The 576716-nt window shown below is 38.9% G+C and overlaps 13 protein-coding genes across 23 annotated transcripts; 6 read left to right on the top strand and 7 right to left on the bottom strand.

Moving 5' to 3' along the window:
- The first annotated feature begins 5474 nt into the window (after window positions 1–5474).
- On the top strand, window positions 5475–33800 carry NMT2 (N-myristoyltransferase 2). The gene is made up of 12 exons (XM_084283263.1): window positions 5475–5589; window positions 13467–13602; window positions 18610–18754; window positions 21248–21366; window positions 21473–21564; window positions 21671–21787; window positions 22502–22672; window positions 24586–24694; window positions 28258–28428; window positions 29392–29559; window positions 31969–32106; window positions 32381–33800. The coding sequence occupies exons 1-12, from the start codon at window positions 5480–5482 to the stop codon at window positions 32399–32401; spliced, it is 1497 nt and encodes a 498-aa protein (XP_084139389.1). The 5' UTR covers window positions 5475–5479; the 3' UTR covers window positions 32402–33800.
- A 2923-nt stretch (window positions 33801–36723) lies between these two features.
- RPP38 (ribonuclease P/MRP subunit p38) lies at window positions 36724–39365 on the bottom strand. Of its 4 annotated transcripts, none has more exons than XM_084282975.1 (3): window positions 39310–39362; window positions 39059–39138; window positions 36724–37673 (listed from the first exon to the last, which is right to left on the bottom strand). In XM_084282975.1, exon 3 carries the CDS (start codon window positions 37640–37642, stop codon window positions 36797–36799), a length of 846 nt encoding a protein of 281 aa, XP_084139101.1. In that variant the 5' UTR covers window positions 37643–37673; window positions 39059–39138; window positions 39310–39362; the 3' UTR covers window positions 36724–36796. The 4 variants fall into 4 exon arrangements, with proteins under 4 accessions (XP_084139101.1, XP_084139103.1, XP_084139102.1 ...); XM_084282977.1 differs by having other exon boundaries at window positions 36724–37510; window positions 37589–37673; window positions 39059–39339; XM_084282976.1 differs by lacking the exon at window positions 39059–39138 and having other exon boundaries at window positions 39310–39365.
- Window positions 39366–40648: 1283 nt separating this feature from the next.
- On the top strand, window positions 40649–50152 carry ACBD7 (acyl-CoA binding domain containing 7; the record flags this gene model as incomplete). Its single annotated transcript, XM_084283042.1, has 4 exons — window positions 40649–40660; window positions 49701–49818; window positions 49929–49991; window positions 50079–50152. 4 exons carry the CDS (start codon window positions 40649–40651, stop codon window positions 50150–50152), a joined length of 267 nt encoding a protein of 88 aa, XP_084139168.1.
- Window positions 50153–50719: 567 nt separating this feature from the next.
- OLAH (oleoyl-ACP hydrolase) lies at window positions 50720–56063 on the bottom strand (the record flags this gene model as incomplete). The annotated part of the gene is made up of 6 exons (XM_084283043.1): window positions 50720–50853; window positions 51092–51174; window positions 51829–51998; window positions 52941–53040; window positions 53648–53786; window positions 56021–56063. The coding sequence occupies 6 exons, from the start codon at window positions 56061–56063 to the stop codon at window positions 50720–50722; spliced, it is 669 nt and encodes a 222-aa protein (XP_084139169.1).
- A 12026-nt stretch (window positions 56064–68089) lies between these two features.
- CROT (carnitine O-octanoyltransferase) lies at window positions 68090–88094 on the top strand. Of its 2 annotated transcripts, none has more exons than XM_084281852.1 (17): window positions 68090–68231; window positions 68454–68577; window positions 73572–73696; window positions 74572–74753; window positions 74935–75059; window positions 77675–77783; window positions 79512–79605; window positions 79706–79831; window positions 80224–80325; window positions 80972–81055; window positions 81192–81299; window positions 81555–81685; window positions 83075–83198; window positions 85036–85114; window positions 85691–85784; window positions 85974–86093; window positions 87163–88094. In XM_084281852.1, the coding sequence occupies exons 2-17, from the start codon at window positions 68463–68465 to the stop codon at window positions 87281–87283; spliced, it is 1839 nt and encodes a 612-aa protein (XP_084137978.1). In that variant the 5' UTR covers window positions 68090–68231; window positions 68454–68462; the 3' UTR covers window positions 87284–88094. The 2 variants fall into 2 exon arrangements, with proteins under 2 accessions (XP_084137978.1, XP_084137979.1); XM_084281853.1 differs by having other exon boundaries at window positions 68132–68231; window positions 68423–68577.
- A 1794-nt stretch (window positions 88095–89888) lies between these two features.
- On the bottom strand, window positions 89889–131975 carry LOC311206493 (ATP-dependent translocase ABCB1-like; the record flags this gene model as incomplete). Its single annotated transcript, XM_084281848.1, has 27 exons — window positions 89889–90095; window positions 90782–90928; window positions 92347–92553; window positions 93608–93805; window positions 94969–95125; window positions 96277–96417; window positions 97387–97487; window positions 100503–100706; window positions 101455–101538; window positions 104977–105054; window positions 106821–106925; window positions 108860–109006; window positions 110026–110190; window positions 111245–111406; window positions 114321–114491; window positions 114782–114985; window positions 115172–115297; window positions 117851–117961; window positions 119305–119418; window positions 121050–121221; window positions 123131–123255; window positions 124156–124327; window positions 124641–124832; window positions 126992–127085; window positions 128240–128387; window positions 130450–130504; window positions 131884–131975. The coding sequence occupies 27 exons, from the start codon at window positions 131973–131975 to the stop codon at window positions 89889–89891; spliced, it is 3879 nt and encodes a 1292-aa protein (XP_084137974.1).
- Window positions 131976–142500: 10525 nt separating this feature from the next.
- Window positions 142501–191168, bottom strand: LOC311207158 (ATP-dependent translocase ABCB1-like). 5 transcript variants are annotated; one of them, XM_084283064.1, is made up of 32 exons: window positions 191037–191168; window positions 182694–182830; window positions 178684–178754; window positions 178296–178328; window positions 177852–177973; window positions 177032–177086; window positions 175595–175733; window positions 174238–174301; window positions 171182–171373; window positions 170305–170476; window positions 169211–169335; window positions 168165–168336; window positions 166155–166268; window positions 164699–164809; window positions 162418–162543; window positions 162028–162231; window positions 161586–161756; window positions 160943–161104; window positions 159325–159358; window positions 159176–159258; window positions 158225–158371; window positions 157780–157884; window positions 156508–156585; window positions 155570–155653; window positions 154391–154594; window positions 150793–150893; window positions 148884–149024; window positions 148165–148321; window positions 147502–147699; window positions 146009–146215; window positions 144330–144476; window positions 142501–143534 (listed from the first exon to the last, which is right to left on the bottom strand). In XM_084283064.1, the coding sequence occupies exons 5-32, from the start codon at window positions 177947–177949 to the stop codon at window positions 143328–143330; spliced, it is 3798 nt and encodes a 1265-aa protein (XP_084139190.1). In that variant the 5' UTR covers window positions 177950–177973; window positions 178296–178328; window positions 178684–178754; window positions 182694–182830; window positions 191037–191168; the 3' UTR covers window positions 142501–143327. The 5 variants fall into 5 exon arrangements, with proteins under 5 accessions (XP_084139190.1, XP_084139187.1, XP_084139188.1 ...); XM_084283061.1 differs by having other exon boundaries at window positions 159176–159358; XM_084283062.1 differs by lacking the exon at window positions 178296–178328 and having other exon boundaries at window positions 159176–159358.
- Window positions 191169–202257: 11089 nt separating this feature from the next.
- RUNDC3B (RUN domain containing 3B) lies at window positions 202258–250749 on the top strand (the record flags this gene model as incomplete). Of its 3 annotated transcripts, none has more annotated exons than XM_084281440.1 (11): window positions 202258–202361; window positions 207756–207871; window positions 216265–216398; window positions 219438–219523; window positions 223241–223330; window positions 226516–226596; window positions 227838–228006; window positions 232923–233080; window positions 248609–248755; window positions 249123–249238; window positions 250604–250749. In XM_084281440.1, 11 exons carry the CDS (start codon window positions 202258–202260, stop codon window positions 250747–250749), a joined length of 1347 nt encoding a protein of 448 aa, XP_084137566.1. The 3 variants fall into 3 exon arrangements, with proteins under 3 accessions (XP_084137566.1, XP_084137567.1, XP_084137568.1); XM_084281441.1 differs by having other exon boundaries at window positions 249129–249238; XM_084281442.1 differs by lacking the exon at window positions 248609–248755.
- Window positions 250750–254547: 3798 nt separating this feature from the next.
- On the bottom strand, window positions 254548–270213 carry SLC25A40 (solute carrier family 25 member 40; the record flags this gene model as incomplete). The annotated part of the gene is made up of 11 exons (XM_084283044.1): window positions 254548–254663; window positions 255312–255386; window positions 257677–257758; window positions 258069–258178; window positions 261555–261728; window positions 262653–262777; window positions 263992–264059; window positions 266138–266244; window positions 267136–267195; window positions 268741–268859; window positions 270107–270213. The coding sequence occupies 11 exons, from the start codon at window positions 270211–270213 to the stop codon at window positions 254548–254550; spliced, it is 1143 nt and encodes a 380-aa protein (XP_084139170.1).
- On the top strand, window positions 270142–287259 carry DBF4 (DBF4-CDC7 kinase regulatory subunit). The gene is made up of 12 exons (XM_084281429.1): window positions 270142–270313; window positions 272647–272825; window positions 277051–277245; window positions 278284–278334; window positions 278896–278965; window positions 279113–279189; window positions 280615–280645; window positions 280944–280986; window positions 282579–282710; window positions 283348–283462; window positions 284565–284689; window positions 286131–287259. The coding sequence occupies exons 1-12, from the start codon at window positions 270280–270282 to the stop codon at window positions 287194–287196; spliced, it is 2118 nt and encodes a 705-aa protein (XP_084137555.1). The 5' UTR covers window positions 270142–270279; the 3' UTR covers window positions 287197–287259.
- Window positions 287260–294723: 7464 nt separating this feature from the next.
- ADAM22 (ADAM metallopeptidase domain 22) lies at window positions 294724–429038 on the top strand (the record flags this gene model as incomplete). Its single annotated transcript, XM_084306638.1, has 33 exons — window positions 294724–294781; window positions 294878–295035; window positions 313677–313753; window positions 357885–357951; window positions 371865–371947; window positions 375473–375536; window positions 376066–376135; window positions 380812–380882; window positions 382496–382570; window positions 383540–383611; window positions 384618–384784; window positions 386787–386871; window positions 387333–387423; window positions 389584–389635; window positions 391533–391632; window positions 395089–395160; window positions 395660–395752; window positions 397857–397937; window positions 398225–398275; window positions 398547–398610; window positions 400266–400371; window positions 401469–401585; window positions 402286–402454; window positions 403856–403964; window positions 405001–405091; window positions 406322–406339; window positions 409180–409374; window positions 412268–412368; window positions 412926–412992; window positions 416194–416304; window positions 418457–418543; window positions 427401–427524; window positions 429018–429038. 33 exons carry the CDS (start codon window positions 294724–294726, stop codon window positions 429036–429038), a joined length of 2967 nt encoding a protein of 988 aa, XP_084162764.1.
- Window positions 429039–437956: 8918 nt separating this feature from the next.
- On the bottom strand, window positions 437957–445635 carry SRI (sorcin). The gene is made up of 8 exons (XM_084282314.1): window positions 445563–445635; window positions 444951–445034; window positions 441783–441852; window positions 441054–441097; window positions 439922–440069; window positions 439656–439769; window positions 438957–439015; window positions 437957–438299 (listed from the first exon to the last, which is right to left on the bottom strand). Exons 1-8 carry the CDS (start codon window positions 445611–445613, stop codon window positions 438273–438275), a joined length of 597 nt encoding a protein of 198 aa, XP_084138440.1. The 5' UTR covers window positions 445614–445635; the 3' UTR covers window positions 437957–438272.
- Window positions 445636–472286: 26651 nt separating this feature from the next.
- STEAP4 (STEAP4 metalloreductase) lies at window positions 472287–477176 on the bottom strand (the record flags this gene model as incomplete). Its single annotated transcript, XM_084281380.1, has 4 exons — window positions 472287–472556; window positions 473574–473738; window positions 474353–474880; window positions 476721–477176. The coding sequence occupies 4 exons, from the start codon at window positions 477174–477176 to the stop codon at window positions 472287–472289; spliced, it is 1419 nt and encodes a 472-aa protein (XP_084137506.1).
- Between the last annotated feature and the right edge of the window lie 99540 nt (window positions 477177–576716).

The raw sequence follows: 576716 nt of genomic DNA on the forward strand, positions 1-576716 counted from the left end.
TGGGGTAGACTGGAAAGCCCCTGACCTGGGGTAGGACACATTTGCTTCATCCCAAATTTCTTCTGGAGCAGCCACAGGACACAGACTGAAAAAATGTCTCTTGTGTCTCATACACAAGATATGAGGATGGTGATAAAAATGTAAATGTTGTATATTGCTAGGTCAGTGGCCATCAGTAGTCACAGATGATGAGCAACGCATTGTCCATGAGATATTCTGATCTGGTTTGTAGCCACATGATGCTGCTACCGATTTGTTAATAAAGTAACTGAGTAGCAGCTTTTGTAAGACCTACCATTTTTGAACTGTACAGCTGTGGTAAACTGGGGGGGGCATTGGTCTGAATCAGTGAGCCTTCTCTCTCTGCAGGGAGGCAGTGAGATAGGTTTAGCCAATGCCTTTCAGGGGAAATTCTCCCTCCTAGGTCTTGACTGGTCCTTCAGCTAACTCTTGTTGCCCAGCAAATGTCGTCAGATGCTGCTGCTGCTATTACTTCCAGGGTTTTGCCTATTCCAGCTACAAATTTTCTCCAGAATAAGTTTCTATATGCTGTATCCTACATTTCTCAAATGCATCTGAAGTCTCTCTTAAGGTTAGATATGTTTCCACATGGTGCCACTCAGCTTTGCTCTAACAGAGCATGGGTGAGCCGCTTCACTACCAAGCTGATGAATTAAAATAATTGGGAAATAAAATACCCAAATGTAACCTTGAATATATTCCTGATACCAAAATACTGTTCCTGACAACACTGAGGTGTATCTTGCCTCAAGCTGTGTTGAGATTCAACACATCTCATCTGCCACTTCTGGATAAAACTGTGCATCTAGTTTGGGATGCTGCTTGGAACAATAACCCCTCTTTCATGTTTTTGGCTGTAGCTTGGTGAAACTCCTGAATGTGAGTTTCCAGTGTCATACCTACAATAAAACCATCTAGTGCTTGCTTTAAAACATATATATTGAGGACAGAGGCAATTTTCCTTTCCATAGACATTAGCGACACCAATTCTAAGATGCTACCTATAGTTTTGGTTTTCATATTCTAACAGCATATTGGGAAAAAGAAAAAGAAAAAGAAAAAGAAAAAGAAAAAGAAAAAGAAAAAGAAAAAGAAAAAGAAAAAGAAAAAGAAAAAGAAAAAGAAAAGAAAAAGAAAAAGAAAAAGAAAAAGAAAAAGAAAAAGAAAAAGAAAAAGAAAAGAAAAAGAAAAAGAAAAAGAAAAAGAAAAAGAAAAAAAAAAGAAAAAAAAAAAAGAATTAGAGCAGATGTCAAAATCTGCACATCTAGACAGTCTCACTTGATGGTTGATCCAAGGGGCAAGATCTGATGAAGCCCTGTATAGTTGTGGGAGTTAAGGCCTCCCAATCCTCAGTATTTCAATATGTATGGGCAAATTTAGATGTCTCCTCACTTGGTAGCCTAGGGTGCCCTTGAACTCATGTCAGCCACTGAAATGCCCAAAGTCTTTGGGTGTTTGAAAGGCCTGATTTTGAGTCCTGGATTTTGTTGTGGGGATCAGCTAGGTAACAGTTAAGCATTGCAAAACCGAAGTCCATTTGTGGAGCTGAGCCTATCTTCATGCTTTTGCAAACTGGCTCAAAGCCTCTCAGAGCTGTAGGCAAAGATTAATTTTGTACCTGAGACAAGCTCATGACTGCCTCCGTTCTGGAAAGCAGAGGAAGGAGACAGAAGCTGGAAAGACAGCAAGGATGGGGAAAGCTCCAAAAAAAAATGGGATTTGTGGTTGTGTAGGGGGTCCCCTAAATACTGGTCTGTCACGTGGTGGGAGCAGCCAAAGAGCTCCATGGGAGGAGCCATGTCTGTAGTGTTTTATCGACCTTTCTCTCCCCCTTTCTTCCAATTTGTTGCCATAAGCAACTGGATATTTTGGCTATATCTAGAGGCAAAGCCAGACTCACTACTGAAGCTCTAAGGAGACCTATGAAAATAACCAACCAACTAATGAATAATTCATCAAATGCTGGAGTTATTTTAAATGATTTCATGATAAGCTCTTTAGTATGAGGTGAAGTGCATCTCCTGATTAGGATGTCTATTTTCCTTTGTTACTCACTTTTTGCTTTTGTGTAAAATGCCTGTGTTTCTTGGGCATTTTTTTTTTTTATATACTTTCACGTAATAGAAGGATTTTACCTCCCCGGTACAATCTCTTATCAATAAAAAAGAATAAGTTCACATCCTAACACACAGAGTCTCTGTACCAGGTAAGTTTAAAATGAAACAGTCCTGATAACCTCTGGTGGTCTGCTTCACATGGTGCAAGCGTAGGGGATATACCCACATCACACGAGTTCGGCAGTTTGGGGAGCTCCCAGACATACCACCTGTGACAACAGTGCTCTTGCAAGTGCAGTTGCCCACAGACAGCCTGTTCGGACACACCAGGTGCCCCCCATGCTGCTTACTGCTGGTAAGGCTGCAAAAATGGTGTCCCGGGCTGCAGTAGGCACGGTGTCACCAGCAGGTTGAGGAAAGTGATTATTCCACTCTCCTCAGCGCTGATGAGGCTGCACCTGGAGTGGTGGGTCCAGTCCTGAGCTGCCCAGTACAAGAGAGTGCAAGACATACTGTAGACAGTCCAGTGAAGGCCCACGAAGATGATGAAGGGACTCAAGCATCTCTCTTATGAGCAACTGCGGAGGAGTGTCTGAGGTCTACAGAGTGAATTTAAGCACTCCGGGAGTCCGTCTGGTAACTTCAGAAACATGAAACTAGATCAGAAGTCCTCAGGGCAGGACAGATGCATACCACTCACTTCTGGACAACTTCTCTAAGTTCTCTAAGCAAAAGCCATGTATTCGTGAAACCTAAAAGACAATTCCTAAAAAAACTAAAGTGACAAAGTGTTGTCATTTTGGCCTTGTAATAGTCAAATCTGGAGAATATCCTCAGCTGTGCCTCTCAGGAGATAAGCTGTAATATCCCTAAGGACATTCTTCACAGATGCTATAAAGTCTAGAATAGCACAGCTCTGCAACTATGCTCCTCCTGATCCCCTTCCTGATCCCCTTCTAATGGGTGACAGCAAGTGAGAGCAGCAGAGAGATTCATGTTACCTCTTTTATCTGCATACTGCCAAGAGTCAGAATCCAGGCTTCCCAAGTGTCTCCAATAGCCTCCTACATTTTTTTCCTTTAACTACCGGGCCTCCCATACTCCATCCTTCTCAATGAACTGAGGAAAATTGTGGTAAAGAACAGAATATGTTAAAACCGCAGTTTCTCCAGCACAGTGATTCACTATCGCTGGTTAGTCATTGACATACTGTTCTTCACTTTCTCCTACACATTATTAGGAGGGGAAAAATCATTAGTAATCACTGGGTTAAATCCTCTCCATGCTACGGGGCAGCTGTTCACCGCAATTGGGTTTTGTTATAGAAAAATATTTGGAATTGTGCTTCTGAGATTTCCTTTCCCTGCTATACAGTACAACTGGCTGAAATAAAAGGTTTACTTCTAAAGGTCATTTCAAACTGTGGTAGACAGATTTCCTCTCTTAACTACGGTGCTGGCTTGACTCTGAGATATCATACTTTGCCAAGTGCACTTACAGACTCCGTCAGATTTGCAGTAGTTGAGGGAAGGCCACCTACGTATAATTTTTTTCTCTCTAACTTTGCTCATGTGGAAGATCACCATCACCTTACTGATTTAACCACATTCAGGAACTACTGCTGTTTTTAAGATACACGTGCTACGTCACGTTATTTTATTTGGGATTTGCTGGCTGAATATTTTCTAGCCTTATTGATTTAGTACCCTTGAATTTTTCAGTCGCTGCAGCTAGTATTTCAATACCATCAAGATAGAAAGTGCCTGTCAGGTGATGGAAGTCTAACATAGATTGCAGTCACTGGTGATTTGAATGTGGTAATGAGACGTCTGAATTTAGCGTGATAGATCACACATCTGCTGCGGAATTACCCATTCAGAATCGTCGCTCCCTCTGTCCTTGCACAACAAAGCAAAAGGAACACCCATAAGTCCACCTGTTGTTGGGAACAAATACTCAGTGATTATCTGATAGCACCGAGGCAGCACTTTCTCTGCAACTGACACGGGTATGACCCGGGTAAGAACATGGGAAGTTAGGAGGCACCTTTATCGATCGAGTACAGCTGACAGAATGACCCAGGCCTTTGATTTCGTTTACCATTACATGATCTGCTTTTGGCTCTGAGAATTTTAGGTGGTTGAATTACAAGTTCCTGTGGCAACTTGCATGTTGTGAAGGACCAAGTGCAGCAGGACAGAGAGGCCCAGAAATGGTGCTCGATATGCCCAGATTCAGAGATTGACTGAGAAGGCGCAGCTGCCCGGACATCTAGCTGTCTGCTAGTCCAGTGAGATCTTTTATTTAACATGTCATCTCCAATGTCTGATAGAGCACAACATTGCACCATCTTAAATTGAAATGGCAAAAAAATGAAGTAGTATCTTCTTCACATTAAATGACTTTCAAGAGGGTGGCAGAGATAAGGAGAAATTACAACTGGTCCATATTATTCTTAGGTTTTAATGTACTCTTTGGCAGACTGCCAAACCAAGCACTCAGAAATGCTGAACTTCATCCAGAATTCTTGATCCAACCCTATAAATCACGAGAGTTCAAATAATTAATGTGAGATCCTATTTATTTGTTTTCCTGCTTTCAAGTTGTTCAGATTCCAACTGCAATTTTCCTAGCATGGAGTCTGTAGAAGAGAAGAGCCTTGGAAAATCGCTTAAGAAACGTGACTTTTGCAAATAGACACCCAGGACTGGGACCAGCCTCCCGTGCCTGTGACAAACTGACACTGCTCCGTGATAAAATCATCACCGTTTTGGCCTCTGCAGCTTCTGCTGTGAAGCTATTCCCAGAACCTTGCTGTTCGAGGCGTGAAACCTCTTAATATCCAGCCTGAACGACTCGTGCTGGGTTTACGCCAGTGCGTTCCCCTGCCAGCGCTGTCCTTGACCGTCAGCAGCGACAAGATCGCAGGCTGGATGGGCTTCAGAAAAACACCAAGTGCTGCAAGAGACGGTGGCAACAGCTGCGGGGGGGGAGGGGGGGGGGCAAGCCACGCTGGTGCCTACCAGCAGTAAAACATTAGTTGGAAATTAGGAGAAATTTCTCCTCAGAAAGAGCAGTCAGGCGTTGGGACGGGTTGCCCAGAGAGGTGGTGGTTCCTAACCCTGGGGGTGTCCGGGGAGAGGTTGGACGTGGTGCTTAGGGACGTGGTGGTAGGGTGGATGGTTCACCAGAAGATCTTGTAGCTCTTTCCAAGCTTAACGATTCAAGGGCTGTAAGAAGCGGGGTGTTGGCAGCAGACACCCCCCTGCCCCTGAGGCCTGCCGGCTGCCTCCAGCCCGGGGAGGACGGCAGCTAGGGGGAGCTCGGCCGGGCCGCCGCCGCCGTGCGCCCCGGTTCCTTTCACAGGCTCCCCGCCTCCTCCCCTCCCTCCTTCCCCCGTGATGGCGGAGGACAGCGAGTCTGCGGCCAGCCAGCAGAGCCTGGAGCTGGATGACCAGGACACCTGCGGCATAGACGGCGACAATGAGGAGGAGGCCGAGCACGCCAAGGGGTAGGGGCGCGCCGGGGGCCGGCCGGGCTCCGCTCGCCCCGACCAGGGCTGCGCGGCGGCGGCCACGGGGGCTGCCTCCCTCCCTCCTCCTTCCCTTCTTCCCTCCCTCCCGGCTGTTGTTTACGGCGATTTCCCAGGATTTCGGGGCTGTGCTTTGGGGTCTGGGGGTTTTTAGGAGGCACCCCCGGCTCGGCCGAGGAGCCCCAGGGCGAAACGTGCGCTGCAGCCCCGCGTCTGCCCCGGCCCGGGGCCCTGCCGGGCACCCCGACACGGTGCCTGCGGGTGGGTGGGTGGACGGACAGACGGATGGACGGACGGATGGATGGATGGGTGGATGGACACCCCTCAGCTCCCCATTGTCCCAATCTCCCCGTCTCTGGGCCTGTGCCCGCTGCCCGGGGAGCGGGGGCAGCTCCCGGCCGGGAGGCGCCGTGTGGAGCCTCGCTGCCGTGTATCCGGCACTGCTGCAGCGTGGGGCTGTGGGGAAGGAAACGCGGATTAAAAATACGGTTTCGTTTCAGTGCGCCTTCCCCCCGCTTTTTTGAGGATTAAAAAACACGGTGGTGAAGGAAGCGCTTTGTTGTCTCAGCTAGGAGTGGCTGGAGTAACCCGAAATAGGTTAATTCACACGCCGCTACGCAGATACCTTCCTCATGAATTTCTGATTCATTTGGGTGAGAGCGTTTCTGTAGGTGATTGATGTTTGGAGATGTAAGCTGTTTGTCGTCTCCTGCCCCTAGGATTTGCTTGGCAGCAAGCAGCACTGCATCTCAAATGTGGCAGGAAAATCCCAGAGACTTGGGGGACTGACTTCAGTAAAAGGCAGGAAAAGGAAAACTTCCGTGCCCGCCACTCTGTTGGCACGTTCACGGCACACACGTGAAGATATTTGTCAAAAATAATTGCACTAATAGCATCCTTGAATATTAAAATGGTGCAAAATAGCATTTAATTGTCGTGGTGCTTTTGTTGTATTTGTTTGCACGAATGTGCTACAGTCGATGATTCCCAAATACATAAAAGTAGCACCACTGAGAGCAGGGGATGATTATTCATCACTCTTCGCAGACGAAGACGTGCCAGGCCAGACTGTTAGCTGGGTAATGGCTGTCTAGGATTCATTCCTATTTCATTCCTACTGCAGTTTCTTCTTCTGTCAGCTCTGGTGACCGAGCTGTAGTTGCCCTGTGCAGCGCAGCCCGTCTGTGGCCCTGTGCTCTGGACACCGGGTGCAGGAGCAGCGCCCAGGCAGCGGCCGTGGAACAAAGAATTGAGCTCCTGCGTGCTCTCGGGCTGCTGCTGCGCTCCGGCTGGGGTCTCGCTGAGCTTTGTGGGACACCTGGAGCTGCAGACTGTACACTGCTCTCTGCAAAGCTTGTTTTTATTAAAAGTGCCAAATGTGTTTTAATGAGTATTTCAAAGAAGCTGCTTTATTCTTCTTTGAATTAGGAACGGAATGCTTCAAGTAATACGAAATTTCATGATGTTAGTGGCAGACTATTGCAGTAAAGAAAAGCCTCTAAGCATTAGTGTCAGTTTTCTGCAATGCTTTTGATGCATGAAGTCTAATATTGACATCTGAATTACTGTATTTTGTGTTCTTGTAGTCTGTGAGAATCTTGTTTGCTGTTGGTCTGCAATTAGTCTGCAGGCTGAAGTATTCAAACAAATTCCATCAAAGGGAAAGACAAGTCTTAACGCTACAGCAAACACGCTATCTTAAGTCCTACTTTCAATCAGGGGAAACTAACCCGTAGTAATAGGAGCCTGTATGAGTACCCTTTTTCTCCCTGTTGTAGTATCTTCATTTTGGAGGTGGCTTTAAAGTTTCCTTTGAGTTTTTAGATTAGGTTTTATACACTTAAGCAATTTAAAAGCAGTCTTACGACTTAAAACTGTGACTGTGCCAACTGGCTTGCTAAATTCTGAATGGTCTCCATTCATGCCGATCAATATTTAATCTTGTGCTATCTTTACCTGTAGTTTTTTATAAGGAGGTAGAGTATGTGTTGCGTGACGGTCTGTAACAGGATTGCTTTGTCAATGAAGTTACTTCCAAACTGTTTCTTAATGTGTCCTTCTAATACTGAACACAGTAAATATGGTAAGTGTGTGTATATATATATATATATATATATATATATATATATATATATATAAAAATGTAAGACGTTTTTGTTTTGGTGCTTGAGCACTGATTGTCTGCAGCAGCAAATACCAGCTTATAACTCTCGACTGTGCAAATGTCTTTGTCCTCTGTTTCTGGTCCTGTTTTTTAGATGCAGGATTATGTATGTTGTGTGACTCATATTGCTGTTCTCCTGTTCTGTCTGCAGTTTGCTCCTGCCTGATGCATTATGCTGTACTTGTTCTGTTTCATAATAAAGTGTTTACAAAATAGCTTAGTTAGTGTGTATATAGAAGAATACATACTTAGTGCACCTGAACCTACCCTGCTGAGCCTGGTTTTGTAAGGCTTTTCCATTCATTCTAAGTAGCTCCTTCTGCTCTATGGCAGAAAGGCTTTGGGCAGAGAATATTTCGTAAGCAGATGAGGAAAAAGTGTGACCTTTAAACAATTCTTCCCCCTGCCCCCAATGATTTACTTTGAATGTGGTAGTAGCATACTCAATTGCAACTTTCCAAACAGCACTACGTGTGTATATATATATATATACACACGTATATATATATACACGTAATATATATATATATATATATATATATATATATATATATATGGCTAATATATTTTTAAGGTACTGGAGGCAGTGCTTCAGTTTTAACATGCTAGATTGAAATCTTGGAGTGCAGCCTTACAAACTTGAAGGAGGAGGCAGGGGAAACACGCAAAGCTTTGGGGAATATCTGCTGGGCTTGCTTATAAGGCACCGCTACTAGATTTTCATGCTGAAGAAGCTTGTGCTTCCAAGTATTGAAATAAACGCGAAGGAAGTTTTAGTTCAGAAGGGCTGTTAGTAATGCTAGTTTTAACAGTGGAATTTGAAGGACATATAATAAGCTTTTGGGGTCGGGACCTTCTTATTCTTTCGAAATGCTGGTGACCTGTTACAGGGGTGGGAAAGCCCTTTGCATCTAAGCCTCCATTTTCCGTATGAACCAAGGACAGCCCTAGTATAAATAATACCATGTTGAAATCTGTTGGAGTCTTGCCCACATACATTAGATCTGCTTTTTATGATCAAAAAGATCTATATAGCACCTTCAGAAATGTAGTTTTGCAACCTCACTTACTCATAGAGAGACAAAATATACTGTGAAGGAGAGAGAAACCCTAACCATGCAGTCCTATGCCTTTGCAGCTTTAAAATAAACATCAGAAATACGTGTTGGGTTTTAAATTTGAGAAATTGCTAACTTAAAATTGACACTCCGTGTAATTTAAAACAGATGTTGACGTTGCAAAAAAGCTGTGTCTGCTAAAGCAGGATTTGCTGTCCAAAAAGATAATTAAAATAACACTGAAAGATCTGCAGGGGGAAGGATGGCCCCAGATCAGGAAGGAGGGAGCTGAGGCAGTGTGGCCACCTGGGCAACGTACCTCTGAGGCTCCCCCAATTCCTCCATCTCAGCTCTCCGTACTTCTGTTCAGGGCTCCACACAGGTTGTGTCTTGGCCTGTGCACGCTCCTCAAATGCAGTAGTATCCCCAATTTTCAGTTAAAAAAAAAAAAAAAAAAGGCGCATATTGGGAGAGGCAAAAGTCTTTTTTCACATTTATGCAAAACACCAGATGTGTGTACATAAGTGGAAAGGTATGTGGGTGGGATCACGGGCTTATATTTGTGACTTGCAGACAAGATCATCAAAATGTGGGCCTGAGTAGCTTGCTGAAAGATGTACCCACGGCCTGTTTCTGTGGCGGGGTTAAACCTTTTAATCTTTTTGGGACAGAGGGAGGTCTCCTGACTCTTCTCCTGCTTCAGCTGCAGATCGATTTTCACGTTACTTCCATGCGGGCCTCGCTGCTTTCTTATTCATCAGAATGACAAAATCGTCATCGTGGATGTGGTTAAAAATACCTAAGTCTGTGTCCGTACTTAGGTACGCCTCAGTGTGTGGGCTCGGCCTCCTGTCAGTAAAACGCTCCTGGTACGAGCGCGGCTCTGCTGGGCTGGCAGATCTCCCCCGGGCCTACAGCCGAGCGTTTCTCTCAGTATAACCAGCTGTGGGCTGCGTGGCAGGCCGGGCTGGGGCAGGCGTGTTCATCTGTATGAAAATGTGTGTTTCCAGGCCTGGCTGCATGAGATAGCATCATGGGGAGCTGCGTGTCCCCTTCCTCCTTCCCCCGCGGGGTGCCCCTTGTCCCTGCACCGCTTCGGTGGTGGCGGGCTGGTTAAAAACACGATTTCATGCTTGAAGGTCAGCTTTCGTCAAGCTGCGAAAGTAATCTTTTCTAGCCTCTAATGTATTTTGTGTCAGATAGGTGTATATGAACTGACAAGGAGAACTCAGATCTTAGTCAGCACGCAAGAATGTTTAATTAAAAAGAAAAGCTTTAATAGGAGTCTCTGCTACTAATCTTGTTACCTTTGCATCTCCTTTGTGCCATCATGCCCGGCACAATTACTAAATATTGAGCAACAAACTTCCTCCCTTCCCAGCCATGCTCCCGGTTTTTAAACCTTTCGGTTCTTTTCAAGGCAGAGCGTGAGACGGAGCAAAACTACTGAGAACTTTCATTTTTGCTTTTGCCCTAAATCGCTTGGTGTCTCTGGTTGTAACTCGTGTTGGACAAGCCTGTTTGCTCAGTCGGAGTTTCTGCGCTGCCAGATCTCAGCTGCAGGCATGCCCAAAGAGCTGAAGGACGAATGGATCTCCCTTTAAGTTCTCTTTTTACTTTCTGTGGACTATAACAGCAATAAAGGACTGACATGAGCAGCAGACTGCCTATGAATTATTGCTCTGAACAGTCCCTGGGTACCCTGTCAGACAGAAGATATAGGTGTTTATTTCGTAAGAGGCGGTGTAGAAGCTCTAACACTGAAGGTCGTAAGCCGAGGTCTGGGGTTTGGGAAGGTACCATGTGAAAAAATGGTCGGGGAAAGACAAGGGGGAGGTTATTCGAGCAAGTTTCAAACACACTTTGCTAATTTGCTTTTATTTATTTCACAGCTGGAGTCTTAAAATAAAATTAAAAAATAAATAAATACGTGTTTACTGTCCCCAACTTCAAACAGATTTAGAAACATGAGCAGTAAATAGCATTCATCTTTTATAACCATTTAGCCCTATCTTCTCTCAGCTAAAAAAATGTGCAATTCTATATGAAAATGGCCTTGAGCTGGTCAAAGAACAAACTAAGATGATCCTGGTAAAAGTACAGTTTAACTGGGGATAACATTAGTTCTGCTTAGCAAAGCTGCTTTTTCTCCATAGCTGCCAAATTTTGTATTTTTTTTTTTTTAGTACAGTCACTTGTTATTTCACCAAACTAAACAAGCCATTGACCGCCAGGTAATCCCAGAGAGCAGAATTCCCCTGTCAGTGTGAGCAGGGCCGGCTCCTGCTGAGAGAGGAGTGAGGAGCAGCGTTTGCAGCAGCTCGGCCCTGAGTCCGATGCGGATCCATTCCCCGGGGAACACCCAGCTGGTGGCTTCACCTCTGCAGTGCACAGTGCTAGAGGGAAAGGCGAAAGTTTATGGACAGATCAAGAAAACTAAGTGGTATCCCAGTAAATGAATCTTAGCAAAGGCAAAATCACTTTCTCCAGTATTTTTGTTTCAGTTTTGCCAGAGGTGAAGAAGTCCTGGAAAAGTTAGGTTTTGTGCAATTACTTTATATATATATATATATATATATATATATATATATATATATATATATAAAATACATATATTATATATATATAATATATATGATATATATATTTTTTATTATTATTTTTACGGTCTCATATTTATAACCTCTTGTCAGACATCTGGGTCTGTTCTTTGTCTAGATTCTGTGCAAGTGTCAGCTTGGTATACGGGCCTTCAAATAGATTTAGATTAGATTATTTTAAACTGAGACTTTAGAAACTGTTAATGGAGTCATCTCTGTGATTTGCCATCGTACAACAGGCAGCTTTCTGCCTGCCTCATTTAGACAACTCAACCTTTTGTTTCTGCAGTGTAAATACTCCAAATTTTCTTTTCTCCCCTGTGTGAGCATTTGGTCTACTACCACACTGTTGTCTTTTGAGTAACTCCTTGGTTCTGATCCCAGAAGGTCCCAAATTTATAACTCTTACCTCTCTGGGAGCGTGACTTAACCTGGTGTGTCACCTTCTTGTCAGGGTTGATCTTTCTTAGAGAACAGTAATGATGCCACAAAATGAGTCTTCGTTTAGTTAAATGTTTTATTAATTGCAGGCTTTTGGTTTCCAGGTTGGAAATTTGGTTATTTTCTTACTGACTGGCGCTGACTAGGTATAGATGCTAAGACACGGGGCGCTGTACTCTTGAAAGTGAGTGTGTCCTGGCTAAAAAAAACACGGCCCTTGCAAGCGTGTCGATCTTAGTAACTTTGCTAAATTATTGTTTCTTTTGATTTCTTCTGATTTGCCAGTGCCATTTCAAAATTAAAATAAGCAATGCTTTGTTTCTTTGATTTTTATTTTATTTTATTTTTTCCACTGTAGAAATGTCCAGGCCCCCAAGCCCTAACATCTGCCCTGAGCTCGGTGCTGTGTGCACGGTGGCTGGGCGCTAAGCCTCTCGCGGAGGGCTCGGTGTTAACTGAGTCATTCCCTCCGTGTTTGCCTTCCGTCTGAGAGCTGCCAACACCTCCCACACTTTGCAAACTCTAATCTAATCTTGATTCCATATCTTGATTATTTGCTAAATTAGAATCTTTTAAAGAAAAAAAGGGGGTTGCTTATCAATAGCCCAGATATGGCAGAACCTACAAGTGCAGTGTACGCTTGGTTTGGTTTGTTGTTTTTTTTTTCTTTGAGGTTGACACCATTGTACTGATCATTTTAAAGTACAAATGTTTGGATCACTTTGTGGTGTTTCTTCCAGAGATTTCACAGAGGACTTTAATCACTACTTAAATTAGAAATAAAATTCCCTGAAAGCAGAACGAGAAGAATCCAATCAAAACTGGATTCAGATGTCCCTGATGGTTGAACATCAAGGAGAATAAATATCAGGCTGTTAATAGTTACTGAATTCCTGAGGAAGTTGCTTCCCTTGGTTCCTGCACTTCCTTGAGTTTACCTTCAAGCTCAGCTGAATTTGCATTTCTAAATCCCTTCTGTCTGGGAAATCGCACCCCACCTCGGAGCAGACTGCGTGGGGAATGGGGTGGCCAGTGTTTATGGTCACAGAGACATGGAGTTTTTACCTGTCCCTACACTGTGGAACTTAAGCAAGCGATCACTTTTGGAAGTGTAAGGGAATTCTTACTCTGCTGTATACAACACCACAATGCACCTTTCTTGATTGAAGTCCTTGGCCCCATTTTCTGTGCAAAATGGTTCTTGCTAAGTACAACACCTCATTAGGCTGATGAACCTCCTGCCTTATATATGGGAATGGCCATTTCTTGTTCGAGCTGAGTAATAACATCAAGGAGAGCGTTGGCTATTAGAGTATATCACAATTTCATGCCACTGTGTCAAAATGCCTGGTTGTGCAGGGCTCTGACTGTAAAACAACTTAGAAGACACTTGCAGGAAGCATTTTGTCAGTGCGCTCTCAGTTCCTCCCCTCCTACACTCCCCTTCTTCCTTTGCCCTGCCTTTTCTTCAGCTTCAAACTGCTGTTAGATTTTTTCACATAACACTGCTGGTTTTTCCATATTTAGTCTTTATGAATTTTAAGCTTGGTGGTATTGATTTTTCTCACTGCACATTCTCTGAATTTCTGGCAGAAGTCCTGGAGGGGATTTGGGAGCGAAGAAGAAGAAAAAGAAACAGAAGAGAAAAAAGGAGAAACCAAATTCTGGAGGCACCAAATCAGATTCTGCATCTGACTCCCAGGAGATTAAAATTCAACAGCCTTCGAAAGTGAGAGCCTTGTTCTGTTTCAGTTTGTGCCTGCTTTTCGTTTTGATTTTAATTTGTGTGTTGTTTTTTTTTTTTTATAAAAAAGAGTGGGAAGTGCTACCTTAACACGTGTCTGAATTAGGCAACTCTGTCCTGAATAGAGGCAGAAGCAAGGTGTAAGTCCTGGTGTTGGCCAACTGTATGAAGTTAGCTGGAGAGTCCTTGTAACCACAGCATTCTGTAACAGCAGTCCGAATTCAGGCTTTGTAGAAGAGAGCCTTAATCTGCAGTGGTAATGCTTTTAAGTACAGTTTGTGTTTGACGAATCGCCTTTAGTTTAGCCACCACCTAGCATGGCTTAGTGCAGTTTCACTTGTACAGCATAATGCTATTTCGTGGCAAGATTCAGCAGGAGGAGGGAAGGGCAAGTAAGGGCAGCTGTATATTCTACACACACACACACACGTCTTTACACAAAATGCAGCAATATTTATCGTGGAGATACAGGCTGAAGAATCTTTTTGCCATCTGAAATGTCTCTGCTGTAAGTAAGAATGCAAATTGTGTAAGGGGATGTGCAACCTTTGTGGGCTTTGCATGCTTTTGACTACCAGGTTCTAACTAAACGGTGAGTAATATGCCCCGATGGCTTTTTTAACACACAGCTTTCATCTCCAGAGAAATCTGAGCCTGAGAACAGAGGCTTATAACATGGTGATAGGAAAGTTCATGGACCACTGAGCATGTCAAAGTAGTTATGTTGCGTCATCAGATTAATGTGGAGAAAGTTATGCTGTTGTACCAGTAGTGCTGTTAATCCTGCAGGGTTTGTCAAGTATATTGGTGTTACCAACTGATTTTCAGGATGCAGTTGTGTTCTGTTTTGTCAACGTACTGATAGGTTTTGTGTTCTCCTTCTGGATCTTCTCTGTGTCACACCAAGTACTTTGAATGGGCACGCTTGCCCCAGGGGACATTTTGAAATAGGTGGAGATCTCACACGCTTTCTGCTCTCACTATGCATTTTGACATTGTTTTTCTATAAAGTACACAGCATGAATTGCTAATGCAAGATTATTTGCAAGCAACAGCCAAGTAATATCACACTCTTTTATAGATGAAGTGAGGTCAGTTTTAATATTAACATACAGTACATTTTTTGCAGTATCTTGGGAGTTCCTTGATTTCCTGCTGACCAAATCTGTTGTTACCTCTAACTGCGTTAAAAGGAAGCTACTTCACGTTTTAGATTTCATGTGCAAGACTTTAGTTATCAGCACCTTGCAGTCTTGAACACCACTTCTCTGCTGCAGTTTGCAAGTGTGGAAATTTATCCTTGTTCTAAGTTGCATACTTAACAGTGGTGCACTGAGTGAGTATTTTAGTAGCACAAGAAGTTTAGCCAGTTTGTTAGCAATGTTAGTTTTCTCTTTTGCAGGCATACAAGGGATGCTTTTATTTAAGTCGTTCTCTCAGGCTGCAGGCAACTCAACTGTGTCCTTACACGGCTTCTTCTTTTCTGTAGCTGCAAATACACCAGCACTTACTTGTTTCCCCCTTTGTTCAGTGTTCCAGGTGTACCCACTGATTAGTAGCCAAGTTTCTCTGTCTTGGACAACTTTTCTGTTTTAGGTTTTTGTAGACGGCTGATCTGCATTGGTGTGTAGAAGTGTATTTATTTTCTGCACTACTCTAGTGATACTTAGACTTTTATTCCTTGTACTATGTGAAGTGTGGGGAAAAAACATTTAGCATTTGCTTGCTGTTGGTTGAAAGGGAGGGTTGCAAAATATTTCAGAGGGAAGTGACGTTGTACGCTTTGTCTCAAGGAGAATATATACAGGATCACTCAGTGGGGCTTCTGAACTCACTGAAAAGGATTTTGAGGTGAGCTGAGTTTGTAAACTGGTGTCCCAGTCAGCAGATGAGAAAAACAGAACAGTGAGTCTCCTTTTCTTCTCCCTCTCTCATTTGTGATACTGGACTTTTTTACACTGGCATGAGTGTAACTACGGCAATAAATGCTTGTTAGCATTGTGTGCTTCAGGTGACCTGTAGGACTCTTCACCGCCCATCTCAAAAGACCTTTTGAGCTCTCCCCTTGTTACAAGCCTCAGGGACGTAGCTTTCCCACATTGGCACAAATAAACTTGCCAGATCTCTGATGCTATGAGTGATATAGTCATAAAATAACTTTGCTTGGAAGGGACCTCAGGAGTTCTGTAGACCAGCCTCCTGCTTAGATTAGATCTAATTAGATCAGGTTGCTCAGGACTAGATGGGTTTCCTAGGTCTCCAAGGCTGGACACTCCACAACCTCTGTGGGCCAGCTATTCCAGTGTTTGATCGCTGTGGTTAAAATAATAAATCCTTACATCTAAATGGAACTTTCTCTTTTTCAACTTGTGTCCATCATTTCTTGTTCTATGATTATGTGAGAGCAGGCTGTTGGCTCATGTTCAGTTCTGCCCACCAGGGCCAAGTTCTCTTCAGCAAGGCTGTGTCCTGGCAAGTCAGCGCTGCCCTCTGCCATTGCACGGCCTTTTTACGCTCCAGATGCAGTAATTTGCATTTGATTGTAAACTTCCTGAAGTTCCTCCCTTCAGCCCATTGAGGTTGCTTGGAATGCCAGCTCTGGAGGCCAGCACATCAACCGTTCTTCCCAACTAGGTATCATCCATGAGCTTGGAGAGAAAGCACTCTGTACATATCATAAACAGGACTGACCCTTGAGTTCTCAAAGTTTTCTTAAAGTTGAGTGTGATATTTCTCTTTTTCCAGTCATAGGAAACATCCACCACTTGCTTTAACCTTTCAAGCTTGATAGAGAGTGGCCTGGCAGTAACATCAGCTGGCTCACTCAGCACCCTCAAATGCATCCTGCCTATTCTTAATGGCTTGTGCACGTGTGTTTTGCTGAGTGGTCCCGAACTCTCCCTACTGCTGTGGGTAACGGGAGCCTCAAAGGCTCTGCCACAAGGCAAGCCTCAGCCCTGTGGCTTACAGGGGCTTCTTGTGCTGCATGCATTTGTTCCCTTTACACTGGAATAAACAAAATCGTGCTTCTTTTTCATTCATGTTGAAGTTCATGTAGGTATTACTTGCTTTCCACTGAAAGAGACCAGAAGGGTTTCCTTTCGGCTTCTCAAGAAACTTCTCTTTAAAAAAAAAAACAAACAAAAAAACACTCTGTGCTAAGATCCAAGTTGCAGTGATACAGGTTACTTTTCTCAGGAAGCTGAGGAAAGGGGATTTCTGTAGATGTCCCTAACCATGTCATGTTCAGTACCAAAACATGAACTTTTACTTTACATATGCAAGTAAGATCCTTTTAGAACTTAATATCTTTTTAGATCTTCTGTTTTCTTCTTAATGTAGAAAAAATACTAGACTTCAAAAAAAATCCCAAACACAAAAGAATTTGTAGTATGTCAAGAAAAATAAATCTTGCTGCCTTACTGTTAAGAGTTCAGAATTTATCTAGCAGCATTAGAAGTGTTTGTATCAGGCCAGTGGGTAACAGGCAAATTGATTTTTAGTTGAGAAAAGTATTCAATGTCACTATAACTTGGATTTTAGCATAGAGTGTGTGTTTTCTTTATGCTGCAATAGGACTGATCTAGTTTGTTGAACTACTTGAAAGCGTGTAAATATGTTAGTTCACAACTACTCACTGACGGATGGTTAAAGCACACTCATGTCAAGTTCAGCCATACTTAAGTCAGTGAAAGAAATTGCATTATGTTTAGAAGAGTACAAGTAGTTATTAAAATTAGAAAATGATGGCCTGCTTGAGCTACAGGCAGGGAGTCACTCCGTCTGTGACCGAGGGCACTGAAGGCAGCTGCCCATCCAAATGAAGCTTTAATGTCATTATTACATGCAGTTTATGGTGGATTTTCAACGCACAAATCCTAGATAGAAAGCGAAATACTGAAGCAGTGATCCGTTGATACTCAGCAAGAAAAATAAACAAAAAATCTGGCTTGAAATCTCTGTCCAGAAATACTTAACATTTTCCAATCCATTTGAGACTATTCCATCAAATATATTTATTGCACTGCAAAGTCTGGGAAAGCCTGAGCATAAGCATGCTGTTAGTATGCCTCAGAACAGGACTTAGCACCTGGGAGATGATTTTTAAATGAGTGACAGGGAAGGATGAAGGGAGTGAGAGAGAAATAACCCTTACATTTAGAAGTCTATTACCATGATTCCTCTGCAATTTCATATGCAGGTGAAATTCTCATTCCAGTTGTACTGAGTGAGAATGTTCGAAAGTGAGGATTAAGGAGCTTAGTTCAGAAACGTTTAGCCTGAGGTTTTATGCTTTTCAGATAACTTCTCCAGAAAGATTATTCTACCTTTAAATAGAAGGTTGGTTTATTTTAAGTCTGCTTCCATAAGCCAAAGTCTTTCGCTGTGAGTGTTGGCGTGGTTGGTGTTAATGGGAAGATGGCTAATTCTTATATATCGTACAATACAGTGTGCTACCCAGGATAAAATTTGGGAGTTTATAGAAGGTATATGCTATATAACTAGGGTTAAAAAGTGGATATTTGCAGCAACATCATAACCAAAATACTGAGCCGTACTGAATTTCAGTAATGTTTTATAGTGTATGTATAAAGGACAACTTCAAATATCTGTGTAGTATTTTAAGATTGTCAGATACCTAAGATGATCTATTTTATGCTGTTTATTCTATTTTACCATTGGGAGGGGAATATAAAAAGCGTTTTGTTATTATACTGCTGCCCTGCCTTAATGCTGCAGTATTTGTATTATAAACACCAAAGTTTGATGGTTAAATGCAAATACCACTGAAAGCTACTAAGGATTTTGTGAAGCTGCCTGTCTGTTTCCCACCTATCCTTCTGTCCTGCCACTGAAGATTATACTGAAGCTAACTGTGATGAGAAGAGTATGTGAAAGAATACGTAAGAATTAACTAAATGAACACATTTGTACAGCTTGTTCAAAATAAACATATCCAATAAGCTTCCTCTTCTGTTTGTCTCTGCGCAGAATCCAGCCATTCCAATGCAGAAACTTCAAGACATCCAGAGAGCGATGGAGCTGCTCTCTGCATGCCAAGGTCCAGCAAAGAACATTGATGAGGCTACCAAACGTAAATACCAGTTTTGGGATACGCAACCTGTACCTAAACTTAGTAAGTTGAACGGGGCCTGGGCATGTGATCCTACTGATCACTAACAGAACCTGTACGAGTTGTGTGGCACCTTCTCTAAAATGGGTATTAAGTTGAACTGCATGCAGTAGAGTTCCTTAATTTTTTGTGTTGTTTATGTGGGATTCCTGATTTCTCTAGGAAAGTGCTTGCCCCTAAAGAAATATGCAACATAGCACAGTGTTAATGAATCTTACTCTGATGTTCTCTATTAAAATGGGAAATGCTGTTGCAGTAGCATTCCTTTTTATATTTTAGGTCTGAACTCTCAAACAACAGAACATGGAAGTCTTTTCCATTTCAGGGAAGATAAAAAACAAAAACCAAAAACAAACAAACCACAGTCAAGTGGTGATGGGAGTAAACTTTGATAATTCTCTGATATTTTTTTTCTATAGACAGATTTGTTGTCACACAGATGGTGACTCTCCTGATGCAGGTTACAGTTTTCCTGCAGCTTTAAGTGGATAATGACACCTCTCTCATGCACGTACACTTCTACTGCTCTTTGTTCACTTGTTTCTTCCACAATGTACACTACAGTACCTTGAAGGCATACGTTCTACATCCCTTCTTTGTTCTTGGTGCCAAGTGAGGAGGTGATGTGACCTCCCCTTGCCTTCAGGTTTGGAAAAATTTTGTCAGATTACTTCTTCTGTACTGATCCGATCCCCTGTTTACACACAGCGGGTAAATCTTAGTCTGTACTGGAGAAGACAGCAGTTGACTCTCTTGTTTCTTCCAATTTTCTGCACCACCTTCTTCCTTCTTCACTATCTTTAAGTTAAGTTGTTCTAGCTCTGCAGTGCCCAACCCCCTGAGTTTGGGGACCCACAAATAAAACAGTCTCAGCACAAAAGCTGTCAGCCACAGAACAGCTGTCTGTTCTGTTCTGAAGGTTTGTCTCCATGACATTGGAGACTGGTGGAGAATAAGCAAAAATAAGGTAAAGTATAAAGCACAGGAGCACGCTGCTCTCTATTTCACAGGCAGCAGTTCAAATTAATCCATTTCTGTAGCTTAATCCACAGTGATCATATTTCCCCTGACTTCCTTGCACGGAGAAGTCCAGAGCAGCATCTCTGCTGCAGTGCTTTCCACTGGATTGAACTGACCTGCCCCGGTTCTTCTCTAGACAAACATCTAATCAAACTAATGATAGTAATTGTGACAGTAGACTTGCCTTGGTATACATGTAAGAGCCTAGCCTAATAAAGTTGATGAATAAATCAAGAAATATTCCTACCATAACTAAGTTTTTTTCAGAGCCAGTTCAAGTGTGTGCACAGCGTTTCCAGGGCTTCAGTTCAGGGTGGTCATTATATCCTGAAGCAGCTCTCTAGAGATGAGTCTGTCCCTTGCCAGCCTAAAAGGATCAAGAGATTGGCTCTAAAAATGGTTGGTTAGGGCTCCTCAGTAGAAATACACTTTGCTGAAGTTGGCTGTCAGAGGTTCTGTTCAGCGATCTTTCTGAATCACTTCTTGATTTTTGTTGTTGAATCTTTCTTATTTTTATTTTTTTTAGCTTTATCTGCTGAATGAGCGTAATGAGAAGTCGTCACTATTTGACATGCTGGATATGTTCAGGTGGAAAAAAATCTGTTGATTCAGGAAGTAGCCGTAGGGATCTTTGCATTCAGAATCGCTCTGCCTTACAGTTAAGGTTGCTAGCAATAGATCCTTTGGTATATAATATTAGGTCAAGTCTGCCATGTAGTGGCAGCAGCGTTTAGGTGGTTGATACTTCCAGAGTTTGTGTACTGATGGCCTTCCAAACTGGACAGCGGGCCATAACTGTTTGTCAGGACTGGGCATCACCTGGGAGAAGTACGTGCTGTGTTTGGCAGGTGCTGCTCCAAAGAAGAGGAACAGTTTCTGTTCCCAGCTAGTTGTTATATACTGAATCACTAGAGCTGTAAATTAAGGGAAGGGGAGAAAGCAGATTTTCATGTACAATTTCAGGAATAAATTTAATATTTCTCCAGCATCTCTTAAAAGCCCTGCCTTTGCTGTGTTTCTGCTGTGTACTGCTGAGCTCGGGTCTATTCAAGTCAGCTGAAAACAGGATCCAAGCCATAGTTTGTTGGCTGTCAGTACAACACATTTCTCCTGATAAGACCTGGGATTTCATAGCTGGTTAAGTGCTGTGCATGTGCTGATAAATTGGTGCCTTGTGTTATGAAATACTGGCCATCAGTTGAGGTAGAGTGGTTCAGTGCTTGGCTATAGGTATTCTGATGAAGTAGTAGTTAGTCTGAATGCAATCTGTAAGAACTGAGCAGTAGCGTAAGCTAATAATATGATTTTTTAAGCATTTCTAAAAGCCTCATGTTCCTGTCACGTAATTCTGAGAAAAAATATGGTGCGAGTTAAATGCAGTTTTTGAGAACTAATTGGGAAGCTAGCAGTGTAACTGGTTTTTGTTTCTTTCTTTGTTTCTTTTTCTCCCCTCTTGCTTTCTTCCTTCCTGAAAAGACGAAGTTATAACTTCACATGGTGCAATTGAACCAGATAAGGACAATGTCCGTCTAGAGCCATATTCTTTGCCACAGGGTTTTATGTGGGACACGTTGGATCTTAGCAATGCCGAAGTTGTAAGTAACACAGTTTTATATGTACCTTAAAGTCACTGAAGTATATTCTCACTGGTGTGTGTGGATAGATCTTTGATTTTTTTTTTCTTCCTACGTGTGTTTTCAGCTAAAGGAATTATACACACTGTTAAATGAGAATTACGTAGAAGATGATGATAATATGTTTAGGTTTGATTATTCACCTGAATTTCTTCTGTGGTGAGTAGAAAGTTCCACATTCTGTTCTGGCTGGAGTGCAAAGAAGATTGTTTTTATTACATCTTCTTAGGCAGTAATTTGTAATTATTTCTGTCATCAATTCTAGGGCACTACGTCCTCCGGGCTGGTTACCCCAATGGCACTGTGGTGTTAGAGTGTCTTCAAACAAAAAACTGGTAGGATTCATAAGTGCCATCCCTGCAAATATTCGTATTTATGACAGGTAAAATGCACCATTACTTTTTTATTTGTAAAAGAGTAACACCGTGAAACAAAGCTTAAAATGGCATCCATTGCCGTGGAGAACTTGTAGAGAGAAAGAGGCTCAGTGACCGTAGAGAGAAAGAAAAATCCTTTGCATATAGCAGAGATTTTTAAATGGGGTTGTGGGGTCTTTTTTTGGTTTGTTTGCTTGTTTTCAAAAAGTTTGTAGCATCCTTACAGTGAAAACCAGTAATAAATATTTAAGGAATTTTCTTACTGGTGGATGATACAGATGAATTGTCTGTGCCATTTTATTTATTTAAAGGGTACCTAGTCAGATGACCTTCCTTGGCCAGATAGTCATATGCTGACAATCATGAAGTATTATGATACCACTTAGCATGTTCTTGGATGTCTTTCAGGATCTTAAAGTTGGTAATGGGTTAAGTCTTGATAAAGCTCTGAAAGTGGAGTATCACGAACACCTTAGATGCTGCTTGTGTATTGTACAGTTTGCCACCAATGTCACGCTATCATAGATTAGTATTAGCTGCAGATGTAGTTTGTCACAGGCTGATATATTTTTACCTCAGATCCTTCTGTTACAACATGGAAATCTTAAAGTATGCATTTAAAAATATGCAATATGCAGGGGCAGTTGTTTGTTACTGTTTTTTTTTGTTTGTTTTGTTTTGTTTTGTTTTGTTTTTTCACTACTTAATCTCTTTTTTAGTGTGAAGAAAATGGTAGAAATCAATTTTCTGTGTGTCCATAAGAAACTGAGATCTAAACGGGTAGCACCTGTACTGATTCGGGAAATAACCAGAAGAGTAAACCTGGAAGGAATTTTTCAGGCTGTTTACACTGCTGGAGTGGTACTCCCCAAACCTGTGGCTACTTGCAGGTAACCTAGGTGATGTTCATAATAATACTGGTTCCTGTAGCAGTCATTTTAATGAGCATTTGGTGTAATTGGCTGTTGTGGTTTCACACCAGTTGGTGGCTCAGCTCCGCTATGCTACCCTCTTGTCCCCCCTCCTCAAAAGGACAGGGGGAGAAAATATGATTTAAAAAGCTTGTGGGTTGAGATAAGGACAGGGAGATCACTCGCCAATTATTGTTGTGGGCAAAAGACTCAGTACAAGGGAGATTAATGTAATTTATTGCCTACTGATAGCAGACTAGAACAGTGAGAACTAAAAGCAAACTAAAAACACCTTTTCCTCCACCCACCCTCTTCTCTCCACGGGCTGCAGCTCCGGCCCGGGGCCTGCTCCTGCGGGGGCTCTCCATGGGCCGCAGCCTCCTCCAGGCCACATCCACCTGCTCCACCAGGGGCTCCTCCACGGGCTGCAGCGTGGAGATCTGCTCCATGTGGGACCCATGGGCTGCAGGGGGACAGCCTGCAGCCCCAGGGGCCTCTCCACAGGCCGCAGGGGAACTGCTGCTGCGTGCCTGCAGCACCTCCTGCCCTCCTGCTGCACTCACCTTGGGGACTGTAGGGCTGGTTCTCACTCCTCACTCTCCCAGCTGCTGTTGCACAGCAGTTTTTTTTCCCTTTCTTAAATCTACTCTCACAGAGGTACAACCAACATTGCTCACTGGCTCAGCTTTAGCCAGTGGCAGGTCCCTTTTGGAGCTCTGGCTCTTACCTAGCACGTGGCAGCTTCTGGGCTCCTCTCATAAAGGCCACCACTGCAGCTCCTCAGCACCAAAACCTTGCCACATAAACCACTTACAAGAGCATAACATTAAAAGAAATCGAATGCTGTGGAGTTGAATCTAACCTAAAAGCCCAAGTGCATATGAGGTTTTCTTGGCTTCTATTTTTTCCCTCAGTGCCTTGGATAAAACATCTTAGGCTAAAATCTAATTTCGGGTTTGTTTATTGTACCTCAAATAGATTAATAGATACCTCTGTTGACCTTCTGGTGGAAGCTGTGCTAGCAATGGCAGCATTGTATACCTGTGTTTTTCAAGTGGCCTGCTTCCCAGCTGGGACACTTCCTTGTTGACCTGGTTGCTTGCCAAAGATGGCAGAGGGTTTCTGGGAATTGTATGATTTTCTTTTTTGAAGTGCTTTCATCTTTCCTGAAGAAAGGAGGACTTGATCGGCATGTGATAAAGATGGGAAAACTATCATGTGGAAAACGTTGTATGTAACAAACTATAAGTTCATTTGCTTGGAGTGGATTTTATTTGTGCAGGGAGAAGTTCAGTTTCAACAGTATCCTTCTGAAAACAGAGTGCTCATTTATGAGCCTTTTGATTTGAAATCATTTATGAGCCTTTTGATTTGAAATTGTGTTTGTATGTAGCGACACCAAAGATCCTACAACTTTCTGTAGGTAAAGGCAGATAAAAAGCCATGCTGTGCTAGAGTAACCAGGGATGTGCTGTTGCACAATGATCTCCTAGAAGAGGCCCTTCAACAAACTGCTTAGAGACACGAGCAGAGAGGGACCTGTCTGTTAAGAAAATAAATTTTGTGATGTAAGTATGGTGAGATTGTCAGGACTGTGGCAGGTACTGAAATGTTTCACCCTGTTCTTACTTGTTCCATAATTTGCTTGGATCCAAAATACAGTGACTGTAGGCTTGTTTAGAAGCTATTGCTTACATGTAGCTTTCCCCTTTTTAGTTTGTTTTGGTTTTGGTGGGGTTTGTTTTTTTATTTGCTCAAGCCTCTTACAGACATTGGTACAGGCTTGCTAGGAAACAAATCTGGAGAGGAGGAGCAGTGCAAGAAATTAAAGAAATGGATACAAGTAAATCTGTATTTAAAACACTACCTAATCTCATGAATTTTATTTCCAGGTATTGGCATCGATCACTGAACCCCAGAAAATTGGTGGAGGTGAAATTTTCACATTTGAGTAGAAACATGACTCTACAAAGAACAATGAAGCTCTACAGGCTTCCTGATGTAAGCAGTATGTCTTCTAGAGAATCCCCACAGTTATTGTGAGGCTCGAAATAACCTTCCATCTGTTTCTGACAGCGCAGGCTTTGGTGTGGAAAGGCTTGCAGTGCATGCAGGGCATAGGAAAATACAGTCTTTTTCACCAACCAGAAATAAGGGCCACACTAGACAGAAGAGACTATTGCTGGAAGCGTAGGTTTGTGTGTAGAGAAAATATAAATGGCTCAAAAGCCTTTAGAGAAGTAAATAAATTCAGAAACCTTGACTTCATTAATGTGTGAGATCAAGATTATTCTAGGTTTGATTAATCTGACAGAAAATTACTGGAGTAGAAAATTAACAGCTCATGGCTTAAAATTCTTGGAGAAGTCTGTTCAAAAGTTGATTGAGTACAGTGGAATTGGTTGATTTTTTTGTTTGTTTGTTTTTCTTCAAGCTTTTTCTTGTATGTCAGAGAACATTGTTCTTCTGCAATGAGTAGGCTCAGCAAAAGCTGCCTCAGAATGTTGTGTACTGTTATTTGCATGGCCTGGCCAAAAAAAACGTTCTGGCATCGCAAGGTTAGTTAAAAATATTTTCCCATATTTGCAGCTAATAGCAAGGCTGGCAAAAAGCCTTAGGATGCATTTCCTTGACAGGGCAAGTCACTGTAAGTAGTCTGAGATGCACTATCAAAAAATCTCATTGCTGTAACAGGCTATGGAAGGCAGTCTAAGCTATATGTTTGAAAGCAATTTCTTTGCTTGCAAAAGCTACCTTTCTCTTTGGAGGGATGGCAGGCAGTCCTTTGGACCAGTGCCAGATCAGTAAACCTTTTTATGTAAGCAAACCTTCCCTTTGGGATAAAAAAAAATACATTTTTTAAAATAATACACTTTGTAATGATTTATCTGACTTTGGGGAATTATTTCTGTTGGTTATACTTAACAACAGCGCCTGCAACATCACGTTACCGGCACATCTGAGTAACACGATAAGCACTCCTCAGTGTAAAGCCCCTGCCATGCCTTCATCTCAACTTCTGCTGCCAGTGAGACTTGTTTCCTGTGCTGCCTGCATGCTCCCTGTGTCTGCACTTACTGCTTCTCCCTTGTGTGCAAGGCAGCAGTTTTCAGAGCTTAAGCGTTAATAACCAAATTAATTAGGTTTTAATCTTGGAGAACTAAATATAGGTTTCATCAAATCTGAAGACATTTTAAGAAGTCCAGTGGACAACTTCAAATATAGGCTTCACTGGCAAGTCCAGTACTATTTCTCGTGGAAACAATGCAGGACAAGAATAGTTGAAAGAATAGGATAAGGATCTTACGTACGGAACAAAAAAATGTAACTACAGGGAGTCATTAGAAACCAGAGCAGCTGTACCTTGATCATCTCCCTTTAGTGTAGAACCCCAATTGCAAAATAGAAACAAATTACGGAAATCTAAGAATGCACCATCTTACTCAGAAAATACAGCATTTACAGAGATGTGCAAATAGAAAATAGATGCTCCATTGTGCATTTACTTTTAGATGGGCCTTGGGAGATTCTCCATGGAAAATAAAGATATAATCTTTTTGTTAATATCTTCTGTTTAGTTTTTGTGCTGTAAATTTTTCGAATTTATTTTTCTGTGGAAAGGTTTGAGTGCTTTTGTGAATATCTATCCTCAGTCTGAGGCTGTTATCAGTTACGTTAGACAAACTGGTTCGTTCAGGCCAAACTGTCCTAAAACAAAAGCTTTTTGAGTTCTTTACCACCAACTTAATGTCCCTCAGCACCAAACACTGTTTCTGGCATTCTGACCTCTTTTCTTAGAGTCCTTGGAATATCATTGCCACTGGGAGCTCATCTCCCTTTAAGAGGAATTAATCAATCCTAATCATGCAAACAGTATGAACTGAATAGGTTTTCAGAAATGATAAAGGAAAGGCAGTAATTATGTTAGTAAGATATCACCCTCACTGAAGGCAGTGTTTGTGTATGTATCTATAGATAAATTAGTTTTAAAAAAAATGTTGGGAGGGTTTAAGTGTTTAATCTCTTGAGCAGTGAGGGGGTATAAAATTTGGATGGGTTTAGAATGAGGGCAGGAACATGGATGGTGTCTTTGTATGGCTTTTCTTGACTGAGCTCCAGAGCTAGGACACTCGTGGGTACGTGCCCTGTGCAGCTTGGTGTGTGGAGTGGAGAAACAAAATTTAGCCCAGTTCTGTGCACTCTTCTTCCCTTCTGGAACTAGAAATAATCATTTAGGTGTGGCCATTCTGAGTGTTGTGGGGGAATAAAGATGTTCCAGCCCAGCTGCTTTTCCTCCCTTCGTGCTCCTCTATATAGCTTTAGAAGAGAGGGGAAGGTTCAAAGGGAACAAATCAATGTTTCATATTGCCATTCCTAGGGAGGTTATGAACAAAATACAGCATAGGAAGAGCCATGCAGACAAATCAAGTGAATACCCTTAAGGATTCAGGGCATTTAAAATACTAGAAGATGTGCTGTTGTAGAGACAAACCATAGGCTGTGCAGGAAAGGAGGAAGATTAGACCCAGCACATGGAGGTGGCAAAATGTGCCTTGATTTTTCATCTGGCTGCTGAATTCCAGAGTGTGTGAATAAAGACCTCCTCCAGAATAACTCCCTGGGAGCAAGGAATAATCAGTTACACTAATTTCAGGCTTCCAGTAATCAAGCCACTACCTGGCTGCTCTTGCAATTGACTTTGCTGTGATTAATGTGGTACATGCCCAAGTATGTGGCTCAGATGAAGCAGGATAAATGAGCTCTGAAAGAGAATGAGCATTCTCTCCCTCCAAGGAAATAAAAATTGGGGAGAAAATTTTAGCCACCTCTGTTTAAACCTTTACTTCATAGGATTGGAAAGCTTTTTTTTTTTCCCCCTCTTCTGATGTTTACAGTCAAGAGAAGTGCAGTATTTGCTGAAATATAGTACCTTTTTTAACTTCAGAAAGCTTGAAGTTACGAGGAGCTTTCTTGTTAACATAACAGCAGTTGAGCCTGTACAGAAACGTGAGTTGGCAGAAGTGAGTTTACAAGCACTAAAAATAGGTGGAGTTTTGTGTTAAAAGTTTTCTAATTAAACATTATCAGTTGACTTTGGTTTATAGCTTGACTAATTTTTGTAAACGTGAATTAGAAGTGTTCTTGTCTTCAGCTTAGCTTCTGACATGGAAGTTGCTTTATGTTTTGTTTCTGTATCTGGGCTCTAGGTAGCTTAGAAGAAGATAAGAAATAAAGACTGACCTGAAAAAAAAAAAAGGAATACAAAATGTATGAAGTCTAGGCTGTTGGCAGTAGCATCTCCTTCTCTGGAGAAATGAAGTTGTTTCAATAATGGAACATAAAGATTGAAGTGCCCCAGACTGTCTCAATAATTAGAAGAGGGGGAATTCTGATTGAAAGCAGTTTTGTAAAATAGTGTAATGAATTAGGTGGCTGGGGTAAAGTAGGCTAATAATAAATGCATTATAGCAAGTGGAATGACTCTGCAACCTATTTCCAGCCCTTGCTGTGTGTGCAATTTTCCTTTCAACATCTTAACGTTTATTTTTCTTTGTTACAATAAGGCTACAAAGACTTCAGGTTTGAGACCAATGGAACAAAAAGATACTAAAGCAGTACAAGAATTAATCAACACTTACTTGAAGCAGTTTAATCTTGCTCCTGTGATGGATGAGGAAGAGGTGGCCCACTGGTTCCTGCCTCGGGATCATATTATTGACACTTTTGTAGTAGAGGTAAAGCACTCTCTAACTACCTCGGGAATGTAAACACGAATGCCATTTGTAAAAGTTCACATCAGCATCAAGTTTATGAAGTACAGACAGAATGAAAAACATGCTGTAGTTGGGATTTGCTGTCACAATTCCAAATTTGTTCTTTGTATTGCATTCTCGTAGTGAGGAAGTGCTTGTTTGGATGTGACAAAAGAGCAGCTCTCTTATAACGGGATATTTTATAGAAGAATTTTCAAATCTCAAAACATCACTGTCTTATAAGGTTCTTTGCTGTAATATTTCCATGTTTTAAAAACAATATTCCCACACCATGCCCCCTGCTCCCCTTTGCTTCTCTGGAGATGTGACATGGTAGTAAGTAATGGTCTTCAAATCTGCTTTTTTTTTTAAAAAAAAAAAAAAAATAAAAAATTACGACTGATGAAAGGATTTGGTTTGAATTCAGTATAATTCCCTAAGCTGACGGATAGGTTTCTGCAGTATTCTTTAAAACCATTTTTTAGGGGCACCTGCTAATTTGTGGGAATTGTGTGGATTTTGTTGTGTTTTTTTTTGTTTTTTTTTTCTCTTATAGTCTGATTCAGTAAAATATTTTTCCTACTTACTCTGCAGTGAATCTAATGTTCAATGGACTCTTCCATAGTCTAACTTAATTTAATGCCTCTCTTCCTTCCCACCTTCCCTTTCTTTTCCCCAGCTGGAAAAAGAAAGTTGGGGTTGGTTTTTGTCTTCTGTGAATTCAAGCCCAGAAACCTACGGAAGAGTCTACAAGCAGCAGAATTGGCCTGAGGGATGGGACAGTTTCTTCAGTTTCTTCAATTCTTAGCCAGCATTACCTCTTATTCTGTAATAGATATGGCGTGCAAAGCTGTGCTGCATTTATTACTTACTTTCTCTAGAACCTCTGTGGTAGCCTAACCAATAACTGAGTGGTTATTTATTAATTGACTTTTTCTTTTGTAGGGCTCAAATGGTATTTTAACAGACTTCCTGAGTTTCTACACGTTACCTTCAACAGTGATGCACCATCCTGTTCATAAAAGCCTGAAAGCTGCCTATTCCTTTTACAATATTCATACAGAGACCCCCCTCTTGGACTTAATGAATGATGCACTCATAATAGCTAAGTTGGTAAGTATTTTCTTCTTCTACTTCTAAGAATGCTTTCATGAAAGAAGTAATGGCAAGGTAAGAACTGACAGTAATTTGTACATTCCATTGCGTTCTGTTTTGTTTTACTGTCTACAGCAGTGTATTTGATGAGACATCAATACAATATATATTGAAATATAAGATGCTGCATTTGGTTTTCCTCTTTACTTTGAGCGATGTTAGTGAATGACAAGTGCATGAAGATGAAAACATTTGTAATAGCTTGAACTGTTCAAATATCCAACAGCACACTGGCAACCTTATTCACTCAGTATCAAAAGAATGGAAAGTATCACTAAAATATTTTTCCTTTGAGTTAATAAGTTCTCTTAAAAATATTAAATAAACTGTCTTGTTACTAACTGCTGCCTGTAAAGTTACATAGACAACATCACGTTTTAATTTTTAAGCACTGCTTTGTGTGTGGAATAACACTGAGACATGATTTAGTTAAATGGAAGGGAAGAGACTGTAAGAGTCCTTGCATAGGAATTATAAGGGTTTAGTGCTGAATGACTAAAAGCTAACGCTCAGCCCTTAATCATCAGGCTTTCATGGGGGTGTGGTACAACACCGTGGCAATATATTCTGTGGTGGAGAGCTGTGCAGGTGTTGCACATCCCAGCACTTCCTCCCTGTCCCACAGGAGAGGGGTGAGCAAGATGCTGGGTGGGTGTTAGGCTTTTGGCTGGGCTTAACCTACCACAAACCATTCTACACTTACATCCAAAGAATGTATTTGGAGGATAGAAATCCAACTCGGTAAATTGTTTCCAAGTTGCATGTCAGTTGAATGTTGAAGTTTTACTTTCTTATTACAGTATATAAAACTAGCTTAGAACCAAGTCTGGTAAAATCTTAGTAATTACTGGGCAAAATGCCTGACCTCCTAAGTGAAATCCCAAATTTGGAGCTATGCATTTACGTTCCATGTGTACTGCATGGGGAGAGTGGTATGATGATCCCCTCCAAACCCCATTTTGTGGTCCAAGCTGACACTGTTTCAAGGTGTAGGACAGTTCGCCGTGGGAGTGCTCTTCTGGCCTGGCAGAGGGGTGCAGCAAGTACCTTTGAACAGCAACTTCTTACACCTCCCAGAAAAGAGTAACCTGAGCCTAACGTGTTGATGTTTAGATAGCAAGTTAAAGCTACGTCAGGGAAATTTAACATTTATTTGAATTTTCAGTGCTTAATTGCAAAGCTTCATCAGTGTGTCTGTACATACAGTGTAGCCATGTTCTCCTGAGCTGAGATTACTGCTACTGTCAATGGCTAATTTGGACTATTAAAAAATTTGCTTCTTTAGATGCCAACTGTCAGATCCTTGCCACCTTGTCTTGTTTCTGCACGTTTTTCACAGCACATTTAACTTAGCGTAGCTTCATCTGTGCACAGAATGATCTTTGTGTAAGGAACCTTACTAAATTCACTGTTTATGCTTTGTGACTTTTTCTTTTAAATAATCCTAAACTGATGAAAACTCCCTTTTTGTAACACGGGGTGCTTATTGAAAAAAAAAAAAAGCGTAATTTTTATACTGAGCAAAGAATGGTCTCGTGCTTAAGTAACTAAGCATTACTGTTTTGTAACTCTGTTATTTTTATGTTAGAATATAGAAAGTCCTCCTGGTGCTCTGCTTTCATGCTGCTAAGACTCCAAGTTCCTAGGTCAGCCTGCCTTGCAGTTAATTGCAAGTAAATGGACTCTTTTATCCAGCCTCCAGGCAAATTCAGCTGTTCATACATGATGCTTGTCACTGTGATGGCTTAACTGGCCTTATTTTTAAGTTGCTTATGAAGAGTTCAGAGTGGGTTGGGATTCAATGTGTTTGTGTTGCAGCACAGTACGCTGTGCTACAGCTAAATCAGCAACGCCGCTGCATGCAGAGAGCAAATTGGCTCATTCAGAGTAGTGAATTTGGGAGGTAGAGCAAGAGAAGTTGGCAGAGAGTGCATGAATAAGGGAGGGAGTGTGACGTGTCAGATTTGATTTCTAAAGGAAATACCACTTCAGAAAAGGATTAAGGTACAAAAATGTTTATCAATAACAAGTACAAATGACTGAAAGCCAGCATAAGCTGTACTTACACAGCCTCATCTGGAGTAGGCCATGTGTGTCAAAGCCCTGTATGTCACAGGGTGTAAAAAATGCATGTCCAGAAAGATAAAACAAAGGGGAGTGTTTGAGGGACTCTTCAGATCTTTTACCTTGGGATACTTTCTTTGTATGTATATCTAATTAAATGGAAAGATTTATTCCCGTATATTTTTTCTTTTCCACTTAATTAGATTAGTCCCTTGGATATCGTTATGCCTCTGTGGAAAGTATTATTTGTGTATCATTTGAAACTTCATAAGTAAAATTTTAAAAATGTTTTGCTATTGCCAGAAAGGATTTGATGTGTTCAATGCACTAGACTTAATGGAAAACAAAACATTCCTGGAAAAACTCAAGTTTGGGATTGGAGATGGAAATTTGCAGTATTATTTGTACAACTGGAGGTGTCCTGGCATGGAATCTGAAAAGGTAAGGGACTCTTAAAAAAAGTTTCTGAACTGTGTTAGGTATAATAATGCTTTCATCTATCCTGGCCAAAATGGGAGGAGTTTAAATTTTTTTCTTTATTTTATTTTTTAATAAAAATTTTTAAAAAACTAAAAAAAAAAAAATCTTCTTTTATTTTTTTTTAAGAAAAAAAATAAAGAAAAGATCCGTGATTCAGGTGCAGAAAACCAGAAAATAATGTTTAGATTTATTGCTGTACTTGAACTAAAAAACTGCATTTTTCTTCTTCCTTTAGGTTGGTCTTGTATTACAATGAGGACACGTGTTTCTAGAACTCTGAGGTCGTCATTTGCGTTAATTTGATCTCCATAGCTCTTGGAATGATACTGTTCAAGAGGAGTAAAAGCACAACGTCAGTGATACTGAATAGTCCATTAAACCTGAGCAATGAAGAAATCCACATGTGACCAAATTTATGCATTTTCAGATAAATCAGAAGGTCCTTGAAACTCTTTTTATTGTCCATGAAAAGAATAAAAGCACATTCATTTAAGTTTCAAAGCTTAGCTTGCACCTTGATGAGAAGAAGGTATTTTTTTTCCACTCTGTAGAAAAGACTGTTTTGTACAAACTGAACTTCAGTGGTGGATTAGGGTACAAAAATATTTGCTATTATGTGGATGAACTGCTGCATTTCTATTTATTAAGTGGTGGTGTATGTTTGTCAGTGTAACAGAATGAAGGATACAAACTTGAGTATCTTTGCTATATTTACTTCACGTGGATATCATCATTTGGGGAAAAATCATGAAGTTATGATGCGTTTGTAGCTCTATGAAAGTCCTGGATGTTTTTTGTAACTGGAGCAGTATGACAATGTACTGGTTTAACTAGTGCATTTGTTTCTCCATAAGCAACGCTGCCAAATCAATAAAAATACAGATTTGTACTTTGATCTTCAATAGATCAGTGGATTGATTTAACAGTATCGCACTGTTCAGTGCAGGTGTTACCTATGTTGCCGGAATGTTAATACATTACTGTACTTGATTTACAGTTGTGGCACAAAACCTTAGTTTTTCCTCAGTAGAGTACCATCAGCCTGTGTGTAAAACTAAGAATTTTAGTAGTGCTATCAGGATATTTATAGTTTGAATGTTTTCGATGCTTCTGCAAAATTGCACATATTCCTTTGTCTACTTTGATTTCCTATGAAGTCTGTAATTCTAATGAAAAAGTATCTTGTGTAAATACGTATTCATAAATTGTTCCTGGTAGTGTTTTTATCCTGACTTTGGAACAAGAACTTTTGCTGTGTATGTGGCTGGTAGGTGGAAGAGAAATGCTCTACCCTCAGTCCTTGGAAGCCTGTGCGCTGCGCTTCCTGAAATGTAAGAGGGCTGGTCGTTGTTGTTGGGCAAGCTGTTTTAATTCCCTCCCGAATGCTCGGCAACCAGAATGGCTTCTGAAGCACTTTATATGCGTTCCAGCGTAGCGCCGTAGTTAGGTATGATAGCAGATCTTTCACTTGGCGGGTGCTGCAGTAACGTGAGCGCCGCCAGCAGCTGCAGCAAGAAGCTGTCCTAGCTGAAAGTGCCAAATCGTGGTAGTGAAGCCTCTGTGCTGTAAGCATCTTTTGAATGTGACTTGAATATCTCATGAAATGCAAATGTCTAAGCTTTCCTTTTAAACATGCCTGTACCTAAAAACATCAATTTAGATGGAGATGAATTTGTCTGTTCTTCGTAACTGCTAGCCCTGCCCACCTCCTCGTAGCACTGGGGGTTTTCTTTCTCCCCCTTCTTTTCCTGTGTGTCAATTGTTTGTGGTTTGGTTTCTTGTTGAACAGTGAGAGGATTCTGCCCTAGAGACAGCGATAAATAGCTTGGCTTATTGCATTATAGCTCTGTGCTTAAAGCATCCGCCTTCCTTTCCACAAAGGAGGGGACTGAAGATGTTTGTCTGCCCTCCAGGCATGCTAGGGGCCTGGGGAAAACAAGGGCTTTAAAGGGGATCTTCCAGGCAGTCTGTGCAGATGGAGCTGTGAGGCTTGAGCAGAACCAAGTGCCTGAAAACACAACCGACGGGATAGATACCTGAGGCAGCAACAGGGATTTAATCCCAGCTCCATCCAAGACTTGACCTCTCACCTCCCGGAAGGCGGGACGCGGCCCTGCCTGACAGGAATTCACCTGGGAGCACGCTGAGGCACGGAGGAGGCTGACACCAGGCCTTGGTGCTCGCTGCCTCCTCGCTCCCGAGGGCAGAGCCTCGGCAATCCTCACCCAGCCGCTAGTGCTGGGGGCGACTGCGTGGCTCTGCCCCGGGGCTGAGGGACGTGGTGCCCGGCAGCGGTCACAGCACAGCTCCCCCTGCTCTGGCCTTGGGTGCTAGGGGAATGACGGGCTCGTTTGCTCTGCCTTCCCTCAAAAATACAAGCGGAAGAAATGCTCGACAGTGGTTTTTTCTTTTCTCTTTTCCAAAATCAAAAGCGGTTAGGCCACGGTGGGACCAAATGCACATGGGCAGAAGGCAGAACTGAGTTTTCTTGTTGCCCATATCTTAGGGTGAGTGCACGTGAAGCAAGGAGTGTGGCCATTCTTCACTTGGGCCATATTCTGGGGAAAAAAACAATGAGTTTGAGGCGTGCAAATTTGTCTTTTTCTGACTAGCTAGATGTTAACTACAGGAAGGGGACAGAGTTGTGCTCCTGTTGAAGTGTTGCAGTGCTGTAGCTGACTAAAAAGTTACAGGGCCAGAGAGGATGAGGGATGAGGGCACATCTGAACCTAAGCTGGAGCAGCTCCTGGGCAGTCCTGTGCACAGAACTGCTACCTAGTGGCTGTTTAATCCAAAACAGTCTCTTCTGTCCCCGATAAGTGCTTCAGCCTTTTGGCTGAACCTGCTCTTTTAACTCGAGTGCTTTGTGAGCCTTGGAGGTTTCCCACCTCCAAGTAACTGCCTGACCGCGTGGGTGCAGGCTGGAAGTTGTGGCCGCCCGCCCTCGCTTCCTGAGCAGGGCCTTAACTAAAGGGCACTGGCGTGGGTGCTGCTGTCAGCAGCTCTGACACAGGCTCTTGGGCTGTTTCACATGTTGAACCTGCACGTGCGGTAGGTTTTGAACAGCTACCAGGTAAGACCCTTCAAAAACTAATAGCTGGTTTCAAAATTGGCAAATCTGAAGGCATTTTGAAGGCTCACTCTACCACCTTTCCCACTACTCTTTTCAAACATCCTGTGTAATTTCTTTTCTTTGGTAACTTTGCAGAGGGGACACAAATCCCTTGGGAGAGCTACAGAGCTGGGCAGGCAGCAAGGTGCTTGAAAAGATGACTGCTGTGCTTTGTTCTTTACCAAAGCTAATCCTCGTGCTCTTCTTAAAGACTAAGAGCTAAATGTTACAACTAGCTAGCATGGGAATTAATTACACTAGGTTCTAGCATGCCTTCAAAATTGTATGCATCTAAAAAGCCAAAGCAGATGACCTCTGTGAAGGACTATGAAGCAAGGCAAAATAAAATCACCTCTTTCCTTGCCGCCCTCAGCGAGGGAGGGCAAATTTCTGGCATTGAATGCCTTTGTTTTGTTTAAACTTCAGGGAGCATGACAACTACAGAATCATGGCTACTGCCTCCCTTCATAGTCAGTATCGTGAGCTTAAGACACTTCTATCTAAATCCAAACTCCAGATGAGCTAGCTGATAGCACTGGGAGGCTAGACTTGCAAAGCTCTGAAAACCGCAACACATAAAACCCATCTTTGCGAAACAAGATGAAACAATTAAGCTATTTTGCTCTTTTACAATACCATAGAATTCACTTTTGCTTATAACATAGAGTGCCAAATAAACTCCTGCGCTGTCGATTTTGATTGCAGTTTGAATTGCAGTACTAGTTCCTTTCCTTCCTACAAAACAGCTGTCTCATTAGGAGACTGTTCATAGACCTCAGCAAAAGGAAACTCCAAACCTTTTAGTCTTGTGTAGCAACTACAGCTGTCATCTGCTACTTTACATACAACAGGCCATGGCTGAATTTCCTGGGGAATAACTTTAGACTCCATTTAGAAACTGAGTTTAGTTTACATTTTCTCACAGGATATGTGTGTTAATAGTTTACATACAGAAGTGTGTTGTTGTTTTTTTTTCCAAATGCAGTAGTAATTTTGTTCTGTTCTATGTATGAAAATAACCTTTTTCCTTCAGCATATTGACCACCAGGTAGAGCTGGAACCCAAGCCTGCATACATGCTTGACCAAACCAAGATTCTTGTTCAGCAGAGGAAAGGATGAAAGTTCAAAAGGGAAGTCTGCCTGTGCTGTTACAGCTCTTTACTTGAAACAAGCATCGAACCAGCTTTAAGAGTTATACTGGCATGGACCTTTGTTTAAATAAACTTTCAATTTTGGTATCAATTTTTTTTGAGTAATTACACTTAATTTGAATCAGTTTTATCTGAGGCATGTTCATCTGTACAAAAATACAAAGCTTGCTTAATGCTTTACATTAATTCCAAAGCTGTGCTTATTACTCCAGGATATTCATTACCAATTTAACTTTGTGATCTCCAACTGCAAATTAAATATTTATCCCCAGACAGACTCATAAGTTTGAACAATATTCTTTATTAAAGCGGAGAGAACCTCGGGTGAATGCAACACAGATGAGTTTGTCGAATCACTTTAATTGGGAAGAACCGAACTGAAGTCATTCATGCTGAAAAGGTTTTTTTCTTTTTGCGAGGTGGTTTCTTGATCTTATTTGGATTTGGAACAACTTTCTTGATTTTCAAAGGCTGTAAAATCACATCCGAAAGATCGCGCTGATTGCTTTCTGTACGCTTCCGCTTCTGGCTTGTGTGCTCATCCTCCACTGTCTCCTCAAGCTGCTCAGGTTCATGAATTTCTGAAGAATCTGCATTTGCCGCGGATCCTTCAGCTCTATAGTGAAACCATGGCACTTCCAAAGCTGGTATCTTTGGAATTATTGCTTCTATTACATCAGTAAATTTATCAGACTGCCTTTTAAAGCCCAGTGCTAAAACGGATGTTAAGCCAAGAAGTGGTGCTATCGTTTCACTGAGTCGGGGAACCTGGCCTGCTGGGGTGTCTCGACTTGCGCTCAGCTGGATAAGGTGCGATGTGATCATGGCAGGCTTTGCAGATTTGCATACCAGCAGAAGAAGCAGCTCATTTTTTTCCAATCCTTTTGTAACTTCATTAACTCCAATCGCAAGTTGTCTTCTGATACTTATGTCAGTCCATCCTGGTGCTTGTTGATTGCCTTCTGTTTCCTCTGCTGTAGGGAGCTCATTGTTGCTAGCATCACACTTTCTTTCCATCTGTTTTTTTGTACTGGAACGCTTTTTCTTCCTTGGAGCCTCTACCTTTTTAAGTCCAATTTGTTTAATGCTTTCTTCTAAAGTCTGTAATATAAAATGCATGTTATCTCCATCTATGGTTTTCCACTGAATATCAAAGGGGTTATCTAGACAAATTTTTACAGTGGTTTTCTTTGCTTTACGAAGTGATGCCGTCCCTTGCTGAATTACAGACATCCTGGGGTTCTTTTGTATTTTGCCACCCTAGCTGTGAAGGGAAGAAAAAGGTAAACAGTGTTTAAATATCGTGCTGTTTGCTGGGGACTTCATTACCAGAGCCTTCTCTTGGGAATGCAGAAGAGAAATATCACATCTCAAAATGGTACTTCCAACTGGCACCTTCTTCACACTAGCTCAGTGCTAATCCTTAACAAATCTTCCACAAGGCACAGGTAGCACCTTTTTTTCTCTCTTTTTTTTTGTTTTAAAGAGCAGGCTCTAGAGCAAGGCAACACCAGTGACAAGAAACCCTTCTGAAGCTGAACCTGAATGAAAGCAGCTAGCTGTTCTGCAGATTAAGAACAGAAGTTGAAGGATCACTTCTCACCGTTGCACAGCTGCATTTTAGAGCTATTATGACGTGAAAAAAAGCTGCAAAATCACGACATGAAACAAGCTCCACATTCTTGAATTAATTTAACATTTCATAAACTTTAATTTGCCTTTTCATTCTTTAATCTTACACCTGCATACCTGCATTTGGATCATACCTGCAATCATACCTGCATTTAGTAGGTATGATAAAAGGCTGCAGAGTGTTAATTATGCTTTTGATGAAGGGAGGCTAACCTCTGCAGGCCTCCAGGAAGTTCAAAAGGGCTCTTTCACTTTTATGTCACCTAGACCACGTCTTTTTGTGAAAAATCAAACTGGTGCAAAGAATGGATAGTTGTTCTCGCTCTGATCTACCTAGTTGAGATCATGAGTGAAGACATGACAGCGGGTCTGCCTGCAGGCCCTGTTCACTCCTTAAGTCCCCAAACTCACGCTTGGGTTATTATGCCATCCTCTTGCCAAGCTACGAGGCCTTTATAGTTATACAGCCCAGCTTACACAGGAGGAGCAACTCAGGAGAAACAAAACACGACTGTGTCCTTAGGTATCCTCCTTACCCCAGCAGCAATGTGTGGTGTGAGTGCCGACCTTGAGGTATTTCCAAAATGCCATCTTGTCACTCACATCAATTCTCTATGTACTGGTAATAAGCTAAAACAAATAAAGGATCTTACACGTTTTGTAGCTGTGGCAGAGAGAAGAGGAAACTCTTATCATAGTAAAGTAAAAAGTAAAATAAAAATCGGTATTTTTGCTTTTAAAGCCTTTCAGTGATGACCAATGGCCTACAGGGGGGTATCAAGTAAAGGCAGTATGGGAAGGAAAAAACATGGCAGATTTCACAGCCGAAAGACTGCCTTTTTCTGCTGCAAAACTGCATTTTTCCTTTCAAAATGGACGCTACCGAGGACAAGGAGCGCGCAGGGACGGGAATTAAAGCGCCAAGAGGGAACCCAGCGCCCTCCACGCGGTGCCAGCCTCGGGGCCCCTCGCTTCCTGCAGGGGGGGCCGGGCAAAGCGGGGCCTTCCTCCACCTACCTCCGGCCGAAAAAAAAAAAACACCCCACGTCTCCACACCGCCGCTCCGCGATCGCTCAGCGACAGCCTTCCTCCAGCTCCTGCGGTGACGAGAAAAGCAGGGGAGCAAACGCCGCTCGCTGCGCCAGCAACGCGAGGCGGCCGAGAGCGGGGCCGCCCTCCCCGCAGCCTTGGGGCCGTGCCCGAGCCCCGCAGCCCCAAAACCCCGTCTCGGTCCCAGTCCTGGTCCCGGTCCCGGTTCCAGCCCGCACCTTCCGGCCCCACACGGCCCCAGCACGGCAGCAGCCTCCCGCCCGGCTCGTCCCGCCCCGGGGTGGGCGGTGGGGCCGGCAGCGAGAGGCGGCGCCACGGGGCGGTGGCGCAGTGCTGCCCTCAGCGGGCTCCGTGGGGTTTGGGGCCGGTGTTTGGGGTGGTAGTGCTGCTGCTTGAACGTGTTTTGCACGGTGTTTTTATCGGGTAGCGATAGACGGGCTCTGTCGTGTGCGAGCTGATGAAATCGTGGCGAATTAGTGAGGATTTCGTGGTGGCTTCACCGCAGCTCTCACTGCTAGTGCATGAAGCATCGCGTGCACGCACCATGTTCTAACGCTGCTGAGGAGATGAGGCGTAAGGACAAAGCTGAAGGCTCCCCGCAGTGCCATGAACCATTAACGGGTGTCCCAGAAGCTCCTTCTGTCCCCATGTGTCCCAGCACACCGCTCCCCTCGCTAAATGGCAGCCTCTGTGCCTCGCCGTGGTGGAGGACGGAGGCCAGGGACTTGTTTTCCCTTGTGTTTTTATCTCCTCTTACTGAGATTTAATACTTTTGTTTTCTCTGCAAGCCTCGGTTTAATTTAATCCAGGCTTGATTTGAGAGGAAACACCCCTTTTACGTGAGTTTACGGAAGCTGGTGGATTAAAGAAGCTGAAGTGTATGGTATTGTGATTAAAGCCATGCCCGAGGAATGATGAGTACAAAGGTACAGAGGGATGAACATAAAGAATTAGTGAATTGATGTAATAGGTAAGTGGGGCTAGATTTTTTCCTTTACTAGGTACAACTGGAGGTTAGTTAATTTAATGTTTGTTGTTCCTTCTGTATTTAGCAGAACAAAGAAAACCAAGTTTCTGTGGGATGCGGCCCCACTGTGGTGGGCACCAGGTCCCCACAGGGCCGGTCACCAGGTCGGGCTGCGGAGGAGAGGATGCTAACAGTGATGGTGCTGGTGCGATTCAGATCAGGCTCGCATTCATTCACCCCGAGGAAATCCCTTTTTCAAACAAGTGCCTTGGAAACCCTGCTGCAGCTCTGCTCTTGGGCTGGCGGCCCGACCCTCCGGGGTACAGATGCGAGCTCAGCCTTCCCAAGGAGACGAGCATGGGCACCCTCGTGGGCTCAGCACGCAGCAAATCGAGCCAATATCCCTTCACCAGCCCTGATGGCAGGCCAGCTCTCCCAGCACGGCCCCCAGATGAGGCCACTCGGTGCCCAGCCCCATCACGTGCGGCCCCTGCCGCCCCGCAGGGCGCTTCGGCAGAGCTGGGAGGCAGAAGCTCCGCGTCCCCGCAGGAGAAGGAGCGAGGCTGGTCCCTGGGCATCCCCACAGCACCATGACTCTCCAGGTAAGCAATTCTGCATCCCGGCCAGACAGAAGAGGAGCAAGAGGGATGCACCGTCCGTCCGTGCAATGCCTTGTCAGAGACAGACGTGTTTCTTCACCGTAAGGATTGCTGCTGCAAAATCAAGGTTACCTTGCAGCACGTAAGCCTCTGACGGTTAAACAGTGCATTGCTTTTTGCAAGTGGAGGTTGAGACACAGGCAGCTGATTTTGAACTGTTCCTGGCTCGTGTAATTTTGCGGAGGTAGGAGACACAAATGCTCTTAGTGTGTGTGAATTGTTTTCTTTGTGTGCACATCTGACTTTGCTGGGACTGGCTTGTGCACTGAGAGGTAGGTATGTTATTTAATTTTTAGGTGCTAGCTACTTACTTACTCAGAGCTATAGAAGAAAAAGGGAAACTTCTAACACTGAATCAGTGGTTTGTGTGCGTTTGGGAAACATGAATAACATTTAAGAGAGCACGCATTTTTTTCAGGTGTGTACGTCTTTGGAGTGGTACATTTTGAGATGCATTTTGGTAGGAAAGCTTCTTCCTTCTGCTTTCACTCTGACTGCATTTAAATTGTTCCCGAGGAAATTATTTTAATTGCTGGCTTTTATCATTGTACTAAAGCATGAATACTTTCCTTGTCTTGCCCATGCGCTGATGGATTAGGCTGTAATTTCTTATTAGGCTTTCTGTTATCCCTTTCACTTTAAGATTTGCAAGCCCTTTTCATCCTGCTCTCCTTATAATGTCCATCTCAGCTTGGTTTGTGTGTGTGTGCGTGGCAAAGAGTGAGCAACACAACGCTCTGACCTAGATGCAGGGAGTGTATTGTCAGTAGCTCAGCAATTTTCTCCTGAGCTGCAGTTATGTGGAATGGCACAGAGGTTTCATTGTGTTGCTTTACAGCTAAGAAGTAGAATCCTGCTTAAATGGCTAAGAGCTGCCAAATCCCAAACATAACGCCACCTTTGTGTAGTGATCATTGAAATTGTAGTTTATTTTCTTCTGCCTTGAATTCACTCTATGAAATAAATATATTTAAAGAGATCTCTAAGTTTTGCAATCTGCTAAAATATTCTGCTGAAAATAAATTAATTTTTTTCTTTGCACAAAGGAAGTCTGTGATAGTAGTCAGATAAGTCATGCATTTAGCTTTAATGCATGTGTGTATGTTTATGTCTGCATATATATATAAGTATATACAGACTTCTGCTTTTAATTTGAGGAATTAAAGGGGAATTTTATCATTGTACAATTAAAGGAAATTACAGGCTCTTCCTAAGTATGTTGTATAAGCAAGCAAATCCTAAGCAAAATCTGTGAGTCTGTGCACAATGATTGGATTGAGGGAGATGAAGAAAAAAACATTAAAGTTTCATTTCTGTGCATTTCTTGCTGCTTAAGGTATGCATTTGCATATTTTTGAAACAGTAGCTTGTGATATTTCATATAGATCCAGTTAGAATAAAAGTATATAAAGGTAAGCTTATTAACTTTATTATTTTTTTCAGTTATCTTTTGTCTGTACGAGTCTAGTGTGCTTCTAGTTCATTCTTGTGAAGTTTAGATCAGAAAATGATTAAAGGCATTTGGAAGGTTTCCACTGATGTGCGTAGTCCTTATCTCTGTCCTGACAAGGACTCGTGCACAGCAGTGCTGACAATATGAAGATGCAGATGAAACTTATTTCATCTTCAATTAATTATGGCAGCTCAGTTGTGTTTTAATATTGATACCACTTCTTCATCTCAGTGCTAAGAGAGTGTGAATGCTGCTTTTGTTTGTACGTGTGTGGATAATATGAGGAGATGGCTGTGATGGTGTGAGAGTCACTGATACGTGTAGTAAAGTACATCACATCTAGTGGTGTTGGGATGAAGAATGAAACACTTGTTTTAGTACAGAATGGAACAGAATAGTTCAGCTAGAAGAGACTACAAAGAACATTGAGTCCAACTGCCCGACCACTTCAGGGTGAAAAGTCAAAGTGTATTTGTGAGGGCATTGTCCAAATGTCTCTTGACTGCTGACAGGCACAGGGCATCAACCACTTCGCTAGGAAGCCTCTTCCAGTGTTCGACCACCCTCATGGTGAAGGAATTTTTCCTTTTATCTAGTCTGAGCCTCCCCTGGCACTGCTTTGTGCCATTCCCTCGTGTTTAATAAACTTTTATCTAGAAAAGCAATCTTAAAGGTGGTGGGCCATCAAATATGTTTTCCTAAGGAAACGTAGGTCCCTTTTATCCATACTGACAGTGTGAGGGAAATGCTTTGTTCCTGGGCATGTCAGAGGTGCACAGTTCCAGTCTCTTCCTTAGTTCAGTGACACATAGGTTTCAGTAATGATTTTGTTTTCCCTTGCTGAGCCCATCTCCATAATACATGCCTATTGAAAGTGTTTCTGTCAGTCATATGCAGACGCGTGTTTGTCCACTGTTAGACTGCAGACCCATTTTTCTTTGGTGAAAAATTAAGAACGGGCTTAACATCAGACCTTGCTGAGGCACTTCTGGTGGCAGTAGGAAATCCCAGTGCAGTGACACTACAAAAGGAGAACAAGAAGAAAAGTATTGCAAAAGAAGAAAAATAAAGTTTGCAAGAAGAAAGTGTTAATACTACAAATACTAGGAATTCCTCATAGGGAGATCTTTATTATATTGCTTACAAAAGGCACATGTGAATTATGGACTATGATTAACAACTAAAGCAATGTTCCCTTCTTTTCTTTTATGACCAAAGATCAGTTTCTTTTGATCCTCTAGGGTAAGCAAATGTTTGAATGATGTATGACTCAGAATGGTTTTGTTTGCACTGAAGCTGGAAACTATCAAAGCTGTCATTTCTGGAGAAAGAATTGATTTCTCTAATGAAATTTGAGAGTAGTATCTTCTTGTTGTATGGATTTTTCTTCCATGGCATCAAGAACAAGTAGATGTAGAAGATAAGAGAATTTTCCTGTTGACCTAACGACTTATCCGAGGGCAAGTACCACTGCAGCTGGTGCTGTAGGCTTTCTCAAGTGCAATGAAATTCCAATGTCAAAGTCAATGTCATGAAAAATGTTCATTCTTATTCAATTACATTCATAAAACGTTTTACATTTAACAATTTCCTTTTAATGTCAGCAATCTAAAGGAGTTTTAGAAGAACAGAAATTAACTTGCACTTTGTGTCAACTACTAACACTGTTTCTCATGACCTATATATTGAGATATTTCACCACCATGAAGACAGCAAAACCATCCGTTCGTTCATGAATGTACATATCTGAAGTTCTTCCTGATAAGGACTGAATCCACATCCATATGAATGCCACTGTTGCCAATTTAAAACACTAAGCCAAACTGAAATTATTTTGTTTAGCTAAATATTTGTTGTTCACACCTGCCAGAAGGTAACAACTCTTGCTCCATTGCAAAATAAGCAATAGCTTATTACTTTAAGGCAATTTCAAAATGTTGTCTGGCAGTGAGGAGACAGTTTCAAACTATGGACTGCCACCATATACAGGTTAGAAGAAAACTCTCAGTGTTAATACATTTATTAAAAGGTTACTACATACTGTGAAGGCGTAGGGCTTCCTGCATGCTCTTGTATACCTCTTAACCCTCATACAATCCCAAGATGTGTTTGCTATAAAGTGTCCTCTCCTCCTAAGTTTCTTTCCTGTGGTTGGGATCTCTCCCATTAATCAATAAAAGATGATCAGGGAAAGAATAGAATAAATCCTTAGTTTTAGTTAGTTGGTAACAACTAGATGCTTTAATGATGCTTGACGTGCTGTTGGGGAAATGTTTTCCTTATTATTCTGTATAAATCATTACATTGCTACTTTTAAACAGGACCCTCCATAGACTCGCCAAGATGTGCTTGCTTATACCAGGTAGCCTAGTTGTAAGGTGCCACCAATGGGATTTCTACTTCGTCAGGCTTCAAAGGGGAATGGTCATTAAAGTATCAATCAAGCCCCAGAGCCCTAGTCAAGAGTTTCAAGAGTTTCTACAGACAAATCTGTGTGTGTACAAATGGAGCTTCTTTTGTGTCTTGAGTAGTTTCTCCCACATGCAGCTGCTGTCATCTGCCTGTACTCACCTTTTTGCCTTGTTCTGTAGCTGTTGTTATGACATCTGGGAGTCCCAATACAACTGGAACTGAGATAATTGTTACTGTCCTTGATCGACGAGAATCAAGGGTCCTTGCTGCCATATGGTGGTCAGGATGACGCTGTCATCTGCTTCTCTGCCACAGGAGAGAGACGATGTAAAGATCAAATGAGTGTAGATGCAGTTAAATGCTGTTGAAGCAAATAATGAAAAGCAAACTACCCTTCTGGGGTCCAGCCACCTTTTAGCCATTGCATTCTGACTCATTGTAGAAACCTATAAAGCACCAGGCCTGATGGTGTTTCCTACTGGATTCTTGCATTTGCCTCGCTGATTTTGAGCAGATTTTCTTTGCCTTTTCACTTTCTTCCTAAACTGACAAGTTGTAGAAAAGTTGTTCTTCACTGGACCTTGTTGCGTGCAGTCATTCAAATGAGGAAACAACCTGTGGAAGCTTTGGCTTTGTGAGTTTAGTCCATTAGTCCAACTTAATGGATGGAACTCAATGTTCTTACATTAAAGGACGTGTAAGAACAATTTATCTTCCCATCTGTTCTTAGGGAATTGATCACTGGAGCAATATTTCACACAGAATCACAGAATTTCTAGGTTGGAAGAGACCTCAAGATCATCGAGTCCAACCTCTGACCTAACGCTAACAGTCCCCACTAAACCATATCCCTAAGCTCTACATCTAAACGTCTTTTGAAGACTTCCAGGGATGGTGACTCCACCACTTCCCTGGGCAGCCTGTTCCAGTGTCTAACAACCCTTTCGGTAAAGAAGTTCTTCCTAACATCTAACCTAAAACTCCCCTGGCGAAGGGGAGTTTTCCTTTGACAAGGAAGTCAACGTTACCACTTCTGAGAGTGAGCTTGCAAAACTCTGTTCCCAGCTATTACTTATTTCTAATGGCAAGCAAGTTGTTGGCTTTTTTTTGTTTTGTTTTGTTTTGTTTTTCATACAGATACAGAATCGTTTATGTTGGAAAAGACCTCTAAGATTAAAATGTTCCAACCATTAACCTAGCACTGCCAAGTCTACCTCTGAAACGTGTCCCCAAGCACCACGTTGCATACCATTTTGAATACCTCCAGGGACTGTGACTCACGTACTTCCCTGGGCAGCCTGGTGATCACTAGTGACCAGCCTCCAACTGGATTTCACTCCATTCACTACAGTTTTTTGGGCCCGGCCACCCAGCCAGATTTTCACCCAGCGAAGTGTAGGCCCATCCAAACCATGAGCAATCAGTCTCTCCAGAAGAATGCTGTGGGAAACTGTGTCAAAAGCCTCTCTGAAGTCAAGGAAGACAACATTCACAGTCTTTCCCTCATCCACTGTGTGGGCCACCTTGTCGTAGAAGGAGATCAGATTTGTCAAGCAGAGTGTGGCTTTTGTGAACCCGTGCTGTCTGGGACTGATCACCGGGTTATCCTGTAGGTGCTACGTGATGGCACTCAATCTGCTTCATGAGCTTCCCCTGCACCAAGGTCAGACTGACAGGCCTGTAGTTCCCTGGTTCCACCTTCCAGCCCTTCTTGTAGGTGGGTGTCATGTTTGCTAGCCACCAGTTGACTGGGACCTCCCTGATAGCCAGGACTGCTGATAAATGATGGAAAGTGGCTAGCATCTCACTTCCACCAGCTCCTTCATTACCCTTGGTTGGATCCTATCTGGCTTTATAGATTTGTGTACCTCTAAGTGGTGTAGCAAGTCACTAATCATTTCCTCTTGGTTTATGAGGGCTTCATTCTGCTCCCCATCCCTATCTACCAGCTCAGGGCAGGGTATCCAGAGAGAGCTAGTCTTGCTACTAAAGACTGAGGCAAGGAAGGCATTAAGTACCTCAGCCTGTTCTTCATCTCTTGTCACTGTGCTTACCCCCACATTCAATAAAGAATGGAGATTCTCCTTAGTCCTCCTTTTCTTGTTTATATATTTCATACAGTTCACAGATTGTTCAAGACAGTCTTGTTCTAAGTACCACATAGATAATCTCTCATCTCTAATCTGCCCAGAAGCAATATAAGTTCTGTTCTTAAAAATGGCGACACAGCCCCCGGTGGTGACGCTATAGTCACTAGCTGGGTAGGTGGGGAAAAAGCAGCTCTGTTCTAACAGAGGATTGCCTTCCAGATATAACAAACCTCCTTTGCCAAGGAATTCTTGCTTTTCTTTTAAATTTAAGACCTTGACTCGCTAAGAACTCTCTCTATGCCAAAGGAAGGAAGAAAACACATTGGCGAACTGTAGATGTAAGCAGGCCTCAAGATCTAAATTCACAGAGTGTTGTTCTTAAAAGACTTCTGCTTTCTCCTTGTTGATTTCAAATAGCAATTGATAGTTTTACAAAAATTAGAAATTTCTCCAAATGTTGTGGCCGGGAACGTTACCCACTAGACAAACTGAATTTCCATAATAACAATAATGATAGGATAGTGGCCAGGTGTCTGTGTAAGATCACTGTGATCAGTGCCCCCAGCTACCTGTTCTTAACCTCTTTCACCTGCTGCTGGTGCCTTAAAGCAGCCAGCCACCAGCTGATGTGCCATTAAATCAATGAATGTATAGTTTGTGACTCCATGAAGGGGCCTTTCTTTGAGGAAATATGCTTGAGCATCAGTCAGTAATTAAATTCTTTTCTTTCTTTAGTTATTTTAAAACAGAAATGCCCGTCTTGTGCTTTCACTCTGTTAAAATAAAGAATGCTATAATGAGCGCAGGTCTTGCTTATTTTATTTCCTTCACCTGCTCCACCCAGCACAGTCATTTGCCAAGCAGAACAGCATCAATTAAGACAAATACAGGGTAGGTTTTCTTACTTAGAACAAAACCAAAAAACCCTCTCCTCTAACTAGAGGAAAAAATAAGTAGCCTAAAGGAGCATGGTACAGTCAGCTGAGATACCACCAGGGTCTTGGGTATTTAAACAAAACTTCAGAATCACCTTGAAACAATTGTTGGATACAGAGCTGATTTTTTACACATACTGTAGGCTGCTTTTAAATATAAATGTAATAGTATATTCTGAGTGATATACCGTGCTTCTGCAAAGGCACATCCAACTCAGAAGATACAATAGTTACTGAAAGCAGCATATAGCATCTTTTTTACACCATAGTACATGTGACAGTACTATGTAGGAGTTTACTGCACTATAGCAGTGGCAGTAAACTGGCAGTTCAGTAGTTGCTGTGCAAAAATCTTGCTATCTGACATATCCTGGGCATGAAACAGACTACAAACTCTATGCTAAAGTCTAATTTGAGACTTAGGTTATAGACAGAATAGCAGCTATAGCCTTGGGTTAATGTGAGTGTGAGACACAAGAAGACAAAAGGGGTATTTCAGCCTTAAATTTATGCTTCACTTGGTGTTCTACAGTGTTTGAGAGCTGGGTGTGGAAGGCAGTCCTGGCAGTAGCACTGCTTCAGTCTCCATGAGGTATGGGTGCGCTGACAGCACTTTCATCAGAGAGGTGGAAATGAAAGAGGAAGTGTGCAGTACCTCTCAGAGGTACTGGCTCCACAGGGGAGCTCCTTCATTAGAGCCAACACAATGCCATGAGGCCAAAAGGATTTGGAGATCACTGCTGTGCTGTAAAGTTCAGTGACTGTTTTCATGCTCCCACCACGAATGCGACGGACATACACACAGCTTTCATTGCACACATTACTTACATGAATGTATCTGTGTGGTGGTTTTACTCGGGTGGGCAGCCAAGCTCCACCACAACTGCTCTCTTACTCCCCCTCCTCAAAGGGAAAGAGGGGGAAAATATGATGAAAAGGGCTCAGGGGTTGAGATAAGGACAAGGAGAGCGCTCAACAGTTATCGTGGCAGGCAAAACAGACTCAGAGTAGGGAGATCAGAGAAATTTATTGCCTATTACTAACAAGTTAGAGCAGTGAGAAACTAAAAACACAAACTAAAACACCTTACCCTCCCATTCACCCTCTTCTACCTCCTTCCCCCCAGCAGCGCAGGGGAATGGGAAACTGGGGCTGCGGTCAGTCCCTGGCGCTTCATCTCTGCTGCTCCTTCACGGTCACTCTCTGCACCTGCTCCGCAGGGGGGTTCCAGTTCCCTCAGCCGCTCCTCACAGGCCTTGTGCTCCAGGCCCTTCACCAGCTTTGCAGCCCTTCTCTGGACACGCTCCAGGCCCTCGATGTCCTTGTCTTCTTGTAGCAAAGGGCCCAAAGCTGAATGCAGCACTTGAGGTGTGGCCTCACCACAACAGAGTACAGAGGGACAATCACCTCCCTGGTCCTGCTGACTGCACTATTCCTGGTACAAGCCAGGGTGTTGTTGGCCTTCTTCGCCACCTGGGCACACTGCTGGCTCATGTCCAGGCGAGCATCAGCCAGCACCCCCAGATCCTTTTCCTCTGCACAGCTTTCCAGACACTCTCCCCAAGCCTGTAGCACTGCATGGGATTGTTGTGGCCAAAGTGCAGGACCCGGCACTGAGCCATGTTGAACCTCATCCCCTTGGCCTCCACCCATCCAGTCCAGGTCTCTCTGCAGGGCCTTCCTGCCCTCCGGCAGATCAACACTTCCCCCCAGCTTGGTGTTTGCAAACATACTGAGGGAAGGCACCCCTGCAGCCCTCCACTACTAAAACCTTGCCATGTAAACCCACTACAATCTGTGACCGTTCTGACACTAGACAGTCTGTAATGGTTCCAAGTGGTTAGATAGAAAACTGTTGGAAAAAAGAGGTTTACTCATTTTAGCTATGCTGATCCTATTAAATAAGTAGGCCAAGTTCACCTTCTAATATTTTACAGCTTTATTAAACTTCTTTTGTGGAGAAAATACATAGACTTACTACTAAAACTATGTGAGTAATAGAGCCTATCTATTGAACTATCGTGCACGTTAAAATTAATGTTTCAAGCACACCTCTTGAGAGGCAAACTAACACTTTCTTTTTCTTGCATCAGGCTGACTTTGATGAGGCTGCAGAAGAAGTAAAAAAATTAAAAACAAGACCAACAGATGAAGAACTGAAGGAACTGTATGGATTCTACAAACAGGCTACAGTTGGAGATATTAATATTGGTATTCCTGTTACTATATATAACAGCAAATTTACACCCATACCTTGCAATCAAGCAAATGTTATATAAACCTGCATGATAATCAATAAAGGTATGCATTTATTTTGGCAGAGTGCCCAGGAATGCTAGATTTGAAAGGCAAAGCCAAATGGGAGGCATGGAACCTGAAAAAAGGTGTTAAAGCAATTAAATTTACCACACGTAATCACTTAAATAGAACTGCAAATACAAGCCAATAATTACTCCTACTTTCCTTTGCAGGTATATCAAAGGAGGATGCCATGAATGCTTATATTTCTAAAGCAAAAGCAATGGTAGAAAAATATGGGATTTAGAATACTCAGAGTAATTCCCACTACTAACTCACTCTTCAGTAGCTAATGAACTAACTCTGCTGAGAAGAATAACTGTAGTAGTCTGACAGTAAAATCTTTTAAGTGTGAACCATTGCACGGTAAAGGGTGTTTACACATATACTGTATTTTTGGACTACATCTTATTCTAAATAAATTTGAACCTATTAAATAGATATTTCTTTAAGAATTGTGGATTTTTGTGAATGTTAAATTACATTTAGCATTTTTACAGAAGCATACAGAGAAGCTCTAAAAGTAAAACAACAGCTGTCTTTTTTAGCAAATGATGTTATTGAATACAGTGAAGGGTTTGTGCATGTGTGAGATGAAAAGAAGGAAAAGATGAAAAGTTTTTACTTTTAAGACATGAAGATAATGTTTATTTTTGTAACAGAACAACTTCTTTTAAATGATTACAATAAAAATGTTCTGGAGGAACAGTTACTTTTAGGCATAACTGAATGCAATTTAACAGAAAGAATGACTTAATTATTAAGTTCTGTGGAATGATCTTACACCTTCTATTATTAAAATGGAGGGAAATACTCATATGTCAGAATTTTCTATACATTTAGCTATGTATTTTATCAAGAAAGTTTCATTAGAAGGCTCCAGTAGATAAAAGTGATTTCCAGGAAGACTGTGAATGGAAGTATCTCCACTGGTTACTGCAAGCCAGGCTGAAAAAGATTTAAAATATAAAAGAAATGTAAACTATTGTGGTCATTTTACATAAGTATTTCAAATTTATTATTTAATTATTTTAAATCACATATCAACTGTTTTTCTCTGCATTTCTGTATATTTCTGTTTCATTTAAGAAGGTGGTAAAAGATTCAGAAGAACTCCATTCATTTAATGATTTGTTATATCAGGAAAATGCCTAAGTATAAGAGGAAAGCCATTTAAGTAAAGTACCTTCTGAACCATGTTCATTTTCATCAGACCCATTAAAGCAGGTAACATCACAAGACAAGTATTTCTTTCTTATATCACGCCAACTGTGAACAAAAAAATGTTATACAATTTTCCATAGGATACCTATGTTTGGGTTTTGCCTCCACATATAAAAAAGCTTTTTCTTTCTACTCAAAAACACAACAGAAAATTTATAACATAACAGACATATTATAGGTTAAATTGTACAGAACGTCAGGAAAAGGACTTTCTGTATCTGTAAGAGTCTTAGCTCCTTACCTTACTGCACTTATGTCTCAAGTTTTAAAGAAAATATGACCTAGCAGTTAGGAAAAAAAAAAAGTAATTCAACCTGCATTAAAAATTCTCACTGATAATAAACAATTATGTTGTCTGCTTATATCCAAGTTCTGATGTTTCAGACCCTTAGCAATGTCAGGTTGCAAGGGCCAAAATGGGTCCTTCTCTTTGCCAGGATGAGAAACCTTAGCCACTCAGCTACATAAGCTGTTGTATAAGATCCACTGGAGACAGAAGTGGTATAAACACTAAAATATAAATAGAAAAACACATAAAGGAGGAAACTATGTTTACTGTTTATTTATTTATTTATTTAATATAACTAATCTAATTCAAAATCTAGAACAAATTTCAGAGACAGAAAAAAGAAAACCTGAAGTGACCAGACATAAGTAAAGCTTTAAAATATAAATGTAATTCAAAATTATAAAACTTACGGATATGTGTGAAGAACTTTCTGATCTTCTTTTAAAATACGTAACAAATGTTTGGTGATTTGTTCATTTTGCAGAAACTCAGGAGGAGTTCCTCCTAACGTGTCTAAATATTCAAGCATGCAACTATCTTCTAGTTCATGGAATTTGGTCAACAGAAAAAAATATTCACTCTGTCAGACAAAACAGATTGGGTGACATATAAAATATACACCATATTAAATAATACTGAATAATACACCCTAACATACACCACATTAAATGGTATTTTCACTCATAATTGCTTTAGTAAAAAAAGTATGAAGATTCTCTATTGCCAATACACAATGGCTGATTAGCTTAACATTTGCAGGTATAGGGTAGGGTTAGTAGACTGGTTTTTAACTGATTATAACTGAGACAAACACTATGTTTTGAGACTTCCAGACACATAACATTTAATGTGTTTTTGTCCAAAGTTTGAATCTCACTATTGAAAGAAAATTAATAAAACATATAATAGAAAGAAAAACCTTGCAGTAGAGACAATGCCAACTAATGTAGGACTGGAGAGACCCACAGATTAGGGAAATTTTCAGGAATCATAATGTCTTCCATGAAGTACTAGCTCAATGAACAACATTGGTAAGAAACACCATGAACAGAAGAATGGAAAGAGCAAATGATGACTGAGGACAAGAGGGCTAGGAAAAAGCCAGCTCATTTGTTTTACTGAGAAAGACTAACAGAATCACCAGAAACTCAGAAGCAGAGGGAACTGAGAACAGATTACAAAGGCAACAGAGAATGAGGAGGGAAAGAAATACCTGGTCAAATGTACCGAGGGCTGGTGCAGGAGATTTATAAAATGCTAGACTAAGACAGTTGTTTCATATGTTACAGAGCAGGAAGTGTCACTTTATGTTTTGTTTTCATTGCTTTTTTAAGCCAAAGACCAGAGTAAATAATAGCATTCAGAAAAAATAGCATTAGCTCAAGGAGACTATTCTTCCTAGGCTAAGGATAGCCACAGTAAATACTCTGCAATGTGAAATTCACAAGTGTTTTACTCATGCCATCTAATACACTGTTTTTTGTTTTGTTTTGTTGTTGTTGTTAATGAATTTATAACTTACATGTAGGCCATATGCCCCTGAGAAAAACAGATGGACCGGCTCTAGTCCATACTCCTCTTTCAAGTGTACTGCAACTGCATAACTAACATAAGATCCAAAACTGCAGCAAAAAGAGAAGTTAAAACAACATAATAAAAATTAAGTAAAAACTGGAAAGCGTGAATATAATTTGAATTTTAGTGCTAACTGGCTACCTTGAGCATTTATTGAAACTGTAACTCTAGTGGATTTTATGGTTCTATATAAATGACATATAGTGATTTAGCTAACTCACACAAAGTACCTTCCAACACAGACTAATTTTACAAATGAGACCTTTTTTGCCCCCATTTGTTCTAGTAGTTTCCTGAATCCCAGCAAGGACAGTTATTTTGAATACTTGGGACTAAGTGATCTTCAAAATCTACGCATTTGTTCACCCTATATGCTCACTTTAGAGTAAGCACTGACACAAATATTACCAATAAACAATTATAATTTATCAGTGTAAAAATAAATCACAGCACTGCCATTTTTAGAAGACATTGTGTCCGAAGTAATCAAAATATAAATAACCAGAGTCTTTGAGATTAGCAGCATGGTTTAGCATGGCTTGACAAAAGACCTTTGCAGAAGTGTATCTGCCTAGGGTTTTTGCAAACAAAGACAAGTCACTATCTACTCCTACAGTTCCTTCACCAGGGTATCTAAAACGTATACATCTTTACCTGTGACCAAAAAATGCAAATGGTTTTTCTTGCAGATCTTTTAACAAAGTACTTGTAATTTCATTAACTACTTCTGCCATGTCTTCTGGAAAAGGCTCCTTATCACGACATTCTCTTCCAGCAAGCCTTATAACAGACACTACAGAAGAGATGGAGGAAGGGAGGGAAAAGAATTACAGTCATTTCAAGAAAAAACAGTAACATCATTTTTACTAAATTTTCTAATCTATTCTGCAGAGTACACAGATTATTTAAATTAATCCTTTTTGTAGTTGATACAGTGTATTTGCTATTGCTACTGCTATATTTTAATCCTGTGATTAAAGACAGATCAGGTTTCCTTCCTTAACTGACAAGTGTTGCCTCTCCCACTGATCAAATTTATAAATGCCTTAAGTCAGAAATCCACTTAAAATGATAACAAGGTCATGATCTCAGCTGAGGTTTTGAAACAATTTTATTGCTGTAGGCATTAATAAAAATAACGATTTCAATAAAATCAACTCTGAGGGTTGTGTAAAAAATATCATTTTAAGGGCAACATTAGAATGTTAACAAACTGTATTAGGATCATACAGTTCCCATTTTCCTCTTTGAAGGCTCTTCAGTGCTGCACACAGTAAAATGCAGAATTGTATAAACTGATGGGATTTAATAGCTATACAAAAGGGCATATCTTATCTTTTTACACCCCTTTCAAAATTAGGAGTTTTTCCTCTCAGAGTTTAGAGAAAATAAGTAACCAATAGATCAGTAAAAATGGTGATTTTCTGAAATTTCCTTGACATTGAACACACTGCCAAACTAGCACGGACATAACAGGTGAAACGTATTTTACAAGAGACAGAATAAGCCACCACATAATACCACAGACAGTAGTACAAAAATGTTCATGTCTTTTTTACTTTATTTCAGCACAATTAAAGCATCTGAAGGAGTGTGCTGCTCCCTGACTTTATTCCTCTGGCTCTGCAGTCATTCCTAGGCTATCTTCTTAGTAACGTTGTTAGAAGTATTTCTATCCACACAAAAATGCTTGATAAACTGAATTTCATTCTGTGCAGCCTCTCAACATTAAAAAACAATTCTTATGACTTCACTGTTCTTATATAAGGATATAAGGCACTGCTGATGTGTCTGGAATATGCAGTAGCATATTTTTACTGCATTGCCCTTTCTTGAATCAAACCAGCAGTTTCCAAGGCAGACAAGCATACTATAGTCCTGTGAAATTTATCTCTGAGGATGTCGCTTTTTAACTTAATTAAATATAATTTGATCCAAAGTGGTACAGAAGCTTAGTACACCTAGCATCCCAATGGAAATGTGGAATCCTAGTAGAGTTCCTTTCTGAATATAATATCCACTGGAGAAAGACTGCACAGCTGTCAAGAGCATTATATTCTGCAACTGTGCATTTCAGAGACCCCAGCTTTCTTAAAGTCTTTAACTACACAAATGACCAACCTTCAATTGTGCTGCTGAAGAGTTCGCACCATCGATCAAAGAAAGAACAGTTACCTCCAGACCAGGGAAAGCAAAACAGCCTATAGAGAGCATTTGGCCTTTTGTGTGGACGGGAGATCAACTTATCCATTCCTAGGAGAAAAACAAACAAACAAAACAACAACAACAACAACAACAAACAAAACAAGAAAACATCATATTACTCTAGAACAAGACTCTTCAGGTACAGGGAAATTAAAATGAATGAAGTAAGATTTAAAACGATGGGCTAATATTTTCTGTCATTAGAACTGCTTGTGCTATGGCAATAGACAGACAGTTATGAGATAATCTTCATGCAACTGTGGAAACCAGGTTCTGCTTTTATAAATGGTGATGGAATAGTATTGGGCAACATCTTTTGCAATATTTTCTTCTATTTGAGTCACTGACGACAAAGAACAAGCAGCAAAAGATATCAATCTGGGTTTTCAAGGTGACCCTTTAAAAACACGGGCTTTAAGAGCATACCCAAACAGAAGAGGTAGAAAACATAAAGACCACCTGGTTCGGTATTCTATCTCCAACAGCAGTAAAAATGGATGTCCAGGGAACAGCTGGATGCAGTTTCTTCATATATGGGAAACATCTATGAATTTCTCTTCCATGCATTTATCCACTCTCCCCTTAGGTGTGGTTAACATCCACAACATCCTCTTGCAATGATCTACTACTACCCTCTGCATGCATAAGGAGCTACTTTTCTGTATTGAACAGGACTCCTACAACTGAGTTTGATGCCCTCAGAGTAGTAAAGAAAGTGAATGGTGCATCTCTCAGCATTTGCTTCTAAGTATATTTGAGATCTTCTGTCATGTTCCAGTTCTTTTGTCAGTTATTTTTCTTGAATGAAAAGGCCTGGTTTACTTGGGTTTTCTTCGTATGGCAGTGCTTCCATACTCATGACCATGATCCTTACCCTTCTCTGGCGTCTGATTTTGTTGTATCCTTTTTGAGATGGTGTAGGTACCAGAACCACGTTCAGTTTTATCACAGCAGCTTTAGTGCTTTTGTTTCCTGACAGACAGAAGTGACAGCTGAAGCAAGGCTTATAACTACTTCTCCCTTCATACTGAGAAGAAAAATAGCATCAAATATGCCAACTGCATTGTTATTAGCACCAGACACTGTCTTCACTATTAGAAAAGGGATTCTCAACCTTTCCTTTCCTTTCCTTTCCTTTCCTTTCCTTTCCTTTCCTTTCCTTTCCTTTCCTTTCCTTTCCTTTCCTTTCCTTTCCTTTCCTTTCCTTTCCTTTCCTTTCCTTTCCTTTCCTTTCCTTTCCTTTCCTTTCCTTTCCTTTCCTTTCCTTTCCTTTCCTTTCCTTTCCTTTCCTTTCCTTTCCTCTTCTTCATTGCTGATTAGATTTGCTGACATGAGCACTCAGGTGACAACCTACTACTTACCATGTACCAGGCTGTGTTCTGTCAAAAAACCACCATGAACAACACAAAAACCTAGTAAAAGTAAATTACTTGGAAGCAATAGAGAAACAGAATAATAAAAAAACCCTGCAACCATTAAAATAAAATCACGTGTTCCTGTGAAAAAGACTGGAGAACTAGTATTTACTGGATAAAAATAAGCAGAGAAAATAACAAAATACATTTCCAAGATGCTGAAAATCCTTGCAGGTATTATTTCTCCCTGTGAACATAGTTCAGTATATGCAAGGGCAGATTATTCATAAATACACCTACATATCTACATGCAGCCCTTTCTACCTGCACATAAAGTGTGAGAAATGCAACTGGATCAGAATAGGTAGCAATTCATACCCATCTTAATGCAACCAACAGAGAAGAAAATCTACTGTGATGTTGCTGTGGCTGAAGTTTTCTTAAATTTCAGGTGTGTTTAAACTGGGAAGTGTGTCAGCATCTGTTAAGAATCACATCAAAGGAACTGCAAGAAAAGCAAGATGAACAAACTTGGAGCAAAAGTCAATAGGCAAAAGCCTGTGAGCTTTGAAATTAGTGAGGGATGGTGGAACCAGCACTGCGGAAGCTGTAATTCCTTGGGTAGGTTCATTTAGTGTCAGGACCATTACTCCCAGTTACACAGTCACTTTTTCCACAAAAAAGACACACACTCAAACATTTTGGAAACTTTTTAACTTGATGGAAAATTAAGAAAAATCTCAAACTGATTCTAAAGATGACACAAAAATTTCAGGCATGAGAAAGAAGCACATTTTGTCAAAGTCCTTAAGCTATTTAAAGATATATCGCCAGTCACTGAGAGCCTTTCACACTTGCCACTCATGCAGATTTTATCACCATCCAGCTTACTTTAGATGCAAAATACCTGAATAATTATGAAGGACACAAGTGCCAGGAAACGACAGCCTAAGGGTTGATCCACTCGTCAGTGCTGCGTAACAAGAAGCAAGACCCAGAACTGTTACGTCTTAGCAGATACAGGGCAAAGCCCGTCTTGCAAGTGAGGAAGGGATATGCACCCGGGTGGCACAGGTGCTTGCTTTAAGTATTTTTTCAGGTTTAAGGGGAGGAGTCTAGGTACCAGAAAAAAGGCAGGGACTGAAATACACGAGTACCCAAAGGAGACTGGAGCACCACGTGTTAGGTGTGACGTAAAGCAATTGCAGAAGGGTGCTCCGCGTCAACCCCAGTGCTGTAAGCAGCACATGTCAGCATGCCAGTGACAGCACAGAAGCTGGAGCAGTTTTAAGAGCGGAGGCCCAAAGCCTAACTGAAGAAAAAGCCTTTATAAAGGAAAGAAGAAAACCCAGCCATTTAGAAGAACCCTGTTCGGAATAACAGCACTCACACCACTGCTGGACAGTTTTGTAGGGGGCTGAAAATGTAAATGTAGAAGACCAGTGCCTGATTTCAATAAAGCACTGCATTTGTTCAATAGGCCAGTTACAATTTCTGCAGTCTTGAAAGAAGTGGCACATGAACAACACATCGTGGTCACCATGTGATGACTTCGTATTGTCTAGTACATTGTGCTGCTGGGGATCAGATGCTATCAGCAACCTAAAAAACCCCACAAACAACTGCATTTGTAGTACTAGCGATGTATGTAATGGTACATATGTACCAGTATGTACTGGTTGTTTTTGCTTGCCTTCTAAATTTCTTTTCTTGGTACCAAAGAATTAGTTTGTTGTTGTTGTTGTTGTTGTTTTTCAAATGAAAATTAATGTTTTTACAAATTAAGCAGTTTCAAGAGATGTCAGTCACAACCAGAATTATTTTTCCCATTTCCAGGGATGAAGATAAAAGAGGGCTTTACAGAACAAAATTTGCCAACTCAGTACCAGTCCAGAAGTTCCTTCTCCTTAAGGATTTCTTAGCTGCTGCTTTATGGCAATTTTCAGTCTCTTTGGACCACAGTAGTAAAACAAGTGGACCTAATAGTAACTCAGGAAGATTATAGGTGGGTAAAGCACTTACAAGATGACCATTAAGTGTGACTCTACCAGAAATGGCAATGCTAGCAAGAGTAATTTTTTATGCAGTAGTTATAACTCTGGAAACCAATCAATGTAATCTGTGTCTAAGAATAAGAACACTGCTGGGGCAGTTGCAATTCACTAATAGTAATTTAATGTGACCCATTTTGAAAAGTAAAGTGAACACATACAGGTCTCTGAAGAAACAAAGAAGCATTGTTTCTCAGTTGAAGAACTGTCATGTATGTTGCTTATTAAATGCTGGTTATTAATATTGCCCAATGTGAAATACATTGTATAACATACACTGTGAACTATTTCATTTGCTTTCTCAACTGTCAACCATCATTTGCCAATTATTATTTTTTTAATATATAATTTATTACTTTAACAAATCTTTACTGTTTTTAGCACCTTTACTGCAACTATACATCACTTCCTTGTCACTCTGTTTCAAAGGATAAACTTAAATATTTCTCTTTTAAAAGTATACCTGGAGAGACGTGCAGTTAAGCAGTTCTCATTCTAGCTGAAGGAAAGCCATAGGAAGCCTCCTCTCCAGGAGTCTTGAGACAGACTTTTATTTTTTAATGAAATAAAAAGTATCATGCACCTCAACTTGTTTTTACTCTTAAGAATGGCCTCTGAGAATTATATAGAATAAAATATGAGTCTTGTGGATGAAATGTGGAGTGAAAAGTAAAATTTGCAGAATGGAAGACTTTAGAGATGCATTGGTAGGATCTCCTGGGGAGACTGGGACAGATGAATGCCGCCAGAGTACTAAATACTCTCACTCGAACTTCTGCTTATACCACCGGATCAGGTGCAAGACATAGCTAGTAGAGAGCTTATGAGAGAGAACATATTATTTTCTACAAATGCACAAGAAAATGACAATGGGGGAATAGAGAACTTCCAAGCCTAAAGTTGAAGTTTACAGCAGCAGCAGCAGCAGGAGATTGCATGAGAAAGACAATCAACTGCCACGAATCCAGCAACTCCTAAAAGCATTGAAGACAATATTTTAGGATGGACAGAAAGTAACTGAAGCAGAAGAAACCTATAAACAACTATGCCAGGCATCTGCTGAGCTCTGAGGGAGTTCAAATGGACCCTGAACAACTGAGGGCAATTAAAGAAATGTCAAGGCCTAAGTGAATGAACTAAGTGATTGACAGAGATAACTGAAGTGTGAAAAGGGCAGACCTGATCTGAATACATAAAAAAGTAAGGCATTAGGCTAATGTACAGTAAACATATAAAGCAACTAAAGTTACAGGGAGAGGCTTGCAACAGATGCCCAGGAGTAGTACCATACAAAGTCTCTGCTAAGATACCCCTTCCAGACATAAAAAGCTGAGCTCTTATAGAAAATGAAGAGACTGAACAACCCAGAAGGTAGCAATTCCACCAGTGCATGGAGTAAATACGCAATCTCATCACAAATCGTTAGGAAATGTCACGGGGAGACCGTTCTGGCCAAACGAAATAGTGAAGAGATTGGGATTTAGTTCACCAAAAAAAAAAAGGATTAAATTGATTTATAATAGTTTGTATTTATCACAGCCTAAGGACAGACATGCAGCATGTGGTTTATCAAGGAAAAATGACAGATGAAAAACTGATATCCCATGATAATTTGTTGATGGGGGAGAAAAGATACATAATTAGCAATATCTATAATCGGGACAACAAATATGCGTTTGGCAAGGAAAGCACCAACCAGGACTGGATGCCAACTACCAAATGAATGCAAAACCAGGACAAAAGCAAGTCCTTGCATAGACAGAAGTAAAACAAACCAAATGTATTTGAAGACCACACAGGATGACAGGAAGAGCCATAACATTAGTGCAGCCTCAATTCACCCTGAACCTTTTGCTTCAGTAGTTCAGCAACTCTGGCACAACAAATAAAGTGGAAGTACAGCAATTTCAATGGGAATTGGAAGCAGAAGTATGACGTGGAAGAAGAAAGTTAAAATAATAACAATAACAATAACAATAACAATAATAATAATAATAATAATAATAATAAAAATCTGTGTGCGTGACTTGAATACTAGCTGTAATGACTTAAGAAAATGAATTCTCTCCTAATGTCAGCATATAGTGCATGAACAACCACACAACAAATAAAAAATAAATATTGACTGGGCAGCATAGCAATTGCCACCTGCAGCTGGCTGCCAGTAGAGTTAACTAAGCACACCTTTCTTGGTTGCTGGGCTAAGCTCAGTTAGATAGTGACAGCTTACAAGTATCTCATCTTCCTTCCTTCAGGCACTGCTGTTGCACTATGCACCCACAAGTAGGATCACAGAATCACAGAATCACAGAATTTCTAGGTTGGAAGAGACCTCAAGATCATCGAGTCCAACCTCTGACCTAACGCTAACAGTCCTCCACTGAACCATTTCCCTAAGCTCTACATCTAAACGTCTTTTAAAGACTTCCAGGGATGGTGACTCCACCACTTCCCTGGGCAGCCTGTTCCAGTGTCTAACAACCCTTTCAGTAAAGAAGTTCTTCCTAAGATCCAACCTAAAACACCCCTGACGCAACTTAAGCCCATTCCCCCTCATCCTGTCACCAGGCACGTGGGAGAATAGACCAACCCCCACCTCGCTACAGCCTCCTTTAAGGTATCTGTAAAGAGTGATAAGGTCACCCCTGAGCCTCCTTTTCTCCAGGCTGAACAAGCCCAGCTCCCTCAGCCGCTTCTCGTAGGACTTGTTCTCCAGGCCCCTCACCAGCTTCGTCGCCCTTCTCTGGATCCACTCAAGCACCGCAATGTCCTTCTTGTAGCGAGGGGCCCAAAACTGAACACAGTACTCGAGGTGCGGCCTCACCAGAGCCGAGTACAGGGGGACGATCACCTCCCTGGCCCTGCTGGTCACACTGTTTCTTATGCAAGCCAGGATGCTGTTAGTCTTCTTGGCCACCTGAGCACACTGCTGGCTCATATTCAGTCGACTAATGGATGCATGAGAGCAAATATGCTGAGGGGCTTCCAATAAGAACGTTGGATATTTTTTGATACCTTTCTCTTTGTAAAAGTGCTGTTCATTCATTCAGGTGTTACCTTTATCACCAGCTGCTGGTAGTTGTTAGTGCTCCATAGCACCACCTACAGCTTTCCCAGCATCACAAGTAGGCCTCATCATCCCACTTAATTTCCAACTCTGATATCCCTAGATCAACCGTATGGGACAAAAGGATAATTTGGTTAAAAAAAATATTTACCCAAACATTTACCCAAAAGAACAGCTCATGCTGTAGGCATGAATTCACAGATGGATAGATGTGACAAGAAGGCCATAAAGCAGACTGTGACCCCTCACGTCATCTTTGGCCTATATTTTATATTTTCCAGGGAAGATGGATAGACACCCCCTTCTTAAAAAGGCAAGAATTCAGGGATTGTAAAGTTCACTGATGTCCATGAATTGCTCATACAGACTCCTCCCTGCTCATGCATGTACCAAAGCAGGCCTCAAACTGTGACCAGCTCAACTCATTGACACAAGCAGAAATACGCTAATAAGGTATGGAAACAAAGACGAGATTCCTGTCAAAAAGTCAGTAATGGGGCGAGATTTATCAGAGACAGGATTAACTACAGTTTGATGACAACACTATTATAACACTATTCTAAATGGAAATTGCCTTTGCTTCAAAGTTCTTATTTATTAAAACATTTTACATCTCTGTATGAATGAAGGCAAAGGAGTCTGTATTTCCTCCTTCTGTAGAGCTGGGACTCAGCTACAACTTTGTTTTGGTGAACAGCAGATAATCTACAGAAAAAAAACAACTGGAGTGGGTACCAAGGCCTGGCACACAGGCCAGAGGGACCTCCAGCTGCCTATCACCATAGTTAGGATGCTTATGAAGTAGTAAAGCAGGTCCTGCTGCAACAGTGGCCACAAGTCAAGTCTAACTGATGCAAAACCTGTAGGATAAGCAAGGATAAGGAACAGTGGAACTGAGGTTTAGGGAGTAACCTAGGGAAAAGACAGGTTTTCCCTCAGTTTTATTTGCTCCTGGTAACAATGACAGAGGTAATCCTGCCCTTCACAGCTTCCCAGAGCATAGTTGTCTACCCTGATCTTTCTGTCAACACTAACAACCACATAGCCTAGTAGTAAGAGCAGTTCATCAGGCTGAAAACTAACACTTGCCTTGCAGTTTAGTTTTCAGCTAAATTAGTCAGCTGATTCCACACAGTTTCACCATTGTCCTGTTGATACAAGGAAAGGGACAAGGATTTGTGACATTTTTTGCAAGCTTTGTTCCATTTAAACCAGCTGGAAAGATGCATGCTGTGAGTACATATACAATCCCAAAGTTTGGATATAAAAGATACGTATGTGCTAACCTAATGGAGCAATTTGCCCTTAAGTATTATTTAACAACTCCTACTTAACCAGAACAAAACAAAACAAAACAAAACAAACAAAACAATAACAATGAAAGTGCAGAGTCTGTCTTACAGGTCTGCAAGACACCTTCAGCTGATTTCACTGTAATTCAGAAAAAAGTAAAAATGACACATGTAAGAACTATTGCATGAGCAGGTGATCTCCCTGTGCAAACATTCAGCTGAAACTGAATTTAAGTGAAATCTAGGCATGTCTGCTTAGGGAATTGTCTTTTTTGCAAGGTAGGAATTCTATAAAAAAAATAATGGGTTAGTTCTAAATTGTCTTTATCTTTCACCCAGATCTTTTACCTAAGATCTAATTTCGACTCTATTACACTGAAGATAGATAAGGATACATAAGAATTCCTCTGCATAATCAAGATTTTCCTGGATTGTAAAGTTTCATGAAACAAACAAACAAACAAACAAACTTTTATTAGCTATAAATTTTAAGTTAGCTACATGATATGATCAATTAATGGTAGACAAAATCTTCTTGAGAGCATTTACAGTCAAAAGAATAATTCTTTGTTATCTATTGTCAAAGAAATTGCTCAATGGGAGAAAAAAACATCTGCATTTTGTTTTAAGAAAATATTCCCTGGGGGAATGTATATTCTTTTACTCTCTTTACATTTAGAATATACTGAAAATAAAATTCAATAAAAAATATCAATAGTTGTATAAAAGACTTAAAGGGCAGTCTGATAAATCAAAGAATAATTTAGGTTGAAAGAGACCTCTAAAGTCCAAACTCCCAGACAAAAGAGGGCCATCTTTGAAGTCTGATTTAACTTTAAAGTTAGGTCAGGTTGCTCGGGCCATGTCTAGTTGACTTCTGGATATCTCTAAGTCTTCACAACCTCCCTGGGTAACCTTGTTCCAGTGTTTCATGCTCACAGTGAAGATACTTCTTTCCCTCTAATCCCCTGCTGCAGCTCATGTCTTCTGTTTGTCCTTTTGCAGAGTACACCCAAGTAGAGCCTGCCTCTGCCCTCTTCATACCTTTCCATTAGGTAGGTGAAGGTATTAATTAAATCTTCATTTAGCTCTCTTCTCCTAAGACAAAACCAGCTCTCTAAGCCTCTGCTTGCACATCGTCCATTGTACATCCTACACATTCTAGCCACAATCTTGGGGACCCCAGTCAGACTCTTCCTGGTATGACAATATCCTTCTTGTATGGGGGAGTCTAAAATGGACACCGATACGGTCTTGCAGTATACTAAAGACACTTTACATTACTTTTTAACCACACTTTTGAGACATAGGCTTTCAGGGCATTATGAGATTTTACATTTGCTTTACTTGTTGTTATGGCCTCACCTTGTGACAGGTGGACAAATGCAAACTGCCCTGGAATACACACGCAATAACAAAACATGTGCATTGACCAAATACTAGGACAAACATAGAAACAGATCCAACAACCCCACCCTGTGGAGAACATAAAGCCCTTAGTAGAGAAGCACTGAGTGACTGAGTGCTTGCAGCACAGGGCTGTTCTGATATTTCCCAAATGAAAATATTTTTATGGGACTCAGTCTATGAAATGAGTACTCATGAACTGCAGGAGCATGGAACACATCTGTTCGGTAGTCCAGCAGCACAGAGGCTTCTCAGGTATCTAGGTATTGTAAAACTTAGACACTAGGCACATCTTATACATGCATCCATGGTTTAACTGGTTGCCTGCAGATTCTGGAAGTCAGGCAAAAAGAGATCCCACACCCAAGTGGTCTGTCTATTCATTGAATTTAGATTTAATGTAGTCTATTCAGCAGCCCATTGATAAGAATAAAATTGGACTATGGTGCCTGTGAGTCAAATGATCCACCTAGCTGACAGGTACAGAATCCACTATCAAAGCCACTGGACTGCTTACAGCCAGGCAAGCATCTGAGACACCTGGCTGGGAACATGATGGCCCTAACAAGTCAAGGCATCAGCATGAAATCTGCAAATCCATAGTAAATGAGCAGGCGGGCTGTAGGACAGTAGGCAAAGTAGGCAATGTGGTTCTCTACTGACCTCATCTTCACAACAGAAATGTAGCTTGTGCAGCTTTGATACCAGCATGCTTTGATATCCTAAATACTGTCATCCAGTTAATTTCTTATTTCTGCAGCTGTATCACCACCTTACACATTACTACATCACATGCATGCTTGTGCACATTCAATCACATCTTTAATAAAAGTAAAAAATATGTATTTTCCAGAGTACTTCAGCTTTTTAGAAAAAAATAATAATTAAAAAAGATGTCCAACTAGAGAGAAAGCACATCTGTAACAGGCGTAGTGATATCCATTACAGCATTTGTAGGACTGTGGACTAATATCCATTTAATTTTTCCTTTTCAGGTAAAATCAATGGTGTGATCTTGCAATTAGGGGGTAGAAAAATGAATAAACCATGAGACAAAATTCTGTAGGAAACCACTTCTCAGTATCTCCTGCGCTCAGGAAACTGCTGATCTTTCTTCTTGAAAAATTAAGACTATGGTAATCTTTCATTAAATCTAGACACTATGAACTAATGGAGAAAACTGTGCAGTATACTCAAATTTTTTGCTACATTGGTCTTATTTTTCCCAGCAAATTATCACTCTGAGCTACACTTTTAGCAGATTATATTACAAACAGAAGGTTAACGTAGTTGTTATCATCCAAAGGCAGATGACAAAAAATACATATATGCCTCTGTTCTCCAGAAAGCTATCTACCCATCCCTTTACTAAGACTTGAAAAAATGTAGGAATGTAGAAATTTTCTTGTGGAAGACTTGCACCCATGTGCGTGCTTCAAAGATGAACACACAAAAAGGGGTAATACAACCTTCCCTACATTTCCAGCTGTCAGTTCTGATATGGCACAGCTGCATAACCTTTGTTCAAATTTTTGAGGAAATTGTTAACTTGAGAGAGAGAGGTGAGGAATTCCACAGAGTAGAACCATGACATACATGAAAGGTGAAATTGTAGAAAAAGGCAAGGCTGCTAAGATGGGACAGGCAGTGGCTCAAGGATTCAAAAGGAAAGACATTAAGACAGAAGGACAAAATCTACATTGAAAGAAAGGAAGTGGAAGATTGCAACAGCAAGCACTTGTCACAAGGGGCAATAAAAGCTGACTCTTCCATCTGACTTACAAAGACACTACAGATGACTTTCTGGGGATGTTTAGCGTACCAACGCTACTTTAGTAGGTCATTAATCTTAGCTATTTTTGTGTGTGTTAAACAACAAGTAGATGCTTTACAGGTAACTGCACAAAGCAAAAGGTGATCGAATGAAGTAACTCAGGGGAGGGATGGCGAGACTGGCAACGTGGAAGCCACTCTGGCAGCAATGCCATATAGCAACAGGGAAGTGACCAGAAAGTGCCACTGCTGTAACTGGAAGTATGATGCATAGAAGCAAAGAAGTCAAGGAACAAAGGTCTGTTCAGATAAGCAGTGAGTGAAAACATACAGCACTGCTGAAATTTCTCTGTGTGGCAGGTTTTTAAATTGATGCTAAGGCCATGGGAAAAAAAAAAAAAAAAAAAAGCAAAGAAGATGTGGTCCCCATTATGTCATTTTCTGTCCTTAATCTTCTAGCTCTAGAAATGTAGAGATTTAGACAATAATCCTTCTTTTGAGCAACAACAGAAGAGCAGGATTAACCAGCAATTCAGCAGATGAACAATTTATTTTCCCTACTTTGCTTTCACAGCATCAATGCTAGATGTGTTCCTATGTAAGTACAATATTGAAGAACAATGCAAAAAAAAAAAATCTTCCTGCTTCCACCTTTACAGTCTAAATAGGGCATTAGCATGCCTTGGTGTTAAAACATGTGGATCGAAAACTTTTGGGTAGGTCCAAATTCACGTAATGTCATAGTTAAAATCCCATTTCTAAAACTAAAGACTTCAGGGTGGTATTGCAAAAGTTTGCCATTTGTGATTCTGTTTATGAAACAGTGGTCTTCTTCAATTCACAATTACTAAAGCGCCAGTGGGAAGAATGATAAGAGATGGTATTGTTACCAAGGACTGCAAAAATCATTCGTAGTGTTTTCTGCCTTTGTTATGCTTGTACAACACTAGATTTATAGCTGTGAACTGAAACCTGAATTAAACCTGAAGTCTACTTAAAAATAACTATTGCACACTACAAATCCCTTGTTAAACATTGTTTGTTTATTTATTTTACAATCAGATTATACCTCCCACCTCTTGCACAACGCAGACAGCCTGACACGCACCACCCTCTCCTGCCCGTGACGGCTAAGTCACGTCCGACAGCTTTTTATCCCTGGCTGAAAGGTCGTCCTTGAGGTCTGAGGGTTTTGGAAGCTCTTCTGAGCAACCAGGCCCACCAAAGGACAGGGGGAGAGGAGGATGTCTGTGGGTTGAGCCATAGCTCCCGGCTGCACACCTCCAGGTGCGGGTGGTGCGCGTGGGGGTGGCAACAACCCTTCCAGCGTGCCAGGAGCCTCTGAATGCAGAAACCTGGTTAACTGTGGCAAGTTGGACAGGGTAGGCCGTGTGTCGCTTGCCCAGCACCCGTGTGGCCAAGCACTCGCTCCAGAAGCAAGGACTGCTCCAAACCCCACTCTCACCCTTGCGTTCACCTCCACTCCCTCGGTGGGGCCGCTCCCCTACCTGAGCTACCCCACATGCCTCCCAGCCACACGCCCTGCTAACAGCCTGCAGGCAACCCCATGGCCCTGCTACACCCTGTGTTGCACAAAACACCCGTGTCTGCTCCCCAGCAAAAACCCCAAAGCAAAGGGCTCGCGGGGGGGGGGGGCTCCAGCTGGGAAAGGCCCCTCAGCGGGTGCCCTGAGGCACGCAGACAAGGCACCCGGACCCCCCCCCAGCCCAGCAGCAGCACTTTCCCCCTTTGTCCTTTAACTCCAGCCCTTCTGCAGGCCCCCAGCCCTCCACCTCCCTCCCTTCTTCCTTCCCTTCTTCCTTCCCTTCTTCCTTCCCTTCCCTTCCCTTCCCTTCCCTTCCCTTCCCTTCCCTTCCCTTCCCTTCCCTTCCCTTCCCTTCTCCCTCCCCTCCGCCTCCGCCCCGACCTCGCCGGCCGCCCCGTCCCGTCCCGCCCCGTCCCGCCCCGCTCCGCCTCCCGGGCCCGCTGGGAAGTGGGGCAAAGGTAAGGCTGCCTGAGCGCTGAGTCGGCGACAGGGACGGCGACAGGGACAGCGACAGGGACAGGGACAGGGACGTGCGGGGCGAGGTGAGCGCTGCCCAGCCCGGCTGGCAGCCGGGGGGGGGCCGCCGGTGGCAGCGAGCCCGGCCGGGCACGGCCTGGTGTGGGGAGGTTAACCCAAAAACCCTCCTCTCTGTCGTCCTGCTGCCGTGATGCCTCCCTGCAGGAGGGATTTGGGGAGAGGGAGCGGGGTAGGGAAATAAATCCTCTGCCTTCAGCTTCACCGAGAGCCCTGGCGTTGTGCTGCAGGCCTGCGACATGGAGAAGCAAGTGCAGGAGTCGGCCGAGGAGCGGACATTTCAGTACCAGAGCTCGCTGCCCCCGCTGCCGCTGCCTCCGCTGGACGAGTCTTTGAGCAAATACCTCGAGTCAGGTAAGGGCTGGCACTAATTTAACAGCAGCGCTAAATTAGCACAAAAGCTCTTCCTTTCAGTTTCAGAACAGGAAGCTAAGTGCCCAGAGCAAGCTGAGTAAAGCTCAGTGCCTTACACCGCTTGTCTTTTCTGAGCATGAAAGGAAATCAGATATATGGGAAGGCTGATTTCTTAGGTTTGTTTTTCCCCCCCGGAGGGCTTTCTTTCTTCTTTTTATTTTATCTTTTTTAGCTGTATCAGTTGGCCTAATAAAAGGCATTCCTCGCTCTGAAAGTGTCTTTTGCATAATGACTCCTTTGCTTGTCCACGACTGTGTTTACCCAGGACCTTTGTGAAAAAAAGTGATTTCGAACTTCTTTTACTTTTTTTTTTCGTCTTTTCTCGTTAACATTATTAATTATACAGCAGTAGGAGAAGCCAGAGGTAGGCATTTTTTGGTAGTTTACCTTGGGGAGGTTTCTTCCTTGAAACGTGAGCCGTCTAAAGACAATCTTTTAAGGGAAGTTTTGAAAACAAAAGTGCAAATGTGCCTAGCTCTGTGTAGGGCTAGGCTAAAGGACCCTAAGCAGGGCTGTCTGGTGAGCTCTTTGTTATCATACCAGACTTTGATACATCAGGGAGGACAAAGATACATTACCCAGTATCTTGAGGTTTCTTTCCTGTGCTTCTTTAACCCGTTTCAGAGCTCGGAGACATTGAGCTTTTCTCTCGAATGTCTGCTTTGTGTCTTACCGTCCTCCTACCTGTAATACAGGAATGGCAACAGAATAAAACCCGAAGTTCTGTCCTTAGCAGAAATATGTTACGTTGTGATTTCCCTTTCCCAAAAGACAAATCCTGAAATTCACCGAGTTCCCTTTCACACTGTGTGTATTGGAAATGGTCCCATGTCACGTTGCAATAGTGATAAGTTTTCTTTGTTGTTTGTCATGTCATCACTATTTGATGGAGGATGTTGAAATGGTGGTTTTGGAGCAGGGAGGGGAAGGAAGTGTTTTCAGAGGGGTGCACATGTGTCTCAACGAAATTCTTTTACTTTATTGTAATGCACAGAATCACAGAATATCCCGAGTTGGAAGGGCCCCATAAGGATCATTGAGTCCAACTCTTGGGTCCCCAAAGGGCCACTGAAAAATCAGACCATATATCTGAGAGTGTTGTCCAAAGGACAGCGGGGCTAAACTTCTTGAAATCCAGCAGGCTTAGTGCCATGACCACTGCCCTGGGGAGCCTGTCCCAGTACCTGACCACCCTCTCAGTGAAAAACCTTTTCCTAATATCTAGCCTGACCCTCCCCTGTCTTAGCTCCATGCATGTTGCTCCATGTGGATTAACTTAATTTGTGCTGTAATAGTAGTGAGCATGCAGTAACAGAATTGCCCTTCAGAGCTTAGTTTTGTAAGTCCAGCTGGCTTTCTAAGTTAATAAATAACTCTCTCCTGGAGTGATGATACATGACAGTGAACTCTTCCTTTTCTGCTTCTGATCTGTGTTTTCATAAACAGCATGAAAAAAAAAAATCCAGCTGAGGAGAGATGTGATAACCAGAAGTTATTTCCTACTTGCTGTTCCTTGTACATAAGCCATTCCATAATTTTGGTTGTTGTTGATCTTTAGTCCAGTATTTGCAGAGTCTGCAGTGCACAGTTCTAGGCAGTAGCTGGGATGAATCTCGTTGCTTAAACTTTTCGTTTGTTGAGACTGCGAAGGTGAGTGAAGGAGGGGAAGTGCTTCTGAAGTAGGATTTGGAACCTCCAAATGACCCTTTACAGGTGCTCTGAACCATTCTTTGGAAACTCTTGTCCTCTGTTGCTTGCAGGAGGACCCCAAGTGCTTACCATGAGTCAGGGTGCCTGCTGGTAAGGCACACTTGTCTGTTTAAAGCCAGTCAACTGGAAAAGCTGGACAGTGTAGATCTCAGGTGGCTTATTTAGGGCTTTACACTAGCTGCCTCTGCTTTGGATTCAGAATGACTAAGTTTGTTTTGAAGGTAAGACTTGAGCAGAGAAGTTGGGTAACCACTTTATTTACCCTTTCAGCTCACCCCAAGCTTTGGTTTGACTTGAGAGTATGAAAACCCAAAGGTATGGCTTTCTGGTGAAGTTCCTTAACTATGCAACTGAAGCTGGCATTCATGAGATGCTTCTTGCTCATGGACAGAGGTGATCTAGGCAGAAACGAGGACAAGGTGTATGGGTCTTGGGAAAGTGACAAGACAGATATTTCACTGAAGCCTATTGAGAAAGGAACTGAGGTGTACTTCCTTCTAGTGCTGTTTCTACATCTGATCAAGTTCTTTTTAAATAGGAAGAGGCCATGTAGTCATAGAATCATACAGATCGGGAGGGTTAACCTAGACCGTGTCCCTGCTGAGAGGTGGTCCAGTTGCAGCAGGTTGGTCAGGCCTTGCTGAGCTGTGTTTTGAGTACCTGCAGGGCTGGAGATTCCCCAGCTTCTCTGGGTAATCTGTGCTGGTGTTTGATCGCCCTCACAAATAAAGGAGAGGGAGGAGGAACAATTTAAAAAAATAAAAATAAAAATAACCCCACTGTCAATTGCAACAACAACAAAAAAACCCTCATGTTTTTCTTGTCAGAAATTACCTGTATTGCAGCGTGATTCCAGTTCTCTCTTTTCCTATTCCTGTGCATCTGTGAGGAGCTGTGCTTCAACTTTGCTACACATTTCCATTCAGTTATTACAGAATATACCAAGACCTTCCTTTTGTATTCTCTTCTTAAACTGAAAAAAAAAATCAATTTTCAGCCTCTTCTCATTGTCATGTCCTCCAGCCCCCTAGCCATCTTGGTCACCCCTCAAATAGCACCTTGTTTTCTGTTAGCTTTCCATGTTTATCCAGAGAAATGTGAAAAACACTGGCTTGTATTATAATACTCTTGTGGAGTAGTGCAAGGAGCCCAGGATGTATCTGAAAATGGATCTTAGGTTTTCTCCTTTAGATAGGTAATGCAAAATACTGGAATTTCTTTCGTTATTAGGATAAAAATGAAATTATTTTGAAAAGGAGCGAGGAACACCTAGCCTCGGTGGAAGAGGGTTAGCAGAGGGAACACGTAAAGAAACTGGATGTGAATAACTCCGAGGGACTTGATGAGGTGCCCGTGAGTGTGAGGGAGTTGGCCTTTGTCTCTGAGAGGCCATGTCTGATAACCTTTGAAGGATCTTTGTGACTGGAGGGTGTTCCCAAGGACTGGAAATAAGCAAGCACTACCATTGTCTCTGAGAAGGAGGGTCTGGGGGACTGCAGACCCCTCCACCCTCACCTCAGTCCCTGGGAAGGTGGTGGAGCAAACAATCCTGGCAACCATTCCCAATCATTCGAAGGACAGGGAGGTGACTGGGAGTAGCCAGCATGGATTTATGAAGGGGAGAAATCAGGCTTGGCCAACCTGATACCCTTTTACGATGAGGAGACTTGTGCAATTTGGCACGCTGCTTGTATGTAGGAGTCTTGTACACAGCGTGCCTAGTACAAGTAGCTACGGCTGCTGAAGCCTAAGGCTGCAGGCTGTTGAACTTCTACCCAGTTTCAGGGAAGGAAGGCCACGGAGCTGGCTCAAACTGCAAGATAAAGACTACACTGACAGCCTCTGCGCCCACTGGCAGCTTCTAGATGCGAAGATGGGAGAAAGCAGCTCACCTAGATGTGACAGAAGGAACCCATCCAAAGCAGACCGACCTCCTGCCCTAATGTTACTGTTGGTCTGGGCTGCCAGGTGACGGGTTGGGAATGTGGAGTGTAAGGGCGTAAGTGCCTAGGGGTCCCCTTTGTTCGGGGTCCCTCCTCAGAAACACCCTGTATAGGTATTGGACTAGATGTTCTCCCAAGGTCCTTTCCAGCTTCAGCTCCACAGTTCTGCGGAGAAGAAAAAAGTGGTTGAAGGCAAGCAGTTGTAATTCCAGCAAGACGTAGTTGTGAGGAAGTACGATTTTAATTCCATGAGGGTAGACAAGTATTTGGGGCCGTTGTTTCTCCCTGAAGCTAGATTAGAGATGATACAGATACTTCTTTAATTTTTAGTAATTGTGTATCCTTCCTCATTTCTTAACATTTTTAAGTAGGTCACAGGGTTAGCAGTAGCAAGACAGACAAGAAAATATCTGACCCTGTCCAGCAACCTCAAATACGAGTCAGACTTCATTGTGTCAGCCTTGAATGAGCAGACCCCCCACCCAGTTCTTTTTGCCAGTGACTTGCCAGTCTAAGTGTAAAGATAACAGAAAAATCCATTGTACACAGCATTAGTATAAACAAATAATGAGATATACCCCTATACAAACCCACGTCAGCAGTGAGTATGGCAGCTAATAACCATAAATGACACGGTGAAAAGGTTTGAAGGAGGCTTTTTGATGAAAATAATGAGTTCTGCAAATGTTTACGGAGAACTTTGGACTGTGTGGTGTGTGATCCGAGAAAAATCCAGAAGTATTTTAAAATATAAAAATTGGACAGTGTTAACTGACATCAGTAGGGAGAACGTAGGGACAGTTGAGATTTGATGAATACAGGGCTTATAAGCCATGGACGGGCATGAAAATAACGGCAAGTATCTTAGAGTTGGTGCAGTAAGGTGACAGGTATGTGTGGCTCAATGTATTAAGTTACAAAGTTCCTATAAACTTAGTTATTCGTTGAGTTCTCTGGCAGCTGATGGAGACGCGGGGCTCCATGGTATTTCCAGTTACAGTTTAAAATAGATTGGATTAATTTACCTGTTACATATTTCAGGCTTTCAGCAATTGTTGAAATCTGACATTGTATTTGTTTAAAAGTATGTACTTATGTCTTTATTAGAACACACTGATTTAATTACAGCTTTTAAAAGGTGTTTTTCCCTGAAAATATATATCTATTTTTTTTTTTTTTTAATAACTTTGGGGTACTTTCATCCACTCCCTTGTGGACACTTTTATCTTGGAATAAATCTCAGCGCACAGTTGTCTTTAAAAACATTTCCTTTTTTTACAGTGAAGCCATTTCTAAATGAAGAAGAATATCAAAGAACCGAGGATATAGTGAAAAAGTTTGAAAATGGGATTGGCAAAGAGTTGCATCAGAAATTAGTGGAAAGAGCTAAAACAAGAAGGAATTGGGTATGTATTTAGATATGTAAGAAATCATAATTCAACTTATTCCTCTGTTGTGTGTGCATGTTACTGCTGCTGCTTTGCTAGGAGAGAAGATATCAGCACCTCTCCAGAGAGCGAGTGATAAGCTGGTTGCTCAGCATATGGTTTTGAGAGGCACTTAGCTGTGTTTTTTTTTGTTGTTTTTTTTTTTTTCTTCTTAGTGTCTGCCACTTGACCTATGGATATGAGCACACTTGCTTGTATACGTGTGATTTTTTTCAGTTGGGCAGCTAAGAGAGTTCCCGAACTAATATACGAAGTTACCAGCTTTTGAATGCTGTCTTTCTGTCAGTCTCTTCTTCTGTTACCTGCTTTACCCTGCCATGGAGGGGAGGGAGGTGACTTAGAGTTTGGTCCCTCTCTTTCTTGAAGAGGAAGGGATTCAGTGGGGGCCATTCATGAGAACTTTGTAAGTCTTAACGTGACACGTGCCAGAGTGGGGATTTTCAGGTGATAGAAAACTGCGTTGTGAACTGTCCATGGCAGATCCTCACTCACACAAATCCTCTTTCCTTCCCTTCTTCATGGTGTAATGGCTGATACAGCAGCCACAGCTGGCATGTGCAAGAGTTTAAGATGGTGAATATCAGGGAAGAACTTTTCATAGTTCTACGTAATTTTACAGTTTAATAGCCTGAGAAGAGCTATAAGAGAAGAGCTAGATGTAGCATTACCCTCAACAATTAGCTTTTGAACCACTCTCCTGCCTTCTGTTATACAGGAACTACTATTCAAAATACTGAAAAACAAAACGAACAAAACCCATGCGGATCAGGCAGTGATTATTAGAGAACTAATGTCTGAAAGTTATTCTGATGCTGAACATTTTTCATTTTCAGCTGGAGGACTGGTGGCTGAATGTGGCTTATCTTGATCTTCGCATAGCAACGCAAATCCATTGCAATATGGGAGGCCCTGCTCCCTTTATTGAACACTTCTGGCCATCCAAAGAAGGCACTCAGATAGAGAGAGCGTGCATCAATACATGGCACACCCTGAAATTCTGGGAGCTGTTACGAGAGTAAGACAATATTTAGAATCAATTATGTCTTCTTACTGATCTATGCGTACTTTAGTAGAGAAAATATGTTTATGTTCATTGGCACAAAGTCTGTGCAGTAGAAGATGGGCTTGTCTTACCTTGACTTACTTCCATAATTATCACCTCTCATGCTTAATTTTGGTATATTTGTTTATTGCAGAGAGAAGGTGCCTATAGAGAGATCTAGGGATGATGTTCTGGATATGAACCAATTTCGAATGCTCTTCAACACTTGCAAGGTTCCTGGAATTACCAGAGACTCAGTCTGCAACTATTTTAAGACTGGTAAACAAATACGGATTGTGGGTTAATACAAGCAAATGTTTTTGTGTTGGAGGCTAGTGGAGCAGTCATTTTAACCATCAATTACTTGCTTCTTCAAAAACTAAATCAGATACTGGGTGTTGAGTGCTTACATAAAGAAGCAAATAAGAAATCCAATCTACTAATGACTTTTTTGGTACGATGTTTAGTCCTTCCTGAATAAGGTTAAAAGAAGGCTCTGCTACAAATTGTATGTTACCAGCCTGATGCCTCTAAGAATTTTAGTGCTAGCATTAAGAATTTAAAAAGACAAATTCCATACGTTATAAATGTGGGTGTATTACATGTATTATTTGGACAGAATTGCAGCATTGCTTGTAAATGTGTCTTTTTCTCCTGAATGCTTTTCTGGAGTGTGCTCCTGTACATTCTGTTGGGATAATTCTTACATATTTTATGTCACTGCTGCCTCCTGGCTTAGTCAACTTCTTTTATTTTCAGTCTTGAAAATACTCTGTAGAGATTCTTGAAGCCATTCTCTTAAGTTCCTAACAGCTTTCTGGAGTGCTTGGTCAAGAGCTGAAGTAAACGTGTAATGTTTATATGTCCTCATCTAATGTATATTGTGGTGTTAGCAGCCAGCTAACTGAAAACGTAACACCCGTTTCCCACACACACATTTGGATGCCTCTGGAGGTGTTCAGGAGCGTTGCTCTAGTTAATAGTGTGAGATGTGAATTCCTGAAAGACTCAAGAGTTCAAGAGGAAAGATGTATAGCCTTGCCCCACAGAAATTATATAAGGAAATCTCCATGCCATAGAAGGTGAAGAGAAAAACACAAAGCTGAAGGTGCATTTCATGAGGGTTATCTTAGGGTTGCAATTGAAGAATCAATTTAAATACCAAGTCCAAATGGTGGAAATTCAGTGGTATGATCACACTTAATAAACAAAGCTGTGATCTTGTGGATACGCAAGTCATCCACATCCCTTTTTTACCTGAAAATGTTGTAAGATCTTTAAATAATCTTGCTTATGTTATTTTTAATGTCATACACGACATGTGAAATCCATTTCCATGTAGGCTGTCTGTCTCCAGGTGAAACACTTAGTTCAATTAGTTGTGTGTGTGATTCATGGAATATGAATAACTCTAGGGAAGGATTTGGATCATCCAGATATGCAGGTATATAAGACAGAAGGAATCCCTATCTGGAGAGGGATCTGTTTTTCTCCTTTGGCTACAGAGGGGACTGACATAGTCTAAACACTTGTGGTAAGATTCAGATTGCAGAGTAGGACACCTAAAATTTGACAGGTAATGTCAGCTTGGAGTCAAAGACCAGACTAAGATGAAGCCAAAAGACCTTGATCAGTGGAGCCTGGAGAGCTGTTTGGTTCAGCCTGCAGCAGACACCTTACTGAGAACAGATGAAGAGCTCACTAGATTTCAGTAAGTATTGAGTAGATCTCCCCCAGCTGCAATCGGAGATCAGACACAGAATTGTAGGTATCTTAACTTCCAAACTTAATTCTGCCTCTTGCTTTTGACAGCTAAGTTTAGGAGCATGCTCCATAAAATGCCCTAATTTGTTGTCATCCCTTCTTCTTTTGGTTATGTTCGATCTTAATTTCATAATCTGTGAGAATGTGGTTTGCATGAAATCATAAATTCCACATCCTTGATCAGATATGTATTGAATTGCATTAACTAATTTAGAAAGTAGAGCCATAAGGATAGCTGCATAACAATCTAATTGTTAAGATAAAGGCTGTTGTGGGCTTGTGTTGAGTTAAATAGTTGTGGATAAAGAGGCATACATTTCTTTGTCCTTGGGCAGAGTTTTGTACTATGAGAGCTGTAGCACAGTGGCTCAGTTTCAAAAAAATGTAGCCATGTTTCCTGGGATTTATCATCTGGTTTTATCACAAACTTTTCCAACTTTTTTTTAGTATTAATGCCAGGTAGACGGATAAGATACGACAGTGCTGTGCAAATGTACTTGAGCTAGTGTGGGCCAGTACCACCTGTTTTTCCGTCTAGTGTCCAAATTTGTGTGTTGGTGCCATTTTTACAGATTTGCATGTGCTGACCAGGTCTAACTCACTTCCGTGCGCATCTCTGTTCTTGAGATGTGTATCTGAAACTTGTCAAATAAACACCCTGAGAAGTGAGGGACTCAGTTCATTTCCAAATCAAATGGAAAGTGTCTTAGCAACTTGCTTACTGCATTCTGTTTCCTGCCCCTCCTCTTTGCACCCCCCACCTTTTTTTTAAACAAAACAAATGTCAGTAATTACTCTTGTTCTGGCAGAGGGTGTTCCTGCCTACAGGGTACACAAATAAATGACGTTTACTGCTAAGTAATGACAGTGACTTGAAGTCATTAATAATGGTGTAGGTATACAAGTTATGTACTTGTACAGATTTTCTCTGAGGCCTCTTAAAACTTCAACACTGCAGTTGGTCTTGGAAATTTATTCTTTTTAATGTGTTCCCCTTTTTAACTGTATGAAGTCTGCCTCATTTTGAAGAAAAATGGGGCTGTAGGACTTGCTGAATAGTTTTCCTTTATCTGTCACTGACTTTATCCCTGGTGCTGGATTTTCACATTTTGTGCTTTGCTTTGTTTCAGCGACTGAAGGTGAATGCCCGTCCCACTTAATGGTCCAGTGTCGAGGCCGAGTGTTTACATTTGATGCCATACATGAAGGAAATATGCTGACTCCTCCAGAGATTTCCAGGTTTTCATGCTACCTTGTTTCAAATGAGCTGCCTTATTTGAGCTGTATACCAAAGATAGTTCTTTTTCTGTCCTTCTCACTCCAACAAGCTAGGGGTGAGAGAGACTACAACTTTTCCTGCAGCTGTGAACATTCAGATTCTGGTGATTAGTAGATGGCATCTTCTTACCATGAGTCATAATCTTGGTCTTTTGTAGTACACCCTTCAACATCATGCAAAAGGGCTGAATGAAGGTGTTTCAGTAGGAAACGCCATGTATGTGTCACGTTTTTTGATGTGGAATTATCAGGACTAAGTAACATCATTCCTTTCAGGATCAATTTGCACTGATAATTATCCTAGTGCTACCTCAACATTATCAAGGTTAAAGCACCGCTATCCTTTTGATAACATTTCAAACCTAATCCATCTGTGGTTAATTTTGAAAAGAGTAGAGGGGCTGGAATTCCCGCTGGTGAGTGCAGCAGTCAAAAATCCTGGTATATGTTGATTTTCTGCTAGTTACAGTGCAGTGCAGCAGCATTTCATTTACATTTCTTGTCTTTGTGCAAGACCAGGGATAGCTGACCACGTTTGTGGTTCTTTTCATACTCCTGAACTGCTGCAAAGGAACAGAGAGAAATAATTTGGTTCTTTAAATAGTAAATTTCATTGTTTCAAGCTTTTCTATGCTGCATCTCCTCTCTCCCAGTAGCATGCAGAAGTGACAGCTTTTCAAACTGACAGTAGTTCCGTCCACAAGCTTTTCTGCTCTCTCAGCTCTAACGTCACATACAGAGGTAGTTTCAGCATAAGTCCATTCTGATCAATTTTGGATCTATATGCATCTACTTGCTAGAGAGGGATTGTACATTTCATCGAGGTCTTCTCCAACTGAAGTGATTCTATGATCTAGGAAGAATTTATGGCATTTGTGCATATGCTGGTTATAGAGCACAGCAGAAGGCTTTAAAAAAAAATAATTTGCCAATTAAAATTGGCAAAAGATGGGTAACCCATTTCCTTAGGCAAGGCAAAAAATAGAGAATCTCACAAATCACTTTTTTTTTTTAAAGTTTGGTACTTTAGGATTCAACATCTGTATTTCTGACTTACGTAGTTGTACAAGTTAGATCAAGCAAGCAACAAAGAAGTGAACAACTAGAATAGGGACAAAAACCCTAAAGCTTTTTGTTGGCAAAGTAGATCTCTGTTAATAGCTCTTCAAAGGGGCAGTGCAAGGAACCAATAGGAAGAAGTATTCTTGTGTAGCTGAGTCTCTCCATTTAGGATGCACTGCAGTTACTGTTCTGTAAATTTCAGTTTTTGTCTTGAGTGGAAGTTTTTCCATTGTGTCTCATTAGCTGCTATAAAAGGTGCAGAGCTGCAGTATTGCTGACTTGCTGCTCAGGAAAGTTTGATCTTCCCTGTTGAAGACTTAAATCCAGTTTTAAATTGATTTAAGTGCATGATTAGCACTTTAGGGTCATGGTAGTTTATATGTAAGCCTGTACTGTGCTGACAACTGCAATTGGTGTTGTCCATTAGTGACTGAAAACAAAGATTTTCAGCTGCCCTTCAAACAAATCAGCTCCTTCAGACTCTTCTTAAAATTCATATTAGCTTGTGAATGTGGAACAAAAGTTACACCTTGACAGAAAAAAAGAGAAGAGAGAGATAAAAAGGATGCTTTTCATACATCTTTGTATGTTCCTTGTTAACTTTAGTTTTTTGAAATCTTCTTATAGGCAACTTACATATATCCAGAAAAGATGCCATAGTGAACCAGCTGGACCAGGAGTGGCAGCCTTGACAAGCAATGAAAGGACAAAATGGGCAGAGGTTGGAATGTTTCGACAGTTTTTTCCTCATTAAAAAAAAAACAAATGTGACCACTGGAAATACTTCATTTCACTTAGCTCTGCCATTTCCTGCTTTCTAGATACGTGAATATTTAATTGGTCTTGATCCAAAGAACCTAGCTCATCTTGAAAAGATTCAGAAAAGTGTGTTCACCATCTGCCTGGATGATTCTAGTCCCCATGCAACTCCTGAGAACTACACTGAGGTAGCTAAAGATTTTTGGTAGTTCTTATCTGCTCTTATTTGTATAATTTTTTTCTGCATATGTGCGTGTTCTTTCTGTGGTAAAGTAGCACCTTGCTTCTTCATAACTGAGAGAACGAAGCAGATCAATGTGCAGATAATGTTTCTTGTTGATCCACAGGAATGATTAAATAGTTTGAATTGTTAGGACACTGTAAGTGAGAATAGAGGAAATAGACCTTTGTAGTCGTTTTGCTCTCCATGCTTCAGGGTCCTTAGAAACATAGTCATCAACTTGTTACCACTTTTAATTGTTTCATCTTTAGTTTGATGAAAACAGTTTGTTTCGGCTGACAGAGACTGGCAGCGTACTTCGTATTTCTGAAAACCCACAGTGTATAATTTTTGCTTTAGGTTACGAGGCTGGGAGTAGCAGGTGATCCAACTGTGCGCTGGGGAGATAAATCCTACAATTGCATTTTCTTTTCCAATGGAACCAGCAGTGCATTCTGTGATGTAAGTTGAAAAGAAAAATTCCCCTTATAAACCTTTCAAGTATTCACTTAGTAAATTTTCCCTTTTGGAATTTTAAATGTTTAACATGTTCCTTTTTAGTTTAGCATGTTCCTTTTTTGTTTAGCCTGGTTTTCCAGGCAGCTTGTCTGGCAAGTTTCCAAAAGCAGTCTGCTTTTACAGTGTTACGCTGCTTTTACATGTTACACCATACCTGATTTAAGAATATGAGCTCTGAAATCCTAATCTTATTTCTGTCTTTAACACTCCCTCATTAGTTTCAGAAGTAAATTGCATGAGAAGGCTGAAAATGAATTCTTTATGTTGAACAAGTGTGTTCGTAAACTCAGATTGTTTTAATTCTTAAATGACAGTTCTTAAGTGGCCAGAAAGGTCTACAACCTGCCTGCAGTCTGCTTCTCTCCCGCTGTGCTATGCTGTGCCTATCTAGATGCAGAGCAATCAAAACAGCAGGTGGACTTACGTTAGTTCTATAAGCATTGCAGAAGAACTAGAAAAACAAGCTAAACCCTCTGTTGTAAAGTTGTTAGTCTGTGGGGAAAGTAAGTGGGGTAGGGGAAAAAAAACAACAATTTGATCCTCTTGCAGTCATGCAAGTAATGCAATATCTTGTCCTGTATGATTCCAGCATTCTCCTTTTGATGCCATGGCTTTAATTACCATGTTAGTGTATACCGATCGCAAGATTATTGAGAATGAGGGAAAATGGAAGGTATGTATACTTTAATCTTTCAAATGTATTAGTTAGTGTCAATTTTTTTTTTAACGTGTAACATTTTCTGTTTTCTCTCTCTCTCTTTTCTCTCTTTTTTTTTTTTTTTTTTTTTTTTCTGTCTGCCTTCTCCCAGGGATCAGATAAAGTGAGGGATCTTCCTTGGCCAGAGGAACTTGTATTCACAGTGGACCAAAAGGTTATTAATGAAATTGGACGTACTAAAGAAATATATTACGAAAAGGTGAAATTTCTTTCTGCTTCTCCTAATTGTCATTGATTTTTTTCATTGTGTTTGTGTGGTTTTAGCTGTTCTTTGTGCCAGAGAACAGGGGTAAATGTGTAATGAATTGATGAATCAGGGGGTTTAAAACCATGGTTAAATTTGTACCACGTTTGTTTTGTGTTGAATATGTTTCATTTGAAGTGGACCAAGTTGTAATATTTGAAATGACTTGACATTTTTTTTTTTTTTTTTTTTCCTCCTGTGGATCAACAGGTATCTCAACTGGAGATAGTGAGTTATGTCTTCACATCCTTTGGCAAAGCATTGATTAGGAAGAAGAAACTTCATCCTGATACGTTTGTGCAGCTTGCCCTTCAGCTGGCTTATTACAAATGTCACGGACGGTAAGAAAAGCTCATTACCCAGATTATGAATGAAAAACAGAGCATTGAATAAAGGTGTGGATCTGGAGGTGTAATGCAGTGGCCTTGCAGTGCCCATGTATAACTTGCTATAGGGATAAAAGAATGAAGAAGCAAGGTTTTGCTTTGTTTTGTTTGCTTTGAAGATCAAATAAGGCCTTGTTTTGCACCACTGAAATTCAAGGGGCTTCTGCTCTTAGCTTTGGAAGAATTGTCTTGTTCCCCCCACAGGGATCGTGTGCATACATATTATGGAACGGAGGGCAGACAAAAGTCCATGAAAACATGAGTTTGGACTATACAAAGTAAATAACAGGGCAAATTTGAAACTTGCAGTGGGTCAGGATTCCTTAATGCCAAACAGTTGCTCAGATGGAGAAGAAATTTTTATCTGTAGCAGCTTGACAGCCATCAGTAAAATCGGTAGCCTTCCAAACCTGTAAAAGGACTCTCAAAGTTCAGTGTCTGTTTCCTTCAGCACTGTTAGATGTGGAAGTTTGGGTGGTAGTAATAGAGACACGGACCCTCCAGAAGCTTGGCTCAGCAGTTTTGTGCATGTCATTTTGTTTTGGATTCTTGGTAAAAGACACCATTCTTCCTGGTACTGGTGATCCCAAATTTCTCTTTGCTAGCTAGCCATGATTATGGCTTGGATGAATCATTACTGACCCAGCAAGTATTGCTTGCTTCAGAAAAAAAGAGGGTTTCATCATGCGACTATGATGTTTAGTCACTGGAGGTGCTTGTCCTATCAGACAGGCTAGATCTTGGTTTGCTAAACACTGGAATAAATTGTCTGACTAAAATAGCTTGTTGAGTCTGTTTTAAACACACTATTATGTTGCATTTCAATTGTATAAATGGTAGACTATGGTAGAGCTGGGGAAACTCCAGAGAAAAGCTAGATGAGTGTCAGTATGCAAGAGATAAGGATTTGAGCCTTGTCCTTATAAACATTGAGCGTTGGAAAACGCTGCGTATGTCAGGTGTCTCTAAATTTTTGAGCTTTTGTGTGGTGTTAGATGGTTTCTTTGATGGAAATATATAGTGAAACTGAACACTGCATAAATTCAGCTTTGTTAAACTAGTACAGTACATCTTTAATCAGCAGAAAATAGCCATGACAACCCAGCCTTTCAAGAAGTGATTACAGCATTGGCTCTTTTTCAGTCGTCTGTCTCGTAACAGCTTGCAGAGCTCCTTTGTGGCTCCTTCTCAGATACACATGCACACACACGCAAATTAGGGGCTTGCTGATGGCTGTAACTGGGCTGGATATGTAGGATACTTCGCAGAATGTTTTTTTTTTTCTTGGAGAGAGCACAGTTTCATTAAGCTGATGAGATATTCTTCCCTCATTTTTCTTCTCAGCCCGGGCTGCTGTTATGAGACTGCAATGACCAGGCGCTTCTATCACGGCCGCACAGAGACCATGAGACCGTGCACTGTGGAAGCAGTGGAGTGGTGCAAATCCATGCTGGATCCTTCTGCCAGTGTAAATACAGAAATCCTACTTTTAATCATAATGCATTTAGAAGGCGTGTCATTTGAACTACTTAAAATTCACTTTCCTACTGTCTCATTAATGGGAGTTGGCTTCTTTCCAGTAAGACAAATTGCAAGTGTTGGGTTGCTTGAGGTCTTGCTGCAGTTGCTGTGACTGAGGTGAGCCGTCATGCGTGGGTTTGGTTTGATTTTTTTTCTATTTTTTTTTCGTTTTTTTTTTTTTCTATTTACACTTGGTTTTCAAGTCTGTCTTGAGTTACATTCACACTGATTTTCATGCCTGAGAAGGTAACTGGCTCAGAACCGATGTGTTCTGCCATGGAGTGGTTCTGTTGTTTTAATTTTAAAGTGAAAGAGGGAAATGTTAATCTAATCATTGAGTCCAAGAGTGAGGTTGAAATCTGCTTGTGTCCTAGTGGCAACAGGGATGTATTCCAGAGTTTGCCTCTGAATAGCTTAGCCGGTGACCTTTCCTTTTCCCAGCAACTGCCCTTTAGTGCATGGCTGGCGAGGGATTTCATGCCTTTCTTGCCAAGTGAAAGCTGTACAAAAGCTCCTTCTGTTGTCCTCACTGCACATTGCTCAGCCTGAGAAATGAAGGAAGGAGAAGATTTGGAACACAGGGCTACACATCTCTAAGGAAGTTCAGGGGTTATATATTGTTAATGGCTCTGAGAAACACACAGGAGTATAGCTGCCAGGAAGTATGTGTGATGGATGATTAGTCCTGGAGAGTGGATTTTCCTGGTCTTCGCTATCTTCTTGTGGCATATGCTGCAGCTTTAAAACTTAGCTTTTGTGCTGTTATTTACATCTGCTTTCCTATTGCAAGTATGGGCTCCTGTTACTTCCCTGCTATTCAGTTAGCTTCTAACCAAGTATCAGGCGTTTATGGATAATACACAGAGAGGTTTGTTACTTCCAGCACTAACAGTAGCCTTCTCCTCTTTCTTTTTGTCATCATCTCCAAATGTCTTCCTAGTGCTGTTTTTTTATGATAATCTCTTAGGGGGCTTTAACAGCATTTAACCTGCTCAATGGCATTGAAATAAACATGCTTAGAAGGCTACTCTTAAGGTACTTGAAAATACCCGAAGTTGGGCACTTTGGAAGAAAATCCATTTGAGTTACATTTTCTTCTTCCCCTTGTGAGCTTAGCAGCTTGGGTTTTATCCAAATAGAGTGGCTACTGGCAGTGGGTCACATTCCGTGCTGCAGCCTCTCATGTACTGAGTACAAAGATAGAAGGTGCTCCTTGAGTAGTTAAAGAGCTAGCAGGACCTAAGTACAAGCCAGGATGTGTGTGTTTTAATCAGAGTAAAGAGGCAAGATGCACTTTTTTTTTTTTTTCTGCTTTCACAGTTTTTTTTTCTTTTTTTCTTTTTTCTTGTCTTGGAAAATGATGCTCATATAAATGCAGCCAAACCTGCTAAAAGCTCGTTCGCTTTCTAAGTAAGTGGTAGAAGATTTTTGGTTTTGATTGCTCTAGTTGACAGTGGCTACTTTGCATTCTTTCAGCTTGTTTGGAAAAGAGCATGAGGCTTAGCATGTTAGTCAGTGCAAAAGTGACCTGGATAACAGAACACAGATACAGGGAACAAATGAGCAAGTTCTCATGAAAAAGGAATTTGGATTTGGGAGAAAGAGTTTGAGAAGTTTAAGAATATGGGTGAGTCACAAGGTTCTAACGTACCTTTCAATTCCTACATTTTCTTCTATCTAAAATTGCTAGAAGTTGTGAAAGGGAAAAACTTGCTGATCAGTGCTTTGTAATGTGTTACTTGTGTATGTTGTTTTTTTAACCTGTTTCCCCTTACTTTAAACAGAGTTACGAACGCCTACAGCTGATGCATGCAGCGTTTGCAAAGCACAATAAGCTGAGGAAAGAATGTGAGAATGGAAGAGGTACTCTTGGATCCAAAGTTATTTCTTTCCTTGTGGGTGGAAAGGGAACATTTCTGTGTGCTAATGTATCTTCTGTCTTCTTGTTCTCAATAAAACTCCCCCTCAACATTTTATATGTAAGTAATTTTGGGAAGAGGAACTAAAACCAACTCCTTGTACCCTTCCTTGCACCCTAAAGACTTGTCCACTTTAAATGTCAATTAATTTTTTCTGCCAGTGGGCCAATTTCAGTGTATCGAACTCTTCTTCCTTGCTGAAACAGACGTTTTCTTGGGTTTTGTTTTCTGCAGGGTACGTGCTGGGTTTGTATTACTTAGCTTATTTGCATTTGCGTTCAGTGTTGTGAGCTGGAGGTGTTGAAGGCCTCTTCCCAAATATCATTACCAAAATATACCCAAGCATTACCAAATATTTGGGAAGCAGTTTTGTGTGCCACAGTTTGAATTTTTTATTTTTATTTTTTGCTAGACTGCATCAATTTTTGTCCCTTGGCTGCTATTTGAGCTTCAGCTATCCAGAAAAGAAAAAGCAGGGAAGGCTGCTGTTAATGATGCAGTTTGTGCGTTTCTTTGACAGGATTTGACCGTCATCTCCTGGGTCTCCTGCTCATAGCCCAGGAGCAAGGGCTCCCAGTGCCAGAGCTTTATGTGGATCCTGCCTTCACAGCCAGGTAACCAGGGGCTTGTCCTGCGGGGAAGTGGTAACAAAGTCCCTTGGGAACTGAAGACAGAGGTTGTTACATTGACCTCAGGCCTGATGATTTTCTCAACTCTAGGACAAAATAACTTTTTTTTTTTTTGTTAAATTGACTTTGAAATTAACTTTAAAAATGCTGTTTTTGTTTTGTGGTGTTTTACAGTGGAGGAGGTGGGAATTTCATTCTTTCAACTAGCCTGACTGGCTACACCAGATTCAGTGGATGTGCGCTCCCTATGGTAGACCATGGCTATGGCTTTTTCTATGCAATCCGAGATGACCGGTGAGGATGTCATTTCAATTTGGGCCTTCATTCTTTCTCTGTATCACAAAAGGAAAGATAGCTAACAAGTAGAGGAAGGGAAGGAAGGAGAAGAGGAAACATGGTTGAACATGTCAGAAAAGGTTGAAGTGAGGTAAAGAAGAATAGAGGCATTAACGTTCTGGGAAAGCATGTGTGGGAGGAAGGACAGATGGTGGAGGTGACACGAGCACCGAGATGCTGACACTGAGCAGAAAGGAAAGAGTTGGGAAGGTGAAAGGGGGAACAACAGAAGTTAACCTTTAAAATAAGATTTAAAATAAGCTTTCTCCTTAGAGATCATTAAATGTAACACATGCAAAGGTGTTTTTAAAAAGTAGTTATTGACTGACAGACCAGATGGAGCACAGCTGAACACACTGTCCATCATTTTTTGACAGTGATGCACACACCTCTTGATTCAACAAAGAAGAAGCTAAAGTATTTGGCTTCACTTCTCATAAAATGGTAGAATTTGGAAAGATCTAGCTTCAGCTCCTTAGTCTTAAGGACAAAAATTACCCCTTGTTCACCAAATCAAATAAATTACTTTGATTATAGTGTGCTGAGATAACCTGCTATTTTGTGATTCAGGTGTAGTTTGATGACTAGTTTCTAATGCTAAATAAAGACTTCACTGTAGATTGGATTCAGTTTAAGAATACAAAACAATTATACTTTCCCCTGTAGCTCTGTTAACATAAATAGATAAAGATTAGTTAAATAGACAAAAAGTACTTTACAATTCACAGAAACTAGTTTATTCCTTCTCTGGGTTTTCAAACGTAGGCAGAAAAGTTATGTCAGAGTGTATGTAGAAATGGGTATTTAAATCAGAATACCTAGTTTCAAGATCTGTAAACATTGTCACTTTTACTGAAGGCTATGGGGGTTTGAATCCTTAAATTTTCTGTATGTTGAGATGGTGTGTTTATTTGCTAATTTTTGCTTCAGAGCTTGTGGATAATTTGATTTTTGAGGCCAATTCATATGACTTATTTTAGACCATGATAATTAAGAGTGATAACTTCATTGTTTTCTATATTGCCAGGATTGTCGTTAACTGTTCTTCCTGGAAATCATGCCCAGAGACCAACGCAGAAGTGCTGTGCAGAACTGTATTCCAGTGTTTTCAGGACATACTGCAGTTAACAATCACAACTCAGTTATAAGGTTGATAATGATATGAAAGAGTTGGCAGGTTATATGCAGAACTTGTAAATGAAACACTACTCAAGAGAACTGTTGTATTCAAGCTAAGACTTGTAATGATCTGTGTGAAATCTACCTGTGTTCATGAGATTTACTGTGGTACCAGTACCCATTTAAAAGTAATGTAGCCATTTGCAACAGCAATGCAAGTAGTAGTACTTGATCCGTGTCAAACTATGCAATATTAAAATATGCCTCAACAATGCAAACGTACTTGGGAGACATGGTGTTGGAAATGGAGAATTTATGGGAGATTTGTATTTATGATCTTAGTAGTAACACATAGAATACTTTGTAGTCTAATGATACTGTTTATGCCCGTGGAGCACTTACCTGTGTACTTCAGAGTAACCACACTCTCCTCTTTAGTGACCGTGCTGCCTATTCATAGTGGTTTATGAAATAGAAGAGCTGCCTTCATCAGGCTGTACTGTTTTGTAAGGTATCTTTCACTTTTACTACCTGGATTAGATCAAATAAAGGTTGTATTCGTGTATGGGGATGTTCATGCTTCATTTATAATATAAGAGCACTGCAATATGAAGTATTTTGAAAAAGCCTTCAAGAAAGTAGTATATTAATTCCAAATTTCTCAGAGTTTACGTCTTCTAGTGAGCTGTGAATTTCTCTGCTGCTTTATACTAGTAATACCCAGTAACAGTAAGCACTGAATGCAGTTTGATGAGACTCTCAGGATTTTAAGACTTTTGATTCCTGTCTTTGAGCAGCTTTGTATTTTCCTCTCTTTAAATAAAATTCTTCCAAAAATCATTTTTTTTTTAATTGATTTATTTTTAAGTTGATACTTGATCGGTGTTGACTTTGTGAAAAAGATGATCTTTGGGGAACAGATGCTGAACGTGAAATTGAGGTTCTAAAGTACCTGCTGTTTGCTCTCTTCTCCAGTTTTTGGAGTTTTGGGAGAGATCAAAGATAAGTTGTTTTACTGCAATAACTAATCCTCAGCTAGTACTGAAACAGTCCCCTTGCCCTCTAGGAACTCTGTAGCATATTTTTTTTTCCACAGTAGCAAGAACAGTCTCCATTTTTATTTGTTTGTTGTAAGGAGTAAAGCATCGTGATTTGAAGATTTCCCTACTAAGTTTATGCTCTGTGCTTTAGTCCTACCTGGTCCCTGAAGTGTTTATAAACAAGTGTTTAAGCACTTGTTTATTTGTTTGTTTTTTCAAGTATGCGTTGATTTGGGAAAACATATCAATGGGGAAGGAGCACAGTGGAGTAGGGACCCTAAGTTCAGCTCAAGCTGGTTAAGCTGTGCAGTCTCGCTGTCATTGACCAGGCACTGTTCAAAGCAGGAGCCTGCAGAAAGTGCCTGCACCCATTACTACACTGGTGAGCTGGGAACAGGAGCCAAGTTCCAGCACTGATGGGTCAGAGTCAGCTGCCAGTCTCAACAGGCTTCCTTTTTCCACTGCTGTGGTTTGTATGTGCGTTTGTTCAGAAACAATCATACCTGGTACAGCACTTTGGGACACATCTCTGTTAAGGAATACATTGCTACCTTAGGCCTGTGAGTGCCAACATGGTTTTTGCATGATGAAGAGCTATTCTTTTTAGTCTCCTTTTCTGAAAAGTTTTTGGTCACCTGTTGTCATATATCTCACTGCCATAGTTGTCACTTGCTTGAGGTTTAGAAAGAATGCAATGTTAGAATATGTAGTTGCAACGACCCTGTAAAGACAGCACCTGAAATCTGAACAGAATCATTTTCTCATCCATTTTTCACTAACACATATTTAAAAGCCTCCTGCCACTGGGCCAGACGCTGCGCTTTTCCCTCCCCACAAAAACAATGCCCAGTTCAGTGCTCCTACCCTGAAAACTGAAGGATTTGAACCTCTTCTCACAGGTAACTAGTGATAAGACTAGAGGGAATGGCTTCAAGTTGTGCCAGGGGAGGGTCAGGTGGGAAATGAGGAGACATTTCTGCTCAGAAAGAGCCGTCAGGCACTGGGACGGGTTGCCCAGGGAGGTGGTGGAGTCACCGTCCCTGGGGGTGTTCAAGAAGAGGTTGGACGTGGTGCTTGGGGACATGGTTTAGTGGGTGATAGCGGTGGTAGGGGATGGTTGGGCTAGATGATCTAGGTGGTCTTTTCCAACCTTAATGATTCTGTGATTCTAGGTCAGCAGACTGATTTCTATGATTCTATGAAACCCTCTCCCTGCTTTTGTACACGCTTCCATTCACTGCATGCCCCCCAGCTCTGCACAGAGCTGGGTGCTGCAGCGGTGCTCCTCTCTGCGCCCTGAGACAGAATCTGCACCCTGAGGCCTTTGCTGTGCAGTTTGGGAAGGCAGTCGGGCTTTTTCGTAATGGCCACATAGTTTTAAATTTGAGTAGCTATAAATTTTTGTGCTGGTGGCAGAATATTCAAAGAGCATTAGGTTCTTAAATAACGGAGGTACATTTGTTTTAATAGTTGTGGGATTTAAGGAAGCTATTTACAGAATTTTACCAAAACCAGAAGTACTGAAGTACCCGTAAAAGGCTCAAAGTATTGAACCAGCCATACAGCTACACTCAGCAAGAGCTGCTGCCCTTTATCATACAACACATGGCCTACTTTGAACGTTGACCAGAGAATAGTAGGTGCCTTTTTCAGCCAGGAGCTGCTGATGAGTCCCTTGCTCTACGACCTTGCCGTTCTGGATCACGGTAATCTTGTCAGCATTCTGGATGGTGGACAGGCGGTGAGCTATCACGATGCAGGTGCGACCTTCCCTGGCTTTATCCAGCGCTTCCTGGACAATCTGCACAATGAACAAGCAAACGCAAGACAGTATACCAAAGGCTGGGACAACTTCTGAGCTTCCAAATTTGAAACTACCCTGCAATTAAAAGCTTATACCTGTTGACTGTTCAGTCCCACTGTTTGTACATGTAGGGTGGGGGGCAGGACACAGACCGTATATTTTTATATTAGAAACTTAAATATTTTTGCTGGAGGTTGATAATACACATTAGAAGTGACCTTTAGAAGTGACATGTTTTCAGGTTTCTTTTCAGTTTTTCCCTGCAACCTGCCTTGTATCATAGTTCCATGCTTATGTTCTTTGTGCAATTGGTCTGTGCTTGAAATGCAGCTGATATCCTGCTAAAAGCTGCAAGTGGAAAGGCAGGGCAGGCTGTGCGGGGGGAGCTTCTGCTGCCCTGCCCTGAGGCCCCCTATTACTTGTAATCCTGGAAGTCCTCCAACTGCAGGGCCACAGCCTCTGCGTCACTTCCCAAAGGAGGCTCGTTACAGCCAGCCAAAAAGCCTCTGTAACTCCATAAGGAACATTTTGGCTTCTTATGAAAATAAAGAAGAAATGCAAATACTTATTTTCATAAAAACCTTCTATTTCCCATTTGGGGTTTTAATGTGTGGGTGAAGACATCCCAGTCAATGCACGACCAGCCATTGCAATCCCAGTTCCCATTTGCAAAGCCAAGGTACCTTTTCGCTTTCTGTATCCAGAGCAGAGGTAGCCTCATCTAGCAGCAGGATTTGGGGCTGCCGTACAAGAGCTCGGGCAATAGCAATGCGTTGCTTCTGACCACCGAAGAGCTGGGTTCCTTTGTCTCCCACACGTGTGCTGTATTTCTACATACGGAAAAGCAGTGTAAGCGTAAACCTAGATTTGGATCAGGATCTGTGAAGCGTGACATTTCAGCTGCATTTCCACCTAGGTATGATTCTGGGGCAGCACAACTGACTCACAAGTGATTTTCCAAGTGGGTGAGGACCCTCCAGAGAATCACAGAATGGTTGAGGTTGGAAGGGACCTCTGGAGATCACCTGGTCCAACCCTGCTAAGGGCATGATCCCCTAGAGCACAATGCCCAGGGCTGCCTGCAGTAGCTGAGCTGAGAAGCACATTTCCCAGTGTATTTAGCTGCAGAGCAAACCCAGTGATGCTGAGCAGTGTCATTTGGTTTTGGGTGAGGGACTGCAGTGCAGAGAAGGAGAATGGCAGGCATGGGGTGAGACAGCAAGGCTGTGACATTGCAAACCCAACAGCCTAAGCTCAGCACCCAACAGCCTGGGCAGTCAGCTCCTCTTTCTGTTCTCCATAAGAAAGAAATAGCCTGAGAGACACTGTCAGTGATAACCAAATCCAAGTTCTAAGTTTTCAAGGAACTAATTTGAACTAGTCAAATTCAAAATCCCACCTGCCTCACACCCTTAAAACTAACACAAATTTACTCAAGAAATTTGATTCCAACTCTGCATTCCCCTGTTGGACTTCTTGACTGCCTACTATATAAGCAAATATACATCTTGTGTCTGAGAGATAAAATTTTGCATGAAAAACTCACTTACCTCCTAAGTCTGTGGAAGTATATTATCTCAGAAATATTAGTCTTGGCCTGTGTTTTTGACAAAAGTAAGCTGACAAACTGGTGTTAGCTTGAGCTGATCTATTCAAAGAGCAGCTAAGGAGCTCCTTTGCCTAACAGTAGGTACAAATAGGGGAGGCAAGAGAAGAAAGCAGTAACAAGGTTGTGTCTTTCTGACTGTTTCTGCAAACCAGCTGCATGTGTGACTTCATACACCTGGCAAACGAGGTGACTGTTGAAAAAAGGGGGGCAGGAACAGAGCTCTGTGGCCTGCCTTAGTGTTTTCCTGTTGCTTTCACTTAAATCCAGGAAAGCACCCATCCTCCTTTGAGTACTTTTTGCATGTGTTTTTCTCCCGAACTACTTGCTTCGGTACCAGTACCAACTAGGTTATTATTTTAACAGAGACTACTCCCAAAGAGATGAAGACTCCTCTTTCCCTTTCAGGCATTAGTGGCACTAGAACTGAGTAAATGCCTTAAACCACTGGCACTGCCTAGTTCTCCATCTGTTCCTCAGGTCTTCTAAGGATAAAAATATTAATAATAATTTGAATGTCAAATTCAGTAAGTCAGGGAAAAACTAAATACTTTACCATGCATTTCCTTAGAAAAACATGAATAAGGCACTGTTAATTTTTTTTTCCTCTCAGTTGAAAGTTGGAAATGAAGGCCTAATTACCTTTGGTAGTGATTCAATGAAAGAATGAATATTGGCTTCTTTTGCTGCTCTAACAATTTCCTCTTGTGGCACCTCCCGGCTGTTATCTCCATATGCGATGTTTTCAGCAATAGTGCAGTCAAACAGGATTGGCTCTTGGGAGACGATGCTGATCTGAGCTCTCAGCCACTGGATATTTAGTGTCTTTGCATTTTGGCCATCCAGGAGCTAAAATGTCAGAAATAAGATCAAGTACCATGATTGCAATAATATACGTACATACATATATATTATCTAGCAACATTAAAGCCTTTAGCTGTCAGGGCAGTGAGGACATTTCATGCCCTGCCTGTTAGTTTATGCATTTACAGGTGGCAGCAGAGATGAGCAGATAAGTGTTAAACCTATTTACAGGTGCAATCAATAAAATATCATCTGAAATCTTTATAAACCTAGAAAAACTCCAGGTGTGAAACCATTTTATTGCACCCTACTTGTTTATCACCCTAAATAGAATAGCTGATACAGCTCACTCTAAGGCTGGGAGTGAAGGGATGGGTGGGACAGATAAACGAATGACCCAATGTGAGTTTTCGAGATGGTTTCATGAACCTTGAAAGCAAACTGCCAGTAGCAGATTGAACTGCATTTTACCAGCAGCGCTACTTCCAGGGTAGCTCCAGCTATCAAGAGGTTTGCTACATGTATGCATTTCTACTCTGATCTTCAGTGAATAGCCCTAGCTTTCCTCATGTCCTCTGTGCAGAGAGGCTTTGGGATGAACTTTCATTAGTATGAAAGTCGTAAGCAACGACGTGCTTTACACTCTACTGTGTTTCACAGTACAGAGTGTAAATCTTTAGATTTAAAAGTTCCAAATCTTGTTGATAGCATTGATACATCACAGAAGTGAACAGAAATGAGGTGAGAGAGCCTGCTTATGCACTTTACACATATAATAGGCACGAACCCTTAAAAATGTGCATTTGTAACCGCTGGACTTTGTTCTAATAACTTGAAACAGCATGGGAAATTTAGGAATTCTAATTTCCTTCTACGTTCACCATGGTTGCATAGACAATATTGAAAACCTGTGTGTTTCTGCCTTTAATTAAAAAAAAATCAAAAGTCACATTAAGAACACTGGCAAAAGGGAGTAGTTATACTAGCAAATACTTAGTGAGCTCATTTAGAAGAAAAAGTCTCAAATAAAATATATCAGTAAAATTCATTATGCATGTATCATGGAAATGCATCTTACACTTTTATATGGAACACTTACCATTTCTCCACTGAGTGGACCATAAAATCTCTCAAGCAGCTGAACAACAGTGCTCTTACCACAACCACTGCTACCAACAAGAGCCAGAGTTTGTCCTTTTTCTACTTCAATGTTTAAGCCTTGGAGCACTTTGACCTCCGGTCGGGCTGGGTAGTTAAATGCCACATCTTTGAATGTTATGTTTCCACCAAATATTTTCTGGTTGAAATGGTAGAATTAGATCAAATTGTTAGGATAATGTAACAGATCATAAAAGACTAAGAAAAAGACTAAGTAAAAGAGAACAGTTCCAATGGAACAAACTTCTTTTTTTCATGGTAATTACTAGACAGTGAGACACTATTGTGAAAACACAAATTTCCTCCTGAATATTCTATGCTGCAAGCAGATTCCAATTAAAATTCTATTCCATAAACACAAATTCTGACAGCTTCTCTTACACAATCTGTTAAACAAGATTACATTTTCAAAAGCGGCAATAACTCTAGGTGACTAACTTCTATCTGCTTTGTAAGGACCTCATTCACATTCTTTTTATATTCTTTCCGTTTTTTTTTTGTTTTCATCTTTAAAAATACTGAAAATTATCTATTATTTTTGATCTGCACACAGAATCAATCCTTCCACTTAAAGTTTTTTTCTAACTAATTTACTATAAAATGAATATTTGTAATATGGACATAACCTACACAAGAAGAAATACAGTTTTTATGTATGAGTATATATAAAATGAAAATACAGACAGATGTAATTGACCAATCAATACTGCAGCTCAAATTTATGATATTTATTAAGGCTACATAGCTAGATATTTTTTATACATATACATATGTAAGCATATATATATATGTATATACATAACTTCGTGTTTATATATATATGCATGATAGCTGTTTGGAACTTTCTGTCCTCTTTGTTATATGAAAGGCCAGACACCCCCATTACCCCCATATGTTCATATACATTGTTGGTTACCAAAGTATGTGACAATCTATTATGGAAAACTTGCAAATAAGTTAGGCCTCAAAAAATTCTGGTTAAATTTTAGAGACCTAGTTAAATCTTCAAGATCCATTCTCAGGTAGCTTCACACAGGAAAGGCTTGAAAACCCGTCTCTGTTGCATTAATCCAATTTTCACTGGGTCTTGTTTCACCCAGTGGCAGGTGAGGCTGAGAGGATGGCAGAAGACATAGCAAAACTTAAATACCAATTTAGTTGGATGAGTCAGATGTGAATGGGCTCAGACTGTAGCATCTCAGTAGCTATGATATGAGTGAGTGAAAAAAAAAAAAAGAAAACACAGGCTTGAAATAAATTAGTGGTGCATGATATACTGTGGGTGACACTGTGGTTACTTACAGGCTTCTCCCCTTCCTCACTGTAACTGTCTATGGAGGGTACTCTTTCAAACAGCATAAACAAGTAAGCAGCTGACATCTTGGCTTTGGCATAGTTTGGAGTCAAAGAAGTGCTTTGTCCCAATGCCATTGCACCAAATACAATAGCTGAAAAAACTCTAGAAAAATAAAAAGGAGAAAACTATGTTGATACTGATATAGCACAGACACAGAAAGCTTGTATGGCCAGAGGAGGGGCTTCAGATAAATAACTACTCATTAAAAAAGTTGAGGGAGGGTAAAAACTGTCTACTGAAAACTCTGTGACATTTTTCCCTCACTGAGAAAATCCTTTTTTTTTTTTTTTTTTTTTTCTTTTCTATTTTTTTTTTCTTTTCTGAGGTCTATGGAGAAATTTGTCATTCAATATTTTCTTCAAGGGTCACAATCAAAACCTTGAGTTCAGGAGCAAATGGAAGGTAAGAAAGAGGGAGCAAAGGATGCAAGCATGAAATTTAGGGTAAGAGAAGTGTAATACAAGAGCAGGTACACAACGAGGCATTCACATGAGTGCATAGGGAAAGGGAAGCTAATGCTAGTACTTCAGAAAGTGTTGGTGTAATCAGCATAACATGAAGGTTTAGCTTCAGCTGTAATTTTTGCCAGGTAAGAATGTGGTAATTGCTAAACCAAAGCATGGGAGGTGACTATTGACAAATATGGACAGGGATTTCAGCTGCAGGGAGTCAAGCAGAAGACTTGGTTAGATGCTGGAGATAAGGAGGGAGCAAAAGGAAGGCTGGAAAAGTGCCAGTTGATAGGAACAATAACATCAATTCACTGTTAACACTTGAAGGAGCTTTTCCAGCTCTACCTGGGCATTTACCAGAATGGGTGGTTGCTGATCTTTCTCCTGCTCTCTACCTTTCTTGCCCCAGGGCTCATAATTTCCTCACTTCCATTTCACTCGTTACTTGCTCCGTTTACCTTCTAATCTTGTCTACCTACACCCCCTACAGCTAAGCCATGTGATTCTGCTGTGAAAGAAACCTTATTGGTCATGAAAACAAGGGACAGTTTTGCTTTGCCTAACTTCATTTTGCTTTCTTTTTACCCTGATTGCAAGAAAAATCGTATGTAGGTAGCTAAATGTAGTCTGAAATTATCACATTTTGGATTTGTAGCAACATGAGGAAGGAGGGGTAGCATAAGAATGAAGTACTTGGTTGTTTTCTTCAGTTCTATATGCGATGATTTCAAGATACCTATAGCAAAATCAAATGCATTTTTCCATATGGAACCTAAAAGAAACTAAAGAGGATATACTTACAAAAGCACATCTTTAAACAGCATATGTCCATTTTTTACTAGATATGCAGCAAACCTAAAACATGCAGCGTAAATAAAGTACATAATAGCTTGTGAAAACGCAAAAGTAAATCCAAAGATATGTGCCTTCTTTACAGAGTTTCTGTAACAGAAAAAATATTATCACAATCTTATTGTACATGCAGTTGTAACCAAGAATGTAACTATCCAATAGTAAAAGTATCCTATAAGTCAGAGGAATCCTCAAGTCTCTTTACTAGTTTATAGTAAAATAATCTCCAGCTCTTTGTAAGATCCTAACCCAAAACACTATAATTCCTGTATGCTTCAGTTTTCTGTCTGTCTGCAAAAACTCATGTAAGAATATTGGGACAGAAGATGAAATTACTCTAAATGTTTTGAGCACGTATAATTTGTATTGTTTTCAATTCACGCATTCATTAAAATTATTTTAAAAATTATAATTCAGGTGCAATTTAAAGATTCACCTAAATAACAAACGAGGAAAATCACCAAGAACTTCAGAATTTCTACAGAGCAGAAACTACTTCAATAGAACAAATCTTTGTGTTTTACCATTCATTGAACCAAACCAAATCTTTAAATCAGTCATTACATTCATGAGGTTTCACTTGATCTGCAATGGTATTTTGATAAAATAACAGTGAACAGAGAGATAAACTGTTGTGCGGGTTCCCTCTTCCATTCGGGTTCCCTCCTTGGGAAAATCCCACTGATTTGAACAGGAATCTTACTTAAACATAAGGACAAACCCTGACTTTTGGTTTGTTAAAAAAATATAGATGTATTTCCTCAGAAGGAAGGCCTCATGTTTATAAGAATTAATAAAGACTTCCATCTCAAGAATTAGAGCAGCTAATAGTGATAGTATTGAAAGAAAGTAGGCTTTGAAAGAAATTATCATTTAATCAAAGACCATTAGCTTGAAGAGAAAGATAATTTGTATTTTCTATGTTAAAACTGAGCTTGGAATTAAAGATTTTACAATGTACTGAAAGAAGATAAATTGTTTTTCAGTTGATTGGTGTTAATTTTTTTAAAAGGTACATTTTAATAACCTCTTTTTAAAAAGCATTTTTTTTTTTTTTACCTGTATGGCACTTGCAAATTTTGCACATACATAAACTCAAATTTTCTTTCCTGAGTCAAAGCAACAACAGTGCGAATGTTTTCTATGGCTTCAGAAGCAATCTGTATTGGAGAATACATGTTCATTGGCAGAAAAACAAGATTACATGGAAATTTTTAAACATAATCTGATAAACAGAACTGGGAATGGCTGCAATAGAAGTGACAGAATATGTCTACAATACTGTTGAAAGTGTGGTTGCAACATATGTAGATACACTGCTGTTAAATATAATCCAATTACCATGGATTATAACAGTAAAGTTGAGTCAGTGTACTTTTTAGCACAGTCCAGCAACATTTTTTTTTTTTTTTTTTTTTTTTCCAGTGAGCTTGTTCAACCTGTAACAAGGATGATGCTGCCATGCAGCTATCATTGCTGTTGGTGCCCAGTCAGGCCAAACTGAACAAGCCTGCCTCACCTGAAAATGTATTTGGGGCTGCAGCCTGAACATATCACCACCTTTTCAAAAGCAGCTAATTTGGGGCTCACCCTGGAAGGAATAATCTTTCCCAGGGTTCATTCTCTGCATATGTTTGAGTACCAGATGACTTTCAAAACTCCTAAAGGAGAAAATCAAAACTACTGCATGTTCATAAAAATGTAGAAAGATTTTTTTTTTCTGGTCCATATGGCAGCTTAGCATCTAATTCTTATTTATTTTATATCTTTGAAAATCTTTCCATTTTGCCACGGTAAAAAAAAAAAAAAAAAAAAAAAAAGTGGGTAGAAGTTTTCCAAAGTGATTAATGATGCTGGGTACCCAATCTTGACTGAAAACTAGAGGAAGGATAGGTCTTGATTTTCTTAATGTTCCCCTAGTATTAAGGGGATTCACTTGTAGACAATTACTATCATCAGAATTTTCTCATACCAGCAATTGATTTAGGCTTGGTCAACAATCCAGAAAATCAAAACTCAGAAGATAAAGCATCTTGGAAAGAGGCTTTATAAAGTACATTCATAGAGCACTATACTTATTACAGTTCATGATTTAGTTCTGATGTACTGATTTCACAGGGCACAAAAAAACAAACCAAACCAAAAACCAAAGAAACAAACGTAAAACAAAAACCATTCTTCCTCTCTAGAAGTTTATCAAGGACCTGGAACTTCAGCTCATTTTTTGTTATGTATTATCACCAGTGTAAGATTTGTACACTGTCAAACCCAATTGCCTTTACAGAATAACTTTCAATAATATCTGGCCACTCCAAGCTGTGTGCTCTTGGTTTGTATAAAGGGAGCTAACTGGCTCCATTATATGTGGACAAATAACTCTGCTGCTGCTGAGGAAGGAAGAAATGAATATTGTTTCTGTACTATCTACCAATAAGAGTAGTTTATTTCTATCTCTCATCTGGAGGTGGCATTTCCTCATTGGCTCTTTGCCAGGAAGAGACCCTTGTCTAAAGAGCAACGTAGATTTTTAACCTAAAGCTAAAATAGATGCCTGGGACCTGTTTTCCTTCATGTTGATATATTGAGAGTGAAATATTTTGCTGAATTGCTATGGAAATAAATATGTTTTATTTTTTTTCCAGAAACTGTAGAGCTGGAAAATAAAAAAATATTTAAACTAACATGGTCTGCCAAAACCAGATTTTCAGGTCATCACATAACAATCATCTAACTCTTCTTACAAATAATCTCCAAAGCAGTTGACATGAAATAATGATAAGCAGCTGAAATCAATTTGACTATGAGATAACTTTAAAATATTACAGTGCGTAAGAATGTGTAATGTTACTTGTTTGGCAGAACTTTATTCGTAATCAGTGACACCATTTTGAATTTCTTCTTGATTATCCTATCGCATAAAGAAGACTTTTTTTTTCCAGTGCATATATAGGGATATGGTTTAGTGGGGAGTGTTAGTGTTAGGTCAGAGGTTGGACTCGATGATCTTGAGGTCTCTTCCAACCTAGAAATTCTGTGATTCTGTGATTCTTTTAAAAATAAACCTCTTTTAGCTTCTTATTTTAAAGTGTAGCAGAATACCTCCAAGCTTGTGAATCATCAGCCTTTACTGTAAAGGTAAATACTAGCTTGGAAGCAAACATGGCTTTCTATCTTCAACTCAGGAAGAAAAAGGAAAAGCAGTTCTTTACACGAGAGCTAAACTGCAACTTAATCATAATTATGCACTTAGCAGACCGTTCCTTCTACATCATTACTTCTACATAATAATAATAATAAGTGATTAGACAATCTGTAAGTCAGAAACACAAGTTAAGTTACATGAGTGATTGAAATAATTAAATTACATGGAAATACCTAACACATCTACATGTAACTAGTAACTGTCTCCCTTACAAAGACTAACCCCATCTTTTCTTTATGTCTGTATAATAATAATAGTTTTATAGATAGGTAAAATGAAATTTTGCTCAGCCAATTTAAATATGCTTTAAGGCTGAGAAGGTTTATTGTTTTCTCAATAGAACCCATATTGAACTTGCTTTTCTTCAAAGCAAAAAACATATGGTGCTGGATTGTTTCTTTATTTCTTTAACAGCTCACAGGGGTTTCCAAGTTTTACTTTCAGCTCCTGCATTACCCTGTCTTCCATGTTCCCACTTGCCGTATACTGTAATTTGTAGTACAAGTTCAACTGGAATACATATTTATATGCCCTCGAAATCAATATTCTTTTTAAAGAAATTTTCAGAAAAAAAATATTTTGATTACAATCAAAATATAAAATAATTACCAGCCTGCTTTTTAGCTGTGCGTGTAATTACATTGTGAACTAGAGAAAAGTTAGGAAACTGGAACATACGGCTAACTGATGCTGAAAATTGCTATTGACGTTCTATATCTCTTTTCAGATCATAAAATGATTGCACTGGATTCAAAGGAGTATTGTGAAACACCTCATTTATTAAATTCAGGTTGCATTTAACATTAAACTCACTTTTTCAGTTTTCAGCTTCATATTTTCTGTATCAACTTTTCATCAGAATAACAACGCAGACTGAGTTTGAGGAGTATATTCTTGACCCAACACCAATATCCCTATTAAGCAGCACTGTGTAGTACAACATAAAAATAGTTTAAAATGCCATTGAACTCACCTTTCCTGCAGCTTCCAGTTCCTTTTTATCCTTTTTTGCATGTCCAGTAAGCATCTTCATTTGAACCATTCCTGTTACAGCAATAACTGGCACAATGGCTAATAGCAGAAGAGTCAACTGCCAGCCATAGGTCAACGACAAAATGATCCCAGTTCCAAGATTCACTACATTTTGAGCAATTAATGCCAGTCTGGAACCTGTAGCCTGGAAAAGAATGAAACCATTGTAATACATGGATTTATTTGAAAACTAGGGAAAATATTTGTCACATAGATATTTATGATTTATTCACCACCTGAATATATATTATATATTATATAATATTTAGACCACTTGGTCTAAATATTCTGCAAAATGGAATCTTATCTCTTGAAAAACTGCTCAACTCTCCAGATCATTCCCACAAGCCTTTTGTATCTACCCTACTCTATCTCCTTGCTTTCAGGTTTTGCTCCAGAAAAAAACAATGATATTTCATAAGCCTCTTATATAAATATATATACACACATGTAGAACTATGACCATATTTTATCTTTTTTAACTCTAAACATATGAACAAACACAATGATGCAATGAGAACAACCTTCATTTTGAGGCATGTTCCTATGCATTTCGTTGAGCATTTATCATAAAAACACAATGCTGTCTAGACATCTAAGAAGGCTGAATAAATGACTTTAAATAAATGGATGCCTTGGATGGCTCTTTTATACTGGTGATACCAGGACTGAGCAGTAATGTGAACTAAAGCTTTACTACATGACTATACTTCAAACGTATATATATATTTTCTACTATTATGATAATTTTTGTGTGATGCCAAACACACAAAAACACTTTAAAATAAATAACAGTTCCACATGACTGTGTGCAGGATTTCTATCTACTAAATACTGTCTGTAACTGACTCCATATTAATCAGCCATGAAAAATGCCAGTGCATATTACTTACTTCTTTCACTTGTGAGGCATCATTAGCAAGTCTTGTAAGTAATTCTCCAGTGCTATTTTTAGGTTCATCAAACCAGCTGATCTCCTGCAATATGAAATACACTTATTATGATCTTAAAAACTTAACTCACCTCATTAGGCTACTTAAGAGAATTTAATCACTTTGGATTATGACTAGGTGACACATGATAGGATGTTCTAGCTCTTTAGGTGTAACCATAAATAAATTAGACCTATAGGTTCTGTAAGGTCATGGGATCACAAAACTCAAAGCTAGCCTCTACTAATAATCTGTATATGCTGTTTGCTATAACATAAACATCACCACATTGTTTCATATTAAACACAGTTTACAAGATATCTTTGCTTGTGAGTTCAACATATTTTTGATGATTGGATGTTCACTAAACAGCAATATGAAGGAATGTGCCATTTTGAGAACAGTTACTTGGATGTGTAACAGACATCTGTGAAGACTACTGATTAAAAATATAATTTCTCCTGTTAGGTAAAAATACATCTAAATTCTCTGTCAGTTATGAGCACTGTGAAATCTGTAAATCTGCTATGAATTGTTTTGAATGCCTGAGTACTGCTGGAAAATCCCGGTGGTGTCTGAAAAGACTTACATAAAATGATATGTGGTACTGGGAGATCTAGACTATCCCAAGACTCTCCCTAATGTGGAAGAAACTATTTTCAGGGAAAAAATCTTGTCAGTCATACACTTTTGTATCTTAATAGCAATCAAGATTAATTGGTCAGAGGGATCAGTGACTCTAAAGCACTTGAAAACTAAAATTTCTTACTTGAACACAAAGCATTTATCTTATTTAAATACAGAAAGCAAATATAAAATATTCACTCTAACATTCTTCTAGATTTGCCAAACATCAAACTCCAAAATCATTATAATGAAATGTCAGTATTTGTATTACATTATATGTACATGATTCTTAGCAACTGTAGGGTGTTTTTGTGCACCAACTGTTCATAAAGTTACTGTAAGAGCTTTCATATTTCCTGCAAGTAGTGTTTAAATGCATAACCATTAGGCATTAACAAACATGCTATATTTTTATTTCCTGGGATTTTTTTTTATTTTTTTTTTTTTGTGGCAGAAGTATTATCTTTAAGCATGGTAAAGTAAACATTGTTCTTAAATACAGTAAGAAAAAAAAAGATGTAAAATAAATAGTTTCAATCTGGCTGTAGGCTCACATAGGCAGATGGTTGCATGTGCCACATGTATCGGTGCTAATAGATAAAATCCTCCCAGGTCCCACTGCTCTACTGCCTGATATTTGAAAATTATGCCAGGTAGATGCTATTTTCACACCAGAGTGAGGACAATAAACATAATAAGATTACTTGATTCCTCATCATGAAAACCTCTCTGTTCCTATTCAGACCCTTCCTCCTGGGATCTGTTCAGATTCAGCATGGTCTTACAGACTGCACTTTCTATTGGGCTAGTAAAAAAAAAAAAAAAAAATCTCCTGAGGCTTAATTTCCAATGACATATCTCACTCTTTGGAGGTGGCCTATTATCCCTTCCTGTATAAATGGGAAAGTAGGGGCATCTGATTTCACCCCCAGTGAAAAGTGCTAATGAATGCTGTTGCTGCTGAGGTTGGCTCCAGGAACTTCTCAAGGAGGTAATGACTTTCTGTGGAGACCAGGAAAGACCTCACTCAGCTGAACAGGCTGAAGAAGCAGTGGGATTGCATGTTTGGAAATATCTTTGATCCCAGACTTGCAGATGTAGCAGACTAGCATGGCTGGGATATGCTGCTTTCTGTAGTAAGTGAAAGGCAAAGGAGTAATATGCCTAGGCTCATATTGTTCTGCTTTCTACTACATCAGGGATCACATGCCCACCTACAGCTGGGAGTAAAACATAATAGAAATCCATGGAAGGCTTAAATTTATACTGTGGATTGATAATATCAATCCACAAAAAAGTATCATATCAAAAAAGTACCAACATTTCCTTAAAATACTTGGTGAATTTATCAAGATTACTCAGGACATAAAGCAACTGGTTAAGCATAGCAGTGACAGCAAAAGAGGGGTAAATATACCTGAGTTAATTCTGGATGCGCTGACCTGCAACCTGGCAGTGATGGAGTTTCTGTTTGTACATTAAAGGCACTACAGAAGACTACGTTCACTAGGCAGCTTGCCACTGCACTAGATCAAGGAAGCAGCTCATGCCAACCATGGAAAGCTGGTGATGAGGCTGGTTATGTACACAGCTAGGGTCCTTGTGTATCGGACTCGCATGGCAAGGTTTTGGGAGTGAGGGGGCTTCTGTGAGAAGAGCCCAGAAGCTGTCCCAAGTTAGAAAACAGCCAGATCTCCAAAAGGGACCTGCTGCTGTCCAAAACTGAGCTGGTAAAAACTGAGTTGGTTGTGCCTCTGGGAAAATAGGTTTAAGAAAGGGGAAAAACAACAAGAACAATAAAACTGCTGCACAACAGCAGCTGGGAGAGTGAGAAGTGAGAAGCAGCCCTGCAGCCCCCAAGGTCAGTGCAGCAGGAGGGCAGGAGGTGCTCCAGGAACGCAGCACAAGTTTCCCTGCGGCCTGTGGACAGGCCCCTGGGGGTGCAGGCCGTCCCCCTGCAGCCCATGGGTCCCACATGGAGCAGATCTCCATGCTGCAGCCCGTGGAGGAGCCCCTGGTGGAGCAGGTGGATGTGGCCTGGAGGAGGCTGTGGCCCATGGAGAGCCCCCACAGGAGCAGACCCCGGGCTGGAGCTGCAGCCCGTGGAGAGCAGCCCACGCAGGAGCAGGGGGTGTGGGGGGAGCTGCCGCCCATGGGGGACCCGTGCTGGAGCAGTTTGCTCCCGGGGATGGACCCCATGGTACGGAGCCATGTGGGAGCAGTTCTTGAAGAGCTGCTGCCTGTGGGCAGCCCCCTCAAGATCAGTTTGGGAAGGGTGATTTCAGGCTGTTTATTTTAAAGGGTTTAATTCTGCTGCTGAATGTACTTTCAGTGGTACAAAGTCCTGTTTTTACCCTAGACTACTACCATGCCCATTTTTGGTTCTGTGACTGCTGGGTAGGATAAGCCACCAATTTAGTGAGTGCAGCTAGTCAGATATCCAGGTGTTATTGCCTTCACTAGTAATTGTTTGCAGATTCTAGCTTGCAGCATATCTGAAGGCAGATCTGAGTTTCTGATTTGACCTCTTAGAGTACAGCCTACTTTCTCTGCGCCTCAGCACAAAGTTGTTTTTATTATCCTAAATACGCTAAATAAACACTACCATCACCTTTAAGCTTTCTTAGCCTAGTTTTAAGATGGCCTTTATTAGTTACATCAATTAAAAGGTTTTAAAATATCTACTTGGATCTGTTATAAAGATTTAATCCAGCCAGTTTCTGAACTGAGTTAAAGAAATCATTGCGAGATCTTTACGGATAGAATCATAGCATGACTGCTTAAATAAACATTTATGGCATGTAAACAAACAAGCATTTCTAAAGCTTTAGAAAGCTAAATATAGAACAGTTATACCTGTCTCAGAATTGCTCTAAATGTCATGGATCGGAGCCTCATTGTAAGGATTTCTCCAGCTTTGCCAAATGTGAAATCCTGTGTGAGAGGGAAAAAAACCAAACAAACATATTTTTTATGACTAATTACAGTTTTTGTCTTTATAAGATAATAAGTGACTATCTGCATGTAATATTGAAAAGAATATCACTAAATAAAAAATACACTAGCAACAAGTGAGCTACAATTTTAAAATCAAAATATTTTAAAGCTAGCTTTGGAACCTATAGTGGTAGAGGTAGAGCACAGAAAGCAGCATTGTAGTGTCCTTTTTTTTTTTTTTTTTTTTTTTTTTTTAAGAAACAACTATGTATCACATAGTAGTCTTCAAGCCCCACCAAACAATGATTTAATTGCAGGAACTTTTTACCACACCTGTTCTCAAACTGGAGCTGTCCACTTTACAGTAAACAGGCTCAGCAGTATAACCAGTAAGACCCTACACTTGTTTTAGGTACTGCACAGACACCAGGGATTTCCCTCTTGGAGTCACAAAGCTGTAGTTCTACTGGTTATTTTCTGTGGGAGGTCTCTGAAGCTGTAGATACTCACTGACATTGGCACACAACTCGGTGTGCACAGAGCTGTGCTGGTGAATCTGCCACTCCTAGGCCAGGGCCATGCAGGATCAGACCACACAGGAATGAGACACGGGACACAGGCAGACACATTTTAGTGCGTTAGTATCCAGAACAGCTACGCCGCCAACGTTTTGTTTTTTTCAGGGTATCATAAAGGTGGCAATTATGAGTTTGATTTTGCCTGAATGGAGGGCAAGTGCTACTGTGTCAAGGGCATCAGGACAGAAGGTGGAAGGATGGTGTTCAGACTTGTGCAGGTTATTAGACAAGAACAGCCCAAGCAGCTGAGCAACAACTAAAGGGATTTGTGCATGTAAATGAGATGTTCTTCAATTCACATAAAAAATGACCTGAACATGGCAGTTTCCCCACAGTATATGCAATTCCAGGCATTGGCAAACACCCATACCCATGAGAACAATTACATGTAAATGTAAATTTAGAAACTGTTTCAGAAAATGTAGTCAAAAGTAGTTGATCCTGTACCAATTGTAGAATCATAGAATAGCCCGAGTTAGAAGGGACCGAAGTAATCGAGTCCAACTCCTGGCACCACACAGGTCTACCCAAAATTCTGGACCATGTGACTAATTGCACAGTCCAAATGCTTCTTAAATTCTGACAGACTTGGTGCAGTGACTAATAGATGGGTGCACCACCAATAGATGGGTACACTTCTAAAGAGGCAATTTGAATTATTATTTAACTTTCTTGGTATAAAGATGTGAGTACTCTTAAGTTAAGCATATGATGTGGTCTTTCCCAGATACTTTTGGTATGTTTTCTCAGCAATCCAAGGTGTTGAGTGCAGTTCTTGCAGGTGAGGTTGTTTCAGTTCAACCAGCTCAGATACTGACAGACCTGTTGCATGGAGCACAGAGCAGGTGCTGAGGCAACCATTTGCTCAAGACAGAAGTGTTGCCCAAAGCCTGATCTGGGTCTGTGCTGTTGAAGTTACTATCTGTACTGTCAGTACTGTCTATACTACAGAGGCTGTGATACAGGGTAGGCCTTCAAGCCAAACTTTCCTTTGCTGTGGAGATGGGGATCAGCCTACACTACAGAACACATTTGAAACCTCTTACAACATTTTGAACACATCTGGTAGTGAAAGTTCATCCTCATTTTTCTCATGTACTGTTTGGCACTAAGGCACTGAGAGTTTGACACAGTTGAGATATATTGTATCAAATACCATGAACAATTATGGTAACAAAAACTTACCTGTAGAAAAAACGTGACAAAAGAAATTAGTCCAAAACCTAAAAAGAGTAGTGCATACATGCCATTTGTCTCCCTGATAGCAGCCTTTCCTTTTTCTACAAACATCTATGAAAGAAAATTTTGAAAATTAATTTTATTTACTGAAGTTCTGGTTCAATAATTTCCCCTGTTATCTTGTTTTATGCAGTATGTGTGTGTAAAGGGAAAAGAAGTCAATTTCTTGATGAACTAAGTTTTTTTTTTTCTTTGAAGATTATAGATCTGAAGTGATTTTCCATGTTCTTGCAATTGAAAGCTAAATTTTTATTTTGCTATGATAAAATAGTAACATATGTCAGTGAACAAACCAACATCAGTCAATTATTATTGGAATTTACAGTTACAGAAGGCTGAAGCCCATCTTAAAATTTTAAAAGACCATTTCTGTAGTCACTGGCTGAAGGTTACTGCATGTTAACAACTAGTTAGTGAGACAGAAATATGGAAGTTATTCTTAATGATGTATTACCAAATCAATAATTTTTTAGGCTAAGACTCACAGATAAACATTTCTATTGTTTGTTTTATGTATTTTAACAACAACAACAAAAAAATAGGAGTACATTATTCATTGTATGGAGACCTTGCTCAGTTAGGGAAATAGTTTTAATCTGAAGCTTGTATACTCTTATTTACCTCAACAGTGAGTAAATTAATATTAAAGGTGCAGTATGCTGAAGCAATCCTTATACCTTTATATATGATAATACATAGTTCATGGAGAAAGGGGCTCGTAGAGTTCTGGTTTCACCAGGTTTGCAGAGCAATAAAGATAATTCTCCCAAGTCTGGATAAAACATATTTGTTTTATAAAGAAGTCTGAGGTCTCCAACATTTCTAAGTCCTTTAAATAGCCTCAAAAAAAAAAAAAAAAAAAAAATCTATACGTCTTTGAGGATTTTGTACAGTGTTTGCTGTTGTATAGCATTTGTATATTTTGGATGTTGAGTAACTGTCATTATGGTTTATTTATGAGTTTGTTATCTATTGTTTGCTCAGAATGACACTAGTTTATCATGTTTTTATACCTTGGTCCATAGCAAAAAAAAAAATAATCTACAATTCAATTACTTAGATTTTCTGATCATGATTTGTTATACATACTATCATGCATGTAAATATTTTTAAAAGCTTTAAGAATGAATTAATGTTTTGGAAAGAAAGGACCTTAATTCTATTTTTCCTCTCTATATACATGTATATCTTCTGCAATTTGTTGTGTCCATTAGTGACAATTACTGAAAGACCACAACTGCACAGAATGCTCCCCTTCCCTCAGGGCTGTTTCCTGCTACTACTTGCATTAAAAACCAAAGCATAACACCAGCATAATACCCTTTTCCCAAACAGTTCTTTGGAATGTAACGCCTCACAAACAAGTACAAAAAAAAATTAAGATAGGCCATTTCAGTATCTTTGTGTAATATAGTGCAGCTAAAACAGTTCCAACAGAAAATGTTTAAAATTCCTACCAGTGCAAGTGCCTTGTGCTTGACAACGTAACTTTATTTTTTAACAGCATAAATTTAAGCTTACAGAAAGTCTCTCTGTAATGAAAAGTCTACCTTACATCCGTTTCATCTTGTTGCTTTTGCATTGCTTTGTCACACTGTACCTTCTCAAATGTTATGGTGAGCACAGCACAAAGATCACCTTCCATGGCTACACTGCTCATGTGAATGGGGTCAATTATAGTGCCTTCTTAAAAGGGGATAAGGATAAAGCAATTTCAGAGACGTCACAGGGGAACCTCTCCTCACTTCATCATTGGCAAGCTGATCAGCTCAAAAACAGAGATGTGAAATTTGCATAGCTGTTTTGTGAGACTTAGAGCAGAAATTCAGCAAGGACTTTCACCCATTTCTTACCTTTGCAGGGCAAATAAATAAAAATGTAGCATTTCACGGGTTCATCATAAAACAATTCAGCATTTATAAAAGCCATAAACAGTGACAAGAGATAGAGCATACAAGCAAGGTTATTAATTGTTTTATACTTACCCCTATAACATCTGCAATTATGACTGAAAATACGGGTTGTAAGGCCCCATTGATAATTGCGCATAGAGTTCCAACAACAAAGTAAGGCCATTCAGTTTTATTCAATGCCATAATTTTAAAAAATGGCACTGGAGGTATGTTTTTATCCTAAAATAAAAGGATTCCATCAGGATAAATATAATACATTAATGGAGGAAAATGAAGGACAGGTATAATCTTTGTAATCTGTTCCCTATCCCATATTCTGTGTTGGGAAACCTCAAACTATCTGATCTTTAAAAAACATATTAATTAACTGCAGAAATTCTTATTGTTACTCAGTACCCAATATTAATCATAAAAAAGAAGGAAAAAAAAATCAATGAATGCTGTATAAGCTCTCTCACTTCTTCCAACAATTTGAGCCTTTCCCAGGAAGGATTAGTCACAAATTCTGCTTACCCTTTGTGAGACTATGCAGAAAAAGAAATTGGGAATTTAGACCACTTTTTCCATTTGATGGTATTAAATGTTTGTGAGTGAATTTCTCCTTACTCATCATTAAACATGATGTCTTTCATTTTTAGTTCATTAGCCAAATTGATAACTCTCAATTTTTGGTAACTTATTTGCTAATACAGACACATTTTAGGCAACCCATATCAAGATACTTAGACAAAAATGATAATTATTCTCTATTTGGGATGTTGTTACAGTTTTATGACTAATTACCTCTTTCTGGTTTTGTTACATTATTAAATGAATTAACTTGCCACATAGGCTGTTCCCATACTCAAGAAATCTTGTTTCATTATATTACTCAGTTAAACTATTTTGAGTACCACAACAAAATTCATTTTGGTTTCAAGGGAAAAGAATTTTCCATAGAATCCTTTTTCACACAAAATCACAGAATCACAGAATTTCTAGGTTGGAAGAGACCTCAAGATCATCGAGTCCAACCTCTGACCTAACACTAACAGTCCCCACTAAACCATATCCCTAAGCTCTACATCTAAACGTCTTTTTTTTGTGTTATTTTGTCATTTTACGAGTCTTTAACCAGACATGTAGGCTCTCTTCATACATTACGATAAAAAGTTACTCCCTGTTTAGTGGAATCAGGTTCCTTTCTTGTCCCATTAGTTATGGAAAACACATGCAAATAAGAATACAGAGAGACTCACAAGCTGAACAGCTTTTACATCAAGTTCATCATTCTGTATTCTGAACCTTATGCTTTTCCGAGTGGACTGTCTTTTCTGTCCAGTCAGTACTGATCCATTCAGTGTCTTTTCTGAGACACTGGGTACATTACCTTCTTCCTGTAACTGATCTTCAGTTCCTGCTGTCTGAAATGAAACACAGCATGAGACTAAAAATCATTTTTGGCCACATTAATGATGAACAGTTCTAAATAAAAACAACAATTTCTTGTAAGTAAATGGAATATTGAAAAGAACTGAGTAATTAAAAAAAGCCACAAGCAAGTACTGAAGTTTCATTAATACTTCTCTATACTCAGTGAAAAAAAAAAAAAAAAAAAGAACATTAACACGTGAAAGGAGAAAAATTTTAGCCATAGAGATTTTTTTGCATTTGTTGTCATGTTAAACTGTTCTGACAACATATAGGAGAGTTACATTAGGCATAACTGAAAAAAAAACACACATGTGGAAAAGCCTTTTTAAAATATAAAAATATGAAAAAGCAGAAGAAAGATTGAGAGATAATGAAAATATCCAAGGTAGACCCTATCTGTATAACACAACTTCAGGAGCCTGAGTCACTAAGATGCTAGTGATTTGGAAAAGTACTTGTGTAAGAGTTTGCATTTTCACAATAAGGGTGGCGAGGCACTGGAGCAGGTGGCTTGGGGTGGGTGTGGAGTTTCCATCCTTGGAGGTATTCCAGACCCAAAGAAAATGGCCCTGACAACTTGCTTAGACTTCAGAGCCCTCCCTACATTTAGAGGGAGTTGGACTAGATGAACCACCAATGTCCCTTAACCTGAATTATTTTATAATTCTCTGATTTGGAAAATGAATCTGAGAATTTATCAGACCCAGAAGCGCATTTTTACCACGATCTTCATTTTCACCTTCTCACATACTTTATTTTCAATGTCACACTTGAAAGAGAAAGAGATTTTGGTCATAATTCCTGTAATTCACAGGTTTGAATTAAAATCATACGTTTCACTTTTGCTTCTTTTTCCTGTTTTGAAGTTTAATACTCTTCAGAGAATAGTGTTTTTTGTTTTGTTTTGTTTTGTTTTGTTTTCTTCTCTAGACTTACTCCACTGAGAAAACACCGCAAAGCTTTTGGGAACAATTCAATCCAGCTAAGTCAATAGCACATAGTATGATGCAAGCTGTGAAACAAAAATAATAATGAAAAACCTACCTGCATATTAACAAGTTTGTAGTAAACTCCCTTCTGTTCCATTAATTCATCATGTGTCCCTTGTTCTGTGATGACACCATTTTCAAAAGCAGCTATAAGATCTGCATTTCGAACTGTTGACAAACGGTGAGCAATCACAAGTATAGTGCGTCCTTTCCTGATCTGCAGAAAGCATAATGGTGGCTTCACATTAGCATTATCAGGTACATTTAGTATTTCCCATCTTCATACTAGGGTTCAAGAAAATATTTTAACTGAAAAAAAAATTGCCATGGAAATGGCATTGAAGTAAAGATCAGAATTTTCAATTGAGAAATGCTGAATTTCAGCATACTTTTCAGTTCCTCTGAGATAAACTAAAGCAAAAATGTAATTTCAGTGAAATACTGGAAACCATATTTTATTTGAGAATATAAATTAAAGTACTCTGGCTTTGCATGTCAGACTGTCCATTTATAAACATAAATATATGAACTTTCTAAACTGCCCACTCAATATGCTTTCAGGTTACATATCCAGCTTTTACTAAAAAAAGACTACCATTAAGCATGTCAGTGACAATTCTGTTTCAGAGCATTTCACAAGTATTAAAAAATTATCACTTACACAGCAATTTTGCTTGCTCTAACTTACTTGTTTGACTAAATTGAAAATATTTCTCTAAAATTGTACTTAAGAATATGATTTCTTCTATTGCCATGTCATTTTTATACCTTTTGAACTACTCACTAATAGTAAAATAAATCCCACAGGTATCCAATTTGACATGACAAAGATGTTTTTCCGAGCACATTTTAACACTGTGCTGTGGGATAAATTGGTATTAATAGCTAATAACCCAACAAGTGAATCCAAGCTTTATATTATTTAGTTTAAAAATTATCTGCTATGATAGTGTTTTAAAACTGTTTTACAATTAAGAAATAAAGGTGAAAACTGTTGTGTGTGGAGTATTCTTGAAAGCACTTCCAACTAAATCTGACATCTTAATATTGCTACGAGACCTGGAAGTTACATCCATTTAAACTATCCTATAAGAAATGGTACACATTTTCTTGGTAGTCCGAAAGCTTCATTATTTCTGCGATTATGTTTAATGGTTAAAAACACATCAACATGTGGAATAAAAGCAAGCTAATAGCCTTAATCAAAAAAAGGAGAATCCTCCACCCACAGAACAGTAAACAGATTCAGCACAGGCTTAGTGAAGCCTGTAGGGAACAGCAGTCTACTCTAGATCTGATGTAAGCCTTCTGTAGTGGTATGTGCCCAGCACAGAGAGAGAAAAAGAACACAGAAGGAAGACAAATGAATACTGGGCACACAACAGCTTAGCTTTGTCTTGCTTAACATCAGCAATCTCAGAGCTAGTCTAGTCTGAGCAAGTCTTTCTGTTATGCTCTGCCAGACACATCAACAGGGAGTTTCATCTCATCATATGACATTTTAAAGATAGGTTGAAGAGGTTGGAGGCTAAGTAACTTGTTTAAACTAGCTGTATAAGTTTTATATTGCAGCAGTCGTCTTGATCGGCTGTTCTCTGCCCTCCTGTCTCTGGGATTCACTTTATAGGCCATGGGCTGGCAAAAAGTCCCTGAGCACTTGTGGTGGTTTTACCCAGCTGGGCAGCCAAGCTCCACAACTGCTTTCTCACTCCCCTCCTCAAAAGAATAGCGGGGAAGAAGAAAGTATGCTGGACAGTAAAGAACTGCTCACAGGTTGAGGTAAGGATAATTTAATTAAAGGGAAATGGAAGAGGGGAAAATAAAAAATAAAGATCAAAAAATAAAAGCATGCAAAGACCACATGAAAACACAGAGAGAAGGAAAAAATGTTCACTTCTTCCCATCAACTAGCGATGTTCAGCCACATGCTGGGAAGCAAGCCCTCAATATGCATAGTGGTTGTCTGGAAGGACAGACGTCTTCATAATGAGAGCGCCCCCTCTCCTTCCCCTTTCCCACCTTTTACTGCTGAGTGTGACACCATATGATATGGGATATCCATTTGGTTGGTGCCTAGCTGCCCTGCTGATGTTCCCTCCCCACTTCTTGCCCACGCCCAGACTGCTGGCTTTTGGAGAAGGGTTGGAGGGAGTCTTGGTGCAGTGCCAGTGCAGTAGACACAACACTGGTGTGATACCACTGCTGTTCTAGTAACAAGTGCAGAGCACTTGTATGGGCCACTACAGAGAAAGATAACTCCAGCCCAGGCAGACCCTGTACAGCACGCCAGGTATCATTATTTCACAGAGCATAGTGAATTACCAGAAATGAGGATAAGCGGACAGAGAGCCTAACTCACTGAAACTGGTGTTAAGTGTCCAAGCAAAAATTAACAGACTAAAATAAGTCTGCAGATGAGAATGTGGATTCTGTTGTCTGACTCTCCCAGACACAGCCCTGCACAGTGGGTAAAGAGCATATGGAGATAAAATGCTTTCTGAAGATCTTGTCCATGGATAAATTGTGATCCATGCTGAAAATGTTTATGCAATGATGGTAATTTGTCTTTACACAGAGGATGGTAAGCTTAGATGCATAATGAGAAAAAGAAACAGAGGAATAAAAAAAAAGCAAAACCAAAAACATTGTGGTTGATTCAGCCTGAGGAATAGGTGGAACTATTTTGTAAACAGCTCACACAGTTGCTTAGAGCAGACAACAAGAAATACAGGGTTGGCTATTTTAAATTTATTATTTTATTTTTTTTTTCATTTCTCTAGGTATTATAGAAGCCAGGTCTAGACAGCAGCCAACACATAGAAGCCTCTCATGAAGATACAGTCAAGCTGGTTTTGAATTACTTTGCTAGATATAACAACATAGCCCATTCCTGCTCAGGAATATTCTGCTTAGTCTGCACTGAGCTCTTTACTGCTCCAAAGACTAAAGCTTGTTTGGGAAAGCCTGCTGCAGTGCAGTCCTACCCATTATGTCACTAACTCCCTGGGCAATTATAAACCACTTCCCAGTCTTTGAATGAGCATAAATTATTTGCAAATTCAGGCAATTACCTTACACTTTTTAGGAGTCTCTATTTCTTGCAGCTCTTTAAACAAACGAGCAGTACTGACCTTGGCAAGTGCTGCCTGCACAACTGATTCACTCTCAGTATCCAAAGCTGACGTTGCCTCATCAAGCAGAAGAATTTTAGGATTGCGAACCAGAGCTCGGGCAATTGCTATTCTTTGCTTCTGGCCTCCGCTCAGCTGTGCCCCTCTTTCTCCAACCATGGTTTCAAACTTCTACAAGACAACCACACACAGTTGAACAACAGTCAGTGGCATGGTCCTTTCACCATGCAATGTAGGCAATGTAGGCAAAAGGCAATGTAAAGAAAGGGCACATCTCCCTTAGTAGCCCCTGTATGTCAAAACTAACATTCTTCTCAAAAGTTATGAGGAAGCTCTGCATAGCTCTGCATATTCACAGCTCTGGGAACAGCTTCCTCAGCTAAGGAGAATCCCTCCTAAGGAACTCTTTGGTGTGAGTAGGTTGAAGGGAAATTATTTCAGCAGGACAGCAGCTTGCTTACCTTGGGTAGCTTCATGATGAAATCATAAGCGTTAGCTTCCTTGGTAGCTTTCTCAATTTCTTCCATGGTGACATCCTCTCGGCCATAGCGAATATTTTCTGCAATGGTAGTAGCAAAGAGCACAGGCTCCTGATTCACCACACCAATAATCTCCCGCAGATATCTTACATTCAAGGTCTTAATATCCTGCCCATCAATGGTAATCTAAAGGAAGGAAGCAGACATGACCCATTTACTAAGCGTTCTGGTCAAGGACTCTCTCTCCCCAGGCTGGCACATGGCTTTTGATGGGAGACTTGACCATGTAATTTGATCAAGGGCAACAAGACCAGAAGCTGACTTTGAACAACTGTGACACACAGAGCAGTCATCTGGCTTGAGGTGTCTTACCGTGCCTTCTTTGGGATCATAAAATCCCTGGATGAGCTGAACAGTTGTACTTTTCCTACAGCCACTGCCACCAACCAGGGCTACTGTCTGGCCACAGTTGACCTTGAGATTCAAGCCTTTCAGTATCTGTGTGCATAAGAAAGTTTGACCAAAGCATAGCAGCATGTAAAAATGTCAGCATAAATTTGCAGAAACTCTAAAGACTACAGTAAAATATCCTTCATGTTTACAGAATAGCCTGGTACATTCCTCTATTTGGCAGTTTAAGTCAGGTTTTATTGCACTGATACATCAATATATTTGTTATATCTTTGTGTATGTAGTAGTACCCCTATTTATCAAGTCGTTACCCTTCCTAGAACATTTATCATAAAAGCTAGTAGAGGAATTACAATATAGGGCACTTGGGTGAACCCAGGGTTATTATTTTGTTTTCCTGTCAGTTTTTGTATCTGCCATGAAATTTCTGTATTATAACTCATTTCAAGTAAAAAAAAATAAAATAAAAAAATGCTCTACCTACATACATGAAAGATCAGCACATTGATGATATAGTTAGGTATTACCCCAATATATATCGTTACTATGGGTATGGCCAAACACTGTAATTATAATTTAAGAATGCTGTAATTCTTTCTTATTTTGGCACGACATTGATGTTCTATTAGTGCCAGCAATGCTGATAAAACCCTTATATGTCTGCAGTCATAACGTTTGCTGCACAGGGGTGATTTTTCAGTTTTGAATACATTCACATGGTGTTTAAAATAATAGCAGCTCCCACCAACAGAATTCTTAACTTTTCTATTATCAAGAGATTGGAACTAGTATTGAAAAGTTAAATAATTTTGTAAAATATCTCTGAAGTAGGTAATGCCATAGGGTTAAAATATTGATTATCAGAAATTCTGGGAAATTTTCTAAGAGACCGCTAGGTAAGAAAGGGGGAAAACTGCATTTGAAGTTGTGGAAGGAGTGGCTTGTAGTTTGTGGAGTTTCACTGTACTGTGAAGAGATTGTTCTTTCTGCTCCTCTCTTCAAAATGCAGCATTTCACACCAATTGCAAAAGTGATGGTCTGCTTTTCATGCAGATGTACTCACTCAGAGAGGTGGCAAAAGCACCAACAATCACTGAAGCTATAGAGGGAAAGAAAAGTTCTTTCCCTCTTACATTGCTGTTGGCCTATGGTAGCTTTTCTTTGTAGCTTTCTGTAGAAGTTCAAGAGTCAGAGAGACATCTATAAACCCCTTTGTAATGGGGAACTTCTGTCTTGGATATTTCTTTTTCAGTTACCAATGAAAAAGAACTCATAGTTTTGTATTCACATATTTGCATAGCACTTCATATTATTTCACGCAGAAGTAATCCAGTAGGAAGCTCTCAGGAGGGAGTTCTTAATTTAAAAGAAGAGGGAGAGTTGAAATTTTATTAATTTTGAGCTAAAATGTATCTGTGACAACAAGAAGTCTGGCAATGTCATTGCACACAAAGATTTGCTCAGTGTCTTGGGCAAGTTTTGAAGCCTCTTTTGGTGAACGGTTTCTGCAGCTATCTACTGGGATAAATTCTTACCCATTGATATCACACACATCTGCACAAGTTTAGGAATGCACAGTGAGGTCTGTTAGGCACTACACTCTTAGACCCTACTATAGTCAGTAGGCTGTATGCAACAGTGTTTTCACTAATGCAATATGTTTCCTTGCATCTTCTGGTTTGTTCATCATTCTCATTCTCCTTTGTTGTGCAATGTCCTTCACCCTTCATCCCCATGATTAAAGATCTAAAAAGGTGACCTCTGTAATAGAGGAAGAAGTAAAAAACCCAGCCCTTCTCTAATACTAGATTACTATTCTCATGGAATTCTGTATCAAAATGTTTGTCTTCACTGTCTTTGTATTGATTCTAATGGCAACTAATATAAGTACCAAATTATTTCAATTATCTCTTCAGTAACTTGCAAGTTGCAATATTTTTTGTTTCTTTCAAAGCTGCCTAAGGAAGCCCTATTCTTCTCTGTCTTCACAGTCTACCTGAACAAGATGGGAACAAATCCCTTTTTAGAGATCAGTGAAAATAGACTTCCTTCACACTGGAATAGAGACTTATTTTCCAAGACATTCTTAATAAATGTATTTTCAGAAATTGTTCAGACCTCTTCTATCCCCAGATAATTGCATCAAGACATACCTTAGTGAAAGCTCTCAAACAAAACTCTCTGGTGGGGCAGTTTTTGCATTGTAAATGCAAGAAAATAAGTGTTAGATCTGCTGCCAATTTTTCAGATAAATACTTCTAACTGACTTACAGTGTGAACAATCTGGAAGATCAGTATACCATTATTACATTTTTACTGCATTAAACTAAGCATTCGTATGATGAATGTTTTTCATTGTATTTATGAATTATATTTATTATTATAGTTTCGAATTATTAGGGCATCCAAGCTTTAGTGCAAGTTTCATATAGCCATACTTTATTTATTTATAAAACAAACAAACAAGAAAAGGTGCTCTTAATTAAGTTAACTACACTGCTCTGGCTAAAACAGATACTGGTTCTAGATAAGAATTTTCATTATTTCTAGGAGTCTTATTTTCTTTATTATAACAACTGGTTTTCCCTGAGACAATCAGGTTATCGTAAGTGGAATCTGAATCGCGTCCATGTGTAATACCTGAATATCTGGCCTAGCAGGATAATTGAAGTAAACATTTTTGAATTCCAAAGTCCCTTTAACATGGTCCAGTTTATAGCCAGCATTGGATGAACTGTCAGTTTGAGGTTCCTGTGCGGAATAACAGGGCAAGAAAAGGGAAAACAACAAAAACATTGTTTAGATTTCTAATGACATTTTAGCATGATACAGGGCTGTGAAATCTTTGATGTCAATGTTACCATACAACAAGGCATACATAGCAAGCCTCATTACAACGCAGCAGAGCAAAAATAACTACTTAACAAATGCAAGAAGCTGCCAGTGCAGGTCTTTGGCAAATCTGTCTGCTCTACTCTGTGCACATGTGGCCTCACCTTGAGTACTGCATGCAGTTGGGCACTACAATATACGGAGGACATAAAACTATTAAAGTGTCCAAAGGAGGGCTATAAAGATGGTGAAGGGTTTGGAGGGGAAGACATATGAGGAGCAGCTGAAGTCTCTTGGTTTGTTTAGCTCAGAGAAGAGGGGACTGAGAGGAGGCCTCATGGTGGCCTGCAGCTCCCTCAGGAGGGGAGCAGAGGGGCAGGCGCTGAGCTCTGCTCTCTGGGGACAGCGACAGGACCCAAGGGAACAGCATGGAGCTGGGACAGGGGAGGGTCAGGCTGGGGTTAGGAAAAGGTTCTACACCCAGAGGGTGGTCAGGCACTGGGATGGGATCCCCAGGGCAGTGGTCACAGCACCAAGCCTGCCAGAGTTCAAGAAGCATTTGGACAACACTCTCAGATACATGGTTTGGTTTCTGTGTGGCCCTGTGTGGAGTCAGGAGTTGGACTTGATGATCCTTGTGGGACCCTTCCAACTCAGGATATTCTGTGATTCTAGGAGATAGTAGCTGTAGCAGTATTAAAATGGATAGGGAACTAGGTTTTTGTGCATTTAATTTTATTGCAGCACAGAACAGTTCAGAATCAGGCGTATGTCTGCACTAATATGCAAAGGCATAGATGCAATTTATATTGACAACAGAGGACTAATTTTAAAATAGCATTGCTGTCACTATGATACTCTAACATCAAAATGAGTGTAGCCCCTTGCAGCCACTGAAGTCTGTAACAGACATCTGGTAACTAACTCTTACAGTTCAAATTAATCCTTTTCAGTCAGGGTGCCCTTGTCATTGTTATCTCAGTTAGTTACTTGAGTTAGCATGGATATAATTTATTTTTCTTCTTTAACTTGGTTTTCTGAACTACCAGGTTAAAAAAATAACAGGCAGAAATTTACATCTTGGACATTTAAAAGTTCACATCACAGTATTTAGATGCTTGTCCTGCATCTAAGACTGTTATGTAGAATTTTTAGATGTTAAGATATTGCATCCACAATTGTTTGGGATTGATAATTTTGTATTCAGAAAAGAAGTCATATGTTCAATATTTTCAAATGACAGCCATGGCAAAGATACTCACATTGTCTATAATACTGAAGATTGCATAGGCAGCTCCTCTTGCATTAGCAAATGCCTCCATGCTTGGTGCACTAGATCCAACCCCAAAAGCTCCAAGTAATATAGAAAAAAAGATCTAACAACAAAACAAAACATACAAAAACAAACAAACAAACAAACAAAAAACACATAATACACAGATGGAATTCTTTTAGATAGCTTCATTTATCTGAGAATATTTGCTATCCTTCCTTCAAGTAGATTCATGCAATATGAAGAAGTCTAAAATCAAAACTGCAATTAAAAAGTGGTAATCATTTAAACAAAACGTAAACATTTATAGGAAAAAAAGAATTTTCAAGATCACTCTAAAATTTTCCTGTTTCACAACTGGCCCATAAAGAGACTGAGTTTCTTCTATTGTCACTCTCAGGAAGAACCCCAGCCATCAGAAACTCTTTAGTTTCTGATGGCTGGGGTTCTTCCTGAGAGTGACAATAAGATGTTTCCGATTCCACCCGAGGAAAAACTGGCCAACAATTACTTCTATGGTTAAACACATACACACAAAATCTTTCTACCTTCATATGACATAAAAACATGGGTAATCTAACCCAAAAGTTAAAGACATAGTATTCCACTCCAATGTACTACCAGCAAGAATAGAAACAAAGATCTGAGGAAACTGGAGATTTCTTCATGTGAAACTAAAATTGTTTGCCACATCAAAAGCAGACTCTAATTTTTCAGCCTTGGGCTTGACATTTTGTTTCTCTGAACACATACTTATTGTTTCTCTGAACACATGCAACTGTACCACTCATTTCAGATGTTGGGAATAAATGTCCATTTGCATTTTATCTTAATCAGATCTAAGTATTAAGCAAACCTTGCATTACAGTGGGAGTTGTTAGTGACCCAGAGGAAGTGACAGTGAGCATGGATTTCTGCAAGGACCAGCAACAACCCTTTTTCTTCAGTCAGGTACTGCTTACATTAAAGCAAAGCTCTTTTCCAACTGTTTTCTGCAGGGTATTGGTAGTACAAACTCACCTGCCTGACTTTGCCCTGAGGTGGGCAAAACGAATTTACACACTTGGTCACAAGTGAAAACAATTAAATGAGCTGCTCCTCTTAGGTTTAAGCACATGGCACCTGACTGTAGTGGAGTGGATGGCTTCAAGAGATGCTGACATAGCAGAGATATAAACTTGTTAGCAGGAAGGTGGTGACTGGGATTACAACTTCCAACCACATTATCATATTCCGAGGTTTCCAACATAAGGTCCACCTTGACACCAGTGAAGATAATGACTTCAGGTCAGCCAGCTGGGACCAAGACAGCATTTAATTTGTTATAAAACAAATTGTACCTGAAGCCTGGTCTATGTCTCCTGATTGGAACCTCCTGGCATAGACTCTGGATCCTAGAAATCAAACCTCAATCCCCTAGCAAAGACTCAGTGGGACTGAATACAAAAATAACAACTTCTAATTATTATTGATCCAAGCTAGCTTTTAACAAGGGACTTTCATGTGAGTGGTATTTATGTTGCTACCCAATTTACAGAAATAATCCATGATATTCAAAGCTATATATATATATATATATATATGTATATTTAATTTTATTTTGTTAACAGAGCTGAGAAAGTGAAAAATGCAGTTTGGAAACTAACTTCAACCTGACTCAAAATTTAAATAAGATTACACAGAATCAGCTCAATGCTCTTCATAAACCTTGTTCAGCTACTGGTGAATACTTACGGTAAAGACATTTCCGATTGTATAGTCATCAGAGAGTATTAAAGTGGTTCCATACCAGAAAGCCAATGCATATGATGCATATATCAGAAAGAAAGCAACGCCTATGGAAATATTGGCTGAAATAACTTTTTTGATACCGATGCGTTTGGCTTCTTCTAAATCTTTTTGGTATCTAAAAGAAAAGGCACAAAAAACAGACCATATAGGAAATTACTCTTCTTTATTTTTCTATGTATATTCATAAATTCTTCAAAGTAAATGTCCAAGTTATGCAAAATATTTTAGTAATCAAATCCTAAGAAAGACCTTGCTGTGAGTAGAGGAAAATGTATTGACTGTCCTTCATGTTGTGACAGATTGAGTTGATCTGCTCAGCCTGGACCATGTCCTAGATGACTGTAAAATGCTGTGGCAAAATGCTAAGCATCTGTAAACCTGTGATTTCTGGAATATTCCAAAGGCCAGCAAGTATTTCCGATATTACAAGGAATATTGTTGCATAAGTGTTGCAGTAAAGAAAGGAGAACTATATCTTACAGAATTAGATACATGATGTTGGGGATAAAGGTAAGAGAAGCAAATGAACTGCACTTTCATTAAATAAATGACAACAAATTTAAAGAATGGAGATGATCAGTGAAATGGAAAACCTATATTGTATAGGAAAATCAAAATAACTTTAATGGCCTAGCAAAATGACACCTGAGAGAGTTCATGATTTATTTCTATTATTAATACAGGAGAGTTAACCCATGGGAAGGAGCAACTAAAGCAAAAGTGCAGTGCTAGTACAGGAACAAACTAATAGATAGGAATTATGTGTACACTTTGATGGAAAGGGATGTTCAACCTTCAAACAGTCAGGTAGTAGAATAGCTTCTCTGCCTGCTGCAACAGAGTTAAGAAGACTGCTTGGTTTTAAAATGGATCTTTTATGCTTATTAGCAGGGGGAAGAGATGATACATCTGTTTACTACAGTAGTAGGCCCTGGTCTCTGTAACTTAGAAGGTCTTATTTCTGGAAAGACATACATCACATTTGGTGCACCTCAATGTTGTAGGTGTCTGCCAAATGCTACAGTTACTAGAAATGAGCTTTTTTTAAACCATTGGTATGTTATGTATAAGATTTCCAGAACATGGAAAGGTCTACCCTTCTCTCTCTCTAAAAGTTGTAGAAGCACTATGAGATGACAGAGCGTCATCAATTTGTTATTTTTTTCTGATTCTCTTTATTCCTTTCTTGTTGATTTCTTGTTTCTTTTAGCAGCCACTAGCCCAGGATGAGATGGGCTTAGGAGATGCAGAATCTCAAGTACAAGATGAGTGAGTGTGATAGAATTAATTTCCAATTTATAAAGATCTTTTTCACTGTCGTAGGGTAGAATATTTTGCATTCATTAAGCATGTCACCATTATAATCTCCAGTCTACTGTTACACTGATGGAAAAAAAATGTGATATATATATCAGGATGCATAGCAGAAAAGTGTCTGACAAAGTGTTTTAAGGATGAGCAGGAAAAACAGTTGATGAGAGCTACAAGGGTGATAAACAGCACTGGGTAACCAAAGAAAGATGCTGCAGTGAACTGGGAAGCAAGGCATAGATGCCCAAAGAGCTTCCTTTAGCTGCCTGACTGTGAAACAGTGGTGGCTGGAACATAAAGGAGAAGCAAGGGATGGTGTGTTTTCTTTGAATGATACAAACGTTACTGAACTTTGAATCTGAAAACTCCTGCCAGCTTTTGTGGTCATGATGATTAACTTTAGATAAAAGATCAAAAAGATGGCAAGAATGATGTTCTGTGGTCCAATATAAATAAATACATAACCTTTGTGTTATACTTGTCTTTTCTTGTCACATGCCTGATTTTTTTTGCTTTCAATTTTTACTAGGTGTATGAAGCCTGAAATACGACATACACAGAGATGCATGCACTCTCTTCCCAAAAAGTATCTGATGATGCTTTATGAAACTAATGCAAAATGAAAAAATAAAATTCAGCAGCAAAGACAAAAAATAAAAATCTCTTCAGTCACTATTATAAAAACAGCCAACAAATGGAAAATTTTTTCTCACCTTTCAGTTTCTTTCCTCTGTCCTCCAAATGCTACCACAGTTTGAATTGCTGCCAGAACTTCCTCTGCAACAGCTCCTGCTTTTGCATATGCAGTCAGTTCTTTGTTAGTGAATGCAGAAATTGTCTGTGTGGAAGAAAAATCATTTAACTTTCCTGTTCAAACAAAAACAGAACCAGCACAATCACTGTACTGATTTATTTGAATACCTTTTTTTTTTTTTTTTTTTTTTAAACTGAATTTCCTATCTACTTTTTATATTTTGAAAGACTTATAGAAGATTGCACATTTTAAATAGAGTTGTGATTTTCATCTTAAGTCTAAGAGCAAGGCTGCCCAGTGTCACTGTAATTCAATAGCCAGGTGTTACTTAACACCCTAATAACTCTTTCAAGGTAAACAAAGGCAATTACAGTTCTATAGATGAAGTCTATTTCTCTCTCAGAATGGTCTGAGTTTACATCTCACGTGCTTTCAGTTGTTGTAAGTTGAGCAAGTGGCAAAGAGATCTGGAGCAGAGGTCATGGTCTGCTGGCTGCCTGACAATGTCTGCTCATGCCCATATTCTAACCCCAGAGGCAATGACCTCCTCACCTTGGGGTCAGAGCCTATGGACAGCCGTTACCCCAGGAAATCTGACTACTGCAGGCTCATTCCAGAACGTACCTGAGATGACCTCAGCTGTGCAATCTTACCTCATTTGTGTATTTATTGATCTTTACTGACAGTACTTGGATATTTTGGTGAAGTAGTCATGAAGACCAAGTGAAGAAGGCAAAGGTACTGCTTATTTACCCTTTCATATGAGGGCATACTTAAACAAAGTTTACAGTAGTATAGCAGTACCCATGGAGGAAGCAATGTACTTTTTCAACTACACCAGTGCCATGAGACACAACTTTCTGCATGTAGGCAAGGTCAAAGTTCACTAAGACCCAGAATACATTTTTTAAGTCTTCAAATACCAAGTGGAGTTATGGAAATTATAGCCTACCAGTTTATTGAAAATTCACACTTTTTGCCTACCTTTGCCCAGATAGCTGAAGAGAAGCCCAGAACTGGACTGAATGCCAAGATCACAAGTGTTAATTTCCAGCCTTTTGTAAAACCAACTATAAATCCAGTGAAAAATGTAGCCACTGACTGAAAGAACATCCCTATTTTTTCCCCTATTCCTTCATTAATCTTGGAGATGTCACTGGAAAAAAACAAATGATATCCAAACGAGTAAGAAAGCATGGAAACCACAGCCATGAATTCTTTAGATACACCCACTTCGTCAGTATTTCTTTATGTTTCTAACACCTGAAGTTTAACATAGCTTCAAGTTTGCAGCCACGGAGCACTTGGGGCAGTATTCTCCAACATCTCTGTTTCTCAGGATCCATATAAATGACTGTATAGCTTATAGAGGAGTTTAATGAGGTGAAATATCATTCTTTTGATGGAAGTATTACAACTGATTTGTGATAGAACAAATAGTTAGCAACTAAATGTTATTTAATACTTACTCTACAATTCTAGAGTTCAATTCGCCCACATCATTTACATCAAACCATCCAATCTCCTGTCTCATTACAGCATGAAAAAATTCGTGTCTGATTCTTTTTATTTGCCTGCCAGCAGCTAGTGTCCAGAATGAAACTTGAATGTAGGCAGCAAAAAGAACACAAGCTCCTATTCCAGAATAATAATACGCATATCTGAAAGGAAACAAAAAGGAGATTTACAGCTGAGTTATACTGCAAACAGGACTCAGAATCACACAGAATCACAGAATTGTCTAGGTTAGAAGAGACCTCAAGACCATCGTGTCCAACCTCTGACCTAACACTAACAAGTCCTTCACTAAACCATATCGCTAAGTTCAACATCTAAATGTCTTTTAAAGACCTCCAGGGATGGTGACTCCACCACTTCCCTGGGCAGCCCATTCCAATGCCTAACAACCCTCTTGGTAAAGTTCTTCTTAATATCCAACCTAAAACACTCCTGGTGCAACTTTAGCCCATTCCCCCTTGTCCTGTCACCAGGCACATGGGAGAACAGACCAACCCCCACCTCACTACAGCCTCCTTTAATGTACTTCTAGAGGGCGAGTACGCCAGTCCAAGCCACGACTCCTAGAGATAGCTTATAATTCAGTTCCTTATATGAGCATTCAAAAGAACACAGAAGGCTCTTACAACTACCTGCTATTTCTCTTATGTTTAATGAATATTTTAAAAGTTATTTCAGAGTCAAATGTCAGGTTTTATATACTACTTATCTATTATACCACTTTCAAAAATTAACACAAAGATTTTAATTTAAAAATTAATGGCTCAAAGTCCACAAAAACAAAGATAATAAAAACAGGCTTAGAATGACATATTTACTCTTAAAAACACTTCCCACAATGAATGAAAATTAACAGTGGGATTTTAAAGATGCTTAAGCAATGTAAAAACAAAAGTTACTGTTGGGGATATCCACTTTCATTTAATTAAGTCAGGATTTGACTTCATTACTGAATTTTAATCGTTTGTATGCTATTATCATTTAATTGCTTTGTTTAATCTTATTTGAGAAATTTTAGCTTGATTTTAAAATGTGTGTGCATTTCTAAGGAAAAATAATGAAATTAACATCTAGATACCATTTATGTAATCAAAACTAAATAAGGCTCCACATGTACAAAAAAAAAAAAAGAAAAAAGAAAAAGAAGAATAAAATAAAGAGGAAAGCTATCCTATGTACTTTGTTACAAATGATTGCCAAAGATGTTTTATTTGTGATTGCAATTAAAATATTATCATATTTAAACCAAAAAATATTAGTAATAAATTAATAAAATAAATAAATTAGTAATAAAGAGCTTAATGAGTGCTGAATGTTCTTAATCATTGCCAGCATAATAAAAGAAGCTACAAAAAACAGCAAAACTGGGAGGAAGAAAACAGGTTCTGACATTTGTTTGAATGCGTAATTTATGACAACACACAAGAGATTTTAATTCTGGTCCAGAATCCCTATGAACTGTGGTTATTTCACAATATCATTGGTAAAAATTAAACAGAAAATAAAAATACATTACATTGTGAATTACTTGCTTAATGGTAATTGTTGAGAAAGTTATGTCTTAGATTTTGCCAGATTTTTTGCATAACAAATATGGCCATATTTATGTTTAGATTCCAGTACATCAACAATTCCTAATTCTTATCCCGCATAGTGGGGTTCTTGTTTGTGCAACAAGAGTAGAATTTACTGTCTGTGATTACATACTGCCTTCAAGGAGCAGGCCGTCACAGCTTATTTTTCAAAACAAACACCCTTCCTTGAGGTTGAACAAAAAGATAAGATTTATTTTCCCCCTTTGGAAAGAGACATGACTAAAGAGGACCTGGGGTTTTTTAAAAAAATTAGAAAAACGAAGCAGAAGGAAAACCCAAAAAGGGAAAAGAATTAAGAAAGAAGAGGTAGGGCATAAGGGCAGAGAGAGAAGGTAATGACCACAACCCCCCCAGCTGTAAGCCTGGAAATTGCACAGAGAATGATACAATGAGGTCCTACAGCCCCTACTTGCAAATCATTGGTGCTTGACACCTTAGAAGACTGTGAAAAACACCATTGGACTAACACGAAACAGCTTGTCAATAAGTTTACTCAGACCACCTGTTGCATCTCAATCCTTATTTGAATTCTATCCAATAAAAAAACGTTAAAAATACGTGAGCAAAGTACTTGACCTAATTTATATGTTTGTGTTATGAGCTCTGAAAATTTATTGGGCATTATATAAAAAGTGTTTCTTTTATCAAGTTCAAGTTTGTTGTCTTTTATCTGATAGCCGCAAAGTGAATGAAAACTTTACTATTACCTGGTCAATTCTTCCTCCAACTCTCCAAGCAGAGTATAAGAAAAAAAATCTGTAGAAAAATTCACTGACGTATGGTTTAAAAAAGAAAAAAATTCTGCAGAAAAAAAAAAAAAGAGAAAAGCATATTACTTATTTTTATTAAAAAACATGATAATAAATTCTTTCCATAAAATCTTATCATCACCATGCTGAATGAAGATTAAGAGCTGTCAGCTACCTAGCACCTGACTATGTTTACAGAAGCTTAAGATATTCAGCACATTACAAAGTATTTTCTGAAGCCAGAAGTGAAAATTCTCCCTCTAACATTAGAAACAGAGAATAAATAAATAAATAAATAAAATAAAACAACTTCCCCCCCTCAAAAACAAACAAACAAACAAACAAACAAACACCAAAACCCTAGCAAAATTCAGCTACTGTACAGTAGCCTAAATTCCACATTGGAACTACAGTATTTTCTCTTGAATGTGTACTGATTTTAAGAATACTTATATAAATATTACACTGGATCCATAAAGCTCACCTTCTTAATAGTGCTCTGAAGTATTTTACAAATGTAGGTTCATAAATAACTAATGTTCAGAAAAATAACGAATATGGAATAAGGTATTTCCAATTGTCTAGGGTAAGGTTTTTTGTTTTTTTTTTTTTTTTTTTCCTTTCAATTAATTCTTGTTGCCAGAGGTTAAAGATGTAATTAACTTGTATAGGGGATTGTCTACATGTGAAGCTAATCAGGACACGCAGTTCTGCAACATGCATTTGGCACTTCAATCTCAGAACAAATGTCAGAATAAATTTGGTAACAAGGCCTTTATTTACATATTTTAGCTTACATATTTCTTCAAGAACTGCTTCTGATTTCAAAGCATAGCATTACACATTTTCTGCCTTCTCTTTTTCTTTAGTCTTTCATCCATTTATTCAGTTCCTCAACTCCAACTGTAATACTTCAAAGTCTTTCCTTTAAAACTGATACAGCAGTTAATTAGCAGACTGTGTGGAACAGCCCAGAAAACTGGTCGGAGAAAATGTGGTACTGGTCAAAATTACAGCCCTGTTGATTCTCACAGTAGGAAGTGATCCAGTGATGCATCTGACCCACAGGGTACAGGCAAACGTCTTTCCTGGGAACCCTCAACAGCCTGAGGTGAGCTGCTAGTCTGTCCTTTCTTTTTCCCAAATATACCTCACTTATTGTTGTATAAAAGCCATCTTTCACCAACACCAGCTAGGAGTATTTACCTGGATAAGTCATGTTTTCTGAAGTAATAAAACTATCTGTCATGTCACCAAAGACGATCATCATAATGGGGAGTCCTGCTCCATGGAGTATTGCCATGGTAGTACCCAGCACCATGAGGAATTTGTCCCGCCAGTCAGAGTATCGAAACTGAAAGTGGAAAAAGAACTGTGCTATAAACTTCTCTAATTACAGCAAATGCATGAGAGTGACAACATAGTGTTAACAATGCAGTTAAGAAGCTGTAGTAATATAGCACCTTGTTCCTGTCCCCATACTCCAAATGAGAAAGAAGAGAAAGAGAAAAATATGCAAAAATGTCTTGTTGCATATTTATGAATCCTCAGGTAAAACTGCAACTGCGTAGAAGAGAGAATGTGTTCAGCATCTTACAGCTCTTAAGTGGAACCCATGCCAGTATGCCCGGTCTGGAGTACTACTGGGAGATGCTTGCTTGTGGTGTGTCTGGCCTTGCTGCCAGAAAATAGGCAAGAGTGCTCTGACCAGGCAGCAGATGTGATTCCCAGTGGTACCCAACCCAAGAAGAAGAAAAGGATCAAATCTTTTTTCTCCCTCAACCTGTAGTGATGGTCTGAAAAGATATGGCTGTGAAATAATCCCTTAATTTAAGCAGTACTCTTTGGTGTATAGGCAAGGTCCACAAGGTGCACCTTTGGCTGGGTGCTCCTTGAAGGAGGTTTTTACTGCAGTGGTTGACTGAATGGAGTTGCTGTAGTCCTTCAGGTGAGACAGAGCGGATTAGTGCTTCTCTGAGGAGATGCAGGAGTTACCAGTGTGTTTTGTTTTTCTCTTATGCATTTTTACCAATAGTTTCCTTAGGTTTTCAGAGAATATGGGAAAAGGTGGCATCCCTGCTGAATGCAGAGAGTGTGGTGCTCATTGTCATCACTCTTGCATCGTACAAATGTAGTTTTCTCTTGCTTTCTCTGTGGACAGAAGTGTTGCTGTGGACAGAAGTCCAGCTTTAAATGCTGGAATTATCCTTCAGGAAGTCGTTTTCCACAGGCTTTTGAGGGACTTGGGAAATCATTCTACTTACAAAAGAAAAATTTCTTCCCTAAATCTACCTCAGATTCTGCTAGATGCAAATTTCACTTAATACTGAATAAATCCTAAATCTACTAATAGGTAAGCTAACAATGAAATTGAGTTAGCCTGTTAAATCTTATTACCGTTATCAGTGAGAGTGAAGTACTGCAGGTGTTGCCCTGTCACTTCCTTTCAAACAGCTTGTGCATTTTCATTTGAAATTTTCAAGAGGGCAGGTAATAATTATCTAAGGAAAGCTGTAATAATAGAAATTCTTATGGTATGTAATGAAAACTTTTTAAAATGATTGTGGTCAAGCTGAGAACCTGATTGGAACAGGTGCCTAGGGAGGCTGTGGAATTGCATCTGCTGGAGATTTTCCAAACTTGCCTGGACAAGGCCTTGATCAACCTGTTCTTTGATGTTAAGACTGTCTTGGAGAATGACATTGGGCCAGATGACTTCCTGAGGTCCTTTCAAGATGGAATTTGCCTATGATTGTTCTAACTATATAAAATGCAAATACACTGTGGCCTGCATATAAAAGAAGATATTACAGAAATTAAAACTGTATGCTTCTGAATCACCCGTTTAAAAATGAATGCAATTGTATCATAAAATCTGCTGTTGCTTGCTGGATATAAATGTAGATTTGGGGGGGTGGAATGGCTGAGAAAAGACTTGTTAGTAGTTAGGATAATACTGATAAGTTAGAATCAACTGCAAGAAGAATGACTTGAACATAGAAGCTAAGATTTCCTTGTTTCTGAAGATTCCTTTAAAAAAGTATTCCATTAAACAACTATGCCAGTTTATTACAGAAATTTTGGAGATATTTTTTCTGGCATGTGCACTCTTATGCTAGGAGCTTTCCTTTTTTTTTTTCTCTGTCTCCAGCTCATCACATTTCATGTTACAGCCCCTCCCCATTTGTCTACAAATACTGCTGTGTCAGCACCTGTTGGATGTAGGTGTAATAGTAAAAATTTTCAGCATTGAGAGGATTTAAGCCAGCTTACTCCGTCTCCTGTGTATGCTTTTTCTTCAAGATGTATGCTGTTTAGTTTAGCGCTGCAACATGAGCAGAAACACGCACACAAAAATAACAAATTTTAAACATTATGGTAGACTGGGATAAGTAAACATACAACATGGAACTTACCACTGTTAATGGACTGACCATATTCAGTTTCTCAGGTTTCTTCTTGTCCTCACTGCTAAAAAAATCATGATTGTATTTTAAGTAGGAAGAGCAATTAAAACATCAAAGTAAGCCTCATGAATGCTACTACAACCATTGTTTCTTAATTGTGTTCAGAAGTATGGAGAGAGGTAGAGGAATGTAAAGAACTTTCAATGTTCTCTCAGTACTTTTCTCTGAACGCTATCAAAAACACTTTTAAAAAGACTTCAGATTTGGTATTATACTAATATAATGCTATATAGTATAGTATACTATACTATACAGTGTCTATTGATGAACTTGATGATGAGCTTTAAAATGTCTTTGGCCTAGAAACCATCAAAAAGGAAGCATGAGAATGCTCTTATCTAAATAAACTGAGTTTTGCCCACCAACATCCTGTGTTCTCCAAATAAAACTTAGCTCATACAGCTTATTTTAAGGTTGTAGATAAAATCTCAAACCCTTTCCCCTGTTTTGCAATGGGGATTTTCCTGACTCTACAAAGTTCAATGTCAGATCAAATACTAGGTTATCTTCTGCTATCATTGGTGCAAGTTATTTTAAAGGATATGAAGCACTGTGACAGTCAACTGTTTTATAAACTCTTAACAATCCTAATTGGGATGAGTCACTCTTTCCAGTTCTACCACACTCACAAGTCTTTTTTTGGTGGCTGGAAGTCCCATGCAAAGCATCCTAAACCTTCCCCTACAAGGTACATGGGAATTAAGTGTCTTTTACTATATAACATGGGAAACAGTAAATTACTATGCAGGTCTTTAAATCATGGAATCTATTTTCCACCATGACCCATAACTTTTTTGAAATGAATGCATGGGATAGAGGGGAGAGCATGCAGGACATCTGACTCAATTTGGACCCAGATTCTAGTAAAAAGTTACACTAATTTCAGAGAGCTTGGAGAAGCATGCAACTGAACTGTCCTTTAATTACATTAACTTCAGTTCTATTCTTATTTTGGCTCAGCCTTTCAATGAAACAGAATAGATACTGCTGCCACTATTTATTTATTTATTTTTGGCAATAGAAGCAGGCAAATTTTCAATAATCTCAATTGAAAATCTTAATCATAACATCAATGGAGAAGCAAAGCTTTCTACTCCTCAAACAGACTTCACATGACCTCATGGATTCAGCTGGATTTACCTGTTAATAATTTATCTATTCTTAGACATGGTTAAATTTCTTTATCTACATTTAGATATAGATACTGATGTATTTTTACGTCTATGTTTATCTACATTCTCTAAAAAGAACTATGGATATCAAAGACTTTTCCAAAGAAGGAAAATTGTGGTCATGCTTGTGTTCTTCATCAATAAAATTTAAGCCTATGCATGTAGAGGTAAAACATTGGTAGAATATTTTGAAAACAACTGCTATACTTACCATTTACCTTCAGATCCATAATCCTGATATGATACAGCAATATTATCATCCCTTCTGTTTATGTAAGGCTTTGTTTCATCTTTAGAACCCATTTTAAATCTGTATAAGAAACAAAGCATCTCAGGAAAAAACTGTCAGTAATACTTATTTGGGAGAATGTAAAGCAAACAAACTAAAAGCCTACATCCTAATGTGCTGTTTGAAACTAGCCTGTCTTCAGATTTTAGGCAGGACCCCAGTGATGTCCTCTGCATAACCCTTGGGAGTATATCATTTCAAAGTTTCTGCAGTTTTCCATAATACAAAATAAACAGTAAAATGCATTTTAAAGTAGAATGAAATGTCACTGGAATTTTTTTGCTCATTTTAAAAATATTCACTATTGGACATTGATAATCTGTCTCAGACAAAATAAATGCACTGACTTACCAGGAGAGCAGATCTTAATCTGTTTGCACCTGTTCTGGAAGGTTATTCAGCAGAAAGTAGGACTATTTTGATTAGGACTGTGCACTGAGGTTGGACTTTGCTCATTCCATGTTAAACTGTAGTGAGGAAAAGCTTTCCATAACTGGTGCATGCCAGCCTTTTGCAGCACCCTTGGAGTCTGCAAGGGAATAGGTGCACACCTGGCTCCAGAAATAGGGTGCTCAACAATGAATGACTTTGAAAAGCCTGTTGTATCATTGTCACTCCCGAAAGCATCTCAGGAAGTCTTCTCTGAAATCCTTCAAAGATGTCTCTATGTTAATGTGTTAATCATTTCTTCTAAGGTGTCCAAGTAATCAGGCTGACTGTGGAGAAGCACATTTCCTGGAGCAATCTGGGCATCAAGTTGGGCACCAAATCCTACCTTACACACTTTGAGAGGAGGTGCTTTTGGTATTACTGTTCAGCCTTCTGTGATAAAACTGAATGAGACTCTGAGGATACCAGTTATATCTTGCTATCCTGAGCCAAGAAGATGGAATTTGCAGAAAATCATATGCTTTCCTTAATGAAAAATGCTCATATGACTCTTTAGTCCTACTCTTATAACAGGCAGTAGATAATGCACAAAAGTTTTATAATATGATATCAACTAGGTTATATTTTATCTCTCCATTTCGCTCACCTCAAAGTTTTATGGAAGATCATTTTCATATCCAGAAAATCGGTGTTGTCTTCTGAAAGTTTGATAGTAGTCATTGAGAAGGGATAGAAGAGCTTAAATGGCCGCCTCGGTCATAGCGACCATGAAGTGGTTGAGTTCAAAATTTACGGTGACAGAAGGAAAAGTGCCACCAAAACCTCATCCCTAGATATGGGGAAAGCGGACTTCAGGCTGCTCAGGGAACTAGTCAGCAAGGTCCCCTGGGAAACTGCTCTTGAAGGCCTCGATGTCCACCAGTGCTGGTCATTCTTTAAGCGATGCCTCCTAGAAGCACAAGATCAGGCAATTCCTAAATATCGCAAGTCAGGCAGGCGGGGCGGGAGGCTGGCGTTGCTGACCAGGAACATTCTAATGGAGATTAGGCGGAAACAGAGAGTGTTTCGCTACTGGAAGGAGGGCCAGGTGTCATGGAAAGAATACAGGGATGCTGTTCGTGTTTGTAGGGAGAAAGTTCGTGTGGCCAAAGCACACCTAGAGTTGAAGCTGGCTGTGTCTGTGAGAGAAAATAAAAAGGGTTTTTTTAGATATGTGAATGGAAAAAGGAGAACTAAAGAATACATAGGGCCGCTCCTTGATAGGGAAGGTCTCCTCACAGACAATGACATAGGCAAAGCAGAGATGCTTAACGCCTTCTTTGCCTCTGTCTTCAATGCCAATGATGGGCTTCGGGACCCAGGGTGCCCTGAGCTGGAGGACCGGGATGGTGGGGATGACAAACTCCCAACCGACCCTGAACGTGTGCGGGATTTGCTACTCCACCTGGATCCCTACAAGTCCATGGGTCCGGATGGGATTCATCCCCAGTGCTGAAAGAGCTGGCAGACGTCATCGCGGAACCTCTCTCAATTATTTTTCCACGATCCTGGGAATTTGGAGAGGTCCCAGTAGACTGGAAGCTGGCAAATGTTGTGCCGATTTTCAAGAAGGGTCAGAAAGAAGACCCTAGCAATTACAGGCCTGTCAGTCTCACGTCAGTGCCTGGTAAAATCATGGAAAAGATGGTTCTTGAACTTATTGAGGCGCACCTGGGGGACAAAGCAGTCATTGGTCCCAGCCAGCATGGGTTTGTGAAGGGTAGGTCCTGCCTAACTAACCTGATTTCCTTTTATGATAAGATCACCCGTATGGTGGACCAAGGAAAACCAGCTGATGTGATTTTTTTGGACTTCAGCAAGGCTTTTGACACGGTTTCCCACAGGATCCTACTGGACAAAATGTCCACCATACAGCTAAATAAAAACATCATACGATGGGTGAGCAATTGGCTAATGGGCAGGGCCCAAAGGGTTATGGTAAATGGGGCTGCGTCAGGCTGGCGGGTGGTCACCAGTGGGGTCCCTCAAGGCTCCATTTTAGGGCTGGTACTTTTCAATATTTTTATAAACGATCTGGATGTAGGAATAGAAGGTATTTTGAGCAAGTTTGCTGATGACACCAAACTTGGAGGAGTTGTGGACTTGAATGAGGGTGGAAAGGCCTTGCAGAGGGATCTGGATAGGTTGGAGAGCTGGGCGATCACCAACCGCATGAAGTTCAATAAGAGCAAGTGCCGGGTCCTGCACCTGGGACGGGGAAACCCTGGCTGCACGTACAGACTGGGCGATGAGACGCTGGAGAGCAGCCTAGAAGAGAGGGATCTGGGGGTCGTGGTAGACAGCAAGTTGAATATGAGCCAGCAGTGTGCCCTGGCAGCCAGGAGGGCCAACTGTGTCCTGGGGTGCATCAAGCACGGCATCGCTAGTAGGTCAAGGGAGGTGATTGTCCCGCTCTACTCTGCGCTGGTGCGGCCTCACCTCGAGTACTGTGTGCAGTTCTGGGCACCACAGTATAAAAAGGACATGAAACTGTTGGAAAGTGTCCAGAGGAGGGCTACGAAGATGGTGAAAGGCCTGGAGGGGAAGACGTACGAAGAACGACTGAGGTCACTGGGCCTGTTCAGCCTGGAGAAGAGGAGGCTGAGGGGAGACCTCATCACAGTCTACAACTTCCTCATAAGGGGGTGTCGAGAGGCAAGAGACCTTTTCTCCATTAACACCAGTGACAGGACCCGCGGGAACGGGGTTAAGCTGAGGCAGGGGAAATTTAGGCTTGATGTCAGGAGGGGGTTCTTCACAGAGAGGGTGGTTGCACACTGGAACAGGCTCCCCAGGGAAGTGGTCACTGCACCGAGCCTGTCTGAATTATTTAAGAAGAGATTGGACTGTGCACTTAGTCACATGGTCTGAACTTTTGGGTAGACCTGTGCGGTGTCAAGAGTTGGACTTGATGATCCTTAAGGGTCCCTTCCAACTCAGGATATTCTATGATTCTATGATTCTATGAAAATATCACTCCATCCTGCCTGCGTTGCTTCTTCTTTCTTAACTATGTTTTCCTAGAGGTACCACCAGTGTGGCTGAGGGACTCAGCTGTGTCCTTCATGGGGCAGCCCTGGCCTCTTCTCACAGAAGCTACCTCCACTATGAGAACCTTGCCTTGCAAACCCAATACATGGTGGCTACCCATTACTGTAGCTGTTAATTACCTTGTATTGCTTTTATTTCTGTTGTGGGGCAGGGTTAACATCCACAGTATTACTGTCTATGCAGGTATTGCCAATGGGGTGTACCCCATTACATTCAGGGGAAGGAAATGGTCCCATAGCTATGTGTGATCCCTAGTGCAGAAGCCCAGTGTTTGTATGGCATGTTGTACATGTGCATCGCATAGCCTGAGGCACTTGTACTGCTTGAGGGCTGGGTGGGTGAGTTCATGAAACTGCTACAAAAAAGATTGCTCTTACAGCTCACACTCAGCCTGGTGATGCCCTGGTGATGCCTGGTTGCTCCACAACGCTGAGCCCAATGCTGTAATTCTACCAGAAGCATCGTGTGCTCTCTGACACACGCTGTACAGGTGTGTGGAGACACACCTCAGCAGCTTGCTTACCTGGGTTGAAATGACGTGCATGTGGGGATTGCCAAGGCAGCTGTGGAGGTAGCAGCTGAAAGGAACATCTATCTCTTCATGTGCTGTTGCAGGTACCTTCTGCAATATCTGGGGGCAAGACTTTGGAGCAGTTTTGGAAGGCTTGTGCTTCTTTCTAGGTTCTCCAAGGCAGGACCCAATGATAAGAAACCTGCTGGGGAAATGGTGCAGTACTTCACAAAAAGGTCATTGAAGTCTTTGTAGTAGCATACAGCTGCTGCCTCTCCCTCCAAGTGCCATTGCTATCCCTGGTCTCCAAGGACACCCTCCTCAGTTTCTTAATTTTTTTCATGACATTGCTCATTAGTGATCTGATAGAAGCAGCATGTGTGCAACGTCAAGATGCAGACAGTGATTTATCCATCCGCTTGAGAAACTCATGGTCCTTTCATGGTGCCAATTCACTAGGAATATGATTTCCAAATGGTTCTGGGCTGCTTCTCTCTAAACTTCTAGAGAAATGGAAGGGGAACTGTCAACATGGTGGAAGTAGGGACATGAAGCAGAAAAAAATTGGAAAAAACCCATCAAATAATAAATAAATAATAATAATAATAAGCAGCCAATGGGTGGAGAAAAGGCAACACAAGATGGGCAGCTAAATAAATAGAAGAAAACCTCTCCGTTCCTGTAATACTCAGAAATATTTTTAATATATGGGAAGACTTTTCTGTAACCTTCTTCCTTATTTTAGCATATTTTATAACAAATGAGATTGAATTAGAAAGAATTAAATGAAAGGTCTTCACCTCTAATAGTAGTTCAGATAGATAAACATTATCTACCATCGATTATCTTCAGTAGGACTGCATACGAGTTAAATGTCTACTGCCTTAGTTTAACACTGCCCTAGGTCTTAAGAACACTGACCTTAGTAGATGTGATAGTAATGATGCTAGGACTATAAATTGATACTATTCCTTTGGGCAGAATAGAGAGCAGGAATTCTAGACAATAAGCAAAAGCTCATAAAAATATTGTTCTTTGGGTTCAATACTAATGGTATTTAGTTGAACAAAACATTTGTGAAGAAGGAAAGAAAAAGACAATCTAAAAGAAAATGCAATTTAGCTTAGCTATTGTCTGAGCAAATGAGGCCATCATGTGGCAAATTAAAGATATGGCTACAGAGAGAAAAATTGATTAATAGTTTTGGTAATAATCAATAAAATTTACACCTTGCATTATGAACTCAAAGGAAGCTGGTGTGAAAGTTCAAACACAGAAAGTCCTCCTATCTTTCCTTTTTCTCATGAGGAATTCGATCTTCTAGAAATTCTTTATAAATTAAAGATTCTTAGATAGAAAGCACATGCATTTTTTCTAACAACTTAAATCTCATAGATAAGAATGGAAGAATGAGAGTTAGAAGATATAATCATACCTTCAAGGGAAAAAATTAAAATGTTTTCAAATCACAACCAAGTGAGCAACTAAGTTCCTAATGATTTATCAAGATCATGAGGAAACTGCAGAAAATGAAATTATAAACATCTGCAAAACTAGATTATTGTATGCTTTATTGAATCTACCTTTAACAAGATAAACCTTGAAATATTAGCATCCTGAACTACCAGATCAAATATACATGAAGAGTTGTTTCTGATGTGGCAGTTATGTTAGTAACTTTCATCTGTAATTATTCTTCTATTACATTGAAGAATAGACACACACATAGAGATAAATTATCTGTGGAGCTACCCAACAGAAATTCCGGGTTTAGTTTGTGGTTGGAGAAACATGCTGTAGTTCCATAATGCATTCTTTTATCAGGCCCTTTGTAAGTGTGCATAAATTTTGTTTTTTTTTTTTTTTTTTTTTTTTGGACAACAGGAAAATGATGTATTATTACATGTTGTGCATCACTATGAAGTACAGTATGTCAAGGAATGATGTAAAAATTTGTACAAGCACATTGGTTAATCCAAAACAAAAGCTTTAAAAGATGTGATATATGTACAAGAAAAGGTCAGAAAAAAATCATATTGGAGAAAGGCAAGAGTGCCTAGAAAGAAAAAAGCACAATATTGCTGTTGACCGAACTAGCCTCTCAGAGTCCTAGCAGAAAATAGACAGTAGGTAAAACTGACCACTTAATTAATAACACCTATCCTTAGCTTAATCCTTTCTCAGTTCTGCCTTGATATTATATATTTATGTATATATATTGCTATAAACAAAGCTGACCTTATTAAGGACATCTGAAGAGTAGGAGGGACCTAGGATTAGACAGATCTAATGTCAGACAGATCTCCATTCTCTTTCCGTCAACATTGCTTTATTTTAACATTTTATATATTCTGAATTTATTTTTTTTTCTTAGACTACACATTAATCTTGTTATTCTCTTACCCTGTTTTCACAAGTGATTTATTTAAGAACCAAATCAGAGTCACATGGAAGGAAAACTTTCCTCTTGAATGATGCAAGAATGATATTAGAACAAATGTTTGATGTATTAAAAACATATTTAACATATTTTTCTCCTTTACTAACCAAATGAATGATGATATAATTTCTACCCATAAACATTTAAAGTAAATCTATGAAAATGCAGATTGTAAGCACATTATATATGGTCTTTAATTTTAAGTTACCAAAAAACATCAATGACTTCAAAAACTTGGGGATTTTAAAAGAGCCCCATTCAATTTCTAGTATTTCTGTAAAAAAAATGACTGTCTTTGGGGAATACAAAGATGGAGTCAGGGTTTACAGATCTACTTTTATGAAGCATAATGTACTGCAGAATCTAAGAAGCCTATTTTAATACAGCAGTCATTCAAGATGTGACTCATTTTCTCTAAACTATGGCAGTGTAATTATGATAATGTCCTTTTATGTGAAGAGAAGCGGATTTGTTGATCTGGCCTGCTAGTGATAGCAGCCCTAGAATGGGATGAACTGTGCCCTGGGCTACATTGACCAGACCTTTGTTAAACATGCAGAAAGGTGGCTTGCTTAGAGAAATTAGCTTAGGCATGAATGTTCACTTTTAGTTGGATGCAGTTCCGTCTTACTCCTCTACAGCAAAAGTATTACAGTACTGACCTCCTTAGTGAATGGAGTACAGCTAACAACTAGAATGAAACATACATCAGAATAAGCATTCAAGATAAAAGGAAATGTAGTCACTTTATGACAGCAGAGATTTCTAAAGATAGTTGTCCTTGTCTGTTCTGCTCTTTTCCTTCCTGTTCTCTACTTTTGATATCTACAGGAATCAATATCTACATGGAATTCACAGCAAATTGCTTGAAGTGATTGCTTGTCCTGATTCTCACTTTCTGCTTTCAGTTTGCTATATTAGAATAAGTAGAATAAAAGATACCATCCTGTCTTAGAAATACAGAATGAATGCATGACTAAACTGAATAGTTCTGGACCCTTTATCTGGAAGAAAGACTGGGTACTTGCCAATAGCAGTTATTTAGACTGTATATAGGTACATTTCTAATGTGGGTTTTTCTGCCCAAGAGTTGCTAGTCAGAGCATTTTTACCTTCCCCTCCTGAAAGTAGTTTTCTTCTTTCCTTTCAGTGATGAAGTCTGTGAAGTAGGTTGGATTTTGAGGGAAGGGAATCAGAGGATGAGTTATAAATATACATATAGACAATACATCTTGAGGAACAGATTAGCTGTATGTCTATTTGTAATGAGTGATTACAAGGAAAACTCACTAAAAATATTTCAAGATCTTTGGTGTTTTGCAGATATAAATGCTATCAGAAAGGTTGTTCTCATAGACAAGTATAGCAGCAAAAAATAGACAACCAGGCTCAAGGAATTTGCTCATAACAACGGAGAATTTTTTCCATTAAAGCCGGATTGCCTGGGAGTCAGCATCAGGATGGAACATTATTGAACATCCCATTGATGTGGAATAGTTAGGGAAGAACTCTGAGGAAATGTCTGTGGTGGTTATGCCCTGTTACACAGCTGAACTCCACCACAACCATACTCTCACTCTTCCTCCTCAAAAGGAAAATATGATGGAAAAGGCTCAAAGGTTGAGATAAGGACAGGGAGATCACTCAACAATTATAAGCATAGGCAAAACAAACTTGGCATAAGGAGATTAATGTAATGTACTGCCTATTGCTAACAGACTAGAGCAGTTAGAACTAAAGACAAACTAAAAACACCTTCTTTCCCCTCCCTCCTCACCCCGAGCAGCGTAAGGGGAATGGTGCAGTCAGTCCCTGATGCTTTGTCTCCACCGCTCCTTCATGGTCACTCTCTGCCCCTGCTGCACGTGGGGTCCCTCCCATGGATGCTGTCCTTCCTGAACTGATTTTGCAGGGGCTGCCCACAGGCAGCAGCTCTTCAAGAACTGCTCCCACATGGCTCCGTACCACAGGGTCCATCCCCCAGGAGCAAACTGCTCCAGCACGGGTCCCCCATGGGTGGCAGCTCCCCCCCATACCTCCGGTTCCTGTGTAGGCTGCTCTCCATGGGCTGCAACTCCTGCCCGGGGCCTGCTCCTGCGGGGGCTCTCCATGGGCCGCAGCCTCCTCCAGGCCACATCCACCTGCTCCACCACTGGGGGACTGCAGCATGGAGATCTGCTCCATGTGGGACCCATGGGCTGCAGGGGGACAGCCTGTTCCACCAGGGGCCTCTCCACAGGCCTCAGAGGAACTTGTACTGCATGCCTGGAGCACCTCCTGTCCTCCTTCTGCACTGGCCTTGGTGTCCTCAGGGCTGTTTCTCATTCCTTGGTGTCCCAGCTGCTGTTGCACAGCATTTATTTTATTTTATTTTATTTTATTTTTTTTTCCCCTTTCTTAAATCTACTCTCACAGAGGTGCAACCAGCATCACTCACCGGCTCAACTCTGGTGAGTGCCAGGTCCCTTTTGGAGCTGGCTGAAACTGGCATGGGGCAGCTTCTGGATTCTTCTCACAGAAGCCACCCCTCCAACCCCCTTGCTACCCAAACCTGAATATGTAATCACAATACCAATGTCTGATGATGAGCCCTGTGGAGATCCAGAACTGCGTTACCATCTTTGTCGGAAGCCAAGATGGAACATGGTCTATGGCATTGGTGAGCATACTCCTTCAGAATTTTACAAGGTGAGGAAGAACCTTGGAGCACATTTATGCTCTTTCTCTATATCAGAAATGATAGAAGGGTTTAGTAGCAAGGTATTTATTGCATGAAGTACAGCCAATTGCCCTTGTAGGGGTTAAGTGTGTTCATGAATGTTGCACAATATGGTACTAGTACTCAACACACAGAATGCAGTAGGAAAAGCCACCTAGACCTAAAACAGTTTATTTTGGGAGCACTCTTTTGAATACCAGCAGGAGGCCTGTCAGACTGTTGAACTTACTTGCTTCATTTTTCCAACAATCAGTGGCACGTGCTTGAAAAGTTATTAGGATTGCCGAGGAGGTGTCAATGTTGATAATTCTCTGAAGTTTTGCTCCAAAGCTAACAAGGTAAGAGGCAGAAAGATGATGCAAGGAATGCATGAAAAAAGACTTCCGCATTATGTTCTTCCAGAAAAGTAACTAGTGTAGGTGTTTGCAACTGTTGCAAACACTCAACAGAACCTAGACAGGTGAAGAAAGGCGTATTACTTCAGAATAATGATATATATATATGAGGGTGTCAAGAGACTCTTAGATCACTCCAGGGGGTATCCTATCAACATGTACAAATACCTGAAGGGAGAAGCGAAAAAGACAGTCAGGTTCTTTTCAGTGGTGGCTGGTGCCAGGAGAGGAGTCAATGGACACAAACTGAAATACAGGAGGTTCTCTCTCAACATCAGGAAACACTTTACTGTGCATGTGACTGAGCACTGGCACAGGTTGCCCAGAGAGATTTCCAGAAGATGCCCTGGGCAACCCGCTCTGGGTGACCCTGCATGAGCAGGGGTTGTACTAAATAATGTCTAGAGGTTTCTTCCAACCTTAACTGTTCTGTGATTCCTAATCCAAATATGCAAAATCTTATCATCAAAAAATCAAAACCCACAAATAACTAGTTTTTGTTTGTTTGTTTGTTTTAAATAAGTATTTAATCCAATTATATTTTTGCTCGAATCCTCAAATTATAATGCTAAGGATTATCAATTCCCTTCTTGCAACTGCAAGTGTAACTTACTACTGTTGTAGTACAGACCAAGAGTCTCATGGTTCTCTCATCCATGGTTCCCACTCATGGATGAGAACCTTATTGTTTCAGGTAATAGGAAACAAAATTGTTCATCAAATTGGAGTTCATTCATACAGGCACACAAGAAAACAGGTAAGTGATTCAAGATTAATACAATGAAACTGCATTAATCAGCATTCTGGAGAGTGTTATTAGTACATTGATCAGCTTAATTGTATCAGCAGTTTGTGTGCATAAGTATCTACGTGTAGATAGACAAATCATACTTAAAAATCTCAGGGAATCAGAAATTGCTGTGACGGAAGCATGAAAGACTGATTAATCAGGCCAGTTTTAAACTTTAAAACAAAACTTTACTGCAGTTATTCATTAACAATACACATTGCTAATGGTTAGTTCTTAATAATTATTAATTGCTGTTACTACATATTAAAAACAGTTAGACCTTAATAGTCATATCCTAAATTAGCAATTAATATACAATGTCACAGAGCTGATGCTGTGTAATTATAATTTCTTTTCTTCTGCTTTTTTTCTGTATTATATTTAAAGCAGTCCTTTCCCAGCTCTTGAAGTCATATTTCTTCAATGACTAGTAACTGACCATCAGTGAGGTACTTATAGTTCTGGGACCTTTGTTTTCAACCCGTGCTCATATTTTCAAGACTTTTGCAGTCATCCATCCCAGACTACAGCTCCACATCATAACAAGAAACATCTGGCATCAAGCTTCAGCTGACCTTCAAGATCTCATAAATTGATAATGAGCCTAATAGGACAGAACTGGAGTCCTACACAGTCAGCATAAGGCACAGTGAGGATAAGGCTGAAGGCTTGTTCCTAGCAGTAGCAATATGGTTTCTAATGAGTACAAACATGATTACATACTGTATACCAGACCTGCCTGAATACCTAGATTAGCTAGAGTTCAAAGCAAGCTAATAATTAAATTTGGCTCAGCATGCTTCTACTTTTATAGGTGTAATAGGTCTCTGCTTTGGCCAGGTAGTAAAGCAGTTTGCATAATGAAAGCTGGTAAGGAGAAACTGGTACAAATTCACTTATTATTTGTTGTTTTCATAGGATTTATAAAAGGTGCTTTGTTTTGGAGGAAGAAGTATCAAGACTGGCTAGTAATACTAATGTAGTATTGAAATAATTACAGTGACACTTCAGAGATAAGCACTGCCTTTAATTTACATGTTGCACGACCCACTTTGAACATTGACCAGAGAATAGTAGATGCCTTTTTCAGCCAGGAGCTGCTGATGAGTCCCTTGCTCTACGACCTTGCCGTTCTGGATCACGGCAATCTTGTCAGCATTCTGGATGGTGGACAGGCGGTGAGCTATCACGATGCAGGTGCGACCTTCCCTGGCTTTATCCAGCGCTTCCTGGACAATCTGCACAATGAACAAACCAAAAGGTTAATTACTCAAGCAGTACTTAAACTGCTGTACTGAGAGAAAGGGGGTATCTGTGGGTTTAGCTTCTTGTTTTAGATTCAGTCTGTATTGGCAAGTAGTCAAAACTGTTATAACAAATGATATCGTGATAGCTAAGACAACAACGTGCCACCAAGCACGTTATTGATATGCATGGTGGGAGAAGAAGAGAAAACAGTCATAGATTGTTCAGGGAGGTTCTGACTGGATATAAGAAAACATTTACTGCAAGGATGGTTATGTATTGTAATAGGGACCCAAGAGAGCATGTTGAATCTCTTTGGAGGTTTTCAAGGACCTTCTTGGACACAGCAATAAGCCACCTGTTTTGAATTCAGTATAGACCCTTGTGTGAAGAGGAGGTTTGACCTCCAGAGATCCCTTCCATGTCTGATTAATTATATACGGGAATTAAGTCAGCAAATGGTTTCTGGCAGTATCCTCAAACTCTTCAGTTTCTGAAATTTGTTTCTCCTGGTTCAATTTTGACTACCATTTCCAATTGAAGCCTAAAAAATTACAGGCAGAGAAATGTTTTCTTCACTGCTACTTCAATCTGCTTACTGCCATAAAGTTATGAAGAGAATGGTATTTTGTGAGGAGTAGGACCTTTATATTGTTTATCAGTAGTATACATATGTGATTTACATAAAATAACATATTTCCAGCTTTGGGCTTTGATCTGTGGGAATGAAAACAATAATCACAATACAAATGTGTTTAGATTCCATTCCCACCCCACAACCAAGTTACCTTTTCACTTTCTGTGTCCAAGGCAGATGTAGCTTCATCCAGTAGCAGAATTTGGGGCTTACGTACAAGAGCTCGGGCAATAGCAATGCGTTGTTTCTGACCACCAGAAAGCTGAGTTCCCTTGTCTCCTACACGGGTATTGTATTTCTAGAAACAATACATAAAGTTCAGTATATGAATGCAAATCAATCTCAAATTTATTCAAACATATTGACCCTGCCAACAGCCATCTATAAACTGTGTACTCCCTGACAACATCTCTCTGAAACAAGATGACCAAAACAGCTATCCACCACATATCTACAGATTGTTCGCTAGGAGACTTCTTAAAGCAATGACACCTGCAATGTTGGAGAGCAACACTATTCTCAGTCAGGAGATAGGACACCAGAAAGTCTATGACTGGGGATAAAACCTGACCTTAAACGCTCCTAACCAGTTATTCTAAACCATACTTATTCATCCTGAAAAAATAATAATGTATAAGATGTATCAGTTAAAGGGCAAATTATGTGCTTTATATAGACATAGATATTTATACACTATAACTATATATGTGTACTATGGCTTTGGACAGTTATATTTTTAATTTAGATATCTCAGGGTGGATTGGTCAAGCTTCTGGACAAACTCATGTAGGTCATAGTCTGTGGTATTTTACATATTTTGTTGTAGAAAGCACCAAAATTTTATGAGACAGCATTATATATCACAAAATTTCTTTACACAGTTTTGGAAACAGCAGATCTGATAAGAGTCATTAGAAACTAAAAACGATCGGCAAAAAAAAAAAAAAGAGTTTTCACTGCTGTATTTTTTTTTCAAGCAAAGCAAAAAGCAGCTTGGTGACTTGAAGTTAAGCTGCACATATATTACTTTATACAGCTTGCAATTAAGCTGGCAAACTCCTTGCTTTGGGAAGTTTTGGAAACTACAACTTGACATACATTAAAAAATGATTTGTCAGACTTAAAGAAGAAAAATCAGTTGAAAACCATTAAATAATAAAACATCTTCTGTCGTAGGAAGTTCCCAAGTCATGGTTTATGTAAAGTTAGATAAAAATTCAGGGTAAATGTCATTAAATGTTTAGCCTTTTGTATACTTATTTGTAGATATATCTTGACGGTAACTGTCTGGGACTAAAGTCTGTGCGCAAGAGACATTTGAAACAGAATATTCATTCTTACATGTGTTGGTAAGATGTATATGAAATACCTTCTTAGTCATTTTTGAATTGTAGAATATTAGAAATGTAAATTCTGACTATGTATAACTGTAAGAAACACATATGATTAATCTGATTTGCATAACAATCTTTGTCAGTCTAGCTGCATCTTCTGCATATACTTAAGATAAAAAGGAGCTTAAAAAGAAATTATTGACTTAAAAAAAGCAAGAAAATAAACAACAGACTTCCAGCTCTCGATTAGCTATAATTAAGCTGTTTGGTTGTTTTTCTGATATCTTAAAAGTTCAGCTCTCCACCTGACAATGGAGTCTCCCAGAAAAAAAAGAAAAAAAAAAAAAAAGAAAAAAGTATGGTAAATATGATTAAAAAAGATAAGATCAGGGAATCTCAGAGAATTATTGCATCTCAGGAAATCACAAATGGATGCAATTTTTCTTCACCACAGGTCCTCTCCAGTTCTGAGTAGGAGAAAAAAAGTATAACTTACATCTGGAAGAGAGTCAATGAAAGAATGAATATTGGCTTCTTTTGCTGCGCTAACAATTTCCTCATGTGGTACTTCCCGACTGTTATCTCCATATGCGATGTTTTCAGCAATAGTGCAGTCAAACAGGATTGGCTCTTGGGAGACGATACCAATGTGAGATCTAAGCCACTGGATATTTACTGTCTTTGCATTTTTGTCATCAAACACCTGAGAAATCAAACATTTTAAATTTCAATCACATGGACATATGCGTATTTGAGACTGCACATTCACACACACACAAATTGTGCAATTGCAGCTCTTTCCTTATAGATACCAGATTGAGAGCCCACATAATTCCTTCCCCTCCTTCTCCTCAAGGAGATCCTCAATTTTTCTAATGACTGTTATATACAGGAGATTATAGTCCCTTCTGCTTTCTCAGTTCTTTTCTTTGCTTCAAGATTTCATCAGGATTTTGAAGACAGCAAAAGATAGAATATGCTGGGGCTGCTTCAAAGAACTTTGAATAAAGTTCTTTCATTTCTTCCTTCCATGGAAAAAAACTTTCTTTTATTTTGCATATATGTTCCCAATAAAGGAACAGATGGGCAGTAGTATTCCATTTAAAAAAAAAAAAAAAAAAAAAAAAAAGTGGAGTAATTTACTGCTGGAGATGTCCTGAAGATGTCGTTTGCTGCCTTTTTTTTTTTTCTTGACAACTCTGCAGCCCTTCTGCTAAATTTTGCTACTGAGTTATCATTGTCTGTTAGATAAACACCAACACACACACACACACATATATATATATATATTTTTTAACTGAGTAGATCAGTTTCGTAAATATACCATTCTTATCAATCTGACCACAAATGTACCAGGAGACCCAGTATCTCTGAGCACATTAACATCAAAGAGAAGCTGGCAATAAGTGATAGTGTAAAATGGAAAAGTAATTGCAAAGTTGCCATATGAGTAGTGCAGGAAACTAGACAAATTTCAAATCAAAACTATTAAAAGCATTTATGAACATCTAGCACTTGGTAAGTGGTTATACTCTGAAAGATACTTCTGACAAGTAAAAATGATGGTAAAAGTGATTTTCATCAATGTTCACTGTTTTAGGAAAGAACACAGATGGAAAATTCTATTACTATACTATACAGTAGTAGTTATACATATTTAATAACCTTCAAAGTGTTTTAACATAGTGCTTTAAAACCTTAGGTAATTCATTCTGAATTCAAAGCATTATTTCCACTGCCATTATTAGGCTGTGGATTGGGCATATTTTTACCGCACAGATTTTATTTCATTAATTCAATATAAAGTGGGTTATTGGGACTTTTTTCATTATATCACATCATCACATTTATACAAAAGAACCCAAACAATGTCTTTAGCATTAAAAATATTTTTAGAAGGACTCAAAGTATCTGTTATACTTTATCACATCACATAAAATAAACATACCTTCACTTAACATATTGACATATTTTCACAAAAATACTTACAATTTCTCCACTGAGTGGATCGTAAAATCTCTCAAGCAGCTGAACAACAGTGCTCTTTCCACATCCACTGCTACCAACAAGAGCAAGTGTTTGTCCTTTTTCTACTTTTAGATTCAAACCTTGGAGGATTCTGACCTCTGGTCTGTTTGGGTAGTTAAATTTCACATCTTTGATCGTTGTGTTTCCCCCAAATGTTTCCTATAATTGAAACAGTATCACTGTTAGATCTTTAAGAAAATTTTACAGATGGCAAATAATTCAAATAGAATTGTAGAAGTCATCTTTTTTTTTTTTTTTCTTCCCACTGAAATCTGTAGGGTTTTGCGTTTGCTGCAATGCTGACTATAGCTCTGTGGTCTGAATCTTTATGAAAATATAAAATCAAAGTATAGCACTGAATTATTTTTGAAAATGCTTGTAATTCTGCTGGTTGAATTCCAGATGAGTTGTAACTTAAGACCAGATTTTCAAAACAAGTAACCTTTAAGACAGTGTGGGGTAATAAATGGTCTCACAATAGAGAACTGGGCCCATGTTGTGTTTGGGTAAAGTGTCAAGAACACACTGAGATAAGGAGGCAGTCAGAAGGAGAAGGAAAATAAGTTTAAAGAAGAGTCCGTAGTGTCAATAAATAATATTGTCCATTACACATTGCTTACTTACAGGCTTTTCTCCTTCCTCACTGTAACTGTCTATTAAGGGTACTCTTTCAAATAGCACAAACAAGTGGGCTGCTGATATCTTGGCTTTGGCATAGTCTGGCGCAAAAGAGCTGCTTTGTCCGAGTGCCATTGCACCAAATACAACAGCTGAAAACACTCTGTAAAAGAAATAAGAAACAAAGCTTAATAGACAATGGAGAAAGAAACAATGGAAATGGGACTGCAGTCAACTTTTTCTTTTACTGGAGAAAAAGGAGGTTAAATTTAAAAAGAATAAAGTAGTAACCACCTATTATTACTTTAATTACTCATTTAGTTCTAGAAGTTTGTTTTTACCCTCTTTTAATGAAGCGAGATAAGCAAGCTTCCATTCAAAATTCAGTGTTTTCTTTACTTATTAACACTAATTTATTTAATTATTAATACTAGTTAACTATTGAATCTCAACTGGGACAAGGAGGAAAGTGGTCAATGAACAGCAACATTGGTATAATTCTACTATTGCTGTGGTTTCCCTCTACAGTTCAATGACCCTTGGGAGATAGTGATTCATTTTTAAAGTATCAAGTGACAATGTGCTTTGTAATACACTGTCACTGCATTTAAGTAAAGAAGAAGAAAAATCTGCCTATTTTCTCATAGCATAGGTTCTTGAGATCTTTATGTAGCAAACAAAAATCTTTGAACTGACAGAAAAAATATTGCAAAAGAGATACTTACAAAAATACACTCTTAAATTTCATGTGTCCATTTACCACTAGATAGGCACCAAACCGGAAACAGCCAGCATAGGTAAAAAACATCATTGCTTGGGAAAGGGCAAAACAAAATCCAAATATATGTGCCTTCTTCACAGAATTTCTGTAAGAAAGAATGCATATTTTCATAAAAATGTGCAATTGTACTAAAGTCTTAGTATGCAAAAAAACAGTGAATTGACTTCAGATGGTGCTGCCTTGAACGAAACTGCACTCTTGCTTAAGTAGTGTAATCTCCTATTAGACTGCGTCCAAGTTAGTTTTGTTTCCAGAATTTTATTTACTTCCAAGAACAGTTGGGAATATTGGTGTAAAAAAAAGGTGACACCTTAGCTGCTATGACTATTACCTTACCATCTCATAGTTTGAGTGTTAAAACACTTTACAGTTCAGACCATTACTACTGCATTACATAAAAAAAAAAAAAAAAAAAAAAAAGGTAAAGATCAGAATTGTTAGCTCACCTTCATCTAAAGCCAAATTTTTGTGATGTTTTTTCTTTACTTGCAATTTTAGGTTAACTATGTAACAAAGGTGTTGAACCTTTTGCAATATTATATACTTGTAAATCTGTTTCTTTTCAATTTAAGCAGTTAAAATTCCTCTCTCAGGTAAGATTAAGCCTGCATGTATGATGCAGAAATGAGATTTTGGATGATAAAACTATGCCTTTATCTAAAATAAGGCAGAGAGAAAATTTTTGATTAATATAAATTTTTACCAGTTAAAAGAAATAAAAGATTTTAATTATATTGATACCATTCCTAGGTCTCAACTGTATGTTTCCTTCTGGAGAAGAAAATAAATAAATAAATAAATAAATAAAAATTAAAAAAAAAAAAATAAAAAAGCAAAACAAAAAAACAGGAGCCAGATTCACAAGTATGCTTTTTTGATAGAGAGGCTGTTGTGACTTCTCCTTTATATAGCTTATTTGTGCATTCATCTGAGATAACAGAAGACCTAAGCTCAGTTTTTATAAAATACAAATGCTTTCACCAATCAGTGGTTAAACATGCACTGAAACTTTAACTGAAAAACATGTCCTGTTTCCTGAAGAAAAAGTTGACGATACTTAGTACAACAACATTAAGATGAATGTCTTGGAGAAATCCCATAAATGTAAATCCTGAGAATGGTTAGGTACTGTCCTGCAATTTGTTGGATATAGGTTGAATATCTTCTTTCACCGGTTGTTAGATAAACCTCAATTATTATGGCAGGTGTATTAGAAACATCCCTTCTTGTTTGTCTCCTATCACATATGCTGTCACTTCCTTCACTTTTCTCATGGCTATGTGAGAATTAAACATTTTAACATTTCATCATAGAACAAATAAAAGTTTAGTTGACAATATCTTTTTTTTTTTTTTTTTTTTTTTTTTTTCATTTTAAGACTTTTTAATTTTATCTTAGTTCAAGGAGTTTTTGTTTTTTTTTTTAGTCACAAACCAGTAAGTAATTATTTAAATGTTTTCAATCCTATTCAAGCTTTCAGAAGTGGCATAATGAAATACTCAATTTGCATAGAAAGATTTTAATTAAATACCTGAAACTTCTTAGGTTGGAGGTTGGATTAGATGACTTCCAAAGTTTACTTAAAACTAATTTTTTTTTTCAAACCAAGTGATATTTCTGTAGAAGATACCAATATTACCACAGAAAATTAATTAATCAAAGTACACAAACTACTATGTTTTCTAGTGACAGCCTTTGTTAATAAAAAATCAAAATCTTGTCAGTAACTTTGAGGTGAGAATACCCTAAATAAATAACTCTAACAAAAATTGCTAGTACAAGTAAATATTTGTAATTTATTCTATAATTAAAATATAGTTAGCATTCTTTACTTTACTTCTTTCTTTTTATACCTGTAAGGTACATGCAAATGTTCTCCATACATATATTCAAATTTTCTTTCTCTGGTCAAACTAACAACAGTTCGAATATTTTCTACGGCTTCTGTGGCAATCTGCAATAGAAACACAAATGTTTTAACTGAAAGTTAAGATCATGTTGTGGTTCCTTATTGTAATTTAATAGAAGTCTACTAGAGTATAGTTTGATAATTTTTATAACTGTTATTAAAATCATTGACCTTTCATATCAAAAGTAATTTTTTACTTTTTTATTTTTATGTTGGTGAGATTTTCAGATGATACTCAGGATTTTCTGATAAGATTACTCTAGTGTTCTCCAAACAGGTGGTGAAACCTGCTGGACACCAGTGACAATTATGGATATTAGATGAGAAAAATGGCAGTTTAACATTCAACTTTGAGTCCACTAAATGTGGACTGTATTATATGAATGTCTGGGTTATTTATATGTCAAGGGCTTAACTTAGATCTCAGCAGTAAATATTTGATCTCATCAATAACATCTTCTTTAAACTTTCAGATTCTTCAGACTTGAGTCATTTGCACACACAAAGGTATCTAGAAACTTTTCAAGGCAATGGACACCTAGATGGGAGCAATTGAATTAAGGCCTTTATGTAATCTCTTGCATCTATGTAGGTGCCCATAAAGTCTTCTTCAATGGCCACACAGTGAGGCTAGAAAGCTGTATGGTCAATTCAGTCCAAATGCATGTAGTAGAAGACAATTCTTAGAAACGGACAGTAGGAAACATCTGGAATAAACACATCTTAGACACCAGAGCTAGTGCTCTATTTACCTCTGCTTGAAACAATGGGCTTGAGTCCGTGACCCACATACTGCCTCCAGTGCAATGGTGTGTTGGGCATTCCAGGCAGCCTCAACTGCTATTGCTGAGAGGGCAAGGATTCTCACACATACTGTATTATATCTGACAATCCTATATGGATAGAAGTCTTCAGTACCCTAACCTAATGCATTTCAAATGGTGTTAAACACCTAGATTCTATTCAGTTGCCCAGCAGCCTCATTTCTAAGGATGGATAGGATGGTCTGATAGGTAGCAGATCTCTCTCATTTGTGTAAATATTATACAAATTCACAGCAAGTGATTTTCAGCACTGAATTTCTATTTATGCTTGGGGTTTCCCCACTGGTGTAGTGAGGCCCCTGATTCTTTGCAACTCAATATCTGAGACCATGGGATTTTTTTTTATTTTTTTATTTTTTTCCCTAACAGACTGATAATATTTTTAACATCTTAAAACTTCAAGCTCAATAGTAACATTATTTTATATTGAATTTTAGAAAGCATAGATATGCATTTATTCTGTATGTTACTGTTACTACATTTGCTGCATTATATGGCTTACATTTTTCATAAAGCTCTTTGAGAACCAGTGCTTTGAAACACTGTGTTTCTCTGGAGCTAGTTCCCTGAACCCCGTCCATTTCCAGGTTGTGCCTGCAATGTTCTTGTTCTGTGCAAAGATTTCTAAACAGAGGACTCATGCCAAAAGCAGGATAGAAGCTTCAGGGTGAAGCATAAGCACTTCTAAAAAGTTATTGTATTGTAACAGAATGAAATTTTGTTCTGAAAAGTGATTCTGTATATTATGCCTCATAGGACACTGGATTTATCTTATGTCACCATACAGTTCAGATGCCTGCAGTTTAAAGCAGGAGAGCAAATAACCTCAGTACCCCACTACTTATATCTAATATAAATCAAAATACAGACCTGGAAGCATTTTTTTTCTCCATGAACTATTACCACAGACTTTAAAACTGCAGTACTATTATCTTTGTCCTAAAATATAAGGATATAATTGTCTGATAGCCTCAGGATACTACATGTATAACTTGTGTTTGACAATTTGCTATAAAAAATTTATTGATTTGAATGTAATACACAATGCTAATGATAACAAAGAAATGAAATAGATTTTATTCTTCTTAGTTATATTGTCTCATCAAGATTCAAAGGAGTAGTCATGTAGTATTCTTAGTAACACAAGTTTAGCAAGATTTTTCAGAAAGCAAATTGTCCAGGTAAAACCCTGTTTTCACTGAAGAAAACTGATTTTATATATTCTTGTAATTGAACAAAATGCCTGTGGTCTAGTGCTTGCTTGCCCTGAGAGGGAAAACTCATACACTGCTAAGAAAACTAAGTATTTTCTCAAGCACTGACAAAAATCATTAGTTTTTGTACCACCTGTGCTAATGTTTTCACAGTCTGGTAAATGAGGAAATTCTCCAGGGCTGATTTCAAGAATTATCAGTCTTTTTCCTGTCATATCTTAAAACAAACAAATAAATAAATAAATAAATGCACAACAATTAGAAAGAAGAAGCAGAAGAAAAAGGAAAGGAAATGCATTCTTTGGCTTATACTTAAAAGCCCATGTCCATCATTACACAGAATTTCCTGTTGATTTGGAGGGCCAAAGACGTTTCTGAACAACTTAACTGACAGACATGATGGAGGGAAATAAAATAAATTCAGTAAATAGGAGTTACTAGGGGGATTCAGATCCAGGTTAAGACACCTGTCTTTAAGTGTCTAAGCCACCAATTCACATAGCCTCTTTCTCCAGGATCATTAATTGAAGTGGGTAGGAGCAAAATTCAGTCGCCCACATGTAGGTGTATTTTGCCATCAAAGATGCTCTAGGATACCCAGAACATTTGGGAAAGCTGTAGCAGACATGACACAGAACACAGAGTTCTGTGCTTCTGTGTCATATGCTTCTGAAATGGCAGCTGGAGGTCTCTGATACCCTGGCATCTCCAATAACTGTGGGAACATTATACTGCTAGCATGTCTGCAGACACATACATTTAATCTGAAGATTAATACCATATGCCTGTCCTTAGATAAATGACTCTTCTCAACAACTTTTGAAAGCAGTAAGACATACAAAGGAAGATTACAAAAGTTTTACCTTGAAGAAAGTAAATACCAGGGAAGCAATGAAATAGTTGTTCTGTCCCAAAAGGATTTTTGGAATGAAGTGACATTAAACGCCTTCCTCTAATTTCTTAAACAAAAGCCTAGCTTTCTTGTTTTTCAACTCTTATCTTTCTCTTCTATTCAAGAAACAAATGTATAGCAGACAGATTCAGAAACCAGTGGATATACACATATTATCCCTGCAAGCATTAGTAAGAGGAAAGAAAACAAAGAAAATAAAAAGAGCAGTATAATATAGATAAGACAGATGACATGCTGAAAACAGGAGGCAAGAAAACGAAAAGAAAAAAGGAATGTCAAAATGAAGAGTGCTGCACAATAAGGAAAACAGGAGACGATCACGACAGGAAAAAGAATGTTCCTGAGCAGTGCTTAGCATATTCTGGGGTTTATCAATTACAAAAATAACTATCAGTTAATTATATAAGCCTTCACTTATTATTGAAGAGCTGTTATGTTCTGTTGGCCTACTAGTGTAACTATAGAATCTGGCCATCTCTGGAAGTTACATATTATGATATCTTTTGTATTCGGAAGCAATATATCCATTATCAGTGGCTTGGTAAACATGACTGATATTACACAAAAATAGATAAAATTCACTAGACCCACCTTTCCTGCAGCTTCCAGCTCTACTTTATCTTTTCTAGCATGCCCAGCCAACATCTTCATTTCGATCATTCCTGCCACTGCGATGATTGGCACCACCGCTAAAAGTAACAGGGTCAGTTGCCAGCCATAAACTAATGATATAATAATTCCAGTTCCCAGGTTAGCTATGTTTTGGGCAGTTAATGCTAATCGGACACCAGTTGCCTAGGGAAAGAAAAAAAGACATTTTTTTTTTGCTAAAATATCAACATCTCAGATCATGAAAACATTTACACCCATATCATTTCTGATTTTCCAAAAAATATTTAGAAATTCTTAATGCAGTTTTGCAATTTTTTGAGATGGGATTTTCTTAAATTATTTTGTAAAATATAATCTGGTTCACAATTACTTTTTCCTCTCCCCATATTCTGATTACTTAAATTTTCACTGCAATTTCTAAAGTCAGTTTATAAAGTTAAATAGACTTTAAGCATGTCAGATGTTTATATTTACAGCTAAACATTAAAATGTGTCACATTTCACAGATCATGAAGACAGCTTATATATCATAACACAGAGACCAATGAAGAAGAAAATTAAATGTTTAATTGATATTGTGCAAATAATATCAGAGATAGAACTCTTCACTTCAGAAAAAAAAGCAATTAACTTCATCTAGACAAAAAGGAAAAAAAAATACAGTCTTGTAATTTAAGCATGTATGCACAGTTCATTCAGTGCTCTTTAGCATTGTATTATACAATGATTTCTGAAAGTCCACAAATTAATTCTAAAGAATCTCCAAGTTTATTGCTATTATGTCTATTATTTTTATATATATATAAGGAATCTGTACAATTAAAAAAAATTAGAGGTCTGATATAAACAGAGCAACAAACTTATATGAATATTTTGGGTAAAGTAATTCCTAGTGAATTTGTTTAATAATGAACATCACAATACAGCACAGTATTCCCGAAAGAAGTTTTGCTCAGATATTGTTTTGTAACCATAAATTACTTACACTGTTGTAAGTAATCACCCATCAATGCATTCCATACCAGCTATCATATAATCACTAATAGCAGATTTTTTTTGTTGTCAAAGTCAAGACTGTGAACCAACCAGTCAAATCCCTGCTCCAACCTTACTACGTACTAAATCAAATATTAAATTCCAAACCAAAATTTTACTTACACCTTTCACTTGTGAGGCATCATTGGCAAGTCTTGTAGTTAATGCTCCAGTGCTGTTTTTAGAATCATCAAACCAGGCCATGTCCTACAATAAGAAGCATTTTTCTTAGGACCAGATTTTATGTATTTAATGTAAACCTGAAAGTAAAACTGAGACCTAGCTAATTCAGTGCCAGAAGACCATGTATGTCTGCCTGGTGCATCACTTCTGCATATTTAAGTCTAAATCCTTCATTGTATAATTAATATGCTAGGAAGAAGTGTATATTTTTGGATGATCTGATGAATAAAGGATGAATGATTCTGCCATTGCTGAGAAGGAAGGAGCGCCACCTGTGAAATTCCCCAAACCAAAATAGACCTTCCTGGACAGCTATTGAAACTGCACCTTCCAGGGGGAGATGACTCTTAAATCACATTCCTTCACAACTGCGAAGCTCTTTGGAGATGGATTAAATGGAAAGTATTTTAAAGGTAAAAACTCCTGATTCATTGTCTTGTTTCTCCCATACTGAAACTCTATCTGATCTAAGCCATTTGATTGGGCATTAGTTACACAGCTAATAACATATTCACGAGACCAAACATTTGATTTATACTGTAATCATAGAATGACTGGAGAGAAAAGGCACCAAGAAAGGAGAGCAAGCATCTGAACACATGGAATTTGGCTGGTGTTAATGTTAAGCCATAACGACTTGGCTGTGAGGCTGAGGCTTTGCAAGGAGAACATAAAAAGACTCTTAAATCAATATAAGAACTTTCTTTACAGATACTTTACTGAACCCCATGTGACTAACAATATTGATTTCAAAACTAGAAAAAAAATCTTCTTTGTAGACAAGTCATAACATGGTAGAATAGAATAGAATACAGATATTCTAGAGATGTACAACTAACTATTATTAAAATACTGCAAATTAAAATATTTGTCTTTACCTGTCTAAGCATTGCTTTAAATGCAATGAATCGAAGTCTCATTGTAAGAATTTCTCCAGCTTTGCCAAATGTGAAACCCTGTTTGAGAAGAATTATAGTGCTTAGCATACAATTAGATTGTTTGTATTTATTCAATATTTTAGATACATTGTCTCTACAATATCAAAATACAAATTATTGCAGTTATGATCACACAAAACATAAAATTAGGTTTAACATTCATAAAATCCAATTGGTTCACAGTACAGATGTTCAATTATTATATTTCTCAATGAAATAAGGCAGCCTAGCAATATTTCTCAGCATGCTTGAAGAAAAAGATCACTAATGAACCTTTTGACTACATTTTTATCAGAGTTGACCTAAGTGAGATTTAAACAGGCGGCTTTCAGGTTAAAGACTTTATAGGGAAATCTGGGTTCACTGAGGTCAATGGCAGATTTCCCATTGACTCCAATGGAATTACGGTTTCTTTCCTGGGATCCTAATACAACCTGACATAACTATTGGTAGTAACACATAACAAATGCTTTATAATGAATTGAACATATGTTTAACTATTAACATCAAACAATTTAACAAGATAAACAAAGAAATATGCTGCTTACAGTTTTGGAAGATACATGAGTGGCTGGGAGCAGCTCAGCAGAAAGGGACCTGGGGGTGCCGGTGGCAGCAGGCACAGTGAGAGCCAGCAGCATGCCCTGGCAGCCAGGAGGGCAAACCCCATTTTTGGGGTGCCCTTAGCACAGCACAACCAGCTGGCCAGAAGAGGTGATCCTCCCTCCCGCTGCATTTGAGTGCTGGTGCTGCCCCACCTCGACTGCTGTGTGCGGGTCTGGGCTCCACCACAGAAAAGGATGTTCAGGGACCTGACAGCACCCAGAGTGGGGTACTGAGGCTGTACAAGGGCTGGAAGGCCTGTGAACAGGAGAGGCTGGGGACACCTGGGCTGTCTGGTGTGACGAGGAGGGCGAGAAGCTGCCTGCCAAGGAGGGGAGGCACAAAGAGAGGTGCCAGCCCCTGCTCCTTGGTTGTGATGGACATGCACCATCAGAAGTTCAGACTAGATATACATTTATGCTACTCTTACAAGTAAACTTTATCATCTCACTGTGCAGAATAATTTATAAATTATACAAAATTAAACATATCCAGAAATTATAGTGCAACATATAATAAAGCTAAAAATATAATAATATAAATTTATGTGATAAATATAACAAATCTAGAACAATTATAATAAAGCTAAAATAAAATATAAGTACATACCTGAAAAAAGAAAGTAAAAAAGGAAATGATCCCAAGTGCTAAAAACAGCAGTGAATATAAGTTGCTCTTTTCTCTCAAATACGTCTCATCAGTTTGTGAAAAAATCTATAAAATAATATTTGAAATATCATTTTTAAACAACTAATAATCTAAAATATTCCCATACTTCTCATAACTATTTTTGATATTTATTTATATACATTGAAAAATTGAGTACATGTTGCAAATTATTGGAGGTATCAGAAGAAAAAATCAGTTTGTAACAAGATTTTTAGGATTTTGTAAACATATAGTTCTTAAGATTTTTTGTAACAGTGCTTCATCCACTCCTCAGTTTCATAATTCAGTGGTTGTTTAAGACCTAGGTTTATTAGAAACAAGTTTTATGTGCCATGTTTTATAAGTTTCATATTTTATAAGTTTTATATACTTTATTTGAACTTACCCCTATAATTTCTGAAAATATGACTGAAAATGCGGGTTGTAAAGCTCCATTGATAATTGCACAGATAGTTCCAGCTACAAAGTATGGCCACTCAGTTTTGTTCAAACTCATAATTTTCAAAAATGAAGCTGGAGGTAGTTCTTCATCCTAAAGAATGGTTAGGAAATATATATGTATGTGTTTGGAGAAATATGGCAAAAAGAACTATTAATATTTGATTTCCTACTCCCAGGATACATTCAGGAAAAACTAAAATATATACTTTTTAATAACAAATAATTAACTCATTAAACATTTATTTTTATAATCTTTATATTACAAACAAAAAGCTGTTAAAACATATCTGTGATTCTTGTCATAACATTTTAGCTTAATTATGTAATTTTTATTGATCAGTACTCTTGGTAATGTTTAGTTGTGACTGAACATATTCATAGCATATTCCTGTGTGTAATTCATAACTAGTCTAATTCCAGTAATTGTCCATTGAGCAATTTATAACTGATGGCAAAGTATTTGCTGCAGGTATGAACAAAATCCTCTGATATTCCAGATCTGTTGCAAGAGTTGTATGATGGTGCAAATGTTTTGTTTCTGATCTAAAAATGAATGTTTAACCCATATATACTATGTCTGTATGCTGTACAGATATATATATTTTTGATTTATAGCAAAGTGATTTTCAAGAATAAATGTATCCTAGCTATAGATTTTAAAAGTCCCATTTTATTTGTACATGGGTACATTTGTACATATTGTTCATGGTGAGATAACAAAAGTTAGGAAGTTAGGAATACTACCGGTCAAAAGCTATTTAAAATTAGAAAAAATCTAATTTGTTTCACTAGAAGCTAGAAAATGCTTCTTCTTGTACCTTCCTAGAGCAGCATCATGAATATTCTTTAGTAGGAAGAAACTAAAGTTCACTAACAGCTCTGCAAAGATACTTACAGGTGAATTATTTTTCATATCAGCATCATCATTCTTTTCTCCTGTTTTTTTCATGCTTCCGCGAGTTGATCGTCTTCTCAGACCTTTCATTAAGGATTCTTCCTGTTCCAGTTCAGACTCACTTTTTTTGACACTGACTGCATTCTCACCTTTTTCCAATGATGTATCTTCAGCTTCTATTGTCTGAAACAGGGAAAAACATAACACTGAGATTAATTGTGGATATAGTACTTTGAACTTTCAAAATTATGAGGAAATCAAAGTAAAGGTAACCAAAATCACAATTCACTGGAAAGAGATAGGGGCAGAACAATGCATAATGCTATGAGCAGATATGAAAAATTGTATTTTATTAAGTAGATATCAATCTTCAGAGCTGGATTCATATATGGGTATCAAACCTGTCAAGGAAATATTTACACTAGGTGGAGGGCAGAGAAGTGGAAGTATGAATTAATTCCTAACAGGGTTTTAAATTGTGTGAACCATTTACACCCATCTCAGTATCTTTTTGACAATTCTCAGGGGAGAATTCTCACTGTTTATCCATGAAGTGAGAAAAAGTGATTCCTCTCCAGTGCAGAACACTGCAAACAATTCTTGACTTTAAATGTAATAGTTCACAATGGTACAAGTTGAAAAGAGATTTTGACTGAAAAATTTGAACATCTAGAAAAAAGCTTTACTTTTGGTGGTAGTTTTGCCAGTGTCTTTGGCAAAATGAACAAATATCTACCAACTACTGAGGGTAATAATGGCAATTAGATTAAAATTTGCCTTCAGCTTGTATCACTTTCTTTTTCCTATTTTCCTTATTGCTTTTCATGGTAATAATAAAAAATACTTTTTTGTTGTTTTTCTTTTCCTCTCCATTCTCTTCTCTGATTCCTTAATTATTGTGTTGTGTTGGGTTTTATTGTGAAAGTTATAGAAATTGCTTTTTTTTTTTTTTTTATTTTACATTTTCTGATTTTTCCCTTTATCACAGTTACCTGAATACAAAATTACTTTAAATCTAAGGTGACCAAGTGCATTCTCATTTTATGAAGAAGTGTTTTAATTGGCCTAGTTCACCCTTTTCAGGGTGATACTCAGGTATCACTTAGATACCTCTTTCAGTTTCCTTAATGGATGTGATGGTTATACAATAAAACACCATTGGCACAGAAGGCTATGGCAAAGCTCAGGTATAACCTGATTATCACAGCTGATATTGGGATGTACAAAAAGTACTTTTTATTCACTTATTAACCAATACATTTCTGATATTTATGTTTGATTTTTAATTTCTAATAGTTTGTTTCTGACTACCTAACTATAAGTGTATATATTTTTCATTCGTCATAACCTGGATTGCTTTTCTTCTATTCCTATTCCTAAATTTTTTGTTTCTTTGTTTGTTGTTTGTTTATTATTTTTTTAAAGAACCTCATTGTGAAGGATTATAATCAAACACCTTAAATATGCATGCTGTATTTCTCTGGTAATCAACTACTGTGCTCTACCTTGTATAATAAATCAGTGATGTTAGCTGCCTAATAGGAAAATATAGAAAAATATTTTAAGTTCAAATCACTAAAGGATTAAAAACTTACTGTCCTGGGTTGAAATATGTCTGCTATCAAATCTTGTGGTTTTCTCTGTCAAATATTTACTTGCACCTAACAAAATAGGCTGCAGAATTCCCAGTATTTCTGAGAGCATACAATGGAACACACACACACACACAAAAAAAATGAAGGCAAAAGCAAGTGGGAAAGAAAGTACCTGCATGTTAACAAGTTTATAGTAGATTCCTTTTCTTTCAATCAGTTTAAAATGATTCCCTTCTTCTGTGATAACTCCACTTTCAAACACAGCTATAAGATCTGCATTTCGGACTGTTGACAAGCGATGAGCTACTACAATCGTGGTACGTCCTTCCCTTGCCTAGAAATAACATTTTTCATGAATATTTTTAAGTATATTCAAACATTGTTCATCTTCATGTTAGGGTCCCAAAAATTCTCAATCCAGAAAATATTTGCCAAAATCAAGTTTACCTATGGACAGGGTAGAGTCACCATCCCTGGAAGTCTTTAAAAGTTTAGATGTAGAGCTTAGGGATATGGTTTAGTGGGTACTGTTAGTGTTAGGTCAGAGATTGGGATCGATGATCGTGAGGTCTCTTCCAACCTAGAAATTCTGTGATTCTGTGATTCTATTGTGCTATAAGGGTCTCTATTTCTTGAAGTTCTTTCAATAAATATCACATTCGGCTCCTCCTCACTTTATTTCATAGCAATACCGGCCACTTCCCAGTCTTTGAATGAGCATAAATTATTTGCAAATTCAGGCAATTACCTTACACTTTTTAGAAGTCATTTCTTCATATTTCTTGCACCTCTTTAAACAAACGAGCAGTACTGACCTTGTCAAGTGCTGCCTGCACAACTGATTCACTCTCAGTATCCAAAGCTGATGTTGCCTCATCAAGCAGAAGAATTTTAGGATTGCGAACCAGAGCTCGGGCAATTGCTATTCTTTGCTTCTGGCCTCCGCTCAGCTGTGCCCCTCTTTCTCCAACCATGGTTTCAAACTTCTACAAGACAACCACACACGGTTGAACAACAGTCAGTGGCACGGTCCTTTCACCACAGAAAGGCAACGTAAAGAAAGGGCACATCTCCCTTAGTAGCCCCTGTATGTCAAAACTAACATTCTTCTCAAAAGTTATGAGGAAGCTCTGCATAGCTCTGCATATTCACAGCTCTGGGAACAGCTTCCTCGGCTAAGGAGAATCCCTCCTAAGGAACTCTTTGGTGTGAGTAGGTTGAAGGGAAATTATTTCAGCAGGACAGCAGCTTTCTTACCTTGGGTAGCTTCATGATGAAATCATAAGCGTTAGCTTCCTTGGTAGCTTTCTCAATTTCTTCCATGGTGACATCCTCTCGGCCATAGCGAATATTTTCTGCAATGGTAGTAGCAAAGAGCACGGGCTCCTGATTCACCACACCAATAATCTCCCGCAGATATCTTACATTCAAGGTCTTAATATCCTGCCCATCAATGGTAATCTAAAGGAAGGAAGCAGACATGACCCATTTACTAAGCGTTCTGGTCAAGGACTCTCTCTCCCCAGGCTGGCACATGGCTTTTGATGGGAGACTTGACCATGTCATTTGATCAAGGGCAACGAGACCGGAAGCTGACTTTGAACAACTGTGACACACAGAGCAGTCATCTGGCTTGAGGTGTCTTACCGTGCCTTCTTTGGGATCATAAAATCTCTGGATGAGCTGAACAGTTGTACTTTTCCCACAGCCACTGCCACCAACCAGGGCTACTGTCTGGCCACAGTTGACCTTGAGATTCAAGCCTTTCAGAATCTGTATGTATAAGAATAAGAATGGTTGCCAAAAGTTTATATATATGTATATATATATATATATTAGGTTATATACATATAAGATTATATATAAATATATATATTTGTACTAGTCACCATAAAATATATTATTTCACAGCCATGGAAGATACATTTTGCTTTTCTTGGGACTTGTAGAAAGGATATACATAACTTTTTGGTGGAATTGCTATTTAATATTATTTTTAAGAAATAACCTGTATTGGACTGTGTAGTGGGACTGGAGAACAGATACACATCATCCATGTGAAATGTTTACTTATTTTTACCCATGTTTCTGCTTAACCTGTTCACCTGAGTAATGTGAGTATACAATAATGGGAGAAAAAAAGGAATAAAGTATAAATAAAAACATTTTGTATAGACAACATGTAAAGGAGTCTTTCACTACTTTATACAACTTATTTGGCTGGAATCAATTATTGAAAAGGAGAAAAGTGTATTTATGCTAATTAGTGTTCTAGAAGGACTAAGCTACAATGAATTATGCAAACATGAATGACAGCATCCACATCTGGGCTAAGTTTATTTCTCCATTCTGAATGTACAACCATGCGTTGATGCATTCAAATAGTGCCTCAAATGTACTTCCCAATGCATTGCAGCCCTGTGTCGTCATCAGCATCTCTTTCTTCATAGATTCCTACTCTCAGCACTACCACTGCCTCTTCACCCTTAGTACCAATCTGTGTGCTTCACAAGTGAAATATATCTCACTCTTTGGGGACAAGAGACACATGCAAATAACTTTTATTATGTCTTTGCTATAGTATTTCTAGATGAAAACAAAAAGTCTTGCATAATTATTAATAGTTTAAAAAGTATGAAACTTACTCAATCTTCTGGTCATAATGCTATGAAGCATTTAGTCTATAGACCTTGCATGGAACTCAAGCAAACCTAATGTAAGTAGCAATAGAAGTTGTTCTAAAATGTGTGGGTTACTACCAATTTCAATGTACACTGATTTCTGTGATCAGAACTTTTTTCCTATACCAAAATAATATCCACAATTGAATCCTTTTAGACTATTTCTATCAGCTTAAAGCAAACAGAGAAGAGAGAGTAAGGACAGCAAATAAACCTGTCCAATGAGATAGGAAGTAACTTGCAGTCTTCATGCCTGTCAGTTATTTTGCTGTACTTAATCTTGTTGCAAAGAAGAGTTAACTTTAACATCAGGTAGGTAAAATTTAGGCAGAAATGAACTCCTCTGAGTTATTTGACCTCCTAATTTTCCTTTTCTTTACTATAATTTATGCAATACTTTCTAATTGGTATAGCTTTAGCTTCATATAATTATAATGTCTGAAATGAGAGGGGAGAAATGTCTTTGTTCATATCATACCTGTATAAACTTAGAAAATAACCTACTGAGATCAATAAATCCCTTTTTATTCATATTTTTATATGAAGAAAAATCAACTACTTCATTAACTTTTCTGATAGAAGGAAAAGCCGAAGTCTTTTTCAAACATTTATGAGTAAAATGGCTTATAAAGAAAACTATGTCTTTCCTTTTGGCCTATCAAAACTAAGATCCCTTTAGTTAGTCAGTGATTTTCCTTCAAGGTGGGGAAATAAATAATTATATAGTGCAAAGGCACTCTTTATTAAAGTATTTTCAGAAATCGTTCAAATCTCTTCGACCTTCGCTGCATTAAGACTCCGGTTTTATGACAACACTTTAAAAAAGCAAACTTTTTTTTTTTTAATTATTATTTTTTCTGTCTAGACAGAGAAATGCAAATTCTGATCTCCAGGTCACATATAACAAGTCCTTCCGGGATCTGCTTGTCCTTTGTCATTACTTTTATGCATAAACATATTATTATGCATAAACACTTGGATTAGATGTATAAAGTATGACTATTATAGCAATAAATTTTGAAGGTTTATCACATAGTCACACTGACTATAGCTTTATTCAGAAAAGTACATTTAGCTAAGGTACAAATAATTCCAAGTTAAACAGTTGTGATGACAAAGCAGTTATACATGATTTAGAGAGTCAACCTGGAGTTGTTACATTTGCAAGAAAATGTTATTTATATGATTTTCCCCCTCCCGCCCCCCCCATGTGATATGTAATAAATATCAAGTTTCATGTACAATACCTGAACATGTGGTCTGGATGGGTAACTGAAGTGAACATTTTGGAACTCCAAGTTCCCTTTAATGTGGTCTGGTTTGTAGCCAGTCTCTGAATAACTATCAATTTGAGGTTCCTGTGTGAAATAAAACATGCAGAGAAAAAAAAAAAAATAAAAATTACTTCCTAATAACTTTTTTGTTTCATAAAGAAGTCTTAGAGTGCACCATTATTCTGTAGAGATATAATATAAATATAATAAATATAGATCGAATTTTAAATTTATTTAGAGAGCAAGGCTTCTGAAACATGTAAGTTGCATGGTTTGCTGCCTCATTACTATATTTCTGGTATGTTAATGCAAAATACTTTTATAATTTCTCCTTTTAACACTTTGTGTGAATTTAATATATTGTTTTTAAAAACGTACACACAACTAGCTGTAATCTGAGATGCATTCCACTGCCTGATTAACCTGAACAGATCACTTCCAATGAGCTGTTCAGACTCTGTTCATTTAGAGCTTTGCCTTTCTGCTCTAAACATTTTGTGAGAAAGAACTGATTCACTGACCGTTAAGTAAAAATCATTAAGCAGAAACAGAGTGCTTAATTACTTCTGTTTGCATTATCATCAAGGGTAGGTCTAGAATTTGAAGTATGTACAAATAATACAAAACATGTAATTCCATTTTATACAATTTCATTAGCTCGTAAAATAACAGCATCCTTGATTTCAGACTCTCCTGTCAATTAAAGTAGGTTACCAGGTTACCTGCTAGTGTTTTATAAATTTGCTGACATTCATGCTGCTGGTGGTGCCTTTGACCCTATGCCCTGCATCAACTGTAATCACATCTCTATATGTCACCATAGATGTGACCTTCATGATAAAAACATTACAGGGTACTTCCAACACTAAGAGATCCAGTGATCCAATACTATTATCTCTGAAGCAAGAAACAATGACTAAAAGACAAAGAGGGACTGACTAATAACTATACATTCTGTCTGCTTTTATGCATATATTTATGCTTCTGAGAAAATAAATGAACTTTTTAGCATTGCCAAAATTGGATAAAATTAGAAGTTAACTATTGCAGTAAATTACTAATTATGCAGCACCAGTAAAATTAGACTTTTTATTTATTGACAATTGAACAAATATATTCTCAATGATTTAGATATGGGAAAGTTCCATTTTCCACCTTTGTTACACAGAATCTAATAAAAAAATATGTTGATTTTCCTTCCAGTCTTAAATAGGCCTCCAATATATATATCAGGTTAAAATTTGATGCTGCGATCAATTCTATGTTATTTTATCCACATTGATATTGAAATATGTTTTCAAAACATCAGATAGGTATTTGAATTAGATCTTATTTTACTCAATCTTATTTACTTTTACTAATTTCATATCCATAAACATTACCTGCACTTCAAAAAGAATGGTCTCTGAGCAAGGCCAAAGATACTTACATTGTCTATGATATTAAATACTGCATAGGCTGCTCCTCTTGCACTAGCAAATGCCTCTATGCTTGGAGCAGTCTGTCCAATACTGAAAGCTCCAATCAATACAGAGAAAAAGACCTGAAAGAAATGTTTATGGTGACATATATCAAGTCCTATTTAAGCAGAGAATTATGTTTATTTATTTATGGTAGGTAACTTTGGGTCAGAGGTTCCATGCCTGTTATGGAAGTTTAAGTAGTCTAGAATTAAAGGAAAAATGAAAGGTTCTTTCTTAAACAGAGAATAAGATTAAGAAAAGGACTTCTTAAGAGCCAGCTGTATTCCTGCATGGTGTGAATGCTGCAAACAACCTCATAAGGACAGAAAAGATGACTGAGAATGAAACCTGCAAATTCTATGCAAAAAAAAAAAAAGACACAATGTCTCAGGATTTATTGTACTAATACATTCTTTGACAAAAGATATTCCAAAGATAATTAATTTTTAATTGATCACATGAATTAAAAAAAAAAGAAAGAAAAAAAAAGCAACCACCTATTAACTGAAGCATTTACTTAGGACATGTTAAATTTCCTATATCTTGACAAAATTATAGATTCAGAAACCTTTTCAAAATTATTTTAAGATCTGAGGAAGGGTTCCCTCAAACATTGAAATATTTCCATGGACATTTTGATGTGTGTTTTTGGATCAAGTTTTCACATTTGCTCAAGAAGATTTCTCTAATAGTTGTGTGAAATTAGTTACAAGTCCTTCTAATATGCATACTTTTTACAAAACTGCTTTCTTCTTTATCAGATCTGTGTCAGTAATACATCACAAAAATACTAATTCCAGTTTTAATCCCAGCTTTTACTGCATTTGTTTATATTTAACATTAGGATGATCTGCTATACTTTTTTGCTGAACAAATGTATGGTAAAAGTGCAGCCTGTAGGTTCTGCTGTTTTTAACTATAGCATTTTTTATTCATATTACTTACGAGATTGCAGCGCTATTTTCCAAGAGTCATAACCTCTTATACCCTTGGATGCCCTCATGATACAGTGCAAGACTTGCAACATACACGCTCTAATTCATGTTTTATAAACTCCAGTTTGATGAATTGCAAAATAGACAACATATAATTGCAAAGACTTTGAACGGAAAACAGCTACACACAAGGGCATGAGTAATTGTCTGAACCTGACTAAGGTGTTCTGTATGCCTGCCTGCCCTTTAAAAAACAGGCCTCATACTGCAAAAGTTCAAAAGAGACAGAATCACACATCAGAGACAATTTTTGCAAATTTGAGTGATTCATAAATAAAGAAAAATCAGGTAGCTTTAATGGGATGTAAAAATACACATATTCTGACTGGTTTCATCATGGTTAAAAAAATACATTTTTTACCACATGTCTTTGGTATCTCATATGAAAGTAGAATGGTTGTCACATATAGAGAAGAATTTAAGTTATGATATATGAGTTACACTTTTCTTCATCTGGTTAGGTAGTGACATATTTTCTAGTCACAAATATATTTTCCTTCCCCTTGCTTTTTAAAAATATTGAAAAGAGATTCCTGGGTTGTATGGAGCAAAATATATATAAAAAAAGGATTAATAAATGGATCTATTTAGAACACATAATATTTTTTTTTAAGTTTATGTCATTTTGCATCCTGAAAACATATTCAGTCCTTCAAATCTGAAAATAAATATCAACTAGGAAGGGTACTGTACTTCAAGTTGTGACTGAACTGCTTCTATATCAGTATGAACTTATGGAAGTCAGAAAGATGTAGAAACAGACGAAAATAATCTTTATTTTATTTGGCTTGATGTAGATTTCAAAAATCTATAGCAAAAAAAGTGTGTAGACATTTTTGGTTATAAACTTTTTTGTTAAAAAGAAAAGAAGGTACTTTGCCAATTTGGCAAACCATCCTGAATGACCCTAATAAAGTTCTGAAAATGCACTTCAGAGTATTATTTTTCAATATGATTGGGAAGTTACTGATAAATACTTACAGTGAGAACCTTGCCTATAGTGTAATCATCATTTAAGATCAAGGTAGTTCCATACCAGAAGGCCAGTGCATATGACGCATATATCAGTAAGAAAGCAACACCCATAGAGATATTGGCTGTAATAGCCTTTTTTATTCCAATGCGTTTAGCATCTTCTAAATTTTTATGATACCTGAAGAAAGGCAAAAGTTAAAGATACACTTAGACTTGTACCATGGCACACAGCACCAAAAACTATGGATGAATTAGTCAAAGAACATTACTTAGGTACTACAAGATAATACGATATATAAACCTAAGAACGTACAAAGGTAAACCTGATAAGGTATAAGGCAGTAAGGCATAGGGATAACTTAAGGTAATTTCCAAAAATGTGAACATCAGTTGAGCTGGCAGACAGAAAACAAAACAAAACAAAACAAAAACAAAAACAAAAACAAAAAAACAAACAAACAAACAAACAAACAAAAAAAAACAGTGTATTGTGATTCAGGAAAGGGCATATGAGTTCCTTGAAATAACCTGAAGTTGAGTGAACTTTGACTGTGAACCATCCGTGACAAGTTTTGAGATTATCTTTTTTAGCTTAAGATAAAAGACTAAGATATAGCACAATAATTATGTTTTATAGTATAGCAAAAATAAAAATATTGTTTAGCAGAACCCTCACAACTACTGAGTAATCAGATAACCAAAGATATCATCATCTCTTCTCACGGCACAGCCTTTTCTGTCTAAAACTGCCACTTACTATTTGAAGTGGCAGTTTATGCACTTTCCAGAGTAGAGATGATATATCAACCTAATTTGTCAATTTCTTAAAAAAAAAACAAAACACCTTAATTGCTATTCAACACATCTTGTTGAAACAACAAGATATCTTGATCTTGTAAAAACTAGTAACAGACAATTTCCAGCCCCATTACCTAGCAAGCACAATGTATACCTCTTTGGGCACACTTTCAGCAGTGAAGATGCAAGAAAATTTGAAACCATCTGAAGTGAGTCCTTTAGAATCAGCTGATGAAAGCAAGAGTTGCTCTTACCTTTTAATTTCTTTTTCTTGTCCTCCAAAAGCTATTACAGTACGGATTGCACCCAGAACTTCCTCTGCCACAGCTCCTGCTTTTGCATATGCAGCTTGCTCTTTGTCAGTGAATGCAGAAAGAACCTAATGCAGGATCAAATATTTGGACTTGAGAAAAACAGAATGAATTCAAGCACTTTATGATAAAAGCCATTGTTACATTCTTACAACATGAAGACTTTTGGTTGTATTATGTATAAGTGCAGGAGTGTTTGATATTAAAATTTTTAATTATACAAAGTATTCAATCAAATAATGTAGCACTACCCATTCTCAACATCTACAGGCTGGATTTTGCACTCTGCTTTCACCCAAAAGCAGGAGATCAGACGAACACTTACACTGAGCTGGTGGGCTCACCTACTCATCTCTGGCTGCCTTAACCAGAAGGCTCAAGACTTACATTAATTGACCACAGTCTGTGAACACTCTCAGCTAGTACGTGGCACATGCCCTTCTGCTCCTGCCTCTTCCCTAACACACTCACCCAAGACAGAAAAAGCTTATATAATCTTTGAAATGTAGGGGAAGTGAAATACTAGAAAAACTGAAGGCTTTCAAACTGCAAATGTAAGACACTCCAATCCCACTGTACTTCTCTCATGCAAGTCTGCCTAAAATTTCTTAACAAAGCTGCCAATTACTCTGAAAAGAAACTGTGTCTGAAACCAAAGCTTGGTCTAACTTCTTTGATTATTTTTCAGGAGGTGTAATTATTTCTTTCATCGGAATTGAATGTGAATGAAGTTTTAAATAGTTACAGATAAGCATTCTGCTGGTATATGTTGTTTCCTTTTCCACATGAAATATTCTATATTGACCTAAACAGCTTCAAATTAAAGCAAGTCTGCCCAATTCACTGGAATTATAAAATTGAAACTACTTGAGGGCATTTATATACAGTGCACCTCACAGCTTATGTACATTGATGTTCTCTAAAGCCATCATAATTTCCTAAGCAATACATTCCAACTGTAAGAATTGCAGGTTTCTAGATTCATTTCATTATTTTTCATTTATATAAAACCTGACATTGAATGCATAGCGGCCTACCTTTGCCCAGAGGGCTGCTGAAAGTCCTAGGACAGGACTGACTGCAAGTATTACAAGGGTTAATTTCCATCCTCTTATGAGGCCAACAATAAATCCTGTCACAAATGTTGTTACTGATTGGACAAGCAATCCAATTTTATCACCTATTCCTTCGTTAATCTTGGAGACATCACTGAAAAACAAATTACATCCAGACAGGAAGGTAAATGTAGGAAGCACAGAAAGCTTTTCAGTTTTGTTACATGGGCATCTGTGTAGATAGTCTTTATTAGTCTGTAATAGTCTGTGTAGATAGTCTTTACTTCCAATAGTTTCTCTAAAGATAGAGCAGTATATAATATGGTCACAGAAAAATTCATATTTCTTGTGAAAATGTAACGCTATATATCTGTTGGCTTCTGAAAATTTTGAAATTCTTTGCACTGCAAAGGTTCTCTTACTTTATCACAATTCCAAATTTTCGATATTTGGGAGGAACAAATATTTGGGAGGAACAGCTAAATCTTTTCATGTAAACAAGGAGAAAGAAATAGCTTGTCAAGCAGTTCAAGATGTTGAATGACCACTGCTGCAGTCAGTCATCACTGTGCTCAGCTCCCAGTATGCACAGAACTGAACCGTGTCTTCTTTTCATCAGGTTAATCTCATACTGTTAGGCTTTAGTCATCCTCAGAGTTCACAAGGGAACTTATCTCAATGCTTCTCTGATAACCTTATGACAGTGCAGCATCAGAATTATCATAAATTCAGTCTCTTTCCATGAGATAACTTGCATGAGATTCACAATGAAGTAAATGAAATTTAAAAATAAAAAGTATTGCAATCTGTACGTATTTAATGAGATAAAATAACATTGCAGAAGGTATAGTGCACTTACTCAATGAGACGAGTGTTCAGTTCTCCCACATCATTTACATCAAACCATCCAATTTCCTGTCTCATAATTGCATGAAAAAATTTTTCTCTAATTTTTTTTATTTGTCGGCCTGCTGCTAGGGTCCAAAATGAAGTTTGGATATAAGCAGCAACAAGAACACCAGCTGCTATAGCAGAATAGTAATATGCATATCTGCAAGAAAAAAATAAAAATAAAAACTACCTTGCTAGTCTGTATTTAACTGTATGCCCGCTTCTCTTTCAGATTTGAGTTAGAGTTTATATGTTTCTATTGTAGTTTTCACTTCATTGTAAAACTTCCCAAGTTTTTTTCTGAGTACTATTTAATATATTATTATATTAATAATATATTATTATTACTTTAATATATAATATAATATTATGGTAATATATTATTATTATTTAATATGTTATTATAACTTTACAGCAACATAATAAACTAAATGATGCTCTTGTTAGACAGAAATTACTTTTTCTTCTTGTCAGTGTATCTGTTTTCTTAGAAGTTTATTTTAGAACCGTATTTGAGATACAATATCCTTTTTGCTTAAACAAGTCATGTAATTTCCAAAAATATCACAGCATTTGTGTTTTAACACATGGAGGCACAATCATATATATCTGTATGTCATATTCACAGACACATATAATACAACATGCTTGTCTACATAAATATACATATATGCATGCATGTTATAAATACTTCCCAGTTGGGGAATACAATGTGACTATTTATACATCTATTTCAATTAAATGCCACTAGATCAAAAATTATTTTGCTCCCTATTATTCTCATAACTGATATTTTATTTCTAATTAAATTCATCTCTGTGTCATAAGCAGGGTGTCATGTGAAAATCAAGAAGTGTATGAACCACTGTATTTCTCAAGCTGAAACTGATTTTAAGCCACAGTTTTAAACTGTTCAAACAGAATCAAATCAGATCTGATTTCAGTCAGAACTGGTATCAGAACCAGTTAATGGTGAAATTAAACCCGAATGAAAACAGGATAACAATAAAAATAATAATAATAATTATTTAAAAAAAAAAAAAAAAAAAAAGCTTTAAGACCCTTAGGAGCTTCACTCACAAGAAGTAAGTTAAGTCATACCAATTCTTTAGAAGCATGAAATTTGGCAGGAGTAAGCTACAGAAATCTGTGATCTAAGCTGCAGAATTCTGCTCAAGAAAGGAGAAAAGGGTTTTATAGATGAAACTTTTCATATTTTAATCCAACATTTTCAGTGACTGATATATTGTACAGTTTAGTCATGGACTTTGGAACTGTGATCATTATGAAATGAACTGTATCTAAACTGATTAATAAAATCGGTTAATGTCTAACTGAAGATTGGTTAGTTGAATATCGACCTTGATTATATTCAGATCCATTTAAAACCTACACAGAAACTACCAAACTAAAAACAAGGACACTGCTTCAAAACTCTGTAGTAAGTACTTTAGACAATTACTTTATGGTGTTATGTCACTTCAAAAAATGGTTTTATGTGTGGACTTTGTTTCATGACAAATTGTAAGAGAGGGGACTGGTATCTTTACAACATTCCATGCTAATGAAATACATTCTGTAACTTCACTGCTGAAACTTAACAGAGAATAAATGCTCACTGCATTGTAAATTAACTGTTCTTTTTCTTTTGAGAAGTGGATTCTAGCAAACTCTTATCTGAGTAACAAACATAACCAAGACTACACATAGTTGAATACAACTGAGTAAGATCTTTGTACGAACAGTTTTTATTATTACTTTACCCACTGGCAGGCATTCTCAGAGAAACAGAGAGTGGGCACAAACAGCTTCTTCAAACTGGGAACACACTAAATTAAGGCTCTATCCAGAAAGTTTAGAAACTTGATAAAAGAAAACCTATTCCTGTACTGTTAGTACATCCCTTATTCTACAATTCACTTCCGAAGAGAAGTTCAGGCTGCTCTGTAAACACTCTACATCTTGCTCTCAGACTTAATGTCTATAAGACAAGGTGACATGCAGGATGCTAAGAACAGATCTCCCTCACATCTGTTAGGGCCATGAGAACAGGCAGTTTTCAACATTTAGATAATATTCACAATTACACTTTCTTTTGGTTAGCTTTTCTGTTTTGCTGTACTTTTTGTTCCTTTGTTCTGTTGTGAGTCCTAGACAACAGCATGCTGAGGATGATAGGAGGGTTTCTGTTCTTTTTGATATGACATGACTTGAGGTCAGAGATTAAGTTTTTTTCATTACTATTGCCTTGAAGACCATATTGGTATTCCTGTGATCTCAGGTGTTTTTCAATACCTAATGAGGAACAAACTTCAATCTAAAGAAAAAGTTGAAGTGGTACAAGAAAATGCACATAAACTTTAGACAACCTGCATAAACCTAGTCCATGAATAGCAGCCAGTGAAGCCCCCTAACAAAACACATCTATTGGTAGATGATGTTCCTTTTTGTCTATGCATCTGCAATATTACTCTCTTATGTAACAGAATCACTACTGACAGCTCTCAAATTCTAGATTTAAAATTGCATTTAATCTAACTGTATTTTTGTGTAGGCCAGGTATTTAAACTGAACTTGATGCTTTGGCAGGAAACTAATAACTATCTGACAATTTTAATTCTGCTTTTTATCAGTGAATGAACATAGCTCAACAAATTGATGGATGATAATCAATATAATTTTTCTGCATAACATGTACTGCTTATAAATTCAGAGGAAGGAAAAGAGGAAGGAAGAAAATATTGATGGCACTGAGACACAGAGCACCCCTGTAAAGGGGGTGAAATGGATGAGAGTAAAAGATTACAGGGAAGTTGTTGGGAATGACTGGGAATGTTCAAGAATCTTCCCAGTGAATTCAATAATCTCAAATACAAATCTTTATTTACATACATTATTCAAGTAACCATTGTTTTTATGTTGTTTAAAGTATGCAAAATATCTATGGGAGAAGAATGGCTCGACAACAAATTTGTGCCTACACTTAAAGCAACAACAAAAAAACAAATATCAATTTCTAATTACCTTGTCATATCTTCTTCCAGCTTGCCAAAAAATTCTGGAGGGGGAGTCACTTCAGAAAGGTTTCCTTAAAAAAAAGTAAATACTTTTAATAGAGCAAGTTTTAACAAATTTATTTTCCTGCATGCTGTTCACCAAATTTTGAGTTGGTATGTCTCCTTTTGATTCTAGTAGATTTGAATGAGAGGAGGTGTGCAATTAGTTCAGGCTTCTACGTATTCAAAAACAATGATTATACTAATAGAAGGTTAGTCCTGACTCCGTTGCCTACAAGACTGCATCAGTATAACTTGAGCTTAAAAGATCTTCTTGAACATTCATTACATGCTTGGTTTGTGTTTGTTTTTTCTTTCTTTCTGAAAACAGAGTGCATTTCCATAATACCAAAAACAATTAAAAATGCAAGTCTAAATATTCACCTCACACTGGTAATTGTGGGTAGCTTAATTCTTTATGAAAACATTGTCTATAAAGTAGGTGCTGGCACTAAAATTTTTCTCCCCCACACCAGAAGTTAATGACAAATGTTTTGAGACTATAGCTGCAGCATTTTGCAATTGCAAAAATCTGATCAATTTATTGTACTTGGAAAGCAGTAGATCACAAATTACTTGTACTGATAAGGACAGTATGTCCATGTCTCTGTCTTGCAGAATAATAAGAGTAAAAATGGATGCAGTACAGAAGATAGTCACATGCATTACTTTTCTGTATCACCATGGACATTTATTTAAATGGTTGATAACTTTTTACATAATATTCCAGGCAACGAGTCTGTTCACAAGTTTAACATCTAATGTTTGGTTTCAAAGGACAACCTAATCTGGTGTAAGTGTCAATTCTCCCTCTTATATCTGCAGTGTTTGCCTGCCAGTCTGTGTTTGATTTTTTACTTCTAATTTAGCAAATGAGGGGATTCAACCAATTGAGCCATGAGAAAATTAGTACTTTTACTTTTAGTAGCAAGTTTTCTGGTGGGTCTACTTACTGATCCGATTCACCTTGTGAGCTATAATTGACCTTAATCCCATTGTGAGCAAGGGAAGCAACAGGAGCTCATACTGAGAGGAGCAGAAACTGAAAGCCAGCTTCTTTCTCTTTATCACAGCCACAGTTAAACATGATTTGTTAAATGTATATTTTAATAGATTATTTGAAAAAATAATCTACTAAGGGAGAAACTAAGAACAAGGAGAAAAAAATCAGAATATATCTCTATTACAGTATAAACAACAGTTACTAATTTACACCACAGTATGTTAGCAAGTTGGGTTTGATGACACCAATGTCTCAAGTCAAGATGCTCAAATCTCTCTGGCTGTCTTCTAAATATAAAACATCGCTCTCTCCATATTCTTACCTGTGTTTCCAGCAGTAACAAAGCTATCAGTCATATCACCAAAAATTATCATCGCAATAGGAAGACTGGTTCCATGGGCTATTGCCATTAGAGTGCCAAATATCATTAGTGATTTGTCTGTGCAACTGGAGTATCGAAACTGTGAATGAGAAGAGAAATTCAAGTTCATTGTGGTACTAGAATGTTATGTTTACAAAGCCAAGAAAAAGCTATCAATTTTATACCTGGTTGTCATAAATCTATAACTTTGTTTAATTTGCAATTAGATTTATTAAACGACTTAAATGTAGAGAAATACATTATTCTAATATAAACACTTTTATACTATAAACTCTCCAAACTAGAGAACAGTAGCATTTAAATTTATCAGTATCTGCATATGGGTAAGAAAGGTCATATGAAAACAAGACAATTTGCCTTCTCAAATTTTGCACTTTAAAGTTCAAATTATATGAAATTTTAATACCATTGTGATAATTAAGGCAATAATTAATTTTACTGCAAATTCATTATTATACAGTTAGAAGAATTATTCCTAATGTACTTCAGATGTTATCAAAACTTACTGAAATCCTAAATAACTCTTGCCATTTAACTCAATAAAGTTTATGCTCTTCTCTTAGAAAGCCATTGGATAGATTCTGCGCTGTAAATACAAGTTTTACTGTTGTAAATTACAGTGTTTTTGCAATGCAATTGTACAAGTACAAGCTAGTATAGCAAAACAGAAGAATCAGGTCGTTGGCCACCACCTTGCACTGTAGTTTTATTACTATTAATTCCCATATCATTGCTGTGCATTATGCACACTAAACCTACAAAACATACAATATTTCAGATTTACTAAAGAAAATCTAGGATTTACTTTGATTAAATATTAACAGATTACCTTATTTTAAAATGTACAGAAAATTAAAAAAATCTGTAATTTAAAGTGCTTTTTAGTTTTTAATTCCATGGTATTACCCTTTACTGCTGACACAGGTGACTGAAAAATGAGTAATGGACTGATAAGTGTGATTAGAACCTGACTCAGGTAATTTAGAGGATAGGATGACACTAGTAATCTCAGGTATAATTATGCCCTTTTCATTGCGTTGAAAAAAGCAACTAAGCACACAGAAATCCTGATTTATCACAAAAATTAATCTAACATAGGTGTACTTAGCATGATAACTTACTAAGGGAAGGCTTCTAAAAATCCATATCAATAATAAAACTGTTTCTTAAAAAAAAAAAAAAAATATTCACAAAAAAATCTGCTAGGTTGCCAAAACATATCCAATATTCTGTACTATCCATGTATTTGGAAGAGATCAGAAAATATATGCAGTTCTCTATCATTATTTTAAGCATTTAAAATGTGACACTTTGAAATGTGACACTTTTTTGCATGCACGTAAATATATGTACACATATATATAGCTTGAATCTTACCAGTGTAAATGGGCTGACCATTTTAGGCTTTTCCTCTTTCTTCTTCTTTCCCTTCCTTAAGGGATATGATAGTTTTAGTACATTTAGAAATTGACAATATTTCAAAAAATAAGAGTGCACTATGTTAATGAAGTTAAGTTAAAAAAAATATATGAAATTAATTTATGGGAAAGAATTGTGTGTAAAATTAATATGATTTATTAGGCATTATTGGGATTTTTGTATTTAAACCTCTAAATAGCACCTGATAAATAGCATCAGCTCCCAACTGCTATAAATTTAAATCAAGCTCTTCACAGGTCTCTCATGTCAAGGGTACAACAACCCCATCAGGGACCAGTGATTCCACTATCTCAAGTTGTGAATTAAAGCACTATATAGCTTTCAAAACAAAAAAGAGGAAGATAGCTTATAGAATCAGATTTTCTCACATGGGAATGGAAAATTAATAAAATATTCAAGGTACTTAAAATATTGATTCCCTGCCATACAAATAATTTTACTATAATTTTTAGCTGATGACCTCATTGTATCCATGTCTATTCTGATATAATTTATACCATATTCTGAATTTCCTTTTCAATAAAATGTAGTAAATCCTGTGGACACTTAATCTTTAATAGAAAAAGAACTTTCTCCATCCTTCTGTACAAAATGAATGTGCCAATGAATCATAAGCTGATAAAAAGCTTTCTTTTACTAGGCTTTCCCACTAAAATAAAGTAAATTAAAATATGAAATTCAATAAAATACAAAATAAGATAATGTAATCTTATATGCTTCAATAAAGAACAAATTTACAATGTCTAAGAATATTTACTGTTTGCCTTCTTGTTCTTGACCCTGGCTGGATGTAGTGTTCTCATGACTATTTCCATCTTCAGTACTCTTCTGCTTCCTTTCATCTTCAGAATGCATTTTAAATGTATTTAGGGTAGTTCTCTGTAAAATAATACTTGACTGAGAAATATACAACTATTATGTCAAGGACAGTAATCTCAATGACTGCTTGTTTGACAGAAAAAATATACATATTAAAAACAATAAAGTTATTAACGTCACTCTTTGTAAGTGAATCATAGCAAAAGGCAAGTATAAAGTTGTTGAAACAAACCCAAATATTTTGTGTTTGCTTACAAATGTCTACATTTTGTGTTTCTACCTGTTTGATAGCCACAGGCCTTCTTATTTAGAATTTTCCAATTTTAGTTGTTTGTGAATTTTATAAAATACCTCTGATTTAAAAATAAAAGCATTGACTTACCGTGCAGGTTGTTCTCAGTTTGCTTCTAGTTCTCTGAAAGATTATTCAGAAATCAGCTGTATTAATATGGTTATGACATGCAACATGATTGGACTTTGCTCTTCTTATGTAAAACAGGGATGATGAACAACTTTCTCTCTCTCTCTCTCTCTTTTTTTTTTTTTTTTTTTTCTGACTCTCATTGCCTCACCTACTCTGGGGTGTAAAGTGTACGCACTTTGGACTCTGCTTCCCTTCCCTATAGGGAATATTTAACAAATAAAAGGTTTACATAAATGGTTGTTTCCTTTTCATCTGTGAAAATAGATCTGAATAGTAATTTTTATCCACCAGGAAAAGTCATTTGCCTAATTATGCCCCTTTAAGCCTCCCTGGAATCCCTCCTTACCTTTTCAGAGACAGTGCGGAATGCTCCAGGTAACAGTAACGCTTAAGGACAAATCCATTCTCGAGCACCTACTGAGAATGAAAGTATGAGAGTATTACAAAATACTCTTTTGTTTCTTTCCACTTCTTCTAATTCTAATCCAGAAAATAACAACCCATTTATCCTGCAAGAAAAACAGGAGTTTACCATAGTCACAGAATCCCAGTGTTTGAGGTGGGAAGGGACCTCCTGAGGCCATCTGGTCCAACCCACTGCTCAAGCAGGGACACCTGGAACAGGCTGTCCAGGACCATGTCCAGGTGGCTGTGGAGATCTCTGGAGACAGAGACCCCTGGACAACCTGTGGCTCAATCACCTGCACAGTAAAGTACTTCGTGGTGTCGAGAGAGAACTTCCTGTGCTTCAGTTTGTGTCCATTGACTCCTGTCCTGGCACTGGGCATCCCTGAAAAGAGCCAGTCTCTTTCTTTTTTGCATTCTCTCCCTTCAGGTATGTCGACAAGTCGGTAGGATACACCCTGAAGTGACTCTTGACATGTCTTGTTATCTCATTATATGTCTTGTTAGCGACTTAGGATAGTGTGCATCCTTTCTTGTTTAATTGCAGAACAGCAAGAGACTTGTTAGACAAGACTCAGTTTAAAAGTTGCTTTGAAATAACTATGGTCAGCAGAAGTTTGCTTACATGTAGGTAATATCCTTCTGATTTTTAATGCATGTCCATGAAATGGACCATTTATAGTACCAGGAAATGTTTATCAGTGAGGTGTTTACTGGTGTCTGCAGGCACTACTTCACTGAAAACGATAACAAACATTTAAAAGAAATTTAAATCTTTTAAAATATATTAATTGTACTACTATTAAAATCTTTTAATATTTTAATATTTTTATATTAATATTTTTTAATATTAAAAAATTTTTTTTACTATTTAAGTCTTTTAAAATATATTCATTGCACTACTATTGTTTTGATGTTTATAGCAAAATAGACATGTTCAATACATGTTCATGTATGTGTGAAAATTATGAAAAGTCAAATTAAATCCCTGTCCTAGAAAACAAGTAAATTTATAAGAATTTCTCTGTAGATTTTGTATCACTCTGCTTGAACAAAATTTACTTAATCTGCTAACATAATTTTTGTTCCTTTTAGTCATTTATAACTGTAACCTCAAAATTTTGAATAAACTGGGTACTTTTATAATGTTTTGGAATACAAAGAGTCTTATCAGAGTGAGGATTACTTCAGAAAAAAATATAAAAAACATCCATATATCAATAAAAATATACATATATAATAAATATATATATATATCAATAAAAACATATATTGAAAAGGTTTACTCAATCCTCTCTTTATTAAGGCAGTAACCAATTTCCATTTACCTGACATAGTTTTACAACTCCCTGATTATTTTCACTAATCTTTCTTCAGAAATTTGAGCATAAGAACTTTGGGGTTTTTTGAAAGATGACCATCAGGTCCATTGAAATATTCTGGGGAGGCCATAACACAGAAGCCTGAGGCATAATTAATTCCCTCCTCCTTCTTGATAAAAATGTGGGGTTTGAATCATCTCTCCTCGTCACACCACTGCAATGACAGATCGTACTGTAACAATAAACTATAATAAGCCTTAAATCTTTCTCTAAGTCATTGTTTTCCCAGGCCATTCACAAGTCTTGAAGGCCCCTGTTCTTCACAAAAGTATTTAAGTTGTATTTCACATGATTATAACAATTTTTGGACCACAGTTGGTTGGGGAACACAGATCATTCTGTATTGTAATTCACTATTAGTTATTCCAGATTATTTCCATGAATATAGTTACCTAAATTTACTTATCTAAGCCCCTTCTGTATATTAAAATGTCTAATATTTTATGAATAAAATGATCATCAATATTCTTCTGGAACAGCAAAAAAAATATATTTGAAAATAAGGGGTGTCTTGTTCTTTGCTGAAGTTTCAACTACTCATGCTTCCAGAAAATAACTTGTTTTGAGAGAATCTCATCTCACAGATCATACATTGGTACCATGCTTTTTGTTGTTGTTTGTTTTTGTTTTTATCTGATGATGGCCAGCAAATGGAATGACCAATTAACATATGATATTGGAGTAAATGACACAGAAACTTTAATCTGAATTTGACATGTGAGTTTTGACTCACATGTCACATTGTGACATGATGACATGACACCTTCAAAGACTTTTTAACAATATCAATAAAAACTAACTTTTTTAATGGTTTTCAATAAAAATAGTAAACAAGAAAATAATCTGAAACAAGTAATTCAAAGTATTTATGCATTATAATCAGAGAAAGGACACGCATTACTTTTTCTTTTATTTCCCTTAAAAATGGAGAGTTCGATTTTCTATTAAGCTCCAGGTAGGTGAAATGCTGGAGAGGGCCCCAGGAATTCTGTAATGATTCTAGGATATTCAACCCTGGAATAAGTTAGAAAAACTGTGAACAAGCTCTGATTTATTGTACTCAGGAAATTCATGTTCCATTTTAGCAGCCTTTCTCCTGTTAATCAGTGCTGGAGAAGACTACTACTTCGTACAGGAACCGTAGAGGAATTTTGCCAACTTGGCCCCTGTTCTATCAACCAGCTTTGTTCTGTATGAAGACAATTATCACGCAGTCGGGAAATGACAATTTTGTGCTCCCTGAACTGTTTCACATACGCAACCACAAGACACTTCCTATAGCAATAGCTTGGCATCTTATTTGTCCTGGACTAACCATGAGGCCACATTAAATTACTGTAAGAATTAATCTTCTATTTGTTGTTGTTGTTGTTGTTGTTGTTTTTTAAATGCTCTGAAAAGTATGTTTTAATGTTATTACAAAGCTCCCCTTTTATTGTCTGGTTTATCTAGTAAGAGGAGCTGCCATGAACTAAAGTAATGCCATGAACTTCCTATTAGCAATGTGCCAGTTTTCCGCTTTACAAACTCAGTCTGGCTTCTGAAAACTTCAATTATATTTGGCTTCAAATACTATTTGAATTCTATTTGGCTTCAAATCAACAACAGAAAACTTACATAAGGCTGCAACTTCCTTTGAGAGAGATTTCCTACATACGGAAAACAACTTTCTTGGTGCTTATTTCTCACTGAAGTTATTAAATATGACTTGATGATACATTAGTGTGTTAGGAGATAATATTTTTCATAATAATTGTTTGCAGTATAGTCTCATTTAAAATGGGAGTCTTCCTACTTTTGTAACATGAGAAAAGTATATTTAATTGAAGTTATATTTATATTAGTCTAAGTTTCAGTAAGATTTCATAGAGTATTTAAAACAGGATTAAAAAGCTACATCTTCATAGAACACGAGAAGAGATATTTTTTCACCCTCAGCACATCTGGAAGAACAAGCGACTTTTGAATCTGGAAAAATGAGATGTGTAAGTCAAAGAAATGACAACTAGTACAGAACGTTAATGTAGGCATTTAAGAGTGTTTAGGACTTTGCTTCAGCAGTTACCGTTTTTAATATGCCATATGAAAAATGATGGAAAAACAATAATAAAAGGGACTTTTTGTGCAGGTGGAAAACATTTTCCCTGTTGAAGTTGAATTAAATAGATACACCTGGTAACATTCTAACAGTACTATCAATCAAGGACTTTAACTGAACTTTTCTCTCTCCCTCACTGAACCACTTTGATTGGATGTCTTCTCCAATGCACAAAGGGCTGAATACACACAATGTAAAAGTGTATAGCAGTTATTGATTTGTTACTACATACAAAAGACAACTCAAATTAATGAACTACTAAACCAAGTGTTAATATTATCAATGCCCTGAATAAGAAACAGAAAAAGTCTTTGCTGGCCAAGAAGTGCTTGGTGAAATGGGGTAGGGCTGGTTCCCACTGCCCCAGAAAAGATCCTGAAGCTTTTTGCTTCAGATTTTATTCCTTTTTGTGATGATGTTTTCCCTCTTGAATCCTTGAATTACTGCCTATCTCCATCTCAAAAATCTTACCTTTATCTGTGATTTTGTCTTTCTTATCTTGAAGAATTCCACCCTGTTATCTTTTTTTTGCAGCTCTATCTGCAGTTTCCTCAGACGTCTAAGAGATGGTTATGCAGCTGTGCTTTGGATCACAGGTAGCTGAACACCTGTGGAAGAGAAACAGGAGGTTACAAAATCAAGTCATTACATATAAAATATATAATAGTACTAATATTATGTCCTATACAGAACCCAAAGCTATTCATATTGACTTACTCCCTTCTACAATACTACCTAAAACTGCATTTAATAAATATTGCATTCTATTCCATACAATTTGTGAAATGTTTGGATTTGCACAGGAAATTATGACAATAACATAGCAGCTAACCCTGTTGTTCAGTTTCTCTCTGTGAGCACAGAATTCCAAAGTTTTATTTACTCATCTGTTCTATAATTACAGTTCATCATGCACCTTATAAATCACAAAAATGAGGAGCAAAAGAGACCTCAGAATGGCATCCTTTCCATTCTCCTTCCTCCAGATCAGATCAACTATTCCAACTGTCATTCTTGACAGACACTTCAATTCTGTCACTCTATTGGTAGTTTCTAAAAACAAGCATGGAGACTTTTCAAAAACATCCAACATCTGAAGAGTTAGAAAGTTTTTGTGATGTCTAACCTAAATTTCTATTGATATATGTTAGACTTGTCACCCTTTTCCTAACCACAGCAAATATGAAGAATAATTTAGTTCATTCTGCTGCATAGTACCTTTAGAATTTTAATACTGCTTTCATAAGTGTTGTCTGTCCGCTCTAGACAACAAACAAAAAAAATCCATATAACTCTTCCTATATCTCTTGATATATCCTCTCCCTATATTTCTTGATAGTTTGTTTTATTGTTTTTGACATTGCTGTCCTCTGGACTCAAACTCTTTTTTTTTTGAAGAAAGGATTGGGAGACTTCCCTATTTCTTGCAAGTTTTCATTAAACACCTATCAAAATTATGAGGAGGCTTTCTTTGCATTAGGAGCAATGGCTCAGGCTTGTATTCACACCAAAAAGGTGTGTTTTTGTTGTTGTTCTTGCTGTTTTTCATGGGTATTCCTACAAACTTTCATCACAGTTTCTTTCTTCATTTCTCCAGGAATAAAAGTTGTAAACAGAAAAATCTTTATTTCAAACATAGGGAAATATTTTTAATTTCTACAACTAATTTGACTTTGTGCTACAAAGTAGTTACTTATTTTATTTAACCTTGCACTTTGAATTTTGTTACTGTAGTGAAATGATGAAAAATAATTGCTTCTTTCAGTTAGTCTTGTGAGGGATGAATTAAGGCACTATGACAGTGAAGCAAATGAACTTATACTGTAAGAAAAATGTGGTCCTATAGGCAATTGCATTCAGTTATACCATATACACACTGGTTCACAATCTCCAAATCTTTTAAAAAGTTGTACCCACGGACAGTAGGGTTAATGCTTCCTGTTACCAACTACTACTGCTTCCAGAGTCATACTGCCACAGTTCTTTACCCTTTGCATGCCGTGACTGTCACACAACTCTGACAATGATTTGGGTAGATTCTTCAGGAAGATGCCAATTATGATATCAAGATGTGCCTGCATGTGATCACTTTGCAGTAAATAGTGCTAAATTATTAACCATAATGGTGCTAAATTATTAACACTGAGGAATTAACTCATCAGGTCTTCATCATATTTAAGTATATGATATTTCTGTATATAAGAATAATATAATATAAGAATATAATTTATTTTTGTATAGAATATATAAGAATATAATGTGTTTCTTATATAATATGAGATTTCTGTATATTGTGACCAGATACATTTGGGCTACAATTACTGAGGAGGCAATTATCCATAGTCATTCTATTGACCCAAACTAGATGCTTCACTGTCCAGTTAATTTATCCGCATCTTATCTCAGCTTCCCATTTTCCTCATTCCATGAGGGTTCATTAATCTTAATTGCCATGAATTTATTTCCTAAAGTCCTATCAGATGGCTAATTGGAACTCCTTATCTTTCCTCCTCTCAGGCATAAGCTCCTGGTTTGCTTGCAGCTTTAAGCCATCTTTAGTCCAGGATCTGTCAACAGCTGATACTGGTGGCAGAGAGAATGGAAAAAGGGGGTCAGGAAGAAGCAAGCACATTGACATTGATCCTAAAGAAGATACATTTATCTGATTTTACTCACTACAACTACAACAAACTATTTTCTTACCTATTAAAAATACCATTTTCATGGTTTTGATTTTTTTGTTTGTTTGGTTGGTTGGTTTGGTTTGGTTTGTGTTTTTATTTTATTTTATTTTATTTTATTTTATTTTATTTTATTTTATTTTATTTATTTTATTTTATTTTATTTTTTCCAGTTGAATTTCACTCCAGTTCTGACAAGCTGGCACATTGCAAATTCAGTCTGCACAAGGCATTCTGATTCCAACATGGTTTATTGCTCTACTCCTAAATATTATCCATATCAAAAGCCACCCATTTCCCATGCATTTCTCACTGATACTTTATTAAACTTCTGCCCTACAAATCATTACTTTTTTTTTCTTAATCATTTATTACTTATCTCAAAGTAATGAAATAAGTAATAATTTTTTATATTTTGTATAAAAGCAACATATCATATTAAACCACAACATGTTCAGTAAAATTAACAGAAGTGATAAGTATGGCCAAACTCACAGAGAAATAGTGGCAAGATGCCCAGTAAACAGCATAAAGAAACAATTCAAAGTAAAGAACAGATATGAAGTATTTAACTAATCAGTAAGTCTTGGGGGTCTTCCCCAGGGCTTTATCCCCTTTCCTGTGAGAACTGTGAAATCATAAGATGATTTCTGGTCTACTTCCTAGACAGAACAGGAGATGGAGACCCCAGGGCAGAGCCAGAAGGACTGGGGGATGGCTCCACAAACAGTTGGTGTTCACAGAAGCCTCGAGGCTTAGGATGGTGTTTTGGCACCATCAGAAGCACTTGAAGGAATGTAGCCATCCCTGCTCGTGTCCCATTACCTCACCCTTTGCTCTGTACACTTCCTGCTCTCTGACTCAACCCTGACTCACCCACTCTCTGCCTAGTTTATATTCTACTTGCACACGGTGACATGACACTGGGTGAAGGTCATGACATTAGAAGTAATTCCTTGATTTCCTTTTATAGCCAGACACAAATAATGAATGATTAACAGCTCTTTCTGACTAAAAAAAGATGTTCAGAGCAGCCCTGCTTTCTGTTACCACCATTCATGGAAAGCAAGTGATTTGTTCAGTACCCAGCAATGCTTCGGGCAGCAACTCTTAGCTCATTTGAGGACCTTTGCCAAACTGAGATATCAGCTATGGTAAGAGGAGGCCTCTATTCCTCGCCTTCAGTCTGTCTGTGCCTGGCACACTAGGAATGTTGTTCCAGTAGAAATCAGACATCCTAAGGCCCATGATCCTCAGGATTCATGGGCTCCACCTGTGGCAAGCTATTAGTGAATGCTGTACAGATTCCTCAGAGGGAGAAACCTCTAAGGGACCTTGTATAGTCAATACTATGAAACAGAACTGCATTAACCTTAAAGAATTCAGAAAGTGAATGTTTTAAACTACTTTACATTTAGTAAGTATCTTGGCATTCAGTAGCATGCAAACAAAGCTTTTTGTCTAACCACTAGAGAAAATAATCTCATAGTGATTCCATGTTACATGGCATTTGCAGTAGATATTACAGCATTCTGCATGGTGCCCAGGAATAGTTTTATTGCTAGGTTATTCCAGCCCCAGGAGATGATAGATGGTTTCTGCAGGCATCACTCACAGCTGGTGAGCAGTTCATGAAGAAGTCCAATGTGCTGGCAGATAAAAGCAGGTGTGTCTAGAACAGGGCCTGGTCCTATAGCCACCACTGATTCCACGGTGCTGTGTGCACAGTGGAAGAGAACACATCTGCCTGGGTCATTTGTGAAACATCTTGCCAACATGTTGGCAAATCTGCCTACTATTGTGTGTGACAGGACCGGGGAGAATTTCTGACACACCAACTTAATTGTCCAAATCTAACATGTGTGTGAAACCATATGTTTAGAAGTAAAAAAATATATATATTTCGAAATGGTTACTGTGGTACTTCATCTTGGTGCAAATACACGTGTGACTAACACTTCCTGAACACTGTTATGGTGGGTCACTTCACAGGACAGAATTACCACCTATTTTCACGTTTCAGGTAGAGTGAACTGTTTAAGGTCTCTCAGAGAAAGTACGCGTACAAGCTTCTATAAGGCCTAAATATGAAAATAAGCCTATAGCATCATGACTGCCTGAATGGTCTTTTCATGCACTGGGGGTTAGACTAGGCAAGTACACTTAATGTGTTACAGAGTTCATCTTGTTTCACTGACCTCTGGTACACACTCAGTCAATTTCCTCTGGTTCACGGGAGCTTTAAGATAGGAAAGCAGAATGATGACTATTCCAAGTTTTCATAGTAAAATGTTCCCCATAAACATTTTAACCCTGGGAATGGGTCAAAGCTATCCCATCTTCTTTAACGGACCACAACTATGGCAGTGATCAAAACATGTTTGTTCAAGCATGATACTAACAGCAGTGTTTCATATTGCCAATGGTAAATTAAGTAAGGTGATCTCCTCCCAGTGGATCACATGGATAGAGATAAGGGACTTGATTGTCATGCCATAAAATATGAGTCACAGAAGTGTTAAACAATGATAAGAGATAAAAGAAAGCAACAATGACACTCTTCACTGAGGAAAATTGTCTTTCTTCTTAATATATATTTATATGAATGCATGTATTTTATAATTTATGAATATATATATCTAAAAAGTGGTGAACAATAGAAAAAATAAATGTGTATATATATCTTCAGTGTCAACAAAATATGAGTAGAAATAACAAGTAACGTTATAAAAACCCTCTCTTTTGAATCAACTTTGATTTGGATGATGATAAAGGTAGCCAGACTTTTGTCTCTCTTTAGATCTGGGTATATAATACTAGCCTAATGGCTTTTAAGAGTAGGTCCTCGCAGTTCTTGATATCTAGGTTTGCCTTACAGTTCTGCAGTGAGCCCTTTATTAAGTTGAAGACAGGTCCAGAAAGGTATTCTGTACAGATGGATTTCTGCACACACTGAGAGCCCTTTTACTCAGTCAGCCAGGACACAGCTGTCCATTATTCAGAGCAATATACATAATGAATATGCTAACATTTCTCTATCCAGCATTAATAACAATAATATATTGAAAACTCAGTCCCCAACTTTTCTCCTGAAAATTCATGTTACTATGAAAGCAAAATAGGCTTCTGTGAACCAGTTGCAGAATTGGAACAAAACCAGTAGTAAAAACAGACTCCCACACTGTCTAATCCTGCTTGGTTGTGTTGCTCCTAAAACTTGGGATAAGATAACAATAACAATTTACCTGACTGCAGCACAAACAAGAGTAATTGTTTAAACCCTGAGGGAACTAAATTCAGAAACTTGCGTAATGTGGCTTGTGGAACTTGAGAATTAGCCGGTCTTAACTAGTAAACACTGCACACCCCTAAAAAGTGCTGCATCAGAGTGGAATGTGATCATCTGCTACATGGCAGGAAGAACCTCCTGCAAGAAATGTAGTAGGTGAATGTCTCAGAATAGACATTCTGAGTATCTGAGCACTGAAAGGAGGTTTGGCTAGTATATTATTCCACCTTGAATGACACTATAACATTGTAAAGTCCTATGCATTCTGGAAAAGATATTAGAATTGGTATATGGACATCTACCTTGGACTGTATCCTTGGAGATAACAGAATCACAGTACCTTTAAAGAAGCAGTCGTACAAAGGTTAAGCCAGCAAGAATAATGCTGGGACACGTGAATTAGTTTTTTTTTGTACTTAGGAACATGGTTTATTGGGTAATAATGGTGATAGGGGGATGATTGGACGAGATGATCTTGGAAGTCTTTCCCAACCTTAATGATTCTATCAGTCTTTAATGGAAGGAGCTGCAAATTTGGCAATAGGCAAATGGGCAAGGTGATGGAGAGAAGGAATGCAAGGAAAGCTCAGTTCTGTGGACCTGAAGCAGGTTTGTACATACTGTAATTTTCAGAAATATGGTACTTTGGAAACAGAGCCTCCATTTAAAAGTAAAGTTCAAATGAAACAGAAAAGCAAAACCAGATGCCATTATGGAATTAGCTCTCTTTGTACAAAAAAAGATGCATAAGAGCAACTGCAAAACAGAACAAAATAAAAACTTCCTTTACGGAGCACCAGTGGGACTGCAGGAGAGCAACATGGTGAAACTGGAGAAAAAGAGGCAAAGATACGAGACAACAGGATAGAATCCATAAATTCTTTGATGGTTTGCTTTGCCAAACTAAAGAAGAAAGATGAGGAGGAAGAACAAAACTACAGAACATGATGAATGTTTCTCACTGCATCTTCTCCCCCTTTCAGCAACAAAGACTAGGGACAGTCTGCTGTCTACCCATGCCCTGCAGATATTGCAATATTGCCAATGGGAATGGCCAATTACTACATTAGTTCTGGATGGTCATGGAAAGAACCCTAACTACCACTATAGTAGTGATGTTCATTGATACCATAGTAAGAAACACTTTTGTAATAAAATTAGTTTCAGCTTCAACTCAGAGAAGGGGGAAAATGATAAATGTTGTTTCATATGCATGAAAGGATGTTCAAGCACCTGTAATTGAGATTTCTGCCTGCAGTGAAATAGCTGCCAAGTTCAGGAGTACAAGAGTTCTTTCTGAGGATAGGAATGGGAGTATCCCTCTTGTAAGCAGCAGGGAATTATTGGCAGTGCCTCGCTGAAACAAAATGCGTTAGCTACAGATTTTGCTACGGATGTTTCTAGAATTGGTACTGACCAGTGGGAGGTAAGGGTGGAGTGATTCCTGCAAGTCACTGATGCTTTGTTATTAAGAATCCGGAGGAAGTAAAAACAGTAGATATTTGGGTAACAGAATTTCCTCAAGTTTTGTATGTCTAAAAATTAAAATGTGGAAAAATAGAAGTTGTGTATTAACTGAAGGTCCAGATCCTTCTTCACAATGAAAAAAATATCAACACCCACAAGGAACAGAGGAAGGGCTCCAGCCCACCATCTTACTGGAAACCAAGGTGCTAATGCAAAGACCTAAATTTTTAACTCTGCATTTAGCCCAGTGTTAAAAGCAGAGGAAAAAAAAAAAAAAAAAAAAAAAAAAAAAAAAAAAAAGCCTAACGGTGGATTTTAAATACTTAAATAAAGCACTAAGAAGAATATCTCAGTGACATTTCATTACTGACTTGGCCAATGTTTTCTTTGCAATTCCACTAGCTGATCAAAGCTGGTAAAAATAAGCATGTACCTGGAAAGGAAAGCAACATTGTTTTATTCAAGTACTGCAAGACTTTCAGATCAATATACTGAATGTGGATGAAATTATCGTTAAAATGTGTTACACCGTATCATAGATGGATATGTTGGTACATAGAAAAAACTGAAGTGAAAGTAGAGGAAACTACATAAGAGGCAGGCAGCATTATTCAAAACCCAGGCTGTAAAGTTAATCATCAAAAACTCACAAAACTCAGTTGGTACAATCTGAGGTGAAATATTCAAGAATAGTATTAGATCAGGAAAGGAGGACAACAGTGGGATCATTAAAGGGTAGAACTCCTCGTGAGAGTCCCCACCCCCACAGGAATTAGTGTAGTAGACTGAGTTTCACAATTGGTTAAGTTCTCATGAGAACATCCTTATATTTGCAGAAATCAGTAAGCCACTAATCAAACTAGTGAAGAAATATCACGAACGAGAACAGAAGGAAGAACAGCAGAGCAAAACCACACCAGTTCAGAGCCTGGCTGTGGGCTACATGCATTACTGTAAGCTGTTTCATATTCAGCTAACCGCTACTGATCTAGATCTCAGGACCCCACTATTTCAAGAACACAAAGCAATAAGAAGAAAGATACAGCCTTTGTTTTGTGAGTCTTAAGATCAGTGGGAAATAAATTTACTCCATATGAAAAGACAAGTTTAGCACTGACATAGGCACATGAGCTTACGGAATATATCTCTAGGTGCTGTTTTGCAGTAGTACCTATCACAGGTGCTCTGCTAAAGTACATAATCACTGGAAAAGTACAAACCGGACATGTATCAAACCTGAGGTTAGCTAGATAGACACTGGCTTTCATAAACTAAGAACTTTCTGTAGAAGACAACAAGGTTTTAGCACCAGCTCTATATGGTCCGTTAACCAGTGGGAGAGTGTAAAGTGCCCTTTACTCCTTATGTGTTGCTTACCTGTCAAGTGCTTTCAGATAAAAGCTCTGTTGCTGACTTTGTGCCACAGAATATTCAGCATGGTTCATGGATGGGTCCGGTTTTCATTGGAAACTTGGAAAACCCTTTATAAGATATGCAGCAACTCATAAAATACAGAGGAGTTGGCTTCCTTCTGCAGAGTAGCTCTGCAGAAGCAGCGGAGCTAATGAGCTCTGCTAACAATGTTAAAAGAGAAATCTAAAGGAAATGACCTAGCTTTGTACGTAGTTTCAGACTGGGTATATCCAGCTTTAACTATTTGGCTACCAGTTTAGAACAAAAATTACCTACAAACACAGGATTTTAATCTGGGAGTCTACCAGATTAAATCACAGCCTGACCACAGTTCCAAAACAAAAACAAACCAACCAAACAAACAAACAAAAAAGAAAGAAAAAATAAAAGGAGAGGAAGAAAAATGTGGAGCTCACATAAAAGCATACCAAAAGGAAAAATATAGACGTAGAGAAGTTGGTGTATGTAGTAAAGCAGATGCCCTTCCTAAGGTTGTGGTCATCCCGATAGGTATAAACTTTGAAGAAACAGCAATTTTGAAAACAAAACAAAGAAAATAGTACAAAGTAAGTTATCAAAGAGGTAGCCACTTTAAAAGATGCAAATGAGGGAATTGAGGGGCGATCACCCCTAGAAGCTAGGAGATGGGTGAAGCACAGAGGGGGGCCATACCTTCTAAAAACGACCAGTGTGGTATGGGCAGATAACAAACACTTCCAGATGGAGAACATTATATACACTTCAGGCAGGTTTATTTCAATAAGGGCATGAACAAAATCATCTAGGGGCAGCTCAGATGCAAAAGAGGGTGGTAGAAGATGGCTGGCTGGCCTAACATTAAAACAGATGGGCACACAATTGCTTAACTTTCGCGATGGTGAATCCTCCACTTTTCCTCCACTTGGAGGAAAAAGAAAAATACCACTAAAATATTTGAGAATTCAAGAACCACATGCTAAGATACAAATTGAGTACAGTAGACCACAGCTCAATCAAAGCTTAGGTCTCAGCTTAATCCCACCTACTATGCAAAATGGTATTAAATATTGTTTGCTAGTACTAGATCCACTGACAAAATGGACTTGAGACAGCACCAGTACAGAAAACTACTGCAAAGCCTACCACAGTGCAGGTATCTAATATTTTCCAGATGGGATTTAAACCAATAAATTGCTTTGGAGCAAGGAATGTATTTCCCAGGGAAAAATTCCTGAAGGAATTACGTGGAGGCTTAGGAATAAAACAAAGGTTCCAGATTTGCTGAGAACTCCTAATTCAAGGTGAGCTGAATGAACCAATGGAACTATAAAAATAGTGTTAGGCCAAATGGAGAAAAGTTACAGAAAAGTTTGGGATACTGCATCACCTTGGCATTTTAATGGCCTGTGAGCCATAACAACTTCTCACAAGTTCACGTGATTTAGAAGTATGCCTGGGAGGAAAAAAAAAAATAAATTGAATGGCAGCCTAATGTTTTAAGTGAGGAACGGATACAGACCCTAAGCAAACATTGGAAAGAGGTTAATGTTGTTATAGCAACTCAACTGGGAAGAAACACTCAACGCATGGATAAACAAACAGGGACAAACCACTACTCTGCAGAATGGCAAGTAGGATGGAAAATAATGTTCCATATTTATGGAACATTATATTATACAATGTAAACAGTAAATGGGATAGACCAGCTCCAATTATAAATAAAGCAGGACCTTAAGCATATGACATAAAACTCCAGAACAGAAAAATACCTATATAGTTCCAGGTTTAATGTTATTATGGAGAGGTGAATGAGTTAATGAAAAGGAATGATGTTATATTATAAATACTGCTATTAAAATTTAACAGTAAGGTGTATGTGACGTCTCACCAAAGTCCTTATCAGTGGAAAGTCTATTAAAAGAAGCATAAATTAATTGCTAGTCTATGTCTCAGTGTGGTTTATGTTTTTGATTTTATTATTTATTTTATTAGATTAAAAAATGTGAATATTTATGTTACATGGGAACAGTAGGAACACTGCTTTTTATTGATAGCAGACCATAACTCTAGTGACAATGGAAATGTTTCTTTTTTCCTTTTTCTTTTTTCTTTTTTTGCTTTTTCTCCCCCTCCCCTCTTTTTCCCCTTTTCTCTCTCTCTCTTTTTTTTTTTTTTCCCCCCTTTTCCTTTTTTTCTTTTTTCTTCTTTTAATCAGAGACCATAAGACCTTTGGACACACATCTCCACTACTTTAAAATTATGGGAGGTAAGTGTGAAACTAGTCACAGAATCTAATTCATATGAATTCAGATTGTGAATTCACTAATTCACAGAATCTACGCTCTGTGAAGTCAAGAATAATCTTATGAGGTTAACAGATGTCTCTGATTTTAAGAGATCATATTATGGGTGGATGAAGCAAGATACAAATTTAACTTGGAAATTTTATTTCAACTTACTTGGCTGGAAATCAAAATAACCTGCAGTAATTGTGTTGGAACCTGAACAACCACACCAAATGAAATATGAGTGAAAAACACCAGAGATGGTTAAACCAACTACGAAAGTCAAAGCAGAAACTGGAACAAAGAAACAAACAAACAAACAAAAGTCAGAAGTGTTAGTCATAGACTTTTGTTACTCATGTTGCTTTAATTTTTAAACCAAAGATTCTACTCCATTTATTAAAGGGACATTTGTAGCACTGACCCAGAAACAGATCCCATATACTTGAGTGCAACATTCCAAGAGGGATGACAGATACCATTTAGGAGAGAGGAGAAGCTGAGACTCAAATTTTAGACTCCTTTAATGTAGAAACTGTCGTGGTTTAACCCGGCCGGCAGCTAAACACCACGCAGCCGTTCGCTCACCTTCCCCCCTCCCTCTCTGGGACGGGGGAGAGAAATGGAAAGTGAAGCCCGTGAGTTGAGATAAAGACAGTTTAATAAGACAGGAAAATAATAATAACAACAATAATAATAACAATAATAATAATACAATGGTGATAATAGGAAAGTAATAATAATATGTACAAACAAGTGATGCACAATGCAATTGCTCACCACCCGCTGACCGATGCCCAGCCTAACCCCGAGCAGTCCGGCCCCCTCCCCTGGCTAGTCACCCCTATATATTGTTTAGCATGACGTCAGATGGTATGGAATACCCCTTTGGCTAGTTTGGGTCACCTGTCCTGGGTCTGTCCCCTCCCAGCTCTTACTGCACCCCCAGCCTGCCTGTTGGCAGGACAGAGCAAAAGGCTGAGATGTCCTTGGCTTGGTATAAGCACTGCTCTGCAACAATTAAAACATCGGGGTGTTATCAGCACTCTTCTCATCCCAAGCCAAAACACAGCATTCCACCAGCTACTAGGAAGAAAATTCTGTTCTAACTGAAACCAGGACAAAACTTTGCTTAGTAAGTTATCAAACCTGGGGCATATTATATGCAATATTCAAAAAACATGAAGTCATATAATCTTGACAGTTATTTACCTAAGAGTTACTAGTGTCATATGGGAATCTAAATGTGGATAGCATTAGCAAAAATATTAGCGTTATAGAAGAAAAAGTACTGGAATTGGAAAGTGAAAGTGGTATTAACATTGTTTTCAGCTTATACTTGGACTCAACCATCAGTTACAGAAACTACTAATAGCACAGTAGATTCTGGGAGCAGTAATCACCAACACACAAGTTATGGGAAAACCAGCGCATGGGGTGGCCTAAGTTTTAACCACTGAAATGCGATTGAACTGTAATTTTAGGAGAAGTGAAGATACTATACAGGAGACAGAGATGGTTACAAGGCAGAATAGCTATTGTCTGAAGTGATACTTCATTCAGTTCATTAGAAGCTAAGTATCATTAGTGACAGCATATTAATAAATTTGGAAAGGTACTGTAAGAAACGGGGTTGTAGACATTAAGGCTTATCCTACTGGAATGTGGTCTGATGGTATCCCAACTCCCCTCAAATAAAAACAGAATATTACTCCTGCAATAGCAATCACTACTTGTATGTGGAGCCAATTAGCAACAATTCTAGGGTCTATGATAACAGATATATATGGATACCTGCTGTTTTTGTTTGTTTGTTTGTTTTTCTGCATTTTAATAGAAATAGCCAGAAAACAGAGCTCCATGTAGAAAAATAAGTGTGCAACATTTCTTATCTATCCAATCTAAGCATTTGCAATGCTTACCCATATCACACACCAACCAGGGTTCAGCCAGAATTGTAACACTCAGAACGCTACCAACTTGGGATTAACTTGAAAACATTATAACAAAAACATCAGAGAATCACAGCAAATAGTGCAGGAAGCTTAAAAAAATCACAATAATGAATAGGCACCAGGCAGGAAAAGGTCATGTTATTTTAGAGAATCAACAGCCACCAAGATCAGGAAAGGACACAGAAACCCTGACCATGCCACGACATTTTTAGAAGATAGTCAAGTAGAGGTACAAGAATCAGGTGTTATTTTAAGTGTTAATCATTATCTTCTTTAACTGATTTTCTTTTTGTTACTGGCATTGAGTTCCTATCCCATCATTGACAGGAACATTAACTAAAAGGATAGAGACTTGTGATACAGCTTCACAAGGGAGATACAGAAAAACATTTGTAAGTCATTAAATCAGGAAAATAAGACAGAAAAAGTTCTAATCCTAAAAATAACTTAACCTATAGTGGTAGTAGATGAGATCCTCTGCTTGTTTGGAGGAGCAAAAGAGTAAGGAATATAAAGACATCAGAGATCAGCAAGGAAGAAAAGGGAGAAAAGAGTCATCCACTTCACTTCTGTCCTTACTGAAAAGCTCTCAGGTCTGCTCTCTTCAACATCAGTGATTCAGGCCTTCAAGAAGCACAGCATTCAATACAGCATACACACATTCAGTTGCAACAAGGTGTATAATGTTCCTGGATGTACAGGGAGAATATCAAGATTTGAACTGCACACCCGTGGGAAAAAAAAAGAAAAAAAAGATCTTAAGTTTAATTTGTATTGTTTATTGCCTTATCAAATAAGGCCACCAAGTGGCAATGTAAATATTTAAGACACAAAAGGAAAAGTGCAATACCTTATAATAACTTTAGAATGTGCATGAAGAATAATCACAACAAGTGAACACTGATTAAACTTTATTTTATGTGCCCTGACATAAAGTAGTGATCACATTTACAATCTGTAAGTGTAGCTTTCAAAAGCTGTCTTCCAGTATTTAAGCCATGATGCCTTCAAATACCACATTCCTATTCATTTCAGGCAAGCAACCTAAAACTAAATTGCAGCAAGTTTTAGAACTCATAGGTTTAAATTTACATCCCCCCCATCCTGAGTCAGAAACACGCTTCATACTTCGGTGGCTGAAGTGATTGTTTTTTCTTGGCCAATTCTACTCTGATTGTGTTGTTTAGTAGAATTCAGGTCTTGTTTTTATTCTCCTTCTGTTCATGACTGTCACCCAAGTATGCTCTACAGAGACATACAGTATTCCAGTTTCCTCAGCTCCTTCTACCCATTCCACAGAAATCAGTATCAGTAGGATGCCAGAAAAAGAAGGCAAGTGGAAGTCCATCTTCTAAAACACCTTCAAGCCTATCTTTTAAGGGATCCTGTACAAACTTCTTGCATGACTTAAAAATAAGCAATAATGATGAAGAATAAGATCCATCTACAAATAATCTGACAAATTTACTGATTCTGAGAATTCACATAGGAAATAGTGAGTTGCAAAAGCGTGACTAGAATTACAAATGGTACCTAGCAGGTTTCAGTACAATAATAAAATATATATGGCATTACAAGCAATTTGTTTTCCTTCTTTTAGCTGAAGAAATCTGATTTGATATCTTGCTATCAAGTCCATTTTCTCCTACTGCAAATAACAGTACCGACAACTTGTGGATTAACCCCAGTAGGCAGCTAAGTAGGAAGCCTGCTTCTGCACTACCCTTTGCAGTGGCATGGGGAAAGAGAATTGAACAGGCAAAAAAATAAAAATAAAAATAAAATAGTTGTGGCAAAGACCATTTAATAAGTGAAGCAAAGCAGTGCATGCAAGCAAAACAAAATAAAGCATTTATTCACCACTTCCCATCGGCAGGCAGACTCTCAGCCATTTCCAGGAAAGTCAGGCTTCATCACCTAACGGCTACTTGGAAGACAGGCTCCATAACCACAAATGTCTCCCCTGCTTCAACCTCGCCCTGAGATTTTATTGCTGAGCATAACGTCACGTAGAGTGCTACATCCCTTTGGTCAAATCGGGTCAGCTGTGGAGCTGTGTCCCCTCCCACCTCCTTGCCCACCCACAGCCTACTTGCTGGGGGCAGCGTGAGAAACCAGGGAAGGCCTTGATGCTCTGTAAACACAGTCAGCAATAGCTAAAACACTGATATGTTACCGACACTGTTTTGGTCACAAATCCAAAACACAGCCTACAGGCTGCTATGAAGAAAATTAACTCTGTCCCAGCCAGGCCCAGTAAACAGCTCTATAGCATGTTTGTTCAAGCATAACTGAACTTTGTAAATATTTAAGTTGTCCAGAACTGAAGTTCTAAATTTGCAAAGCATGCTGAAGACACAACCTCGCTGAGAATGAAATAAAGTCTGACTTATCTTTCAGTGTGTTTATGCCATCAGAAAATAATTCCAGTGAATTAATTTTGTCAAGTTTGAGTGGAGAACACATCAGCGCCTTTTTGATGGTAAATATCCTTAATAGAACTTTTGTCATTTCAGTTACGCAAGCAATCTACTCATAAGGCATCTTTGTATTGTCTGAAACCCAGTAAATCTGGAGAAAGACTTTTGAACATTTTTAAGATGTAATAAAGACATTGCTGTCCATAAATCTAAATGGATGTTAACTATTTTATGTGCCTCACTGCTGCTATATCAGAGCTGCTGTATTGATATAACAACACTTCAGTAATACAGTTTGTGAATGATTAGTAACAATAAGTAATGCAGTCCAACGTCACATGGTTAAAATGAAAAAAGTGTTAGTTCCCAATGTTTTTGTCTTGTTGCTAATATACTTTTCAGAATAACTCTTTACTCATGCCCATGCTTTATGGAGACTGACTTCTAGGAGAAGTCACATATGCTGGGCTCACACATGACTGTTATGTTACTAATGTTTTAAGGCTAATAACAGCATTAGAGGCAACCACTTGAATTCTGTACATCACCTCACACAGATGTAGTGTTGTCATTCATATGGTGCATTCATGGTATGCATTTTGTATTCAGAAAATTTAGAGCTGGAAGTACTCTTTATTAAAAAAAAAGTATAGGAATAGTTCTATGACAATTATCAGATATGAAACAAAATGGTTTCAGCTAGAAGTGACTGATGGAGATAATTTTTTCCTGCTCAGAGCAGCGTGAACTTTGAAATTAGACAGGGGCATTCAAATTCATCAGCTGGATAAGTTTTGAGTATCTTCAGGCCAAAATTCTACCACCTCTTTGATCAATCTGTTCCAATGTTTGAATGTCTTAGCTGTCAATATTTTTTCCTAGGATGGAAAATAATATAAGCAGCTTCCTTGTTGCAGCTTACAACAATTGCCCTTTGACCATTTGTTATGCACATCTCAGAAGCCCCTAACTGTTTCCTCTATCCTCCTGTTCTCCAATTAAGTAGCTGAAGACAGTAAGGTTTTCCCTTAGCCCATTTTCTTAAGCAAAAAAAAAAAAAAAAAAAAAAAAAAGCTCTCACACACTCTTCATATCTCTTCATACAACATGTGCTTTAGCACCTTAATCATCTTGGTGGCCTCCACTATATCAATGTCTTCCCTACACAGAGGAACCCAACTAGACACTATTTTGGAGGCAGTCCACTATGTATCTCCCCTATGTACCCCTGGGTAACCCACTCTAGGTGTCCTGCTTGGGCAGGGGGGTTGGACCAAACCTCTGCAGGTCCCTTCCAACCTTATCCCTTCTGTGACAGGGAACAGAGGGGACTAATTGCTATACATCCGTTACTACCAGCCCACTATGTTTAACCTTCATCACCAAAGACACTCTTGCTGACTTACGTTCAGCTTGCTCACTAGGGTCCCGGGGTTCTTTCCTGCAGAGCTGCAGCACAGCTCCAAGCCAGCACCCAACCAGTAACCACGCACTGTGATATTTCACCCCAGACTAACAACCACAGCCTGTGATTATGAGGTTTAACTTAATTTGCCTCAATCTGGCAGTTTGCAGCAGACACCCACCTTCACACCACCCTTGTTGGTATCTCCTCTGACGTTTACTCATAAACTGTCAACCAACTTTTCCCCCTTTTCACCAAAGCTAAGCCAATGAGCAATGCTGGTTGCTCCTCAGTGTTAACGTATTTAAGGATTTTCTATAAAAAGCATGGAGCAGCTGTGAAGGGAGTGAGAAAAAAAAATAAAATAATGGTAAAACAATTCTGCAGACACCAAGGTCCATGAAGGAGAAGGAAGAAGTTCTCCTGCAGCTCATGGAGAAGACCATGGTAAAGCAGTGTTCCCCTGCAGCCCATGATGAACCATATTGGAGCAGATATCCACACCACAACCTGTGGAAGACCCAGTGGTAGAACAGGTAGGTATGGCCTGAAGGAAGCTACAAGCTAACGGAGAGCCCAGGCTCCTAGCAGGAACTGTAGCCTATGGAGAGGAGCTCATGGTAGATCGGTTCCTGAAGAACTGCAGTCTGTGGGAAGGACCCAAGTTGGTTGTTTGTAAAGGACTGTATCTCATGGGAGGGACAACATGCTGCAGCAGAGGAAGAACATTAGGAGGAGAAAGCAGAAGAGAGAACACATTCTGGACTGACTGAAATGCCCATTCCCCAGTGCTGCTTCATAGGAGGAGGTAGAAGAATTGTGAATGAAGTTGAGCCTGGAAAGAAGGGGGATGGAGGAAGGTGGTTTTAGTTCTCACTATCCTATTTTTTAATTGGCAACAAATTAATCTTTGCAAAGCCCAGGCTGTTTTCCCATGATAGTAATTGGTGAGCTATCTCCCTGTCCTTATATCAATCTACTTTTCTTGAGAACGTTTATTTACTTGAGTTTATTTACTTCACATTATTGAAACTAAATCTTGGTCCAACACATAGACATGATTTCATCTGATCTCTCTTTCAAGTTAAAATAAAAAGTTACAGTTTCTGGAAAGAAGAAAGAATGGAGAAGATACTGTTGCTTTTGATGTAATGGAGAAGATACTGTTGCTTTTGATGCATGTAGAGAAGCTCTCTTGTTCCTTTTTTGTAAACTACTTGTAAATATCCAATATGTTTATCATAAGGCCAAGAATAACTGGCCTTGCAGCTGAAGTCCCTCATCTGCAGTGACGAAATCTTCAGTTTTAGCCTCAGCATGAACTTAATCAAAAGATTGCTCAAGCTGAGTGAATCTTTTAATAGAAGCTACAAAGGCAATGGGTCTCAAAGACAGAGAAGCAGAAAGAAACCTGAAGGCAGGCGCTTCATTTCATGAGAGCCAACGAGTAATGCATTCATCATTTTCCTTTGATAGTCTGAAAGGGAACGAGTAAAGAACAATAATTTGTTTCAGTCTTGTTCTAGTAGACCCATTTCACCCAAAATATTTGCTACTCTTGCTCTCAGAGTAGCCAAGTGTATCCTCCATCAGGTTACGCTGTGACCCCACTTCTTTTATGCTGTTTCTGCAGATGGGAGGAAGAGAGGCATGAAGCACAATTACGAAAAACCTCATAGTGTGTTTTAATTATAATATTTGTGACAAGAACAAATTTTTTTCAACAACAAATTTGTTGATTCAACCGGAAATCTTGATAAAAGATAACAACTCGTTTCTGAAGATCTGATGGAAAAGAAAAAAACGTTTTTGTATTACTAAACATAACATGGTCATCTACATGAAAACAAAACAAAACAAAACAAACTTCTTAAAGTTCTTACCTCAATTCTTCTTTGAGTAACTTAATCAGCAGCCAATTACTGAACGGTTTTATTTGATAACATCACTAAGAAATAGCTTTATATCTACAAGTGATATTCTCTGAAGAAACCACTGTCCAGCATGGACTAACATCACAGTAAGTAGATTATATTATTTTTATATATATATATATATATATATAATGAATAGGAATGGATAGCTTAGACCTGAACAGACACATTTAGGAGTGTGGTGTGCATAACTGAGTAGAATAAGAAGTGCTGCAACTTATATTACCATTCAACTTTATTGTGCATATTTATATTTTTTTTTTCCTGAATCGAAAGGCTGCTTTCCCCCAGAAAGGAAGGATAACATTACCATAGACAACCTGCCATTTCCCTAACTAACCATCCAGCCACATCCCCTCCTCCACACCCCACAAAGCACCATTCTCGCTGATAGCTTTCCCTTCAGAGGGGCTGTGCTGTCCGGCTCACTGACCCAAGCCCCATTTCGCTCTCCCTCCCTCACGCAGCCCAACACAAAGCCGCAGCCCTATGCCCAGAGCCCTCCCAAGGCCGGCCAGGACCAACACCTTTGCTTCGGGCAGAGACAAGCACCCACACTTTGCTTGCGGAGCACATCCCCGCCTCACTCCCTGTGCCCTTTAACAACCACCCATGCCACAGAGCGCTACCTGACAGCCCGGAGCCCGCCCCACCCCACACAGCGCCTCGCTGGGAAGAGCCAACAAGCGAGGGAACCCCCAAAAACCAGCCCTGAGCCTCAGCCAGGTGCCGTGCGGGCTGACACAAAGGCTCAGGGCCGCGGCGGAGCAGCAGCTCCCCTCAGGGGAGAGGAGGAGACGGGGAGCGGGCGGCCCCGCCTCGCCCTCAGGCGCGGAGCCCCGGCCCGGCGGCCCCGCCATTGGCTGGCGGCGGCGGCGCTCTGCGGCTGCTGCGCCTCCCGCCCGCCGTGGCTGCCCGGCTGCCGGCCGCGGGGGGGGCCGAGCCGACCCCGGCCCCGACCCCAACCCCGGCCCCGACCCCAACCCCGCTGCGGGGACCCCGCCGCCGCCTCCTCCTCCTCGCCGCCCGGCCCGCCGCCTGCCTCGGGGCGCTGCTGCGGCGCGGAGACGGCGGCGCGGGGGTCTCCTCCTCCACCATCACCACCACCACCTCCTCCTCCTCCTCCTCCACCTCCGGCGGTGGCGGCGGTGCCGGCATCCCCCGTGCCGCCAGGCCGGGAACAAAGGCTCGGCGGCGGCCGCCCGAAATGGCGTCCCTCGGCTTAGGGGGGCTGAGCGCCGCCGCCCGCAGGAAGAGCGTCCCGTCCCGCAACGCCGCGGTGGAGCGGCGGAACTTGATCACGGTCTGCAGGTGAGAGACCCCGGCCCCTGGCCCTGCCCCTGCCTCCAGCACCACGCAGGTGCCCGGCGAGCCCCGGCCGAGCGGGGCGGCCCCGCAGCCTCCGCCCTGACTCAGCGCCTCGGCGAGGAGGGGCTGGGTTGGGTTCCAGCCGCCGGGCCTCTTTTTTTTTATTTTTTATTTTTTTATTATTATTATTATTTAAAAATAAAAGGGTTTGGAGCCGCGCTGAGGGCGTGCGGGGCTGGAGGGGGAGCCCTGGGATGCTCGGGGGAGCGGCCAGGTGTGCGCCCCCACCGCCGGAGGAGGAGGAGGCGGCGCCCGGGGGCTGTTTGCAGCCCCTAAATCCGGAGCAGGGGATCCGCAGTACGGAGCCAGACCGGCTCCGTTAACAAATAATCGCTTAGCCTCTCGGTGCTGGGGTTGCACAAGCTCAGGGATGCTTCCCGAGGTTTCCCGTGTAAGGGTTTTCCGTGCTCTCCGTGCTGGGTTGCAGGCGGCGTTTGCAAGCCGGCCGCTGGCATCGCTGCAAACTTTTAGACTCACGGGTGTGCTGGTGGCATCGGAGCGTTTCTTTCAGCTGCTGCATTCTCCAGGTGTCAAAAAGTCCGAGTATTTCCCGGAGAAGGTCTTCAATAGTCTTACGGGAGATATGATGTAATTTTAATTCTTGCGAATTTTAAGTGCATCACAAAATCTAGGACATAATGTTGTGTCCTCACTGCTTAATGCTGCAGCAATACTTTTAAAAAAGGCTTGGGACACCCTCTCTCCTTTTTTTTTTTTTTTTTTTTTCTTTTATTCTACACCATTTAATGGATTTTATGAAGCATACCTGTCATCCATCTACCCAAAGGAATCTGTCCAGTATTCCTCCAAATCCTAGTATCTGACTTTCAGAGTAGCATCTGTAATATATATATATATACACATATTTATATTCAAACTTGTTGAAGCAGATTAAACAGAAGAAATAAAAGTTTTCACTTTTCTCAGCAGTAGCTCTGCTGTTGCTGCAGATATTGCCAATCCCCGGGCTTGGGAAAAGAGCAGTTTTATCAAGAAATAACACAATTCTGCAGCATGTAATCAATTCTTTTTAAAAGAGCATCTTGTGTTCTGCAGAGCTTGCTGCTTTATTCTGCCACATCAATTGAGAAAAATTCTTCTGTGTTCTGTGCTGTTACGTTTTTTGAGCTTATTTCATATAGGTGTTGTGGTGTTGTAACATAGTTTCTGAGAGTCTTGGAAATCTGAGGGCTTTCACTCAAATACATATGAAACAATGAATTGCAGCAGAAAGCACTCAAAATTGACATATTGAATTATTTTCTGTAAAACAATCTAACATTGCTATATCTTCACAAAACCTAAGACTCCTAGCTTGTCAAGGCAACTTAAATTTGGAAAGAGTGATGAGAAAAAAAAAGTGTTTTTTTTTTTTTTTTTTATGAATTGCATACATTTTTACATTTTTATTCTTCTGCCAGTTTGGGTGAAAGTGTTTCTAATATTTCTTGCCTTGTTGCCATTATGGAAAAGTATTATTTGTTAGGAGTAGCCAAAGTAGTAGCAAAACTGCAAAAATAATTGTCACAAGTTTTTGACCGGAAAGGACTATGAGAAATTCCTGGTAAAAATAGCTCCAATTAATTGATTCAAATTTGGATGATATTGCTTGCTACCCTGTGAAAGTGAGAGATTACAAGGAAGATATTCTTCCGAAGTACCATCAGCTAATAGTCTCTAATAATTTAATGAACTATTTTGTCAAAGCTTCGGTTTAGCAGGTTTTTGTTTGATAGACCAGGCTTTAGGTTTTTAGTACTTTCTTACAGTGATGATATGCAACTCTTCATGCAGATGTAGGTAGGTTCTGAAACTTACAGTTTTGGAAGGAAGAGATGGTTTCTACTAAAATGTTGGGTGCCAGTGTAGCCACAGGAAGCAATGATAGCTTCCCTAAACTAATTGTATGAGAAAATAGGTGGTGGTGGTTGTGTAACTGAACAGTGGTGATTTAAATCGCAATAATTTTAGTGTTCGTTGTTGTATGTTTGTTTGTTTAAATAAGCATTATGTGTTCTAAACTGTTCCTGCCTTTCTTCTCCAAACTTTGATGCCTTCCATTTCCCATTAATCTGGGGAACTTCCCAATAAGCAGGGATTTTGAGGTTGATCTTTTGTTTTAATCTATTCCTCTCAAAGATTCATAGGTCAAAGGTCCACATGAATACAGAACCACCAAAAAAAGCAGAGAGAGGCCTTGGAAGTGAGGGTCCTAGCTTGAATGCAGAATGCTGAGACAGAATGGAACAACTAGCAGGAAACATTATTTTAAAATAGTGATTGCAGTGATATGCGTCGAAGCTGTTGCATCTCAGTGACGCTGAACTGAAGTGTCTGGTTTCACGTACAAGCCGTGTTGCATGGGGTGTTCATTTATCATCCTGGGGATTAATCTACTTTAATAGTTTGTTCTTTACAGTGACATGTTTTACATTGATTCCCAAATTACAAACTAAATACATTTGAAAAGATCTCTTTTTCAAATCTAGATCTAATTCACCTGAAAACTGAGAGGATCAGAATCTGACAGTGACAAGTGACAAATTCAGATAGCAGGCAAATTTTCCGCCTACATCCTTTTCTGATTAGAAATTTGTTGCTGCTTTGTAAGTCTTCAAAAGTGCAGTACAAGTTTGGAAAAAACACCTCTGACCTGGGATATATCCAGAAAAAGTTTGGCTTTGATTTGGAGTTATCCAAGGGATTTCGGAGACCTTCTGGTGCATCTTGAAAAACGGCGGAGGAACCTACCCAGAAAGGATTTATAGAAATCTTTCTTACTCAAGGATGTTTCTCTCCCACCTAAGAGATCAGGAGCTCTTGTTAAGGTTGGAGAACACTGTTGTTTCTGCATCTGTGGTTCGGCTCAAGCAGGACTGTATTTATGACAGAAACAAATATCTAAGGAATGGAAAACATCGGGGATCACACATTGTCTAGGAACACTGGTATTGGAGTCCCTCCAATGGCAATTACTGTGTGTGGGATGAATAAAGCACAGCTAAACAAAAACGAAAAGCCCAGACCCTGTTGTTGCAGTGGAGCAATGGGTTAAATCGCTCCTCTGATGCCACAATCCACCAACAAGTTCGTCTTAGGGCATTGCAAATTTGTTCTCATGCCACTTTATTTTTTTCATGTCGTTCTGGTGCAATTTCTCCGTTAGTCTCTGTGATGTACATAGCCTGTTGCTGCAGAATATGAGGTCGGGATCCACAAAGGGAAGCAAGAAAGCTTCTTGCCATGAGCCTCTGACTCTGTGCCTGCTTGGACACAGTTTCCTAATAGCTGATGTGTTTCCAGTGTTGAACACTGGAAATAACGAGGCATCTTTCATGAGTGAGTAAATTGCTTACTCCAAAGACATTTCCAGTCGACCAGATTTTGGGTGGTAGCACTGTTACTTTCCTGCTCTGTGGAAATTGGGCGTCCGCACTCGGGCTCCCTGTCAGTTCTCCGAGTAGCCAACTTCAGCCCAACTCGCCGTAGCTATACAGGGCTGTTGAAATTGGTGGTGAAAGCGTAGAGCAGAGAGATGGAAAATAATACTCCTACGGAGGGCATGACGGCGGTAATAGGAGCACTTGAAAAGATGGCCATTAATGCTGATGAGCTGTTAGACTCTCTTTTCTAATCAGACCCTAGCTGTGGAGCAGCTTGGAGGAAGCAGTCATTACTGCCATTAGAGTAATCAATAGCAGCGGTATTGACTAGATATAAACTTACTGGTGGGCACGCTTGTCTCTCACTTACTTAAAATTGGTTGAAAACGTGGAGGAGTTCAAAAGTGAGTCAAAACTCGGCACTGCAAAAGCAGCTTCCTCCCACAGCTTCCCCCTCCTAACTCTGCCTGGCCCAAGGCACTGAAACCACAGGAGAAACCTGCGGGAAGGGTCGTGTGGGGAGTCTTTACTCAGAAGTTTACTTAGGGATAACATTGGATTGAAACTCCTGAGGTATATATGTCAATTCAGTTTGAGTGTAATCGAGGATGGTTTCATTTAGTAAAGAAGCATCAGGAGGCCGCGCTGGCTCCACCAGGGATGCTTTGACAGCAGAGAGAGTTTGGAAACCGTACGGCTGGCTGAGGAAGGCTCTCTCCTGGCCTGCACAGGATGCTGCTTCTGCAGCTGTGCCGTGGTTGGTGGTGAGATGCTGTGAGCTGTGTTGTTTTTTTTTTTTTTTCTGGATGTGGCTGTATTTAAGAGGCACTCTGCTCCCAGGTACGAAGAACTGGGATCAGCTGGCGGTGGGGAAGTGGCACAGCTGGGAGCTGTGTGCTCAGCACAGGGCACAGGGTGAGAGCTTCCTGAGGTACCTCTGTCTAAGTTCAGGTGTGCTGAAACCACGGCCTCAGGCTCTAGCAGGGATCCATCCGTCCAGATACATCTTGCTGCAAAAAAAAAACCCACATGATAAATACCTCTACAAAGCGTTACTTTTGGAGTTGAGGACATACCAAACTTGCCTGAAAGCTGAAGAACAAAGGAGCAGAAAGTAAAACCTGATTATGATAAAATGTGGAAGACTAGAGAAATGCACATTGTTGCTGTGTTTCTTGGGGTTTAAATTATCCTCTTCCGAATAACAATAAAGATGTGTACGTGCAGGTGCAACTAAACACAGAAACCACAGACTAAATGACTGGTTATGTCTTGTCTGCTTTTGAGAGTGGCTTGATAGAGCCTTTCCAAATTCAAGTATTGGATCATTTAAATTGATAGCTTTGCTGGCTTAACAAAGTAATGTGATGCTGAATAGGGATTACTCCATTCTCAGGGAAATCAGCCTGTCCAAGCTAATGCGCAGAGATAACAGTGCATGAAAATTCATTGTTTTATAATATGTTTGGATTATTCTTGCATTAGGGTAAAATTACAGTGCTCTCAGAACAGCGCTTATACTTCTGATTCTTGGGCATGGATTTTAGGAATGAAAGGAGTACTGAGGGAAACGTCAAGCAAAAATCATGATGTTTAGCATTACCAAGAAATTGATGTTGGAAGCCTGTGAGTGCTTCTTTTTCTCCAGCTTTATTCAAGTATTTTAGAGGGGAGGAAAATAATTAGAAAATACAATTAGCTCACTTTTACCTAGAAAATATGGTGTGTTTTTCTTTCTGTTTTTAATGCTTTATGCTGAAAACCAGTGGTGGTAATTGTATTTCCAGGCAATTTCTTGGCTTGGTTGTGTCTGCATTGCTCTGACTGAACTGGCAATCAAAGGGAGGGGGGGTTTCTGGTTCTTTGTTCATTTGTTTTATACAAACTACTGTCCCAGTATGGAGGACCAATATCTGTCTATATAATTTCTGATTGTCCTTTGCTTTTACTGTAGGTTTTCAGTCAAGACTCTGATTGACCGCTCCTGCTTTGAGACTATAGATGACACTTCCCCTGAATTTAATAATTTTGCAGCCATTCTGGAACAGATTCTAAGTCATCGACTGAAAGGTATGTTAATAAACTTTGTTACTGGTGATGCTTTTTCTGTGAGTTTGTGTATGTGAAACTAGTTCATAGAAACTCCTTGATGCTGAATGAAAGCGTTGGCTTTCTTTTGTGTCTGCCCCTTTGCTGTTGCCTTCCTGATGGTGTACATTACTGTGGAAAAGTCAAGGAAGCAGTTTTTGTCAGGCGTGTTTGTGATGTTCATGTTGGAAGCCTTCTCGGCTGGTAATTAAGCAAGTGGATGTTGCCATGGTGCTGAGCTGTCTGCTTTTGTGCTTTATGATAAGTCAGTGTTCTGGGACTGAAAGACGACTGTGGCATTTTTTGCTTTAACTGAAGGTATAGAGGCCCTCTCTGTGGTGCTGCTCCCTTGTCTTTCTCCCTTCCTTGCTTTTGTTGCTTGCTTTTCCAGGTACTGTGTTTAGGTCATTTCATTTCACCTTCCCCCTACAGTGAAGCTGGCTTATTTTTTTGCTACTGGAATGTAATGGATCTGGATTAAATTGCTTTTGAGAAAGGTCAGTTGTTGATTCTCCTCTTGTGTCAGAGTCAGATGTTCTACTTCAAGAAAACGTCTGTTTGCATTTTCTGATTGTTCTAGAGGAAGCTGCTTTGCTGAAAGGACAGAGTGTGCCTTAGCAGTAACAGTCACTAGAAAAAGACTTTGGAAGCTTCTCCTCATTTCTCAGTTCTGTGTACGGTTTCTGAAATTACTTGAGGATTATAAAGGACATCATCTAAATATAGCTATGTAATATGACAATCCACTCCTTTTCATACTTTTGCTTTTTAATATTCAAAACTAAGTTTTGTGAACAATATTGTGTGTAGGCTGACATTTGAGTAGCACAATTACTACCTGCTGTTGTTCTGTCAGAGGAGGGGAAAAAATCACACAGTGGGGTAGGAACACAGTGTTTGTCACATGGTGACAAAGATTATTGGAGCGATTATGGGTATTTAGCAACTTGACACTGCAGAAAGATTAGACTGTTCTCCCCCCCTCCACTGTGATGTTTGAGTAAAAATCATTATGAATTTTCATTTTGTTTTTATTTTTTTTTTCCCAGTGTTCTTTTGCTTCACAACTTATTATTTGGGATGGGTGGAACAGAGAAACTGTGATGAGTTGGTAAATCAGTTACAGCAAACCGAATTTGCAAGAAAAAAAAGATCAAATAACAAATTGAGAAAATCAAAAAAGCTAAAGTTCTCCCCTTGTAATTACCAAGGAACTTTACAGAGTTAAACAAAAATATGGAAAAAGGCAGCAACTTGTGTGTCATGCTGCAAATGGGGAATATAATAAGCTATATCACTGCGAGTAATTATTTTATTCTTTAAAAACTTGAAAGGGAAATTGAGATAATGTACTGTGACATTTCAGAATTTAAGAGTATTTAATATTATGCGACACAGGGCTTGAAAGAAATTGTATTTTATTGATGGAAGTGACTAACATGTTTTGAATGCATACTTAGTGTCAGTAGGAGCGTGCTAAAAGCAGACTGGTGATTGCAGCGGGTTGTGTAAAATGTTGTAAGGCAGGCTGAACATAGGTGGTAAGTTTGTGGTACCATAAGTGGCTCCATCGTATCACAGGATCATCTCATGGCAGTACTGTTAAACAGATGGGCTAGATTTGAGAGTTTGAGTGTATAGAGATTACCTTTCGTAAAGCCACGGCAAATAACAATTCTTAATCTTTGATTTCTGTCAGCAATATGAACACCATTTTCAAATTGAGTTTTTGTAGGTAACTGTGCTGCTGTTGCCAGCTCAGAATAGCAAAAGGTTCAGGAAACAACATTCCTGGGAGTTTTGGTTTTTCTTTTCTTCTCCCTTGTTCAGTTTATTACACAATGTTTATTTTCTCTAGAAAAGTGACTCCATGTGAACCTAAATGAGGTTCAACAAGTCTTAAGGGCAAGGTGCTGCACCTGGGCTGGGGCAATCCCAGACACAGACTGGGAGAAGAGCTCATTGAGAGCATCCCTGCAGAGGAGTTGGGGGCTGTGGTGAATGAAAAGCTCGACATGAGCCAGCGGTGTGTACTTGCAGCCCAGAAGGCCAACTGTGTCCTGGGCTTCATCAAAAGAGTGGCCAGCAGGGGAGGGAGGTGATTGTACCCCTCAGCCTTTCTGAGGCCCTGCTTGGAGTGCTTGGTCCAGGTCTGGGGCCCCCAGCACAAGAAAGATGTGGAGCTGTTAGAACTGCTTCAGGGGAGGGCCATGAAGTTTACCAGAGGGCTGGAGCACATCTCCTATGAAGAGAGATATGAAGACAGGCCGAGAGAGCTGGGGATGTTCAGCCTGGAGAAGGGAAGGCTCCAGGGAGACCTCATTGTGGCCTTTCAGTACTTGAAGGGGACTTATAAAAAAGATGGAGAGCGACTCTTTGCTCAATCAGATAATGATAGGACAAGGGGGAATGGGTTTAAACTAAAAGAGGGTAGATTTAGATTAGATATGAGGAAGGAATTGTTCACTCAGAGGGCGGTGAGGCCCTGGCACAGGCTGCCCAGAGAAGCTGTGGATGCCCCATCCCTAGAGGTGTTCAAGGCCAGGCTGGATGGGGCTTTGGGCAACCTGGTCTGGTGGGAGGTGTCCCTGCCCATGGCAGGGGGTTGGAACTGGGTGATCTTTAAGGTCCCTTCCAACCCAAACCATTCTGTGATTCTGTTATTTCACTGTCAATTTGTGCTTAACTAAATGTTTATATTTCTGTTAAGCTAATCTTAGTGTTACCTGCCACTGTAAAATATCTTGTTGACCTCTTTCCCACTGACTTCATGCCCCCACCCTTTCCCTGGTATTTGCTTTTGTCCCAACCAAACAGGCAGAAAAACAGTGACTTTCCCCATGAGCACGCTGTAACCAAAGTGCTCTTTTTCTTAAAAGTGGCTTAGATGTGGGCGTTTGCTTAGTAATAAAATGAGGTTAGCATAACTCTATCAGCTCACACAATGGAGATGGGTGACTGCTGCTTGAATGCAGCTATCTGTTCATGTGCCGCAGCAGACCTGGTGCATGTGACACAGAAACAGTACCATAAAAGATAACACAGCATGCTGTGGTCGAAACATTGGCCACCTCTGTACACCAGTGGTGAAAGAAGCAGTCAGAAATAGACCACTTGTTAGAAAAGCAGTCTGGCTCACAGCCTGTTTTCGAGTTACCCCAAGGAAGATCATGTGGGTTAACAAGCATTAATTGTCTTTGCAGGGATTGGAAGCCATTGGCTGCCCTCTGCTCCAGAAAGTGGAAAGAGAATTATCCCTGTACTGCGTGATGCTGGGTGTGCGGTACTTTCTCCCTAGGAGTGCTGGATTTATTGTGAATGCAGAGTAGGTCCAATATCATAATGAGAAGGATATAAGGTGTGTGTCCTTCAAGCCTGCTGGCAAGATATGATACTACTGCAGAGAACAATTGAAAATCTTGAAAAGGTAGAGAGGAGGAGTGACAGGCAGAAGACGAGACTCTCAGGTTCCTTGTCTGGAATAAGAATGTGCGTGGTTTCATAATGCAGCAGACTAGAGGTTTTCTGGGTGGATACACAACATTTTAAGGTGTCTAAACCAAGTAAGAGCTATAGTTCTGAATGGGGATTTTAGAAATTTGTGTACAAACTTATGTGTATTTAATAATCTTTACTGCAAGGTGCCATAATTTCAGGAGCCTTTTTTTTTTTTTTTTTTTTTTCCCAGATAGTTTGGAATTTTTTCTTTCTTATTTTTTCAGTACAGTGGAAATGTAGCCATATCTTTTATTTGTCTTACTGGCTTTCTGTATTCACTGCTGGCCACAGATTTGCCAAGTATCTTTCTGTAAGTGTCCTTTTTATCAAGTCAGCTGAGTGAATATAGTTAGTGCAGATACGATAGGGGCATAGGAAATCGTTCAGCAACAGTACTTGGGATTTGATCACAGATATATCCTAGCTAATTTAAAACTCGAGGCCAATTCAAAGTGGTGTATGTCATCTTTACTGTATTACAATATTGTATGCTTTTCTGCCTTTTTCTATCATTTTAAATTAGTTTTAACTGAGGTGGCAAGGAGGAACTACAAAAACTATTGTAGATTTTTTTGGTCATCATCTCTAACATATTTCTGAAAACTTTCCTATGTATGTATTTGTTGACTTACTGCGTTTTCATTTTAATATCCTTTACAACAAATGTGTTTATATCCAAACTGCTAGCCAGTATTCATGGCTAGAAATAGTTTTAATATAAGCTAGGTCCTGGCACTGACAGCATACATAGTACTTCTTGCTTGTGACTCCTGTGAGCATCCTTGTCATCTGTACGCTTATTTTGCACTTATCACCATAATGACACAAAAATGTGCTGTACTTTGCTATTTTGATGCTTTCATAGCTTCACGTGCCTTTTATCCTGTATGTGCGTGTAAAAGGTATTATAAAAATGTCAAAAAGTTTCTGCTAGAGTTGTCCACAGAAGCTGCTTATCTCTGTCTGTCTTTGATCTACGTTATCCGTAATTTGTAGGGACTGGAGTTTGTTTTCTTTTCTTTTCTTTTGGAAAAGTTATTATGAGTAGTAAGCCCCTAAGGTGGTCAGTGCTGCTTGAGTGGAAAGATAAATGTAATAGTTATCTTCCCTTCCCCATTATACAAAATGTTTGAGAAAACGCATTATCAGTAGTCTGGTAACAGTGATGGTAAATGGCCATATAGGAGTGATGGTGCTGGTAAATAAAATGTTATCCAGTTTTAATGCTATCTTCTTCATAGTAAGCTGAACTATTACATAATTTATTTCTAAAGCAGTAACAGACTTTTCTGTCACTTCTTATCCCTTCTGATATGGTTTTTATTTTACTTATTTTTTAGTTTCAGAAAAAAAAATCACTCGTTGCTAACTGCTATTTAATAGAGCCTCATTTTCTTTAAGCAGTGAGTATTAATATAATTTGTACTGATCAGAATTCCCCAAATTCTAGTAAAGGTTTAAAAGCATAAGCAGGGGTTACAGAGGGATAGAGCATGAATTATGTCTGCAGAAGAGAGCTTGGGCTTGCAGGCCAAGGGCACAGGGGAGCTAACGTCATGGTGATGTAGTGGAGGTGAAAACGGTACGTTATGGAGGTACCAAAGGCCCTACTGTTGTGAAATAGATTAAATCTAAGCATATGGCTGTGATGGCCCTTTATTTGGTGTGATAACATTATGTTAATGCGCTTTAAGCAGAATAGCTTTTGTTACTAGATTTAATATTTATGCACACGTAGTGACCCTATTACTATTTTTGGCTAGAAAGAAATAGCAGGGCTCTTGTGCACTCTGTGGTTTAGCTCATTCTTTCTCCTGTGTGGAGAAAATAATCTTAAATGAATTGTAATTGTCTTGGAAAGCTGTTTTATGAACTACTGTAAATTTTCAGTGATTCATTCTGGAGGCCCAAAATAAAGCGTATGTACCATGGAAATTCCTCAGAGGAATAGCATGCCACTTTGTTACTAATAAGTTGTGTCAAAACTTACCATTTGCAGAACAGATACATCTTCTGCAAACTAAATAATGGTGTGGGGAAGTTAGGAGAGAGCCTACCTGTACCTTAGGACATCCTGATTGTTACTGCTTTGCAACGGGGGAACTTTTTCTAAATCTGAAGTTGGACCCTGAATGAGTAGGAATCAAACTGCATTAATGGCTTATTTGAGAAGAATTTATTGGGAGTGAGAAAAGATCTGCACCAGCTAGTGTTTGTTGTGGATATTTGTATTCAGTTTCCAGACTGGAGCAAGAAATGGGTTGGTATGAATAGGTGTGCAAGAGTATTTAAAAACGATGTGAAACAAAAAAATAATCATTTTTTCAAAATTTCACAATTTTCAAAATTGTGTTTCTGTTTGCTTTGTATTTGTATAATATATAATTTCTATAACCTAGAATCAAATTAATTAGAACAATGTTTGATGTTGAATATACAGCTTCCATGCTGACCTAACAGTTTTGACTGGCTGACAACACCAGTGCTGCCTTTCCTGTTGGAAGAGCTGTGAGCCTCTGAATCTTTTGATGATCTGTAAACTTCATGGTGAAGGCCGCATACTCTTTGTACTCTGGCCCCCCAGGAAACTTCTTCCTTGAGAAGAACTTGGGCAGAATATGTGTTATATGCTGAAACCAGCTTTCAATTTTTTTAGGACCCTTTAAAACCTAGATCTGGTTTTAGCATTTTCATTTCTCATTCTTGAGAGTTCTCACGGCTGTGTACATTAAGTTCATGAATTAAAGATTAAATAGAATCTCATCCTCTGAAAGTGTTTGAAATTGTAGGAAATATACAGATTATTACCTTGTTTAGCAGTTCTTAAAATATATGCTCGCTATTCTCTGACAGTCTTTTCCACAACGTTTTTTTGGTGTATGGAATGGTTAAGGATGGTTTGCTCAAGACAGTGTTAATTACCAGAGTGTGGGCAACACCGCACTTACAGGGAGAAAATGGTGAAATACACAAGTCCTTGGTTCAGAAAAGGCCTAAGAACAGTTCCTGCTGAAGTCTGGAACCCATCAGCTTGTGCAGAGCTGGCTGTGAGATTGTAGCCCGCTGTTATGCCAGAATGTAGCATAATTATGCCCAGCTTGCTTTGTCGATCAGTGTAAGCCAAGTAAGTGCTGTGTGCTGGTACGTATCTCTATTAAAAAGGTATTTTGGGGTTTGACTTCAGAAAACTATGGAGGAAAATTGTCTGTTTTTCGCAGAATATACTCTGTCTGTGAAAAAGCATTGTATGATATGCTGCCTTTAGTAGCTGGGACTGGAATTAGTGATGTGAAGTCATCTTCACGCCTCAGTTGCATTTAATTTTGCAGTATAAGCTCCAGGGCAGAAATGTTTCTGGTATGATAAATAATATTAAAAATACCAGTAGCTTTTGTTGTTAAAACACTGTTGAATTGTTGCTGTCCACTACACTTGACATTTCAAAAAGAGGAAGTTCATAAGATCAGTTACCTTACAGGAATGCTTTTGTTTTAATCCTCAGAGCTAAGATCTGAAGCTACTGCAGCTACAGCACGTTGAGATTTTGTTTTTTCCTTCTGGCATGTTGAGTTTCTATATATTAATTTCATCTTCTCTCTTTTTTTTTTTTTTTTTTTTTTTTTTTTAGCATTCTTTATCAAGCTTTGTATTTATCAAATAAATCCATGTGGCAAAGTAAGCAGATGGGCCACACAGTCAAGTTGCCTGCACCCTCGGGGGGGAAGCAAAAGCAAAACACTTGAATTTCTTAGGATCACAGGGGGCAGATCTTTGACACTACTCCATCTATACTTGAAGCAAAGACAAGTCACGTTAGATGGAGATATCCTCAGCATCTCTTTTGGCATTTTATTTTCAGCATGTATGATTTGCAGTATTCTGTCTTGAAATCTGAGCTTTCTAACAAGCAAAAGAACTACCAGTCTTTCTGATAAACTAGTAAAGCTTCAGAAGTACAACTCAGGACATGAAATAAAATTAGCTTTAAAAATAAGATTTTATTTTATACAAAGAAAAGGTTTTGTATGTATGCAATAATGGCAGTCACCAGAGGGTATTCATCTTACTTTTTTTTTTTTTTTTTTTTTTTTTAACATATTTCTTTGCAACTGTGTGCTATTAAGTTTGGAAAATGAGGTTTCTCTGTTGCCTCTGCAATGAAATTTATTTTGTGTGCGGTAGTTTTCTAATGGTAAAACATCCCAAGCTGAAAAAATATAATAATAAATGGTTTTAATTAAAGATCTGGAAGAGATGTTGATTTGCTGAATTCATTTTGTTTAACTTCCCAAGGAGTATTCTGTGTGTAATCTAAAAGTAAATTGTGAATGCAAAACTTTTTTGGTCATTCATCTATTTCTCCTTCACTGAAAGCACATTATGAAAAATTCCAACTTTGCTTCTAAAATAAAGGTAACACCACAACAGCAAAGACTGGTCATTTTGTGTGCATGTATGGATGTATATAAAGAGCAAAATGCTATTTACTTCTTGCAAAGAAGTACAGAGTATGATTCACAAATCATATTTTTGAGTTACGACTGTGTGCTCTGTTGTGACTAAAGAGTCCCATGTAGTACTCTTGAGTGTTACTATAGCATACTAACAAGAAAAAAAACAAACAACGAAATACAGGCAGGTACACAAAAGTCCCAAACTTCTCTGACGTTTTTTTCAAATTAGGGTAAGCTGCATAATGCAAGTTGCTTTTTCCACCTGTGCAGGCGGTTTTCAGGAATTTGTGGACTTGCTGGTATAAAATACAGTCATTGCAGGCATTGTGTAGGAAACACGGGGAGGTATTTTATTTATACTCATCTCCAATAAGCAGGGAGGGAGGTTCATAAATGTTTACATATCTTGTATTTTGGTTTAAGGTCAAATCACCTGGTTCGGCTATGAAAGTCCTCGTAGTTTTTGGGACTACATTCGAGTAGCTTGCCGAAAAGTCTCTCACAATTGCATCTGCAGTATTGAGAACATGGAGAATGTCGGTTCTTCTAGAGCTAAGGTAGGGGAGAAAAAAGCCAAATTGACTTACATTACTCTTTCTTCTATGTAAAGGTAGCTGACGCTTCTGTACCCAGGGAAAAGAACACACATGACTAGAATTGACCCATTGCATTTTTCATTGTTTGAAATAGTTGTTTTTGATATCTACCTAGTAAATATTTATTTAAAAGAAAGAAAAAAATCTTTGAATGTGTTTCCTTTTAAATTTGTGTTATTCAGTAGAATAAATCTCAAATTCTCAATTCATTAAGTATGTTGTATCATAAAATGATTGCCTTCATATATTTTAGCGTATGCCATTTTTTGGAAAATGCATTATGTTGCGAGAAATTAAGTTCACGTGGGCATACCTACAAAGTATAGTTTAACATTGTATAGATGATTTTTTTGTTTTTCTAACCTAGATATCATTACTTTGTATGCACTTTATGCACTAATAGAAAAGGTGGGATCAGCTCTGGAGGTTTTTTCGTCTGACTGTGTAGGAAGCCTTAAATGGGTTCAAACTTATTTGGTAATAAAGATCCATCATTTTAAAGGATCTGTATATAAATGACATCACAATTTCTGATTGTAGGTACCATAAAATTGTTAAGGAATTAACATATTCATATGTTCATTAATATGTAGTATGTTCATATGCATGTGAACTAAATATCCTCTCAGTAAATTTTAGTAGCTGAGATAGCATAGACCAACATCTTGAATAAGTGTTGTTTGATGTTGGACAGAGATGACGAGTATTTTTTAGTAGATTGAGATACTTTTCAGTAGCTTGCATTTCTGTCTTTACCAAACAAGGCTGAAGTACAAATAGTATAAAAAGGATGTACAAATTAATGTGTTGTTTTTTTTTCCTAACTTTACTGGAAGTAGTTGTTCATGTATCCAAACTGTGTTTCATGGCTGTTTTAAAAATATTTTAGTTCCAGATTTTGATTGTACTCTAGATTGTTCACAAAAACTTTGTGGTGTATATATATTTTTTTTTCAGGGGTGTGATTGTGGTTAACACAGTTCAAGTTATAGTTAGTAACAGAACCACAACTTCCATCAATGAAAGATGATGATGCTTATATCAAACAGCCCCATGAATCTAGTACCTCTTCAGCTACTCTGATGATCCATACTATCATGGAACAGCTTATTTGCTATGTGTGTTGCTACTCTCTTCTTTTGTATAGACTCAGTTTTAAATTTTATACATTGAAATAATATCTATGTATTTATATCGGCAATTTGTCTGAAGAATTTTTGAAATGCTAGAGCCTCTATGACAAAAAGCTATTGACTGGCTTTCCTACCTTGAATATTACGTCCTATTCCTACCACTCAGTTCACTGGAGTTGATTAAATTGATTAAATCAGGCAGTTTATGTTGAGATCCAGAAAATCAGCTAATTTGGAAAACTTATCTCCAGACATTTTCTGCAGTGACTCACATCCTACAATCTGATGATTACATAGCCTATATTTGAGATTCATTTTAAAAGTTTTTCTGAATTCCAAAATTTAATCCCATAAATAGGGATATTTAAATTCAGTAGATAATAAGATGCAAAGCTGCTTTCTGAAATATTCTTATACATAAATTAAACTTTTCTTTTACTCTGTGAAAAACTCCATGCCAAATAATAAACAACAAAAAAGCTAATTTGTGCAACGAGTGTGGAGAGCAGCGTTAAATTTTTAAAGGTGTGCGTGGGAAGAATTTTGGATGTCCATATCTGCAAAGGCTGAACACATGTTGACACAGGTACTGGTGGCATGCATCGTTTTTACCTGTCCAGAGGTGTTTCTGCTTCAGTCTGGAAGCTGTTAGTGTTTGCTCATGCCAGCTAGTGCTGCTTTCACTGCAGCTGTGTAGGTTAGTGGTTGGCTAAGCAGCATCCTCAGGGCTCGGCTGTGTGTGTTCTAAATAGCTGCAACATAAAGGCAGCTATCCAGGGAAACATCCTTTTAATTTTAGTGTAATTGACGAAAGCTTTTGCTGCGTTGCTGGTATTTATAAAGTACTATATATTTGCTATTTAGCGTCTGCCTATCTCATTAGAAATTTAATTTGATCTACGTCTATATAAACTGCAAGTAGGATTATAATCTAATATGGGTAGTTTTGGTGGAATGCTTATAGTGATATTCAGCTAGATGTCAATAAGCACCAAATGTATTAAATAGAAAGGTTACTTTAGCTATTTGTAGTTTTATAGGGGCTACAGGAAGCATTCCTGGTGTTCGCAAATTAACAAACAGGACTGAGGCAGACATTAGAAATGCATTGTAAACTGTAAGCCTGTCCACTAGACCTGCTAGGTATAAACATAGTGCAGCATTCAAATTTATTTTTATAGCTACTGTTCCTTGAATTGAAACTTATCTGAATTAAGTTTTGCTTTTGGATTACAAGTTTTTTAGGCCTCTTGGGTTTGTTTAGTCCATTCTTTTATATTATGTGCACATTCTATAATGATATCTATATTGGGAAAAATATAATTTATGCAAATTAGATTACATAAAAATATGTCACTGAGTTATGAAGTCTCACTTTTTTAATTGATCCCACAAATATTTGAATGAATGCAATGAATTAGTTCTTAATTAAATCACCTTTAGTTGGGTTACTGCTGCTTTACAGTGGAACTGATAGGATGCTTCTAATACCATGGTCTTCAAAACAAAAAGCTTTCTGCCCTGGTGGTCTGATACCACCTATGCACTTGAAATTTTGAAAAAAAAAAAAAAAATTAAAAAAATTGAACATTTGAAAAGTATGTAATTTAAGCAAAATCTTTTTTTTCCCTCCGAATTTTGGTGAACGTTATTTCACAATGTTTGTTTGTAAGAATGCTTTTTTTGTTTGTTTGTTTGCATTATTACTCTAATGAAGAACAACAATTTCTGTTTAGTGGTAATTTTGAAAATCACAATAATGTCATTCAAGTAAATCAATTTCATTCATTTTCAGATGCAAAATTAACTATTTTATTTTATAATACCTAAATGTTTGATACCTGTTTTTTGTTTTTTTTTCTTGCAGGGTCGAGCCTGGATCAGAGTAGCACTTATGGAAAAACATTTGTCTGAATATATATCCACAGCTCTGAGAGACTTCAAAACAACCAGGTCTCTAAGACTAATTTTGCAGTATTTTAGCTGTTGTTGCTGAAGTGAGGGACTTGGGTTTGGAAGTGAATACTCTACTTGATTTGTGTAGGAAAGGATGTAACTAGCTGAATAGATTTAACTAGTAAAAGATATCTGGACTTAGCATCGATTGATAAGATTTTAGCATGGGTAAAACTGCAAAAATTGCAAATTCCTTTGTGATTTAAAAAATGTGGAAATTTGTCTGGAATTCTTCAAAAGAGAAGAAATCTTCTCTAAAGAAGAAACTAATTCTGAAACTGTAGTTTGATAGGAATTGAATCATAAAACTGTAGAATAGTTTGTGTTGTAAGGGACCTTAAAGGTCATCCAATTCCAACCCCCCATGCCATGGGCAGGGACCCCTCCCATTAAATCAGTCTGCCTAAAGCCCAATCCAACCTGGCCTTGAATATTTCCAGGGTTGGGGCAACCAGAACTGCTTCCCTGCACAGCCTGCTCCAACCCTCTCAGTGAAGAAATTTTTCCTAACATCCAACCTAAACCTCTCCTGGCACAACTTAGGGCCAAGTCTTACCACTTGGTGCCTGGGAGAAGAGGCAAATCCCCACCTTGTTATAGCCTCCCTTGAGGTAATTGTAGAGCATGATAAGGTCTCCCCTGAGCCTCCTTTTTTTCCAGGCTAAATAACCCTGGCACCCTCAGCTGTTCCTTATAAGACTTGTTCTCTAGACTCTTCACCAGCTTCGTTGCCCTTCTCTGGACACACCCGAGCACCTCAGTGTCCTTCTTGTAGTGAGGGGCCCAAACCTGAACATGGTATTCAAGGTGTGGCCTCACCAGAGCCGAGCAGAGAGGGACAATTTTGTTCCTTTCAAAATTAAATAATGTTGACAGAAAGCTGTAGAGACAGAGTAAAAATATTTGTTAGACTCAGAAGAACTTCGCTTGGAGAAGAAGGGAGAATTCCAGGAAACTTTTGAAAAATACAGAACAGAACTAGAGATCAGGCTTAGGTTGGATTCTTGATGTAAAATGAAAAATATACAGCAAATTTTTTCTGTACTATTTGACGGTAGAAGCTGTTATGGACAAGAATATGTTTTGCAATTGAAAATGTTCTCACAGGTTTGGACTGGTACTAGAGAGTGTATTGATTTATTATATGATGCTTTATTCTGTAATAAGGGTGTCTAATAGATTTGTGATGAAGTCATCTAAATATGAGTAAGTCTTGCCTGTGTTGTGGTACCTTATGTTGAACTCAGTTTTAGACGAACTGAAAGGATTACTTAATAAGATTTTTTTTTTCTGTAAGGACTTCTGTTCACTTAGAATGTTATTTCTGTTTATAGTACTATTTTCCCACAGATCTCAATATGTTTTGCCAATATTAAGATGACTTTGAAACACAGCTAGGTAAACATCCCATTTTATGAAAGTTTCCAGTCCTGTCATCTTTATTTTATCCAGATTTGCTTGCATTTGCAGTAGACAAGAAGCTGATAACGCAAAGATTTCTGGTAAAGAAAGTTACTCGTGTGGCCTCAAACTGAAGAGTCACTTGGGTTTTTGAGGGGGAGATGAGGAGGAAGAGGAGGGTCACAAACTATATAGTTAAGTAGTACATTCTTTGTGCCTGTTTGCTAGTGCAGTTTGTTTGCTAGTGGATAAGAGTGATCTTATTTTATTAGGGGTTTCAAATTAATTTATATAAACATATTGATATTGCATATACTTGAATGTTTTTTCAATGGTATAGATTTAGGAAACAATCTTTCTTGCAATCCAAATGTAATAAGTGCAGATTTTGTTTTGAAGTATTATTGAAAATATGTCTAATAGAATTAGTAATTACACTTCCAGGTCTTGGTGGTATGAATTTCAGATCCACTAGCAATAATGGACACACTCACGTTCCCATGTGTCGTTTCAGATACCTAATAAGTGGCCTGATTTTTCTGGTGATGCTTTGCACAATTTATTTAGCATTTTAAGTTATTTATTGTGCTGTGTGTATATTTAATAACTATATATATATATTATACATATTTTGTGTATGTAGAATAAGGTGAATCTATCATCCTGCTAGCTCTATTTGAATCCTGCTGTTTTGTTTGGCTGTGTGATTTTAGGCCTAGTCCTTTAATGAAGCAGCTCATTATTAATGTAGGATCTTCATTTTACACTTGGTACGGGGTTGGACTAAGCATGGATACACAATTATTTTTCTAACTAATTGGTCAACAGAAAGTGTTACATTAAAGCAGACAGTTTTCTGTTGTGAGATGCCAACTATAGCAGTGAGCAAAGATCTGTGAGTTTTCTAAGGGGGCTTTAAGTTTTGGCTGGATTACTGTTGCTGATTTAAGAAACTGTAGAGCTAACATCTGCATTTTGTTCTTTTAAGTATGCCTTGTCTTTTTTTTTTTGTTTGACTGCTTCCCAGGCACCATTTCACAAGATACAGTGAGGACAGTACAGAGTAGTACCTGGCAGTGATTTTATAAATGGCAGTGAAAAGGTTTGTAGTTGCTTGTCCTGGGAGCATTGTTTCTAACTCGTGAATTAAGAGATGGCTTTTGAAGTCCATCTAGCACAGTATTCTGTCACAACTAGTTGCCAGTTTAGCCTCTTGTTACATTTCCTGAAGTCAAGGGTTAGGGAACTGAGTCTGTACATCATACAGATGACAGTCCTGAAACTGGAGTTATCTTCTCAGAGGAAGTCTCTCAGATTTCTTGCTTCCACTGTAAACATCCGTGTTCTTGGACATCTTGTTTCCGTGCTGCAAATGGATGCCTGTTATGAAACCACAAAAAAGGGAATTCTGGTTGTATGCATTTATAATGAAGTCCCAACATTTTGGAGCTATGCCCCCAAATGTCTTTTCTGGATGTTTGCCATATGACCAACTTAAGCTATTACTGAGCCATTTGGTTGCTTTCATGCGGTTTTTAAGCAGATGGAGCTTTTGGTGGGGCAGTGTTGCTGCCATTATTTGTCAGAAAGATAGGTTGTCATCAATAACCTGGCACCTGTTTGCAATCATGGATTGCCAGAATGTATAGGTGGACATTGCATCTCAGTTTCAGGTAAGTGACCTCTCATCCTTGCATTTAGCGCTGAACAACATGCAGTTCCCCTCTTTTCAGGTGTAACGTACAGATATTTGCTGACCTTTCTTCCTCTGCTGCTACCAAGAATTTTTAAAAAGGAAGTCAAATTTGTGTGTTACTTTGCTAAATGGATCAAATGCCTTTTTTACCCATTTACAGGTTGTTATCACAAAGACTTGTGTGGCAATAGTGGGTCCTATTTACATGGAACATTTATGTCTGAAGTAGCTTCTTTGGTAGCTGCGAGGAGAAAACTGAAATAATTAGAACTTTTTATTGTTGTTCTTACCATGAAATACTTTCTTTGAATGTACACAGTGCAACTTCTTTCAGCAATAAAGATTGTCTTCATTTGCTTTGCCTTTTGTCCATCTACTATTTCTTAGGCCTAAAATTACGAATTCTTCCGTCTGTATTGTTAGGTACTCTAAGATTACGGTGTTCTATGTTATGCAGTCTATTTGTTTGCTTTGTTTGAAATGAAATATGAGTGCCCCTAGGGTTTACATGGGTTGTTTTTATTTAAACTGGATTTCTCAGCTTTCTGTTAACTATGAAAGCCATCATTATTTGAGACAAAGTGGTGTTAATAGAAGTAATTTCTTTTTTCTTGAAGGAGATTTTATGAGGATGGAGCAATTGTTCTTGGTGAGGAAGCAAATATGCTTGCTGGCATGTTGTTGGGACTCAATGCAATTGATTTCAGGTATTGTATTCATGTGCTTTGTGATATCGCGCTCATGGAAAGTACTTATAAATCAATGCATTATAGAAAACATTGTTAGATTCCCTTGATAGTTTGAGAGACCAAACTGAGGAGGAGGGAGAGAGAGAGATCATGAAAGGCTCTTCTGGTTAAGAACTAAATTGTGACATAGCTTATATAGTTGAATGATTACATGGTCTTTCTTTCAGTTATCAAAATCCTGAAAGCAATCAGAAGTGTAATTACAGAAGATAGATCAAATCTACTAAGTGAAGCTTACAGACAACTGAATCTTTTATTTTTAAGATGTACTTAATCTCACCGTTTTCCTTACATGATTGTGCACTGGTATTGATAGCATTGTAATTGCATGTAGAAAGGGTGTAGCATATTTTAAAAGCTTAACTTGCAAACCCCTGTTTAATTTGTATTGTAATTAACTGCAGTCAAACTACAAATGTCATCATATTACCTGATTTACCTTTGCAATCTAGCTAGATTTTTGTGTGCTTTGTTATGCAATTAACTCTTTTTTTTTTTTTTTTTTTGTGGAGGGGGGGGTAGGGGAGGAAGGTGAAAGCACACACCAGATGATATTGATTAAAAAGAAAAAAAAAAGGGAAGGGAAGAAAAAAATCATAATAATAATATGAGCCTGAAATGTAAGGTATGAAGACTAGAGTGCCTATGAGAAGTTCTAACCTGACTGGTGTAAAGGCTTTTTAATATGTGTGGTCGGGTCCACACAGACACAACAAAAGCCACTAGGAGAAGGTTTCATAATATAGCATAGGGGAAAGGATAGTTTTAGTTACTTGTCAGTACGATGTTTTTACCCTGCAGCAGCACTGATCCTTGTCACAAATCACTTTGAGAGATAAACTATCAGAAAGTAATGTATAGTGTCACTGGGTGCACTGAGAGATTGACTCTGCAGCTGAAGGGCCTGTAGAGATGTATTCCTGCCTGTGTATCCTTATACCAGTATGGGGGTTTGTTGGACCCCTCTGTGAACCAGCTTAAATTGGTACAGAGTACAAACATACCCAGTCAGACAGGATAGCTTTTTGTTGTTAGCTGGTTCGCTTCGCAATTCATCCTTTTAGTGGCAGAGATAATGGGACCATAAAGCATGAAGTAGAGAAATAAAAAAGGGATTGAGAAATGTCTTTTCTTTCTGGTGGCAGTGAGGCTTTAGTTCAGCTGTAGTTCAGCTGTCTATGAAACTGAAAGTGGATGCTAAATTGGAAAAACAATAAAAAAAAAAATCAGGCCTTGCTGGCTGAACTACCTCATCATAGAACCAGATAAGTGCCAATACCGTGGTAAGGAGAAGGGGATGTCTGGTTGGGGTTTAAAAGGCCAAAAATAACCACAACAACACAAAGCCAAAACAGGGTGTGTGTATGTGAAAAAAACAGGATAGTTTCTCTTGCCAGCATTTAGTCGTTAGATTGGATTAACTGCATCATCAGACATATGTTGTGGGGGAACAGAAGTGTGCTGCAGAATGATAAGAAAGCTGGCCTTGCGTACAGCAAAATCAAATCTTAGCAGATTTCATTAGTTTAAGTTTACAATATGTAAAATTAAAATGTTTTTATGTTAGCATTATACTTGGAAGGAGTATAGCTATACGTGAATAAGAAGTGTAGCAAGACTAGATCTGCAGTATGTAAAGCCTGCCATAAATAATAATGAATCGACGATGCTTGTCTCCCTTGAGCCTCAGCAGTACAGCATATTTGTATGAAAGCCTGGTTGTGTGAGTGTGCTCATCCTTCTTTTATCCTCTGATATCTTGTGCGAGCACATTTAGTAGGTATCTGTTAATAGCATTCAGAGTAATGACTGGTTCTCACTGGAGACGTATTTGTCAGTGCAGATTGTAGGAGCCAACAAATATTCCGGGGAAAAATTAGGAACCTAGACCTACAGGAGCACATTTATAGTGCCATGTGTAATTCATAATATTGTGGTTTAAATGGCTGAGAAGCTATAGCCATTCTTTGCATATTGCAAAGGTTTTTTTTTTTTTTTTTTTTTTTTTTGTATTATTTTTTTTTTTCAGTTCAGAAAGTCTTATAAATGTTGGCTGCCTTATCTATGTGGAACTGGGCTGTGAGGCAGTGGCACAGGCTGCCCAGAGAAGCTGTGGATGCCCCATCCCTGGAGGTGTTCAAGGCCAGGCTGGATGGGGCTTTGGGCAACCTGGTCTGGTGGGAGGGGATTGGAACTGGGTGACCTTTAAGGTCTCTTCCAGCCCAAACCATTCTATGATTCTATGTAGCGTGGAAAACACTTTAGGAATGGAGATGGGGAAAACACATGTGAGGACAGAGTCTATTCTTTTTTCTCTTTTCTTTTATTGGAAAATAAAAACCTTTCAGATATTATTCCCAGATACCACGTGAGTGACCACATTATCAAAAATGGCACTTTTCAATTAAGCTAGCAAAAGCTGTCTTACTAGAATGTATTTTTTGATGACAAAGAAAGGAGGAGGGTGTAATATGGGCTTTGTGGAAGCATAATTAATTTTCTCACTTCTTTGATAATTAAATATGATTCAAATACAATCTTTTAGTTTTGGTACAAAAAGAATACAGTGCAGATGAGAGCTTTACAGAGCTACAGTAATATAAGAACATTTTGTGAATGTTAATTTCATTAATGTTCATCATCGTACAGCAACCCGACACCAGAAGGTAACTGAAAAGAGGAAGTCTGAACTATTTTTGAGAACTGATTTTTTTGACTTAAAATTAGAAGAGTGGTTACGTAAGCATTCTGCTAGCATTTTAAGTGAGCTTTAATACAGATAACTCCAAACTCATATGTAGCCCTTCTGTTTCTCTTGTTTCAGGTAAATTTCCTTTTTGTCTTATTCCCTCACAGTCCATCTGTATATTCAGAATAACAGCAAATATTTTAAAACTGGGGTCTATGCCACTTACCCTGATCTATTCCCTGATTCTGTGGGATTTCTGTTTGTTGGGTTTTCGTTATCTTATGATACTGAACAGCCTAGCTCAGTTGAGCAGGATTTCACTGTTAAATCCTCAGGCCTTTCATATTACGAAAAAGTGAATAAAAAAATCAAGTTTCTTGTTGGTAAGATGGAACTTTCATTGTCATTTAATTTTCTTGATAATAATCTTACCATTGTTTCTCTGTTTTATTAGTTTTTGTCTGAAGGGGGAGGGATTGGATGGCAACTTTCCAGCTGTCATAGATTACACACCCTATCTAAAGTTCACCCAAAGGTACTTTTTATCTTTAATCTGCCTTCTTTTTTTAATATCAGTGTCAAAATTTTACATTGTACTGGGCCTCTTAATTCTTATTTCACATTCAAAATAATATCCTTATATAAATATAAACCTGTGATTAACGTATTAATGACAAATTGTACGCTTCAGTTAAAGCGGAATTGCATCACATCAGGAATTCTTTATGTCATGTCAGTAATGGAATTTGCAGAAGATGGAAGTAGAGCCCAAATTACAATGAAAGTTTCTCTTCGTTGCATGGAAGTATAGAGCAAAAGCTTCGATGGACCATGATCTGAGCCAGAAAAGAGCAGGGTCAGTGGCTTGTCCTTAATTGGATTGCTTAGGCTTAAATTGTTGAGCTCTCTGCTTGACCTTGTAAATGAAGTCTAATGTGTAGATTCACATGTGCATCATGCATGGTAAAAACAAATCTTCAAAATGCACATCTAAAGCGAATAACTTCTTCTGTTACTCTTTAGAATAAATAATTTGATAAAATATTAACATCCTATTATAACTTTTAAGCAATTCATAGAGTAGCAGAAATCTGACTACTGGAAAAGATCAAGTAGTAAATGTTGTTGATGTAGTGGAAAGCATAGTTATAAAGGAAGATTTTAGATAGGTATTGGGATAAATTAAAATGCTCATCTTTGAGGCAGATGTCTGAGTATTCTGGCATATGTTGATTCTGGATGGAGATATTTTAACGCTGAATCTGCATACTGTCTAGGGACATACTTATGTTCTGTGAAATAACTGGCACGTGGTCTTCACTATAATCACAACTCTCATTTAAATTTATCATTATTTAATATAATGACAACCATTTTTTTATTCTGCATTTTAGAAACAAATACAACTTATGTTCAGATGCTACTGTTTGCCCTAAAATTGTGAAGAAAAGATTAAGTCACCACTTACTTAGGTAGCTTATGGTAGTGCATTGACCTTTTATATTCCAGGAAAGTATCCTACATAAAATTGTTTGACTTGGCTAAGACAACAGGATGAGACTTGAATAAGATCACAAGTATGTTTTTTAGGTGACTTTATAAATCAGAGCTTGAAACATAAGTTGTATTTGGTGGTTTAGCCTCTACCAACATTACCATTGTTACTGGTTTACAAAGCTTCAAATATCTTTAGGAGCTCTGGTGCTTTAATTTCAAGTTGTATTTGCATCTTAACAAATACAGGTTTTCACTTGGCTAATAAATATGATCCTCCAGTTCTGACAGCATCAGCAGTGATGAAGAAGAGCTAAGAACACTGGGCAGTAGTGGCAGTGAAGGCAGTACTCCAGAGAACATTGGTCCTCCCTTCCTCACGGATGAAAACAGTTGGTACAACAAATGCAAAAGGGTAGAACAGAAGTATCGGCTTGCATTGGAACAGAAGGTAAAAGATGAGTTTTGTGTTGGGATGGTAGAGCCAAAGATGGTCACCAACCAACTGGCAAAATACCATTTAAGTAAAGGCAGACAAAATAAATTAAATATTATTTAGCTTCATGTAAATTGCCTCCAATATTATGATTCTCAGAATATCTGAAGTAATAATTGCACTAAGTGTCTTTGCTCCCCGATTAGAGGGAAGAGAAATTGGGGAAGGGGGGAACAGAAGAATAATAAATAATTCAGAGGTCAGATCACAGAGTATGATGTAGAAGCTTTATCTCCTTTTTCCAATCTCAGAGTTACAGACAGTGTATCTCTGAAGCTGTTAGGTTGCAAACTTGAAGTGAACATAACTGTCCACATTGTTTATTGCTGTACAAAGACTCCCAATGGAAGGCTTTTATGATGGTAATAACATTAAACTTCAACGTTTAGCCTAACAGTAAACAAAGTAATCTATCTAGGAATGAAAAGCAAAGCTATCTTCTCAGTAATACTGAGATAGGTTTTGAAAACATCAGTATAACTATATGTTTAAGACTTAAACTATATGTTTAAGACTTGCTTCAAGCTGGAATGGGAAAGGAAAGAAAGAAAGAAAGTTTGGTTTTGATTGGAATAGTTTATGTGATATATTGAATGTCATCATAGAAAGCAAAGGTAGGCTCTCCCTCTACCCTTCAAAAGACTCTAAGTTGAAGGGAAATTGTAATGCATGTCCAAACTTTTTATTATTTCAGTATAAAGTAAAATGCTTGTCAGTATATTGCAATAGCATATTAAAACTACAGAGATCTGTATTAGCTAATGGCAGGGGCAGACTTCATAGACACTGAAAAATAGTGCACAGAAAAAGAAAAGAGGGGAAAAGTAAAATAGAAATGGAAGAGAAGAGAAATGGTAGACAAATAGTGCTTTAAAATAACTTTATTAATATTTTTAGTATTTTTTTCCTAGTATCAGAATTTGACTTCCATGAAACTCCCAACACAATAAAACCGTATTACAGGCTGAAGCTGCATAAGGATGCTTAGAGGTGTAATTATTTCCCTCAGTTTAGGGAATTAGAATCAGAAGATTATCTCTCTGCCTTTCTAGTTTCTACTGTATGGGGCGGCGGGGGGGGGGGGGAACAGGGGGAACACAGATGGCATCTAGAATGGATCTTATAGCAATTGTGACTCAGTGCATTAACTGTGGTAAACACTGATCAAAGTCAGAAACTATTCATGGTTAGTGTGCTATCGCCACCCCAACAGTCCATGCGGCTCAGGAGCATAACCAAGACAGCATTTCATCCATGTTTCCAGACAAAAACATAGGATCAGTTCGAACACATGTACACACAAACACACAAAGACTGTAGAATATTTTGTTTTAACGAGTGTCATTAGCTTTGGGGAAGCATTTAAGGGAACAAAATAGTTGGATGTTTTTTTGATGGGGGTGGGGGAGGAAGGGTACATCCAGCTTGTTCAAAGAATGAAGGATATCCTATCAAAATTGTGACAAACATCTCCAGAAATGGCAGCGAAGCATGGTGTCCAAACCCACTAGCCAGCATCACAAAGTAGCTTTCCTTCTTACAAAAAGCACAAATATCTTCTGTGGCTGTAGTAGCAAATGGAGGTTTTGGTTTTTGGTTTTCAAGTCTAAGATCCAGAAGCATTTCTATTCTGTGGAAAGTTGTTCTTATGTGCTGATCTAATACTGTGTATTTCAAATTTTTGAGCCATTATTGCTATGTTATTCTTCACAGCATTCCCTTAATGAACTACCAGCTAATATAGTCAACTAATGTGATGGTGAATTCAAGTCATCTTTGTTACAGCTGTGAAAACTTTGGAGCAAGCAATGCAGTTTTCAAAACAATAGCTACTCTGACAGCTGTTGGCACTTTCTTAATGGTTGTAATTGTTAAGGGTGCCTACAGGAGATCTGTAACAAGAAAAGAAATGTTAATCGAATAGACAGAAAATTTTTCCATTACCTAATCTTCATTTGGGATCTGCCTGCCAAATTTTTCTTCACTTCAACTATATTACCTCTGTTCTATGGTAACATCCCCTTCTGGTGGCAGTAAGTTGCTCACAATGCAGTGAGTACCAATAATTACTGCCAACTAATCAAAGGCAGAGTTTTCTTTTAAACAAGAGGGCCTTTCTCACATCTGTGTTAGAAAATTCAGTGTTTATGACAAGAAGACCAAGTTGAGAATAATGTATTTTTAGTGACTGGTGTAGTGAATCTGATACATCCTTCTTTCCTCATCCTTCACACAATCATAAATTTAATTTTGGAGTCTGAAGTGTATGTACTACAGTTGTTAATACCACAGTTGAATCACTTTTATTAGGGCCACAATATGATAAGTGATTGGATAAAGGTACCTGTATCCTCTGAATTGTATGAATTGTAGGATAGGGTCAGATATTGTTTTAGGAAGGTAAATCCTAACATTGCTTTATTGGATCAACAGTGCTGTGCTGGTTTGGACCAAGGATCCGTCTGCCCTACTATCCTATTTTGGGTACTTGCCCAAAGTAGATGTGGAGGGAAGAATAAAAGCAAAGCAAACACATATATATATTTTTTTCCTCCAGTACTCTCTTGGCTAACCTGTATCAGCTCAAGAACTTCTTGAAGCTGATATTATATGTCTGTTGAATAACCTATGAGGAGTCCCTGTTCCAAATATTCGTCAAATATCCCCTTGACCTCTTGCAGGTTTTTAGCATCCAAAAATTTTTTTATTTTATTTTTTTTTTGGCAAAGTGCTATGCATATCCACCATCTGTTGTGTGAAAAGCCACCTCCTTTTCTGTCTTTTGAATTTGGTCCCTGGTACCTTCATTTCATGGTGCCTAGCTCTTGTATTTTAAAAAATTACCAACAGTCAGTTCCTTCTTGCCCTCTCAATGCCACCCTAGAGATTGTCTTTTCCAAGTTGTCTTTTGTCCAGATTAATGAGTCATTGTTTACACATTTGTTAATTATCTGCAAGTTATCTTTTGCCTATTTTGGCATGGAATAAGCTGCTCCTTTTTGTGTCGTAAACTCAGAAATTCTTTGTGTACTGTTTATACTGGAATTTTGTATACTTTGGTGGGATGATGCATCTTCATGTCATTATAGATAACAGGTATTTACTGTTCATAGTATTTTGTTACGGATACTGATGTTTCTCACGTAAAATCTCTTTCTTAAACATTTGATGTTTCTGGGAGGCAGAAAATTTGCTTATGTCCTAACGTATCATTAAGTACTTTCAAAGCACTACTTAGAGCTCTGGGGAGTAGCTAAAAAGTCACAAAAACAGTAATGCTTGATGGGACAGAATTAGGCACTCTAAGACGCTCTCGAGATTCCTTGGAACTTGCAGTGAAACCAAAATAACTTCCTATCCCATGCAGTTCTATCCACTCTATATTTATACGTAATGTAAGAATCACAGAGTAGTTGGATGCTGTGGTCAGAAGGCACCTCAGGAGATTGCCTAGCCCAGCCCCACTGCTCTAAGAAAGGTAAATGAGCAGATCACTTGGGCTCTTGTTCAGTCGATTGCTTGTGGTCTTGTTCAGTCAGGCTATGAAGTAGTCTGAGTCTCAATGACAGAAAGTCCCAAGCCTGGCTAGACAACATATTTCAGTGTTCATTTAAACTTTTTTTTTTTTTCTGTTTAAATGAAGTTTCATGTTTTTCAGTTTGTCTTCTCTTCATCAGATAGTGCTGAGAAGTCTGATGTTGCCCTCTTTACACCCTCCCATTAAATATTGATACACAGTGGTGGGATTGCCTCCCTGAGCAGTCTTGGCTCTTTCTGCCTCCTCTCATACAAGAGGTGCTCCAACACCTTTATCCTCTTCATGGTGATAATTACTATCTTACTAGTGCTTTCCTGGCCAGCAAACATGATACCTGTGTACTTAATATAACAGGACACCTGTTCCAAGTCCTTTTGAAAACTACTTTCTGTTTCTTCATATTCACACCTGTGAAAGCGTATGTTTTCCTGCAAGCTTCAAGGAATGTGCAAAATGTTATGGACTATAGACTAATTGTATCCAGCTGTGGCTAAGAAGGGCCAGTAAGAAGTTACTTGTATCTGAAGTTCTCAGACTGTGATTGTAAAGAAAATGAAATGCCTTCGTAGTATTGTAAGCAGGTAAGTTACACTCTTAGTGACAATCCTGCTATCACAGCTGCTGTTAAATACTTGCATTGTGGATTTTTGTAAATGATGAATTAGTTGGAGTATGATTAGTACTGCCTCGTATCTTTTATAGTATCAGCTGGGAAACTGATATAATGCACATGCATGTTCCAGCTATACGCGTCCAATGTTTCTAGAGGTGGTCTTTATCAGTTTTCCTACCTTATACTTTCCTGTAGACAAATCGTCACATCAATAACTTTCTTCTCTGTCATTTTAATATGTAATGTCGTACTGCACCTTTCTGTTCTAAGAAAGAGGTTTTCACAGAAACTGTTTTTTTTTTTTTTTGATAATAATACTGGATCCTTTTCATTAACTATATGGATACTTATAGCTACATTCTTCTCTTGTCTTTCTTGCACAATATCTAACATCTTGCATCTGTAAAGTCATTGAGTCCTGATCTTTTTCTTGTGCTAGTGATTGCTTTATGTTTCTGGAAACTGAACTAATGTTTCATATGAGTGGCATTCCTTTATTGTAGTTTCATCCGTTTTTCTATTCCAAGTGTGGAATATAGGTAAATACAGGATTTTCTCAGTACCTATTAGGAAACACCTTACTAATCATAAGTCATTTTACTAGTCAGTTTAAAAAAGAATAAATAAAATAGAATTGTATACATTTTAAACCAGAAAACCTGGATGTACTTAAAGAAAACTTTGCTGGTTGTTAAGTCTTTCTAATACTTTTATTTCCAGGGTTACCTTGAAGAACTGGTACGGCTCAGAGAAAACCAGCTATCCGAATCTGTCTCACAAAATAAACTGCTGTTACAAAGAATTGAAGATATGGATCTAGCCCATAAAATGGAGAAGGAACAGCTGGAATATATCATTGTGGAACTGCAAGACCAGTTGTAAGTTAGTATGACAGAGAAACATTATTAAAGCAGTATAACTTTATTTAATTTATTTAAATATACAATATGAAGAACTTCTGGTCCTGTGGAAATGAGTCAAACTCCTTATAGAAATTGGTTTGTTGTAGCTTTTGTGTTCCTGACAAATCTTTTATTCAGAAATCCTTCCCCTGAAAATAATGCAGCAGTGTAAGACAGAGTAATTCTAAGCTTTTTTCTGCAAATCTGAAGTTGTTTAGAGTAAGCTTCCTTAAATTTTTGACATTTTTCTCTAAAATCTTCTTCATATTTTATTACTTTCAGATTTAATATTACTCTTTTTAAAAAAAAAAAAAAAACAACTTTTTTAAAATGTAGGGAAGCAAAAGAGGACAAAACTATTTATTTTCTTTCTTTGTACAGGTTCTATTTTATCTGTGTGTGTCTTAGACACAGTAGGAGTTCATCCTATAACCCTAAAAATATTCAATTTGATGAAAGTTTTCTACTTACCTTAATCTTTAAAGCAACGTGAAAGACTAAAACAACAGGAAAAGGCTTAAATCTTTTAATATCATAATTGACTTTTAATACGGTAAATATTTGAGTGTCTTATGTCCTTAGGTAACTTATCCTCATAGCTCTGTCTGTTGTGTAAGACGGTACCATCATTTTTCAGAGGCACTCTGGCATTGTTTAAAGATCCACTTAGATGGACAACTCACTGTGAGGTGATAAATTGCCACAACAGTATACAACTGCAGTAACTATATTCTGTTCTGTTCATGACAAACACAAGCTAAATAAGTTTATCTTAGATTTGGGGCAATTTTTATGTCCGAGCCCTGAAGTAAAATGGAAGTGAGATGTGCCCTTTGACATAATGCGGAATGAGGAGAATATAAAGACGCTTTAGGATATGCAGGTTCCCTCTGCCTAGGGTCTCACAGAAGGGTCTGTTCTGTGCAGCAAAACATGCTTCTGGCTTGTAAACAAAGTTCCCCCTGACTCCATATTGTGGGAAGTCATTTTTTGCCAGTGCTTGAAATGGTTCTGTGAAAGTCCCCAGGAATACAGCATTTGCATTATATTTATGCCACAATTCCAAAAACAAAGGGGAAAAATAATAATAATAAAAAAAAATCCCCTGAGTAGTACTTTGTTCTTCCTGATTGTATGTTCACTTTTGAGAGATACTTGTTCCAGAGTTCTTTAATGAACTTACTGATATAGCTAATGACTCTTTATATACTTTTTGGCCTGCCTTAGTATTTTGGGGTAAGGGTGAAGTAGGGAAAATGTTAGTGGGAGTGGAAAGTGAGTTCATTTAAATCCTGATATTTGGAAACTTGGAGCATTCAGACCTGCTGTCCATTGAGCTGTATGAAATTTGACTGTTGCAAAGATCTCTAATCTTTGGGGTTTAATTTTATTTGTTGGCTTTCTTAATGTGAAGGCTTAAATTGTGGAAAAGTTCTGTTGTATCTTGACAGTGTGTTCTTGTATAGCTGTTTGTGAGACCCTGCAGTCAGGATCCTGGACTATGCTAGATAACTGGAGAGAGAGGTATGAGCAGGGACTGCCTGTCACATAAACTCTTCTTGAAGTGTGTTAGGAGCCCATAATTCCTAATGTGGGATAGGGAAGGGAAGAAATACTTCTAACAGCTTTTTAATGGTGAACACCAGACGTAATTAGCATCTTTTAATCGTTCTTTTTTACTTGTGGGTGTTTTTTTGTTTGTTTGTTTGTTTTCCCTGACCAAGGATGAAGTGCTGACCTGGCAGCTGAATGTTCTATCACTAATGTGTCTGTAATGAGGCATGAGTATTGGCCAATTGCTTTTTATGGTCCAGCTGTTTTAGAACAGTGTTCACGGAATTCCATACCGACTGTTTTGCTCTCGTGCCATTTTTAGCATTTTGCATTTGTGAATGTATTCTATAATCTTTCTGAATTTTTTTTTTTTTTACCGGCAGCTAAGAGAAAGTTTGGGATTGTAATTCTGTCTGAGGCATATCACATTAATGTTTGTACAAATACTTTGAGATCCGATTTAGGATCGTTTTCTGTGTAATGAAAACTATTATAAAATAAACATTCTATATTTTGTTTTTAATGTTGCTGTTCTCTTCCACTGGCTGTTGTTGCTAAGGTAAAAGGTTCTACTGCTTCAAATTTTGTTTGTTTGTTGATGTTTCCAAAATTGTATTTCAAAGGCATGCAAGTCAAAATATTTTACCTATTTCCTCAATGAATTAATGGATTTGGGCAGAATGTGAGTCTGTTTAGGTCTGCTTCCAAAAATAAAAGTAGAGGGGAATGGAGGTTTGACTTTCTTGGCAGTACAGATTGTTATTGTTGCTGACTTGGAAATGAGATAACACTAGTGGTCAACAAGACCTTAGGTTATAAACTAGATTACCCACATAGAACCTTTTCCATATTCATATTTAATAACGCAATTTGATATAAAGCACAGAATGTATACAGAAATGGGAACAACTCATCATTTTTGTCTTAGAGCTGCTATGAAAAACTTAATGATCTACAGTTTCAGTATTCTTAACTTTGGCTCTCAAGCTTGAGTATCCAAACTACAATAAACAGTTTTTAATCTAGTTAAAAGCTATTTCATGAATCTCACAAATACCTTTTTTTTTTTTTTTTTTTTTTTTTAAATAGTGAGGCTGAAAATTTGTCAAATTAGTTATTCACAGGAGAGAAAAATAATAATGTATCTCAACTTAATTGGATGTCTTAATAATATGCCCAGCCATCCAGGTTGGATGTCTCTCTTCGGCAAACTGATGGCAAACCGGGTTAGACCATGAAACTGCAATAGACCACCTGATTATCAGTCAGGCATATTTAAACAAATGCACAGCTGATCAAGAAGAACAGTTCTTGCTCTTTTACCATGCTCAGTATCCGCAAATGAAATGATTGCCTGGTGATTGTCAGTTGTAGTAAGGGCAATGGAGGCATATTCTGGCTTTAATCTGCTTCCTTGAGAAATGTTTGCTGTCACTGTTGCAGTGAGGGCATTAATTTTATGGTTCTGTTACTTCTAAAGGTTTCCAAAGCAAAGGACAGATGTGGTTTTGAAGATACTTGCAGTCATGTATAAATAGTAATTGGAGCATTTGGTTTGGGATTCGGTAGAGCTTACAGAAGTTGTACTTGTGACCCAACTTGCATCTTAGTGCCCAAGCTGTTGGGCACTATCATATGTATAACTACTAATCTATACTGCTACATCCTACTGTTGGGTCTGGTCCTCTCGCTGTTCATTTTATGGCCCAGTAAACAGTGCACTCTATGTATGTGGTGGCTGGTTACACCAATTTGAAACAACCCAAGTCTGGCTGCACCTGGGGCTTACAGCAGCTCAGCATGAGAGGACAGTGCTTTGGCTCTACTAGTCTACAAAAACAGTCTTCCTTACAGGGAGGGTGGAGAAGTTCTTAAAGGAATTGCTTAAAATTAACAGCTCCCAGGAGGACAGCCAGGAGAAGCCCATGATCCTTGGAGTTTTTAACTGAAGAAAATAGTTTGATTTTTACAACGGTCAAAACACAATGGGAAAGAGAGATCAAATCAAGGAACTGGATCCTGGGGTATTCAAAATGACAAGGGCAGCCATTTCTCCTTCTAAGATCCTGCAGAGAAGCGTTGGATGCATCTTGGAGGAGTAGTCTCCAAACTTTTTTTGATCATCTATCCCATCAGTCAGAGGAGTGACTGGGGAAAATATGAAATGGCCCATAACAGTCTTGCATTATAACTCTTCATCTCAGCTTACCAGGCTTTTTCTTTTTCCCCTTGAGTGATTCTTGGTCTTTCTTTTAGCTTACACACTTAGCTGTACCTAAGTCAAAATTTCTCTGCTGATCTTTTGCAAATTTAAGGTTTTAAGTTGAGATTCTGTATCTGAAATTGATATTTATATGTTAAATATTGATACATGATTACAAGAGGGATTCCATCAATTTCCTGAATAGTGACTCATCTCCTGGATAGTGACTCACTGATGTTATGAAAGCTAATCACTTTACCAGAAAAAAAAAATAATTTAAATGCTAAGGAAAAAGGAAAGCATTGTAAACAAAGGTAAAACTCAACGTTAAATGCTTCAAAACATATATCTTTTTCTGCTGTGATTTTGTTGTAATAATGAGAGTGATATGTGTAATTTTTACTAATACTGATTTTCTTCTAATGTATTTTTCGGGTTTTTAGGCCAGTATGCCTGATGTAAGATGGTATGACCTCTTTCTCCCCATGGGTGCAAAATACGTACATACATAAATGAAAAAAAAAAAATATATATATATATAATTTATCCCATATATTGAGAATATATTTCTTAGCTTTGTCAGTTGCTTTATTGTTTTATAGCTCTCTGTTTATCTCCTCCTGCTGTTTCTCCCCACATCACTGTTTTGTTCTGGTGCTTTGTGGAGGGGTACATGCAGGGAAGGAAACTCAAGGAAACTCCTCTGTGATTGGAGTTCTGTCTTTGGTTATGGCACAAATAAGACTCAAATTAAATTGTAGTGATGCTCATGTATCACATTGTATTAAGCATGTCTGTATAATTAAGAACTTCTCATATGATTTAGCAGATCTTGAAGTTAGATTTATTTAATTTGTCTGGCTGTTACTTTGGAAATAGTCAGTTTTTTTCAAGGCCCAAATAATGCTTGTACTGCGTTCTTAAGATTTTAATCTACCTGTCTGATGGACTCAGCGATGCAGTTCCTATCTGGATAATATCAATGTCTTTGTAGAGGCTGTAAATGGCAGTTTAGTTGCAACCCTGAGAGACTGTTTGCAACAGTGACACTGAAATTAGAGCAAATGGTCTGTGCATGTTTCCACTTCTGAGCGGTGCACAGCCTGCTGCTTACGCTTCACTGTCTTCCAGGTATTGACTGCTGGAGTACACTGTGTTCACATATATTTTTCAGCACTGCATCGAGCTCAGGCTAAGATATCCTCCCAGCCTTTCAGAAAAATACATTAGCTCATTCTCAGCAGCACCTGAGCACAGTCATAATTGTTCTGAGAGCAGCATGCCAGAGTAAATTCATGCCTGCTGAAGTAAATTCATGACTGGCAAAATGAGCTTCTCTTTGTTTGAAATGCACCGTGTCCTAACAGATCTATTTTGGAGTTAGATTAACTGCAGATTAGAGGAAGATGTATTCTTTGCAGCAGAAATGATTCACTTCCAAAGACAGTTCATGCCCTAGTTAGAAACTCGCTTATGACAGTAGTATTGGTGCTTTTTGTCCATTTGTAAGGTTTGGTTTGGAGCTACTTGAGTGCCTTCAGAGTGCTGCCACAAATACTTGGCCCAGGAGCAGGCAGGGGAAGGGCACACCTTGGGAGGGCACAAGGTTGTAGAGGTTGTAGGCTATAACCTTTCTGTCAAGGACAAAGCAGAGAGAAGCTCATCCAAGGAGGTAGAAACAGAAGAGTCTGAGCAAAAGGTTTGAAATCCTAACCTGCAGTTTGTGTTCCCTCATGAGTAAAACTATAAATGTGGGTTGCCTGCTTTTGTAATCTTCCCTCAAAAGCTACATCATCTAGAGAAAAGGGAAAATTGGGGCATTTCTTTAGCTATCTAACCTTTGTTTTCAGATAGTCCTCTTGTAAAGCTTTTTTCTAAAAAAAAAAAAAAAAAAAAATATTGGCTCAACTTCATAAGTATAGTAAATCCAGTTTGTTAGAACTAGAATATTAAAATTTATTGTTTGATCTATTTGGTGAATTTCTTTACTAGAACATCAAAACATCAAAATTGAGTGTTAATTCATCTTTCCTTTTAAAGCCTTCATGGATCCTCACTGTCAAACCAGAGTTCACGTTAGGCACACAGTTATTTATCATGCTGTCCTGTCTCCCGTAGATTTGCAGCATCAGTTTTAAAACTTCATTATCGCAGTCTGGTCTGTTCTCAGCTCCTTGTTTTCACAATCAGTACTTCTTTTTTTTTTTAACTTGTGAAACATATCTTAGAAAAATATTGCATATTCTGACAGATGGCGTAACTGTTTAGTGTACGCAGTGGTTTTGATTTTGTTTCTGAGGAATTCTTTCCTTTGAAGTTTGCTGCATTATTGTATAAATGCCTTCTGTGTTTCACAAAGGCGTGGATAGGCAGCAAGAGAAGTCCTGTTTCCAGTGAGGCAGATCTGCCAAGACATGGGAGTGTTCTTTTTGCTTGAAAGTGTAACGAGGAAAAGGTCTACAGCTGGGTTCAGTACGTAGATTTCCTGCAATACAGAGCAACGGAGTAAAGAAACATGCAGAATTAAACAAAATTGCAGCCAAGACTTGGACCTGAGGGAAGACACAGTATTCTTACAACCCAGAGGGCCTGGGGGGGGTCTGTTATGCTGCAGGAAACCCAAACTTTCTGGATTGATAGCAGCCTGAAGAAGAGGACTTAGTACGCAAGATGCAGTTGAGAGATTTCTTTTTAAATTCTCATATTTTAAGTCTGATTCTGAACTTTTAAGTAGTGGCATGAAAAGGTTTATTTTAAAATATATATAAAAGTCTTTTATAAAAGGCTTTTATGTTACTGGTGTCATCAGGGACAAGCAGTGGTCATGTATCTGCAGCAAAATGCTGGCTGATTCTAAGGTGGAAAATACTGTGTTGCTAGGAGTCTTTTCTCTCTTCTCTCTATTTTTTTTCCTTATTTTTCTTAGTAGATTTGAGAATCTTTCATTTGAGGACTTTCATTGAACAATTTTGCATACTTATTTCCATTCTAATGGCTTTTTAATAATAATTTAAAAAAAAAAAAGCCATTCTATATTTTTAATAATAAAAAAACCCACCTTTGTTGTATTGCTAATATGGAATATTAAAATCTGTCTTTATAGTGGCATCCTTTCTCTTTTCTTCCATAGCTATGCTTCCACGGATAAAGGCATAGTAACTAAAGTGGCACAGCAAGAAAGCTTTAAGTTAGCAGGACATTAGCACTGTACGCTTTCCAAATTCCAGAATGTTTATCCAATGGAGAATTTAAAGTAAGGCCTTTCCAATTAGGAATGAAAAATATTGGCCCTTTGAGGACTTCAAGGCTAATGATCCATATTCCCAGTAGGGAAGCATATTGTATGGATTATGGATTTCCATCCTCAGTTAATGTTACCTGAAATGTGGCAGAAAAAGAATATTTTCTTTGGCATTGCAATGCTAAAGAACCTGTACAAGAAGTATAAATTTATTCCTTTCAATTCCATTCCAAATTTAACTCCAGAATTATCTCATGTCTAGAATAGGTGAACCTGAGACTTGGATTTCATAAAAGGATTTTTGAAATTTGATGTTTGCACTGTGAACAGAGTGGATAGATATCAACTAAAAATAGGGTAAGCCAGTTGTAATATGTAATCAGCAACTCGTTGAATGCAAAAATGGAGACTGAATTTGATCTTCATCTGCTCTACCCATTTAGATAACTAGACTTGAATTGCTATTTGCTTCTGAGATTCCGAATTTTTCTTGCTTCATTTCTTTGCTCTTGTATTCATTTACTAGAGGTTTGCTCCTTGATACTTATAGGAAAAACTAGTAAACAAGAAGAGTTGAACATTTTTTTTCATATATGTTCTTCTAATGTATAAAACACAAACCACATGAAGTTTAACACCCAATTAAGACAGACTTTAAATGTCGAATAGTAAAAATAGACACGTTTTTTGTGCGCGTAGAATAGTGCTAGGTTAGTATGGTAAGTATTCTATTTTCAGAGATGAAAGATGTGAGATATCAGTGATACTTTGTCATTGATATATAGTGTCAATCTATTTTAATATTGCTTAGACAGATGAAAATATTTAAATTACCTTAGATTAGAATTTATTTTGGCTATTTTTTATCTGATTAAATCAATATAAATTATGTTTATTCCAGTAAAAAGGAATAGGAAAATACATTGTATACTTTCAGAACAAGATTTAAAGTTTTTATAAAATGAAAATAGTTTGAGTAGATGAAAACAGACTTAACCAGTGTGCATACACATGCAGTCACAGAAATGTATTTTTTCTTTTAAAGGATGATAATTAAAAAAAAAAACTTAGAAAGCAATATATTTTTCATTCTTTGATATTTAGTTATAAGGCTTTGTGTCAGGATTTTTTTAGTGTTTTGTTACACTAAAACATGAGAAGTGATTTCTTGAAAGGCTTAAAATAAATTAAAAAAAAAATGCTTTAAGTCATAATCAAGTAAGTATGTATTTTGTTAACTGATTTGTTGACCAAGAGGCTTTTACTAGCTGCCTTTCTTTTTGGGTGGCAAGTGGCTGAGATTTAGTTTGGCCTTTATTATGTTTGTCCTTAAGGTTTACTTATGCAGCCACTTAACATAATTTTTTCCTTATTTTGATACCCAAATTATGAACCAGATAACACCTGGAAAATATTTTTATTTGCTTCCTTTTTCTTTCCTTCCCATTTCTTCGTTTTAAATGTCCTGTGTTCAGAGCTTTTACATTTTGTTTTGCTTTGCTTCCCATTCTCCTTGGATCAGATTTTTATCTTGCATTCTTCTCATTCTGTAATTGCCTTAGACTCTGAAGCTACATTGTTTTTTCCTTTTCTTTTTTTTCCAAACCAACATGGTTTTCTGTCCTTCACATTAAAAGAAGAGTCATTAAGAGTCAATATCCATACTCACTTTTTTTTTTTTTTTTTTTAAAGTTAGACCCATGACATTCTAATGGAGTTTATATGCTAGTTTTGCCAAGTAGTTTTCTATAGAGATCTATCTTATGTTGGATGTAACTGTTTTACAGTTGATTTTCTGCTTCTACTGAATGCAAAGGAAACATGTTAAAATAGCAACAGATTATTGACGAGACTACTGTTCTGGTGCAGTTTTCCAGATCTGTTCTGATTTTAGTTTTGGTTGGTTTTGGTTTGTTTGTTTGTTTTTTCCCCCTGCCTGCTACTCCTTTAGAAGTGTCCTTTTAGAAGAGATTCAGCTATGGACAGATAGTTTGTCTTTATGTAGCTGCTGTGGAAAAATCCTTACTATCCATTGAATAACAAACTATTTGAGGGATTATTTACTAAAGGCAAATTTGATAATCTGTCTAAAACAAAACAACCCCCCCTGTTTTTTCTAGGAGTTCTTTCAGTTCATCTGCCGGAAAAAAAGTTGAAGAACAGAATTAAAAGCGCTCTCTCTCTTTTTTTTTTTTTTTTTTTTTTAAATGATTTGGTTGCTAGTCAGGTTCATTTGTTTTATTTTCTGTATTTTTTTTTTTTTGCCTTCAGTCACGACTTGATATCCAGGAAAGTTGGTTGGAATTTGCCCGTTATCCTCCTCCAGAGGAATTGGGCTTGGTTATTTGTCCAAGAAGAGGAGATGTCCATACTGCACTCCTGTAGTATGTTAATGAGCACATGCAAATTGAACTGTAGTGTGTTTGTATCCATTCTGGATGATGTCTGTATTCTGAAATAAAATCTCCATTGTAATTAGATTAGAAATCAAGAGTCAAGCTGCAGCTGTAAAGGTCAAGGAGATGAAAAGATGTATAAAATTGATGACGGTAATTTTGTTGCTGGAGGATATGTTTCAAGACCTCTAGGGGATATGAAAGGAGGACTAAAAAGGTTGCTGAAGAAGCATCAAGGGAATCTCTTCTGTGGCACACCTCAGTACCATTGCTGTTAACACGAAGATCTGTTGGCCAGTCAGAAACAGTAAGAAAACTGGTGTGGTAGGACATGCCTGCTTTTTTTTCACTGCAGCGGCTGCCATTAGAAAGTCTGCTGGGAGCTCTGGCATCAAATTTGGGGAATACTGTGCCTGTGCACTGGGCACACACCTGAGAGAGGTGATATGTTACAGCATCAAAATCCACTGGTAAGTAACTCATCTTCATACCTGCTGATCTAATTTCTCAAAGTCCAATGATATACCAGTCCAGACACCTCACTGTCTTGCTAAACTACTGACAGTTTGAGAGTTCCCTTTTGTTTTAGAGTTGCTCTTGCAGATTTCAGTTATATCCATGTATGCTATCAATTTGAGTTTGCATTCCATATTTCCTGTCCTAAATAATGGTTTTAAAGCTTGTTCTTTCTTATTCAAATGTTTTTATTTTTATTTTTAAGCTTTTATTTTCACTTTTACTTTTCACTACTCAGGTAGTTCTTGAACTGGAGCATTCATCTGATATAATTCCCTTTCTTAGGGAATTAGTCTGTTTGGTTTATTTCCTGTCTCCATCTGCTGGTAGGAGGGCAAATTGCCAACTGGACTGGCATTTTCTGGATTTGGAGAAATTAAACTTGCAGGTAAGAAATTACTGGTTTTTCGTAGGTATAACTGGAAATTGAACTACCTTTTTTATTAAACAACAAAATCTATGTAAATGGGTCTTCCAGAGACAATGTCTTCCAATGACATAAACCCAGGGCTAATTAGAAACAGTATTTAGCTGAAGTGAGACCAGAGAAATGGTTGTCAAGATGAGGCTTTTCTATATTAGCTTTATTTGCACTTGAAATTATTATTTTTTTAATCTATTTTTAAATTCCCAGAGATAAATATCATTACAGGATAGTAAGTAAGTAAAGATAATCACGTTTTTATATCATTTGCGTTTTGTACACAGGAACCCTGTGTGCAGACTGTATCCTGTTCCCGTTTCTCCCCTATAAATGAACAAAATGAATCAGGTCACATTTTAAGTTACAGAAGTTTTAGATGTGTTAATTCAGAGGAACAATTTTGTATCTTTCTGAGAAGGAGCTGAGCTGCCAAAAGCAATGCTAGTGCAAGTAGAACTATGGAATTAGCTCATTAATTAAATTTGAAAGGTTACTTTAAAAGAAAAACAAAAACAAAAAAACAATTGTTTTTGTGATCCTTTTTTGGAATAGCTCCTGAACGATTGTACCAGAACAACTGAAAGGGCAACAGACTGTAGATCAGTAATTTGTTTATTGCATTTTGTTATTGTGCATGTACTGTACATAATGGTATTCTGCTTGTCCTTAATAAATCATCTCAAAAATGTAAGTCATGAAATAACCATCCTTCTCCACTAGTATTCACTTGCTCTGTCTTTGTAAGGTACTCTCCAGAATACTTGCTTGCTGATTTCTTCTACTTTGATTATCTTGAGGTCTGTAATAAGATTTCACTGCTCTCACTTTTCCTTACTCCTTAAATACACAATTTAAGCACTGCAAGTCAAAAGCATGTGGAGATGGTTCTGTGAGCAGCTGCACAAACCTGATGTTAATATTCTGGCTGTTCCTGTTACTCACTGGATGAAAGCAAGTTTATTGGATGAAGGACTAGGTTTTTTACTTACCATCTTTCAGTACAAAAATAGCAGTTCAGTAATCACTTCCAAAAAATTAGAAATGTCTTCTCTCTGCCTGCCATTTTTTTAAATGTTTTTCAGAACTTTAAACACAATATGAGGGTATTTCATAAAAATATTTGTTGTGATAAAAACTGCTTAGGGCAAAAACATTGAGAGCAGGAGAAAAATAATTATTTTGTATCTTTAGGTCCCAAAAGACAGCTTCTGCTACTTCTTTGCCAACATGATTGTAAAGGGATGGAAATGATTGCAGGTAGATATCACACTGAATGTGGGAAATAAGTTCAGAAGCATTCAGCCAAGATTTTTTTTTCATTTCTAGTTTAGATGATGTATCATAAATAAGTTTAAGCCCTCTCCTTTGTTTTGAGTCCATTTTTACACATTCTCTCTACTCTCCATAAAACTTTCTGCACTCTACAGTCTCACCAGGATGCCCTGCCCTGTTAAGCCATATCTCACACGCTGCCTTTCTTCCATTCAAACGGAGTCATGCTGCTTTTACCCCTGTGTTAAATGGCTTAGTTTATCTTATCCAGGCCTTATATGGCGTCATCCTGAAATCATCACAGCTATAAAACCACTATGAATAGAATGATATTTTATCAAATTATATATAAAATTAAAGCTGTATAGTTTGATCTTTAATATTATTCTTTGGTTTGGATGGTTTAGGGATTTTGTTCCATTTAAGTGATGCTTTTTATGACAAGTCTGTGCTTGGAGTCTTGCTTGCTTGGTCTACAGCTGCTTTTCAGCGGGTACTTCTTGCCAGTGTTTCATTCTTCAGAGCTGAGGTGGTAGAATAAAATCTGTTCGTACATAGGCCTTTCCAGTTTAGTATGTTTTACTGCAGGCCTGCTTTCATCATTTTATGCAGAAGATTGCATGTATCACTTTGCCACAGATTTGAGATATTTTCCAATCGAGACCCAGAGATTTCCTGTGTGTGTGTGTAAATTACAAAAAATGCTAAATTTGCATTTTATTCTTGAATGTTTTGTGAAATTTAGAAATGTCACCAATATCCCTGTTTGCCTTTTGTAGCTGTCCACCAATTCTTTGTTTCTTATTTTTGTTTTGAGTCTTTATTCTATTTTTTTTTCTCAGAAACTTTTTATATAGATAACTTATTTTGCTATACTGGCAGATATATAAGTTTCAATAGTAATATTCTTCTTTTGGTTATACAGTCTGACATTATGCATGTGGAGAAATGCTCTAATCTTCATTGCACTCATTATGATTATTAAGAAAAGTCCTACTTGAGCTGTTGAAGTATTGCAACCTAGAGCTGATCAGCACTAGTTACAATGCTGGCATTCTGGCGAATAGAGTTCTACTGTAGAAATTAATTCTGCCTTGGATAAAATAAATCATTGCCTTTTGAGGCTTCTTCCAGAATGCCTCTTTGGACCAATCATTAGAGTAGGGGAGCACTCAATAATATAGAGGATCATTTTTCACATTGAGTGTTTGGAAATTCACATGCTTGTTTTCACTAAAATGTGATCATATTTGCTTCCTTTTTTAGCTTGTGTGGTAAACCTTTTGTCTCCGTTTCTTCCCCTTTTTGAAAGTTTGTGGCAGTATCACTACTGATTTATGATGACTGGGAGTTTGAGAATGATGTAAACTGTGCAATTTCATACTTTGACTCTGAAAATAAGTCTGGTTATTGTATGTGAATTGATACTGCCTTTGTTTATCATGAAAGAATAGCTGTTTGCGAACTGTGCCATTCACAAATGCTTGCTGCAGATAAATCTTGTGATGCTTTAAGAATGACTGCAAGAGGACAGACAGCTAAATAATTTGCAAAGCTGAAAGAATAGGTAGGAACTCCTAGCACCTGCTATGAGTATTTTCTCAAATTTCCTATTATCTATATTGCTATTTCATAAAAGCTGAATACTGTGTTTGGACTGATTTTATATATTCAAGGATATTTTTATATAAAAAATAATATGAGAAGAGTTACTTCTGTATCCTATGTAGTGCCTGTTTCCCTTGCTTAGCGTGGTGGAGAACTTTAAGTTGTGAACTCCCAGTACTGTCTTCAAATGTTATTGCTCTAAAATCCTTGGAAGAGTTTAGTTAGGCATTGCTTCAGAACTTTTTTCCATGCAGCAAGGATGAAATTTCAGGTTACAGTAGCATGAGGATTTGTGGAGCAAGCCTTGATATAGAAACTCATGTAAAATACCGAAATTCTACTGTTAGCAACTTGTCTGCAGATGTGTAGTTTTTTATCCTCCTCACTCACTGTATTTATTTCTTAGTAACCTAGCATAGCTGCTGAGTTGTGTGGTGATAATGTACAGGAGTCGCCCAGATGGGAATTTACATATACGTGTATGAGTTTGCATTTAGTTACTGTGTGCGTTGTTGCTAATATACACTGGGTGTCCTGTTAGGAAACCTCACTGAAAGCACGCAAGCCCTCCTGGGTCAGGAGGTTGTGCAGCCCAGGTATCTAACCTCATAGTGACTTGCCAGGTCAGTGATTCAGCTTCCTCAGGCCAACAAGCCTTTTAACAGACCTGTTTAATGTTCAAGGTACCCCCGGGGATTAGGGAAACACCACAGGGAAGTGAGTAACACAAAAGATATTTGAAATTATGGAGAGCTTCAAGCTATGAAAGTGTTTCCTTCATACACACCTCAGAGAGCAGAAACTTGAGGGAGATCCCAGGGTAGAATAGCTGATGTACAAAAATCTTGCACAAAAGCTGCGGGAATTCACAGAACCATAGAATGGCTCGGGTTGGAAGGGACCTTAAAGATCATCCAGTTTCAAACCCCTGCCATAGGCAGGGATGCTGCCCACTTGATCAGGTTGCCCAGGGCCTTGTCCAACCTGGTCTTGAACACCTCCAGGAATGGATGAGGCATCCACAATTTCATTTTGAGATGGAATTCTTCTTGAGAAAAGTTTCCTGAAAATAGTTTTGTTCACTCTGGTGCTTCAATGCTTTCTCTTGCAAAACTGCCATGTAACTGTCTCCTCTCTCAAACTCAGCTACTAGAAATTGCTTACTGAACTCACTACTGTCTTACCTTGCTTTGTGGGGAATTTTGTCTTTTGGGTGGGATTATGTGTCCTTGTTGAGGTTCCTGTCTAAACAGTTCAGGTATCATGAGAATTAAAAACTGCTTTGTAAAAATAGACCTGCTGAAAATAATACTTGTTAATTCATATGGACATGTGTCTGCCATCAATAGTTCTTCAATTCACTGTGCAGTTTGGTGTTTCAGATAACAGCATGGCATTTGGCTTTGAACTCCAGAGTACATTCAGTATGGAGATACTGCAACATTAGCTATTTGCTTCAGGCCACAGGTTTTAAAACTAGCAAAGCAGCATGTACTGTTGCCTAGTTTTCATAGATTTTAGAATTTATGTGTAAATTAGAAATAAAAATAATATTGCTTAAGTTAAACAACAGCACAAGAGTAGGCTGGAGGTTGCCTTTTACTACTGGAAAAAGGCTAATGTCGTCTTGGAACCTGAATAACCATTATACTCTCCTAGTTTCTATATTGTTTTTGGTAGATGATTTCTGATGTTAGCATATTAGCTTCCTTGTTTCTAGAACTTTAGAAAACTTATCTGCTTCATAAGGCTAAGAAGCAAAACTGATTTGAATTGTAAGGTACCTCCACTAACGTGTTTTCAGTAATGGAGAAATATACTTTACTAAAAACTGTAAGGTGATAAAACGCAGAATAACTTTGTGTCTTGTTTTGCCTGGAAGCATGTAATGGAATTAACATGTCTGGGTTTTAGTTCATTCCCCCAAAACACTTATTTCAGGGTGAGGAGGAGGCAGGTTGCACTTCAAAGCCCACAGAATTGGGAGGAAAAAGGGAATTATGTTCCAGTAGTTGGTCTGTTAATTACCATTATGCAGACAGAAAGCATCTTTAAAATGATGCTGTTTTTTAATGCTTTTGCAGGAAGAATGTTATTTTACCTTTTCCTGTTCTTAAGTTGCTTCCCCAGGAAAAGTGAACCCGCTTATGATGGTTTATGAAAATTGCAGTCTGTCAGTCACTTGAAGTAGAGTATTGACTTGGATGGGACTACTTGTTTTGTTTTTCTTTTTGTACTTTAAAGAATTGTTTTTAATAGACTCAGATTTACTGTTTTTTTGTATTCACAGGACTGTACTAAAGAATAATGACTTGAGATCAAGACAAGAATTAACTACTCACCTCACCAATCAGTGGCCTTCCCCAGGAGCTCTGGATGTCAATGCTGTTGCCTTGGACACTCTACTCTATAGAAAGCACAATCAACAATGGGATGAGTAAGTTGAATATTTAGATTCACCTTTAAAGGAACAGAAAAACTCAAAATTATGTATTTCCCATAGCATACTCTTAAATGTATTCTATTTGAAATATCTGTTAGAAAAATTCTGTGTTTCTCACTTAACATGAAAATTTCCTTCCTTTGGATTAGGGGAAAAAAAAAGTTTTCACAAAAAAAGTAATAAAAAAATAAATAAAAAATAAACAACAATCTTTTGGGAAACAAAAAACAGACTGATTAAGTGAAGAAAGATTAATATTTTTTTTCATTAGTTATTTCTCTAAAAAAAATCGTTTTGTGGAAAATATTTCTAGTGGGATCTTTAAATGTGTTATTATTTAAACTTATTACTTGTTTTACAGAAAAAGTTTTCAAAGTCTGGACCAACTTTCAGCAGATGTTAGTCTTTCTCAAACCTCTCTGGATCCAGGCCACTCACAGGATGGAAAGCAGGATGGAATAAACTTGTTAAATGAAGGTACAGAGCTATGCCAGTGGGTTCATTTTCTTTTATTCTTCGTGGTTCACGAAGACCCCATGAGGTGAATTTTCAGTCTGGGAAAGAGATTGAAGTGCATCTTTTCTCTTGTGTTACGCTTTTTTTTTCTGTTTCTCTAAGTACTATATTTCAATTAAGTCTGCATTTCTTCAAGACTCCCTCTCATTCCCAAACAGGACTTTGCGGTGTGTTCAAGGCTAGGCTAAGCCTGTCTTCTTTATGTGATGGATACATCACATAACCTGAGAAAGGCATCTTCATGCTATAACTAAATCAAACCTTAATCCCACTCCTGTTTTTTAAAAGAAAATTTAAAGGCACTAGATTTGCAAGTACCACTGTCATTCTTACATCTTGCTTTCAACATTAATTTGTGGTAATCTGTGGAGATGCAGCCTGATAATGCGTATGGTTTTGAAAACAAAACCAAAAAACATGATATGGGCTGTGCTAGAACATAAATGTAATATGCCGCCCCCTTCAAAATCTGTATGCTTATCAAAGTTTAACTGCTCCATCTTGTGGACAACTGTGAAGAGCAGAAAAATTTGGGAAGACTTCTGAAATAGTAGTATTTTGAGTACAGAACAGAAAATAGCATAAGCATTTTTCTTTATCTTATCAAATAGTTACCTTTTTAAGCTGCTTGCTTTTAAACTCAAGTTTAAGATGATTTATTTTATTCTGCAGATGAGACAGGAAGGTGAAATAGGGAGATATTGATAATCAATTTATTTATTTTGTGCCAGCTCAGCTAATAAATTACAACTTAAATGGCTATTCTGAGAAGGAAGGAATTGTCTGGTACACACATACCTTTTAAGCATGTTTCTTGTTAACTGTCAAGTGTGTTTGGATGACAGGGTAGATGCTTGCACTGCCACTCGTACACTGCAGGGCTTTTTCCAGTGTCAGGAGTGTAATTCACATCAAATTACAAAGAACAAAAACATTTTGTTTTGTGAAAAAAATACATTCTGATTCCAGATAATTCTGCGCTTTTCCAGGGATTCAAAATAAGATCTCTAGTACTGATACTGTATTAGTAATATCATTTCCATTTATAATGTACTCAATTAAAGCCAATTCTTGAATTAGTAATTTCTATTCACCATGTAGACTGACCAGCCCAGCCTGTAATGCAAATCTCTGTTCTGCATGGATAGGGAAGGTATAAATAACATCTCTTCCTTAACCGCATTTCTGATGAATGCATGTGCTGAAGCAGGAACTTGTAACAGTTTAGATGAAAGTATTTTTTTTTTTTTTTCCTATTCCCTTTTTGTTTGTGGTCAGATCATCTTGTGCTGTAATGATTAGATTAATCTGTGTTTTCCTTAACAGGGAAGGAGGACACTCCATCGTTGCTTGGCCTTTGTGGCTCTCTTACTTCAGTAGCAAGCTACAAATCTCTAACAAGTCTGAAATCAAGTGAATATCTTGCGAGTCCCACAACAGAGATGACGAGTCCAGGTTTAACACCATCTTGAGATGCACACGAACAGGAAGAGCTTTGTGTTATATGCATTTGGTTTATGTTCTATAATACGACTTGCAATGAGACTGCTAGTTCTAAGTTAAAAATAAGCTGCTTTATTTATTTTTTTTTCACAGTTACCAATTTAATTCACAAATTCTCTTTTCATTCAAGTTTTTTTTTTTTTTCCTGCCAGAGGACTTTTTCAGATTTTCTGCTTTAGTCTTGAATTATTTAAAACTCTCAGTCAGGTACAGGGCATATAATCTGACACTTTTGGCTGATTTTTAAAATGAAGCAGTTGGAAATCAGTCCCCTACTTAACTGCCATGACCTTTGTTTCTCCTTGCAGTGGTTAACAGCCTGGCCCTACTATAGCCATAGTGCTTCTCTGCAGTGCTTTAAATATTAACTCTTGCAGAAAACACAGGGAATCCTTAATGCCAGTCTTTGTAGGCAGATATTTTACTTAAAAATCCATCTTTTCATCTGTGTATGTTGCATAGGACCTCAAATAGCGTATTTAACCTGCCAAGAGCTCTTCTCAAGTTGATTCAATGTTAGATTTTGCATTCTTATTAGCATCATGGCACTTACAAGATGTCTGAATCGCACTGAAGAATCACACTGAAACACTCTTAGTAATTCTTAAAGTTGCATGAGAATAACAAATACAAGTTGATCATCTAAATCAATCATACTTAGTAATTTGTAAATATTGAGAAAACTTGCTAAATTTCAAGCTTTTGAGTGACCTGGCTTACAAGTAATACTCTATGAGGAATTTTTTGGCTTACTGGCCTTGCTAGAAAGAGAGGGACTAAGGATGGTGGGGTTAGTACCTTGGGAAATTTGGATCATACATTTATCGGCAAGATCCCAAGGAGACTGAAAAAGGGGAAACAAAGACAATGTAATGGTATTCTCATGTTAAAGGTTTTTCTCATTCCTGTAGTAGTGCAATAGGTATTTTCCTTGATTAGGTAATACAGCAAATCTTATTTAAGTCCCTTTTCTCAAATGATTTGCCATTTATTTAAATTACAGATACAAAAAGCCTGCAACATTTTTTTAAGTGAAAGTAACTTTCCAGATTACCCGACGGTTTTGAAGTTTGCAAATTAATTTTTGAATTGCAAACTATATTCTTAATTCTTTGTAAGATACAATGGATCCTTTATCTAAGAATTTTGCTAATCAAGGTAATGCTTCTCAATATGATTAGTAACTTTTTAAAAGAAACTTAAGTGCATGTAAGTATGTTGTATTTATAAGTGCTAGGGAAAATGCTTTTTTTGTGCCAAAGAAGTTTCATAAATTGTTTACATGAGTAGCTGCAATACAAGACAGATTTTTAATTGCTTACTCTCGGATGTTTACAGTATGTCACTACATTCTGTATGGTTTTAGTTGATTTGCCTCTTGTAATGGTACCTTGGCACTACTACAACAGTCTGGTCTTCTTAGAATGGGCTTGAAAGAGAGAATTCATTCTTACTGTTACCAAAACTGCAGGAAACATACAGCCTCTGTAAGTGTGGGGCTTCATTTCTCTGGAACTCAAGGCACTGTTGGATTTAACTGCATGAGGTTCAAGATGCTTTGTCTCAACTGTAGTTCTACAGTGCTGGAGGTTACTGCATCCATGATGGGTAAGCGAATGCAGAGGCCATTTTAATGGAAAAGTTTAAAGCAGCTTAGAAAATTCCACAGGCCTTGTCTTTCAAGCCCTCGTGAACCCACTTAGTTAATTTCTCTGTAATAAACTTTATTAAGTCCTTTCATACACTGTCAGAATGTACATTACTTCATGTAACTGTTCTTTGGTTATTGCATTAAGTACATGTTCTCTCATGGCAGTTGAGTAACATTATTAAATACTAATTTGTAAGTTAGAGTTGCATTTTTTTACTACAAGTACAATGAGGGAATGTGGATTCCAGAAGTTAACATACTACATCAAGGTGTAGTGATTTAATCAGTCTTGTTTGCTGTTAAACACTTCTCCCACTTCATCAGTATTTTGGAGGGGGCTATTATCATGATCTTTAGTCATGTTAGCTGATGGCTCTTTTCTTGGAGCTACTGGTGTGAAATTCATGTGTCATTTAACTGAAGTCTTTTATGTAGTCTGACACCACTGTGAGTTTCTGGGTGTCGCTTTGTGCATGGGAAATCAGTTGTGTGTGTCTTTCTCAGTTCTAAACATGAATCATTTTTCAGAAAAAAAAGAAGAAAAAAAAAAGAAAAAATGCCAAAACCGTATGTTTTGTTGCCTTGATGTTCCATAAATGTTGCATGTAAATTAAACATTTTGTATCATCGCTAATTACTAGTTTTTGTCTCTGTTTTAATCAAACAAAATAAGACCATTGGCAAACTACAGTACTAGTGGGCTTGCAGCAAATTCTCTTTCTGGAAAACAGGGAGACTTTGTTGCTGTGTGGTCCAAAATCTGCTGTTACTGCTTTCTTTCTCTTCTACTAGAAACTCAAAATAAGGCCTAAAAGTACTTTGGAAATCACAATAGGGTAACAGTGTCAAACTCTCCTAGGGCAGTACCTCTTGTCTGCATCATATGCTGTAAACTTTGTACCTAATATCTTTACTACTAAAGCGTTTTTCAGCGTGTGCTGAATTTTCATGAAGGCCAAACACCCACTGGGATACTTTATTCATAACCGAGTAAGACTGACACCTATTTATTCAGTAAAGCACATAGAAATATGCAAAAAGTAAATAAAATAAATATCAAGCACTTATACTGAAAGGGCATTGAAGAAAGGAGGGGGGCATTGAGGAGGCAAGAAGTTCTGATTCCATAAGTGCCTACTCACAAGGGAGAGGCTGCAACAGTTCATGTGCTGTGTGTGCTATGCACCCTAGCCAGAGCTGGGAAACTGCCTCCAGGTGGATGTACACTTGAATGAAACAGGTGTTGAACCACATGTGTTTTTACCAGCAAACTTGGTCTTCAAAACCAGGTGAGCCCAGGCAAATGGCATATTGGGGAATGGAGCCTGCCTCTGTCTTAAATCTTTGTGAAATGTGCAAGCTATCACAGGTCACAAATGCGAGGGAGTATTCCTCCCCAACACCTGTACAGGCAGCTGGCTTCAGTGCCTGCATGTGCTTCAATTTCCTAGGTTGTGCACACACTACAAATATCATCTTAAACTAAAAGGTCAATGCAGCACCTGTCAGCATATTCACCATGCTCTCTGGGTTTCTAATAGGCACTGTGTATTTTTTTCCAATTTGACCTAAAGCATTTTCTGTTTTAAATGAATCTGAGAAGACTGCAAAGTATGCATTTACACAAAATACAGAGCTTCAAATAAACATACACAAAATTAAACACGTATTAACCAAGAATAAGTGAGCATTTATTGAATTCATTCTGTATCGACCTTCTTACGGCAGGATAACCAATTCATACAATGGAAGCCTAAATATTTTATAAACGCTGTTTTAAGTATCCAGCAAAATATTTAATCAGATTGAAAATTAACAGTGGCAGTTGTTAATCCTGTCCACAATGATGAAGAGTGTTTTTTCCCCTTTTAACTATCAATGAGGAACTGTCACAACACCTCTTTTTTCTTCGCTCTAGTGCAAAAGAAGTCACAGCATTTTCAATGACAGCTTCCAGATCATGTATTTTTCTTAGTCTTAAGGGGAGGGGGGGGGGAGAAATGAACAAAGTTGCATTTAGGTACCAAATGTAGTGGCAGAAAGATGCCTTGACCGATTCAGATTTGGCACAAGTTTCACCATATGTTTTGACTTCTCACAGTTGGATGAAGGAGAATTAAGGATGTTGGTTTGATTTTTCATTTAAATGACTAAAGAAAGACTTCCCGTATTCATATGTGCTGATCATTATGGCACAGGCAGGAGCAACTTTAAACAGCCGTGGACCAATACCTGCCCAGAAAAGAAAGTATTCATTCTCATTTGTTTTCAGTCAATCACTAGTACGATTTAGGGGTCATAATGTATTGATTCCATAGTATAGCACTGTAGAACTGGGATTCTGCGTGTCTGCATTCTTCAACATACCAACATTACTGACAGAGGCATTACCACTGTCAAAATACTCCGACCTCACCTCTGCCATCCTGTGTGGCCTGCCTGACGCAAGTGCATCGTTTCTCTGCCCTTTCTGTCTCCCCACAGAGGTGGAGCAGCCTGACCTGAGGGCTGCTTTGCTCTTGTGCAGATGAGGTGGCCCCAGGGGCAGACTCTGTGCCCTCCCACAAGCAGCAGTGCAAATCTACTGCTTGCGTGGGGCAGGCAGAGGCTACTGACCTGTCAGGTAGGACAAAAAAAGGTTCAAGAAGCCCTGCATCCTGAAATGGGGGAAGACAGGCACAAAATTCTCTGTGGGTATGCATGTGTTGCTTTATATACACTATCTATTTCATAACTGACAGTGTTCAAAGAGAAGGAAACATATTTTGTGCATGTTAACATCTAACAATGATGTGTTAATTAAAATGCTATCTCTCTTGTCTGTTTTTTGTTTGTTTGTTTGTTTGTTTTGTTTTTTAGAAAGATGTCAAAAGTTTTTACCAGCAAATAATCCAGCAATCCCATTTTTAGCGACAATTTTCCTCATAACTGCCCAGGTTGATGCACTCTGTGGAACTCAACATAGTACAACAAAACAATGAATTAAATAACACATAGAATCAAACAGAAAAATATTTTTAAAAATCGGAGACAGTCAATTCAGTATGTAGTATTATCAGAGACAGTATTCAGTATGTAGTGATTAGGTTTAGTTTATCTTATGTTAATTTTATCCATACTATTTATACAGGATCTTAAATTCATACAGTATAATTATTCCTATAATATTCAAATCAAAATAGCATGACATCGAAAAAAATGTACTAATGCCTAGGGTAAAATACACAAACAGAGACAATATCCCTTTCTAGAGTAACTGACAGTGCTGAGAAAAGTTACCTAGGTTTCACATGAGCCAGTCCCTCTCTATGTCCCTTTATACATGCAGCTAAAAGAGCATTGTCATCCAGATTTTTAAATATGGTTTTTAAACAGTTTACATTTTACGGTAAACGGAATCTAAAGATAAGTTTTGAGAATTAACATAATAAGAATATATCATGAGTATAATAATTAAGCCTAGGACACTACATTTTACATCTAAGTTTACAAAAATAAAATCCCTAAAAAATGTTGAGTTTAAGAAAGTATAAGTCTATAAGAGGTGGATTGCAGTCCCTTGTAGAGCTAATTTAGATACCATAAGCAACATAACTGCAGCAATACCACTGCACTGTAGACATATGCAACTGTTTTAAACGGATTATTATATTTTTTTTTGCTATTTCACTCTGCACATGCTTTTTTCATTGATCTGTAATATAAAAGTAGCAAAGGTTCTTTTTTGTTGTTGTTGTTTTGTTGTTGTTTTTTCCCTGGCTGAAAGTTAAAATGATTTCATAGAATGCTGCAAAATGTTTTTGCAGCCATAAAGAAACAATATGTAGATGCATAGTCAGCATCCAACTCTAACAACTGGACTTGGAAAGAACTTAACCAGTACAAATCATAGCTAACCACACTGTGATTTAAAACGTATATCTAGTTAATATCAGCCTAATAAATATTTGACAGCTACCTGTGATTCAAAGTGATATTACCAATGAATTCTTATGTTCATCAGCACAAGGGAAAAACTGAAACCCAGTAACAATTTATTTATTTTTTATTGGTCTTTGATAATTCTGCAAAAGAAACATGTCTTTCAAGAAATACACCAGAAACAAATAATTTACCCAAGAGAATGAAACCTTATGTTAAAATGTGAACAGTAAGTTTTCATGACATCTTTCTGAACTAGGGCCTTTAAATTAGTTTCTAAGCAGAAACTAATGTTTGGTTACTCAGTCTTTTTAAAGTTATTTAATCTTAAAGCCACGATCTAATGCATTTTCACGTTATTGGAAGGTCCTCTGTTTCAGGTTGTCGCGTTAAGGGGTGTAGCTGCGCGTTAAGGGTGTAGCATTATTTCCAAATAATGGAAAAAAAAAAAAAAGTTTTTAGATACAACTTGCTTGAATTGCTAGAAAATGTAGTGATGCTCTACTAAACACATTAAAAAATTCTTTAGAGCTGCTGGAGTAGTCACTAAAACGCTCTCAAAATTAATTTATTTGAAATCACACAAAAAGAAGGTAAAAAATACAGAACCTGAGCAGAGAACTTTCTCTCTGTAGTTTAATTAAAGAATATTGTTCTGAAATAGACTGCTCATAAGAGTTCCAGTACTATTTTTATTTTCTATTACTGACTGATAGTGAATCTGAAAATATTTTTTCAATTATTTTAATCTACTCAAAACACTTTTTCAATAGAGCACTGATGATATGATTTTTTTTTTTAAGTGAAGATTTTCCCTATTTATAAATAACTTACTTAAATGTATACAAATTTGCAGTTGGTCTGACTAACTATGATAGTTCTAGATTTTTGTGTGTGTATTTTATACCATCATATACATATACATTACATATACATGGTATTCTATTTGCACCTTCTTCCTACTCTCTGTCATTGATAAGATACTGTATTTATCCTAGGAGATAAAAATTATCCTATAAGGTGTAAAAATTTGGAAAAGAAAAAAGGCCTAGTAACAGAATTTTTAAATAAACTTTAGAAGAGAAATACTTAAAATTCCTACCAAAAATCCATATACCTAAATATTATGTTTTATTTTTTAATTCTTTACCATTGCTAAGAGAACCAGCTTCATTGAATGTATCGAACACAAGTATTATTATTAAACAGTTCTACAGAAATTGCTGAGCAATTTGAACTAAAGAGAATTATGAGTGTTCAACAACAAACATGGCTGAAGACAGTCTGAGAAAGCTGTGTAACAACGTAATTAACAGCACCTTACTTTTTAAGGTCTCACTCTCCCAAAGTTCAGTCTGCCTATGTGTTTTCACTACATCAAATGGCAGAGTTATGACAGCTGCAATCTATTAAGAAAAAATATATAGTTTTTAACATTATATCACCAGCAATTGAAATTTAATTAAAATTACATTAAACCATACACATGTTAAAACTAGATTTATTATTCCTAGCACTTGATATTATTGAAGTCTTGTATCTCAGAACATTATAAATTATTCAGATATATCTAATCAACTTGAATGCCAGGCCATGTGTGTTTAAACACCAAAACAAACGTAGTTTCTGAGAGAACCATGCAAAACCATACCAACTATAAATAGCTTATCAGCAACAATAATAAGAGTAGAACTAGAAACAAAAAGACATACTTACAGAGCCAGATGCTGCCCCAGAAGTAAAAGCAATAAAAAATGTTGGTTCGTGCGCACCAAGATTCTTGCACATCATCTTCTTGAAGCGTTCATAATTATACCAGTACATTGCTATGGTTATAAAACAAACGAACAAACAAACAAACAAACCTTGCATTACAGCACATTGGTATCTCAAACACAGAAATTCAGTACAATTCTTTTACAGACTGAAGATGCAAGAATTCTACTGTGACAACAGGAACAAAGAGAAACAAAAGCTGAAAACAAACTAAAAGTGTTCTCTGTTACAATCCATTGATAGCTCCCCCAGCTCCCATTATGGGATTCCCTTTGGAATATACACATATTCCAAATTTCTTCATATAATTCAAATTACCCTGATCATTTTGTCATTCCCATAAAGTAACTCCTACCTTAATACAATCTAACACGAGCACTGCAAAACTCATATAACATTTTTTTTGTAAATGTGATTTAGTATGAATCGACAAGTAAGTTTCTGATTATTTCCTATGTATTCAGGGATATTTTACACATTTCATAGATCTCACTAATTCTGCAAAAACGTGTTTCATACAAGATGAAAGGTTCCTCAGGGCTGTCTCATACTCTTGAGACACAGAGTATAGCATTTCATTTGGCACAAGCAGGAAATAAGTTTTTGCTCTCTGGAATCACTAAGGGGAGGCTTGCCTTTGAAAGTCCTCACAGAGGCATTCTGAGGCGCAACTTCTAGGAAGAACATCTGTTTCTGTTCTGATGAAATAAACTACACTCTTTCTACTTTGAGTTTCAGTTAGAATGCAGATGCTACTGAGCTGATTCCTGGTTGCAGTTGGTTAAATAAATGCTACAAATGACAGTTGCAGTTGAAAGGTGGCTGTGCCTCGTTCAGCACTGAGTTCTGTAGGTGGTGGCAGCAGAGATATATCAAAGTGTTTCCTTGCTGTGGAAACCACAAGCCTCCAAAGTTTTGCAAAAGCAAACGTAAGTGGTATCTCAGAAGGGTTTGAGGAAAACCTGCTAGTGAAATGTATGTAACCCTAATTTAGTTTAAATTGTCAAAATCCAAGCCTTTGAGCACTTGCAAGATTCCCTTCCCTGCATACCTTTCACATTTATGTTCTCTGCAACATTGCTTGATGAATGACTAAACTATTATCATTAACCCAATTCTTGTGCTTATGGACATCCACAGCTTAAGTCTTATTTAGTCAGCTAGCTGTCCAGGGAACCTTCTTGAAACATATCATTCACACTCGGGCTAGAACACAGTGGGGTTCTAATCATGCTGTGCTGTTGGTATGGTCATTCTGTGCTACCTGAGTGTTTTCAAAGAGCAGCTTCTTTCTTAATACAAATTGTTACACTGGCTTTAATTCCTCTAGAAAAAGCTAACTTGAGCAAACTGCAGCAAAGGCACAGACTGTGCTGTAAAAACACCAGGAGCCTGCTGTTGGTATATCGCTCAAAGAAAAGTGCTATGACTGAAGGTAGTGGGGGAGCACACCTTGACTGCATAGAGAGTACTTATAAGGAAAAAAAATGATTAGAAAATAGGTTTTGAAATGGCATTAATCAAGATTAAACACCCATAGCTTTATGTCATCAGAGTTTTGTGGCATTTAATGTTGGCATTAAAACAAAATCCATTTTCCTTCACTCATGCACCAAATTGCCTGCTCATTCCTGGCTCTTTAATGATAATCCTTAACTTAAAAGGCAGTAGCTGCATGCTAACGTATGCCTCTGCCTCTCCAGCATCCCACTAGGGCCTATGTAGGATTGGGCACAGACAAGTGCCTGCTGGCTTTAAGTGAATGCCAGAGCAGCATGGAGATTGACTTAAAATCAGTGGAGAGGTTTTGGAGTGCTGGAAGGACAGCAGGCATGGATGTAAGAATCTGTAAAGAACACACACACATCACTGTAGTGCTCTTTCCATTCTGTTAAAAGTAATAAAGGCTGACTGGCTCCTGCCATGTTGATACAGACAAAAATCAGTAAGAGAACAAGAGTGTCTACCTGAATTCAGACAACAGGAATCAGATGAAAATTTTTAGAGCTGCCTTCTGAAGCTTAGCAGAAGAGCCTAAAGGAATGATGCACTTGGCAGACAGGGAAAACAAGTAAATTACAAATAAATATTGAACAGGAAGCCCCTTAGGCAAAAGCTTCAGATGCATTCTGAATTCTGTTATCTAAGCCTTAGAGAAAGCATGTTGCCACAGGTTCAGAAGCCTCCCCTATGACAAAAGGCTAAATTAAGTCCCATTGAGGACCACCATCCTTAAGCAGGAAATACAGTCTAAGCTCATTCTTCAAACTCCTACAGATCACAAAGCAAAAGAAAACAGGGTATTATTCATTCTGAAAACAAAACAGCTGAAATAACAGTTAAATGAGTTAATAGAACTAAGTTAAGTGTCCTTTTTAACTAAGTAATCATCCCCACTCATCATGCAGTTGCTTTGTTCACAGCCAATTTAAAATTTTCTCAAGGTCTGCATCTAAATGTACTCTAATCCCGTAGGAGTTCAAACCAATGAGTGCTCCACCAGACTGTTTAGAAGCACCAATTAAATTAGACTTTGGATTATTTTATGAATGAGATAAGAGAACAAAGAAGAACAAAGATACCAGGACAAATCCTTCAAGGGTTTTCTGCCTCCAAAAATGGGTTTGAAGCATTTTTTGGGGGGCCAACACAAAGTGTTCAAAGTTGTTATTCCTGATACTTCCCGAGGAACAGAAAACAACTGATGCTTGATGATCCACAAGTGTTCTGACAGGGAAGGGTTCTCACCGCTGACATTAACAGCTGGGAACACTGTCCTTAAGCAGTCTTGTCCAGTTACCTCTGTAGGTCCAGAGACAGCAGAGCTTTAACAATATGGGAGAAACTACCATTTCCCCCGTTACAGTTATCTTAAAGAATAGAATAAGACTAGCTATGCTCTGGATCAGACTTTTTCTTTTAGGCTTTCAGCTTTGAAGCTTCACTAACAAGTTGTGCTCTAGCTTCATCTTCTTTTGGAGCAGTTATACGAACTATTTCATCTTGGTAACAAAAATGTCTGAGGACACTAGTGTGTCACCCTGTATTTGTACATGTTTTCAGGATCAAGGATCAGAACACATAGATGCAGCATGTCCCTCTATAAGGAAATAGCTACTATACCTACAATAGAAAAAAAACCCTACTGAAAGTCTTCAAAAGTGTTCATTACATAAGCTAAAGATGAGAAAAAAGAGTCTGAATATGGATAAAAAGCAAGTAACAAAGAACCCTATCTGGCATTCACAAACACACACAAAAAAAAAAAAAAAAAAAAAAAGAAAAAGCACTCAAATGATAACAAGTAAATCTCAGTCCTTCTTAAAGATAACCATTAAAATTACATAAAAAATAGAAAGAGTCTTAAAGTAATCATGAATAGATATGTCTTACACAACACAATATTGCACCTGAAATAAACCCCACCTGAGAAAGGCACGTCTCTCAGAACAGTAGAACTCCAGCCTCTCCACAGGGAAAGCCACCCATCTCTCGCCACTTTACTACTGATGCACATGTGCAGTTGCTTGTAGGACAACTTCCGATACTGCATTCTAGTTCTGATCAGCTCCAGGGGGCTCACTACAGTAACTGAACCGACTGAAAATGAGAGAAATGTGAGCTGTTTAAAAACTGAGATTTACTATTAATATTCCATGAACATTAAAAAGTCAAGTTTCACATTGCTTTAAATATTCGATTCATAGAATCATAGAATTATTTGGACTGTAAGGGACCTTAAAGATCACCCAGTTCCATCCCCCTACCATGGGCAGGGACACCTCCCAGCAGACCAGGTTGCCCAAAGCCCCATCCAGCCTGGCCTTCAACACCTCCAGGGGTAGGGCAGCCACAGCTTCTCTTGGCAGCCTGTGCCAGGGTCTCACCACCCTCTGAGTGAAGAATTTCTTCTTTATATCTAATCTAAACCTATCTTCTTTTAGTTCAAAGCCATTACGCCTTGTCCTGTCACTCCATTCCCTGACAAAGAAATCCTCTTTCCTGTAGGCCCCCTTTAGGTACTGGCAGGCCATTGTAAGGTCTCCCTGGAGCTTTCTCTTCTCATGTTGAGCTTCTCAGCCACCAACACCCCCAGGTCCTTCTCTTCAGGGCAGCTCTCAATCCATTCTCCACCCAGCCTGTATTTGTGCTTGGGATTGCCCTGGCCCAGGTGCAGAACCTTGCACTTGGCCTTGTTGAACCTCATGAGGTTCGCACAGGCCCAAGCCTGCAAAGGTCCCCAGCATAACAGTTGTTATTCTACCATTCGCTCTCACAGCTGTCACAAGTAGAATATGGAACTACACCTTCAGAGGTTTCTAAGAAAGCTCCAAAAGACCCAAGCTACTTTTACAATAGATGGGGAAAAGGATAAACAAAAGTAAGAAAATATAAAAGCAAATACAGTAAAAATAAAACAGTACAAGCCCAATTGTCATTTTGGGCTGTTAAAAAGAAAGAGAAAAATAAAAGAGCGTACAGATATTTTATTTCATTTTTTGCTTTAAACAGATGGGTACTTACATCTGCTTAAGGAACCTGCAACTATTGGAATGTGGTCATTATCCTTTCCTAGTCTAGACTTCAGAGCTTCACTCAGTTGGTCATAGCAGGTGAAATAGATCACTGTGGTAGGAAGTGCCATTATTCTAAAATAAAAGAGAAGGAATTTAAATTAATACAAAGAAAGCAGGAGCTTAAAGTCAGCCATCTTGTGTGGATATTTTGCTGAAAAAAAGAAATCAAATTTTTAGCTGTGAGCTGTTATGTATAAAGAAAAAGCATTAATTACATAGCTTTGATTCACTGCCTCTAGTTCACAGTTTCAAAATCACAAATTTCCTAGTTTTCCTAGTTTTCTAGTTTTTCACATTATTAGGAAAAAAATAAATAAAATGATGGTGGATTATCTGCCAAAATGTATTTCATGTCAGCTTCAGAACTGTTTCAATAAAGGAATGGAATTGAAAGATCTGAATAAGAAGCAAACAAACCTTATGGACCTCACTAATCTTACATTTTTATTCATTTAACAAGTGGAAGACTGTTTTCTCTATCTTAATCAACAATTATGATTTAATAAGAAGTGTGCCAGTGTGTTCCACTAGGTTCTGTGACTAGGAATGGGATGACTCTTAAGTAACATTCAGTGTTTTACAAGATGCAATTTTAATACACGTTACATTTGACCACTTTCTTGGATCACTCATGGAGGAAGACGTAATTATAGAGGTCTTAGTTACTATCTGTACCAGGTTAATATAATAATAAAAGACAAATCAGATTGAGGCTGTTTGTCCTAAAAAGAAGGTCATGTGGAGACTTGATAATATTTAAATACGTAAATTGCTCTTGTAGAGAGAAAAGTACTTTACATGGCAAAGTTGGACAGAAAACAAACAAACAAACAAAAAAACAATATCGTTATTTGCAAGAAGATTCAAGGTAGATGTTTTAAAAAAATGTAAATATGAGTAACGAGGTACAAGACTGGAGTGTCTGTGGAAACAGCTGTGTTGCTTATTGCAGGTCATCAGTAACAATCTAGGACAGCAAATATCTGTCAAAGTCTAACATTCTCTGATGATCATGTTTGATCCTGTGATTTGCTAATGCTATCAAGGGGATAGTTACAGTAAGGTTACCACTTCTAAAAGGCAGAATGAAAAGACTGATGTCCCTGTTTAAGTACTGGGAATACATCAAAGAGGTTTCCAGGAGAAATTTCAAGAACTGGCAGAAATTATACTGTCTCCAGATGTTTACCAAAGTTTTAAAATCACTTATTTTTCTAAAAATGAAGTAAACTTTGACAGCACAATCCATAAATTTTTATCAATAATAAAAATAAAATTCGACTTACAGTGTTGGTGGAAGTCCACTCCACAGTGATTTAATTCCTTCTATTTTAATAATTTTTACAAATGCGTCCTCAAAAATATAACCAGGCAAAGAATAATAATTAGCTGCAAAGCTTTTATTAAAAATATGTTTCTAAAATTGCTTATCATTCTAGGATCAAAATTTTGTAATTTCTTGTGCTAGCTATCAAATTTAATTATACAAATGGTACCACTGAAGTGAACAGAAATATTTGTGCTTGAAATTATGAACTTCCTTCAAATTTTACTGGGCCAAAGCAGAAAGTTTTTGTCTGTTACTGACAGCCCTGTGAATAAGCTGTTTTCAGAACAAATACAGCACAGCAACAATGTATGGAAACTCCCCCAAACCAGTCAACTAAAATATTTTTTCAGTAAATAACAAAATTTCTAGGTATGAAATAGAAATTCACTTTTCCTGATTCTTCAACACTTGCTTTCTCTGACAAGGCGACAAAATATTTTCAAAATATACATGCTATACAATACACCTGGAAGCTTACAACTATTATCACAGCTGTCCCATGCATTTCCCAATCCACTGACAGCAGAGAATCACTGGACTTTGAAGGACATTCAAATAAAATCATCTTCAAAAGACAAACTTCCAAATATTAGGATAACTAATATTCTTAAACTTTTTTGGGGAAGAAACTGAGATTTGATGGAGTAGAATATGCTCAGTATGCCCTTATTACAAGGCCTCAGAAGATACAGAGCTGACAGGCCACAAAACAACTTTGAATTGGACTCAAAGGAAGAAAAAGGCAAAGAGCTTTAGAGGACACAGCTTTGATGGACAGGTCAGCTGAGCATGGTGAAAACAGAGACAATTTATCAAGCCTGACTTGAAAAAATGGAGCTTTGAGATACCCCAAAGGTCTTAACACAATTTGACAAAAAAAGACATTTTAGAGAAAGAAAAATTCAGAAAAAGGTATACTAGTATCTTGTTTTCTCTCTGTTTATTCTGTATCTGTTAGTATCAAGCATATGCTAAATATTAACATATGTATAAATAATTATTATAAATATATAAAATGTATATATACACAAATATAAGTAAATCATAAATAAAATATAAATAAATATAATTATAAATGGAGAATCAACAAATAGACAATCCAGAAAGTTACAGATAGAAGATTGGAGAAAAAATGCAACTAAATCCAGTGCCTGTGCACCCTATTTATGTACCTTAATACTTGTATGGGCAAATACAGCAGAACATTTTTATAGTTCTAGCGTTGGCAAATGACAATGTCCACAACATTTTTTTTTTACTGCATAATTGGTCAGGTCTTGTTATTTACTTTTCTTGTTGTTGTTGTTGCTGTTATTTACTTTTTTTTTTTTTTTTTTTTTTTAATGAAAGGAAGTCCAGTGATATGACAGTCATTCTTCATGAATTACCTTGTCATAACAAAACTGGGCATATAATAATGTCAGTGAGAAAACTAAGCGGTTTTCTAAAAATTATACAGTAAAGTTAATTGAAAGCTTCAGGCAAGTTATTAATTAAAAAAAAAATAACACCGTAAAACCATTCAAGTAGACAGTTCACGAACATTTCATTCTTCTCAAATATTTAATTCTGAAAAATCCTTGATTCCTAATTTAATTGCATAGTCAAACAAAATGTTGATTAATGAGGCAGCATCGACATCACTGACATCAATTCTGTTTCAGGTGTCTGGCTAAGTCCTAGTCTTACAAGTTACATTGGGTCCAGAACCTGACACATGAACTTAACTTTAAAAAACTATCTGCATCATTCATTCATTTAAAGAGCATACTGGGAAGTCTACAGACAGAAGAGACATAAACAGGTAGAGACAATCAGTACCTGCAATCAGCAACTATCAGCAATATAGTTCAAATGGGGAAAATAAAACTTTAGAGACAGTACTAGGTGAGGAATGCTCTCTTATTTGTCTTATGAAAGGAATTTGTATTTTCATGAAGGTATCATTAATCGCTATCTAAACTACGCAGTGTAACTGCATGAATACCCTCTCAAATGATAAAAGGTTCTACTAGAACTTAAAATAAATAAATAAATTTACAGTATGCCATTTAGAAAATGTTTACAATGTGCAATTTAATATAAAAATGAATTGTTCTTACCAATGTCCCTTTGAAATGCCCGTTTTTCTTATACCAGCCTTTGCTGTCCCCACTCTCACAAACACATATATGATCCATAAGGCCACTGGAGTATACAAAACACTTTCCTAATGAAATGGTGTATAAGAATATAGTTAATAATTGTAAGATTGTTCTCACTTAGCAGCAGTTCCAAACTGGATACAGTAGCAAGATAGATTTATTTCTGGTTAGACAAACAGGAACAAAATAACTTTGGAAAGGCAATGTCAATGACCTAGGTAAAAGAAAGGAGAAAACAAATGTACTTCTCAGAGTGCCAGACTAAATGGAACTGCTTGCACTTGCAGAAGGAGACAAGTTTATGTTACACTACCATCTGCTGAAGTGCAGCAACAGTGACATGCAAATATTCAGTGCAAATATTCATCTCAACATACAACATGGAACTTCCACAGAAGTCATCTCCTTTCCTTTTTAATGTCATTTATTAATTACAATTATTAAGTAGGCATCATTGGCATATCCTTGATTACACAATGTATTAATCTATCAAGAACCTAGGCGACAAGTGACTGTGGTAAGACTCACTACTCTTTTTCAAATCTCTTTGGATTCTGGAGGAGAGGAGCTTTGATATAGCATCATGATCATATAAGCCTTCTGATGAAATATGACTTATTTAGTAATAGATTTTTTTTTCCTCAATTGAGTAATAATCGTACATTTCTTCCACAATGAGAATATTGAGGAAGAGAGAAAATATAGCCTATTTTAAATGATATATATTTATGAGATTTTTTCCACTATCACTGTTTTGCCACTTTCAGTGACACATATTTTCTTTAACAAGTTTAGTATTTATTTATTTATTTTTTTCCTCCACTGACTCTGAAGAAACAAATGCAACTACTGGAAACAAATAAAGCCATTCTGCTGCTCAGCATTTTTATAATTATCAGGTAAGTGTAACAGCAAAGATTGAAGAGTGTCCTCAATTACAGCACGTTTTAATTTACCTTTGGGGAATGGATTGCTTTGGGCTTGCAGTCGAGTTTTGACAACATCAAGAGGAGTTACTAAAATGAAACAAAGGAGCCATTTAGAAACCTTGTATACTCTGAAAAGAAGCTATAGAGGCCTCATCATGAACTTCTACAAAAACAAAACAAAACAAAACAAAACAAACAAACAAACAAAAAAAACTGTTTTACAAGGAAATAAGCCAGAAACAAACAAACAAACAAACAAAATCTACATATATATCCTGTGTTTGCAAGTGACTAAATAAATCTTTTCTAGTTTGCTAACAGTTGCACTGACAACAAATTTTAGAGATACAAAAAGCTCTTCGAAAAGCCATTGTGTCATCTTGTATGAAAGTGTTAAAAGTTGTGCTATTACGCTCTACCGGTAATGATTTGTAAATGGTATACCACAAGGCATGTAAGATAAGGTTTTGGCCTCAAGCATATTATTCTGTCATTATACCATAAGTCATATGCCAGTTATACCATAAGATGGTAGGAAAAAATATTACAACATTTTATTCATTTTTATTTATTTTTTTACAGTAAAATATTTCAGCACTTTTCATATGTTTATTCTTTTCTGTTAAACTGATTTTAATAGCAATGTTCAAAGGAAAAACGTTAAATTTGTGATTCTCTTTCCTCTGTCTAGAGGAGATCCAAAACTTTAGAGCCATTGAAAAGTAAATGAAGCTTTAGTGAACATTTTATTGATTTCCCTCCAGAACTTGATCTTTTTACAGGCAGAGATATTGAACACTGTGGTGTCAGCTGGACCACTCTTCAGCCTCTCCTGATTACATTGACTCACGGCTACCTATGTACAAGCAGCTAGTGCCACCTGAGTCTGTAAGGTATCCAAAATATCAATAGCATTGACATATATAACACAGGATCTACAACTTTATTAAGCAGCAGCTGGAGGCTAGGTCAAATACTCTAGCATGTGTTTTATTTGCCTAGAATCACTGGACACGTGGTATAATGACAGAATAAAAAGAGTATGAATTTGACAAGGTCCTAGGTAAAATACTATTTCATAAAAATTTGGAAGATTTGGGGTGGGGGTATCCAGATTATCCAGAATTTTGAAATACTATCAAAAAGCTATCCTTAAAACTGCTTAGGGAAAGCAAACAATAAAATACTTTAACAGTATAGGACACCACAGCAAATAAATTGATCTTACTACTGAAGTGGTAACATGAAGAGGACCTTTCACAGTGGCATGTCTTACAGGATTCATTTTGTACTGTAAACCTTCATTTAAAATCTATTTTTAAACAGCAGAAAGTACGGAAAACTTTCAGAAGGCAGGCAATAAATTACCACACCAAAAGACACAGAATTAAAGAGTTAAAATTACTGTTATTTTCAGTAGTGGTTAACAATTACCAAGGACAGGAAAGATTTCAGTTCACCACCATGTTTTTTAAAATACAAAAGAATTATGAGAAAACTATCTAAAACCACCCTTATTAAACATGTTAGCAGAAGTTTATAAACCACATATATGCAGACATCTTGCTGAATTGAACTGAAGAGTGATCACTTTGCAAAGATTCTCTCTGTGGCAAGCTTAATAAGCCTTACCAAATAATGATGTAATTATAGCTCCACAACAAGAAGCTATTGCTTGCTGAATACTGGTTGTTTTACTGAAGTTACTATTACTCATTTCAGACATGGCTTTATCCTTGGAGAAGAAAAACCTGTCAAGGAACAGAAAAATATATTGCAAGACTTTGTTCAAAACTTACAGAAGAATCAAGGGAAAAAATATTTTTAATTTCCATTAATATATTGCACATAAGCAGTAATAACCTAAATATTAGTTTTCTACCTGTACACAAGGATCTCCAAGAGTACTTGCATGATGCTTTTCATACAATCCAAGTTTTCTAAATTACAGTAAATCTTCCCAAACCTTTTTACATGAAATGCGATGTTTAGACTGTTTGTAAACTACATTAAATAGTTAGTACGTATTACCTCTTGCTGCAACAAAGGGGTTAGGATCTTGCAAATTATCTGCAAAGAGACAAATGCCCAGCCTGTGGCCCACAAACTGTAGCACAGCAGAATAATTCATCTAGCCCTCCTCTTGCTTCTGCTGTTCCTGTCAGAAAATCCAGAGAGGTCTCCTGGTGATCCAAGCTGCAGCCCGCTGGTGATGGCTTCCTGGCAAACTGCTCACACAATAAACAGGGACTAACTAGCATTAATGAGCATTAATGGTGTCTTTGAATAGTAATTCCTTGGACAAATCCTGCCGTATAGCTGCATAGTCAAGGTACGGCTGCACACCTTTGAAATGTACACATGGGATCTAAAAATATGTTTATATATATCATACATAAATATATGTGTGTATATATATATATATATATATATATATATATATAATATATATTTTTAGAATCTGTAACTAGCCAGGACAGGAAAATAAAATAATAAAAATAATAAAAACAACCCCCAAAACCACACAATAAACCAATTTTCTGGACAAAAAAATAAATAAATCAGAAATAGAGGAATATCTTTAAAAATGCACACATACTAAGCGCAGTTGTGACTTTGTTAGTTTGCACTGATCTACGCTTTTTATTTGATCCATGGGATCGTAATGTTTAGTTGCTTTTGCTAAGTTTAAGAGGGAAGGTGGGAAGATTAAGCTGCACGTAACGACTCGTCTCCCTGGTGAACTAACGCGCTACTTTGCGGACGGTTGCCTTTTCCAACGTGCTTTTCGCTTTATTTTAAGACCACTTTGAAGACGAGCGAGTGGGGCTGGGACCTCTGAGGGAAGCAAAGCTGCCAGTCACGAATATCGGGAGCCCCTCAGATTCTCCCCATACCCCTGGGGCCGCCACTTTCCACCCCCCTCCCACCCCCCCAGCGCCCCGCCCTCCCCTCACGCTGGGCCCCGCCCCTCGCTCCCTTCCCGCTCTCCCCTCACCTCGCGTCACGCGGGGCGACCGTTGGCGGCGCGCGGCCGGCAGCGGGGCCGTGAGAGGACGGGGCCGGACCCCAACGGCTGCCGAGGGGCCCCGGGGCTGGGGCCATACCGGCGGCGCTGCCCCCGCGGTCTCCTCACGAGGGCGGCGGAGGAGGATGTGACCCCGCCGCACGATGAAGCCCGGCACCGCCAGAGCAGCGCGGACCCGTAAGTGGCCGGGGGGGGGGCGGCTGGGGAGGGCCGGGGGCGCTCGGCGGGCACCTGAAGCCGGGCCGGGGGAGCCGGTGCTGGGCCGGGGCCTCTCGGCCCTGTGAGGCTGGCGGTGAGTGAGCCTCTGGTGGCCTTGGGTGGCTGTGGCCAGCTGGAGGGACGCTCCCGGAATGCATCGCTTTAGCACGCTCGCGCTCACACGCTTAAGTTTTTTTTTTTTTTTTCTTTTCTTTTTCTTTTTCTTTTTCTTTTTCTTTTTCTTTCGTTTTTTTGCATAATGTTGGGAATTAAGCGCAGAAAGAGCCTAGCTGGGGAGGTGAAGGCGCCAGCAGAAGCTAGGCCGCCGCCCTGAAACCAGCTCCACCCGGGCACAGCCTTGCTGGTATCAGGGCCGTGCACGAGAGGGGCCTCAGGCACCTCAGGGCCACAGAGTTAAAATGCAGGCACTTTGCGAGGGAAATTATTAAAACGTCAGTCTTAATTACAATTGCTAACTAACTCCACGTTTTTGCTTATCCCTAGTAATTTTAATACAAGTTTTCCAATAAAAATTACAATATTCAGTGCGTTAAGTTTTCAGCTCTGCTCTGGGTGTTGCTCGCGTGTGCAGGGTAGAACACCACATCTGATCCCTATGGAATTTCGCTTGCGCTCAGCTCATCTCTGACCCAACATTTCAGCCTTCTTTTTTGTTTAGCTTCTAAATCAGTTGCACTGTCTGGAGTCTCCATGCTTCCTGTTTCTCTTGGTCTCCTGGATTTGCTTTTGGTCTCCCGGATTTTACTAAACTGACTGTTGTTACGAACATGCAGAAATGAAGCAGTAATCATTACTTAGAAAACATAGCAGCACCCATTGTTCTGCTCCCTCTCCCTGCTGGAGACACTTTCAGGGAGGGAGAGAATGAGTAGCAGAGGGGCTGTTCTCCCTGTGGGCTTTTTGCCTCCAGAAGATGTCTCATCACTTCCTGCAGCAACCCTCTGTCCATTTTGAACTTCTACAAAGGAGAAGTAATGAGTAGGGCGTTGGGCAGTGAGGAAGAAACCACCATATAAAACCAGTGATATGCCAGTCTTGGATGATTGCCTCTCCATCACAGGTTGTAAATCGGTTCATATAATGGATGTGTGTAGGACCAGAGAGTGCAATCACTTTCCCCTAATAATATTATTTTAGTTTCCAGCTGTGTTTAGTTGCAGGAATTTCATGAATTACAGTTCACTTTTATGTATTTAGGATCCCTCAGAAAGTATTCCTCTTCCATCTATTTGTGCAGCCTTCCTTCAGAATCACATCTTGGTACTGACAGTGTCCTTTGGCAGCAGGCTGTGCAGGCTTGCCCCGTTGCATAGACTGTCAATTCCTCTTTTCCGTTTTGTATCTGACTACTAGTTTTGTTTTGTGCCCCATAGCTCTTGTACTGGAATAAGCTATTTAACCATTATTTCTATGCTCTTTCTGATTTTGTATATCTGTGCTATATTTCCCCCAATTCACTCTTCTTCAGACTGACAAAGTCTTAATGTACAGTCTTTCCTCATACTTATGCTTTTTCTCCCTAACTTGGTGTTACAATGACCCCCCTTTTTTTCCTCTTAGAACTGCAAGTGGTGTTTAAGTTGTGGGTGATTCATCAGTTAAAACTGGCATAATAAAATTGTCCATTTTATTTTGTTTCTTATCGAGGCTTGGGTGGAAGGCTCTGTGTTGAGCTTCAGGAAAGATCATCAGCACAGTTTAATAGCTGTATGTGGTCTCTTAGTTTTAAAATAAAATTTGCTAAGGCAGAAAGTCAAAGCTAAAATGATTCTGAACTTTAAGCATAGTCTTCCTGCATCTCAGTTGGGTGCTCAAAAATTAGATAAATAGTAGTATCTAGCTCTTGTACTTCTGATGTTTCCGTGACTTTTGACCTAGTCTTGTTCTAATGCATCTATATGAATCTTTTTTCTTTTTTTTTCTCCAGATGAGATAGTGGGAGAGGCCGGTTCTTTTCCTCTAAAATGATGTTCTTGTGATCATCAGTACAAGTAGTATATATACTGTGGTACAGAGATAGAAAATGCTTGCCAAACTGGATGAGAAAATTGGTGGCACTGTATACCAACTGAAATAAAAAAGTCCTTTTTAAGATGTGATTTTAGGGAAAAACTTGTAAGGGCTATACGTGTATCAAAAACAATGTAAATAATAACGCGTTTAACATTTAGTTTTTTTTTTTAAAGTGTCCTGTATTGCGTATATACTTGCCTTGTCCATTTCTGTAATTTAGGAATTTTTCTTTTTAAAAAGAAATACAATTCTGTTTAAATTCCCTTTTCTTTTGGCAGCAGATGGAATGCAAGCAAAAACAGAAAAGACAAAATCTGCTTTGAAGAATGTGAAAAAAGATGTAGGAAAACCAGAGAAACTGAAATATAAACCACTCACCGGGAAGGTGTTTTACCTCGATATTCCATCAAATGTGATCTCTGAAAAAATAGGGAAGGACCTCAAAGAACTAGGAGGGGTAAGTTCATGTGCAGACCTTTTATGAAGCAAAAAGCATCCTGGATGACTTTTGTTTATTATTGAATTTTAATGTTACATATTTATTTTTTTTAGCGCTTTCCTTAATGTTGAAATGTTTAATACAGACAGCTTATCAACAAGTTGGGCTTTTTATTGCTAGAAGCTGTTCTGCTAGCTTTAGCAAAAGTTTATTATACAGGTTTGATTTCAGTTGATGATTCATTTGTTTAGAAGTTTATTAAATAAATGTACTTAAAGTTTACTAAAAGTCTAAAGTTTCATTGTTTGAGGTGAAATGTTTCTGCAACTTCTGACTATTTTGGCACATGTTTACACGTTATAAATCAAGCTTTTCACCTGAACCTAAATAGAATAGAGGAAGTGTTTTGCATACGTTTTTAAGAAGTCTTAACATAGTTTTCTTGATGGTCCTGGTGTTCTTTTAGCTTGGTACAAGTTATTTGTTAAGTTTGTCTCTTTAGTTGAATTCCTTAATGGAACTTTGTAAGCATTTGATCAATTTATACGTAAGACAGCATTTTCCAAAGTTTCTAATACATTTTATATTTAGAGGCTACTTAGCCAAAAATGGAGTGGTGAGGTTGGTTTTGCTTATTTTCAAGCAAGTACAGGCAGAGCTTTATAAAAGCTGGGCTGAAATAGCTGTCACCTAAGAGAGAGGAGATATCTATCCTTCTTGACATTCAGAGCAGGCTGTGGAGAAAGAACTGAAGAAAGTTGTGGTTGCTGGGCCCAAAAGCATTTAGAGGGAAACATTGGGATTTGGGAGATTGGCTGGCGGCAGGAACATCAGCTCCCGAGTATCAAGGTTGCAATGTGAGCTGAAAACAAGAGCAGAGTGAGAGGATATTCTAAGGACAGGACCAAAATTGTGTGCGATGAGGTAAGAAGTAGGTGGTGCTTGTGTGTTCTTTTTGTTTTATTTTTTTGTTAAAGGCATTTATTTGCATGCAAATAACAAGGAGTATGTCAAGGACAGCCTGGGACGTTTGTAACAAAAAGATTTGTATACATAACTGCACTTACATTCTGGGATTTAACCCTACTGTTTTTGAGTACCCATCCTTCTGCTGTGAGCACACAGCTGTGAAAGCCACATCTTTAGGAACAAAACTTTTTTCAGCTCATTCTGGTGACATTCTTACAAGAGTGGCAAGGAGCAAGATGGTGCGGCAAGGAGCAAAAGGGGGAAATTTAAACGCTCTGTAATGTCAACTAGCAGTCACTTGCTGAGTTGATCAGCTCTGGTGCTGGCATGTTTCACAGCAGAGCCATGGATCGCGGTGTACGGGTGAATTTCCTGAACTGGGGAAACCCCAGGGTAGCAGAGAGACCTGCCACGAGCCCCCAGCTCTGGTGAGAGCAGCTGACCAGGCTTGGCATGCACAGGAACAACTCCCATGCCTAGAAAAAACAACCCTTAAGGAGTGCTAGAGACCAGGAGTGCTGTGAAGAGGACATAGCACATCAGCCAGGGCATGGCAAGGCAGGTTGTGCAGCAGGTTGTGCAGGAGGGTGCCTTTGGAACGCAGGCTGTTCTCTTCTGGGAAGCAAAAGGAGGCAGCATTTTACTGAAACAAAATGGTGTCCATCTGTTGCAACTGCTAGGCTGAACGTAAAAACCAGATGGAAGCACTACAATCTCCCTTTGGGGTCACCAGTGCACAGACAGAACTGCCCTGAACCTGAGCTGCATGGAGCCTCCAGCATCTGAAAGTTCCCCTAGGGTGGGAAGTCAGCGGTGGGTGTGGTGGGTGCAAGTGTGCCCATCTGGATGAATTCTTTGAGCAAGTAGCTGTGTTAGAAGAGGAGCTTAACAGGCAGCGCAGTATCCGGGCACTGACGTGAGAGATGGATGTGTGGCATTGTGTGCTGTCACAGGCTGAGCGACAGCCGTGCCCTTCGTCTGTGCAAGGGGGAGGTAAGCTTGCTGCTAACCCTGAGCTGATGGACTCACTGCCAAAGGAAACTGGACCCTTGCCTCCCCTCACAGGAGGCAGAGGAATCTTCCTCTTGCCTCTACGTAACAGATACAGTGCTCTGGGGCTGGAGAATGAAGAGTGTGAGTAACGGGCAACACCCAGGAAAGGCCAGCTGTGCAAAGAACCAGAGCCACCAGAAAAGCAAGTAAGGTGTTAGTAATTGGAGGTTCCTTGCTGAGAGGAACCAAAGAACGTGTTTGGTGTTCAGTCTCTCTAGGGAAGTTTGCTGCTCACTAAGAGCTCAAATTCGTGATACCACAGAGGGGCTGCCAAGATGATCTTTAAAAGGTCTCTTACAACCCAAACCATTCTGATTCCATGATTCTAATTTGTGTTGTGTTAAAATGGCAGTAGTAATGAGTTTAAATGGTAGCAACCTGGTGTTTAGCTGCTGTAACCCCTGCCCTGGCAGTGGTTCATCTGTAGGCTAGTAAGTTTCCGTATGATAGAATTTGAAAGGCAGCTGGTATTTTACTTTCCCTTGAAAGATGTGAGGTTTTTTGCCCTTTTTTTCTTTGTATACAGTTTATTTATTTTTTTTTTTTCTTCTATAAGCTACAACTTCTCTGTGCCTCATCATACCTATGCCAAAGCAGATGAAAATGCTTCTGGGATGGGAACTTGTGGCAATTAGTCATGGAATACTTTCATAGTTGGGTTTTTGCATCTTTAGTCTTAGTGTTTGATCTAAATAGGCTTTTCAGTAAATACTTTCCTCACAGAGCTTGTTAATGAATGCTTTTAAATACTCATATTCAAATCACAAATTCTGTAAGCATCTTGTTAAGCATCGTTTTACCTAATTCTCTCTTTTGTATGGAAAACATGCTTTGATTTAAACAAGTACAGGATGTCATAGTAACACACAAGCAATGCAATCACTTAGCCCTCTGTAAAGTTGGATATTTTGAATTAGTTTAAGAGAGTCACGGCAATAAAAGTATTAAAATGTCCTTTAACCACGATAGAAAAAGGGACTTGCTTAAATTGTTACCTCTTCTGAGTGTTGTTTTGCTAATACTTTTTTGAACCTAAAGGAGTGCTGAGCAGTTGTATGAAATTGACAGTTGTAAATCAGGGTGCTGTCTGAAAGCACAGGCAAGAAATTGGCAATAATATGATTTCTAGTTACATGCATATCTTTACATTTAGCATTAAACCAGAGCACATTATCTTTTTTTGTATTTAGAACAGAATTATAAGAATTCATATGTAAACAAGGTTACAGGTCAGAGGTTGAAAATAAAGTTTTTTTTATTATTATTATTATTCGGAGGAATATATGCCTAAATTTTCAGATTTAAGCCCAGTGTTCTCAAGATCAACAACCTGGTTCTTTGTAGTTTGTGTGGGGTGCACTGAAAAGTCTCCCTGTATATCTCCCTCTCAGTATGTCCCATTTCTGTAAACAGTATGTAGAGCAGAATTAGAAGGCAGAGGCTTGCTGTGTCTGCAATTTGTGCTTCCCACACTGATTATTAGTAGAGAAGATAAAAAGATTTTAAGCTACATAAACTGTCAAGAAATAATTAGCCAAATAAAATTGTTAATTGCACAGTGATAGATAATGAAAGATAGAGCAAAACAGGAGAGAATAAGCATGGAAAAAATACACGTCTTGCTGAGAATGAAAATACTATGAAGCTACTCAAGACTTCTATGTTTCTGAGGAGGGTTATGAATACTGTAGGTGTGCAACATGGTAATTTATCCTGAAATTATCATTCTGTAGGTCCTAAAAATCATTGAATTATATCTCTTTGCAAACTGTCAATTACATTTGCATATTCATGTCTTTGAATGTAGTTGAACACTTTGCAATTTCTGTTAAATAAAATTAGGTAAAATGTTCTTTTCCTTGAATTATTCTGTAATTTCTCAGTACGGTGTTTGAATTCTTCATTTGGGAAGTATTACAGCTAGATAGTTCAAGGATAGGTAATAATTGAAACAAAGCATTTTTTTTATTGAGATTACAAAATCAGAAAAATTAAATTGGAATTTGTGACTTGTAAGGTGCTACTGCAGCTCAATTGTAATTGTATAAATCTTTAGAAAATATCTTCCTGTTAATTTAGTGGGTTTTTAGCTTACTATTAGCTTTATTTTCTAATTTATTAGATTTATCTGGAAACTTTGTCATTTTTTAATGTATGCAAAGCAAGGAGTTACTGATTTATTATCCTGAAATAATGGCTTGTTTTATTTCTTTATATTTAGAGAGTGGAGAGTTTTCTCAGCAAAGATATCAGCTATCTGGTATCTAATAAAAAGGAGGCAAAATTTGCACCAACTCTCGGTCAGATTTCTCCAGTTCCTACCCCAGAATCTGCATGCAATGGAGGAAATAGTTCACCTCATCCTAGCAACCGAAAAGATCGACGTGATGGAAGTTCATTTAAGACAATAGATACAGTAAGTTTCTTAGTAATAATGCTACAAATCAAGAACAATTCATGAGATACACTTAGATTTTTTTTCCCATTTTGTTTCAGGAAGATTGTTACGGTTCCTTGGATGGATACTTTTTTTGGCTTTTGCTTTTAAGCAGTTCAAACATAATTTTAAACCACTTGAGGCAATCTTGTTAAGCTTTAAACTAAACTCAAGCTAATTAAGCAAATTTTCAGAGATTGAAATTGAAAACAGGAGTCTTTTCTGCAAACAACACTAAAATCTGTTCAAATATATTATGAATGAATTATAATTAAACATTGCCATCGTTATGTTTAACAACTGAATCAGTATGTCCAGGCTTGTGATGATATCTAATTTTTTTCTTTTTTTTTTTTTTTTTTTTAGCAATGTAGCCTATTAATGTTTGCTGAGATATTGCTGTTTCAAATATCTGCAGAAGTAGTCTTTGATAGAGTTCAAGGATATAATTAAAATTGAACATTGTGAATTGTCAGGGTTTTTTGAGTTATTTCTTAGAGAATTGTGTTAATTGCAACAGTATCTGACTTTCTGCTGCTTTACATGAAGCTTGTTATGCGGGCAAGTCTCGCATCCTTTCGAAGTACTGTACTGTATCCATAGTACTTGTTTAGAAAAATGACTGGGGGGCAATCTATGGGCTGGTCTTCGCTGCACTAGGTGGATGTAGTCACCTCATCTTCCTAACACAGTATGTAGTACATCTTCTTTTGTACTGGTGGTAAAAGAGATAGGGAGAAGACTGAGGCTATGATTACATTCATGGCTTTAGCTAAATTTGGCACAACTCCAGCTGATGATACCTCATTTTCTGTCCTTCCCCCACCACACACCTGCTTGTATCAACCCCAACCTTGTAAGAAAAATGCAAATTAATGAAAAATAGCTGTACAATAAACAAGAGAAGATTACTATAGTTACATTTTTGCTAAGGAATATGTATTTTAACTTGCCTTACCTTTTTGCTTTTTGAAATGAATTCTAACTTGCTACAAATGTATTTCTGTTGTAACTTAGGTACGTATGAGCAGAGGAAAATCCTTAGTTGAAAAAGCAATTAGAGAGCAGGTAAGTGGAGTAATTCTCAAATTTGTATTCAATAAATGTTGGTCTTGCTGTTCTGGAAAACAAGCACTAGTAAGAGTGATAGTCCTGTAAGACAGAGATCTCTCATGGAATGTTCAAGCAGAAGTCAAGGGTCAAGGCATTGTTCTCAGCAAAATAGTCAAGTTGTGTTTTCTGGATGCTTCCTGAAGAATTTAAAGCCTACAGAATCTTATGACTAGTATAAATTACCAAGATAGCTAACATAGCTCGCATTTTTTAAGGAGTGCTAGTGAAATTGAAGTAAATATACAATTTCATGTTCAAATCCTAGCTATTAAAAAATATGATGGTAGAGAACGCTCTTGGCTTTGTGAAAGGTTAAGTATAATGGTGAAGTGCAGTGATGTGGAGATGGAAAAGTCAGTTTAGGAAAGTGCTCTTTTGGCAAGAAGCAAATAAAGTGTCTAAAATTCGATCTTAGCTTTATTATGACAGTTCATATTACAAGTTGTGTATTTATTACAGTTATTGTATATATTCTACTGTGTATAGCTTAAAATTATTAATGTTTTTTGTCTGTAGGAATTAATTCCCTCTGGTAGTATATTGTCCAATGCTTTGAGTTGGGGAGTGAAGATCCTTCATATTGATGGTAAATATTTCTGTTTGATAAAACCTAACTTGAACTTACAACATTGACTTGGCTAATCCTTTTGTTGAATTCAAAATATTACAAATGACAAATAACTTAAAATATACAAAAACAAACTCAGCTAAATATTCTCCCTCTTTTTGCCAGATGTTAAGCATTACATTGAACAAAAGAAGAAAGAGCTCTACCTAATTAAAAGCACAGGCAGTTCTTTGAAAGATGTGGTAAGTGAGTTTTTGCTATTTGTGAAAGTTTATTCGATTAAATGAAAAAACACAAGCATATTAAAATCTGTAAGCATCGCGGTATGTAGTATTTATTTTAACGAAGTCTTGCTCATGCTATACATTTCAGCATTCAAAAATAAATTCCATAATAACATTACATAGTGTGTAGATGTTTGTTCTTGAGATAGTTATCTAAGAAACAAAAATACTGAAAAACTTGAGATTTCTCTTCTCCCCGCTTTAGAAATAATAAAAAAAAATGAACCTTGGTTTTATTCTAACATAGGTTGTGGTTACATTGCCTTGTATAATTTTCACTGTGAAACAGTGATTAGAACTTCCCTTTTGATTTTGATTTTTTTTCCCTTTCCTTTGGATTGATTTGTTTTGAAAAATCACAGTTGTGTTTTCCTGAAGGAGCTGTCAGTTGCTCAACTGCTGTTTTTCCTTCCTAGTCTTTTGAAGAACTAGTATAAACCATCTTCAAGCTATTCTGCCAATATTCTGCCATTGGCATGTGAAAATCCTGATTTCTCCAACCTGTAGCGTATAATATGCTTAGACATTGAAACTGTTTTAGCTGTTTGCAGTCCATCTGCAGTTGCTTTGTAATTTAAATTATGCATGTGAAGTTGTACAATTATCTGTTCCAGGCAGGGGTCTGTAATAAAAAAAAAAAAAAATGGAAATGTGCTACGTGCATTCCAAAACAACATAACACATATTAGCTAATTATTGAGGCCACGTGAAATCCTCTACTAAATCATTTGTCTTGGTTTTCATAGATAGTGCAGTGATATTTGTATGTTTTTGCAAGTAGTACAAAATAAATTGTGTACCTTTGCCAGAATCAATTATGGTTAGAAGCTGATGCTTGAATTTAGACATCAATCTTTTCTGAAAGCAAAATACTCTAATTTTAGTCTTCATTGCTAATAAAATTATCTGTTTTTAATCCATTTAAATGAGGATTATTTTGTTTGGAGAATGTTACTATCTACAGCTTTGGTAACTTTTTACAGATTGTAGTTAATTAGCATTTGTAAACTATGGAAAAACCTTATCCACATTTAAGAATTTGTTTTCAATTATGGTAAGTATTTTGGGGGAGGAAAGAGTAAATTTCCCTGAGTGGGGTCTTTTTTGTGCCTTTTACTTTGTTTTAGAAAAATGTTCTCTGAATGAGAACATTCATTCTTGCAGTGTAGAGTTAAATATTTCTTTAGGAAATACGACTATTTCCAAAGTCCTGATCAGACTGATCTCTGCAGAATTTATCACCAATGTGTATCACAGGTCATGATTAACATAGGAAGACCCTCATAAGTTAACAATAAACTACAGCTAGATTTTGAGATAAGATACAAAATAAGTTTCACAGGAATTTTATACTTTCTTTCTCCTTTTTTTTTTTTCCAATAGGCAAAACAAGTTACTACCCAAAAGTCAAGAAGTAAGTATTTTGGTATATGTAGAGGTTTTCATGGAACTGCTGAATGCTTAAAAATGTAGTAGTTATTATCAGATAATAACTAAAAGTTGTTTTCTAACTTGTAAAGTTGTTTTCTAACTTGTAGCTCTAAAAAAAGCTTGCAGAAAAACTTCTTAAAATTCAGGAGTTTGTCAAAATATGTACATAATAAGTTCTAAAATAAATAATGCCTTCTTATCAGTTCAGGTAATATTCTGAGTAATATTCTGAATGAAGAAAACTATTTATCTTCATTTCCTTCCCCCTCCTCCCTGAGCAGGTAGACTGAAAAATCCATTTGTGAAGGTGGAGGATAGGAGTTGGTAAGTCTTCTGTGTTCTTTCAATAACACGATTCTCAAACTGAGTAATTCAGAAACCTTTAGGAAGCATGTCTTAAGGAAGCGGCCTTCAGATTTCAGCATTCTTGGACTTGCTGACTTTAAATGCCAGACATAATGTCTTACAATAAGATAGAAACTTTTCATCTCTGCATGCTCTGTGAATCTGTGTTTAGCCACTGAATGAGATAAGAGATAGTAGGGAATGTTTGCAATAGGTAATGGCTGTGGAAAGTTAATGTGTAGCTTCAGCTTGTAGATTACGAGAGTGGGTTCTTCTGGTTTATTTTCTGCCAAGGGTCAGATGAACGAAAAGGAAGGAGCCTGGAAACTTTGACCCTCAACATTTTATCTTACTTTTTTTAGATCCAAATTATGTAGCCTAAAAGGCTAGTAAAACTTTCAATATTAAATTCCAATCCTGCAATCTCAACTCCATAAAATTCATCTTGAGAGACTGTAAAGAAAGTTGTTATACTTAAAACCATTCCTTGAAATTAGGCTGAATTTCCTGTTCAATGATTTATTTAAAAAACAAACAAACCCCAGTTAATCTAATTTCAATATCTGTAGTGGCATGAGGTCTTGTACTTTCAGACTTTTAAATTTTCATGTCTTTCTGGTCCTGTAATTGATCAGACCTGGTGGTTTAACTTCTCAGTAAGGAAAGAGGTTGTCAGAAGTTGAGAGAAGAATGAAATATAACAAAGTGCAGTTCTGCAAAGTATGTTTTGTATCTTTGCATTCTTAACTGACTTCTGCTTTATGTTTACAAGCTCTGGATTTTTTGACACTTCCCTGAATTGGGGGTGGGGATATGGGGTGTGGATTCTAAGCCTAGTCTTAAGTTATAATCTGTTAAGAGGTTAAGAATAGGTACGAGAGAAATGAGGATAGTTTGGGAGAGTTGGACAAACACATTTTCAAGTACAGAGAAATTTATATAAAAATGTGTGAGTTTCAATTCCATTATGAACCCTCTAACTTGTAGTAAAACCTCAAACACTTCTAAATGTTTATGCAACATAATGTTATTAAATGTTTGTGCTTTTTAGATGGTTATGCAACATAAATAATAGTTCAGAAGTTGAAGATACTGAGCTGTCTTTATTTCATTTTCTGGATTAGCTGAGTTTCTTTCTGCTTGGGTAGTTTATGGAAGTAACATGGGGGGAACGGGGGAATTACACCTAACTTGAACGTCAGCACTGCAGCTAAACGATTCGGTTTGTTTAAATGTTTTTATTCTACTCAGAGTGCTAGTGTATACTTACTGGTTCTGGTATGTTCCTAAGTGTGATTCTATTCAAATTCTGTTGTGCAAATCTCCACAGTCCATAGACATAACAGCCATACTGGTGGAATGGGCAAGACAGTTACAGAAACTTGACTGTTTTGAGAAAGTATCAGGATTGGAAGGAATTACTTACTCTAGGGTATTCACCTGATGTACGTTTTGCATACATCATATTTGAAAGAGAAACACTTTTTCAAAGATGTTTAATCTTTCTGTAGTTTGTAATATAAACTGATGTTTTTTGATGGTTCTAACGCATCTGTTTTGTCTCAATACAGCCTCTACCGCCCATTTTATCTGCAGTTACCTACTTTTCCAGTTCTGAACTACTGTGTTCCAAAACCTTATAGTCCATTTGAGGTGGATAAGAAGCTGCCTTCTGGTCAAAAACAAACTCAATCTAAACAAAGGTTTGTTAAGAATTCATTATTGATAGAGAGGGAGATTGTTTTAAAATAATTGTTTTCTAAAATAATTCTTCTGCTTCTTACTTTTGTGATATTTAATACTAATATCCACATCTTGACTGTTGTATTTGCTGCACTGTAACTTTTGCTGTCTGTCTGTCTTTCTGTACCCTCTTTATCCTGTCTTTAGTCCTTTTTTTGGACATACAGATGCATACATCCAAAAATGCAGCGTTCTCCTATCATTGTGGGTCAGCATAAGATATTTTTTTCCTTTCTGCCACTGGTTTCTTCTTTGTCCTCATCTTGGATGCCATCCAGTAAGTATTTTCCAGGAAGTGAATTTCTTATGACTTCCTTTGATATCTGTCAGTAACAAGCTAAAAAGTAGGCACTCAATTTTTAAAAAAAAATAGTGATATTCAGTCATAGTACAGAATTGTTGCTAAAGAGTGCACCTGCTTTATTCTTCTCTTCTCTGTTTTTCTGAAGCATTTGCTAACGTGATGTAAATAGTTTGAAGGGAAATAAAGTTGTTTTTTTTTTTAATTAGGTGAATGAGAATGAACATTAGTTTAAGAGAAAAGTATAGAATTCAGCTCATATTTGAGACTCATTAATATATCTTTTCTGTTAACAGAAACAAAATAAATAGTGACAAGGACTGTGGAACTCCTGTTCAGCTCCCTCAGAAGGACAAAAAAAGGAAAGGATATTGTGAATGTTGCGGAAAGAAGTATGAAGATCTGCAAACTGTATGTGAAACAAGTATACGCTTTCAAACATTCTTAAAAACAGATGGTTGATAGTTCCCACTTGCTAGTTTAATGTATGTTTTTATCTTAAAAGATGTGTTCAGTACATCTTCTAAAAAGCAGCAAGTAGTTTTTCTTCTTTGCAAGTTTCAGTTCTTCATTACTGCCTCTAGGTAGCTGAAGGCTCTAATTGTTCCTGTCTGAGACATGCTGGCAATAAGAGCACCCACTTAATGGATGAAGGGAGTGTGGTGGATGCTGTTTTTCTGGATTTTAGGAAGGCTTTTGATGTTGTTCCTCAAAATATCCTTGGGGATCCTATGGAGCCCCTCCTATATGGGAGACTGCATCTGCCTGGCAGCTGGCTGCTGGTTGTCAGCAGGAGCCAACAGTGTGCCCTGGCAGCCCAGAGGGTGTTACTATAGCCTGGGTGCTCTAAACACAACATAGCCAGCCACTTAAAAGAGGTGAAGATCCCACTGTATTTAGTGTTGGCATAGAATATTGTTGACAATTCTGGGCTCCACAATTTAAGAGGGATATTAAAATACATGAAAGCATCTAGAGAAGGGCAAGACAGCTGGTAAAAGGAAGGCATGCCCTGTGGCTGAGGACACTGGGTTCCTCAAGCTTGGAGAAAAGGAGGTTTAGGGGTAACCTCACTGCTCTCTACAGCTTCCTGAGAAGGGGAAGTAGAGAGGGAGGTGCCAGTCTCTTTTCCCTGGCATCTAGTGACAAAATGGGTGGGAATGGCTCAAAGCTGCATCAGGGGAGGTTCAAACTAGACATTAGGAAAAACTTCTTTACTGAAAGGGTAATTAGACAATGGAACAGACTTCCCAGAAAGGTGGTTGATGCCTCATGGCAGTCCGTGTTGAAGAGATATTTGGATAATGCTCTTAATGATATAACTTTGGGTTAGCCCCAAAGTAGTCTGATGGTTGGACTCAATGATCTTTATAGTATAGGTCCCTTCAAAATGGAACTACTCTGTTCTAGTGATAATCAATCATCAATATTTATTTATTTCTCCTTATCATAGTGTTGCTTTGTATGTGCATATCAGTAGTATATTTGTTTCATGATTTTTCCTTAATTCCAGCATCTTGAAAGTGAACAGCACCGCAATTTTGCACTAAGCACACAGTACCAAGTTGTTGATGATATAATCTCCAAGTTTGTTTATGAGTTTGTTGAATACAAAGATGACACAAAGAAAGTTAAAAGGTAAGCTATATGTCTTAAATTTTAAATTAAGAAATTGAACATAAAGGTACTTTATAAAATTAGTATAAAAAAAATGGTATAAAATTCTGAATCTAGTATGGAAAAAAACATGTTTCAGTCTGATACACATCACTTACATTTGCAATGCAGTAGGTACCTGGCAAATCAGTTCTTTAAAGCAGAAATTAGAGGGGGAAAAAAATTAAAGTACAAATGGTATCACGGGAATATGAGGTTAGAATGACATGCTGAAAGTTGTCCCATCTATCCTTAACCTTCAAAAAAGCAAGATATCAAGTATTCTAAAAATACACCTGACAGGACAGCAATGTCTGGACATCTTGCTCTAAAAACTTTCTGATGCTCTTAGTAACCCGAAGATCAGCAAATTATAACCTCCTCAGTCAGGCTGTTCTCCTTACCAGTGGAAGGATTTTTTGTAGTCTAGTCAAGATGTTCCTATCTATAATCTAAGGCTCTTAGCTTCTGTTGTGCTGGACAAAGAAGGTGGATTTTCCTCTCGTCACTGTAACTGTTATTACATATATTAATGCTTGAAAATGAACCATCTTTGTACTTCCTTTGCTCTATATAAAAGTGACCTTTATTTCTATAGAAATTAGAACGTATTAGACCATATGTTCTGTAACTCATTAAATGTTTTTATTAGTTGTATTTATTTACCATGTAGCTAAAAATGTAAAACTTAATAAGATCATCTACATATTGGTATTTAAAAAACAAAAAAGGCAACTAGAAGCAGGTGTGCATGCCTGCCCACCCACACCTACACCCTCAAATTTTTTCCTCAAATGTTTAAGTGGGAGAGAAAGTATGGACTGTAAACAGCAGTATCCTTGTTACTTGAAGCAGTGACTCAAATCAAGATTTGTTTTGTAAATGAGTCAGAGATAAGGAAATAACTTTCTTATTACTTCAAAAAGAATTGAAGAAATAAAGTGAAATCAAAAGAAATGTACATAGTCAAACTCATAGCCTAATGAAAGCAAGCCCTTTTTTCCTTTTGTGATTTGAAAACATTCAGGGTGTTTAGGTTTGAATTATTAGGGAAAAGCATAAGTAATTATACTAAGCTTGTGTGTATCTATCACAGAATACTTACAAATATGTATAGTCGTTATGTTATGTTAATCAACTTTTGGTCTTAGTAGCATCACGACTAATATTTACTGAAATACTAGACCACTTTGTAATTTTAAAATGATTTCGTAAGATGTAGAAATCAATAGGAAAATGTCAAATTCAAATACAAAGCACTTTGGTCCTGTAGAAATAGTGTTGCTACCATAACTTGCTTTTAGATTAAACAAAAATTATGTAAGTTTGGTTCCTTGTCTTGAGCTGTTTATGTATTGAATTATGTTTCTCACATTTCTGTCAATGATTTGATTGTTAATCATTGTAAACAATTTATTTGTAGGACAAAATGTAGTACAGGATATTTTTCTCCTATTGTTGGAAAGATAACCAGACCAGATGAGCTGAAAGAACGACTGAAAAAGCAACGTATTTCATTGAAAAGTTACTCATGGAAAGATACTACAATACGGGCACTCAAACTGGATTGCCAACCTACAGAAATACAACCAAATTCTGTGCCAATGCCTACCCCAGTTGCTGGATCTCTTTGTTCAATTCTTTATTGTCATCTGTCACAACCTTCAGAAGTAAGAAGTAGATTCAGAAATAACAATGAAAATATTAAAACTGATTGCTCCTGTGTCACAAACTTAAGAGACACTGTTACATCATCAAATTTCATACAGCTACTTCCTCAGAAAGGTGACAAATCCTACATGGAGAACTTGTCTCAAACTTTTGAGCCATTTAGTAAAGAAATGTTTGAGCCAGAAGTAAATAAAAGGAATTTACAGTGTTTTCAGGAAGATGTGTGTACTGTGTGTTCTCATACTCAAGTTACAGATTTTGGTGAAAAAGACAGAAACTTTCCACAGCCAAAACGAAAATTGAATAATACGGTAGTCCTACCAGCAAAGTGTTTGAAAAAAACAGATGCCAATCCTGCATTTGTCAAGAAACATCGTGATTTATGTGATAATCATCAACAGATGCAGCACAATGTCGTTCTGGAGGCTGAGGTATCTGAGACTGCGATAGACAAAGAACTTAATGAATTGGCTGCCAGCGCTGCACACAGTTCACCATCTGGAAAGCTGCACAGAAAAGTAAAGCTTTACTTAGGAAGAAATAAAAGAGAAAACCGGAAACAGAATATGGAGTTATGTGTAAAGTACACAGATAGATTGTGTGTTCCTGAAGAGAAGAAGAGCGCTTGTAGCTCACCAGTGCAAGCCCTACTGGAACTATTTCAGACAAGTGAAATAAACTCTGAATTTGGAGGTTTTTCAGTTTACACTGACAACAGGGATTCAACTGGCATAAAAGATATATGGGAAGGGCAGAACACAAACGTTGTTTGTTCATTATTCTCCTCTTCGTCTTCATCCCCATTTGTTGGATTTTAATGCTGCTTTATTTAATACAATGATTTTCAAATAAATTGCAAATTTAAGATTTTATTCATAGGAAATTTGATTGTTGTGCTATATATTATGTACAGATGTTTTCAGTTTTTTAATGCAAAAACTTCTGTATGTGTAAATATGAATAAAACTAAAGAAAGGTCTTTTCTTAAAAGGTACTTGCTGCTTTATTACTACAGCTAGTAAAGGGTTCTGAGCACTGAATATATGATTTAATTAATTGCTATGCAAAATCAGTAAGTATGTTAGCTTTTTGGATAGTGGAATTTTCTAAAGTCATTGAATAAGCACGCTTACATGATACATTTTAAATATTCACATTACTTATAAATGGATGTTCTACTGTAAGTAAGGTCTATCATTTATGGACCACGATGATCTGTGGAGATTTGGTTGCTTGCCCTCCTGTTCCTTCTGCTGTTACTTTACTGGAGAAAACCAGGAAAAAAAAAATGTCACCTGCTTTCCTAATAGTTTTGCTGAAGTTGTCTTAAGGAGTCTACGTAATTACAAAGAAATAGGATTAGGAAAGCATATATTGTATTCTTTAGCTACTCTGTCATAATTTATTTTTAAACTAAAACTACACATTGTATATTTCAGGCAGTGGAAAGCAGTGGACATGTGGCTTAATTTTTCTTTTTTTAAAGACAACAAAAGCAACAAAAAGCAGCAGTAAAAATAAAACAGCCAATAAGTTTCTGATTGTTTTGGGCCCTTGGTTTGACTTTCAGAATAGCCAGCCTGACTAGCCTACTCGAAAGCAGAGGGAAAGACATAAGTGAAAACTGGGAAAACTTTTTTAGTACTTTGAATCTTTACCAGAGCTGATCTCTCAGGATTTCCAGAACAGTGCAAGGCATGAATATTGAATTACAGTGGGGGTGATCATGAGGCTTTATAAATGTGAAGCTTGTGAAGCCTCAAGGTTAGTATGGTGTAAGATATAAACCAGCAGAAATTAATGAAAGTAATTTTTGCATAAAAGTGCAAACAGGTAATTTACCCATCTAATATTCTCAAACTTACTCTTTGTGTTCTTATGGTTTGTGTGTTCAGCAGTTGCTTACAGTTGCTTGCCCCTTGGTACGTGGCATTTGTTATGAAAGGTATGTAAAGCTTTGCAGTGTGCAGGGAGGGCTGAGGAAAATAATGTAAAAATACTTTCCTTTTAAAAAGCATCTAAATTGAAAGTTTTATGTTTAAAGTAGCTGCTTAGGGCAGTCATTTGACTGTTCATACAACTGCCTGTACAGTTGGGTGAGAACTGCTGGTCTCACAAGTTTACTGGTCATTTCTGGCTTGATTCATTGTTTCTTCTCATCTAGATTCACAGAAGATTCAAGCACATCAAAGAGATTCAGCATGTTGTGTCTGATTTTCATGCGTTCATCTTTTAAGTATTTTTTTCCCCTTAAATTTAAGAAGAATTATATTACAATTTGAAAAAATAATGAAATACTGAAAGCTAGTTACTGGAATGTTTGTCTCAGACTTCCAAGTCTGAAGAGAAATGTATATTTTTCAAAATGTGTGGCAGGGCTTCTGAGAAATGTCAAAACACTACAGGTACACTTAAGTCACTAGAATAAAGGTTCAACGTTAGAAGTATGTTTTATCTGTAAGTACATCTTTGTAATTATTATGCACATAATTACAGTTTGGGTTCTTTCTTAATAGCTATACCAATTTCTAATGTCACTTCATTTTTGGATAGTCTGTCTTGCTATCTGTGAATGTGAGAAGCTGAGGTAGGTAATTTTTATATTCTATTCAAAAACAATTGTTAATATTCTATTGTAAATGAGTGTGTTGAGTTGGTGACTTTAATGTGTCCTTTTCATAGGAGTGGCAAGCACATTTCTGGGGAAGATTTTAGCATAATCTTTGAAACGTTAAGACAATGTATGCATGTGCACAGGGTTACTAAAAGCTTGCACGAACAATACGCTGGTTTGATACATCAGTGTAAGGATGAGTGGTGACTGATCTGTTGTCTGGTACCTACTTTTTGTTTCATTACTGAGAGAGAAATCTTTTCCATTAAAAACTTAAAATGGAAACTGTAGCTACACAATGTAAAATTGGGATGATAACACCAAATGATATGTAGGTGCTGAAAGCTGCTTTTATAAATCATTAGAAGAAAAGTGCTGTTTTACTTTCCTTACATCTGATTTGGTATCTTTGCAGTGGATGTCCAACTACTGCCTATGACCACTCCACGGTATGTGGTCATTAGCAACAAAAATATTTATTTTCAGGTAAAAAATAGTGATTGAGAGGACAGAGTTCCCAAGGATCCAGGCTACGTGTGTTTGTGTGCATATGATTGCACATAGAGTTGATCACAGGACTATGGGGTGAGAGTAGGGGTTGATGACTGCAAAACCACACACCTATGTGGTGTTCTGCAGTAACTTCTGAGTTGTACGCATTCAGGTAAGCCCCTAGAGGGCTGTGTTCTTAAATGGAGCTCAGTAATGTGCTACAAGGATTCAGGTTCTGTTGGTTTCCATTTTTTATTCTTTCTTTTCAAAATAACTTTTTTTTTTTTTTTTTTTTTTTCTTCAGTACTATTCTAACATCTTCCACCAGGAGTGGGGTTCCTGGCTCCCATGACTGTTGGCAAAGCATCTTACTGCTCTTGACCATGACTGGGGAGCAGAACTTGAGCAAGTTGAAGGCCATCTGTCCTAAGCTTAGGCAAAAGTAACTGATTTTCAAGAGCAGCTTGCCAAAACATGTCTATGCTGGCTGGAACAAAGTGGTCAGGAGGATGCTATGTGTGGTTCACACCCAGCACCAGGCTTTTTCAGGTAACTAGAGATTACAAAGTCAGGACTGACAGGATGTCCTTGTCTAAGTTTGAGGCCAAAGTCCAGCATGGTAGAGACGTCTCCCCCATCTTCCTTGTGCCATTCTAAGGCCATGCTGATGAAACTGTTGGCTACAGACCTTGGGAAGGAAGGCCATCATGTAAAAGGGGAGCCACTGTCAACATCCCCTCTTGTTACTGTGTTTCCAAAGGTGGTAGCAGGATCTTCCAGCAGCAGATCTATGCTCAACACCAAACCGCAGAGGGCTTGAAACAAAGTGGCAGCTGGGTGTTGTCATGGTTCCGCTCGAGTGGGCAGCCGAGCTCCACCACAGCCGCTCTCTCACTCCCCCTCCTCAAAGAGGAATGGGGAGAAAATATGTGAAAAGGGCTCAGGGATTGAGATAAGGACGAGAAAATCACGCAATAATTATTGTAACGGGCAAAACAGACTCGGCATAAGGAGATAGTAAGATTTATTGCCTACAACTAACAAGCGAGAGAAGTGAGAAAACAAAGGAAAAAAAAACAAAAAAGCACCTTCCCCCCATCCACCCTCTTCCATCTCCTCCCCCCGAGCGGCGCAGGGGAACGGGGGAATGGGGGTTATGGTCAGTCTACAGCACTTCTTCTCTGCCGCTCCTTCTCGATCACTCTCGTCCCCTGTGCTGTGGGGTCCCACCCACGGGATGCAGTCCTTGATGAACTGATCCGGCGTGGGCTTCCCACAGGCAGCAGCTCTTCCAGAACTGCTCCAGATATGGGTCTGTACCACGGGGTCCATCCCTCAGGAGAAAACTGCTCCAACCTGGCTCCCCTACGGGCAGCAGCTCCTGCCGGGTCACCTGCTCCTGCGTGGGCTCCTCTCCACGGGCTACAGGTCCGGCCCGGAATCTGCTCCGGCAGGGGTCTTCCACAGGCGGCAGCCTCCATCAGTGCAGGGCCACCTGCTCCACCGTGGTCTCCTCCACGGGCTGCAGCGTGGAACCCTGCTCCACCGTGGTACTCCATGGGCTGCAGGGGGACATCCTGCTTCACCATGGTCCTCACCACAGGCCGCAGGGGACTTCTGCTCCGGCGCCTGGAGCACCTCTCCCCCTCCCTCTACACTGACCTTGGTGCAAGGCTGTTCTGTCACTCCCTTGAGTCTCCCGGCTGCTGTGTGGCGCAGCGTTTTTTCCCTGTCTTAAATATGCTCTCACAGAGGCGCAAAACAACATCGCTTATTGGCTCGGATCTGGAAAACAATGGGGCCCTTCCCAAACATGGGGCAGCTTCTTCTGTCTGGAAAGCCAGCCTTCTGCTCCTGAGTGGGGTTGAAGTTAGTATATGTTTAATTAACTGTTGCACAGCACCAGCTTGCTTTCCCTACACCACCTGTATGTCATTTCTTTGTGTTCCTGTCCGTCGCCATCCTGAGCAACCTTTCTGGTGTCCCTGGCTTCCTCTGAACCTTGCACCATTCTTCCCGGGGAATGGCTGGTTGGGTGCTCCAGATGAGGCTGTGCCATCAGTTAAACTTCAAAAGGGATTCTGTGTGATTTGCTCTATATTTAGCTTGCAATTGCATACGCTTCCTGCTTTGAAGTAATGTCCATGCTCTGAACTAAATAACCACTAGAGCCAAATGGTCTAACGTGCGTTAGTCCAAAACACCCCTGCTGCAAATGCACGATCGTGCACAGTCCCAGTGCACAGATGGGTGTAATTGGACACGTGGCTGCTACACGGCAGCACTGAGAGGTTCAATACCATGTATTCCGAATGCAAGTGAGCTATTCACGTGGAAGTATTTAGGGCAGCGTGCTTATGGTAACAGCTAGCCAGATGCATGGAGACAATCACAAAGTATTCAAAGAATTGTGTTGTATTAGGAAAAAAAGCCTTAGGTGTTTGTTTTTGTATATATGTATAAACTTAATCACAATTGAATATTGACTGCTGAGAACATGTTCCTTAAAATGTGCCCTAGATTTCAGTTATAATCTGAGTGCATCTCATTTGCTGTGGAAAGGAGAGAAGTAACACTTAGATGTTAAATTCAATTGTTAAATTATGACACACAATTAATTATGGCTCAAAAATAGTCTTTAGAATATGTACAGTAAATCAAAAGCTGAACATTTACCTATAATTCACTTTTATTTTAAACACTTTTTCTGCTTTCTCCCTGTCCTTTGAAACATTGCTGTGTTTTTCAAGCCTCATTCTTCTGCAGTTGTGCTACAGACAGCCAGATAGAACATGCACGTTGGGTCTGGCAAGTGGTGAAGATACGTCTTAATGTAGGGTAGAGCTGTTATTGCTCTTTTAAAAAAGAGTTGGCATGAATTTCTAGTGTAATAAAATTCCATAGAATGTTAACTGGTAAGACGGTGAAAACTGGAAAATGGCTTTCATTTGTGAATAACCATTCCTGTGCTAGAAGAAGAAAAGTGTCTGCACCCCACTCAAAGAGCTGGTAGCTGAGAGGTGGACTGCCTGCCACAGTCCTGGGCAACCTCAAGGAGCTTCCAGCGAGGTAGGAAGAAGTGCAGAGTAATGTTGTCTGCCTGGAAGCCAGTGAAAAAAAAATAAATCAATAAATGAAAATATTATTTCTCATAAGGGTTAGGTATATTAAACCATCAATTTCTAATCACCCATTTCTAATCAGTTGTGTACAAAAAGAGGGGGGGACATCTGCCATGCAGATGAGGATTTCCTTCAATACAATTTAGATCTTTCAATGTAATATGGGAAATCTCCACTAGCCGTTTATTTGAGCCTTCTCTTTTGAGTTAATCTTTAGTATTTATCCTGGGAGTGTTTTCTTGGCCAAAATGGTACAGAGATGTAAACAACAGAGGTTTGCAGGGAGAGGGCCATAATTTTTTTCAGATCTGCTTTGGTTAATCATATACGCTTCTAGCATCCATACTTTTAAAACGCATTTACCCTCATATTGGTTGCATTTCTAAAACAATTCTAAAATTTGTTCTTAAAATTAGTGAAAGGTTAGACTGAGATAGGGTTGTCATTACTGAAAAAAAGAGCTTTATTTGTGAAGCTGCTTCCCATCCCCTTAACCTACAGACCAGAAAAAAAACCCGCAGCCACTACCTTGAAGCAACCGTGCCTGGGCTGGTGTTGCCCTGGTAAACTTTCCCTGTGTGCCATCTAGGGATTTACAACTTATATATATATGTATATATGTATTATTGTAACATCATATTATAGTAGCAAAATTCCTCCCTCTAAAGAACAATTTTTCATTTTATTTACCCACCCAACCCTCGGTCCTTTTGATACCCTGCAGCAGAGTTTCGTAAGCTAATTGTGTGCTGTTTGAACAAGTATGTGAGGACTTAATGGATACTTTGAGGTAATATTTTGTTTTTCCTCGACTCTATGACTACAGTGTAAGCAGGTCAGCACAAAACTTTATGGCTGGTGGCTGCTCAAAGCTGCTATGCCTTTCCAGACGCAGTGTTGTGCCCTGTTGTGTCTCTCTTACCTCTAGCTTGTAGAGATCACCTCCTGCCTGTGTTTTTCTATTGGGGAAACAAGTTGTGAGGCAGTGACTTTACTTCTTCTCAGTAAATGCTTCCTTGAATGAGACAGCCTGTGGCAGGAGGATGGGACCTCCAGCCAAACCAGGCGGGGAGCACTGACCCTCTCCAAGAGAACACTCCTGGGAGTGAGACCAGAGGTGTCAAAGCCTGACCTAGTGCTGCTGTGCAAAACGGATTGAGTATGAGGAAAAGGAACTTATTTTTTATCGCCTCCCAGAGCATAGTGAGCAGCAGCTTTTGCAGCACCAGTTGCTGTGGTTCCAGCTCCATGACAACCCTACAGCTCCCACACAGCCATGCCTTGGGCACCGTGGCCCCGTGCTCTCTGCTGGCCAGCCCTGTGCTGTGCCCACTGCCCTATTTCTGTGCCATTTTGATTGTCAGGCATTGCCAGCCTTTTTCCACTCAGGAAAACGGTGCAAGAAGGGCTACCCTAAGGCAATTCCTACTCAGCTATGTTAAGGGTAGGGGAAGTGTGTGGTGGTGACCAGCAGTCTGGCTTCTTCCCAGTAGGTGGGAGCATGGAATTGGGGTGCGGATGGAGTGAGGAGACCCCTTGGGTGTGGGGGAGCTGTCTCTGAGGGGGCTCTGTGAGGCTTTGGGCTCTTGAGAGCCGGCTGCATCCTGAAGGAGATCCCCGCGTTGGGGTCCCTCCGACCTCTGTCAGCGTTAGCCCGGCGGGGTGGGCAGAAGGGAAATTTAAGGAGGAAAAATGGAAAATTAAGGAGGAAAAATGGAAATTTAAGGAGGAAAAATAGGTCATAGGGAAGGAAAGGGAGGTTTACGCCGGGAAGGTGCGCTCGAGTGAGGAGGTGAGAAAGGGGCGGGGGGCACCGGCAGCTCCGCGGTCCCTCAGCGGGGCCTCCCCGGGGCCGGGGGCTGCCGGCGTGGATCCCCCCTCCCCTATCGCTCCCCTCCGCAGCGCCTCCATTTCCCAGCGCTTCCCTCAGCGGAGCGGGCTGCGGGGAGCAGCCTCGCCGCCTTCCCTTCCCTTCCTTTCCCTTCCCTTCCCTCCGCCGGGGGCTCGGCGGGGCGGAGCTCGGCAGCCCCGGTTCCCCCCCCTCCACCCTCCGCGGTCCCCTCCCGGCCCGGTGCAGGCGCGGCAGCCGGCGACACCCGGCGGCGAGGAGCGGCGCCATGCGGGCCGCCGCCTGCCTGCTCTCCCTGGCGCTCTGCGCCCTGCCCGCCGCCCCAGGTGAGCAGGGGGGACCCCGGGGGCGGGCGGGCGGGCAGGAGGGGGGGGGTGCCGAGCCCGTAACCCTGACCGCTGCTGCCTCTCCCTGCTCAGCAGGCTCCGGGCCGGCGGCTGCGGGGCGGCGGCGGGGCGAGAACCGCTTCGCCGAGCGCCAGAGCATCAGGCCCCTGCGGCTGCTCGCCGGAGAGGGCGGCGGCGGGGCGCGGAGGCCGGCGCTGAGTACGCGGGTGCGGAGCGGCGCGGTGCGGAGCCAGGTAGGAGCCAGCCGCCGGGATGCTGATCCCAGAGCCCGGAGGGATGAGCGGTCCCCGGGTGTTGTTTTAAGCCGTCCCCTTCCCCTCGGGCCGGAGGAAAGTTGCGGCCCCTTTGCGGCAGCGGAGCGGGGATGCTGCGGGCGGCGAGCAGCAGCCACCTGGGTGCGGGTTGGGGATGGGAAGGCGAGCCCCCGAAACGCCGGAGGTGAACTCAGTGCAGGGATCTGCCTCGCGTGTTGCCACCCAGACGGGGAACGATTTGAGATTTCAGCCTCACACAGGCCAGCCGCTGCGGGTTTTATTGCATTAAATGCGGCGGTTTTAGTCCCGGTCGCCGAGCATCGTGTTTGAGGTGCTCCGTGAACGCTGAGTCTACAGGGAAAAACGTTGAGCGCATTCTGTTATGGATGAAGCCCAGAAAAACCCTGTGCGTTTAAGGTAACTGCTGATATGCAGGATGAGTAGCAGGCCTCTGTTCCCTCCCTGGCTCCTGTCAATTTTAGAAACAAAAATAGCTGAAAAAATGCTCTCAGATTTATTTATTTATTTATTTATTTAATTATCCTTAAAGCATAAGCACAGACAGCTTTTAATTTTTATGTAGTTAAATAACAAAGTCTCATCCTAGCCTATTTATTTGCCTCCCGATGTTACTGCCTGTGTGTAGAGATTTTGCAGACACGATGGCCATATTTGCAGCACAGTAAGGTAGGATTCTCAAAGTTCCAAAATGCCTGCTTTATTTCAAAAGGGAAAAATTATCCTCTCAGCGTTTTGGGATGCCTTGAAGACCCTTGGACGTTCACAAATTCAAATGCAGTGTGGCATGTCTGCTAAAGGGGCTACGGTTGGATCAAGTAGCAGGAGCCACGTACTGGTCCCACAGACCAAACTGTTAATTTATGGGTGTCATTTGCTTGGATGTCTCAAACTTTATTCACCAAGCCTTAGGCTCATAAATTTTTTTTCAAGTCATCCATGTTTCTTTAAGTCATTAGCCAGCAGTAGCATTACTCCCACCAGAAAACAACTAAATTTAGTGGGCTAAAAACGGTTAAATGCATCGGTTTCACACCAGTCTCCGGGCTAAATTGAAGTTAAACATGTGAAGCTCAGTGTCCAGCTACAACATTTCCTTCTGATCAAGAAGTTTCCCTCTGCTACTTAAAACACTCTTGGCCTCTCCCGTGGTGTCTAATGTCTGTGACCCCACTGAAGGATGCAGTAGCTGGCAGGGATGTGAAGGAAGAAAAATTATGAAGCGGAAGCTGGCCAGAACAAGCGGAACAGCACCGGTTTGCTGTGCTTCTCGCACAGGGCACGGTTACATCTTAATTGCAGGATGCTGCATCCCTCGCCCGGAGATCTGAGTCAGCTTGGCAGCAATGGACAGCAGTATGGCTGCACGAGCTTCAACGGAGCTCTTGTAGAAGGTGTTTTTGTAGTAGTGCTGTTAGCTGTTGCAGTTGAGTAATTTAATATCCTGGCTCTTAAAGTCTATCATCCCATAAGGGTGTTTTTACCCTTACCTCTGCCAGAATGCATATCAAAGCTGCAGACTAACTGAGCTAACGTTTGCTTTTGGGTGGCTGGTACAAGTCACACAAAGCAAAAAGATAAAGAGTGCTGGATTTTACTTGCAGGTGAAAAAACACCCTTGCCTGCACAGTGGTGTTAGCAGGCTAAGGTCAGTGACACGGTGAGGGACTCTCAGCCAGTACATTTTCCATGTGCATTAGTTTGTTTTGTGTTTAATTAGGCTTTGACTGCCTCCAGACCCCATTCTATCCATTGCTAGTAGTCTTTGGACAGATGCATATCAAAGTTAGACAAACTGGTCTCAAACCAAGAGTTAAAGCAGAAGCTAATGACCTTGTGGCTTGGTTTAAGAAGGATGCATCTTGGAGGAGGTTAAAACATTCGGGCAGGACCTGGGATGGCTGAAGGACAAGCAGCTGTGTCTAGAAAAGCAGATACCTGATGGGATGGTGCAGTCAGAGGACAAGACAGAAACTAGCTGTTGAATTAATGTAAAACAATGTAATTGTGTTATGAATTGGATAAAGATAAAAGGAGAGAGAGATTAGTTAAGCTGGAGAGAGGGAAGTTCCATTAAATCGGATTGGATCCCTTTAATTCCTGGATGAAAGCTTTAGCTTCAGAAAGGGCAGAAGTTGTACAAGAGGGATGCGAGCCTGGGTCTGGGATTGAACAAAGGGAAATTAGGATGGTGGCTCAGGGGAAGGCAGAAGCAAGGGGATGAAAGAAGAGAACCAAGCCGATACTTTATGGATATTTCCAGAGTTTCTGTTTATGGAGAGAGAGATTTGGTAAGTCCCAGTTTTACTGTCTTGGTGTTACTGCAGCATGCCCCCCCTTCACTAGCTGAATTAACCACTCGCTTATGAAGAGAGAGATCAGCAAACACGAACCAGTGACACTGCATATTCACCACCTTCTTTGGAGTGGGAGGGAAGGGAACACCACAGCCTGCCTGGAGCTGGGGGAAGGGATAGGAGCAGGCAGGAGGGTTTCCACTTGGCAGGGAATCTGAGGGTACCTCCTGTAGCCACTTGACGTTCAAGAGGCAGTGGGAAAGCGGGAGGGGAGTACAAGGTTTGTGCAAACTTCTCCCCAGCTTTCCGAACCAGAGGGCAGAAGCAGCAGCAGATTCCTTGCCCGTGGACAAGCTTTGCTTGATGGGCTTTGGAAGATTTTTCCCTTCCCTTGGTATTTTTTGCAGGTTTGTCTGTGCAGCTAGTTAGAATTACTCCTTTTGTAAGCTAACATCATGCAGATGGCTGTTTCTGGCACATTGTTTAGTGGGACCCTACGCTCTGCTTTACTCCTATACTGCACCAGACTGCGATCTGCCTTGCTCCTGACAGCTAAGCGGGGCAGGGAATGGACCCCACTTATACTGAGGCAGTCTGGAAAATGGTTTGGTAGGTGAACACAGGATCCCCTGCTCTGCCTAAGCCCCCATCAGGAAGGGCTGTGCTGCAGAGTGACAAATCTTGTTTTGAGTTATGCAGTGTTTTTGCCAGGACTGATCCTTAGTGCTTTGGTCCTTCATTTGTGCTTGGTCTTTCATAGATCACTATCTTCTTGTTCATCTTCTTGTTGGATTCAGGCTGCCTTTCTTGAGGGCCTTTTCTGGTCTTAAAGCTTTTTTTTTTTTTTTTTCTAAATGGAGGTGGTAACATTTCCCTGAGGCCATTCCCAATGAAACTGGTCTCCATATGCCTGTCTGAAGCTGCATACTCTGTTCTTGGTGGAATAGTTACACACCAGAGGCCTGTGTGGTCCTTCAGAGGGACCTGGATAGGTTGGAGAGTTGGGTGGAGAGGAGCCTCATGAGGTTCAACAAGGGCAAGTGCAAGGTCCTGCACCTGGGGAGGAACAACCCCAGGCATGTGTACAGGCTGGGGGCTGACCTGCTGGAGAGCAGCTCTGCAGAGAGAGACCTGGAGGTCCTGGTGGACAATAAGTTAACCATGAGCCAGCAAGTAGGGAAGGGAAGTAATGTTGGAAGGGAAGTAATGCTTGGCAGATTTCTAAAAATCTGTTTTTTTTTTTTTTTTTTTTTTTTTTTTTTTTTGTTGTTGTTTTTTTTTTTTTTTTTTTTTTTTTTTCCCCAACATTTGTTGAGGTATTTCTCTAGTGACCTTTTTTGTTTTGTTTGTTTGTTTGGGGTTTTCTGGTCCATTTCCATCACTGTATCTATTGAGTGACTTCTCAACATGCATGCTTTTTTATTCAAGAAAACGGTTTATGTAGTCAACCTAGAAACCCAGAATACAATTGTTTAAGAAACAAAATCAGCATGCTTACAGTCATAGTTGTCCAAGATTGCCAGACCTCAGAGCACAATGCAAGGGAAATGTTGTAGGCTATTATATATTCCTGTCATTGACATTTGAACACACGCTGTATAGTGAGCATTGGAGTATCCACCAGACTTTGGGATCTTGCTTTTAATTCTACCATGGAATAGTGTCACTACAATACATTCCTGTATTTCAATTCCTCTCTTCCCCAAAGGGGGCCTATTAGCAGCTGCACAGCACTTAATCTAAAGAGTAATCAAGGTAAAATATATCTGAGAATGTGGGAATATTGATGTTATCATTAAAGCACTCCAGGATCATAGCAATGAACATGTACTTTTCTGTTGCATAAATAAGCCTATTAGAAAATAAACGTCCTGTATAGCATGGGTATTCAGTGAAGGCTAAGCCTAGATTCTTGTCTTTAAGACAAGGAAAGTTCATATAATAGAAAATATGAGGAACCCTTTAATTGTGTGGCTTGACCAATATTTTGGTAGTGTTAGGAAGCACAGTTTCTTAATTCTTTCTTTTAGCTGGCAGTATGTAGGCATGTTCTTCATTGAATTGTGGGTGTAAGTAAGCATTCCTCCCCATTGCTTGCATTTGTTCTTCTACCTGTAAGGGAGAGCAAAACAAAACACCAAGTCTGCTGTTACAAACGTGAGTTTGCCCTCTACATCAGCACTCTCTTTAGAGGGCCATTTTCTGCAGATCAAATGTTCCGGTTGTGAAGATGCAATTCATTTTCCAGCTGGAGATTAGAGTGCCAGACAGCTACACCGCCTTCAGCCAACAGACGCCTTCTCTCAACCCTAAGGCTGACTTAATAGTCAGCCTTATGGCTCCTGGCTGGAGTCTGCAGCCTCCCTGTGACCATGCCACAACGTTGGCTCTGGGAAGGTCTCTGCATGTGCCTTGCAATCGATAGTACACCAGTAAGCTCCTCCTGCACTTAACTGGGTAACTGTTTTTGTCTGATCCTTGTCTCTTGTGGTGCTCCCTACCTGGTGTTTCCATCACGCATGGGATGTGGTACTGGCCCTTGGACTGAGGAGAAGGTTACTTCCAGTGTTTGGAGCAGAGTTTGGGATCAGCCAAATGGGGAAGATGGCCACTCACTGCCAGCAGAGAAGGTCCCAGTCCTCCTCGCAGCCAGCACTTTGTGGCCATGATAACGGGTCTGCATGCACTGACTGAGGGACAGCTTTGTTCATCTTGGGGCTTGCACGGCACTCACCTCTTTCTGATATATCTAGGTGTTGATAGGGAAATTTGGAAGATTTTCTATTATTTTCAGTGGGAACAAGGCCCTGACTCAGTGACCTGCTATGGGTATAGATTAACTCACCTTTGTTGGCTATGCAAAACATTCACAGTAGGGCAACTTCTGTTTCTCGGTCTGTTTTTTGCTTGCTTGTTGCCAGTTGTCATGAAGGTACACTGAAATCCTTCGGAGTGAGCAAAAGGCCTGACTTGCAGCCTGGCACGAAGAAGCCCCAGGACTGGATTGTGCCTTGGGACAGAGCTGAGCATGGTTTGTGGTCCAGAGTGAGTCAGTAGTTTGCAGCAAGGTATTTATTTGTCTTCCGCTGTCTGCATTTCTGGATTGTTTGAGACCAAATTACACAATTCCATAAAATGATTGGGAAGCATGGCTTACAAATTTCTTAAATAACTTCTTACCACTAATAATCAATTGCAGAGAAGCTCTGCTCTGTCATGCTGAGCTCAGGTGGCTCTGCTTACCCTTTGAATTAAAATCTTTCATCGTTTTTTTAGGTGTTGCCCAGTCTTTGCTACTGGCTTCTCTGACTTGTTGGCCTTTCACTTTACTCTTGGAACATGATATTCCTATTCTTTGCAGGTGCTCCTGAAACTGCTAACTTTATTTGAAACATTGTTGCTTTCTGTTCCAGTGCTGTCAACTTCTGTTGATATTACAATTTCTGGTGTTTGGTAGCTCAAACAATTAGTAATCTGTGGTTAAAAATGAGTTCTGACGGCTGAGTGGTTTCTAAAACAACTCTGGATTTTAGGACTGATGGATGATGACTGTTGGAAAGAGAACTGTCATGAGAAATTGCCCAATTTTAAAAATTATTTTCTGCTCACTTAATCAAATGACTGCTGTCTCTTGAAGAAACTTAGGCACAATTTTCAATCAACCTACCACAAAACCAAAGGGAGAGGAGGATAAACTGGGACAGAGGCTGTAGTGAGCAAAAAGAACATGCATTTGGTTCGCTGCCAGATCTGGTTTTCTTCATGCCTCTGCTTCTTCTCCCACTTCCCTTAAGGTTTATAAGGCATTTGGCAAAATGTGTGTAATAAATACTTCATTGTGTCTTCAAAAATCTGCAATATTTGTGTAAGAATAAGATACTTCACCAACCTAGCAATAATCTGTTTTCATGAATATGTGAATAACAGTTAAAGTACCAATACTCTTAATGCAGGTCCTGCTTTCATGAAGAGGAAAAAAACTGCTGAAAGGCAATTTTTGATATAGATTGTCGCATGCTGCAAGGGCATTGAAAGTGCCCTTTGATTTCTGTTGTAAGAGGGACTTTTAGTTTGACTTTTTGATAATATGTACATATTTATAGCAGATGTTTTGGCATTTTATAAGCAAAGAATATTTCACATTTCTAAATCATTCCTCTTTGCAAGCTCATTTCAGTAAAGTCCATACTTGATAATGAGATTTCTTATGACAATGAATGAATATGCCCAAAATGCATTCAGCAAAAAACCTTCTGTTAGCTGCTGTTTCAGTGTTTGCGTTGCAGAAACACCATATCAGGACTCAGATTTTGAGGGGTGATTAAAAAACATAAGTGTCTTCGAACAGCCTAATGTGGGGAAAAGGGCAGCAGGGGAAATATTTTTTTTGTGGCATTGCCTCTTGTTTGTACAATAGCAGAGCTGAGAAGAGAGATTCCAAAAGCTTAATCTCATAAAACAGGCTTATATACAGTCACGAAGGATCTTAAAGGCTCAGATGTAACAATCCTTATAGAAAGTATTTTTCCCCAAATTTGCTTGTTGCCATGATCAACGTAATAGCTACATGCTTAAGATCAGAGTATGACAGAGCAATCCTTTCCAGCTCAGGTGATCAACATCTGTATTTACCCCTGATCTATGTCAGTGCACCTGAGTGCAGGGTCAGGCTGAATATTCTTTCTCCCACTGTTTCACTGAGGGCACCTGTTCTGGGACCCTTGCAATTAATGATCTCCTATAACGTATTCACGATGCAGAAGAGTGTTGCATCCAAACAGCATCAGGATGAATATTGCTGAGGAGGAACTACATAGGAAGTTAACATTCACTCTAAACTGTTAGGCACAAGAGCATTATGGATATATGTATATAAATGTGTATATATATAATATGACAGTGTTATATATATATGTGTGTATATATATATATATACACACATATATATATGTGTGTATATATATATATATATGTTTTATATATATATATGTGTGTATATATATATATATATATCACTGTCATGGCAGGTGTCATTTTATATTTTGCTACTTCAGGTCTCCTTTGAAGTCTTCTCAGCAACTATCCAGGCCTTTAAGGGACTCAAGACTAATGACTTTTCTTGGGCCTGTTAAAACATTATTTCAATTACCCTGTCAAACACTGCTTAAAGTTCAATTGAACTCTATAAAACCTTCAAAAGTTTCTAAAGTTCAGCTTTCTAAAGTGTGGGATCCTTTGGCTAGTGCTGTCTCAGTGCTGGACCCCCTCTGATCAGCCCCACTGAGGTGTGTGATCCTTCCGCTTTCTGCAGCCACCACCTGCCAGGTTTCTCTCTCTGGACGATAGGGATCTTTGGCTCCCATGGATCCAAGCTGCTGCTTCTCTTTGGTAGATTGCCCTCCTCCTTCAGGGGAGGGAGCTCACAGAGTTGTGATTGGATGATCTGGTGGCCAGCCCATGCCCATGTCTGTTCCCTGGGCCTGGATAATGATGGATGTGGAGGCTGAAGGCCAGTGCCAGAAGAGGGCCGAGCCCACCTGTCTTTGACACAAGACTATGGGATCTTCCTGCTCCACTTGTCCCTCTCATTTTTCTACTGATATGATTTAGGTTTTTGTTCCTTAGACATCCTCTTCAAGTATTGTATTTTCTAGTAACAGTACAGTTATTTGTGTTTGTATTAACCAAAACAGTTGTCTTTTGCATCTCCAGAAATAACTATGACCCCCATCCCGGCTCTCTTCTCTACTCCTTTAAATTCTTTTAAACTGCTTTGAGTTTGTGATGATTGTCTGTGGAAAACTTAAAGACAAGGAAGCCTTCTGAGCTTTTTTTTTCTCCCACAAATTTTATTGAGTGAATGTTGAGCAGCAAAGGTTGCTGAAGAGCTACATGTGAGTGTTGAGCATATGGACAACCTGTGGGGTGCAATTCCATGAGTGGGGTTGGCTGGTTGGCTAAGTTCAAGTGGAAAGTTAATGTCACTTGAGACTAAAGACTTGACAAAGGTTATGTAGAAAACAAACAAAGTGACAAATGATGTAAAGACATTTAACCATTGAGTCAGTAAGAGTCCAACTTCAAACCTGGATTCAGTTAAAGAAAGGTTAAGAGCACAGCTTTGCTGCTGGGCATTTGTCATTTGACAGTGAAATTTGGTGATTCCTCTGGTAATCTGACCTGCTTTCATTTGTCTGCCGACACACACGCGGATGAGACTCACTGTAAGGGAGACAATAAGGATACACTGATAAAGCTAGCTCATTAGTTGGTGTTGTCTTTTCAAATCTTGTACAAAAAATTCCCCCCCTCCCTTTTTTTTTTTTTTTTTTTTTTGGTAATTGAAATAAATGTGCCCAGACCAGAAAACTGTAGCAAGTGACCATGCTTTAGAAAAAGCTTATTTTCAGAGTGTAATATTAAAACCAGGTTTAGAAAAAAGAAAAAAAAAAAGTGTGGGTAAATGCTTTTTAATGGTACCTTGATAATAAAAGTTGGATGTATGTGGGTGTGTAGGTTATAGCCCTGAATTACAGCTCAAAAGTTGCCCAGAAGAACAGCAGTATATAAGAACACATCCTGTTCCAGAAATGTCTCTCTCCTTAGGGTATTTCAGCCCCTCAAATTCTATGAGAATGAAAAAAATCCATCAGCTATTTCAGAAAATGTATACAGTGAAAATGTTGATTCATTGTGATCTCGTAGGCTGTATCAAGAGGAAAATGAGTTTGAATTGTGCTTTTCTGGCATTTTTCAACTTTAAACAGGACTTTGATACTTGAATGTAGAGGGTGAGTCATATTTAAAAATTATTATCCATGGAGTTGAGCAATATATTGGTATGCCTAGAGTCTGCAAGTTTAATCAAGCTCTTCTTAGCCTACTGTGCTGACAAAATGTTGGTAAACTTTCTGCTGTTGCCAGAGAACTGTTTATGTGAAAAGTTTTTTGGCCATGTTGGTAGGCACAAGGTGTCGAAGAGTGCTTGTTACTCACAGTGGGAAGACCTAATCTATTGGTAATCTTGCTTCTGTTTACAAACTAAATGTAAGACCAATTGAAAATGTTTGGAATATGTGACTGTGTTGCTGAATAATATTTTGGTGTACAAAGAAGCAAAGTTATCTTGCGTTATTTTCATTACTTTTGAGTGCTATATGTGTAATGCAAAGGCAGCATTAATGGAGTGTTTCTGCAACTTTGTCTTTCATCTGGTAATGAAACTCTGTTCCTTCATTTCTGAAGTCTACAAGAGTCGCTAAAAAGGGCGTCTTCTTCTCAACATTTTTGATTCCTTCTAGAACTTGGAAAACTAGAAACTACCTCAAAGCACCATCTGCTTCAGTGAACGAAAAGTCCAAATGCCTTCACTCCTTCAGCCAGTTAGATTCATTGAACTTTCCTTCTTGCCTAAATGGTGTCCTTGAGACAATGCAGCCCTTTCTACAGCTGAATGACAGCTGAATGACACAGTGATTCAGATGGGTTCATCCTCAAGTGTTCCCTTTGGCGCATGCGTTGCATCCCTTGTTTTGTATTCTCTCCCTCTGCAGATTCATTGTGCTTAATTTGTTTACCTCTCAGGCTGCAGCTGTGCATGAGTAGCTGCTCATTTGAGGTCTGTCCACTTGAAACTGCCAGATGTCCATAGGAGAGGGTCTTGTAGGGAAATTTCATGTAAGAAAGATTTTCCTTGTCTGAGTCCTTTCCTTCTGACCTCATACTTCTTCATGTGGAAATAGGTTCACCATCACACGATCAAGTCCTGTAGCATCTCTTTGTTTTGCTTTTCATTTTACCTATGAGTCTCCAAAATCTACAATTGCTGTGGAAAGCAATGAAGACTGCAGAGTCCTCATGTTGCAGGATGAGTCTCTATTTGCTCTCTGTCCGTCTTGGTGTAGAATTGTGATCTTCCATGGTCATCAAAGTTTTGTATGAATTATGGCAGGAAAACATTTTGAACTTTGAGTTTTTGTTCACAACTTTCATTTGTTTCCTACTTGCAATCCAGTACTTTATTAATCATCCTCATAATAACCTATTTTATCATGCTTTTCCTAGCCACTAATCTTTGATGAAGAACCTTAAACACATGAGGTTAATAGTCACTGATTTTCCATTTTTGCCCCAACTTATTTAAGACCTCTGGCACATTAATTAAATGTGACTTTATACAAGAATTTTTGTTGCTTCCCTTTAAGAAAAATAAAACTAAAAGAGTATGCCTTCCCAAATGTTCTTGCAGTTCTTCCTTTCACTGAGATATGAAGGCTTTCACAACAACAGAAGTTATATTAATTAGTCTCATAGGAAATCAAAGGTTATAAGTAAAATTATCTTAAAGTCAAATTAATGTAATCATAAAACATAGTGGATATAAGATCCATCTCCATGTTGTTTTCTGGGGCCTGAAAATAGTGTTAGATTGCCTTTTGGGAAGCAGAATCTTGGTCATTCACTTACTTAAATTTGTCCTTTTAGATCTGTAAGATCAAATGGTACATCGTGCTAGATTTGCTAGCAGTGACAACCCAGTAGTTTTCTTGTCTTCATTGCCTGATTATTTAACCTTGGGTGAGCAAGGAAGAGAAGTTTTCAGGAGAAAAACATTTATTTATTTATTTATTTATTTATTTATTTATTTATTTATTTTTATTGTGTTGTAAGTCAGTTTGTTGTAACTGTTCAAAGATGCCTATGTTTCTGGAATGCCAGGTGAATGTATAGGATGAGATGCATGAGCAGGTATAGCTGAGTGAGTCCAGCAGAGCTCAGCGTTGCATATCTGCAGGACTTCTAAAGGATGCCTTCAGCTGCCCAGGTGTTGGATTTGCAGGAATGGTATCTGCGTGATAAATTGCACAGGCTTGTGTTAAGGACTGCTTCTTTTTGGTGCTGCTCCCCTCATCCATCTCACTAGGGATTTTACTGTAGTATGTGCAGACAGCCTCTGACTGCAAAACTGCAAATAAATAATAAAAGAGATTTATTTTTCTTTTTTACTACTGAGAAGAATAATTACTGGCATTTTAGAAATACAAGTAGTCCTTGCTTCTGACTCTGATCTCATTGAGCTGGGGATGTTCAGCCTGAAAAAGAGAAGGCTCCGGGGTGACCTTGTTCTAGACTGTCAATACTTAAAGAGGGGTTATAAAAGAGATGAAGAGCAACATTTTCGTTGGTCAGATAATGGTAGCACAAGGAGAAGTGGTTTTAAACTAAAATAGGGAAGATTTAGATTAGAGGTTACGAGGAAATTCTCAACAATGAGCATAGTGAGGCAGTGGCACAGGCTGCCCAGAGAAGCTGTGGATGCCCCATCCCTGGAGGTGTTGAAGGCCAGGCTGGATGGGGCTTTGGGCAACCTGGTCTGGTGGGAGGTGTCCCTGCCCATGGCAGGGGGTTGGAACTGGGTGATCTTTAAGGTCCCTGCCAACCCAAACCATTCTATAATATGATATGTTGGTTATGTGGAGAAAAGCTATTTTAGGTCATGTATACATCTTTGCTGGGATCTTCCTCTGGTGAGAGCTGGCAAAACTCCACTGACACGAACTGGAGGATGGCACTGTGCTCTGGCAGTGGGGTTTAACTCTCCCTCTGCCTCTCCCTCATTTGGCACAGAGAACATTTGGCACAGATGGGATCCAGGGTTAAGAAATGAACATGGACCTCCACAAAGCTTTTTATTTTTTATGTTTTATTTCTAGCTTTTCCTCAGAATAAATTACTTATTTATTAATTGTACCCCAAAGAGGCAGCTGTAAAAGGCTTTTCACCAAACCATGATGCTGTTCTGATGCTGTTCTGCAGTTTCTTCATGAAATAACTTCAAAAACTTCAGTCATTTATTTGTTTAGTTTTTATTAAAGAAAACCACATAAATATTTAGATTTATACCATGGATAAAAAGAGTGAGCATACATAAAGAATGACAAATAATGGTGATTAATATAGTAAATGATTGCCTATAAATATTTTGAGAATGCTGAGGAAAGTAAACCAGAAACGTTGCAGTTCTTTAATATGCTGTGATATGTGAATCCAGTTCAGTGACCCTTTCAATTAAAATTACATATTCACAAATGGTAGCAGAGAGGGTCTAAGATTTATTTTTATTTTTTTTTTGTCCAATGTATTTTTAAAAAGTGATTCTTTGGATCTGAAACATTTATTTTTTACTTGACCTAGGCTTATTTTTGATTTTTCCCTGAGTAATTTTTTTTCCTTCCTCCTGGTGCAAGTAGAAAATTAAGTTTTTGAACAAACTTATTATTTTCTGTGCACCAACAATATACTTTTACAACACAACTGAGGCTGAAAAATATTCATTTATACATGTACATGTGTTAATTAGCCCTATATAGCATACATGTAGTTGTAATAACTGTTTTCAAAGCCAATTATCACTTTTTAGGTAAATCTATGTTAAAAGATTACTATATTTTTCACTTAATTTCAATCATACATTTCTTTTGATTTCCCATGGACCTACTCGTGTCCTTACTTGAATTTAAGAAACAGATATTTCACACACACTTAAAGGATTGTTAACAAGCTGAGATTTTTCTTCTCCTATTAGATGGAGGGAGGCAAATTAAATTAACATCTAAGGGAGCTATTATTTTGCAAATACTGTCTGCTATAAAACCTCATTGTTCTTACAAGCTCTGGAGTACAGGTTTTAGCTTTTGCCTTGCTATAGCATTCTGTATTACTTTCTCTTGATTCTCTTGATGCCTTTCTTTTGAGTGTACAAATTTGATGAGAATCTTTTAATTACTAACTGCAGTGCTATAGATAGTAGTAAATACAAAATTCCTTACATCAAAGGACAAGCATATAAATTGTTTATCCTCTCTTTCAAATAAAAAGAACACTCTTCTCTTTTGGTGGAAATTATTGTTATCTCTTCCAGCAAAACTTAAAAAAAAAATCTGTGCTTTATGCAGGATACTTCAGAAATAAGAAGGATATAATATCAGGAATTGCACATTTTATCATAATATATTTTTAATTCTTTTTCCTCCTTTTAATGGAGAAAAACATTAGTCATTATGTTACCATGCCAGTTTCAACATCCAAGTAATTATAATGAATGTGAGAACATTTCTAAAATATTTCCTTTCAAAATTCTTGTTAATTTGATTGTTCAAAAAGTGCGTAGCTTGTAAACACTTCACTGATGATTAAAACATTTGCTGTATTTGAAATGAAAGTCTTCCAAACATTTTAGTTTGATAGTTACCTATGGAGCTCTACTGCAGTGAGGATCACCACTGACCCTCAATGAGGTAGAATCACAGAATAATCAAAGTTGGAAAAGACCTCCAAGATCATCTGGTCCAACCATCACCCTACTACCAACGTCACCCACTAAACCGTGTCCCTAAGCACCACGTCCAACCTTTCCTTGAACACCCCCAGGGATGGTGACTCCACCACCTCTCTGGGCAACCCATCCCAATGCCTGTCTGCTCTATCTGAGCAGAAATGTCTCCTCATTTCCAACCTAAATCTTCCCTGGCACAACTTGAGCCATTCCCCCTAGTCCTATCATTAGTTACCTGTGAGAAGAGGCCTATCCCCAGCTCCCCAAAGCTTCCTTTCAGGTAGTTGTAGAGAGCAATAAGGTCTCCCCTGAGCCTCTTCATCTCCAGACTAAACAACCCCAGTTCCCTCAGCTGCTCCTCACAAGACTTGTGCTCCAGGCCCTTCACCAGCTTTGTAGCCCTTCTCTGGACACGCTCCAGGGCCTTTTTGTAGTGAGGGGCCCAAAACTGAACAAAGTGCTCCAGGTGAAACTTTGCTTACTTTAGTTGCAGTTTGTGTATGTACGTTTCCTCTGGAGATGCTCATTCTTCAGGGCCAGTTTCTGCAGAAAGCTGATAAACAACAAGGTTACTGGAGGGACTATGTTAGAAATTGTCATTATTTTGTTGTGTTGCTTTGGAGCAATAAACATTCCTACATGGGACTGATTGCCCATCTCTTCTACTACTACAGTGATCCCTAAAGCACAGAGTATGTGATTTAAAATAATTGGAATCACATCCCTCTTGGTTTGGCAGTAAGGCTTGTGTGCAACTTTTATTTTTTTTAGTGTTCAAGCTTTTAATATTTGTTGGAGATAATGTATCTTTGTGCTTAGTTATTTGAAATAATCGTTTCCACTCCATTTACTTTTGATTTCTTTTGGACTTTTATTGAAATTCTTAAGCTTTGCGATCTTTGACAGAGCTAGCTCTCACATAGTTGGATTAGATGCATAAGATGCTTAGTGTTTTCTGTAGGGGACCTTGTGGGGTGTTACACTTTATGTACGACTCGAAATTGCATCTGAAAATACTGCAACTATTTTGAGAGTAGTTATTGACATTTTCCTTCTTCAGTTGCATGACATTAACACTTTAGCACTTTTTGATTGTTTTGGGTGCACAGACACTGCACTTTTCCGTTTTATTGTTGGATTCTTCTTTCCTGGCTCTTGTTCATATTCTGCATTTAGTGCATCTCTCCAAGTCTCCAAGAACTTAAATGACTAGGTTGTCAGATGCTGATGTGTCACATCCATGGATGTTGAAAAGCCTTGAATTTTCTGAGGAAGTTCCGTGGTTTGAAAACTGAATGAAATAATTGTCTTGCTTCAGTGGTTTAGAGAAGCCTTTGAAGGTATCTTTCTCACTATTCTGCTCAAATGAGGTGACAGAGACAGCATAAATGTACCCTAATATTCTTTCTTTGGGTTCTTTTATTCACATATTTGTGAACCAAAGATTCCCTTCCAGCTGGCCATTTAACCTATTCACTGAGCAGGTGTATAGATGTACTTAAAAATATTGTAGCATCATGATGTTTTAAAGTCCATTTATATATTTTGTACCTCTTAACCAGATATTCAGAAGAACTGTTATCCTAGAAAATGTACTGGCTATTACTCGTAAGGTGCAGTTTTTTGTTATGCTGAATGCAGTCTGTTAGCTGTCATTGAATGAGGGAAATCTGTCTTCCTCTTCATTTGCTGGCTGCATGTCCCCTCCAGCTTCTTTCCATCATGTCTAGGCACGATATGACTTTATATTTTATTTGGATCAGCTTATTTGTCCCGCAGAAAACTGATCCCCTCCAAGTAACGATTAATTTTTGACACTGATCGGACTTTCTGGGCAATCACAAGCCAAAAAGGGGGAGCGGAGGGGATCAGGATTTCAGTTGTAGCCCGAAGCATGCAGGATTGGAGCCAGGTTTGAAGGGTTCTTTGAATCTGTAGACTGCAGTTTCTGGAAAGGGCTGAATTTGTTTCGGTATCCAAAATGTGCATCTTTGCATCTCAGTAGGTTTGAGATACGCTTGAGTTGTGCTTGATTGCATGTGATTGTAAACTTCATGGTGAGTTTCTTGGGTTTGCACCACTTGTTTTGGGGGTAGCTACATCTATGTAATGTTTTTCAGCCTAATTTATTAATAGACATTTTATCCCATAAATCCACATTAACGGCTTCTGTCAGGGAATAGCTGTGGTCCAGGGTCACCCCAGAAATACATTAGCCTTGTAATTATTTGTCTTAGAGACATGTTCATAGGAGGAAACTTCCCAGAACAAATCAATACGATGCAGTATACCTAGCAGTGTAAAAACAAACAAACAAATAGAAAAGCCATCAACCATCAAAAATCCCTATGCTCTTACAGCTATATTCTTATTACTGTGAAATTAGTGTATGCGGATACACTTTTTATGACAAAGGCTACACTTACTACATGTAGATTTAGAAATATTAGTTATGCTTTTTCTATTCTCTCTTCCGTTTTGGTACAAGCATATGGTCATATAGGAGATTTGGTTATACTGCATACGTATATCTAATGATGGCACATGTAGCTATGATGTTAGCAAACAGAAATAATAAAGTTCTGTGGAATGTTCTTTGCATTTAATAAGGTAACGATGAAAAGTGAGCAGCTGTGCTGGCATTATTCCTTTGACCAGAAGGTGGTTGTTGCTGTGCAGATAGGTAAATGAAGGTTACCTAAGGTTGGCAAGCATGCTGCAGTGGAACATGTGAATAACTAAACTGGTGTTGGCCTCTGCTGTGTTATACAGTCCTTGGCCTGTCATATCCTGTTTATGAGCAGCAGCCTAAAAATTCAAATCTAGCAAGAGAAGGAGGAATTTGAAAACCATATTCAAAGCAAATTCTGCTGCCTGAGAGTTGGAAGAGAAATGCCAATGCTAACGTGACAGTCTGTTGACAGTTCTTTTTGCTGTTTGTGGTTAAGCCAGCTGTGGCAGGCCAGGGGCAGCAAAGTGATGGTCCTAATGGGGAGCCTGTATGTGCTGAGGGTGTCTACCACAGCCCCATAGCTGCCTCATGGGTCATTTGGGACTAGCTTGAATCTCTTACTTCTAATTAAGAGATTGAAAAACCAGTGATGTGAAGAAATTACTCCCCCTTCCTTATTTTTTTTTTCTTTTCTTTTTTCTTTTTTTTTTTTTCCCCAATAGAAATTAAACTTAATATTGATTGTAATTCATCGCTGAAATTAGCTACTTGGATAAGGTAAGCTATGTGTTACTATATTCGGTTACTTGGTCAAAGATTGCACATTTGTTCAAAAGAGATGCTCTTAAAACACCCAGGAATTACAAGAACTGCTTAGTGAAGTACTGTGTCCTGTGTTACAAAGCAGGTTAGATCAAATAGGGGTAGCTGAAATTATATCCGACTGAATTTTATCTACTAAGAGGTCTTCTAAGAACCTTTAAAGTTAATACTGCATCCTTCCAACTCATTATTTAAATACTGTGAGTTTTCATGGTATAATTTTTTATGCACATTCAGTGCAGTGGCACAGCCACTTTGATGTTTTTGTAGATGGCATGCAACCTAAGCATCCTCTAATAAGAAAAGCCTTCTTGACTTTTTTTCTTTTTAGGAATCAACTGTTTGTAAATACATATTCACGGTTGTTATCCTTTTTTCATTATTAGTGCTCATGTTTCTGTATGTAGCAATCATGAGAAAATTCAACTGCAGGGCAACTCAAATATATAATAATAAAAAAGTCATGATTCCCTCAACTTTCCATGCCTTTGTTGCTGTTCTTTTCAAGGGAAGCTGGTATTCTTAAGTCTTCTGGATTTAATGCCTATTGAAAGCCTGCCAGCAGTTTTAGAGAGAGTGAATTTGATGATTCACATTATCCCATCCTGTCCTGTGTTTCCCAGAGTTTTCAACAAATCATTTGTTACAGTTGTACTGTCCTCTGTTGTACTTATTTGGAGAAGTGTGGTAGGGAGTTGTAAGTGTTTTTTCAGTGTTTCTTTTAGATCCCTCTGTCTACATGCTTCAAATCTTAATGGGCAGGTTTCAATGGAAAGAAAATAAAAAACAAAGTTGAAACTGCTCCAAAATGCCTGAAAGTAGCTTTTCGTATTAATTAGTTAAATAACATCACTGGTCAGTTTCTTGGGAGTTTTCAGGTCTAGAAACAAATATTGCATTTGCATGGGATAGCTGAGTGTTTTCTTTCACAACTACTAGAATAAATATTCTCTTTCTGGATGATGGTGAGTTACAAAGTACTCTTAAGTTTGTTGGCTATAGAGTGAATGAAAGCAATTAATTCAGGGGAAATGTACGGCAAAGAGAAAGGAGTAAAGACAAAGATGTTTCTCTAGCACCCAGTTTTGTTTGGTTTTAATGATTGCTCATGAGGTTGGAATTTTGGCAACATTTTGGGGGAGATGGACTAAAGTTGAGTGAGCCAGAGCTCCATAGAAAACACGCTTATCCAGAGTTTATCCCAATGCTATCACCTCTCTATATGGCTCCAGTAGGAGTCTCTCAGAAATATCAGCTTCTTTCAGATAATGTTGGTAAGGCTTGTGCATGCCCTGGCCTGACTGAACTGGTCACATTTCAGCTATCTCCACAGGTCTGTGCCCAGAGCCAGGCTGGTGAATGAGGAGTACCTTTGCCAGAGGCAGTTTGCCATTTGTGTTTGCTCAGGGTTTTGCCCAGGGTGGGAGTTCAAAGAAAAGAGACATTTCTTATGGTGTTAGTAGGGGCGTAATTAAGGCAGAGCCTCCTAGGTCACAGGTTGTGGTGTTGGGAATTCTTGAACGAGCCTCAAAGATTCAGCAAACAGATCTTTTATTCACTCTAATAGACTATGATGTCTATTTCAGTGTGGTTTCATTTGGTTAATGGCATGTTGTCGCTTAGTACATCCAAATAAAGTACTGTATGTATGTTTTGTTGTAGCTGAATTCTAATTCCTGTCTTTTCCATTTTGCAGTCTACACACATTGCTCGAGCCAGCTTCCAGGTTGATGCTTTTGGGTCGTCTTTCATCCTGGATGTAACGCTAAACCAGTAAGTGATGACTCTGTCTTACTCTGTGGTTGTTCAAGACCGGTGCCAGTGAAATGTCACTTTTCTATGGAGGCTTTAGAGGCTGTATTATAGCACAGATGCTATATTTAGGTATTGAATTCATTTGTAGTAGTGTATTTTAAGTTCTTTTATTGTTTTCTCAAGTTCCATTGTAGACTTTGATGTTCCCATTGTTACTAAGTACTAGCTATTTCAGTGTAGCTAACATTTGAGTTGTACAATTTCATTTGCAATCTTTCAATTTATCATAAAGGCAAATTACTGTACTCATGCAGAGCCTCGATGGATATTAAAACATAAAGTTGCTGAAAACTGGTAGCTGTTAGCATTTCAATAACCAAGTGTAAGGTAGTGGAAATAGAGCAATTGTGCTATAGCTAATCCTCAGAAAAGAGCAGGATGGATGGTGGAGAGTGAAGTTTCTCCAGATGCATTTACAGTCTTTTGGGAACAGAGAGTCATTATAAGGCAGTGGCACACTGTGAACTTCAGACTGCGAGGAAAGACTGAACAATAGTGAGCTTAAAATGAAATCTGGTATTTTGCTCTGGACAACGAGTTTTCAAACAGCTGTTTTAAAATAGGACTTGCTTGACTTTCCTTCTCCAAAGCAAAAAGAGAATAAGTAATATAGTAAATGGAAATGCTTGGTTAAGTAATTTACCTCCTTATAATAGCATGTAATGTTGTGTGGTTCAGTGTAAGAGGCAAACTGCTTAATTGCTACAGGTTTCTCTGTTATAAAGATGAACTGTTCAGGCTGCAATAGAAGTCAATTTCATTTCCTTTTCTTTTTACTTGTAAACACATTTTAAACAGTGGCAACCTCTTTATATGCACTGACACAAGTCAAAATCCACATGTGAATTCCTGCTGGTTGCAGAAGGGAGAGGGAATCTATGCACTGTGAGAAGGGGAGGGAAACATGCTGATTTAGAAGTGTGGTTTTTACAACAAATTTTAAAAGATTTCTACAAGAAGAATTTCCTGTTGAGAAGGACCAAGTCCACAACAGTGAAGTGTCTGTTGGAAATAGTAATTTTGTTATATGCGATGTATGTTATATGAGAGCAGGTTGCATAATTTTTTATTTTTTTTTAGTGGCAGGTTAGTGGTGCATTCACAGTTAGTTTCTGAAAGGTCAGCATTTTCCTTTGGGCTGAATTTCAGGTCATCATAATAAAAGTAAATATATTTACTGGTGGTGCATGAAAAGACCAGTTTGGGACGTGATTTTCATGAACTACAACAGTTCCCTCTAGGTGGAGTTTTTGATTACAGACATGTACATGTGTGCATGCATAAACAAACAAATATGTGTATTTAAAATTTGATTTTTGAGGGGATTCTATTTTTATGTCGTTCTTTTGTCTTCAATGACATTAGACCAGTATTTCTATCAGAGACTGTCAAAACCTGCCCTTAGTGTTCTTGAGTGCCAGAATCCAACTTAAATATGAACTTTCCCTTTGAAACAAGTCTTTTTATAATGTGAAAACAAAATCATTTTGCAAAATTCAAAATCATTTTGCAAAGTGCAAAATGAATACAAGAAGGCTGTAAGGCAATTAAGATGTTTGGCTTCTATCGTGATATTTAAATCATCATTTAGACTACTTCTAAACTAGAAAATCATCTGCAGATCATCAAATAAAAGGAGAGCCAAGAATACCAGAGCAACATTTAAAATATATTCTTAATTATTATTCCTGTGAACAAATCTGCTTTGTTCTGAAGGCTGTATATATTTTTATTCTCTTGTAATTCTTACTTTCTATATTATATTCTGTATTTTCTAAGGGTTCTGAGAGGAAAACACTTTTTTTTTTTTTTTTGAGGAATGTTTTTCAAATTTGGCTCATGATAGCTTTATAATTGAAAAGTAGTTGAGTGCTTGAAAGGAGCTAAGTTCAAGATTTTAGTTTTTTCCTCTGGAAAAAACACTGGCTTAGTGTTTATAACAAAACGTCTGCTAATATCAAAACCATGCTGAAGCTGTGATCTGTGGTAAAATTATCTCTTATGCTTAATATACACTTGAGGAAAGTTAAAGGAGATATGGGGGATGAAGAGGGGGAAAAAGTCATTCAAAATGCTTGGGTTGTCAGAAAGGAAAGACTTCCCCTGCTTTTGTCAGTCTCCCTTCTTGTAGTTTGCCTGTTTGTCTTGGTGCATGTGGTGGCTCTATGTCTGAATGTGTTTGAGCATCATCTTTAGTTATGGTGTAAATTGTGGACAGTCACAATGAAGTGTTAATTCTTCCATACGGTTCCCTAGATGTTGGTAGGAAAAAAAAAAAAAATTAAAATTACAGTAGTAAACAAAGACCTTTTTAATTAAAAAAAAAAAAAAAAATCAGAAACTGAAGTATACCCCTGCTTCTTACTGCCTGTGTGCAAGTAGATTTTCTTAGTTTGGTGTTTTCTTTGTGTGTGTAATTTTCTCTCTTCTCTTCAATTCCATCATTTATATCTGACAATCAGTTTCTCTGTTTCCTCTGCTGTATTTGCCCATGCTTTGCTATACATCTTCCTGCTATGAATCCTTTGGTATTTCAGATTCTATGGTCTTTGTATATTTTCCATCTATTTTCTTACTCAATTCTCTAAAGATTCACACACTGCTTTCTATTCATTCCCCCCACCCTCAACAGTTGTCCCCTCTGCCATTGTCATAGATACCACATAACTTCCTTGTTTTTCTAGCAGCCTTTTCCTTGGCAACTTTTTGTACATTGACAGTTGAGGCTGGCAGAGATTTTTGTGGTCTCCTACTTTTCTCTCTTCCCCTATTGCGTGATACCCTATGCTTTATCTCTTCACGGCACCAGAGGTAATGATAAAATAGAATTTGTGTGTTGGTTGAAGCAACTTTCCTTTCCTTGTCCCTTCCTCTCTCTGTTCTCATGACACTACTCTTTAACAAAAGGCTGATCTAAAGCTGCAGAGACACAGGAGGAGATCAAAAAGCATCACTTAATGTTGACATTTCACCCAACAGGAAAACTGAGGCCCAGGATGGGAGTGTGCACCAGTCCTGGATGCAAGTAAGAGGAAGGAAAAACAGTTTTCCAAGTGGCATTACAGTGTGGTAGTCTAATTTAACACAGAAATTTGTATGCTTTCTTCTTGGTCATTTTGGATCTCAACCAGTTTTAAATGTGTATTTGTTCACATGGAACTGAAACATTACCTTGAATAGTAATAAAAACTACTACTACTGCTAAAAATCTGATAATCACAGTGTATTTTCCATTTTTGCAGTGGTGGTATTCCACATATCATTCTTCTTCCTCCCTCCCCCTGAGTTGTGGTAGTGTCTCTATAATAGGCTTTTTCAAGATAGTGTTTCTTTTTCAACTTCTTTTTTGCCTGTTCAGCTGGCTGAAGTATTTACAAAGGAGCTTTCAGATCGAATCAGCTGTATATTTAAAAGGTTCAATCCCTTAGGCAAAGGTTAGGAAAGCCTTAGTTGCACCACATTTTTATGAATCCATTGCCTCAGTGTCCTTATGCATACAGAATTGTGTATAATGGAGCTGTTTTCTGGGGCCATCTTCGTTAATGCTTTCTTCAGCATTAGCGCATCTTGGAGCTGACCGCTGGCCTGTTCAGGCTGGTGCTGCTTGCAGGCTCCCCTCCTGAACACATCCAGATCTGGCCATCAACCCAGAGCTGTGCATAACCTTCATAGCAATGGAGTGTGCTTAGTTATTTATTTTTTAATTCCTTCCCATTGAAGTTTTTAATGCCATGAAGCATGTGTGGCTCAGCAAATGGCTATTCCCTTTTTCACGCAGAATACTACTTCTTAAATGTAGCCACGCGACCATTTCACACCTTGGGTTGTAATTACGTGATCAAACAGCAGAGCTTGACAGAAAATGTAGTGTGTTTCTGAACACCTCAGTGAAACACTTCCAGTGCTGTGAAACACTTGTGTCTGTTGGAGGAGGCCTGGGCCAGGGCGCATCCAGCTACTGATGGAGCAGCAGAGATCTGGTGGCAGAATAGCTCAAAGCAAGCTGTGATCATAGTGCTGGAGTGGAGCAGAGTACTCTACAAGTTTGTTAATCAGCAAAACTTCAGTATCTGTGTTTGGTGGACAGGCTCTGACACAGGGTGACCACACAGAGTTTGCTTTGTGGTAACCATTTCAGTCAAAACATTAGGTCCTGGTCCCTTACTGCTACAGCAGCATCCTTCATTTGAGGGCTCTTTTGTCACACAACTTTTTGAAAGAGTGAACAAGTCAAAAGTGTGAGGTTCTCGTGTTCATGGTGCTGGGAAAGTGCTCTGAAGGACTATGAGCTTGAATAAGGATTGCTCTGCCCTCCCTACTGACTGTAGTTTTGGTGGAGCACACTTACCACCTGCTTTCTCTTCTTGCAATGAGAATGTAATTCTTCTGATCCATGTGTTAGTGGAAAATAACCTCCAAAGAAATAGTTGACTGGACAAGTCAACTATTTGGCACCACTACTCTCTGTAGGAAGTGTATGCACTTTTCTTCTCCCAGCATCCCGGTGGAACACCAACAGTCAAGAGTCATGACAATGACATCCAGAAATGACAGATCTCAAATTCAGGAAGTTTACCAAGGCCTGCAAATACTTCATTTTCCATGTGGAAAACAAATGTCTTTTTCTACTAGCTTATCAAAAGCTAGGCAAAACCAAAGAAGCTCATTCAGAAAATACTGGTAGGTATTTCATATATCCTGGTCCTCAGTTAAATTATTTCTGGTTAATGATACTAGAAGGTTCCTGGCACTTCAGGAATTAATTATTCAGCCTTGCCACTGAATGGTTTTTGCAGCTTCTGCTGAGAAGGATGCAGACTTTCCTCATTGCTTGTGTGGAATTTTTATTAGGAATGTCTCTTAACTGGGGTTTTGTAAACCTTAGAGAATCAGATCAGAAACTTCATAAAAAGATTCCCAAGACTGAAGCAAAATAAAAGGCAGCTTGACAGACAAGTGCCAGCTTTTTTCATGAGACAAACTGCTGAAACTTTCTTTGCCTGTAATTTCTCTTGGCAAATGGTCTCTAACACTAATATCAATGTGTCATGTAAGCTGTAAATGAAAAACATATTCCTAAATTTGCTCTAAATTGTAAACATTTGTATGTGTGGAATTCAAAAGGATTAGCTTCCTGACATGATTTTAAAAATTGCAATTAAACTGTTTCTGACTCTTACCATTTCTGGTAAGCCTTTCTCCCAGGTTCCCCCCATGGGTCTTACACTCCTCTGATCATCTGGTGTTCTTGCAGCAAATGCAGGTGGCTGTTTGCGGTAAGTGATGGCTAGATCAAATGTGAGGAGGAGCAGATCTTCTTTTAAGCTGTTTTGGATCTCCCTGAAGTCCAGCCCAACCTCTATTAGATATTTTAATGAATGCCTTTGCTGCGCACAGTCCCAACTCTTCTTACTGGCAGCTGGAATTTACTGGGATCTAGGGAATTTAAGCTATGCTCACTTCTCTTATTTGTGCCCTATGTGTGCCAGCTGAGGAGACTCACTTTGGTGTGATAACCTTTTGCTAATTGATTCTTACTTAAAATAATGCCTTTTTATTGCCATATGAAAGTGCCCTTACAGTGTAACTGTATTATTTAGTATCAATTTATAGGTAGCACAGTGTAGACCAGGTTCAGGTCTTTTGAATGAGGTACTGATTGATGTTCTGAAGTATTCCTAAATTATTTTTTTGACGTGATTCAAGTGCACTGTGATCAGAAACCCAGCTACCAAACAGGATTGTTCTTTCACAATCCCATTTTGAAAAGTCATTTATCTTTCCCTCAACCTGTAGTGGAAAAATTAGTATGGTCACAATTGCAAACCCAATGTAAGGAACGCTTTCTCCCTGATCTTGTTGCTTAATTTCAAAGGTTGATTTTGTTCCCTGTGAGACTGTTATTCTGCAACTCCATTTGCAATAGCATGTTTTGCTAATGCATACTTTGTATAAATTGGTTTTCAATGACTTATAATTTTCTTTTTCTTTTTTATATTTAATGAGAAATGTCAGTTCTACAACAAACATTCTAACTTTGTTTGGGCTAAAAGACAAGGAAAGGTGAGAGAAAATTCAAAATGGTTTCTGAGGCGAGGGAGAGTGACTGGGATTATGCAGTTAGTTCTGTGTAGCATCTTAATAAAGGATTCCCATCTTTTTGTTGTTGTTGTAGTTCCAGGCATATTTTGAAGAAGTATGGGAATGAATAGTTTGTCAAAATAGAAGTTGTTTTATGAGTATTAATGGTTGTTATTTATTACCCTCAGAGATAAAGGTTTCAACATCATTTTTAGACTGATAAAGCAGTGAGTTTTTCTCCCACCTTGGTATCTATAGCAAACCAGCCTTCTTTTTATTACAGTAAATAGATTGAGCTCCTAGATCTTTGAGAGAAAGTCATCTTTGAAGTCTGTAAATCATTTCCATACCTCTTCCCTGATCTCCAGTTTTTGCTGGGTTGCTGCTCATCTTTGCTGAGTTGTAGACTGCATTTTGTCAGTGTCACATGTAAAGGTAGCCCATGCTTCCCATTTCTACCTGATTTGTACATCTTTATTTGTATAGCAAACACACAAATTGTCTTTACTTCTCTGCCAAAGTGGGAGGTCCCATTCAGTTGCTTATTTATGTAGTTGCCCAGATTTTCCAACTAGTTTTTTTCTTTCTTTCTTTCTTTTTTTTTTTTTTTTTTTTTTCCCCTCCTTTTTCTTTTATTATTATTATAAAAAACTTCATGCTTCCAAACTTTAAACTTGTTATTTGGTAAATATGGACTATGTTCTTTGATCTTACTGCATCAATACCGTTACTGTTGTTGAATTCATAATCCTGTATAAGAAATTGCTTCTGATAACTCTTATTTTATTTTTCATATTATAAATTCATTTTAAATTATCGGTTTTTTTGTTTTGATTATTCCCCTGTCACTGTCAAAATATATGAATATATATACATATATGTATATATATATTTATTTTTTTTTCCCTCAGCCTCTACCCCTAGATGTTTGGAGATACATGTATGACTTGTGAGCCCACTGCTAATTTGCTTTTTCAGATTACCACAGTAGAAACTGTGTTTAGAAATTGGCACAAAATGATTTTTCCTTGGGTGGATCCTGAATACTGGTTGCACAGGTGTATCAAGGACTTTGGCAATTACACAAGGTATAGCTGTGAAGAACTTGCAATTTTGTAGCTGTATGATTTTGTCTATTTGAGGAGCAATACAGCTGCTGTTTCCTTTTAGAGTCAGACTTCAAATGTTAGTTTCTTAGAAGCTAATGCAAAGCCACAGTGCAGCCCTCAGGGAAAGGGAGGAAGAGAGAGAACAGCGTGTGCACATGTAACAACGTGCATACATATAGTGCCTGTGTGTGTATGTTGTGCTGAATGAGATGGATGGCCTCTAGTTCACTGATTTAAATTTATCCTGTCATCATGGTGTTATTTGCCAATAATACTCTGAGATCTCTCTCTGAAATAAATACGGATGTTTCCATTGGCCTCGAGGATGTGTAGATGTCCCCATTTTTTTTTGTTGTTTTTGTAACAAGTGAATATTAGTCTTGAAAACCTAGCCTTGCTACAGAGAAGAAATTTTTGGTAATGATTTTAGTGTAACAGGGATTCCACTGTCAATGTGATGCACCCATCTTTTAGAACAATTCTCTCTTTATTGGTAAATGCTACTGAAATCAACACAAGTTTGCTACTGCTTTCAGTTTCTTTGAGACTTGGAAAGTTAATGTGATGTCTGTGAAATGCTTGCAAGCGCTTATTTGGCATTCTGGTTAATATGAAAACATAAAAATATAAATTGTTTCATTTATCTGTTGCTTCCAAGTGTGTCACTGTAAGGTAGTCTGAAGCACCTGCAAGAGAATTCCCCTGATGTCTCTGAAATACCAGCTCAATGGCTTGTGACTTCTAAGAAAAATAGTGTTTAAAAACATTTCTACATGTACACAAGATCTGTGCATCCCCTCATATGTACTTTCTTAATTCATTATAAAACACTTCTGAAGAGGTCAGCCTTTTTTTTTTTTTTTTTTTTTTCTCCTCTCAATAGATTTGATAAAGAGTATTTTACCGCATTATTGTAATTGAATATATTAGAAACAATATTTATTGGTTTATAGTAGTCTTTAAAACATATGGGATTATCAGCACTGAGTACATTGTCTTTCCATGGTGTGATTTTATTATTATTTTGTCACAGAAATAATTATATAAAATATTAGCATATATTTATGTATTACTGTGCATTTGCAAGTGTGTATGTGTGTAGGAAGAAACTGATTGATTATTCTGGAGAGAGGTTATCATTTTATTGTTATAACATTTTTCTTTCTTGATACTTCTTAGATTACTAGATAATTTAGGAGCTACATATTTTATACACACATACACAGATCTCTCGTATGTACAGATTAATTGTGCTGTATTTAGCATCTTTAAAGTAAAAAGGCTTAAGCTGGGGAACGAATCAAATTGCATGTTTCAGTGTCTATGAATTTATCTTCTAAGTGTTAAGTATCTCCAAGGGGCAGTAACTTTATCAGTCAAACAACCTCTTGCCATTATGAAATCCTGTAAAAGAAAAATTAATTGTATTTTGTATTTAGCTTTTACGAAGCGACTCAGATTGTCTACGTATTTCTGGATTTACTGCTGAAATACGATCATATCGTCATATGTTAATATTAGTTTGAGCACCAGAGTTTTTGCTTGATTTTTTTTTTTTTTTCTTATGGTTTAACAGCTAGTATAAGATTTGTGTGTACGAATGCAAGTCTTCTATTTTCACAGCCACATGAGTTGGTCTCATAAATGCTGTTATCTTTCATGTACTGTGTCACTTCAATTCTCAGACCATTGTGGCTATAAAGCTGCTACTGTCCTATGTATTGTTATTTATAAATATTGATCAGAGTAAGACATATGAAGACAATAGTAAATACGAAAATGCATGAATTGCAATGTGAATAGCAAGTATTTTCTGTGCTGTCATTTAGAGCATCTCCTTCATGAGTCAGCAGCCTTTCCTGCTGATACGGTTCCCTTCACATGCCTTGCCTTGTGTTGTCCAGTGCTCTGTCCTGCTTTTTCCTTTCTCCTTGAGAACTGCTTCGGCATCATGACCTTTTGTGTGTGTGCATTAAAAATAGAAACTAATTCAGTAATAGAAACAGTGAAAGCGCTGTGGACCTTTTAGCTTGGGGCTCAAATAATAGCCTCAACTAAGCAGTGAAATGCATTGAAATCCCCGTTTCTAGACAAGGAATTGAGTGATACACAGAGCCAGGAATAAAGATACGGATAATGAAAATTAGAAATTCTTAGGTTTAGGTGGAGTTGAAGGACCTGAATGATACCTGTCAGTGTTGCAAAAGCACAACATTTAATTCTGTGATATTTTTACACAAGGAACAAGAAAATCAGCCCTTTTCTACTCAGGACAGTGACTCTGCTTATGAAATGTGTTTTTAGTTTAAAGACTGAATCAACTGGCAGTATTAAAATGCTATTTTATTACTCTACTGGCTTATCAGAGCAATGGATTCTGGTGCTTTCTGTGTGGTGCCTGTTGCAGAGATAAAATGCTACCTATGACGTCTATGGCCATTTGTTTCTGTGTTTCTGTGGAATTTATACCACTTTTTTTTTTTTTTTTTTTTTTTTTTTTTTAAATCATGTTCTGCTAGCAAGATTCAAACCCAGTGTGCTTACATGGGCTCACACAGTGGCTGGAAACAGACTCCTTTTGGCAGACTTTCTGTGTGGTGTTTTGTCTTTAATATAATTGTTTCATTTGGTTGGGACCTGCCTGGGAGTAAAACCTCATTTACAGAGGAGTGTGCCATCTCATTTAACATGGGAAGTTTGTTTCCTTGAAGAAAACAACAAACTAAACAAATTCTGCACCTTCATGGGTACTGCTCTGGTCCTGGGTGCGTTAGCGTGAGCAACATGCCCAGCACAACCACCCCTCCCTCAGGGACACTTCCCTCCTCCTTCAAAACATGCACAAAAGGCAGGTTTTGAATCCTGAAGAACCGATTAGCAAGTGCACACCTGGTAGGGAACTGGTGATGTTGCCTGTGGTGCTCTGTAGGTCAGGTTTGGCTTGGCTATGGCCTGACTTTCCCTCAGCTCAAACGCTTGCACTCTTCTGATACTTTCCAGGCCTTCAGACTGTGCAGTCTGGGATTCTGTGTCACTGCCATGCTTCTGTGATGCCTCCCTTTTATTTTTCAGTTATATGATGATCAACTTTTCCTTTTAAATAACCTGATTTGAACAGAACTCGCTATGTCTCTAAAATTCTTCAGACACGTTCTTGCTTCCTATTTAGTTTTACTTCATTGTCCAAGTTCCATTATGAAATAGTTACAGATGAATCCAGCAATGAAAGATACCTTATTTATATTGCTCATCAAATAGGGCAATAAAATTTAGGTTTTACAGAAATAGAGAGCAATTTGCATTGCACAAATATATTAAGAAGCATTTTAATGAAATGAACCATCAGACAATCCTGATAGAAACACTGAGCCATTTGGCTGTTTTATGGTCCACTATTGAGAAATTATTTTAAAATTCCTTTTCGGCTTCAAGTGTTTTGATCAATGAGTGTGGAATCTGGTTGTATTACCATAAAATACAAATAAATTAATGTGCACCAGCAAATAACTCTTTATCAATTGACTGAAGGACTGGACACATGGTAATAGTTCTCTTTCTTAAAAAAAAATAATGTTAGAAAGTATTTATCAAGTGTCCTCATTCTGTTCCATTTACTTTATTTCTTCCATCCCAAAGGAAATAAAATGCTGTCATTTGGTGTGATAAACAGCTAGATGAAGGAAGAGAATCAGTTTGTACTTTTATTAAAGATGACCTACAAAATTATATTTCTTCTAAATTGGGCTTTTGCCCTTTTTTGAGACGTAAAAGGTGAATTGAAAGATTTTCTTTTTTGTTCTTCTTTCCATTCTTTGAAGAAATAAAAGCACTTAAAATTCAGATTTTTAATAGCCAAATTTATTTTTATTCAGTGTTGCCAACCTTATGTCAAATATCCTTGTTCTTGCTGGAGACTATTGGGAGGGGTATAAATATATAAGAACAGTTTGGTATAACTGGAAAACCTGGAGGTGGGTGTCTCAGGGGCTCTCCTTGGGTTCTTGAGTCAGTTCAGAATTGTGTTGCTTTGCCCTGAATTGCAAGCTTCAGTAGAAGCTGCTTTGGAGAAAGAATATATTATGCTCCACAAGAAACATTTTGTAGGTCTATGATCTGGCTCACATACACATATATCCATCTGTATGGTACGAGGGAATGGTCATTCTCAGCAGAAGCTAATGTTTTCAGCCACATTGGAAATGTGTATTTTTATATAGTTAGGTTTCTTTTGGCAGAAGAATTTTTTTTATTATTATTATTCAAAAAAAAAAAAAAAAAGAAAAAAGATTTGCACAATCTGTAGCAAAGAGCTCATCGTACCTGTTTCACCTCTTAGTATAACTTCATGTGCTTATGTGAAAATTCTTTTTAATAGCACCCTTATCCTTCCTAGGTCATTTTTATAATTCATCCCCTAAAGTAAAAGCCCTTCTGAGGACATACTAAAGACTGGCCTAAATACCAAAAATGTGAGATTTGTTACAGAAGAACAAAATGAAAGTATTCATATCCAAAGGGCATGACAGAGATTAAGCCCCTGGTTGCATGTTATCACATAAACTGTAGTGACAGTTCTGAGACTCCAAACCATTGTAAAGATTACTTAATACATCATTTAAAAATCCTCCTGGTCTTTTTGAAGGCTGTGTATTTTTGGTATCCATTATTCTGCCTAAGCCAGCCAGCCAAAAAAGCACATCTTAAAGTTTGACCCTCTACACAGCAGCTCAGTTACAGCAAAGTCGTGCCTTTTCTCATTGTAAATGTGGCACTCATTGTGACACCCATTCAGCCTCCCTTTCACAAAGACAGCCTTGGCGGCGGCACTAAAATTATAATTGTCTCTCTGCTTATTATTGCTCCTGTAATGAATCACACTTCCCATTTGGTCTGTCAAGTTCAGATAGTCAATGAGGTTATGTTGAGAGAAAAGGGGGAAAAAAAAAGGTGGAGTTACTCATGTTTTCAGAGCAAGGAGTGAGGAAATACAGACAAATCCTCACTGTCTAAAGAGATTGATATTTCTAAATATCACTGAGGGAACAAAAAGTTTTTTGTTATGTTGCCTCAGGTTTTAGCATCACCTCTGTTTTTTACTTAATTGTAAGAAACAAATTTCTCCTACTGACTTTGGAGAGAGGAATCCAGCTGAAGACATCAGATTTTCAGTGTGTTTCTGCCTATGCAAAGTAGCCACACAGATCACAGGGGAAACTTCCTAGAAATGAGCCAAGGAATACATTTGGTTTATTGTACTTCGCTCCGGTAGGTTGCACATCAGTAACTAGAAATTGTGAAACATGAAGCTGAAGAGAAACTGCAAAATCAAGCTGAATATGGTGTTGGAAAGAAGCTGCCAAATCTAGCTAGAGAGATTAATAGTAATAGATTTCCAGTGTTAATGAAAAACGGTGGCTGGAGTTTTTAATTTATATTTTCACAGCCTTCGCTTTGGTACAAAGTGAGAGAGTTTCTTTTGTCTTTCTCGTTTTGTAAGAATTGTTAAATCTTATATTACAATGTATTTGCTGGGTGAGCTTGCTGATCTTTAGCCTGTACTAATCCATAATCATTCCTTGATCTTTATTTCTTTTGGTATAAGAGGATGTATTTATTTTTGGTACTTTGCCATAAAATCCCTGCTAATGGATTTCTGGTGTGCTAGAAATTTTGCAATAGGAACAGATACAACGGTGTTCTGATGGCCTGCAAATATACGATGTGCTGCCACTTAAATTAGGCAGCTACGCTGTACTCATGCTTGGCTCTTCCCTTTGTCTGTCTCCGTAGATAGACTGTGGAAACATAAAGGATGAAGTTCATCACTTCTTACTGAATATGTTTATTTTCTGTGTTTGGCAGCATGACCAAGGTAATTTTGCAGCTGAGAATCACACCATACTGGGAGCTGAACTAATGAATTTCTGCTGTTCTCTTGATGACCAGGTTCTTGCATGTGTTTTTGTGAGTTTTGAGCTGTGAAAATCATTTTAGTTCACTTCAGTCCTGCTCCATCTGAACAGCAGAAATGAAGCACTTTAGGCCCAAACATACAGGTTTGCTGGCTGATGCTATTTTTGCACTTACCATTAAATTTTGGTTTAAATTAGCCAGCTAAGATCTTAACCGCATTTGAATGTAGATCTACAGACACCACGTGCTGGATTTCATGTAGTAAGTTGGAGCTTTTCAGTAATAATTCTTTCATTTATCCCACACATTCACAGTTGGTTGTTTCACAAGTACAAAAGCTTGAACATGACTTGTGGGTTTATTTGAAGGACAAGAGATGAGCCTTTCTTTATGATTAAGTTTCTCATAAATGATGGGACATTTCAGGTTGAGACTGTGTGTGGTTTATCCCCAAAAGACTGTCAGATAAAGCTATTGGTACCGGCTTTCAAGGACAGACTGCAGAAGAGGGTCTGTGGTAGATGCCTGAAAATAAGCAGTTGGTGCTGAGGCAGGGAGAGATGATATCACTTTAATCTTTTCCAGTATTGATGCCAACAAAAATATTGTAAGATAAACTTCTGCTGCTAATCATATATCTTTTGGGTTTGGGGCTGTATTATCTCAGTGATCGGGCACTTAATATGGTCTTTCAACTGGTCTCATCCTCCTGAGGGTCTGAAGGGTCTTTCTGAACACAGTACAAAATAGTGCTGGGACATCATTTTCTTCTGCCCTACGCGTGGAGTATTGCACCACCTCAAGCAATTTTTTCTCCTGCCTAGTGATTGGCAAATTGCTTTGGGTTGTTGTTGGGATGAGAAAAGAACATTTGTGCTTGTAAGGAAGGAAAGGAGAGCATGGCTCATATCCGTGCCTTCCTCCTGGAGAAACCAAGCCACTAAACAGGTAGGATCATAGAATCACAGAATATCCTGAGGTGGAAGGGACCTACAAGGATCATTGAGTCCAACTCTTGCACAAAGTTGGTCCTAATGCACAAGACCACCCCAAAATAAATCTGAGAGCATTGTCCAAATACTTCTTGAACTCTGGCAACACTGGGGCTGTGACAACTGCCCTGGGGAGCCTCTTCCATTGCTCCCTTCTGTCCCACCCCTTGTCCCTGCAGAAGCAGAAGCATAGTTGGGCCAGAATGGGATGGATAAGACCTCAGAGAATTGTAAAGTGCACAACATTAAACTAGTGTCCTGTAGACCTCTGTTTTACTTACAGCTGGTGACTTTGGTATTGTGTACATTGAGAATTGGGATATTGCCTGTAACAGTGGTGCGGAAGAAAGCAGGGAAGAAAGCTTACATTCTATAGCTTTATTTAGTCATTTGAATTGCTGAATCTTTCTGGGATTTACACTTTAAAATGTAATTTGCATTTTTAGAATGCGTTTCAAAAAATCCTCATTCTCTTGTGTACATATAGTAGCATATAGCATAAAAGAGTCTTATCTTAATAATAAAATTGCCAGTAAGCCAGTGCATAAATATCCCAATACCTGTGCGGGGCTGAATGGTGTGTAATAGCTCAAAGGCTTCAGAAAGAGATTTTACTGAGGCTCCCTTGCTAGGTGATCTGTTAACTTTGTAAACGTAACTTTTATTTCTTTGTAAACTTACTCAGTCTCTTATCCTGGATTAAAATGTAGTACCAAGAGTTTGTCATTAACTTTCTGAAAAGATTTATCTCATCTTCCTTTTTCCTTAAAATCTCATGTAACCATTCACTGAAATGAAATCTTAATAGAAAGGATGGACAAGGTAGAAAACTTCACCGCATGTCTTCTTAAGCTGTAATGCAAACTAATTTTGAAGAATACCTATATTGACTTTTTGGACTTTGAACAGAAAATGATCTTCAATCAAAGGAAAAAAAAAATAGAGCAAACTTTAGGTAGTCTATTGGCATATGTTTATCTCTGAATCATTGTGATATTCTTCTTGTTGGTCCATCCTGTAAAGCTGATGGATTAGACCAATATGGTTTGACTACTAGCTATTTGTGTAATTCAGCTGGAAATAGGTAGAGACTGTCAGAGAATCCAAACAAACATGTGTTGTCTGAAAGCTCTTCACAAGTAGCACAACGAATTGTATTAGTAACTTCAGTAACTTCTTTATGCTTTTTTAAAATAAATAAGTGTGTACACAAACACACATGCACACTTACCTATATGCATATATACAGGTCTATTTGTGCTCTCCCTCTCTCCTTATAGATCTATCTGCATTTAAGGCTTTGAGTAATTCTTGCATGGTTACTGTTTCTAGCAGCAGTGTGCAAAGGCTGTTTACAATGGAATCATCTAAACGTTGTCTGAGCGTACAGACATTAGTATGATATAGGTAATGCATATTTCGGACTTGGCTTCTTATATGGAAGATATACTTGACTATCTACATCCTAGAAGATTTTTTTTTTTTTTTTTCAAGTTTTTGCTTACTTTTTCTGCCTCATTCCTCCCCAGACAAGCAGACTGTGCAAGAGAGGCACTTTGCTGGCACTTGAGGTGATTGAGATCTTAACTACTTTTATTTTATTTCTCTTGCAGATAAATTCTAAAGGGTGGCTTTTTTTTTTTTTTTTTTTTTTTTTTTTAAGCAAATACTCTGCTTTTATTTTGGTTTCAGTTCTTGCACCTTGATAACCATGCAGATAATTCCCAAGGGCAACTCACATTTCTCACGAAAACAAACATAAGAAAAACAAGGCAATTACTGCTTGGTCCTTGCCAAGCCTGTCATAAGAAAAGATTTGGCTTTAACTAATTTGGTTTAAGACAATATGGCTGAGATTTTTTAAAAATAATAATAATAAAAAATCTTTCTGCACCTCTTTCTGTCATGGACAAATTAATTTAAAGTAACAACATACAGAGAACATAACAACACTTTACAGCACCAGCAGTATAATAAAGTATTTAAGCTGACCATCAAAGAGGAAGAAATGTGAACAGAGCAAAGGAAGTCCACCATGGTACTACTGAATTGGCAGCACGGGACACGGGGGTGGCTGGGAATGAGTGAGTAATGAGTATTCTCCATCCTGTTGGCCCACTTGTCCTTCAATATCTCTGCACACAAGTCTCCTTGTGAATTCAGACAGCTAACAGATGTATTAATACTCTAGTGTTGTGTCAGCTGTGTCACTCCAGCAGAAAAAGGAGAAGATGCTAATGGAATTGCACATGGGCTGTAGCAAACTAAATTATGCTCCCACAGTTGGACAACTGCTGCCTTTCAGTTCTGCTTTATCCAAACCTAATAACTGGTTTTCATTTATGCATTTCATATTTTCCATGTTTAGACTTGTGTATAGCATAAAATAAATGTTATATGTCAAATTTTGCCCTTGGATGAGCATTGGTAGTTCTGGTTGACTTCAGCAGGAGCTGCAGGCAAACATCCTAAAAAAAGAATTTGGCCTCAGATCTAAAATCCATTTTTTGCTGCATCCTGTATTCCAGGAATGTGTATCTCCCTGTTTTCCAAGTGCAGCAGTTACCAGCATTGTTAACCGGTCTCTTTCAGTTGTCCTTGGAAAGCCAAACAGAAGAAGCTAAATATTTCACAGTGCTAAGAGGCCAATGTTTGAGCACCACTGAGACCTCAGCCCCTGCTTTCTCAGCCACCACCTAACTAAAGCATTTATGATTTTGTAAATGTGCATGGAAAATTAACACCCCCACCATCCATAGAGTGATCTGTTCACTCTATCCATCTGTAGAAACTGTTATATCTGTGCTTACTGGGATAGTGTTAATAGTGTGACAGTGTAAGTGTTTTCTGTAATTTTTAAGCAGCATTTTTATGCATTGTTAACGTATTGGAATTATGTAGCCACATTTTCCATGGGGTTTGTGCATGTCGCTAACAATCTCAGCTGTGGATTACTGTTATTACTTAAGGAAGAGGCAGAATACCAACATGGGGGAGGCAGCTCTCTGTAACAGAGCAGGCAGAGGAGTGTATCAGAAATGAAGAATCCTTTCCCCTCCTTAGCCCATATGGCCAACAAAATTTTCCAACTCACTGCAAAGGAGCCATGAGACAAAGGAATTTAAATTAGCTAGGCAAAGAGTAGTGCAGAGGGGGGGAATAATCAATATACAGAGAACACCTGGAGAAGCTAAAAGCTGCATTAGGTATTTTCCCAACAGATTTCGATGATAATTTCATGCTGTTGTAAAGCAGGATTGCTGGCTTGCTGGTAAACTGGGTACCCTGCTGTCAGTAAACTGAAACTTGTGAAAGCACAGAAACATTTCTTTCTCAAGTCACATTTCCCCATTTAGCAGGAGAATTCCCAGTACCTAACACAGGACTTTGCCACCCCAGCTGGGTTCTCTCAGCAGTTGGCTGCAGAATTTGCTTTTCAGGCATGATGGTTGTTTAGTATGTACAGCAAAATCAAAAACTTTCCAAAAACCCAGTGTTTGGAGCATTGTCCTGGGATGTGAAACACTGATTTGAGTATTTTTTTCTGCAAATCAGCCTAAACAGGGATGTTTAAAACAGGTCTACTACCTGCCTTGTTTCCTTAGGTGTTCATTAGTGCTTTTAGCTTGTGCTGTGAGTTGATGCTGAGTAGATGCTAAAATGAAGTAGAGAAATGCCTCAGTAATCTGTGGCAGCTCTTCAGGGATGAGGCTGGTGTCAATGTCAGTCTGAAGAACAAGGAGGATTCGCTAGTATAGTAACAAAGAAAAATTGTATTAAATTGGAGGGTGTGAGTAGATAGACTTCTATTTATGAATTGTAGTGTTTTTTCTTTCTTTGTTCTTCCTTACAGATACCTCAGATAGGCATTGAAATAATTGCCATTTATTCAGTCTCTAACCTTTTTTAGTAATTTACAAATAGGTGGCCACATTCCCAATTTCTATAATCATTGGATAATAATGTGAATTATTTTAATATAATACCGGGTTTTGTTTTAATGGTATTTGTGAATGTCACGGTTTGTACTTTCCTTGACCCTCGGTATAATCATCAATGAGATATTAATTTGTCTCATGAAAATTTATCTGAAATTTTTCTATGTTAAGAAATGTTTTAAAACAGAAGATTCTTTTTTTTTTTTTTTTTTTTTTTTTTTTTTTGTGAGGATCCACTGGAGATGTGTCTCTTTAATGCAAGATTGAATAACCTGTTCAATCACCTTTGTATAAAGGTACTTTTCTCCCTTAATACTGATTTAATATCTTTAAGGTTATAATTTCTGTAAACACATAATATTTTGGTATTTAAAAAAAAAGTTCTTGAAGTTTTATAAAAAATTTAAAAGTTTTTTTTTTTTATGCAAAAAACACACGGAATTTAAATATGAAAAAACAGCATTAAAATAATGGCTAACACTTATTTGCCTTGTTGTCTTAGTGTGTTTTGTGGGAATGCACTGTTTCTATCTTCTCTACACAAGAATGTTTTCTCAAGTCTCAGAGCAAAGCAACATTTAATGCTCCTTTTTAGTGTCTCCACTGCAGAGATCATTATCAACACTACCTTATTCTTCAACTTCAGCAACCCCAAAATCAATTTGCAGGTACCGTGTGGTATCTGCTGCACTAAAGGGTTATAGCACTCTGTAGAGATATTACTTCTGTACCACTCTGCTAAAATGCTGCAGATCATATTTCTGTATTTGAAAAGTGGAGATTTCAAGGTGACCTTCTAGGTATATTTATACACAAATATATATATATTTTTTCTGCTCTCTTGTGTACTTGGACACTGTTAAATTTAGAAGCTCCACTGCTTTTTCACTGCGTACTCTTGCACTGGTTTTGCTGCCTCCCACAACTGGGGACTGCTTCTATATAAAAGGGGATGACTCTATAACAAGTAGATGATTTATCTAACAAATCACCCATCACTTCAGGGTGATAGTCGCCATGCTTGAAAGCTGGTGTTAGGACTCTCTAGGACTCTCCTCAGAACATAAATGTCAAGTCATTATCTTAGCAGCACCCTCAGCAGTATAATTCTAATCACCCTCTCAAATTGTAATTTGACAGTTATTTGTCATATTTATTTGGTTTTGCTGGTATTTCAGGGTTATCCAGCAGGATGCAAATGAGTCCATATTTTGGGATCCCTAGTGTAAAAGCTGCCCTTTCCTCTTCCATGGTGTTTGCCAACCTTTTCATCCTCCTCCTTCAACTCTTTCTCTCTCGTGTGTTAGAAGCTACTTCTGCCAAAATAAGCATACCAGGTCCTACCCCAAAATGGGCTGCTCTGGGAGTTGGGAGGGAAGGAAGGCAGAGAGCAGAGCCCCCCACCAACCCAGGTCCTGGCATATGAACTTGCTGGCTTATAAAGCACTCTTTTATTCTGGATTTCAGCTCTGTGCATGTGTTTTGCATCAGGCATGGACATCATTGTTTTTTGCTGGGTGCTCACTTTATCCTGCTTAATGAGACTGAGTGGGTAGCCTTGTACTCAACATATTTTACTTGCGGAAGGGAATTTGCAATCAGATTTTTTTTTTTCTTGGTTGACACTCAGAGCTACAGTGCTTGTTCACTCAGTCACTCTGTGATTTTTCGGCTCAGAAGGTCTTTCGGCTTAACATGAGTGATGCTTCTGCTACTGGCAGTGGGAACCAAAGCTATAACACCCATGCTTGTTTCTCAGGTTTTCTGTCCCTACCTGTGAGTCTTACATAACAGAAACAGATGAAAGCACCACAGTAATATGTTTACATAAAATCAATAATATCTGACCCATCTGAATGGTGTGGCCACCCTCTCTCTCCCCATTTAAGTTGTGTCCTGGAAATCCATTTTAACTTCACAAGAGAACCAGGGTTGAACTCATTATGTTCTTCGGTGGTGCTGTGGATAACAGGGTGTAGAGACAGGAGACAAGTTTGGGAATATTTTATGTAACCATACCTTTGAAACCCCTGGCTACATCCTGTAGAGACTGGTCTGAATTCAGGGGAAATTAATCTGCTCAAGCACACACATCCTCTTTGCCTTTCTGCTTCAGGCCAGCAAAGCTGCTGGCACAAAATTATGCAATACCCAGCTTGCTTGTCCCAGCCTGATATTTTGGTGTCACATCTCCACTACCATCAATTTAAACTTTCAGAAATACATTCCAGACTTGGGCTTCGGTATGTGGTAGGTCTTTGCTGTGGCAATGAACCATGGCTGCTTTTACATGAGTTACAGAAACTAATGTAGAGCTAAGCATTTATTAAGAGCCTTAACAGTCAAATTATCTTTTAGCAGTTCGTTTTAAATAATAGTGCAGCTAAAATGGATGCACTGAAATGGTGCCACATCTACGTGTTTCTGAGTTATGTTCACCCATCTGTGGTCACCATGTGTTCTCACTCCATGTCCTGAGGTCCTTGTCAGGCGGTGGACGTTAATGGTGGTGATTTCTTTCTCAGCAGTCTTGGGTCCATGTAGTGTTATTGTTATCTGCCACCTAATCACTGGCCAGCTGGCTGTTAGAGCTAAAAACAAGTTAAAATGAGCTCGAGGCCAGCCGCAGCCTGCCATGTGGGGAGGCCTTGCAGGCTGCTTGGTTGTACAGGGCCTGAGGCCTCTTGCTAGCAATGGTCATGCGCTGCCTACATTGCCCATCAGGTACCAGGTGTTGCTGTATACCTGGCAGAAGGACTACCTATGTCATGTTGAATTTTGAGACAGGTAGACAACTTGCCCTATTTTTTACTGGGTAAACTCCCTCTTCCTTTTTTATTTTTTATTTTTCCCTCCTTTCTTCCGTGGGAGCAAACATTCACAGCCATCACGTAATACAGTGTCTAAATGCAGTACCTAGCTAAACTTATGGAAAAATGCTTAGGACTGAAATCAACATATGTATGCTACAGCTAGTTTCTCTTGCAGTGTGAAAAACTCTTCTGGTTCTGATGTATACACTGTCATTACATGAGGATTGCTTTTTCCTTGTGTCGAAGCTCAGCGGCATCCCTTTCATAAACAAGAGGTTGTTAAGTGCTTCCAGGCCTGTGCTCGCCTGGACTTCAGTTTACACATGAAACGAGTCAGGATCATTGCTGATTTTATATTGGTCTTGGATACTTCTAATTCCTTCCTGATGTTATGGGCAGAAGAGTGTAAGGTGTGCACTTAATAGGTGAAAGCAGATCATGGGGGTTGACCACGGAATCTCCAAACCCCAAAGCTGTAGCTATTTATGTCCCAGGACCTACAGCGGTAGTAATTTGCTGTGTGAGCAGTGCATGCAGACTTGCAATATGCATCCTCAGGAATGAGATACATTCAGATACTTTGATGGTGAAAATGGGTGGGCATATGTCAAAGACAGCTACTAAATTGAAATGAAAACGGGAGAAGTCTGTGATGTCTTGCATGCTGAAACAATCTGTAAGGGAAGCGCTGTGGCTTTCAGCTCAGTGCCTTTCCCATTTTCCCTTGGTGGGTTAGAGCTATTTTTAAACTCAGTATCTTTTAAATAATGCATAAGTTAACAATAGAGACTTATAGTACTGGAAAAAAACACGAATGAGCTTAAAACAACCCAGAAAATCCTAACCAGACTGCTTCCAGGAGGGTCTCTGAGAGGAACAGAGCACATTTGTCTGTTCAGTTTCCAGACATCTTTTGTAAAATTCCATTTTTAGAGCGAATCTCCTGTCTTTGAACTGAGATCTTTCATTTACAAAGGACCTTCCCAATCAAAACAACTGAATAAATACTATGATGAAAGAAGTACCTCACTTTGTGGGTTGGGTGTTTTCACACAGCGCAGCCCAATGTAGCTGTGCAAGTACCTTATATCTGTGGATGTCAGGAGAAGGAGGATCAGGAAAACCCTTCTCCTCTGGGAATGGTATGCATGAATGGTTCGGTGGAGCTGTGTGAGTGCAACTTGTCCTGCTCTTCCAAGCAGCACCAGATACACATGTGCTCAATCACTATCCTGTGAATGGGGAGCCGAGCAGCCACAGCTCTTGTAGGCATGTGAAAACATAAGACCTGAAGCACTAAATGGCTACCCCAGGAAAGATGGTGGCCGGGGTAGTTAAGTCCAAGGAGCTTGTGCAGAGAGTTTGCAGTGGCCGTGCTGTGTCTGTGGGGCTGGCACACATCCATGGAGAAAGATGAAGGGAAAGTAGTGGCTGGGAATGTCGTCACCGCCAGACCAATTTATCTGGCCCCAGTTGCTTTGAGAAAAAGTGTTTCAGGGACTGAGCTGCTGGCAGATTAATTATCCTGGCAGCTCACAGATTTGTAACCTCTGTGGTCATGAGGCCAGTGTAAGCAACAGAAGCCTCTGCTTGTGTGTGAACTGTGCCAGGAGGCAGGAACTGAAGAACTGATTTCAGTTCTTCTTAAGTGTTAACCTCAAAGTATTTCTGAGCCTGAGCTGGAGGACTGCAGCCCAGTCTGCCCCGCAGTGACACAAGCAGGGAGTTTAGAGATGGGGCAAGACACTGAAATTAAGAATGTACCAGGGGCTGGTGGTCTGCAGCATTCTTCATGTCATCTAGATCTACTTTTGCTAATGAGATCTCTAACAGGGAGAACGTCTGTTTTCAGTGATCTTTTTGCCTGTTTCCTAAAAGGTGTACTGTAATGATCTTATGGGGAAAGGAGAAAGGAGCAGAGTATTTATGGATCTAGCATCAATCTTGTAATTTTATTCCCTTTCACTCATGTCAAATGCCTTTATAGCATCATGTAGACAGTAATAAATATTCATGTCAGTGGAAAGATATAACACATTTTTTTTCAAGTACATTTGGAAATAATTTGCACTTTAGTTGTCTGAAAAATTGCAGTTCTGTGCTGGTTTTCAGACACATTAATACTTTCAGAGATATTTTGGATGAAATGGTTAGCTAATTGGACCTGTTTCATGGTAAGAATTCTCTTTTTGTCTCTCTTTCTTTAAATTTCAAGAATCTGTAATATAAAACATATTTACTGTTGGTTGTCCTTGGAAAAGAAAAGTAATTAACAAACGTCTGTCATTGAGTCATGATGACTTACAGGGTTTAGAGAAATTAAAGGTCTACCAGTATGTTAGTTGTAGTTCAGTAATTGATAGAAGTGAGAAAAATAATCACCAACCTGAAATCAACACAGGGAATGCTTTTAAGAATAATATTTGTAACACCTTCTTGTGTCAACATACTTTTTTAAATGGATTTTTGGGCTGATGATTGACAGCAGTGATTATTTTTGATACGTGGTTAATCTGAAAAATGAAACATAAAGTGAAGTGTGTAGCGCATGCATTTTTACAGGATTATTGCTCATGGTTTGCTGTCAAGGGGATAAAGTTTTAGAAAGAATCTGGGGAGAGGGATTGCAGAACATGGTGTTTGGTTTGCATATTAATGATGGTGAATAAGGGCTGGAGTTAAATATCCATGACTCCAGTACAGTGCACCTTGTAGATGTTGTGAAGATTCCATGTGGAGAAGGGATTGATTTGACTTCATCCTGCAAAATATGTAGTACTTTGTTGTTGTAGGATTCCACGTATGCATCTTCTTCAAGTATTTGTCCACATATGCTACTGCGTGTGCATGTGCACTTCAAAAAGTCAGTGTAGATGGGTTGTGCCTTTTAAAATCCCACAGGGTGCACATGTGTCTTGTCTTTCCTTATGTTGCAAGCCTAAGGACATAAAAGATGGTGCATGCTTCCCCCTGTGCCTCTCATTCAGTTTTGGCGGATGACCATGTTTCTGGATGCCCATATGGTCTACAGCTGTTCCAGAGCCTCTTCTTTCCTTCCTGTTTCCCTGCCCCTTTTCTCCTTGCATTGGAGTCTTTCACAGAGTTGCACCATCCTTTTCTCCATCTTCAAGCTTGTCGCTGCTGATGAAGTGGCACTTGGTGGTCTTCTGAACTCCATCCTATGGCCTGGATACAGAAGGGATGCTCCATGTTGGCTTTCCCAGGTTGCCTGGCTTCAAGTGGCATTAACAGTTGTTTAGATGAACTGTATCTCTGGGTCATGGATTGTTTGTAAGATTTTATTCATTTTCTAACCCAGAAATATGCTTTAGACCAAACACCAAGTTAACCCTGAGGACAAATCCTTCCCCTCAGTCTCTAGTCTGAGTGCAGGACTGTGCACTAAAGCTATAATGGAGTGCATCCCTTCATTCTCAGAGAGGTCTTTGTCTGGTGGGTTTTTTTCCCAAGAAAGAAAACCATCCCCAGGATTGACAGGAAGTCTTCCCTCACTCTCTTTTTGCTTCCCAATCCTTGCGATGTTGCAGGCTCATGGCAGCAGTGTCCATTTTCAGGAAGCTCCCTTCTCAGGACACGGTCTGAAGTTGATATGGATGAAAACTATGTATTTAAGCAGAGAATACTGAGCATGATTTTACGCCCTGCTTAAGCCTGTGTTCCATCCCTAACTAATCTGCTAGGATAAGTTTCGTGTGGCATCTTGCACTTACAGTTCTGGCTTCTTCAGTGGTGCTGTTTGGTTATGATTAGTGAGCTGGGGGGATTTCTTTCATATGTTCTTTCTGTATATGCATAAACATGGTTTAAAAAGTTTTTTTTTTTTTTTTTTTTTGACTGTAGGTTAAAATATAGCCTGCTATTGGTATATTTATTTATTTTTTTAAAATGGAAAGCTTTCTAGTCTGTGAAGATCTCAGAGGCTCAAATTTACCTCAGAGTCCTAGCCTAGACCTCTGGTCAGGTCATGGCAGAAATCTTCTGTCTGCAGGACAAATGTTTAAAAGTCTCAGCCGTTTCCGCTGAATTTCTGTCTCATTGGTTCTGGAGTTTTGTGAACCGTGCTGTGAACTTCTAAAGTAGGCTTGCCAGTGATAACCTGTGTTCCCATCAAAACTAGAATAAATAATTATGTAAAGATATGATGGTTTTCTACTGGAAAAATAATGTGTATGTTTGCCAAAATCTTATCTAACTTATCAGCTTTTCTGGGGAAAAAAAAAAAAAGTGTTTGGGATTTCTTTGGCCATAGTTTCTTTTTTCCTTGCTGGATGAAAAACAGTAACGGAAAGGAAAACAAAAACATGTTTTAAAATACTGAAAAAGCTTTTGAAGTCTTGCCTCAAAAATACCAAACCATAATTTAGAACATTTAAAACAATTTCTCAGATTTTAATTCAGCAAACTGGTATATCTGTGTGCTCACTATTCTTTGGTTGTATTCTTTTTTTGCAAGCTTTCCTTTTCCTTCCTGAAAAACATATTGCATTCTGTGTTTCATTCGTTATCTGGCATGTTGTTACTACTCAGTCACTGACTTTCCTTCAGTCATAGTGTAGGGTTCTTTGATGCACAGCTCTGAAAAACTAGAATTTGAGACAAGAGTGTTATTGTTCTTTTGGAAGTGATATTTTGCAAGTCTGGGATAGTAACTCACGATTTTTTTCCGTGTCCTTTTATAAACCCATATCAATAGTACTGCTAAAATACGCATTTGTATCCTGAGTAAATCGCTGGGGCTCAACTGGCCAAGTAGCAAAGAATAATTGCTTATTTTGACTTGTTTTCCGATGCTTTACAACAAGTTGCTCATTCAGGCAAGATGAATAAGATTCTATTTTAATGTGTTTCTCTTATTTAAGTATCTTTGAAGATTAAAAAAGGGATTGCTTGGGGAAGAAAACCCATTTGGAAAAAAATGTTAATATGTTTTCTCATTTGACTAAGGGGTCTGGTATTTGTGTGTTGTATTACTACTAGTGAACTGAACTTGTAGTGGTAAAAGTGTAAAGCATATGTGCTATTTATGGTCCATGTACAGCACCACAAAGGCGGTGACAAAGATGGTAGCAAAGCAGAACTTTCTGTGCTTTAGTTGGAAGGTACTTTTTGTGTTTTAAAATACACAGAGAGAAGAAATGAAAAGGACTGGAAAAGACAAAATTATGATATTTAGAAATGCAGTCTGAACAGAATTATAGCAACATACATTGGGCAAAAGTCTTTAAATACTTAGACTGTGTTAAGATCAGGAAGAGGCAGAGCAGAGACCAGGTAGCCTAGGAAGCTTCCTTTGGCTTCAGGGCATATGTGGTTCAGGGGGGTGGTGGAAGAGGAGGAGAGAGTGTGGTGTCTGTCCCCTGGGACACCTACCATGTTTGCCTAGTGCTCACATCCTTTGAAATTTTAGTCTGTCTATACCTCTCGTCACCTTCTAGAGGTGACAGAGTGATCTCTCTACTTTTTTTTTGGAATAAATGTCACCTTCCATTTCATTTTCTGTGAATGGAGGATAAAACACATACATGAATTCAGGCACGCACACCTGTCTATTTCTATAGACGCGTTCTTGTAATGTGAAATTAAGCTGGCATGCATGGTGTCTCATTTCAGGGGGCTTACTTCTTTTGGGGGCTGAGTGCCCTCGACTCCCACTCACTGAAATGGGAATTAGGCACCTTCACTTTGTGCAAATTCAAATTGTGAGGACTGAAGTGTGAACTTTATGTCTGAACAATACCATAATACCAAGCATAAGAAAACTTTCTCTAGCAGATTACAGTATCTGGAACATCAGTTCCTGCTTTTCAGTTACCTCATTCTAAGTTGAAAACGTATCCTCTGTTCACCTTGTCCTTAATGTGTGCTTCCTGCTGTTATATATTAATTCTGCAAATGCATTATTTAACTAACGAGCATTTTAGGCTGTGAGCTGTTAAAAAGTGAAATAGTTTATCAACGGATGCTTGAGCTAAGGGAGAACACGTTTAATCTTATTTTTAGTTTAAGTAAGTGTTAATTTTCTACTATCTGGAGATATGGATTAAGACAATGTAGAGAACGTATCATGGCATTTCAGGAGTTTGCTAGTGCTTCCGATGCTAAATTGAGTTCTGTTTCATGTGATTTAAAACCAAGCATTTCAATACAAAATACAAAGCCATACATATGTGGGTAGTTTCTATGTTACTCTTCCTGGCTTCCTCAATGAAAAGCTGCAGGGTGTGTTGTACCAAGATGAAACAAGCTTTGCAAATGCTGGAACTTGCCATGAGAAATTTGTCTGTAGGCCAGAGACTGTGTATCTCCATGAGGAGAAAGTCAGTTGTGTTTAGAAAAGGGCTATGCTCTGTTATTCTTTGCTCTGTTAAACTTTGCTTCCCTTTAAAATATTTAATATGAAAACGTAAGATAGGTCAGTCGATTTTAATGACAGCAGGCACTTCTTGTAAGGCAGAAATGGTCTTTGCTCTGCTATTATAACCCAAAATACTCAGCTGTTGTGCAAAGCCCAAACTTCTCTTGCAATGATGACACAGATGTTGGAAGAGCTGGTTTCCATCTGTTCTGCAGTGTCACCCACCTGCCATTTGGGTTAAACCATTGATTCCCACAAAGTAAGTTTCTATGAAACTCAGGTGTCTCTCTGGGGTTCCCATCCACGTATTTGTTCTCCTGTTTTGAATGTTTTAATGCTTACATATCTTTCTCCTCAAATTTCCAAATGAGATAAAAACAAACAAACAAACAAACAAAAAACCCACAAATATCTCCAAAAAAACCCAATATCTCCATATTGTGTTGTTTAACAGAAATGGATTGATTTTTAAAAGTTTTATGTGTTAATACCCTCTGCTTTACTAACAAATACAATAAATACTCAGCAGCTCAAAATATGTTGTGTATAGGTTCTGGAGAGAAAATGGCAATTTGGGAACAAAGTGGAAAGATAATTTACAGCAGGTTCTTTGCTTTAAAACAAAGCCTGTTACATCAAAGCTATACAATCATTTTCCAGCTAGTTTCTTCTTTGCTTTCTTTGCTCCAATGAATCCATTGCACAGCAGAATGGAAATGATGAAGTTGTTGATGCCAACCCCAGAGTCTGAAGGGCAGTGACGAGTGTACACTTAGTACAGAAACAAGCAAATCAGGGCTGTGAATCTGAGTGTACAGGGCTGTGCAGGTCTTTCACAATAAGTGTTTTAAAAAGAAAAATTGTGTAATCTGTTACATTTCTGATTAAAGCTTCAGTTTGGAAAAGTTATATATATACAAATATATATATATACATGAATATATATATATATATTTTGGTAAAAAGACATTTGTTGAAAAACTAGCACTAAGAGAGAACATATTTGCAGGGTGTCAGAGGTGTCTCAGACATCTTCTATCTGTTGTTATGCTCTAGTTCTCTGGTTGCTGTGGAGCAAAGTTGCGTGCATCTCCACACAACACTGGTCTGTAAGCAAAGCAAATGTAAATGGACAAACACATTTATTCCCATTAAGGCTTTCCTTAAATTTAGGGACTTTACTTTTGAATTACCTTTTCTATAAGGCTATAAATGTTTCTAACTTTGCCAGACAATGTTTGAGGTTGCATCACCTCCCCCCAAACACTGTTAGCTATGTGCACAACCAATTAGCTTGTAAGGAAATCATCACTGCACGTCTTTATGATTTAAGAAACAGCTGCATTTATTTTTCTAACTTTCATTTTAATACTCATCTCATAATATTAAAGTACAATGCTGCAGAATTCAGTCATATCAGCAGTCTTAAGCAGAAGTACTGAAACTATTCCTGTGGGAAAAAAAGAAAAATAAATAAATAAACAAACTACAACAACAACAACAACAACAACAAAAAAACACATTGCAGGAATGATTAATTACTAGTATATTTGTAAATATGTCTGTCTGGTTTTGTGAGGGAAAAATAGTTGGTATTAGATATCTATACATGTAACTCTTGTAACGTAAAAACAACATCCTTGGAGGTTGTTTTGCTTTACATTTAGCTCAGCATTACATGCTACGAGCGTGTGTGGAGCTTTTGGATGCGTTCTCCTGTTCTGCAAGCCACATTAGCCTCCCTGATGCTCGCATGTCAAAAACATTGCACTGCAGAACCTGAGTCTTGAATTCAGATTTTACTGTAAGTAATTCATGTCGTGTTAGAAGGATTATTTTTGGAAACATAAATAATTTAAAGAACTGAGCAAGACTCTAGAAATACGTTGTAAGGAGGATAATAATGGTATCCTTATACATTTCCATGCTAAAGAGGAAAATACAATCTTGAACGTGTGCTCATTAGTGTGAGACACAGGCACAAACAGTGGTGCCATTATCTAAATTAGTGTTTGCAAAACTAAACATGATGTTGCTTAAAAACTGATGAGCGCTGCTGTGAATGAGAGGCTCTTGAACTCTCAGCTGAGGCCCTGGTGTGTCCTCCCGGGGATGTTCCACCACCTGATTTTAGGATGGTGAACACATGTCACAGAGGGGGATCCCATAGGGACCAGCCTCCCAGCTCCCCATGGCTCAGCAGCATGGAGCAGGGAGGGAGATGATGCAGTGGATTTCCTTGTTTCTTTAAAATGTCCATTTATACCTTTGCTCAGCTGTCGAGGTTCCTCAGGGACACCAGGTTAACTCAGGATGAGGCCAAGTGAGGAGGTGGGGTGCCTCCCTGTTTAAAACAGTGTCAGCAAATTACTGAGATGCCAAGCAAAGATGACAGGAGATTTGAAAGTAGTTTTTCTTGTAGAAATGCTTGGTCAAATTCAAACTCATCATTCACTGAAGCAGAACTTTAATTATAAGCAGCTCCATGCTCAGACGCGGATCACAGCTAGAGCCACCTGCATGTGACTGCAGCCCTGGCTGGTTGAATGCCTTTACAGACGCTGGGCTTGCTCTCAGCCACAGACCCCATTAATCAGCCTGCTGTGCTTTGCATCTCATTTCTGGATGCACAACCGGACCCTTGCGTGGGCAGCCTGTGCCACGTTTGGGCAGAAGGACAGGAGTGCAAGGGAGGTGGTGGCACACAGGAGTGATGCTGAGCTCTCTGTTCCCTGTCCCTTTGCCCAACATCAGTGGGCTTTCTGCAGTCAGAGGCCTTGTGAAGAAGTGCTGTGTAGACAGAGCCATTCAGGGTATTTGCGTCAAAGATTGAGGGAATATGTTGTATCGTGTGCTCTTTAGGGTGGAATTTCTGTCCTTTCAAGGCTTCTTACTGTACTGCTATGTAGCACTTAAAAGTGTCTGCAGCTGCTCTGCACTTTTGGACACTCACATTTTATGAACAAGGATCTGGCTATACAGTCACTTGGTGAAAATTAACTCTAAACAGACTTACCTTTTTATCCTAGTTACATTCAGCTGTTCAGAGTGACATGGACATAGAGCTCTTAGAGGAAAACAAGGCATGTGGCAGAACAGCCAAATATGTCCCTGCTCACTTGTGCACCTGGTAGAGCTGCTTTCATGGTTGTACCTTGTAACTCTTCCTGTAAGATGTGCTTTGCAATGCTGCTGTAGTGCTTTGCTGCACCACATTCAAAACCTAACTGCTTGGTGCCAGATAGTTGACAAATTGCAGGAAATACCATTCGTTGAGTCTACCAGAGCTGAGATGGCAGGTGCTCAGCCTGACCTACAGAAAACACGACAATCCTGGAAAAAAGTCCTAGAAAGGGTAAGTAAATTCTGCATGGGGAAAAGATGGAGGTTGTTAGTCCTTTGAAAAGTGACAACTGGAGTTGGCAGGCTTGTGTATGAAGAAACCTTTTTGTCCAGAAGAGGACACTTGTCTCTACCTCATAAAGCTGTTCTGATTTTATTAATGGATATGTAAGGCATGTCCATCTGCAACTCTGAGAGGCCACAGGAAGAGACAAAACATTCATAAGGATTTGCATCATAACAAAAGGAAGACTTTGAGTCTTTGACACCATTAACCCCCTTCAGGGAAGTCAGTGGCAAGTGTTCTGGAGGTGTAAGGGCAATGGTTCAAATTTAAGACTGCTTGGGAAGAATGCTGCTTGGGCCAAAGACCAATCTGCGCTGACCCTGCCAGTTTTTCGATCCTAGGATACATCACTTCTGCTGCTCAGGTGGCAGAGTGAGAAGTTGCAGGTGGTTTATTTTTGAGCATGGCTGAATAAAATATGTCAAATTCAGAAAATGTCTGTTAACACGTTAGCCACATCAGTGAGCATGAAGGAGAAAGCAATTTGGTTTGTGATCTGAGTCAAGAGAGCTAGCATGTAGTCTGCTATTTTCTAATTGTATGAATTTAAAACTAGATTTCTCTAAACAGAATTCTGCAGACAAAGCAATGGATTGCTTCTGATTTAGGGCAGGATAGAAATGGAAGATGAGAATAAAGGGGTAGGAAAAGGAATGATTGAAATAAGGGATGGAAAAAGATGGAGGAGCAAGAGAAGACAAATAAGTAAATTGGATTTATAATGCATAGTGAATTGCTGACAGATGCCTCCCAGGCATGTAGAATATATAAGCTGCATAAATGTATATGCCTATGTAGTTTATACAGGATCTCAGATATGCATATGTATATAAGAAATGGATGGCAGCAGCAGAGCATCAGTCAAATAATTTCTACCAACCTTATAGGAATGAACCAGTTATAAAGCTTAATATTTTTTGTTTATAACTTTTTTTTTTTTTTTTTTTTTAACTGATCCTTGCACCTTTTTAGGTGGATGTATGCAAGCTGTTAATGATGCTGGTGATTTCATACTGTGGTGTTTGTTTTTTTTTTTACTACTTACAAACCAGCCATGGTTATGGCACATACCAGTGTCACCAGCCTTAATTTAGGATTTGTTTGTCTTTGAGAAAGAGTATGAAGGTGGAGAATTTGGTAAATAGAGGAGTGAAACTGGTGCTGGGGTAGAAGGGATGTGATATGTATCGTTAAAAAAGTGTATAATATGTGAACCCTGCAGGAGTTTTGGTGTAGGATTGTCAGTATGAGTTGAGCTGTAGTCTAATCAATGCACCAGTAGGTGAAAAACAGTCAGTGTTGCATTTTCAGAAACAGATCTTCCTGGTGTGTGCACGTGGGGCTGTGTACCAGTCTCTGCAGTGGAGGCAGCTGGCAGAGTGCTGCTGACTGCTGTTGCTCCATGCAGCTGTTGTAGGGTACGCAATGTGATTAGGAACCAGGTATTTAAAAGCAAGCTTGTGCTGATATGTGGAAAACAGCTTGCATCAAATAAGCACTTTTTTCATCCCTGGAAGTCTTCAAAAGACGTTTAGAATCCCTGGAAGTCTTCAAAAGACGTTTAGATGTAGAGCTTAGGGATATGGTTTAGTGGAGGGCTGTTAGCGTTAGGTTGGAGGTTGGACTCGATGACCTTGAGGTCTCTTCCAACCTAGAAATTCTGTGATTCTGTGATTCTGTGATTTTTTTTTTTTTTTTTTTTGTCTGAGTTTCATTAAATGTCTTTGGATAGAAATGTAATTTTAAAATATCATATTACTGAATTCATTTTATCCTAAAGGATCAGTGACAACGATTAAGCATGAAAGAAATGAAACTGCGTCATGCCATGCCCATCTGTCCTGGTATTGGCGATGGGGATGCTGTGAAAGAAAGAGCACATGGGCTTGTCCACTTTCTGGGTCCTTTCCACCACCCCCTCCCAATATTGGTGGCTGTTTGATGAATGATGCCAGGAGGAGAGTCCTGCATATGCCTTTTAGTATGTGTTTCTGAAACTGTTGTCTGTGACTTTCTCTAACTCCTTTTGGGGATAACTTTGGATGCCATCTGCCAGTGCAACCTCCTGTGGAAGCATGATCACAACCTGTTGTGTGATATAGCACCATCAATGATCTGTTTTAAATTGGTCTACTAATTTCTTCAAGTGTTTCCTTATTCTAGTGATGTGAATTAGGTGACTGACATCTTTGAGTTAATTTTCTCTATGGCTCATATAATATTGTCAACCTTTATCTTATTGCCATCACCCTCAGCTCTCTTCTCCAAATTGAAGTGCCTTTTGAGTTTAGAGAGGATGATTTACTTGTAGGTAACAAACAGGGAGGCAAAGTATCCTGCTGGGTCATCAGCAATGCCAGAGTTGTCTGGCAAGCCAGACAAATCCTACTTGGAGCAGCATTAGGAAATGGATTTTTTCTCTCTCTCTAAAGCTAGCTGTCCTCCTGCATTGTACATGCTAAATGAAGATTGATGACTGTAAGCATGGGGAGCTGTGATAATTCCTTGGACGGTGGTTAAGTGATTGGTGTTGTCTCAGGATCTGGCTCCTGAGGGCTCAATAATTAAGGGACTCCTGTTCCTCCATTCTTCATTCATTTTTAAGATGAGTGATGAATTTTATTCTACAAAGTTTTGTGCCATTTGTCATGTGTGGATGTTCTGGGAGATTTTCCTGGTAATGCAGACTGCTTCTCCAAGAGACTGCTTTTGTTGTCTCTCCTCCTATGCATTTAGATTTGTTTTGCATGGTTTCAGACTGAAATTCCATCTCACCCACAAATGCAGTATGAGACCTTTGACTTCTGATCCAGATAATGTTCTGTGCTGTTAAAATGCACCTTCTTTATCAAAAGAGAGAGATTACAGTGCTAGAGCAGGTTCCTATAATTTTAGTTTCTTGCTCTTTAATTTGCCTACCATTGTAGATATTTTTTGTAGATATTTTTCACATCAAGAATATTTTTTCCTTAGCCCCTCTACCAGTAACAGGCTTTTTTTCAATGTCTTTTTAGTTTCAAGCCCATTTCCATCTTCTTGAAGTTCTAGCAGGTTATCCCCATCAGAATAAATTTTAGAAACTAATTTCCAAATTGAAGGTTTTCCATCTTTTCAATTAAAGCTATTTTCAGGGAAGCCCTCTTCTGACGGTCATTCAAGTTTGTTTTGTTAACAAAAGAAAAGTAGGGGTAACCATTTTTTTTCTAATCTCCTTTCTGAAGCATCTCAGGTACTTGCACAGTTGATGCATTTATTAGGTTAACAATAAAAACAAACATCTCCATAATTTTTCAATTCAAATATGTGTGCTAATACTTTCTAATTATATGAAAACACAAACTGCTCAGTGGATATTCTTCTTGGTGATTACTACATAAACATTTCTTGGGGCATGAGTGACATTTCAAATTTTAGGATAAAATGCAAATTCTAATAGCAAGTAACCACAAACTTAATTGGTGATTGTCCTAAGCACGTCTGGAAAAAATGGCAGCACAGCAGGGGAATGTTTTGCTGTCATGAAGGATGCACATTTTTGGATGGATGTGTTTTGTGTTATTGCCAAACTATAAATGCAGCCCTGAGAGATACTGACTCCTTTGCAGGTCTTCCTTGGCATCATGCAGAAGTGGGAAGCAGCAGCAACGCTTGTGCAAAGGTGCAAAGGGTGATGGGCTGGGGAACAGTGGAGGAGTAGGGGCATAGTGAGGGAGAGAGGACCTACATCCTAGAATCCTAGAATCATTGAGGTTGGAAAAGACCTCCAAGATCATCTGGTCCAACCATCCACCTACTACCAACGTCACCCACTAAACCACGTCCCCAAGCACCACGTCCAACCTTTCCTTGAACACCCTCAGGGACGGCGACTCCACCACCTCCCTGGGCAACCCATCCCAATGCCTGACTGCTCTATCTGAGAAGAAATGTCTCCTCATATCCAACCTCAACCTCCCTGGCCCAACTTGAGGCCATTCCCTCTAGTCCTGAGATAGGTACGGTGATGAGAAGTTTGGAAGGAGATGACAGGATGGGCAGGAACTTGAGCAGAGCATAGCTTGTCCCCTTTGTAATCCTATTTTATGGAGCTGAATTGTTTTCTTTTCTCTCTCTCTCTCTCTCTGTTTTTTTTTTTTTTTTTTTTTTTTTTTTTTTTTTTTTTCTGGAATCAGTTGCTATCTGTCTGTTACCAAAATAAAATAGTCTGTGAATGAAGTAGGGCAACGTGGCACTTTGCTGGAGAGTCCCAGTTTGTCCATCACTAGGTTGGGAAAAGCAGGTGGTGGTGCTTGGGCCCTTTGGCAGGGATTTCCTGCATGGCCCTGGAGAAGTGTCTTCCAAAGTGGTGCCAGCACCTCCCGGTCTACGGACTGTCTGTCGTTCTTCAGGTGCCACTTGAGCAGGACACCTGGGATCAGCTCCAAAGAACACCAAGAGCAGCTGGGTTGTCCAAAATCCAGTGAGTGTCGGGCAGGACATGTTTGAAATGTGTTATGAAGAAAAAAATACTGTATTTCTACAATAAAAGATTCTGCGATGTTTCAAAGTGGGCACCTAAAGCAAACAGATGCTTTGCAACTTTTTAGTGTAGAGGAAAATGCTACCACCTGATCTCCCCGGGGCAGTATTTAGAGAATTCAGTATTTGTGTTCTGTAAAGACTTTAAGAGAACGTTATAGAAATGCCCATGAGTACAGGAATAATTCAGGTTTTTGCTCCAAGGCAAAATGACATATACAATAACTAAAATTTGAGGGCAAATCTTGAAGAAAGCAACAAATATTTAGTGACTGCCATTAACTAAATGATGCAGGTGTTCTACGCAAAACGTATGTGCTTGTGTTTCACAGCACAGAGTCATGTTGGGGCTACACTGAGGTGGCTGATATGTTTTATAACAGCTGAGCATTTAGTTTTGCAGATCTTCTCCTTTAATATAGTGTTTATGTACAGTACACAAATATGAATGAAGACTTAGGTTGAAATGTGCTTGAAATCACAACAGAAATTACCTGGGAAGTGTAATTTTCCATAGAGTATAAACAAAGAGGCATATTAAAAATGAGGATTAAACTTCCCTGGTAGATTTGTGTAAAAATGTGTGAAAATGTGTAGCCTGTGCCTCTTGTGTGCTTGCCTCTTCCCTTTATTATGAATTTACAATCTTCTCAAATACTAAAATTAACTATGATTTTCTTGCCTTTAAAGAAATAAGCATATGAGCAGAATGGCATTGAGGAAACTGTCTTTCCTTTGTAGTATTGGTATGAACACAGTCTAAAAATATCTATTCGTTTTAGTAGGACTCCTGAAATTTCTGTTGGAAAAGAAAAAAATGCAATTGCCTGAAGATATACTGGTGTAAATTATTCATCAGCAAAAGCAGAGTGCGGGCTTATTGACACTTGCATTGCCATCACGACCGTAAGGAAAACTAGGTAAAGAGCAGAGCAAGTGAACCTTAACCTCAACTCTGGTTGTGAAAAGAGAATTTTAAAGCTAGAAAAATCCTATTTTATCTTTCTGCCTGACAAGCTTATTGCAAGCAGCTGTCATCTACTCTTTATTCTTGTTTAAGTTTCTAGTTTATCGTTATGGGATCTTGAGTAGCAGTGTCTCCCCTGGGAGATATGGAGGGGTGCAGCTTCCTTGCTGAGGCAGTGGGTAAAGTCTCCCTGTGCCCTGAAAGAGAAGACTATAATCACCTTTCCTTCATCACCAGCAGGCTGAATTAACTGCTGTATCAAATTTGTGTCCCTTGCAGTGCTTGTGCCACAAAATATGTTCAAATACTTTATTTAGTTAAAAATAACTTCATAACATATTTTAGCAATTAAAATAACTTATTTTATCAATTTCAATCATATGTGTCAATAAGTACTAATACTGATGCAAGAAATAGTAACATTAATAATTTCATTGCATTTAAAATCCAATTAAAAATGGAATCTGAAATTAATAGTGAATTCAGAGCTGCTCTTAGTGTGTGTTATTATTCTTACTTTGTTGGGGTATGGACCTATATTCAGTTTTCATTAAAAAATAGTGAAAAGAAATGTAGTGAAATATGATGAGTCAGTAAATGATTAATTTGTCAGTAAATTGATTAATTAATAAGTATGTCTCTTCCTAGCTGTAGAACTTAAAGTATAAACTCTTATACTTTTTCCTGGAAAATATAAGCAGTAGCTGTTCATCATTATGTGCCACATCTTACTGTAAGAAATTTCTCATAAGATTGCCCATTCAATCATTTAGGAGATCAGACTTTGAATTGCACAGGCTGAAAAGGATGGGTCAAAAAGTCCATGGCATAGTAACTGCAGATGGACACCACAAAATACATTCTGGCAGTGAGAGCTGGATGCAACAACAGTTCATGTTGATAAGGCTTGTCCAGGATATGTCCATGCCAGCCTGAGCCTTAGAGCCACCACCGTGGCTTTATGAGTTTTCCTCAGTTTTTGTTGGGTCCCTCTCTCCAGCAATAGGAACCATGTGTGTAATAGAAATTGAGTGAAACTCACCAAGAGTGTCTTCAATCTGCTTAAATCTTTTCCCAATGAGAAACGAAGCCAACCTAGTAAAACAAACCCACGCAGTTCATGAGCCAGGTACCGGGGCTGTAAAGCTTCCTGTCTGATGCTGGGGGTGGAGGCCCTGTGCGGGGCTGCAGCCTTGCTCTGCACTTTGGTGTCTCCAGGAGGATGCCGGGCAGTTAATGTAGTGTCCTGCAGGCAAATTGGCTGTTAATGGATAAAGGGATTAAGTGCATTTTTAAGTCAAATGGAATTAGAGGTCTTAGAGAGAAGTCCCATAAAGGAAGAATTTGAGCAAATGTTATTATTTGGAAGAAACTTCATCAGAGATTCATGCTTTGCATCATTGTTATTGAAATGTGAAATTAAGCTCCAGGAAAGGATTGAGATTGGTACAACTCAGCATTTGTGTATAATCCCTTGAGGACATTTATAAGTTTGCAATTTCTTTTTAGAGAAAGTCTTTAGTAGTCAGTAAAAGTAGAAATGTTACGAAATTACTTCTTTCTCCCTTACTTGTTAGCAGCAAGAACAGAAAAGCACAGTGAGAATATATACATATATGTATTTTTTAAGAGAAGCTTCAGTTTGTGCAGGCATGAACCGGCACTGCTTTTCTCAATTGTTTTTTTTTTTTTTTTTCTTTTTTTTTTTTTTTTTCCATTCATCACATAGGCAAAGTGAAATCTAAGAGAAGCTAACTAATGTTGATGCACATTTGGCAAATTTATCAGCTACAATGATTACATTAACTACCCACATGAACAGAAATTCAGGAATTCTTTTGAGGGGAAGTTTTTCCCTGTATGAAAGTGTTAGAGCCGTGGCTACTGAAGCAGATACATTCGTGCGGTATGGACACAGCTAATGCCCCCTGAAGTGCAGGGGAAGATCATGAATGAGCAGAGAGACGTTGTTTGGGTCGTCCTGAGGATAAAGGAGAATTAACATGCACTAGCTAGTCAGATACAGAAATCTGCCAGCCAACTGGTTTTCTTGAGTTTATCATGCTGTTTTTTTTTTTTTTCTCTCTCTTTTGTTGTTGTTGTTGTCTCATTGCTGATAGTGAAATTGTATTAGGACCATAGTGTAATGCCAGGTAATGCACCTAGTCCTTCTTACTCTTACTGACTGGCAGGCAGAAACATCCCTTCTGTTCCCTCTCATCTGCTTTTCCACTTTCTTAGTCCTTGTTTCATAATAATAATCAACCTGCCTTCTAAACAATCAACCTGCTCTTCTAAAAAATTACCTTCCATAGTCATTCCTTACATATCTATGAGTCTTGCTGATAAAAGGAGTTTTTCAGCACTTTTCTGAAAGCAACATACTAGGTAGTTTCCCATCTTTTACAACAATATTTTATATAAATGCTAAACTTCCCCTTAGACAACTGAGTTATAATTTAGACCTTTCTAATTTGCTTGGTAAAGGATGTACACAACTCAGGGAAAATATTTCGTTTGAGTGCTCGTTGCTTTTACTGCAGCCCTCTTGAGTAGGAGGCTCCCTTCTGACAGCTTGTCCTGCAACACGGGTTATCACTAATTGTGCAGTTGATATGGTATCTTTCTCTTATCAATGTCTCCATCATTTCCCTGAACCCATTATTTTCTCCTGAATGTCTCCATTTGTCTGTTTACACTTTCCTACCAGAGTTCGACCCATCTAGACCTTTCTGCTGATTTCAGCTAAAACTCTATCTTACTTTTCAGTAATGCATCTCAGCTCTGATCTCTCATTTGATGTCCTTTTCTGACACCATATGTAATCTGAAATTTCAGGTGTACATAACTGAGAGTTGCGGAGACAGAAATCAGAGTGAACAGACAGAAAAAATGATAAAGAATTCCCCAGATGTCTCATAAGACACAGCAGCAGTATCAGATATCACGAAGGCAGTCAATCCTCTCAATTATAACACTGATGTGCCAACGAAGTTGTATTTTAGTACTGTGATTTTTAACTCCCTTTATTTCTACCTTTCTTAAGTTTGTAATTCTTCCTGTGGTCTCTAAAGAGCTCCCCATCATTTCTGCTCTGCCCTTCCTCCCCCATAAATTTTAGGCACTCCATCTTCATAGTCTCTTAAATATGGAGAGTTAATTTTTGTTCAAAAGCTGGCAATTGCCTTTTTCATCCATTCTGTATTCAAATACAAACCTGTTGCCTTTTCCAAAGTCTTTTATGGCCTCTTTCTTCTTCTTTCAAGTTGAACTGCTTTATATTACCCTGCTTTTTCTATTTCTTTAAATACTCACTTTTTTCTGTCCTCTATTCTCTTGCCACCACATTTTTTTTTTCCCCTCCTTTTTCGTCTGCCTGGAACAGCCTCTTTCTGCTGGCCAACTTCTATATTTCCAAAGTTCATCTGTTTTTCTGGAATTTTGGTCCTGGCTTTGGCTTCGTAAGCCTTGTATCCAAATGTCATAGTTAATTCAAGTTAATTCAAAGTAGAATTTAAGCACGTGTATATGTGTGGTTATGGATAAGGATACTTTCCTTAATTGGGGCCATTCTCTTTAAGAACATCCTCCAGGCTGCCTCCTCTTGTGTACTGTTATTGTGACAATTTTAGAGAGTTGGAAGAGAATGGAGGAGCTTGCTCTTTTTTTTGTTGTTGTTGTTGTTCTGGCCCTCATGCTGTTGGGTCTGTGTGATTGATGTGGTTGTGACTTAGGATGATGCTCCAAAAATGCTGTTGCTGTAAACAAAACTAGTTACACTGCTTGTGTACATTTTTAAAATATCAGAATTCTAAAAGCAGAATTGCTATTATTCTATTATTAGCATAACTGTTTTTTTTTTTTTTCCTTGTAAAAGGCACGGATCACATGTGCTTCTTTCCTGTGAAATGTTTTATTTTTAGATCTTAACATATGCAGGTTTTGCCATTCCTTTTCAAAGAATTTGTCTCAATGCCTCAGTATATGCATCTGAAAATCTCATTCTGTAGTATTTGTAGTATTTTCTTTTGTAGTGTAGATGTTTTTTTCACAATATTCTATGTCCCTAGTATTTCTAAGATTATTATTATTTTTTTTTAACATTCTCACATGCAGATTTTCTTTACAATTGATGCAAAAACTAATACCTAAACTGACAGAGATGGCTTTTAGGATAGATTGGCAGGCAAGTTAACCTATTCTGATTTCATCTCTACCATAGGAAAGTGTTGTATGATTCTCTGTTGAAATGCACATTATTTTATTGCTGAATGCTCAATGTCTTATGTTGCTTAAACAATATTCATTGTATTTTAGTCAAGTGTTTACCTATAGCATTTTTGTTTGTTTTGAGGTAGTGGCTTTCACCGAAATTATGCAGTTACACACTTCACTGTTACTGGAGACAACACATTACCACATATGAGGTGATTTCATGAGAGAAGCATATCTTTTGGCATAAATTTCTAAGATTGTGTATAATTATTAGATTGTGTCTTAGTTTGCAATAGCACAGATTGCACTGTTGGATCTGAGAGTGTTGTGGTTTTTTTTCATGATACTTTCCATGTAGTGAGTCATAATAACAATAAAATAGCATAGCATGGCATAATTTGTGGCTTTTCCTACTAGTAACATATTCCTGCATGTATCCTGTCTGCCATGTTTTTTAGGGTATGTTTTAAAAATATCTTAAAATTCAGACCTGACATCTGTCTGTAAGCTCTGGGCTTTATTCCCCGGATCTGTGCTGATCGGTGACCTGATGGTATTTCCCCTCCAGCCTGGCTCATTTTGGGAACCAAGGCACTCGTGATGAACCTTGAGAAGAGGGAGGCTGCCAGTGGGTCCCCTGCCAGCCTTTTGTCCCTCCTTTTACTTCTGCCCCAAAGTAGGCTGTGCATGAGGATGAAATGGACCTCTTTAGGTATCAAGGTCTTGGCCTACTTTGAAACTAAAGACTGCTTGAATGGCCTGTGTATGTCCATCCAAGGCATGGTGGCTGGGACATGAGCTTTGACTGCTGGTGACCCTGGAGCTGGACACTGGGGGACCCTACACAGACCTGAGGAGAAATGGGACCCTGCTGGGACACAGGCAGAGCAGCCCAGGCCAGAGGGGCCAGCTGTCCTGGCACAGTAGCCTAAGTCAAATGTTGAGGCAGAAGCTTCTCCAGAGCACTTTTCCAGGACTCAAAGACTCTCCAAGTCAGACACAACTTCTGTGTTTAGCTGCCCTCAGTTGCTTCCGTTGACTTGTCCATTTCGACCTTGAACCAGTACAGACTTCATGGCTTCCTGTGGCAAGAGGCTCCACTTTGTAACTAGGGACTGTACTTAAAAAGGTCTCCTTTCACTAGGTTTGAACTTGCTGACCTCTTCTGTTGCCTCCTCATTCTTGCATTGCACAAGGCAGAGAACGATCACTGTTTTTTCATGCTGAACATGATTTCCAGATCTTCAAGAACATAACACATGATCCTCAAGAACATAAAAACATTGATAGCAATATCTTTAAAAATATATATATATTTAACATTCACTTCTGAGAGTGAATGTAATCCAAACGATTGTAATCAGTAACTCAAGCAACAGCATCTCTATGTTCCTCAATAATGGGTCACTCACCAGCAGCTCTTTAGTTTCAATAGAGGTGTATGGGCATGGCCAGAATTAAGGGGGTCTTGGAGGGCAAATCTGGGGGCAGCCATCTGTGCCAGTACTGCAGTAGCTAAAGGAGTCACTCACCCTTTCTTCCTCCCCTATTTACAGCTGCTCAGATGCTTTCCCTCCCCTGCATAAGCTCTGGAGCTCATCATACTTCTTCACAAGGGACATGAATTACCTAGCGCAGCAAAAACATGGGGTTGTTGAATCCTCCCAAGTGCTCTTTGATGAATGCCAGTACTGACACCAAGAGTATTTTGATGAGTGTTAGTTCTGACACCAAGCACTTTGATGAGTGCTTGTGCTGACACAAGGTGGGTTCAAGGCTTGCTGATGAGGGGGCCTGGGGACTTCCTACTCTCAAGCAGCAGCCAGCTGTGAACTCACCCAACTGTGACTGATGGACCCCACCTCCATGGACAGTTATCCCATGGATGCTCCCATTCAGAACTTTATTAGCATCCCTCTTTTTGTTGCCTCTGTTGCTTGCACTTGGATACGAAGCCTTTATTTTAACAGCCACTCTCCATTTACTCATTGATAGTCTAAGTCCATTTAAGTTTGTGCCAGCCTTTTCTAGAGCTTAATTAGCTACCTTTACACATCAGTTTATAAATCCTGGAGCATTTGGATCCCCTCACAATCCAAGTTTTTGGTAGACTTCAGCAGCTTTCCATTCCCCAGTTACCTCAGGAGCCTCTATTTGCTTCCAGGTAACTGAGCTTTCTGAACAAAGTTGTCCAGGACCTGCCCACAGTATTTGGAAGAATCAGTAATATTAATCTTACCTCGCTTTGACTGGAAATACGTCTTCTTTCATGTATTCTGGGATGACAGTTGTGTTTTTCAGGAAGACATCCTATTGATCTGGCAAATCATTTTGCCAGAGACAAGTGCAGTCACGTCTCTCTTCCTTTACAAACCAGGCCCTCCAAAACAACGTAATATAAATTCCCTCTAGCCCTTAAGTGCATAAATTTGCTGTTTGTTCAATTGAATTTGATCCTACCTCTAATATCCAGTCCCAAACATCATCCAGCTCTTTCCTGTGGGATTTTTTTTCAGTCATCTTCTTCTTTCCAACTTGGCGTTATCAGCATGTTTCATTAGAGCTCTCCTGATTTTTGTGCCCAGGTTATTATTGTTCTTTTCCCTCCCTCAGCAGATTGGTTCACCCCAGGTGTATTTTTTGTTTGAAAGAGCAACATGCAAATTTGCCTCTTTTGTAGAGAACGTTTGTGCTCATAGCCTCATGTTCCACAGGGATGTGTCCCTATGGGACTATGGGACTTCCCCTCCCCCTACCCCCTGGTGTCATCCTTTCTTTACCACTTTCTATTTTCCAGTTCAGTCACCTCTTATGTGGGAGAATATCAGGTCATTATGTAAACTTCATCTAGGTAAAATCGTGAAGATTCTGAAAGTTTTCAGTGGAATTCTGATGTAGAAGATTTGTTTGCCTAGAAAATAATTTATGAGGGAGAGGATCTGACTGGTGTAGCATGAAGCGTCTTGGTAAATACCATGTGCATTTTGCTTATATACATTTGCCTCAGGTCTAATTATTTTTTTCACTTTATTACTCCAAAGCCTTGTGTACTTTTGTGGCTGGGTTTGTTGTTTCCCAGCTAATTTTCTTCTGGTGTCATGAAAGCCGCAGGGCTCCCTGAGAGAACGGGCCCAAAGGAGCGGGTGCCGTGCAGGACAGCCTGGCACCAGCCGCCCACCTTAGCACTTACCGCTGAGCTCAGCTGGCTGTCAGCCTGTGCTGCTGTGCATCTGCGGCTGGTGGCTTCATCTACCCATTTTGTGTGATCCTGCCTACACTTTTAGGAGGCTTTTTGGTCATTTTATTGTTGGGCTGTTGTGTCCTTGGGAGTCTGCTGGAGGCAGCTGCCATTTTTCCTCAGATGCAGCCTGCTGTAATAGTGACTGCAAATGGTTTCTCATCCTTCTCTGTTTTTTTTCTTTTTCCCTCCCCCATTTAATTTCCTTACTATTCTCTTTAAGCAGCAAGTAGAAAAGCCTCTTGAATTAAAACCATTGTCAGGTGCTGGTTTTGAACATTCCATAAAGGAAAATACCCTCAATTTCCTCGTCCTGCCTACTGGTATTAAAAATCAATGTATACCATGCACTGTGTTACTCCATTGGAGGTGTTTGTTTCCGTGATTTTTAAGAACATTTTAGGAGGAGTATCCTGCAGTTTTTGCCCTTTTCAAATGTAAATGTTTAATCAGTGCTTGCTGAGAGACTGTGCAAGAACACATTCATGAGGTTTATGGTTCTTTTTTCTTATTCCTGCAGTGATCTGCTGTCTTCTGAATATCTTGAGAGGCATATCGAGCAAGGTGGAAAGGCAGTGGAAGTTAAAGTAAGAATTTCCTTTTAATGCTTTGCCTTTTTTATTTGCTTTGCCCTTGATGTTAATGTAAACTCACTTATTTTCTTAGGAGAGAAAACTGTTTTTTTTTTTTTTCAGGCATTTTGTTTGCCTCTTCTGAGGCAAGCACATTTCACGTCTTCTAAGTTCTCAGCTTTTTAAAATAAGCAAAAATTAGTACATTAATGTTTATATCAAAATGTTATCCATGAAAAATGAATACGTGGTAGTTCTTTTTGCTAGTAAATATACTTTACTTCTGATACCTCTTGAAGAAAATTCCTCTATTTTGTTAACTAACATTTTCTCACTGTACTAATGAAAAACCTGGGTTTGTTGTTTGTAATGAGTTTCTTCATAACTTTGGGACTAGCAAGATTTATCGTGTAGAATTTTCTAATGGCTGCTCACTGTCTGAAATTGTGGGTTTCTTTCTCTGGACATTTGTGGATGATGGCTACAAAGTCCTGTTGCTTGCAGTTGTCTTCTACATGCTGTCCCACTGCCTTTGCAAGAATGCTTTTGTTATCTGAATACAACATGGGAGAATTTCCCCGAGGATCTTCTAATTGTTATGACAGCACTATGTAGAAGCAAGATATAAAATTGCTGTAGATTACATAAAATGCATATGAAAGTAATACATACTGAGCATAATTAAAGCTCTTTGAATTTGCCTATCAAGCCAATTTAATTTGAAGTTTACATTTTATTTAGAAAACTTTTTTTTTTTTTCACTGACTCTAAGATCAGGTAAGTACCTGAAACAAATTAGCTAACCTTTATAATGAGAAAGCAGAAGTGAAATCAGACAAAATGTCTAAATCCTTTAGACACTGAATATCTGAATATATATTTCCTTTGGTTTGTCCCTTGCTAATGTTTGTAAGCCTGTAATCTGCTTACTTTTTGTCTCTGATAATAGCCTGAATACATTTTCAGACTGAGGCACACACATACATGTTCCATTAATTTACAAAGAATCATTTTTCAGAAAGTTGTGCTCAGCAATCAAGAAGTCTTGACTCACATTCAGAATATGAGTCAAAGCAGAAATAAAGGTAATAGCTGGTATTTATACGAACAGAACAATCCATTTGTCTGCACTAAAGTATATGTGAAAGTTAGCAAAGTTAAACTTTCCAAGTGCCATCACTGAATTAGGACAAATCTGCTTCTGATGATTCAAGCAAGGCAATATTTGAAATCAGTGGCTCCTCTCATTGAAGTACCATTTAGTTGCATGGGGAAGGGACGCAGGGTCAAGCCTTTCAGGGAAAGGTCATAAAAGTTTTCTGGGCAAAGCACCTCCCAGTCTCCGGGGTCCCAGAGATTGTCTCCCCTTCAATTAGCCACTGGGCAGGGTCACCACCTAACTTCAGCTTTTAACCACCTCCCTTAGTGCTACTAAACCTTATTTTAATACATTTAATTAAATGGGGGGTCGGTTTAATTAAAGGGGATCGTTTCCAATTGGTGTCACATTTCCTCCTACCCATGCTCTGCCTGTGCCTTCTGCGCTGTGGGCAGGGACATGCAAGGGGGCTTTGCTGTTCCCTCACCCATTGCACCACGAGTTCTTCAGACAGTAGTCCAAGAAGGAGGGCATCATTTTTTAAATGTATATATTTTTAATTTTATTTATTTTTTCTCATTTTGCAACAATTGAACATCCTGGATCAGCGGAGAGAAAAGCAGCTGCTGTGTATCAAAATGTCCAGAAGAACCTGCTGGCCATAATCAGTGCCAAATATTCAGAAAAGTGCAGGTATCAGAAGATTTTCACAAGAGTGCAGGCTGCTAAGTACATTTTGATGTCAGACACCAAGTGAGACTAAGCTCAGTACCCAATTGCTGTTAAAAAATGAATCTGTCTGCCTCTGACTAGCTGGTACTTTTTAAAGCACCTGTAAGCGCTCTGTTGGTCCTTTGAACAAAGTCAAAAGTCCCAGCAGTTTCTCTTTGGCATTTGAGAAACTGAGCTCTGGTTTTAGATCAAATGTTTTGAAAATCCTCCTGCAAATACAAGGATTTTTCGTGCTCATGATTTAGCACCCTCAATTTCTCTGGCAACTGTTTACAGTAACCAGTAAAACAAACTTTAAATTGGTGCTTATAATACACACCAGGCAAAACATAAGTAATTATTATGCTAAATCTTAGGGATGGTGCAGATTGCTTAGATACTTACTTAAAAATAGCCAGTGAAAGAGTGAAACATAATTAAGTCACAGAAAGAAAAGGCAGTGTGTTTTTCAGCCTATTCTTTAGCAGGAGAAGAGGTATTTCGGAAGGGAGGCAGGTTTCTATCATTGCTTCAAGGGGCTGCTCTTCAGTCTGGGAAATATGGGCAAAGCCAGGAGCTTTGGATGGCTGGGGGAAAGCAGCCGTACGTACACGCAGCACTTTGGGAATGCTACAAGCATGGAGGTGTCCAGGAAGCAGATGCCTGCCTTGTCTCATACGAGATGTAGCATTGACAACTACTTTTACCACTCCTCCCCCTCTCCAACCCTCCAGTAAAAGTTCCTGTGTGGCAGAATGTGTACAGATCTGCCTTTACTTAGGGTGCTTCAGAGGGGAGAGGAGAGCAGAGAAGGAAAGAAACATTCATAAAATTTAAAATGCCGCTTTGAATGAGCAAAGGGATTTTTATAAGGAGGAGAGTTCTCAGTTTAAGGCACCTTTTTATTTACAAGAGAAAGTTGAATTACATTTGATTGCAGCATAACTCGCTAATAAATTGGGTCACTGTGAGGGTGGAACATGTACATGTTTTTGCAGGGTGCCAGTATTTATCAGCTGCAGAAGAGAGGCTTCTCTGAAAGATGTCCTTGTTGATTTGGCACAGTTTGGCAGCACCTGAGACATTCTTATTAAACCAGTAACAAGATGCAATGCTTAAGAAAAACAAAAGGAGATAGATCTTTGAATTATTTCAGTGTTTCCCCCCTTTTTACTTTAGATCATTTCTCTAGCTTCTTAGGAAAGCAGCAGTATTGTCCTAAATTCCTTTTGGTAGCAAAGAGAATAATCAATTAATAAGAAAGAGAAAAACCCTTCATGCATTGCCTTATTCCTTTTTGTGTCAGTCCAGATCATCCTATGCTCACAGCACATAAATACTCGGCTTGTGTATGCTTTATGTTGCTGCAGTATATCTCTGTGTCCTTTTATCTTTCTCTGTTTTCGGGTTATCATTCTGTCGCTGATGCTGTCAGTGAGATGAAAGGCAAAAACCAGCTATAGTGCTGAGTAACTCACAGTGCTGGATGGTTCCCCCTGAGAAGGAACAACTAGTATCTCTTCTTCAGTGACATTTTCTAAATAAAAAATGTTTCAATTTTCTTCTTTGGAGATTATAACATCAGACAATTCTATAAAAATTCTTGGAAAATTGCTTCCTGAAACAATTAAGCAATGAAAATAATTCAGATCCCAGTAAGAGCACTTGCATGGGTAGAGTTGTAATAGATAAACACCATGTATTTTTGATGACGTTTCAATACAACCACAAGGAACTGTATGTCATAGGTAATCCTAAAATTCATAAATGTGGTGGTATAAACACAGGCTGTGTGTCCCAGGCACAAAATTATAGCAGGTATGCTCAAAGCATGAAGCAACATTGCCTTTTGCTTCTCCTTCACAGCATGTTCATAATCATGATAGTGTCAAACAACTTAAGTGGAGTGATAGTGCCAGGTACTATTTTTCTCTGTGGTAGTCTTGACAGAGAGGCTTTGGACAAACTTGCCTTGTGACTTAGGATTTCAGCATCCTGTTTGGTTGTGCCCATGGTGCTGGGCACTGCCCAATGTTTGGTTCCTGGCACACAGAAGATTCCTGTTCCTGTAGCTATTTTAATGCCTATGAACAAGAGGGGAAAATTATTGCTCTTGGCTGACTTACTGTGATTAAAGTCTCAGCTTCAGTGTGCCATGATATGTATTCGGAAGGCTATTTAAATGCAATTTTAAGGAAAAAGATCCAGAAGGGAGCAAAATATTAAAATCTGGAAAGGCCGGAGAAGGCTGTGGACCATTTACATGACTTTTTATTTTAAAATTCAAAACTCTTTCCTTCAAACCTGCTCTGATAGAGGTGTTGAGGTGCAGTCCATTGGCCAAGGGCAACATCTGTGCTGTCACATCTCAACACATGTGTTTTGGGAGACCTTATCCTAAATACCATTCAGACATTTCACTGTATCACTACAGGCACTGCCTGACCATAAGGTCACAATAACAAATTATTGCAAACAGTGCAGCCAGAGTATACTACTAGTCTGTGAGCAGGTAAGTTTTATTATTAACTAGTTTGTTTCCAACTTGATAGTAAAGCTCTTCCACCAGCAGTTTCCAGATTTAGTGGCATCCACTGTCTGAGCTCTGCAGAGGAATCTGGTGATTTTTGCATATGTATAGTGATAACTTTCCATTTCCTAGCCAGAGAGGAAGGAGTTTCAACTTGACAGAAAAGCCTGTATGCTAAACAGGCTTTCCTGGCAGAGATTCCATAATGTTCCTGAAAACCTGAGTGCCAACCCAGCTGATGTGAGAGGAGGGAATATGGTGAGGCTCTGCCCCAGGAGCCTGCAGCCCGGGGCTAGCGGGGAGCTGTGTGCACACCCCGCACTTGCACAACCTGGTGATGCAGCCCTGGGGGAGAAAAGAATCTAAAAAGGAACAAATTGTAAATAATGCAGGAATTATATATGCCTATTTCTGGCAGGGCTTTTTTGGCTGTGTCCAGAGACCAAGGAAGCTGTTAGTAACAGAAAAGTCACTTGATAGAAGATTTTGAATAAAGGTGCCCACAGCATCATCAGAGCTCCTGTCTCCCTCATTCCCTCTACAGAGCTCTGCTTGCCTCATGGCTAATTATTAATAAATCTAGGCCATAATCTACTTTTTAGTGATAGCAATAAACAAGCCAAAGAGGAGCTGACAGGGAGTCTAGGAGTCTGACACAGTTTAGTAGGGGGTTCCTGCAAGGTCAATCTCCGTACTGCACTCATTGAAAATTTTCATTAATGATCTAGGTAAAAAAGGTGTGGGCATGTTAATGAAAATTGCTAGCAGTACAAAATTGGGAAGCAATACAATGCACAAAAGGATCAGATGGAGAACTTGGCTGTCTTTGACCAAAGGAGTAAGTAAAAATGGGATGAAATTTGATAGAACAAATGGCAACTTCTTTCACTTAGGGACTAATCATAGGATTTTTTTTGCTTAAGATGGTAGACTGTAAATAGCAGAGCACAGAATGACTACATAGTTTACAACTTAAAGGATGCTGCCATGGCAAAGTGAACTGTGATCCCAGAAAGTATTACTTTCCTATTACAGAGTCAAATTATTTCCAGTAGATTTTGGATAGAATTAATGCTATCACGTGTGCCATGATGAAGTGCTGACAAACTTTTAAAATGCCTGTGCATTTTCAGTTGCTCTGGACATACTTTTTTCCAGCAGTATCATGCTGCCATAGTGAATCAAGAAGCATTGAGGAGTATCTTACTTTCCTGTTTTAGCATTATTTGAATTATGGAGACAATTCCTCTGGGTTTCAGTAAAATACAGTATCCCCTGTGGGATACCAGGGCAAGATAATCAGTCATCTTATATAATGCATTTGCCTGACCTAATGGTCCTGCAGGCTGGTGCTTTTAATGTACATTGGCATTAACATTTGTCTTATATCTATACATTTATCTCCTTGCTATTACTAGCTCACTTTTTGCTCGTAATACATCCTGCTACTGTGAAGGAGGAAATTAAAAGTAACAGCTTTCAGTATTAGGAGCCTTTCTCAGGCCATGTTTTTAAATATACTACACTGGAATGAATCTCAGATCATGACTCATGTACAATCTTACAGGTTTAATTATATTGTCTTCCTTCCTTTTATGACATAAAAAAATAAATTCAGTGTTTTAAGCTAGTTCTGAAGGGGAAAAAATGTCAGAATGTCAAAGCCTTCAAGAGCTTAAAATGCACATCCTATTGTAGATGCAGACCCCAGTGATGAGTCCTGGTTCTGCTGAAGTGAAAACCGGGGGGACTTAGTGACCACAACGAAGCACCTCTTGCGTGCCCAGAAAGCCAACTGGGCACGCAAGTATCCTGGGCTGCATCAAAAGCAGCGTTGCCAGCAGGTTGAAGGAGGAGATTCTCCCCCTCTGCTCTGCTCTCATGAGACCCCACCTGGAGTGCTGCGTTCATCTCTGGAGCCGCCAGCACAAGGACATCGATGTAATAAAATGAGTCCAGAGGAGGGCTACAAAGATGATCAAGGGGCTGGAGCAGCTCTCCTGTGAAGACAGGCTGAGGGAGCTGGGGTTGTTTAGCCTGGAGAAGAGAAGGCTCTGGGGAGACCTTACAGTGGCCTGCCAGTACCTAAAGGGGGCCTACAAGGAAAGCTGGGGAGGGACTCTTTGTCAGGGAGTGTAGGGATAAGACAAGGGATAATGACTTTAAAATAAAAAGGGCAGGTTTAGATTAGATATTAAGAAGAAATTCTTCACTCAGAGGGTGGTGAGGCCCTGGCACAGGCTGCCCAGAGAAGCTGTGGATGCCGCATCCCTGGAGGTGTTGAAGGCCAGGCTGGATGGGGCTTTGGGCAACCTGGTCTGGTGGGAGGTGTCCCTGCGCATGGCAGGGGGTTGGAACTGGATGATCTTTAACATCCCTTCCAACCCAAGCCATTCCGTGATTCTGTGAGTGCTCTCCACTGCGGTTTTCACACACCTTAGAGGGAAGGGAGCAATCCAGTGCTTGAAATCACAGAAAAGTCCTGCCAGACTTTTTGTACATCAAGATTTATATTTTTTCTAGTTACATCGTATAGCATACATGGGCAGAGTGGCATGAACCAAGTGTTCTGTAAACTCAATCCATGCAAAGACTGAATTTAGCTAATGGAAATTAACTACTGCAATAGCATTAAATAACATTAAATCCTTTTGTAGATGCTCTTCTGAAAAACAACAACAACAACAACAACAAAAAAAACCAACAAACATTTCCTTTTTGGGTTTAACTTAATCCCCTTGAGGGAAAATTAAACGGAGCAAACTGAAGCTGCTGTACTTCTGAAAGAGCACTTCCACGCAATACTTCAGTGTGCTTTAGCTTGATGTTTTTACTTACTTGATGTTGACTTCTGCATATAGTCCTATTTAGACACATCTGTTTTTCCCTATAGATACTGAACTGGCACTGTATTATATACTCAAGATTAATGGTTCTAGGCAGTCTCAAGCTCTGTGAATTCTCACTTAAAGATAAGTTTCTGTCGTTCAGGAATAATGAAGGGCCAGTAAGGAAATCTGATTAATATTTTTCTCCATTTTACTCAGTACTTTACCATGTTCTGACTGGTAGGTATCCATGTAGGTGCATACCAGCATCTCATCTTTTCACCTGCTTTGTTGTGTTTATAGTAACCTTGCACATCACATGCATATAATTTGGCTTCAGACGCAGCATTGGCTATTAAACTATTGTGAAAGATTAGTATTGGTAGATTATAAAGATTTTTTGTATAGTCCCTTTGAGCATTTGTTCCCTTTTCCCCATGTATAAGAACACATAAATGGGGTAAAGTGGCTGTCATTAAAAGGATTTACATGCTCAGAGGAACTGGGCACTGCTACAAGAACTGACTTAAAGATAACAGAGTAGGGAGGAAGAGGTAACCAACTCTGTTCTCCTTTAGCTCATCTGCATGCAGCAGGTGTTAATTAAAAGCATTTTTTCTTACACTGAGACAAGGCAAGTCAAGAGGCTGTTTCGCAAGCAGATGCCAAGGCAGCTCCCTGACCAGATGGCGTTGTGCTGACATGAGCTCTCCATCCACACCCTGCAGCTACATTCGTGGAGCATCTTCTCGCATAGCTACTGGGCAGTAAACATGAGCCTCATTTGGCCTCAGAGCTGGGATGTTGGGCTTATAGCGTGTGCCATCTGCTGAGGGCGCCCACCGTGAATCACCAACAGCAGCTGGAGTGAGCTGCCTGCATGTGGTACCCCATCATGTACACGTGTGCGTATGTTCAAGAGTGCTGCCAGCAGTCTTTAGGCATAGGCATTTTGTGGAGAAGCCTTGGAAGCGGTGATGCTTTATCTCTAATTTCAGAATTCAGATTTCTGATTTTCAAAACCAGAAATAGAGTTATAAGCTGATGTCACTGCTACCTTTCGCTTCTGTGTTGTGTGGATACACCTGGTATCTGTTTTCCTACAAAAGGCAGACACCGCTTACATTTTCAGAGCAGTTGGCTTTCCAGAGTCTACAGTGCACTTAGCTGAATCCAGAGACCTACTCTGAGGAAGAACATGCTGCACAACAACACGGCCATGCCAGCAGGCCCAATCCTTTGCTGCAAAACATGACAATTAAAAGAGATTTTTCTCTCCATGCAGTTACACTGCCCATTGGAACAACACAAGCCAATGTACCATGTTGTTTTTCCTTCGTACAGACAGAAACCTACCCATAATGAGTCATTTTTGGTCATAAAGGTCAGTTATAAAGGTGTGCAATTTCTTCTCCTGTTGATGTTTTCCATGCACTTAGTTATTACCGGGTTAAAACTTGTACAAGCATCAATAATTCGTAAATAGATCTAAGTGATGACTAAGGAAGCAGTTTTAAAACTTGTACCCCACAACGGGTAGCTCTTTAAAAAGCTAATCGTTATCTGGCACTTCAGAGAAGAGCACCAGAGTCGTTAGCTGGCCTTTTGGGAGCTTTCTGCTGCAAAGGCAGAGGGAGCTGTGTTAGTAGGATCTGATCTAGACCAGCAGTCTCCTTTCCTTTGGATTAATGGGTATTAAAATAGGAAAATGCTGGAAGGAGGAAGTTATTAATTTTAGGGTCAGTGTCTGAGTGTAGCATGAGTTTTAATGGCAAGCACCTCTCCTAATTGCAGAAAAAAAATGCATACTTTGAAGATCTGATGTCAGGTGTTATTTGAAAGCAGATGAATGAGCATCCTTAATTTTCCTCCCCCGGGAAGGTCACAGTGTCTCTGCAGTGAATAACAAGTGCTGTCAGTGTATGGTCAGCAAGTACTTTCTTCACTGAAACTGCAGACAAGAGTGAACCTCTGCCATCACTGACTGCAGTGGCGGTTCTTCACTTATTTTCATTTTTTTTGTGAATATGTGTTAATGCTTTTTTCAGTCTTGGTGTTTACTCAACAGCTGGTGCCTCTTTTGGAAGGGACAATCTATCTTAAAGGATAAAAACGGGGGCAGACTTTACTTGCATCATTAACATCTCTGCCTTTCCATGTTTTCAGTATCTTTGCCACTCTAACTCCTCAAACAGACTGCAGGGAAACTCAGACTGACATGGACATAAAGGCTGCAAGCTGGTTGGCAGTGAGCTGTAGCAGTTCACAAGACAATATAACTCTAATTCAGAATTTTCCTGTAATTATCCAATTTAAGCATGAAGATCAAGATTAAGTCATAAACTGACCACTGTCATAATGATTCATTTGTTTTAATTGATCCTGCTATGGGGTCATTCAATTTATTTATTTATTTATTTGGTAGAATTCTATTCCATTTTTAGCTTCCCAAACTGATGCAGTTCTTATTAAATATCTGTATTTTCCATATTGCTCTTGCAAATCACCAATGGACGACCAAGTCCCAAGGGCACTGGCAGAGAATTTGTTTTGCCTCGTGCTAACCACAGCATGTAGAATGGCTGCGTGTCCTGTGGAAGCAAAGCACTTGAACTTCTCTCTGCAGTAACGTAAGATGGCTGTTGGGTACCATGTGAGTGTCCAAGTGTGTAGCTAGGAGGACTGTCACTGGGATGGCATTGTCTCATGGTTAGAAGATACTTAGCCGAATTTTCTCCCAGACCCTATCTGGCCAGTTTCAATTTTAGAGCAGAAAGGGATCTTTGCATCTCTGGCTGACGTATGTCGGAAGAACGGCATTATTTCCTCTTCATCTGAATGCCGAGCCATTTCCTGGTAGCTGACAAAGGCCGGCATGGAGGTCTGATTTGCTGAGATGGGCAGTTATTATCTGCTTTTCAGAGAGCAGAAAAGGGCTGTAATAGCAAGAGGAAGCCAATAGCTCTTTCTTCACAAAAAGGCCACAATGCCGTTGACTGAGATTTCTTGGTAATGCTGCTAATTTCAGCTATTGGGAGAAGTCTTAATATTCTGGCACTAGAATATTTTTGGGAAAAAATGAAATTGCTAGACTTTTTACAGCTCCTATCACACAGCTACAGACATCAATAGGGAAAAGAAACAACCCTGGTCCTTCAGTGCATATTTCCAAGGTCAGAGCAAAACTGGATATATGTGATGATTTTGTTTAGTTCGTGGTCTTACATCTTACTGCAATTCTTCCTGTACCACAGCATACTTTTTTTTTTTTTTTTTTTTTTTTTTTTTTTTTTTTTTTTTTTTTTTACAGCATCTGCTGTAAAGGAGCTTTAGTACATGTCAAAAAAACAAGAAGATATCAACCTCAGTACTACAGGGAGGCAAAGACAGGAAACTTCCTGTCTGAAATTACATATTCTCCAAAGAAAATATTATCTATAGATTAACAATCTGCAGTTGTCCCAGTTGTCCTGACTCTCACTGCAGAACCAATCCCAAACTTCATTGCTGTAAGTGCTTTTCTCTTCACATTTTGTGAACTGTTGAAATGGAATCTCCCCAGACCACAATATACATTTTGCACCCACCCCATCAAATGCCACGTTATCGCTATGTTTTATCCTCTTGAGATGCTGTTAGCAGTGCTAAACAATCACTTTTCCCAGAGCCACCCAGTGTTAGTGCTACCTGCTTTCACAGTATCACCTCTTATTTCTTTGCTGAGATTATGATAATTAGGTGATGTTCTTACACAACCTCAAAACTTCATTTAAAGTATCCTGATAGCAGGCTTTCTTATAGTGAATATATATATATATTAATTTAAAAAATCATTAAATACTTGAAAATAGCTATTTTGTTTTAAGACCCCTTAAATTTTAATAATCAGTTTGAGGTGACTTATCTTAATAGGAACACGTAAGTTATGTGTAAAAATATCCCCCAGATATTAGTGTATAGAAGTAAATGTTTTGCAGTGGTAAGAATGGGCCCTTGAGACTGAGAAGATTGGTTATATTTCTGTCTCTACCACAATTAGCATGCACTTCAATAGATCAGTGAATCGAACTGTTTTGATTAAGTAGAATAGAATTTGAGTTGCATTTTTCCTAGGTAAGTATTTAAAGCTGTTTTCCTTATATTTTTCTTTTCAGGATTTGTAAGCATAAAATTTTGTTGATTGATTTATTACGGAATAAGCTAATTTGGAGGTACTACCATGGAGCATTTACTTGATTCTCAATAAGAATATCAAAACACACTTTTCAGCCACAGACTTGGATTCTTAGTACTAAAAAATGTTCCTCCTGGTTACAAACACATGGTTTTGCAAAATAATGGAGCCCGAGATTCTACTTCTGATACATATTAAATACATTTTCTGAGAAGAAACCAATTTGTCTAATTACTTCAAATTCCTTTCACAGTTATAACTCTGGACAACTCCCTAGTTTTACTCAACATTGTTCCCATATTCATGTGCTTATATGAGTTATATCTTTTACAGGAATGTTACTGCAAAAGTTATTTTTAGAGAGCATTTTATTACTCATAAAGCTTCAGCTCATCCATATGGTTTGATTGTTAATTTTGTTACTAACCTGCTGGAATGTCTCTTTTTGTAGTTTTCATTCGTGAGTTCTGGAAAGCCCTAAGCAATACTGTGGCCCTGTAGTGGTGGACATCTTATAGACTGAAAAAAAATGAGAGGTCATACGAGGAGAGCTTTAAATAACTAAGATATAGGAAGTAAGTAGGTGTATCAAAGGAGAATGAAATAGGAGAATAAGCCAAAATAAGACAGTCTGTCTGAATCACATGTAACAGGATGTAGGTGGCTCCTTACACAGTGAAGTAACAGGCCTGCCAAATAGTGTCAGACCCTTCATTTGATCAGGTGGTGCACGTAGTTAGGCACTGGGACAGGTTGCCCAGGGAGGTGGCGGAGTCACTGTCCCTGGGGGTGTTCAAGGAAGGGTTGGACATGGTGCTTAGGGACATGGTTTAGTGGGTGACATTGGTGGTAGGGGAATGGTTGGACCAGATGATCCTGAAGGTATTTTCCAACCTTAATGATTCAAGGGTTCAGTGATTCCCTGTTACGCTGCTGGTGCTGCTCACTGCAGCCATGAGCCTCTGAGGTGTGCTGTGCTGCCTGCCTTGGCATCCAACACCAGCCCAGCACTCCATATCACCCAAGAACAAATGCTCCAGAGAAGATTTTGAGACGGGATGAATGATTTCCAGTGACCCGCTTGGGAGCAGATCTCCTTCCCTGCTGGTGGCCATGCTCTGAGAAACAGGCTCCTGCATGTGCTCAGGCAGGACCTCAAAACAGAGGCACCTGTGCTTAGTAATTGCTTTCAGAAATAGTTTGCATGCCTCATAGAAATTAGAATGGCATTTCTTGATCAAAAACCAAAACTACCAACATATTCTACGTGATTTATTTTTTTTGTTGCCTTTTGCCTGATCCTGATTAATTCTTTTCCATAACTGAAAAATAAAATGCAATAGCATTTAACATCAGAGGTCTAAAATGATTATGCTATACATTGTTCAGTCATGCAAGTGACTGCCAGCTTCTGCAAAAGCGGGAATTATAATGCTTTTCCTTCCCTGCAGTAAATAGATATAAATGTTCACATGGCTGGGCACATTACGTAGGTAGATTATTCATACCTGTGGGATAGCATTTGCTGGTAGGAAATTGAAAGAGTAAAATGTTATTATGAAAGAAGGAAGGAAGGAAGGAAAGAAGGAAGGAAGGAAGGAAGGAAGGAAGGAAGGAAGGAAGGAAGGAAGGAAGGAAGGAAGGAAGGAAGGAAGGGAGGGAGGGAGGGAGGGAGGGAGGGAGGGAGGGAGGGAGGGAGGGAGGAAGGAAGGAAGGAAGGAAGGAAGGAAGGGAGGGAGGGAGGGAGGGAGGGAGGAAGGGAGGATCAAACAAACAAACAACATTGCATTGAAAGTCTTTACCTTCTAATTAGTTCTCTACTCAACAGAAGTGCAATAACATGACATAACTAATAGTGAAATTTACTTCTGCAAGGTAAAGTGGCAGTGAGAACTGGAGGGAATTTTTATTTGGCATTCAAATATTGACACGGTGCTATACTGAATGCATTGGGTACACAGACAGTAGAACTTACTTCACTATCAGTGTGACTTATGTGAAAATGGGGATATGTTGAGTCAAGTCTCCTGGATTTGACTCAGAAAGCGTACGTTATCTCTGGAAGAGAAGAGGCAAATATAAACTGAAATTTCCATTAGCTTTGGAGCACTGGGGAACGCTTTTGATTTGTTCACTTCTTAATCAAATATTATTATTTGACAAGCATACCTTTCTCCTTAGAAATAGGAAATTACCAGGCCCTCAGGGCAGAGCTCATCTTATCCAACACAGCCATGTGCAGAACAGGTGTCAAGTCTAAGCCCCTTGTTTCCAGATCTCAGTGAAGAAAGAGGGGCGCTTCTGAAATTATTTGCTTCTGAAATCTGCCTCAGGATACCAGGGATTTTGCACTGAATATATCCACCTCCATTCAGTGGAGAAAGAGTCCAAATGATGATGTTTGACTAGGTACCAAACTCACAGATGGCTGAAAAGAGATGGGATGAACCCTCTTTGAATGACACTCAATTCTTGGTACTATGTCATGGGGTTGGCCATGCAATTACTGAAAAACAGTGTCGGACAGGACAGAGTGTGATACTGTGGGATTTCCTGTGGATTTACAGTCTCAATTTATGATTTCAGGGAGGAGAACATTGTTATTATCAGGGAAAAATTCGAGGAAATCCAGTATCATTTGTTGCCTTGTCAACATGCCATGGACTACAGTAAGTCTGCTGTTTTGTTTTTACTGAGCTTTACTTAGTCTGTTAAGCAAAATAAATCTGTTTATAGAAAAATAAGTGCTATTTATTTATTAACTGGTTTGCAACAACCATTATGAAGCTTAACAATCTTTAGAAAAAAAGTTTTATCTTGAACTTTGTAAAAGCCTTGTTTGTTTTCAGAACTCACTGCCAAAGTGCACAAGTTTCTCTTCTCATTTTTTTTTTAACTAAGAACATGTTATAGTGACTTTGATCAGATATTGCTTTAAAATAATTTACTATAGGGATGCAAGAGTAAAAGTAGTTGAAAATACCCCAATTTATACGAATAAAAAGCACTACCAATATTGATATGAACCATTTGAAATTTGTCCATGTTGTTTCCTTGTTAGAATGACATATTTTTTTTTTCTTTCCCACTCTCTTTTCAAAGGAAAATAACAGTGTAGAGTTTCTCTAGTTCCATCCATTTCCTTCACAGCTTGGGTAATACCTTTGTTAAAGTCAAATCTCTGAAAATCTGGAATAAAGGATGAATTGTGCAAATTTGCCTTAAAGTACATAATTTTAGTGATAATGTAGTTAAAGCAACTGTCATCTGAAAGTTACTTGGAGCTGTATGTTGATTGTACACCTTTTGAACCTGTCTACTTTTGGCACTATTGAAAGAAGCTAGTGAGGTTTTCAGAGCAGCCAAGTAACTTCAGTGTGTATTTGCTCGTGGAATTACAAGTCCTCAGCACTTTTAATACTAATATTAGCTTGAAAGGTCATGGGAGCAAGAGAGCCTGAGTGTGGAGATTACCTGAGTTTTGCTTTTTTTCCAAGGATGCAGGATTTAGCTGATCAAAATCTTCTTCAGCTTATTTTCCATCTCCAGCTATTCTGTAGTTTTAGTATCAGACACATATGTACTTGTGTTTGTCTGGTTTCCTTCTTTTCTTTTTATATATTTTATATATTTAAATTTTATACTTTGTCATTCTTGCACTCATTGTCTGACTTAGAGATGTGTTTCTCTCTTTTACAGTCAAGGTTGAACAGCTCAATAAACCTGACCTCAGGTTTGGTAGTGTCAGTGAGCCTAAAAATAGTAGCATCCTAATGCATCCTGAGGGGGTTTAGCTTCGTGGCTTCCATTAGCAGTGATCCATTAGGTCTTGGTCCCTGCCAACTCCTAGGAGAAAATGCAGTAAAGTAAGGAGAGGATGTGCACGTCCTTTCCTGGCCTCCTTTGGCTGGTTGGTTTTTAAGACTGACCCTCCTGCTTCTTGGTATTCTTAAATTGAATAGTATTCAAATCAAGCTCTTCTAACATAGTAATATGATGAAACATATTTTTTTCCTGTATAATTCTGCTCTCCCTTGTGAAGTATCTTTTTTTTTTTTTTTTCTTAAAGTGCAATGAAGTTATGAAGTTTCAGAAGCTTACTATATATCAGGCTGGTAACTCCAGCATCTGCTATGAGAAAGTATTGTTTTCCTGAGCTGTATTAAGCTCACATTCAGTGACACTGCATCTCCACCTTTACAGCTAGCTCCTCCACAGTCGATTTCAAATGCTAAGTAAGTACTGCAACCTCACACTGGCAATCAGAACTGCAACACAGTTTGGAGTTCTCAGTGGTATAATGGAAGCCAGGGAGAGCTGTCTTTTAAAAAGGTCTGCAGGGCAGAAACTCTGCTTTCCCAAATGTTAGGGAGTGCATAATAAAGAACAAATTCCTTTAATAGAATAACAAGCTTCATATTCACATATTCAAAAGGTTCGTGCTAAGTATGAGATCATGCTAAGTATGAGTAAGATGTAGTAGTACCCCTAGATCTTGGCCAGTAATCTTGGCCATGTCTTTTTTTTCAGACATCTCTGTAGAGATAATGTTGTATTTGTTCAACTAATCATGAATTGTGAGTTCTTCTCTTGGTAATGTCTATGTTGTGGTCTTCCTTTTGTTAGTTAAATTAATAGAGCTACTGACTGATGGAGTGCTTAAAATTATGAATTTCTTCTCAATTACTTTGCTAATGAAAAACATCTCTCTACAACCTTAACTCCAAGCTAGCTGGTATATTTCTTTTTCCTGTGGGATAAGCAGTAACCACAGCTTCCTATGAGTTAACACTAAAAACTTTGAATACAAAACACATTGGTTGCTGGGATATAAATAAGCTATAGTCAGGCACAACGCACAGTTCTGCTTCAAGACCAGGCGCAGAAATACCAGGTTGTTCTTTGATTTTGCTGCCCACTGGTGGTAAATGCCTAAACTGCTGTTGTAACTGCAAGTTAGATTTAGGACTACAAATTTGCTTGTCTGAAGACTTTACGTAATCTAAATTTGGGTTTTTGAAGTGTCCCGTGTTTTGCTACTGCTTTCTCTCTAGCACACCAGTGAATGTCTGATACCTTCAAAGAGCATGGGACTCTTGAAGTCACTTGGAAAAGAGCCGTGAATGCTCTGAGCAGGCAAGTCAGATCTGTAGGTCAGACGTAACTATTATTGTTATTGAGTGACTTGATCTGAGGTCAGTGCTGCACACGAAATCATTTACTGATAGCACTTAGTCTTGCAGACTGTGCTTAAGTAAAATTGCAATGAGAAGAAAGGAATTTTGCCTGATTAGCAGCTGAAAGATGTTCCCAAATCTCATATTTTTCCCAGGAAGAAAACTTCAGCAGGTGCTGGAGTATTAATTTTAAAGAAGTGAAGACAGCATTTGTTTCTGGACACTAAGCACAGACAGTTTGAAAGGGGAAACAGCTTTAAATTGTACATGGACTCCTGACCACTTCTGATGTATTCCATAGACTCAGCAACCCAGGCTACATCTGTGAATGTTAAATGGTTAACCCTCTAAATGAATGATGCTAAGACAGACATACTCATCAATGGATGCAATAGTTTACAAGTGTAATATATGCTTGTATTTCTTATCATGAGTATCACATAATATCCATATCGATGTAGTACTGTATATAGCCATTAACTTTTTCTAGAAATATGAACCTAAAGTGACACAATTTAAGATGAGAAAGACCATCTGTCATAACTGTTATTACTGGAATGCCCTAAACAGCCCTTTATGCCCTTTGTTCTTGGTACTATGCATGATTTTTTTTTTTTTAATATATTTTTATTTGTGGGAAAGCTGTGGGCATTTTCCAAAACCTCTGTATGCATATTTCTGAAGACAGATCCTTTATTGCAGGTAGATCAGTCTTGTTTGGGAATGGCTCTGAACTGGATTTTCAACTGTCTACATGAGCCAAACTTCTGCGGTATTTTTGTGTGTTGTAGGGGAGACTTCTATAAAAAGTAAAGTCTGTTTCACTTTGGGAGAGAATGCCTTTCTTTTTGAAGCAAAGAAACCAAAAAATGACTCAGAATAATGTTCAGTTCCTGAAACCATTTTTAACTGCTTCCTTTCAGAAAAATATGTTTTTTAAATACGTGAAGTTCTTAAACTTCAATGTTATACTAATATTTGTTTATTAAATCAGTTTACATTTCCTGCTCTTGACAGTGGGATGTTCTATGATGGAAATCATACATACCTTATTGAGCCAGATGAAAACTACTCTTCGGATGTAAGTAGAACAAGTAGAACTTGTAGTAGTCCTAATGTGTTGTTTGTGGAATACAGATGAGGTTGCAGGGCAGGCTCTGTGGCCAAAGGACAATCCCCTCATTCCCAACTTATTAACCTGGTGTCTGAGCCCTCATCGTCACAGACAGAGGTAGTCCTCCAAAAATTCGGTAGTGGTATATATATGCTTATGTGTGTTTATGTCTATGGTCCATAACACTTGGAAGTAGAGCACCAGAGGATGAAGGTCCCATGGAGTCAGCAGGAGTGTCCTGTGTCCTGTGAGTGTCCTGTCCTCTTCTCTGGCACTTCCCACTCTGCGTTCAATACATCACTCTCCTCCTGATTTGACCTTGAATCCAGTTCAGCAGCTCTGGGCAGTACAGTGTAGAGAAATGATGCCTTGCAGCTTGCACTTTTCCTCATGTAGGTGTGTTGGATAGCAAGGACCCTTTTAGAACTGTCTTTTTAAGGCTCATGAGGTGGATTAATTATTGAATTTTAATACATGCAATTGTTTACAATTTCAGGATGACTTCCATTTACACTCTGTTTACAAATCCAAGTTGTTTGAGTTTCCTTTGGATGACCTGCCATCTGGTATGATTTTATTTTATTTTTTAATACTTATGTCTGTTCATGTGTTTTAGTCTAAGGCCAGATTTGTTAATCGTATTTGATATCTTCTTGTATTTGGTATCTTCTGACAGTGCATTGCTTATTTGCATATCTCTTCTTTTTCCCCATTAAATGAAAAAAAAAAAAAAAAAAAAAAGAAATCTGAAACACTGAAAGCACTGGAAAAGGACCTAAAGTGCTAAACAAAAATGAATCCAATGAACCAAACCTCTCCTCGACCTTCACATTATGATGTGTGTTTCTCATCAAAAGTCATAAAAAGTCTGTGGACCACATTATCTGCTAGGAGTGTAGAGAAGAAATGACTGAGGTAGCCTAAAGATGATGAAAATATACCCCACATTGCCAATGGTTGATAACTTTTCATGGCTTTTTCCTATTTTAAGATGCAGGGTGAATACCAGTAGTGAGCATAAGTTTGAGGGACAGGAACTTGCTAAATATGTTGCTGTTCTGTGATCCTCTCGTCTGCAGTCCATTCAACATCTTTCACAATGTTGGCTGTGGTGCAGGTCATGAATTTAGGTACAAATGACTTAGAAGGCAGAAGTGGTTTCATGTGCTTGCAGTGATGAATCCCCACAAATGTGTGGAGGGAGAAGAGATTTTTAAAAAATGAGTTTTCACCAGAGAAGCTGGCTTGTTATTTGAAGCTAAAATTGTAGTATATGTGGCATACCCCCATTCTATCAAGGACCTGCTAGTTTTACAGATGCATTTTCCAGCTCTACAAAGTATCTCCTAGACAAGTGAAACTGTCTTTCATAGACACTCATTTTCGTAGAAATGACTTCTGGACTACTTTGTTCTTAGAGGGAAGTTACAGATGTCCAGTTGTCTTGCTACAAAACATAGGACATATTTGCACTGGACGTATTTCCATGATAACAGCTGAATCTGGGATCCTACCATGCTAGGCATTGTGATAGGTCCTGCCCTGGAGCATGGTGTGTGCAGCTTTGTTAGTTGTTAAACAAAGCAGAATGATTTGGAAGTAGGAGACTGCTAGGGCTGGGCACTTAGTAGATACCTGTCAGCAGTCATGTAAGATTTCCTAATAGTTAAGATTTAGGTTTTCAAGATTGTGGAGTAAACAATTATTTTCTGTTTTAAGCATTTTGAAAAGGAATTAATTGGAAGCAGAACCCAGTTGTTTCACCTCCACCAAAGCGTCCTGATTTTCAAAAAAATCTGTCAATATAAGGCTTCAGACTTTTTCATAAAATCCAGATATGCTTGTGCAATTTTAATTTTACTGTAGATACCAAGTAAATAATTACTGGCTTTGATGTAAAAAGTCCAGCATGTGGTACAATGTAAGATGTTTCTATTAGATTGAATTAAAATCATAAGATTGCAGAATTAATTAGGTTGAAAAGGTTGGAAAGATTTAACTGTGGAAAGCTAGTAGTATTAATTACACAAATATCTATAATGTGAAGAGGTACAAGTTGCTAATCTGCTATCTCTTTATTCCATACATAGAGAAATAAAATTTAACTTACAGTTTGCTCTTCCACATCCCCATACTTGTTTTTGTAAGACTGTTTGGAGGACAGTTTCTGAGGTCTGTTTCGAACATTTGAGTAGATGTAATAGATGATATCCTCTCTAGGAATCCCAACGCTTTCATTTGTCTTTGGTTGTTCAGCTTAAGACTGTCTTTAAGTCACCCACTGTGCATAGCCACAGCTCCAGAGGATGGGAGCTGTTCCCATCACCTGCTTCTTCACTCCTTTCCCCCATGCCCACATGAGCACCAGAGTTTGTCCCCATACCTGCAGCACACCCTGCCAGATCTTCTTCACTCCTAGCATGTGCTGCCCCACCAGGACCACTGCTTGGCACCACCATGTCTGGAGAGTGAGGACTATTATCTTAACTTGTGTTTTATTGTTGTTTTCTATAAAAATATCTGCTATTAATTGCTAATGGTATAGTTGCATTTGATATTTTTTAAGTACTACAGCAGAACCATTATTGTTAGTAGTAAGCACTGTGCTAGGCTATGTCATCAGTATTTCTCATGTTCCTTAATACTCTCCTAATTTATCAATTTGCTCAGCCTAAGCAGCCATTCCTTGATGTCAGGAGTTTCTTCTTATCTTCAAAACAGTCTGTGAATAAGCTAAGATTTCTACTCAGCACTGCATTAAGAATGGATTGGATGTATCGTGTGCTTCAATATTGATGTTAGAAAGGAAAAATCAAGTAATAGGGATTACTCAATATCAGTAATAGTGAAAGCACAAACTGTTATACCACAGTTTGATAGAAATGTGCTTTTTATGCTCCTTGGGAATTAAAAAAAAAAAAAAAAAAAAAAAAAGGGAAGAAGAAAAGAGGTATTGCAGAAAAGAATAGATTGTACTGTACTTTGCTGTAGCATGTAAAGGTAATGAGGACTTTAAATAAGGAAAGATCATCTGACAACTTTGCATGCTTAGAGCCTTTGAATTCATAATTTAGTAGACTGTAATTTTTCTCCCAATCTGTGTTGAGATATTTAGTGCCCTGGCATTATCTTAGGCAATGCTCTGTTATTGAAGGTGTTGTTTTTCAAATACTGTTGAACGGATGTCCTTTTCTTCTGGGATTACTTGAATTCTACTTATGTTTTTCTTCAAGGTAATATGTCAAAATTTCTGCTAGGCTTTCTCAGCTATCTGCATTTGCTGTGTGATTTTGCTGGTCATGTTCTTTTGCCTGAGGGTCTTTGGCTGGAAATGTACTCTGCATGAATTCATCCAGCTTCTGAATTATAGCATAGTGTTAATGGGTGTTAATGTGTTAACGTTAATGGCTGCATCTTTCCTCTCAAGAGACGGGTGACTTCCGATGGTAGGGAAAATGATCACATCTGCTGGTTGAGTTGTCTGAGATCCCATACACATATTGTAAATTACTATTGTATTGGTTAAGAAGTTGTATTTTTACCAGTTTCATTAATGATGATATAAAATTGAAAACAAAAGGTTGAGAGTCAGTTGTGTAGCACTAGAACACAAACTGAATTAATCAATATATCTAAAGCACAATTGAATCAGAATTTGTTGAAAAAAAATAGTTTTGTTTTTTCATCATTCTGAGCTCAAGAGACTCCAGGTATATAAGCAATAAACCCTTGGATATCATTTAATTTATTTTAGGTCTTTTTTGTAAAGAAAGTCTTCAAGTGCACCAGTGTAACCATGAAAACATCATTAAGCAAAGGGCCTATGATTGTCCAGGCCTCTTCATAGAAGGGTATCTGCAGACTTCAAACACCAAAAAAAGACTTTGCCAAGACTATAACAGTCAAGCTTTGCTATCATGATTTTTATTATAAGTAAACAGCCACTCCAGGTTAAGATTAGTACATATCCCTGGTATAGTTTTGTCAGATGAGCAATTCAACTTCACATTTTAAGCCTTTGCTGACAGGGTAGCCCTATGAAGTCCCAATCATTATTGTGTTGAATCCTATTATTTGGACCTCCAATAGAAATTGCAGTTAATTTGCTCTAGGATGAGAGGTGGAGCTGTAAGAAACCTCCTGTACTCACTAATGGAACTGAATTATTTAGGATTTTATAACACAATCAAAAGTTGTGTACAAAGGTATGTGAACTGGAAGTCCCTTGTTTTACACAACTCCTATAGTACTGTCTACTTCTCTGCAGGACTGGGAAGTTACCAGGGAATATTGCAGTTTTCAACCCCAACTGGGCTAAAAGAATGTCCAATGTTAGATAAAACACAAAGGAGGGAAACTAGGCAAAGGAAGAAGTCAGATTACAAAATAAGCAACTGAAAACACTTAATTTCTGTCTCAGATCTTTGAGAGAGTATGTAAATAGTAAACATATTTATACAAGATAAAGATTTATGTGAGATAAGGATTGCTGTTGTACAGGGAAAAGTGAAGGAGAGACTATCAATCTAAAAGCAAAGATGGAAAAATACTTCTTGGACATTTAAAAGGGTGAGATCAAGTGTCATCTTCCTTCTAGCTTATAATGTGTCCCTTGCCATAAGTGGCTAGTAATGGATTTGGCAAAAGGGATTTGCCAAAAGAATAATCTACTTGGTGCTTATGATTAGAGGTTTAACAAATTAAAGACACAGTGGGATTAGAAGGGAAGAACATTGTATTGACAAGGAGCATAGCCAAAATCCCATAACATTTCTCCCAACTTTAACATGTTTTACTTTGTGAATATAATCTTCTTAAAGCATTAATTCTGCCTTCCATGCTCTTCTTATTAATTTAGGTAGCTGTTGTGAGAGCTCTGAATGCCTGCTGAATTCCCCAAAATGTGATTCACTCCATGGAAGGGCTGTGCTAATAATATTACAGCCCCAGTATTGGTGAAATACTGGCACAGAACAGCTGCTGTGCTTTCTGAAGCGCAACACCTCCAGATCATCTGTTTCAGCAGACCCAGATTATCACTAGGAGGGTTTTTAAATAAGAACCCTGTTACTGGGAAGCAGTTGTACCATTGCCTCCTTTCTAGCTGGAACCTTGGAAAAAGGAGTTACCGCATCTGATGTGTGGAGGAATGCCATACTACTGTCATGATGCATCAGGGTCACTAACTGTGGGGATGTATTTCTGTAAACATTCAGTGTATTTGCCTGTGTTTTCTGCTTAGAGTTCTGGCAAATGAATGCTACATCGCAGAAGTTTGTTGTAAAGCCAAGACACAAAAGAAGTAGAAGGCAGGTATGTGCCAATATGCTCATTTATAAGTAATATACCATCGAGTTTGTTTGTGTCTACTGGATTAATTCATCCAGATGGAGTTCTGCTGCTGCTTCTGGACTGGTGTGAGGTCTCTATATCCTGATCCAGATGTAAGAAAAGAGGTATCTAATGTTGACAAGGCATTGCTGGTTTCTCTTCGACATTGCCTACCTGAAGAGTTGAGCACTTCTGCTGTCACCTTTGATGAGGTGCCACTAAAGTGTCAGTTTCAAGAGATTCACTGGGTAGCCTGCTGCATGCATGTGTGGCCAAGCACAGCACCCCCATCCCATTATATTTATAAACCCACAAGGCAGTTCCTCCTCTAGGCTCCATTTAATCTGCAGCTGAATCTCAAAAATAGCATTTCTGTCAATGTTATGAAATTGTTAAACACTGTTAAATTGCAAATGAAAAAAATAATATCTAAAATATTTTCTCCCAATTTGGACACAGAAACTCCAAATTTATGAAACATTTACAAATTGTTTTTATGTTGCAGTGATGACAAGTAGCTACTTTATGTCACTTTGATTTAAAATAAATATTCTGAACTAAGATTTCAATCCCCATTTGTCAAAGAGGAGGAGACGTTAACTTTGTACCTGTGCTCTGCAAAGACAGCAGCAGTTCCTTGTTTTAGGAATAGAGCTGAAATGATGGGACAGGTCAAAATAGGGCTGGGTCAGGGTTCTGAACAGTGCGGGAAAAGATGAAATACTGACAGAAGTGGGAGGAGAAGGTAACTTTAACATTTCTGACTAACGTAAGCATCTCAGAGGCAGAGAAGTGAAAAAGACATTGGAGAAATTCCAGAAATCATTCATGTGAGTCTTAGTTTACATCAGGTGGTTTACTGCCTTTCTATAAACTAGCCATTACTTGGCATTTTCAACTTATAATGATGTAATAACTCTCCTGGAAAAAAAAATCAGAAAACGAGGACACCATGGAGAAGCACTGCAATAAATGTTTCTAAATGAGAAGTAAGTGTGTAAGACAGAGGTGGGTACTGCATTCACTGTGTGAATCAAGCAGTGTGCGAATAAATAATACACAGATTTTTTTTCATAAGAACCTCAGGAGGGATTCCTTTCTTAGTTAAAAAAGTTTATAGATCATACAAACCATTTTTAGAGATGTGGGCCCCACTGGGGTTTGTCTTAAAAAAGACAAAACTTGGAGTTGGTTGGGTTATAAGACTTAATTTCATTGTTTAAAGTTATATAAATGTTCTGGAGGAGGTGAAATATGGGGACTATATATTTGAAAAAAATAATGCAGTCCATTCCTTTTCACCCTCCACAAAACATCCCAATCAGTTGTACAGTAAATATCTTCACTCATTTTTACTACCTGTTAAACCAGGTAATTGACCAAACATGTACACATACAATTGATTATATAATACATAGGGTACATTTAAGAATTTTTTAACATGATGTAACCAAGCACCAGAAGTATCATCAGTATCTGAGAACAGAATTAAGACAATGAAAAAATTATGCATGAGAAGTTTTCTGAAGCTGTTTCTAGTTATCAGTTATGCTTTCTGTGTCATAGACTCTCTTATGGTTATACTCTCTCTGTAGGTCCGTCAGATTCCACGTAAAGTTGATGAAGAAACAAAATACATTGAGTTAATGATTGTAAATGATCATCTAATGGTAAGAGTGGCATACCCCGATATCTTACATTTATCAGTAACATAAAATTGTCTTAATTGTCCTATAAAGAATAAGCAATAAAAAGCAACATATAGCCAGAAGAAATTCACTATATCCTTAAGCAGAGAGCTTATGGTCTTGTTAGCAATTGGTGAAAATGTGTCTGAATTTTAGCAAGGTAATTTCACCAAGAATTCAGGCAAACCAGGCTTAAGTATCAGAGAAAGCATCATAAATTAAAGCTTTGTGTCAAGAAGGTGACTAATGACAGTGGGATTTAAGCTGATGGCTTTCTTTTGGGCTTTCGTGAGCACATGTCTTAGTTACAGCAGCTCAGCAATCAATAATGTAATTACTGCAGTTGTGCAGCTGCTGTTGGCAGTGGGGAGACTAATAGTGACTAGATTTTTTGATAAATAAATCAATAAAATATTGTAAATTAAGAGATGATAGGAAGTGATATTGTAAATTAAGAAATGCAGAAGGCAGTCTAAGAGAGGGAGCTGGAAAAAAAAAGAAATCTGATAGATTAGAATACAGTTACATGCATTGTTATGGTAACACCTGTAAACAAAACTCATCTATGAAAGTTGTGTTGTTAATTTCTATTTTGGCATTTGGAAATTGCCTTTAAAATTGCAAATAATGAAGCTAACGAAGAGAGTAACAATCGGTTCCTGTTCCTACAGCATTTTTTTTTCAGTAAAAATCTAATAGTGCTTCCAAACAGGAATTTATAGATCTTCATGACAGTTGTCATGAGGCATATCAGTAATGTGCATTTCTGAGCAATTTTCTACGATCACATACTAGCATTACATTCAGCACAGGAGACCAAAACATGCATGGAGGTTCTGCTGTCAGTATGGTTACTTTTTTTTTTTTTTTTATATATATATATTATTCTTCCAGAAATGGAGCATGTTTTTCTAGATCTGTACTTATAACTTATCTGTGTTTGTTTTGCAGTGTAAAAAGCACCGCTTATCAGTTGGCCATACAAACAGCTATGCTAAGTCAGTTGTGAACATGGCAGATTTAGTAAGTATCACTTGACTGAATCTTTTACGCATGAGATGAATCATACGATTCTCCTGCCAATAAATGCAGCAGTTGTCATTTCATGGTATACTTAATAACAACATATGCAACATTAACAAATTTTCATCTAGAAACACTCAGCCACGTATCAAGACTTTGTCTAGCATAAAGCATTAGAGATATTTTCTGTGGCTGCAAACATTTAAGTATCCTTTAATCAGATTGAAACCTTGAGTTTGAGTTCTAAGAGAACCTTAGATGGGATGATCTTTTACACTGGCTCATTTGTTGACTACCTAAAACCTAAAAAAATCATCTGAAATTTGGATGCCCTAAAATTTCTCAAAAACAAACAAACAAAAAACAACAAAGAAGCAGCATTTGAGTAAATGAGTTAGAATAGGGACATACAAATGGATTATGTGGATTGTATTTGTGATGCTCAATAGAATGAGCTGCTGGCTTTTACATTTCACTATGGAGAAGCAATACTAGAAAGAGAAAAATTTAGTTCCTGCTCTGGAAAGCATTTGGTGTGGATTGATAACTCCCAGCATTAAACAGCTGCTAGCAAGGGGTTAAATACTCCTGTAGAGGTGTATAATAGTGAAAATAGGGGTTTTGTAGATCACTGTTTGTTATAAAAGATACTCTTGTGTCACTGGGGTGAGCTGAGCACTGTGAAAGACCCTTTCGTGCCAAGTCTTTGACCTATTTGAAATGTTTCGGTAGCAATTTGTCAAAATCCCACGGGAGCAGGACCTGTAAGGGATCTGTGTGTGGGCTAGGAGGGCTGATTAAAGAAGTAGGCTTAAAACCTACATATTGCTTTGTTTTCGTGTTCCTTTGCTGCTTTTAATGGAGACAAAACCACCTGGGAGAACCTAACCTATGTTAGAACAAGCTGAATATTTAATTATATAAAAATGCAACCTGGTACAACAGAAGGGGTAACCCTCACCTTTACTGTATTTGACATAATATCTTTGTTCTGTTACTGTCCTAGATTTATAAAGAACAACTTAACACCAGGATAGTGTTGGTTGCCATGGAAACCTGGGCTACTGATAACAAGTTCACCATATCTGAAAACCCCTTGGTGACCCTACGTGAGTTTATGAAATATAGGAGGGATTTTATCAGAGAGAAAAGTGACGCAGTTCACCTTTTTTCGTACGTAACCTTCTGTGATGTTTTCTTACTTATTTTTATTTTTCTTTCCTTTCTTGGGGGCTGCTTATCCTGAGTGGCTGATGCATCTCCTTTGTGCTGTGTGTGCAATCCGCCATAATTCAGAGAATGACGTTTCTGATGGGGAGGTGGGAAGAAGTTTAAATAATGCACAACCTGCCTGCCAGTGCAGCTAGAGGTTTTGCTCTCCTTTTAGTTTTAATGCACGAAGCTCTAGCTGCATGTGTTGTACTTAATTCTGGGTTGCTCTGTGCAATCACCTACTCTGCAAACACGGCTGCCCAGAAGGTGATGCATGGTTCCACCTCGTAGGTTTGCTTCTTCAGCAGTAGAGCACAGACAGCCCTGTTGGACTATTTAAAAGCAGAACATTGGCTTTGAAACCCATGAGGTTTTCTGCTTAAAAAGCACTATGGCATGCTTTTTTTTTTTTTTTCCCATTGAATGACCTGCATGCTGCAGGATTACTGAAGTGAGTGTTTCAGATCCTCAAAACAGTTTGTCTAACAGAGAGACAAGTACTACAAGAACTGGGAGGGTTTTTATTTTCTCTAAATTTCTAAATTGTTTTGGTAGTAAGATCAATATAGCAAAATACATCCACACAAATAATGGAGGGGTTCATGATATTTTTGATCTGCAGGAGACAGGCCAGGTGAATTGCTCTGCTGAGTTCTCATCCCTCTCTGTGGACTGGTTTAGGAGCCTATATGAATAATTTTAGCCTAAACTCCTCACTTTCACATGACTTCAGTAGGGTGCCAGGATATCCAGCCCCAGTATCCATCCACTCAGGCTTTTTTACACATGCTTAATTGCTGCTGTCATTCCCTTCCTACGTGAAAAGAACTAGTAAGATCTGCAAATGCTGCTTGCAGATTTTGGTTTCTGTGTGTCTCAGTTCTGTATGTGTAAAATGGGATTATTTTATTTTTTTTTTTCTAATCTTTCATGTATCTTTTCTGGTGACCTTGTAAGGTTTTTGAGGGGAGTGTTCTCATGAATGTTAGTTGATTGGCTAGAACAAAGAGGGCCCTATTTCTCCCTGTGATTGGACTCTGAATTGCAATGCAATACTAATTCCAGAGTTGTCCATAATGCTATCTCCACTGGTGTTTGAGGTATTGCATTCACAGGCTGCTTTGAAATATCCAATTCTAAAGTTGTGTTCCTGAGTAAGACATGGTTGAGTTGGGAGTAGAAGTATGACAGCACACTGGTAACAAATGAACGTTCCTGTTTAGCACAATGAGCCCATTGCATTCTGTTTCTTGGTGTTTTTCTGTTTTCCTCTGAGAAAACTGATTTGCATCAGCTTGGCTGGATCACTATGCTGAAGTGGTATAAAGGATATTTTGTCTCTGGTAACTGGCAATCATTCTTGCTGATGTGGTCAGTATCAAAGGCATCATTAAATTTAGGCTCACAGTGCAGTTGTCCCCTGGATGAGGTCGGCTGCAGTTCTGGGGAGTTTCTACCTAGCTCTGCATCAGGGGCCACTGACACATCTCCCTTTCATTTTTGCCACATCTGCATTGCCCAACTAGACACCTGTCTTTTTTACCAGGCCTCCGTGCATTGTGGCATGGTGGCATGTCTTGTGCTCTGCCTGTAGCATGTGCCAGGGCAGGTTTCAGAAGTCACTTGCTGAAGGAATATGTCAATGAACAAAAGGGTGGTGAGATAGAAAGTAGTCCCCTACCTGCCTTATTTTCTCTTATGTTAGGTAATATGAGAAGGAGGAGGAAAGAAACAGGGAAGATAGTAGAACTTTTCAGGGGTTGATCTGTCATGTGAGGTTTGTGAGTGGTTATCTGTTCTTCCCATTTTGGTTTTGGATAGTTAGCAGCATAGTGGTGGCATCTGGCATTTGCGAATGTTGGTTTCTCATTTGGAAATTAGAAAGGTAAATACTGGGATGGGTAGACGCAAAACTCACGGGCTGAGTGGGGTAAACTTCCTTTTCTTTTCCTTTTTGTCAAAGGGGAAGTCGATTCCAGAGCAGTCGGAGCGGTGTAGCCCACACTGGTGGAATCTGCTCCTTGCTTAAAGGCGGAGGTGTGAATGAGGTAGGTGTGGGTATTGGTATGAGGAAAAAGTGGTGGAAAATTATCTGCACAGAATTTATCAGTGCAGTTCCTTGAAATATCTTACTGCTGCTTTGCTGCTGTGGAGTTTTAGTACAGCTCTATAAAAGGAATATCTAAATGAAGAATGATACTTGAGTAAAGTTGGATATGGGTTCAAGTACACTTCTCAGCAGATTCTGCAATATTCTGTAATTGACACTGTAATATTCTTGCCATTCACACAATGGCAAGAAACAAGCAGACTTTCTCTTATTTAACTTGTTCATAAGCCAGTGTTTGGTGTTCCTCACTTGTCCATATTCTAGCTGATCTGAAGTAAGAACTACACAATTGTGCATCTTCTTTCACCTTTCATTGCCTTTACATGAGAAAAGCTTCACCTGTGTCTGAGATACTTGTACCTATCTGATTACTCTTCCTACCTTGCTAATTTCTTTCAGTTTGGAAAGACAGACTTAATGGCAGTTACCCTGGCACAAACCTTGGCCCAAAATATTGGCATTTTCTCAGACAGAAGAAAACTAATAAGTGGTAAGTTGGTTTGTTTTTTCACCCCGTCTCAAGAGAAAATCTTGGAGAATCTTAACAGTGTTCTTTTATATGTTAAAAATGTTTCTCACATTGCCCAGAGAAGCTGTGGATGACCCATCCTTGGGGGTGTTCAAGAACAGGTTAAATGAGGCCCTGAGCAACCTGATCTAGTGGGTAGCAACCCTGCCCATGGCAGGGAGTTGGAACTGGATGGTCTTTAAGGTCCCTTTCAACCCAAACCATTCTATGAATAGAATATGAATATACTATTCAATATTGGAATACTGTTATTTTTCACATAATAATATGAGGAGACACTGACATACCATTGTTTTTTCCTCTTTAAATGCTGTGATTTCCTCCTGCCCGTAATTGCTGGTAGCACTGGTGTCTTCATTTCATTAAAAATAAATCCTGAAGATGTCTGTCAACATTCATGTCATGGAGATTGATGTCACATTCCCAAACTGAATGTTTGCCATCCTACAATGCAAAGGTAGAGAGACAGACATTTTTAAACCTATGGATTATGATAAGCCACCTCAATCCTGTTATGCAGGTTGTATTTGACAACATCAACGAAGCTTTTTTCACTATTTGTCTTGAATGAAATCCTCTTCTATATGACCCAAATCTCTTGTATTTACCATGCTTCTGGTACCATTTGTATACTGTAACCTTAGAATTCAACTTCTTAGCTACCTCTGTTTGACTGCATGGCCTTAATTCAGATCTTCCCCCTCCCTTCAAGCACCTCACATGCTCTGCTTCACGTGATACAAAGACCCAGTACATGGGCAGCAATGGAAGATTAGAATGATAACACAGTTTTGAAACTATTTCAACGATGAATTGGAATGCTTAGTTATTGGATCATATGTACCTATGTATAGACAGTACATAATGCAGAGATGCATCTGCATGCAAATATTTTTTGCAGTTTGCATATTTTTATTTTCACAGAATCACAGAATCACAGAATTTCTAGGTCGGAAGAGACCTCAAGATCATCGAGTCCAACCTCTGACCTAACGCTAACAGTCCCCACTAAACCATATCCCTAAGCTCTACATCTAAACATCTTTTAAAGACTTCCAGGGATGGTGACTCCACCACTTCCCTGGGCAGCCTGTTCCAATGTCTAACAACCCTTTCGGTATAGAAGTTCTTCCTAACATCCAACCTAAAACTCCCCTGGCACAACTTAAGCCCATAAAGATACTTGGAAATGTCGGACAGATGCTCTGTGCTACCTACATCTTCAGTACTCATCTTCTAGCTGCATATAATTAACCTGATATCGGGACAGAGGGAAAGTGAAAATAATAGTAGAGGTGGCTCCCCTTTTTTATGGTTGACCACAGGAGAAGGCCAAGCTTTTGGGTAGGGAAGGAGGAGACACAATTGTTGGGCAGAGCCTCATTTCCTTTCTAATTGTACTATTAAAATGGGAGCAGCAAACAGTTGTTCATGTGTTACAGTAGTGCAAATTGCAGAAACAGAAGGATAAAAAAACATATGTGCAGAGCATGTACGTAGAAGCAGGCACAAAGGACAGTTTTGAAAGCAGAGGGGAGGGCTGCACTCTGCATGCCTGGGAGCAGGTAGGGAAGGAAGGGAAAAAAGCTGCTGGATCCATCTGTACTGTGTCATGTTTACAGTCTGTGTTATCCATTTTTGTGTGCATTATTGTTTGCTTTTTTTTTCAAGCTAAAATTTCCTCATTCACATTAGCATAGGTGTAGAAGAGAACTAAAAACTTAGAAGATGGATTAAACTGATTTTTTTTTTTTTTTTTTTACTCTGAACATTTGGGGATCTAATATCATGGCATGGGAGAAGGCAGGAGAGCTGACTCATGATTTGCAAGGGCCAGAAGCTGACATTGCAATTTAGTCTGACTTCATTTAAGGGAAGGAAAGAAAAACAGAACCTATTTTCAAAGCTTAGGAATGCACAGAATCATGTATTGTTTTTGAAAGAAGGCTTGTCATTGTGCATTGATATACTTAAGTTAAGGCGTGCATAAAGGAGCAATTGATTCTTTTCAATTTGTATTTAAATCTGAAAGTGAGTTGATTACAGTGTGATTTTTTGTGATAAGAAACATATTTTGTACTCACAAGACTTAAGATGTAAATTTTACCTTTTTGTTGTCAGGTGAGTGTAAGTGTGAGGACACGTGGTCAGGATGCATAATGGGAGACACCGGGTAAGGCATTCATTAGAGGAAAGTCAAGTCTTACATACAATGACATAAAGCATGAAAATGTTTGCCTTTTGTCTTTCAGTGGACTAGTTTGTGTGGATTAATGTTGCAGGAAGTAAAGTATTACCTGTAAAACATACTTATAATAGACACTTTCAAAGAAATGCATGAATGAGTTAATGAGAGGATATGAGGATCATTAGTTTGTATTGATCACTGGTTTAACTCACTGAATACAGAAGCTCAACAACCAACTCAGATTATTGCAAAGAAGCAGAACCATGTTTCACTTCTTTTCTTCTGTGAATTTGCTGCTGAGTTGTGGAAACAAACAATGACGCACCCGAATCTGTAAAATACCGGGATCAAATTTTTTAATATGTCTCACTTTTAGTGGTTCAGTTGCAGTCTTTCATCTACAGGTTTCACTTTTTATCCTCTAGTTTGTGTAATAACACTAAAAAAGCTTTTGCCATTGGAGGTTTGGTATGCTTATACCCACACATAATATCACTGGGGAGATTTTGATGATGCTTTCCAGTGTGTGTGTGTGTGTGTGTGTGTGTGTTCAGACCTTAATTCTTCATATTACAGACCTGTCTTCATGCATATGAATTAAAGTATAGTCTACTTTTAGATCCAAACAGTACTCCAATTTTTAAAAAAAATTTCAATCTGACTTGCAAATTTTCACAATAGCTTTTTGGACAGAACAATTTTAAACAACAAAAACAAACAAACAAAAAAACTCATTTAATTGAAAGCTCTTTGGAAGAATCTGTTGTGCCTTTTTTTACCTTGTTTAACTAAAAACAAGGTAGGTAGGATTGTTCTGATTTTTAGTATGTTAAAAAGTCAATGTGGTAGTCATTCTTCAGTCTTGTAAAAAGTGATTCCTCATCTAACATTCTTTACATTCTTTATCTGAAGTCCAAACCTTTAAAATAATTAGGCACTCGAAAAAACTATGTATTTATATATAGATTATAATTAAAGGATGTTAAATTCCACATTCTCTTCAGTATTTAGACCTAAGTCCTAAACACTAGGGATTATGTTTTGCAAGCCATCATTCCTGGTAATGTAGGATTATTTTATGTAGTATTTCTGCTAACATTACTTTTTTTTATCCAGTGATGAGCTGATACAGGAAAGCCCTTGAGACTCCAAAATCTGTTTGAAGTATAAGTCATGACTAAGGGCTAAATACAAAGATCACTTAAGTTACTTTGGGAAGAGCTCTTTCCCTGTGGAAGGGATCCATGCAAAAAGATTCTTTGCATCTGTTAAGGCTCATATTGCTTTGAAGTGCACCTCAGATTGGCAATCTGTGCTCAAATGAATATCATTCAGTGGGGCACAAGAGAGGGAAGCTGAAATGTTAGCTGATGTTCATTAGAAACACATCTTAAAATGGTATAACTCTATTATAAAAATTCTGTGGTCCAAGAGAGCAATTTCATCTAAGAAAGAAATGAACCATAAGCAATCTTTAAAAGGACGCTGTGTGGGTAAGGCAGCTGTAGTCTCCTGTGGTAAGTACAGGAAGAAATAAATGTCTTTCTGAGATCAGGCCCTTTAGTGGAACTGTCCATGTCTGTGAGAACTACACCTTGAGTAATAGGATTTGTGATATTTGGCATAAAACTTGGGGAAATCTTGTATACTTCTCACTTTTCATGAGCTCTGTGTTGTTGTTAAAAGATGTTTGCCATTTATGAAAATGATTTAAGATTTTAAACTAATTTCAAGCAAATATCTTCACTCTGATGCTGAACAGTGTATTTTTAGCACCTTTTCTAATGTATAACATTATATTTCTTTACAACTACTTTGAAGAAAGAAAATGTATTATAAAAAGCACTATAGAAGATAATGCTGCTACCTTATTTCTTTTCAGGTATTATCTTCCAAGAAAGTTCTCCAAGTGTGATATTGAAGAGTATCATGAATTTTTAAATAATGGAGGTGGATCCTGCCTTTTCAATAAACCAACCAAGGTATTAAACGAAACCAAGAAAAATTAAAGTGATAATATTGGGGAAACAAACAAACAAACAAACACATTAATTTTGAGGTTTTGTTTTGTCTTTACATTCCAAACTTCCTGGTGACATCTGAGTGAAATTAGCTGATTTTAGTCTGTACTATTTAGGAAATTATATTTAAATCTGTTTTTAATAAGTAGTTTCATATCCAAGAGAGTTCTCACAGGCTCTGATCCCTCATGCAATTTTTTTCTGAATACTGCAAACACAACATACTGCTGAATTTATTGGCTGAGACTTCAAGTGTCTTGGTAAATTTTTGCACATCTTTAATTTTAATTTACTTTGGACTGTATGTCATTGGCTGTGAATCTCTGGAAGTTGAAGTAAGATTGGTTTTATTTCACATTTGTCTCAAGATGAAGACAGTGCAGCAGGGTGTGCACAGCTGTGCATCCAAGTGGCTTTGCAGCTGCCATTGGGTACAAATGGTTGTAGTCATCTCCTTGAAGAAGGCAAAATTTTTTACAGTGGCTTTCAGAAGAGATTTTGCGAACTTGGCCTAATGTTTCTGATGCTGGAAGAGGCAGAGCAGGAGAGAAGCAGGGGACAGATGCAATGAAGCTGCTGGGAGGAAGAAAGAGCTACAAAAGCATCAGGACCTCCTGAATGACTGACATGTCCCCTCCAAATTTGTCTTAAAGGATGAAAGCAGAGTTCTTTCTGCATGAGTCTTGGAAATCAAGAGAAGTGGGGAAAATCTCTTGAAAGTATTCTCCTTTTCTTTGCTTCTCATGTCTGAACTTTGTCCAGCTAAAGAGCTATATTCATATGAAATGATAAGCTGAGATATATCAGAGAAATAAATACAAAGCAGGGCTAAAGAAACTCCAGCCAAGATGTAAGCACTTACTACAATGGAGTATTTGCAGCAGGGTTTCAGAATATTCCTGCTCCATTTACTGAAGCATATGTTAAAACATACAGTAATCAGGATGATGATCTTGAGTCTTTTCTATATAAACATCATTAAACATCCTCTGTTTAATGGCTGTCTTTCAAAAACCAAAGGAAAGAGGCTAAGGCAAACAGTCCAATGTGGGAAAATGAGTTGGTAGCCAAGATGGTCACAATATAAAAAAGAAAGTCAGTTCTGGTGTGAGCATGTTCCTCCTGGTGTGGCTGAGGAAAAGCATATCTTCTGTCAGCCACAGATTTTCAATAAATTTTAAGGAGAGGAAGAAAATTCATGACATCTGGGTAAGCTGTGTCTGCTTATTTCTCAAAGTTTTGCCTCCTTTTCATTGAAGAACATATTAAAAGTGGAGAGAAAGCACTGTGGTACATTAATAAGATGTAAGGTTTCTCACTCTTTAAAATGTTCCTTCATTTTAGAAGTTTGGTTTTTCTCATTTCATTACAGACAGAGAGAGAGATGTTGATGGTTTTATTTCTTTGCTGAGTGGATATTTTCCATAGTGTAATGCTGTTTTACTAGGGCTTGCTTTTGAGATTATGTTCATTTACACATCTGTCACTCTGAAAAACACAATTACTCTGATCTCAATTTAGATTAGTGGCATTTGAATTTTTTTCTAATGACATAGAAAAATGTGAAAGTCAGATGTGGAAGCCAGGGTGATTTAGACTCTTCTATGTACTGCTGTTTGGTTTGTGTTGAATTTATTAACAAAGGATGTCTATCTAATTCACAAGGCTGTCAAATATAGTTGTTTTCTAGCAAGGGTGGTGAAACACCAATTTATTTCTGCTTTTCAAGAAGTATGAGATAAAACTGATGTGTCAAGGTGCGGTGTTTGACAGTGCTCCACTGTAACATCAGCTGTAACCCCAAAATTACATTACTGACTCCTGAAGCAGATTGAGCATAAGGTTTTTTCAAATGAATAGATGAATTATACAATAACTTTTGGGGTTAAGCTATGTATTTTTTTTTCTTTCATTTCATATTTAGTTGCACCTGCATACTGCAGCAAATTGGCCCTATGTTTTGTCAGAACCCTCTGTTATGGTCATCTACTTGTCTGCGTTGTGCAGCACACCTAGAGATACTGAAGAAGTTAAGCTTTCTGGAAAAATATTTAGGAAACAAGCAGTTTTAGCAACTCCTTAATAACTCTGACAGATAATTGCTTGCTTATATTTAATGTAACATTCTACACATGCTTTGCATGCTGCAGTTGAATTTCCATTTCAGCTGGGGGATCCAATAATACCTTTCAGTCTGTGCCACAAACTGGTTTGTGGCAGAGTATGTGGGGTGATGCTCCATCCTGTGGGCTACTGGTAGAAAGGCAGCAGCCAGAGAGAGCCACTCTACACCATGACTGAACTACTTGTGCGGATGGCTTGTAAGCAGAGAGGTTTGTAGAATGATCCTAGTTTAATTTGGAGAACTGTGATTTCAGGCTGTCTTCGTGATGCACTTCTTTACCTTCCCATTTATGCAATAAAAGTTACTATTATGTTTTCGTATGCCCAAAGGAAAAATATATATTTTCTTTTCAAAGAATTACCTTTAGAAATCTTAGGAAAAGGGAAATGAAACTGGAAAGAACAGAATATAAGTGTCCATTAAAAGAGCATAGCATGGGTGCTGTGTAAAGTACAGTGAATGAATCTAGCCTCTGGGAAAAGAAAGTACTACTACAAGTATACAGATTGGACAGACAGTGCTCTCAGACACATGATCTGATCTACTTTTTTTTGGGTGGTCCTTTGTGCACCCAGGAATTGGACTTGATGATCCTCTTGGGTCCCTTCCAACTCAGATATTCTATGATTCCATGAATTAGACATTTTAAGGTACAGTTTAGTGGGGAGACAGAAGGGAAAGAGAATAAGGGAAGAAGACTCACCAGCTACACTTTCTTATCTGCCAGAGACACAAGGTTGTGGGAAACTTCTGCAAGTTCCTGACTGTGGTAAAGGAAAAAGAGAAGGAAATAGCATCTGACTGTAGCAAGAACTGACAAAAAATCCCAGCCTCTTCACTCTCCCTGCATTTCTGAGCGATGTGGTGTGGTCCCAAATGACATTCTTTATGGTTATTCTTTCTGAAGGCATAATGCAGGATTCAAACTGACACAGCCCTCATCACTTGAATTCCAGAATGACTACAACTTCTGTGACAATAATGAAAATATGATGTTGTTTTACTGTCACACCTTTTCTTTCTGACTGTGGCTTCTGCCTAAACTGAATCTGCTGTGAAAATGTCACTCCATTGCAGAATACTCCATATAATTGCACAACTGCTGAGTTAGGTGTTGTTTGGTCTGCACGTTTCATCTGTTTTGTTTATAATCTGCTTCTCCCTGGGTTTGGTACTGTGTTTCAATCAAGCCATTTGTAGTTCTAGCCATATAAAACATGTTGTACGGAAAAAGTGTGACACTGATTTCCTTAGGAGAGACATGCCCTTTGATTTCTGATTTTGTCCTACAGCTTCTGGATCCTCCAGAATGTGGCAATGGCTTTGTGGAAGATGGAGAAGAGTGTGACTGTGGGTCGATATCGGTAAGTGCGTTGTGCTTAAAATTAGCAACAAGATTCTCCAGGAGCTGCCCATGACTGCTCTTAATGTTAAGTGGAGGAAGACAGGCAATGCTAAGGTTCTGGAGCAAAGGATTCATAATTTCTCACCTTTTTCCAACATGATTAGCACTTTTATATTTTATCAGCACATCAATTTTAAAGAAATAGCTACCTATGCAAAATCAGGCCTTAAAAATTATAAAGTATATTACTTGATGGAAACATGTCTCTGGTCAGTGTTCAAATGTCAGGATTTAATGATTGATGTTGTGAAATTAGGAAAATGATTTATTGTATTGCACAGCAAACAGCTGTGCAGCATCTTCATGCCCCACAGTGCATGCTTTCCTCTGCCTCCAGGTGCCTAGAAGCCTGGTTAAAAATCTGTTTGGGTAGCACACTAAGATAAGATGGAATACGAGAGGTGTGGGGCTTATCTGCTTTTCTTGTGTATTCTGCTACAAGTGTCTGTGTTCCTCAGGAGTGTGCCAGTGAAGGAGGAGAGTGCTGCAACACGTGCACCCTGACGGCAGGCTCCCAGTGCAGCAATGGGCTTTGCTGTCGGAAGTGTCGGGTAAGAGCAGCCTCCAGGCAGCAGCACAGCCAGCTGACTGCAGGCACCACAGCATGTGTGGTTTTTATCTCAGACCCTGTATTTCCTTTTCTGAAAGCTTGCCTTTTAAAACTGTCTGAAAACTGTTTTGTTCTGGGGCAGTTCTCCGCCTTTTAGATTTGGCTTTTTGCAGTAGGGACTCTGGTCAAACAGAGGAGAATCTAAACCTTCCAGTTTCAGATCTGAGGAAGTCCTGTGACATTTCATTAGACATCATTGTTCAAACATGTTTTGTCTTTATGTCACTCCCATAATGCATGATGCATTGCTCTGGATTTGTCCCTGTGAGGCTGAATGGGAAAATCATACCACAAAGAGCCTGAGAAAAGGATGTGGTTAAAAAAAAAAAAAAAAAGAAAGAAGGAAAGAAATAAAAAAAGATAATCTACCAGAAGCATTCAGAAATATTCATCTAAAAGACACCTGACTTCAATTTCAGTTAGGTCTGCCTGCGTCTCCTTATGTTTGCACTGACTGAAATCCCACCAAATAAAGGGAATCAAGCCCTGTGTAAACCATAGGATATTCTTCCTGATACATCAATAAACAGTAAAACAGATTTAGCCAGATCTTAGCTGTGAGGGAGCACAGCTTAATATGGCTTCAAATAATTGTTGATGCTCATTTAATAATAATGTTAATTATTATTAATGGTGTTAGCATGGTGATGGTGTACTATGTGTGATATTTTTATCTCATCATTTGAGGGTTTCATTTCCTTGGGAGGAACATTAATAATAACTGCAGGCCACATTCTTGACTGTGCTCATCTGAATGTTAAAAAAAGAAAAAGCACAGATAATGCTGGAACCGATCACAGTTGCCTAAGCGCATTCCTTTTTTTAATGTAACAAAAAAAAAATAGCAGATTGCCAGTGTGGGTGAATTTTGTTCAAGTATTTGTCATATGGGCATCATACTAAAGACTCTCAGAAAAAAAATATATATTTTTTTCCTTTGCAAATAAGACAAGGGCTTGTCTATGTACAGAATGGTGAAGGTGAGCAAATGAGGAGAAGGGCAGATTTTTGTAAAACACATGTCCCTAGGAGATATTAAGCAGGACAGCTCAAAAGCCCTTATACTAGCAGTTCCCATACTTGACATTATCTTCTCTCTGCTGTACCCTGCCTGAAAACAAGAGTGAAAAGGGCTTGCATGCAAACCTTGGTGAGTGCACATCCCAGCATCTTGTAGCGTCTCTGACATTATTGCCTGCATTTTTCCAGACACGTAGGGAGAAGATAAGCTGAAGGTTGAGAAAGTAGCAGGGTCTTGCTCTTCCACTGACATGTACTTGCTCACACCAGCTGCAGAGATAGCAGTTGTTCCAAACAACGCCCCAGTGCATGCAGATGCAGCAAAAAGTTGCACAGCTACAGAATGATCTGGGTAGCACAGGCTTAAGAAGCCTTCCAGGGAAAGTAAGGGCTCTGTAGTATGCCCATGACCATAGCAGCTGCCCTTAGTGGGATGTCTTCCTGCTTTTATAGGTCTTGAGGCTTTACAGTGGCAGTCTTTAATCAGATTGTGAATGCATACATGCTCATTGGTACATTTTTCATTGTTAAATATCTGGTGACTTAGAAGCTGGTGTCAAGTCACATGGAATTCAATGGAACGAATAGTTTGTCCTATAACAGGAATGGGGCTTTGTAATAATCACAAGGATTATACGAATAACTTTATAGTGTTCTTGATCCCTAGATCTTAAGTAAATTCATAAAGAAGGTCAAGATAACTCTGTTTAACAAGTGAAAGAATCACAAAAAGGTGGAATGGCCTGGTCAGAATAATGCCGAAAGCCACTGCAGTGTCAGTGTGATAGGTCCCAGGGTCATGGGCCCCAGGACAACACTCATCCTGCTTGTCCCTGAGCTTGATGCACCAGCAAACAGCCTATGACCTGACTGGTGCAACATCCCAACTGAGGAAAGGAAAATCTTCCCAATTCAGTCAGCACCTGAAAATTTCCTATTTTTTATTTTAGTTAAGTCACAAAGAAAGTATTGCATTTAAGGCAATGGAGAAACCAAGGCAATGATTCTCTGTCCTTTTTTTCCAGTTTGAACCTAAAGGAGTTTTGTGCCGAGAAGCAGTGAATGACTGTGATATTGCAGAGAACTGCACAGGAAACTCCAGTCAGGTGATTTTTATATCTTATATCATAGAGATGGAAAAAAAACACACAAACCAAACCTAATCAACCAACCAACTACACAAACAAAAACAACAAAAAAAAACCAACCTGGTAGTCTTTCAGTCACTATGAATGTTACTGTTTTGTATAGTAAGGTATATAAAAAATGTATTAAATCTGGTGTAAGCCCAGAAGAAAACATAAAAATGAAATAATTTTCCATATGCCATTTGTTGTACACTTTATTTCCAAGCTTGTCTGAATGATCTATTAGTTATTTTCTCTTTCAATAGTGTTCTCCCAATATTCATAAAATGGATGGATATTCATGTGATAACAAGCAGGTAAATACAATTTCAATTTCTTCTACATTCTTACTGCTTTTATGGATTACTTTTCATAGAATATGGCTTGAGATCTTTGTAAGTCACTTGAGACAGTGCTATCGATTTTCCTGAATTTGAGGTGCTGGTCAAATTTTGGAGCTAAGCATTTAAATGAATAGAAGGTAGAGTCATGCATTAGCTGCCTCACTAGAAAAGGTGGCAAGTTAAACATCCTTTTTTGAAAAGCAACTTATTTGAAGTTTATTCTGTATCTTTTCTTTCTTTTTAGGGCATTTGTTTTGGGGGAAGATGTAAAACCAGAGACCGTCAGTGTAAATATATCTGGGGTGAAAGTGAGTAAATATTAATATTTCTAAGTTGGTTGTTCATACTGCTTGAAAAAATATCTTAAATTAGAAAAATTATGGGAAGAGGCCTATTCAGAATTATTAAAACCATCCAGGACTGTATGTTATGAAAAATATTGGCTGTGAACCAGAATTATGCTCTATTTTGAATTTTGTCCTTGAGAGTTTTGTTTTGTTTTGTTTTGTTTTGTTTTGAGTAATCATTTGTTTGTTTCTTGCATGACTGATTGTAGATGTTTTAGTACCGAGTACATCACCTAGTTCACTAGATAGCAAGTCCATTGCTACTTTTTTTTGGCATAAGCTATTCATTAGCCAGACCTACAGCCTATTTTGGAATGTAAGGAAGATCAAAGAAATTGTACTGGATGCTCATTAAAGATAGCTCTCAGTCCAGCACATAGCCTGCATATCCCTGTTCAAAGGCAAGGCTTTCTGGAATGATGCTTGTTGGGTGCTGAAAATATTTTTATGGGGCACAATATGTACTTTGCCATCATTCAGCAAAAACTGGAATTTCAAAAGAACTTGCAAATGTATGAGAACCATGCTCACCAGTAGGTAAAAGTAAGTGATTCTTTTGGTCTGGATGATAAATTAAATCATCTTATCAAGCACATGATATCTGTAGTTATTTTTCTAGTTTGTAGTTACTTTCTACTGCTTTATGTTTGACTGACAATGTTCTAGCTATAGGAGAGCTTGAATCATTTTCCAAGACTGGAAAATATGAATTAAGTTGCATTGCAGTACAAAAAGATGTCATTTATGTCTTTAGCTGTGTTGAAAGTGTGCAGGAATTTCTGTATGGTCCTATGAAATACCACTATTGGATACCAGATGTGTTACACAGTTATATAAATAGTGTGCAGACTACAACAGTTTTGGTGACATGTTTACACAGGACCTTTGGTAGATGAAAAGCATGTTGAATGAATTCATTATGTTGGGAAACCATAGGAATGCAGCCAACACTTAAGATAAGTTCCTCATGCAAGTCACAGAAAGATGGGAGTTCAAATTTAGTTTGGAGTCTGACTCAAACAGATCGTTGCCTTTTGAAAGCTTATTCAGATCAGTAGGATTACTTGAATGGTAACACCTGGAGGTCTCGTGTGAGCAATTCACCGGAGTACCTGGCACCTCCTGTAAGGATATGAGGTCATGTGGGCTTCATGGTTAATGGGATGCTTCCAGAGCATGCTTTGATGCTGATTAGCTTTGATTAAAAGAGAAACATAACTCCCTCTATGCCCCTGTCCTCTGTCTTTTTCTTCTCTTTTCCAGCTCTCTCTAGTGTTGATTAACTTACTGGTATTATTCTGAAGTAGTATGCTTAACTCCTCATTAACAACCACCTAGGAAGCCTATACTCATATTTATTGATTTATTTCAGCAGCTTTGGGGCATTTTGGACCAATGAACCTGATCAATATGAACAAAATCTTAAAACAATCCTGTGTGCCAGCATAAAACTTTTCATTGATATTACTGTGCAGAGTTTCACTGCCCACCTGCAGACCATGATACTGCAGCTGACAGATTGGGAAGTTTTCCCCCTTTTTTGTGCATCCCCATTTCCCAGGACTTCACTTTTCAAAGTCTTCATCATCTTAGAAGAGATTTGTTTCTATTTTTAGAAGTGACAGCTGCTGACAGGTACTGCTACGAGAAGCTGAATATTGAAGGGACTGAGAAAGGAAACTGTGGGAGAGACAAGGACTCTTGGATACAGTGCAATAAACAGTAAGTTGATCCATTTAGGAAACAGCTGGTGGGGGATTTTTATCCCTGCTCCAGTTCTTTAGATGTCACGAAGAGGTTCAAAAAGCCTCTGTACTGAACAGACTTTTCCTGACCTGAGGTCATCTTCTGCAAACCATAGTGCAGGAAAGTCTTGAGGGAGTGGAATGCCAAAATGAGTTGATATCAAGCAAGAGAGCACCATCTGAACTTTGGGAACACTTAGACCAAAAGTGGTCCTTGTACTCTTGGTGGTTCTAGCATGGCAAAAGGGAGCAGAGAGATTATTCAGTGTGCCTTAGAGGTAGCCTGTTGTTTCACATCCCAGAACATTGTGTGCTTTTTCTGCTGTGCCTTTGCATAGCTGAATTTTGTTCAGTTTTCATTGTATTGTAACCCTCCACATCTTTTCTTTCAAGTTGCTGCCTAAGCTGGTATTTCACATTCTGTATTTATGCAGCTGATTATTTCTGCCCACTTTAAACTTTTCTCCAGGCCTCACCAAACTGCATCCTGTTTTTTTCAGTAGTTTATTTTGTCAATGCTGTATAAATTCTAATCCTGCCTACACGTGAACTAATGGCCTTTTCCAGCTCTCTGTACAGATTTGAGAACCTTAATTTTGTTCCATTACAACTCATTGACTAAAACACGTCGTAACATGGGAAAGACCTGAGCCTTCTATTTTGACAACGCACCAGGCTCTGCACACAAGTTGTGAAGTCCCTTCAGCGTCTGTCTCTAGTTCCCTTACATATGTCATATATTTGTCTAAAAACAGCAGGTACCACTTCTCTGTGGGGCAGTTACTGTATCTTTATAGGATATTAAATCAGTTTGATGTGATTTGTTCTTGACAGTTCCTCATTTGCAGAGCGTTTTTGATAATGCATCGTAAAAAGCCTCCTCCCCCAGTATAAGCACTGAGGAGAATAATTTTTGTGGGAAACAGGACATTATTTATGGGAGTTACTGTCAGTGAGAGAAAAGCAAGGAATAGCAAACATGTTACAAAGCAAGTGAACAAAAGCACATTTTTTGATCATGCATTTTAATTTATTTTTTTTTTTGGTGAGCGTCTGTTTATTCTCTCAATACAGGGATGTGCTTTGTGGATACCTTCTGTGCTCAAATATATCTAGCGTGCCCAGGCTTGGAGAACTTGATGGTGAAATCACATCGTCTGTCTTGCAGTTCGGAAAAGTCTACAATTGCAGGTAATTGGAAATCCTGAAAATAGAACAATTAATATCCATCTTGCATGGAAAAGCAACTTTCTCATTCCTAAGTAGAGAACAAATGTTTTGATTAAAAAAAAAAAAAAAGTCCCATTAATCATTATTCCAGCTCAAGCTTTGGTAAACTTCAGGAACTTGACTGTGTGTGGGGAGCACAGCTGTTTTGCAGACCCCTCTGTATGGTAGTCAGTTTTGCCTGTAGAGATATAATTCTCTTCTCTGGCCTCTTCATACTACATTCTTTAATGTTTGTAGGGTACTAAATGTACTGAAAATACTTAGACATGTGCTGCATTACCAAAACTAACTGGCAGCTTAATATGTTGCCATATGTTAACTGAATCCCAATTATAGACCTGGTGTGTTCTCATAGCTTCTCACAGCTGTAAGATGAAGCAAAGTCCTACACATCTAAAATCAATGTTTTATACAACACAAACTCTTATACAAGAAAAATGGTCTTTGTGTTCACCATTATATTTGTTTGATGTAGATATACTCCATTGTAGTTTGTTTTACGTTAAGGCTGGTGAGATGAATAAGCCAGTGCTTACTCTTCCCTGGTCCTGGGCATTATATAAAGGAGACAGAAATGAAGGTAGCAGCCCAGAGCCCAGTTTCTCAAGCAGTCCTGTCTGGTAACAGCACAAGTCTCTGGGGTGCTCTTCTTGTCTTGAAGTGGTGGCCATGTGAAGCTCGATGAGGAGACGGACCTAGGCTACGTGGAGAACGGGACACCGTGCGGGCCGAACATGGTGTGCCTCGAGCATCGCTGCCTCCCCACTGAGTCCTTCAACTTCAGCACCTGCCCAGGCACCACAGACAACCAAATTTGCTCAGGACATGGTGTATGTTCTCATACCCTTTATTCCTTCTATCCATTCTTGAGGAGTACCCAATGCTGTGTAGTAGACTAGCTAGGCCTCGTGGGAAGCCAGCAGCATGACTCTACTAGTCTTAATACTGAAGAAACTTTTGAAAAGGCAAGGGGGAGGAGGCATAGAAGTAAACTCAATGTCTTGCAGTCCAGGCATCCTAAACAATGAGTCACATGCATTAATTTTATAAAAATCTTACCAACCATTGCTTTTGCCATTGCTTTAGCTAACTTAATAATATTTCCTTGTGCAACATTCTGGAGCATATAAAGATTTTATTGCCCATTTCTGAGGAACCTGGGGCTTTGTTCTTACAAATCCTGTTTTAAATTCCCTTCTTGAATTAAATTCCCTGGAGAAAAGGAGGCTCAGGGGCGACCTTATTGCTCTCTACAGATACCTTAAAGGAGGCTGTAGCGAGGTGGGGGTTGGCCTGTTCTCCCATGTGCCTGGTGACAGGACGAGGGGGAATGGGCTAAAGTTGCACCAGGGGAGTTTTAGGTTAGATGTTAGGAAGAACTTCTTTACCGAAAGGGTTGTTGGACACTGGAACAGGCTGCCCAGGGAAGTGGTGGAGTCACCATCCCTGGAAGTCTTTAAAAGACATTTAGATGTAGAGCTTAGGGATATGGTTTAGTGGGGATTGTTAGCGTTAGGTAGAGGTTGGACTCGATGGACTTGAGGTCTCTTCCAACCTAGAAATTCTGTGATTCTGTGATTCTTATTGTGTCAACAGCCAGGAAAGTTCACAAAGTCATTGGATTTTGTTGTCTGAGGGTTACTTCCCTTCAGAGAAGAAAACAGCGAGCTGGCACCTTGCTAGCAGGGCAGCTCTTCTGCTCAGTGCAGAACCTACGGCTTTATTGTGGCCCTGGCAAGTCCCTTTGTGTCTCACATAGTTTGAAACAGTGTCCAGGTCCCCATAGCTGAGCTGAGGTCAAAGGAGTCCTTCTCTCATAACATCTTTTGTCTTCTGCGCTGCATGAAAACTCCCTTTATTATCTGAAATTAACCACTTCATCGTATTAAAAAAAAAAAAAGTTGATGTTCAGTCTCCCAAAGCAATTATAAATGGCTCTACTAATTCTATATTACGTTAAGCAACATATTAATGTACTTAATGTATTCCATCATGTGATACACTTCATAATAGGTTACAATATATTACATATATTTATATATAATGTATAATGATACATTTAATATATTTATATCTAATATGTAATTTAAAAATTGCTATACATTAAAAATATTTTGCAGAAATTTGCAGGTAGTTAAAGTCAGTGCTGTTTCACTGTACATATACTGTAGTTTAATTATGGGAATAGGTGAATTTTATTATTTTATTCTGAACTACACTTTTGGCTACAGGTTTGTAGCAATGAAATAAAATGTGTTTGTGACCGATTCTGGGGAGGAGATGACTGCAGTTCTCGCATCAAGGATGATATGTTTTTTGATAAAGATGCCATCAACAAAGGTAAGAAGTTATAATTTTTACCAATAGTTGGAAAAGCTTGGATTTGAGGAAGGTTCATTAAGCAAAAACTAAATCTTCCACTCTTTCAGCTAGCATGCAACATGATGCACTGTTAGAAGCCTTATTCCCTTCCTTCCTGGCTCAGCAGATGCACTCTGTGTCTGTGAATGAGGTCTCAGGCATGTGAGCAGTGCCATTGATGAGCACTTGGTACATACAGCTCTCAGGACTGGCACCAGTGCATCTGGTTGTACCTTGCTTGCATTTGAGTGGCCTTATTAAGTGTTATTGATAAACTAGGATAAGCAAGAATTTACTAGTTCTCGTATCTAGGTGAAGTTACTAACATGTTTAATTTTTATTTGTGGAGTCATTTTTTATTGCATAGATACTATATAGAATGTTAACACACAAATTTTAGTCTTTTTAGTCTTTAGTCTCTACTTTAGTCTTTTACATTTTCTTGAGTGAAAGTTTTTGTTCCTCTCCAGGCTTGCATACAAGAGGAAGATGTATTGCGAAAAAAAGAAGGTGTAAATTTTTTCTATAGTCATTATAAATCCGTTTTTGGGGCAGTTTTACCATCTTCCAGAATATCAGTTTTGGTCTTTTTTTAGGTTATTCAGCCATAGAAAATTTTTAAATAAAAACAGAAAGTCCTTTTTATTCCAATATAAGCATGCATTTACCAGAGAGGTTATATGGTTGTAAGCTACAGCAGTTTTATATTGATAACTTTATATTGGTATACATGGCACAACTTTCCCAAGTAACACTTGTTCTGTTATGGGAAACAGACACAGAGGTCAAAACTGGATATGTCAAAACTGGATATACAGATGATCTTTTTATGTCCATTCTATACTTCACAAGTGTATCACTGTTTACAATTAACCTTCACAATCAGGCAGGCTTACAATCAGCCTGCCTTGGACAAGTTGTCCAAGCAGGTTTTTTGAAAGACAGAACATATACTGTTTTTTGTATACATTTCTTCTAAAACCCTATATATTTTTCCCCTTTCTTGTGTTTCCAGGTGTTGTTAGCACAAATATAATAATTGGGGCTATTGCTGGTACCATTTTAGTGTTGGCTCTCGTTTTAGGAATAACTGCTTGGGGTTACAAGTAAGTAATTTTTTTTTTAATGCAGTTAAAATATGTTTATTTCATCTGATAGCTGGTTACTTTATGAAAGCAACAATTGAAACATATCCTAAAAAATCAGAATGTGATTTTATTTGTACAGTGACCCTTTTATAATATTCAAAAGTGCTGCAAAGGCTAATTTCTCAAACATTTCTTACATGTATATGTGGATTTGCTTTTGGAGGGCTTGATCCAGGTTTGAAATATATTTAGCTATTTCTTTTATTTCTTTTTGTAGGTGTTTAGATTATGATTTTATTGTATCTGACAAAGGAAATGCAAGAGTACAGTCTGATTCAATCACAAATCTTTTGTACTGACAATGTAAATTTAGAAATATTAGCCTTCAGTCAGTAAAGTATTTAACCATAGGTTTTCTTAAGCAGATGTTTGTATTTAGTCAGCTTAATCCCAAATTAATTCAAGCATGTTTTTTGGTGAAAGAGAGAGACCTGTAATTTGAAAAAAAGGTTCAAGTTCTTGCCTGGCACAGAGGTGTAAGTGTTCTGCTCACTGAAGGTCAAAATGGATTATTTTAATCTGATTGCTCTTTTCCAGTTTTTCTCATTTTGTGAATTTCATCTAAACCCAGAAGGTTTTAATTCTTTTGCATATATTTTAAAAAAAAGATTTTAGGTACTTTGTTACCTGTGTAGGGTGAGCATGGCTGTCAAAATCATTCAGTGGGTTTCTTGGGGCATGTTCAGCTGTGGGCAGTGCTCTAGCCAGTACATAGTCCCCAGGGTTTGGCATTGCTCAACTTCTGGCAGTATCCGAAAATCTGGGCTTATATTTTGAGTACAGCTCTGGAAGTTAAGGGCTAGTTTGGGAATCAAATCTAGCCAGAGGGATTAGTTTTTGGAGGTAGAGGGCAAAAGTGAACTTTTCGTTAGCAACATCACAATAAATAGACTTAAACTCATCATGAACTGCACCTCCAACTGAGCACTGATTTCAGCCATCAACGTAAATGTGTTTTCCTCATTTATTCTGCTTTAGTGCTTTATGAATGTTTATTTCAAAACAGTTTTTGTAGAAAAAAATATTGAGAAAAAAAAAGTTAATAAAAAAAGTTAATACATGTAGGTATATGTATATACATGTATATATTTTCCTTTTATTTATTTTATTTTTTTTTTGGTCTTAACCATGTATACCTGCATACTGATAATTTAATTGTATTTCTTTCTCTTCTCTTTTTATGGAAAGAAACTACAGAAGGCAGAGGTATGTGATAAAAGTAACAGAATGTATCTCTGGAAAACTGAAAATAGCCTTTCTTCTCTCTTGCTCATTTACATGTTATAAAGAAAATATAGTGGTGAAGAATTATCATATTTTAAAGAATACCTGCTTGAATATAAACAAATATATTTATTCTATACACATTGCTTGAAATCCTATTGTCATTGGACTCATTAGAAAAAATAATAATTACTTCCTAGATAGGATGTTTTATTTAGGAAAACAGGAGAATATTTCCAGGAAGAGGCTGAAAATTGGCTATTAGAGATGAAAATATCTTTGGGAGGCTGAGAATTGAATAATTAATATTCACATGATGTTCAGGAGCCTTCTGAGAAAAATTCATTTCTGAAGCTTCTTTGCAGTTAAAAATACAAAGCAATTAAATTGGTGTGTGAATAGAAAGCCCATTCCTCCCAGATGCCCTGCTGGGAGCATTTGTAGCCAAATTATGGTACCATCTTCAGCAGAAGCCTGAGCTTTCACACTTTTGAGCTGGTGGCCAAAACCCAAACAGTTCTTAGTGATTTGGGTTCAGTTCCTGCAAGACCGCCATCATCTACCTGGCAGACTGATGGGAAGGAGGTGTCTCCTTCTTCTCCCAGCCTCTTGCAGATAAGACAACTTCTCAAATTCTCCTGTTTTCTGCCTGCAGCCTCAATCCAAGCTGCCGCTTTGTGTGTTGCTGTTACCTGTGGCGCTTGTTCTCCATTTCCTCTGCCCATGTCGTGCTTTCTCTGCCAGGCTCAAAATACTCATGAAAAGCAGAAAAGCTCTGCCAAATGCTGGTTAATTTGTCAATGTTGTGCACAGCAAGGTCAGATAGGTGACAAGAACAGTAGCTGGAAGAAGACAAAGCTCTTGAAGTTGAGCATTATGGAGAGTTTGGTGGGTAGGAAATGTCACCTGGCACAGGGAAGGCAGAATTTGGGGTATAGGTGGTGCTCAATGGTGGATGTTGGCTCTACAAAATCAGGCTAACATGTCCATTGAGTCAGTATACTGGGTTCCTCAGCGCTGGCAGAAGACAGAGTAGCCAGAACCTCAAAATACAAAGAGAGACCACCCCATACACAATAGTGTTGGAGTATGAGAGAATCTAATGTTTTTCAAATTCCCTCATCTCCATAAATTAATATATGTGAGGATGTAGTCAGTCTGCAGCTGCATCAATGAGTATGGACAGAGCAGAAACCAGCATCAACTGAGACATTTGAAGATGATGGAGGGCTGGAGATCTTTAGTAACTAAGTCTCCCTCATGCAGAAGATGAAATTCTATAGGCTGACTTCTAAATAGAATAATTTTGGATATATACGAGGAGTACTTCGTAAGCAGAAAAACCAAACATCCACTACAGTGTCCCCTCCACCCCCCCGCTTTTTTTTTAAATTGCTTGTGATTAGTCCTTAAATAAAGATGGAAATAAGCCATGGAGATATTTTTAAACATTACATAAGGAATGACATTTGGTACTACCAACTGACTGAAACATGTAAACTGAAAATCATAAAAAGAGTAAATGAGCAAGCATTCTGTCAACTGGTATAATGTGGCTTAGAAGGCATGACTGTATGGGAGAAGTAATTTCTAACTGAGCAGCAAGAGTCCAGTTTGCTAGAGAAGCCCTGAGGAGCAGAGTTGCACGAATTGAGTTGATTCTGAAAATACCGATGTAGTGGCTGATGAACGGGGACTGAGACTTGAGAACTGAGGAAATAGTGTGGGGGTACTGTGCTACACTGATTTGTGTGTCATGTAATTATACATTTAAAATACTTCAGGAGCATTAGAAATTCAAATACGGAATGGAGACAGCCCAGTCCTGCTCTGCAGTTGGGCATAATCCGAATGTGAATCAATCTTCTGATAAATATGCATGTTAATAGGGGAAAACTGAAGCCAAAAGGCCTTGGACAGTGCAGGGCTGAATGGATAATTAAACAGCTAGCATTATGGTATAGCCAACTTTCAAATGAGCTATTTGTATTAGGGAGAGTTTTTGGCTTGGGGGAACTGTAACTGGGATATTTGTGCTGGAGATTTTCTGCTGGCGATGAATTTACCACGTGAACAAAAATGGTATAACTTAATTAGGACTTCCTAGCTCTATGCACCAAAACCATTTTTCTAGTACTAGAAAAGGATGAACTATTCTCAGATATGTGTGGCATTATTTTTATGTGTCTTGGCAGACAGAGTCTAGTGTGGTGACAAGGATTAACAGCTGAGAAGCTCTGACACTGGCACTGGTACTAGTTCCCTTCACAAGAGAACAGTTAATAAATAAACTGGAGGTTTTTCTCCTCCAGAAGTTTAAACAACTCAACAGGTTGTTCTATGTGAATTCAGTAACAATCACAAAAATTGAACAGAAGGCACAGAAGCATTAATCATCCAGAGGAAAAAAGCATTCACTTTTCCTCAACTCCTTTTTGATGCAGGCATGCACTCAGCACAGACTGCAGTGCTCATACTGCACCAAGCGATGCTTTCACAACCTGCATAGTAAGCCACTTGAAAGGGCTGAACTTAGTTATCAAGAACCACCAACTATTCACTTTAAAAACAGTGATCAGAATTTATCAGTGAAATAATCCTTGTTTTCCCCATCAAACCCAAATAACCCTCTTTCCTGAGCTAAGAGGGGAGTTTTCTCTTGGGTGGTTGAATTACTTACTAATAGGTTTTTTGTGTGCTCAACAGGTTTCCTCAAGGATCATCTTCCTTGCTTCTTTCTTTAAGACTAAAATTTGTTCATGTTTGTGTGCATGCTCCTGCCTGTCATGTTTTCTGACTCTACGCTGTTTGTTATACTTCAGACAAATACCCCAGGGAGATTATGTAAAAAAGCCTGGAGAGGCCGACTCTTTTTATAGCGACATGCCTCCTGGAGTCAGCACAAACTCTGCATCTAGTTCTAAGAAGAGGTCTGCTTTTCTGTCGCATTTTCAGATTTCTACCTGTTCCATCACCCATTATTCCATTAGTCAGAACATTTCATTGTTTTGCAGCAGGTTTGATCCTTTCTTCTTTCTTTGTGGAATGTTACAATTAGCATCCTTTGTTCTTTGATTACTGATTTTTCTCATATGCCCCAAGCTAGTAATTTATACAACCAGACCACAATAAATATGTTTTCCATTGTAAGCCAAATTTGGTGTAATCCAGTTTTCATCATTTTCCTACTTGAGAATTGCTTTCAAGTAGTTTGTATGATAACTGCTTGCTCAAAAAAAAACAAAAAACAAACAAACAAAAAACCAAAACCAAAAACAAAAAACAAAAACAAAAACAAAAACAAAAACAAAAACAAAAACTATCATAGTCATGTAATCAAAGACAAGGAACACAATCTTGCTTCAATAATAATTATAGATATAAACTGTTTAATATAAATATTTTTATATCTTTGTCAGTGTCATTAATTCAGTGAGTTGACCTAGAGTTCTGGATAATATTCTTTCTGCCTCACAGTAAAGATGATGGTGCTTGCATTTGATTCTACTTTTTCTTATAAGACTAGTGTCCTAAATGTCACCGAGACATTTATATCTTAGAAAATAATTCTGCAAAGACTTTCTGTAATTTTGTGCTTGCTATCATGAGTAGCCAAGGAAGGCATTAGATTTTGCCCTTGTTCAGAATTCACTTATTCTGCTGTTGCTCCAGTTACCTTTTTAAAAAAATCAACATTTTAAAATGGAAAAATAATTGAAAAACATTGAAAGGAGTTTGCAATTGCTGAGGTCTTTAGGTCCTGATGATCAAAGTCAAGCTGCAATCAGAGATCCTTTAATTACAAAAATCTTCAGCTACCACTTCAAAACAATTTACAAAAAGCTGTAAGTGTTCAGTGGGTGGGGTGGGGGGGGATAAACGCTCCTGCACTGTTTGATTACAAAGCTACAATTCTCAGTTTTTGTCTCATGGAGCAGTCTATAGCTGTGCAGTTGACAAAACCATTCTCTTTATAGTTGTGATTTTGAAGAAAGTAAAGAGAAATATATCGAAGGGATACATTTGTAGTGCCATTGGGTATACCAGCTTCATCTCATATGCAACTTCATCAAATCTGGTCTAATAAAAAAGCTATTAATAAAAACTGTAGTACTATGTAATTAATGATCAACGTCCACATTTTAAATTCAGCTTTTTAGATCTGTGGGTGGATAAGTTATTTGTTTTGGGGAGGAAATATTAATCTTAAATAACACAGTGTTTGTGTTGGAGAATCTTTTCTCATTTGGATAAGATTTTGAAAAAAGTCTTCGGAAAGCAAGTTTTCAATAAGTTGGTGTGAGCGGGTTCATATTCCAGTTAAGAAAAAATGTTTGTTTTTAAATGAATGTCATTTAATGTGTTTCTTATTTTGTTCTGTACCTGTGTTTCTTTCCACACTTCATTTCTTTCATGTGTCTCTGTTTATTGCCTGTTCCAAAAAGCAAATGATTTCTAAGGTCTGTCTGTACTAGAGAGTTTTGTTGTTGCCCACCACCAGCTCAGTTATGTTGTGCCACTGTCAAGTCTGGACAAGTAAGTCTGACAAATGCTTCATTAACATTGTGGTGGAACTGTCATAGTCCTCCCATTTGATGCCCAGGGCACTATTTCCAACCTCTCTAACTGGTTTTGATTTGCTCTTGGTGCAGATATCAATGGCAGCTCTTGGCAGACATTGAAGTGACTGGGTCATTAGCCACCTGGGCTTCTCCTTGCTGGAAAATGCTATGAAGTGTTAATATTCACAGAGGGTGTTCCAGGGTGTTCTGAGATTAAAACATAACATCATGATAATTTTTGTTATTGTGAAATTGCAAACACCAAAGACAGCATATAGCAAGACACTCGTGAACATAAAAATAGGCTGTAGCAAGGAGAAAATGATTACAAAATCTGTCAATCTGTCAGTTCTCAGACCTTTCATACCTCAAAAAACTTTAAATAAAATTCTGGGCTTACTTCAGTGTGGCTGTGATTAACCAGGTCTTCTGGAAACTGGAGAGCATCTGACAGATGCCTGCCCTGCAAGCAGAGCAGAGTTTGAAAACTGCAGGAGTATTCAGATTGTTACAAAATACAGAAACACATCCTTTAAGCAAAACCTCTTTCTAATAAATAAACTGTCTATTCTGACCAGTTTTCAACTTCCTCTTGTTTTGGAAATAATTGTGGATTTCATGGCAAATGGCTGAGCAGCAGCTACAGTCCAACAGGAGGGAGTCTGCTGCAGAATCCCACTCTCTCCTCTTCCCATTGGACATTGCCACACACATCTCTGGCTGTTAGAGGGAATACAAGAGGAAGAAAAAACCTTAGTTTGCACCAAGCACCTAGATATAAAGGCATTAAAAGTATAAGCTGCAATGACTAACTGACAGAATACAAAAAAAAAAAAAAAAGAAATTAGCAAAAATGAGACAGTTACCCCTCTGCTGGAGCTCCCATCTGTGTCTGAGAGGCTGCTCATCACAGAATCCTGAGACTGGTGGCAGTGGGGAGAGGGAAGCAGTCCTGGCTTTCCTGCAGCAGCATGAGGATGGGGTGGGCAGCCTGCAGGCAGGATGCAGTAAAAAATCATAAGCACAGCTAGAGGAGCATCGTCCAACTAAGAGCCGGGGCAGGGCTGGAAATACCCACAGAAATCTGGTATGTGCTCATGTTTGTGCTTTCAGCAGCATGAGAAAGTGATGCTGAAGCCTGTCTCTTGAACGTGTACACACCAAACTGCTGCAGGGACAGCTGGCAGAATTCACCAAAAAAAAAAGTGGATGCTTTGCTAGTGCAGACAGACCTTAGGCAGTGTCATGGCACTGACTTGGGGAATGTGACTGTCTCTGAACAGCTGAGCTAGCATTTTTGTTAGACAATAGCCATAACAATAACCGCATCTGAGCCCTCCTGTTCCAGGTCAAATGGATTATCTCACTCCTGGAGTGAAAGGATCCCAGACACAAAACATATTTCAGACATTTGTGAAAATGGGAGGCCTAGGAGTAATTCATGGCAAGGTAAGTGCGAACTTTTGTGCTGGTCACAGTGGAAACCAACATCTTTGTCACTGGGCTCTCTGAAATTTAGGTGATCTTAGGAGAGCATCATGAGTCCTTGCCATTGTGCCTGTTGTTAACCCGGAGCTAGGATTTAGCATTGTCCTACACAAGAACCTTTTTTTCACAATGCTTTACATGTAGAAATTAGATCTAATTTCTCCTATTCCTCCAGTGTGAGCCAATATGAAAAAGAGGAAGTCCATTCACTCTTGCCAACTTTTGTGATTTTACCATGCAGTATTTAGTGTTTTTCTTGAAGCAGTGATTTTCTCAAGTGAATGCTGAAACTAAATAATTTTTTGCTCTGCACAGTTGCTGCAAAAGGTAGTGAAAGATCACCTAAGTGTCAAGTTTACCTGGTCTGAGGTAAATCAAAAGGGACTGACCTATGGCTTTTAAGTGGTCATAGCCAGTGGCTTTTGCTGGGGAAGCAAGGAGAATGTACAGTTTGGAGTGGAACGCTTGTGTGTTTCACGATGTTTTACCGTCTGTCTTTATCCTGTGATTTCTTTCAGGTAATATAGGAGGAAACAGAAAGAAAGTCAGAGGCAAAAGATTTAGGCCACGGTCTAATTCAACTGAGTAAGTCTGAATTTACAACAGCAAAGCCAAAAAGTAGAGTTTTCATACTTGTATTTTGTAGATTGAGATTAAGAATACTGAAAAGTAGACAGTTGCATTTTTTTTTGCCCTGTGGCACATTCTGATTGCTGACTGATAATCTGGTAATGGTTTGGCTAATGTATTTCAACCTCTTTTTATGTATTCTTAAAAAAAATTAACTATCGATTTTCTTTTTTATGTAGGCTTCCTCAGTCGTTCCCATAGCAATTCCCAATGATGGTGGCAGCCTGCACCATCACTACAGGCTTTTGTCTACAGTAAACTGCCATTGCTGAGTGTATCCTGGTTCAATATTGAGTTTCTGATAACCTGTTTCCTCCCCTTGCCTTCACCTTGGGTTGGGTCATTGCAGAGTTAGCACTGTGTATCTCTGTGTGCCTGCCTGCAGGCTTTAGAAGAGGTATCTGTCTGCTCTCAGAGTACCCTGAAGCTTATAGTTGTAAGCCAGCAAATCCTGAAACAGACAGTCTTGAGTAAGCCCTGAAACAAATGGCTAATGGCAGTCCTTACCAAGTGATGGATCCCCAGACCTCTACAGCATGGCCTAGAGTTGCTGTCTAGGTGGTTACAGTCACTGAAGAGACCATGTGTGCAGTGCTCCCCATTGGGAAAGAACCTTTCCTATGTGCTTAATCCTGCTGGTTCAGGCTCCTTTCATGAATGAATAGAGAATGGCTGGAAACAAAATCTCTGGGCTTGTCAAATGCTGGCTTGCTCTTACAGCACTTATGCCACATAGGAATGACCCCTTCTTGACCGTGATGGCAATGACAATGCCCTTTCCCTATACCAGTAGTACTAACTTTGCACCTATATGGGCAAGTGGGCTTGATACCAACCCTGCTGGAAACTAATCATTCTAACTCCTCTCTGGACCTTGCTTTCTCCAATTTGGGGATTTAAGTTTGTTCTGAAACTTTTCTTTCACCTGCAGTGAACTGTTTTGAGGCAAGTAGGCTTAGAAAGATACATAGAGAAGACCATCTCCTTCCAATTACATAAATAATAGTTTGATCTACATAGTAATTAAAACATTATGTGGCCAAAATGCTAATATGGAACCAGAAATATCATTCCTAGATCCCCTGGGGGAGTTTATCTGTCAAGTGCCCCAGTGCTCTTGGTCTTAGTGCTGATAAACTCTTAATGGAACATTATTTATTTGATGGTTTTCTTTCCTCCTTGCATGTGACAGTTTGATAAAAGCAAAAGTAATCTGGCCAAACCATTAAGAGTACAAAAGAGACTGGAAGTTCTTTAGAAACTCGTCCTGTGCTTTTCTTCATTTCCAATTGCATTTCTCAAATAAGATTTATAAAAACAATATAGTTAAATTAATTTTATTGTTATTTTATCCTTCAGCACAGGCACAAATTGGGGCTGGATTTAGTCTGTAAAAAGTGAAAACAGATCAGCTTTTTTTTTTTTTTTTTTTTTTAATCTCAGAGTGAACATAATTGTTGGGAAGATTATCTTTTTCAATAAAAGAAAAAAAAGGCAAAAAAACACCCCACCAACTCTAATGGACATATTTCTTTTATTCGTGCTGCGTGCTGCTTAGCTTTAGCTGTAATACATTTACTACAGGATATTTAGAGTAATAAATCAGTGAGTAAACAGGGAGCGTGAGAGTTAGAATTTTTTTTTCCCTGTAAAATTTTTCTCTTTCAAAGGTACCCCAGCATTTCTACCAAATTCTCTGCTTTCCTCCCTGATACTTATTATGGTCTCTCACCCCAGCAGCAGCCCTGGTGCTGGATGTAGAAGGCTGTGGCTACCCGAGGGCAGTGCAGCAGTGTGTGCTTTCCTGGCAGATACATGCTGGCTGGAAAATTCCCTTCTCCTGATGGGGGAATATCTTGGGTTGCATGGGACTGCATGGCTTGTCCGAGTCTCCTTGGCAAGCCGGTTACCCTGTGGAGAGAGAGCTCTCATTGCATGAACCACATGTGGTGAGATTCAGTGGGGAATGGAGAGAATGGCCCAGGGCACACAGTGGATCTGCTCAGAGAGATAACATGCTCTGGGAGAAGAAAAAAAGGACAGAGAATGGTTTAACCATGCCCAATGATTTCTAGCAAAACAAAATGCAATGCCAGCTACTTTGAGGATACATTAGAATAAATGGAGGCTTTTCCCAGACAAATTTACTTTCTTAATTTCTCTGGAGAACACAGAATAACCTTAAAAATCTGTTCTGAAATGGAGAGCCAACCAACCTATGTGACCCTTGTAAGTCCAATGAAGAATATTTGTTGAGACAGAAAAAGAGGGTAGCACTGTTGGTTTCTTGTGGATAACAGAGACAGATAGATTACCTGCTGAAAGGCGGTGTTCAGTTTTGCCATACCTTGTGCAGAATTTTTTTAATTTTTTAAATTTTTTTAATTTTTTTTTACCACGAGTTCCAGAAGTTGCACAGTAATACACTTGCCTATAAAAGAATCTGGTGTATTCATTGGTCTGCAGTAATTGCACATTATGCACAAGTATTTTTTTTTTGTGTACAGGCAAGCATCAGATGGAAAATCTTGCCATTAATCATTTAAATGAAATTTCTTAAGCACTGCACAAGTTTTAAGCTGTGCAGCCCTCATGAACAGCACTGGCAGGAGGGTTGCATTGGGCAGTTCCTGGAAAATGTACTGGAAAAATGTCCTGGAAACGTACGTGGTTGCACATACCTCTCTGCAACTCCTTGTATTTAACAGATTCATGATATGAGGTGTCTGCTGAGAGTATCACTCTGCAGAGACTGCTAAAGCTCTTTTGGGATATTTTAAATTGTTTCTAGATGTTTCAAAACAAAATTATTCTTTATTAAAGGCAGATGGTTTGGTTCACACAGAAGGAATGCGAACAGGCCCACTGTTTCTGCAGCTTTTTCACAAGCAGGGTTTATGCAATGCCCTGATAAAACAAGTTTTCTGTTAAAATCAGAGTTATCCAGGAAAGATAATGAGGGTTTTCTGAATAAGCTGAAGTTTAATTGGGAACTTGTGTTAAAACAGGTCCCAGGGAACATGTGTTTTGCCAAATAGCAGTTCTGATCGTTGTTAATTTGCACTGCTTTTCCTATAAGCATTTATCTTCCTCGTTGTTGTAACTGATACGAACATCGTTGGCTTAGACTTTCTATTATATATTGTGTTTTTGCAGCAGGGTAACCCATGCATCTGAGCCTGGGCTTTCTCTCGGCCACCAAACCCCGGCCCAAGGCATAAGCCCAGAGGGCTCTGACCCCCCCCAAACAGGGAGCCAGGATCACAGGTCAGTCTCACCTGCCCCTGCATTCTGGGCTGCCGTTTGATCCCGTGACGAGCCCCTTTCCCTCAGTATCCCATAGTTTTCACTGTGGCGAAACACCGTGACTGCTTGGAGGCACTCCTGCTGACGCAGCGCTAGCTAGCCTTCCTCCTCACCAGCCTGAGGAGGACCAGGACCCTTGAGCCCAGGTCTTTCGCACGGTTGCATGTCGCGCTGCAAGCCAAATCAAGCCGTCGGTTGAGCTGGAGGCTTTTGTGTAGGGACACCTTCGTTGTAAAGGGGAATTTCTCACCCAAAGAAAATGCAGATTCTGGCTGTCGTTAACGAATATGTATGTGGCCATGGAGATCAACATGAGAGCTTTCTGATGGTATCACTTATGGTCTGCAGTGACCCGAGTTCGGCCTTGCTGTACCAGAGGGCCCGGGGCAGTGAGCGGTGCTCTGTAGTGCAGCCAGACCCAGGAAGGCCGGCCACACGGCTGTGCCACAGCTGCATGCTCAGATACCTCCTGACACGTTGTTTTCTCATACAGGAAGCCAGGCCGGGAGTGTTTCATGGTTACCAAAACATCCTTCTAAGTGAAAAAAAAAAAGCAAGTCAAAAGTACTGCAGCAACGTCCGAAAACATGTAGTTGCACCTACAATTAACGCTAAAACCTAAAGTTAATTAGTTCCTGGCGATGCTGCCATCAGCCCATGGCTTCACTTGCAGCTCTTCTGTTGCTGCGCTACCACTTTTGGCGTTTTCTTTCTCTAAGTACCTGAGCTGGAAAGCATAAAGCACTCCTGATCCCTGATAAGTAAGCGAGCTGAGGAAGCTACTGAGAAGCGAGCACTTGTGGCTGAGGGCGAGTACTTTCCCAAAGCTGTGGCTGCGCTTGCGCGGGGGGGGGAGAAGTTCCAGAACAAAAAAGGAGGCCTAAGCCATTAAAAAAGTGCTGCTGCTTTTGTCTTCGACATGGTCTGAAAGATGGGCAGGGTTAACTGACGTGGACCGGCCCCACTTTACTCACCTGAGCAGTCCCTTGCCAGGCCTGTTCCCCAGTGCCAGGTCACTGGAGTCCCCTTCATAAATGAGGGTGGTAAGAACTGGTCCAGAAATACTGAAAATATATTGAAAAAGGAATGTTATTTCCATTTTCCCTTGGTTACAAGCTATTTCCTATTTCAACATGTGTTAGTCTCTGTTATATGAAGGTGGTGATTACAAATAATTGTTAAACTTGCAATTCTTATACTACAAAACCAGATTTGAGTCGGACCAGACAGGTTGCTGCTTCTATGTTGCCCTTTTTTAATTCACATGATGGAGGGGGAGGAATTACCTAACCTTGGTACTGGGGGCTAAGAGATACCAGTTAGCAAAACATTTTCTCCTCTGGTAACATTACTGTCAACTAATTAAACACCATTTTTATTTCCCAGTTTTCATGTAACTAATATGAGTGTGTAGCACAGACTCCCCCCCCACCCCACCCCCCCACCCCCCTGAAAAGTGTGGTTTTGGTATCAAGATTGCTTCTGTAAATTGTGAGATAACCCCACAGCCCACCTCTCCTTGAAAGCTTCTTGTGATCCTGCCCTACAAAACAATCATTATAAATTTAGGGGTTTATTTGCACATGAGTGTTAAAATTGCCACTGCAGTGGCAAAAAATTCAAGACTTTTAACACACTGAGGCCTAAATTCATTCCTGTAGAAGGGGCCCAGCCCAGGTTTCTTTGCTCACTTAGCAATTGTCTTGCGATTTACTCTCAATGGGTACAAACCTGTCTCTGCAACAAGCAAACTGTAGGATGGAGCCAAAAAGTTTCCCCTTCAACATTATTTTGAGATCATGAGAGGAGTTCAAACCATGAGCTTAATGCTGGCCCTCTGCATAGGAGTGAATTTTACCTTTCAGGTATTAAATGAATGATATGTCCCAAACATCTTCCATATAAACCAAACATGCGAGTCTTGTTGTAGTTCAGATTTTCTCATGCAGTTGTACACGTTGCCTAGTCCTCACCCAACATCCATACTGATTTATTTGCCATATTCACTTGCATTTTGGGGATGAAGACATCCTTGCTAAGCTTGTGCTGTGTGTTCTCAGATTTTCTATTCTTGTTCTTCTGCTTTCTCTGTTCCTTCCATTGCTTTCCGCAGGTATTTAAACCCATGGTTCAAAAGAGAATATAATGTAGCTAAGTGGGTAGAAGATGTGAATAAAAACACTGAAGGACCATACTTTAGGTATTTTGTAAATTAATTCTATATCTTTTTTAAAAGCTGTTCCAGCATATACAAATATGTTGGGACTCCTACCTTGTATAAATCAATACAAGTTACTGTAGGTGCAAAGGGCCCCTCTTCTTTTGCTGCATTTTGATGTCTGTTTTTGGCTTCATGTGCAATTTACAATTTTTTTACTGAATGTTTTAATGAAGCCATTGAAAAGGGTGTGTGTAGTGCATGCGTTCCCACCATCATCTATAGCTTGTAGTAGCTTTCTCATCATTTTATGCCAAGTAGTGTTTATGGGCATGAGAAATATTTATCACTAATAACGTAGTATTAACTTAAACAAAATGTAATTTACTGAAGCAAGTGGTTTCATAACACATTTACTCTACACACTGTCTTATATAGTGCATACTAAAATTTAAACAAAAAAAGAAAAAAAAAAGTAGTGTTATTTTATCCTAAGCATACAATTAAATGATTAACATATTGTAATTTAATTTAACATATCATAATTGGATAATTAAAAGTATGAGAATATACTCCGTGCTGTATTTATCAAACCACTAATGAGTCTGTTACAAGTGAGTGTAGGGTTCTACCAAAAAAATCCCTTGTTTTTGAAAGGGAAAAGTGTACATTTGTTACATTCCAGGTTAAAGAGAAGCATGCATGAGGCTGGCCTCCCTGTTGCACATAATTAAGAGTCTGAGAACATTTTAGTTGATTCCCAATAGACACAATCTTGTTGCTGAGAGAGAAGTTTATATCAGCTCAAACAAACAAATACCTAGCATAAGGGAGAATGGGAGACAATTTGTGACAAATAACATAAAACAAAATAAACCAATAAAGCTGTAAATTGATGTATTAAATAGGAAGCTGAAAAAGATTATAGATACACAAACAAAAAGAATGCAATTTTGAATCTGTAGCCAAAACAGTGAAGGCTGGTAAGAATGAATACATAGAAATTTAACAATAATTTTGACACCTTAGTAGACCTAATAATAGTGCAAAAGGGCAGAAATGTTCACTAAGTATGTCCAGTGTGTATTTGGGGGAAAAAATATGATGGAGTTACATCACAAGATGCTAATGAAACACTTATTCTGATAGTAACACTGGAAGATATTGAATAACAACTTGGGAGTTTAGTCATTTTTAGAACTAAAAACCTGCAGAAGTCTTGTAAGGGCTTAAAATAGGTACCTTTTTTAAAAATATCATTTATGTTTGCTTTCAAGAATTCTTTAATTGCAGAGAAAGTTACAGAGAATCATTCTGAAGAGATAACAGGTCACAAGAGGTAAATTTAAGCCTGCCGGTCCTGAGCAAGTAGGAATAATCCCTGACACAGGAATCCCAGGTTTAAGGGAGGATTTTGTGATTGTGCCCATCAGAATCCATCGGGTGTTGGTAGGGGGTTGTAGTTTAACCACTGGTGTTAGGGCAGCGTGTTCAAGAACCAGGGAGGTTTAAGTACATAGCCCAGAGAAACCTTAGAAAAGCCTTCAGGACCTCAAGCTATTCAGAAGTTTAATGGAGAAGTTAAGTGCTTACCTGATCATAAAACCTATGTATCCACACATGGAGCAAAAGCTTTAAGGGCAGACCAAGACTGAGAGCAACCAAAATTAACTGGAAGGCGAAATTCAGCAAACTCACACTAGGAATGAGGTGTGTTTTATTAGCAAGGGAAACTGAACCTTTTCCTAAAAATGCCCTCTGGACCTCTGTTGTTCAGGCAAGGCAATCTGTCTCCATGACCTAACCTCACATCTGGCTCTCAGGGTGTTCGTAGCCGAAGCCCTCTGGCTGCAATAAACAAAGGTGTTGATGAGCTATGAAGATAACACTGTTTTAAAACATGTTACTTTAATTGGTTTAGTTAAACAGGTTCAGATTCCTCAATGCATACACTTAATGTGGTTTTCATCTTTTAGCATCAGTATATCTTGATTTAGTGACTGGATTAAGTTGATGGGAGCACACCCCGCTCCTGAGGGTTTTCACTGTTGCGGTGAATGAGTCACATTTCTAATTACATTTGAGATAAACCAAACATTTTTTTTTGTATGCAGATGAGGATTAAGCTGACCCTTGTGAGTTTTTCGGCTTGGTATCAGCAGAGATGAAACCTAAATTAACATTTTTACTCTACAGAAGATTACTAATGACTGCCCGCAGCAGTAGCTTTAGAAACAGGAGAGAAATCAGGATAAATTTAGAAACCTGTGTGTCCTAATTAACTGAGGTAACCTCAGGGAACTATTCTGCAGGCATATTATGGAAGGCAAAGGATCAAATCTTCTCCTGGGATGAGTAGCTGTGGGCTTATGAGAGGTTACACTGCATGTTTTTCCCCAGAAATCAGGCACAATTTTGGTTAATCTGTCAGTGGAGGAAAAATAGTGTTCCCAAAAGCTGTGTGTCTGTACATCACATGGCTGGGTTTTGAGCTTTGGAGCAATTCACAGAGAAAACCAAATAAATCTTGTTTAATAAGCCAGAAAGTCAGTTCAGAAATAAATTCAGAAAGTCAGGCTGAAGTCAGACGGTCCAGCTGATACTTCATTTTAGGAATCACAGCCCAAGGCATTAACACCAGCTAAGTAGCTGAGTAGGTTTTTTTTTTTTCTTTGCATTTTTTTTTTCCTTTAAAGATGAATGAAAGTAATATTGCTGTTTTGTTTGTTTCCCTATAATTTTAGGAATCATGTCTTGATGACTGATGCTGTTGCAGGTAGAGTTGAAGTAGAGTCAGGAAAAAAATAAAAGGTCTTCCTGCAATTCCTGGGAAAGTTGCAGATTTTCAGAAAATAGAGATATTAGGTATCACAAAGGCTTACTCCATGAGCTTTAAAAAAATGTCTAAATTTGCCACCTTGACACCTGGTGTCCTAGTTATTAAATTTAAATAGTTTATAATTTTTTTTTCAGGTCTAGTGGGAATCTCCATATAATTACTTTTTATTAATAATAGTAGTAGTAGCTCTGGCACCAGAAAGCTCTCAGCTGTGAGATTCCTTTCTATAGGAAAAGTGTAAAGAAAAAAACTGTAAAGAAAAATCTCGTTTTCCTGCCGCCCAAAGGCTACACTAGATTTTAATTTTACATGCTAGGTCATAGCTGCATAACCCCAGCAGTGAACCCAGGTGGGAAATTTCAGCATTGCAGCAAGGGGTAAGTGCTCTATTAGCATCACCTTCATGCCCTGAGAGCAGTGAGGGCTGTTTGCACAAACAGCAAAGACATATTTTGCCTCCATTTACTTTGCAAAGATTAAATAGCTTTGCCCTAAATGTACATTTCTTGTGGAGGTTCAGGGAGAGAGGGGTACGTTGCTGAGACCCATCAGCTATTGCTCAGGTAAATTCACTGTTTTAGTGTTGCGATACTACTGTATATTTTTGTTATTGTCAATTACAGTGGTTACCGCACAGCTTGACATTAGGAAATACAGTAAAGGATTCCTAGAAATTCTCTCTGAATCTTAAAGGACTGAGGAACCATGCTAGCATCAGAAAATAAACCATCAGAAACCCCAAATGCAGCCATTTCTATAAATAACTATAACTTTATATATGTCTATATAACTATAGACAAAAGAGACTGGAAGGTGCCCTCTGAAGCAATGAGCTTCTTACATTTGAATTCATGCCAGTATTTATGGTAACTTAAAATCTTTGGGAGTGTTTAAAATAAATTTACAAAGAAAACATTAATTTAGATGGAGACCCAGGATGCATCCCCAGAGGGAAAATGGCCATCCCAAATCAGAAAGGGATGGGCAAGGGGCATGGAGGGCAGGAAACAACAGGCATTTCCCCCATGTTTTTTTCCTGTGCTTTGGCATTCTTGTTTCCTTCTTCCTCATGTTTGTCTCCACTCCTCCTCAGCTGATGTTCAGGCCTGGGCTGACTCTGCTGCTCTGCCATGTCCATTGCCTTCTGCTGTGAGCATGCAGCAGAGGCCAGAGCCAGGACTGACCATCTCCCAGCTCTTTCTGAGGGAGATTTAGGCTGTGTTTAAATGAAAATCAAACAAACAAAACAAATCTCTTTCTGTTTCTCTGTTCCTTTCTCTCAACAATATTTTTAACATGTTAAATTGGCCTCCGTTGATCTTCCAGTCGCTGCAGTGAGCTGCAGTTACTGGAAAGCTCTGTCAGTGTGAAGCCCTCAGCAGTGATGGCAGCAGGCAGTTCAGAGTCATTGTGGCCTTGGGGCATCCCAGCTCCTTGGTGAGGATGACTTTGTCCCCCTGCAGGATGTGTGGCCGGAGCAGAACCTCCCTGCTCTGCCATCAGGAAGAGACCCTTCCTCTTATGAAGCTCTGCCCCTCCAGGATGGAGTTTTCGTGATTACCACCAAAGCAAAATATTGGCCTTGTTGGCAGCCACTGAAAAAAAAAAAAAACACATGACATCAATAGGGTCAGGATTTCACTTCAAGAATTAAGCAAAATAGTTCGTTAAAGTGTGTGAGTGCTCACTTCTGGAGCATTCATTACTGGGCAGTGCTTGGAGTGAGGGGCTCCAGCCCCAGCCTTTGCCTCTTCTGCAGCTCCCCCAGAGCCAAACCTCCCCTTCCTCTGCTTCTCCTCCTGAGGAAACCTGTGCATGTGGCTGTTTCCCAGAAGGAACTGCCTTAAAAAGCTAAAATCCTGAGCCACATCAGTGTTTTTAGAAGACTGAAGCTTCCTAACAGAGGCTGATTTATGCTGATAACATCCTTCGCAGAGATGAACCATGTAAGCAGATGTCAGGTCAGGCTGACATAGCCACATTTGAAGTGATTTCACTGAGTTGACTTTTAAGTGAATTTCAGTAAGTTATTTCAGTCCACAAAACAGAGGGAAACAAAGTTCTTGAAAAGTGCAGATCTGTCACGGCCACCTTCTATGAGTTTGGCTAAAGTGACACTTGAAGAGGTCACAAGACATCTAGTTGTGTGACCAGGGAACACATTTTGCAATGCCTTGTGTGGGCCAGGATTCTCCCTGTTTAGGAGAAGACAGGACAGAGCAGGCAGACGTCTGTATGCAGGTATTCTCCAGCTGCCTTAGCATCTTCTTCTGGATCCCAGCACGATCTCCCCGCACAATTAGTTTCAGCTGCTAGAACAGAAAGAGACACAAAGCAGCCACTACATCTTGCTTCCTGGTCAGAAATGAAAGTCCTTTCGATGTGTTGAGGTGCATGGCTTCATTTTGGGTTGGTGGTAAAATCTCTGAAACTCTGCTGCAGATCAGACTGCTTTCCCAATATCTTGTATAGGTTCACCTGGAAGCAACATTAGGCATGAAAGCTAATGGATGTGGTAGCAGGAGAACTAAAACACCAGTGAAAGCTAAATGGATCCCACCCTTGCCCCAAACTGCAAAGTTTTACCTACCTGTAACCCTGGCGTTACCTGCAAGTGTCCCTGAATGCTGTTTCTTCCATCCTGTAAATGAGAAAGGACATTTTGTCTCTTTCTCATTTAAAGTACATGTAAATCTGGGATACACAGCACATACACAATTGCAGGGCAGAACCTGGAAAGTGACCAAAAAACCCAAACAACTATGCTTACCACACAAGATGCACCATCAGCTCTGTGAGCATCCACTTGAGCAGTGATATGTTTTCCCAGTCTCAGTAGATGGGACTAAAGACAATAAAAAACAGCACCTGCCTGTGTTGCAGAAATAAGAGGCGAGAGCCTGTGAGGGGAGGGCAAGGTCATTTCTTTAAGTGTGCAACTGCATTCTCAATGTGTTTGAACTGAAAAGTACCTGAGGAGGATGCACGTGCTGCTCCCAAAGCTGCTGTGGCCTTGCACATGCAGGCGAGCAGTGACGTGCACATCAGTTATGTGTGCAAAACACAGGTGAGCCGGCAACACGTGTGGAGGGGAGAGGTAGGAAATGTAGGCAGCTGTGCTGAAGGTCTGGGCTTCAAAATCTTTCAAAAAGGCAGTGTTTTGTCTGCATAGGATTTGAATTAATTTTTTAAAAAGCACTTCTATTAGGAACATTTTTTTTCTCTTTCCTCCAAATCTAAAAAATAAAAAATAAATACTTCCCTACAGTATAAGATAAAATTCCACTACCACATCAAGAAGGAGGATCTTCTCTCCCTCCACCAGTATACTGGTCTAAAATTTGCAAGTTTAAGTTTGTCACCGAGGAGGCCTCTGCTGACTGCAAAGGAAAGCTTTAGGTACCACATAGGTGAATCCAGCAGTATGAATTCAACCGGCCAGCCCTGCTCTCTGCTGGTGCTCACTTGTAGACTCTTCTCCCAGTTGCTCTGTGCAGCTCATCTTCAGTGAGCAGCAGCTATTTAACATCTCTGGTTAGTCATAAGTCTATTTCAAGCAATATGTCTGCCCCCAGGCTTCTTCTGTGCAACCTCTTTTTAAGAGACGTCCTTCAAACTCTGATTGTCGTTCTAATTTCCAACTCTTATCTGAAAAATGGAGGCCAGAAGTTGCTGCTTAGCTTTGGGTTACAGTGCAGATGTACCTGGCTGCTAGGGGTCTTCTGTTTCAGAGGACCTGCTGAACAGGGAAAGTGTTCAGGATGCTCCATTCTTGGGAGGATATTGCTCCTTCCAGCATCACCTGCTAAGGTTGATGGCCAGGTAGATTGGCCATGGCTTTCCCTCTCACCACAGCTTTCTCTTGCAGTGCCAAAAATAACCTGTGGAAAGAGCCAGTGGTGTGCAGGAGGCAACCATGGTACCTGCATAAATAAACAGCTTTCTCATAGGGATTACCAAGCCAGATCTAACACCCTTGGTTCTTTGCTTCTAATTGTTATAAATTTACCCTTCAAGATTTTAAATTCTACTGCAGCTGTTGGGCAAAGTTCATGAATAATCAGATTACTAATAATCTGTAAAATCTACTATCCTTGTCTTTCCCCCTTCCTCCTCTCCTTATTATTATTATTATTATTATTATTGATTCTATATCCATTAATATTTGTTTAGCGATCCTTATCTGTCCAAATTTGGGCCCAGATGAGAGGACTCGTAGGGGAAGTGAAGAGCAGAGCACTGAGCAGGGCACTGCTGAGAACCTTTCTCTGCTTTTCTTTTAAAAAGTAAATTTTTTTTTTTCTTTTTTTGCTTGTGCATTTTGGTGCCCAAATCTGTGATGATGGACATACGAATGCCTTGTTTTACACTGCAGTACCTGTTTAAAATTTTCTTCCTGAAAATGTTCACGTATGTCCAGTTCATCCTAATAGGTAATCAAAGTGCACATGCTGAAGATGTACTTTTCAATGTTTGGATAACTCACTGACCCCAATTTTTTAAGTGCTGTTGAACTTAGAGGCTACAGCATGAGGAACTAGAGCATCATAAGCCAGGTTGGAGAGCTGTCACCATGTGATTTCCATTGACACCGTGTTGCTCGTGGCTACCATCAGTCATTGTTTGTATGGGAGACATGAGTGTGCTGTTGTGGGGAGCTGCAGACACAAGAAAATGAAGCACTAGTCCAAAGTAAAAGAATAATTATTTAAAAGTAAATGATTTTCACTCAAATAATAGATACACAAAACATTTCCAGACACTAAAGAATCCCTGACCTGTTAGTAATCTTCTCTAGACAGAAGGAGCTGATCCTGCAAATCCCTGAGTGAGAGGTGTGAGGCTGGCTGTCAGGCCTGGGCCCTGTGGCTCGTTGGTATCCATGGTGTTGCTAATGGTGCTCGTCACCAGGCCTACAGCTGCTCAACACACAAGCCCTTGCTGTTTGAAGGGGCTGGAGGACCTGTGTAGAGTCTGAGGCACACATCTTCAGGGACACATTAAGCTCAGAAAATAGGTTACAGTGCTCAGGAAAGCTCTGGGTGATGTGCCTGCACCAGAGGGAGGCCTCCTTAGGAGAATGCCCTCAGTCTGCAATGGAGAACAAAAAGACAAAAAGGCCAGGGTACACTTCCTACTTTTTTCCCCCTTTTATTCTGCCCAGAACTAGAGCCTGATAGGAACCTCTCAAGTGGGAAAAGTGCAGAATCTCAAAACAGAAGCATACAAGAGTTTTTCTTGGGTATAAAATTTCAGTCAATAATGTGCTGGTGCCTTATTGACTTGAAAAGAACGCCTTTCATGTGATTCAAACATTTACTTGCTCCTGCTTACTCTACTCACCTTGTACAGAAATGCTGATTGCCGTTGACTAATCAGTCCATTTTTGTATATTCTCATCAGACTCTTTCTTTGGCTGGAACAATATGCACTGTATGATGCTTGCATGTCGAATAATTTGTTATTAGCACTTTGTATATGCCTTTGTTCCTTCACAACTAACAGTTTGGCCTCCGAGTGCATGCATATGTGTAAATTAATGTGTCGTTATAAGATAATAAATTTATTTGCTATGTTTTTATCAACATAGGAGATGTGTAAGATATATATATATAATAAAGACACTGATAATTGCCATTTTTCCATCCACTGGCAGAAGACACTGTTCAGCTTGTTTTTATACTATTACTGTTTCTATTTAGGCTTGATAATGCCATGTCTATCTCTTAGTCCTGTATTTACTCAATTAAAGATTTGTTTTGTTAATTTAAAAAATGTTAATTACAATACCATATAAATCAGTTTAAGAAATCATTTTTATAATAGAATACAATTCTAATAAGTAGGAAATTTTATTTTTTTCCTCCAGTGTTCCTGAAAGCTATAAATACCTTTATTTATAGTCATGAAATTATTAGACTACTGACCAAACAACTTTATCCCCCCAATATTGAGCTAATAATACTTGGTTCTGAACCACGCTTCAGAGTAATGGCAGTTGCTGTTGCAGTGCTGGGACCCGAAGACATGACATTTATTTTGTGTGTTTCAACACCTCAGGACACTGTCTCCTGCAAAGTCTCCATCTTCATCCACTGGGTCTATTGCTTCCAGCAGAAAATACCCTTACCCAATGCCACCACTTCCCGATGAGGAGAAAAAAGCCAACAGGCAAAGTGCCAGGGTATGTGTCCCTATTATTCTCTGTGCATGTTTGTCGGTGATGTTATTTACTGGTAGTTTTGCAAATGGGAAGTGTAGCAGACTTTTGAGTAACATTAACTTCGTATCCATAGCTCTGGAAGCTACTACAGGCTGAGCCTCTGGCACAGGTCAGAGCAGCCTCAGTGGCTGTGTTTGAAGATTTGGGTTACTCTCCCATCTGAAGCCCAGATCTCACTACTTTTTCAAACTGGAAGCATGCCTGGGCAGCCTTTGGGCTGTGGAGGAGGACGGGCAGCCTCAGAGCAGCCTGGCTCTCCTCTCTTACCCCTTCCAGGGATCTAAAGCATTCAGAGGTGCGCATCTGGGCTGGGGGAAAGCTGCTTACCAGCATTATAGAAAGGCGAATGATCACAGAATCACAGAATCACAGAATTTTCTAGGTTGGAAGAGACCTCAAGGTCATCGAGTCCAACCTCTGACCTAACGCTAACAGTCCCCACTAAACCATTTCCCTAAGCTCTACATCTAAACGTCTTTTAAAGACCTCCAGGGATGGTGTCTCCACCACTTCCCTGGGCAGCCTGTTCCAGTGCCTCACAACCCTTTCAGTGAAGAAGTTCTTCCTAACATCTAACCTAAAACTCCCCTGGCTCAACTTAAGCCCATTCCCCCTCGTCCTGTCACCAGGCACGTGGGAGAACAGGCCAACCCCCACCTCGCTACAGCCTCCCTTGAGGTACCTATAAAGAGCGATAAGGTCGCCCCTGAGCCTCCTCTTCTCCAGGCTGAACAAGCCCAGCTCCCTCAGCCGCTCCTCGTAGGACTTGTTCTCCAGAAACTGATCTGCAGTTTAGGAGGATATGAAGGGCTTGCATCAAGCCCTGGGGTTCCCCAGGGTGGGGATAAACCTCTGGAATGAGATTTTCAGCCACTGCTAGAAGGTGATGCTATTCATTGCTTCCTTTGTGTCAACTCAGGCACAGCAGGCATTTGAACAAGCAACCTGCTTTCCCCCTAAAATTTACTTTAGGTGTTATACTTGTGATAGCTTTAGTTCATGTTGCTGAAGTAGGTGCGATTCCCAGCACTGTTTTCCACCCTTTTGTGCAAGAATAAAGAAGCGGAGCACTGCTGGAACCCACAGCAGAGATCAAAGATGTCCTGTGCAGGTTTAGGCAGAAGACAGTGGGAAATAATCTCTACACTAATATTAATTACTGTAACTGAGGTAAAAGCTTGCTAGTAGAAATCTGATGTAACACAGATATATTTCCTTCAAACTGTCTGCTCCTGTGGAACATTACTCTGCTGACTGCAAGCTGTGCTAAAATGGCCAGGGCTGCCTGCTTGTGGCCTGAACAGTGCACCAGAGGTAGGAGAGATCAACAAGCACAGCCTTGGTGACCCAGGCAATGGAGATGTAGTTCCCCAAACAAATTTGCACTTTTTGGGCAGCAGTCTGCTTTATCTCAGTGTCTAACATGTGTTTGTGTTCCCTTTTCCCCTCTCCAGCTATGGGAGACTTCCATTTAGCTGCACCGTTTTCCTGGGGTGACGTCAAGAACTGTTTACTTCAGATTTTATAGAAACTCAGCATCGCTGAGTCCTTGCACATTCATCTGCTCTTCAGACAAGGGGAAAGATCAACACAGATGCCCGTGATCACAATGGGAACCTTCTCTCATTTGGAAGGGAAAAAGTGGTCTTTTTTTTTTTTTTTTCTTTTTTTTTTTTTTTTGGTCAACCAGAATTTTATGGATTTGATGTAAAGAACAACCAAAATTATAACAATTAACAGGGGAGTATTAGACTGGACATATCAAGGCTGTTCCGCATGATGAGAGAAACACTTACCTAGCATCCCAGCTGCAGTCAGGTTGCAAGTCCCACCCAAGAGAGGTTTTTCTCGGGTTTAATGCAGTTCCGAGTCAGACCAGACCAGGCTTGGGAACGCGTGTTCAGGAGAACCCGACCAATGTAAACTTGTACGCTGTGTGCATGAACCTTGTGTTCTTTACTTTCCACATGTAAGGGATAAACAACATACCGTAGTAGCAATTAGCATGCAGGAGTAAGAAATATAGGATTTTTTTTTTTTTTTGTGACAGGATTTCAAGCTTTGAAAGGCAACTCTTTGAACCTAAACATCAAACAAACAAACAAGGATTATATCTTTTTTTTTTTTTTTTTTTTTTACCTTATGTGTTTATAATCTCAGTATACAGATTGTATATATGTAAACATTTGATAATGTCAAAAATAGCTGTTATACATAAGTGTATTTTGCCAAATGCCTAAAGAAACAGTCATGACTAACATCATCACACTTCAATTTTTCTAATATTATGAGCAGACAACTGTGGAAATACAGAAAGTACAGTACTGTAAAACCATGTCTCTCAGAAACTGGTGTTTGACCAAAATCTATACTATCTTCTAAGTAACCGACAATCTCAATTACATGGTGGAACACAGAAATCAGTACTGTGGCACTTTGTCTTAAGTCATCGTAAGGGGAACCAGCCAACATATGCTGTCCAGTGAGATGACCAGAGTATTCTCACACCGGTGCAATCAAGAATGATCTTCTAGACAACAGAGACAGAGTCTTAAACTAATGTGCAGTACAAACCTCCTGAAAATTTGGGAACACTTCGACGTAGTCAATTCAGGATGTGGTGATGTGGAGTCCTTACGGTGAGACTTGCTGCGTATTTCTGACAGAGCATTTCAGATGCTGTTGTGGATGGCAAAGTGTATCTTATGAGAAGCCTAACAATTTCACTGCACTAGATAATAACAATGCTGGGCAAGTGGCCAGTTTCATTGCTGTCTTTTTATTTGTTTCTGGAATCTCCTTTACCATGTGCTAGGATGCTCTGCTTGCTGCCCCTGAAGTCCCCTTTACAAATTTTTGGGGCCATGAACTGAGTACAAGTGAGTTTAGCCTATAAAACAAACAAACAAACAAACAAACAAACAAACAAACAAATAACACCTTTACCATGGAGATATTGGTCTCCTGAATAAATGGATGGTGAGATTTCCAGTACCTGAGACTTTTAAAGGGTGTTGTAGAAGGAAATGTGGTCCTCTGACTGGAAATTTTCATTCAATAAGAAAACTGGACCATATCAATTCAATTTATAATTCTCCAGCTCTCCAAAAATGACAAATTCTTAGCTTCAGGTAGTGCCATTACAGAATAACACACATGATTCTGTGTGGTGCAGTTGAATACCTAGCCCAATGACTGAATGATCAATTAGATATCATAGTGATGGGAACATCTGCGGTGTTTCTGAATCTTCTACCTCTTTCATGTATTTCCTTTAAAAAGTGAACCCAACACTTTCAGCCTTTTAATATATTTTTTTAACTTTTAAGTAAGTCAATAAAGTCACGTATATGTAAGATTAAATTAAGAAATGTCAGCAGCTATAAAGTATGTAAGATTTTTAGAAACACTATATTTTATGATTAGGCTGTGTGTTGGATTATAACAAAATATTGACCTTGGAGTTCAAATGATTTCCTTCACAGTAGACAGGTTCTGGTAAGTATTTTGGAGAAAGTCAAATAGGAGTGAGTACAAGTACAATACAGAACAGCTGGAAGGAGCCAGTCACTTGTAATTGCTTTAGGAAATGATTCTGCAGTTTTGTGAAGAGTAAGTAGTTGGCAGCACAGAAGAATATTTTTTGCAAAGATTTACTTTGAGTGTAGGTAACTGGATTAAAGGTAGTTGGTAGTGTATAGCTCATGAAATTAGGGCCTGAGCCATAATCCCTTGAAATCAATAGAAGTCTTTTATTAATTTTGCTGGACTTTGAGTGGGACCCTCAAGTTCACCCTAATTAGGAAATTATGCTAGCCTCACAGCTCTTGTGTTACTCTGTTACCTGGAAGCTGTTTTCCCCTTCCACGTTAGAATCTTGTCTCTAGTATCTGGACTCTTTGTCATGTGCCTTTTATGATATTTTGTTCGGTTACAAACTAGCATGTAATTTTGAATAATCCTGTTAGATTTCTGTGCGTATTTCATGTTTACCACCCTTTACTCTTCCCTTTCCATTTTGCCTTATCAAGAAGCAGCAAGATTTGGCAAACAGAACTGGATGTACCATATTGGCTGTTTGTGTAATGTTCATAGCTTATTGTTTTGAAAACAAATGGCTCTCCTGACTGTATTTTCAATGTACTATGTACTTACAGCTTCTCACGTTTTGGTATAACTCATTCATAGCATATGATGATACAGTTGTGTCTGTAGCGTAACTTTAACAGTCACCTTCACATTTGGGGCTATGTCGTGACTGGAAGTCTAGTTATGAGCTCTAAGTTTAAGTTAAATAAACATTGACTTTCTCTTTGATGGTCTACAGTGAGAACATCACAAACCTTTCATTTTTGCAAAATTCTTCAGCAGAGAATTTTGCATCAAGTTTGTAGCTTGGAGATCTTGTCATGGCACAAAACCTGAACTGTTTTCAGGTTCAGCTCAGGAAACTGGGCTGTGAGAGCCTCTAAAGCCAACGGAGGTCAAAGAAGAAGTTGCTTGCTTGCATTTCTGTGGTTTAAAATGCAGTGTGTTGAAAGCTGCCAGATTTGTAACCTTGAAGACTGCGTATATTTTTATCCATAGTAGTTGGTTACACTGGCAATAGCAATATAAATTGCCGCATAATACCTCATCCAGTCTACAATAGAGCACTCGTATTGTCAATAAGATAACTCAGTCATTTTGACTCATTCAGACAAACTTTTATTTTTCTTTTAGTTAAATTAACTAGTTTTTTGCCAGCTATGCTGTAGAAACCTGTTGAAGTGGGTGGTGGTGGTGTGTAATGTTTAATACATTACAAGTATTTGTCCATAAGAACATACAACCAGCAGGATGAGCTATACTTAGCGTTACATATTTTAACATGTGGGAGAAGATCTTTGTATAATTTAAAACAAAATATCACTAACTGATGGAGACTGAAAGTTATAGACCGTGTCCAAATAATAAGGCTACACAGTGATGCTGCAATTTAATAACTAAAAAGCTAGTTATGGATTTGTTAAGAATTTGATTAATCCATGCTATTGCCTTTTGATGAACGTAGGCAGTATGCCAGAAATAGTTAGGACTGATAATTTACATATAATTTTGTTTGACGTGTATCATTGAAGACAGCCACTTCCAAATGGTTTATGAGTTTTGTTCTTGATTTATGATGTTGACCCTGCTAAGCTGATGTACTCACTAGATAATTTTGATTATGCTAATGAACAACTGGACCTTTGGGCTATAACCTGAAGTAAAAAGAGAAAGAAATTATGTCAGTAGCTAGTGTGCTTAAGTCCTCTTACCTGAATCACTGTTGCTGGTTTTAAATGAATTGAGGGGTCAACATCAATGTGACAACTGTTTTCAAAACCAGGGCTATGAGTAGGTACATAGACAGGCATGCACGTACTACAAATTCAGACCAAATTTATATTTGTTTCATTAGTATCATGGACACTCGCAACATGATAAAGACTCTTGGCATGTGAGAAGAGAATACATCAGGATACAACGTGACACAGTGATGAGAGTCCATAATTCTGTGGGATAATAGGTTAGCTCTTAGCACTTGCTCTGTCATCAGATCCCATGCAGAACTGTTGTAGCCAAACTTACCAAATTCCAGTGTAAAACTGAGCAAGCTGCTGTTCCCTTCTTTTCCATCCCCTTTTTTCTCCTACTGAAAAGCAAGCCCATGAATGATAATTACACCCCCTAGCAGCCTCGTGTTGATTGACTAAGATCACAAAGTTGCCACTTGAGTTGCCTTTCTACACAAGATAAGGTCTTTCCAGAGCTATTATTATATCTTTTGCTCTTGCTACAGTATAGGTCCTCATGCCTCATTTGCAATTTGCACTGGTAAAACCATTTGGTGGCTGTCATCTGGTGTCTTTCTCATCCTCTAGCATTTTGGAAGGAAAAATCTCTTCTATCACTGTGAACCTAAAAGTCATGCTACATGCTAATTTTCTTCCTCCAACTCTCAAAAGTATCCACTTCTTCCTCTAAGTCATCTGAATATCCATATCATTAGTAGACTGTGTAACTTTATCAACCACAATGTAACGTTGATTTACCTCATTTTTAAGAGCTTGAGCATTCTGTTCTCTGATGCCGGTCTGACCCCACTATTTGCCTGGCTTCCAAACCATACAGCATTAAACAGCAATATGGGATTTGATTTCAATCAAATTTCCCGAAGACAAATATAAATAAATGGCACGTTTGTACAGCTTGTCATCCCGTGACTGCATGGTGGGGTGAAGTTCCTATATGTAAATAGCTATCATGGAGCTATAATAGAGCAAGAAAAAGAGGAAGACAGTGAAGCTGATTGTGTAGATACAGTTGCAGTATAGATAGGACTCCTAAGTGTGACTTCACCTGAAACAGGAAATGAAGTGTCTACCATTGACACTAAAAACTCCTTCGACCCAAATATTTTCCAAGTTGGCTTATGAAAAATATTTCGGTACCTCAGGTATGGATGCTGATGTAAAAGCTTTGGAAACAGTAGCTCCTACAGCCAGCAGGTGGTGTGTTGTCATTCCAGAGCAGTTTCCAGCAACTGATTAGGAATGCACTACAATAATCAACACAAATATGTTATCTCAGACAAGTAACCAAAACGAGCAGTGAAAGTAACTTCAGAACACAGAAACGTGTTCAGTTGCTCACACTCAAGAAACTCTGTCCCTCACTTTCAAATTGACTCACCTGGCTGGGGCTGGCATTTTTAGTTCTCTAAAATCCAGCCTATAACCGTTTAAAAATACTTTAGCTAAGCCAGCTCTAAATTGTTTGAAAACTTTGGTTACATAGATGGGCCATAACTGCAATATAACTCAGCATGAGATGAAGAAGATTGGTGAAAAGAAGTGCAGAGCAATTAAAAAGAAACTTTCTCTAAAGGGAGAAGCAGAGGTGTCACACTATTTTTAATTACAGGAGCATACAGTGTCCAAGCAACAAGTTTTTTTTTTTCTTTTTTTTTTTTTTTTCTTTTTTTATGTTTACATATCCTCTAATAAAAAAAAAAAAAAAAAGTTTTGGTTAAAAAAAAATCTTAACTTGAGGCCTTAAGACCTTATATATTCTAACTTTAGCATGGAGAGTCTATTTTTACAACCAAATTAGGAATTCTGTATATAGGCCTGACTGACCATGTAAGTATAGTGGTGCTAGCAGCTAATCATGCAATATTGTAAGGCTCTGTATAACAGTAAATGCTGATTTATTTTGAATATTGGTACAAGGACTCCTGCTCACTGCCTGTGTAGAGAATCTAAATATTTTATGCTTGGAAATACAGTCCAGAACATATTCAAACTGTGAATATATAACCTGATTTTTCTTTTCTTAAGAGTAAAGATGTATTACAATAGGTAGTGTTTTATATAGAATACAGTACTTATTTTTATTGTTGCATAAAAGCAAATTATTTTTTTCAGAATAGCAAAGCATTACAGAATTTTTAATCTGCTGGAGAAAACACTATTTACAGTATGATGTTCTTTCAGCAAAGCTTTGGGGGTGGTATATACGGATTGGCTCTGCCAGCTTCATTTTGTGCTAATGTTTCTCTTGGGCATTGCTGTAAGAAAAAGCTATTTTTTCACTCACACTAGCCCTTACTGGTAAAACATTCAGAGGCAAGGAGAATTGTGTTTCACCACTGGGGCTGGGCTAATGTTTGCAAAACCAACCAATCTACATCATATTGTAGTCTTCGCTAATTAAAATCCTTAAAAAATTGTACATGATGTAATAGAAACATGATTTTGACAAACACCAAAATGAAGCGTTGCAATTTACAGCTTTTGAGCTTTGAGTGTGATATTTTTGTCATCAACATTACAGGCATTGGGCTGTTGAAGTGAATGAATCTGGCTTTCATGTAGCTAAAAAAAATGTTGCTTTTTATAAAATAAGATCATTGTAATTTGGTTCCAAATTCCTGCTCACTTTTAATAACAGCATCACAGTATCCACTTCTCTGAGAGTATTTAATACAAATGCCTGTGGTTTTCAATGTTACTAACATATTGTAACATCAGTAAAGTGACTTTCAATGAAAAGGACTGTGGTGTTTCTTCTTCTTCTTATACTTAAGTTCTTACATTTAGCACATCTATACCCTGTGTTAAAGTTCTCTCCAAGTAAAACAAAACAAAACAAAACAAAAACTGAATGCATGAGGAAAAAAAGGCTATTGGCTAATAATAAAATGGAGATGCTGTTTTTCAAACTACAGTTTTGATACTGATCCTGTGAGCCTCCTGATCTTTGCCTTAATGTCCCACTGTTCTCAACACAAATCTAAGATTACTATTCTTTAGGTATGCATGTGTGAAAGCAACCTAGAAAGAACTATTTACATTTTAAATCATTCCCAATTGCTTGCATTAGGATCAATAACAGTCACCCCATTTAGTATCATAAAAGTATCCTTCCCACGATGCCATCTGGGAAAGAGAAGAACCTTAATTCTGAGTTATAGATGTGTCTCTCTAAAGCAGGTAACTTAAATCTTCAGACTGCTTACTGAAACTACATTAATGGGAAAGTAACTTTTACGTAGTTGCTTTTTTTTTTTTAGTTAGATGACAGCAAATACTGAGGTCACTTCTTAGTAACCTTATTGATTATTTTAGTCTGAATCTAAAAGTGAAAGATCTTATTCCGTCAGTCTGTGTGGGCACACTGGGTTTTTGAAATGCTCATGAGGAATAAAGGCAATGTTTTCTTTGGTTAACTAGAATTTCTTCCTGGTTCTGGAGCTCTTCATTTTACAGGTTTCTGTTTTGTGTTTATATCATGATCCATGAAGATGACCCTGTTTGTTCACATTGTTCTTGCACCATTTTGCAGTCCAGTAGCCTATGAACTATCAGTTCAACCTGGGAATAAATAAAGTGAGGAAGAATACTTGGAGTCGTTACTGGTCCTCTTCCCTCATTGCTCTAGAGAGGTGTCGTATTAGCACCACCACCCTCCATCAAAACCACACACAAAATACCACCCTCCCCTTCCCTGAAAAACAACAAATAAAACCACAAAACCACATCTCAACTTGGTACTTTTCAAAAGCAAATAACCCGTCTGTTTACGCAATAACTGTTTTAACAAACTGCACCATTTTTGTATGGTGCGGTTCAGCTAAATGCATTTTTCAAGCCAAGCTTTTATGTGTAGGTGCATTTTGATCCCACATATTATTTAATCATTCATTCTCATATTTTATGGCATAACTCCATACGTATAGTGAATTTTCTGGGTGTCCCAGACTAATTAATAAATAACATTTATCTACAAGAAATATGTTGTATTCATTATTGGCTGTTTTCTTTCATGAGTAGTTTCAGGCCTGTGGTAGGGGTGACCCCATCCAGCAGCTAAGCACATGCCAGCTTCTAGCTCACTGCCTGCCTGCCAACAAAATGGGGGAGAGAATTGTAAAAGGAAAAACAAATCCTTGCAGGTCAGTTTAATAAATGAAAGGGAAAAAAGGAGGGAGCAGTCACTCACCAATTCACCAGTTCCCTCCATCAGATCAAGACCCAGCAACTCTCCAAGCAACAGGTACTTCAGAGAGACTTATCATAGTTTATTGCCAAAGATGATGTTACATGGCATGGAATATCCCTCAGGTCAGTCTGGGGCAGCGCTCCTGGTTGTGCCCCTTCCCAGCCTTTTGCTGACCCCCAGCCTACTTACTGGGGTGACGGAGTGAGAAAGAGAAGAGCCTGAAGCTGTGCAACTGCTAAACCACTGGTGTGCTGTCACCATTGTTCAGTCACAAATCTAGAACCTGTCACCCTGTGGGCTGTTATAAGGAAAACAAACTCCATCATAGGCAGGTGGGAAGGGTTTTGACCCTTGTACATTAGTTGGCATATAAAGGCAGGAAGGGTAGGTGTTAGGGTTTAATGAGGAGATAAAAAACATTAACTGATGTCACTGAAGTCTGATAGCTTAAAGTTTAAAGGGCAGTTAATGTATAAACTGACACAGTACAGTTCTTATATGTTTAAAAACATTGTATATAGGGACATAAACAGACCAAGAAGTTACTAGAACAAAAGCTCCATATATAAGAGCACAATGCTGAAAGAGTTCTCTGGTATGTTTTATCTCATCCCTGCCTATAAGACATTTTAACAGGCAGTCATACGCTCAATGTGGGGTGTCACAGACTTCATCTTGAAAATACCCAGCTGTCAAAACAAGCAACTTCAATTTTACTGACATTCTTACAGAGAAGAGCAAAATTCCAAATGCTAATGCTTTCAGTTTGTACATCTGTCCTACACTACCAAAGACAAAAGAATGTGTCTTATCTTCTGCCATCTGCATGGTATTAAGACAAAAAAATTTTAAGTTTCACTCCAGGAACTTTTTTTTTTTATTGAATTATAGGGAAGAAGTAAACACATTACAGAAAAACTTAGTATTTCCGTAATTGTGGTTATTATACATAGTGACTTACAACTTTAAGAAAAAAATCTTTAATAATTACAGGGTGAAAGTTAAAGACGACAGTACATGATTACTTGATATTCATTATCAAACCTAAAAAAGTGTGTAAAGCAATACATTCATAAAATATTAAAATTTCCAATATTGAGATACACAATCATGGGAACGTTTGGCAAAGCAAAACATGAACTGGAATGGTAATTGTGATCATCCACAACTTCCTTTTTGATTTAGATGCTCATAACACACTGTATGAACTGAAAAGAAGAATAAACATTTATTAGAAATAGAATACAAGTTTTTTCTTTTTTCTCCTGCCTTTTTTCTGTAAACAAATTCAGTCCTTGACCAACAAAGCTTTGAAATAACTATTTGCTAGTTTTCATATGTAAATTAAACCAAAAAAAAAAATCTCCTGAACAACAACAGCACAGGACTACTTCAATCTACTGTTCTCATCATCTTGCATAGATACAGTCAGGAAGGCAAGACCCACAAGCCCGACTGAGTATGATTTCTGTGTCCATTCCACCACTCTCCCCAACCTTTCCTGGGAAAAATGCCTACCAAACCTTAAAACAAAAAGTCAAAGGAAGCGACGTTAGCAAATGACATAGACTCTTAGGTCTTCTTGAACCATACTAGTAAGGAATCTGCATTAAATGCATAATGAAGTTGTAGGAATCTACACAAACATGTACCAACTCGGTGATAGAATACTCAATTCCAACTCTTTTACCTAGCTGAACTCTGAAAGAAGAACTGAATAAAACAACCCCCCCAAACCATTGCAGTCTCTTTCCATTAAATAGGCCAGTCAGGCACAAACTGAAATTATTGCTGCTCATCTTCAGTTTTAAGTTTTTGCTTAGTTTTACCCCGTAAGTTTAACTGATTCATTGAAGTTCACTTACGTCATCATACTGGAAATTCACAAAACCCTGCTGAGACACATCCCTTCTTCTAAAACATTCTGAAAAAAATATTAAAAAGACAAATCAAGAAACTGTCTATTTTTAAAAATGCATTCTACTTAGATTTCATTTTGGTCAAATGCCTAATTGAAAATGCTTGTTTGTAATAACAGAAGACTAGCCCATAGCTTATACTACTCCTCATATTACAATCAACAATTTTATGTAAATTTCTCACCTTCCTGAATTTTATTCTAAAGCAAAACACAAGGTTCAAGGTTCCAAGATGGAACAAACTGGGAAATGACAGCGGAGCAAAACAAAGGCAAGTAAAAATATAAAAATCCCCAGGCCACGTAAATGAGAACTCACAAAAGAACACAACAACTCATTCTAAGACTTAACTGATCTTCATATTTACCATATACAATGCTTTGCATTCCACTATTAAATGCAGTTTCCCAATTTTGATAACATAACTTTCCTAATCTCTGGAATAAAGCTTATACTAGTCCATTTTTCAATGCGGATCGAAATAATTTATAATTGTTATAGTTCTGCCTGTAAATTCCATTAAAAGAAACCTATTTTGCATTACATAAAAGTTAAAGTTGAACTTGAGATACCTGAGTAATCAGATTTTATAAAATAAAAGACATATTTCAGAGATGAAAGTAACAAGGCTATAATCCAACACACCAGTAAGAGCTCTGAGCTTCACACAGCAGGCAATGTAATCGTCAAATGTAATCTTTCCACGAGTGCTGTATCGCTTTGTGATTGCGGTCACTGCCTGAGGGCTCAATCTAAATCCTATTAGAAAACAGAAAGACTGTATTGAAGACAGGTAGGTTAACACAATCCAACATTTTTATTGGAAATACCATGTGTCAGTTATTACAGGATAATTGGTACCGAGGAATGTTGGAAATCAGCATCAGATGCAAGGAAATTTCATGACTTACCCATATTTGTCAAAGCTTTCTCCAGTTCTTCACGATCCACTGTACCACTTCTATCGCTGTCAAAACTCATGAAGTGTTGCTTCCAGCCATTGACCACAGCCCACAGTTCTTTAAACTCATTAAATCCCAGTGTGCCAGACAAATCCCTCTGATTCCAAAGCTAAGAAAAAATTTCCTTGACTTCCAAAATTAAAAAAGTCCTCCGTTAAATGGAAATTGGTATTTTTATCATCTGTAGTTAAAAGCTCTTTCTTTGACAGTTAATATTAACAGTATTTTGACTACTCCTTCTGACAGCAAACTAGAGCATCTCACAGCACTGACAGAGTAATACCACTGACCAAAACCAAATGTCATCCATCCACACTTCTCATTGAAGCCTGATAAAACTATTTGCTCTTTCTGAATGTAACTGAATTAACAAATTCCCCTTTTATCTGCTGCAGTCCAACTGTTAGTGATAAAATACATATCTGAAATAAAATTAGATGCCAAATAAAAAAATAGTAAGTTAGAATAATATCAGATCTCTGGTATCTATAGCAGTTTGTTCCAGGTGACCTATCAGTCCTTCCAGTTTAATTTCAGCTTTTTTTTTTCTTTTTAAACAGCAAAACACTTGAACATGAGAGCCTAACTTTTAAACTCCAAAGATTCCATCCATCCTTGCACAGTGTACCTACGTTTTCCACAGGTTGTATGGCTGAATGCCATTAGATACTTGAATTTGATAATTGAAGGAACAGGATTTAGGGGGCCTTAGAATACATTTAGGCTGCGTAGTACAGATGCCTAATTCATTAGGACATCTATGATGCTGTCTAATTTCAAAAGCACAATGAGCTATTTGAACAAACCTCCATTCTGGGCTGTCAGATCCGACTTTTCATACATGCAGTGGGGAAATAGTCCCCTAGACTTAGAGACCCCCCCCTTGTTATAAATAGACCAGTCACTGACAGACAGATTTGTTACAATTATTTCATCTTGTAAAATGAATAAGAACGGAATTTTGTTGTCCCCGATCATAATATATATCGGGTACAGGCTGGAGGGAAAATACAAAGCACTTTCACCCTCTTATCTTTGCTTACATAATGCAAAAATGTTTATATTTCATAATAAAGGATACATCCAGCATTGAGATCATGAGCCTGCAAGTCTCAACGTTGAAAGCTGTTTAAATTAGAAAAATGAAAATGTTATATTACAAGAATGGTTTTCAGTTTTGTTTATCTAAATGCAACATTTTCAGTTGCTTATTTTTATATATAATGTCTAAAATATTATTTCTTCCACTGTACACAGCCATGCTATGTTTTGATCCAAGCAAGAGCTTTTAATCACTACTTGTTAGAAACACTGACAGCAGACAATGTGGAGACGCTTCAAATTCTATATAAAATTAATTTGCTCTTATATCAATCCATAAAGGTTTTGGGTTTCAATCAAAGTGGTCATTTATATTTTAGCACAGAAACCACTTTAGCAAGGTACTTTGCTCAGCTTTATGAACCAAGCACTATGCACCCTGGCAGAGGTGTTCTGCCACAGAATGTTTTAGTCGATATCCAAGTTCACCTTCCAAACCAAACACCTTTTAAGAATTGTCTTTCCATTACAAAACAACACTTCTGCAACTCCCAGCTCAGCTCAGTGGCAGGAACAAAGGCAGTTGAGAAGGGAAACCCTATCCACAAAGAAATACAGAGAATTTACATTTCAAAGTAGTCTGTATGGAAAGAAAACCATGCAAACAGAAGAAACTGCAGAAAGCACAACTAAAAGCATTTTCTAGTAGATGGAATAAGAATTAGTGCACTCAAGCGCTTTTGTTTGTTTGTTCAAATTGTTAACTTACGTTTATACGCTCCTGCAATCCCTGACTGGGTGAGACATCTCTGTAGCTCATCAGCATCTATTTGTCCATCCTTTCGATAACAGAAGACGTATCAGCTATTGCTTTCATTCCCTCTCCCAGTTTAGTTTCTCCCAGTACCTGCTCCCTTTTCAGTAGCATTAATTTACCCTTTCAAGAAACAACTGATTACCCCCCTCTTTATGCTATATGACAAACTGCCTTTGATAACTTCTATCTCTAATGAGGTTTCTTTAGTTGATATTTTTGCAACACACACTAGCATTCAAATCTGGTGATCTCAAAAAATGAACAGGATCAGCAGATTTCCTCTAAAATTAATGGCTACTTCTTTCAGTTTAAATTAGAGATTTATTATGATCGCATGGTTACATAGGAAAACTAGAACCCATCTCATACATACCCTCTTCTCAAGACAGCCTTAAAACTTACAAATCTTTAAAGAAAAAAATTGCTTGGTAATAATAAGCAAAATAAACAAAAGAAAGCAAAGGATTTGGAAAGAAAAAAAGACACCGAAAAGATACCTATCTGTGCAATCTAAAAAGAGACTCCCTTCCAAAGCATCCTTCTCAAGCCAAATAAAACAGCAACTAAGTCATGGAAAGCAATGAGCTGTCCAAAGTGGAAGTGCAACACCAGGCCACATTCCTCACACACCCAGCATGAAGATTTGTTGACAGAGAGTTTAGAGTATAATGTGATCTCATTTAAGGATGCCATACTACACCTGCAGACAGCAAAAACAACACGACTTTAGGGTAAAGCATTAAAATGGGGAATAAAGAGTTGCTTTGCATGCAAAGCAAGTTTATTTGCCTCAGCATTTTCCTAAGATTTTTAAAGCCACTGCACAGAGATATGCTACTAATCAGCCTGGTTAAAATGATAGGGGCAGCTAACTTTCAGAAATGAAGTAACATTTATAGTATATTAACCACTACTTTCCCCTAAGTGACATTTTACAAGGTCTGGAAAAAGAGCAACAACATTTTGATTCTAACATCAATAGGAGTGAAAAAACAGAATTGCTTCTGATCTACTCCATCATTAACCACACAGGTGTAATAAAAAATTACACTAACAAAATTAAAAAATTCAATTAGTCATGCATTGTAAGAAACAAGCATCTTTAAAGACCTTGTGTATTTGGTATCAAAGGCAGGATCTGTATAACTTCATAACAGAAAGCAGGACAGAAAAGCATGACTTTTATTTTTATCACGATTAACATTACTGTGAAGGTCCTTGGCCTTCTATTTATTTTTCTCAGGTAGAACTTAAGGAAACTATAAAAGGCACAGAGGCTTTGCAAACAGATTAAAAAGAAAATTATTAGTTCCTACAAAGATAGAGTCAATTCATTTAATAAATATCTGATTTTTTTCAATAAACAAAGGCAATTAATTCCTCAAACCTAAAACAAAATTTCTGTTGTAAACTATTTCAAAGGAAGCTCAGAGATATTATATATTTAGACATAAAAACTGCACAGCAGCAAACCAAAATGAAAAACTTTAGAATTAGTAAAGTAAGTTCTTACAGAAAACTGTGAGATGTGGCTTTTTGCAGACTTGCATGGCTATAAAAACAACTGATAAGTCATCTGTTTGATTTCACTGTCTCCTTGCAGGATTTTTTTACCAGACAACCACTGGTCCCTGAAATAGACTCTGCTGATATCAAGGCTAACATTTCAAAAGCTGCCCTGTTTACTCAAATAAGGAACAACTCTGACATATAAAAGGTATTTAGAGTACTAACTTAAATACTTTAAGTACTAACTTGATCACACCCATTAGCTCACTGGGTCACCAGCTTTTGGTGACCATGCTGCACATGAATAGTCTGGCAGTGGTCTGTGCTTTGCTGAGGTCCAGCTCTCGTCACCTGTTCTCCACAGCACTGCATCCTGTTTGTTGTTATCACCCTTTTTCTTTTTAAAACAGGAGCTTACTCATTTTTCCAGCACCAGTTACAGGCTCTACCTAGCACATTATCTGGTGGCACCGGATACAGAAGCATCTGAGCTGGCAGCAAACTGTAAGCACACATTCAGCAGGATTTAGATTGGGCTACGCCTTACTGGACAGGCCCATCACATTACACACCATTTATTCCAGCATTCACCTTTATTACAAAAACATGCAGTTTATGTATGCATGAGCAATGTTACAGAAGTAACACGCAGACTGTAAGATGCATTATTAATTCAAATGAGTAACAGAGAACAAAAAGCAGTAAGCCAAATTACAGTCTTAACCTGGGAATTTAAACATCCACTAGTCTGCTGGATTTAAACTTCCAGCTTGTGGTTACGTGCACCTGTGGATATCAGATCCAGGAGCAGAGTTTCAGATTTCCACACACTCTATGTTCACAATAAATAGCTTTGTTATTTGTACTGCCAAAGACAGAACTTCTAGCTCAATAAGTTTAACTCACTTGCTCCTAACCTTTGCAACCTATTTCAGGAATTACGTATTTCTAGTAACATCCACAATTACACCAAAATAACTTATGCCATGAAATTTAAAAAAATAAAAAAAATTGCAGTGCAGACTGACAAGGAAAAAAAAAGAGGCCTAAAATAAAAGTTGTGAATGCCTTTTCCTCTTAAAGAGTCATCACTCTATCTTATGAACAAACCCTGATATTGGCACAGATAAAGACTGCTATTCCATTTATGAATCCATTAAGCCACTTTATCATGCATCTTCCTGTTAGCATTTCCCACTCTTATTACAAACATCTCCACAGCTGATGTTCCCCATCACTCCTGGCCTCCTTCTCCAGAAACAGCATTTCCCAACCAATGGCTAAACCACAATTCAGTTCCAACGTTTCCTGTAATATACAATTACTGAATAGGCTTATACAGGAACTATAGTCTGTACGTGCGTGCAGCCATACAGTACATACTATAGTTGTATATAGCTAGGCAGTAACTATTCAGTTTGAATAATATTAACTAGCTCTTCAACCGTGCTGACGCATTCTAGCAGCCAGGTAAGTGAGACCAATCAGCTTTTTCTTTTGAAAACCTGAAACTACAGAGCTCTCCCTACTGCTAATGTCATGTAGAAGTTAGAGAAGTATTTTCTCTCTATAGAAAAGTATTTCCAACAAATGAATAACATTTAGGCTTACCTGCCCTGCTACGGCAGCAAAATAACCATACAAAGGATCCTGGGCTTGTCCAGGGAACGCTGGTCCTCCTGGGGCTCCACCATACTTTACAAATCAAGAAGAAAAATGATTAGTTTTAAAGTAATGCTTCAGTGTAAGAAATTGTACTGCCTGTACTTAAGGCTCAACATGTGTTTTTATATACATAGCACGTTAAAAAGTCTGGACAATGAAAAAAAACGCAGTTCCTTTAGAAAAGGGAGCACACAATCTGGGGATTGGTAAACTCATGCAGTACAATTTAAGCACGTCAGGGTTAAACCTTGCACAGGGACAAGCCGCTCATCTGGAGGCAGTATCACATATCCCATCAAGCTTAAATTTTAAAGCCTAATACTAGTAAAAACGCGATCCTGAAGATTAAGACTAGCAATGCACCTCTGACTTTTATTTCCTGCTTCAAAAAAAAAAAAGTTGCGCAAGACAGACCTCAGGGGAAAGCACTGGGGAGAAAACACGCATTAACATTCAGCTTGGAGACTGTTCTTTAACATAAGTGATTCTTAACCGAAACGCCGTGAGGTGACTTCATTTTGTTGGCGGTCCCAGCCCCCCGCCCCCTGCCCCGCTCACCCCGCCGTGGTAGAAGCCGCCGCCGGGTGCCGGCTGCCCGGGGTACGCCATCTTCTGCTCGCCCCTGCCCCGCCCAGCCTGGCCGCGCCCCACAGCAACCACAGGGCCGGCCCGGGGGGAGGAAGGAAACCACGTAGGGCCGCGGGCTCCGGGAAGAGCCGCCTACAGGAGGCTCGAAGCTCTGCCAGCCCTGCGAGGCAGCCGCCTGCCTCCTGGCAGCGGGGCAGCGCAAGGGGGTGCTGTTGGGAGCTGAGGGAGACCCCCAACACGCCCCTCCGTTCCGGGTGGTACATCCGCAGTCGGGTGGGCGGGCATGGCACTGCCTCAGGGCTTCCCTTTCCCTTCCCTCTACCTGGTGGGCACCCCGGTGGGTGACTCATTTGGTTCAGGGCGAAAATAGTCATCCCTATCGTGCCGTTATCTGCAAAGTCATTTGGAGAGCACTGGAGGAGTTCACCAGAGAATCACCCATGCTGATGGCAGGTTGCTTTTAAGTCACCTGTCTGTGATTTTTGACATGGCCATAAAGGCCATAAGCTCCATGGTTTTTATCTTTTGTGCATATACATCATGCATGTCACAGAACGCATCGTTATCATCGTTATGTCAAACGCTTCTTTTTGATGATGCTGTAGATTTCTCTTCAAAGTCAACATATAAACCTGGTCCCAAATAAAAGAATCATGGAATGATCTAGGTTGGAAGAGACCTCCAAGATCACCTAGTCCAACCTCTGACTTAACACTAACAAGTCCTCCACTAAACCATATCGCTGAGCTCTACATCTAAACAGCTTTTAAAGACATCCAGGGATGGTGACTCCACCACTTCCAGCCCATTCCAATGCCTAACATTCCTTCCAGTAAAAAAGTTCTTCCTAATATCTGACCTAAACTGCCCCTGGCACAACTTTAGCCCATTCCCCCTTGTCCTGTCGCCAGGCACATGGGAGAACAGACCAACCCCCACCTCGCTACAGCCTCCTTTAAGGTACCTGTAGAGAGCAATAAGGTCATCCCTGAGCCTCCTCTTCTCCAGGCTGAACAAGCCCAGCTCCCTCAGCCGCTCCTCGTAGGCCTTGTTCTCCAGGCTCCTCACCAGCTTTGTCGCCCTTCTCTGGACTCGCTCGAGCACCTCGATGGCCTTCTTGTAGCCAGGGGCCCAAAACTGAACACAGTACTTGAGGTGCGGCCTCACCAGAGCCGAGTACGTGGGGACAATCACCTCCCTAGCCCTGCTGGTCACACTGTTTCTGATACAAGCCAGGATGCTGTTGGCCTTCTTGGCCACCTGAGCACACTGCTGGCTCATATTCAGCCAACTATCAACCAATACTCCCAGGTCCTTCTCTGCCTGGCAGCTTTCCAACCATTCCCCTCCCAGTCTTTAGCTCTGCTTGGGGTTATTGCGCCCCAGGTGCAGGACCCAGCACTTGGCCTTGTTGAACTTCATGCAGTTGACCTCAGCCCATCGGTGCAGCCTATCCAGATCCTCCTGCAGAGCTTTCCTACCCTCAAGCAGATCAACACACACACCTAACTTGGTGTCCTCTGCAAACTTACTGAGGGTGCACTCAATGCCCTCGTCCAGATCATCGATGAAGATATTAAAGAGGACCGGCCTCAGCACCGAGCCCTGGGGAACGCCACTAGTGACCGGCCTCCAACTGGACTTGGCTCCATTTACCATGACTCTTTGGGCCTGGCTATCCAGCCAGTTTCTAACCCAACGAAGCGTGCGCCAGTCCAAGCCAAGAGCAGCCAGTTTCTTGAGGAGAATGCTGTGGGAGACGGTGTCAAAAGCCTTGCTGAAGTCAAGGTAGACCACATCCACAGCCTTTCCCTCATCCACCTTTCATAAACCCATGCTGACTGGGCCTGATCACCTGCTTGCCCTGCAAGTGCCACGTGATGACTCTCAAGACAACCTGCTCCATGAGCTTCCCTGGCACTTAGGTCAAACTGACAGGCCTATAGTTCCCCATGTCTGCCCTCCGGCCCTTCTTGTAGATGGGCGTCACGTTTACTAGCCGCCAGTCAACTGGGACCTCCCCCGATAGCCAGGACTGCTGATAAATGATGGAAAGCGGCTTGGGCAGCTCCTCTGCCAGTTCTCTTAGTACCCTTGGGTGGATCCCATCCGGCCCCATCGACTTGCACACATCCAAGTGCCGTAGCAGGTCACCAACCAGTTCTTCGTGGATAGTGAGGGCCACATCCTGCTCCCCATTCCCTTCCGCCAGCTCAGGGTACTGAGTATCCAGAGAACAACCGGTATTGCCGCTAAAGACTGAGGCAAAGAAGGCATTGAGCACCTCTGCCTTTTCCTCATCTTTTGTAACAAGATTTCCCCCCGCATCCAGTAAAGGATGGAGACTCTCCTTAGTCCTCCGTTTTGCAATGAATTATTTGTAAAAATATTTTTTGTTGTCTTTAACAGCAGTAGCCAGATTGAGCTCCAGATGAGCTTTGGCCTTCCTAATTTTGTCCCTGCACAGCCTCGCTACATCCTTATAGTCCTCCCTAGTGGCCTGCCCACTTTTCCAAAGATTATAAACCCTCTTTTTTCTCCTAAGCTCAAGCCACAATTCTCTGTCGAGCCAGGCTGATCTTCTTCCCCGCCAGCTTGTCTTTGGGCACGTGGGGACAGACCGTTCCTGCGCCATTAAGATTTCCCTCTTGAAGAGCGCCCAGCCTTCCTGGACCCCTCTGCCCTTCAGAACCGCCTCCCAAGGGACTCTACCAACCAGTGTCCTGAGCAGCTCAAAGTCAGCCCTCCGGAAGTCCAATAAAGAAGTTTTACCGGTCCCCTTCCTGGCCTCACCAAGAATAGAGAACTCCACCATTGCGTGGTCACTCTGCCCAAGACAGCTTCCGACCACCACATCTCCCACCAGTCCTTCTCTGTTTGTGAAGAGAAGGTCTAGTGGGGCATCTCCCCTGGTAGGCTCACTAACCAGCTGCGTCAGGAAGCTATCTTCCACGCTCTCCAGAAACCTCCTAGACTGCTTTCTCAGGGCTGTGTTGTGCTTCCAGGATATATCTGGGAAGTTGAAGTCCCCCATGAGAACAAGCGCCGATGATTTCGCAACTTCTGTCAGCTGCCTGTAGACCTCCTCATCCATCTCCTCATCCTGGTTCGGCGGTCTATAACAGACCCCGACCAGGAAGGCCTTGTTGGCCTTCCTGACGATCCTAACCCAAAGGGACTCAACCTTGTCATTCCCAGCCTCGAGTTCCACAACATTGAAAGATTCTTTAATATAGAGAGCCACACCACTACCCCTTCTGTGCTGCCTGTCCCTTCTGAACAGCTTATAGCCAGTCACTACAGCACTACAGTCATGAGAGTGGTCCTGCCACGTCTCTGTGATGGCAACCAAGTTGTAGCCTACCTGCTGCACGATGGCTTCCAGCTCCTTCTGTTTGTTACCCATGCTGCGTGCATTGGTGTAGATGCACTTCATCTGGGCCACTGCCTTATCCCCTGGCCTTGCCATTGTTCCCTCTGGCACAGCTCCAACAAGCCCTGAGCAAATGAACAGGGCCGCCATTCTGCGCCGCCATTCCGCGCCTCCAGTCTTTGTTGCACAGAAAGTCACTTACCTCTGATTGCTCAGACTCTGTTTCAGAGCGTGGCAGGAAGATCCATTCTCTTCCAGTTGCTGGACCTCTTCAGGAAGCTGTCCCCAGATGAGACCCAGGCCTGAAGGGAAGATGACGGACTTTCTTCATACTGCTTTTGACCTGCATATTGTGAAAACAGTATTTCTTTTATGAACAACAGCACATTCTCACGATTTCCACTTAGTCAAAGTAGCAATCTTTCCACCAGTATCCATCCCAACCTGATTCTACTTACCACAAGGCAAAATCTGCATTCACATTAAGGCACCTTTTTCACACAGCCCGTTTTTCAATCTTCCAAATACTTAAGAACCTTCTTCAACGTCAGGCTGACCTGTGTGCACTTGGGCTTCTGAGGCCTTTTTTTTTCCTCCAGTGCTTGGAAGGGAGCTTAGAATCCACCTAAGTAATGTCACAGAAAACAGACAAGGTGAAGGAAGTACTCAAACTCCTCAACAGTAACAACCACAGAGCCCAGGAACACTTACCTTCTGTCTTCTGAACTCAAGTCACTTCCAAAGTGCTTCGCAGTGAAATAGCGCCACCAGGGTTTTTCTGAAGAAGGCACCACCAATGTAAGTAGCTCATAGAGTCTCTAAAACTATTTCACAGAGAGGGCAGAAAACATGAAGGAAAAGCAGCCTAGTAGGGAACACTGAGCCCGATTCACCACGAGAGAAAAACACCCTAGGCTACCCAAGCCTCAGTCTCACCTGGGGAGGCAATTCCCCCACAAGTCCTCAGGCTTCCCATATAGCAAAGGTCAAATGACCGACACGTGGCAGGTTTCACTTAACAAGGGTGGAGCCAAGAGACCTTGTGGAATAAGCTCGTCTACCTGGTTTCAAAGTTTTAAGGTCTATTGCTCCTTATCACTAGTATTAATAACCTGACAAGGGGCTTAGTGGTTACAGTTGACCTAATGAATTAACTACAAAAGGTGCACAAGGGTCATATTTCTGTTAGTCATTTTGTGAGCAAAATTAGTACAGAGCCTGTTAAAAAATAAATACAAATAAATAAAAGAAATGAATAAAAAAGAAAATGACCTTAAAGGCAAACTTGCCATCATAGATTTTCGTCTGTCTAGTCATGACAGATAAAGAATTTAGCAACCAGAATTCCTTTTCTTGATATGAATGTTATTTACATTTTCTTCTCTGAGATCCCTTCTTTATGCAGGGCTTTTCTAAATCTAGCCCCAATGACCTCTGAATACACTATTTATAGAATCATAGAATATCCTGAGCTGGAAGGGACCCATAAGGATCATCAAGTCCAACTCCTGGCACCGCACAGGTCTACCCAAAAGTTTAGACCACGTGACTAAGTGCACAGTCCAATCGCTTCTTAAATTCAGACAAGCTTGGTGCAGTGACTAGTTCCCTGGGGAGCCTGTTCCAGTGTGCGACCACCCTCCTCTCGGTGAAGAACCTCTTGCTGACGTCCAGCCTAAACTTTCCCTGCCTCAGCTTAACACCGTTCCCGTGGGTCCTATCACTGGTGATTACGGAGAATAGGTCAGCACCTGCCTCTGCACTCCCCCGCGCGAGGAAGTTGTATGCTGCAATGAGGTCCCCCCTCAGGCTCCCCTTCCCCAGGCTGAAGAGGCCCAGTGACCTCAGCCGCTCCTCATACGGCTTCCCCTCTAGGCCCTTCACCATCTTCGTCGCCCTCCTCTCGACACTCTCCAGCAGTTTAATGTCCTTCTTGTACTGTGGTGCCCAGAACTTCATGCAGTACTTAAAGTGAGGCCGCACCAGTGCAGAGTAGAGCGGGACAATCACTTCCCTCAATCGACCAGCAATGCCGTGCTTGATGCACCCCAGGATATGGTTGGCCCTCCTGGCTGCCAGGGCACACTGCTGGCTCATGTTCAGCTTGCTGTCAACCACCGCCCCTGGATCCCTCTCTGCGGGGCTGCTCTCCAGCATCTCGTCACCCAGTCGGTACGTATAGCCACGTACGGTTGCCCTGTCCCAGGTGCAGGACCCGGCACTTGCTCTTGTTAATCTTCATGCGGTTGGTGATCGCCCAGCTCTCCAATCTGCCCACATCTCTCTGCAAGGCCTTTCCATCCTCACCTGAGTCTACAACTCCTCCAAGTTTGGTGCCATCAGCAAATTTGCTCAAAACACCTTCTAGTCCTACATCTAAATCGTTTATAAAAACATTGAAGAGGACCAGCCCTAAAATGGAGCCTTGAGGGACCCCACTAGTGACCATGCGCCAGCCTGATGTGGCCCCATTTACCACAAGCCCTTGAGCCCTGCCTGTCTGCCAATTGCTCACCCACCGTATGATGTGTTTGTTAAGTTGTATGCTGGACATTTTGTCCAGTAGGATCCCATGGGAAACCGTGTCAAAAGCTTTGCTCAAGTCCAAAAAGATCACGTCAGCTGGTTTCCCTTGATCAACTAGATGGATGATCTTATCATAAAAGGAATTCAGATTTGTTAGGCAGGACCTACCCCTCATGAACCCATGTTGGCTGGGACCAGTGACTGCATTGTCCCCCAGGTGCACTTCAAGAACTTCGAGGATCATCTTCTCCAGAATTTTACCAGGCGCTGATGTGAGACTGACAGGCCTGTAGATGCCACGGTCTATTTTCTTGCCCTTCTTGAAAATTGGTATGACATTTGCCAGCTTCCAGTCCACTGGGACCTCTCCAGATTCACAAGATTATTGAAAAATAATTGAGAGAGGTCCCGCGATGGCGTCAGCCAGCTCCTTAAGCACCCTGGGATGAATCCCACCCGGTCCCATGGACTTGTATAGATCCAGGTGGAGCAGCAAATCCCGCACACGTTCAGGGGCAGTTGGGAGTTGATCATTCCCACCATCGTGGTTCCCCAGCTGAGGGCACCCGGGGTGTATTTACTTCGGCTGCGTAGAAGCTATCACGCATAAATGCCAGGCTCCGGATCCTCACTCACTATTCAGGTCAAGGACTGGGCTGCAAGTTTTGGCTTTAATTTGGTTACGTGCCTACATTGCTGTTTCCTGGCAGGTCATGGGAAGAAGGTTGGCTGGCTTGCGGCAGCTTACGTGCACATGGCTTTTAGGCCGCAGTCAAAGCGTTCCTCTAGATCTGGAAGTTTGAAGATGGTTGCAAAAGCCATCTGAGTGGTTAGAAAGCTGCCTGGCAGAGAAGGACCTGGGAGTACTGGTGGCTAGTCGACTGAATATGAGCCAGCAGTGTGCTCAGGCGGCCAAGAAGGCCAACAGCATCCTGGCTCGTACAAGAAACGGCGTGGCCAGCAGGACTAAGGAAGCCATTGTGCCCCTGTACTTGGCTCTGGTGAGGCCGCACCCAAGTACTATGTTCAGTTCTGGGCCCCTGGCTACAAGATGGATATTGAGGGGCTCCAGTGAGTCCAGGGAAGGGCAACAAAGCTGGTGAGGGATCTGGAGAACAAGTCTTATGAGGAGCGGCTGAGGGAGCTGGGATTGTTCGGTCTGGAGAAGAGGAGGCTCAGGGGCGACCTTATCGCACTCTACAGATACCTTAAAGGAGGCTGTAGCGAGGTGGGGGTTGGTCTATTTTCCCACGTGCCTGGTGACAGGACGAGGGGGAATGGGCTAAAGTTGCACCAGGGGAGGTGTAGGCTGGATGTTAGGAAGAACTTCTTTACTGAAAGGGTCGTTAGGCATTGGAAGGGGCTGCCCAGGGGAGTGGTCGAGTCACCATCCCTGGGTGTCCTTAAAAGATATTTAGATGTAGAGCTCAGTGATACGGTTTAGCGGAGGACTGGTTAGTGTTAGGTCAGAGGTTGGACTCGGTGATATTGGAGGTCTCTTCCAACCTCGGTAATTCTGTGTTTCTGTTGCAGTCTCCCAGCTCAGAGCCAACCACCTATTAGTCTGGTGCAACGGATTTGTGTTTTCCAATTGAACCTTAAACATTGAAACCTAGGCTGATGAGCCTATTCCACAAGGTCTCATGACTCCACACATGTGAAGTGAAATCTGCCAGGTGAGGATCATTTGACCTTTGCTATATAGGAAACATGAGGAGTTATGGGAAGAATTGCCACTCCAGGAGAGTTTGAGGTTCAGGTTACTTAGGGTGCTTTTCTACTGTCCTAGTGAAATGGACTCCATGTTCCCAAGTAGGGTGCTTTTTCTTCATGTTATCTACCATATCTGTGAAATCGTTTTGGAGACTCTATGAGCTACTAACATCGGTGGTGACTACACAGAACAGGAAAACCCTGGTGGTGCTACTTCCCTGTGAAGTTGTTTGGCAGTGAGACAAATTCAGAAGCCGGCAGGTAAGTGTTCCTGGGTTAAAAAATTGATTCGGATAGGGGAGATTGAGAATCTGGTCCCTGGTCCCCAGTCCTGGTCCATTGTGGCATCCTAAGCAAGCTGCTCCAATTCCTTTCCAGGGACAGAGGTGAGACTTACCGACCTGTAGTTCCCAGATCCTTTTTCCTGCTCTTCTTGAAGATCCGAATAGCACTGGCTTTCCTCCTGTCTTCAGGCACCTCACCTGTTCTCCAGGACCTTTCCAAGATGATAGGGAAAGTTCAGCGATCACATCTGCCAGCTCCTTTAGCACACACGGATCTAGTAGATTTGTAGTAGACCCCTGCCACGGTATCTCCCATACCAACCCACCCCTTAATTCTTACTTGCAAGCTCTCCACCTGTCCATAACCCTCCCCCAGCTGGAGCTGGCTACACTCTAATTGCTCTCTCACATAAAGGGCAACCCCACCCCCTCACTTCCCCAGCCTGTCTCTCCTAAAGAGGACATAGCCCTCCATGACTGCGTTCCACTCCTGTGAGCTGTCCCACCACGTCTTAGTGATTGCAACGAGATCGTGGCCCCGCGACCGAACGCAGATCTTGAGCTCATCCTGTTTATTTCCCATGCTCCATGCACTGGTGTGCAGGCACTTTAGGGAAGCAGCAGGTACAGTTACCCAGGGGGATGCAAGAAGAAGGTACTGGACGGGGGATTGGGAACGCTGCCTTCTCTGAGGAGCCCTCAGACACTCCTATGGGAGAGCTCAGAAGTTTTTCCTTGTCTTCAACATTGGTGGTAGTGACAACTTTCTCTGTCACCTTTAGCTCCTCTCCCTTCCCCCATTAAACCTAGTTTAAAGCCCTGGTAATCAGCCCAGAGAGCTTGCTCCCCAACACGCTTGCGCCCTACTTGCTCAGTTGGTGTCTGTCTGTAGCCCACATACCTGGCCTCTCAAAGGATGGCCCAAGATCAAAATACCCAAATCCCTGGTCCAGACACAATCCCCTCAGCCAGTCATTTACCTCTCCTGTTCTGCTCTTTCTATCTGTATCCCAGTCACCCAGCGGGAGGACAGAGGAGAACACTACTTGCACCCCTGATCCCTGCAACAACCTCCCCAGGGATGCAGAGTCCTTTTTATTATTCATTTTTCTAATAGCAGTTTCCTGGGATCCAACCTGAATGACTATGAGAGGATAGTAGTCCTCTGGTTTAATTAGTTGTGGCAGAGCCTTCCTAACGTCTCTGACACGTGCCCCAGGAAGACAGCACACCTCTCTGGCTAGGTTATTTGGGCGGCAGATAGGAGCCTCAGTGCCCCTCAGCAAGGGGTCCCCAATCACCAGGACTCTCCGCTCTTTTTTTTTGTGGCACAGAGACCCCTCCTACCTGTCACCCTCAGAGAAGTCCCCAGTCCCCCAAACATTTCTTTAGCTTTGAAGGTGCTGAAATGGTCCCTGGCTTAAAAAGAACTAGTTCCCCGCCTGTCACTAAGTATTGTTTCTTAGGGCTACAAGCTGAGTTTCTTTTCTGTTACGTGAACAGCTGGAGAGACTCGGCCTCCCTTCTCCGTTGAGTTTGGTGCTGCCTAGCCTTAACATTTTCAGTACTCAGTAGCGTCCGCCAGGCTCTTGTATTTTGAGAGGGATTGCACTCCCCTTTCACCATATGGGAATCCCAGTTTTCTGTCTCAAGGATGAATGGTGGAAGGCACTTTGAAATCATTGCAGGTTGTCCTTGTTAATTGCCATGTAAATTAAGGCCATGCAAGTACCTTCTACTGTTTCCTCTTCCCTTTCATTTGTTGTCTGGTTGCTACCTAATATTACATATTTGGTGAAATGCCTTAAAACAACATTACTTTTTTAATTAACAACTTTTTTTTTCTTTTCTCTCTAGGTCTGCCAGTAGCTGACAAAATAGAAAGGTGTGCTTTTCTCTTTCGTTCTTGTATAGAGTTAGAGGCAATGCCAATCTAATCCATTAGTGAGGCTCTGCAATGGTGCAAGTCTATTCTACTACTTCAAATTCAGTGATGCAACCTGAGTTTATGCTAATTAGCTTTCAGGGATTGAACCAACTTAAAGCTTCTGGACCATGACAATTCTTGGAAAACATTCCCACAGGTTTATTTTCTTCATTTACATTTGTTTGCTATCTCCATCTCATTCAAAGCAGTCAGGACTGGTTTGCTTCTCTCTTCTCTGGAAAAGCTCTCTGCACTAGGAACAATTGTTAGAATCAGAATCCTGATGTAAGAGTATCATGAAAAGTGTTGCACTCTAAGTTGGAAACTGGAGAGGAAAATGTTCATGTATACGTAAGAGTTGTACGCAGACAGCTGATTACACCTATTCTTACGCCTTGACAGATGCTTACACCTTTTAAGGGAAAACTTTAAACCTGAGAAGCAACAGGAGGTTTTCTAGGTTTCTCTTTTGGATAGTGTACTCCTGTGTATTTTGTCTCTATACGAACTGTTCAAATGACTCACTTGAGCACCTCGGGATCCTTCTTGTTGTGAGGGGCCCAAAACAAGGAAATACATAGGCTGTACAACTTTCCCTTGGGCTAGTAGATCTAAATCCTTTTGGAGCAAGGGAGAGGGAGGAACTGCCCTGTTCTGCAGGACTTAGAAAGGGCTGCATCCCACCTGGTCTGCATCTGCTCAGGTTTTGGTGATCAGCTATGGGAGATTTGGCCAACACCAAGGAAAGCTTTGATGCAGCAGCCTCCTCCTGCCTGGAGGAACCCACTGCTACCACTTCTGTCATATTTCTGCTGACCCCTTTTTGCTGCTGCAGCCCAGGCAGTGACACCTGAAGTGACCATGGCTTGGTCTGAGCTGGGGTGTTTGTTTCCAAAGTATGAGAATGTCCTCATATTGAGAGGTATTTAATTAAGATGAGAAGTTATTTGCTGGAGTCTGTATGACTGAAACAAATCTACTCATTAAGGCTTTGCAGGGTAAATGATTTACTGTCAGAAATCTAAAAGCACAGCGTTTTATTTTCTGTTAGTATAATTTAATTTTGGTTAAATTTGAGTAGGAACTTACTAATTTAATCCCTTTAAGTTATAGTAAACTTCTCATTAAGAGTCAATCACCCTTCTCAGCTTTCAGTAAACATGTCCTTCAGATGATATCTGTATAGCATATTTTTTATTATTTCAGCACCAGTTACACTCCTACTGTTAAGAGATGCCACTAACATGAAACCAAGTGCTGGGGTGTTCTGTGAAATTCAGCATTCAATAGAGTTGCCATCTGAAAGAGGAAAATCATTATTTAATACCTTCATCACACAGGGTAGCATACATGTATATGAAGTCTACAGCTGAGAAGAAAAGCAGTTTATCTGCCTAGCTTTTCAGCTTAAGAAATACTTGTCCCACACAAGTATTTGTGAACGCATCTGTTGATATTAAACTGCAGCAGTCAGTTTTATTTACCAGAATTAAGTTTTGTGTGGTATAGGTTATGAGAGACACTGTGTTGAACTTTGTTATGGTATATATAGTAATATTTGGGTGAGAGGCCTTTGTAATTAAGATAGTGATTAAAAAAATGAAAGTTTGGAAAGATTGAAAATAAGTGGTGAATAATATAAGTGATAAGATTTGAATAGGTATATACTGATAAGCAAAATGACAAATTATTTGTGTGGCCAATAGATTAACGATAATAGGAAGGATTTTTACCTGCATTAGTGGAAAAAAACCAAACAGATAAGATGCAGGCCTGGTGGTAGATGAAGGTGCTAAAACTGCAATAGCTGTATAGGTAAGTCTATTTCATAAGGGGTTTGTTTTGTGTATTCAGCATGACTATTTAGACATCTTCCATTTACAGTGTTTCTTCCGAGACTATTGGCAATGAGCACTGCTCTTTCTGGCTAATACTTGTGTGATTGTCTAAATTCAGCCACAACTAAGAAAAAGAGTTTGGAGACAGAATACACTGCTTTGTTCTAGCTATGTGGTTTGTTGGGTAGGTGTTTTGTTTGCACTGGTGCATTTACCTTTTATTCAGTTTTTATCAAGGCAAAAGGAAGGCAATGTGAGGAAATTAACCAGTACATATCTGCCTGCTGAAGGGCTCCTGACCTGTGGTAGCTGTTTAAGTTACAAGGAATTAGATCATTAGGAATACACCAGTAAGAAATTTGTTTATGACTACTGATTTTGCAGATCTCAGAGAATATGTAAGCTCTCTAGTGGGAATAGTGACAGGATGAGGGGGAATGGGCTAAAGTTGCGCCAGGGGAGTTTTAGGTTAGATGTTAGTAAGAACTTCTTTACCGAAAGGGTTATTGGACACTGGAACAGGCTGCCCAGGGAAGTGGTGGAGTCACCATCCCTGGAAGTCTTTAAAAGACGTTTAGATGTAGAGCTTAGGGATATGGTTTAGTGGAGGACTTGTTAGTGTTAGGTCAGAGGTTGGACTCGATGATCTTGAGGTCTCTTCCAACCTAGAAATTCTGTGATTCTGTAATACTGAAGACAAGAAACACAGAATGCTAGTACTGTTGCCCTTCTGAAATAACTAATTATATTTTCCCAGAAAATGCCTAAGTAAAATAATTTTTCTAGAAAATGGAAACTTGGTGTATAACTTCAATTCCACAGCTTTTTCTGGATTCTTCGTGATGAGATTTTAAGGAGTCGTTCAAAACTGAGCTACAGTAATAGTGTTAGTACCTTAAAACCTGACCGCTGTATTTACTATGCTTCCTCACAGGGAACGGAAGGCAAGCATAAATCTACCACTGGTCATGTACCTGTTCACCTGTCTTCCTTCCTGCTGCCCAACATTTGAGCTAAGTTTGTGCTCAAGTCTGATGTGATGTGGGAATTCAGCCACCCTGAACTGGAAGTCTTAAGCTTAAGCAAGGACAGTGTTGCAACTGTCCTTGCCATCTGGTCCAGTAGCTGTAAACTCAGGTGTGGTGTGCTAAGGCTTCAGGCTTTTCTGGCAAACCAGGTATGGAATTTGTCCTTTCCAGAACTGCAATAAAAGAAGCTATGGAGGAGAAAGGGTAAAGTTCAAATTTTCTGAAATGTTTACTTAGTGCTTCAGAAGCATTACAAACTTGAGAATAAGTTTATATTACTTAAGAAGGAACAACAAATATCCAATTACCCTTTTAATTGCTATAACATGATGAGAGGCATACATTCAGACAGTGGAATATATAGGTAAATATAGGACAAACTAGAGGCCTTAAGATAATGCCTTGTTCAGTGCCTCCAATGAATAGTGCTCCATTGTTTGTCTTTTTTTTTCTGACACCAGCTTTTTTTCCTGTTTACTGTACAGTATTTATACTCAGTTCTGCAGCTAGTTATTTTGTACAAGGAATTTCTGTTGCACTCATCAGTATGATAGCCAAGTATTATGCTGGTATCATCAAATAATGTGCTGGCAAGGGTGGGGGTGGGGAAAGTATTTTAGAGAGTTACGGAGATGAAAAGTTTCTATAAATGTTGATTGTCCATTTTAAGCTACTTAAATTCTCCAAGCTCATATGACCTCAAACCTTAGTTTTTCCTCCCAGCTCCATTCCCTTTGGCTCAGTGACAAACTTCCTTACTACCTACTCCTTCCCTTCTTTGGTTCCTCTGCATTCAGCATAGTGGGTCTTTTTCAACACTCACTGGGCGTCAAGCAAGCGTATCACTGAAGGCCTACAGTAAGATAATCTTAATTGTGGATGATGCAGTACAATAACAAACCTAGCACATTCATTTCTTTATAAATATGACAGTTTATGCATTCCCAAGGCAGGAGATCTTTACTGAATTAAAGCTAAAATGTACTTTTGCAGTAGCAACGTTATTTCTATTTTACAGCTTGCAGTTGGATGATTCCCAAGATGGTCTTTAGCTAAAGTTGTAATTAAGGCATTAAGATATCTGAGAATAGCAGTGATACATGCCTGTGACTTGGAAAAGACATTTAAACTTCTGCTTTCTTTGCATATCACTTAGGAATAGAACTGTGTATGAAGGATTGCAGCACAACAAAGGTCATAAATAAGACACTTGATTCACTCTTATACAACACTTGCTACAGTCATAAGTATCATCATATAAGTTCTGATATATATCTGAATATATATTGGCATCATAAGATTGGCATCAGCTTGTGAAGCTCCTAGGTCCAGGTGGAAAGCAAGCCCTAAGAACCACTTTTCTCGTGAAGCAGTGTCACAGGTATCCAACTACAAGAGGGATTTTCTGGTACCACTCCCTATTTTCTGAATGATTTCTTTAAACAAAAGACAACAAAATAAAACCCACTGTGGTTATCTGATGAAAAATGAACAAATAACCCAGGAGGCAAAGCCTGAAATGTATAATCTGTGGGCTAAAGAAAAGAGTCTCCCGTGTTTCTTCTCTTTGTTAAAGTTTCCATTCTGGTTGCACAGTGGCTTCATTTTAATACATGAGCTGAAGCACATTGTTTTGTGGAATTCCCTGTAGCTAGGAATTTAGAGCACAGGCTTGCTCTGAGGAAGCCTAAAACTAATTTCTTCCGCTTTATGGGTATAAACCCTAAGCATTAGGGTTTAGCTATGCATTAGTTATGCAAATAATTGGTGCAGTGCTGTTCTCCCTGCCGTGTTTCGCACTGAGCTCAGTTCTGCTAAGTGTTCTCATCCGAGGCTTTAGGATTTACGCTCGAGTTCCAAAACGGTGTTAGGTGGGAAACAAACTCATATCAGTTAGTCAGCCATGGAGCAGTACTTCTGGACTCAAACCCAGCATGTAGAACATAGAAATGGAGTTTCAGGTGTCTAAATGACATGGTTGTCACCTGTAAGGTCCCTGATGTCCACTTGGGCTCCCATTCTTACCTCTCAAGTTCCTTGGCAATCTGGGCAAATGTGTTTGTTCTCTCTGTGCCTACTGTTTGAGCAGAGTTGACACCACTGCATTGTTACCAGAATTCACCTTCATTTGCTGATCTTTAATTTCCATAATTTGTGAGACTGGCTGAATTATTGGGGAAATGTCTTGGGCTGGTTTGCTTCAGCACTAATGTGTCACTCACACAGTAAGAGTGGCATGCAAATAACAGACTTTGGGAAAGTAAAGATTATTATTTTAAATGAATTTATTTAAGGTCAGGGCACCAATGCAGTGCCCCACTACAAGTGATGTGTCTGACTGGGGGAAATTACAATTTTCAGCATGACTGGAGTGAAAGAGCTGTGCCACACCCTGTGGAAAAAAGTCCCATTCCTGCTCATGAAGTCTTCTCTTGGTGCATGTGCTGGTGACTATTTCTTTTACTATGTGGGAGTTGTGTCGAAAATTCCTCAAATATTGCAAATACACACCCCCATGGTGTATGTTGCAATACCTGATGGCCAGCATATGATGTATTTGCAGTTCCTGTCACAAAACTTTTATCATACGTTGAGTACACTTGTAAACCATAGATGTTCTTCCTCCTTCTGTGGCTTCTGTAAATATTTTTTCTCAAACATATAACTCCATATTTTCCTTGTTCCTCATATTAGCTTTTCTGTTCTCTCTTTTTCTTTTCTTTTTTTTTTTTTTTTTTTTTTTTTTAACAGCCCATTTAAAGAATTTGTTCATTTAAGGACTCAGTCTATTGCTGTCGCAGAGAGTGCCCACGAGGTGTCACACTGGTACTGCCAATAAGGGCACATCAGCCCATGCTTTATGGCTTTTTAACCTAGACCGGTTTTTACCATGCACAAATACATATCTATGATCAGCCAAAAGCAGGAACAGAACCCACCTTGACCGATCTCAGATACTTCTGCTTGGGTCTCAGTTCTGTCTGTTAAACAAGCCCCGAGCCACTCTTTGTGCCAAACTCCCTTTGTAAACAGTGGTTTAGGAGTTTATATGTAGGCATGTATACCAGGAAAACAAACAAACAAGAACCTTAGCATAGGTTCATTTGGACAGCTGATCTGAAGTTTTTGGTTAATATATAAACATTTGGGTATGATAGTTTTAGATAACTAGAATAGTTAATCCCTGTAATTTCTAAAATTAGCTGTAGTCTTTGAGATAACAGTTTTCATAAAGACAAAATTTATGTTGCCCACAGAAGAGGGGAAAGTCTGGCACAAAGTATTTCATTTTGCCATGTTTTATATAAACTAGATTGCAGGCAACTTTTCCCTCCATTGGGAGTAAGAAAATGTGATTTGGGAAAATTCCTTCTATCCACCTACAGAGAGTGAATCCTATCTACAAATGAGGTCAAGTTTAATCAAATAGTCAATAATCATTAGCCAGTTGTATATGCTATAACACGTATTATATCAAAGCATACTGGTATTTGAGTCATCAGGCCTGAGGGCATGGTATCATGGCTATAAGGACAGCTGATAGCATACAGATTACTCTTATTCTGCGTTTGTCACGTATCTTGCACACTTTTCTTTGTTGTCATATTGATAATTCTCTCTTGTCCATTTCTTCTGCAGCTGAACCCTTTTATACGTTGTTAATATGTATTTTATAGATTACTGTTTCTTTTCCTTTTATCTACTAGAAGCACATGAATAAAATGATTAGAATTTTCAGGGAAATAAAATCAGAGTCCTAGATCTTAATAAAAAAAATCCACATATGTTGTTTCAAGGTATGCATAGGACTTATGAGAAAGCAAAGGGGTAGAGAGACCAGCTGAGCTGTCAGTTGCTGTATTCTGTACTTCAGAAAATTGAGGCCCATTTAATTAAAGAAGCTGCAAGAATTCTTTTTTTTTTTTTTTTTTTTTTTCCTGTTCTGAGAACTGCATATATTGCCATTAACAACAACGCATTTTTATATAATCTACCTGCTCCAGGAATCTTTACAGATGCTAATCACTTGATTTTTTGCATTTGTCTTGTGGATGCTTAATGTGTTACAGCCAGGAATGAAATGGCCTTGACCCATACAAGAGCACTCTTTTCCAAGCATGCGGCAAAGCTTTCTGATTTCCTTTGAAATTTCTTTTAAGTAAAAGATCAATCAGTTGGTGGCAGCAGACACTTAAAAAAAAAAAAAAAAGTGTCTTTGAAGTTTGGAGCTGCTCTCAGATGTAGGAAGCCAGGCTGAGCAATGTCCACAGATAGGCTCCCATAGCTGGCTAAAGCCCTGGTGAAGCCAGCAAAGCTGTGGATAATCACACTTGTCCCCAAACTCCTCTGAATTGGGGTATTTAACTAACTCTTTAAGGATGTTCCCCTCCCCTTCCCTTTCTGCTTTTGTCCACTGATTTTATTATTATTTTTTTAATCGCCTCAATTCAGCGTGTCTTTCTGAGGATTTAGCTTAAACATAACACCTCTAAATTGCCTTGTCAGCCTTTCACATGAGTACTTGGCTCCATCAAAATGAGTGTTTTCATCATGATCTAGAGTGGAGGCTGATGGAACAATAAAAGAGTGAGTGAAAATCCATGATAAAATAAAAACACACAAATATTAAGGGCAGAGCTCATGGATTTAAGGGGTCCCAATTTCTTCCTGGCAGTGGGCACCATGAGTTACCTCAAATAGTCCTGTTTTGCATAGGAACTTGTGACGGTGCAAAGACTGAAGCAGTGACCAGTCTTTTGAAGCTCTCTGCTGAAAACCTGCGTGGGAGAGCGGGTGTAAGCTGTTTAACTTTAAACTTTAAAAATTGTCTTCGATGTAGAATCAAATAAAGTACGAGCACTTTGTACTGAAAGAGGGAGTTAATTTTCTCTTGATGCAGAAATGAGAGCTCAGGTTGTCAACAGTGGTTTGATGCCTCTGATTTTGTCTTGCTTTGAAAATTTCTTACCTCTTTAGGTCCTTGTAAACAGAGAGATCAAGATTCGCTACCCCCCCCCCCCCCCCCGGCTCTGTCTACTTATTTAATATGTCAAATCTTTGTGTAGAACTTGCATAGATCAACTAATTACAGCATGAATATTCAGCAGAAGTAATCTCATTTAAGCATTTATCACTTCCAGGTTTGGGATTTAAGGCATATTCACAGTGTATTAGCATGACACCCAGCTCTTGCACTGTGATCCCTTTAGCATACTTCTTCTGCCATAGGTCAGAGACTGAATTCAATTAGTTTATTTTCTAATGATGTATTTATTAGAAAATAAACTTCTCTACATCAGAAGCTGTTTTTACTATATGTTATACTGAATTTACTTTTACTGTTTTTCCTGGGTCATTTCTGACAGAAGCAGTGTTTGGACTGATCACTGAAACTTTTTTTTCCAAATAGCTAATGGGAAAATCCCTGACTCTATTTACACATACTCTGTGCTTTTGCCAGAGTGACCTACTTAAGAGACTATTTTATTTATTTTAATTTTTATTTTTTATTTTATTTTATTTTTTCTTGCAACTGTGTGGGGAAAGAAGGAAATGAAGAAACAGCATGATCAGTTTTTCATTTATCAGTTTTCAGAACCCCTCAGAAGAATGAGCAAAAGATGTGCAAGTGGCAGTGCTTACATGCTCATTCTGACGTTGTAAAAAAGAAACAAGCATTAAGAGATGCAGTGTAACCTTTTGCATTGCACAGGCAATCACATTTTGTCTGATGCTGGTGCCCCTGTTCAAATCTCAGTGACTTGGGCTTGTCTAAAAGATCCACTTTTGTTCAAATGGCTGCAAGAGACAGTGAATCCACCTATGCTAAAGAATGAATACTCAACTGATAACATAAAGATAATTATCCTCACTATTTTTGTCTTCAAGGCGCAACCAGGAGGTTTTTAATCTAAATTCATAGGGTTTTAACTCCAAGCATTTTTGTTGTATCTTTCTCACACTGGGATAATATTTGATACTGATGCTTTGTCTCTCTAATGGTCCTATTAGTTTTCCTAACCTGAGCATTTAAAACTTATTAGTCTTCATGGTCCTTTGTTTGGAAAGTTGTAATGGAGCCATATATTTCCTTATGTGTGTTCATTGAAAATAAGTGCAACAGCATCAAATGTCAAACACCTACACCTGAGAGGAATTAAACAAGTTTCTTTACTCTCAGCCTCTGGGTAGAGTGCTTTAAATTGAGTTGCAGCTTTAAACCAAGTCAAAGCTGCCTAAGTATGCTTGTGGTTTTATCTGAAGCTTATGTGATGCTCCCTATATGCTTCTCTCACCCCTGTTGCTCTTTTAAACAATCCCAGAATTGCATATGTTTGCATAGATAGTAGTTTTTGTGGCAGTTTCGCAAGAGACAAGCTGTCTTTTCCCACTTCTCCAGATATTGGATTATGAAATTTCAGCATTACAATAATGACCTGGGTGTGTCAGATTGCATTCACCCTTAACATTTTTTTTGGCTGAATGAATTCAATTCCTGTAGTCTGTACGTGTAAAGAATGTTTCCGCATTCTTACTCTTGTTTTGGTGTAATGGAGTCTTCTCCAGAGACCTCAGTGTCCTTTTCACGATGTGAAACAATCCACAGCTGGTGCTATCCACAGGTAGTAAGTAACTTCCCTTCTCTGTACCTCTGAAAATCACAAGATCTTGTTAGATCTTAAACCTGTCCTCTTGTACTGCCAGTCCCCAGTGAACCATTTGAGCATGGTTCATAGCCCTTCCTAACAGCCCCTCTGGGAGCTGTTTTCACGCAGTGCTTTCCAGGATACATCTCCTGGTGTCTGAAGCACTGGTATGCCTTTGGTGTTCCTGTGCAATGACCCAGTAGGACTGGGTTCGATGGCACCAGGCCTAAAACGCATGGTTCATCAACTCTCTTCTGTGTGTATCCATCCTCATTGCTTATAAGGATTTCCTCAGCAATGGTTTTGTGTTTGATGTGGCTTGCTGTAAAAAAAACAAAAACAGGTGGACCTGCAACTAATTCCTGAGAAGCTCCCTAGAAACCACCCTATCTGGAGTTCTCCATCTGCATTTACCAGCACAGGTGGCAAAAACTGCAGTCCTGCAGGTAATTTGCTAACTGTTTTCACGATGTTATCAATCATTTTTTATCACTTTTTGTGTGTTTGTGTGTGAAACTATGTTCAAGTTTAGAGTATTTGCATTGATTGTTAACAATTTTAGTTTTTTCTTTGTTTTTTTTTTTTTTTTTTTACTCTTAACATTAAAAAATATTAGTAGGTAATACCTTGAAACTTTCATTGCTCTTATCAAGATACTTTAGTATGTGATTGTATTTCCATGTTTGCGGTAGGACCAGATATGATTTATATTTCTCCATAATTATATATAAAATCATACTTTTTCTTCTTACACCTGAGTTTCTTCTCAGGATTAAAAGATATGTTCTACTCATACACATAACCACTATCCCGGACACTTCAGATAAGGCATGAAAATCATAAATCATGATGCCTGAATTCTCCCACTAAAAACAAAACCAGTCTATGTCTGTAAACACATAATATATATTGATATGAGGGTAAGCGGCTGTCAAAATTATTTGCCAAAAGTTGTGGTGAGTTTTTTGACGTTTAAATCAAGTTCAGCAGTTGCTCAGAATACCTTTAGTTCAGGAGTTTTCATCTGGTTTTAATGGATTACCTGCCAGCAATAACAAATGGAAACTAGGATAAAACTGCCTATTGTCAGGAAGCTTAAATTTTACAGCAATCTGCTTTACTGTTGGAAAATTTGTAGGGGTCTGTGAACCGAAAAATATGAGTACTCCTGATAATACAGAGGAATTAATTCAGGTAGTGTTTATAGCCCATGTTCTGCAGGAAGAGAGAATAGCTGATCACGAGGTTGCCTTCTGGCTCTCTAATCTGCAAAGCTCCTCGTAATTAGAGAACTACCCTCTGCTTTAGGAAACCTGTGTCCAATTCCTCTCCTTGCCTCTGATTTCCCATGTGATTTTGTGTTTGTCACTGACACAGGGATCATTGAAGAAACTTGGGATACATCTGTGATGACAGTAGGGTGTGAATTTAACAATCTTCTACTTTGTGAAAGACAGGGAAGTCTTGAGTTTGCCAGGTAACATGGGTGTTTGTCTGGTTGTTTGAAGAAGACATGCTAGAAGGCATTCAGTGGGGTATTCGTGATCCTTACGTGTTTGGTACTGTCCTAATAGTCAGGGTAGACCTGCATAAGTCCCTTGAATTCTCTCAGGTTTTTGTGGCTGGACAGAAGGTATTTGCCCTGGCATGATTGGGTACCTTCAATTATTGTATTTATTCATCTCAACAAAGCTAAGCAGGCTTGAGAGTAAAACAAGACCGAAGTTTCTGCAGTGGGACTTAAACGTTTGACCTTTAGACCAATCCAATTAAGGATGGGATTTGGTTTCCAGTCTCTGCTTATGGGATTGGAAAACAAAAGCTAGAGGCAAAACAAACAAACTGTAATCCTATATGCATTTAACATAATTCCCTCTAATTACCTCTGCACCCATCCTCTATGATTGCCTTAGACAGCTCTGAGGGATAAGGGTGCCGGGTCTGTCCTGTCCTGAGGCTCCTGCAGCTCTGGTTCATTGCTAGCCAAGTGGGGTGGGGGACACTGCCCTGTCCTGTCCTCCCTTCCAGCATCTACCTCTCCAGCCACCTTCTCCCATTCTTCTCACCCTGGTCAGCTCTCACGTATCTTTATAGAGTAATGTCAGCCCTCCTTCAGTTCAAATTTTGATGCAGAGTTAATGGCTTGCTCTTTCTGCAGTGAGATCGTGCGTTTGTTTGATTTTCCTTCAGTTTTTTAACTATAAGATGAAGTCAGTGACATCTCACATTGAAATAGAATAGTCCCTTAGGCAGTCTCTGTCCCGTATCTGGCCAGTTGGACTTTAGCATCTGTCCTGGTGCTTTTGCACTGGAGAAACAGTTTTTCCAACTTTATGCACTACTAAGCAAAGCAAATGCTGTGCCTGATGTGCAGGTGGGTTCGCTGCTGCTGCTCAGAGTGGTGAGGAGTGGCAACTACCTTGGGAAAGGTTGGTGGACAGGATGAGAGAATAGGCTGATTTGTACCACTTTGGACTGGGGAAAGAAGGCAATGGTGGGATCCCAAAACCACTGAAATAGTTGGTACCATGCAAGCAAAAAGTGTGATATTTTTCTCCCCCCCTCTTCCATATTCTAATTATTTATTTCTTTCCATATATATTTCTCCAGAATTATTCTTTGAAAATCCCTACCTTCCTCTATGGCCGCACTCGGTCATAGATCATTTATCCCAAACATGCTTGTTCTGGGACGTTCTGTTTTGGTTTAACATTATTCAACCACTTGTGTTAAGTTTCTCTTAAAATTTTCTCAGATGAAATCTGAGCAAGTGTGAAGAGAAGCAAGAACAACGAAGGGGCTGTATTTGAATGAATCCCGAATTATGTGCCAATGTGGATATGGAAACCAAAACAGAGATAGGACTAGAGGATATGTGTGAAGATATATGGACAAAAAATACCAATTCTGTTTTGCAATGTTTGGAGAAATTAGCTAAGTTTCATTCAATTCTCTGAACTCTGTGAAAGTTCTCTCAGGGCTCTGCAGTGTGTGTTTTTCTAACACTGATGTTCCTTATAAGAAATCAATACATGTATGTCAAGGATCTGGTCATGTCAGGGCTAATATTTATGTCAGTTCTGTATCCCCAGATTTAGGAACGTGAAATTAAGGCAATATGCAACAATACGAGATATGCTATTTTTTCTTATCACAATGCTATCTAAAAAATCTTGAGAAATGCCAGCTTTCTCCAGGGAGCCAAACATTCAGGTTAACATCAGGGAGATGCAATTGGAGATTTGCAACAGAAGCCTGCATAATGCAGAGGAAAGGAAGAGTCTCTATACAAAGGAAAGCTTCCTCTGTAGGAAAGAAAATCTTCCACAGTCTATGGAAGAGATGCCATATTTAGGCTATTACTAAATAGAAAACACCAAAGATTTATTAAATATGTTAATCATAGTTCAGAAGAACAGCAAAGCGTAGGTTACATAGTTCCTGTTAGCATTCATACCGTTCACCAGTATATTATTTGGAGTAGTGGATCAAAAAGGCTCACTGGTATTTGAGACATGCTTTTGAGACAAGCTCTTCTAAAATCTCCTGTCTGATAGCAGGTAACAAAAAGTCCCCCAAACCTGACATGCATGGAAAAAAAAAAAGGGACTTTCTAGACTGGATCACGAACAGTCAAATCTTGGAGTGAGAGTAACTTAGATAAGGCAGCAAAGGCTGACAGAAGGGTGCAGAGCAAATAAAAACTGCAGACCTCAGGTCTCATGGTGTAGTGTGGTGGAACTAAAGAGAATTGCTCGGGTCCTTGTGGTTCAAGATCCAGCAATATCAGTGGTGTCAGCTGTATCCCCTGGGGCCAGTGTGTGTCTGACATCCCATTACTGTCTTCAGACTTAAGTAAATCTAATTAATTAAAATACTTTATTTTCACTACTAAGTGCATTTTGGGGGTTGAAATGGATGTTGAAGCAAAAAGTTGAAGTTACATTGGTGACATTATGCTGTAAGTAGAAGTCTAAAAGTCACATTACACCTAAGCACTCTGCATCAAAACAAATTTTTCTTGCACAATGAAATCGAAGTTCAGATATCACAACCACATCCATGTGGCTATTTGTTTAAAAAGCTGCAGTTTATATTTTCTATATGTTGACTCTCATTTAGAAGTAGAGTTGAGAGTCAATGGTTTATTCCTGCAGGAATTCTTATGTCCATATGCACTTTAAGGCTCTTCTTTGCTTCTGGGAACCATACAGAAAACACCCTTTCCAAATCTTATTTCACAGCCTTCTGATGTCCTTTCTAACCAGGCTTTGTCAGTATGTAAAAACAAACAAATAAATAAAATATGGAGATCTCAGCCAAAAAAAAAACGTATACAGGATGCTAACATTTTTCTTGCATTTGCTATTGTTTTCAAAATATTGTCATTGAATTATGTTAGTTTAACTGTTATGTAAAAAGTGCTAAAGAGGTGTTTCTCTCTGATGTTCAAGGAATAAGTATGTACATTTGTGAAATAAACATCCTCTAGATGCTCAAGAATAAGAGGACAAGAAATCCCTCACTTAGACTGGGAAAACATGTGCTGCTGGAGATCTGACCTATTATTATCTACTGAAGTCAACAAAAAGCCCACTGCTGCCTTCAAATGAGAGGGCTTTGGATCAGCTCCTGAGAGCTGCCTCATGCGCCCAGGCAAACAAACAGCATTGTCTGCTAGGTTTGTACACAGCAGATATTGGCATTTTATTCTTGGAGTACACAGCAGATTGCAAATTGTACCTCATGGCTTGGTGTTTCTGTAAACCTGGATCTATGTTTTAGCTTCCCAAATCAACCTGCTATCAGTCCTTGAAGAAGTCCTTTTGTCTTTCCTGCATGAGCTGCAGCTCTGTGCCCACCTGAGACTGACTTAGCAGGGAGTGAACATACGGGTGGTATTCAGGCCAGCCATGGTTACCTTGCCCTGATTGTCAGTGAGGGTAAAGCAGACCTGGCTTGGGCTCTCCTCTTAACACAAGACACTCAGAAATACAAAGGACCACTCTCTCTGATGGAAAAGGAGGCAAAGCCTTGGCAGCATTTGTATTTCATGAACCATGGCTTTCAAATGGGTGTTACTCACCATGGCTGTTGCAATTTAAACTCCAGCCCACAGGTTCAGCTGTGTGAGAGAGAAACGGGCATTTTTTAGGTCTGTATCTGCATAGGCAGAAACACTGATTGTAAATCCTCTAACAAGTAATCATAAAAGCAAACTGTGTGTCTTGGAACTGTTATTGTTGGAGTAATTTTGTAACAGAGAGCAGAATATGGCTCCACGATGGCAAGCCTACGTATTCATTCAGGCTACTACTTATTTTCTCTTCCCTCGACCCCTTCTCTTCTACCTACACACAAATACACTCTCTTTCTCTTTTTCTGTCTTTTAAAATTTTTCTCTCTCTGCTTCTGTCTCCTCATTTTCAGGGAGCTGTAAACAGGTGTTACAGGCATCTCCACAACCTCATCAGGCCCTTAGAAATCATACACGATCTCTTCTGCAGTAAGCAGTTCCCTAAGATTAACGTGGAAAATCTTTGAAGGGTGCTCGAAATGGAGTACATCTCCATCATTTGACAGGTCTAGGAAAGCTTCTGTAATGATTCAGACATACATGAACATACATGTATCATCTTTTGTCATGCAGAGTATGAAGCATGCACAAGCGTTTCTTCATAAGAGCACTTGGTGCCAGAATTATTTACCAGAAACCTGGCTCATCAACTACTGATACAAGAGATTCCTTTACCATTGTTTCAGGGACTAAGGACATGTTCTTTCTGGGCCAGAGGATGAGCTGAATAAGGGTGTAGGTCCAGGATTAAGAAAGGTTTCCTTGTTGAGAAATTGTTTGAGAAGTATCATTCATATATATATATATATTTTATTTTTTTTTTCCTAATTTTCTTGATAGTGCTTGTTTGAAAGTATAGTTAGCTATACTGACATGCTAGCCAATATACCACTTAGCATGCTCATACCTTCATATTTGTGAGTATTTATCCTCTGAATGGATTGGGATGGGAAAAACAGAGAGAAAGGATAGTAAGCAATTCTTGCCCTATAGAAACAAGCTTTTCCTTACTCTCCAATGTGAAGAAGGCTGTCAGATTTTCTGTTTACAATTTACCAATGAGGTCACCATCCTAGATGTATCCTGTTTTTCCACAATATCCTCAGTCCACTTTGATGCCTAAGCAAATATCTATTTATGTGAACATCTAAGGAGCAAGCAAAGATGGTGGAAGGTGAGCCCTGGCAGCTGTCTGAAATTTCCTGCCTTCCAACACCACTGTGCAAATATACATACCAGCAGCTGAATCATAGCAAAAGAGGTTCCAGAAATAAAAACAGAATACATAACTGTAAACAATTTCCTTTATTATGGTTAAAATGTAAGTATTTTTATCAAATATCTATAATATTGCATCCAGAATTTATTTTTAGAAAAATTGACAACCTTATCATCATGAGATATAATCATGACATGTAATACAAAACCACTGATAAAATATGATTTTGCTTCAGTTCCTTTCCTTATAACTCACTGCTTACACAAAAAATCACTGTACTTGCAGAGAGGCTTAGGCTTGTGAGCACATCTCACATCTTCCTGGCATTTTGGTCTCTCCTTCATCCCTTTCCCACCTGAGTTTCTGCAGTACAGCAACGACTCAGTAATCCTTGGCAGATACACTTTGAACACTAGAATTCCTGTATACGAACCAAGCAAATCATACTCAACTATCTCTAAGGCATGAATATAGATCTCTTTCAGGTCAGACATAAAAGGAGGATAAACTAATGCTGGGAAGATGACAGCCCTTCCTCATCCAGCATCTGTCCTGTGTCTGTTCTACAGGCTGTTGGCTTCTGGAGGTGGAAACAGGGTGGGTGCTCATGTGAATAGGTGTGCGTGCCTGTGTCTGTGTAAGAGCATGGAGATGTTCTTCCCAGGGGCAGAACAGCAAAGAGGAGCAGACACCAGCTGACACAGGAGGTTGCTCTGGTTCTGGCCAGCCCCAGAGGAGATTTGGAGTGACAGAGGGACACTAAGCACCAGTTACTTCTCTCATACTCATTAAGAATGGAAGGTGAATAGGAAAAGGGGAATACACTGAGCAAAAGAAAGGGCCTATGTATGAAAGAATGCCTGGAGTGCAGGACCTCAATGACCTCTTGTTTGATTTGGATTTTAAGCTTGCCACTAGGATGAGTTTATTTTACTTAGGGCCTGCCTAAGCTTCCCACTTTTTCTTTCACTCTCCAGACAAAGGAGAATCAGAACTTCACTTTGATATGCCGTCATAATCTTTTGTTTGTTTGTTTCTTCTTAACAATACAGCTTAGGCTAATTATACAGCAGACTTGTTGATAATGTAGTTTGACTGTTCTGAGTACTGGGGATTCCTCTCCCAGCCCTGCCGAATTTGTGTGAGTTGTCTGTCTAGACAGGGAAATATAAGCACAAATTTGAGAATGAGTACAATAAACGGAATGATGAGGGAGAGCATATAGGTGTTTGGAAGATACCATCTGTATGATGATGGACTCAGGAACCGGTTTCCACCATAAACCAGTGTGTGTGCAGTGCATAAAATCAATGTCAGATATCCCAGTTTGGACTAGGGAAGAACAAAGAAAAGAAAGAAGTAGAGGTTAAAATAGTAAATTAAACCAGAACAAATACAATTTACAGTACACAGTAAGCTACATGGAATACTCCAAGTTTAGTATTCACTGACGACTACTGATAGCTTTATCTATCATAAAAGCTCTTAATTATGTTTTAATAAAGAATCATTCAAATGGATCTTAGTGAAACATTTTTTTTCCCCATTAACAACCCTGATAATTTTTGCTAGTTCACACGCACTGCCTAGTGGTTGTCATATTTGTTAAAATGCAGAGAAAAGGCTGAAATTCAGTTGAGAGATCCAAGCCTTTTATATGCTCTAGTGCTAATCTACCCAGAACTATACTGTGCAAGTTTTTGGCCTGAATAAAACATTCACTGATTGTAATTTCCACTTTTCTACCTTCCCCTGCCAGACTGGCTCCTGCAGAGGCACTGCAGCCTGCACCAAGATTCCTCCTGATGAGGAGCCAAAATGGTGGTGTTACAAAGGGCAGCAAATTTTAGAACCTGCAGAAGCTGCAGATTTTCTTCAGATGTTTCCCATTGAGAGAGTCAGAGTGATAAAGTCATTGTCCAGATTCGTGTTGAGTTATCTTGTGAATTAACAAAATTAGACCAATAAATGGCTAAAATATTTTATGATTTGGTGTAATTTAGCAGTTGATAATTCCACAATGCCAGCTTTCCATTTGTCATTTAGGAGCTCAAGTCTTCCCGATTTTCTATTGTTAGTGTAATAATCCTGTCTGTTCCATAAGCAGCCCGAGAGAAGCTGTGTTTTCTTTCACAGGTGAGATGTATAGCAATGTAGATTTTTTTATTTTTATTTTTATTTTTTTTTTAATCATGCAGTGGTAAATAATACACACATCACATTTGGAGATACTAGTGGAGGAAAGCCCTAAGTCTATAGTAAACCTTTCTCTAGTCATAGTTTATACGGAAACAGGGAGTGTTCCATCTGAGAGAAAAGTAGTATTTTTAAGAAAAGTCTTGCTCTTACCTGGACAAATCGAAATTCTCGCCAGTTGACACTGTTGCTTACTGAAGGCAAGGAAGTTATTCCCAGAAGAACAAAAAAAAAGAATCCTAAAATCCCCAAAGCCAAATAAGAGTCACTAAGCCATCCATTAGTGTTGTTAAATGGATCTGTTTTATTGTTCAGTGCCTGAAAAAAGGAAGACCATATATACATTAGTGATACTGTTTTTAGGATCAATATGCAGAAAAAAAATATGTTTTAACTATGTGATAAATGTGATACATTAACTATCCGAAAATGATTGGAGATTTACTTTGAATGGCTACTCAAAAGGAAAAGAGGCATTATGACAGTTTTATCTCTGTAATTGTGGTACTTGTATTATCTGCTATAGATGTACTGTTGAGAACAAGTTTGTGAATATTTGTTGTTAAATAAGTCAGAAAGTCAAAATATGTGCTATTCTTAAAGTTGTACGGAGAAATATGGAAATATGTTTCTTTAAATTACTCTTAATTTAATTAATTAAATTACTCTTAATTAATTTACTCTTCATTTGTTCCTGATTATTTTACAAGTATTTAAACTACTTAGGCTAGACTGAGGCCAGAAATTCCCTCAACTCAATATAATATCAACAACCTTTGGATTTATCAGTGGTTAAAAGGAACACAGAAACTAGGAAAATAACCCCAATGTAAAGAATATTAGACTGTTCACATGTACTTGTGAAGCTCAACATGCTGGGTAGTACTTGTAAAAGAGCTGGAGGAAAAGACATAACAAGGAACAAAACTTACCTTGGAGATAATTCCATCCTCAGTTCTCCAACGTGCATAGTAGCGAATTGGGATGATGAGAGTGTAAAAAACGTGCAGAAAAGCAAATGCTAAGGCTACTAGTCCAAGTTGTTTCCTACATAGCATCCATTTGTCCAGCCAGTCTGGGAAACGGCTGTATTTGGTACCTCTGTACAACTGAATGATTGCAGCAAGTACACCAGGAAGATAAACCAAGGCAAGAAGGATGAGTGCCACCACAGGGCAGATCCGATTTGGAATGGAAATTGCAATAAAAAATGAATAATCTTTGTTTTCATAAACATAGGAGTAAATTACATCACGAATCAAACAGTAGAAGAAGAAAAATGCAGTTAGGCCAAGGGACAAAAAGATGGGAAACTTCCACATTGGAAACAGCTGCAGAGGGTAATTTTCAATTTCCTGAGCAGCCAAGAGTGATCCCTGATCTAATGGTGTGAGACCCAGTGCACGAACAATATCCATCACCATTTGTTTGGCTTCCATGTCATCTCCACAGACAAACACCTGCAGCCAAAAACAAACAGAAGTTTTATTTTGCCAGAATTTTGTAACATTTTCTACTGCTGTCCTGATTGGATATGGATAGTGAGCATAAGCTTCCTAGGCTACTCACTGGCTTCAATGCCTGTCTTATTTTATATAAGTAAAAAATGTCCTATAGGTAATTTCTTGACGAAGAGGCCCAAGAACTAAGAGCAAGTATCTTTCCTTTGGGGAAGGACATCATTTCAAGAGGCAAAATTTTGTATGTGGAAAGAACAGAGTATCACACAGTACAAATCTTTGCCTAGGGCACTTGAATTTCACCACTCTTCTGAAGACATGCAGTTTGTAAGCACAAGATTTTGTAATAGTAAATAGGAGCAACACTGCCCCTACAATGGTCCATAAGGACTCCAGGGAACTGGGTACAGGGATCTTTCAAATATAGTTGCTCTGTCATGAAAGTAAATAATACTTCTTCTCATGTCTACTAAAAGAGGGAAGAAACTGTTCTATGAGTGTACAAAATAATACTCAGAATCATAGAATAACAGAATAATTTGGGTTGGAAGGGACCTTAATGATCACCCATTTCCAACCCCTGTCATGGGCAGGGACACCTCTCACCAGACCAGGTTGCTCAAAGCCCCATCGAGACTGGCCTTGAACACCTCCAGGGATGGGGCATCCACAGCTTCTCTGGGCAGCCTGTGCCAGTGCCTCACCACCCCCTGAGTGAATAATTTCCTCCTATCTAATCTAAATTTACCTTTTTTTACTTTAAAGCCGTTACTCCTTGTCCTATCATTACACCCCTTGACAAACAGTCCCTCCCCAGCTTTCCTGAAGGCCTCCTTTAGGTACTGGAAGGCTGCTATAAGGTCTCCCTCGAGCCTTCTCTTCTCCAGGCCTCTAATCATCTTTGTGGCCCTCCTCTCGACTCGTTTTAAGAGGTCCTTGTCCTTCTTGTGCTGGGGACCCCAGAGCTGAATGCATTACTATGGGTGGGGTCTCACAAGAAGACTTGTTTTGAAACTGAGAAAAAGGGGGTAATTTCTGCTCTCATTTTTCTTACTATGATGAAGGCTTTTACAGTTTAGATTTGGATGTCCTTAGTATTTAGTGTAGCCAAAACCATTTCTGTCAGCAAAGAAGAAAGCTAGCAATGGTTTGAGTAGTTGCATCATGCAAAGGTACTGTCCCTCGGAGTGGCAAAGAACAAGGCAATAATAAATGATTTATTTATTTTTTTTCTGGAAGGTTGCTATGCTGCTTCCTATGATCAGATTGCCTGTGATTAAGGAAAGAGTTCACATGGTTTGTATGTGCTATTGTTGTGTGAGACTTCCGTGGTGATGGAGTCTGACTTAAAAAACTTTATTAATTTCTTCACCTTCCAGCTTATTTCTCCCATTGCTCATAATCATTCTATTGCTCCATCATACCCCTCACATCCCTTTTATTTTCTCCCTTAATTTTATTCTTGCATTAGTATGTTCCTCCAATCTCATTTCTGTTCAACTTCACATTCCAGGTAAACAATGATGCAGCCCTCATTTCCTTCTGATTTGCTGTCTCTCTGTCTTTATGGCTCAGCTTTCTTTCTTTCCTTGCTCCTGTAATGTCTCCTAACACCTTCCTGCTTTCTGAGGTGAGCTATCAATATTCCTTGTCATGTCATATTAGTGTCCCAAAGTAAATTTCAGCACACATTTAATTTGAGATGGGCAATTACAGTGAACATTCCATCCCAGCCTTGTCTGATTCACATGTCCCATGTGTGTGTTTTGTCTAACTGTTAAAAGCCTGTATGATATATCATAGCTCTATGAAATAGGAAGCTCCTGTGGTTCAGTCTTACCTGCCGGCTTGCATCCAGTGTGCCTGACTGCAAAGCCCAGGCAGACACAGTGTTAAAGGCTTTCACAACCTTAGCGCCAGGTACCAGCTGAGCGAGGTACTCTGCATTGGATTCAGGATACTGGTTTATTTTTAAGTTGTTGCTTACGTCCACCAGCACTTTCCCACGGAGTATTTCTGCTAATGGTGTAAGGAAGTCGTAGTGTTGCCTCTGGATCGCTATGATGATGATGGCAGCTTTCTGTGCTGCCTCGGTGTGGCTCAGCACCTCTGCTTCTTTGGGAATCAGGTTGGATGTCTGTGGGCTTCGGCTTCCAAACACAATGGGGTAGCCAGACTGAATCATTTTTTGCCCCAGAGCTCTTCCAAAATCTCCAGTTCCAAATATGCACACTGTCTCTCTTTTGTTGGATGTGTTAGGAGCCAAAGCCATTATGTTGGAAGAATTTTTATTCATCTATTAAAAAAAATTAAAAAAATAGGAACAAGCTAAGCAAAACATCAATCTCTTGAAAATGAAAGTTTAACATTTGTTCTGGTTGTACATAATAAATATCTGAGAGTTTCTTGTTTATTAATATGCTTACTGCACACTCATTTGGATGCACACACTTCTGTACAGTTTTTTAAAAACAAGTTCTGGATATTCAGCTCTCCATCTCTTACAGCACCCTCCTTTCCACCCATCTTACAGATTCTAACACTCCGATGAACTTTTGCAGCTTTCCTCTCTCAAAAGGAAAAGAGGAGGAAAGGGTATCAGAGCACTGCAAGCAAGAGTTGCACACATCTCAAGACCATTTCTGCTTACTTATGCTATAGAAAAACATTACAGAGAAGTGTGGTTCTAACCAGATTGGAACCTGGAAGGTCTTTTCGTAAAATACTTGAAGAAATGATCTACAAGCTATCTACAAAACCTATCTGTTGTCTGCAATATTTCCTTAATATGACTAGTCAGTGCCAGTTTGTTTTATTATTGTTCTTCAATTTCCTGAAGAATGTCCTGTGAAGCATTTGGACAGTGGAATTGGAGTATTTCATGTTGAACATTTATTTTTGATATTTATACAGTACTCATAATAAAATTCTCTTTGAGGTTTTTATCTACCCTCCTTTATCATAGTACCTGGAAGCTTCAAAGTCTTTAATGTATTATCCATGCCATAGCAGTATATACGCTCTGTACTTTACAGAGGGAGACCCATGATACAAATGCAGAATAAAAGGGGCTGATCCAAAGGTCTTGCAGTGGATCCATATGCTGTTGTCCTCGATTTTCAAAAGGTGACCCAAGGACAGAAAATCTGAAGCTCTAAGGAAGATCTCCAACAGGAAATCTTGAGAGATCCTGCTCTCCAAACAGCTGCTAATTCAGTCTTTACAGTAGCCATGTCATTTGCAGGAGCCCTGATTCAAGTCTTTCACAGCATCTCCGGTAAGTGTCTTAATTAAAGCTGTGGGAGTAATTTTCCAATTTGCAGAACGGAATTGCATGAAATGGTTAGTTTGACCCAAAATGATTACTTTACTACCACTGTTTATTAACCCTTTGCTCACATTCTGCTGTGAACAGCTGGTCAGAATGAAACTGCCATTTAAAAATATGGAGAAGATACTCTTCGGTTTCTTATATATATATATTTATATATATGTTTTCTAGCCAGAGAAGTTTTTGCTTTTCAAAAATATTGCATGAATTTAAACAGTTTCACCCCAAACTTGCACTTGCTGGGTGAAGAAAAAAACATAAACCACATGAACTTCCCCCTTCCCTGCTGTGACCTACAGCTGAGGGCTGTGGGTGGGAGAAGCACACGCCTTTTGGGCCTGCGCAGTGGGATATGTGCTCCAGTAGCAAGATAGAGAAAATCTGAGAACCATATCTGAAGACCTGGGCTTATATTAGCTTTCTAGCCCCCAGCTGGCATCCGTGCCTGCTCAGCACTGTTCTGGCACTAAGCTGCAGAAGCCCTGGGATTGAGAGAGCTGCACAGGGAGTTTTGCTCTGGTCAGTAGGGGCAGGCATCAGTTCAGGCAGGAGAATCTGCATGCTCGTGGCTTCTGAGGCTCCTGCAGGTCCTATGGGAGGTTTTCCAGTACAGCAAGGCGCTAGCTCCAACTCTCCTGGAGATACAAGTCCACCCTACCTGGCTGCTCTCTGTATACTTCATCAAGCAACACACCCAGCATGAAAATAGGTCCTCAAAGGGACCCACATGAATGCACCTTGCACATGTGTATGCTCTGACTCATGCACACAAATGAAAAGTTCTTTGACACATTTAAAAATAGTCCTCTGAGGGCTTTATTACTGTCATGAGGCTCTAACAGGAGAAAAGCTGTACAATTGCTTTTTGTGGATAATGTGTATTTCAAAAAAGAAGAAAAAGAGTTGTATATGTAATATTAATAAATATTCCAGCCGAGGACCTAATGAGACTCAACTTTCCTATTTCAAAATTTCCTTTTAATAAAGTAGGCTCCTATCTAAAATTAAAAAATAAAACTTTGTAAAACATGGTTGTCCAGCTGAAAGCTTCTTTGCTCTCAAGAAATCATTGTTATTGCTAAATGAACTATGCAGTCCATTTTCCTATCCAAAGACTGAAAAAATAAACAAAACTAAAATGGATATTTTGGGTAATATATTTTGAATATTAATCAGCAGAAATAAATATATTTTTATACTAATAACTATATTGTTATAAGTGTTATAAATATATTGTTATAAGTGTTTCTGTTGTATAGTAATATGAACATCTCATTTGCTAGTGAACACTGAACTCATCTTTCCAGGAAAAAGAAAGAGATTAAAAGAAAAATTAATATAAGGAACATTTTTTTTTTTTTCATTTTCTCTTTTGAAATGCAGTTTCTTGGAGCACTATCTACAGTATGAAGGGACTTGTACAAGGCAGTGAATATTAATCTATAAAAAGCTGAAGAGAGCTAAAGCTGCCTTTAATGCTGGTGGCCTAATTTGCTTAATACCATTTTTAACAAGAGAGACAGTTTGCTTGAATAAAGTAAGCAGAGTTTCCTTCTTTTCTTATTAAGAACTACTTATTATGGGGATGTCTATAGTTGTTATGATAGTACACATTATATACCAGAAATAAGTGGTCATGAATGATATGCTTAACAAATAAAGTATATTGTAAAGTAGGTATTAATTAGTGCATCAGCTACATCTGAAAATGACATGTAAGACAAGGGAATACTGCTTTTAAATTGCAGGCTGTCTGGATTGTGCATTCTTTTAACAAATAAGGGAATTGAATCAATTTTCTCCATTATTATTATTATTATTTTTTAACCTTCTTGAACATGCGTTTGTGCCAGCTGGCTGCTGTTGAACTGAAAGGGCTATGGGCTTTGCAGTGGACTTCTGGAGGTTAATCTAGGCACTAGGTTACGAGTACATAGTACGCAGATAAATTTTGGTTTTGCTGTGTTTATTTGAACAAAATGCAGCCTCTGATGACAACTTGGTAGGTAAAGCTAAAACAAGGAAAATGGCCTCACAGAGTCCATGACAGTGGTAGCTACAATGAAAGAAGATATTAATTTGCTATAGAAAAAGGTGTTTTATTGTCCTACATCAGTGTGAAAGATGTGTTGAAGAAGTACATTGTAAAGGACACAATGCTAGTCTGGTGTCTGAGAGCTCAGCCAGAAGGCTGATCCCGGGTTCTCATTAAGGAGCTGATGGCAGCAGGGTCTGCTCTGTGCCCATGTGCTGGGCACTCTCAAAGTGCCAGGGGAAAACAGAAATACAGGCAAAGAAACAAATAATAGTCATTCTCTGTTCTTTCATATATGTACCCATATATTACCTCAGAAAAAGCCACAGAGCTTTGTATCCATATATAATATTTTTGCTTTTGTACATCCTCATAACATTAGCCAGCTAATGATGCTTTTTGTTATTTCAAAGATAATCCAAGTAAACTTCTTATTGATAACTGTGCCCTTGCTCTTCTCCATTGCTGTATTTCTATACAGGGAATTATCCTATTTTTAAGGAAAATGGTGGTGATATCTGAACTGATTGCCACTTGGTCAGTGATGACAGAAGGAGGCACTGAAAGAACAAAAGGGCTAACCATGCAATACTGTCATTAAATATCTGCTGCATAAACACTAGAGGAACTGAATGAAGATACGATGTTTAGTTCGGCAATTATATGTGAATACTTCATTTATGTAGGAATTTGAATGGAGATAGGCATGTTGCTCTGTGAGTGAGAAAATAGAGGGAATTCCTATCAGAAGCACTCATTAACACAGATGAAAAACAATGCCCAAAGTGGAAAAGCAGAGATGGGACTGAGGCAGACTGGGATGGAGAATGGAAAGATCAGACAGATGTAACATGAAATGGCAGACAGGAGATCAGTGGAATGATTCAAGAGGTAGAGAGACAAGATGAAAGAAGCAGGAAAGAGAAATTTTACTATTTACATTTAAAAAGAAGCAAAACAAATATCTCCGGGAGTGATTTCAAGAGATTATCTAGCCCATCTCCCTCCCTAAGACAGCATGAACTATGTTTAAACCAAGTCTGACAGATGCTTGTCTAACCTGTTTGTAAAATGTTCCCATGTGGCTCTGGCAGCTTTGTTGCTTTTTGCTGTCTCACTGGCCATACTACTCAGCAGATTTTCTTGTGTGCAATCTATATTGCCTCCTCCACAGTCGACAGAGGTGTCAATTTATCCCTCTCCTCTTTGCAGCAGCCAATGTTGGACACAAAAGCTGTTACCATTTCCCCCCATTCTTCTCGAGATAAAACAACCCTAGATCCTTCCCTGTACCTCATGCTTCTGAGAGTGGTGATCTTTCTCCTGCCTTTCCTCTGATCTTCCTGGGCTAAACTGCTCCGACTGGTAATTAAAAGCATGGTGCTGAAACTGAATGCAGTACTCTTGCTGGGATCTCACCAGCTGGAAAGGATTGCTTTGCTTGCCTCACAGACAACACATTGTCCCACTGTCACATTTGTCTTATTCACAAGACGTAGCTGATTCACAGTCAACTGGTGATGGCTATGTGTGCTTCAGCGAGTAGTGTGTGGCAGCAGGAAGCGAGATATGAAACAGCTGGTGCTGAGCACCTGATGTTCGCTCTGTCCATGTGTCAGAAACTTCCACCTTGGACTAGCTTTGGTCCAGCACCGCAGCCTGAGTACCCATCAGCAGCTGCAGCACATTGGGGTGCACCTAAAGCATATCTTCTGGTTCAGTTTTTGTGGAGAGGAATCACATTTCCTACCCTCCAGGAACAATCTGTGGTGTAAAACAAAGCTTGATAATTAATGATTTGCTTCAACAGCGCACTTCTGATCAGACCTGAAATACTAATGTAACACATCCTGTATCATCCAACCCTTTAATGCAGGGCTGCTCCCAAGCCAATTGCTCATCCTCGATTTGTATAGTGTTTTATTTTTATTTTCTGACTCAGTGCTGTATTGTGCACTTGGCCCTGTTAGACAGCACCATATTTTTTTTCAGACTGTAGCTTCAATTTGTCAGGATCGTTTTGATTTCTAAGCCTATCATCTCATGTGCTTGCAGGCCTTTTCAGCTTTGTCAGATTGTCAGCTTTAATAAGCATACTGTCTATTCCAAAATCTGTGCTATTTAATGAAATTCCAGAACAGGACATTATCCAGGAGAGACCCCCGGTATAACTGCAGCAAATGTAGCCTTCCATTTTGAAGATTATTAACTGAAAGACTGGAAATGCTGCTGTTGCTAGTTCTGCAGAACCTTACCTTATATTAGTTTATTCCATAATAAAAGCATCAATCACATCAAACTGTATAGCCTTTGTGATTCACAAGACCTGTTATCCTGTTGTAAAAGGTGGGTGGGTGGGTTTCAAATGATTTCTTCTCGATTAATCCATGTGCCTAAAACCCATTTCTTTCTTATCTTCTATTTGCTTTCTCTATTTGTTTGAGAATTGTACTTAAATGGATTGGGCCATAATTCTGTATCTCCTCTTTCTTCTTACTTCTCAGGATAGTTGTTATTCTTGCCTTTCCAGTCTTTCAAAACTTTACCTCTTCCATGCAGGTCTTAAGGATAGTTATTAATGGCTGTGGAAATGCTTCAGTTATTCCATGGACAATTTAAGGTGAATTCCATCAGCCTCACTGATTGCAAACCATTTACCTCACCTAAACCTGGTCTATTTTTTAAAAAATTTTTCTCCCCCCCACTTCATCTCTTGAATTCCCATCTCTTTACTGCTGGTGTAGAGCAAAAGAGGTCTTTGCAGAGTTGGCTTTCCTGGAGTCATTAGTTAATAGCTTGTTCTCAGCTGGATTAATCCTTTCCTTGATTTTCCTTTGACAGCTTATGTTTTTACAGTGTTCTAATACCTAGTACCTTTCTAATTACTTCTCATTTTGTGCTGTGGTTTTTCAAATCTTATCAGCATATCAGTACTGCTCTATGTTTGTACATAGATTTTGATTTCTGTATGCTTTTTTTTTTTTTTTTTTTTGGTGTTTTAAGTTTCTGAAGAGCTCACAGCTTCAGCTATGTGGCTGTCTTCCTGTAATCCCTCTGCATTGCAAATATTTGTCTCAGCTTTTAATGCAGTATCTTTAGGCAGGTGTCAAGTGGTCAGACCTCATTTTCCCTCTCAGATTCTACTTCTCATGGAACATCACCTGCCCACCTTCTGAATTAGTATTATCTACTTATTATTCTGTTAGGTGAACAAGTCTGTTTTTGAGCAATTGATCTTGTCTAGTGGACCATTGTAGCTCTCAGCTGTGACAGAACCTCTTTATTTCCCCTTCTACAATTTTCCAAAGACTTTTACTAGGCATATATTCTTTTATCTTTTGATTCAGGGCAAAAGTTTAGATAATCAAGTGGGATATAAAGACTATGAGGAGATTAATGGCCAAAGTATTGCTGGGAGTTTGATCCATAGCTGTACAAAAGAAAGGTTAATAAGTAGAGCAAGAAGAAAGTTAATGACCAGCACAGCTGTGATGGAGGAAGGTTATGGTGTTGTCCACCAGAGTATCTAATCTTCTAATCTCAAGATGTACAACACCGATCCTTTTTTTTTTTTTTTTTTTTTTTTTTATGCTTGCTTTTCTTTCTAAGCTCATTGTAAAAAACATTGCTCTGAAGGTGGTCATGAAGATTATATATGAAACAATTATTATGGGAGTGTAACTTTAAAAAGTGAAGAATCAAAGGTTTTCTTTCTATGTAAATTAAATATGTTGACTGCTGTTTCCTTGTAAATAACAGCAGGGACTCTGTTACACTACACAAATAATTTACAGTAGCAGTCTTGAGAATGGCCTCTCTGGAGCAGCTTGCCTGTTGTTCTAGTACAAAATTTTGGAGGCAAATAGAGGTCTTGATGTAACACATCTATCTAATTATATAATATGCTGGGGGTAGATTCATCTCTCGTCTCTCCAGAAACAAGATTTTTTTGCCTTTTTTTTTTTTTTTTTTTTTCTTTCCTTCTTTCCTATAGCTATTGGGAAACACTTTGGAGCTTATTAGGAGCTTTCACAGCTTCTTTATAGAACAGCTGAACTCCAACAGTATTCTGCTGCAAAACCAAGTTAATTCTTCCCTTGGGTTTCCTAACCTTTGGTGTTTAACAGTTCTTATCCAGTGGTGAAACCAGGACATCTGGGATAAACAGCTTGGATTCACACATTGCCCCTCCTGTAGAACTTGTTTTAAGCTGCTGGCCTGACTTCTTACATCTTGTCTTGACTTCACTGTTCTTTTAACTGTGAGGATTTGTCTTTTTTTTTTTTTTTTTTTTTTTTTTTTTCCATATGTCTCATTTTATTAGCACAAAGATCAGTTGAATTTCTCACACAGCATCCATGTATTTAAGTCCTCAGGCCTTTGCTAAAGGTCTTTTTCAGCCAAATCTCTCTATTTCCCTGATCATGAGGAACTTGAAAACATTGAGTTCACTGCATGGTTTCAAGAACTTAGATATTTTGAACCACACAGGTGAGGCTGAGTGTGTTGAAACTCCCTTCACCAAGAGATTCAGAGATTGTCTTCCCTGAAACACTTTGAAAACAGATTTGCATCAGCAGTATGGAGAGCACACCATCAGATTTGACGTGATTGCACATCTTAATCTTGATGTGCAACTACGAGTTGATCTTGAGTTGGCTAATTGCATTTATGACAAAACCGGTTAAAATAAGCCCTTTGTAGTAGTCCTGTGCCCTGCAGACCTGCCCTGCAGACCTCCTTGAGCAGACTAAATAGGTTCAATCGGGTTTGCTTCCCTGATGCCTCCATGATCCTGATCCTTTCCTAGCACTGATAAACGTACATTCTTCTTAAACAATGGCAGGCTGCATTAGTGCTAACCATGGCACATTCACACCATGCTAAGCACGCATTCATGCTGGTGGTGATTAAGAAAAATGCCTACAACAAAGAGTATCAAACGTACTGGAACTGGCCATTTTTTGTATCAATTTTTTTTGCATTGTTTCCTTCAAATTCTTGTGTGCCTGTAGATGGGCGCAGTGAACTTCAACCAGATAAGTAAATGAGCACTTATTTCTCTTTGGAATTATGCTTTTTTGCTGGGTAGTTTTTAGGTCCTTTCTTTCCAATGCTGCCAAGTTCTCCACAGTTAAACAATTTCTCCCAGAAATGGAGTTAATTCTCATTATTGTCTTAGCTGTTTATTGCATGTACTAACAAGTAGGAGTAATTCCCATTTGTCTTTTTTCTGGTAAATGAGAATCCTGCTTTGTCTTAAAAGCCTGATACCTGAGTCATCTATGATCAAAAGTGCCCTAATACACTAAAATTAAATAGATCGACCTATTAAATATGGCAGGGAAAAAAAAGAGAATGATTAATACTTCTTTCTTGCATAAGAAAGAAGTAGTATCACACCTTTGGATGTCTCTTTCTGTAGTATTTCACACATATATAATATTCAGTAATTCTGGTGTAACATGGAAAACAAATGAAATATGATTTAAAAACTCTCCTTGGAAAGACATGTACACTACTCTGAGGCAATTTCATTTACTTAAAATTTCATGTTACTACTCCCACAGAGACGGAATGCACTCTATAACAAATATTGCTTCTTATAAGCTGACAGTTGTAGAACCAAATCTGCCCTAAATTATAAACTGCATTTTCTGCTGTTTGATAACACCTGAAACTGAAAGACATGTGGCTAAAGTACTCTCTTGTGATTAATCCAGTACTTAAATACATAAAGAAAATAGCAGAATAGCTCCTAACAAACATATCACAGCAAATTATTCATGAATTTTCTTTCAAGCAAATGAATATCTGCTGTTCTTCGCAGCAGAAAGTCCTGAGATCCAAGTTTTGACAAAGCTGATAAAAAATAATTGTTTGAGACAATAAATCCTCCTACAGAGGACATTGCATTTCCCACATCTTCACTTTTTATCAGGAGAACACTAAAGCTGCCTGGAGGCTCTTCAACCAGATGAAGTATAGGCCTAAATAGATGTGCTTAATGTTGTCTAAATCATAGCAAAGTACTGAGAGAGCTGGAAATTTCACCACCTCCAACTGCTCCCATAAACACATAAGACCCGGCTATAACCTTAGTAATTTCCTCAGCCTTTTTAGGGCCATTGTACTGTTTTGAGGGGTATAGGTATTAAGCTTTAATCCAACTGCAAAGAGAAAGAAAAGATTTCATAAAACACCAGAAGGTGAGAGAGGGCAAGGAGAGGCAAACCTGCTTGCAGTGCAGGGCAAGGGGACTGGATTTATCCCGGCTGTAATGCCCAGGAGATGTCCTGAGACCTCAAAAGACATATTTTCAGACCCATCGCACATGATAAGCACCTTCTGAATCCCTGCTGTGTCCTCGGAAGCTGTCTTCCCTCACAGTGAAGCTATTCTTCTGAGCATCTTTTGTCTGCTATTTAGAGACATTAACAAATAGCTCTGTCTCACAGAGAAGTAACACTAGAAATAATGAAGCCCGGCTTCCTAGGGATTTGTGTTTCTTGGCTGATTACAAGCACTGATTGAAGCTGTTTCCAATTGCAGGAGATCACTCCTGTAACATTTCTTTTCATGTGGATTTTCAGTCTTCCAGTGAATACAGTCAAAGCGTAGTCTTTCATTTTTCAGGACTCTTCTGTGGGGTCTTCTGCTGCCTTTTTCACAACTCATAAGGAAATCCTCTCTTCTCCTGGTATATTTGTTTGAAATCATCAGTAAAAAAGAATTTGAGGGCCACATATAAACATACATACACTCATACCCCTCACCATGATCAGAGAAATCAGAGAAATCTGACTTCCTACAGAAATCAGGCTAAAATAACAAACTTCCTAATAGACTCACACACTGCCTTTTCAGCTGTGATCCTATGTTACCGTGGTCTGTCAAAAGGCACAGAGGACTAAACAGGTGTAGGTTCTTTGGAAAGCTTTTACTAGCAGTCCATCAGCAGGATACATCAAGCAACTGACTACACTAAAAATGCAAGAGTTCAAACTGTACACTTGTGAGCTCTAGAAGTATATGATAAACCCAACAATCTTCCCAGTTACACTAATGGAATTGTTGATTTTCATTTAACTTGCTTTTGGATTGGATTGGCATAACCAGGAAGAAAACAAAGCCCAATTGCAGCCCAATTGTTCCACAATACCTGTGATAAAATCAGGCAAGGTGGCTGCTGAAGCACAAAGGCCTCTGTGGTGATGGTCTTGGCTGTCTTAGAAGTTAGAAAATTAATTGCTGAGAAGCCTAAACTTAAAAATATGCCTTGAAAATAAGTAAATAAAAGAAAACAACAGGAATGGTATTTGTCAAAAATTTGCACTGCCTTTGATGGCAGCATCCTCTACCGAGAAATGAAAAGATCTATTTTTTTTTTTTCTTATTTTATTTTTTAACAAAGTTCTGTTTGAGTTCATCTCAGGTTTTGCACATGGCTGAGCTGCTAATTCCCTGTCCTGGCAAGTGGGGAAGAATTTGCAAAGATGTGGGTCATTGCCTCTGCTCCTCACCCAGGCATTGAAACCTTTCTGCCAGAGTACTGCACGTCAGCTACTGATCTGGGAATGCAGCACTGCCACCTAATTGCTTGCAGTACAGCACGGGACAGAGTTATCCTGTGCCACGGTCTGCTGCACAGGGTCACAGCAAACCTCACCTGGGATCTCAGCCTGTTAAACAGGCTTCTGTCTTCAGAAAGGTCACCTCAGTTTCTGTTATCTGTGTGATCCTGGGTCTCACTAGGAGTCTCTGAGTATCTCTTTTTCCTATCCCTATGAAATATGTGGGGTCAAGGCAGAAGTTATGCTTTTGGTTCTGCACACCAAGACCATGCAATGCGCAGTTCAGTAGCACCTGGCCCTACCTGTGCAATTGCAGTGAAGGCAAAGGTTGCTCTTTGGGACACAATATGGAGCACAGGCAAATGAAAAGTTTATTCATTCTTATTAAACTTGAAGAGGAAAGAAGAGGTAACAACGAGGTCACTTAGATACCACAAAGTCCTTCACTTTGCAAACAGAAAACAAAGAAAAGCAAAGGCCAGGGCAGAGGAAATAACTTATTTTTAGGCTGATAGGGAATTTGGCTCAAAACCCTTCAATCTTAATTTTACAATGACTTATTAAAACAAGTAATTCCTTAAGTAAACACTTTTCTAGCTGTGTATTAGAGTGAGAATATTACTACATAGCAACTGTTAAGAATTCATTTCTGTTAAAGAGCTTCTATGACTGCACTTGGTAGTGCTGCAGGTTGGTGACCCAGAGCTTTGAATTCAATTTCCTGTACAGCTGTCTATGAAAAAAAAATCTTCTAGATCTACATTGGGGAAGTATTGACCTTCTGCTCTCCTTGTACAGATCTTCCAAAAATTTTGCATGTGAAAGAATTTAGATCCACTGGGTGTTATGATTTTTTCCCTTAAATATATGTATGCAGTCACTTCTGAGATCAACAAAAATACACTGATCCTAACACTGCCAGAAGTCACTGAGATCTATTCAGCATAATTTGGGTTAAAAGTGAGCTGAATGTGTGCCAGGAGGTACAAAACAAAGTGTCACGCTGCTTTTGTAATTGCCTAATTGGACAAAATAATTCCCTCCCGCAGGGTGACCCTCTCTTGCAGCTACTGCAAGGAATTGCAATACAAAATGAAGAACAGGGTTTTCTAAATTAACCCATTGTCGTTATTGTATTACCATTTTATGCTGTTACGGTTATTGCATAATTACCCACTTGTTGTGAGTACTCATGTCCTCTTTTACATATTTCTTGCTTTCACACCCCTTGTAGCATGGGACCACCCCAGAGACATCCTTCATCAAACACTCCTCGTGCTCTAATGATACCAGAAAGTGTTTTGCTCTTTGGCAATCAACCTCTCAACTAAATTTCTTAGCACTTTAGGCTTGTTTATCTACAGGCCTACAGAAGCCTGCTCACATAGTTGGTATGGCTAATGGATTGGTGACAGGCAGCAGTGGAACACTTTGATCCCAGTCCTCAGGTGCTGTAGCTTGTCAGAGGTGGATGGCTGAGCCGTTTTCACCATTGATCAAGCAGTTTGTAGCAGATTATTATAATTAAGCACCTTTGAAGTGCCAAGTTATATGAAGCTCTGGCACAGTTCAGGTTGTAGAATTCAAATGAGATTTATTAGTATTAGATTTATTAATATTCTAATTTTTATAGGATATCATGTCACTTATGGAAATGGCTTCTCTCCACATTTAGATTTGTCCTAGTGAGGCTGTTCCACCTGGGGAAGACACATTGAGGTAAATCACCCAGACTTGAGAACAGTCCTCACTCCTGCTTTAATCTTAGTATCACCTATACGAATGCAAGTAATGGGCCCTGCATCTCCCGGAGGAGTTTTCTACCTTGCTGAGCCAGGAGGATCCCCGCCAGCAGTGCTGGGGCTGCCTCCAGCCCACCACCAGTGCTTTCCTCAGGGCCAGAAGAGCATCATATCAATGGTTTAGCCAAGTAAAAAGACAGCTTGATGACACCTTTGCAATTCTGTCTGCAGGGCTATGCCTAGTAGTCACTGTGAGTTTAGGAGACAGCTTCATCAGCCCTGTAATTAACACTTCTGCTGGCAGCTGTTCCCATTCCCACATTTCCCTGCAGCACCGATACAACCATCGCTCACCCCGGCTGCCGCCCACGGCCTGGCCGCAGCACAGTGCCCAGGCCACAACAGTTAGGAGAGCTGTAGTTGGCTGCCTGGAAAAATATCCCACAGGGAAATGAGCAAAAACAAAAATGAAAAGGAAGAAGAGGAAAACCGGAGACCTAAATGATGTTACATGAACCGATCTGCCAAGCTTGTTTCCAACCAGGCCAAGACCTGTTGCTGGAAGCTGACAGGCCTCAACGGGAAGAGTCCCAGAAAGGGAGAAGAGACAAAGTGCTGGGAATCTGAATTTGTGTATTCCTATTCTGAACCATTTCTCACCACCCAGTGTACAACATCAAGTAAGTGAACTTACTGTTTTGTTGGCTGTGCTCTAACTAAGGAGAATACATGTTGGGGAAATTTTGAAAAAGAAGAGAGTAGGTGGGTCTAAAAAGTGAACTAAAATGAGAAAAAACACCTCTTTTTTATTTTTGAGCATGCATGAACAAAAAAGTAAACATATGATCTGCAATAAGTATGTGTAAAGATGACATTCAAATATCTCTCCCCACCTTCCCCCCAAAACAGCTTTCAAAAACTAATAATATACATAAAAAAATAATATACATAAAAAGTTAATATAAAAGAGTTAATGTACATAAAAAAAACAAATAGAAAAAGGATGTCAAAATGCCAACATCTATGAAATATACAGCGGAACATACAAAATATAAAATGTTGCAAGCTTTCTCTGCTAGCCTTGTAAGTGAGAACAGAATGGGAGAAATTGGCTCAAAGCTTGAAGTTACCAAATAAACAGGTTTTAATAACAGCAGTCTGGGAAGTAGTGAGAGAGGCTTTAAAATATGCAGATTTGAATTACCCTTCCTGAAAGCCTCAGCTGCTATCTGCATTTTTGAGGCCCAAAAGGTATGGATTTGAGGCCCAACAGGCATGAATGAGCCCCTCATATCCATGCCAGGCATGTTGCCAATGTTTTCATTGAACTAGCTGTGGTGTGGCCCTGCGAGCTGAATTTCTTAGTGGAGAGATTATTTCACTTCACCCAAGAGCATCTGAGAGCATCCCCAGGCTGCCCCACAATGTAAAACAAGGTGTGGTATGGAGGGCAGGAGAGTCACTTCTGAAGTGAGGTCCTGCTCTGAAATAAAACGCTAATGTAGGCAACACACTTTGTTAATAATTTTGTAACACAAAATGGACTGCTTATCCAGTTATGCTTTCTGCCTTTAACTAAGGGAAATAATTTTAAAATGCCACCTGTCTAAAACTGTACAAACATGAAAAATTCTTAACGTGATTGTGTAAGCAAATTCCAATATGGATGAGTAAAGTACAGGGATGTTTGATTTTTCAATGACTGGAATATTTTGGTATTTAGTTACAGTACTACCTCTGCTATTACAACCTCTTGCTAGTCAAAATCATTGCTATTAACAAATCTAGGAACTTCAGGAAGCCACATCTAAAAAATAATTTACATCTTCCACTAATTTCATTATTTTATAAAGTCTCCTTAACAATCTGAAAAGAAAAATAAAAATTGGCCTATCCCATGAGTGACAGTTGATGCTTGCAGATTTAGAGGGGATATGAAATTTTCTTATATCAAAGCTGACTAACAGTTCTGACAGCTGCAAATGTTCTTTGAATTAATAACATGGTGCTGGCATAAGACAATGTTTAAGAAAAATCCATTTCTTTCTGCAACACTGAAGCCCTTTGCTTATAAAATATTAAACAGGATTAAAATTAGTATGCTGCTTGAGCAGGAAGAGAAAACATGAAATCCAGATGTGAATCCAGAAGTGAAAAGAACCCTTAGCTCCAACTGTTATTATGGGTATTTTATGATCTGGGGTAAATCAAATCTGCTTGGAGTACCTCCAGATGTTACTAAAATTCAAACCAGAATTTTAGCTCTTTAGGTTTAGGAAAGAAAATCCTCTGTTCAGATTCATCATTTAAAACCCACTGACCAAAGCTTATTTACAGAAGCTTTCTCTACTTCCTTAACTTTAGCAAACACCTGTGAAAGATTCAATAAACTTGTCAGATATGTAATCTCTCTGAATACCAATTGACTAATGCAAAATTCTGGTTGCCCTAACTTTACAGATACAAATGCTTCCATATGTCTCAGTGCTTCCTTACATCATCTCTTAGTGGAGTTGTGTAATGTCAACACAAAGCCCTGTTTTTTTTTTTTTTTTTTTTTTTTTTTTTTTTTTTTTGTCTAGCAGGGAGATGCTGAGGTAAAATTTTATCAGTACACTGATAGTTGAGTTTAAGCCCGCCTAAACTTCTTAGTACCAGTCCAGACATCCTGCTTCCTGATCCCACCTGCAGAAGTGAGAGAAATTTGCAGACCATCTCTGTAAAACTCACCTGTGCACTCAACCTTCTCCTCTCCCCCCTAGGCAAACCAGTGCCTTCCAGCTGGTGAGATGCTGTTGGTGCTGGAGCAAGAGCTGGCCTGAGGAGCTGCAGAGAGGTCCTATTGCCCAGAGCAGAGTGCAGAAACCCTGACAGCCTCACTGGCATTTTATCTAGTGGAAGCCAGGGTGAGCATATGGGGGTGGGAGAGAGCAGGGGATGGATGTTGCAAGCCCTGTCTATGCGGCATGAAAGAACTTCCCGTCAAAGTCGCAGGGAAAGTCCCAGCCTGTGTATTTACAGCTGAGGTGAAGCCGTGGTTGCTTTTTTTTTTTTTTTTTTTTCATGCAGGCACTGACTTGCCCCTTGGCTATCAGCCAGCACAAAGGTTTGGCTGCGTTTCCCTGCTCTTGGAGGACTACCCTGAGAACTGCAGAAGGCAGGAATGCTGTAGAAGCACAACAGCAATTATTTGCCTGGAAGGAGAGCTGCTGTTTTGCGTGAGAGCTCTCCTGGGCCATTACAGCTTAGGGTAGGGAGAGTAAGAATGTCACATAAGGATGAAAGGAATTTGGCATGAGGAAGGCTGAAAGTACCTGATCCCTGAGATTCTCTAGATATTTTTGGCAGCTACAATGATCCTGTGGAGTCAGAGCCTGTGATGGACACCTACTGAGAAATGTGTCTTTAAGGCATAAGCCTCTGGTAGGATGCAAAGGTCTAGATGTCACATATCTGTTTGGAATGGGATGTGATTCTGCGATAATTCAAAACAGATGCCTTAAGCATCAAGAGATCATCAGGACAGGACCATAGTGCAAATAGTAGAAAGGGGCTCGGAGAATCACACTAGCACTGAAATTTCTTATATAAATGAGAAATTTGGAAAATGAATTGAAGGGAATTTAAATAACATTGCCTTCAACATCTGCAAGCAATGCTTGCCAGTAAAGAGAAAGAAAGTTAAAATAACTAAATAAATATTTCTTACAGCAGCTTGATTTTGGAAGACTTAACAGGAAACTAACTAGGAAAACATAAGAAGTCATAGAGAACATAAAACATAGAAGTAACCAAAAAGAAACAAGGACAAGAATAAGTTAAAATCAGAAGAATCCATGACTACACTAAAGATGTAGAAACTATATTTGAGAGTTTGATTTCTAGAGAAAAGAACAGATCATGTTTCAGCTCTTGTCATCAGGCAATCAGGTCATGTTTGAGAATTAGTTGTGCTATGTGAACAAGAGCACAAGTCCATGTGATGCCTAAACCACTGGAAAAGATTCAGGATCTGAAAAAGATATCACTTTGGAAGAGCTTGCAAGAGTCAGCAAGGTGTGCACAGCACGGGCAAAGTGGCTCAGAATTTCCTCTAGGAACAAAAGTCACTGAGATGGTATCAGGTTAATCAGAATAGTATTCATTTTCAGCACACGTCAACTAACATGTTGCCAAAAAAGTGCACTTTTTCTTTTAATGCACTTAAAAGAAATCTTAAGGGAACACAAAAGAAGACAGTTGACTCAGAGAACTTAAAATCACAAGGCCAACCCCTTGGAAGATATATATGAAATAAATATATAATAGATGGAAAAAGAGAAGAGACAGTCAAGGTGATCTAAGCTTTTAAAGTCTACTTAACAATATGAGTATAGAAAGCTGAGAAAGAATTTGAAGCCATTTCCTTATGGATCAAGATCTCATGAATATTAAATAATATACGAAAGAGTTGAATTGTCCAACAGTTCTCACACCTGCACAAGTCCTTCACATTGCAAGACCAAGCTTAAAGAAGGAGCAGGATATGCTCATTGCTCTGGGATGGCTGGAGGAACTGTTAGAGTTGTTCTTGTAGTTATAGAAAAGACATATGAAACCTCTTGTTTGTCCATAGATCGACCTGAAAGAACAAAACAAGACTGTTACAGTGCCAAGCAGAGATATGGTCGGTGACAAATACCTTTCTGTCTTTAGTACATCACTGGGCTCCTGGCAGGTGTTCATATTTGGAAAAAGAAAAGAGCAGGTGTTTCTGAACTTCCATAAAACCTTTGTGAGCTGCACTGTTTTCTCAGATGTTTATTTAGGCTGCATTTAGCACCTGAGAAAAAAAAAAGTGATAAATTTTTCATGCCATTCAGGTTAGTGAGATTTATACAGATGACATTTAGATCTGATGAAAAACACTGGCTCAGAGCAGCCATGGAACAAAACTGTGCTTCTGGGCTGAAGCTGGACAAACAGGACTGTAAATGCCATGTAACACAAATAATAATATAAAAGAAGAAAAGTTAGAACAAAAAAAAAAAAATAAAACAAGTCAATCATCAGAAAATATGCAGCAATTTGTCTGCTCCAGAAATGTTTGGATGCTGAATTTTGTAGATGAACACACACCTAATGCAGATTTTCTGACTGCCATCAGGCAAAGATTTCCAATTATATGGGATGGAATTACTGAAAAAAAAAAAAAAGGAGAGAGAAATAGAAGGAATTATTTAGACATTTCAGACTTTACAGGAAATAATCCATGGAGGATTTTGGGGCATATATTGATGTAGTCATTTAAACACTGTGAATAAAACAAATAGTCACAGTAGTTTATGAGTTAACAAAACTTAGGTATGAATACACTCAGGAAAAAGAAAAAGAAAAAAAAGATTATTTAATCTTAGGCATGGAAACAAACAAAATCATACATTTTAATTTGCTGAAGGCCAGTGATATTTAAAACTGATTATATATTATAAGCAATTACCAAATAGAGCCTGCCCAATGCTTGTTTTACTTCTTTTTTTTTTTCCTTTTTTTTTCTTTTTTCAGATATGAAGTGTGACTCACAGCTTCAATATAACCTTGAAATTTCATGCAGGGTTTCCAGAGCATTTGACAATGGAAATAAATCCAGAGAGAGATCTGTACATGCCACTCTTATTGTAACAATAGTTACTGGGGATAATATGCTTCATAAAACAATGTGTATCATTAATGCAAGATTAAATTTAGCCTGAAAGCATGAGGGAGGTGAACTTGAATGTACTACTGAGAAAGATCTTCCAGAGCATACATGTGGATAATTTCAGGATTCAAATGTATAAAGAAAAGGCCAGGGACATCATGTACATGGATCAAGTACATTGAGCTCAGCAATTGTGTTTAGAAATAGCATAAAGTGTATCTTATATAGTGTGGCTGTGATGAAGACCATATCTAGTGAAAGAGTTTACAGAAAACAGAAAAACAGCAAAATAACTGAATCCTGAGAGGATGTGTTTATTTGCACTTACTACGCGTTTGTATTCCAAACCATTATTCTCCTTTTCCTGAGATAGCCTTACTATCTTTTACTATTTGTCTCTGACAAGCATACTACACAGAAACATAGTGTGTGTCAAATTTATTTTTGTTGACATAGCATACCTGACGATAAGCAAAAGTTCAGCAAACACAAGCTTAAGAAGGGAATTATGCTTTTAGAGAGGTCTTGTTCAGTTCCTCAGTCCAATAAAGCAATGAAAAAAGGCATCAAAATACCAAGAAAATTTACTGCAGAGTCCAAGTCCACCTCAGAAGTGGATGCACCACATCTCAGTGGCAGGAAGGCACTTGACAGGCTGGGCTGGCACTTATTTTGCAGAGAACTGGAAACAAGGATTTGCATATTGAGATCAGCCTCAGGTGTGAAGACACAGAAATACAGAGACAAGCAAATTGCACCCATATAGACATCAGCTGGAGCCCTGGGAGCTGCTGGTGCTTCCTGGGCTGCGCAATGCTGAGGCAGGAGAAATGGCCTCAGATTGGAATGAGCCCCAGGCCAGGGTGTCAGAGCATTTATGGGGAGAGTCAGGGCTGCTCTGGCCTGTCCTTCAGGGAAGGGTGCTGCTAATCAACTTGTTAGTCCTGTCCCTGCTGAAGTTCTGCCTCAGCACCCTGCCACCACCCTGGCTTGGCTCAGGAGGGGAGTGCTGGGCTGATTCTGTCTGGACTGCATGGGTTTCTGCTGGGGCCAGATCCTCCTGGACCTGGAGGAGGTACGGACAGGGCTTGGTCCAAACCTCTCTCCTCCAGACCCTGCCAGGACCCTCCTCAGAGCAGGCAGTCTGGCATACAGAGTGCTGATGTGTGCTTTCCTCTGCCACTGCCAAGGGCTTTGCTATAATCGCAGCCCTATACTGTTCCCTACAGAAATCTACCTTCGGGAGGTTTGTCTGGGCTGAAGGTCTTCTGCCAGGACCTCCTCTGCATCTGAGAACTCTTGGGAATAACTAGAACCTCTGCCCCCACCTGGAGGTGGGACCTCCTTGCTACCCAACTTCCACCTCCATGTGCAGGTAGCAGGTCCCTCTCAGCACGAGTGACACCTGGTCTGCCTCCAAACCATGCTGTGCTCAGCATACCTGTGCTCCTCTTGGACTCTGTTTCCTTATTCTTGTGTCCTGCCTGGACACCAGCTGGTGGGACATCTTTGTCCTGTGAGGAAACCCACCTTGTCCCTGTGATGGAACAGAGGACAGGCACACGTCCATGTTGCAATTTGGGCTACTTTGTGGGTGGCCTGTGTGTGGCAAGCAGGAGACTTGGGTGCACAGGAGCATGAATGTGCCAGGATGCTTTCCCTTTCCTGGCTCTCCCATTGCCTTTCTGGCTCCACTTTTCCCTTCACCCCTTCATTTTTGCCTCTTTCACCCAAAGTCCCTGTAAATCACAGGACCTCCTTGCTGATGTGCTCCAGGCTGTGGCCACACTGTCCATCCATGCCACCAGCAAGAAGGAGCACAAGTGAAGTAAATCGGTGACTGTGGTGCTTGTCTTCACTCTTCTGTGGCCAAGTAGGGCACCCTACTTAGGACAACAGCCCCCAGCAGCCTGCTGGGAGTGGTGTGCTTTGCTCTGTGTCTTCTTCTGGGGTCCATGTAATGTATTTTTGAGTGCTCAACCCTCTCTTTTCTTCCATTCCTTTCTTTTCTCTCCCCTCTTTTATATATGTATTTGTTGTCTCCTATCATCAGTTGCCTGTGCTCCTTTTTCAAGGAAAAAAAAATTAAAAAGAGCAGTGGTGTTACAAAGCTGCATGTTTGTAGGTTGTTTCCCCAGGCTCAGAGACATTGTGGAAGAAATAACAACCTTCTAAAAAAAACCTCCAAAATAAACCAAAAAAGCAGAAGGGAAAGAGAAGAAAAGAGGCACAGAGCCTGTTATTTTGTGCTGCAAACTCTCCATCAGACAGTAAACACACACTGAGTGGGGAGTCCCAGGACATATGACCCAGGAATGCTGCCCCTGGGACAACCAGTCCCAGTGTCCTAGGGGAGGCAGCGTGCCTGCAGGACACTCCAGGGCACCTCAAAGGCTGATGAAAATTTACTGATAAATGTGATCTCTAGGCTGGTGATAAATATTTGTAAGTCTCTGTTATATCACTGTTTGAAACATACTTTTTTTAATGTTTTCCTTGGCAGGGTAGGTATAGTCTTGGGATTGTGCCTTAAAGTTTTAGCATCTGAAACAAAAGTTCTGGCTATAGCATTGTAAAGCCTTTCTTTGTTATATGCAGCCTTCACAGATCGGAGGACATAATAAAACAGATCTGTTGCTAGGTGCTTATTCTGAGGTCCAAAATTGCAAAAGTATTCAGACATCTGACTCCCCTGGAAGTCTATGTAACTTTCAGGATTTATATCTTAGAAATCACAAAACATCATCAAGCACTAGTTAGCCCAAATCTCAGTGATGCTGGAATAGGACGGATTTCTACCTGAAAATAAAGCATGCAATAGCATGATTTAAAAATGAACTTTGTCCTGTATTCTCTGCCCCATATAATGACATTTCTGCACATAGTTTCTCGGAAGTGTAAAATTGGGACAGTAGTGTTTAGGAATAGCTGGTTTCAGATCAGCTTTCCCATAATCAGTAAAAATATGTTTCTTGTATCCTTCAAAAATCACAGATGCATGTCTCACTGTTAAATTGGTGAGGTTTCCACCCAATGGTGTCATCAGTGTCTAGAAATAATTTGGAGCAACTTCATGCTCCTTTACCTCTAATCTGTTCTATGAAAATTGATTGGAAAAAATACATTTAGGAGTCAAATTAAATCATGTTTCCCTTTCAAAAAAGCCAACAAACTCTCTTTTACTTTGCTTAACACTCTTTACTGTGATGGTTAGTTTTCTTCACGTGCTTAGGCTGAAGCTGTCAACTGCAAATATTTGCTATCAATTTCTACAGAGCAGGAATATCCAGGGTGCTTCTAAACATAAGCTCTAGTACATTTGACAGCTCTAGTTTTCTTTCTTGCTGAGACATTAATCTGTAAGACTGTGAGAGAAGCACTGGGAATGCAAGCGGGTGAGCAGCACAGGTCTCTTGAAGTTGCAGACCAAGATTAACAGCATTTCATAAGCTGCTCAACAAGTGAAAACACAAGCTAAAATATACAAACAGAGAGATGAGCTGTGATGTAATCAGATGTTCAAAGCTAGGGAATAGGTGAGTTTTTGGAGAAGACAGCCATTTTGCATTTCCTTCCTTCCATAAAAATCACTAACATCATTCAGCCTGTCTACATAACCAACACATGCTTCATTTTGATCATCTTCTGGAGAAGGTGTTTTAGAAGTGAGGAGAATGAGAAGTGGAATCATTTTTCATGTTGTCAGAAGTGAGATTGACACATGGGAGGGCTGGAAGTTGGTAATGATTGAAGCTTTTTCCATTTGCTGTTTCCTGCTTGGCCAAAGCTTTCTTGGATTCCTGCCTATAAAGTTAATATCTGCAAAAGAACTACATTCACATACATATGTGCGAGATGTCTCACGCATATTTATGCAATTTCCCAAGAGACATACAGCTAAAATATCATGTCTTTGTATTCTAAATAAAAGAAGTTTTGGTCAGGTGGTGTTTGTAATTTCACAGAGTGAATTCAATTTCTGAAATTATAATACCATTTGGTATCAGCCTTCCTTGCTGTTTCAGCAGATAAAGCTACCTTGTATCCAGAAATGGCTTTTGTGCATGCCTTTCTGAATGCTACTCTGGGTTCCCGTTGCCTTCAAGCTTGTTGTTTTGTTTCTAATTAGTCTTTCCCTAAATTACAACAAACACATGACACTATTGTTCACTTGATTTCTGGGAATACAGTCTGATGATGGCAGTGCCTACCAGGAAGCCAAAACATTCTCAGATGTCTTTGATATGGTAATTGTCTGATGTGGAGCAATATGCAGGATTTTAACTTCCTAGCATTTCACAGATAAACTATACTGTGATTTTGTCTGGGATAGAAAGCAAAATACCTGCAATTGAATTATTCTGAGAATATCATTCAGGTATGGTCAAAGCAAGAGCATCTTGGAAAGAATATTGTAATGTTTCAGTCAGTGGTCCAACGCAAAGCTTAGAGCCCGAGAGTCTGACAATTTCTGGAGCTGTAAGGGTGTATTTTGAAATGGGTTGTGGGGAGGTATGAAAGTTGCAGAAATGTGATGGTGTCATATTGGAAATAATTCATTTATATAGAGTGTCCCCAAAAGCTAGAGACAACACACTTTGAACTTCACAGCAGTGGGTGCCATGTTTAGGGATTTGTATTCATGTTCAATAGAATTTCAAACTGGGACTAGAAAAAGAAAGACCAATATAAGAAAGATGTATCTGCAGACCATAATGCCTCTGAGTTGAAATCTGCTTAGGCTACTTTGAATAGATCCTCATGGTCTAAAAGCCATATGTGTCCCCTAAGTCATTCCATTGCATCTAATGTTTCTCTTAAAAGTTTAGTATGAACATCCATGAGTCAAGGATGATGATTTATTTTTTAACTCCAGTTTCGAAAAAAAACACCAGCATTTCATCTCATTTCCCATATTTGGGATGAAACCATATTCTGAAATTTGAAATTGCTAGCAAGAGAGGAAACAAGGTTTTTAAAATCTGCCTGTAATCATGCCAGACTATTTTTTCTTAGTTATTTAGTGTCTTTGCAGCTATAGTCTAGCTAATGAAAAAATGAGCTGCAAGGAAAATTAACCCTAATAATAGGAGAATAAAAAATGTAAAGAGATCAACCAGTCAATCTGCTGGGCTCAGAAAGAATTCAAAAGCCCCAAATGCATTTTGATCACCTCCCTCCAGCAGCTAGGTAATCACACCACTCGCATAGCCAGAGTTTTTGTAAAGTTCATTTGCTGACAAAATCACCCCCACTCCCCAAATACTCAAACATACAACCAGGTCACAGAAGCTGAACAAATTATCACATATCAGCTGAACTGTACTCTCTTTTCATGTCCATGCTCTTTACTTATTCTGATGAATACTACCACATTAGTTTAAATCCTTTCCTATGAACTCTGCAGTGCCTAAATCCCTCATCAAGCTTGCTCTGACTGCATGTGACTGCACAGTATTTGTGCCCTGCTTTAATCCTTCCTGACAACTTGTAAAGATAGATTTTCCAGACATAAACCTAATACATATGTCTCAGTATCATCCAACACAAGAAGAGCTTGAAAAGCTCTTTTTTTTTTTTTTTTTTTTTTTTGTAGGCTAGTTAGACATACAGAATATATTTTTGTTTCCCTCCTTTTCTGTTTTCCTTTTGCAAACATGAGCTTTATCATCATGTGAGGAATAACCAGCAGACACATGCAAAAATAAAAGTTAACATTTCACCTAGGAGGAATTCCTCTGATATATTTGAAGACATGCTAGCTTAAGAAGGGTAGAACTTCATGTCCAGTGATACATTTATGACATTACTATTAATCAGGCATAAAGGATTTGTACTGCATTGTGACAGAGAGCAATAACAAGTGGACATGAAGGTGAATTGGTTATTAAACAAGTAAATGACTTCTGTTGCCAGCCTGGCACTGACTGACAGGACTTGAATATCTGTAGTGTTGTCAGATTTCCCAGACTCCTCAGTAGTTTTATTCAAGGGATTTTTGTATCTGGCCATCATTGTTATGCTTGGCCACCAGGCAGAAGACAGAAGAATAAGTCAATTGAATGATGCAAGGCTCTAGTTTTACTGGGTAAGACCATTGTTTGGACAACTCATCTCATTTGGTGAGCAGGACCTGAGCAGTGTGGCTCAAGTTAAATGAAAGTAAGGTCATTAATCAGCTCTTTAAAGAAACCAGGTTGCACTTGCCAAGGTTATATGGTGAAGAAAGTTGTATACAGAGCAAATTTAGCCTGTGCTAATGGTGTCAGTTGGATAGTAGGTTCAAAGATGAGATTGATCCAAGGGTGAGTATCCCATCATCCCACCAACTCTTTCCTCTCTCATAGCCCGGAGTACCTTGGCTGACTGCAAGCTCAGCTGTCTTCATGTATATTGAGAACATGAAGAACATTTTTTTTTTTTTTGAGAGAGAGAATAATAACACTGGAAAGGATGAGTCTGAGCTCCTCAGAAATGACTGTGAGCTGTTTTTTTTATACCATACTTACAAAAGGTCTTGCTTTTCTTTGCAGAAGAACAAATATTCTGTCCTCACAGTCTTTTCCCTTAACACTTTCATTTTACTGACCTCACAGCTCTGACCGTGCTCCGCTCCTCTTTCTTCTATCTTCTTTTATTTGTCCTTTCAGCTTTTTAAAAGTACTCTTGCTACTAACTGTGGGCTTTTCTCTCTCAGATGGTATCCCAGACACATTAAGATTATTTTCCTGCAGGTAATGTTTACAGATAACCCAATGAAGGGGGAATTGAAGGTCTCCCAGAAAAAGTAAAGATGCAGACTTTTAGGTTTCACAAGTAGTATTTCACAGGCAGTTGTGCTCGGGAAATATGCTGACAGCAACCTTAAGAGAATGTGTAAGAGAAGGATACTTTTCTTCCCAGTTCTACTGAGCCTTCTTTTCTTCAAGCCCACCAGCCAACTTCTTCGATATTTAGAAAAATCAAAAGGTAAAAAGGTAGAAAGTTCAGGCAGAATGTGTGAGATGATAGTAAAGGAATTGGATACACTGGCATGTATTATGGTACGGCTGTTGTCATCTTGACCATTCTCTCTCATCCTGTTATTTTTGTGAGAAGTTATTTAAATATGTGTGCATATACCCCAGAGGAGTACTCTGTGTTTTGCTTTCTATTTTTTAAGAATGTCAGGAAGTTACAATAAATATCTCCATGAAATTTGCTTAATAAGAATTTTCAGAAGCATTTGTCATATTTCTGCTAGCAAAGTCAACTGAAAGACTAATTTTAGCAATGTGAAAAGCTGCTTCTATTGTGACAAAAATTATGGCCTAAGGGACAGAGCCACCCCCTCCAGAAATTAATACTTACAAAACCACATTTCTGTCAACAGTCTGATGGTGATGCCATGAGAAGCTACTAATGGGAAAACAGAGCTGTCAGAATAAAAAGTGTTCATCTTCTCTAAACCAAGGAGCCTTTATTTATTTTTCCAAGCAATAGGCACAACTGAACTGTTTCTCTGAAATCTCTGTCTCCCGTAGATAATATGCTTGGTTTAGTACTAACTCATACTTCAACCTCTGTCTCATGTACTTGGTATTTTTTTTTTTCATCATGCAGACCACATTCTCCTAGGAAAAACAACTTTCTTAATTTTTTTGTTTTGTTTTGTTTTGTTTTGTTTTTTTGTTGTTGCATCCACAATTACAGCCAAGCTTCTTGATCAGGGTACCAAACAAAACACAACATGCAATTTACATGGGCTAAAAAAACACATATATATCAATCCAAAAAGTAATTAAAGTATTAGCAACCTAGTCAAAGTGTTATTTTTTTTTTTTTTGTGTTCCATTTTGATTAAATCAAAAATCAAAAGTCCCAATTATTATAGCTTACTCCCACTCATGATACCACTGAAAGTGGTACACACCATATTTCTCATCTCTACTACTTTCTCCAGTATTATGCTCACCCTTCTGTTGTTCTTCAAGAAGCAGGAGAAAGAGTTATGGTGAGTTGTTAGTGTACTGAGTCCTTCACTGGGAGAAGTATGATCTTTCTGAGGGTTTCTTCCTCCCTACTGCAGGATCTGCTTGGGGCTATTTTTATACATTTCCTAGCACACTGCTCTTTTTTCATTGGTCCACAATTCCACTTTATATCTAAATATACTATATATAGTACATTTTGCACATTTGTTCTTTGTTCCCTTTATCTTCAAAGCCAGTTTTACTGGCCTCTCCGTAAAAGGCTTAATGACCAATAATTGATCATTACTGATTTGTTTATAGCCCATGAGCCTCTGTTTCCATTCTGTCTCCACACTTTCAAAACCTCTGCTATCATCCATTACTTGTACTATATTAGTTTTAGTCTAGGCTCATAGCTACCTCTACACAAAATAGCTACTACTCCTCTACTATTATGTACTGAAATCTCAACAGTACTGTAGCAGTAGGCATATTAATACACAACCCTACGAAGCTAAAAAAAAATAAAGGAATTAGGTAATATTCACCTGGCAGGTAAATAATTGCTGTTATAACTCATCTGTCTGAAACAAAGCTCCAGGCAGGCCAAGACAATCCAAACACAGCCAGCCTGACATGCCCTAGCTCTACGGCTTTGCAGACATAATGCAAAGGTTGTGACCTGTTACTAGCAAAGGTAATGCCACACTTATGGGGCTGTAGGGCTCTGCCCAGTGGAATTTCATGCCTCATCTACGACTTTGAGGCAGCAAAGAAGTCTTAGCCAAGGATTTCGTCAACCTTAGGAAAGACTCAAGGGGAGAAGAGGGGTTCCTGTGTTCTGGGTTGGCATGTACGGTCTGAAAACTTGTTCTTTCATTGTATGCTACATGCAGTTGACCAAGCCATGTTCTGACAAGAGGGCAAAGTAAAATCTCCTAGATAGAAAGTAAATGTTAAAAAGAACTTACAGAATTCTTCACTTTCCTACTGAGTCCTGTAGCTTATCTATTCAGAGGAACCTCACTGACGCATAAAAAGAATGAAAACAGATCTCATAATAATGAGGGCACATTTGGGTTTTCTAACAACCTGCTTTATGGGAAAGCATTCCTTCCAGACTTGAGCTTTGTGTTCCAGTTTGGCCTCCGGCTGGTCCAGGCCTGCCCTGCAAGGGAGAAGGTCAGGATTCAAATGGAGAAGAGGAAACATGCTGGGGTAGACCACAAACCATCCTCTTCCATCACCATTGACTTTTTATTTGCTCCTGTCTAGATGAGTTGTTTGAAACAACTGCAAAAGAAAGCAAGGATAAATTCAGTGCCATTTCCTTAAATCATTTCAAAAACTTAAAGCTTATTCCCAGGGTTTGTGTTCAGGAGGTGTCCCTCAGTCTTGTCTTAAATGCAACTACTTTTTCAGGTGTCTGCGGGAGAGAGGGAGTAGATGACAGAGGCCTGGACACAGGATATATTTGTGCATCCCCCATTTGTCTGAGGATATTCTAAGTTGGGGAGCAGGCTACCAAACTTTCCTAATGGCTATGAAACCCCCACTTTTTGGTACAGTGAAGTGAGAGCTAAGAGCATTGGCAGAGAATCCTCAGACAGATTTCTTCCCTCTGGTTGTATATCGTGGCCTTTTCTGCAGCACCCGTGTGCTCTGAATGGGTGACAACAGCACTACACAATAAAACTCTGGTGTAATAAATGACATGAACAATAAAACATCTGCCAGTAAGGAAAGTAACTGTCCCAGATAAATGTTGCAGGCATAGTGGAAACTCCTGCTGGTTTATTATAGCCAGTTTATAGGATTTATTTCTGTTTCCTCTGACACTAGGAAAAATGAAATTCTCAAAACATCTTTAAAACAGAAGAAAACCATTAAATATTAAATTACTTCTACAGTGATGGTTAATGTAAGCTTCTCACATCAAGAAGAGAAATTGGATTTAATCATTTTCTTAAATTCCATTTCAAATCATTAGAGCTGCATATACTGAATATGCTTACTGAACTGAATATGATTTTTACTAAACAGAAGATATCCACTAAAGAAGACGTGTATTAAAAATGTAATTCCCATGTAGCGTTATATGAGAACCAGAATATAAAAACTTATATACATATATATATTATTTTGTTTATAGGATCTGGGCTTATAAAATTATCAAGGAAAATGCACTGAAGTAATTAGGATGATATATAGGCTTCTTCAAAAAAGATGAAGGGCTTGGTACTCTCATCCTTTGCATGCCATGTAGTCACTTACCTATTATAACTTTCTGATAACCAAAAAAAAAAAAAAAAAAAAAAAAAAGTTACTGTTTTGGTCTTGTAGAATGTAATTTCTAACATTTATTGACAAATCTGTGTTTCTTTGAAATTAAATCCATATTGGTTGTTTGTAAAATCTGATTTGTTATTTCAGTTTAGCCATATACTCACACATACACTTAATTGATACCCAATTATCTCTTTTGATATAGAACTGTATTAAGCAGACTTGTTTCACAAATGCCATTAGGAAATAATGTTGATTTTTTTTTTCCTAAAATAATATTTCCTACTTGTTTTAGCAATAATTGATAATATTAAGAGTAAAAAAGATAAATAACCTAAGCAGATTTTATATAGTTGCAGTAGCAAAAGTTCAAAAAAATGTTGGTTTTAGAACATGTAATATTCACAAAAGTTGTTAATATTTATTGTCACAAAATATATTAATTTGAAGTGTGCTCAGAAATAAGACAGAGAAGAAATGTAACTTTTGAGTAACACTGAGTGAATTGGAGATAAAAAAAGCATTGTATTCTGTATTATTGACTATTGTATTCTATATTATTGACTAATTAATTTTGCAGTGATCAGCTATAATAAACTCATAGACATATATGTAAATAATTACAAGTGCATACACTATGTGATGAATGGTATGTTGGTCTATGTTGGTCATTTTATTGTAACTGTGGCACCTGAAGCCTATTTTATGATACATATTTAGACTGTTGTTACTAAAAAGAGGGGATACTAAAGTACCTTAAGTACTAAAACTGTGGGTGTGTGAGACAGCAGAGCCACTAAAGAAAAACAATAGTGTCTTCAAAGGAAAGAAAATGGCAAACATAAATGCAAATTTATACATAAAGGAGGCAATGTGGACAGTCATGGAACTGCTATGTGATCCTGCAAAAAATGTGTTATAAGCTGCATCTTGAGGTTTACGTAGGTGTAACCTTGAGTTAAATTTATTGTAGGAAAGACAAAACCTCTCAGATGAGACTTTTTTTTTTTTTTTTTTTTTTAAAGATAGGAGGAATGCACCATAGTGGAATTTTCTTTCATAAAACAAAGGTTTTATGCTGCTAATATATCATTTCATGTTTTTGATAACTGCTATCAAACACTTCCTGGAAAACTCTTTGAAAGGGAATCCACAGTGCTGGATCACTTTGGAAAACAGGAGAAAGCACTTTGGAAATCACGCAAACGAACTGAGAAAGCAGTTGAAAGATCACCTTGGTCTTAGCCTTTCACAGAACAGCAATGTGAAAGCCTGCTGAGGTCTGAGGATGCAACACACTGTTGTAAGAGTATATTCTTTTCCTGGGAACTTCACAATGGCTGGGGAAGAGCTTTTGGAACTCAGTTCCTTTCTGAACTTGTTTAGAAACTTCAGAAAAATAAGTTAATTCCAAGGACAGTTCAGAAACCCTTCTGAAACCATGGGAATCTTTACAGATCTCCCCTGCTGGATTTTTTTTGCTGCTGACTGACCATATGGGTAGAAGAAAATCTCAAAAGTTGTGTTTGAAGTGATGTCAACCAAGATAGACTACCTCAGAGCAATAGGAATATGTAAAATACAACACCTACATTGTTTCTGAAGCCTTGTGCCAGTGTTTTCAAGATGTGACAAATACTTGACCAAACAGTTAAACCTGCTATCAATAAATATTTTCAATACCTGTTTCATAGTTGAAACAATGTGCTGATATGAGCCACATTTTCTTGGCATCATCAATGCAATTTCTTATAGGAAGTGTTTAAGCACTGGAATTTTGGCATGGCTTAGCAAAATGCTTTCAGTCTGGCCTTATGTTGCTCTGAGAGCCTAATGGTACTCACTAACATGGCAACTAGGAAGACTTCATTTCCTTCTTGGAAAGATGTCTTGTGAGAGGTTGGATACAGAATCAAACACAATATACATTTCAGGATAAAGCAAAGCTACAAATGATTAAAAAACAATAATGTATTTTTCATGCCAAATATAGAACTAAACTTTTTGGCTCCCAGTACACATTTCTCTGATGACTTATTGGTGGTGTCATTAATATTTAAAAGCTTTGGTATAAGTTGGTATAGTTAAAATGACATGAATTAGTAACCTGTCAGTGCAAATTGCTTTTTCTGTTCATTTGTGCCTTGTAATATTCTAAAAATTACTGGGTAGGAATTGACTTTAATTTTAATTATATGGATATGAGATAATGTATTGGTGGAATACTTATCTTTTAATTTTGGCCAAGGATGCAGATTGCCTAGAGGCATCCATGAAAGTTCCCGTTGGCTTCAGCCATTTAAATTTGGGAACACAAATATATGTATCCCCTCACCACACTGGTTGGAATTCTTTTCCTGTGAGTTACTCAATACTTCCTGAGATTTCTATGTGCTCATGATGTAAGCAGGGCTGCAAGATCTAGCCATAGGTAATTGCATTATTCGAGCTTTAAAATGGCAGGTTAATATTACTCAGGAGGCAGTTTCACACAAACAGATAAAATCCTACAGGATTTTGCTGGGTCTCTGTTAGCAATCCAAATAAGGATAAAGGATATTTTCTTAAGTCATACAGCTGTGTGAACAATTGAAATCGATTGGAGCTGTTGTTGAGCTCTCTTGGATCCCTAGTCACACAGATATTTTTGGAAACGATTACACAGCTAAAGTAGCAAAGAAAGTATTAAGAAGGATTATGCTGATATTCTAGTTTCACTGTCTAGGGGTGAAACCACATCTCTTATCTATTCAACAGCAATAAAAACTGTTTTTCTGGAAAAAAAAAAAAAAAAAGAAGAAAGTGTGATCAATACAGAAAAGATTTCATTGTATAACACATTTAGGTGTAACCCAGAGATTTGGCATGAAAAAAAAACAACACACCCTCAATAGGAAGGCTCATAACTAATTCATTAGAAAAAAAAAGAAAAAAAAAACTATATTTCTTTTGGGAGGTTGGCCAATTTTGTTCACTCAGTTTTAAAATGTAGATTGTTTTCTATTTGTTCCTGCTATTTCTCCTCAGCTCCTTGCTTGAAGGCTGCTGCCTGTTCTCCTGCTGCCAACAGCCTGCTGCATTTTGTGCTGTGATGCAGTCTTCTGCTTACCCCTGGGTTTGGCAGCACTGCTTGTGTTGATAGTAACTAGGTTTGGCATTGCTTCTACAAGGAGTGCAAAGATTTGACAACACCCTATGTCGGAAGATAAAGTCCACATCAAATAAGACTAGGTCAACTTTCAGTAATCTGTTTAAAATGCCACTCTGGCAGCTTAAGAGACTCTTATTACTTACAGCTTAATTGAGCTAATATGAAAGTGTTTGACTTCTGTTTATGGCACCGTGATAACTGGGTATAACTCCAGCTGGCCATTCTGGTTATCATCACCGATGTCACTAATTAAGGCTGTTTGCAGAGAGCTCCCAGCTGTGCCAAAGAGCAGCCTGCAGCCACTGGGGCTGCCTGGGGAGCCCGGGGCCAGCAAGTCACCCCGCTGTCACCTTTGCTGGCACTGTGGCTGAGTGCGGGGACATGGGGTGGTGGCAGGGTGTGCACACAGGCACGGCAGCACAGAGGCTGCACCTGCCAGTGTGGGGTGCTGCTGGTTTCAACCAAGGTCTGCGTGTAGAGTTGCACGTCCACACCATCAGCCTTTCTCCACATGGGAGCACCAAGCAGGGGAGCCACAGCCTCGAGGACGAAGGTAGCACCACTGTGCTATTGCAACCTGGTTTAGCAATGTATAGTATAACTGTAACACTGAAGAAGGTCTTCTGTATGTGTCCTGCTGTATGCTATTGCAGTCGTCAGTGCCATACCAAATGCCTTTGTAAACTTTTCAGTCTTCATCTTTGCCTGGCTTTGGATTTCTGTCTGCTCTTCTCCATTTAGGAATTTTTTTTCATGACCTCATTGTCTCATGGTTTGGAAATTGTGCTCTACTTTTCTGGTCTAGAATACTAGATACCAATAGTTGTTAATATGTAAGATTTAAAACTAGCAGTTGCTGTATGTTAGAAGAAGCATCAAAAGAGAAGAGAATAATAAGGACCTGTGTGTACCTGTTTTCTTTTGAGAAGAATAATGCTGATACTTCTGCTGTGATTGATAGCAATACATAAAACATAAATATCTGTGGTTCCAAAAGCTGTTGCTAGCCATGACAACCTTGCCTGGACTGATGAATGTTCAATTTCTGTAGAGATAATATAATAGCGTATTAGAAACATCCTTTAAAATAATAATGACTTACTCCATTTGAATGATCTGAAAGCCTTAAAGAGGGAACAAATGTGTACTGAAAATACTACAATGCTTCTGTGCTCAACAGTCATAAATATATTTTAAAAATCTCATCTAGGTGGTTGGCTGACAATTCAATTATTCAACTTGGTGCTGGAGAACATCATAACAAAATTTGTCTCTGTAGTGACACGATAGTAAATCTGAAGTAAAAGATGTCTTTGGAATGAACAAAGAATCTACTTGTTAATTTTATTTATGTGATATCAAATAATAAAAACACAGCCAATTCACCTACTCCTGTGATGCTTCTCATTCAGCAGTCTAGAGTGCAAAAAAGTAGGAATTTCATGTTCATTTTCCTGCCTCTTTTCAGAATGTGCCACAAGTCTTTGCAGAATATTTGTACTGGATAAATGGCGGGCAATCAGCCCTTAAAAAAACAGGAGCCCCCAGGAGGACATGCACAAAGACAGAGAGGTTTCTGTGGTATCACATGTTGCTGAGCTGATGTCTGCCAAGCCCAGGCCAGCCCAGGAGCTGCGTGGCTGTTGTGCTGTGGATGTGGTCAGTACAGTGTCTGTTCTGTCTGGGCAGCCCGCTATAGGTATCTGTATCTGACCCTGTGTTTATGGAGTCCTGTATATATATACACAGCCCCCAGGCTCTGTAAAGTCCACCCCTGCTACCCATTCACCCTCCACTAATTGTATAAGCACCAGAAACAACCCTGAGCCGTATACACTGAAAGTTCCTCTGGGTGGCTGAGACCCATTTCTGACAAGATAACATGCAGCCCTTCTATTCCACTTCCACTCTGCAATCTCTGGCAGTTTAAAATTGGGCATGGCTTTTTTAACTTGAAATAATGCAAGATCACCATGGATGGTCATCCCTTGTTCTAACTGTTGGTAGTCCACCTCTAGTCCTCCAGGTTCCTAGGGAGAAAGCAAGTGAATACATTCATTTTGAAATCCTTACACTCTTCTGCCATTGACTGTAAAGGTAGGAGGAACATATGTGCAGACCAGTGTGCAAAATCATAATTTAAGTATTTCAAATTCTTAAAAGATTCAAATTCTGCCCTTTGTTCTTTGTTCAACTTCTGCCAGAAGTTTACCTTTGCATTTCCATCTATGTGCAAAGAAAAAAAAAAAAGGCTACTGTATAGACAAATGACAGTTAAAGGAAAAGCCCCAAAACAGTATGGAGAAAATAAAAACCTCAGATATTACTGAATTGTCGGAGATCAGGACAATGCTCAAGACAAAAAGGAGGAGGATGAAGTCACACCAGTAGCTGAAATGAAAAGCCAGAAGAAAGCAAACAGGTAGGGTTATGTGGCTTGTTGCTGACTGTGAGAGACAGAGCAACCATCTGAAACTAGGTGTCCTTTGTCTTGCTGCCTCTGGAAGAGCTTGTTTTACAGGAGGCTGCACTCAGCACTTCCCAGGGGGGACAGCTATGGGCAGATTTGCAAGACAGAGTACACAACATGAAAGGGTTCTTTGAAAAATGTAACCAAATTTATAGATGAGGGTGATCTTTTTCCTGAAGTCTTTTGGCCGTATATAAAAGCACTCAGACCTCACATGGTGAACACATAACACACAAAGTTGCTCTTTCTTTCTGAGACTTACTCATGCGTCAGGGTTGCAGAAAGTGATAGATCTTACACTTTAGAGGGGTCACAATTCATGAGCTTAGCAGCTACTAACATCAAAATATGGCAACATTTCTTGTGCTCCTGCATTATTTCACAGTCTTCTCTGGTATTATTCTTCTGTTGGTATCACTCTCTGCAAAGAGGTTTTGTTATTTTTCTGGATATAACTCTTATAAAAAGCATTGTGCTGTCAAAGATTAAAAGATTACCATGTAGATAAGACAGGAGAAAGGAGTAAAAATCGTGTTTGCAGAGAAATGCAATAGGTCAGCTGAGTGCAACACACTTTCAGGAGCCACTCTATTTGTACTGATAATTTTTGTTTCACTCATGCATAACAATGGATAACGCAAATGTAAGTTTAGCGTAGCACTCTCAATACACAAAAGTTGGACTTTAATATTCCACTATGTCAGCAGTAAACAGAGGAGCGGAAAACTGTTTGTATTGATTCCCTTCTGAGAACCTGTGAGCGCTCCCGGCAGCTCACTTCACACACGCTATCAGCCTTCCCTCGGCCAGCAGGGCTGGAGCAGGAGCTTGTGATAGCAGCTGGGTTGGAGGGTGGCGTGCAGAAAAGCAGGAATGAGTCAAGGAAAACACTTGCATGTCTTGATAGGCGACGTTTTGACAAGCACGTAGGTCTCGATTCACCTTTGTGAGTGCAGATGAACTTTGTGAACATGGTAAGCTGAGGTAAGGTGAAGTCAGCGGGAGGGGGCTGAGTGCCACTTGCTGCTGCTGCTGTGCTGCTTTTACTCTGGGGATGTTTGCAAGGCCAGCAGTGGTACCACGGGGGGTCTGGAGTCATGCTTAGAAGTGTTGGTCCTGCTTGCAGGAAATAGCACTTAATTACCCTAACCCTTGAATTTGCCCTACATCATGGCTGCTGCTCAGGGTGTGACTGCAGCAACTCCAGAGGAGTGCCAGGGCTTGGGATGAGCTCTGGACCATGCACACCATCCCTTTATATGTGGCTTAGGAAAATAGATCTCAGCTATGAATGAGGCTCGTGGAAACCACCTCTGCTGGTCCACAGCAAAATAACTGCTGACTTCAGTAAAGAGCCAAGTCCAGGCTCTTGGTCTTACAGTGGTTCACAATACAGATTCACTGTAGTCATTTCAGCAAAAGTGGGTGCATCCTGAGGGCCCTATTACTGCATTTTTAATTTATTTTATTTTTTCATTTTGAGAAGTAGAAGAACCTGCCTTTCATCAGCACTGTGCAACAGTGCCCTTCTGCACAGGACATCAGGTCAGGCCAGGACAAACAGCATGGAGTCGGGGGAATGGACATGGAAGTGTCTGGGCTGTGTTTCCATTGGACCTCCCCACTTCCAAGTCTATTTGAGTGATGGTTAATTTGAATGACATGCAGAGCGAGATGAATCATGAAGAATAAAAGATTAGCACATTAACTGGAAAGAGAGTTAGGTGGTACACATGAAAACATTCTGTGTTTCTCACTACCTTTCTTGCTTTATGAATACAAATTATTTTTTATAAATCTTTTGATGTGCCCTGGAAGGAATAATGTAAATTATTATTATTTTTTTCCTCCTTCAACTGATTACTCATCATTATAGCACAAAAACATTAGACTGCTTAGAAGGAAATCCAGTCCTGTTAATTCTTTCCATGGTTGTATTAGTATAGTCTTTATTTATGCTTTTTCCAGAAACAGTTTTATTACCACACCCTCTCACTATTGTGAGTTTTCTTCTTTCCTTTTTTTTTTTTTTTTTTTTTTTTCTTGATCTCTATTACATTATCTTTGTTTTGATGATGGCTGTCGTTATGTATCAATTCAAACAGGTCTTCAAGGAGTATTGTGCTCAGGTTGTTTTCTCTCATCACAGTGGGCAGCTGCTTTTCTATTTTCTGTTAAGGTGCCATTTCTTTCAGTCACAAGGGTGTATTTTTGCTGGTGTAGATAATGAGTGCAAGATTAACTCACAAGGCAGGCACTTGCTGGGAAGCTTAACATTAGCTCATGAAATCGAAAGCCTCATACTGTAGCTGAATTTCCTGGAAAAAAATGAAATTAAGTGAGCTTCTATTGTTACAAACCAAAAGGACCACAAACTGTCGAGAAATGCACGTTCACATTCTAATAGATATATTATTTATCTAATAAATATATCATGATTCATACTTACATGAATCATCTCTCTCTAACATATATATATATACACACATACCAGAATAAATATATCAGAACTCTCTCAAATTTCACTGACAATTTTGAGGTGTCAGCACTTGTGACTTTTCAGTGTTCCTCAAAAGAAGCAGCTGATTTTTAGGAAAGAAAGCAAATTCAGCAGTCTTGTGCCTATTTTATTTTTGGAGACTTTCACCTCCGTATTGGTAACTGAGCATATGATAATCTTGAAAGGGAGTAAATTAAGAGTATTCAATCATTCTAAATAAATATATACAGATTAAAGCCTGAAATTTTCTTCTTAAAGCAGCTAGTTTCAACCCACAATACTTTACAGAAGATTTGCAAAGTTTTTAGAAAAAAATATGAATAAGAATAGTATCTTTAATTATATGAATAGAGATGAATTGATTATCGCTATTACTCCTCTAAAGCATCTGGTTCTGCAGTTTTAAAAGGCTGTAAGCTTCAGGGTCTGGAAGGAGGTAGATCTGTTCTGGCATCAGATCTGGTACTGTTTTTATCTCATTACTTCCCTGAAGAGAAAGATGAAGGCAAAAGGAATTTTCAATTCTCCTAGCTAGAGGAAACTAATGGGGTGGTGACTCAGAGACACAGGTACATGGACCCATAAAGGAAAACCAAAATGGGATATGGGTGCTAAGTCCAAATCCCTCTCACCTCCTGAGACTGTGGCAAACAAGAGGTGAGGAACGGCAGTTGGGGTCACTTTGTAACACTCACAGATATGGGGATTGCTGATCTCCACAGTCCAGGTAAATGCAAACCAGAGTCCATCTACTCCTACAAAGCCAGGCTGCAAGCTATAATCCTTCAGTCATTGCTTCCCATTAACATAGTTGTCTGCAGGTGAGGGGACCAATATATCTCAAAGATGGTGAGTCACAGCTGCAGATAGTAGCTTCAGCAATACAGTTTTCAGCTGTTACAGCATGTCTTTCATGATGTCTACTGTGGCATAGGTACACCTGCCAGAGTTCAGAGAGCCTCCTTGGTGGGGTCTATGGAGGCTCCACAACAGCCCCAGCTACCACCATAACCAAGGTGAGTGTTTAGCACTAGCAAAATCAAATGCAAAACAAAGCACAGTAGAAATGACTGTTTTTGTTAAAGACTTGGCTGGCAACGGAGTATTTCCTGCTTTCAAATCAGATTATGAATTTTACATTGGAGGAATTGTTGGATGAAGTACACAGATGGTGTTGGGAGCTTGCTGAAAGCATCATTGTCCCATGCAGCATTGTCCAAATGAAAGCAAACATAGTTAGCATGGTATTCTGAGTTTTGGTTGGCTCTTCTCATCTTGTGTATTTGTCAACTGAAGTCATGCTGACCTGTTTTCTTGGGGCTTAAATGCTTATATAAACCAGATGCCAAGACTGTAGTGTAATTAAAGTACTAATTACTACTTTTGACATATATTTCTAGTGATGAGGGTTGTTTCTAGAATGCCTTTGATGCTACTTTGCAAGGGTGCTGAGTTGTTTCTTTTCCATTATTTTTGAATGCTGACGTTTGCTTGTTCTGTACTTTTAAATGTAGGAATATAACAGTAGACAGTAAAGCAAATTCAGACATTGGTTTTATATGTAATACGAGGCATAAAGTAAACCAAGCGATATATTTTTTGCTATGGGGAAAATATATTTCTGTTTTTCTCAGTAATTTTCAATGCAATACCCTTATTTAATTTACTGTTCTTGTATCCTTAAAAACAGGACAAGAATCACCTGAAGGTAAAAGAAGTTGAGAATCATAACTAAACATAATCATGACTCTCTTGCCAATTTCTAACAACAGCCTCCTTGTCTGTAGTCTTTTTCTTCCTCCTGCATTTTTGCTCCCAATATTAAGACAAGGACTGTTCACATGTGAGTGTGAAATTTATCTTCTGCTCTATAGTGAAAATGAAATCATGAAAAAATAAAAGGAAATCCTGTAGAAAACACTAAAAATTGTAACAAATTTTTCACAAATGCTGAGGTTTGGTAACGAGCTAAGGAAGTATTATGGGTAGGTGTGAAGAGCAAAACTACAGTAAGGGGTAGGGTAGGCATGTCATTTCAAAGGACGTAGCTATAAGAAGCTCACTTATAAAAGTTATATAGAGAGGTAGAAGCTATGGATCTTTGAAACAGGAAGGGATGTATGTATCCTAAAAATAGCAAGGAGGTGCAAAGACTTGCTCAGCATGAGCTTGCAGGGCTGCAGGCTACACCCAGACCACTGCCTGGGTGTAGCTCTGCAGCCAAGGCCCTGAGACAGCTCCCATCAGCCCTGGAAGGATCAGGGCCTGCTCCTGATGAACAACATCAGCAGAAGTAATCACCTCCTCTTTCCAGTGAGTATTAAACCACATCTGGATTACTGTGGCTGGTCTAGGCGCCCCAACAGAAGAGAATCATAGAATCATAGAACTAAGGTTAGAAACCTTAGTTACCTAAGGTTAGACCTTCAGGATCATCTGGTCCAACCATCACCCTACTATCAATGTCACTCACTAAACCATGTCCCTACACACCAGGTCCAACCTTTCCTTGAATGCCCCCAGGGATGGTGACTTGACCACTTCCCTGGGCAACCTGCTCCAATGCCTGACTGCTCTTTCTGAGAAGAAATGTCTTCTAATTGTTTTAATTGTTGAAGAGTAGTGCTCTTTGTTCAATTCTTTGTTGTAACTGTTGAAGAGTAGGGGCATGATGTTTCCATTTTTCCACTCACCAGGGTGTAGTGGGTTTACGTGGCAAGGTTTTGGTAGCAGGGAGCCATAGGGGTGGTTTCTGTGAGAAAGATCTAGAAGCTGCCCCATGTTTGGGAAGGGCCCCATTGTTTTCCAGATCCGAGCCAATAAGCGATGTTGTTTTGCGCCTCTGTGAGAGCATATTTAAGACAGGGAAAAAACGCTGCGCCTCACAGCAGCCGGGAGTGAGAGAACAGCCTTGCACCAAGGTCAGTGTAGAGGGAGGGGGAGAGGTGCTCCAGGCGCCGGAGCAGAAGTCCCCTGTGGCCTGTGGTGAGGACCATGGTGAAGCAGGATGTCCCCCTGCAGCCCATGGAGTACCACGGTGGAGCAGGGTTCCATGCTGCAGCCCGTGGAGGAGACCACGGTGGAGCAGGTGGCCCTGCACCGACGGAGGCTGCCGCCTGTGGAAGACCCCTGCCGGAGCAGATTCTGGGCCGGACCTGTAGCCCGTGGAGAGGAGCCCACGCAGGAGCAGGTGATCTGGCAGGAGCTGCTGCCCGTAGGGGAGCCAGGTTGGAGCAGTTTTCTCCTGAGGGATGGACCCCGTGGTACGGACCCATATCTGGAGCAGTTCTGGAAGAGCTGCTGCCTGTGGGAAGCCCACGCCGGATCAGTTCATCAAGGACTGCATCCCGTGGGTGGGACCCCACAGCACAGGGGACGAGAGTGACCGAGAAGGAGCGGCAGAGAAGAAGTGCTGTAGACTGACCATAACCCCCATTCCCCGTTCCCCTGTGCCGCTCGGGGGGAGGAGGTGGAAGAGGGTGGATGGGGGGAAGGTGCTTTTGGTTTTTTTTTCCTTTGTTTTCTCACTTCTCTCGCTTGTTAGTTGTAGGCAATAAATCTTACTATCTCCTTATGCCGAGTCTGTTTTGCCCGTTACAATAATTACTGCGTGATTTTCTCGTCCTTATCTCAATCCTTGAGCCCTTTTCACATATTTTCTCCCCATTCCTCTTTGAGGAGGGGGAGTGAGAGAGCGGCTGTGGTGGAGCTCGGCTGCCCACTCGAGCGGAACCACGACACAGGGATATCACCAGAATGCCAGGACTTCTCAGCTATGCTGGAGAGAGGCTTGGCAACTACATCATCCAGTTCCCTCAGGACCCTGGGATTCATGTCATCAGTTACCATAGCTTTGTACCTGTTCAGATTCATCAGGTTGTCTCAAACCTCTCTTCACTTACAGTGGTTGGGGCTTTGATCTCCCAGTCTCCATCTACGGGTTCAGGGAAATCAAAGACTTGGGGACCCTGTCTACCAGTGCAGACAGAGGCAAAGAATTTGCTGAGTACCTCAGCCTTCTCCATGTCAGTCATTACCAACTACTCAATTATAGAAACTCACTCCTAATATAAGAAGTTAGCCAACCATAGTCTATTAGACTATAGTTGACAATAGTAGTGTGTGACTATGGTCTAGTCACACACTACTATTTTCACCTCTCAGTTTATTTTCACAAATGTTAAAGGCACTTGGTGGCCCCTGGGGACTCCTGTCACCCCAGTGCAGCAGCCAGAAGGAAGCTGGGTCCTCTCTTGAGCTCTTCCTTGAGGCTCTGTGCAAAAGGGATGCCACATTTCGCACAAGGGCTAGAGGATGGGAAAGAAGCACTCAATGCAACTCATGAGAATTGTCAACAAAGTTCTTTATTGCTGGGACATCTTGCAGGTGAGCCTGCAGGATGTCCATGGTGTTTGGTGGCTCCAAGCTAATGCTTGGGATGGAGCCTGAGCGATGAGTAGGGAGCTCACCAGGCACTGCTGCGATGCTGTTGGTGTGCTCTAATGGCAGAGAGCAAAGGCATGCCGGGGTAGTTGTAGGTCTGATCTGGCCGAGGTGGATCCCCTTCCATTGGTTCCTCCACCTCTTCTGGTGGATCTGGCTCCATGGGCTCCACGGTATTTGGCACTGAGCCTAGAAGCTCAGTGAATGGTGGGCCAGCTGCAGGAGTCCTGTTTTATAGGGTCTGGAGCAAAGGCGGGGTAGTGGTGGCCACTGTGACCTCAAGAAGCCTCTGTGACGGAGTGGTCCATGTGTGACCAAAGGTGGCTGTGTTGGGAGCGGCCTGGAAGATGTGTTCACGTGGAAGAAGGAGGAGGGTTGGGGGGACTGAGACCCCCTTTTCTGGGGCTGACTCCCCTGGGCCATTTGGCTTGCCAGAGAGCAAGGCTGCCCCTTGGCCAGAAACATCAATAAACATCAAGAGAAAGAAGAAATAGAATCAATATAAATCAACAGAAAAGAAACATCAAGAAGTTCAGCAGAGGGCCTACAGGATGACTGAGGCTGGAGCACTTTTACCACGGGGAGAGACTGAGGGGCTGACACTTGTTCAGCCTGGAGATGAGATGATTTTGGGGGACTCCACTAGTGACAAGGAAGTAATCAAAAACACAGAGCCAGGCTGTTCACAGAGATGCATAGTGGGAGGGCAAGAAACAGAGAGGGTAAATTGAAAGAACTGACTGGATATAATGAGTAACTTGTTCCCCGTGAGAACAGTCAGGCTGTGGTGCAGTTTGACTGTAGAGGTTATCTGGTCTGTGTTCTTGCAGGTTTTCAAGACCTGACTAGATAACAGTCCCTGAGCAAGCTGGTCTGATGTCACCCTTGCCCATACTTGAGCAGGAGGTAAGACCAGAGACTTCCTAGGGCCTCTTCCAGCCTCAATTATCCCGTGGTTCTGTGATTCTGTGAGAAAAATTTGATTCCTGTTCAGGGACCTGTAACTTCAGGGAAGTAGGAAAAGTACTGGTGAATCAAAAGACCAAGGCAGATGGGGAACATGTGATGAACACAAGGTTGGCTGTTTCTTTCTTTTTTTTTTTTTTTTTTCCTTTTTGAAATGGACTTGAATCATCTTACAGCTTCAATCAGCATTAATCCCCAAAGTGTTTATTTTTCTGTAGGACTTCATAGGTAGGTGAATAAGGAATGCCAGATGCAGCACAGTTTCTATTGGAGCTGAATAGAAAAGCAACAGATTGACCAGGGCTTATTTTTCTTTTGTAAATAAGCAGTGGTTGTTGTAGTTGTTATTTATTTATTTTTTAAAGCCTAATTTGTTTCCTAATGAGGCTTACACAATAACATTTCCTGTTCTTTACTAATTGTGCCAGAACCCATGGCCTAACTGAAACCAAATCTGATAGAGTAGACTCAAATGTTGAGTTCCAATGTATTTAATGAAAGAAAGAATGTAGGTAATGGAGTAGGACTCTGTCAGTCTCTGCCATCAGCTTAGGCACTAGCTGAGATGAAGGTCTGTGCAGGGAACAGGAAAGGTAAGTACAGTGAGATATGAGCCTTGTGAGTGAGCACAGGCAGAGTATTATATGTATTTCTCAGTGCCAGACACAAAACTGTAGGAAATGGACCTGCAGTGCTTCTACAGCTGGTGAACTGTTCAGGTGTAGAAGGTCCATATTCCATGCCCCCAATGAACAGCTCCTTGAAAACAAACAGCGTATTTCAAGTTGTTGTGCTGGGCTTTCCGTTCCTTCTAACTCTTCTCTGTAATGGGGTCTGTAACTGGAGAGGTGTGAGATGGTTCACTGAAATTAGGGGTTTTCTCCATAATCGCAAGCATATTTGATACTCTTTTGTCATGTGTCTTGGCACTGAGGCTGCCAAAACAGACTTTCCTTTCCTCTCCTTAACTCTGTATCGGCCATATGCAAAGTACAGGGCTGTCTGCTGGGTGTCCCTCATTTCCAATCAGCTACATTTACAGTTGGGCAGCCTGATTTCTGATTATGGCCTCGTTTGGGATATGAGGAGTGAGAAAGAAGTTGGTGTTATTTGCTCGGGGCCAGAAGTTATGCAGAACCAGAGCCCCAGAAGTCCATCTTCTAAAAGGCTTACTCTCCAGTGTTACCTTGATACAGGACCTGACTCACCAGACACACTCCCCATCACAGGACCCATGCCACATGCCATTATCTCCACCCTAATGAAAGTCTGTTCTGAAAGGCTTCCATCCCACTATACCTCTAACTATGGCCTTTTTATTTTTATTTTTTTTTTTTGCCATGAAGATAAGTGTGTCTCAGTGATATCCCACCTCTAGATGGCATGATGATACTATAAAATGCTCAATTCATTTCATGTATTAAGCAATCATTAAACCATTGCCATGTTAAGAACATGCTCCAAAGACCCAGGATGCATCTTGGATGGTCCTGATTCCCAGCATGCCTGGAGTCATCCTGATGTTAATACTGGAATATGGATTTAAAAAGTCAAAAGAAAATTGCTGGACATGTAGAGTAGCCACATTTTCAAATACTAATATCTGAACCATTCATTTTGCAAATGCCAAAAGGGCTTAGCTCACAGCCTGTAAATGCATCAGTTCACAATTCTGTCTTTGTAACAGTCATGTTGGGGTTGCAAGAATGAAAAATTAGGCTGCCGTCAATGAACTTCTGTCACCATTTTAATTCTCCAAATCTACTTGCATTTGAAGGGAAATAAATGTGATAATCACTGTACATGATGGTCATTAGATTCTATCATATCTGCAAATAAAACACTCAGAAGCTTAGAGAAAATCATTTACCCTTCACTAAGCATATGAAACTTAGCAGCTTCAATGGGAGTTGTGTACATAGGTTTGACTACATTCCTGAATTTTGCTTATGGGCATGGAAAAAGTCCAAATGATAATTTTCAAGGGAAAAAAAAAATCCCTTGCTTTTTTTTTTTTTTTTTTTTTTTTTTTCTATTAAGTCATTTTTCATTTGGTGTCTTCTCTGAGCTCTCCCATCCACAGATGTCAAAGTATGTCCCAAATGCCAAATCGTAAGTAGTCTTCACCTTTCACCCACCACTGAAATTAGTTCTATAATGAAATAAGAATTTATGCTAGCTCAGGAGAGATCCTCTGAGGTTCTTTTCTCTGAAAAACAACAAAAATGGGACCTAGATCAGTAGACATAGTATATTATTTGACAGATCGAACCATGTGCTGGTGAGAAATTGCTTATGAAAAGACTTGAAGAAAAGTACTTATTTGCTGCACAAGAAGTAGTAGTTCCAAAAACAGCTTTCTACTCTGTGGTCTCCTGTGACACTAGAGAGCCTCTTTGGGCCCTGACGTGCAATAGCCACTCTATGTCTGCTCCAGCATTTAGATCGACACTTCTTAAGCAAGACTTGCCAGGCTGAGGACGAGGTACCTGGCTTTGCAGAACACTTAATTCCTGTGTCTGAAAATGACCTTATAGCTTCACCTGGTTAAATATACCAGGGTACTTAGGTAAGAGAGAGGTGATGAGATGATGCCGGCACCCTATGCACCACAGTTCGCATAATTCCTTTATTCCACTACATGGTAAGGAAATACTGAAATGCAAGTCAAACTTAAAAAAGTTGGGAAAAGCTAGATTGAAGGTTTTCTTTGCAAAATAAATTCAGCAGCTTTGGATTTATGCAGCATGTTACTGCCATGAACTATATGCTCCTTTCTCCCACAGGAGCCCTTCATCATTCCATGTACAGACAACTACCAAATATTTCTTTTCTGCTTTCTTTCCAATAGCAGTAGGTTTTTAATGCCTAACCAACTAAACTAACTAAAACAAACAAATAAAATAACCCAACCTGAAAACAGAAATTCAGTTGTACAAGACTATATGGGCTTATCCCCAAGGTCTGCCAATGCCTGCATCCTCATTTGTCCTCTAGCAGTTTTAAAATCCATTAATATTCAGTGTGCCTCAGTGATGGCAGCCTCTCACAAGGCAGAAGTGCATAACACAGCCCCAGTCACTTACTCGATTCATGACTATGTGACGGATTTCAAATGACTGGCCCTCAGGATAGGCCCATATGGTGCAGTACGACAGACTGTTTTTCCAGGCTGACTGGGAAAAACAGAGCAGAAGAGGAATGCAGAAATTCAGAACAACTGCCTCTGGTCCTGGCTTTCAGAGGAGCATCCTGTGTCCATGTCCCCAGCCTTTCCTTGCTCCCTTCTCTTGCTGTGCCCTGCTCTGTTCCCATCTCCTATCACTCTGCAGGTTCCTGCCTGCAGCCCAGCCCCTGCCACACTGCTTATATATTTATATATATATATGTGCAGCTACTTTCCCAATTCACTATTCCCATAGGGATTTTTCTGTGTCCGTGGTGTTGGTTTACCCCCCTTCAAAGGGGAAAGCTGTTTGGTGATTGCAGGGAGCGGACCATAGCTCAGCATCCTGAGCCCTTGTTGCTTTCTTCCCTGGACAGGATCCCCTCTGAGACTGTCTCCAGCTTTTACCCAGGGGCTCCTTAATTTTATGCCAAATAAGGTTTACTCTGAAGCCTTGTAGTTTTGGTTAAGCTTTGCGTTCTAACAGGAACATTATCAATTCTAACACCTCAGCGACCCCCTTCACACTAATTTTCAAACATTTTATTCAGACTTAGGGGCATTAGCATGCCATAACAAAGCAGCTGAGAATAATTTATGGCCCAAGTATATTTTTTACTCACACTCACAGCACTGATGGAAATACTCTCATATTTGGGTCTGTGAAGCTGGAGGTTTTATTGCCTTTCGGTGTCTGTGTGAGCTTTCCCTGCAGTAGCTAACGGTGTGAGGGCTCTTTGGCTGTATCAGTGGTCACTGAGACCTGTTGGCATGGTGACTTTAATGATGGTTTTACCCAGCTGGGCAGCTGAGCTCCATCACAACCTCTCTCTCACTCCCCCTCCTCAAAGGGAAAGGGGTAGAATATATGAAGAAAAGGGCTTAAGGGTTGAGATAAGGACAGGGAGATCACTTAATAATTGTCATGACAGGCAAAACAGACTCAGCATAGGGAGATTAGAGAAATTTATTACCTATTTGTTAGTAATTTGTTACCTATTACTAACAAGCTAGAGCAGTGAAAAACAAAACAAACTAAAAACACCTTCTCCCCATTCACCCTCTTCAACCTCCTGCCCCACACAGTGCAGGGGAACGGGGAATGGGGGCTGCGGTCAGTCCCTAACACTTCATCTCTGTCGCACCTTCATGGTCACCCTCTACCCCTGCTCCACTTGGGATCCCTCCCATGGATGCCATCCTTCCTGAACTGAGCCTGCGGGGGCTGCCCACAGGCAGCAGCTCTTCAAGAACTGCTCCCACACGGCTCCGTACCACGGGGTCCATCCCCCAGGAGCAAACTGCTCCAGCACGGGTCCCCCATGGGCAGCAGCTCCCCCCACATCCCCTGCTCCTGCGTGGGCTCCTTTCCATGGGCTGCAGCTCTGGCCCGGGTCCTTCTCCTGCTGGGGCTCTCCATGGGCCACAGTCTCCTCCATGCCATGTCCACCTGCTCCACCGGTGGCTCCTCCACGGGCTGCAGCGTGGAGATCTGCTCCATGTGGGACCCATGGACTGCAGGGGGACAGCTTGCTCCAGCAGGGGCCTCTCCACAGGCCACAGGGGAACTGCTGCTCTGTGCCTGGAGCACCTGGAGCACCTGGAACACCTACACTCACCCTGGGGTCTGCAGGGCTGGTTCTCACTCCTCAATCTCCCAGCTGCTGCTATGCAGTATTTTTTTCCCTTTCTTAAATCTGCTTTCCCAGAGGCACAAACAGCATTACTTACTGTCTCGGCTCTGGCCAGCAGTAGGTCCCTTTGGAGCCTTCTGAAACTGGTCCTTATCTGACATGGGGTAGCTTCTGGAGTCTTCTCACAGGTCACCCTTGCAGCCGCCCACTACCAAAACCTTGCCATGTAAACCCAATATGACTTAAACCACCTGATGCCAATGGCACTCACCCCAGTGGCAATATGCTCATTCTGGGAACAGAGAGGAAAAAAATTGAGCTGAAAATACAACATGAGACAAGTATCTGGGAAGGAAAACCTCAAAACCATTGAACCAATTCAATGGTTAATTATAAGTATAAGCAAGTGAAGCCAATACCTAATAAAGGAAAGTGCCAGATAACCTTAACTGCAGGTTTTGCTACGAGTTCAGCTTATAATATCTTTATATTTTGCATCCTTAAATCCCCCTGCAGATTCACTGGATATATTCTTCTGTATTTGGTGCTCATAACTACTGTAGAGTGCTGTTGCAAGCTGTGAAAAGCTGTTTCACTGAGCTACAGCTACAGCAGCAGTAGAAGTTTCTATGGTGCTGTGTATGAAAATATGTATGGGTGCAAATAAAGAGTTTGTTGCAGTTTGAAAGCACTTTAGGTCCCTGAGACAGGACAGAGCAAAAGCTATTATTGTAAGACATTACCAGAATCTGTTACATGTCTCTGTTGTATTATTGTTTTTTTGTTGTTGTTGTTGTTGTTGTTGTTGTTGTTTTGTTTTTGTTTTGTTTTTGTTTTTAATATATATATACAGCCATGTAAATTTTGAAAAATACTATTGCATTTCCTCAATTTTTATCAATTTTTTCATTTTCATTTCCTCAATTTTTCCTCAAAAAAATATCTTTGAAGCTCTCTGAACATGAAAAATAAGAACAAAGCTCCTCAGTAAAAGCTGACAAAATTCAGGTTTTGTAATAACACCTAAGAAATGGTGAATCATTCATGCTGCCGAAGTAATGCATCCTGTTCTGCTTCTGCTGGGAATGGAAAAAATTACAAAAGCAGCCAAAGCAATAACAGTACAGTGTTGCTCACTACGAATAACATGTAAATTGAAATAGTGATTTTTTCATTCAGGAAGTAAAATCTTAACATATTGTCAATAGCAATACTTCGGTCTGCATGGCAATCTGAGCAGATGCAGCACTAATATCAAAAGTGTATGGAGAAAGAATGCAACTCTGTCTTTCCCTTCCTGCTCATTTACAAGGGCATGTAATAGGATTCCCCTTGCATACCTGAGTATGTGAATGTTTGTCTTTCTAGAATAAGTGCAAATCAATATCTGAACAGCACTGCTGTACATATTTTTTCCTGACTTATATGAAAAAATATTTTTTTTCTGGAAGACTCAAATGTTTTGATGTCTTTCATACTTAAGTAAATAGTTTTGTCTAGGTTTGTAGGTTTTTGAAGGCACGATTTCATACACCTTCCAGTTGGAGAGCCTTCTTGCACCAAAATATAGAGCTGATGATGGCCAGCCAGCTGATGTCCAGACATCCAGGCCAGAAACTGGGAATTTATTTTCTTACAGACATTTCCTCATTATGCAGTCTCTCAAACAATTATAAGGTCGCTGTCTTGTGATATCTAATTCCACTAAACTACATTTTTTCAGGTATGAAGAAAAATTATAGGTTCTGGAATGGATTCTAACCCCCTTTCAGAATAATTAGTTCAAATAAATTATTGGCTTCAACACAGATTTTCACCAGTGTAAATTAGCTATATTTCTGGCTATATTTCTTTTGAGCAGAGGTTGCTAGAGTCTGAAAATAATCTCTCTCTCTGCCAAGGCTGTATTTCTGTGATGATATCCCTGTAATTTTCTTCAGTTGAGGGGCATCAGTTATCTCCTGAGTGCGTTAGTGATTCTTGTAGCACTGTTTAAATCAAGGGGAGTTTGAGTGGAGAATGTTGCTTTGAGTGCATCCCCCAACTTCTTATTTCCTTAAAAACATCCTGTTTCTGTCATACAGCTGTACATATCATAATTTACTACTAAGGTCTTATGTGTCAAACATAAACCCCTCTCTCTATTTCTCTTTTTCTCTTCTTTTTTTTTTTTTTTTTTTCTTCAGTGGTTCATCTCATATTATTTATTCTCATTAAAAAGCAAAAGCAAAGAAAAAGGGAATTTGATCTTTTTTTTCACTGCTGTCCTTAGTAAGGAAACTGCTGTCCCTAAGGCAGGTGTGTCACCCCATTTGGACAGCAACACCCTGTCCTAATCTTTCAAACAAACCTACTCCAGAATAATAGTCTCAGTGCTGTCTTTTCCTCTTCTTCAACCAGAAATGGCTGAACAGACTGGGAGCTTGTCAATTTAGATAGGGATTTTATATTCCAGCTTAATTTTGCCCCAGTTTTAGGCATTAAATGGACATTCAACAATGTCATGCCATAAAATATAAGAAATTTTAATGCAGCTGGTGGGAGTCCTTAAGAGTGTTTGCATTTTTGTCTCTGCAGATTTCTCTTGTCCTCACAATCTTTTCAACAGATTGGATCCTGTCCTCAGAAAAATCTGGTAGCATCACCCATGCCTGTGTTTTGCTACTTATTCCATGTGGGTCTTAGAACTTTTATTTAACCTGCCTGGGATCCAGAGTCCACTGTGAACGTGTTACTCATGTGGATACCATGCTCACTCAGAAAAACACCACCCTCACTATTTATTATTCATGCTTAATTAAAATGATCTGATACACTCAGTAATAACTTGAAAGCTTTTTTTTTTTTTTTTTTTTCCCATGAATGATAAACAAATGTAGTAAAAACTGAAACTAAGAAAAAGTTGAAAAATGCACAGCTTCAGATCCAGCTTTTGATTTTATTTCTGTAGTAATAAAACTGCACTAGTTTTGCCCCTGTAGTGTTGATTGTTGTCTAGGACTTTAAATTTCTGTCATTAGGAAAATGCAGGAGGCAACATACTTGTGCATTTATGAGAAATATAAAAAGGAGGGATCCAACTGTGAGTGCATCTCCCACTGAGACAAAATTTACTGTGTTCTTCTTTCCTTTCAAATTGGTCTTTTTGCAACATAAAGGAAAAGTGGCAAAAGAAATGAAAGTAGCTATATTTAATACAATCTTCACTGAAATCCAAAGAACAAAACTTGTTCTTGCTTAAATTAATGCAGGACAGATAAATAATGCCAGCAGAGCAATTAACACAAACAAAACAGCTTGCAATTTAACTCCTGTGTAGTATCCTTGGTGTCAGTGTTAATTAGTTGGGACAAAACTGTATCTGTGTCACAACTGCCACAGGATAGTAGACCTTAAAATTCTTGTATTTTTAAAGTTCTGTCCTTGCCTGTTAATTACTTGATTTTCTATATCAGCAAGTCCATGGATGGCAGGATAGCAACAGACATCACGCAATGTACTGAAGTTTGGAGAGCTGCAAAATATAGGATTTTACTTGGATAGAAAGCTAGTAAGAGCAAGTGCAAGTGCAAATTAACCTGTGACTCTCAAGAAGTTTGGAAAGGAGAAAAATATTAAGGAGGCATTTCTTAGTTTCATGCGAGGACATAGGACATTGCACAGGATCTAGCAGGATTTTTTTATTATTATTTTTTATTTTTTTCCCTCAGAGAAGCTGGAATTTTCTGCAGTGAATACATGCACACAGTGATGTCATTGGTTTTACATTTATCAAAAAGACTCATCAACCTAAATTGACATATTTCACACTGTTTGCCAAGAAGTAAAAGATTAAAAGGTTCTTTCCTAAGAGAGATCTGTTCAGGGGACTAACATCATTTCAGAAGGCACGATTATTAAAAAATGTGGAGAGTAATCACAATGTGAGTTCTTTCTGCTTGATTAAAATGATTGAAGAAATTACTTGTGATTGAGATCCCTTAGAACTTTACGTAATACATTTCTGTAATGCTTCTTTTTCTCCTCTCTCCTTCCCTCCCTTCCTCCATTCTTGACACTACAAAGTTTTCCTTGTATTTAGGAAAAAAGGTCAGATATAAGATATGTGATGAGAGTGGGATGCAAAGGAACCTGAAACAGAGGGAGAAAAAATAGACTTTGCAATAGGTTCAACTGACTGTTACATTTTCAGTGAGTGCTTTGAGTAAGATAATTTAACTAAATATCCCACAACAATAAGTGCTGCTTATACTTAACTGGCCAAAAAATAAATAACCACACATTGAAGCAATCTGACAATAGCATACAGTTGCATAATGTTGTAAGCAATTAGATCATGTAAAACAATTAGAGATAAAAAGTTGCTTCAGGATAAAAAGAGTTTGTTGTCTGGTGGACAGTAAATGCAAGCAATGAACTCATCAGTTCACCTTAGCAAATATACTGATCTGCCTAGTCTTTTCTAAAATATGTCAAAGTTAAACCTTGTCTTTATGTGCAGCACTGGGATTAGCAAAGAAAAGGAGGAAGCTGCTGTGCCATTTTACAAGTTTCTGAAAATGTAACTTCAGATCTTGCTTAACACATTGAACATGTGCCCCAGTTTTGCAAAAGATTTACAGCACAGGCCTGCAACATCTGATGTAACATTTTATGCCTTGCAAAATGGAATCACAAGCTTGTGATAAATCCCAAAGTAACTAATTATTGTGTGTCACTTCACCATTGTAGATCACAGAAATAAAATGGTTTGGTTATATCTTGTACCTGTCACCTAGAAATATTGTACAGTCATCTTTGCTAGGATTATAGGATACATCAAGGTTGTGAAGTTGATCAGGTCACTGCAGATTCAGCCCTGTATTTTTTACAGGTCTTTCTCAAACCAACCTTGATTTCTCTAGCTGTGTCTGTTATTTCTAGCCATTTACTTACTATATGGATCCTGACAATTTTTGTGAACTGCTTGTTCTTGGCTATTTTCTTTTTGTTAACCATAAAATCAATATTCTCGTCTAAGTCACATGTGAATATAGACCTGATTTTCTTTCTCCAATTAGACAGATGATTATAAAAAATGTGATATCCAGTGGATGAATAAGTATTGAATAACAGTCTTCAAATACAGTAAAATTTATGAAAATGTTATGATTTGCTTTGATCTAAAAACTTTAAAACCATAATGATACATTAGATACCTAATGGATTAAATTTTGAGCCTTATTTAAATAACTCTGCATACCTTTTCCTGTGCTAACTGGCTGAATGAAATGGTCCATCCAGAGCAATAGCAGCACTTTGAGTTCTACTTTTCCAACATCATTCACCGTTCAAAGTTAACTCCCTATTTTAAATCACTTTCAGATTTCCTCTTAACAGGCCTTGTTGACTTAGGACTGCCACATTATGCAAAGTTTTTTTTTCTTTTTTTTTTTTTTTTTTTTTACTTTTATGGCTTTGCTTTTTCAGGCCTTTTCTTTATATTTCATGTGGTTGACTTTATGATTGCATAAATGCTCTTGTAAAATCAGTTGGTCACACTTTTATCATTTTTTCCCTGACAGGTGTGTGAAGCAACACTGCCTTTTCTGCAGCTGCGTGGCTTCTCTTTCTGTGCTTCCTTTTTCTTTAATTTTCTCTGCTACATTCATCCTTCCTTTCCTAATATCACCTTTTCTAAAGCTGGACAGTCAAACATGTTACATTTTCAAAAACTGAAATCTATTGATAGGACCAAACTCATCACCCTAGGAAATCATATTTACTAAGATTATGCATTTGGGTTATAGAAGAGAGTAGGAACAGTGGCTGCCATAGGATGATGTTTTACACTACTCCAATCAGTTCATTCTTAGGATCTGCTCTATCTGCCAAGAAGTACCAAATGCCCAGTGTCCATCTATCCATCTACAAGAGGAAAACTCGGAATTTATTATTATAAGCACACAAACCTGAGGAAAAAATCCTGCCCAGCAGTACATGTATCTCTCTCTCTTTACTCATTTGGATTTTATTGAGGGATTCTTCACCTAAAGTGCAAGAACTGAACTTGCAAAGTTCTTCAAGCTGAACTTGCAAAAGCTGTTGGGAAGTTTACATAATCTTTGCTTTTACTATGCAGGTTAAATAATCCCTATTTTTCTAGTGATTTCATAAGCATCAGATTCACAGCTCATTCTACAGCACAATTTCCCGAGGGAGAGCAATTGCAATAATAAAATCAGTATTATAAGGATAACATGCTAATGCTACAAATTCATTGAATAATTAATTTGGAAGGGATCTCTGGAGACCATCCAGCCCAAGCTCCTGCTCAATGAAGGGCCACCTTCAAAGTTAGATCAGGCTGCTGATGGACCTATTCAACTGAGTTTTGAATGCCTCTAAGGATAAAGATTCATTACACTTCCATTAATAGGAGCTGAAAGAATATGTCTTTGTATTGGATGATAATGTGTCCCTTTTGTGCAAGCTTTTGCCCATATATTAACTAACAAATGTTAAGATGAGTATATTCTGATCCAAACTCCAGGTCCGAATAAATATAGGTGTGAAAAAAAGGAAGTTATTTACTATAGCTGGAACCTTATGGGTATTGAAAACTATTTTGCTATGTGTATGATAAAGGATCAAAATCTTAAAAAGATATAGGACAAGAAGGTAGTCTCAATTCAAAGTCTGAAACTACAAAAACTCAGCACATCTGTCAAAATACTCAGGCTAAGACAGTGACTGGTATTTGGAACAAATAAGCAAAAACTAAAATACATTAATTTCTTTGATAGGGTTTTCATGCACAGGCTGGTCAAAGAAGAGAGCAGTGACAATATTACCTCAGAAAATATAAGAATCGCTGTCAATATTGCAGCAAAAACTTAAAGAACTGCCAGCATGAAAGGAAATGGAACATTTATTAATTTCAAGCTGGATGCAGATATAGAACCAGCAATAGAGATATTACTTCTGAAGGAAAATCCACGAACAGTAGAAGGTGAATAGGTAAAATTCATGTTTGCTGTGGTGACCTAACCCCCTTAAGGGAGGATATGAATTAAATTTACTGGTAAATAAGCTGGAACAGATGCAATTTTTAATACTACCAGAGAATAAAATGGCCATTATTGGTTTAAGAACACATAAAATCCTTGCTTTCATTTGAATGTGTGTTCACTGGAAAGGGAGCTAAGTAGGCGAGGAGAAAAGTTTTAAAACATCTTTCTTGAATACAAAAACTCTCAACTGAATATGGAAGAATACACAAGAAATGTGATACCCTTCTGATGCTTTTTGAAATTTCACCTTAGGGTTCAGGAAGAAAGAGCTTGGTAAGTTGCTTTCTCTGGAACTCAGAAGCAGAGATAAAAATTGGTACAGTGGTACTTTCAGTGAACTCTATAGTAGAAAAAGTGGATCCCTTCACTTAAGAGTATACCTCAGTCTAAAAGAAGGACAATTAAAAATAAAATTCATCTTGATATGTTTAGAAATTTGTCAATAGAAGCCAGAAACTGACTTATTTATTTATTTATTTATTTATTTTGTGCACAGAGGTATTAGATGGCCTCTGACAGATTCTGTTAGTACTATGAATTATATGTTAATGTGCTGTCACGACTTGTTTGGGGGTAGATATTTTCTGCAGACACTGCTTTGTAGATATATGGATGGTAGATGAGGTGTCTCACAAGATGTCAGAATCACAAACAACAGACATTAAAAGTCTTCTCCAAAAGACATTGAATAGTTATATACAAAGTAGAGAAACTCCAACAGGAGTAATTAAAATGTTTCCTAAACATCAGGACGTACTTGCTGGAAACCTTACTTTACACTGAGATTTCTTGTAAGGTGTAGGAGGAAGGATTTGTATCTGGCACTCTTACATCAGTGGTGAACAAGACAGTAACCACAAGCTTGCCTGGTGTGCATGAGGGGGAAGCTGTCCCCTAGTAGTGCATGTGTATATGTATATATTTAATGGAGCTTGAGTTGGTCAGACTGAGATTCTGATGAGTTCATTTCCATGGGGCCAGCACCACAGGTGCTACCTGTGAACTCCCCAAGGCAGAGGGCAGATGTACAGATCCACTCTTAGGCATAGATAGATACCTGTTTGATGGCAGGTGTAGGGTACATGCGGGAAGCAGGCACCTGAGCATGTCACAACTACTCAGGTCAGGCGCTAGTAGAAGCATAGGTGCCTTCATAATTAGCTGAGCTTTCAAGCTGGAGACAAAACTCTAGATGAACTACCTAAACATTTTTTTTTTTTTTCTGGGTCTGAATCAAAGCGTCACAGAGTTTCCTCCAAATATAAAGATGTTAGATGGGAAGGGGGAGGTTAACTTGAGATAGGTTAGACAAGGAGGAAATGTGTGCACTTCCTATCAGTATTTTAGGCTCACAGGAGGTTTTTCAAATTCGTTCATACGTAATTTAAGATCAGGATGAAAACTGCTACTTCGTATTTATAGAGCAGGCTTGTCAGTTTTGGGATTTGAGTGATTTGTAAATTCCTCTCAACCTACAAATTGTAGTCATGAACTGCATCCATAGTTGCTCACCATCTGGAGGAATTGAGAGGAGGTGAAGTTGAGAAGAACAGAGATGGTGAAGCCATGCAAAAGCACCTCTGCCTCATTCAATATAAACTACTCCTTTTGCCAGACCACGTGCTTTGTTTGGGCTGACAGTAAGTAAGAACAACTAGACTCACCTGTGATGAGGCTGATGTGTCTGAAACTCACTGCTCATATTGCAAAAAGTTGGATAGTAAGTCTGACAGGCTCTGAAGTGTTGGGTGTCCCACATGCTCACATGCTCCAGCAGGTCTGTGCAGCTGTGCCACATGTGCAGAGAAAACCAGAGAGCTTCCAGTTTGGTGGGACTCTTCTAGTGATGGCAAGTATAAACTGTGTAGAGCAAGAAATGAAATGACACATATGTAACTCTCATTAATCTGGGATGTTAATCTGGCTGTTAAGATCCCTGGCACTAGTCTTGTGAGAAAGGCACAGCATGAGATAGGGCTCATTTGTTGGGTGTCCTTGAGTTCCACAGAGCAAGGGGTGTAGAGCTGGTGCAGAAAGGTAGGATTAGGCACTGCCAGTTAAACACTTTTACATCTAAAACGTCCCTGTGTTTTCCTGTAGTGTCTGTGCTTACCTGCCGCAGTGATGCATACCTCACTTCTTTTTCAAGGCTTACATGTATCTGAAGTGAGTTATAGTTTTAGGGGCTATGCAAGACAAAGCACTTGAGAGACATTAGATTGTGCGCTTCTTACACAGAAGGCTTGGAAAGCTGGTGTCAGGCTGGACAAAGGGTTGTTTTCCTTGTCACAGTGGTGATTTATCACCCTTCCTTGCTTCTTCTTTAACTGCATCCAGTTATGCACATTTAGTTTGGCCACTGTACAGAGTAGATTACAATTTCTGTGTAGTCAAAGGATCAGGCTTATGTTATGGATCATTTAAATATTTGCCATTATTTATATTATTTAGATGCATGTCGTATGGGTGGTTGACATCCAGTTTTGTGAACTTTTATTATTTCATCAAGAAAACTGCAGATCTGGAACTACCAATCAGAACTTTAAAGCAGAAAAGGTGTTTATTTTTTACAGAACCTTAAAAGGGAGAAGCCTTTTACACATAATACATGTTATTTCATTTGTCATGTTAACTTATCAGTAGTAAAATGTTTTTTGTAAATGTCTGGAACTTCAACCTGTCAATAAGTAAGTAAATAAAATCAAATAAAAATTCATCCTTAATGCTTTCAGTGACTCATAATGAAAAACTTATTAATTTAGAAGAAAGGAATGGTTGTGCTCAAGATTTCAGAAGCAGTAAAAAGTAAATATCTGGGGCTTTTGCGAGGCAAATGCTGAAGCTGGACATGCTTTATATTCAGTCAGCCTGGCATTAATCCACATATTGTCTGACAGTAATGGCTGAAGGTCCTCAATGTCTTCTATATTTCTGTTTGAATGATCTCATGATGATGTAGCTGCATATTTGGTGTGCATGAAACCTAGGGAGAGCTAGCAAAGGAAAGCAGGGTAGCACTGTTATTTTACCCTTTGATTCTTTTGCAATGTTAAATAAGTCCTTAAAAGCCCATCTTCCTGGAAAAGAAAGGGGAATTGCCTCATTCCTCGTCATCTAATGAAAGAGGCATTCTGTAAGAGAAAAGAATTGCTATGGGTCCCTGCATATAAAGTCAGTATATAGAAAAAGTAGAAATGACTCTCATTAACTCTTGCCTCTAGATTCATATTAATGTATTTTTAAAAGTAATTTTAAAACTGCAAAGAGTTCTCTTTCCGGTAGAAGGTTTGTGAGGGAATAGGTAAATCAGGTTTAAAATAAATTCTTGCTTTGAGCAAAGTAATCTGTGAGATTGTTGAATTGTTGATTTTTGATAGGATTTACAAAGAAATACAGTGAGACAAATAAAAACAGGACAAAAATAGACAAAAAATGCTGGTACCTCATTTGTCTATCTTGTTCGTGACTGCCGTAAGAGCTGGAATATACTTATGAAAAGGGTGAGTGGTCTGCAGTCAAGTACAGGTCCGTCTTTGTCACCAGTGGACGTCTATTACAATATTAACAAACAACAACCTCATTATTCCAACGCTGATCTGTTAGCTCAGTATTTTGCCTCCAGTAACAGGGGGTACCAGATGTTTTGCAGACATAGAAAGTTGGCAGTTATTTAATATTATGAATATACCAAAAGTTTCTTTTTATCTCTTTGAGAGAGAAGCCATTTTGTACCTTGAAGGAAGATTGAGGAGACACATTCCTGCCAAAGCTTTTGGCATTATAGTACCTCTGGGTATTTTCCTCATCAGTACAAATGCATAATCATTTGGGGGATCTAGGAAAGATGTTGACATAGCAGAATATTGAGAAAGAGGTTGGCCACAGGCTAGTCGTGCTTTGCTTGGAGAAAGCGTTCCTTGTCTGCCTTTCAGTATTAGGGAATGCTCGTTTCTCTTATGTTAGAAAGAGGACAACAGAAACATGAGGAATCTTTTTAGATGTTGTACAGGAGAGGAACCCAAATGGTAATCAGTAGAAAACATCAGAATAGTTCATAATCAACACCGAAGTGCTGCCACTGCAAACCCCAGGCTGAAGCCTATGCTCATGTGGCTTTTCATGAAGCATTACGATATTCAAAGGGAAAACAAAGATGTTTAGTGAGTGGATGTGGAGAGCACAAGGGACAGCAGTGCCACTTGTGACAATACATAAACCATTTTGGGTGTGTGATTGCTATGCTGGGCCTAGTAGCATTCTGGCCTTTCTAATCTCCCCTCTTTTCTTTTACATAAATGATGAGTTTTACAGATTAATACTGAGAAAGACCAAGGACAGTACAAAACAGACAGCATGCAGCAAGCATGTCATCACTGAAACCCTGGAGGAGGAGTGTAATAATTTAGGCCAATGACTTCAGGGCTACACTAAGGCTTTTTATTTTTTTATTTTTATATATTTTTTTTCCCTTGAATCTGAATACCAATGTGCCTGTTTTTTTTTTTTTTTTTTTTTTTAATTATTTTATTTATTTTTCCTCTGTTCTAATCACAATCAGTACTACAAAAAGGGCTTTAAGAAATGATTTCTGGACATTGTTCATATTCAGAACCTGGCTGTGAATTACAACCAGATGTGAGATGGGTGGCATAGTACAGTACATTCCATTATTCACGTGAGAAATGGGATTCGAATACCAATGAGAAGAAAATCAAAACATGGCCTGATTGCACCCGTCAGCTCGTATAGTCTCAGACATAATTACTATTCTCTGTAGTGCTGTTATGTGATAAATTATTTCTGATCCAGACATGTAGGACAGCAAGCACGACGGACACTATTTCTGCAATTACTTCCCGATATGTCTTTGGTAATGGGCAGATTGTCATTCCCAGGTCCTAGATGTCAGGAGCACAGTGATGTGGCACTCTTGAACTTCAGCTGTGCAGCTTTTGCAGCTTCGCAGGTCCCGGTGCTGACCTTCAAAACAATTTGTATACACTGAGCAAATGACCCAACTTCTGGTGTTACCATGGGAAAGGGACACCAAAAAGATGTGTAGTGTGGAAACAAAAAAGGATGAGAAAGGATTCCTCTCATTGGAAATGGTTTCCAATACAGCAATAAGAGCCAGGGCAGCAATAATAGTTGCTGCTCAGTGCTGCTCCAAGGATACTTCCCTTAAGAAAGTAAGTATGAGCTGCTTGGATGCATGCAAAAAGCTGCTAAAAGCTTGTAGAGGCCCTGAACTTTTCAGTTTAGGGTAGGAGGGATTTGAAAACCACCAAACTAATTTCAGGTTTAATGGCTGTGGTACTCATTAGCTGAACACAGGAAAAAAAGACCTTGAACAAAACTATCTGATTCCAAAAGCATGTAAAGCACTTTAATTACAGGCGGGAAGAAAGGAGATAAAAAAAGCGATCAGCCAGAACTTAGGCAGTCACTAGCACCTGAAAGTGAGACTGGAACAGAAATGGTGCCAAACCTGTAAGGCAGAGCCTCAAAGCAAATATTTTCGTCTCAGATTGCATGTTGTCAGAATCCCAAAATTGCAAATTATCTTCCCCCTCTCAATCTGCTGTTAGTCTGGCTGTGCAGATAAACTTGTACTGAACCCACTATCTACCTGTATCTCCAACAAGCTTTTCTGTGAGCTGTCTTGTGCAAGTGGTTTTCTTAAAGGGGCTGTGGGGAAGTAGGTAGCTTAGGTGGTATTTCAAGTGGGACTTTTCCAGAGCTTATTAGTACCTCCTGAGTGTGAGGTAGGGCTTAAAATATGTTGCCTCCAGGTCACCACACTGCCCTGGAGAAGCAGTCTATGCAGCATTGCCTTCAGAGGAAGCCTTCTCTCAGAGAGACCCTGTAGGCATCATTAAGTCTGTAATCTTCAGTGTTCTATCAGAAATACATCCCACTCTTTGTATTGTGAAGAGGAGAAGGGAAAGCAATTGAAGAATGGCACTTCTTGCTAATGATATCTCATTGTTGTAAGTCCAGAAAGAGCAACACGTCAAAGGTAACCTGGTGGAAATTAGGGAGTTTTTGTGTGTATCCCTTGCTGCCTCAGTCAGGAAGAGCACCAGATGAATGTTGTGGGGAAGGAGCAAATATTTTCTCTTTCAGTGTTGCCATGATAGAGCAGTTCTCATCATCAACAGCAAACCTGGAGAGGTTTATATGTGCATGTGGAGACACCAGGGCTGCAGAGGAAGCACTGTTGGAGGGATGCTGAGCCCAGGAGGCATCCAAACTCAGCACTACTCTGCAGGCTTCAGTGGACACCTGGCATAAACATGACAAATAAAAATGATCCTTACTCTCCGGCTAGTTGCGGTCAAACCTCACTAGCAGATCTCTCTCACACACATGTGCACACACAAACACAAATGGATCTCTCCTGCAGTGGGTCCAGCCCCTTGGTGTCCTCTGGTGTCTGTTGCTTAGACCTCTTTTACTCACCAGGTACCCCATACTGGAGTTCTCTAGCATAGATTTGCACAAACTGGAAGCACTCTCAGTCAGGATAATATTTGGGAATGGAGTATAACTGTGGCAGTCTGCAGCGGTCAGGCACATGACTTTTCCCTTTCCCTTTCCCTTTCCCTTTCCCTTTCCCTTTCCCTTTCCCTTTCCCTTTCCCTTTCCCTTTCCCTTTCCCTTTCCCTTTCCCTTTCCCTTTCCCTTTCCCTTTCCCTTTCCCTTTCCCTTTCCCTTTCCCTTTCCCTTTCCCTTTCCCTTTCCCTTTCCCTTTCCCTTTCCCTTTCCCTTTCCCTTTCCACATCACATTGTAAGTTTAGCACATCTCTGCAATTTCCCTCAAATATCCCGTAATTTTGCTCTTGTCCTTGAGACTCATTACAGTCTTATTTTTCTCTTCTTACTAGTTACAAAGTTCTGTTTGAAACTCTTCAAAGCTTTCAGTGTTTCCTGCAACATCCTATCAATCAGCAATGTGAGCACTCTGGTCTTTGGTATAGTCTTTGCTTTCTCTTGTTCCTTTGGGTTTCTGTTTCTGGGTTTTTAATTTGTTGTTTCTATTCCTGTCCCTTGTCCTAGTCTTCTATGCTGAAAAGCCCTTAATCCAATATTCTCACAGACCAAATAGCCTCTCAGTCCTCACAAGGGTACTTTGCAGTCTTCTCCAACAGATGTTCAGAGGATCTTGCTGGATCTGGGGCAGGACAGGAAATGGTTCTGTTTAATTTTACTCTTGTGTGAATTTTGGACTAAAAATATATGGTCTCTCTAGGACATCCCAGTGACTTTAAATATCAAGAAATCAAGTTAATGGAGGGAAAGAAAACTAAATATAAGCTTTATATTAAGGCTCATTAAATTGCAAATCATTGAATGACTTGAAATAAGATTTAAATGTGTGTTCTCTAGTCTATTTTTAAGCTGTTCTACTATTATGTTTTTTATTATATAAAAGTTAAGCTAGTCATTTATAAAATCATCTAAATGCACCTTTTTCACCTTCTGTTCTTAGATTTGGCAGTGAAAAATTGTTCTGATTGCGGTTTCTTGAAGTGTAATTACTTTGTCAAAGGAAAATATAATTAGAACTGATATTTAAAATGCACTATAATTGTATTTAAGCCATTTGATAATTTGGTCACGTACTGGATGTTTTGTTAATTTAGCAACAGCTAACAATACTGAAGTTGGAAAATTGTCTGACAGTTTCTTTTTCCTGTTTAAAAAAAACACAACATGTAATATGCTCTAGTCTTCTTTCTGTTCACAGAAAGAAGCTGTGGACACCTCCTTTCTCTGAACAGCTTCATTGACTGCACAATGAATTGTCCACAGAGGTAATATTCCCGTTGATAAACTAACTGGATCAGGTTCTGTTTGAGCAATGACATGAACTTAATATTTGGCCGTCCTAAGATTTTCTGTCTTAACAGAGAAGCGTGATGTGAACAACCAGTCAAGGGCTAGGAGCTGCGTTTTAGTTGCAGCTTTGACACTCAGGAAAACTGATGCTTTTTAGCTTCCTGCAAGACAGTGTTGTTAGATGCTTACCAGCTTCTTGGGGACAAGAATTCAGAACACAGTAGCTTTGGAGCTGAAAATAGTAATTCATATATTAGTTATCGTCTCTATTTGAAATGGGCTCTTAATAATGCAAAATAAGGAATTCCCATGACTCATCCTTAAGATGTCAAAATACTCCAAGCAGCACTTGCCTCTCCTTGCTAATAATGGGCAACATGCATCATTCATCACAGGTTTCTGAGATACAGCAAATTCTCCCAGCGGTGTAAGCAGCCACCTTTTCACATGAAGTCTCCATTGCAATGACAGCAGCCCTCAGACAAGGAGGTGGAAGGCATGGCCCCACAATGGCAACCACAGCAGTGGGCGTACAGTATTTTTGGTCTGGGAAATGCACTGTGGGCCTGCACTGTGACAGAGACATGTCAGATGTGTCAGACACAAGGAACAACTTGTTCCATCCATCCATCACACCAGATGGATCACACAAAGAGCTTGGTGATAGGGACTGTGCACAAGCAGCATGAGGTTGTTTGGCTGCTGCTACAATCAGTCTGCAAATAACTCAGTGCTGCCATAGACCATACAGAAGGGAGGTTGGGGTGGGGAGGGGAGGACGCCAGATGTAGTACTCTTTCCTGAACTCAAATCCAGCTCTTTTCAGAAGGAAAAACCTTGGGAAGTTGTAATCCACAGACAGCTGCTGCATTAGTTATCACATGCAGAAGTGGAACAGGCTTAGGGGTGGACCTGAGCAGCTCCTGAACCTGGAGCTCCTGAAGTGGTAGTGGCAGGTGGCAGAGGGCAAGGGGAGGAAGTTGTCATGGTTTTGGCTGGGATAGAGTTAACTTTCTACGTAGAAGCTTGTATGGTGCTGTGTTTTGGATGTAGGGTGAGAGCGATGCTGGTAATACATGGATGTGTAGTTGTTGCTGATAGTGCTCACCCAGAGCCAAGGCCTCTCCTACTCCATGCGCTGCCTGATCAACGAGGGGCTGGGGGTGCACTGGGAGCTGGGAGAGGACACAGCCAGGACAGCTGGCCCAGGCTGCCCAAAAGGGTGTCCCACCCACCCCACGGGGCATCAGGCTCAGCAATAACAGCTGGGGAGAGGAGGAGGAAGGAGGGGACGTTTGGAGTGATGGCATTTGTCTTCCCAAGGAACTGTTGCATGTGACGGGCCCTGCTTTCCTGGGAGCGGCTGACACCTGCCTGCTGGTGGGAAGCAGAAATCAAATTCCTTGTTTTGCTTTGTCTGTACATGTGGCTTCTGCCTTACCTCATAAACTGTCAGTATCTCAGCTCGGGAGTTCTCAAACTTTTACCTTCCCCATTCTCTCCTCCATCCCACCTGAGGAGAGTGAGCAAGCGGCCGTGTGGTGCTGAGCTGCCTGCTGGGGTTAAATCATGACATACAGACACATTAGTTTCTGGTCTTTGGTGTAAGAGGGACTAGAGTGCAGTGCAAGGCAGAGATGCACACATTGCAGTGCTTTTTAAGGGTAGTATTTAGTGTAGAGTGGAGAAACACCCCTTGGATGCTGTTGTTGCTAAAAGAATTGAGAGAAGTGGTCCTCATGAGGGAGCTCACAGCAAAGAGGGACATTTGTGGGTGTGGGTGTGTCCCCAAGAGAAAGGGACTGGCAGACAGCAATGCCTCAAGCAGAGCTAGTATCAGTTAGTCTTCTTACCTGTAAGTGTTTTTTTTTGTTTTTTTTTTTTTTTTTTTTTTTTTTAGAGAGAGAAAATACCTACTTACTCATCTTTTCTAAAAGCTCTCTAATAACTCTTGTGGATTGTATTTAATTCAGTGGCAGAAGCTGTCTGATGTGTGTCTCATTACGCAGAGATGCATCCTTTCTGGATTCATCCTTCCATTTGGGCTACAGGTGGGGAGCTCCCACAGCCATGTTCAAGAGGCAATGTTATAGGTTATAGAGTTTTCATTAGAGATCTCCCTGATGCTCTTTCAGTAGCTGATAGGACTTAGAAAAATATTGTAAGAACTGGCATAGACTGTGTATTGTTGTGAGCAGAGCTATTTATTTGACTTCTATTTGTCTACTTTTTGTAGTAGAAAATGCAAGTGTCGTTTTGCATTTTTTTTTTCGGGGGGGTGGGGAGGTGGGGGGAAAGAGGGTTGGGGGATGGAGTCAGGCTGTAACTCCCTCAAACTAGCCTTTTTGCCATTGTGTAGTATTTTGCTCTTGGAATTTTTTCAGAAGACATTTCATGGTCCCCATTACAGTCATCTTTGATTTGTCGTAGTCTCAGGGTATTTCAGTATGTTATCACTCAGTCTAGTTTTCATTTCAGGCAGACCAACAAAATTTAGTAACATTACAAATGTGTTTACTTTTTTTTTTTTTTCTTCCATTTTCTTTGCTGATTAAGAGCTTTGGTGACACAGCCTTGAACAATATTAAGTGTCAGTAATGGAAGACCATTCACCTGAACACTACATCCAGGAAAAAGCATCTCCATCAGCAAAGGGAGAGATGTGGATTTGGCCTTAATGTGCTGAAGTATAGGGGCTAGCAAATTAATGATACTGATGTATCCATAGGCAAAACTGCCCCTCAGATGAGGACCATTCCTGTAAATGTCAGGGAGTGCTCTGCATCTTACTGTCAGCTCAAACTACCTGCTGATCCTTGGGGAAGTTTAAAAGAGGAAGTTTATCCTGCAGCCCAGGAAGTTTATGATATTTTCCTACACAGATCAGGGTTGTGGTTATTTCATCCTTTCATCTGTCTTTTATTGCTTCCCCTGCCCTCTTTTTTTTTTTTTTTTGTCTTATTCTTTCTTATTACTCACATCTAAATCCCTCCTTCCCATTTATGTGTCTCATTTCCATCTTTTCAGATCTGTTCCTGCTGCATGCTGAGTTTTTTTCTTTTAACCAGTGGTAGGTCCTTCAGCAAGACCTCCTGGGTTCTCAGAGCCCACTGTGATCAGGCAGTTACCTCTGATCTCTGCTAAAATTTGTGACTCTCTTCTTACCAGACAAGAAGAAAGGAGGCAGAGAGGAGTCTCACAGGCTGATGGGCTGGTTTGTGCTTCTGCTCTGTCCAGCCACTTCTATTTGGAAAATAATGTTCCTCAAAATTAATGAAGACACCTTTCTTTTCCCACAGTGCCCATAGCTATTGCTTTAACTAGGATTGCTGTGCTTTTTTACCAAGCAGGAGACATGACAAGATTAGGTTCCAATAAGATTCCAGAAATGAGGTTTCAGTTAGAACAGAGAGACCTTATTAATAACTAGAGAAAAGTAAAAAGTTAAAATCCATAACTTCAGTAGTTGCCTTGGCATTTTATAACACTCAGAGCATAGGGACAGAGGCACTGTGGACAGGTGTGAACAAAACCACAAGACCAGACATGTAGGCTGGCACCAGCACAGCATTGTGCATTAGTGTCATCAGCATCTCTTCATGGCCCAGTTTTTAAAAGCAGTTGTTAGTCATTAAAAAGTAATTAAATGTAGATATTTTAATTCTATTTTCCTCTCACAATGTAATGATACTTCTTGATTTTGTCACTAAGATTTTTTTTTTTTATTTTTTTTTTTCCTCTTTGCCCAGTTGATAGCTATGCAGCTATAGGTGAACATAGTTTGTACAAAGCAGAATCGATTCCTGAGCAGTGCATCACATTGCTGCTTTTCACACCTGGGGAGTTTGTCTGCCATGCACAAGATAAGTATACTACAGAATATTGCATACAAATTTGTCAGTTTCTCATCTGCTACCTTGAATTTCCTGTGACCTTTTGAATAGCTCTCATCCATCTCTAAGTAACATTTTCTATGGACAGATTCAGGTTAGGATTATAGGCCTGTCAATGAAGAATTATGGTGCGTTTTTAGTATAAGATGTAACATTTGAATGGTATTATTTTGATTATAATAATAATGAGTTCTTGAATCATGCAGAAGAAACACTGCAGTCATAAGCTATTTTTCCTACATGATCTGAAAATTCCATCTTTTTTTTACTGGACTGAAAATTTGAACTGTTGAAATACATATAATATTGTTTTATCTTATCACCTTTTAGTTAAAAAGACTATTTTGTGTTACTTTGTCTTTGGGTAATTTATAGTGTGGTAATGATCTCTTGTGGTTATAATGCACAATTTTAAAATTGCTACAGTATATGATGATCACAATGCAGAAAAATATAAGATAATCTCTCTCTCTCTCTCTTTTTTTTTTTTTTTTTTAAGTGATGTTATAAATTCTCAATCCATTCTAACATTCTAAGGAAAGAAGAGAAGTGTGTTAATGTATCTTTTTTTTTTTTTTTTTTTTTTTTTTTTTTTTTTTTTCTGTGATATTTAGAATGATTAAAAATATGGGAAAGCTCAGAGAATTCACATCAGATTTTCTGTGTTTCCAGACTGCATTATGGACTTTGGCAAACACTTTTTGCAGAATAAAGATGAGCCAAGTGCAGCCTTTCTACCAAGGGTGACTTTAGCCAAGTGAATTAATTTTATGCCCTCTGTTTTTCTATTTGTCCATCTTTCATTTTTCTTTCTTTATGTCCTGTATCTCTTTTCTGTCACACATTTCTTTTCTCATTTTTGAGAAATTTTTCCTTCAGTTTTTTTTTTTTTTGTAATTTCATTCTGTTATCTAATTTCTTTTCAAGATTTGTTCTCTTCATTTTGTTTTTATTCTCTGTTTTGCTTTTTAGATAGTTATTTTAGCTCCATGAAGACAGAATTGAATATATATATATATACATACACACATATTTTACTATATATTTTCTGCCATGTTTCCAGTTTTACATCTGACTCAAAACACCAGGACAGGTGGCTGGCTCCTAATCCCCCAGTCCTGATGTTTACCTTTTTTTCTAGCCATGATGAATAGCTTCTCTGCTTATGCCTCCAAAATTGTATGACTAAATAGATAAACTTCTAGTTGAAACATTGCTGAATCACCCATCTATTCATATGCAGAGCATTCTGGCTGGGTAATACTGCCTCATGTTAGAGTTTGGTGTGATAAACACCAAAATCAATGCAGGCATAGTTAAGATCAGCTCTTTCCTTGTTATCCCAATCTCCCCCCAAATTGCACTTGTTAATTGTTTTAACATCCAATTCTAAAATGGGCACTTCCACCTTTAAATGAAATTTAGAAATTAAAGCTCTTAGGAATAATTTGAGATTATTTGATGAGGACAAATATGAATGATGAGTTAGAGCTAGCATAGCAAAGCAAGACAGAAGGTACCAAGTATTTCTGTAGAGGAAAGGAGTAGTGGAGTGACTGTCAGGAAGAAGTGATGAATCCTCCTGTGAGAGAGATTAAAACCTCCTCCAGTTTTGGACTTCAGCAGCTGTGCTTCTTTTTCTCAGTCATGGCAAAGTAAACAAGCAGCTTTTGTTAAGATATTGGCCCATGAACCTTGAAATCTGGTTTTTGTTTCTGGTTGTGCTGTAGAGTTTCACAAGATCAGGTTGTGCTGATCTTGGTTGGCATTTATCTAACTGTAGATTTCTTGTCTTTAAAGGGCAAAATAGCATCTTTTCTCCAGATTAATACAAATTCCTTGTGATTAGAAACAAGACTCCTGAGGAGTATTTGGAGACCTTGAAAAAATAAAGCTAAAAATCCTCTTTTTATCAGCACAGAGAAGAATACTGTAGTTTCTTAACGGTAACATTAGTGATATAACAGGAAATGTGGAGAAGAAACCAGACAGGTTATCTTATATGGAACAATACCAGATAAGTACAATACTCAGTTTAATGTTAAAAAGACACATATTATATTTGTTTTAAAAGATGTTTTTCAAAAGGTTCATAAACAACAACAATGGAATATACTATATTATTATTGTTGTTGTTATTATAATTATTATTTATTCAGTTGAACAATATTATCTATGTGAGGATGGGTTGAAATGAGAAAATGAATCACAAAATCTTTCTAGAAGACTGGAAAAATGTAAGTCTGTTTTTGTTGAGAAAATAGCCAGCGAAAAGTCATTTCTGTTTGTTTCCAGATTTCAGTCTTGAACACAATGAATATATAAGATTTGACATAAAAGCTCCTTCTCTGTGAGTGTGTGTGGACACCAACTATAGGTAAGTCTCTATGGATGGAGAAATGGTTACCAGAAAAGAGTGGCCAATGAAAGGAAAATATGAGCAGAGAGGCAGTGAAATCCAGAGCTCATACACCAGGACTCTCACAAGTTAGCCTATACCACATGAAGCCACAGCTCATCAACAATCAGGTGTTGGGCAACTCGGGCCATGTCTGAGAAGGTGTTGGCTGCAATCTGCTGACAGACTGCAGGGTTACACTCAACACTACCTGGAAGCCACAGTTGTGTACACTTCAAATTGAACATCTGGCATCGTCCTTCCAGCTATTCCTCCCACTGCATGGCTGTGAGTGAGCATCTGTGGGAACTGTGTGAGCAAACCAGTGACTTTACTGTCCAGATAGTTATTTCCATGAACAACAGTTTCAGTCTCTTCACAGCAATTTAATTAAGGAAAGGTGTTCTAAGAAATACTGTTTTTGATATGTTTCTTCCTCAGCTGATCAGGGAAAAGGGAGCTTACAACATATTCACTGTGAAACAGTAGAGTAAAACCACAAGATGATAGTGTCTCACATTTGAAATCTTATTGGATTCTTTTATCATTATAAAAATTATAGAGAGCTATTTCAGAAACAGTTCCTCCAATGGTTTATTGCTAACATGACAGAAACCCTAGAACTTGGTTACCTCAATAACAAGATGTTTAATAAAAATTAACAAGAGTTTTAACAAGGATTAAGAATAGTTTTACCTTTCAGATTTGTTCCATTGTTATTCAAGCTACAAAGATAACAAGATGATCAGCAAGAATGAAAGCTGACATGATTTATTGGTTTTCTATACTAAGTACATTAGCAGTGCGCTATGAACAGTTATGTAGGGGGAAAGAAACAGTTGGTGTCAAGGACCTGACAGCTCTGGTATATGCATTTTGGGGGATTTATTTTGGACTAAGTCTCACCTGGTCCTGTGGACTGAATACCCATCAGCAGCTGAAACACATCAGGTACACTTGTGGAGTTCAGTTTCTCATGTAGGTTTATACCAAAGAAATGGAATTTGCATGCTTGTAGGTAACTCTGAGATGTGGTAGATGGGAATAGTCAGGAGATTTGATATAGAAATGCATTCCTGCTTTCAGACTGTCGCATTAATGTAGACATGCACAGTACTAATTAATAAGTAATGGATCAAATGAACTGAAGGGACAGAGAACATATCATCAGTATAACAGTTTCTTATGTATAGTTTCAAGATTTTTGTATTATTCTTTCCATATCAGTGTACAATACACAATTTCTAGTACAGTGTTAATTACATAAAACTGAAAGCAACAGGAGAATGTCATCCACCTGTATTTTGTAAGCTTTTGATTGTCAGGAGGTTTTATTTTACTTTCAAGAACAGGATCAGTACTTTTATAACCTCTGCTCAACATATCTTCCTTAGTTCTTAAAAGATCATAGCACTCACAAGCAAAAGTCCAGAAAATAAACTGAGCGGTCATAAATGTCTTATGATCACTCATCATATTAATTGAAGTGGATTAGACTGACTTCAAAATGAATTGGATGCTTTAATATTGTCATTTCTGTCATTCTTCTAGCCCCCCTAGACATTTCTTTCTCTTTTTTTTTCTTTTCCCTACAGTTTGTTTGAGCTGCACAATTATTTGGACCTACTGGAAAATTCCCCATAGTCTGTATTCATGTTCCAGAGGGAGCATAATATACGGCTGTTACCAGATGAGTTGCATGTACTTTTATGTTTTTCCTTTTCAGAACTTTGAGGCTGTAGTTTTTGATGGTATTTTCTGTATTATCTTCACCATGCAGTTGACTGAGCCATACCAAATACCAAAGGCACATTACCCTCTGTGGGAGATTTGGGACTGTACATCTAAGCTGGGAGTATTCACTTGGGTAAATATCAATGTAACCACAGAAAAGCACAAACATGAAACTTCAGTTTGACTGGAATATGTTACTGCTTTCAAAGCTTTTAATTTTGTATCTGTGTAATGACTTTGAAAGTAGCAACATGTGTAAGGAATGTAATGAATTTAAGAGAAGCAAAGCGAGCTGTTAAATGCCAGGTGTGCATTTACCAGGAAGGCAGTAGCTTTTTATGGTTCTTCTTCCTCCCCTAACAAGGCTTAGATTGTGTACTAGTTCCTGGAGCTGTCCCCTTGTGTCAACAGTAGTGGAGCAGCCCACTGAACTGCCTGCACTCAGGGCAGCAGCAGAGAAGACACACTGCTGAGCAGCAGTCAGGGACTGTTTTTTGGTTGGGCCCTTTCAGTTTTCTTTCAATACGCCTAGAAAAAGGTTTTTAAATTCATCAAACACTGCTGAGCTGTAGAAAGTTGTGAGCATGGTAGGAGCCCTGTCAGACACGTCCAAATGAACTCTAATTCTGTACAGTGTGCCACACTCTCTTAAATTTCTGCTCTTTCAATTAAAAAGAAAATAAAATCTGGTACTTTGATCTGGGTTCATGGTAATATAAGTAGGCTCACCTCTGTGCTCAACCACACAGACATGCAGCCTGTTACCAAACAACTACAAGGAAAGCCTGCAAATTAGATTCACTACCCTTTCTCCAGGGAAGACTACAATTGTCAGTTCTCTGTCAGCTAAATGAAAATAATGAAATGTAAGTTACTAACAGCAGCAAAATTGTGTGAGTCATTCTATTTATACGCGTAATTACATCTAAAGGTCCAAGTGTCTTAAAATTAAAAGAAGATTAGTTCTGTCAGGTGCTTAACAAGGTTTTCTTGGAAAGGGTCTTCCTAGAGAAAGCACAGTAGAAAGCATCTCTGTCAGCAAAGTGTAAACTGCTTGACACCGTATGCTGAAATTCAAGTGAGATAATGCTACATTGGACTTGTGCACGCTGTTTCAACAAGCAGAGCTGTATGACCAAGATGGAGAATGACTGCCTTATGACGCTGTTCCCCTCCATTTCTGTTACTGTGCATTAACTCAAAGTTGACAAAAGAAGATGGAAAATGCTGAGAGCATGTGGGATCTCCTCATTCCTCCTTTCTCTGAATCTCTCAGAAGGCCTTGGGGCCCTGGAAGCTTGGAAGCAGGATGCATTATATATTAATAATACATAAAGCACAATTAGCACACATGGTGCTTTTCAGGCATGTAACTCATTCTAAGCTCCAAACTTCAGCACAGCACTAAACAAGGGATAGGGAAGAGCTACCCTGTAAATACAAAATAATATATAGATGCATTATTGAACAATTTAGTTCAGCAAGTCTCCTCAGTACAGATTTGAAAACAAAAAAAATGTTCTGTGAATATTCATCAGATAAAGTAATTGAACTATGGGAATGGAAAAATAGCTGCCAAGGGCCTGGGTTTTGTTTTCATTGAGTGACTGTTTAAGGTTAAAGGTTATAGGAAAGAGATGGAGAAGCAAATCTGTCAAGACCAGTGCTAAAGCGGAGGTAAGACACTGACTGAGCTTTTGAAGAGACACCCAGGATCTCTGCCTTTAGTACATACAATATCCTTCCTTTTCTATTCTCTGGAGCATCTGAGAGTTTGCCACACAGAAGGCTGTTGCTTGTACATTTTGGAAATGGTGCAGTTTCTTTTGGAAAAACAAATGCAGTGAGACCAAAAGGAAAAAGTACAGGAGGAAAAGGAAAATACAAAGAAAGAGTGCCACGTTGTCTGTAACATCAAATATGAAAACAAAGCAAATTGACTCTTCCACATGGAAGAGTATAATACTGAATATCCCTTTTATGAGACTGGAACCCCTTGCCTCTGAGAAGTCCCAAGTTTTACAGATATGTTATAATAATGAACGTCAGTAGGCTGATGTATGACTTATTTTGGGTGTCCATTATAGTACAGTGATTTTACCAACATCCAAAGTGCTTTAAAGCTCTACTAGTTGGCACTATAATTCATGGTGCATTTTAAATATTCACTTATGAAGGCCTAGTATTGGATGTTCCTGTTCATATAACATGAATTTTTAATGCTTTTCAAATAGCTGAAAGTGAGCCCATGTGGTACTTTATTATGGCAGTTTATATAATAGATGTAATAGATATGTTGTGGAGCATGCTTTTAATGTCCATTAATGTACTTAGGAGTATATATGTTACATTACAGATGTAATTTGTCAGTTGTAGCACACTGTTGTTAGAAGAAGGTGCTGAAGGACTGTCAAGACCATGGGTACCAATTACACCTCTTATATTTTCTGTTGAACAGACAACTAGGCAAATTCATTAGTAAAAAGTAACACAGTGACAGGTTGACATTTGAATATTTGTAGTGTTCTGTTAACTAGATTTTATTTCTGCTAAGAAAGCATCTAGCTTCTTAAATGTCTGTTTGAAATGTGGATTGCTTCAGTGACAAAGAAATATGAAATATGTTTCTTTTCAGCCACAAGATATGGACTATCTGCCATTACTTTCACATGCTAGAAGGATATCCATGCAAGGTCATTTGTGTACTAGTCATTATGTTACCTACCAGAGATTTTCCAGCAAACTCTCATTTCCTTAGCTGGAGTAATCTGCCAAACCAACCCCAGATTTTTGTGACTTTGAATGTATGTATGTATGCATGTATTTATTTACTTGGATGATGAATAAACATTGTATTTGAAAGGTTGTAGTGCCTGCAATACTGATTGGAGTTCAGCAGGTCTTTTCACATGAAAAAGTGCTGTGACCTCAGTAGGATGTAGGTGATGAGGTTCAGGAAGAGGGTTCCCAAATATATGTACAAATCCTGTCATGTGAAGAATTTTAAGAGTAACATATCAGTCAGAAATATGTGTTATTCAGAACACATTTCAGTTATTCACAACATTCAGAAATTTGTGTTATTTCTCTATGGGATCCCCCAACTTAAGCTTCAGTGAAAACAAGTATATTTCTTACTTGAACTGAATATGGCTGATCTACCTGTAAAAAAATATAACAAAGCATGTATTAATAACATAATAACAGCATGTATTTGCTATCTGTTGTAGTGAATGTGCTGTCAGATTTTTAGAATGCATCTTTCAGAGCCAAATTCTCACCATCTCAGTCAGCGGCTGCACTTTTGGGTTTGGGTACAATAAAAGCTGTAAGCACTTCAAACCTTGCATACGGAAGGAAGTTTATCCTTGGTGAGTCACAGTGGTTTTGATTGTGAAGTATTAAATTTGCCTCCTTTTGTAACTCACCTAAGTGATTTGGGTTGGTCCATGTAGAACACTATCTACATTTTGCCCAAATTGTTGGTGCCTTCTGATTTCTGAGCTGTTTTTTTTTTTTTTTTTTTTTTTTTTTTCCCCAAGAGTATGAAATACCTTGTTTGCTAATCCATTGGGAGTCTCCATTACACACCAGGTGCATGTATTTTTATTCATTTTACTTTTGGCTTGCTGGGTTAATGCAAAATGTATATATAATTTTATATTAAAAGGTAAACATTGGGATAGAGAAAAATTGCTGTTGAAGAATTAGAAAATTTCCTGGCTGTTGTCAATATTTTGACAACAATAAACATCACATTAAGCAGGCGCTTGTGTAGATGTTTTTACTAAATATCCAGAAAAGGTTTATCTCCCTGTTTAGCAGCCTTCCCACTGTCTGACTACTCATTGTTCTGAAAAATCACACAAAAATGAATCAGTCAATGCTTATACTGGGGGACTGCAGCAGGAGGTTTGCGTTAGAAACAATCTCAGGAATGACAGAAAGACACATCTGTCAAGCTCAAGCCACAAACAGTACCTAAAGGGATCTTAGCTTCTGAATTAATTCAGGACTTACCTTTAACATACTTTAAAGCTTACCATCAGACTGTATCAGGCAGGCTGAGTGGCAGCTCAGGGAGGATCAAGATCTTGAAAGTGTACTTCTTTTATTTCTGCCCCTTTACTTTTTAGGCAGGTAGAGATTTGCAGCACTTGGCAGCCCCAGCAAAGCCAAGTTGTTATAGGTTTGGACAGCAGCATTTCACCGTTACTGACGTTGAAAGCTTTCTGTCAAAGAAAAAATTGCTCCACATTTTTCTCTTCAATCAACAGCTACAGGAGCCCACTAATACTTTCCAGGATAAGTTTGGTGTTTAACGCAGACTGTCTGTAGGTGAAAGGTTTTTGCTTCAGCAACTCATCATACTTATACATATGTTACAGAATTTTCAATCATACTGGAATACTACAAACTCACAGAAACACAGAATGACAGTATGGTTGAGGGTCCTCTGAAGGTCAGCCTGTCCAACCCCTCTGCTCAAGCAGGGCCACCTAGACCTTGTTGCCCAGGACCATGTCCAAATGGTTTCTGAATATCTCCAAGGTAGAGAAGAAAATCAGAAAACCTTCAAGATTCAAATAATTTCTTCCAGTGCCCTTCTTTGTTGGGGAGGGAAGAAGCAGTGGGGAGCAGAAATGGTGGTGTCTGGCTAATGTTTACCACAGGAAGACATCACCTTCAAAACAATACCCTATGTTTCAAGATCCTAGACTGCTTTCACTGAGGAGAACTGGGATCTTGGACAAAAGCAGCAATCTGTGTTCATATTCTTCTTGGGCATCTATTCAAATTCAGATCATTTTGCCTATGGGATTTGATAGGTTTAGTATTTAGTTCTTAAAATCTTGCACTTAATCAAGACATCAAGTAGGCAGTAGGTAATTTTGAAGTAACGAGATTTAGCATAAATTGCTTTTTACTCTGCATTGAGGCATACCATCACATAGGGGTAGTATTAAAGGTAGTTTCACACTTACTGGAAATCTAACATTTTCAGTGTTTGAACATGTATAAATAAGATGGTTAAAAGTATATATAAATAACTTTGCTCTGGTCATACAGGTCTAAGAGTGGAAGAAGTTGGCATATGAGTAACAAGTTTGTGCGTTTATGTTGAAAATACGTAAGCTAAAAATGTTCAGACAGTATGAGTTGTCAGAATATAGACACATATAAGAAAAGTCATACAGATTTATTTCTGACAAAGCTTTATCTTATTGGCAACTGCATTCTTCTATTGCACATTCACACACAACATCAAGCAATGTATGAGCTTGTGGCAATTTATTTTTATACTCTTTCAACTTATGCCCATTTTCCATTTTTTAATGTATATACTTTGATCATCACCTGGATAGCAAAATCATTGTTAGGTTACTATATAGTAAAGTCTCATATTGTGTTGTCCAATTTCTAGTGAAGATATTAGTTGATTCCTTGATTAAAGTTGCCTTTTTAATAGTAAGTTCTATAAATACTTGCAGATTGCAATGTGTGATGGTAAGTAAAGGCTAGCTCAAAGTCTAACAAAAACAACATAAAATAGCAGAGAAGCAATAGTTAGCAACACAAAGATTGCCTTCAGAAGTGCTGTATTTTGTGTTGGTTGCATCTAATTGCATTGTATGCTGTTTTCTCACAATAGGTCAAGACAAATTAAGAATTGTGTTCATTTCTGTGCATATAGACATTTTCCTTGCAGCTTCTCCATAAATCCTTTAAATACATTTCAGCAAGCAGCATAGACCCTGTACATGAGAACTGCAGGTTGCCTGAGAGTCAAAATACTGTTAATACTGTTTCATGGATTTTGTCCATTCCAAGGCATATGAAGAAAAGAGTTTTCAGATGTTTATCCCATCCGTTAGCAGAGCCCATGCTTTAGCTTAGCCCTATTTCAGTGTACTGCTAGCCTCACTGAAGGCAACTACAAATTTGCCATTGACTTCAAAGCAGACAGAATATTGCTCAGTGTTCCTCAAGAGGATGAATCTCCTAAAGTACAGAAATATCAGAGGTATCAGAATATAACACAAAAGGACTGAAGAAAAAAACTCTTTACTTCAGCCAGGCTGACAAGGCCTGTGCTGTGCTTTCTCAGCTGGTAGTTAATGGACGCATAGTTTTAGCATTTGATTCTGATTCTGAGAAACTTCTATCTCTAAGTTCTATACTAGAAAGATATTAAAACTGTTAGCTTTCTTTTTTTTTTTTTTTTTTTTTTTTCAGTTGCTGAATATTTGATTTCATATACATCTCATTTTTCTTTGTGTAGTTTTAATGTTTACAAAACAATGTGAAGGTATCTCTGTGTGATTTGCTGATTTCAAAGTCCTTATCAGCCCAAGGACTACTAGCAGCATTTGTGACAACCCTATTCACACACACTGCAAATACATACACATATCTCAGGTAAGAGGTAAACTTCAGCAGTTGATTTTACAGTTAACAGCTTTCTCTGTACTTCAAGCTCTGGTCTCCTGAGGCTGAGATGGTCCTCATGAAGTAATTGTCTTGTTTTGACAAATGCATTACATTCACCCACACCTCTTGGTACTGTTCTCTCTGAAGTTGTTGACAAATATACATCCCTTGAAGTGGACACTTGATAGGAACAAATTCTGATACAATGGTAAAAGGAAAACCTAGAAGAATTCTTCTAAAATTGGTTGTACCTTAACTGGTTTTCTTACTTTTTCTTATCTGTTAACTACATTTTATCCCATGACTTTCATCCTTAAGAGCAGTTTAGTTATTTCTCTGCTCTGGAAATGTTCAATGTACAAATTTTCAAGGCTATCAGCTCTTTCAAATGACAAGTTGTGCAGGTTTTACCCTGCTGAGCAGCTGAGCTCCACAACAACTGCTCTCTCACTCCCCCTCCTCAAAGAAGAAGGGGGAGAAAATATAATGGGAAGGGCTCAAGGGTTGAGATAAGGACAGGGAGATCAACAATTATCGTCATGGGCAAAACAGACTCAGAATAGGGAGATTAATATAATTTATTGCCCATCACTAGCAGACTAAAACAGTGATAAAGCAAAAGCAAAATAAAATCACCTTCCCCCCTTACTCCCCAGTCTACCCTCTTTTACCTCCTCACCACAAACAGCACAGGGGAAGAGGGAATGTTAATGGCATACACACAAAGACACACAGGCACAAAAACAACATGTGGATCCCACCAGTAGCTGGTTGTAGACACTTGACATGGACAGGCTGTGGCACCTTGGTCCCTTGGTCCCTCCTGGATACTGGCCCGAAGCCCCTCAGTCCCCAAGGTTTGTGGTCCCTCTCCACTTGCTGGCACTCAGACCTCTCATGCGATGTACCTGCTGTTCTGGCTTAAAACACACTTCTGCTCACACATGTGTGCATGAATAATATGGAGTGTGCCCAAACAGAGGATAGTGAGAAATTGGGCTAAAAGAGAGAATAGGATAGATTGCCATGGTCAAGCACAGAGCTCAGTCAGATGAGTGAATTGACCAATTGGCCTGTTTGCATGATAGACCCATTTAATGCTCTTTTCTCTCTTTCATACTGGTTCCTCCCTTATTCACCTGGATCCCTCCTTTTCCACACCTTCCATCCTTCTACTTAACATCTCACAGCAAGTCTTGCACATTTCCACAATTCCCTTAAAATGTACCATATATACCATATGTATGTACCAATATACCATAACACATTTTATATAATCCCCAAATTCTTGTTGCTCATACCTCTTGCTACAGCCCATAACCCTGTGGGCAACACCCTTCAGCTTGCATGGTGTGGCTGAGGAGAGATACTCTCCTCAAACCATCGCAGAATGATTCACCTCAGGGACAGTATTCTGCTTGCCCTCCTTGGATAGTCTTTGTGTAGCTGGTTTGGAGTGCTCTGTTTTCACTAATTAGTCTACTGGAGTTGCTCCACTTACTCTTGTTCCTCTCATCCTTATTGGTCTTTCAGTTTATCTTGATTAGTTTATAGTCAGATCACCTAGCAAAATTCAACATGCATATATGTATGTATACGTAGCTGTGGGCAACCTGTCATTTATTAAGTACTAACCCATTACCTGAACTGTTCTATAATGATCAAAGGAGATTCACATTGCAACCTATGAGCTTCAGGTCAACAATTTTTAGAAATTTTTCTCAGAGTAAGAAAAGTGAACCAGCAGAATAACCTTTCCATGGACACCATGGTATCTTATTGGTAACCAGAAAAATATAGACCGTGGAATGGACTATAGGCATTGAAAACATACTTTAAAAACAAAGATATCTGCATCAGTTATTTTGGTCATAGCCAAGTGATCATTGTTATTCAGGACTTTAGTGCTTTGTATGTCTGTGATGTTCTGTTATCCAAAAAAAGTGTGACTACGTTTCAAGGAATATAGTCATGCATTTGTTTAAATTATGTTACACTAAAAGTATTCATGGAACTCTGAGAAACTTTTAAATGATTACTAATTGCTTGGTTGGTTAGTTGGTTGGTTTGGCCTTTTTTAAAGTGAAAAATTAACTATTAATGGATTATTGCAAATTTCAGGCTCTGTATATCAGAACTCCAGCCTGTCAGATAGCATAAAGCAATCCAGTATCACTTTTTTAAAGAAGATCAGGAGACTAAGAATCTGGAGGCCTGGAGGTGCCATTTAGAAACAAACAAAAATCCAAACTCTGCAGCTTTTTCAAAGCTAATCTGGCAAACTCAGCTAGAGTCTGACTTTAACAATTCCACTGAAATATTTAGGCTGGTGTTTCCATAGGAACCAAAGTTGAATTGGTTAAAACAAAATAACATACCTGAAAATCTTCTACACCTTACGTAGTTTATTTTGCTTTGATTCATATAAGTTTTCTCTATTGGGAAAAAATAGTAGATAGCAATGCTTAAGGAGCAATTAAAGCAATTAGTGATCTCACTTTACATTTATTTAAACATAAAAACTATAATCATACACAGCAGATAAAAACTGTTTCTACATTTGTAACGCAGCTTAACTGGCTGGGAATCACAACTCACTGACTGAACTTGGTCTAACTGTGTGAACACATTTAAGCAAACAAAAAAGCTTTTTGGGCTTTTTTTTTTGCTTTTGTATATGATCCTACCAAGAAAATTAGAAAATATGATCCTCAATTGTACATCTGGACTTATGAGTGAGAAGTAAGGGCAAGAACAAAGTTTTGAATGAAATCAAGTTAAATAAAATATCAGAACATTCTCTCTTTCTAGGGTAATTTTGGGAGTTTGGTGTCAGCTGTTTGGGGCCCATGCCTGGCAGCAGTAAGCAGCCAGGGATCTGCCCAGTCCAGAAGGCAGGCAGGCTTTGAAGGAATTAAGCTGATAGGGAGCAGGCTTCTATAAGCACAAGTTTATTTGTGTTTCTATTTAACATCTTAGAGACTGTTGCTGACAAAGTAGTCACATTTCTTGTCTTCTCTGTATCTGCATTACCTCTGTGTTGTGCCAGTGAAATCAGTGAATTGAATTTAGCTCCAAATTCAGCTCACCGATCAGAATATGACTTGCAGTGTACGCAAGTATGCTGAAAAATTACACTGTCATATATTTCATTTTCTCAGCATTTGGGGATTCTTTCAGTAACCCTTTCATAAATGATACAATAGCCTTAGAAAAGCTTGTAGTAAATCAGTTCTGACATACTGAAAACTAGCTTAGGCTTAATAAAGACTTTATGGCTCCTTCTCTGTCAAATTGGGCGGCAGTTTAGGCTTTTTTGGAGCCATGAGCTGGCTAAACAGACAGCTTATGATAAACCAGGATGCAGAAGTACCTGTAAATAAAGTGAAATATCTTCTGCTGGACTGGCAGCAGATGAGGCCTTTTGAATGGGGATGGTCTTTCTCCTCCTCTCCCCAGAAAGAAAGCAGAGCCTTGGGGTGCAGCCCCCATCTCTTGATTCCTGGCTTTCCTGTGTGGTTTCTGATAGGCAGAGCACCTCTTATAGGGGATCGTAGGGTATTAAAAAATGTAAAGGAACTCAGATTTATAGCAGTCCATCATTTTTTAAGCATTTAAGGATACATTTTATTCTCTGTCTTTGACAAGAGAAAATGTATTATTACTGTTATTATTTACAGTGCGTATAATAACTTTAAATGGAACTGATGCATCCAGAGAAAGATTTCTCTAGGGGCAACTCAGCCTCTCCTGCAATCACCCCTGTTCCTTGTGGTCACGAGGCTGTTTGACACAATGAGATAGATTCCAGTAGACTTACACTGGTGCCATTTAATGTGCTGCCAGTGAAGAGCTCCCATGGTTTGAGCACCATTAAAAGTCCTTATGCCCAAAAGTTTTCAGAGCATAGTGCCAGTCCTCAATGTATGGATTGTAAATGCACCAACTGCACGGGGTCAAAGTAAAACAACTTTAAGTATCAAAATTACGCTGTGGGTGATCTTGCTTTTAGTCATGTAAAGTCTGGGAGAACAATTAGATTCTTTTCCTAACAAGCAAAAAGGTAAAAGAATTTAGAAAAGTTAAAGGATAAATGCCTAATTTGAGAGCTTAGAATATTATTGGGAATTCTTGTTAAGGATTCTGCAAGGTTGCGTAATAAAAAAAGTGAAGTGTTTCATAATTACCCTGAAAGTGTCATCATGTTCTTGGTTTTCTAAAGAGATGTGGAGGGAAAAAAAATCTTAAAACTTATTTCTGAATCATATAATAACTTGTCTTCTCCTTAGGTGAGGAAAGCATTACGTGTCTTAACAGAAGAAAGTTCTAACTGTGACTTCTGTTGAAATGATCACTTAGATAAAGGGGATGAAGAGGAAGAGAGAGCACTTGCCCATTTTATCAGTGCTCACAAGTGGTCTTGGTGGTCCTCTTTCATGCCTCTCTATGTAATACTGATGGAGACCTCACTAAACCTATCTAAAAGGTTACATGCTTATTCAGAAAGACCGTGAGCCAGCAGAAACCCTGAATGCATACTAGATGTACAACTGTGTACCATAATAAGCATTCCTGCCTGCAACTCAACTATTTACATTAGACTACTTTCTGCAGCACATTCAGAGAGCTCTTTTGATGCAAAAAAAGAAGAGCTGTATATAAAAGAGAGGGAAAAATAGTCCAAAGTATACAGACTTTACAGTTGTAAGTCATTCAGTTTTAAAGAAATAATGAAATAAACTTACAGCAATGATATTTGTTGTTTTCTGTGAGAGAAAAGGGACAGGGGGGTCAAAAGAGTGCTACAGTTGTCTGTTGTTAAGGCTAAATGTAGGACTCCCAGACAAAACCTGACATCTCCTTTGTGCTGCCCTGCTCTTATTCCTCCTATTTGCTGAGAAACCTAGAAATGCCTTCAGAAAGATGTCTCTGCTGCTACTGCTCCCACTGCAAAATTCCCTGACAGGTCAAGCTGTATTTTTCTAGTAGTAGTAAGGCCAAGGCCCTCAAGGCCAAGAGAAGGGTAAATGCATGTGTCCTGGCCAGTCCTCCCCAAGTGTTGCTATTCTTAGGATGCTGGTAGCCTGTATAAGAGAGGTGAACAGTATCTGGAAAATAAAATGTATAGCTTAGCTTTCATTGTGACATTTTTGAGGTTGTCAAATTCACAATAGCTCCTAAAAATTATTTAGTATTTTGATAATTTCATTTGTCTATAGTGGCCAGTTTTTCAGTCCCATTAACCTTGTCAGAAAATTGGCCTTTACTAGGATTTTCTCGATTCCAAGATGTTCTTGTTCAGCTCATTGTTTAAGATAGTGTTATCTCAGCCAGCACTTTAACAAGCTGACTGTTGCTTTACTACAAGCTGCTTTAAACATCTGTTGCCTGAAATTTACTCTATGACCTCTTTGGTAGTTATTATTTCATTCTGCTAATTGTTTAATACATGTACATGCACACTGCTGCAGATTAGGTTTTGAGATCTAACACAATATATGTAGTAATTACCTGAAAAATGACTCATTTTTCTGCTAGAACTTGAGATACTTTATTCCTTTTCTCTCAGTATAGGATCATGCTGATTTATCAAAAGATGTAACCTACAAGATGGGTGTAACCTTGTTATTCCCATCAGCTCACCTCTTATTCCTCTTTCCTATACTGCCATTCTCACTTCTTCTCTTTTACAGATGCAGTCTTTCATTCATACCTCTAACTCCTCTAATTTCTCCAGTGACCTATTCCTTTCCTTGTGTTTTGATTTTCTCTTTGAATTGTCTTTCTTTTGTGTCTTTTTACCCTTGCAACAGAGTCTCACATTCTAAAAAAGTTATAAACAAGAAAAAAGCAGGAGCTGAAGGCTTCTAATCCTGCCAACTTGTTATCCCAAATTTCATCGGTATGAAATAATTTCCTCATCTTTGAGATGAGCTCACTTTCTTTGCCTCTTGCTTGATCTGTCTCACCTGTTAATATTTTTCCACATACTCCTCTTTCTCTACTGAAACAAACACTCCTTTATTTTTTATTTTATTTTTTTTTTTTTTTTTCTTCCAAGAATTGATAGAAGACCTCGCTGCCTGACTCTTTAGATGTATGCTTTGTCCCATACTGACTCTCATGTTTTGGAAGAAGAATTCATTGCTCACAAATGCAAAGATATTTCTCTGATCTCTTTGATTTCTTACTGAAAATAATACATATTTTTTATTCCCCACACCTACAATCTGTTAATGAATGGGCTAGTCATCTGTTGATTCTTGCCGACATGCTGACCAGCACTGATTGCCTTGTCCTTTCTGATGTTACTCCATCAGATTTTGTTTCTTTCCCATCTGTGATCTTACGCTGATGATTTATCTGTATAGCATAAAGCAGCAGAAAGATATTAAAACAAGCTGCAAATGAGCTTCCTTGGGTACAAGAAGATGTACAGTGCTTCTAGTGCAGTGATCTCCCTCACCTCATTTTCCCTCCTGTGAAGTTTATACGCCTGAAAAAGGTTATATCAGGTAGGGTAGTGCCCTTGGCACATGGAGCTAGGCCAGTACTTGGGTTAACTAGCTTGGAGTGAGCTTGACTATAAGGGAAAGCATTATGCTGTGCTGTTTGTTACACCCTTAGGTCATGTGCTTCTGGGGCATCATGTTATAAGCTATTATCTACTCATCACAACATATACAACAAATTTGCAGGCATAAAGCAAACAATAATTGTATATGGCTCTGGGGAGGATAGAATGTTCTTATTTCTAATTTGGAGTTAAAGTGCTTTAATTGATGGCTTAATTATTTTAACTTTTCTCGGTATAATTTTTTCTGTCAAGGGCATTTTTTAAAAACAAATTGAGGGGTTTTGAAGACATCTTATTTGTCATAATTCATGATTATTTCCGGAGATTTAAATTGTGTTTTATATCTGGGGAGGGCAATCTCTGCACTTTTAACAGAAAATCAAGAATAAAATTTTCACTGGAATTATGTGCCCCAAATAGCTTATTATTGTTTTACACTAATTCTAGGGAACAACGGTCTGAAATTTCTCTTCCTTGAGAGGTCTTCTTTGATTAAAAAATAAGAAAATCCTCACTCTATTAGTGGCTGAGCTCACAAGCAAAGTGAAGTGGCTGTTTTATCTCTGTTACCATGGTATTTTTGCCTCAGACCTCTTCCAGTCCAGTGTAACTAATGTGGATACTGCTATTGTAATATATTTTGGTCTTACCTGAGTGAATATCAGCAATATAGTTGTTTCTGTATAACTCAGTGAGGTTTTGTTGTTCCTTTCTTGAAAAGATTTCAAACACTCATGACTGTGAAATAAAGAGAATTCACATACTTCCTTGAAAACTGAGCAGCACTGTGGATCTCAAGCACATAGTTACACTCAAAATAATTTTTAAAACTTTTTTTTTTTTTTTTTTTTTAAAGTAGATCTTAATGTTAGATACATCCTTCCCTTGTGCTGGATGCAAACGAGGAAAAAAGCAAGAGCATTCCTTTCCTTCAGGTCTCATCATTCAATAGAATGGCTTGTAACTGATGAGCATTACTTTTTTTTTTTTTTTCAGTGCTGGTGATGCTGAAATATGCAAAAGGCTATACCAGGATAAGTACCCATGAGGTTGTATGTTGATCTGCTTTATTCTTACACATCATTTCCAGGATCATAATATTTTAAGAGGTGAAAAACTAGAACATTGATTTAAACAATATCACCATGGTGTTTTTTTTTTTGTTTGCTTTTTTATTTATTTTTATTTTTATTTTTTTTTTTGGATAATGAAAGAAATTTAGAAGAGGTGAGAAGAATAAATGACATCTTTTTTCTTCTTAATCTGAAAAACACTGCAGCCTTGAGGCAGACTACCCAAGAGTAACAACACCTTTGTGACCTCTTCATTTTTTTTTCCTAGGGTTCTTCATTGTTCTCTTATACTATCTCATGCAAACCATCTGTGAGACACATATGCAGTTCCATGTGATAGTTTCATTCCTCACTGACAACCTAATCAATCTTGTTGACATCTCAGAGTCACTTCTAGATCCTATAGCTTCGCTTAATCTGTGTGGTACTGAGATACCCAGGCTGGAGAATCACACCTTATCCACTTTGACATCTGATCCTGCCAAAGGACTTCCCATTCTCAGTCACACAAATACATATCTAAAATGGAAAATCTGTATTCTAAAGAATATTCTTTCTTTTTCCTCTCCATTGCATGCTTCAGAGCTCTGTGCATCCATATGCACTTAGGTACCTACACATGTACCTCTGGATGTACATACCTCTGGAATAGGTGGGAACAGAGGCAGCATTATTCTGTTGCCCTGAGTTTGTTGCAGCTTTGGAAAAACAAAGCAGATTTAGGAGGGAGTTAGAAAGCAGGTACTTGTAGTGGACAAGTTTGTCAGCAAACCTCACTCTATGTATTGACAAGGGAGAGACAGAAGATCAACTTACATGTCTGCTTTGAAATTTCCTCTGGATTAAGCTGTCAGTACTTCTTGGATGGAGAAAAAGGACAGAAGAGAAATTAATCAGATTTACATTAAGACATAGAGGAGAAGAACACTCTTTTCTTAAGTGAACCATGCATTTTTCCTTGGGTGGACATTGCAACTATCCTCCAATATGTAACTCGGTTATTTGCTTAAATATATTATTTCAAATGGTTTTTATGAACAGCTTTGTTACATATGAATACCTTAAAAATAATTTATATGTATATATATTTGCATACATAAATCAAAATCAGTACTTTGAATCTCACTCCTGATTTTTTTCAATCTGTCCATCTGTTTATACAGAAAGAAAAATATCTTTACTGCATTTGGTGTAGCAATAGGCATAAAGCATGCTGCAAACTTTAAGAAACCAAGAGATGGAGGATTTGAAAAGGGAACAGTATATCCTCATCTTCTTTTCTAATACAGGTTTGCTAAGGCACAAACACAGAAGGTACTGGCTTCAACACACACATTCTTCACTAAAAACAAATAAACAAACAAAAAAAAACAACAACACAAAACAATAAACAAACACACCACAAATAACACAAGCAACCTATCCAATCTTTTTTTTAACTGTTTATTATTTCCTTTTAACACTTTCTAGGCAAAGTGGCAAAATCAAGAAAAAATATTTTATTTGCTGAAATCAAAAGTGAATTCAAATATGTGAGAGCTAAAGTACCACTACACAATCCCCCTTTTCTCTAATTCTGTGATGACATTGCATTTTTAGATAATAATCTGGATAAGTTTGATGGATCCTTTTGAAAGTGCTGTTGCAGCTATCTTTTCACTTTCTGTATTTTTATGTTTTATAAAAATTAAAACAGCATTAAGAGATTTTTTAGTGAAATGTTTTGGCTATTTCTAATCATCATATGTGTGCTGTGTGGAAGACTTCCACACACATGCAGCATGGGCTCCCATGGGCAGTGTTTGACAACATGGCCATGAGGCTCTTGTTGTCATCTTCCCTGATCCATATAAAGTCACTTCTCCATTTGCTCTAGACAGCATGAATACTTTTATCCTGAGTAGTTAATGGAAGAGCAATGAAAAGTACAACAGCTAACTATAGCAACTCTGATCTGTGTAGGTCTATAAATCCCCTTAAAATACATGGAAACAATATTTTTAATGTTGGATTCTGGATCATGATGATCTTGTATGAGCTCTAGTGTCCAGGACTGAAACAAAAGTCATGTAGAAGAACAAACAAAATGTATTTGTTCTCACATATAGAGGGCAGGGGTGTTGGGCTTGCTCCGTTACATGGAGAGACATCACATCATTTTTAGTTGGAGAATTTACCCCACCCTCTAAGCTGCTCCATTCATGCTAGAAATATTGCACAAGCAACACAGGGACCTATATCCTGCAACACATTTATATAACACAAAATAACTGAAAAGGCCCTGATCCTCCAGACTAGCTGCCTCATCAGACCCTTATATATATGCAACATATATGTTATATATGCAACTTCAGCTAGACCTGTTTTTTAGCATCCTGCTTCTCTCTCAACTTTTCCCTTTCAGCTGAAAGCTTCTTCTTAACCAGCAGCTTTACTTCTAGAAATGGGTTCTCTTTCTTCAAATTTCCCAATGCAATGCTGGGACTAAAAGATCTGATTTCCTCTTTAGGGCACCATGGCAACATCTTGAGAATGTTTCTCTGTTACACTTTGCTGTCAGTTCTATGAAGCTTTCTGTCCATAGAACTTAACTTATTATTATTGTTGTTATTGTTATTATTTTTAAGAAATACTAGTGTGATATCGGTGAAATGATCAGGAAAAAATAACACACAATTATTCTGGGGATTTCTTAGATGTATCCCATTAAGTTTGACATTTATTTGATATTTTCAGTGTATAGATAAAGAATCTATAGAGGAAAGGAATAACAAGGAAGAACATAAGTGAGAATAATCTTAAATGGACTTTGTGTCACTGGGAATGAAGGACTGTATTTGGAAGGAGTATGTGCTGTGACAGTTCTAATAAATAGGAAACATTCAAGGACTGCTATAACAGCTAACATGCAAACAACTGAAGGGAATATATGAATGTATATTACATGAAACAAGTGGGATTCTTTATAGTTTCTTAAACATTAGTATAATATATGAGATATTTATATACAATGAGTTGTTCTAATGCTAGACATTAGAGAAGTCTGGATTTGCTTTTAAAAATGATTGTTTCTTGGATGAACTGTAGGATGAATAGATTTAGGTGAAAATGAATGAGAAATATTCCAAAATGTAGATAACTGAGACACCACTAATTTTCTACTAATTGGGAAACTGTTAGCTATCTTTCAGCTTAATATTTATTACAACATAAGTTCTTCTTAGAAATGAACTGAAACATTTCATTGAAGTGCAGCTCCTACTAAGCACTGGTGTGCTTGTAGAAGAAGAATACTGTATGCAGTGGAAGAGATGCCTCTTTGGGTCATCTCAGTCCATCAGCCTGAATCATTGGTGGATGGATTTCATTATTCTTAAAATAGCCTCAAATATCATCAGCTGTAACCTCCCCTGGAAAGTTGTTCCATTATGTAACTGTTCCTCTAGTTACAATTTTTCCCTGCTACATTTTAGTTTGGTTATTAGTATTTCTTGATCAACCTCATTAACTAATGAGAATAATTGATCTTTCTTCTCTTCACAGTGCTCTGTGAAGTATATATGCATTCTTTGTCTCTTCAACTTACTTTTCCTTAGTTTTGCATACCCATTGCTTTTAATCTTTCTCGGATACATGATAATCCATCTTTTCTCATATACATTTGTACATATGTATGTAACATATAATAGATATTTTAGTCTAGATGTATGGTATACTTAATAAAAACAGCTCAATGAATAGGACTGGAGGGATTTCCAGGAGTCAGTTAACCAAAAATTCTGTCACCCTAATGTCATGTTGCCCTAATGTCCGATTCATAAATTAATCAAGAACTATCTTAAAACCACATATATGTTTCTTACACCTTTTACCCCTACTGAAAAGATGCTTCCTCTTTTCTAAAACAAAACTCTTAAAATTTCCATTCCTGGGCTGTTTATATACATTTATTCTCCTCCAAATATTACCCCTGATTTTAAACATTTTTTCTTTCCCTTGATGCTCTTTTCCTTCCACCATCCCTTCTAAAACCCTTCCTGCTTATCTTCCACAGATACATACAGCAAAAAAAGAATGTCCCAGTTTTAAACTTCACTTTGGAAAAGGTCTTTCAGCCTTGTAAGATGGTCTGCCCATGCATCTGGTCTTCCTTGAAGTCCTACTTTCTGTGTATTGCAACTGAATTTAATTTTCCTTAAGCAGAGGCAATGAGACTTTTGTTCCACATTCCTGATGAGACTGCACTGGGTCTTGTGCAGAGACAGTAATAAATCTCTGTTCCAGAAGAAAGACCTTGCTTAATGCTTCCTGGGATCACTGGTTTTATTTGATGTCTCTACTGTAGTGATGGCTCATCATGACCCTGGCTCTGCCTGCCACAGATCTTTCACCTTCTCCATTATTGCTGGAGGATGAGCTCCTTATTTCAGAAATTCTTGTTCTTACACCTTGGTTCATGATCTTGTGCTGCCTGCTGTTAAATTTCACATCATTCAGCACAATTCATTTCTTGAGGTCTCTTCATGTTTCAGACACAAGTTTGGGTATGATTTGGCTGGTGTCTGAAGCCTGGGATCTACCTGCTTGCAAAAGAATTCAGTTATTTTCAGTCCCCTCATCTTCCTGGGGGATGTCCTCTGCATGTAGGGAATCCTCCTATATCTGGCAGTCAGTCTGTTTGCAGCTTTAGGTGCAGGCCAACTGAGCAAACTGACCTAACAGCCTTTTTTCCTCCTCTGGTTTCCATGATTTGGGTACACACTGGTTTCAGCAATTTGCACAGTATGAGCTTAGTCCCAGTCTAATAAATACAAGCCATAGCAGCTTTGCAGAGCAGCCTGAACACCCTCTGTTGTACTTGCTGGACTCTAAGAGTTTATTACAATCAGGCACAAATATCTTTCTAAGAGGAATCTGCTGTTCTGCACTGATTGTGGTTTATGCTGAGAGGCATGAAAATGTGAAAACTTGTAGCACCCACCACTTTCTGTAGCATAGAGATAGTGAGTACATGAGTGGTGAAAGATTGCTTCGGTTTTATTACATTTGTATTCCATCCAGAAGGGACAGTTGATGTAGATGTTTTCCCATGTCTTTGCTGAGATGTGGGGTGTCCCTTCCATGATGCTGGTTTCATTTTTGGTCCCAAAAGCAGGTGGTTGGGGCATACCTGGTGGTGTGTAGATGGGGTGACCTGAGGGAGGAGGTCTTGAACTGCCTCAGGCAGGTCACAGCTGCTTTCAGATTGCTTCAAAATTGTGGAAAAAACACTACCAACCAAACCTGGAGCCAGACAGGGGAGCTGGTGGCAGCTCTGCATAGGCATGCTTAGGAAAGAAAGTCACTGGGGTGGGAGACACCAGAGACCTGTTATGAGGCACTAAAGAAGATGCCAAAGGACATACAGGAGGAGGAACAAGGAGACATGAGAGGAGACAGAAGGACACACAAAAAAGGGGTCACATGAGGAGAAGTGTGAGGAGACACGTTTGGAGAAATGATGTGGAGGAGATGTGGAAGGGGACTTTGTTGGGGATACAGCTGGAGATGGAAGATGGTGTCCCATGGTGGAGAAGATATGGCTTTTAGAGTACTGTGGCTGTGGCAATCCATGCTGGGATAGACACACCTCTGAATGATTACAATCCATGGATGACATATACCAGGGCTGAGAACAATAAGTGAGGAACAGATGATGAGAAGAACAAGGAACAGGGACTAGCATAAAAATAATACGTACTGACACCAACATCCTGAACTGACCATCGCCTCAGCAAATGGATTGGGAAGGACAGAGTACAAAGTAGTGAAAATAAAGGTAATCGGGAAGGACAGAGTACAAAGTAGTGAAAATAAAGGTAATCGGAGACTAGGAATGGCAAGGAGGGGTGTTGGATTCAGGTTGAACATGCAGAAGGGGGAAGAAAGTTGATTACCATGAGTGTTTGTTTAATTGTCTATGTCTTCATTGTTTCTCAATACTTGAATCAGTAAGGAAAAATTTATTTTAGTTGGCAATAAATTAAATTAACTGAAAATCAAGACTAAATCAAGTCTTGACCAAGTCAAGACTATTTTGCCTACAAGAGCAGGTCACAGAATCAAGGGCTGGCAAAGAGTGTAACGTGCCTAAGGGACAACCCAGTTCTTTGGTATTCTCTCTTGGAGACCACCCCTGTGCAGTTTTTCTCCTTTCCAGTTCGTAACGAGGAGTAGCAGTAAGTAATGTAGGGGTTACTTGTTGCCTTGATTTGTTATTTAATCTTTCAATTTTCACTAATTGTGCTGTGCTTAGTCTAATTAAATGTTTCCTAGAAGGAGCTCATTGCTAAATGAGCCTATAGTTAAAAAAGGCCACATGTAGCATCTACCATGGCTACACATAGTCCTTCATTTTGTCACCAGAGAAAAGGAAGTCTTAGGGGCATCTCAGGAGCAGAAGAACTTTGAGATCCTCTACATGGGTGTGCACAGGGACAAGAGACTGCTGGAGCATCCACTGAGACAAAGTTTTTATGACACGTTACAAAAATAAAAGGATACCCTGAAGCAGTGTGCAGCTGCAGTAACGTCAACAGTGATGAGGTGAGTCCAAAACTGCTTTTGAACACAGAAACACAGGAAGGTAGATTCCTTCTGCTCATTCCCAGCCATACATTAACTCTTACTGAAGCAGCTGCTGACATCCCTGCATTGAGATGTAGGTAGCAATAATTTCTCTAAGTTTGCTTTTCATCTTAGAAAATCTAGCAGGCTTGATGTGACTTCGATCTCATTCATTTCCTAATTGTCAGGAAACTGTTTTGAATGATGAAAAGCTGTTTGAATCTCTGGAAGAAGGAGATATCTCCTCTGTATTTCAGAGTAAATCCTTCCCAAAGAACTCCTGAAATCATACTGCGGTGTTCAAAATACTTTTAGATTCTAGATTTTTATTTTTATTCTTCTTCTTTTTTTTTTTTTTCTAAAATACTTACATTAGCAGGTGAACTGCATAGGTTGTATTTGAAATTACTTGTTAACTTCCCCACAGTGGTTGTGAGTGCTAGCTATTGTGTCAGTGGATAAAACTCAGATCAAATGGCAAGACCTCTCTTTTCTTTCCTTTCAAAAGAGAATATCTCAGTGCTCATTCTTCTGTAAAGAAATAACCTTCTCCTGTGGCTGGGAGATGATGTAGTAGAGCACCACATTAGCAGAATTCATCCTGACCAGCTGTGCTGGGGCTTAACAAAAGGCAAGTCATTTACAGAATAGCTGGGTGACATTTTTGTACTCATCTCACAGTTTGGAAGGGCCTCTTTAAAATAATGTGCATGCTGGCTTTGGCCTCCTGCTTCATAAAGCTGTGAGCTTTATTTCTCTCCTGTTGTCAAGTACCCCTAGGGATCAAATGTCCTGCTCTCACTCCAGATGTATCTCCACAGCACTGAACAAATAAAAAAGTGGACAAGCTACTGAAAATGTCTAAGACTATTACCAAAAAAAGGCTCACATAAAAACAGACAAATTACAAATATATGTATATATATATATATTAGAAATGTCTTTGTTAATCTACTACATCAAGAAAAACATTCTGAATGTCATATGTTATTGAGCTATCTAAATAAGTGGGAGAATCAGAAGAATCATGATTTACAGCCCTTTTTTTGTGTTTAGCATCTTTTTTCTTTTTCTGTCTTTCCAAGTGGTGCAAGCTTATTCTGAAGACCTGGAGCCTCAAACACGTTGTGTAAGAGATCTTTCTAGGCCTCAGCCTCACTGCTGCACTCAGGCAGCAGCACTTGCCACGAAGTTCTCATGTAGGCAATGTACCCTAATTACTAACCAAGCAGTTGAGTTCATAAGAAGGTCACAATTTATGTATGCAGTGGGAAGGGGGATATTGATTGTTGGCTTATGTTAGTTATAAACAATTTCTGTGGTCTTGTAAATGAAATGTGTTTGAGAATCTGTTTTATTATTACTGAGAAAAAACCCTATCCTCATTATTAGCCTGCAAATCGTTGTAGAAAAGTACCCTGGCAAAACTGGCTGAATGAACTTATCCAATTAACCCAAGAATATTTTATTCCTTCGTTGTACTCTGTTATTGCATTTGACAGTTTTGCTTCTCTTCTGATCTAATTAAGGAATTTTGGCAAACATCACAGTGTTATAAATTCCAAAAATATGAACTAAACCTGTCTTATAGCACTTCAAATAAAGAGGAGAGATGAACTTTCATTTACTTCTTGAACTGACAGATGAGTTTTCATGAGAAATGTTGACTTCTGTTTTCGCTTGTATATAAATATATATTTATTTATGTATTTATACACACACATACATATATACACACTTGTTCATTATCATCTTCTAAATGTTTGTTTTCTCCTCACAGTTTATTTTTTATTTTCTGTTTATATTGATGGGGAAAATACTTTATGATGAAAATAAAACCAGCTGGCAGATCTGGTTTTCAAGTTCACATGTGTCAGGACAAGAGACTTCAGTCTTCCACTTGGCAAATTGGGTATTTATGATTGGGCAGTGTGAAGCTCACAAATTTTTCTGGGTCAGAGGATGGCAGGCATGAGATTGGTAAGTGCAGTGTTCATCCCTTCTCTGAGAAAATCAGAAAGAGATGAAAGTTTTAACCTGCTCTGGGGCTGACTTTCTATTCCCACCTTCTGTTTGAGTGTTCAGAGACATCATTGATCTAGAGGTTTTGCTATGATATGAGAACCCAATCCATGCTTTCTAGAAAGAAATCAGATCTGCAGGCTGTCAGATCCCCTAGCTGTTCCTCATGCAAGCCCATTGCTTCTTTGACTCCTACAGCTCATCCAGAAAATACTGGAAGAGAGCAAGAGCTTGCTTAAGACACCCCTCAAGGTGCAGTGGATTGCTGCTGAGCCCCAGCTGGAGCTTCACACCTCTGTTCAGGTCTGATCCAGTGCTGCAGGCACTGTGGGCATACCACCCCAAATCCTTATGGTCCCATGCAGCTCCTCCACCTGCTTAGACTGCAGTGATCTGGCTTCATACATCTCACAGCTCTATGGGAATTTTGAAGAGGTGAGACAAAAACATCCACACAGCTGGGATAGAGATATATAGCCAAGTCTTTTACATGTGTGCTGGCCCCAGCTGTGTTCTGACACAAGCTGGCATACAGCAGGTCTCTGATGTCTGGCTTTGGCAGAAAACCTTGCTCCTTATCTCCTGTTTATCCTGAAATCCATTTGAGACAGAAGCCATTATTGTATGTGGTATAGCACCAACACATTGTTAAGGTTGTAAGCACTACTTACATCAGAAATATTTATTTGTTACTGCCATCTAGAAGTATATTAATAAACTGCTGACTGAAGCTGTTAGTAACTGATATTGTAAAATACTGGCTATAAATATTTTTATACATGTATTTCCTCTCCACTTCTTTGATTTCAGTTAACATGCAGAAACTCGAGTTACTCCACTTCTTGTGTCTGGCTGGATAAATCAGACCCTAAAAAAGGAATGAACTAGAGATTACAGCTATGAGGAGAACACATCCCTTGTTGCTTTCCTGTGTTGCAGCCCCTAAAACACCACAAGGCAAGGCTGATCTGCCATGCTGCGTTTGGGGAAGCAGCTTGTATGTGAGCCATGCAGTTGGATAGACTGTAGTATTAGCACAGAGCCTCCTCTGGAAGTTTTACAGATATCTTTCACTAAGGGAAAGCCTATGATCTCTGTAGTGAGTATATCTAACAAGCTACCACTTCTCCATGGAAATGTTTCTGTTATTTTGACACAGAAAGGGACCTTCCCTCAGAGACTCAGTGTTTCGGTGCAGCTGATATGCAGCTTTTGTCAGTTCCTTTAAAACAATGAGGAAGCTGGTGAAAAGTCACATCTCCTGCCACAAGAGAAAAGTTATGAAGAAGAATACATACATTTTTTGCTACGTGCTGTCTAGTACTGATGGTGTTCATGAGAATGGACTGTGCTAATGTGCAATAATGAACAATATTTTTTATATTGTCTGCAGTGTAGAGGAAACATTCCTTGATTTTTCAGAGTGATGCCAGCTTCTAATTAGTAGTGACCTCAGAGAAAAGCTCCAGAAGTTTGCCGCCAAAAAAGATAAACATTGTAAATTGACGTATTCTAAAGCATTTAGCATTGTTTTAGCACGGCTCTGTGACGAGGTTTATGGGGCTTTTACCAAAGATTTCAGTGGAAGAAGGTTAAGGTCGACAGCAAAGGTTAAAAGAATACAATTATAAGTAAGTTTTCAGAAAGACGTTCTTTGTTTCTAAGAAATGAGGATGACTTCAAGCACATCTGCACAAGCTGGCTTTTCTAATCAGTGCATTCTTTTAGAAGACTATTTCCTTTTTAAAAACAATCCACTCAATCATAAGGAGCTATTTACTTTTTAATACCTGTTTTTTATTTTATTTTATTTTATTTTGCTTCTAAAATATCTCCAATTATCTATATTCTGAGCAAGTAAAATAAATTGATTTTTAGGGCTGATATGTTTTCATTGTTGGTATAAAAATACACATCTCAGGTTCACTGCTTTTTGGAATACCCACATCTCTAATCAGGGTTTGAGATGTTTCATCTTAGTGCATTGGAAGCAACTTATTTTTATGTCTGAAAAGATAATCAGATATTTAATTTGAAGTGAGAAAGTAGAGAACAGAGACTAGGTTATGGCAACCTTTTCTCGTTATGCTTTCATCTGAAGTTTATTAGACCTACTAGTGAGCTTTCCTGCATTTTAAAAATAGTTTCTAACTTAAAATTACAGATTCTTTGCTATTACACCTTCAATTCTGATTAGAAGTAAGAGTTACAATTTGTAGGCTAGGGGTAGATTAACAGAAATTGCTAGACTTTGCTGGTCTACCTGGAGCAAGACTGAGCTAGGGGACAAAAACACAAGTTTTAATAGCTACACACTTTGTTCTCATAGCTGCCAGTGTCAGACAGAAGAAAGTTGTCTTGATACTGTGCTTTGCTAGTGGAAAGCAAAGCACAGTATCAAGACAATGGTGAAAGCTTTTACACAAGACATGTCAGCCATGCACTGGGCCCAAAAGTTTGGGGAGTGACAAGGGAAACTCTCAGTCATTGCAGCAAATAGTAATCATGCTGCATGTGTCTCAGCACTCAGAGCTGATTGGCTACATGAGATGTTTCAGAGCAGCTGTGTCCAGGCAAAACAGCAGATTGAACACGGTTTGAGATCCACACCCAAAACTAAGGGGGATAAGTTATAGTGAAGAGAGCAAGCTGCTTTGGAGAAGTAGCTTTTGACTGGGAGATTCAGGAGCACCTACCCATTGCTCCTGAAAACATGAAGTTTGGTTCTGCATCATATGTAGGTAGGATTCATCTCTTCTAACTTTAATCACCTCTACTCTAAGTACCAACTTCAAGCCAAACACCAGGGCTTCTCCAGTAATCATCAGAAAGAGGCATGCTCCCACAGAAAGTCCTTCATCTGTCCCGGGAGAGTTGTTTGAGACAGGTGTGAGAGGTGGCTTCCTGGAAATGCCTATCACATTAGATATTTAAGGCAAGTAAGCTAGATCATGCTCACAAAGGCCCCCATCAACAATGGCTGTCCCTTACTCCTTAACTGGGCCAGTACATTTTGGTTCAGACCTACATTTTGGTTCAGTACTGCTTACCATTTTAAGACACATTTAAAGAACCTTTTCTAAATATGTCATTGTTTTTTTGGAAACTTTCTTTCCAAACAAAACTCGTGGTCATGGAGCAAAACATTTATAGATGGATAAATACACAAACTGTTCAATTTAAAGCTGTGTAAATCATCTTGGCTTCATTTAAGTTTATTCCATCTGCTTTTATCATCTGTTGTTGCAATAATTTATAATTCCCTCATAATATTAAAATGTCATTGAATCAAAAAAAAAAAAAAAAAAAAAAGCACATCTATCACATCTATGGACCTCTAGTAGCTAATGGCATTACATTCAGTAAGTGAAGCAAGTCATATAATTAATCATATTTCATCACCATAGATGCTTGTAATTGTGTAATTAATGTGTATTTGCATAATCACATAATGAGATCTGTATGATTCATGCTTTATGATAATCTGAATGCACAAATTTCCATCTCAGATTTGTAACCCCTTGCAAAGCTGTTATTGTTGTTGCTTTTTCCTCATTGAAGCAATATGAAGACCTGGTGAATAGACTAGTCTTGATATCTCAGGCTTCTTATTTGACTTATCCATAGAAATAGCTTTCTGTGCTTACTAGTTATTTACAAAGGAGTTTCTAATGATCAATAATTTATCAAGTATTTGAGTGGACAAACCTATTATTTATATTGGGAAAATATACTATGTAATTTCATAGAGTTTCCCGATTTTTTATTAACTGGCTTCTCTGTTTTAAATCTTTTTTAATAACCTTTTTTAATAATTGAAGAGAGGAACTGCTTTTTAGACCAAGTTTATGGAATAGGAATGCATTTACTTCGCATCTACAGGTTTCTGTTCCACTTGGTAAAAATGATTTTTCATTAACGTACTAAGAGCTTTTTATTGAATTTAACATTCAATTCACAGTGTTTAATTACATTTAATTCCAGACAAGATGAGCCAATCTGGGTAGTATTTAGATAAATGTAACTACCTTAAAATATCTTTTTTTTTTTTTCTTTTTTTTTTTTTCTCCAAGATATCATTTGTCAGGATCCAACCTGGAAAATATATTTTGAAAGCAATATTTAGAAGCAAGAAAACATGATTGCTTTTAGAGACATTTTATATAGCTGAAAACATATGTGTTTATAAATAATCCAAGTTGATAACAATAATAATAATAATAATAATAATAATAATAATAATAATAATAATAATAAAGCGGTATAAATAAATATTATAGTTACTACTTTATTCCTCAACTATCTAGGCCAAGCAAAGGTCTACGGAGACAACATCTCTCTGCATTTTGCCAAGACTGAGAGCATGTAGCAATGACAGATCTCTTCTAAATTGCAAAGGGAAGTACACAAAGTCAGAGCTGGACTCAGGTGTTTACACTGGTTTCTCTGTGACCCCTCTGCAACTGGCTCCAAAGTTCATGAACTGCAGCAGCAGATTTATAATGGCAGCTGTGAAACACACAGGTTGTTCCTGTTACCTTATGGCTTTGAACATCAATTTACTCTTACTTACTCTGCTTTTAAAGGTCTTTTGAGTTTTGATTTACACAGTGCTCTGAATTTTTGGGTTCTTTGCATCCAGAGGCTTCATTTTCAATCTCATAGGTGATCCAGGCCACTGGTTTTTATACCCAGTCTTTGCTGAGTCCATGGTGCAAAAGCAGAAGACAGGAATTTTTGAGAGGGGGCTGCACACTGCCAGTGTGACAGCAATGGGCACAGTGCAACAGCCCTTTAGCTGTGCTTAACACCAGCAAGAGACAAAACCAAGGAGAAGCAAAACGTTGTAACAGTTATTTGAGAGATTCAGATTCAAGGTATTAAAACTCTTTGGTCATTCATGATGAATATTTTGCATCTCTTCACAGGGGCATTGTCCAAATAGAATTCATATTTTAAATACTGTTTTTAAATCCAGTGTAATGAATTATAATTAAAAGGACAGCAAAATCAGAACTTCCCCATTCTCCTATACACTACTCAATTATTACTCACATTTGATTTCAGCCCTGCTAGCGCTGCAGTCAGATTCACTTTTGTTTACTCTGTCACTCCATCCTGACTTCCTGACATTTGTGCAATATTTCAGAGGTAACTTCTAAAATTTATTTCTTCTCATCAAGTTCCTGAAAACACTACTCTTAAAGTCAGTGGAATGATACCACCTGACTTCAGGTGCAGCTGTTCCACATCCTAACTTCAGTCAAACCAAACCTGAATTATGGAGTTAGGCAAAAATTCTAATTGTTGCATTTTGACCCACTTTTCATTTTTAATCCAATGTTATGTTACATAGCTAAAATATATTTTTTGGTAAAAGTTGTGAGACGTTTACTAAAAAAAAAAAGTGAAAAAAAAACAAAACAAAACAAAAAAACAAAAAACAAGATGGCAAATCTTTGAGAAGGCAATGCTCAAAAGTATTTGGGAATAAAGTAGAGATAAATTTATGTGCATACATATATATATATATATTCTGAATCACAGATGTTCTGTTCCCCTCTTTTTTTTTTTTTTTTTTTTTTCTATGGATTTTCTCTCTCCAGGCAGAGGGTCACTTCCTAGCTAAATAAATAAATAATAATAAAGAAACAGCAGACATCAAATCCCTCAAAAAAAAGTCAGATGACTGAACCACTGAAGATTCTGGGGACTTAATACACAAATCTGTCAAGACCTGTACTCATAGCCTAGCAAAGATTCATCTTTCTTTGGCACCTTTTTTGATAAGCTACCAGACCTACATTTATTTAACCCTGACACAGTCACAGTTGGAAGCCCATTTTACACACAGAGAAATTAGTCAAGCAATAACTCTGCTAAAACTCAAAAAGCCTCAGGCTCAGATGGGTATGACTCTGATTTTTGTATAGCATCCAGCCTTCCTCTCAAAATACCGTTCAATACTCAAACTCCTATCCCTTCAGTTCCGTCTCTCATAACATCTTTTATCTAAGGCAAAGCAAAACGTATTTTGTTACAAATAATAATACCTATCATTTCTCATCTGTAGATGTGAAAGCAATTTATAAAGCAGATAAGTATTGTCCTCCATTACTCCGTGATAAATCTGGGGGCAGCTGGCATCATGAGCTCTTAAAGAAATTAGACGCCTGTGGGAGAGAGATTATTATAGATTAACAAGAAGTTAACAGGTAATAAACAAAGAGAATGAATAAATAGGTACGCTTTACATTGGAGGGAAGTCATAGATCACAGGGATCTTTGTTGGATATTTTATAGTGTATACAGAAATGAAAGTGTATAAAGAAATGAAAAGGGTTGGGGAATGACGAGACTAATGATGATGCCAAATAATTCAGGGTACTAGAAATGAATACTGATTTCAAAGAGCAGAGGAGAAATGTCATGGTATCAAGCAGACAAGAGAATGATATGAGAAATTCTATGTAATAAATGTGAAGTGATGCACAAGGGGAAAATACAATCCATGATAGTAGGTTCTAAAGTAACTATTTCCATTCAGGAGAAAGAACATTTGGTTACAATAACAGATATTTTCAAACATCAGGACAATTCTCAATAGTAGGCAAAAAAACAAAGCAAAACAAACAAACAAACAAACAAAAAAAAAACCCACAATGCATATCAGAGGAATTACTGAGAAAATGATTGAAAACAAAAAATAAAAATAAAAATTCTTGTGCCATAACTTATGGCAATGTTTCTATTACATTTTGAAATGTGTTGTATAACTGGTCCTGTTCATCTCAAGCAGGATATAGTAATACTAGGAAAAATTCAGAGAGGAGAAAGAAGGTCAAAGGTTTGAAACATTTCTTTATAAGCAATGAAGGGAGCTCTGACAGGAATCTACAAAATTACAGATGACATGGGTAAGTGGAGAAGGAGTGGTTGTTCATTGTTTCTTGTTATCTCAAACAAATGGCTGAATCAAATGAAGTTGAGAGATGATATGTTCAAAATAATCAACAGGAGGCTTTTTTTTTTTTTTTTTTTAACACAGCTGTTCTTTAAACAGTGTAAGTCCTTGCTACAGGCTATGATAACACAGAGTGGACTTCATAAATTCATGGAAGGAAGGAAGGAAAAGGAGAAAAAGGAGAAAAAAGAGAAAGAAAAAAAAATCAAACAAACAAAAAAAAAAGACAAAAGAAAAAGAAGAACAAAAAGAAAAATGAGGAAAAGAAAGAACAAATAAACCCTAAACAGTTCTAGATTGTAGTTAAGGATGC

Source organism: Netta rufina, assembly GCF_964035555.1.
Source record: "Netta rufina genome assembly, chromosome: 2".
NCBI lineage: Eukaryota > Metazoa > Chordata > Aves > Anseriformes > Anatidae > Netta > Netta rufina.

Bases quoted from the DNA above. Each gene is read 5' to 3' on its own strand.
- DBF4 (XM_084281429.1), top strand. From the start codon at position 270,280: ATGAAGCCCGGCACCGCCAGAGCAGCGCGGACCC. The intron at 280,987-282,578 runs GTAAGTCTTCTG...GTCTCAATACAG, and splicing joins AAGGTGGAGGATAGGAGTTG to CCTCTACCGCCCATTTTATC. The intron at 283,463-284,564 runs GTATGTGAAACA...CCTTAATTCCAG, and splicing joins AGTATGAAGATCTGCAAACT to CATCTTGAAAGTGAACAGCA.
- CROT (XM_084281852.1), top strand. From the start codon at position 68,463: ATGGAGAAGCAAGTGCAGGAGTCGGCCGAGGAGCGGACATTTCAGTAC. The intron at 75,060-77,674 runs GTAAACAAATAC...GCTTTGTTTCAG, and splicing joins CTGCAACTATTTTAAGACTG to CGACTGAAGGTGAATGCCCG. The intron at 85,785-85,973 runs GTAACCAGGGGC...GGTGTTTTACAG, and splicing joins GATCCTGCCTTCACAGCCAG to TGGAGGAGGTGGGAATTTCA.
- RPP38 (XM_084282976.1), bottom strand. From the start codon at position 37,642: ATGTCTGTAATTCAGCAAGGGACGGCATCACTTCGTAAAGCAAAGAAA.
- SRI (XM_084282314.1), bottom strand. From the start codon at position 445,613: ATGGCGTACCCCGGGCAGCCGGCACCCGGCGGCGGCTTCTACCACGGC. The intron at 445,035-445,562 runs GTGAGCGGGGCA...TGATTTGTAAAG, and splicing joins GCGGCTTCTACCACGGCGGG to TATGGTGGAGCCCCAGGAGG. The intron at 439,770-439,921 runs GTAAGTCATGAA...GTTTTCTAATAG, and splicing joins GAAAGCTTTGACAAATATGG to GATTTAGATTGAGCCCTCAG.
- NMT2 (XM_084283263.1), top strand. From the start codon at position 5,480: ATGGCGGAGGACAGCGAGTCTGCGGCCAGCCAGCAGAGCCTGGAGCTG. The intron at 21,565-21,670 runs GTGAGTAGAAAG...CATCAATTCTAG, and splicing joins TCACCTGAATTTCTTCTGTG to GGCACTACGTCCTCCGGGCT. The intron at 21,788-22,501 runs GTAAAATGCACC...TCTCTTTTTTAG, and splicing joins AATATTCGTATTTATGACAG to TGTGAAGAAAATGGTAGAAA.
- LOC311207158 (XM_084283062.1), bottom strand. From the start codon at position 177,949: ATGCATTCTGAAGATGAAAGGAAGCAGAAGAGTACTGAAGATGGAAAT. The intron at 150,894-154,390 runs GTGGGTCTAGTG...TTTCTATTGCAG, and splicing joins AGCTGGAAGCTGCAGGAAAG to ATTGCCACAGAAGCCGTAGA. The intron at 148,322-148,883 runs GTAAGTATCTCT...TTTCTTTTACAG, and splicing joins AAATTTAAGAGTGTATTTTT to AGTGTTTTCAGCTGTTGTAT.